Raw genomic sequence first — 576,716 nt, 5'->3', positions numbered from 1 at the left:
AGTTCACATATGAAGAGAGGCATTTAAAAGATACATCTCAGAAAGAGCTTCTTAAGCCTGAACCCCACAGGACGAAGCCCAATGTTGCTTTAAAATTTAATATTTGTTAAATTAATTTAATTAATTTTTCAAATTGATTGATTAAAGGTGAAATTGATTGTTTGCAGGAAGGCATCGTTAGGAGGAACCAGGAGAAAGCCTGAAACGTCAAGGAGCTGTGATCGCAATCGACACCAAGAAGAGGAAATGCAGGATTGCACCACAAAGTGCAAAACCAAGCATTGGGAAGCGTGTCACCTGAACCACAAAGTTAAAATCCACCAACACGATTGAAGACAAAGAACACAAAATGCTGCCAAATTATGCATTCTCAGAAGGATACACAACTGGATTTAATTCCAAAAATTCATTTTTGAAAACTGAAATTGTTTTAATGTAAAACTGCCTGTGGGCCCCACTCGGGATATTTTGAAACAAAGTGGAACATAAGTCAGTTATATCCAACTACCGGATAGACCCAAATTGAAGTCAAACAGTTGTAGGCAGTTGAGAAGGAGGTTGGGTAGATAACTAGGAATTAAGTGGGTATTGTTGTGCTCGCACACCTGACCCCGTCAGTTGACAGGGGACCCCTCGTGTTGTGTCTGCCTGCCCGATAACTTTAGAAAGGGGCATGTGGTGGTGCAAGGTTCGGCCAAGCCAATTCTCCTATTTATCTTTGAAGGCCCTCCCAACCCGAAAACGCGAGCTCTCAAATCGGCCTAAGAGCCCGAAATATAAAACGGCATTAGTCATCAAACTCTCAAAACCATCTTCCAGCCCGAAAATCTGCAAAATCGTGAAAAATAAGCATTCTCGTCAAAGGGAAACAGAGCTCTAAAATCGCACAAAATGTCCAATATGCCCGGAAACTATTTTAAGTTTGCAAAATGACCACTCAAGCCGTAATCGTGAAAATGCGAAAGGAGAAGGCATTATTTTAAGTTTGCAAAGTGGCCTTGTGGGCCAAAAAACCCAACTCTCGCAAATGGGAGAGCTTGCCGAAAATGAAATAAGGAAATCGCGATGTTTGCAAAAGACCCTTCCAGGCCGGAAAACGCGAGTTAGGGAGAAGTGTAAAACTTAAAAACTTTTTAAAAATTCCCTCTTGGCCAAAAAGTCGCGAAAGAAAGGGTAAAGCATTAAAACATAGAACTTTTCAAAAGGGCCTTTTAGCTCGAAAATGGAAAGTTAATTAAGGAAAGAAGCCAAAAAGTTAAAGTTTGCATTTTTTTCTTTCATGCTGAAAATGCGAAAATCATGTGAAAGGCGTTTAACTTAGACATTTTCAAAACCCCCTAATATGCTTGAAATAATGAACATCTAGCATTTTGGGTGAATGACCCGAAATTCCAAAAGGGTAACAAATGCGTTAAAGAGAAAACCACGCGAATAGTCTTAATAAAACGAGAAGTCTAAATTGCGAAAAAGGGCCAAAATACCCGAAAATGGCTAAAGGGTTAAAATCACCTAAGTCTTCAAATTTGCGAAAACTTTAGGATCCCAAATTCGCACAGGTCACCCCATATGCCGAAAATTCCGATTCTCACAAATCCTCAACTAAGTGGAAATTTTGAGAAGTAAAGGTTTAAGTTGCGATTTTTTTTGGTCATGGTTTCATAAAATAGCCCATTGAGCCGAAGTTTCATGAAACAAAGGTAAAACCAAGAAAGAGGAAAATATGTTCCAAAATCGGCTCATAAAGCCGAAGTACGAGAATGTCTGAATTCGTGCCAAAAGATTAAAAGGGCCAAAAACCTCTCAAATTGCCCAAACCTCTTGAATGACCCGGAATTCAAAAGGAGTAAGCTCACAAAACCAACTTATAGGCCAAAATTGAACAATAGGACAAAATCGCACTATTTCACCAGTAAGTCAGGAAGCTTCAGTGGTATTAAAATGGAGTAGTCAGGCAGGGGAGAAAGCGAAAACATTCAAAAGATACATCTCGCAAAGAGCTTCTTGAGCCAGACGCTATTTAGAATTTAATGTTTGTTAAATTAAATTATTTAATTTTTCAAATTGATTTCTTAAAATGAAATTGATCGTTCGCAGGTCGAAGGCATTGTCATTGGAAGGAACCAGGAGAAATCCTGAAACGACAAGGCTAGGCGCTAGAAGCTAGAAAAGAAGAAGATGCAGGAGTGCGTTGCAAGAGCACGAGAGCAACTGAGCATTGGGAAGCGTGTTGTTGTGCCACCAAACCACAAAGTTGAAGTCCACCATCGAGACCAAAGACCGAAGAACACTCTGAATGCGGCAAGTCTATGCATTCTCGAGAAACACACAGCTGGATTTAATTCAAGAAGTTCAATTTCTAAAAACTGAAACTATTTTATTGTAAAACTGCTTATGGGCCCCACTCAGATATTTTGAAAGAAAGGGGAAACAAGTCAGTTATGGATAGTTATGTCCAACTACCGAATAGACTCAAATTAATGCCAAACAGTTGTTGGTAATTGGGATAGTGGTTGAGAGGATAACTGAAAATTGAGTGGGCATGGGTTAAGGCTGCCAGCTTCTGGAAGGCAGGTTAGGACCCTTGGATGCAGTCCATCCTAGCCTCTGATTCATATTGTAAAAATCTATAAAAGGTAGACGCCTTTCTTTTGTAAAGGTTAGATTGTTAGAGAATTAGATTTTAGAAGTTAGAATAGGTTAGATTAGAGGAATTGCATAGAGATGCTGCAGAAATTGTTGTAATAGCCAGCTGAAATCAATATATAGACATTGATTTGGTGTTTATTGTTTTGTTTTCATCCTGTTTGCATGGTTTCTTTTAGCATTTTAGATAGATCTTTCTGTTTTGGGCGTGCAGGTATTTGATAGATTCAGGCTCATACCATTGAGGATATACTGATTGTGTATCTTTTTGTATGGTTAACCTGAGCCTTTGAATTGTACTTAGTTCAATTGCAGGTGTTCGTCTGAGCTACGCCAGAATTGGGTGCTTAGTGGTGTGTTTGCAGTCTGAAAATCTTCCAAGTCCCTTTGAAGATTGCACCATTCCTGCAAGGTTGTGAGCTATTCTAGCAAAGCAGGGATTGGTTATGTTGAATCCGTCTACCTGTATACCAGTCTTGTTAGTTTTAGATCTCCTATCCCTTCCCTTTTAATTTTATTTTGCAGTCCGAGAATCATAGCAGACCAACTAGTTGCAAAATCGTAAGAAACCTTGTGCTCCCAGCAAATCACATCAATCACTGAGTAATCCTGGAGTCAAGACCTGATAATTGAAACCTTGAGGTCATCTCCATTGATCCATTGAAACAGCATTAGGGATTTCCTTATCTCAAGAGAGGATAGGATACTCGGTGAGATCATTCTATTCTACGTTGGCCGGATGGAGTCATAGCAATGCAATTTTAGACATGTCAACAGGTATGGGCAGCCTTATTTTGTGGAATAAATCAGGACCCTTGGATGCAGCCAATCCTGCCCATCAATTCACATTGTAAATTCTATAAAAGGAAGAGGCCTTTCTTTTGTAAAAGGTGAGATTTTTTAGTTAGATAGTTAGACTCTAGTTAGGCTATTAGATTTCAGTTTTCAGATTAGGAGTAGAGTAGAACTGCTGCAGAAATTGTTGTAATAGGCAGCTGAAATCAATATATGGACATTGATTTGGTGTTTATCATTTTGGTTTTAGTTTGTTTGCATGGTTTCTTTCAGCTGGTTAATATTAGAGTGTAGGGATTTTAATGGTAAAGTGTGGAGGGGTATTTGATGCATTTCAGGTTCATACCATTGGTGGCTTGTTGATTGGAGGTCACCGTGCATGGTTAGTCTGAACCCAAAATGTGCTTAGTTCAACTGCAGGTGTTCGTCTTAGGCTGCGCTAGAATTGGGTGCCTAAATGAATGTCTCCGGTCTGAAAATCTTTCATCCCTTGGAGATTGCACAGTTCTTGTCTAGTTGTGAGTGTATCTCTGGCAAAAACAAGAATTTGTTTATCGAAATCTGTCTACCCATTGCATCAATTGTTATCATCACTATCCTTAGGTTTCCTAAACCCTTCCCTTTTGATTTTATTTCATAGTCCGAGAATCGCAGCAGACCATCTTGTTGCAAATCGTAAGACCCCTTGTGCTCCCAGCAAATCACATCAATCACTGAGTTATCTTGCAATCAAGAGCTGACATTTGGAACCTTGAGGTTGTCCCCTTTGATCGATTAAAAGCAGCATTACGGCTTGCTTACACAAGAGGATAGGATACTCAATGAGATCATTCTATTCTACGTTGGCCGGATAGAGTTGCAGCAATGCGACTTTAGACACGTCAACACAACGCTTTCTTGTCTTTTTAGGACTGATATGATAACAAGACTTTGGATGCTGAGAAGAGGACTTCGTTGAGTGGATGATATAATTGTCCAAGGAAGAGATTGCAATTATAGAACAAGCAATTCACTAGTAGAAGGAATGGAGTTGAATAGCCAAAATTTGGCTAAGTATGGGAAAGATCCTTCACAAAGGTGGATTTGCGCTTTAGGAATGAAATTGAATAGGCAAAATTTGGTTAAGTATGGGAAAAATCCTTCAAAGAGGTGGATTTGCACTGAAGAAATGAAATTGAATAGCCAAAATTTGGTGCTGTATGGGAAAAATCCTTCACAGAGGTGGATTTGTGCTCATGATAGAAATTCCTCCTCCACCCCTAAATTGCACCCAAGGAAGCAGTTCAGTACATCAACAAGATATTATCCCCAAGGACAAAATCCTCCTTAGGGTCTTATTTGCACTTTGAGAGTTAGTGCAAGGTATTAAGTAGGAATTTCTTCCAAAACAAGGAAAAATCCTTCAGGGGGTTTGGTGGTGGTGTTTTTCAATGCTTCTGGTAGAAGTTTCTATTTTGGTAGTGTCCATTTTTAGCACTTACTATTTTAGTAATTTTCAATGCGTCTCAATTTTGGCCAGTTTGGAGTTTGGACACACTATTTTTATCAATGGCTATTTTTAGTAAATTTCACTGGGTCTCCGTTTGGCCTAATTTTGAGTTTGGACAAACTTACTATTTTTAGCAGTTTCTATATTTAGTGAGTCTCTTTTTTGGGCTACAAATGAACATTAACTACAAGTAAAACAAGAATATCCAAATCCAAGTCCGGTGGAATGAATGAAGGGTCCAAGGCAGCGAAATTTTGGTTAAGCGATGGAAAAATACTCCACCCTCAAAGTGCGCCCAAGGAAGCCTTCTGGAGCGCAAATCTCAAAGAGGGAAGGATTCTTCCTCAATTCAGAAACCCTTCACCCCCCAGAATGCACCCAACTTCAAAAACTGACTCAAGTCACCAAAATTTGATGAAGGCAAAGAAAATTCCTTGAACCCCTCGAAAATGGGCCCACCTTTCAAATGGCATGAAAAGATCAAAATTTGATTAAGTGTGGAGAAATTATAAGTTACTTTTTTCTAAAAATAGAAATTAAAAGGGTAACTTTATAATATCATTTTACCTTGCATGCCTCCCTAGGCATATTATAACTTAAAATTATAAATGGCCCCTTGGATGATCACTTAACCCTCAAACTCAAGCGCTCATTAGAGGGAAGAAGATGCTATTGGAATCTTTGGTTGATGCCATATGGGGGTTGAATTAGGGCTTGGAGGCTTAAAGCCACATTTTGGCGTGAGTTTGTTCATTCTTGTTATTCCATTTTTGGAGCTCTCAGCTAATTTTCAGATCTGCACAGCAAAAGAAGCTTTGGAGAAGTATTGGGGACGAAAACCTCTAGTATTGTGGTGTCAGGACAAAATCCCTCTCACCAAATCTGCAAATTGGACATTCAGGAGACTATTTTACAGGTCATTGAGGACCAATTTCAGTAGATTTCAGGGTTTAATCAGCAGCAGGTTGCATTTACAATGAATTAGAGAAGGTTTGGTGGTCAACTACAGAAAAAATTTCATCATTTATGCCAATCGTACCTTCTTCAGCTAAACCGTACCATTCCCATTTAGCCTGGAGTTTGGTAAAAATAAATACAAGGGTTTCAAGTCTGCAAATTACATTAATTCTCATTGTTGGTGATAAGGAATAATATTGCAGCAGTTATTTAGGAGAAATAAGGTCAATTGTGATCAGAATATTCAATAAATCAGGGAAATTCTTCATTCCTGGAAGGGTTCACTTGGCAAGAATTCAGAATTCCATCTGGGTCTGCTTAGTACTCTTCAAATTGTTTTTTGGTAATTCGTTTTAGAGTCAATAAAGTCATATGGAGCTGATTCCACACTTAGCAAGCTATTACATTAGCATATATTGAGTTTAGTCAAATAAGGAGGCTCAACCAAGCAAGCTCAAGATTCTTGGTATGCAAATTTGCACCTTGAACAAAATAAATTTTCATTCTTGTCAAATTTACATTGCTGTAATAAAAATCAGAGTTCTGATTTTTAATTTCAGAATTAGTTTAGTCTTCTATTTGTAATTGTTCTATTGTGCAACATTCTAAAAGTCAATAACACATAAGTTATCCTCAAAACCTCAAACTGCATTAAAAAACCAAAATTCCAAGCGCTGGTCAAAGAAATCAGACTCAGAAAAACATATCAGATTGTTCCAATCAGCATTTGGCATCTTTCAAATTTCCCCTTCTCAATTGACTTAATCTCTTCTTTATATCTTCATTTGTGGGAAGTCACACCTCTTCATAAGAAATGAATCATCACTCTTCATTGCTGCCCTTTGAGAATAATAAAGTACTCTTCAAATTGATCTCCCTTGGATGTCCTCCTCAAATGAAACTTTCTCCTTTTTGTATCCTCCAATGTGAGGAAGAGGCCACACCTCTTTATCATGTATGCCCCTTTGGCAATAGACACACCCTTTCCACCATTAGCACCCTTTATAAGAGTGCAACTCTTCATTATTTCTACCTTTTGAAAGGAACACAACCTTTCACATTCAAATCTGCACTTCTTATTTATATCAGATCTGCACTTATCATTCACAAATTATCCCCTCAAATGAGGTTCTCTTCTCCCTTTTATATCTCATGTTTAAGGGAGTCACAACTTTTCATTTCATGTCTTTGACGGTTTGACCATTCATTAACTTAATTAAAATTTAATTTATTTATGTTTTTGATCGGTAATGGGCCGAAGCCGATGAGGCGTACATACCTTACCCCCTTTGTGGGATTTGAACTTGTGACCTCTCTTTCAAGAGCACAAGTTCTCCACCACTAGGCCAACTCAGGTTGTAGTCCAAAGAAATAGGACTCGCCCAGACTCGGCGAGTTCGAGTACGAGTCAAGCTCGGTGAGTCCCAGGGACTCGGACTCGGACTCATCCGAGTCTGGCGAGTAAAATCGCCAAACTCGCCAAACTCAACGAGCCCCAAACTCAGTCGGCGTCAAGCCAAAACAAAAACACAAAAAAAAATTATTTTGCAATGTTTTTTAAGTCCGTTTTTTTTTGTTAATTATCTTCTATCCCTAAAAGTGACTTTCATTTCATTCACTTGCAAAAAAAGGAGTAAAGTGAGTTGGGAAGAAAAACAATGGTGCATAGAAGAAAAATCAGCAAGGAGGAAGATCAAGTTTTCTTCAATTTGTCACATTGGAGTTGCATTGTGTTTCGATTTGGTGCATCAAGAGTTGGATAGGAAGACTTTGCAGCTCATTTCAAGCTTGTTGCAAGAGGTAAGATTGTTTTTTTGAAGATTAGTTTGTTTCTTGTATGCAAAAATTCCATTTTCTATTCATTTATTTTGAAAGTTTTACATTTTCTTTCAAAATCTTTTCTATGTTTGTATGTAGCATGTAGTATGTAGTTGTAGTGTTGTACTATGTCGGGTTTGTAAATTTCTTTTTTTTTAAAGTAGGGTTTGACAAACCCTACTTTAGTTTTTTTGAATGTATGTAATATGTATTAATTTTATTTTGTATTTGTAATGTTTTATTGCAGCAAACTTCACTTTATTATTTGCCTCAACTTCAAGTTTCACAAAACTATCCTAAAATATCTACTTCAGCTTCTAGACCCCCCACTACAAAGGACCTTGCTTGGAAATATCATGAGGATTTTCCAGGGCAAGGAAAGGGGCAAACAAAATGTATGTTTTGCAAAACAATATTCCATGGAGGTATATATAAGCTGAAATACCATATTGCTGGTGTGCGTGGACATGATGCCGAACCATGCCTAAAAGCAGTCCCTGAGGCCGTACGTGAATGTTATGTAATGGTCGAGGAGATTGAAAGAAAAAAGAAACAAAATAAGGATCGAGCGGCCATTGGGAGAAGACAGTTTTAGGAAGAGGGACACAGTTAGGTTGTGTTGGAGGCCCTTCTTCCTTACCTCCATTTCGTCCCACTCAGTTTGCTACTGCTAGTGCTTCCGTTTCTGCTTCTGCTTCTATAAGTGGCAGTGCCACCGCCACTTCTCATGCTCCTAGCACTAGTAGTTGTAGTGGGAGTGTTGCCATTGGACCTAGGATTCGTAAATCTAGGTTGGATTCCTTCTTTGTGCCTCGCACTACTCCTGGGTCCCAACCGTCGCTTGAGGGCATGGGTTGGAACAAGGAGGTCCATGATGCTGCTAAAATGGCAGTTGGCAGGTTTTGGAGCTACAGCTGTATTCCATTCTTTGTAGCCAAGTGAATGTTTTACTAACTTTTATGTTTGATAACTTTGATTGTTTTAATTTTTATACTTAACTTATCTCATTGAATTTTTATACTTATCTCATTGAGTTTCTTTGCGAGAAGTCTCCTTATTGGCAACAAATGGTTGATGCCATTACCATATGCAGGGCAGGGTTCAAAGCCCTTAGTGAGAGTGATTTGAGGGGACCCATTTTGTCTCAAATGGTGGATGATGTGAAGAAGGATTTAGATGAACAACGCCACATATGGAGCACTAAAGGTTGCACCATCATGACTGATGGTTGGACGGATAGGAGAAATAGAACTCTCCTTAATTTTCTTGTTTCTTCCACAGGTGATTGATTAATTTTAGTTTCATATAGTCTTTAATTTTTTATTTTTATCTAATGGTTTATTGAATGATCATTAACCTAGCTTAATTTTTTTATTTCAGGGGGCACCGTTTTCATCAAGTCCATTGATGCCTCCGCCCATTGCAAGAATGCCACCTACCTATGTGAGCAGATAGAGGAGGTGATTGAAGATGTGGGTGAGAATGTGGTACAGGTGGTGACCGACAATGCAGCAAATTATGTTGCTGCGGGTAAACTTTTGATTACAAACTAATTTTGTTTGCAAATTAATTACTATCGTGTAGTTTGTACCTCCATTAATTACAATTTACAATGCAACAAATTATGTTGTTGTAGGTAGACTATTGATGGAGAGGCACCCATCTATAGTTTGGACTCCATGTTGGAGGATATTGGAAAAATCCCATGGGTCAAGAGATGTGTAGAAAGGGCAAGAAATGTTTGCAAATTTGTATATAATCATTCATGGGTGTTGGCTCTTATGAGACAATACACAGAGCAGGAGTTAGCTCGTCCAGGAATCACAAGATTTGCTACAAACTTCCTCACATTGCAGTCCATGCTTAGGTCTAAGTCTGCCTTGAGACATATGATTGTTGGTGAGGAGTGGTTTTCCTCATCCTATACTACCACCCCTATAGGGAAAGATATGGCAGACTGCATTTTTGATGAGCAAGGCTTTTGGGTCCCTTGTGATGAGATAGTGAAGGTAATTTTTTTATAAATTTTACAATTTAAATTTTAACTTCATGTTTTATAACTTATTATATGTATTCTCTTATTTGCTAATTTTTCTAAATTACACAATATTTTCAATTTTGCAGTTTGTTAAGCCCTTGGTGGTTTTGTTGCAAGTTGCAGATGGAGATAAGCCTGCAATGGGCTATATATATGAGGGCATGGATAGGGCAAAGGAGGCCATCAGATTCGTCTATGGAGGAGATGAGAGCAAGTATGGTCCCATTTGGAAGATCATTGATAGGAGATGGCATCATCAACTTCATAGGCCCATCCATGCGGTAGCCTATTATCTGAATCCGGCATTCCGTTTTATCCCTTCTTTCAAGGCTGATGTGGAGGTCCTTAATGGGCTATACGCAATCATGGAGAAGATGGGACCTTTTAGTACTTCTCAGATATACCTTTTTTGAGAGCTACAGTTGTTCTCAGGTGCACAAGGGGAGACCTTCTCTCGTCTTGTCGCCAAAGACGGCAGGACAACTATGATGCCAGGTAAAAAGAAATTGTAAGGCTTAATTTTAGTTTTATTCAATACTATATTGTAACTTGTTAAATGAGTTCATGAGTGAGATTGATTTTATTTATTTTTCTCATTTCAAACTCAGATCATTGGTGGAGCTTTTTTGGCCTAGAGACACCAAATATTCAGAAGTTGGCCATTCGCATCTTGAGCCAACCATGCAGCGCATCAGGTTGTGAGCGCAATTGGAGTATGTTTGAGCACATACACTCCAAGAGGCGCAATAGATTATCTGTGGAGAAGATGAATGATCTCGTCTTTGTTCACTACAACCTCCACCTGAGAATGAGAAAGAATGCATTAGTTGACATCTCTCCTATAATTCTAGATGAGGTTGATCTTGAAGCAGAGTGGGCCAATGAGAATCAGACACCTCCTGGGACTCCTACAGCTGTCTTTGGTGATGATGACATTGATTGGATTGACCAGGTAGATATAGAGGCTGAGGCTGTAGCCATGGCAGAGGAGGAGCAGAGAGCACAAGCAGAGACAGGAAATACTAAGACTTAGAGTGACATAGCTATTCGTGATGTTGGTGAGCATGACACAGCCGTTCCTGATGTTGGTGAGCATGGCATGGTGTCACGGGGAGTGACTATGACTGCTGAATCATCCAAGACCTACTTTAAACACCTTCGCAGGGGGCCAGGGCGAGAGGGTACATGGCCCTCTGAGCCATAGGCTTGTACACTTGTAGTTGTATTTAGTATTTACTATTTACCTTTGGTATTTGTATGAAACATTTGATGATGATCATATGATGACATGGATGTTTTATTCCATGAGTTTTGTAATATTGTATACATTTGACAATATTTATATATCTATGTTTGTTATTTTCTTCAGCTACAATTTGTGTTTATGCTTATGTGATTGATGTATACTTGTGTATGTAATCAAATGAGCCGAGTTTGATGATGTTTTTGTGTCTTTAAGGTGTATTCAATAAAGGGTGTCTAAAACAAGTTTTAAATCTTTGAAAATCTCTAAATTTCTTGAGTTTTTCACTTTCCCGAGTCCAGCCGAGTCTGGAGTCGAGTCTGACGCCGAGTCTAAGTCCCGTTTCTTTGGGCTGTACCTTAATTTAAATTTAATTATCTTTAAAAGTATTCTTTTATATTTTAATTTAAATTTAATTATTATCATTTATCATTAAATTGTATTTCAAAGTGTGGACATTACACTTGAAGATTGATGCCATTACAAATTTGAATCACATCAATATTTTAAGGAAAAAGTGTACTACTTGATGCACTCGAAGAACTCTCTCATGGTCTTTAGATGAATGACCCATAAATAGGTCAATGCTTTAAATCAAATCCTAACCTTCTCTTACTACAGATATAATTTTCCAACTCTTGAAAACAATGAAAATTTATTAAAAAAGAACTAAGAGCAAGAAGGCATAACTTTGTCAAAAACATATTCATATCAATTGGTATAAGTATTTAATTGCACCTTATTATATTGAGTTTATTTATGTAATAAGTTTCATTTGGTATTTTTAAAAATAATGAGCACTTCGCATCAAGTCGTGCTGACTTGATCTTCAAGTTGAGTTCACTTGACTCAATAGTTTTCATGTTGAGTACACCACTTGTTTAGTTGTGGCCAGCTCAACTCCTTTTAGAAACTTGTCCAATGTCTATATATTGTATGCAATTTCCTTCATTTCAATGAATAAAATAATCATTTCATTTTAATCTCTCCATATTCCCAATATTGGCTTTTAATCAAGATTTAAATTCTACACCATTTTCATGTTTGCATCTATCCTTTGTAATCTTTTGTAGTCACCTATTTCTAGGTTTTTGTTTGAATTTTCATTAATCATATGTTATAAAAGTGAGGTTGGTATTTATAGCTAGTTCTTGTCCTTTAAGGAATGAAGTTTCAAATTGAAGCTTTAGAGGAAAGATTAGATTTTGATGACTTGTGGGTCAAATAAAAGCTCACCATTGCATTCAAATTAGGTAATAAAATAAGGTTTGACTTTTATTTCATCCAAATTGTACACCTAGAGGTCTTTTGTTATTTTTTGTGAACAGTTTTTGAGGCACCTTTGCAAAACACAAACCCTACCATTGCATCCATTAAAACCTATCAATCAACTATAAAGTCACCTTTGGACCTATATAATCAAAGAATTGTTTTCTGGAAGCTGGCATTATTCACAAATAAAAATCTGTATGGTCATGCCATCATACCATCATATTGTTGAACCATCTCCATGTTACACATTCCTAGCTATTCCTTCAAATCTGGCAGCTCCATCAATTTTGGTTGGTGATCTCTAATTAGCTTCTATTTCTGAATTTGGTGGTTCTTTTGGTAGTTCCTTTGAATTAGTAGTTCTCCTAAATTTGGAATCTACATTTATCTAGCAATTTGCCAGCATTGAGTGTTTTTGGCAGAACTACTTAACTTGGAATATTTTGCCAAATCTAGAAAAAGCTTCTAAATTTACTTGTCTTGTTCAATCCCTTTTTAGAACTTTGCACAAATAGTGGCAAATCTTTTTCTTGTACTATTAGGTTGGCCTAATGGTGAAGAAATTATGCTCTTGAAAGAGAGGTCACAAGTTTGAATCTTATTGGGGATAAGGCATGTAAGCCTCATATTTGTAGCATAATAAGGTGCCTCCAACATAAATAGGAGTGCAAGGTAGTCCCATAAACTATAAGTGTCATGTCCCCCCCTTGATTGTTAAATATAACCTAAATGGAACAATTATTATTAATTAATATAATATTTATCAACGAATGACTATTTGAAATTATTAAATATTTATTTAATAATATTCTTGAAATATTTAAATTAATATTATATTACATAAATTATAAACAAGTATTAAGCAAGATCACAGCATTATTAAATAGTATCGCTGCCTTAGAACCTTGATAAATTCAGAATATAAAAGAGGCAATTCTCCTAAGGGAGTATTGATAAATATCAATTAAGATATAGAGACTATTACTATTAATCGATATAAGGTGAGGCCAAGATTTAGTCATCAGTAATAATGAACAGCGACTTGCAAAATAATCAGTTATCAATAATAAATTGCCAAGTCAGTAATGATGATTCTTATCATTGTGGCATCGATAATTAGCAGTGGCACAAAGGGAACTATCAAACAATAGTTATTAATGATAAGTAGCTGTGGTTTCACAAGTTACTAAATCGATAGACCAAAAAGGCATGATTTGTTATGGAGGAGGTTTGTTAATAGAAGAGGTGTCCCATAGCATATGAAAAGGTGCAATCCTTTAGCTTTGCAAGATATAAATGGGAAGAAAGATATTAAAAATAAAAAGGGGGGATCGGCACTTAGGAGAGGAGAATCGAAAGTGAAACTATTATTTAGTCATAGGCAGCAAACATCCTTGTTCTAGTGCATGAGGATGGCTTAATACGTATGCTTAATATATGAAATCTGATAATGCTTTTATGCAGAATTTAATACTAATATTAATATAGAATGCAATACGTATGACAGTCATTCTTAATTTCCTGTGCAGTGGCAGACCAGATCTAATGCATGTTAGATCTGTCTGGCCTCACGGCCTCTAAATATAACTAATGCTTTTACGCAATGGGTATTAATAATTTATATAATAGGTAATTAGAAAATACCTACATTACCTTGAGTTTCCAGGACGGGGACGATAGGGGACGGTGGCACGAGTTTCCGGGCCAGCAAATTTTTTCGCCAAATTTGGGGACGGCGGGGGGACGACAAAGGGGCCGGCTATATAAAATATATAGGAAAATTCTGAATGTTCATATGAAAACATGGATATAGCATTTGTATGATACTATGAAATTGAAAACATTGTTACATTTTAGAATGTAAATTCTGAACATACAACATTGTCAATACTCAATATACAATTATGCATTCATAATTCAGAATTTCAATTCATTCACATTGTCAATATGCATATCATAATAGATATTAAAGAAATAACATACAAAATGTCAAAATGCCCAAAGACTACACTGCTGCCATATACTTTTATTGTCAATTACGATATGAAAATCAAAATAGTACTAAGTAAAACTAAATACAAAAAAACAAAGTATAATACTGCCCCTAAACTGCATCTCCTAACATTGCATCAAAATCAGAGTCCTCTGAGTCTCTGCCACTGTCATGGTCTACGTCCACCTATTCCAATTAATAATTTGTTTTAACATTAGCTTATATTTAATATTATTATATTAATAATTTGATATTCATATGATTAATTCATTATATAAACATAAACTTATATTATAATATTAATAAATTAATAATTTATTAATTTGAAATCGTTGCCTTTAAATTTTTTATAATTGGAACAATTTAGGTGGCCCATGTTAGAAAATTCAAAAAGAAAATTGAAAATATGACTTTTTTTATTTATTTAATATTTTATACTAGGCCTAGCTATGGGGGACGTCTACCCGTCCCCGAGACGGATTGGGGACGTCCTAGCCGTCCTCGGGATGTACGGACGTCCCCCACAGCTAGGGCAAACATCCCCCCATTTCGGAGACATCCCCTCCAAATTCTGGCAATTTGGGGACGGGGGGAAACGTCCCCTGGCCATCCCCAAGTCCTCGAAACGTCCACGGGACTGGGACGGGGGTTTTCAAGCCGGGGACGCGTCCCCGGGTTACATAGGAAAATACATAAAGATTTGATAATATAATTTAATTCATTTATTTATTTATATTCAAATCAAGAAAAGATAATAGATTTATATATGATATTGATATCAACAAGATTTATATTGGCTTGATATACATATATAAATATATTTACTTAACATAATATCAATAAGATTATATTTATTTATTTATAAAAACATGAATTATAAATATACATATTATTATGAATGTAATGGATGGCTTATAATAATTTATATAATAGAACTGAATATGATATAAGAAGAGAATTATATGAAGACAGTGGAATAAATCAGATTTTATATATATATATATAAAATCTATACACCAGACTAAAGACAGCGACAATTTATAACATTGAGGCATATATGTCAAGTATACAAATTAGAGGAAGTTGTCAAGATAGGCTCTATCTTCCAAACCAGTCTTAGAATCTTAAGTTAAATATTATAATGAATAGTATTCAGTTTTGATAAAATTATATTTATTAATATGTTATAACTCTCACTTTAAGTTAGAATTATTATCTCAAGACTAAATTACATAAATTCCAAAAGAGGACATTACAATAAGCCACCCATAAACCCGAACAAGTCTGCTTGACATCATGAACTATAAAGGATTACATTCCACTCTATTTTATAGGCATTGGAAAGATTTTTCCAAACCTTACAATCTGTTGCAATTCATTTGATTTAAATTTGATCATACTAATGGTAATTTCAATTTGCATAACAAATTCTCCTTTGCTCATTCTTGTAAGACACACTAAGATAAAGTGCCATGTTTTGAGTTGAGGGATCATTTGATAAAGTAATCATGGAGGAGTTAATCATATCTCTTAATCTCTCTCCTTTCAATTCTAGTATTGTACATAATCTTTCTAAATCATGTAAGGTCAAATGTGCTTCCTATGGGAAGAATGTCATGTCCCCTTCTCTAACTAGATTAATTGAGGACCCATTTCTTATTTTCCATGGGCTAAGGAGATAAAGTTAGGGGAAATATTTTGATAATAATGTTTTAAGTTAGTCCTAGTAATATTATTGTTAGACAAAGTGGGCTGCTTAAATGGGGCCTTATAAGGCCTTCTCTAATATTTTATTAAAAGTATTAAGTGATCACTTTTGGAGGGGAAAAGGAATTCAAAATAAAGGTGCCAAATGGAGTCTATAAAAGAGAGACGAAAATTGCTTAAAGGGAGATCATCCACATTGTGAAATGAATTCCCTTCTTTCATAGTTTGAGCATTTGCAACTCACCAGCGCACTTGAGGACAAAAACTCTTGGAGTGCAAAGATTTAGAGTATGAAAACCCTCCTGTCCTTTGAGGTAGTTTAACCTAGGAATCACACTTGTGCTAAGAAGATTGCAGTTTGGGTTCAATTTTCAGTTTGGAGTTCTTGTAGTAAGCTCAATGTGCTAGGGCTTTAGTGTGGTGTTTCAATGTTGTTCTTTGAATGTGTTTGTTGTTGTTACAGTATTGCCACTATCATTCCTTAATGTGCAGCAATAGTGCGGTGGTCATGAGTTTCTAATCACAATCTTGTTGCCGTGTTTACAACAATTTGAGTCGACAACCATATAAATATAAGATGCATCCTTATCATTTTTAGTATTCTCACATTCAGTGATTTTTGTATCAGCGCATGTATATTTAAATAAAATCTACTTGCATTTGATGTGGCACTGCTGTTTTGTTATGAGTATTGTGATGGTCCTATACATGCATTCATGACAATTTTGTATTATACCCTTTGGCATCAATTTAGTGTACTTGCATAACAAGCTTTCGATGCATTCATTTATTGGGGGACTAAAAAGGCTTGAACAGTTGTATGCTGGCATCTATATTGTATTTGGCGGTGTCGTGATTCTGAACAGTGTAATAGCCTCCCAAACATTTATGACAACAGTTATATAGGTTCCTATGTTACTTTGATCAGAGGCAGAATTGTGTGTTAAAAGATTTGTTGTTTGCTTCAATAAAATATAGTGATTCCTTAATAAGAAATATCTCATAGTAGTTGAGAAGTATCCAACCTGCTATTATAATAATATTTTGATGAGTATTCAACTAACCATTATAATCAAGAGGATTTGTGGAGTTTAAATCCATTATCACTTGTTCATGTATACTCTCACCCATAGTTGAACTACTTGCCAGAAGCAAATAATCGCAAAGGCCTGAAAAAAAAACTCAGCAAAAACTCGACAACTTAAAAATTTGCTTAAATTCAATTAGAAATGCTTTTTTTTTTTTGCAAAATTTAATGAGGGGATGCAGCCAATGAGTAAATAAATGAGCACTAGAAAGAAACAAGTTGAGTCTAGATATATTTGATTGATTTAAATGCAAATTGGGTACAAAAGGGCATCCTCATGTGGAATGATGATGGCTGATATTCTAAAACAAAATGAAATAGCAAATTGTTTTTGTATAACTAAAAGTAAATACTACATCAAAACATTTTATATCTTCCTCTTCCCAACTCCAGTGAAAACTAGGGGAGAAGTAGAACTAGAGGGTCTAGTCCTAGGAGTCTGATGTGGCTCCTCCACCTCGCCAAAATCAACTTGAGGGTAGCACCCCTCACAGGGGTCTGAGGGTGTGAGAGAGAGAGAGGTAGAGAGATAGGTCTAGATCTTGGGGGAGAGAGGAGAGAGTGAGATAAAGAGTGGTAGAGAGAGGTGATAAGGAAGAGTGATAGGGAGATAGATAGGTCTAGAATTAGGGGCAGATAAAGTGAGTGAGATAGAGAGAGCGAGAGAATGCTAATAGGAGCCTACTAATTACTGAAATTTGACTGTCTGAAAATTTAAAAGTTTCTAAAACCTAGAATTTGCATTATAACTCCTAGAGATCTGAAACCACTCTCAAACATCCTACCAATATATACATACTGAAATGTTATATTTCATGCATATATTCTGATGAAGAGAATGAGACTGACTTGAGAAAAAAAATTTAGATAATTCTTTGACAAGTTTGAGCCTTTTTTTTTTATGCACCGAATTTTTGCCAAAGACTCACCGAGTTTTTGTGGAAAATTCGCCAAAAACTCTGCGAGCGTTTGTGCAAGTTAATGGCATAAATACTCGCCAAGCAGAAAAACTAACAATTTTTTCAAGACTCGGAGAGTCTTTCATCTATTGTAATGCCCCGCCAGGAAACCCCGAAGGGATTAAGCCATAACACAAGAATAGAGTGCAATAATTTTTTATTTTTATTTTTTTAAAGATACACAACATTAAAATACATCGAGATATCAAAGATTCAGATTACATAGCGGAAGACATCAACTAACACCTAAAGAGTTTCCCAACGTGATTACTTAATTACACTTTTAACTTAACTCATACTAATAAATCCAATAAGCTGATTATCTTAAAAACGAGATAATTCTTAAACAAGGATAATTTCTTTCAGAGTTGACAAAGATATAAACCACATGCTAATGTTTATCCTTTATGAATCGTTCATACCTTACATTCAAGCTTTTCATTAAAATTTAAGTCATGCTCTCACCTCCCCGTCTTGGAATCTTGGTGATTAGAAAAGTGACAAGTTCTTGACTCAAGAAAATACAGGATTCCTAAAAAATTGTAGGGTTCCTTAAAATGAAAAAAAGATATTACAAAGAAAAAATCATGATGAAAATGATTGTTTTCTAAAACAAATTGATAAACTCAAGCATCTTCTTTAGGATGATCACATTAGTTTGCCAAAATCTTCTACTTTAGCATCAATAAATCCATTTAGTGTTCATACTCCAACATATAATGTGGACATGACATCAGTGAATGAGTAGTATAGTTCAATGACATTCATTAAAACTTCATCATCATCTCCTCTTAATTGAGTTTATTGTTGCCTCTAATGGGACTTCTAATGATTTAGTTCAATAGGACAATATATGTCTTCTGGAGGTAGTTCATTGGGACGACTAGTTGCAGATATTAAGTATTTATTCTGAGTTTCCTAAGTAGATTTGGAGGACACTTTTTAGCACTTGAGTTTCCTCTTTGACAAAAGTTCCATGGCAATTGTTGTCACATCTTCTTTGGCTGTTGTGCTACTTTAGTTTCCGTCACACTTTGACTTGCCACCATCTTTAGTTGAGACTGGGACACCCAATTCAATCTTGGCACCTCTCACCATTGAGTTGGTGTACTTATTTAATTGCACCTTATTATGCAAATTTTACTTAATTAATTAATTTTATTTACTTAGGTAGATTTAGCAATAATGAGTACATCACATCAAGTTGAGCTCATTTGATCTTTAAGTTGAGTTTACTTGACTTAATAGATATTCATACTGAGTCCACCACTTGTTCACTTGTGGCTAACTCAACTCCTTTGGGAAATTTACGTTTTCAACTTGTTCTCCCAAAGTCTATATATCCAATGTAATTTCCTTCATTTCATTGAATCAAATAATCAATTTAATTTTAATCTCTCCACATTCTTCATATTATATTTTAGTCGATATTTGTATTCTACACTATTTGCATGTTTGGATCTAGTTTTTGTACTTTCTATAGCCACCTACATCTAGAATTGTGTTTGAATTCTTATTAAATCCTACAGAATCACAGCCATAGAACAAGAAAAGAAGGCCCAATTGGAAAATTTTATTATTGAGGAAAATAGAGCAAAGAAATGCTTGCCTTTTTAAGGTTATGATCGACATGGGCTTGGGAGATCCTAGTTAAGTTTTCTTGAGCCCACAACTTTGTGCATTTCAGACCTAAAAATTAATGCATCCATTAGGTTCACATCAGAATTTTCAGAGGCAAAAACTAATCTACTATGGAATCCTATTTTGGACAATCTTCTCCCTTGCACACCTTCCCACTAAACCCATAAATCTCATATGCAAGTTTGGAACCTTGTATAATTGTTTAGTGTAAACCCCAAGATGAGTATCTATTCTTCTTCTACCACTACTCTCATTCTTAGTCATGAATCTAGTAGCTCCCTAGCTCCCTTGATTAAACCTATGAACGCTCCAACTAAAAGCTTCCCCACTTGTTGAATTGTGGGTCTTCAAGCCACTATACATATTCCCAAGGGTTATCCTATTAGTTGCAAATAGAGACCTGCCAGCTCCAAATAGATGTGTCATTACACATAAGGAGATACTACTATAAACATGTTTCTCCTTCTATTGAAGTAGTGAGGAAAGAGATAAATGGACAAATGGGTCTGCCTCCTCAACCTCCCAACAACACAATTTACCAATGCATAATTCAATTGGTTACTGATTGTTTACCCTCCCGGGTGAATAACTTAAAGTACACAGATAAAACACGTAACGTAGAATAATAATGCCATAGATATTAGATGCAATATATCAGATGTTAGTCCATTCATAAGTGTCCTACACAAGTTACATTCGGAAGTATATAAAGATGCCGAGGGGGTGCGAGAGCCAACCGTCGCACCGCAACTACCCCCCCTCAGTTGCCAACTAACCAACACAATTACAACTTAATTAACTAGTTTTATTTCCGTGTACAATATTGCTGCCAACATCATCCCCCCCAAAAGAAAAGAAGTCATCTCCGGATGACTTAATACAAAATAGAAATGACATTAAACAGAACTACTGATGCCAGTCGAGCCTAGAACCCATACACCTACTGCGTCCTCGCCTGAAAACCCTTGGCTCCTACCATCCGATGCTCAAGCGCAGAATTCACCATTAGTGCTTCCTTTGACATCACAATCCTCCTGTGCCTAAACCAAACTTGTCTGCAAACATGCTTTTCAGTCTCAACCTCCACCAACTGCTACTCAAATGATATTGTCTTCCCTAGCCAATTTGTCCTCAATAGCCACCTGCCCTGCCCTCTCGGCATCCAACTCCTGGGTACGTTGAGCTACGTCTCACGCTAATACTGCCTCCAACCTGGTGGTCAGCTCCTCCCGAGCCCTCTCTGCATCCACCAAGGCAACCTCACGTCCAACCGAGACATACTCCAAGTTCCTCAAAGCATACCATTCTTGCCTGGAGGTGGCCACAACCTACTAGCACAAGGGCTAGGAGACACCTCAAATCCTCCATCACACTCCCCAAAGGATGCTAACTGAACTGAATAACTCTCTGTTGTCATACAATTGCGTGGACCCGCAACGCCTTCCCTCACCAATGCTTAGCTTCAGGCTTCCTTCTCATAGTACAGACAACCACAACACTTACTATGACATTTCTAATGCCCTTCACCCAACTCCAACAAGTGTATTGTAGCTCAAAAATAAACTAGGGGTCTAGGGGCAACGCCCCCAGCAGGGTCAAGGGGCAGCACCCCCGCAAGGTCTGGGGTAGAGCCCCAATGGGGTCGAGGGGCAGCGCCCCTCGCGGGGTCCGGGGGCAGCGCCAACACCAATTTACAACCCTCAAAACCATACGAAAGTCCATGGCGCACATCATTTCTATGATATTTTATGATGTCAAAACCCTTCTTCTCCACTAATATTTTCAGTGTCCAAATGTCATCAAATAATTTTTCAATCTGGTGGTCGTCGTTTTTTTTAAGTTGTTCCTCTGTAAATGTCCCCGATGGCACCCCGGCCATACAACCTCCTTACCGTACGGACAACTTCCCGTGCAGTCAATATCCCTCCACCGTACGACAGTGTTTGTTTGTGGTGTACTTGGCGTGCGGGTGTGTGCAATCTCCTTCCTCCACGTTGTTTCCCTTATTTATTTATTTTCCTCTGTTCGCCTCTTTGATTGTGCGGGTTAAAATAGCCACCGCACGGTGACCCCGCGATGGACATACGGTGCCACCGTACGGTGGGCACATGGTACCACCGCACGGTGCACCCACAATGCCACTGCACGGTGGACCCGCGGTGCCATCGCACGGTGACCCCGCAGTGCCATCGCACGATGACCCGCGGTGCCACCATACGGTGACCATGCGGTGCCACCGCATGGTGGATGCATGTCCCCATCGTACGGTGCACTTTGCCTTTTTTTTTTTGCAAGCCGTAGGGTCACTTGGCGTCTGAGTTTTTTTTTTTTAATTGTCCAGATTCGGCACGGGTTTCGTGCCTTCAGGATCGCCTTTTCTCAGTTTTCCTCGCACGAGGGTCTCCCGCTGTGGTCCTGTGCCTCTCAAGTCACCTGCTCGGCCTCTCGAGTCCCCTTCCATCCTCTCGGGTCCCCCTCCAGGATCTCGGGTGCCCTTCCAGCCTCTCGAGTCCCCTGCGTGCTTCGCGTGGTAGGGTTTCAATTTGGACCCGTTGGTGGCAAGTCTATTTTCAATGGCCATCCAAAGACCTGGAACCACAAATTCTACAGGGACCACGACCTCCTTCCCGTACATAAGAAGAAGAAGAATAATAAAGATTTTGAAAACTGCGGCCTTCCACACAGGGTTCCAATCGTTGCCGACACAATTGATCTTCGGATTATCTACGTCACCGAGGTTTGGGGCGTCTCCCTTCCAATATTCTATGTATTCTGGCAGGTACACCTCCTCTGTTACTTGCTCTGGTTCCTCTACTTCGAGCCTATAGCTCTGGAACATTTCATAATCCTCCATCTGCCAATGGAAGAGCCCGTTCAATGACCCTGTCTCATCCTCGGAGCACTCTCCTAGTTTGAGAATCCCTTCAACATTGGGCTCCCTGCAGCCTCATCCTTTGTTCCTTCGGTTGCCTTCTCCTTCACCCTCTAATTCCGAAGATGATGCCAGTTCCTCACTAACTAACTGTGTCCCGAGGTCTATGATAAACTTCCTTCCTCCATTCTCCGTAGATAGAGTGTTCTTCTTCCAGTTGTGGGTGGCCTTGGCTGCCACCAGCCACCCTCTCCCTAAGATCGCATCATACCCTTTTTTCTTTAGTGGGATTACCATGAAGTCTAGTATGAAGGGTTGCGTCCCGATGGTAACTTGTTGGCCCATCAGTGTCCCAATGGGTTTGATTCCATGCTGATCTGCTCCGAGCAGATTGAATGTAGATGGCCACAGTGTCGGCTTCCCCAGCTTTCGTCAGGTTTCTTCTGGAAGAACATTCACTCCTGATCCACCATCGATGATGGTATCGGTTAGAATGGTGCCAAGGATACCCATCTCCACAATGGCCGGGTTCCTTCCAGTGTTAACTGCCAGCAGCATGGGGTCTATTATAGACCCCCCACGAACATATGTGCGGTGGTTGGTATTGGTGCGTGGTTGGGAGAGATTATTCAGCAACGCCGTTCGTAATTGAGGCATCGTTTAGAGGAGGTCGTGTACCTTCACAGGCACCTCCAGTTTTAATTTTAAAATTTAATTTAGTATAGCATCCTCTGCCTCCGGTCGGTTGGAAGTACTCGTCGTACCCTTCACCTTCGCCCTTTCTCGTATCTCTTTCTCAATTTCTTCTCGTTCTTCCCGTGCCCTTCGCTTCTCCATCTCCAGGTCTATGCACATTTAGGTGCAGCTTACGACCAGCACTTCCTCTCCTTTGGTTTCCTCGACATTGAGCAAGTTGATGTCGGACGTCGGGCAAGTGGCGTCTTTGTGGTCTCCCGGTTCGCACCATTTGAACAAATATTGTGTGGCCTCTCCCTTCGGGCAGTCTCGAGCGAAGTGCCCCCACTGGCTGCAATCTCTGCATTGTACTATTGATCGACCTTTGGAGTCGTATTGGATCCGGCTCCTTGTGTTGTTATTGTTGTTATTGTTGTTTCGTCCTCCCCACTGGTTATCTCGATAGCCTCTCGAGGTTGCATTGTTGTTCGCTTGTTGGCCCGTACCCGCTGGTGCGGACGTTGTGGCCTGCTCCGTGAACAGCACCAAGTTCATTTGCGCATTTCGGGTTTTCATGTTGTATGGGCACTCCTTGGTGGAGTGTCCCATCTCTTGGCAAATCTCGCAGAATGCCTTCTTCGGGCAAGTACCCTTTGTGTGCCCCTCCTCTTTACACTCAGTGCACCATATGTCCCCTTCGGTTCGACCGATGCTTCTCATTGTTTTGAATTCCCTCCTCATTCGCTCCATGTCTTTTTGGAGCGCTTGCACCCGTTTGCCAGCCTCACTGTCGCTGCTGCTTTCCTGTGACGAGTCATCTTCCTCGGACGAGCTATCCTTCTTCTTCTTTTTCTTCGATGTCTTGGTCTCGCTCTCGAGATCCATCGCTATATTGTATGCGTCTTCGTACGATGTAGGTGGAACGATTTTCATCTTCTTTCGGAGGGAATGCTTTAGTCCCTCCACAAACCATCGCTTTTTCAACCCATCTGCTGGTTGACTCTCCATTTTTCCCAATAGTTCCTTCAACTGCCGACTATAGGCTCGGACAATCTCATTCTTGTTCTGCTTCGTTCCATAGATCTCAGCAACTATTTCGTTGTCATCTCTCAGGAGGCAGAACTCTATCCCAAACTCCTTCTTCAGGTCTGGCCATGTGCCGACTTTGGCCTTGTCCATATCTAAGTACCAGTCTATGGCCACTCCTCTCAAGGTTGCTGGGAATTGTGTTACCCATTCATCTTGATCGGTAACACCGTTTGCTGACCATATGGTTTCGCACGTTCGACAATGGCAGACGGGATCTTCCTTCCCCTTGCCATTGAACTTCTGCAGTTTCTGTTTAGTCCCCATCGATGGGGGTCGTCTTCCTGGAGGTGGCTGTGGCTGTGTCTGTGCCCATGCGCGGCTCCCTCCGGTGCCGGTGGTGTGTCCTGCGTGGGTGACTGGAGGTACGGTGTTTTGCCTGCCGAGTGTGGCACCTATCGTACAGTTATCCTCCCCTTCCTTGTCACCCGCGCCCACTCCTGGCTCCCTTTGGTGATCCTCACTTTGTGGTGTAAGGGATAAGTTTCTGAACTGATCTCGGGTCTCTTCAACTAGATCTCTCCTTAACCTTGTTTCCTCCAGAAACTCTTCGTGGCTCCGCACCCTACGGTGTTCTGGCGACGTGTAGAAATTTCCGTCGGCTTCTGCACCCTTCGTGACACCTCCTTGGTTCCCCTTGGGCCACCTTTCGGCAGGTCGTCCTTTGGCAAGTTGCCTCAGCCTCCGTCTACTTTCTACTTGCTGCTCCAAAATTAAGGCCCTTTGCGCGGCCTCCCACTCATCTGTTTCTGCTTTTTTATTTCTATCTTTATTTAATAAATTGGGCATAAATCACTTCCGTACATAGCAAGCACACGCCATGTACACAAAAAAAACTTTTATTATTTTTCCTTTCGGCCACAATTTATCTCAACATTGTGTTGGGATTATTACAGGGTTCAATTTCCCCTTCATCTCTTGCCATCATGCTCTGCGTCCCACGACGATTGTTCCGTTTGCGCGTCGTCGGCCTCTGGGTTAATCTCATCGACGGGTAGGCCCATCGTGTCTGTGCGCCATCTGCGTTTTCCGTTTCCGAGTACGTCTAGGCAACGGTGCCAAATGTTTACCCTCTCGGGTGAATAACTTAAAGCACATAGATAAAATACGTAATGCAGAATAATAATGCCATAGATATCAGATCCAATATATCAGATGTTATTCCATTCATAAGTGTCCTACACAAGTTACATTCGGAAGTATATAAAGATGCCGAGGGGGTGCGAGCGCCAACCGTCGCACCGCAACTACCCCCCTCGATTGCCAACTAACCAACACAATTACAACTTAATTAACTAGTTTTATTTTTGTGTACAATATTGCCACCAACGCTAATATTCAACATCTTATTGCTAGCAATAAAAAGAAAGAAATGATCATTGGGATCATGGGGTAAACAAATGGGGATCACAAGAACCTTGTGTTCCCAACCTTCTACATAATGATATAAAAGCCTTACAAATGCCCATAATACCTTGTGTTCCTAGCCTTCTACATGATGATATAAAAAGCATTATAAATGCCCTAAATGCCTTAGCCTCCCACCAAAAGAGAAGCCAAAAAAGTGAAAAGCTTTGTTTGAACAACATTCACATGGAAGTTCATTCTGTCCTAGTTATTCTCCCTATTACTTGTCTCAACATTGTTTCATGGATTCATTAAAAAAAGAAAGATGAATGGGTGACAACTATTCACATGAGCATCCCTTGGAAATACCCTTGGGCCCATTAGCTATGTTTGACTACACTTTCTAAACAGAAATTTATTGTTATGTTAATAATTAATAACACCTCATTAGTTATGTCTAGAAAGTAACTTACAATAAAGTTATAATAATTAGTAACTTCTCCGTACAATAATAATTATAAAAATACATTTATTGAAGTGTGCACCATCCAATTCTCTCAAATTCTATACATTCATTTTTCCAGCAATTTTTCTTTTAAATATGTTTTCTTTATATTTGTAAGATGATATTTGGATTGAATTCCGATTGAGTGGTTTCATCCTCATGACAATTTACCCTTTATAAGAAATTCTTTCCTTCTAACCTTTGGTGCATGCAAGAAAATCAGAAAGGAGATATAATTAAAAAAGAAAACCTTGCAAAGTTGTCAATTGAGTTTCGTTACAACTACTAATGTTGTACTTGCAGTTCTGCCAATATCCTTGAGGATCAGCTACATTTGGTGCCAAAATATTTTGAATCTGAAGAACATTCAATACATTGAAGAAAGGTGGGTATTTATCCAACAATACATCATATAAATACTTGAAATTGGAGATATATTCAAAGGGTATAGAAAGGTCACCTGCCATGAATCATATGGTGAATTTAGAATAAAAAATGGCGTATCTACATAACCTAGAAAATATTGTGGAAAGAAACACTGCCATGCGAATCCATGATATGCCAAACACCAAGTTAATTAGAACAATAGCTTGTTTGCAATCAAGAAATGTATCAAACAAAAGAAACAAATATTGCTTCTAAATATCATTCCACTATTACCCTTGTTGGATCCATTTGTGAGGTACATGACTTTGGTAAGTGATTATATGCTTCCTGCAAAAATGACCATCAAATCTAGTAAATGCAACTACACAATGATAATTAACATTAAAGAAAATTAAATAACAATAAGTATTCCATTGCTTGTATAAAATAACATAAAGTTCAAAAATTTAGGCAATGAAGTTGTTTGAGTTTGCTTAATAATAGGCAACTTGTCAGTATTTTTTGTACAGTATTGTATATGTTATTAGTTTCTTTCTTATATAAGGTTGCATAATGTAATCTCCTCTTCTCAAGCCTAGTCGGTTTGCTGACAGTTAGCCCATTTCTTGAGTTCTTATAGGCTAATTGGTTATGATAAGAGGACTCCAAAGATCTTGTAGAGCACTAGTTTAGTATTTCTTGGTTTATATTTGTGGAAATGAGCTTAGTTGGTAGTATTGGTAGCAGTGACACTTCCAAAGGCATTTTTGAACTTGTTTTCCAAACTTTTTGGAGAGCAAACCTATTTTTAGTGAGCATCTGAGTTGACACCAATTGTCATCCCATTGCTTCAGTTTCATCATGGCATGATTAGAAATGGATTCCAAAGTCTTCGCAATACTTTTTGCAATTTGGGTGAATTATTTAAAATTTACAAGTCTTTAATGTTTAAAGATAATATATTTGTTTAAGTGTTATATTTTATCAATGTTGCTTATGTTCCCTTAGAAGTGAATGCAAAAGATGGAAACTTGCACATAAAAAGGTCATTTTATAATTCAAAAAGGCCTTTGGATGGGAAAATTAGTTATTTTATACTTTCAAATTGGCTATTTTCCCTCGAAAATTATAATAGGTTGAGAAGTCTCATTTTGGATATGTTGAAGATTTGATACTATTATGCTATTGAATTGAACCTGCAAGTTCTTCCATAATATTCCGAGGATTAAAAACCTCTTTAGATTTCTATTTTCGGAATTATGAGATAATCCCTAGCTAGATTGGTGTAGTTTCATTTAGGAATCATCATTGTGCAGATTGAAGTTCAGTTTGGGTTTCCAATCATAAAGGGTTTGATGTGTTTTAAAATGTTGTGATTTTCCTATGGAATGAAGAAGTTTATGATTATTTTGTTTTTTGATGTGAAGATTGCTCCCCTTGTTGACAGTTCATGTCTTTTACAGGCTTGACATTCCTAGCATCATGTAGGAGTAGGTTATTCACTTTAAGAGCTTCCTAATAAATGAACTCAGGGGGATAAACACACATTAATCAAGATAATTGTGATGCCCTGCCCATGGCCCTAGTGCTCGTACAAACTAGTGCTCGTACAAACTAAGGATGGGAGTGTGAAGGCTTGTCCTTCCAGGAAACATTTGGAGCAGGCATGATTGAACTTCCTTGTCTTCATGAAAGGATTGTTCGGTTTTGCATAAGTTATCCATGGGGGCCAGGGTCTGGATTTAGGAGAGGGTCGGATTGCCAAGATAACCGATGTGAGGCTATGCGATGACACTCTTCCCTAATTGTATCTTAGAACCCTATCCTATGTGGTGTTGTAGAAGCCTCTAGCGGAACCTTGTGGTATGTCCTATTTATCCATGTGTATCTTTTGTATCTCCATAGATGTTGCTACAGTCAACCTAGTTTGGTGTTTTTATGTGGGGCCTTGTGTCTATCTCCTAACATGGGGGGTGGGCCTTCGGGTTCCACATGGTCGGGTGGTTGTTGCCTAACTCTATCGGGGACTAGTGGACTAGTTTGTGTGCTTCGGTGAACCTTGTATCTTCTTCCCAGTTTCTCTCATCTCTTGTTGCAGATAATTTGGTGATGTTTAGCAGATGTTATGTATCTTGGATATGATTGTAATTGTAACATTATCATTGTATATTAGATACTCCTTAAAGAGATTGATGTAATAATAGTTAATGTAATTGGAAAGTTATGTAACCTTGAGTGATGTTTAAGTAGTGCAATGTTGGTGTTGACTACTCTCTCATAGATGAATGGTTGCTCATATTCTACGCTAAAGGTTATCATAGGAACACTTCGTTTGGTGTTTTAAAATGAACATAGTGTTAGTTGTTAATGTTTATATTTGGCATTATGTTATCATTAATGTAATATGGTTTAATAATTTTAATCATTGTTTAGAGTGTTACTTAGGTAGCGACATTAGGGAACCCACAAGAGGACTTAGTTTAGGTAAATGTTTATCTTTTGCATATGCAAATGTTTAAATTAATTTCCTAATGAGTTGCTAATGTAATTTGTCTTGTTTTAAAGAAAAATTGTTGCTATGTTTCTTTAGTTTGTTTGTTGTCATCCTCTGGGGTTCCTTAGTGGGGCATTATAAGACACGTCCTATCCACATAGCCCATTATTTAGCATCGTGTTGTGCGAATCGCACACCCATCCTCGTCTTGGACAGGGACACCCCAGTTTGTGCCTTTTTGTCCTTGCGGAAGAGGAAGGGGATATGAAGGGTCAAGTGCCGCTAAAACCAAATTCGGCCTCTAGGGCCATATTGCGAACTTAAAACTCCCCAATTCTCGCAAAATCGCCTAAATGTGAAGAAAGAGCTAAAGCCTACAATGACATTGAAATGTCGATTTTCACCAAGGGATACAAGGGAGATAAAAGGTCCGAAATTTGCAAAAAGTTGACAAAAGTGCCAAAAGGTCCGAAATTCACTTAAGTTGACAAAATGGCCAAAAGGTCCGAAATTTGCAAAAAGTTGGCAAAAGTGCCAAAAGGTCCGAAATTCACTTATGTTGACAAAATGGCCAAAAGGTCCGAAATTTGCAAAAAGTTGGCAAAAGTGCCAAAAGGTCCGAAATTCACTTAAGTTGACAAAATGGCCAAAAGGTCCGAAATTTGCAAAAAGTTGGCAAAAGTGCTAAAAGGTCCGAAATTCACTTAAGTTGACAAAATGGCCAAAAGGTCCGAAATTTGCAAAATGTTGGCAAAAGTGCCAAAAGGTCCGAAATTCACTTAAGTTGACAAAATGGCCAAAAGGTCCGAAATTTGCAAAAAGTTGGCAAAAGTGCCAAAAGGTCCGAAATTCAGTTAAGTTGACAAAATGGCCAAAAGGTCCAATATTTGCAAAATGTTGGCAAAAGTGCCAAAAGGTCCGAAATTTGCAAAATGTTGGCAAAAGTGCCAAAAGGTCCGAAATTCACTTAAGTTGGCAAAAGTGCCCAAATGGCCAAATTTGGACCTTTAAGTGAAAATCTAAAAAGTGAAAAGTTGGCAAAAATGCCCCAAATGGCCAAATTTGGACCTTTTAGCCAAAATGTTAAAAAGTGAAAGTTGGCAAAAGTGCCCAAAGGGCCGAATTTGGACCTTTAAGTGAAAATGTCAAAGTTTTTAAAACTTTTCGAACACCCCTCTTGCCCGAAATTGCCAGGAACAACTAAATTCGCGAAAGGAGTAAAACCGTTAAAACTTGGGAAATTTTCAAATGACCCTCCACGCGTTAAATTTTAATATTTGTTGAATTAAATTAATTAATTTTTCAAATTGATTTATTGAAATGAAATTGATCGTTCGCAGGTCGCAAGACGTCATTAGAGAACTAGGAGAAAGACCTGAAGTGCAAATCGAAGAAGGATCGCAATCAAGGCTAGGCGCTGAAGACTGTAAAAGAAAAAAGATGTGGGAATGCGCTGCAGGAGCCCGAGAGCAACCAAACATTGGGAACTGTGCCGCTAAACAAAGATGAAGTCCACCACCGAGACCAAGGACCAAAGAACACTCTGAATGCTGCAAGTTTATGCCTTCTCGAGAAAAAGCACACAGCTGGATTTAATTCCAGGAATTCAATTTCTAAAAAGCTGAAATTGTTTTATTGTAAAACTGCTTGTAGGTCCCACTCAGATATTTTGAAAGAAAAGGGAAACAAGTCAGTTGTGGACAGTTATGTCCAACTACCGGATAGACTCAAATTGAAGCCAAATAGTGGCAGGTAGTTGAAATTGTGGTTGAACGGATGAGTGAGAATTTAATGGGCATGGGTTAAGGTTGCTAGTTCCTGGAAGGTAGATCAGGACCCTTGGATGCAGTCCATCCTGGCCTCTGATTCAAAATTGTAAAACTATAAAAGGCAGAGGCCTTTCTTTTGAAAAGGGTTAGATAGTTAGAGATTGTTGAATAGTTAGACTCTGGTGAGAGAGTTAGATTTTAGAGTTAGAATAGGTTAGATTTTAAGCAGTAGCATAGAGATGCTGCAAAAATTGTTGTAATAGGCAGTTGAAATCAATATATAAACATTGATTTGGTGTTTATTGTCTTGTTTTCATCCTGTTTGCATGGTTTCTTAAAGCATTTTAGATAGATCTTTCTATTTTGGGTGTGTAGGTATTTGATAGATTCAGGCTCATACCATTGAGGATATACTGATTGTGTATCCTTTTGTATGGTTAACATGAGCCTTCGATTGTGCTTAGTTCAATTGCAGATGTCCGTCTGAGGTGCACCAGAATTGGGTGCTTAGCCGTGCGTCTCTAGTCTGAAAATCTTCCAAGTCCCTTTGAAGATTGTACTATTCCTGCAAGGTTGTGAGCTACTCTGGCCAAGCAGGAATTGGTTATGTTGAATCCGTCTACCCGCATACACATGTTAGTTTTAGATCTCCTAACCCTTTCCTTTTGCTCTTTATTACGTAATTCGAGAATCACAGCAGACCAGCTTGTTGCAAATCGTAAGTCCCCTTGTGTTTCCAACAAAACACATCGACCATTGAGTAATCCCGCAGTCAAGACCTGACAATCAAAACCTTGAGGTCGTCCCCTTTGATCAAACAAAAAACAGCATTAGGGATTTCCTTATCTCAAGAGAGGATAGGATACTTAGCGAGTTTATTCTATTTTGCATTGGCCGAATGAAGTCGCAAGTTCAGCGATTTTAGACACGTCAACACATCACAAGTATAAGAAACCCAATCATCATTCGTGGGAGAGGGGAGGAATAGAAAAAAGGGAATCAACCAATAACATTTCCAAGGAGAAGAAAATATTTCTGAAGCATAAGTTTGCAGTTAGCCAATAAAACGGAAGGCAACAGGTATGAAAATAATACTCTGTTAACTTGATAATACTTATGTACTATTTATTTCCATACATCATATTTTGGACAGTCCTTAATCATGTCCTCACAGCAATACTGTTCAAGCGATATGGGCTCAGTATTATAGTGTCATGGTCTGATCATCATTCTCTTATTACTTTGATACAAATAAACATCTAGTTAAGGCTATAGGATTATGTAGCGTCCTAAAATTGCGACACTTGCAATTTCGACTGCATTTCGGTCTTCACGATGGCGACGCAACACTGAACCTGAATGGAGACCCCGAAACTTGTCCACGACACCAAAAACTGCATTTTTCAAGCACCCTGGCCTGAACCTCCTTTGCACCCTGCTGTCCCGGGAGGTGGGACCAGGGCGCCCTGGTCCCCCAGGACCATGGCGCTCAGCGCCCTGGTCCCTGGCCCTATTTTGGGCCCGGTCTCCTATGGGGTCTCGGGTCTTTTTGTTTGCAAATTGGAAATTATCATTTCCTGGTCGGCCTAAGGTCGGGAAAATCAGTCTATCAACCCTAATTGACAAGTATATAAACTACATTTTCCTCTTTCATTCGATATGATGGAAAAGGCATGGAAACTATACTCAAGCATTCAAGCATTCAAGCATTCCTTCTAAGTCTCCATTCAAGGCTAAGTGTTGCATTCAAGACAAGGATTCAACAATTGAAGAGGAGATCACATATTACAATATACAACCTACAACAAACAACAACATCTATACCTTCGCACATAAGGATACAAACATCCTTACAACAAGGTATTAGTACTTGTTTTACATTACAGACATTTACATTTACAGCAATTTCTCATTTCTTGGTTAATTCCAAAACCGGGGTTTGACCTAAAGGCAAACCCCTAATCCCTAACCCCCCAATCGTCTTCGCTTTTCTGTGTGTAGGTTGCAGGTACGCGGCTGAAATTGAAGATCTGGAATCCTTGTGCAGAGACGAACAGATCCCCCTTCGTTTTGCGGATTTTTCGGAGGACCGTGTGCATGCCGGGCGCCATCGTCCCGTCAACTTTTGCTCAAATTTGCAGGACAGCGCTGTATCGACATTTTACTGCTAATTCCAGGTCCGCAGCTTCATCCTATATCCCTATCTCAGTTTATAAGCGAATCTTTCTCACTTTCTATGCATTCCTAGCCTAATCATTCTATCTACATTCTTTACAAAAGAGGGTAGCCTTGCTGTCTTAACCCTTGAAACTCATTTAGCATCCAATTTTGCATTGTGTGGGATTGGATCTTGTGGGTTTTGTTGTGCGAATCGCACACCCATCCCCGTCTTGGACAGGGACCCCCAGTTTGTGCCTTTCTGTCCTGATCCTGAAATTTGGCTAAGTCTGGAATTCCCTGATCCTGAAATTTGGCTAACTCTGAAAACTGAGGAAACCTCCAAAAACTAGAATTTGCAATATAACTCTTGGAGGGCCGAAACCACTCTCAAACATCCTGAAAGTATATATGGAATATAACTTAAAGTATAAGAAAGGAGAAAGACATATGGAAATGTCACTTATACTTAAATGTTATATTCCATTAAATGATCCTCCGGGGAGATCTAGGCAAACTTGCCCAAGTGCCCAAGCTCGCACTTCTTGAGGAAACGTTTAAAATCGCCCAAAATGCCCAATTTCGGACCCTGGGGCCAAATTGTGAAAAAGTTCAAAAGTTGCGAAAATGCCCCAGAGGTCCGAAAATCACTTAAGTTGTCCAATTTCGGACCCTGGGCCAAAAAGTGAAAAATTTGATAAAACTGGCAGGAGGTCCGAAAAAGTGAAATGTTGCAAACGTGCCTTCAGGTCCGAATTTCACTTAAAGCACCAATTTCGGACCCTAGGGCCGAAATTCGAAGTTTCTTCTAAATTTCCAAACGCGTTTTTAGGTTCGAAAAGTGAAAACGCGATTTTGCGAAATATGTTACAAGGTCCGAAAACCACTTAAGCGCCCTCATTTTCGGACCCTCGGAGGTAAATAGAAAGTGCGTCGAGTTTAGGAAACACAAAAAAAAAAAAAAAAACGCGTTTTAGATCCGAAATTTACCAAAAGCGCTTCAAGCCCCGAAAATCGTTTAAGTGTCCATTTTCGGACCATGGGGCGAAATCGAAAAAAAGGTATAAAGGTGCGAAATCCTACAAAGCTCCTCCAGATCCGAAGTTTGCCTTGGACACCCATTTTCGGACCCCAGCCCCGAAATTTTAAAGCTCAGAAATTTGTAAAACGCCTTCAAACTCCGATTTTGTAAACATGTTTAGGTCCGAAGTTCACTTATTTTGCAAAAGGATGGCAAGGGTCCGAATTTTTTTATTTTTCAAAAGGTGCCCTCCGTTCTCCGAAATTTACCAGAAAAGCATGAGAGTTAGAGTTTTAAAATCTGCAGAAGTTCTTCAAACCTCCAGAATCGCACCATAAACCCATTTAAAACGTCCAAGACTCGAAAGGTAAAATCACGCAGAAGTAAAAGACCAAGGATCGGATTTCACAATCGAAGAGAAAGAGAAGCATTTTCAAGATACATCTCGCAAAGAGCTTCTCAAGCCAGACGCCATTAAATTTAATGTTTGTTAAATTAAATTATTTAATTTTTCAAATTGATTTAATGAAGTGAAATTAGTTGATCGCAGGACGTCATCGAAGAACCAGGAGAAAGACCTGAAACGCAAATCGAGGAAGGATCGCAATTCAAGGCTAGGCACTGAAGATTGGAAAAGAAAAGATGTAGGAGCGCAAGAGCAACCGAGCATTGGGAACCGTGCCGTTGAACATAGATGAAGTCCACCGGCGAAATTGGAGGCAAAAGGCAAAAGAACACTCTGAATGCTGCAAGTTTATGCATTCTCAAAGAAGCACACAGCTGGATTTAAGTCCAGAAATTCAGTTTTAAGGCTGAAATTGCTTTATTGTAAAACTGCCTATGGGTCCCGTGCAAGATATTTTTGTGGATAACTATTCCCAACCACCAAGAAGATTGGATAGACCTGAATTAAAGCCAAATAGTGGCAGGTAGTTGAGATAGTTGCTGGTTGGATAACTGAGAATTAATTAGGCATGGGTCAAGGCTGCCAGCTTCTGGAAGACAGATCAGGGCCCTTAGATGCAGTCCATCCTGGCCTCTGATTCAAAATTGTAATATCTATAAAAGGCAGAGGCCTTTCTTCTGTAATAGGTTAGATGGTTAGAGATTGTTAGAGATTGAGAGATTGTTAGAAAGGGTTAGAAATTGCTAGATAGTTAGATTTTAGAGTTAGAATAGGTTAGATCTTAGCAGTAGCATAGAGATGCTGCAGAAATTGTTGTAATAGGCAGATGAGATCAATATATCAACATTGATTTGGTGTTTATTGTCTTGTTTTCATCCTGTTTGCATGGTTTCCTTCAGCATTTTAGATAGATCTTTATGTTTTGGGTGTGCAGGTATTTGATAGATTCGGGCTCATACCACTGAGGATATGCTGATTGTATATCCTTTTGTGTGGTTAACTTGAGCCTTCGATTGTGCTTAGTTCAATTGCAGGTGTCCGTCCGAGCTGCGCCAGAATTGGGTGCTTAGCCGTGCGTCTCCAATCTGAAAATCTTCCAAGTTCCTTTGAAGATTGCACCGTTCCTGCAAGGTTGTGAGCCATTCTGGCCAAGCAGGAATTGGTTATGTGGAATCCGTCTACCCGCATACTCGTGTTGTTAGTTTTAGATCTCCTAACCCTTTCCTTTTGCTCTTTATTGCATAATTCGAGAATCACAGCAGACTAGCTTGTTGCCAGTTAAACATAAGTCCCCCTTGTGTTTCCAGCATAAACACATCAAGCTACTGAGAGATCCCGCAGTCAAGACCTGACAAAAGAAACCTTGAGGTAGTCTCCTTTGATCAAACTTAGAAAACAGCATTAGAGACTTCCTTATCTCAAGAGAGAGTAGGATAGTCAGTCGGCTATTCTATTCTGCGTTGGCCGTATGAAGTTTGCAGCAATGCGATTTCAGACACGTCAACAGGTTTCAACCCCTCTTTTGAATGTAAAGTCTCCCAAGTGAAAACCATCAACCCTAGGGACCTCCCTTCTCTCTCCTCGGAGTTGGAAGAGGGGAGAGCAACTAGGGTTCGATTGCGATTTTCCGCTTTACATTTTGGTGAACCTGACGTGAACATCCTTTCTGATTTTTCATGGCTAGATCTGAAAATTGGATTCCTTGATTACATTTCCATGTTTGATCTTTTGCAAATTTTAGAGGTTAATTGCATAAAAAACCCTAAAATTTTCTTTTTGAAATTGAACTTGTGAAATATTTAATTGTTAATGCTTATTTCAGATCTGCCCTTCTATTACAAATTATCAATTCATATTTGTGCTTTAATTTTGAAAATTAAGTGGTTAAATGTCAAAACCCTAATTTTTGAAACCCTCTTGATTCAACCTTTGTCCGACAATTTCACTGATCAAAACATCTCCAAATCAGCTGTAACTTTGGATTCCGCAATAAAATCACAATATCTTTCATCCCTGAAAATTTGGAAAAAAGTTGCGAGGACCGTGTGCACCCCGAGCGCCATCGTCCTCGACATTTTTTCCGAAATTTCGGGAGTTAGATCTTACTGTATTTTTTTGCTAAAATCCAGAATTTTGGCTGATTTTATCAATTATAACACTTTCAAAATTACAGCCAAAGTTGGTCTTGTGATTGCTTGGTTTAAGGCCCCTAATCATTCAAAAATTGTTGAAATTGAAATTTTGTGTCAAAATTGTGTTCTTACTGTCCTAAATCTGAAAAGTGTGTTTGCATTCATTCGAAATTTCAGTGCTTTATTCAAATTCTTGCAATTTGTGACTTTTGAAATTAAGTGCTTAATTACAACAACTTTGATTTCCGCTTTCAAAATTGAATTTTGCGTGAAATTGAGTCAATTTTTAAATTTCAAAATTTGCATTGCCTTTGGTATTCCCTCTAAAATCATAAAATTCAAAATTTCAGTTTCCCTCTCTTTTTCAAAATTCAAATTTTGCATTTTTTGACAATCTGGGTAGGGTTCAATTTTGAGATTGCAACTTTAATTTGGCCTATCTACAGATCGTAAAATCACTCAATTTTTTCAGATTAGCTCTAAAATCATCATACCTTTCATCCCTGCAAATTTCGAAAAAAGTTGCAAGGACCGTGTGCACTCCGAGCGCCACGGTCCCTGTAATGTCCCCTTCTTGGACCTGATTTTCTCTGCGACCGTTGGTCTTTTGTTTGGAAACTCGGAGGCCAGTCGGAAGGTATAATTAGGGTTTCCTATTTTTGAGGAGGACTTTGTTCATATTGGGTGGTTTCCTTGGCGGCTTCTTTCTGGTTGCTCAGAGAGCTTCGCAACGGTATATTCATCTTTGCTTTCGAGGCAATTCTTAGAATTTACTATTTTTAGTAAGTTCTATTTTTGGCAGTATCCAGGTGGCATCAGGCAATCTCCTTTTCTTGTTCAGTCGACTCAAAAGGGCGTAGACAGATTCGAGCTCTAGAATGCAAGGTTGAGAAGTCAAGTAATTTCAATTTTAAAAAACATTATAATTATAATGTTATTTTACCCCTTGGCCTAGTCAAATGACTTAATGACAACTTAAAAGGGGGTTTCTAAGGGTGGCGCCTTCATGGAGTATATTTAATATTTTTTTTGTCCTAAGCCAAAGTCAAAACCAAGGCGTGACTTACCAAGGTGAAGACTTTATTATATACCTTGACTTTTGCGCTAGGAAAGATGGGACGCTATGTTGAAGGTGAGATTAGGGTTTGAGGTGAAGTTGCATTTAGGGTTTCGTGGAGTCCAAGGAATCTATATATTGGAGTCTTGTGCATCATGGAGGGATCTTTTGCAGAATTTTGTCTGGCTGCCGTCTGGCTCTGGGATTTGCTTCAAGGAATGAAGGCCTTCTAGCACAGGCATCGCTTCTTGTTTGAAAGACAACAACTAGTGGTGATTTAATCTCTTTATGTGTTGCATTTGTTTAGCTTATTGTCCTCAGAGTATTGCATTGTTAGTTCTTAGGCATGTTAGTGTTTTCAGTTTACTGCATTCAGGACATAGCGAATCCATGTTTTCATTCATAAATCATAAAATACCAAAAATATTGTTCTGGGTATCAACCCATTGTCTTTGCTAGACCTAGGCGTTGCATTTTCCAAGTTTGTGGAATTTTTGGAGCTTGCATTGTTTTTTTAAGAGCAAATCGTACTATTCAGCTGGGCCGTACCATTTGGGGTGCATTGGAATTCGTACAGATTTAATGCATGGGTTTGGGTCTTGTTTCTTTGACATGTCTTAGGCATCTCCATTGTTAAGGTTGATTGCATTTGATTTCTGGTCAATTGGAGGTCACACGTGAAGAATATGAGCATGTGAAGTAGTCCCATAGACTACTGTTTTATTCATTGAATGTGCAGATTTGTAACAGGAACCTGGAATCCAGTATTTTGATCCTTGAAGCATTTGGGCTTGGAATTTCTATCTACAATCAGAATGGTTCTTCATAATGTAATGCTGATCCTTTAAAAATTTCACAAGATATTAGCAGAGGAATACGCATTTTGTAAAACTGACAGTAGTACTGGCAGTCTTGATTTCTTGCTCAATTCTGGTTGTAATTCTCAATTTCAATTAAAGTTGTTGTAACAGTTTATCCTCCACCCTATGGTAGCTACTCTCCCTTCTTGGGTCGGAAAGCACATTTCGGGTGTTGAGTGTTTTCAGTTTCTGCATTACTAATCAAACAAGCATTATAGTTTTCACTCCGTCTTATGGTCGCCCCTGTCCGTTTGGAGTGGGCAGCACATACTTGGCGTAGAGTTCCCATTCCAGTTTTAGAATAGGGGATCCTCTGACCAATGCTCGCCATCTCGGCGCCATGCTGGTTAGAGTTTTCTGCATAAGCAACTGTTTTAAAGATCCTCTGACCAATGCTCGCCATCCACGGCGCATTCTGGGTAGAGTTGTTTCAGCACATGGAATTATATTCTAACTTAAACGTACAATCATCTAAGTTATTGCAATCCAACTTGTTTTAAAGTTTTTTTAAAAAAAAAATTGGCTAGGGATATTTCAGTCCCGGACATTTTTTCCGAAATTTCGGGAGACTGTCGTGATTGCATTTAACAGCTTAAATCTAGAAGATCGGCTGATTTTACTGAAAATTGCTATCTCTAAATTCAAAATCTTCTCTCTTTTTCTAGTGCATGAGTTTTACAACAATAAGCCCTACTTACACTATTCCCGTTAGACGAAGCCGTAGAATTAAGTCGTTCCGAGGTTTAATTACCGAGGAGATGGAACCTAATTTGAATAGCCTTTTTAACGAGGACATGGGTAATTCCTCTAATCCTCCTAATGATGAAGAAGCTCTCCATGAGGTTTCTGTAGAACAACTTTCGAAATTGGATAATCAATTTGACGATTTTCGACAATGGATGTCTCGAGAATACCCTGATAGTCAAGCTCTTCCTTTAATTGAGGGTCTAAAACATATGCTTCAAAGTGATAAGAATGGAATTGATATTTTGCGTGGTATTGCACACATTGTGGATTCGAATGTGATGCCTATGAAGAGTTGTGCTAAAACTTTAGGTTATACACAACCTCCTACTCAAGTTAATCATTCTATTCCTTTGACAACTTCTATTGCTAGCATACCTACCTTTACATCAAACATAATGGCTACTTCTATACAAGACATTCCTCCTGTGATCACCAGTCATGGGGGCAATCCTTCTTCTTCAATTAATCCTCTTCCTTCATTTAATCCGACTTCTTCATTCATTCCTTCAATGAGTGTTCCTATTACATCTTCACAAATGAACATGACGCAAGGGGGCAATTCATTTAACCATCCCATTCCTCCTTGTAGTGTTCCTCCTGTCCAATCATCTCCTATGACTAACTATCATAGGGTCCCACCACCTTACTCTCTACCTTCTTTCAATAACATAGCACCTCAATCTCAATCTAACACATCTAATATGAATTCTTTGACTAAAGCGACCATTAACAATCTTGCACAAACTGTCTCTTCTTTACAGCAACAAATTGCCTCTATGAATCAATCTAAGTTCAGTGTGCCCACATTTGATGTTGCGAGCTCACTTTCTCTTGACATTGTTCGAGCTATCCCTCCTAAACATGTTGAAATCCCACATTTGGAGCTTTATAATGGTAAAGGTGATCCTCTAACACATGTTAAGACTTTTCAAACAATATGTACTGATTTTGCTTATGACCAAAGGTTGCTTGCAAAACTGTTTACTAGAATGTTAAGAGACAAAGCCCTACAATGGTTTTGCTCGTTGCCTTCTTATTCTATTACTTCTTTCTAACAACTTGCAAATGCTTTCATTCAACAATTTCAAAACAATATAAGTCCTAAAGTTACTTTGATTGATTTAATGCATTGTAAACAAGGTGTTAAAGAAAAAGTGACTGATTTCATTGGTAGATATAAGCATTTGTATGCTCAAATTTCTTTTCCAGTGCCTGATAATGATATTCAAAGAATCTTTATTTCTAATTTACAAAAAGATATTCGAGACAAACTTCTGTTTTCTGAGTTTACTTCTTTCCAACAGTTGTGTGCAACTCTTCACAATTATCAACTGACTGTGAGTCAAATGGAACAATCTCATCCTATGGCTCCGAGTGATAAGGGTGATAGCAGTCAACAACCATTTGGAAAGTTTAAACCGAACAGAGATTCCATCAAATTTAATGAAAACATCATCAACAACAATGTGAATGCAGCATCAGGTGTGCCTCCTATTTCTAAATTTTTCAAGAAAGAAAGAAAGTATACTCCTTTGAATGAATCATTGCATAGTATTATGAATAAGTTATTGGAACAAAATGTGCTTACTCTTCCTCCTATAAGGCAAATTGATCCTGCAAAGATTACTTCACCTTATTTTGATAACAAATCTTTTTGTCACTTTCATCGTCAGCCTGGGCATGATACTGAAAAATGTTTTTCTTTAAAGGGTGAAATTCAAGATTTGTTTGATAATAATACTATTTCTGTTTCTGGAGTGAATGATAAAGGCAATACATCTGTAGCTCCTCCTAACCAAAATCTTCAGATTTTTACTAATCCATTACCTTCTCATACCTCTAATGCGATTGAGACTAATGATTCCTCTCTCTCATCTGATGGTCTTGTGTCTATGACTCCGAATGTGATTAACTTTGTAGAGCAACAAGAAAACCCTAAAGAACCTTCCATCACATTTGATTCTAGTGAAACTATCAGGGCACCTGATGGTCCTTTAAACATAGTTGCAAAAGTTAAGAATACACCTTGCTGTGGAGTGCTTATTGATCCTTCGTGCATGGTTAATGTTATTACTGAGGAATTTCTTTTTACTTTGCAATTGAATCAAGTGATCTATGACAAAACAGATGTGGTTCTGAAATTATTTGATGCATTTTCTTCTCCTGCAATTGGTTCTATTACATTACCTATTGAGGTCCGTAACAAATCCCTTGATGTGAACTTTGCTATTATTCCTTCATCCGAACAATTTCGTGTGAAGCTTGGCTATCCTTGGCTATCTTCCATGAAAGCTATTGCTTCTCCTATTCATAAGTGTTTGAAATTTCCCCATAATGGTGAAGTTGTTACTGTCAATCATAGTCTCTTTAAACCAGCTGAAAGAACTTCTAGTGTTCCTATTGATTATTTTTGGCCTAAACAATTCCAATCTCTTCCTCCGCGAAGTGATCATCTTTTCAAATCTTATCAAAAGTGGAAAACAGATATGATCCTATCTCTGAGTGAACCTAGAACACCTAAACTTGATATTCCTATCGTTCTTGAGAAGGAAGTTCTTCCTTTGAAAGATAAAACTAATGTCTTTCCTCAAGAAGATTCCCAACCCATCCCTATGGATGTGACTATGTCTATGCCTAATAAACCTTCTAAAAGTAGACCTATACCTCCTCGTCATGATGGACTTGGTCTTCTTCCTAAACCAAAAATTCCTCCTTTATATGGAGCAGTTCCTCCTCCTTCTTTTTATAGAGAGAAGAGACCTTCTTCTTCTCCTATTATCCAGCCTAAGAGACCACAACCTAAACACCCAAGTGATAAGGATGAGAACATTCCTCCTCCTCAATCTTCTCCACTTCCTACTAAGACTAGATGAAATCGTTCTGCACGCGAACGCCGACGAAAGCGTCGTCTTAGGGCTCAAGCAGCTGCTTCTCAAACTTTGCAATCTCCAAAAACACCTTCAACAAGCATTATTCCATTTTCTCCAAAATCTCCTAAACATAAGATGCATGATGGTCTTGATCCTGTACGGGTTAAAGATCCTATTTTTATAAATCTTGATGATGATATAGATGAAAATGTTATTCATGATGAACATGTTACTCCTCTTGCTTCTGATAGTGAATATGAACTTGTTGATGTTGATAACCATTTATCTAACGAATTTTCTAAAGCACTTATCCTAGCTCCTAGACAAGAACAACGTGGCTTGGAACATGAACATAGCCCTTGTTTGGATCTTGTGATAGCTCCATCTGCTATGTTGGATGTTCCTCCTCTAGCGTGTTCCCTGCCTTCCCGAAACATTGATCAGCAAGATCGAGGGGTAGATGACATGCTAGACTAGTTTCATTAGCATAGCAGATTCTCTCCTCCTCTCTTTTGTTACTTCTTCTATGTGTTATTCTCATTCTTCTATTTGTTGTCCTTACTGTTGTCTACTTGAGGCCGATGCAAAGCATTGCGACCTCTTTTGGTCTCTCTCATGTTGACTCAAAAGACACATGTGTTCCCTTCTTCTAGGTGACCTTCCTTGATTGGAGAATGAAGAACAATTATGCATACATACATATGATATATATACATGACTTATCATACAGCATACTGACCCCGAGGAAAGCGAAGTCACCTCGTGCTTTGTGTTTTGTATCTATTATCCTTGGGTTTATCTCACACTTGGGGGCTAAATCTTTGTGATAACGTGCTCCTTTCCTTTCTCATTTCTTATGTGTATCACTACGTTAAATCAATCACCCCCGTTGAGGCGTGTGCGATCGCTTTAACGTAGGGGGGCATACACCCTGTCTATCCCTTTAAGATACTTGAAAATTTCTTGGCGAACTTAGCTTTGCCTTGAAAATTTTTGGTATTTTTCTTGCATGACTCATAGTGAGGGAACCTTACTACTGACAGTCATGGTTCTCCCTTGTGATCTTCCCTTTTACTTTGTCAATCGAAGTCGTAAGATCCTTAGTCCACTGGGGGCTTGGTGTGTCTTGCCTCCTTGACGTGGTGAAAGTCTTTCAATGTTGTTTCCTTGTACTTTACCGAAAGTATGAGCATACATACTCCCGCTAAAGTGGGGGCTAAATGTAGCGTCCTAAAATTGCGACACTTGCAATTTCGACTGCATTTCGGTCTTCACGATGGCAACGCAACACTGAACCTGAATGGAGACCCCGAAACTTGTCCACGACACCAAAAACTGCATTTTTCAAGCACCCTGGCCTAAACCTCCTTTGCACCCTGCTGTCCCGGGAGGTGGGACCAGGGCGCCCTGGTCCCCCAGGACCATGGCGCCCAGCGCCCTGGTCCCTGGCCCTATTTTGGGCCCAGTCTCCTATGGGGTCTCGGGTCTTTTTGTTTGCAAATTGGAAATTATCATTTCCTGGTCGGCCTAAGGTCGGGAAAATCAGTCTATCAACCCTAATTGACAAGTATATAAACTACATTTTCCTCTTTCATTCGATATGATGGAAAAGGCATGGAAACTATACTCAAGCATTCAAGCATTCAAGCATTCAAGCATTCCTTCTAAGTCTCCATTCAAGGCTAAGTGTTGCATTCAAGACAAGGATTCAACCATTCCTTCTAAGTCTCCATTCAAGGCTAAGTGTTGCATTCAAGACAAGGATTCAACCATTGAAGAGGAGATCACATATTACAACATACAACCTACAACAAACAACAACATCTATACCTTCGCACATAAGGATACAAACATCCTTACAACAAGGTATTAGTACTTGTTTTACATTACAGACATTTACATTTACAGCAATTTCTCATTTCTTGGTTAATTCCAAAGCCGGGGTTTGACCTAAAGGCAAACCCCTAATCCCTAACCCCCCAATCGTCTTCGCTTTTCTGTGTGTAGGTTGCAGGTACGCGGCTGAAATTGAAGATCTGGAATCCTTGTGCAGAGACGAACATATCCCCCTTCGTTTCGCGGATTTTTCGGAGGACCATGTGCACGCCGGGCGCCATCGTCCCGTCAACTTTTGCTCAAATTTGCAGGACAGCGCCGTATCGACATTTTACTGCTAATTCCAGGTCCGCAGCTTCATCCTATATCCCTATCTCAGTTTATAAGCGAATCTTTCTCACTTTCTATGCATTCCTAACCTAATCATTCTATCTACATTCTTTACAAAAGAGGGTAGCCTTGCTGTCTTAACCCTTGAAACTCATTTAGCATCCAATCTTGCATTGTGTGGGATTGGATCTTGTGGGTTTCAACCCCTCTTTTGAATGTAAAGTCTCCCAAGTGAAAACCATCAACCCTAGGGACCTCCTTTCTCTCTCCTCGGAGTTGGAAGAGGGGAGAGCAACTAGGGTTCGATTGCGATTTTCCGCTTTACAGATTACAAATTAGTTTCAGCCATAATCTTTTAATAATAACAGTCATAAAAGTGTTAACATCGCTGCATTATAAATATCATATTATTTTGAATGAATAGAATCTCAGCACCATTATTAATCACAGAATTTATGAAAATGTTAGGGCTTGGTATGTATTATAGAACAACCTTTAGTATATTTCAGATGTAAGCAAATGTTGAACCTCATCGTGGATGGAAGGGGGAGAGGTAGATAAGAGGGTATAAGGGTGCCATCTAAGTAGGATACCTTGGGTGGATGTCAAAGTCCTACCAGTGATGCCAAGAGGGTCTAAGCCCCCGCTCTTGGGCTTAGATTGGACAAGCTGAGAACTGCACTAATATCTCCATGCCATTCCTACCATGATGAGCTTTTAACTATAAGAGATGAGGCATGGATAGGGAAGCAAGACAAGCACCCCCTACTAAGTAGGATATCTCGGTTGTATGTCTAAGTCCTACCACTGGGCCAAGAGGGCCAAAGATCTTCTCTTAGGCTTGGTATGGGTGGGCTAGGTCGAATCTATCCTATGCTCAAAATATGTTTGATAGTAATAATAATTTAGGAGATATATTTATATACTTTAGCTAACTCTAACAATGTCATTAGTTTTATATGTATACATGTATACTCTTGTGTTTTCTATGTGATGATTGCAGGATTTAGGTTCAGGAGCACAATAAAGAAATACCTACTTGTAAGTCATTTCCCAAACCCTAATTTATGGTAATTGTTATTATAGGGTTTCATCTAGAACAATTCTAAAAGGGGACATTACAGAAGTACAGAATTATAAACATTAATTTGGCTTTGTATTTGATAAAGTTTTGTTTTCATTAAGTTTGCAGCTAATAGAGGGACAATTTCTGACACTTCAATCCTTTGGTTTGCCTTGTTAAGGGCACTATATCATGTGAAGGGTCGATACCTTAAGAGCCTTGTGTTTGCTGAATCCAAATTAGATTTGTATAAGTTTGAAGTTGCTGTCTTAAATTATTTAGAGTCAGGTTTTTGGTTGGAATCGTATTGGGGTTTTGCTATAAATTGTGTAAGTATTTATCATTTTTCAGATATTTGCAGAACAATATGAAATGTATGTGTTTTAATTGTTCATATAAATATTTCATAAATATTCCAAAAATAAAATTGCACTCAAAAAACTAAAAGAACAGATAGAGATTATGAAAATATCAAATAGGGACAACACAATAGCTTCCACTTTTCCAATGTGATTTCCACTAATCTCAAGAAGCATACTTTAAGCATTGACACATAAGAAAATGCCTCTCTTTTATAATAAGATATCCATTTACTAATTTTCAACCAAAGCTTACCCTTATGTATCTCATGGATGAAAATATGGAAATATTTACCTGTAATATTATCACCTTATTGTAGAAAGATTTTATGAAGTTTGCTCCAGATATGTCCTTCCTAAGATTTGGCAAAATGTACCAAGATAGTCAATACAAGCATTGGACACACACAATTAAAGAATACAAAATGAAAATAAACCATAATTTTACATGAATAGAAAGAAAACAACTCAAGAAACTATATAATTGATCAAATTGAAAGGAGATTTAATCAATAAATAATCTTTTTGTCTACTGTACACAACAAAATATTAATACAAACATTATTTAAAATCTTTTATGAAAATTGTTAGTGTTGGGGACGAATATGTAGGGCAATCAGGAAAGGTGAAATTTGAATTTGGGGTTTACAAAACGGCTACATTTTGCCCGATAGGGATCTGGAAGGACTCTGCAATGGCCTGTTTTCTTCTCAGAAAGACATTGGGTTGGGAAAATGGGACTGGCAAACAAATGTAAAATATTTCGGTTTTCGTCAACGATATCCCCTATTTCGAGGCTACTTAGCATCCTTTCCGAAATCCATACCTATCTCGTGCCCTTGTCCATCGAGTAAACCTTTCAACACACCAATCCCAAAGAAACATCGTACCATGCAAATTAGCTGGCCTAGAACATATTTTAAAGATGATATAGACTTTCTCGGCAACCCAGGCGAAACTTCTAGAGGCACTGTTTTGAAAAAAAAGATAGCTTCTCTAAGACGAAAAAAGAATGAACCCCATCACAATCTCCCTTCCATCAAGATTGAGAGAGATACTTTTGGCTCATGAAAAGAAAATCCGCATTCCCTCAGAACTCCCTTCAAACCAAAAACAACCCCTAAGAGCACCTTTCGCAAACATTGTCGTCCAAGGAAAAACTGTTGTCATTCTTGAAGAAGGAGAACTGAAATTCAGCAAGATAAAGAAGGAACCATGGCTGTACACAAATGAGGCAGTATTGGATTCTTAAAAAACCTTCATCCACCTAGGCGACATTGGAAAAAATAGATAAATTGGCATAGAAGGAGAAAGCAACCATAGATATGGAGCTAAAGATCGCCTTTGCAAAGGAATCCCTTAACCCCCAAATCCAAGACCTCAAAGATTGAGCACTTATTTAAGTTTTGGAACTTTATTCCTCAAAAGAAAGTTCTATTTGAGTGAGTTGGATATCATTGGAGAGGGGTAAGCAATGTCTTTTTCTTAGAACAAGAACTAGAGTTTTTTGTCACCATCATTATAAACAAAGAAAATAGGGATAAAGCTCTTAGGGGGAAATCCTGGTTCTTAGACGATGCAGGAATTTATACCCAACCATGGATCCCTAACTTCTATCCCTCGTTATCCCTTATTAAGTTCATTCCTACATGGGTCCAATTGCATTCATTAGCTCTAGAATACAGGGAAAGAGAGATAATTGAAACACTTGGCAACAAGATGGGAATATTCATGAAAATAGATATCATTTTCTGTGAAGACCCTAAAGCTCCAGTTTGAGTATGTGTCATTCTAGACACTTAAAAACCTTTCCCTAAATCAATAAATATTCACTCCAAAATGGGCGTATGGAATCAAAAGAACCTTCTTGAGAACCCATTGACATTTTGCTCAAACTACCACTATGAAGGTCACACCAAAGAAAACCTCTTACGAAGAGAAGGCATACTCAAACCCGATTTCAAAACCTTCCTCCAAATGGTACTAGAGGAAGAACAAGAATCAATATTGAATGACATATCCCCAATAGACCAACTAATGTTCCCTGAAATCAAGGGTGGTGATTCAATAGTAATCCAACAAGTATTAACAGAGCCTTTATCTAACAAGGAGCTAGTGCTCTTATCAAGTAAGGATAAAGACTTGCACATTTGTAAAAATGTAGGGGAAACCTCTCAATTGGAAATGATTTCAATAAGTAAATTTACCAAGGAAAATAAAATAGAGCCTAATAACCCAAGTGCACCTAATGTTGGATCTGTTTTGGAGGATAAATAGAAGCGGAAATTAATAACCTTGGTGGGAAAAGTAAGAAATACAAAAATAAATCTTTACCTGCAATGGCATAAAACACTAGTAAGTTCTGAAGGGATTGTGGGGATTGCCAAGAATATGCAAATGCAAGTAGAGGGGTAAAAAGTGTTTCTCCCTACTAGGAATTTGTAATGTCCCCTTTTTTGGAGGAAGAATAATCAATTAATTTAATTAATTAAGTTGTCCCAATTATTGTTATTTCTTAAGGATAGCTTAATTAATTATTTTAATTAATAGTATTAAGTTAATTATTTATAAAGTTATCAAATAAATTAAAATTAAAAGGTGACTTTATATTTAATTAATTTAATAAAGTGACTTAATTTAATATTATATCATAAAGTCACTTAAGTGAAATAATATTATTTCTAGAAGCTTCTAGAGATGGAAATAAAAAAGTATAAAGGGAGATCTAGTTGAGCTTCAAGGCAGCCAAGAATTGATATTTGTATTGATTGGGTTTTGTGGAGCCAAGGGTTTTCTGCAGATCTTTTGTCTTTGGGAACGAAAATTCCCATTGATAGCATAACCGAGGGAGTGAAAGACCTCTTGAAGGGTTGCATTTGAGGAGGTGATAATTCAGTCATCTCATTGTGCTCATTGGTGGCCAAAGGCCGAAATTTGCTAGATTTCGATTTGGACTTATTGGAAACATTTTGGATATTCAAATCTTCACCAATCTTTGCTGATAGAAGATGATATCATTCTCTTGTTTCTGAGTTTTGACCTCAGACATTGTCAGACCATGTAACCAGCTGAGGGAGACCCATGAATATACTTATTTGTGCATATAGAGGCAGCGATTTTATATTCTGATTGGAGCGCTCACTTTAAGGAAGGACAGCAATGATATTTGGTGTTTGAGGGAGCTCGTGGGAATTGCAAATTATTTGTTTCAGTCTGAAACCAATCAGAAATAGGGGCGATTTTGAGAGGGAGTCTATTTGGCATCTAAGAGGCCTCCATCCAGTGGATATTGCTTGCTACTTCATCTCCAGCATAGGGTGACTTGCTACCACCAGGTTCTTTATGAATTAGTCATGCATTGATCATTTATATGAGTAGTTGATGTAATGCCATTAATCTGAAGCATACCACTAAATGTATGACAAAAGTCCAGAGCATCCTCTTGTTCATTTGTAAGTGAAGTTTGCATATAATAAAGTGGATTGTGTCGCAGCTCTCTAATAACTTATATTTGTGTTCTTAAGGTTTGTAGTTCACATGCCAAATGTTTGTCTTTATGTTTGTTGGTTGTAACTGCACATTTCACCTTTGAAATTCATGTATATGCATAGGAAGGGTTAAAAGAAGTTATTTATGCAATGAGCTTTAGATTAGATCCTTTGCAAACATTATTTGTGCTTTGGGGACAATAACACGAAAAGATATCAGTCTGATAATTCATACCAGCAAGTCTGAAGTTTAATATCAGTCATATGCCAAGTAAAACTGCATAACACGCAGGTTATGCAAAGGCTGTCCAGTGTCAATAACATGCAGATTATACACTCTGAAACTGGAACAGCAGGTTATCAGACAATTGTTTGATGATATGCCCTTCACTTTCAGCCATACAACAACAGGCGATATTACAGAATTCACAAGATGGTGAGCAACAATCCCCACAAGGAGATGCACATTAGAAATCATGCCAACTTAATCAAAATATCTTGAAGCTAAACAAATGTGTCCTATCCTTAAGCAGTGTGGATGTTGAAGATTCCATGGTATGGCCAAGCAACATACCGGCTACCCCACAAAATGCTATCCTAAATAGTGATATGAATCCACTATCTGAAAAATTCCCTTAAGGAATTAGATTTCAATAAATACCATATAGAAGACAGATTGGAAGAAAGTGCAATAGAAATAGCCATTAGATCAAGATTTCAGAAAATATCAGAGATATCAGATGAAGTAGCTATGGAGGACAGTGAGTCAGACAAAGAAAATGAAAATCTGTAAAATTTAGAGAAGGGAGAGGAAAACTAAGAGGAGACTTTTGTTTTTTTAAATATTCTCAAACACTTTCCATTTCCCAAACCCCAAAAATAGAATCATCTATCACAAAAACTCCAAGCAGAAGGGGTCGTAAGTTGGCGACTTGTAGAATTCAACAAGTAGTGGTAGGGATTCAAACCACTTTGGACAAAGTTATTCTTTCATCATAGAAGAAATCTACAAGACCAAGAAGAGCATGTTGGTCTTCTCATAAATTATGAAAATCCTCTCATGGAATGTTAGGGGTATCAATTCCCCTAGCAAGAGGAGCCTTATCAAGCATCAAGTTGATGCTTGTGGGGCAGATATCATCCTCATTCAGGAAACTAAGCTATCAGAAGAAATAAATTAGGCAATATTCACTAAATGGAAGAAATTGGATTTTGTCTTCTCTCCATCAAAAGGGGCTTCAAAAGGTCTCACAATTTTATGGAATCCCAATCAGATCTAGATTAGAACATGCTATCAGTCAGAAAAACTGGATTCTAGTAAAGGCTTTGCACTTTCATAGCACATTTTGGCTTTTTAATATATATGGGCCCACATCAACCTTGGACAAACAACACCTATGGGATGAGTTATGAGATATCCTAGTCTGGTTAGAGGAAAAAAAAGTTATATTAGCAGGAGATTTTAATGCATTAACCCCATTGGAGGAAAAGAAAGGGGGCATAATACCACCTCAAAAATCTATGTTTGATTTTGCCTCATTCATAAATGATAATGCTTTGGTTGATATACTGCCCTCAAATGGTAAATACACATGGACAAACTATAGAAGAGACTTCTCACAAATAGTTGAAAGGTTGGATAGATTCTTGTTATCACCAAACTGATTCCTTGATAATTTGATCATCTCCTCAGAAATCCTTCCTTTCTCAGGGTCAAATCATTATGCCATAATTTCTTCCATTACAGAAAACACCACTAGGCAGCTACACAGACCTTTGTTCAAATTTGAATCAATGTGGTTTAGGCATGAACAATTCCTCTTGCTCCTCCAAACTTGGTGAGCAGAAGCCCCTTTCACCAAAGGATCCAGAATGTATCGGCTATGTAGTATGCTTCAGTATATCAAAGGCAAAATCAGAACATGGAACTCTCAAGTATTTAAAAATATATTTAGAGAAAAAGAGAAAGTTAAATCGGCATTGAAGGAAGTACACAAACACATAATTTCCAACGGATTAGAGACAACTACCTTTGATCATCAAAAAATCTCTACAAAAAGAATGACTGAACTACTAACTTGAGAATAAATCTATTGGAGACAAAAATCGAGAGAGCTATGGCTTAAAGATGGTGACAAGAATAAGAAATTCTTCCATATATCAACAAAAATTAGGAAACAGAGAAATACTATCTTTTCTATCAAACAAGAAAAATCTGGTCAGATCATTATGAATCAAAGAAACGGGACTCGGACTTGGCTCGGACTCGGCAAGGCCGACTCGGACTCGGACTCGGGACTCGGCGTCAGACTTGGCTCCAGCCTCGAGAAAGTGAAAAACTCAAGAAATTTAGAGATTTTTAAAGATTTAAAACTTGTTTCAGACACCCTTTATTGAATACACCTTAAAGACACAAAAACATCATTAAACTCGACTCATTTGATTACATACACAAGTATACATCAATCACATAAGCATAAACGCAAATTGTAGCTGAAGAAAATAAGAAACATAGATATATAAATATTGTCAAATGTATACAATATTACAAAACTCATGGAATAAAAAATCCATGTCATCATATGATCATCATCAAATGTTTCATACAAATACCAAAGGTAAATAGTAAAACTAAATACAACTACATGTGTACAAGCCTATGGCTGAGATGGCTGTGCATCCTCTCGCCCTAGCACCTTGCGAAGGCATTTAAAGTAGGTCTTGGATGATTCAGCAGCCATAGTTGCTCCCCGTGACACCATGCCATGCTCACCAACATCAGGAACGGCTGTGTCATGCTCACCAACATCAAGAACAGCTGTGTCACTCCGAGTCTCAATACTTCCTGTCTCTGCTCCTCCTCTGCCATGGGTACAGCCTCAGCCTCTATATCTACCTGGTCGATCCAATCAATGTCATCATCACTAAATACAGTTGTAGGAGTCCCAGGAGCTGTCTGATTCTCATTGGCCCACTCTGCTTCAAGATCAACCTCATCTAGAATGATAGGAGACATGTCAACTGTTGCATTCTTTCTCATTCTCAGGCGGAGGTTGTAGTGAACAAAGACGAGATCATTCATCTTCTCCACAGATAATCTATTGCGCCTCTTGGAGTGTATGTGCTCAAACATACTCCAATTGCACTCACAACCTGATGCGCTGCATGGTTGGCTCAAGATAAGAATGGCCAACTTCTGAACATTTGGTGTCTCTGGGCCAAAAAAGTTCCACCAATGATCTGAGTTTGAAATGAGAAAAATAAATAAAATCAGTCTCACTCATGAACTCATTTAACAAGTTACAATATAGTATTGAATTAAACTAAAATTAAGCCTAACAATTTATTTTTACCTAGCATCATAGCTGTCCTACCGTCTTTGGCGACAGGACGAGAGAAGGTCTCCCCTTGTGCATCTGAGAACATCTGTAGCTCTCGAAAAAGGTCTATTTGAGAAGTACCAGCAGGTCCCATCTTCTCCATGATTGCATATAGCCCATTAAGGACCTCCGCATCAACCTTGAAAGAAGGGATAAAACAGAATGCCGGATTCAGATAATAGGCTGCCGCATGGATGGGCCTATGTAGCTGATGATGCCATCTCCTATCAATGATCTCCCAAATGGGACCATACTTGCTCTCATCTGCTCCATAGACGAATTTGATGGCCTCCTTCACCCTATCCATGCCCTCATATATATAGCCCATTGCGGGCTTATCTCCATCCGCAACTTGCAACAAAACCACCAAGGGCTTAACAAACTGCAAAATTGAAAATATTGTGTAATTTCGAAAAATGAGCAAATAAGAGAATATATATAATAACTTATAAAACATGAAGCTAAATTGTAGAATTTATAAAAAAATTACCTTCACTATCTCATCACAAGGGACCCAAAAGCCTTGCTCATCAAAAATGCAGTCTGCCATCTCTATCCCTGTAGGGGTGGTAGCATAGGATGAGGAAGACCACTCCTCACCAACAATCATACGTCTCAAGGCAGGCTTAGACCTAAGCATGGACTGCAATGTGAGGAAGTTTGTGGCAAATCTTGTGATTCCTGGACGATGCAACTCCTTCTGCTCTGTGTATTGTCTCATAAGAGCCAACACCCATGAATGATTATATACAAATTTGCAGACATTTCTTGCCCTTTCTACACATCTCTTGACCCATGGGATTTTTCCAATATCCTCCAACATGAGGTCAATGCAATGAGCAACACATGGAGTCCAAACTATAGATGGGTGCCTCTCCATCAATAGTCTACCTGCAGCAACATAATTTGTTGCATTGTAAATTGTAATTAATGGAGGTACAAACTACAAGATAGTAATTCATTTGCAAACAAAATTAGTTTGTAATCAAATGTTTACCCGCAACAACATAATTTGCTGCATTGTCGGTCACCACCTGTACCACGTTCTCCTCACCCACATCTTCAATCACCTCCTCTATCTGCTCACATAGGTAGGTGGCATTCTTGCAATGGGCGGAGGCATCAATGGACTTGATGAAAACGGTGCCCCTTGAAATAAAAAAATAAAGCTAGGTCAATGATCATTCAATAAACCATTAGATAAAAAATAAAAAATTAAAGACTATATGAAACTAAAATTAATCAATCACCTGCGGAAGAAACAAGAAAATTAAGGAGAGTTCTATTTCTCCTATCCGTCCAACCATCAGTCATGATGGTGCAACCTTTAGTGCTCCATATGTGGCGTTGTTCATCTAAATCCTTCTTCACATCATCCACCATTTGAGACAAAATGGGTCCCCTCAAATCACTCTCACTAGGGGCTTTGAACCCCGCCCTGCATATGGTAATGGCATCAACCATTTGTTGCCAATAAGGAGACCTATTGCAAAGAAACTCAATGAGATAAGTTAAGTATAAAAATTAAAACAATCAAAGTTATCAAACATAAAAGTTAGTAAAACATTCACCTGGCTACAAAGAATGGAATACAGTTGTAGCTCCAAAACCTGCCAATTGCCATTTTAGCAGCATCATGGACCTCCTTGTTCCAACCCATGCCCTCAAGCGACGATTGGGACCCAGGAGTAGTGCGAGGCACAAAGAAGGAATCCAACCTAGATTTACGAATCCTAGGTCCAATGGTAACATTCCCACTACGACTACTAGTGGTAGGAGCATGAGAAGTGGCGGTGGCACTGCCACTTATAGAAGCAGAAGCAGAAACGGAAGCACCAGCAGTAGCAAACTGAGTGGGACGATATGGAGGTAAGGAAGAAGGGCCTCCAACACAACCTAACTGTGTCCCTCTTCCTAAAACTGTCTCTCTCCCAATGGCCGCTCGATCCTCCTTTTCTTTCTTTTTTCTTTCAATCTCCTCAACCATTACATAACAATCACGTATGGCCTCAGAGATTGCTTTTAGGCATGGTTCGGCATCATGTCCACGCACACCAGCAATATGGTATTTCAGCCTATATATACCTCCATGGAATATTGTTTTGCAAAACATACATTTTGTTTGCCCCTTTCCTTGCCCTGGAAAATCCTCATGATATTTCCAAGTAGGGTCCTTTTTCATGGGGGGTCTAGAAGCTGAAGTAGACATTTTAGGATAGTTTTGTGAAAGTTGAAGTTGAGGCAAATAATAAAGTGAAGTTTGCTGCAATAAAACATTACAAATACAAAATAAAATTAATACATACATTCAAAAAAACTAAAGTAAGGTTTGTAAATTTTTTTTTTTAAAAATTGTAGGGTTTGTCAAACCCTACAATTTGAAAAAAAAAAAAATTTACAAACCCTACATACAACCCTACATAGTACAACTACATACAAATTACAAACATACAAAAGATCGTGCATACAAGAAAATGTAAAACTTTCAAAAGAAATGAATAGAAAATGGAATTTTTGCATATAAGAAACAAAATAATGTTAAAAAAAACAATCTTACCTCTTACAACAAGCTTGAAATGACTTGCAAACTCTTCCTCTCCAACTCTTGATGCACCAAATCGAAACACAATGCAGCTCCAATGTGACAAATTGAAGAAAACTTGAGCTTCCTCCTTGCTGGTTTTTCTTCTATGCACCCTATTTTTTCTTCCCAACTCACTTTACTCTTCCTTTTTTTGCAAGTGAATGAAATGAAAGTCACTTTTAGGGCTAGAAGACAATTAAGATAAAAAAACGGATTTAAAAAAACTTTGCAAACTAATTTTTTTTTGTGTTTTAAAGTATGCAAACGCCGGCTGAGTCCAGGGCTCGGGACTCGCCGAGTTTGGCGATTTTGGGCCAAAATCGCCAACTCGGCGAGTCTGGCGAGTTTACTCTCCAGACTCGGCCGAGTCCGAGTCCGAGCCCCTGGGACTTGTTTGGCCTGACTCGGACCCGGACTCGCCGAGTTTGGGCGATTTCGGGCGAGTCCCGTTTCTCTGTTATGAATAGGCAAAGAATAGAATCAGAGGCAATTAAGTTCTTCTCAAAATGAAATATCCTTTGCTGTTGTAGGACTAAAAAAGCAATGAATATCGTCAAACAATTGGCTGACAACTTATTGTTCTAACTCTCAATCTATATAACCTATGCATTATGCGGTTTCTAGACTATTGTATAACTTGCGTGTTATGCTGTTTTGACTGTTAAAAAGTTTCAGACTTGTTTTGGAAGCACTAGCCCCAAAGTTTAGTCAAAGGATGGCTTGCAAACAACTTCTAAGCAACAATATAGACCTCTAGGATGATTGCGCAACTTAATTTGTGTTTTTCCAATGCAATCACATGAATTAGAATGCAAAATCACACACCTACAGCTACCTAGAATTTTATCAAACAGTTGGTATGAAACCATAAGACAATGAGAAAATGATATGCAACCTTATTACTCTTTATTTATGAGACAATTGGTTAATTACAATGACCAACTAGTGCCAAAACACTTAGCAACTTAGTAATGTATTTTCAGAATGTCTGAAGACACATGGCAGCCATTGAGGTATGCATATAACTGAAAATTTACAAGAAATAATGATGCCAAATGAACCTGGTATAAATCGCCCTAGCCTGAGATTGAAGAAGCAAGCAATATCTCATTTTTTGGAGCCTCCAACATACCAAATCGAATAGTTCTTTAAATCGCCCCTGCTGCAGATTGAAGGTCTGATAATAATTAATTTCCAGCACTTAACTCTCCTTTCAGCCACAAAACATGATCATATACCTTCCCCAATAATAGCGCTGTCCTCAAATGAAGGTTTCGATGCCCAAACTAGGTGATAATAGCAAAATCGTGGGAATAGGAGAGGAAGTTCGAATTGCTTTAGAACTGATTATACACCTACAACTTCCCAATTTCACCTTCAAAATGCCTCTAGGATAAATTGCCTTATGTCTTCAATAGAAATCGATGCAATTAGGAAGCACAATGAAGATGGGTTGAACACACCAGAAATCGTCTACCATGAAGATGCACATAAAACCCAATGAGCACAATGTGAAGGACTGAAATGATCCTCCACTCTCAGTTGCAACCCCTCGGAGGATCTCTCACCACCTCAGTTATGCAAATCATAGGGAGGTTTCGTTCCCAATGATTAAGTCTACAGAAACCCTTAGCTCCACAAGTCTACACAAGAGAAGATGTCAAATAACCAATGATCAACAATGAACCAATCCTCTCTATTTATTCTTTTTCTCCAACCGATTTGTCTCCTTCTAGAAGATTCCCCTCTCATAATATTTAATTACACTTTATTATTATTAATTTAATTGCACTTTTAAATATTATTATATTATAATTAAAGTGCACACGTGACATCATACATGTAATCTCCTTATCTCACCATAGAATCATGTAGACATAAAATGTGAAGCCGTAAGCTGCTGCCAAAATGACCCCCTTATCAATTCCCTTGGCCTACGAGGGTCAAATGATAGGCCAACCTCGTGAATGTCTGCGAACTAAGGAGAAGGGGACATTATAGAAAACTCCTGAACACCAAGAACATAACAAAAAATGGATCCCCAAGTATACAAGGATCAAATATCCTTTGATTGCATTCCAAATCTAATCTCAGCAAAATATAATGCCTCATTAATGAAGCCTTTCACTATGGAAGAAATTAAAAAGGTGGTGTTTTCCCTTCCTTTGGAAAAAGATCCAAGTCTTGATGGATTTGGTGCCCTATTCTTTTAAAAATGTTGGGATTTTATCTCCTTAGATCTTCTATGAGCAATAGAGGAGTCAAGAAAATCAAGTACAATTCTCCAACAGTTTAATGTGACATAGCAATTATACCTAAAGTGAAGTCTCCAAATTCCTATTATGATTTTAGGCCAATCTCTTTATGTAATACAATTTATAAAATCTTCAATAAGGCCATATATTTGAGACTCCAATCCTTCATCCCCAAAATCATTGCAGAGGAACAAGCAAGCTTTATCCCCAATAGAGAAACAAAGTAAGGTTCTTTACTAGCCCATGAAGTCTTACACTCAATCCAATCAAATAAAATTCCTTCCTTTATTGTTAAGTTGGATATGATGAAAGCTTATGATAAAGTAGATTGGAATTTCTTGATTCAAGTCCTCGAGAAGTTTGATTTTACACCAAATTAGTGCAAATGGATCTTGTCCTATATTTCCGCAACAAAGTTTTCAGTTTAGATGAATCGCAAATCAAGCAGCTTCTTTAGTTCGTCTCAAGGGATTAGACAAGGAAATCCTTTATCACCCTCTCTATTCATCATCTTGGCTGAAGCTTTGAGCAGATCTATTATAGAACATAATAGTTAGGGAAGATGGAAGGGTATACAATTTCCAAGTACAGATATATCTCCAACGCATTCTTTATTTGAAGATGACACCATCTTATTTGGAAATTCTTCCATCCCTAAGTCCAAACAGATCAAACAAACACTTGCTGACTATACAATACCCTTGGGCCAATGTATTAATGCATCCAACTCAAAAATTTATTTCTTCAACATATCAAGAAACCTAAAAAGAAGAATCCGATAGATTTTAGGTTTCCAGATTGAAGAGCTCCCAAGCCAATATTTAGGTAATTCGTTCTTTACAAGTTCAAACAAAGAAGCTTATTGGCATAAATTATTAGACAAAATTCAATGAAGCATAGCTTATTGGAAGGGAAGATGGTTGTGTTTAGCAAGGAGAATGCTAATAATTAAACAATTTTGCAAGCCATCCCAAATTATTTTATGGCAATACTCAAGGCCTCTAAAATTACAACTCAGGATATTGAAAAACTGTAAGAAGTTTCTTATGGAAGGGGAATCTAGATAATAAGATGAAAATCCCTCTAATGTCTTTAGAATCAATTTGTAAACAGAAATTGAATAGGGATGCAAGTTTACACAACTTGGAAGCCAAAAATTTAGCTCGAAGTGCTAAGTTGGTCGGGAAAATGCATAGCAAACCCACAACAAAATGGTGCCGAAGCATGCAAGGTAAATATTTAGATTCAGATTCCCCAACACGAATATTCTTAATTGAAATTCCATCTGAAGGTTCTTCAATGTGGAATTGTATAATACAGAGTTTCGTGACTCGCGGCGAGTCACGCGAGTCAGCGGACCGGGTGACCCCTGCCGGGTCGCGGTGACCCTGACCCGGGCTCGAACAGGTCAGAGGGCGTGACTCGCCTGACTCGCCGAGTCAGGCGAGTCATTCCCTGACTCGCCGAGTCCGAGGGTCGTGACCCGGCCGGAGTCACTTAATAAAGTGCAATTAAAAAAAAAAAAAAAAACATAACATTTTTTAATGACTTTTTTCGCCATTTCCCTTTCTTATAACACCCGACGCCTTCAGAAAATAATAAAAGTATTTTTGGCCTCGCGAGGCGCTGCCCCTCGACCCCGCCCTATATCACAACAGGGAATGCGCAAGGGGCGCTGCCCCTTGACCCCAAGTTGGGGGCGCTGCCCCCAAACCCCCGTTGAAAAATATAGGGGGAAACCGTGCCGATGGAAGTAGGGAAAATCTAACCTCTGACTCTGATTAGGCTCCATATAACAACACAACTTAGAAATCTTGGTAATTGGTATTTAGATTTAGTATTTCAAATTTCCTATAGTCTCATTTGAAAATGTAATTCTTATACTGTAATACTGTCATACATCTTTTCAAAACTAGTTTTTCAAGTACTATATGTATATGTATAACTATATCAGCACCACCACCCCGCCACCCCCCCGTCGCCGTCCCCCTACCGTCCCCAAACTTAGGCCCTTGGTCCCCCCATCCTGGAAACACGTCCCCTCGTCCCCAACACCTATGGCTACTCAGACTGGCACATCACAGGCAGAGACTATGGCTACTCAGCCATCCAGGACCTACCTTAGACACCTTTCTAGGAGGCAGATAGACGAGGCTGAGCCAGAGCCTGAGCCATAGACTTGTTTTTGTTTACACTTTACAGTTACATATATGTTTGGGAACATTTGAAGTCATGGATTTTATATACATTGGACAACATTTATAACTCTATATATCTATGTTTTCTAATTCCTTCAGCTACAATTTACATTTCTACGCATGTGATGGATGTATGTTTATGTATGTGATCAAATTAGCTTCTATTTGATGATGTTATAGTGTCTTTAAGCTTAATTCAATAATGGGTGTATGAAACAAGTTTTAAATCGTTAAAAATCTCTAAATTTCAAGGGTTTTCTTATTTTGCCGAGTCCGAGCCGAGTCATTGCCGAGTCCGAGCCGAGTCACGAGTCGAGTCAGCCTTGCCGAGTCAGAGCCGAGTCCAAGTCTGGGAACTTTGGTATAATATCACATAGAGAAGTTGTAATGTCCCCATTTTTGGAGAGGAATTAATTAATTGATTTAATTAGTTAAGTCGTCCAAATTATTATTATTTTTCATGGATATCTTAATTAATAATATTAAGTTAATTATTTATAAAGTATCAAATAAATTAAAAATTAAAAGATGACTTTATATTTAATTAATTTAATAAAGTGACTTAGTTAAATATTATATCATAAAGTCACTTCTAGAAGCTTCTAGAGATGGATTGGAATAAAAGTATAAAGGGAGATCTAGCTGAAGCTTCAAGACAACTTGGGATATTGATTTGGATATTGATTGGGTTTTGTGGAACCGAGGGGTTTCTACAGATCTTCATCTTTGGGAACGAAAACTACCATAGATAGCATAACTGAGGGATTGAAAGATCTTCCGAGGGGTTGCAGCTGAGAGTGGGAGACAATTCAGTCTTCCATATTGAGCTTATTGAGTTTGCTACATTGTCATGGTGGTTGGGAAGGATAAATCAGTCCGTTCACTTGAGCTTCATTGGTGGCCAAGGGCCAATTTTACTTGGGCTTACATTGAAGATATTTTGGCATCAAACATCTTCAACAAATTTTGCCATAACTGGAGCTGATTGCAAGTTACATTTGCTGAGTCCTTGTCACAGTATTTTCAGACTTCATTACTTTGAGGAGGTGCCACGGTTTTATCATAGAAATCCATATTGTCATTAATTGTTATTGAGAACTCAAGGCGATTTGTCCTAGCAGCATTTGGAAGGTGAATTGAGTGGTAATTGCAGCTGACAGTGCAAGTCTGAAAGAGTTCGAACTTTATCCTCTCTTCCACGATTTTATTCCTATCTCCAAATTCAAGCAGCAAACTTGGCTTTTGATGACAGCATTGTGATTAGAAAGGGACAGTGTTGTGACCATTTCACACATCGCCCCATTAAAATGGGGACCCCCTCTTTTGCTCCTTTTTTTCTGTTCTTCTCTCTGCTTTTTAGGGTTTTGGGTTAGTGAGTCAGTCATCTGGACTAGGGTCAAGCCTTAGGGTTTCCGTTTTAGTGTTTTCAGGCCAGAGTCCAGTCCATTTTTGAGTGATCTTTGAGCATCCTCACGTAAGATGCAATTTTGAATAAGGTGAATCTGTCAGCGGTCAAGAAGGTTGGTCTAGGTTCAGTCGGAATTTCAAATGCGAGTCCAAATTTTGCCTAAGTGTTGATGATGGAATTGTGAATTTTGTCCGAGTGAATTTTTGACCAAATTTTGAAAATTTTGATAATTGATCCTAGGCATTGGAAAAGTCTTATTTTTACCTTGTGAAGTGACTGAAGCCTTAAAATCTTGATATTTTGGCCTGTGGAAACAAGTTCGCTCCTGTCCCTCAGCCAGGGACCAGGGCGAAAATAATATTTTATGCATCCTGGTTATTAATTTGTTTCATTTGTCTTGTGCAGGGTTGCCAGGAGATGTGGTCGAACGTAAATTGAAAGCTTTGAAGATTTTGGGATTCGAAAATGGCAAATTTTTGGAGTTTTAGGCCAAATCACTCCTGTCCCTCAGTCAGGGACCAGGGCGAAGTGACTTGCCTAGGCCATTTTGACCTCATTTTGATCAAACTAAAGCGTTGCGAACGAGATGAAAGGTGAAATCAACATGATGGAAGGTGGAATAAACATGATGGGGCGTCCAGACTTAGTCGTTTGCAAGAAAAATCGAACATTTGCCCTCAAGGACAAAAATCGCTCCTGTCCCTCACTGAAGGACCGGAGCTTGTTTCTCAAAATTTCACTGTCCTTGCAGGATCAAGACGATTTCCAAATTGGAAGAGATAAAGGGAGGCATGTTCTTTCTATTGAATATAATTTGAAGAAATTCACAAACAAGGAAATGTGCCAGGAGCAAAAATCGCTCCTGTCCCTCACTGAAAGACCGGAGCTTAAAATCCAAAATTGCCTTGTCCTTGAAAGATTTGAACGATTTCATGATTTGAGAAGAACAAAGGAAGTACATCTTATCAGTTGAATATAACTTGAAAGTGCCATCATGAGGAAAATTGGCCCTAGAAGTAAAATCGCTCCTGTCCCTCAGCCAGGGACCAGGGCGAATTTTAATGGTAGCTCCTGTTCCTCTCCCAGGGACCAGAGCGATTTTCCTTATATGACAAGTTTTGGGCAAAGATCAAGTAAGTGTTAAGTTTGAGGCAAGTAAGGGAGGCGTAACGAACCCATTGAAGATGATTTGAAGATTACAAAACGCCAAGTGAAGGCCATATTGTCCTAGGCGCTCCTGTCCCTCAGCCAGGGACCAGAGTGATTTCTTCCTAAAGCAAATTTCCCACGAAGTTAAAGCAAATTTCATGTCAAGGATAAGTGAAAGGGAGCATGACGAGTCCGTTGAAAACAAGTTTGAAAGTTGGCAAAGCAAGAATGAGCCTACAAGTGCAAGTTCGCTCCTGTCCCTCAGCCAGGGACCAGGGCGAAATCTTGGTTATTTTGCCTTCCCTCCAAGTTTAAAACCACTCCAAGCCAAGGTACATGGGGGCAATGTGTTTTGAAGGTACTTCGAGAGAAACAAAGTTGCAAAGACAATGAAAAGTGATGAAATTACCTAAGTTCGCTCCTGTCCCTCTCCTAGGGACTAGAGTGAAATCTCTAAGTATACTTAAACTTTGAAGGCCACGTTCGTTTCAAATGTTCAAGAAGGAATAAAGGACATCATTCTACGCCTTGAAGACAATTTGATATCAATGTGATGGAGAATTTACACCATAGACCAAAATTCGCTCCTGTCCTTCAGTCAAGGACCAAGGCGATATTCATTAGATTTGTCATTTCCTTCAAAAATTTTGTCAAGGCGAGGCTACACAAGGTCAAAAATGTCTTTGAGAGGATGATGGACAAGGAACCAAACGTCAAAAAGCGACTAAATTGAGCAAAGAATTCAAAGTTCGCTCCTGTCCTTCAGTCAAGGACCAGGGCGATATTCACAAAATCCATCATTTTTCTTCCTAGACCACGTCAAAGCAGGGGTGCACAAGATCCGAAATGTCATTTGAAAGGTGATAAATGAGAAGTGAAAGTTGAAAGATCACAAATTTGAGCTAGGATTCAAAGTTCACTCCTATCCCTCACCAAGGGACCAGGGCGATAAACACTCAAATATCAAATTTACCTTGTAAAAGACAAGTAAGTATGCGTGGAAAGAAAGAATAAAGTCGTTACTTGCCTTGTGATATAAATTGGTGATTAAAGACACAAAGGCCAAGGAGTAAATGCAAAATTCGCTCCTGTCCCTCAGTCAGGGACCAGGGCGATAATGATCTAAGGGGCATTCGTCTACAAAATTGATCGATCAAGCTCAAGATTCCCAATGAAGATGCCAATTTCAACGTAGAGAAAGTGATTTTAAACGTAAAAGGCAAGAAATTCAAGAGCAAAATGCAAGATCGCTCCTGTCCCTCTCCCAGGGACCAGAGCGATATGGTTTGTATCCCGTACCTCTCACATGTTTTGGCGCTAACATCATTTTCAAATTATTTTAAATGCTAAATTTTGATAAAAATGGGCATTTAATAAGTGCGCACAAAACATTTATTAATAATTTTTGCCTTTTAGAAAATCGAAAAAATTAATTATGAACGCATTTTAATTAATTATTAATTTTAATAAAATTAGTGCACTTGGATTATATTTTATAGAAGTCGGCCTCCATTTTTTATTTTATTTGCCTTATTTTCAAGTCGGCCTAGAGGTAATTAAGGAGGTGAGCGCCTATAAAGGAGAGGTGAGTTATTGCATTTTTAATCATCATTTTATCATCTTTTCACATGCGATTTTGGAAGACAAGGAGAAAGTGCGAAATATCATCAAAGGGAGTGCGAACTTGGTTTGAAGTGGAGCGAATTTTCCATCATCACGTTGAAGACCCCAAAGTTGGCGAAATTGACAAGGAAGACACCTTCGCTAGAGGAGGATCACGTTGAAACTTCAAGCTTCGATTTTTGCCTAGGCGAATTGCCTTACTTTGCATCTTTTTAGAGTTAGCTCTCAAGAGAGGTGTGGCGAAGTCTTCCCTTGTCTTGAATTTTGAATGTTGATCGTCATAGTCTTAATCTTGAAATTTTGAATTTTGAAATTTTGAAATTTCAGTAGCTCTATCGTATTTAGGAAATGATAACTCAAAGACTTATCATGAAGTTTCCTAAATTTAATCTCTAATCTATAGTTATACATTGCAAAATCCATTAATTATTATGAAATGTTGTGTAGGTGTTACAATGGCGACCCCGAAGGCGAGAGCATCCACCAGTCGTCCAGCTCTCATGAAGGAAGATCAAAAGAACGAAGAATTGGAGACCAAGATCATGTCGAAGTGGAGCAACATTGGAGATACCAACTTGGGCAACTTCAGTACGAAGAAGTTTCGAGAGGTCCCTTACATTGGCAAGCCATCACCTGTCGCCAGGAGGATAATTGAAAGTGGCATCATTAAGGCGACCGGCTTCCCTCCAGCAGTCCAGTGCCATGAGTTGATGATCGAGTGTGCTCGCCATTATGATCCTCAGTCCAGAACGATTGTGTCCAAGGAGGGAAACACTTTGGCTTATCTTTCAGAGGAAGCTATAAGTGAGGCTTTCCATCTTCCAGAGCACAGAGATATGGTCTACAAAAGCATAGAAGGAGCCAGGTCCATGTACGAAGATGATCCAGACGCTTGCCTAAGCATCATCAATAAGAACTGGTTACTCAAGAGTCGTCCTCGCCTGAGCAAGATTCCGAACACACCACATAGGATCGATTTCCAGGAGGAGTACAGAGATTTGATAACAATGCTCAACCGAGTCACAGGAGCCCCTCAAGCCTTCTATTTTGAGAAGTGGATGTTCTACTTCATCCAAGTGATAGTTCAGGGAAAAGGAACAATTCATTGGGCTAGAATGATTAGCCATTGCTTGGACGTACAGTTAAGGAGACTAAAGGCTACAAAGTCCTTCCACATGAGTTCATACGTCATATATGCCTTGATCAGGAGCTTTGAGTACGCAGGACTACCTCACAGAGGAGTGATTGGAAGAGGACCCGGCGAGGTCAGAGTTTGTGATTCCTATGTTCACTTGCATCATCCGCCAGGAAGCAACTACAAGTTAGTCAATGATACCTTCACGATGAACATCACCAGGACGTTGCAAGGCGGGATGCACAATAGACTATCTCAGGATGCACAAGAGCTAGTAAAGAGGTACGGTGCTTGGTTTATCCAATTTCCGAAATTTACTTATATTAGAGTCCATGGATGTCCTTCACCTCCATACATGTTGCCCAGATATCTGACAGACAGAATTGTGTTACTTGAGGTAACAAGACAGTTGGCAGCTTATGCGAAGGCATTCAGACACAGACATGGAAATGGAGTTCCTGTGCCTATCATATTAGGGAATTCAGTTGAGGTATGTCCTAATCCTCTAGCCATGGATGACGCAGAGGAGTTAGCTTTGTATTCTTTTTCATTCTTTGCTTTGAGGGAGAGCTTTGATCCTTATGGGTATATAGAGGAGACAATCGGTAGAAAATATAAGCATGAGTTTCAAATAGAAGATTTTATGATGAATCTCTTAGATGATCTTGAAGTGAAAAGAAAGATGCATTCTAGATTGCCTTTAGATTTCATCAGGAAATGCAAGATTTACAGAGTGGCCGACCAAGCTCAGGACAGTGGCAGACATCTCCAATCATCCTATGATCGAGAAAGCAAATCAGTGAGGCTAGATTGGAATGAGCCCAAGGTTGTGGACCTAGATGCTTTGATGGCTCCAGTCTTGTCTTGTACCCACAGATGGGTTGATGTGCAGCATCAGAAGTTGAGAGAACAGGGCATAGCTATGACTTTTACCTTGGAGGAGAGACCAGCTGAAGGTGGAGCAAGTGTAAGCGAAGGTAATCCTAATCCCAGAAATACAAGTGAAGGCAACCTTCGAAGCGCAAGTGAAGGCAATCTCCATCCAAGGGGCTCGAAGAGGAAAGAGAGACCTGAGAAAAGAGAATCTTCCAAGAAGAAGCAAGAGGCCAACCGAGATCGTTCATCCGGCACATCTTCTCGACAAGAGAAGAGGACATTTGAGATAGAGGAGTCTATGGAATCAATGGTACAGAACGATAAACAGGAAGAAGGACAGGCACCTCGAAGGTCACCAGGTGGATCTCTCCAAGATAATGAGTTGCATGAAGATAAAGAAGATAACGAAGTAACATCTCCTCCCAGAGAAGAGGAAACATTGCCTAAGGAGATTCAAGTTAAAGAAACAAGATCTGCCATCCCAGATTGGTTAAAGGAAAGACTAACAAGGGTGATTGTGATTGAGGACGAGGACAATGTGCTTGATTTGGAGAGCCTTGTTGGACATTCCCAGGAAGTGATAGAGAAGAGGAAGGCTACTAAGATGTCCAAGATGATCAGAGATGAGACCGGATCCAGGAAATTGCAGATAGCTACACCGGCAGTGGACAAGTATGAAGGTGAGATCCTCGCAGAAGAATATGATGTAGAGACATTTGAGCTTGGTCCACTTACAGCCGAGCAGACACTAGATGAGGCCACCGATTCATTTGAGGCATTGAAAGACAAGCTTAGGGAAGAAATGGAGAAAAATAGAAAGCTTGAGAGAGAGGTCGGTGCATGGAGAACATATTTCAGCCATCTCAATCAGCCTTTGGGACGTCAGGATCCAACAAGATCACCTGTACAGGCACTTCCCCTTCAATCAATCGGTGAGGTAGAGAGAGTCAGGAGTTTGGTCCAGCTTATGAGCTCATGGATCGACAAATCTCATACAGTTGCCATGGAATTTGCAACAAGGATGATGCAGACCATTCATAGAGCTATCCAGGTTCTTGAGATCATCCACAACTTGATGATTACGGTAGCCGCCTTTGCTCATACTAAAGATGTTATCATTCCTGTCTTGCAAATAATCAGACAAACATCAAGGAAGGTCCTAGCACAGGAAAAGATAATGGATGGAGGACCTCATAGTTTGCTTCAGTGGTCAACCTTACTCCAGATGAAGGAAGTTCTCTTCGAGGACATCAGTACTAGATGCAATCATGTTGAGGAGGTTATCCACCCGATCCAAGACAGAGTGTTTGAAGTACTACGTACCATTCTTGGCAGGAGGATCGAAGTTGAGACAGATGTGGATTTGTAGGAATTGGAGGAAAGGGTCAAGGTCATCTTTTGCAAGGATGCTAATGTTATCACTGATGAGCAACGAGACCAGATGTTTGCTATCATGCTCCTGATTGAGAAGACTAAAGAACTTGAACCTGAATGGGACGCTGCTCTTCTCAAGGCATTTGATCAGGTCATCCACTTGGAAGAAAGAATGAGGAATCTTCTTGAGATTCCAATTGCTGAGATCGAAGGAATCGTATCAAGATTCATTGCATATGCTAAAAAGGAGCATTGGAAAGGGAATAAGATTCTAGATGAGAGGTTGTTATAGATGACGTGGCACCTTAATTGTCATGGGTCTATGTCTCCTAGATTTTTGTGCCAAATTTAATATTTGGCTATGCATTTAATATTGTTCAGTAAAAAGGGGGCTATTTGTAATAAACCCTAATTAGGGTTTAGGTGTCACAATCTTGGCCATTGATCTTCTTTCGATCTGGACCATTCATTGTAATTGAGGATGCTATTTATACCCTCACTTCTTTCATTTTGTAATAATGATGTATTAGAGAATCAGAGAGATATTAGAGATTAGCAATTTGATTTGTAGCAAGATTGAGCTTTGAGGAAGGAATTTCAAACAGTTGTTGTACATGATGGCTTTGAGATCAATAAAATATTGAAGTTATGGTGTTTTATTGCAATTCTCGTGGTTATCTTCATGGTTGTTCACTTTCTTGAATCATTCTCAATCAAAGTAGTATTTTAGTTCGAAGGACAAAGTGTTGGACTTGATCTTTGGTAGGATTCACTTTCCAAACCACTAGCTTCTTGCTGATTGTAGGAACGCCTTGCGTGGTCAACTGGATAAACTTGAATCGCTTAAACCTTCAATCGTTGTTGTATCTTGGATATGTGCCTTCGTGGTAGTGTCCTTGATCCTTGATGTATTGAAAAATCATTTGTTACCTTAGAAGATAGCATCAATTTCAATTGAGTTGTTATTTTATGGCAATATTGAAGTTGGTAGAATCTCGCCAAGTCTCGTCCACATTGAGTCATTCTTAGGGTTAGATTAGACTAGATCTCTTGCAAACCCTACTCTTTTGATATTTGTTTTTGAAAGCTTGTTAGTATAGGAAATTCTTCGGAAACGTAAGGCCCCTTGATGACACAACAATCACAACGACCACTGGTGCTTATCCACACGTAGAGACCCTACTGAAAAGAACATTGGAGTCACCCTAACTGATCCTTCTTGCGATATCTTCAGCAGTTAGAGACTTTATTCAAGAGAGGATAAGATGCCTTTGGGTATTTTATTCTGTGTATGATTGTGTACAAAATACACGTCAACAGACAGCAATTAGACCAAGGACTGAAAGGAGTCTACAAGTGCTGATAATAAATTATTATCAGTCAAAGCGATCTGCAGCAGGGGAGACATTAGGGAGATATTCAATTTAGTTGATTTGTGTGACTCAAGCATCTAAATTCACCTTGGAGGGCAGCGCTACTCAAGGAAGGAGGCATCAATCATTATTAGGAGACAAGAGAGGACTTGAAGCTGATCTTCATTTATTATCAGACCTTCTTTGCTACAGCAGGGGCGATTTAGTGACAGGTTCGATTTGGCAGAATTGGTGGTTTCAGAATTCATGGTATTGCTTGCATCTTCAACAATCCAACAGGGCGATTTCCATCAGGTACATTTGACATCATTCTATGTACTTTTTAGATAGTTGTAATAACCAGGGCTGCCAATGTCCTTAGAAATTCTGAGTAACAGGTGGGTAGAGTTGATCATAGTATTGTCATTGTAAGGACTTATTGGATCATCATTTTGAATTAAAAGGGAGGAATAAAGTTGCATTCTGATTTCATGATTATCTGAGGTTTCATGCAAACTGTTTGACGAAATGACAGCAATCTGTAGATGTATGTTTGTGTGTCTAAATTGGTATAGAACACTATAACTTAATGGCATATGCATTTTGGTAATTGTCTTATCAATTAGAAGTCATTTATAGCTGATCTTTCATGATAAATGTGTGTTTGATAATCTCTACATCAAACTGAAAATTCTGAGACAACATATGAGCATAACACGCAAAACATAAAACCGCATAACACGCAGATTGGAAAGTCAGATTGTCAGCAAATATTCCTTGTATTTCAGTCAATACACTGCAGGGGATATTTCGGAAGTCATGACACCTTATCTCACATGGGAGGTAAATGATGGTTCACAAGCACTATTCTGGGAAGATTCATGGAATGGATACACTATGAAAAACATTCAAGAACTACAAAATGCAAGACGGATTCTATCATCAACTTGGGGGACCAAAATTAAAGACTATATAGAACTCCCACTTTCCAAGCAGTGTACAGCCAAATGGAAAGACCTAAAGACTTTTCCACTACAGCCTCATGAAAAGGATCTCCTCAAAAGCATTTTGGCTTCAAGATTAATAATACCATCTACATATCCAGATTAAATCGTTTGGGATCCATCAAATTCGGGGATATACTCTGTGAAACAGGGATATTAGTCTTTGATGTCACAAGGACAACTTATAGATAATAGAGTTTACTCATTTTGTTGGAATTATATGATCCTTCCGAAAGTAGGGTGTTTTTCTTGGCTAGTTCTTAAAAACAAGATTCTTACCAATGTGAGACTATCAAAGATGAGCATTGCACAACCCTTTACATGTGTCTTGTGTGCAGAACACCTGGAAGATACAAACCACCTTTTTGTTAACTACCCCTTTAGCCAGCAATGTTGGTTTTCTATCATACAAAAGTTAAGTTGGTATGCCCCTCTACCCAACAACATGTGGGAGCTATTTACGAGCTGGCCAATACTACTTAAATCATCCTTCTTCGCTTGTGTATGGAGAATTGTCCCACCTATGGTATTATGGGGCATTTGGTGGGAATGTAATAAAAGAATCTTCAGGAAGCAACCATCAGAATCCCAAGCAGTAATATCTGATATTGAGAAATCAATCACAGAGGTGGACAATGCATGTCACCAATAACAAAAATTTAGGCTCGTCCTTCACAGATTGGGATTCTTGAATCCTAAAACAATGAAAGGATTTTAAAGTATCTTCTAAAGACAATTTCCTACATCAAGCTAAACAGAAAGTTGATCGTAGCAAGATAACCTGGATCCCCCAACCAAAGGAATTTTTCAAATTGAATTTTGACGGAGCTGCTCGTGGTAATCCCGGTATATCAAGGTGTGGTTGTGTTAGCAAAAAATACAAAGGACAAGTTATCAAAGTTGTGGCCCACAATATTCCTCCTGGAACAAACAACTTTGCAAAAGCCTTTTCTCTACTAAGAGGAGTTAAAATTGCTCAGGAAATGGACATTAAAAAACTCAAAACTGAAGGGGACTCCTTGCTTCTTATCAATGCATGTAACCAGAGAAAAGCAAACAGCTGGAAGATCTCAGACATTCTCCACCAAATATGGGATATTTTAGGCCAATTCTGTAATGTCCCTAGCCAATTCTGATGAAGATTTTCAGACTTTTGCCCTTTGAAAGAAATTATGACAAACACTTTGCGAATGACTGATATAAGATTTCAGATTTGGCAAGATATTATAAACCTTTTTATTCAATAAGAATGACTTGCTAATCATATATCAATGGTTTAGGGAGATAATTCTACAATAATACTTAATGTTTGATTCAATGACAATGAATTTTGGTGTGAAGAAGTAAGATGACAACTGACTGTAATTAAGACAAACAGTTGGCATACAACATAAGAATACTATCTTATTAATGTAATCCTAACTAAATTCACTTCCCTTCTTACAATATGCTGTCAAAGATCAATTATATGGACTAATTGCAAGGACCGAATCTCTGAGTTCTTTCTGAGGACTAATGACTGAGAAATTCACATTTTCTCCATTTAAACAATAAAATGAAATGTGAAGAAACTTGGTACAAATTGGTGAAGGAAGCAAACACATCCTCAAGGATAATGGGCTCCGAAGTGTGAGGTGGTACCAAGTGACATGCCGCCCCTGCTGTTGCTGTTACCAAAGTCTGAGAACATTGTGCAAATCTGCGTTCTGGTGTCCAAATGTTATTCCAAACTGATCACCTATGGCGTAGAGATATATCACCTTCCTTATATAGAGTTAGGAAAACAAATGCCAAGTTTAATGAGCCCCAAATGAGCCCTGTATATGATATGGACAGGTCTGATAACCACTTACAATCCGCAATTATGAGCCCAAGAACTCCTTCCAAATTGATTGGATCCTTCCCTAGAGGACATCACCTATCTCCCAAGGTGGTTTCGAGCTATCATTTGCATCTCACAGTGAAAATCGAAAGTCACAATGGCCACAGGCCTGACTCAGGTCGGATGCTTGATATAAATTGAGTAGACACCAAATCGTCCTTCAACTGCCCCAAAAGGTATCGCCTCTCCCTCTTATGAATTTTAGAATCATCACATGTCAAAATCGATGACCATAAGAGATGGTATGAGCAAAACTGTGGGGGTAAGGTTCTGCCACTAATATAATGACAGCACTATATATTTCGACTTGCCTCCACAAATAACAATAGGAATCGCCTATTGACCTCAAGAGAAATCGCTGTCCATTGTCATTCAAGGAATGCATACAAGCAACTCACAAATCCGAAAGTCTGAAGCAAACTACCATGAACTGATATGAAAAGTCTCCATAAGCTCTATGTGAAAAGCTGAATGCTCCTCACTCACAAAGCAACCCTTCAGAGGATCTTTCACCCCCTCAGTTATGCGATCAATGGGAGTTGACGTTCCCAAGGATCCTAAGTCTGCAGACACCCTTTTGGTTCTACAAAACCCTTTTTAATTCTCCAATCTCAAAATCCAAGTCTGCCTTCCTTCTCTTACCCTCTTCTATTTAACCTTTTCCATAACTCGTCATGAAACACCTTCTAGAAGGGGGTAGGTACAATATATTTATTTTTAATTAAGTGACTATTAATTAATATTTTATTTTTATACTTTAGTCACTTATAATTAAATTAATTAAATATAAAGTCACTTTTTAATAAATAATTTATTTTAATGACTTTATAAGAAATTAATTTAATTAATTTCTCCTTATAATGCCTATTAGCCTAAAGGCTAAAATTGGGGACATTACAAATTCGAATCCTTTGAAACTATTGTTGTGCGTTATGCACACCTCGCCCCCTTTTCTTCAAACAAGGACCCCCATCCTTTTCTAGTTTGCCCGGTAGAGATGAAGTCAGGCCAAATTTGGCGTGCCCATCCAGTTTGCCAAAACTACCTCTTTAAGCCGAAAACAATGAAAAATCTAAAGGCTTTCAAAACTCACAAATCGGCTAAGTAAGCCGATATTCTGAGAAAGAGAGTATGAAATTGCGCATTTTTTTTTGCCTATATGCCTGAATTTCATATTGGGAGGGTGTTTAGAAATCGCAATATTGTTTAAAATCGCGAATTTCCCCTTAGGCCGAAAGTTTCTAACATCTTGCGCTTTGGTCCAGAAGGCCAAAATTGAAAGAAGAGAGGAAAATAGCGCAATACAATTCAACTGAAAACATTCAAAGTCTAAGCTCGCGTGAATCGTGTTTTAGGTGGAAAAGCTTTAAGCTTTCAATCTCGCAAAATAGCTCCATAGGCCGAAGAGAGTCCGAAATCTCACAAAATCCACTCATCACCTAAAATTGGCAGAAAGTATGAAATCACGCAAAATAACCTTGGAGGTCGAAAATCAAAAGATTCTAAGTCGCGCAATATCATCAAGTTCGCGAAAACTTGAAGCAAGGAGTCTCACAAGCCGAAAACCTTCAAATGAACAAAATCTTGCATAAAGCCTAAGTAAGCCGAAAAACTCCTTAAGTCTAACATCACGAATTCTTTTACAAAGGCCGAAAACTTCAAAAGCTTCCAAATCTCGCATTTTCTTTAGAATTCCCGAAATCAGTAAGAGCTCTCAAAATCGGCACTTAGGCCGAAATTGCCAGGAACAACTAAACTCGCAAAAGGAGCTAACAGACCAAATTTCAAACAAAGGGAATCACGCATTCTGGTCTTTTAGCTCAAAATTTATCAAGGGTGTATTAAAGTGCTCCAAGATTGTACATTTCGGACTTTAAGCCCAAAATGCTGCATGACAGCCTTGAGACCCGAAATTTTAAAACATCAAAACTCGCGAAATTTCAAACGTCAAGATAGGAAGCCCAAAATTCAAATCAACAAGGGCGAAAATTGTGCAAAAGTTTCTTATGGCCCGAAATTGTCATGAAGGGGGATTTCGATCTAAAATTAAAATCGCACAAACTGACTCAATAAGCCAAAACACTAAAGCTCGTGCAACGACTCCCAAATGCCTCTATTTTGTTGAAAACGAAAAGAAGTCATTATAAAAGCGTGGTGCATACTCTTTCATTTACCCTAAAAATATTTAAGTCACCAAGTCACGCAATAGACTCTTTTTGCCGAAAATCTTCAGGAATCATTGAAATCGCAAAGAACACTCACTTGGTTGAAGGTTTTCAAGTCTTCATGATCGAGTGAAGATCATTCCAAGCTACTGAAAAATTTCCAAATCTCTGCAAATCACGATATAACGTCTTTGTTGTCTTCCAAAATACTCCAATTGCCCGGTAAAACACAAACAACAACAAATAAAGTAGAAAACCAAGGCATTCTAACTTGAAGGAGGTAAATCTATCAAAGGGGTTGAGTTGCCCAAAATTTGACTAAAGAGATAAAAAGTATTAAAAAAGTAAAACTCTCGTTTCACCTCTCAAGCCCGAATTTTGTCTAAGTCAGAGAATGAATCAAGAGGACAGATCAAACTTCATGTAAGAAGTGAGAGATTCAAAAGATACATCTCACAAAGAGCTTCTCAAGCCGGACGTTAGAAAACTTATTATTTGTCAAATTTGTTCAAATTGATTGATTAAAGGTGAATTGGCTGTTCGTAGGAAAACGACATCAGGAAGGGCTAGAGCGTCAACCTAAAGTGCAAATCGAAGACCTGATTGTAATCAGGGCCAAGAAGCGAAAATGCAAAGAGCAAGATCAAAACAACATCAGGAGGAGCTAAAGTGATGACTTAACACTAGATCGGAACCAAGCGTTGGAAAGCGTGCCACCCGGACAACAAGCTAAAATCCACCACCCAGACCAAAGACCAAAGAACATTCAGAATGCTGCAAGTCTACACATTCTTGAGAAATGCACTGTTCGATTTAATTCCAAAAATTCAGTTTTAAAAACTGAAATTGTTTATTGTAAAGAACAACCTGTGGGTCCCACACAAGGTATTTTAAAACAGAGGGGACGCAGGTCAGTTATGTCCAACTACCGAATAGATCCAAATTGAAGCCAAATAGTTGTCAGTAGTTGAGATAGTGGTTGAAGAGAACTAAGAATTAAGTGGGCATGGGTTAAAGTTGCCAGCTTCTGGAAGGCAGGTTGCAGCCCTTGGATGCAGTCAATCCTGGTCACCGGTTCAAATTGTAAATCTATAAAAGGCAGAGGCCTTCCTTTTGTAAAGGGTTAGAGATTTTTCTAGATAGTTAGACTAAGGTTAGAGTTTTGTAGTTAGATTTGAGAGTTAGAATAGGTTAGATTTTAGGCATAGCATAGAGATGCTGCAAAAATTGTTGTAATGGCAGCTAAAGCAAATATATGAACATTGAAATATGGTGTTTGTTGTCTTTGTTTTACTCTGTTTGCATGGTTTCTTTTAGCTGGTTAATTTTAGAGTGTGGGGATTTTAATGGTGAAGTGTGGAGGGGTATTTGATGCATTTCTGGTTCATACCATTGGGGGTCTGCTGATTGTAGGTCACCGTGCATGGTTAGTCTGAACCCAAAATGTGCTTAGTTCAACTGCAAGTGTTCGTCTTAGGATGCACCAAAATTGGGTGCCTAAAACAAGTGTCTCCAGTCTGAAAATCCTTCATCCCTTGGAGCTTGCACCGTTCTTGTCTAGTTGTGAGGGTGTCTCTGGCGAAACAAGAACTGGTTTATCTAAATTTGTCTACCCGCTGCATCAACTGTTATCATCCTTGTCCTTAGGCTTCCTGAACCCTTCCCTTTTGATTTTATTTCGCAGTCCGAAAATCGCAGCAGATCATCTTGTTGCAAAATCGTAAGACCCCTTGTGCTCTCAGCAAATCACATCAATCACTGAGTTATCCTGCAGTCAAAACCTGACAATCAAAAGAGGTTGTCCCCATTGATCAATTAAAACAGCATTAGGGATTCCTTATCTCAAGAGAGGATAGGATACTTAGCATTCTATTCTGCATTGATTGGAGAGAGTCGTAGTTCCGCGATTTTAGCCACGTCAGCAACTATGTACACGTATAGGGAAGGAAATAAACTAGCAGACTGGATAGCAAACCTGGGATGTATCCAGTCAAAGAATTCAAAAAAGGTAATAGATGAAGAAGACCTCAAAATCTCTTCTGAAGTGCGTGAAATTCTACATAGGGAAAGTCAAATGTAATACTATAACCAAAAAAGGTAATCCAAGTTGGGATATACAAGGATAAGAAGCTAAGTCTCTATAAGGATAGAATGTCTCTTTTAGAAGGAATCGTCACAAATAGACAATTGCTGGTGAAGAACAATTTGCTACACTGGTTAATCCATAATTCGATATTTCTAGAATGAGTAACAGAGCTTAAAATATGTCTTAGGGTTCAAGTATCAGATCGCACCTTGAAAGGGTATCAATAGGACAAGAAGAGCACACCCCTACTTGAGTAAAATAAAACATATACAAGCTCACTCACAATACAAAGGGCTACGTTCAACTAATAAATTTGATTAAAATATAAAGGTGCAATACTTCGTGTACTCATTTTTGAGATGTTAAGGAGGATATCCTATCCTAAGTGTCACATAGGTTGTCTTCATTGCCAAGTAATGGTGGATAATGTGGGTAGGGAAGGCCAAAAAAAAGGTGGAAAGTCCATCTTTTCATCGTGTCATCCTTCCATTCAATCACGATGGAATCCTTACACATATGGCATCTAGGGCAACTTTAAGCATGTCTTTAGGCACGAGATATTTTACCACTATTTCTTTAGTGTAATGTGCAGGTACATCAGGATTAATTGATTAGTCAGCAAAGTAATCATAAACCTTCCATCTCACAAAGTCAAGCATCACCCTCTAGTCATCCCACACATTTTGTTCTAACACATTTATACTCCTATTGGAGGATTTGAGTTGGTGCCTACAAACGAGCAATCATTTCTTTGATAAGTTGTGCCTAGAAATGACCGCAACCATCCTCTGCATAGCCTAAGCTCCTGCCATGCATAGCTCTTTTCATACTGTCGCCGACTTCCTATGTGTGCAAATTTCTTTCATTGAGGCAGCCTCGCTAAAAACAGAGTACATGCATATCTGTAGGCCATCATATCAAACCTGCACCCACATGTTGTGGGAATTCATCCAGGGTTATTTATGGCAGTAATTTCACTCTTTATCAACACATTTGCATTTTACTGCTCAATATATGTTAGTGCAACCCTTAGTAGAGATCGAATTAAGTGTCACTCTTCTTTCCATTTGAAATAACACCTAGGGTATCTATATCATGGACATTTCTCCAATTAACAAGCGCATTGCCTTATTGATACCAAATGGAGAAATTCCGGAGTCCAGTGAGTATACTCAAGCCATGCTTAGCAACATTTTTTCTCTGCAATGTTGTAATGTCCCCATTCGGGATTTACCATAATTCAGCCCTGGGACATCAATTTAAACTGAAATAATAATTGTAATATATTAATAAACATAATTTTATTAGAAAGGAATACATTTCATTATAATATTGACTTAATATTTTAATAATAGTTTAGAGGATAGGACTTATCTTGATAGATTCCCCTAGCTTGTGCTGATCATAAATATGGTAATATCTCTCTTCAAAATTAATCATAAATGTGGCTTGTCTTCTCCAACCTTTTGCTCTAAAGCATTGTATCTTATATTCTTCCCTTCACAACATTAACACACTTCATATATTCTGGTATAAATCTGAATTACATTTCATACCGCTTTGATTTGTAAGAAGTATTTGATTTGTTCTGTATATATTCTTTTATTTCCTCACATTCACATAACTCTGAAAACTCTTTATTTTCTGTATTGTAATCTCAGAATCATATTTCCCACTCACTTCTTAATATATATTCTTGTTTTCCCCTTTCTTCATTTTATAACTCTACTTCTGCTTAAAAATATTGGTTATTAATATATTTAGTGGCCGGTAGTGGCAGAAAAAACTGATGCATGTCAGATCTGGTCTGCCACTGTCATGAAATTATGTATTAACATAATGCATATTTCAGTCTATGTTTATATTACTACTCAAATTCTGCAAAAAGACTTTATCGGGCTTCATATATTAAACCATACTTATTAAACATATCCCAAAATGGATTAATCTTCAGAGATGAATTCCCGTATCTGGATACCCAACTTTGTGCTTAAGAAGTTTCTACTACTGTTGTCTGAAATAAAAATAGGTTAATACTTCCTCTTCATGCCTTCCTCTAGACTTCTGATCTCCCTTAAATATTTACCAAAGGAATAAGTTGTGTCCTTTCTTCACAACTCTTGCCATCGTGCCTTTCCATAAACGTTCCTTCATTACATTATGTTTGGTTAATTAATTTGCCTAGCAATTTGTTGAAGGCTTTGACTCCTCCACATCTATCTTTCTTCCTGGGGACAACGATTGTGGAGAGCACTATGAGTTATTTATAATTTGTTTGACCTGTTCATTCACGTCTTCTAACCATACAAGGTATATCGAGTTGCATCTTATTATCGACATCGACCACCCCTTGTCTTTGTACCATATGTCTTTCTTGGATGATCTCCTTCATTCTTCAAACTAGTCGATTGCTTTGGTTGACAACCACTGTTTTAATTGTTATAACGATCATCTTAAGCTCCACATCCTTCACATGATATAGTCGCTGTCATTGATATCCGTCAATTACCGTTGAAAGTCCCGTGATTCCATAAGCAACTTGTTTAAGCGCCTTGTCAATATATTAACCACATTTTCTTTGTCGCTGGATTTTGAATTCAATTGGAGCGGCATATATACCCGTTCTGGTTCTTTCAAAGCCCAAACAAGGGCCACATAAGAATCTTTCAAGCTACGGCACTATTGATTGTTAAAATAAACTATCATCATTGCTTTCCATTTAGAGTATCATTGGCTTAGACTAATATCATGGCTCTTTAACTTGTAACCTTGTCAACATTTCCAACACTATACTTAACTTTAATCATTTCCTTCATATCATTTATAAAGATAATACAAGGAGCTTTCTCAATAATAATATTTGACGGAGTCTCATTTGGGGGACATCAAAGATGTCACAGAGTAGAGAGGGCCATTAGAGTTGTGGTTGGTGTCAACATACTAGATGCCTATCCCCATTTGATGTACCCTACCCAGGTTGCTAGTGTCTTTGTTTCAAATGCCATGTACCTTCTTCAATCTTATCCTTTGGTGATCGAATTGGCTGCAAAATACTTAAGGGAAAGAATTTGCCCCCAAAACGCCCTGGCTTTTGCTATTAAGGAGTATGATTTACATTCGGGAAAAGCCTTAGTGTGTGGGCTTTTTTGTACAAAAGACCTGGCTAGAAACTTTGCCTTTCTCTGTGTGTATCCAGCCCTTAAGAGGTCCCTGAATTCAAGGGATGATAAGCTCCTGACGGATGCTATTTCAACCCATAAAATAGAGTTGGGAGAACACTTATGCAACAGATTCTTTGACAAACATGAAGCCCTTTTTCTCCTCGTTACTCACAATAACCACCCCCGACCCAACCTTATAATCTTCTATATGGGGATGAAGACAATGGTGTGCAAAATGACCAGGACCTGCAAGCAATGCAAGAAAATAATTTGAACCCAAGAGTAAATGGCCAAGTTTACAGAGAAGATGAGGCCAGGGAAGCGGCTTGAGAAAACGATTATGCCCTCAGCCTAAAGGGTGTCATTGGAACCATTGGTTTGGATGCAGCACAGAATGAAGCAAATTCTCACATATTCATAGAAGACGAGGCCATGGAAGTGGTATGGAAGCGGGTGGAGAAAATGGCTATGCTCTTGGTCTAGAAGTAATCTTCGGAGCTAATGGGGCTGAGGAAGCACAAGACTCCAACACGGTCATGGATATGGACGTTGTGGATTGAGGTTTCTCCTTGTTGCAAGCGATACAAAATAAAAGGACCATCACTCTTATACAAGTTTTTTGTTATAATTTCAGTACTAAAGGGTTTTTTGTGCTTTGATATAATTAAAATTAGATGGACAATATATCTTTGTTATCCCCACGCTGTTTAATGTGTGTCATGCCAGCCCGATTTTCTCAAATAGCTTTCGAAATGTTTCATTTTGAATTTTGTATTTTCCCTATCTGAAATGTAATGGGCAACTAGCAATATGATAGGCCCAACAAGTATAAATAAATCCATCTTAACAAAGAAAATGGACTTTGTATTCATTAAATTGTAGACTAAAAATGCATGCCAAAGAAATAATAGCCAATTTAATACTTTGAGCAAAGAGAATGTTGATTGAGGGAGGACCATGCTACTAAAACCAAGTTAGCTTTTGTACAATTTCTTTCACACTGATGGCTTTATGGTTGTAGGTAAGGGTATGGCACAAGACCCATTAATCCAAATGTACGATGGTAACAAAAATTACTGCTACTCCTTCCTTTTGACCCTTTCGGCCCACTTGAATTACATGCAAAATAAAGACATTCAAAAATGTTATGACCCCTTATACAAAACACATGAAATGGCAGTGTTTTCTTATTTCTCTGTTATGTTTAAAAGATTTTTATTGCATTATTTGTGAATGATGTAAAACTAAGTAATTACTATTATATACCCTATTTCTTTTTGGAGACTTGCATCACATATTAATTCAAATCAATATGAAAGTGGATCCTTTTAATTGAAATGTATATGAACGAATGAAAACTCTTGATAAATGATGAGCTTTTCCACAACTCTTCCTTTATTAGTAGATTTCAGAATAATAGATATATGCATATCTTTCAAATTATTGAAAACATGTATAAAAACCCTAATTAGGAACACTGAAAAGCCTTTTTGAGCTTTGCAAATAGTTTATTTTAAATAGTTTCACACTGGCACGGATTTTATGGTAATTTTCGAAGATGAAGCTGTCATGTCCCCATTCAATACTTAAAGAAAATAAGAATCAATGTATGATTGAATAAGTTTTAATTATAGATTTAAACTTGTTATTAAAAGAACTAATCAATACGCATCAATATCCTGAGAGGAAGTGATTGGTTAATGAAATGATTGCTATGAAGACAAGATCGATAGGAAACAATAGGGAAGGACAATCGACGAATGAGGAATTAGTAATAAATATTCCCAAGTGTTGATAGGAGTGGCAGTTCGTATGAAGAATGAAAGCCAAGCAATAATCAATCCACGATCATGAATATCAATCATACACATGATTGTTAATGATTAATGGGTAATGGTATGATATGCAGATCAGTAAAGCGACTAAGACGTTTATAAGCATTGGCAAATATTAGTTCGAGACAATGATCAAGAATACGGCAACCATGAACTCATTGCATTCCGATTCTTATGAAGGCAATACTCTCGATATATGATTAGAAGATTGATCACCGTAAGAATCCTTGAGGGACAGCATCTGGCAAGAAGAAAGGGACTAAGGACAACAAGCATACACATTATCGATTAACAGCATTTGGTAGACAAACAAAGTTCAATCATGGAAAATGAAGAATTATACAAGCCCAATTAAGAATAATGAAACGTATAGATAGAAGTAGCAATTTGGTTAGCATCAAGCAACAACCTGAAGACGTGATACCCCTTAATTATATTCTCACCAATAATCAAGGATATCGAAATGACTAATCGATGATTGGTTATAACATATGATGATAACAACAGTTGTTAAGAGATCGTTAATAATCGATTATGGACTAGGTTGCCGATTCGGGTTCAAGCACCGGTTCGGGTTCGAAGAACCGGTATGCCGGTATGGCAAAATTTTGAAAAGGGTTTTGGGTTCGTTAGTACAAAAACATGTAAATTATATATATATGCAACCTATAAGCATGAATTAAGATTAGCATGTCACATAGCATCATATAAACAAGAAAACCAACATAAACTTGTAATCATAGCATCATGATCATCCCATAACAGCATCATATACATCAAGTTTAATATAAAAATGATAAAATATTCAAGTATCATTGTTTCAACTTTCAACAATTTAAAGTTTGATCATCAAATGGATTCTCTAATTCGTCATCCTCATTCTCCTCCTCATCATTGACATTGACATTAGATGAATCAATGCCAATGCCAATGACACTTGCAATTGCACTTTAAGTTTGCTCGCTATCTAAGTCATCAAACGCAACAACCTGAGAAGTGAATTTATCCAAATCAGTATGTTTTGGCTCCATATCTCACATCTTCGTTTCCCCTTGCTTGTAGTCATGTTGCTTGTGTGAAATGAGCCAAGTTAATGTTGTAAAACTCACTATTAGGGTCATTTTAATTTTTTATGTGGTGGAATTCAAAAAAATTTAAATTTTGCAAAAAAAACATCCATTTTTGGGCTGTCAGACCCCTGGGTTCAACTTGGGTCCTCTTGGGTTCGACCTGGGTCCTCTTGGGTTCGCCTTGGTTCGAACCAGGCCTGTGAACCACGAACCTTGTCCGAACCACAGGCAAACCGGACCCGAACCCCGAACTAGAACCGTACCAAACCAATACCAAGGGTCTAGGGGGCCAAACCAGGTAACTCAGGAACTAATCAATACGCATCAATATCATGAGAGGAAGTGATTGGTTAATGAAATGATTGCTATGAAGACAAGATTGATAGGAAACAATAGGGAAGGACAATCGACAAATGAGGAATTAGCAATAAATATTCCCAAGTGTTGATAGGAATGGCACTTCGTATGAAGAATGAAAGCCAAGCAATAATCAATCCACAATCATGAATATTGATCATACACATGATTGTTAATGATTAATGGGTAATGGTATGATATGCAGATCAGTAAAGCGACTAGGAAGTTTATAAGCATTGGCAAATATTAGTTCGAGACAATGATCAAGAATACGGCAACCATGAACTCATTGCATTCTGATTCTTATAAAGGTAATACTCTTGATATATGATTAGAAGATTGATCACCGTAAGAATCCTTGAGGGACAGCAGTTGGCAAGAAGAAAGGGACTAAGGACAACAAGCATACACATTATTGATTAACAGCATTTGGTAGACAAACAAAGCTCAATCATGGAAAATGGAGAATTATACAAGCCCAATTAAGAATAATGAAACATATCGATAGAAGTAGCAATTTGGTTAGCATCAAGCAACAACCTGAAGACATGATACCCCTCAATTATATTCTCACCAATAATCAAGGATATCGAAATGACTAATCGATGATTGGTTATAACATATGATGATAACAACAATTGTTAAGAGATCGTTAATAATTGATTATGGATGGCAGCGACTAGAATAATTATATAATCAACTAATGTGATTTGCATAAATGGAAACGATGTGCATTTGAAGAGACATGGGACATATCTCTTGAGCGCATCCTATCATCTCAATTTGCAAGGTATAAGGAAGTGATCTATCTCATTCCATGAGGCATCAAAGGAGGGAATTGGGAATCCTTTTATCTCTCTATCCATAGTTGAATTTGTTTAGATAGAGCGCTTGTCTTATTGGCAAATCTGGTTGCCGGCATCTAAATACACATTGGAAACAACACCAGTATTGTTGCTAGAGTACATGTTCAGAATAGACCCAGGAACCTCATTATTCTAAGCGAATGTCACAGTCCGGTTGCATACACAGATTATCATATCTGACATAGAAGCACCTTGTAATTGATCAAGCATATCAGCATAATATACACATCATAAGATTATCTTGCATGGTAAAATAGACATATCAGACATAGCAGCGTTAGAAGGATCATTGCATAGTTCTATTATCGTAGCAGAAAAGGGCGAACTATATATCTGCATATCACAATGATTCTCATAACATTAGCAGATTGTACATAAATAACATAATATCGATTATTATCAATACATGAACTAATACTTAATCAACTTGCATAACTTACTGGTCATATTAGAAATAGCGGTGATTTAGCTATTCCAATCACTCATAAGAAGTATCCTTCACAGTGTTGATTACAACTATTAATAAATTAGTCTCTTTCAATTGAGGTCGCAAGGTAATTGTCCCTATTCCCTGAATTAGGCAAACGGGGACATTACAGTGGTATTAGAGCATAATCCTGCCAACCTATGGAAAATAGTTCATGCAAAACTTTCGATGCAAAAGAGGTATGTCAGCCATGGCAGAACAGTTAGCAACTGAATTTAGAACATTCATGGAGCAAACTAATGAGAAGTTTGAGAAGACCAATCAATTAATCCAACACGCTATTCAAAGTATGAACAACAATAATCATGGGAGACCTATCCCAAATTCAGGAAGAGACACTCATTCAAACCATTTGGAGAATGAACATTCAACCCAAAGCTCAGCCCTTAGGCCAACCATGCCTCCATTCCTACCAAGAGAAGAACATATTATGGAAGAAGAGGAACCGGCAACGAACAGTGTAGAGGAACTTGCACAGATGTATGTGGGATTAGTTCCTGAATTACAAAGACTTATTCCCTTTAAGGAATACTATGAGGTCAAGACCCGTGTTAATCCCAATAGAAGAAAAAGACACATCGACAAAGATCTCAAGGCAAGGATAAGCAAAATGTCCTTTCCCTACTTCGATGGGTCAGGGAAATCTACCGCCCAATCATGGGTCCAGAAATTGGACACATATCTATCACTTTGTCTCTAGTATATTCAGCACTTCCTCTATATGTTTGAGATGTTCCTCCCATGTTTTGCTGTAAATGAGAATGTCGTCAAAAAATATGAGAAGAAACTTTCTTAATTGTTGCCTGAAGGTGTGATTCATACAAGATTGAAAAGTGGCTGGAGTGTTCGTAAGTCCAAATGGAAGCACTAAGAATTCGAAATGCCCATAATGACATCTAAAGGCTGTTTTCTGCACATCTTGTATCCTGACCTTAAATCAATCTTGGAAAAATAACAAGCTCCATGTAGTTCATCCATCAGCTCGTCGATCCTAGGGATAGGATATCTATTTTTTATGGTTTTCTTATTTAAGGCCCTGTAATCAATACACATTCTCATGGTTCCATCTTTCTTTTTGACTAACACCACTGATGAGGCGGCTGAATGTGACCCATTTCCAATAGCTGCTTAATGGTTTTCTCAATTTCCTCTTTAAACTTGTGGGGGTGTCTATAAGGTGTGGTAATCACTAGTTTTGCTCCTTCTTCTAATTCAATAGAATGTTCAGAACCTCTTTTTGGGGGAAGGCCAGGTGGAATGTCTCCAAAGACCTTTTTGTGTCTTTCAAGGATGGGTTGTACGTCTATATGAATTCTCTATTCATCTGAAGGAGTTTTACCTAGTATCATACATTGAGCTACCCATTCACCTTGATCATGTCTAAGGATTTGTTCAATTTTATTACAAGATACTAGCTTGGGACACCCATCCGGCATGCCCTTTAAGATTACTTGTTTCCCTTCATGCTCAAAACATATCTCTAAATTAGGGCTATCCATGATGAACTGTCCCAAATGATTTATCCATGGCATTCCAAGGATAACATCATTTTGTATGTTTGCTACATAAAAATCCCTTTTGATTGTATGTTTCCCAAAAGTGATTTCTACTTGAGGGACTATTTTTATACATTGATTTATGGATCCATCTGCAAGGGCGACCTTAAATCCTGGAAAGTTTTGGGTTTTTAGTCTTCTTTTTGCCACCAAGTGTTGGCTAATGAAATCATGCGAAGCGCCTGTGTCTACTAAGGCAACCACCTTCTATCCTTTAAGAGTTCCCTTAATTCGAAAAGGTCTATTCATGTTCTGAGTGATGACTGCCAGTGATCCCTCCATTTTGTTGGTCTTAGCTCTCTTGCTAAATTCTTCTATTTGGTTTACTCTGCCTCTCTTACATTGATGCCCTTTTTCCCAAGGCTCCCTACATTTGAAACATAAATTTTTCTTCATTAATTCATCCCTCTTTTGGCACCTATGTCTTGTACTCCAAGGCTCCATACATAAATAGCATGGTTTCTCTAAATTGTTTCTCTTGGAATCATCTTTTCGGTAGGATAATTTGGAGTGGTAGATTTTTGTCTTTTCCTTGGATTGGTTAGACTCAACCCTCCTTGCCTTCCTGATAGCCTCAGCTAAATTTTGGGGTTCGAATGGTTTCACTACATTTTTGGTTAGGTCTTTGAGCCCCTCTATAAACATATGAGTTAGCCGCTTCTAGGATAGGTCAGGAATCATGACAGATAATTCTTGGAATTTGCTAATAAATTCATCCATTGTGCAAGTTTGTTTGAGGACCACTAATTCTTGAAAGTACCATTCAAAGTCTTTTTCGTCAAATCTGCTGGTAAGTTTTTGAGAGAATTCCCCATAGGAGTCAATACTTTGATGACCTAGGGAAACAAGTCCATTATGCCACCATTCATGAGCTGCTCCTTCTAGATGGAGAATCGCAAATTGGAGGGCCTTCTCTTCTGTCATGGGGCTTAGCGTGAAATAGATATTCAATTTTTGTAACCATGCATGGGCTATGAGTTTCCCTGATCCGTCAAAATTGGGAAGGGCTACTTTATTTACTTTGTGTTGGAGTTTTTTATTTTTATGCTTCCGGGGTGCTTCCCTACGCTTGTCCTCACAGAAATCTCTAAAGGATACCACTTCCCTGATATGAGGGTCTAGATCGGCATATGCTCTTGCAATCTCCTCAGTGCTAATTCTGTGTTGTTCTACTCCCTCCTCTTCCGGAGATGGTTCATCGTGAGGTAAGAATTGGGGTTGAGGCACTCTGGATGTTGAGCATTCATTATTATTCTCTGAATGATTAGAGCTAGTATCCCTTTTATTGATATTATGCCCTTTATTGGTTGAGTTCCCCATAGATTTCAAAGCTTGTAGGAGGGCCTGATTAGATTCTTTCATCTCCTTAATCAGGGAATGATTTGTTTGTTCCAAATAAGATCTCATCTCATTGGCGAATTCGTTCATGTTGGGTTTCTTCTTTCTCTAGTAGACTAACATAAACTCCACAGGATGGCAGGATTATGCTCTGATACCACTGTAATGTCCCTAGTGGGGAGTTGTCTATTCGACGATTAAGACCTGCAAACAAACGTTAGTATTCCCAAAATATGCTGGATAGGTAATCATGTGTGCTATTTATACAAGTAGTAAAGATATGCTATTCTACATATTCAACCATTAAATGCTCTTTGATTTATTGCTAACTACACAAAAATAGAAATCTTCCTTAGGTTGATCTTACCTTGATTGACCCAACCCTCTATTGAGAACTCTTTCTCAGTTGGGACAACCTGGTAATATCTGCCTAAGGCCTCTAGAGGATCTCTATTAATCAGTGAACTCATTAATGCTCTCAAACCTGGTAGAGATCCCACCTCTGTTCAAGCTTCCCTATCTCTAACATATGCATATGATTAACCTCTACAATATATATATTGCCTCTAAGAGATTCGTTACGAATCTCCCTTTGGATTTTTAATGTGGCTAAGGTAACCATGCTTTTCACATTTAATGCTTAAGTTACCTGTGGATTCTGGAAATGGCGTATACCCTCTATTCCTTCCCTTGTCACTAGGTTCTGGGGCATCCGCACTGGGTTTCTTTCTCTGCGTTTTTACTGGCAGTGGCCAGGCGTAGAAACGGCGACGCTTCCCAAGAGTCCGCCTGTGTGCGGGGCTATACGGCAAACACCCCGAGCTCTGGTCGCGTGATTGCCTTGCTGGTAGGGTTGGCGATTTCCTGGTCTTCACACTTCCCACCCTCGTCCGTGCTTTCTCCTCCCCCCTGTCCGTGTTTGCCAGATGTGCTATTCATATGCTTTGCGGCCATGTCTTGTGGTCGTGACCTTTGGATGTCACGCTTTGGGTTTACTTGCTATGTTTGTTTTAATTCATCTTTTACGTGTATCCTTCGTTATACTCCTATTTGATTCATTATGATTGTTTATTAATCAATGCTTGTATTATTATCCACTACTTTTATCATTTAACCATTATATTTTAATATTTAATCTTTTCTATTTTATTATTTATTATTAGGTACTCTTTATTAAAAGAATCATGATTTATTATTTATTTACTAGATTTATAATAATAATTATTATTTATCATTTATTATTATCTACAAATAATTTTATGACTTTATTATTTATTATTTACTTGATGTATAATAGTAATTATTATTTATCATTTATTATTACTTTACAAATAATAATTTATGATTAATATATAACATTTATTATTTACTTGATTTATAATAATACTTATTATTTATCATTTATTAATATTTACAAATAATAATTCGTGATTAACGATTTATTATTTTAATTGACAATGATCAATGTGTCTTTGACAAATTTAAGTACAGGGGTATATTTATTAATTGGGGGTCATTGCAAGGAACTTGCACAGATGTATGTGGGATTAGTTCCTGAAGTACAAAGACTTATTCCCTTTTAGGAATACTATGAGGTCAAGACCCATGTTAATCCCAATAGAAGAAAAAGACACATCAACAAAGATCTCAAGGCAAGGATAAGCAAAATGTCCTTGCCCTACTTTGATGGGTCAGGGAAATCTACCGCCCAATCATGGGTCTAGAAATTGGACACATATCTATCACTAAGTCCTATGACAGAGGAAAATGCCATCAAGTTCGCTACTCTTCACTTAGCTGGGATAGTACATGATTGGTGGCATCATGGCCTCATCACCCAAGGGCATCAACACATTACAACTTATGGCGAATTCACTCAAAGGCTCATCCAAAGGTTCGATCTAAGGCACCTAGAGTGGTACTTCAAATAATTAACACTACTCACTCGACAAGGGTCCATAGAGGACTATGCCAATGAATTCCAAAACTTAGCAGTCATGGTACCAGATCTCACTCAAGGAAGGCTTACATATCTATTTGTGGAGAACTCAAAGAGTCAATTAAGAAGATAGTAAACCCATTGGAACCCCAAAGTTTGGGTGAAGCTATATGAAGGGCCATCAAAGTTGAAGCCAACTATTCCAAAGATAAACCAAAATATATGTCCAAAGCTTATCCAAGGAAGACCGTGCTACTTTTGCAAGGAAATATGGAGACCTAGACATAGGTGCCAAACCAAAGATGGCCTAGAACAAAGAGAAGACCTAAGGAGGAAGAATCTATGTTTCAAATGCAACGAACCCTGGAGGCACAACCATCAATGTAAAAAGGGTCAAATACATCAAATAGAAGAAAAAGAAGATATTAAAACATTCAAGGAAAAATAAAATTAGCTTGAATGTGAATGAATACTATTCCACATAGGTTAATAATATTGTAATTAAAGTAGCATCAACGTAAGAAGGTAGATATCATTAATAAAATTTCCTAAAAAGATTTAATAATGCATATAGATACAGAATAATTAGGACGAATGACTTGTGAAAGGGTCCATCCTAGAACATATAGATCCTTAAGGACATTACCTTAAAGATTTAAGCAATCTGGTTCCAATCAACGAAAAGAGGGAAGTGAGAATGGTGGTCAAGATAGTAAGGGCCGCCAAGTAGATGCTTGTTGTCGGAAAGACTCAATAAAGACCCCATTTCTTCCAAAGAATAAGTAGGGGAGTGAGGATGTGGAAAGCAAATAAGGACCGCCAAGTGGAGTAAGAAGGTTGTAGAGAACAACCTCTCTTAGGCTTGGTGTAGAAATGGTTTCGATAGGCTCTCCCTCCCTCCCAAGAAGGGGATGAGAATGGCACAAAGGCTGACCTGATCTGCCAAGCAGAGCAAGTAAGTCTCTTAGGCTTGGTGTAGAAATGGCTCAAGGGAAGTCCCCATTCCTTCCAAGTATAAATAGAGACTAATATAAAGTCAAGTAATGTAAGGGAATGAGAATGGCATAAAGGTTGACCTGAGCCGCCAAGCAGAGCAAGTCAGTCTCTTAGGCTTGATATAAAAATGGCTCAAGGGAAGCCCCCATTCCTTCCAAGCATAAAGAAATGTAGAGGAATTATGGCACAAAGAAGGCGGTTCCTCTCAAGATTGGATTAATTGGGTCAAGGAAGCCAGTTCCTCCCAAGTTGGACAGAGATGGCTCAAGGAAGCCAGTCTCCCTCAAGTAGACAGAATGGCTCAAGGAAGCCGGTCCCTCTCAAGTTGGGCAATAGCTCAAAGAAATCTAGTCCCTCCCAAGTTGGACAGAGATGGCTCAAGGAAGCCATTCTCTCTCAAATGGGGCATAACGGCTCAAGGAAGCCAGCCCCTCTAAGTTGCCATAGATGCAATGAAAAATAAGTAGAAAATTTTTCTAACATTTATCATTACTTTAATTTATATGATTATATGTTTGGTACTACTAATCTATATGAAGGTTCATCCATGAATGAAGACAAGGAAGGAGGAAATTGCTTGAGGACAAGCAAATTCAAGAGGGGCGGACTGTCATGTCCCCATTCAATACTTAAAGAAAATAAGAATCGATGTACGATTGAATAAGTTTTAATTAAAGATTTAAACTTATTACTAAAAGAAATAATCAATACGCATCAATATCATGAGAGGAAGTGATTGGTTAATGAAATGATTGCTATGAAGATAAGATCGATAGGAAACAATAGGGAAGGACAATCGACGAATGAGGAATTAGTAATAAATATTCCCAAGTGTTGATAGGAATGGCAGTTCGTATGAAGAATGAAAGCCAAGCAATAATCAATCCATGATCATGAAAATCGATCATACACATGATTGTTAATGATTTATGGGTAACGGTATGATATGCAGATCAGTAAAGCAACTAAGACGTTTATAAGCATTCGCAAATATTAGTTTGAGACAATGATCAAGAATACGGCAACCATGAACTCATTGCATTCCGATTCTTATAAAGGCAATACTCTCGATATATGATTAGAAGATCGATCACCATATGAATCCTTGAGGGATAGCATCCGGCAAGAAGGAAGCGACTAAGGACAACAAGCATACACATTATCGATTAACAGCATTTGGTAGACAAACAAAGCTCAATCATGGAAAATGGAGAATTATGCAAGCCCAATTAAGAATAATGAAACGTATCGATAGAAGTAGCAATTTGGTTAGCATCAAGCAACAACCTGAAGACGTGATACCCCTCAATTATATTCTCACCAATAATCAAGGTTATCGAAATGACTAATCGATGATTGGTTATAACATATGATGATAACAACAGTTGTTAAGAGATCGTTAATAATTGATTATGGATGGCAGTGACTAGAATAATTATATAATCAACTAATGTGATTTGCATAAATGGAAACGATGTGCATTTGAAGAGACATGGGACATATCTCTTGAGAGCATCCTATCATCTCAATTTGCAAGGTATAAGGAAGTGATCTATCTCATTCCATGAGGCATCGAAGGAGGGAATTGGGAATCCTTTTATCTCTTTATCCATAGTTGAATTTGTTTAGATAGAGCGCTTGTCTTATTGGCAAATCTGGTTGTGGGCATCTAAATACACATCGGAAACAACACCAGTATTGTTGCTAGAGTACATGTTCAGAATAGACCCAAGAACCTCATTATTCTAAGCGAATGTCACAGTCTGGTTGCATACACAGATTATCATATCTGACATAGAAGCACCTTGTAATTGATCAAGCATATCAGCATAATATACACATCATAAGATTATCTTGCATGGTAAAAATCATAGTTTTAAAAATCGCCAACTCGCCTCGAACTCGCCACGGACTTGCGAGTCCTTTGGCGCCGTGAGTCGACTCGCCTAGGACTCGCAAGGCGAGTCCAGGCGAGTCCCTGCGAAAGACTCGTGAGTCTTTCTCAAAGACTCGTGCGAGTCTTTTGCTCGGACTCGCGAGTCTTTCGCAGGGACTCGCGGGCCCAAAAAAATACGCCCGTAAAGGGTAAAAAAAGAGTTTTTATTTTATTTCTCACTTCATTTTGGTTTTTCTTTGGCTATAGCAGGTTAGAAATGTTTGGAGGAGTAGAGGGAAGAAGGAAAAATCAGCAAGAGAGATCTAGGTAAGGATTTTTTCTCTTTTTTTTTTTTTTTCATTTGAATCATTTCATTGTTTTGAAACTGAAAAAAATCTTGAAAAACAAGGGGATATGCTGCCAAATTTTTTTCTATTTTCTTTCCTAAGTTATTTCCTCTTTTTTTTTATCTTGTTTTTGAATGCCATTTTTCCCAAATGATTCATTGTCATTTTTTTTGTTGATTTTCCATAAAACCCTGCTGATTTTTTTTTTTTCATGTTAAATCAGCAATGGCAAGTTCAACTCCAAGGGCAACCCCAAGGTCAGGAAGACAAAGAGATAAAGCTTGGAAATATGGGATTGCAGGAAGCAAAAAGGGGGAGGTCACTTGCACAGAATGCACAAAATGGATGACTGGTGGAATCAATAGATTAAAATACCACCTTGCACAAATACCTGGATATGGTGTGGAGGCATGCCCCAAATCAACTCCTAAAATTATTAGAGAGATGAAGGCCATTCTTGCTGAGAATGATATGCATAAGGAAGAAAGGCAAAAAACAAGAGAAGCCATGGCAGCTGCAATGAATCCCACATTGCCCACTTTGGGTCCCATTGGTCACAGTCGGGGTCGTCAGTCACTTTCATCTTTTGGTGACAATGAGGGTGAGGCTAGTGGCACTCCTGTTAGATCAGACCCTAATTTTTTTGTACCACACAATGTTCCAAGTGCACAACCTTCACTTGAAGGTACAGGATGGAATAGAGAGAATCATGAACAAGCACAGATAGCAGCTTCAAACTTTTGGTTTTACAATAATCTATCTTTCAATGCAGCAAACAATGTGTATTGGGAAAGTTTTGTTAATGCATGTACAGTGGTGGGTAAGGGGTTTAAGGCCCCAACAGGTCATGACTTCAGTGGGCCATTGCTAGAGAAAGCTATGCAAAATACACAAGGTGTGGTTGATAATCAGAAAAGGTATTGGAAGAGAAAAGGATGCAGCATTTTATCTGATGGATGGATTGATGGACGAAATACGACTCTTCTCAACTTCTTGGTGGCTTCAAATGGTGCAATGGTATTCATAAAATCTGTTGATACCTCAAATGAAATAAAAAATGCAGAGACTTTGTGTAATCTGTTGGATGGTGTGGTTCGGGAAGTCGGAGTTGAGAATGTTGTCCAAATTATCACAGACAACGCAGCTGCATATGTATCTGCAGGTAGAATGCTTATGGAGAGGCATCCTTCGATTACATGGAGTCCTTGTGCTGCACATTGCTTGGACTTGGTGCTAGAGGACATTGGGAAGATTGGATGGGTGAAGAAGGTGGTTGAAGATGCAAAAAGTGTCACCAAATTCATCTACAACCATACTTGGGTGCTTGCTTTGATGAGAAAACACACAAATGGCAAGGACCTTGTGCGACCTGGAGTGACACAATTTGCTAGCCACTTCATCACTTTGCAAAGCATTCTTAGTGCCATTCCTCATCTTAAGCAGATGTTTGTGTCAGATGCTTGGTTGGGGTCTGCATACTCCAAAAGACCTGAAGCAGAGAAGATTGTGAGCATTGTTTTTGATGAAGGGTTCAATAAAAGTGGAGAGGAGTTGACTGCGGTAAGTAACAAACACAAAAGTAAAGTTTATACAATCTTGTCTATTTGCTGATTTTATTTTTTAGGGGTTGATTTTGTACTAATTTAAAATTTGTTTTAATTTTTTTAGGTGACAGAACCTTTGGTAAGGGTTCTTCGTATGGTGGATGGAGAGGGCATGCCAATGGGTTTCATTTATGAGGCCATGGATAGGGCCAAAGAGGCCATTTCACATTACTATCGTGGAAATACAAGAAAATGTGAAATCCTTTGGCGCATCATTGATCGTAGGTGGACAAACCAACTCCACCAACCGATACATGCCTTCGCCTACTTTTTGAGCCCGAAATTCTACTTCTCTGATTCATTTAGGGCTGATGAGGAGGTCATGGCAGGTGTTATTACATGCATTGATAAGATGACACCTGATCCTGAGTTGAGAGACAAGGTTCTTGATGAGTTGGAGGTGAGATTTGATATTTGCAATTGCTCTATCTTTATTTATGAATTTGGAAATGTTCATTATTGAATTTGAGTTTGACACTTTGACTATCTAGTATCTATTTCTGAATTTGGAAATGTTCATTGTTCAAGATCTAGAAAAGTGCAGAGGGGAGACTCTTCTCATCACAACTAGCAATTGATAGGAGAGGAAAACAACAACCAGGTAAAAAATTTAGTAACTTAGTTCAATAGTGCAAGAAAAAACCTACAAACTTGATTGTTACATTTTTTTCTCAATTCTAATATTTCTAAATGTTTTTTGTAGATTTATGGTGGGAGAATTATGGTGCCGGCACACCTAATCTTCAAAAGATAGCTATCCGTGTTTTGTCTCAGCCATGCAGTGCTTCTGGGTGTGAACGAAATTGGAGTGTCTTTGAGAGCATTCACACAAATAAGAGAAATAGATTGTCACAAAAGCGGCTCAATGATCTAGTATTTGTTCGGTACAACCTTCGCCTTCGAGTTAGACAGGTGGAGGGTGTTTCACATGAGGCCATTGACTTGGATGAAATTGATCCATATGGTGATTGGACCATGAATGAACAAAATGATGGTGATGATGTCCTCCTTACCGAAGAAGAAATTGCAGAAATAGAGAGAGGAGCAGCACAAGATGCAAAAGGAGCAAGATTGGATGAAATGGAGGATGAAGATGAGGACGAAGATGAGGATGATGATGAGGACTTTGACTTTGAAGAAGAATCATCTCACCATTTAGATACCACAACACCCACTGCTACTACTTCTAGCTCAAGGCCTGAAAAATTGAGCTATATTAGGAAAAATACAAAGAGGAAGATGTAGTCTTCTCTTTGGTTTGTTCATTCACATTGTTGTTTTTCACATTTGGAGTTGGACTTGGACATATCATTATATGTAATTTTGTGAACATTTATATACTTATGCTGCCATTATACATTTTAGAGTTGAAACTTGAAACTTGAATATGCTGCCATGAATGATGAAATTTCAAATATTGCGTGTTTGTAGATCATATGACATGTGTAATGTTTCAATTATGGCACTTATGTTCTCTAAATGCATTAATTTCTTTATGTTTTTTTTGTAAAACTACAGTTTTTTTTTTTGCCGAGTCTTTGCTGAGTCTTTCGCAAGTCTTTCACGAGTCCGAGTCCGAGTCCAAAATTTTGGTTTGCCGAGTCCAAGGCGAGTCCGAGATTTTCAACTATGGTAAAAATAGACATATCAGACATAGCAGCGTTAGAAGGACCATTGCATAGTTCTATTATCGTAGCAGAAAAGGGCGAACTATATATCTGCATATCACAATGATTCTTATAACATTAGCGGATTGTACATAAATAACATAATATCGATTATTATCAATACATGCATTAATACTTAATCAACTTGCATAACTTACTGGTCATATTAGAAATAGCGGTGATTTAGCTATTCCAATCACTCATAAGAAGTATCCTTCATAGTGTTGATTACAACTATTAAGAAATTAGTCTCTTTCAATTGAGGTTGCAAGGTAATTGTCCCTATTCCCTGAATTAGGCAAACGGGGGCATTACAGAAGCCACTTGGTAAAAAGGGTATCTAAAAAAGAAAGAAAAAAACTAATGCAAAAACAAAAGATTAAAGCCCTCACTCATCAAGGAAGAAGCTACCATCTCCAATGCATTTCACTTTAGCATTTTGAGGAAGAAGCTCTCGAAAATTGTCACAATGTAGAAATGATGCTAATCCACCAGCAGAGCATCCAGAAAGGAAACCCTGCAACTCATTTCATTTTATATACAATACCCAAATAAGCATGTGCTAGTAACATCAATTAAATTACTGATAATATTGCTTGTACTGTTTAAATATATTTTAATAAAAACATTTGTATATCTATAAAAACAAAGTGTAATTTGTTGCTACATTTTAAACTACTTTGATTGGGTATCATAAATGCTTACTCTAAAAACTAGATAGTTGTTTTGAAGACATAGTAATCTTAGTGGCATAAATGACATAATGCACTTAAAAGAATTTCTATGGATTCAAATTCAATAAAAACCAATATCACATAATAAGAATATTTATATTCACACATAATATTTCTTTTACTAAGCATCTACCAAATCCCCTTTAAGGAGAAGAAATAAAGTATATTGAAGTCCCCGAGTGACCAAAATAGGTCAATGGGACTTGAAAGTATAGAGATAGTAGCAAAAAGGGTCAGCAAGAGAATGAAAAAAATCTACAAACTAGAAGATTACTAAAAGCAAAAGAAAAGTTGAAGTTAACAAGAGGCTGCAAAGAAGCTACAAACTACAAGATAACTAAAAGAAAAACAAAAGTTGGAGTCAACAAGAGGCTACAAACTAAAAGATTACCAAAAGAAAACGAAATTTGAAAGGGTCAATCTAATTTGGGAAAATCCAAGCCTAGTCAAAATCAAAAGAACCCATGAGATGAACAAGATGTCTAAAAATACTCTATAAAAAGTTCAAATATTCATGTTCTAGGAGAAAAGATTCATCATTGATGAAAATAGAATCAAGGATGTTAGAATATTGAAATGGAAAATAAATTGTCTAATCTATATAACTAGAAAAGGAACCTACATACTCATTGATAATAGTGAAGGCAAGGATACAATATTTGCTAATATCCCATGTAGAATGCTCCAAGCTAAGAGGTATTGGCTAGATGACAATAGGGGTTGTAAAAAATGTTGGCTCAAAACTGCATTTGAAGCTCTCATAACATCCATGGTCAATGATCCTCCATCATCTAAGATAGTACTAGAGGTGGGAAAGAAACTAGTGATGCATTCCTAAATATGATATCCCAATTGGGAAGTGAGACATAGTGGAAACACAGTGCCTCAAGTAATCGGTGGGGTGCTTTTGTCCAAGTGCGTGTCAAGATTGTGCATGTGGAAGTATTTAATGTCACTAATCTATCAATTGTGTGAAAATTTACGGTGTCTCAAGAGTCTGATGCCTCCAATATCAGCAATAGGTTAGAAGAAAAAGGTGATCAACTTTGTGGTCTTGGTCAATTGTGTAGAGATAAAAGCCCTTACTACACAATCACAAATTAGTTTAACTCTTTTTAATAATTATTTGGACAGGAGAGTCAAGGAGAAGGCCCCTTCATCTCTAAAAAATTGTTGCTAGGCCTGCAAACTTAGTTTGGAGGGCAATTTAAAAAAATATTAACAAAAAAGAGGAATGCATCCTTATGGGACTAGTAAATTAACCATGGATTAAAAACTTCCAATCTCCATGTTTATGCTCTTTGCTCTACTTATATAGTCTTTTCCTTTCTATATAAATATTTTACTTAGCTCTTTGTCATGATCCCACATTTTTGTAATAAAACATTTCCATTTTTTTAATATTATTGTAACTTAATTAATGATGACTCCTTATTTCTTAATATATCTATTGATCATATTTTTAATTAAATAATGTTAAATATTAATGAGCTTTGTCATAAAATATTAACACATAATATAATATAACAAACATACAAAACAAAATAAATTATCATATTAATATAACATTATATTTATCATATAATAATAATTTAAACTACGATATTAAATTTAAATCGCCCAAGAAATACTTTATAAAGTGTTATGAAAATAATCTCCTAAATGCACCATACGATATAAACTCCATCGCACATAGTCTAAAGGTAATTATGTTAACAAGTGTGATTAAAACTTATGCTAAATGGAAACGGCGGCATCGATCAACGAGGGCGTCCACGAGGGTAGCGGCTGGAAGAGGGAGCCATCACCACCGCTCACCACCAGCAGACACGTCCCGTGGAGGTATCCACTCCAAACGCCTCCCCCCGCTGGTATAAGGATGTGAGCCGAAAGGGAGGAAGGAAAAAAGGAGACGGACGAGGATTTAGCGCGGGATAACAGTGACGGAAGGCACAGGAGATAGCGAACGGAGAAGGACGCACGGGAAACGGGATAAAGGGAAGCAGCGGCAGGAGACGCAGGTAAGACAATTTTGACCCTTGTTCACATCTGCAATAATATATTATAGAATGAGGTTTTATACTTATAAATAGATTACTTTAAATTCATAGGTACATAAATGTTTGGTAGTTTGTTAATTCACAATTATTTAGGTAAAATACAATTCTCTACAAAAATAGGAATGATTTAATGAATACAAATATAATCTATTGACATATATATATATATATAAATATATATATGTATATATATATATATGGGCATACCATATAAATACATCTACACATATTAAATAAATTAATAAATAATATACAATTACTAATTAAGGATGAACCACATTATGCAATTAAGGGCTAGAAGAATGATCTCTACTAAGATAATAAATTAAGCAATTACATATCCAAACCCAGTGAGATAAATGAGGAATTAGGCAACAAGGATAGCAGGAACTAGGCCTCTGTCAGGTAGGCCACCCACTGAAATTGACAAAGGGCTTCTGGCAGGAGGGCCAAGGGGGAGTGTACCGCCCTTGGGCCTGATAAGCGCTACGGGCATCCTAAGGTAGCTTATCCTCTTGATCCCACTAGGAATTAAATATGGAATTGACTTATTGATAACAAATGAACTCAAATGAATTTTGACTAATTACACCCTAGATGAATTAATCAATCATTAAAATTTATTGTTTACATGTTGGGACATTACACTCTTGGTGTGTAATTTCCCTCGTTGGGACTCAATTTAGCAATGCCAAATTTTTCCCAAGTCCCATCTGTTGTGAGGTATTCACACATTGCCCCATTGCAAATGGGGACCCCCACTTTTTCGCTTCCTAGGTTAGTCATCTTAGCTTAGTTGTTAGTTGTGTCCTTGCTATTAGCCTTTGCATTAGAGAAGCATAAGTTCTTAAAATGGCTAGGAGTCAGGTGAATAGCCTTGTGTGAAATGTGAAGTAAGTGAGTAAGCTTATAGGGTTTGCATGTCATGCTGGTTAATCAGGAGTCTAGCTAAAGAGTTGAATAAAATTGTTGATAGCGTCAATGCAAGAGTTCAAGGTTGTAGGTAAGCTCCAATTGTTTTAATTTTCCCTTGAGTCTTTTTCTTAAGAATTGGTGTAAGTATGAGTTTGAGCAATTGAATGAATTATTCCAAGGATTGAAATCTTGTGCAATGAAGTGATTAATAAGATCATTTGTAATCTGCCTCATCTCTAAGTCTTCTCTAGGTTTTAACTTCGTGACTCACACTTTTGAAGCGAACTTCATGTTTGAAGGATATGGAGCGAACTTCATGAGTAAGACTTTTGGAGTGAACTTCATGCTTGGGAGATTTGGAGCGAGCATCTTCATGTTGGAAGTGGAGGAATGAAGGAAATTGCCTACTTCATGATCAAACACTCAAGAGCAAGCTACATGAGTTCACCATTTGAATCAAAATTCCTACTTCATGACTTGAGCAAGTGGAGCAAAATTCATACTTCATGACTTGAGCAAGTGGAGTGAAATTCACACTTCATGACTTCACCTTTTGGAGAGAACTCTTAACTTCATGAGTTGATGATCTCAAGAAAACTTCATGGGTTGGGGTATTGGAGCGAATTTCACCTTCAAGGATTCACAAGTGTAATGGAAGAAAGAAGATGAAAGAAATTTGGAATCACTCACTTCATGTTCAAGCAGTTGCAAGCAAACTTCATGACTTCATGTTTTGGAGCGAAATTCATGAATAAGGAGGTTGGAACGAATTGCATCTTCAAGCCTTCATGAGCAAAGTTGGGAAAAAATGAATGAAACAAATTTGAGAACATGAACTTCATGAATTCAACCTTTAGAGCGAACTTCATGAGTTGCAAGAGTGGAGCGAAATCACAACTTCAAGAGTTGCAAGAGTGGAGCGAAATCACAACTTCATGAGTTGCAAAAGTGGAGCGAAATCCTTACTTCATGAGTTGAGCAACCCAAGCGAAATTCCTACTTCATGACCTCACAATTTGGAGCGAATTTCACATTTGAAGCAACTTCATGAGTTGAAGTATTGGAGCGAACTTCAGGTTTTAAGAGTTTGGAGCGAATTTCACATTTAAGACAACTTCATGAGTTAAAGTATTGGAGCGAACTTCAGGTTTGAAGAGTTTGGAGTGAATTTCACATTTAAGACAACTTCACAAGTTAAAGCAAAGAAGCGAACTTTAGGTTTGAAGAGTTTGGAGCGGATTTCATGTTTGGAAAAGACCAGCAAGCCTAGCAAGCAAGGCAATGGAAATAAGACTTCATGTGCATACCCCTTAGATCGATATTTACAACTTCATGAGTTGCCACTTTGGAGCGAATTTTCGCAACTTCATGAGTTACCATCTTGGAGCGGATTCTGCAACTTCATGAGTTGGAGTAGTGGAGCGGATTTTGCAACTTCATTAGTTGGAGTATTGGAGTGGATTTTGTAACTTCATGAGTTGGAGTACTGCAGCGAACTTTATGTTTGAGTGATTAGGAGCGAACTTCATGTTTTGACGAAATGGAGTGAATTTCACACAAACAAACTTCATACAAATGAACTTCGTGAGTTAGAGATCATGAGCGAATATCAACTTCATGAATCAAGCTACATAAGCGAATTTTAACTTCATGTTTGAGATAAGCAAACTTCATGTAGAGAGCTTCAAGAGCAAATTTCAACTTCATAACCCAAGGTATATGAGCGAGTTTTACATTTTGAGGACGAATGAACTTCATAAAATGGTATATAAGAACGAACTTCATGAACTCACCCGCATGAGTGAATATTATGATTTGATCTACATTAGCAACTTCATAATATCAGCAAGGTGAGCGACTTCAAAAGTCAAGGTATATGAGCGAGGTTCAAGAAAATGAATGGAAGTGAGTTCAAAGACAAAGTCAAGGACAACTTCATGAATATCAAGGGTGAAGTAAACTTCAAGAGCTCCTCTCCAAGAGCGAAAAAAAACAACTTTAAGTGTCGCTTCATGAGGGCGAGTTCTCTTTATATGTTCTTATTAAATCTATATATCAAGTGTATTTGAGACTCACTTGTTTGTTTTGTAGGAAATGAAGAAAGAAATAAGGAGATCACACAAGAAACGTTCAATGACATGAAGAGAGTCACAAGAGGAGTTTGGAGTTTTGAAGGAGAAAGACAATGGTGACATCAGAAGTACATCAATACTTCAAAACTAAGGTCTACAACTTGCACATCTATGATTGAAGCCTTCAAGAGCAGATAGTTTCAGAAGAGTTAATCAAAGTTAAAAGATCATCGCCATCATCGTTGAAGCTAGATAATGTTGAGTATCAAGAGATATTCCTTCATGATGAATCAAATAAATTCTACGAAGTGCGAGTTGAAGTGGAATCCTAGTCATCGTCCCAATCACTACCTCCACCAATCAAAGAAGTTCCACATCAGCTCGTCTTGATTTAATGAACCTGACTCACCAGTGATGGCACAAACTCCGAGGAACCTGCCCTTGTTATCTATTGGTCATGCCAAAGTGTTGCAATCATTTTATTGGCCGAATTGAGTTTGATGTAACAAACCCTAATTAGGGTTTTCATTGTAAAATCTTGGCCATTGATGGAGATTCAATCCTGACCGTTCATTGTAAATGAGCTCTCTATATAAAGCTCAGACTCTTCATTTGTAAAGGTTAATAGTTAATAGTTAGCTAATAGTGAGTAGAATAGAATAATAGAAAAATAGCAATTAGAATAGAAGTTAGATTAGGAGAAGGCAAGGATTGTTGCCAAACCTTGTTGTAGAAAACAATTGATTTCATTGAAGTTATGGTGAATTTGATTTGTTACTTCAACAACTCGCATGGTCATTGCTTGTCAATTTGCTTTCATGTAATTAGATTGAATGGAAGAATTTGTTGAATACATTCATGTGGAATCCGTTTATTCCATACCACTAGCTTCTTGCTGATTGCAAGTGTGCCTTGCGTGGTCAACTGGAGTGATATGAGCTTAACTTCAAATCGTTATACGTCCATTGCTTATGCATTAACTTGAATGGTGATCAATGTTCGATGGTAATGATTTGAATATCTTTGAATGGTCGTTAGAAGATTGCACTAAGCTTGTGTCAAATTGTTCAATTTGATGGTGAGACCTCTCTCAATAGGATTCCACCAAGTCATTCATCTATATTCCTACATTCTAGGGCTTAGAATAGACTCTCTCAACCCTTTCCCTTTTGCCTTTTTTTCCAATTCAAGCTAGTTTGGGACAAAAAGCATCACCATATAGCAACATCAGATGATCTAGTTCTAGCAAATCAAGCATTCAAGCATTCGAATGTAAGTCCCCTTGTGATTCGAACATAATCACATCAAACCAATGAGCTTATCCAAACGTAGTGACCCTACATTCATGAACCTTGGAATCTTCTCAAGTGATCCTTAAGCTAATCTTCAGCATTTGAGAGATTTTGTTCAAGAGAGGATAAGATACTTTTGGGTATTTTATTCTATGTTTGCATGTGCATAAAAAACACATCAACACCATCTTATTTGGGTTTTAACCCTATTTGACCTATCACATATAACCAATCTAAGAAATCTTTGTGTGGGTCTCCATTTATCAGTTTTTCATAAGTGCTGTTCTTTGTCATCCCCTCCCATGTGCCTATTATGCACTGCAAGTTGCTAAGTTCTTAAAATTTCCAAGTGTGGTATGTTTGATGTTCAAATTTCTAAGGGTTGTGCTCTTTTCGAAGTTTCCCTTCCTCATATGCCTTTTCTTCTAATTCTGCCTTTTCCTTTGTCTCCATCAAGATATTGAACTTTCCCATTTGGGTATACCTTCCATCCATTCCCCATATTCACCCTTTTTTCCTTGTTGGAGTTTCAAAGTTCTCATCTTGACATCCCCTTTTCCTAAACACCACATTTCCATTGTCTTTGTCAAAGTATCGGACTTTGTCATACAAACATACTTTCCCTTCAATTCCTAACTTCCAACCCTTTGCATTAAGTTAATTTTCAAAGTTGTATTTTTGGCCATCCTTTATCCGAGTACCTTTTCCTTGGTATCTTTCACCCCTAACTTCTAACATTCTATTCTATAGAGTTTTTTGGATTTAAAGATGCGAGAATACGTCTAATTTAGTACAAGGTATGAAGTATCCTTGACTCCATAACATTGGTATGAGTTATGAGTGAACCCAATCCTTGACATTTCACACTATTCACCTTCCAAGGTTTGCAAGTTCTAACTGACCCCAATTTACATACCTTAGGGGATGAATTATTTGGTACCTCTTATCCTCGACTCCTAATAAATTTCTTCATGTCTTTCAAAGTTGAAGGTATAGGGATAACCTTATCTATTTTCTTTGAGCATAAAGTCCCATACACTCAATCCCCTATCCTTGATAATCGTATGCGTTATGAGGTATTCTCAATCACCAATCCCCAAAACTCTAAAACTCTCATGTTTTACATTGTTCACTCCCACCTACCTTGTTGCACAATCCATAGCACCATTAATTACCTAACAAGGCCCTGCAGCTAATCAATCAAAATTTTCTGCCCAAAAATCATTGGTTATTCTATAGGCATGGATTCAAAGAGACTTTTAATGATAATGATGAAGGTGCCCATATTGTAATTGAAGTTTCATGTCTTGATAGTCTTTATATCATCTCTAGGTCACCATTATAGTAGATTTCATGATATCTTCTCCACCTTGCACAATCAAATCAAAAGATGGCACTAATGCTTAGAATAACAAAAATCATGTAGAGATGAATTTCTCCATACCTCCAAGTACCTCCGCACATCATGAAGGGGTGATTTCTACACATGAGCATTGATGCTAATGATATCAAAAGAATGCGTGATCTATGTGAGGACAAATGACTATGGATATTTTCCTTAGGCTGTTTGAATGCACTTAATGATATATATTTCTAAATTTTGATATTGAAAGGAGGGTTGGTTGTTCTTTGTTTTCTTGAAAAAAGTGCAAATAGCGTTCTAGGGTTCCAAATCCATTAGTTCATTCACCATTCAGGCAATTCATCCCAAAAGTTGCAAAGATGTAGCAATTTTGTAAATAGATGTCTCTTTGGCTAGTTGTAGGCATTTTCAGAAATTTTGAGTAAAGGATGTGACAATGTCCTCCATTTTTAAAGTTTTCCCTTACCACAAATGTTAGTGTGATTGTAGCATGAACTTGATAAGTGTCAAAGCACTCTAATATGTTGCAATTTGTTATTTGTAATGATCTTTTTCTTGTTACATGTGAATCTTTGCAAATTTGGAACATTACAAGCTAACTAATCATGTACATTTCTTAATTTTTAGTCACATGGTTAAATTGTTTTCCAAATAAGTGATTAAGATATATAGATTACCTGACAATATAGCAAGGGATAGTACATTCCTTAGTGTGTGATTGTTTGAACTATTTTACTGATAGGTGCTGAATTTATTACGAGTACAATTCACCTCACAACAATGAATAAAAAAAGAAAGAAAACACATGAATTGAATAGCACTTAAGAAGCTACAACAATTCCTATCACATGTCGACAAGTATGTATCCATCTATGGTGTTTTATGTCTATGATGTTCTATTTTTTGTCAAATTCGTGTTTGTAGATAGTAGAGTACCAAACCAAAAGATTGGATTGAGCATCAATATGACACATTGAGAGCACTCAAGGATCATCTTCGATAGGCTCTAGAAATGCAAGAGCTCTATGAAATCATCCACATCAAAGAGAAGTTGGCGAGTGGGAGTATCATGGAGTTTTCAATAAATTGGAGGACCTTCACTATGGAAAGTGCTACATGAGCTAGCAAAATGATACTTGAGCATTCGAGTTTGCATAGACTATGCTACATTTGATGAGACATGATCTAGATTCTATGGAAATTACAACTTGATTCACAATGTTGGCATAATGATATTAGAGCATCTGGGTTTGCAATCGTTTGAGGACAAGCAATTTTGGAAAAAGTGGATTGTGATACTTTCAAAAAAAGAAAAGAAAAGTGTGCCTAATTACTTCATTAATATTATTTAAAATGTGCTTATATCAATTTGTTTACAATATTATTTAAAAAAGATCCCATGGGTGTAATTTAAAAGTATTTTTAATGCATGCAAGGTAAAAGAAAAATATATAAAGGTCTAAAGGCAAGTGCATATGAGAGATAAGTCAAGGCTCATTATTGAGGATCATTGTTCATCATTTTCATGTTCAGATTTTGAATTTCAAGTTTGCATTTGGGGATGAAAACCCTCCTAGACTCGATCTTGGATTTGGGGATGAAAACCTTCATATCCTTTAGGCATGGAAACAATTTGAATTTGTAATAAAGGGTACTCCCTAACTCTCAAAAACATACATAATTAACACAGAAATGCAAAAGATATACTACATAATCAGCAAGAAATGACTCTTGTTTTATATTCAAAATTTCCAATACCCCTAAAATTGTGCAAATACTTAGCAAATCTGAAATTACAATTTATTACAGCCTTATAGGCATGGAAACAATCTGAAGTATGATATAAATCAGCTACATAAGCAAGAGAAACTACAAAAGAAAACTCTCTCCTTCAACTCTATCTTCTACTCTGTAATGTACCGTACACATACGGCAACACAAAACTCCCTGTTGGGCTTCCAAAAAAAAAAATTATTTTTATTTTTTTCAATTTTCTATTTTTTTTTCAATTTGTTTTTCCACTTAGGACTTGCCAGTGCGGCTGTCGCTCGTGGTACGGCTTCAATTTGGAGTCGTTCACAGCCTGGGGCACTTGTTTTCCATCCAACGTTGTCAGTCGGATGGCCCCGTTGTCCCCGACTTCGTGAATTCAGAAGGGTCCTAGCCATCTCACCTTAAACTTCCCTAGTTTGATCTCGTTTTTCCTGTTGTAATTCAAAACCAGCTGTCCCGAGGTGAATCTTGCCTATTTTAAATGTTTGTCATGCCATACTTTTCTTCTGGCTTGTGCGACCTCCGTGGCCCACTGTGCCACCATTCAGCGCTCGTCTAGCTTGTTCAAGTTGTAAAGCCTCTCCCGCATGCTCTCCATGTCTCCAAGTCTATTTTCGATTGCTATTCGCAAATTCGGCACCATGAATTCCACAGGCACCACTGCTTCCTAACCATACATCACTTGAAATGGAGTTTGACCGGTGGCCACCTTGTAAGTCATTCTGTAGGCCCATAATACGGAGGGTAACTTCTCCTCCCAGTCTTCCTTTTCTACCCCACAAGACTTGTAGATAACCAACACCATTATTTTATTAGTGGCCTCAGCCTGCCCATTCGCGCGTGGGTAGTACGGGCTCGATAATGAGTGGAAAATCTTAAACTCGGTGGTCAACAGCCGTATGACATGGTTCACAAAGTGGCCCCCTCTGTCACTTGTCAACTAAATAGGTATGCCATATCGTGTAATAATTTGTTCATAGATAAATTTAGCCGTACTTATTGCAGAGCTATCCAGGAGGGCCCTCACCTCCACCCACTTAGTCAAGTATTCTGTCGCGACCACAATGTAACGGCACTGTCGTGTATGGCTAGCCTTAAGAGGCCCTACAAAGTCGAGTCCCCATCGTTCGAAGAGTTCTTGTGCGTGCAAAGGGATGACGGGCATGAAGTCCCGCTTCAAAGGTTTGCCCACCCGTTGGCAAGTGTCGCACCCCACTCCTTGGCGTCGTTGTGTACAGTTGGCCACCACAGCCTTGCTAGCAACACCTTGCGGACCATAGTGTCTGGGCCCATATGTCCGCCTGCGGGTCCTTCGTGTGCCTCCCTCAATACACTGGGGACTTCCTCCTCCATGACACAATGCCTTAGTACTCGGTCTGGTCCCATTTTGTAGAGTAAGCCATTGATTAGTGAAAAGGTCTTGCCCCTTAATACTAGCTTCCTCCATTCCCCTGGAGGCATGTCCTCCGAGAATCGGAACGTTGACAGGTACTCTCCAATATTCTTGTACCACGAAGGGAGTACGGCTATTTGGAACAAGTGCGCATCTGGGAAGTCATCATTTACTCCCTCTGGAGGTTCCCCCGACTTAATCCGAGACAGGGGATCGGCTATGACATGGCTTCGTCCTGGTCTTACCACAATTGTAAACGTGAACTCCTGTAGTAGCAATAGCCAACGGCTTATCCTTCCTTGACTAATAGGCTTGTTTACCAAGTACATTAGTGTCTGATGGTCTACGTAAAATGTGAATGGTGTAGCGAGTAGGTAATGTCGGAATTTCTGAACAGCGTAGACCATGCCGAGGGCTTCGCGTTCCGTGGTACTGTAGCTCTTTTCAGCCTTGGAGAGCAACCTGCTCACAAAATAAATCGGATGGTCCAACCCGTGTCCTCCTACCTGGGCTAGTGTAGCCCCGATGGCATAATTTGAAGCATCCACGTGAATGTGGAATTCCTTATCCTAGTTCGGGTATGCCAATATGGGTGCTCCCATCAATCTCGTTTTCAGCTCTTCAAATGCATCACTCTGTGGTTTTGTCCAGATGTATGGCTCCCCTTTCCGTGTCAAACTATCCAACAGATGGGACACCTCAGCGAAGTTCTTGATGAACCTCCTGTAGTACCCTACATGACCAAGGAAAGACTTTACCCCAGTGAGGTTTGTAGGAGCTTCCATTTCTACTATGACCCGAATCTTGTTAGGGTCCGTTTTCAATCCTTCTTTGCACACAATGTGTCCAAGCAATCTTCCCTGCAGTACCATGAATCTACATTTCTTCGGATTAAGGGCCAACCGTGCCCTTCGACATCTCTCCAGGCACTCCCCGAGGGCCTTTAGGTGGATGTCCTGCCCGCTGTAAATAGACCAATCGTCTAGGAAAGCTTTGAAGTTCCCTACGGACGTCTTGTCGAAGATGTGCAAGATGATGCGTTGAAAGGTCGTCGGTGCATTACATAGGCCGAAGGGAATTCGGTTGTATGCATACACACCGTCCTCCACCATGAAGGTCATTTTCAACTTATCCTCCTTGGCGATGGATATCTGATTGTACCCAGAGAACCCATCCATAAAGGAATAGATTTCATGTCCAGCCACTTCCTCGAGGATGTTGTCGATGAAGGGTATGGGAAACGGGTCTTTAATAGTGACAGCGTTTAGACACCGGAAGTCTACACAAATCCGGATCTGATTGGCCTCTTTCTTGAGGCGAATCACAATGGGAGACACCCATTTGCTTGTCTACACTTTGAAGATTATGCCCGCTTCCAACATCCGCTCAATTTCGTCATTCACCCGTGCAGCACAATTTTTGTTCATAAGGTAAGGCCGCTTCCTTACCGGTTGGGCTCCCAGTACCAATGTTATGCGGTGTACACATAGCTCTTGGGGCACGCCCTTCAGGTCCTTGTATGTCCATGCAAAAACATCCTTGTATTCGAGGAAAATTTTGAAGGTTGTGGCCTTTAGCACTGGATTCCAATCATCTCTGGCAAGGATGATCTTGGGGTCACTCGTCCCCCCAAGATTTGTCTCCTTCAAATTGGCTTCCTAATATTTAATAGGTTCGCCCTTCGGGAACTGGTGTGCAGGAGTGTCATTCACAGAGGCCTCCCCTTCCTTGTACTCTCCGTATTCTGGAGGAAATATATCTGGTTCTTCCTCGATACTCAATACATTGCACGTGGGTGTAAACAATTCATAATCTCCCATTTGCCAGTGGAAGGCCATTCAAGGAGTCCCCATCATCCCCTAAGCATGCTTCCAGTTCTAACACCCCTTCGTCACTGGGCTCCATACAGCGTCCATCTCCATCCTCACCCAACTGGTCTCCCTCAGATTCCGAGTCGGAGGAGGATGCTAACTCCTCACTCACCATCTAAGTATGGAGATCGATCACATACTTCCTCCCCACGTTTTCCAAGGAAAGCGTATTCTGCTTCCAATTATGATTTGCCTTGGCAGCAATGAGCCACCCACGTCCAAGAATGGTGTCGTACCCTTTCTGCTTTAGTGGAATCACTACAAAATCTAGCACGAATGGCTGCGTGCCAATCATCACTTGCTGGCCCATGAGGGTACCGAGGGGTTTAATCCCGTGTTGATCTGCCCCTAGCAAGTTGAACGTGGGAGGCCACAACGTAGGCTTTCCCAGTTTTTTCCATGTCTCTTCGGGGAGCACATTTACTCCTAACCCTCCATCCACAATGGTGTCCGTCAAGGTAGTACCCAAGATGCCCATTTCTACCACCGCCGGTTGGCGTTCGCTGTTGACTACTAACAACATAGGGTCAACTGTGGGGCTTAAAACCTCCCTTGTTTTAACTTGTGTGGGTACGGAGTTTAAGATAGCCATTTTCAACTGCGGCATGCTTTCAAGGTGGTCTTGAATCTTCACGAGTACCTCTATTTGCAATATTTGTCATAGGATTCTCTCTTCTCCCCTCGTCCATGATGGACTTGTGGCCTCATGGTTGTTTTGTCCTTGTGCCGCCATTTCCTTTGTGATCTCGACCCTTGCTTCCCGCACTCTCTCGGTCTCCATGCGAGGATCTAGGTATGCAGCCTTTTTGGCCTGTGCCCTTGTGATTGCCAACACTTCTGCCTTCGTAGGTTCGATGTTCAAAAGGTTTACTCCTGGCTTCGAGCAATTTGCATCCTCATGGTCGCCTAGCCCACACCATCGACAAAGGTGCTGAGGGGTGGCTTCCTTCGTGCAATCCAGGGGGAAGTGCCCCCACTGATTGTAGGCCCTACATTGGATCATTGGTCAGCCCTTGGGCGTCATACTGGACACGGCTTCAGGTATTGTTATTGTTGTTGGTATTCCTTCCACCACCACGTCTGTTGTCTCGGTAACCCCCAGATGATGTCGTTGTGTTGGTTTGCTGGGTCATACCCGCTGGTGCGGATGTTGTGACCTTCTCAGTGAACAGCACTTGCGTATTTCGAGTCTTCATATTGTATGGGCACTCCTTGATGGAGTGTCCCATTACTTGGCAAATTTCACAAAAGGCCTTCTTCGGGCATGTACCCTTCGCATGTCCTTCCTCCTTGAAGTTCGTGCACCACACGTCTCCTTCGGTCCGACTAGTAGAGCCTTTCATTGCTTTAAATTCCCTCATCATATGCTCCATGTCCCTCTGCAGGGCCGTCACTTTCTTTTTCGACTCCTCGTTACCACTCTCATCAGAGGAAGAGTCATTTTCCTTGGAGGAGGACTTCCCCTTTTTCTTGGACGTTTTGTATTCACTTTCTAAGTCCATAGCCCTATTGTATGCATCATCGTATGACGAAGGAGGGACTATCTTCATTTTCTTCTTCAAAGTGGGTTTTAGGCCTTCTATGAACCACCTCTTCTTCAGTCTGTCGACTGGCTGACTCTCCATTTTCCCAATTAGCTCCTTTAGGTGCCTTCTGTAGGCATGAACTGATTCCTTTTGTCCTTTTTTCGTACTATATATCTTTGCCACTATTTCATTATCATCTCGGAGTAGGCGGAACTCCTTCTCGAAGGCTTTCCGCAAGGTGTCCCATGTGGCCACTGCAGTTTTATCAATATCCAAATACCGGTCGATGGCAACTCCCCGCAATGTCGCTATAAATTGCGTCGTCCATTCGTCCTGGTTCATGACACCATTGGTCGTTTTAATGTCCCGTACATGATCTATTTAAACATACTAAAATTGATTGATATTCTTCGATTAGTTATTAGCAAGTTCTTATTTATTTTCCTCATTAAATGATTAATTTCATTAATCATTGTTCTTAATATAGATATCGGACCGTACTACTACTTCAGTTTTAAGGGAGAAGGGTTTATGTATGTTACCAAAGCGCTTAGAGACCAAATACAATAGGTTCCCTCAAAGTTTACAAATCCAAGCCCTTACCTATCTTGGGTCTATACCCTCAAGGCCTATGAGTTGCTGATCCCCACCCTATCTTGGGACTTAACCTATTGCTTGGATTTAGATTGCCCCTTTTTGGAACATCTCATCCCCATCTTCTTAAATACTGACAGTAATAACATGAATGTTGCTTAGATTTAGAATGCCCCTCTTTGGAACATCTCATCCCCATCTTCTTAAATACCGACAGTAATAACATGAATGTTGTTGGACAAAGATGCTACTTCCTGTAACTTAATACTAGTTCTGATCTGATCCAATCCAGGGTGATGTTGCTAGATGCTTTGATTCCTTTTCTTTATATCTCTCAATGTGAGGGAGAGGTCACACCTCTTCTACATGCATGCCCTTTGGAAAAAGACACACCCTTTCACCATTAGCACCTTTTGAAAGAGTGCAACTCTTCATTATTTCTGCCCTTTGAAAGGGACATAACCTTTCATAATCAGGTCTGCACTCCTTATTTAAATCAGATGTGCACTTCTTATTTCCAAATTCTTCCCCCCTCAAATGAGTTTCTCTTCTCCCTTTTATATCTCATGTTTGAGGGAGTCACATCTTATCATTTCATGGCTTTTGACCTTTCATTATCTTTAATCAAATTTTAATTATATTTAATTATATTCTTTTATATTTTAATTTTAATTTTTATATTTATTCTTTTTTATTTTAATTTTTTTATTATTTATTATTAAACTATATTTCAAAGTAGGGACATTATAGCCGTCCATATGGTTTTGCAAGTTCTGCAATGCCAACCGGGATCCTCCTTCCCGTCGCTGGTGAATTTCGGCAACTTCTGCCTATTGGCCATTGATGGGGGTCGTGTCCCCAGAGGTGGTTGTGTCTGTCATGCACCCGCGCCACTCCCTCCCGCGCCGGTGGTGTTTCCTGTTTGAGTGAATGGGGGTACGGTGTTTTGTACCCGCGTGCTTGGTGTGATGGGTCCCAAGAGGGGGTCCTGTCTACCGTGTGCCTGTGCCTCCTCTGCACCTACGATCATACGGTTGCCCTCTCCCCCGTTCTCACCCTCATCCTCTGCTCGCTCCCTTCGGTGGTCCTCTGTGCGCGGCGTAAGGGATAAGTTCCTAAACTGATCCCGGGTCTCTTCGACTAGATTTCTTCGTAGCCTAGTTTCCTCCAAAAACTCCTCGTGGCTTCTCACCCTACAGTGTTCTGGCGACGCGTAGAAATCTCCTTTGGCTTCTGCACCCTCCGTGACACCTCCTTGGTTCCCTTCGTGCAACCCTTCAGCAGGTCGTCCTTCGGCAAGTTGCCTCAACCTCCGTCTATGTTCTACTTGTTCTAGAATCAAGGCTCTCTGTGCGGCCTCCCACTCCTCACTTTGTGCCTTCTTATTTCTATCTTTATTTAATAAGTTGGGCATTAATTCTCGTACATCTTCATAAATAGCAACAACACATACAAAATAGAACACTTCTTTATTAATTCATCCCGTTAGATACAATTTATGTCAATAGTACGACACCATTATTAAAATGTAGAATGTTCTTTATTCCTCCTGGAGGTTCAGGGTTCAATTTCCCCTTCGCCTCTTGCCATCACACTCCGCTTCCCAGCGATGACTGTTTTCTTCGTACTGTCGGAGGACTTGTTGGTGTCGCTCTTCACGAGCAATCTCCTCCAGGCAGGTTCGTTGTGCCGGTGATGCCTGTGCAAGCAATCAGGGGAGGTGGTTCATCAGCCGATTCGCTGTGGGGCTAACTTCCAATACGGTCCACACGGCACTTGTTGGAACTTCAGCCTCCGTGGCCTCTCTTCAGACGTAGGTCTCGATAGCCACCTGAAGCAAGATTGAAAATTCCCTTGTTGCAGTGTCTTCTTTGTCGTAAAGCTCCGTTTGTGCGTCGTCGGCCTCTGGGTTAATCTCTCCAACGGGTAGGCCCATCATGTCCATATGCCATCCGCTCCTTCCTTTCCCAAGTATGTCTAGGCAACGGCACCAGATGTTTGCCACATACGGGTAAACGATTAAATGCGGAAAGTAAATGCACAAGAACATAATGAGAATATATTAAAGAACTAGTCCCTATATTAATTCAACAGTCCATGTACATCAAGTGCTTATAACATCACACCCAGATACGACTATCATGATGATACTTTGAAGGAAAGGTATGCAATATATAATACCCGAAGGGGTGCGACCAACCGTCGCGTCCAACTGCCCTTCGGGAAGACTAACTGACTCCTGTAACCCACAATTACTGACAACAACATAACATAACACAACAACATAACATAATGATTATTCCCGACAACAATGAAGTACTTATTGTTTTAAGACCTTAATATTATTTGCGGTTTATAAAATGATCAATGCTGATTTAATTGATATATAATTATTGATTTAATTTAATTATAAATATGCAGCTTGTTATAGTTTGAATGCTGCCCTTGAATTATAGAAACTGCCATACCTTTTATTTATAGTGTTTATAAGGAAGCCACCATACAAGTACAAAAAGAAGAATCACAGATCTTATGTCAGCTGTTTAGTGATTTAGAAGGGACCATATGTTGTTTGGGGCTACTGTTTCACATAATATTATGATTATTAGAAGGGAGACCAAAATACGAGTCATCAACAATACATCCGATTTTGTTTGCTGCATAATTATATTTAAGGTAATTCCTCAACAATTCTGGCGCAGCCATTGGAAAGTAACAATTATCTATCATTGGGAATCCTGCTGCCATTATCCATCAAATTAATTAAATAAACACTAACCTTGTCACTCACTTATATCCCAACTTCTGATGCATCAGATCTGAGCTAATTTTGAGTCAAATTTACCTTTAGATTGTGGCAGTATATGTTGTGTTAAACTCTGAGATTTCAACACCAATTTCAGTGGTTAGGATTTAGTATCCTGTTTTCAAATCTAGTTTCAATCCATCACCTTGGCATCAGTTTTAGTAGTTCTTGAATTTGTTAGAACCATTTGCCAATTGTTTCTTTTGTTTTGTTTGTTTTTTTAATCAATAATCGCTTTTGACTGGAGCTATGAACCAGCGAGACCACATTGTTGAGGGGCCTCATCCTCTATTTTTACGGCGTTTATCTTACACCCTTATCTCTTCTTTGGTGCCTTCCTCAACCTTATATCTCTGAGACCAACAGTGCAGAAATGCAAGCATGGTAGCCCAACAAGGACCGTGAACCAGTAGAGGTGAAAGAATCGTGAGGGCCCGATACAAAGTCGTCAGGCATGAAAGACCCGTGTGGGTCCAACAGAAGTCCATGAGCAGCACACGCCAACGAGAAACTGGATCTGCAAGTAGCACACACCTAGGAGCAACAGGGTCCGCGACAACACCAGCCCAACAGGGGTCAAGCATGGTCAATCAATCCACACATCCGCCAAGATCACCTATAAGTCCTCCGAGATCAGAAGCCGTCAATTTCTCCTACCAAGGTGGGATCAAACCGTTATATTTGCATACCGCTTTGTTCCAAGCGAGGACTTGAACCTAGGTTGCACCACAAACAATGCAACCATTTCACCGTTACACTAACAGGCAGAGAAACGAGACTCGCCCGAAATCGCCCAAACTCGGCGAGTTCGAGTCCGAGTCAGGCCAAACGAGTCCCAGGGGCTCGGACTCGGACTCGGCCGAGTCTGGAGAGTAAACTCGCCAGACTCGCCAAGTTGGCGATTTTGGCTCAAAATCGCCAGACTCGGCGAGTCCTGAGCCCCAGACTCGGCTACTGGCTGAGTTAATAAAATGACCAAAAAAAAAACATTTTAAAAAGTAATAAGTTTTTTTGGAAGGGCGAAATTTGACATTTTGGTCTCTCCGTCAGGATTATTTTATGGAATATAACATTTAAGTATAAGAAAGAAGAAAGAATATACTTTAAGTTATATTCCATATATACTGTCAAGATGTTTGAGAGTGGTTTTGGGCCTCCAGGAGTTATATTGCAAAATCTAGTTTTTGGAGGATTCTTCAGTTTTCCAGACTTAGTCAAATTTCAGGATCAGGACATTCCAGACTTAGCCAAATTTCAGGATGACATTCCAGACTTTATCACTCACCAACTTGACCTAGCTTGGACCTTCAAGAATGATACTCACTCACCAAGCAAGACCCAATTAGCAACAAGAGCAAAACCAGGCCCTAAGGAAGACTCTCAAAGAAACCCTAATTCAGACTTGTAATAAGTTTTTTTGGCCTTGCGGGGCGCTGCCCCTCGACCTCGCCCTGTATCACGACAGGGAGCACGCAAGGGGCACTACCCCTTGACCCCACCTTGGGGGCGCTGCCCCCAAACCCCTGTCGAAAAATATGGGGGAAACTGCATCGATAGAAGTAGAGAAAATTTAACCTCCGAGTCTGACATTGATTGGATCGACCAGGTAGATATAGAGGTTGAGATTGTAGCCATGGCAGAGGAGGAGCGGAGAGCAAGAGCACAGACAGGAGATTCAGAGGCAGATAGTGACACGGATGTTCCTGATGTTGGTGAGCATGGCATGGTGTCACGGGGAGCGGCTATGGCAGTCGAATCATCTAGGACCTACCTTAGACGCCTTCGCAGGGGGTTGGGGCCGGAGGGTGCAAGCTCCTCTGAGCCATAGACTTGTAGTTGTATTTACCTTTGGTATTTGTATGAAACATTTGATGATGATCATATGATGACATGGATTTTTTATTCCATGAGTTTTGTAATATTGTATACATTTGACAATATTTATATATCTATGTTTGTTATTTTCTTCAGCTACAATTTGCGTTTATGCTTATGTGATTGATGTATACTTGTGTATGTAATCAAATGAGCCGAGTTTGATGATGTTATTGTGTCTTTAAGGTGTATTCAATAAAGGGTGTCTGAAACAAGTTTTAAATATTTAAAAATCTCTAAATTTCTTGAGTTTTTCACTATCCCGAGTCCAGCCGAGTCTGGAGCCGAGTCTGACGCCGAGTCCCGAGTCCGAGTCCGAGTTGGCCTTGCCGAGTCCGAGTCCCGTTTCTTTGCTAACAGGTGATCCCCATCATTTGCCAGTTATTAATAGCAAATTAATAATTGCAACTAACAATTTTTCTTAGGAATGTGTCCACCCTAAAACATGTTATTTATAAGATAGAGATGCAAGGGAAGGTATGTGCTCCCCATCACCTATCACCACCAATGGGTAGATGACATCACCAAGACATTTCCTTCAAAAAGGGGATGTTTTGGGGTGTATCCCCTAACAAGAACCTTGAGAAGACATTGGGGCAGTCCTCATATTTAGGAGAAACTTAATCACATCGCATGAATGTTCCAAAAATCTATGGCCATACTCCACACCTAAAAGATTAAAAATTAAGTATTTTTAATTTTATTTTTTTGGTCAAAGTGTGCAATTAGCCCTAACCCTAAAAGTCTTATACTCCTATTGGCCCCACCTGCACCGCGAATATGCACAAACAGATTTTTGTTTCTTTAAACTCCGATTTGACCTCAGAATGGCATGCGACAATATGCACAAACGAATTTTTAAATCATTCCTAGCTGGCTCTTACTGTAGCATGCGACTATACAAATATTAGCATGAGTTCTTCAACTTTTGAAATTCGTTAACTCGTATCATGATGCATGACTATCTATCGACCTATGGAACTTTGCAACAAAATTTATTTACTACTCTAAGGTACATAACAGTTAATGCTAGAGCAGACTTTTGAACTGGTCTTCTTCCTATTGTCCTCATTTTTGAATTTTCAAAAATGTGACAACCCCTACAAATTTTTGCTTAAAGTGTGTCATTTTTGTCTCCAAGAGACATTCTACGAGGTACAAAACTCACATTTGTTAATGTCAAATCATTGGGGGCTGTCTTTGCCATCATTGTCCAAGTTTTGGTGAGTTTTGGTCTTCATTTTCTTAGTTTTTTGTGCAATTTCGGGTTTCACACCAGTGACTACATGTTGAAGATTTTTCTCTTAAGGCATGCTTCTCGAGGCAAAATTTTCTCTTCTGGTTAAACTGGACTGATCTTTGGTCCATCCTTGATCCGCGTTTCAAATTTCATCGCGTTTCAAGTTCGTTTGCTATGTCTTTCCTTCAATTTCGGGTTTTTTCTTCCTGAATGCAGATGGGAAATTTTCCTTTGATTGCAAGTTTTATTTTTCTCTTGTTTTAGTGTTGTAGGGAAATTTTAAAACAATTACAAGTGCACTTTATTTAAAACTTGTCACTTGTAACTTACTTTTTATTTCCCCCTTGCTTTTTATGTCTTTTAAGTCATTGTAGGAACTTTTTGGACAAATTAAAAGTGAATTTAAAATTATAAGTTTAAAAAGAACTTGTAATTTCTTATAAAAATTCCTACTTAAATGATTTTAAGTTGTGGTAGGGATTCTTTTTCTCCATTACATGTTTTAATTTTATTTTTACTTGTAATAGGGTTTTTATTTCCCTATTACATGTTTTATGTCCTAAGTCTTTTTGTTCCTTTATGTTTTGTTTTTAAAACTTGTAATAGGGATTTTATTTCCCTATTACAAGTTGTTTTGCTCTTTATTTTTGTGTTCTTCCTTTAAAACCCAAATTTGCCTTTGAAATGAAAAAAGTGAAATATTTAAAACTTGTAAAGGAGTTTTAGAAACCCGAATGCATCTTTTGGAGGGCACATTTTGCTTGTAGTTGCAAATGAAGAACCCGACCTGCACTTTTCTTCCCATTTTTCATGGTTTGAATCCGATTTTCATGGAGGAATGCATTGAATGAAGGAGGTGGGGTGTTTTGTTCCACATTTGCTGGTTTATGGGCCATGTTTCCTTGCTATTTGGGAGGCGTTTTTACTGATTTGGAGCCACTTTTTTGCCCCATTATGGATGTTTTTCAAACACGTGTTGCTGCATTTTGAGCCTCCATTGCAATGCGTTTTTCCTTCTTCATCCCCAACGTGGATTTGCAATATGATTGAAGGCGTTTTTCTTCCTCCTTTCATGCCATTTTTGGTGCAAGAAGTTTGAATCCGAGTTTGTTTTGGCTGCCAAGGGTTTTCAGCATGTCTATTTATGGAGCATTTCAGTTCTTCCCAAGCTCATTTGTTTTGGTCTAAGGCATTTAACCAAGCAAAAATTTGGGTTTCTAAGTGATCTTACCAAATGGATAAGTTCTTTGAATGCAAGTTGTAAATGTGCAAGATTTTCCCCCCTTTGGTAAAAAGAGTTAATCTTCTTTTTACAAAATTTACAAATGTTGAAGAATTGCCATGAGATTCATTCATTTGATTTTGGGTTTTCCAAATCTGATTGCAAACAAGAGTTTTTCCCATTTTCCAAGTTTGCCATTACCGGTTAATATCATTCTTTCCATTTTCCCCTCATGTCAAAACCCCATTTCATCCATTCATTTCACTTTCATCTATTTTCCCCATTTAAAGTCTACTTGTAGTCGGAAATTTAAAACCCGATTGTGGTTAAGTCTTCACTTGCAGTCAGCCTTCCAGGACCCGAAATTGGTACAAAATGCACTCAAAAGCACTTGAAAATGAGTCTTAAAGGTCCAATTACAAGTGCAACCTTGTAGTTACCCATTACACATGAAGTTGCATGTTTGTTCTCCGCAATTACAAGTCAATGCTCTTGTTTTTCCACACATATAATGCAGCTTCCAAAACCCGAAATTCACTTGTGAGCCCATTTTGCATCAATTTATCCCTTCCCTTGTTAGTACTGTTTGCACACACGACCTACCAAATCAATAAATTAAGGCATGGGCCTTATTTTGCAAGCAAATTTCAAGATTGGAGGATGATACAAAGAAGAGATACAACAACAATTCATGGATGCAAATTATAGAATGTTTTCAAGACAGAGGTGGTGATGACATGAAAAGAGGAAGGCAGCCCTTTCCCTCTTGAATAAATGGTACTACCCCAAGCAGGAAAATAAGATTGAAGTTTGTTGGCGAAAGACATAAAGACTATCAAGGGTGCAAGTTCTTGTTCCAATTCGAGATGTCTTCACCGATCCAAAATACTTCGAGTTCTAATATCTTGTAGCAGCATGAAGATCGTCACAGACAAAGGATGATGTAGTTAGAGTCGTGTCTTCGGACACATAGAATAATTTCAATTGTGCATTTGTAATTTTGTTTTGACAAGTTACATGTAAAAAAAAACAACTTTGTAATTGCAAGTTAACTCATCACTTGCACTTTTGTAATTACATGTAAAGCAACTACAAGTTGAGTTCAATTAGGACTATAGTTGGAATAAGTCATGGTGGTTGAGAGAATTTCTCAAGTTAGTTAGGATCCTCCCACCTTTTTCTCAAGGTTCCTCTCGTATAAATACTTGAGGGGATCTATTGTAATTTTTATCTTTTGGCAATGCAACAAAATTTTGTCAGTTCGTATGTGCACTCTAAGACTTTGAGCTTAGATGTAAATCAGATTGCTTTCAATAAAAGAGGCAAGTTGTGTTGAGACTTTGTGCCAATTCAAGTTGTTATGTGACGACATTTTCTGAAGTTGATTGTGATTTTTGTTTTATTGTTCAAGAGGGATTTAAATTCAATCTTGCAGACTTTGAGCTGCTAATTGTATTTAGAGTTATATGTTTGGTTTTCAGATTTGGTCTTGTAGACTTTGAGCTGTTTATCACATTTGAAGCTAGTGTGGAAAGATCAAGTGGGAAGATAGCTTGTAGACTTTGTGCTGCTTCTATTTTTAAGACTTGTGCATGTAAGTTGAAGTGCATCATGTAGTTAGACTTTGAGATGCTACATATTGTGCTTGGTTAACAGAAAATTATTTAAGAAGGTTGATAGGAGAATAGATAGTTAAAGACTTTGAGCTTTCTTTCTGTTTTCTTGTCTCGAGGAAGCAACGGAGGTCTTTGTGCTTTCATGGAAACTTTGCTTCCCTTTATGTTCCAAAAATCCTATAAACAAAAGTCTCATTTCTGTATTTGTTGTTATTTATTTCCAATTGCTATTACTTTTCTGTGAAGAGAAAAGAGTATAGTTTTTCTTGAAAGAAGAAGAAAGACTGTTGTCTCACCCATATTAAATTAGTTTAGTTTGTAGATAGGGGAAGTCTTCCTTAAATTAGGAGAGTATCATACTCACACACTGTGGCTGAAACCACAATTTTGCACATTCCCCAAGTGTACATTATTTTCAACCAACACTTCCTTATGTCAGGCACGCGCCTGACATCTTATTTGCATGTTTACACTTTTAGCATAAAGTTGATCTCTTTTGTTTGGTTTCCATTGGTCTGCACTGAACCATATCTTTCTCATTCTAAAATTTGTCACTACACATCTTGCACACCTTGGTGAATCTCAAACATTAATTGTATCCTTGAATATTACACAGAAGGCCAACAACAACCACAATAGTCGAGCACAACAAACTTTTGGCAAATGATCATGGATTGTAACAAAAAAACTTAAGCAATTGAAATATTTTGTATACCTCACATGTGTTTTCTTTCCTTTTGAATTGATTTTCTTCTTTGTTTTCAAAAATATCATCTTGTTGTGACCTTTTCACACATTGCCCCATTGCGAACAAGGACCCCCTCTTTTTCTTAGGTGTGTAGTTGTTTTCTAGGGTTTTGTTAATTTCGTAGTAGTTTTTGATCTCTGGAGTCAATTCACTTTCAGAATTTGATTAAGTTGCAATCTAAGCTAGCGTTGATGAAGGGTCATTAGGATTGAGAGGTGGAAGCGAAATGCACAACATTGACAATTTTGTAGAATGTTGTCAATATTGTCGAAATGTTGTCAACCGGATTGCTCAGCACCAACAACAAGTCAAAGTTCTTTTTGACAAGAAAGCAAAGCAAAGAGAATTCCAAGTTGGTGATCGCGTGTTGCTTTGGGATAAGCAAAGGGAACCATAAGGTTTACATGGAAAATTTGATTCTCTTTGGCGAGGACCTTTCACTATTCACTGTGTTGCTGGAGAAGATAGTTTTACCTTGGCTTATCGTGATGGTACACCATTTGCGCTGCCCTATAATGGCCAGCATTTGAAGCATTACTTTGAATAAAAGTTCAAGGTAACCCCTTTTAAATAATGTCCAGTCTTTTTTTTTTTGGGTCTTTTGCCTTTTTGTTTGTTTTCGCGTTGATTGCCTCTGTAGCCCAATGGATAAGAGGAAGGCACTTAGAGATCTGGTTTCTTTCTTTCACAATATTAAAGGATAAATGAAAGAATTCCCCAGTCAGAGCCAGTTGTCCTCATTTTTGTTTTCAAAAATGTGGACTATAACATAGAAATTTTTGTCAAAAAATAAAAATTTTACTCTATGGAATGCTTCCCGAGGTAGAATTTTACTTTTACCCCTAGATTGGACTAATCCTCGATCCATCCTTAAACCACGTTTCGAATTTCATCGCCTTTCGAGTTCATTTGTTTTGTTTTTCTTTCAATTTCGGGTTTTTTCTTCCTCATTGCAGGTGGGAAATTTTCCTTGGATTGCAAGTTTTATTTTTCCCTTTGTTTTAGTGTTGTAAGCAAATTTTAAGTCACTTACAAGTGCACTTTATGTAATTTTTAAACTTGTAATTTACTTTTTATTTCCCTCTTGTTCCTTTTTATCTTTTAAGTCATTGTAGGAACTTTTTGAACATATTACAAGTGAACTTTAAATTATAAAATTAAAATAAAACTTGTAATTTATTTAAAAAGTTTCACTTAAGTGATTTTAAGTTATGGTAGGGGTTTTTGTCCTCCATTGCAAGTTTTATAAAGTTATTTTAAGTTGTAATAGGGATTTTATTTCCCTATTACAAGTTTTATTTTTAAGTTATTTTTGTGACCCGTAAAAGGAATTTTATTTTCCCTTTAATTGTCTTTTGTTGAGTTGTTTAAAACTTGTAAAAGGAGTTTTATTTCCCTTTTACATGTATTTTAAACTACTTGTTTTCTCTCACAAACCTGATTTTGCCTTAATGCATGAAAAGTGAATATTTTTAAACAAGCAAATGGGTTTTAGAGAACCAATTTCATATGTTCTTTGCAATTTTAAACTTGTTGCCCTTCCCCAAGAACTCGACCAGCTATAGAAGTTGGATTTGTTGAAAGATTCCAACGATTTTTGTGAAGAAATTCAAGGAGAAGGAAGGCATTTTGATTCCTAACCTATTCTCATGCATCTTGAAACTCTTTTTGTGCTATTTGGAAGACGTTTTGCTGATTTAGTGGCATTCAAACAGCAAACACGTGTTTCATGAAATGCCACGATTTACTTCATGAAGTGCCACGAATCTTGATTCTCCTAAGTCGTTTTGGCTTGTCTTGCTTAGGCGTGGAGATTGAAAACTTCATTTGACTGATTCATCATACATTTGTTGGACATTTTGCTACATATGGCATTTTCTTAAAAACGTGGCTAGGGTTTTAATCTTTTTCTTTGTCTATTTAAAGAGATTCAATCTTTCCTTTCAAGGATTGCTTCTTGTTCTTGGGTGGACGTTTTGTTGATCAAGGTATGTTCTCTTTTCTTGTTCTTCATTTTCTTTCTCTTGTTTAGTTTGTTTTAGTTTCCTTGATCAAGTTGTATATATGTTAGTTTTGTTTTGCTCTTGCCTAAAATCGGTTTTTGTGAGATATTTTCCCCTTTGTTCCAAGTTTGCAAAGCAATTTTCAAATTGCATTGTCTTTCCCCATTTTCCCTCTTTGCTTGCATTCGGGATTTAATGAACTGATTGCAAGTGAGATGAAAATAGTTGATCTACCCCTTTGGTTGAAAAATCTTAACCATCTTTTGTTGGAATTCCAAGTTTCAAAGTTGGAAGATACTCATCCTTTCAAAATCAGGTTTTTAAAAGTTGATTACAAGTTGAAAGTTCTTCCCATTTTCATAAAGATGATCTTCCCAAAACCTTTTCATTTTCACTCATATTCATTGCCATCATCCATACATACTATTCCCACCATTTCCTACATGTCAAAATCTCATTTTTCACTCACTACTTCATTTTCCTTTTTACAAGTATACTTGCTTTCAGGTTTCAAAAGCTCGATTGCACGATTGTTCTTCCCCACTTGTATACTTGTAAAACGTTCCCCAAGATCCAAAATTGGTCAAAAGCCAAGTTCCAAGCATCCCTATTTATTTCCCATCTTCCTCTCACAAAGTTTTGAAGTGCAAGGAGTTAGAATTTTTCCCATTTGAAGAGGAAAGATGATAGTTGTAGCTGATCTTGATGTTGTTTTGACACTTTTAAGTCTTCATCTCAGCATACCAGGTTGTTCTTCAATGTCAAATTTACCATCATTTTCCCCTCCAAAGAAGATGAAATACAAATTTGATAAGTACTAGAATGAGGTCTCCCCTTCACAAGTTTCCTCTCCTATGGATCATATCAAGGATACAAAAATAGGGCATGTTGACATGTCAGATTTCATCAAAAGGGTGGAGGATCCAAAGGATAGCAATATGCAGCAATTGTTGGACAGCCATATTCACCATGCTTCTTCTTTTCTGGTGGCTACCCTAGAACCCGAGTTCGTTCTTTCTTGTGCTCACCATTTTGACAAGGAGACAAGGACCATCAAGAATGATGATGGAGAAGCCATAATCCGTCTTGACGCGGGCACCATTGAGAAAGTTTTCAGAATCCCATCTACTGCCCTATACATGGATATTTCCAAAAGTAGTGCAACTGATTACTATGCCAAAAGGGAAAAGGATTGCAAGTGCCACATTAACAGGTGGATTCATGAACCAGGAGTAGCTCTCACAAGGTGGGCCAAGTTGCATTGTTGTGATTTCAAGTGGGAAATCGGAGACACCATCACTCTCCTTAGCAGGATTTTGGGTTTGGAACATTCTAATGTTTTCGAACCCTAGATGTATCAATTTATCATATTCATAAGGCAGTCCCATCACATCTCTTGGGGAGAAGTAATCAGTGACGCTTTGTGTGAACAACTTACAGCAGTTCCTACCACTATGAAGTTCTATATGAACTCATATCTTGTGTATATAGCAGCATCACTTAGACATTTCCCTGGTCTTTCTACCAAGGGTGATCGCTCGCTTATACCTATGTGGAAGTACTATGATCAGTTGCCCTTGAGGCCAAGCAAATTGCATTACAAGAGGGTCCAAGATGCTTTCTTTGGTCACTACATGAGTCAGTTTGACAAGACATTGAGAAACAAAAGAGTGTCAAACGAAGCATGGGAGAAGGTGAATGAGTATGGTTGTTTGTTCCTTCAGTTCTCGACTTTCATATACATGAGAGTTGGATTTTACAGTGGGCAGCCATACATGCTTCCTAGATACCCAACCCATAAGATTATTCTTATGGAGTTGGGAAGACAGATCATGGCTATTCATGCATATCAATCGGTCAAGCATAAGGTTCGAATGGGAATCTCTTCAGCTAACCCATTGAAGATTGGTCGATATTCCCTTATCATGTCTACCAAAGCCAAGGCCATGCAGACCGAGTTGCAAGAGATCAAACTTAAAAGGTTCAAGTCAAGGGCAGATTTTGACTACCGAGGCATGAAAGAAAGGATCAAAAAATCCTTTATACATGTGCATTGGATAGAAGACATTTGGGCGGATATTCGTATAGAAAAGGAGGTTCATAAGATAAACTGTTGCAGGCTCACGCTTGAGCAGATTATTGATTTGAACCTAGTGGACATTCCGCAAGGAATGATTGATGATGGGAATATGCTTGATCCGAAGTATGTTTCACAAAGAGTTGATGAAGCCCCACTCTCATTAATTCAATGGTCACACAAAGAATGCACATCCATTCTTGAGAGATTTCAGCCTATCCTAGCTAACACCAACACTTGGCTCAAAGGTAATGGTGTTAAACTTATCGAGATCAAAATTGGTAAGGAAGATGACTCTACAGGACCCCTTGGTCGCAGGTCCGAGATTCAAATACATAACAAGGAAGGTGCATCATCTTCGGGCATTAGAATTAAGTTGCAAGTGAGTCGAGCGATGGTAATTCCTCCTGAGGAAGCAACAGTTCGTGGGAAGGAAAAATCCCGGCTTCATATTCATGTGATTGATCCTAAAGATCCAGAGGAAGAACAACAGTCAGATGATGCTCCTAAGTCACTAGCTTCGGAGTAACCTCATGAGGTTCCTTCCTCAATCCCCATGGAGCTACCTTTATCTCCTCTTGACACAGTAGTGGATGAGTCCCCTCATAATGTTGTTCCAATTTCAGCAGTTGAGCCACCTCTTGATCATCAACAAGAAAGTTTGCTGGAAATCTTCAAGGATATTCCTGCATGTATTCATTTGTCAAAAATTGATACCTTTACTTCCGTCTTTGAGGAGTTTATGAGACAATCCTCATGTCCTTTAGTTACCGAGCAAGCCATGGTTGCCATCCAGACAAATACTTCCCCCAAGATGACCACGGCTGATAGAAACTGCTTCTCCTTTTCTTTCAACTACTACTAAAGGAAAGCTAATGGCTTTACCTCCATGGCTCAGTTCTTTCACTCCCAAGAGAAAGAAGCAAAAATTTTCTCCTGATGTCTTTGATTATCAACAGCTTAAGCAATCTAGACCCAAGGTTGCTAAAAGAGCCAAGACAATCTTAAGGGTAATAGTTGACAACAACAAGATGAAGGTGGCTGAAATTGTTGAACCTCTTGTAGACAAGCCACATGAGGAGATGCAAGTTGTTGATTACAAGGCCACAAGGGTAGAGTTGGGTAAGCAAACACATGAAATAGTCAAGCATGATGCCCAGCAGTCCATAGCTTCACTAGTACAGCAATATGATGAGCTTCTAGCCAAGAAGGACAAGCTGGAAGAGGAGAATAGGCAACTTGTTGCAGCTGTCCAGAAGATCACTAAATCCGCCAGTGAAGGGAGCCATCCTTCAAGTTCTTCCAATCCATGAGAATCAATTCAAGGAGTTGAGAGAGCTGCTCAAAAGGTACAAGCATTGGAATCTTGGGTAGATCAACTTCATGATTTATGTACATAGGTCTTGAAGGAGGTTTTTCAAATGATGGTCATATTGAAGACCATTGAGGAACAATTGAACCAGGTTTCTGACACTTTCAAACAGGACTTGGAAAAGGTGGAAGATAGCTTGACAACATGGCTCAAGATTCCTCAACAAAAGTTGAGTGTTCTTCTAGAACATCAGGTTATTCCTTTGAGGGTTGTGTATCTAGAATACTAGGAGCTCTTGGAGAACAAAGCCCTTGTTCTAAAGTCACTTGTTGAAGACATTGATGATGCCATGAGACCGCGAGTGGAATTATTTCAGGATATTGGTTCTCATTGTGAGAAAGCTTCTTGTAATATCATGGATCATAATGGGGAGTTATTATCAGAAGAAAGGGTTCTCTCAAATCTACAGTTGAAGATTCATCATGAGTGGAAGAGTGAACCATTTTCAGCTGCATCTATTCAAGCTTTGGTTACATACCAAGTCTTCTTACAAGAAAATAAGTCTTCCTTTGAGAAGAATAATGCCACAATCCTTTGTTGCAGCGATGTTATTGTGAAAACCATAGATGAAAAAATCGTCCAAAAATCAGCAAAATCGTGATTTATCGAGAGTCTATATTGCAAGCGATTAAATCTTCCAAAAAATCATGAAAGATTTTTTTTTTTAAATCGCTATGTTTAAATAGAATAAATCGCATGCAAATGGGACAAAATTCGCGAATAAAAAAGCGATGCTGGTTTTTTTACACAACCCTAAAAACCAAGTTTGTTTTTATTTTTTATTGAAAACAATTTCACCGATTTTGTTTACCCTAAGCACGACGGCCGACGCAATTTGTGGATTGTGTGGATTCGAGGGATCATTATCAATCAACGGGAGCTTGTGTATATTCAATGAGATCTAATGATTTTAACAAAAACGATTTCACCAATTTCATTTTCCCTAAGAACATGAAAGGATTAGGAGAAATTTAGCCAATATAGGTCTTCGATATGTGAATCTCTATTGTAAGTGACTACTGAATATAACAACGTGCATTACAAAATCGTGATTTATTCTATTTAAACATTACACATTTCTAAAATGATTGCTTTATAATATGTTTTCTAACTATGTATTTGAGTCAAACTATTTAAACATTACACATTTCTATATGTATTTGAGTCAAACTATGGTTTCTATATGATGGAAACCAGTAATATGTTAATATATTCTATAAATTTAATGTATGTGTGTTTTTTTGAATATTTTAACATTATATATTTACAAATATTCGATAAGTTTGCCGATTTTTTCCTTTTTTTTTTGCCGATTCCCGATTTTTTTAAAATTTTGGGCCAAAAGATTTATTGCCGATTAAGATATTTACATCTTTGGTAAAAACCATGATCGTAGCAAAGAATACCTATGAAGCAAATCCTGATGAGCTGCAGATGATCATCCAAAAATTTGAAGGATTCATGTCTACACATGCTGCAACATAAGTGTTTTTCAACACTTAGCTGTATTTTCATAATTGTAATTTCTTAAGTCGTAGTTTCTCTTTTGACATGTTTGCTTGTAAAAACATTTTGTAAATTGCAAGTTAAGTCATTATTTGCACTTTTGTAATTACGAGTAGACAAGTTACAAATCAATTTAGAATAGGACTTGTAACTTTGAATAAGTCATAGTTAGTTATTGAATAAGTCTTGGTGGTTGAGAAAATTCCTCAAGTTAGTTAGGATCCTCCCACCTTTTTCTCAAGACTCCTCTCCTATAAATACTAGAGGGGGTCTATTGTAATTTTTATCTTTTTGAAAGCAAGCAAAAACTCTGCCAAATTTGTAGCAAAGAAGTCTTTGAGTTTTTATGTGTAAATTGAAGAATTGAAAGAAATAGAAGAAGATTACTCAAGTGTTGAGTCTTTGTGCTACATTCGTGAGTTTGTGTTTCATATTATCTTTCTTGCAAGTGTTTCTTAGAGAGCTTAATCGAATTTGATTTGCAGTCTTTGTGCTGCAAGTATTGGAGGTTAATATAAATTAGAGTAAATATTCTCTTGGAAAGACTTGTAAGTCTTTGTGCTCACACTTATTCTTCAGAGAGAGATTAGAAATAGATTTTATGATAAGAAATAGTTGCGAGTCTTTGAGCTCATAGTAGTTCTTACTGTTTTGTGTAGAAGGGAATAAGATATTTCAGACTTTGTATTGCTATAATTTGTTCTTGATATCATTAGCATAGAAAAGGGTAGATAGGACTTCATATATTCAAGTCTTTGAGCTTGATATTGTTGTCCCGTCCCGGAGGAAGTGACGGAAGTCTTTGAGTTTTCAAGAAACTTCATTTCCTTTCTCTCATCTTATTTCAAAAGGTTGTCATTGTTGTTCTAAATTAACTTGCTATCACTTTTCTATGAAGAGAAAAGGATGTTGGCTTTCTTGAAGAAAGAAGAAAGACTGTTGTCTCATCCTGTTTAGTTTTAGATTAGATATAGATAGGGGGAGCCTTCCCTTAATTAGGAGAGTTTTACTCACACACTGTGGTTGAAACCACAATTTTGTATATTTCCCCAAGTGTACAAAATTTTCAACCAACAGTGACAAAGTCAGACCCAATGGTGTGGATCATCAAACAAGTCCGACTTCACAATGCAAATCGTGTCCAAAGTCCGACTTGGGAATGCAAATCATGATAAAAGTCGAATTTCCCAATGATGCAAAACATTCAATAAGTTCGATCTCAAGACAATGCAAAACTAATGTAAACTCCGACATCAAACAAAGGAATTCAATACTGTCATAAAGGCTAACCCAATGGTGTGAATCATCAAACAAGTCCGACTTCACATCGCAAAGTCTATTCAAAGTCCGACTTGGGAAATTGCAAAACATAATCACAGTCCGACTTAGCATAATTGCAAATATTAAGCAAAGTCCGACTTGGTGAATGCTCACAGACCTTGTTCTGATATTCAAAATCAGACTTGAGGAGTTCGAATTTCCAGCCTTACGGAAGAGACTAAGTAACCTAAATTGAGCGAATTTTGTCCATTAGTGTGCTTGCAATCAAGTGAAATATAATTTGAAAGTTAATAAAGTGTGCATTTTCAGTGTAGGAGAAGTTTTTTTTCAAAGATAAGTGCATTTGAATTCCGAACATATTAATCCTCATTTTCTGATTGAAGTATTCATCATCTTTGTGATGTTGTTAGCAAGGATTTTGAGGTTCTAATTGATTGAATGCATCAAACTTCTTGTGATTTCAAAGCTCTCATCTTGCATCAATATGTTTCTAAGTCTTCTTTACATCCTTGCAACCTTGTAATATAAGATGTTCTAATTTTCAGGGGTAGATGTCAGCTCCAAGAGGTATCTCTCGAAAGGCTCAAATGAAGTACAACTACAAGGGAGTGTTGCTCGAGTCCAAGATTATTTTGAAATGGAAGAAGGTTGGAGACACCAACCTTGGACATGTGGACATTGGAGACTTCAAGAAGCGAATTTATGGACTTGATGGTTGCTTACCATCAACAATAGCAAGGAAGATAATGCGTAATGGAATTGTACAAGCAACTGGTTTTTCCCTTGCTATACAATGCAATGAGCTAATGGTGGAGTGTGCAAAACATTACCAGCCTCAAGCAAGGCAAATACAGGCTCCCAATGGAAGAGTGTCAGCATATCTTGGAGAAGTAGCAATCGAGGAAGCATTTGGAATTCCTGATCATAATTCTGCAGTTTACAAATCGAAGTAAGATGCATGGAAGATTTATGAGGCAAAGACTGAATCCTGTGTGGAGATAATTAACAGCCAGTGGTTGGAAAATCCAAGGGGTCATGACTCTAAGATGCCAAAGAATCTCTTGCGCATTGATTACAAAGAAGAATATGGAGATCTTGTCCTTTTGTTGAACCGAATCATGGGAACCCCTCAGGCTTCTAATTTTGAGCCGTGGATGTTCTATTACATTGAAGAAATCACAATTGGAGTGAAGATGATAAATTGGGCTAAAATAATGAGTGATAATTTTGATGAGCAATTGAGGAATTTGGAACGCACTCAATCTTTCTACATGAGCTCATATGTTGTCTATGCACTAGAAAGGAGTTACAAGTACAAGGGATTGATATGGAAAGGGATAGATGGAAATAAGAAAGATCAAGTCAGGGTGTACGATTGTTACCCACAATTGCATCTACATGAGAAGTTGCATTTCAAAAGAGCAAATGATGCCTTTTCAACGTACATTGTCAGGACTCTACAAGGAGGTACTCATCAAAGATTAACACAAGAAGATAAGGATTTGGTGAAGAAGTTCGGTTCATGGTACATTCAATTTCCCAAATTTACATATATTCGAGTCCAAGGATTTGTGGGCTGTCCTTACAAGCTTCCAAGGTATCCCACTGATAAGATGATTTTTCTTGAGGTCACAAGGTAGTTGTCTACATACGACAAAATTCAAAGAAGCAGGCATAAGGCTGGAGTAACTTTTCATCTTGTTGTTGGGAGGATGATTGAGTCATGTCCTTTGATGCAAGCAGCTGAGAAATCTGATTAGGAAATACAATTCTATCCTCTTTCCCTTTATAAGTCGATCTAATTTTGATCCTTATCATTGCATTAAGACGATAAATGGAAGAAGGTATAAGCACAGAGTTGATCTTGACGATTATTGGGCCAAAGCAGCAGACGAGTTTGAGATTAAGAAAAGGATGTGGTCAAGATTGCCAGCGAGTTTGATTAGAGTATGTGAGCTTTTCCCCCTGCCCAATCAACTTGAAGATGATGGAAATTATGTCCAAGTCCATTATGAAGAGGAAAAGAGTAAGCCACTTCCTCCAATTAATTGGTCCAATCCTAAAATATCAGACTTATCTACATTGATGAGACTAGTTTTGAAGTATACAAGGTGGTGGGTTGATCAACAAGTCCACAAATTGAAAGAAATAAATACTTTCTTGACCTATGAACTAATGGGTGATTCAGTGTCACATTCATCCGATGATGAGGAAATGACTGAAAGCACTAAGAGAGATTGCAGTAGGCGAGGGGGCAAGAATTCAAGGAAAAGGAAAGATTTAGCAAAAAGTTCACAAGTTAGAAAAGGAAAAGGAAAGAAGGATGCAAGTGAAGAATAGAGACGGAAGAGACAAATGGACTCATTCTTCCACTAGTACCTCATCAGTAAGAGAAATTGGCTCATCGGGAGACAAAAGTATGACATTAGTTGCTGAAAATGAATCACAAAAGGAAGCTGAGTTGAGATCTCCAATTCATGAAATGCAGAATGTGAATGCATCTTTAGAATCAGTTCAGCAAGAAAATCAAGAACAAGATATTTCTCAAGATAATGATATTCCCATTCAAGATTGAGCAGGAACAATAGCAGTTGAAAATTTGGGTGATACATAAATTCCCATTCCGGATGGAGATTTTGATGAGGGAATGATTTCAGCACTAAAGGGAATTCAAGAGACTAAACAATCCGATGGAGGCATGGAACAGTCCACCATACCTGAATGGTTAAAAGAGTGAATGAAGAAGAAGTACAGCCAATGGACGATTCAAATGAATTCCTAGCACGAATTAGTAAACTTGTGGAGAAGAAGAAAGCAAAGAAATTCTCTAAGATCACAAGAGATAGTTCAAGGTCTCGCACATTGTAAGTTGCGGTTCCAAAAGTTGACAAGGAAAAAGAAGACATCACTCCCAAAGAATATGAGGTAAGGACAATTGATTTAGGGCCTACAATGCAAGAGCAAGAGGTTGAAGATCTGGATGATTTTTTCAAATTCATTAAGGAAAGATTGAGAAAAGAACGAGAAAAGAAAAAAACAGTTGGAAGAAGAGAATCAACAATTGAAAGAATGCCTAAAACACTTGATGAAACCCGTTAAGCAGGAAGATGAGACATTTGTCCCACTGATATCTCTTCCAAGAGAATCAATTGAGAGTTTTGAAAAAATGAGGGTGACAGCAAAAGAAACAAAGGAATGGATTGAAGGCTTTTCTTACAAGGCCAGCAAGTTTGTGGAAGAATTGGTGCAAGTACATGGAAAAGTTGCTACATTCATGTATAGAATTCAAAGCATGGTAGAGTTGTGGGAAGATTTCCTAATTGTGCAAGATAAGACAAACCCATGTTTGTGTGTGTTGAAAGAAACTTCTAAGCAAGTTTTGGTTGATGGAAGTGTGATAGAAGTGAAGGACATATATGACTTTGGCCACTGGTATTGTGCATTGATAGCAAAAAAAGAAATCTTTGAGAAGATAGGTGATGATTGTATTCAACTAGAAGGAGTGATCAAATGAATTCTAAATAAGATATTGGTGGCAATTGCAAAGATGCTTGGACAAGAGGTGATTAGTGAAGATGATATGAATGTTAAAGGTGTAGAATAACTTTTTCAAAGTTACAGGTCCTATTGTGAAAGATCACTTGAACAAAGCTTATTCATTCATGTTCTTTGTGGACAGCTTTCAAGGACGGGAATTGGAATGGGAGAGGACATTTGCCACATGTGTTGATGACTTGGATGTCATAGAATACAAGTTGGATATCACACCAGGTGTACCAATGGCAGAAATTGGTCTTGTTGTGTCTAGGCTCATTGAATTTGCAAGCAAAGAAAGGGATAAGGGACACATCATTCTAGATGAAAGTTTGTTGAAAGATTAGATGGCATGGAATTTTTCCATTTGTTCTCATTCCTCGCATTTTGTGCCAAGGAAGGTGTTCATTTTTCATTACTAGTTTGGTCAGTTAGTGTGTTGTAACTAACCCTAATTAGGGTTTAGTTGTCTTAATCTTGGCCATCAATTTTAAATCAATTTGGGCCCTTTATTTGTAATAAGAGCTCTATATAAGACTTGCTCACTTCCTTCGTAATAAAGGAGACTTATGTGAAATTGTTGCCGAAATACTGCCAAAGTTAATACAAACTCATTGAAGCTTGGTGAGCTTGTGTTATTTTGCATATTAGCATGGTTTCATATCTCTCAAATTTAGATTAAGAGTTGTTTTTGCATCAAGTTATTTAGTTGAATGGAAGGCATTGTTGATGATTTATGGTGAAACCTACATGTTCTTACCATTTGTGGTTTGTTGATTGTAAGCTGCAATGCATGGTTAGACTGAACTCCGTTTATGCTTAAGTTCAATTGATTTACTATCATTAATTCTCATTTCCTTTGGTGTCAATGTGCATGAGAAATTAGAAAATATTTCATATCTCCTTAGAAGATTGCATCAACTTTGCGTAGTTGTTCCTAATGGCAAAACAAAGTTTTAATTGGTTTCATTAAGTCATTGATAATTTCTTGCATTGATAGCTTAGAATAGAGATTCCTAAACCTTCCTCCCTTTTGCATTTTATTTCAAAGAGAAAATCCTAAGTCATCTAGAAGGGAAAGAAATTGATTGAAATCCTAGAACAATTGTGTAAGTCCCTTTGTGTGGACCAGCATTATCACATCTATAAACTGAGCCTATCCAAGCATTTTAAGTTGATCATTTGCATTGTAAACCTTGGGGTCTTCTTGATTGATCATAACTTTTAGCATCCAAAATTTCCTTGTGCAAGAGAGGATAGGATACTCCGTATTCTATTCTATGTATGAGGTGCATAAAAACACAGACTTTTATTGATACACTACAAAGTCTAAATTTAAAGTATTCAAATGTTTTCTAATATTGATGTTCTTAGTGCTTTGAATGAAATGATTGATGTTTACACAATTTTAGAATCAAGCTTTATGAACATAAATATGAGAGATTCTTAAGGCAATTACGGCTTCATCAAAACCAAAAATTCAGCCAATATAACATACAGTAAGCAGAAATGCTAAATCAGTTAGTGAATATGATGAGATATATAGATGCTTCTTCTCCTCAATCACAATTTGATAAGACCTGGATACAAATGAAAAACCACTCGGATATGACACTACCATAGCCACAATGCATCTGATATGGCATGAAAATTTTGGTGTTTTGGATATGTATCCAGGAAGAATCCACAAATCCAGATATGTAATGCCCCAATTCAGGACATCAAGATATACGATTAAGATAAGTTTTAATTAAAGATTTAAATTTATTGCAAACATTGTATCAAAGGAATTTCGATACCATTATGGAATGACGGCAGCAAATGTTGAGCAATGAGCAGAAGGAGAGTGGACTACATAAACAAGTGGAATTATCTACTTGGCACCAAATTATGTAATATAAGCGGCTCCTAAGCATGAAGGCACGGTTCAGATATCCGGATAGAAGAAAGAAAGGAAAAGTGCGATTGAAGATTGTCGAACAAAGATTATTGATATAAGCGATTGAATAAGGATGGTTGAATCCATTTTCAATAAATAGTGACAAGTCCAATATAGCCGACAATAGCACAAGAAGTTATCGACAAAGGCATGAACCAATCATAACATCGACAAGGAATATGTATGACACGAGGGCAACGTCAAAACATCCATTGCGATTAGTCATAAAGACAATCAATTTAAGGAAAGAGCATCTGCTTTAGTCAAATGCAAAATAATTATGGATTATTAGCGATCACAGAATTATATTAATCAAAGGGGATGCGATTACCTAACATGCTCACGGCCTAAGTGAGTAAGATAAAACTAATACATCGACTTGTAAGAAAGCATAAAACAATCATTAAAATCAAACTTCTCTTTAATCAATAGGCACGAACCATTAATGAAGAGTCACAACTCTCAACGGACGGGCAGAAGGAAGTATATAAGGCAGATCAAAATCAAGTTGGTCGGGAAGGGAAGAGGAGGTATGGATCTTCTCAGAATCGAATATTTGGTTTATTAGCAAATTCGGTTACAGGCATCTAAATATACATCAGAGACGACACCAATATCGTGGCAAGAATACACACTCAGATTAGACATAACAACTTCATTCCTCTAAGCAATAACACTATCTTTATCGCATACACAGATTGTCATATCTGATACAACAACACTTTATGGTGGAATTGACATATTAGACACAATGTTGGCGGATCATTACATAATTCTATTATTACATCAGAGAAGGCCTAACTATATATCTGTATATTACAGTGGTTTTTATAACATTGGCAGATTGTTCATACATAATATAATATGATTTATTATCAATAAATATATACATACTTAATCCACTGGCATATTTTTTTGTTTTATTATTAGAAGTGGCAGTAATTTGGGCACATCATTCACAGTATTACATAAGTTTAAAGGAATTAATCTCTTGTAATTGAGTTTATAAGTTAATTGTCCCTACTTCTGAAGTTAGCCAAATAAGGGGACATTACAGGATATGTACCAGATATGTGTATAGGGATGTGATAGGTGTACCCCAAAGTATTCTATAATAGTTACTTGAATGTATTTAAAAGCTAAAATTTTATTGAAATCAAAGCAAACACTTATTCATCCCGTTTCTACAGGGTCAAACACTGCCTTAGAGATCTTTATGTGGGTCTGATTCCCTATTCTTAAGAAGTCAAATATTTCTGATTTAAAATTTTATTATCAATTTATTAATTATAAAACATTGTAAGTACACATGCAGAATAGAGTGAGAGAGGAGAATATGTAATGTCCCCAACTTGGTTCAAGACAGTTTTAATCGTAGTTAATTGATTCCAATATATTAACTCAATCGATTAAGAGACAAAACTATCTTAACATCAATCCAACTTAGGATGTTCTACCTTTTTTGTGTGTCTATCAAGTACTAGCTATCTTACCATACTAAATAATTAATCATGATAAATCATTTACGCATTTATTAATTTTTAATTAATAAATAAATACTTTTATTTTTAGTTAATTAATAAATACTTTGTTTTGGTGATTTAATAAATATTTATTTATTTACTAATTAATAACTACTTTTTATTATATTAGTAATAACTGTAATTATTATATTAATATTTATTATTATCCATCTTTATGTTATCCCTCATTGATCATTCTAATTATATAGATACATAAATAAGTAAATATAGTAATGTGGCAGACAAATCTGACACATAACAGATCTGGTATGTCATTCTTATGTTCTATACATTGGTTTTACATATGTTTCACTCTTATACTAGTATTATGTAATTTGCCTATCTGAGAATTTCCTTTATAAGTCTGCTGAAGGTCAGTCTAAAAGAATAATTTCTGAGTTATATTCCCACATAATATCATTACACTATATAATAATTATAATTACAGCTTTATTATTATTATTAAAACTATATTATTATTATTAAGTTTATTAATTCTTACATATAATGTCCCCTACTAGGTTTAGACCTATTTTAACCCTAATTAGTTCATATCAACATACTTATGACTTAAACCCAATTGATTAGGAGACAAACTATCTTAAACATCACCTTTGATCTGATTTATAATCTTATATTAACTTATTCATTCAAATTACTATTTCTATATATATTTATTATTTATTTTCAATCAGTGTATATATATATAAAATACTAGAGGGCAACTCTTATAAATTATTATAATAATTACAACCATTATATCATTCCCTATAATTATATTATTACTTATTTTAAAATAGTATCATAATATTTGTTGTACTGCAGACATTTCATAAACAAATTGTAATAATTACAATTTTATTTCTATTATTATTTTTATTATTCTTCTAAATTAATTTCATTATTAATTCTGTATAAGAATGCAATCGTCTTAGTAACCTACTAATAATAGTTCTGATCTGCTTAATAGTCTGAGTATTATTGCAAGCAATTGTGCCATTTTTGATTGTTGTGTTTGAACGACATACAATAAGGGTGCCATCTCAAATATATGCCCCTTTGGGATTGTGGATACGGTATTTGGGCCTTCGGCCTTCCTAAGAACTCTTCCGACTGGAATAGAACACATTATATAAACCCCCTCCATGCCCTCTGGCAATGACATGATTAATTATATATATATTCCATCGGGTGTGACCATTTGAAGATAGAGACATCTTTATTTGCTAAGGTTGTAAACGCACCACTTCATCATACTAACCGATGTTCTTATCTTTATGTTGATCTCCCCTTCCCATATGTAATTGGTTGGCTATATAAATTACAATTAGCCTTCTTGCCAATCGGTGTATGCTGGTAATTAATCACTATTGTAACATCTCATAATTGCTGATCATAATATTACTATACCTAGTATAGTGTAAATTCCGTATAGCTAATATCTTAATAACGCACACCATCGAATCTGAATCCGCACATAACAATGGAGTGCATATGAAAGTTTGAGGTGGTTATGCAAAGTAAATAAAATTAGTTATCTTTACTCGTATGCACTCACTGGATATTTATTTTATTATTATTATTTATTTATATTACTTATATTATTATTATTTGATAAATATGAATTTAATATTAAGAAATATAAATTTTATATTAAATCTTATTTGTTATTAATAAATAATAATCATATATAACAATAATAATAAATAATAATCATAACAAATAATAATAAACATTAATAATTATATATTAGAGGAAAATCGTGAAGTCTCATAAATTAGACGATTTTCCAATATTATTAAATGTTAATTAATAAATGTTTTAATTATCCTATTTATTTAATCACAATAATCCAATGTCCAAAGAAGGGTTATGACAGAATACCTGATCAACTTTATCCATACCCTTGGCCAAGAGGTCCTCCATGACAGCTTTCCAGACTCTTTGACCTCTAAAGAAAACTTTGTATTCCTAATATATCATGAAGAAAAAAATATGCTTATAAGGGCATTTTGTGAACGAAAAATGTCATGTTGATGACAGTCAAATTAACACTGATCAATAATTAAGGCCATCTAATTAACATAAAAGAAACAAAAAATATAAACCATAACAGAACAAAATGGATATACAAGAAAATACAAAGTCATGTAATGGGCACAATTGACTGTTTGGAATCATGACAATAAACAGCAACTGTGGACATGAAGTTTAAGGATTGCATACGCAATGAATTTGCTAGTTACTCAGGGTTTCAAATCATTTTACGAGGAATAACCTTAGAGCTACTTGTAAAAGATGGATTTACTCAATTATCAGATGCTCAATTCTATTTGAAAATCTAACAATATATTTCAATAATTGAAGAATAAAGAATGTAAACATTTCAAGTAACCAATACAAGATCAGTACTTTAACTATAAAAATGTTGATATCTTAAACTATAAATATTCTAAGAAATCCTGTTGCTTAAGAAATTTACAAATAAACTCAAACTGCAGACTGCACTACTAAATTTACATGGGTTGTAGATTAAATTACTTTCAAAGTTTACGTTTCCTCGTCAACTCTTTTTTTTAGCATTTTATGTGGGAGATTCTTTAGGCAAGCCTTTGGTAACTATTTTTAATGATTGTACTTTGAGTCCCATTGACTTATTTCGGGTCATTGATGAACATTAGCATGGTATCTTTTGTTCTTTCCAACACTGAATTGTATTAAATTACAGTAGGATGATCTTCTTTCTTTTATGATAGCATCACTGTATTAACAAACTGTATGATTCAATTTAGGAGGCTTTGTATTTCATGCACAAATTGTCAGGTATATAAGCTGTAATGGAAAATGAATTGCTCTTGGAGAATTTTTGTGTCCTTTTGGACGCAAATCGTATTGGTGGCATAGTTGGTCCTTATGGTGTTGAAAGATTATGAGTAATGGTCACACATAATACTCTAAATTGACCACACTTTGCAATAAGGGTTTGATAGTCACTATATATTTGGAAAGAGGACCAGAGTTTCTTAAAGCCTTGATGTAGATGGGCAGAATTTTATGAGTTTCATTTCTTTCCTAGATGGGATCCGTTTGCTTGGACTCTGCATCGGAGGGCTCTGAGTGTGTCAATCCTGCACATAGATGTTTATACGTACTCAGGCTTGTTTACAAGATTAGTGATTCCCAGTTGCAAGGTATTTAATTTGGTTCAAATTTGATGTTCCTCGTCTTTTTCTCTTAATTATATTCTCATTCGTTATTATTTTATAATCAAGAAAATCTGCGGTGAGAAGGTTCATTACTACTGTTGTTTACAACAAGCAGCGTTATTGAAAGACCATCATATAATTTGGCTTAATGATGCACATAACGATTTAAAAACTGCTCTGCATAAGCCTCTTTAAATTCTAATATAAATTTGTCCTTTCAACTAAAAAAAAGAATTCATCTCTAGAACTCAACTATAATAGTAGAGGATTGTGATTCTGTAATCCCAACTCCAACAAAGAGTTAACCTAAAATATATAGAATTTACCCACCTGATTTTCATCTTCAACATCTCCAGAAAATGAAGCTCCGTCACAATAACGAACTTTGACTCTATTCCAATTGTGAAAATCTGCCACACAAGCTTTTATCAAAAAGCCAAGTATAGAAATATGTACATATTTTTTCAATGCTATATATAAACCATACTAACACCTGATTTCAATGAAGCATGATTGGAGCTCAATTATATCAGAATCTCAAGGCCATAAATATTTTTTGTAACTATATTTCTATATAAAGCATGAATAGGGCAAAGAAAAAGTAGCTACATGATTCAAAAAATGAACTTTTCAGAACTAAACAATTAAATCCAAATTATTGCATATGCATGATTTTGCAACAGCCAAGAGTTGAGTTACAAAAATATAATTTTGCAAAGATGCCATCCTTTCAGGATATCTAACTTGACATGAATATAAAATTAACAACAGTATTCTACAATTTCTACTAATTCAAGGGTTAATTGATGGTAAGAATAAGAGAAAATAAAAGAAATGGCTTGTGCCTGATAGAGGTGGAAAGCTAAGTTTTAGTGGGGCTTTCTATTAGCATTTTAATTAGTAGTTTTAAGTGCACTAGAAAATAGAGCAAGTGTGCAAAAGAACAGCTCTTCAAATTAGAAGGGGACACTCTTTGTATATAATTTTTATTTACAATATTTCCTAGGGTGCTTCATGCTTATGCTAAATAAAATTTGGCGTGCACTTAAACACTAGGAAAAAAAAATTATGCTTTTAGACTGAGATAAATTATATGACTACACGCTTGCATTGTTCAACTAAAAGGAGAGATTTAACTACACAAGTGCACATAAAGATTGGATAAGCTTAAATACACAAACATGAATGCTTTGTAAATTAAATTATGAAATCAGTATAAAGGCACAATCTTCAACTTAATAAAACTTGCAATACAAAGCTTGCAACTTGCTATAAACAATTTCATTTCCCTCAACACACATAAAAAATATTTCAATAGCAATTTAAAGCAAGATAGGGGTAATAAATTATATTAAAAGAATATAGAATTTTGATAAATAAGCTTTATATAACCTTTTATTAACTTTAAAAAATAATAGTGCAAATTCACAAAAAAAAGGAGCAAGAGTGAAAAGAAAAACCCTCAATGTCTATACAGAATAGAGTACAAAACAAAGACAACAAACATAATAACAAGGGCCAACCCCACACAACACTAAGTAGCTAAAGCAGTCCTAGCATAGGGAGGATCTTGATCATCAGGTTTTCCCTACACAACTCTAGGGATAGCATCTTCAATAAGCTTCCAACCATTGAGAGTGCCCTCCTCTTCAAGTGTATCTTGTAGCTAAGCATGGATTGGGTAGATGGCTAGATCTAGGAAAGGATCCTTGCCAAAGTTAGGCCACCCAATACCATGACCAAGAGAGGAGGCAAAGAGTTATTGAGAAGATTGAGGCCATCCTCCATGAGCCACATTATCTCTGGAACCTGAAGGATGAGAATCACAAAACTAGGATCCTTTGTCATGTCTAGAGGACTAGGTGCAACCATGCCTATGCCTTTGAGGAGAAAAGGGATTTGAAAGGACTTTTGTAACAATGCAAGGAGCATTCCCCCAATGATCCAACAACTCTTGAAGATAAGCAACTGCAAGTGCAATTTTTCAAGATTTTGGAATTCCAGTTGTGATGTCAACTATGAACCCTTATTTGAAGTTGCTACAGCTAACTAAAATTGCAACCTTGAGCTTTTTTCCAGGTGACATTCGAAGATCTGGATGCTGTCAGGTGGTTGACTTGAGGTGGAATTGCTAGAAGATGGCATAGTGGTAGTAGGCACATTTATTTCCATTCCAAAAAGGATCTGAAAAAACCCAAATATTATTTCCTTCATTGTCAACCACAAACCACAAATTCATTATTGCAGAAGGAAAAGGTCAGCATCCATCTTATTGGGAGGAGATTGACAGTGCCACCAAGGGTAAGACCACATCAAACAAGAAATCTAATCAATTCTTCTTTTGTTAGATCAGCAGTCCTAGATCTCCATTAATACTCGCGGCACTTGCATATGCAAAGAACTGCATTACATTCCTATTGGCGCCACAACTACAAACAATATCATTGCATATATTTGAAGTTCACACTAAATTATTCAGATGCACCTGCTGGTCAACTGTTTCATCATCACAGGCATTATTGCCTTCAGTAGCAGCCTCCAAAAACTTGAGGACTGTGCCTGTCATGCACATGTTTTCTTTGTTAGGGGACATTGTTTTAGATTGATTAAATTGTTGTTGAATGGTGCACTTCTCCAAACAAGAGCCCATCGGAACGTTACTTGGTTGTTGGTTATTGCTATGCCCCATACTGTCCTCAATGTACTGTTCTGTTTTGTGTGTCTGCGTGAGAAAAGGGAGCAATTTGTGGGGCGCTGGGATGAAGTATTGTTAAGATGCATCAATCTGAAAACTTGAATAAGGCCTCTTTGATGTACAATCACTTGAGTTGATACAATTTCACTGTAATATCCCTGAGTTGAGCAAGGTCAGACTTGCCTCACTATAGTGGTGCGGTAAGATGCATTGATTCAATATTTTGTTAAACATGAAAAAACTGAAATACACACAGATTTTAAATAAAAAATACAAAAAATAAATTATTGACCTGGATTTTCAGAGGGTTGGTTGCTTAAAATGCCTGAAAACTGGATTTGTCTTTCCATATGCATAGATGAACCCAAAGCACTATTCTTACGATCACCACACGATGCTAAAGTCTCACACCATCCTCCACCCTATTTGTCAACAGTTAAATGAGCAAAAAGCAAAACAATATTTTACTCTTGCAAGAAAAAGAGGAAATAGAAATATCCATCCAAAAAATTAGTAAACTATTTTGAGAAAAAGTGAACAATTTGATATGGTAATTTCCAATATAAGCTATGAATGTCTGAACTCTGAAAACATTATGAATAACAATAAAGATACATACTCCATAAAAAAAGTACAGTTCCGTCTGAATAACACAAAGGGTTCCATTGTCAGTATGCTCCAGATCATTTTCTAAATGTTATCAAAATAAGAGAATTCATAAAAGAAGAAGCAATGATTTTATTAGAAGCAATGATTTTATTAATACTACAACTTGTCCTCACATTATATGGATATACATAAGTAAGCATAAGCAATCATGAAGACACTTTAGCATAGTACTTTTACAGACTTTTTAAACATAATTATTTCATTACTGTATAAACTTGAAAGGACCTTCTCCTCACAAAGGAGAGGCAGGTCAGCACCTCTACTTTTACATCTATTTGCAAAGAGTTAACATCTTTCATTGTGCTTTCATTCTAGATATAATATGGTCTGATCTGTCTAAAGAAGTCAAGTTCTGCCAACTGAAATGGAGGATGATCTCTCTAAATGTGGCTCTACATCATCCTTCCTAGAGAAAAGATTTTACAAAATGTTCAGTGTTCCATATTTCTCGCCACACTACTCCTAGGTCATCAATGTATAATCTAGTTGCAACTCTTTCTCTAAACCAAAATAGAATTGTCCACTAGACTGTATTTAGATGGTTGCACAAGCCAAATGGGGATTATGTTATATGCTTATAATCCAAATTATAGGACAATAGTGATATTTAACTTATCCTCTTTTGTAACACTAAATGTAAACATGATATTTGTGTTAAAGATGATAGGATAATTGTTAGGAAAGATCACTATTCAAAACAGAGATATAGAGAAGCAATTAAAATAGAAAAGCATATGAATAACCTTGATAAGGATTATGGTTTAAGTCTTCATGAATTGTGGAGATTCATGGTAAACCTTATGAAACACAATCTCAAGGAGACAAAACTTGATCTTTGCCAAACAAGGCTTCAATTTTGTGTACGGGAACCCCTTCCTTGAAGCCAACAATGGGATAGTTTTTTCTACTTACCTTATATATAGTTTGAAAATGTCATGAAGTTATCCTTGCTCATTTCTAAATAATGTCAAGATTTAAATTGTATTGAATCCTTGAAGGAAAGTCATGTTGCACCCCTACAAAACTCTTTATATTGTTGGCATTTTAATTTACACAATTTAATGTGAAACAAAATATCCCTTTGTACTAGAATTAGAAAACTGTAAGTATGTAATATGAACAAATTGAATTTAAGAACTTTCGTTTTGTTTCTTAGTCTAGAACTTTCTTTTTGTTTCTTAGTCTAGACCACAAAGCATTTTCAACACATCTACATTAGAATAAGAAATTTTTATATAAATATCTATCGCAGAAAGTAATCAAACATGACTAAGGATGCTTATGATTTGTAATTCGAGGCAAAGATCAAAAATCATAAGTTAGACGAAATTGAATCCAAAACACATAAATGTTAAGTATTAAAAGATTACACATGAAGTTGTAAGACTTCTTTTGACAATAATTGGAAACAAAGCGTGCAAACATTATCAGATTGTACTCAAAACAAAAAGCACTCAAACATCAACACTTGAAATCAATGAGCAATAATTTCAGCAATATGCATGCCTGAGAATTACCACCAACAAAATAAACGCAAAAAGGCACTTATTTGTGCTATTTATAAAGAAATGCATGAAAATAAATAAATGGATTTAACTACCACTTCTATCCTAGGAATAGCTCTGCATGAATGCAGGCTTTATATAGATTAATCCCAGTCACTAAAAATAAATCTACAGCATGCAAAGTACTAGTTAAACTAATAGTTGAGATTATCACAAAAAATAAAAATATAATTCAAATTTCATAATATTTATAATTGTAAAAATTTAATAATAGATTGTAATGTCCCCTGATGAACTAATTTAAGTTTTGCCTTATTTCTTAATAATTAAATGTCTAATATTGCAATGAACTAATTATCCTTAGAGAATTGCATTGAATTTGACAAATGGATATGTATATATATATATATATATAGTGTTAACTCAGTTGCTTATCAAAGAATGTGGAATTCAATCAGTAATGTTATCTAGTCTCTTTATAATCATGTGGATTAAGTATATGATGGATCCCAAATAAGAAGTATGTTTACTCACCAATTGTATGATGCAGACCTGTCTAAAATATCTTCGAATCTATTGATGAGGAAGTTTGCACTTTCTAACAATGCAGAATAAAATATACCAAGTATATCATATCCTCTCTTGAATAAGGAAATCTCATATGCTATTTGGATTGATCAAAGGAGACGACCTCAAGGTTCTAAATGTCATGTCTTGACTGCACTTGTATAATCTTAGGGAATAATGTGATTTGCTAGTAATCTCAAAGGGACTTATGCATCTGACAAGCAGGTTTGCATCTGATATGGAAATCTGAGTGATGTTTTACTTCATAAATAGATCAAATAAATATCAAAAGATAGGGTTCAAAGAATCTAAACTAAAACCTAGGGACAATGATAGTAATGGCCGATGCTGTAGATAGACAGATTCCTCACAAACTAATTTTTGTTTGACTAGAGGCAACTCGCAGTGTTGCAAAAATAGTGCAATCTTCAAAGGAAATTAAATATTTTTAGACTGTAAACATGCATTCAAGTACCTAATACGGGCACAACTCAGATAAATATTCACAATTGAACTAAGATCATAATCAGGTTCTAACCATACACAGAAACTTACTAACCATACACGGAAACTTACAATCAGCAAATCCCCAATGGTATGAACTAGAAAACTATCACATATCCTTGTATTTCACCATTAAAATCACTAAACTTTGACTAATATTGATGAAAGAAACCATGCAAACAGGAGAAGACAACTGGTAAAACACCATACATTCAATGCTTTATTCATTTTCTTCAACCACCGGTACAACAACTCCTATTCAGCAACTCCTACTTGACCACAAACTACTTACCGGATACCAGCTACTTAATTTTACAATGAGAAAGACACTGGCCTTCTATAGATATTACATTTGGAATCAACGACCAAGATTAGATTCATTCAATGGTCCAGATTGCCTTCTAGAAGCTCTAACAACATTTATTTAATGATTTTGACAACTTTCTAACCACTTCCTAACTGTTTCCACTACAGGACGAAAGTTACACACTTCTTGACACAAAAAGACAAAATAACAGCTTTTTTGTCACATAAGGACAAAATTACCAGTTGGATAAATAACTAACTTTTGGCTTTTATTGTATAACATTAAATTGAGCCCAAAAGTTGTTATTTTTACAATAAATTAAATCTTTGTTTACAATTAATCATATTCCAGGTCATGATTGGCTTTCATCTAGTTGTTTCCATATGTTTCCTACAAATTCTCTATAGCATTTCTCTAGAATTAGTCATTGTTTTCCAAAAATTTGGAAATGACACCCTCTAGATTGTGATAATGGTTCTCAATACTTCATTGCCATCTCTCTCACACGTTCTTCATTGTCAAATTTTACAAATTGCTCTATCAAAGCCATTTCTGTGAGCATGTTACTTTCAATCTTCTTTAGAAAGACATCATCTTCAAAATTTTGATCTTTTGTTTCCCATTTTTTCTTAATCAATCATGCGACGGTTGGAAATGATATTGGAAATCCTCAAATCACTAGCCCTCATGGATGATTCATCAACCCTAGCCCTTCTGCAAACTTCTCTGGATTGTCCATCCTCCAACTCCTTTGGTGGTATCCATCCGGCATAGACAAGTAGGTTGTATTACCATTGTGAACTTTAAGAATTTTAGGGTTGGCCTTTCAAGAAAAGTCATGAAACCAACACCCCAGGACATCTTCCACTTGATCAATAACAATATTCATTTACATATTCCATGTGGGCACACATCATAAAATTCCATCACTTGGTCATTTACTCACTGAAGGATTTGTCTTCTCATTTTGATAAAAACTTGGTTGGTATAACTCCTTGACCTTCATACATGGATTTGGGAAGGAAAACTTGAACTTTTTAAGAAAATCAATACTTATACCATCCCTTGGAAAATTGGACTTTTAATGATCATTGGGAATTTCAGTTCTCAGTAGAGGGTTTGGGAATCAGATTGGAAAACTCTGTTTCTAAGGACTGAATTTTGGGATACATGAAAATTTAGACATTGGATGTTGCTATGGGGTTTACCTCCTTTAGGAATCTCTAATTTGAAAACTTGAGTCAAGGACTGCTATGTGGGAACTTTATCATTGGAGGACTGCAACTCAGACCTTGGAAGCTAATTTAGAATATTGTTACAATATTAGTTCATGGACAGCTGCTATGACATTCAAAGTTTGGAAGACATCACTCGGAAACTCAGCAAAAGGAATGTTGCAAGGAACTCTGATCTTAAAAGGCTATTTAGAAATTTTGCTGAAAACTCGGACCTACTGTAAACTCATTCATAGGACTCAGAAAGTTGATCCATCTTGAAACTCGTAGATCTAAAAGCCTTTGAGACTACTGCAGATTCAGACCTTGAAGTAATTTTGGACTTAACCTACTAATCTCAAAGTCTGGAATGATTTGAAGAATTAAGATGCAAACTCGGAGTCAGGAATCTGATTAGGATGATGTTGGAATTCTAATCTCATCTGCACTGACCAAGTTTGAGCTTCTAACCTGAATTGTCTTGCATGCCATGTGAAACTAAAACTTGGAAAGAGAAAGGAAACATGGACATTGAAGGCTTTCTTGGAACCTGATATTTGAATCTCGCACCTATGATATCCTTGTGGAAACTTGCCATGAAATTCGGACATTGGAACAGTCATAGGATTTGACATGCCAAACTCGAACCCTGGAGACAATTTAGAAACTCGGATAATGGACAGATTTTTGGATTCCTACTTTGATTCCCAAGTCCGAGTTTTAGGACTGATGGTGCAGTTTTGGGGTGAAATTTAGACCTAAACCTGGAGGTAGGAAACATTTTGGAAATTTTCCTAAAATCCTCCCTACGTCCGAATCAGCTTATGCCATGTGAACTTTGGGACATGTTTGGAATTTCTTGCTCAAATTCAGACCTTTGGAGGAGTGTTTGGACATGAAAACCTAGCACATGCTTGAAACATGTTGTGCAAACTTGGTTCTAAGAAAATCAAGAAGAATCCCTAATCAAACTCAGACCTAAACCTGGAGGTAGGAAACATTTTGGAAATTTTCCTAAAATCCTTCCTGGCGCCAAGTTTGATACTTGTTTTGTCCTTTGCCTGATAAAGTTCGGGGTTAGGAAGACTTCTAGGATAAAATTCCTGATTCCCCTCCACAATTCGACTTTGGAGTGATTTTGCAATATGTTTCTTTGTCCAAAGTGCCTTCTTGAGCCAAATTCGTGCATGCCTTTGCTTGTTGTTTTATCATACCAAATACTTCAATTTTCTTCAGTCATTTCCATTTCTAAGTTTTCTTTGAGTTTGATCTTAAGCCTTTTGTCTTAAGTTCTTAATTCTTCCTTGATACTTTTCACCCCCTAAGTTCGTCTTTGAGACAAAGATGTCCTGAGTCCATGTGCTATGTATTCAATTTTCCTCAAAATCTTGCTTAGGCCACACTTCATATTTTCTTGCTCAATTGTATTGTTCCTAATAGGCCTATTTTGATCGATTTTCCAACTTGAGCATCCTCAAGGCAGGAGTCTTCTAAGTAAGAGTTTTCACTAGGCCCTCATTAAGTTCCAAGTCCAGTGGATCCCTATCCAAGACTTGATTAGCAAGTGGCAATTCTTACTGATGATGCATTTTGATCCAAGCTCCCTCTCCCATTCTAGCAATCCCTACAAGACAAGGTTGCTATAGGACACCAAGAGAGCGGACAAAAAGAAAAGAGGGGGGTCCTGTTGACGTGTCTGAAATCACATTGCTGCAAACTCCATATGGCCAACACAGAATAGAATGAACTCGCTGAGTATCCTATCCTCTCTTGAGATAAGGAAATCCCTAATGCTATTTCTTGTGTTTGATCAAAGGGGACAACCTCAAGCTTTCGTTCGTCAAGTCTTGACTGCGGGATTACTCAATGGTTTGATGTGTTTTTGCTGGAAACACAAGGGGACTTACGGTGAAATAAGCAATTGCTGGATGAGTTCCCTAGAACTTTAATAGTCTCGCTTATCGGATGGTTTAAGTTAGGTTGATATTGCTTTCAGCAGGACTGCGGATTCTCTTGGTAAAAAAAAAGGAAAAAAGGGGGATAGAGAGAGAGAGAGGTACAGAAAATATAAAGTTTAACTAAGATAGCAGATTCAATAAACAGACAGACACCTCCAAATAACTAGATTAAGCATTACCAACCATTTAAGCACAATACTTGCATCAATCTAGTGCGATCTTCAAGGGAAAATTGAATTTTCATGCTATTAAATACAACATCAAAACTTTGACATTCATTCAGTGAGCATTCAATAACCGAACTAAGCATATGAAAGGTTCAGATTAACAATGCAAAAGGAAAGACAATCAGCCATTCCCTAACGGTATGAACAGCAAGGACTCTATCGGATGTTTACTTAGAAAATGCTATATAAAGGAAAGAAACATAACTGAAAATTCTAAATTAATGAAGAAGGAGACCATGCACTCACAAGGAAACTTGGAAGAGTCTTAACTTTGCATTAAATCCTATAAATTTTGCCAGAGCTTCAGCAACAATCCATGAACTTCTTACAAAATGAGGGAAAACTAGTCCCTTAAATAGGCTTCAAAAATGGATGAATGGCCAAGATCTAATCTAAACTAAAGGCCCAGATTCATCCTTACAAAAAGGGGTACCCATACCCATAAATGGAGGGTAAATATCAACAACTACCCCAAAGGGAGTAATAACTACCCAAAAAGGTAACTAAAACTTATCCAAAATAATCCAAAAAGGTGCATACACATAAAGTTTTACATTTAGTTGACTTGGAAGTCAAACATGACGCTTTGGTCAAAAAGTGCACTTTTCAAAATTAGAAAGAAAAAAAAACACTTTAGGAGAGCACTTTTTCTTTTTCAGCTTCACACCCCTTTTCCAGGAATTCATCCTCGTTGTGCAAATATTCTTGCCAAAGGTCCCGACCTGATGTACGTTCCTCATGAACATATTCCTGGAACCTGAGGCACAATTGGAATAGCAAACTGAATGGAGGCATAGGAGGATGGCGAATTTTATACTACATGCCTTCAAGGTATTGGTCTACGTGCTTCAAACCATCTTTCCAGCTGGAATGATTACGCTCGAACCACAACATGTCTGACTGGAATTGACCAGCAAAACTTAGGTCCTTAGCGGAATAGGTGATCCTATCCGTCCCTAGTCTTTCCTCCCAGTTCGGCTGTATCACTTCATCGAACAGGTCATTTTGCCATCCCGAGACCATTGATCAGAGGATCATTTTGCCGAGTTCTTGCATGGTGTTCATAATTGTCTCGCATGCATCGTGTTCTTTATCAATGATTTTTCTTGTGTCATTCTTTATGGTGATAGTCTAGTACCATTCCTTAAGAGTGCTGATGTTATAAGGATCTAGGATGGTGGATAATGTAGGAATCTGTGCATGGGTCCAGAAGAGAGCTCTCATGAGGGGAAGAGTAGTGGCAGCCACTTCATGCATTCTAAGGGATTCCCTCTTTACCTCTAATAGCCGGACCAAGGTGGTCTCTCGATGGTGAGCCATCTCTTTTACTTCTTCGAGGATTCGTTCTCCCCTCCCTTTGATGCCTTGTATCCATTCTCTAAAGGCCCTCGCAGTATCCCGTACTCCTTCAAATTCTGTTGTGGTCCTCTGTGCCAAGGCTATCGAGGGAATGTGGGATTCAGAAGCATTGTGCAATGGTCTCAAGAGTTGATCGATGTATCTCTCGGCCTGCTCGGCACGAGCTCGATACATGTCCTTTTCAGCTGTTATCTCTTCAAGTTGCCTGAGCATGTTCTGTACTGAATCCTTGAATTCCTCCTTTTCTTGTTCCTTAGTGGCTCGTCCGATGGGGACGGTTGTGATGCTATAATCTGCCAATGTGATCTGATCTGTTGGCTTGTCTACAGGTGGGGTGGCGATGTGAAGAGTACGATTCCTTTGCTCATCTTTGGTTATTCTGGAATATGCCTTGGGCTTTTTCTTCCCCTTGGCTTTAGCTTGATCTATACATGAGAAGATGTCCTCCAAATCAATGGGTGGCTTTGTGGCGACCTTGCGCTGGGCTCAGGCAATCAACCATTCCTGAGGTACAGTCTGGGCTGATGCTATGGTTAAATTTTCACTCTGTTCTTTGTTGTTTTCAGTCGTCTCATCACAAATTTGTAGCTGCTCGGTTACGGGAGGAGTGGAGGAGGTGTCAAGCTCTTTGCTTGCAGCAAAGTTTTCTCCTACTTCACTGAACAATTGTCTGGTGCCTTCATGTGATGGTAGCTCTTCAGTCTTTTCGAGCTCACGGGTCTCCTCTATCTTTTGCTTTCCTTCAACGGTAGAGTCATCTTTGGCAGTGTTATGGAGCAGCAGTTCATGGCGACTCTGTTGGGTGGGTTCATGTACTTTGATCTCCTGAATGGATGTAATCTCTCCTTCCTCAATTTGGTTACCCGGCTCGGCTGATTCAATGACTCTTAGCTCAACGTCTAGCATGTCGGGTGCGGGAGGATCATCAGCTCCAAATGCATCGATGTCACTCTGGGAAGGAGGAGCAAGTATATAATCCAATTCTACTACATCATCAAACGAACTGGGGTCCTTTGACAATGAAGTGACCTCTGGCCTCCTAATGGGAATCTTCTCCCTTCTTGTTCTCTTGGATGTCCGAGTTCCTCTGCTGGCTTTAGCCTTCTTCCTTTTCTCAGGCTTTTCAATTTCTTCCCTAGGTGCACTAGAAGTTCCCTCATCTTCGGAGGACTGAGAATCAAGGCTACCCATTAAGTGGTAAGTGAACTGGACTCCATGAATTAGTCGCTCAATCTGCTGATGCAACCATTGGTTTGCATATCTTGCTGGGGCTGCCATGACTGCCTCAAAATCAGTGATTGGGTCTTGCGACCAATCAACGCCTGGCAAAAGATGCCTTACTGCCTCATTCCTAGACTTGCAAGCAATTCCTTGAATCTATGAGTTGATCTAGGACCTGGTGATATTCATAGAGTCGCATTTGCTGCACACTCAGCTTAGAATATTCATGCCTTCGGACCTCATAGTCATTAGAGCAGTTTTTCCAATAATCTTCAACTGACTCCTTTGCTCTGTACTGCCTTCCATAGGCTCTCTTTGCCAGATTGTCGTGATCAAAGCATTTCCTTGGAAAATGCTCTTGTAGACCATAGGAGGCCAGCTCTGCGAAGGATTCCTCTGCCTAGGTGGGGGTCTTTAGATGGACGAACTGGTTGCCTATAATCATGGGGAACGCAAGTCCAGCCTGCTTGCTGTCTCTGAGTAAGCTGTCGATCGGACGTGACTGCCTTGCGACCTCCATAAGGACTATCTTGTCGGTTGGGTACCGTGGAAGCCAAAGAGGGGCACCATCAAAGCCAGCTATCTGGATATAGGAGAACCTTGGGAACTGGATGAACTAGGCTCTGTATCTCTGTACTAGAATAGAAGCTTGCTCCGAGAGCCTTATGTGTAATCCTCCCTACATAAGCCTGACCAAGCGCATTGTGAAGGTGTCATTGACGCGCTCATATTGGCCAATTGCATAGGTCGGGTTGTTCTTTTCCCTTTGAGCTATATCCTGATAGTGTAGTTGTGGGTAACAATCGTATACTTTTACTTGATCAGGCCCATTCCCGATCTGACCTTTCATTATTAAACCTGGCAGCGGCTGGTTCCTGGCGAACATGTAGACTAAATAGGATGTCATAGTGAAGTACCTCTTTATCTCGAGTTCAATTAGCTGAGTGTGGATGTTGTCGCTTATGATTTGGGCCCAGTCAAACTTGGACTTCCCAGCAAAGACTTGCTCTGTGAAATAAAACATCCACTCTTCAAAGTAGTTGGATTTGGGGAGTCCCATAACCCTGCTAAGCAATGTAACCATGTCCCCATGCTCATTGTGAAAGTCACTGCTAGGGGTCTTTTTCCCAATTCTGACGCTTGGAGGTCTTCTCTCCTTGTACCACTCTTCATTGATCAGTGTTCTGCATTTGGCAGGATTCATATCATACGCCCCCTGTGCTTCATCTATAATCGTGGCTATGGGATTGTTTGGGAAGAGAATGTCGAATGTGTCGCCAATGGCCTCAGGAGTGAAGTTAGCAAGGACCATGTCCTCGAGGAGCACCAATCTGGAACCTGGTTGGTAATGTCGGGCGGCCTCCACTACTAATTCATAGTTTTGCACTGCTGGGGGAAATCCCGCTACTTGGGTGATGCCACTTTCCATCATCTGCCTAGGCCTGTCGTAGGCATTAGGGGAGAAGACTCGGCTCCTGAAATCTTGGATATCGATATAGCCTAGGTCAATATCACCGACATTGTCCCAGACACTCTAAGCTTTTGACTCCCTCAATCCCCCTCTTTGATACTGGTATTTCATCCTTTCGACTCTGCGAGGGATATCTGATTTGGATGCTCGCAATGTCTCGGCTGTAGCAGGCGTCTTTGATGATTCTACCGCTGATTTAGGCATTTATCCTGCATAGTCGGATGCGGATTACGAGGCAATAAAAAGGAAGTAAAGCGGGTTAGACACGGGACATACCAGCATACCAGGATTAATTGATTTGAAAGAACGGCATGATATTGTTAACTAAAAGCTTGATTGATTTAAACATAAGTATTCATGAAGCTTTCGACTGCAAATTTATATTTAGGCATTAATTTCAAAATGGACAAAGCCTAACAAATTTTCGTAGGTTTTGAAAATGCATTTTCCAACTGATTCTTTGGAGTACATTTTGATTTCAACCGCTTTGCATGACCCCTACAAACGTAAAAAGATGCGATTTTGAAGACTTAAACATTTTAATCAATTTTTTTAATTTTTTTTTTGCACAGACATCCATCCAATTTGTAAATATTTCGAATGATTGAGAGAGGTAAAGCGTACTTACCTGGTGAAAATGAATGGCGAGAAATTGCACGATTTGCCTTGCAAGAACGGACGGGAGAGTTCTGCAAATTTTGAATTTCAACGGTCAACTTTCTAATTCAAATTCTCGCGCCTATGGCTTGAAAAGAATTTGCAATTTTCCTTTGAATTTGAATTTGAGACTTAGCGATTTTAATTACCTTGGCGATATGGGCGATTTGCTTCAGCGATTTCTAACCTTGGGCGTTTTGCAAGTTTAACCCGAGTAACCTAGTTGAAACATGATTCTGAAAAGGGGTTGCAGATGGCAAACTTCGGTGAATCGAAGAGTTTTGAAAACCATTTAAAACTTTAAACCTTCTTTTTTATTTACCCTAAATCGCAATTTCGTCATTCTGAGGTGTTTTGCCAATTTTCCTTTCACGCACTCTCACCCTATAATGCGATTTTCGGCGCTTTGTTAAACCTCGGCGTTTCTCTTTTATAAAACAATGGGGATTTTGAAAACTATGGCACTTTGACCCCCTTTGTCAACCTCGCAACCTCCGAAGAAATCGCGATTTTCAGGAGTTGGGTGTGGTTTGCTAAACTTCAGCGTTTTTTAACAATTTTGCAAACATTTTACATTTTTCACGCTTTTTACCTTCACGCGATTTTCGGTGCTTTGGGATTTTTTGCCAAGTTCGGACCTTTGGGGGCTTTTGTCGATTTCCACTCTTTCACGTTTTTTACCAGAAAGTGCAAACTTCGGCACTTTTAGCCTTTTCGCCAACTTCGGACATCTTAGGCGCTTTGCAAACTTTCATATTTTCTAACATTTCAACTTAGAGATCCGAAATTCGGCCCTTTTGGGCATTTTGACAAGTTTCCACTTTTTCTGACATTTTGGCTTAAAGGTCCGAATTTCGGCCCTTTTGGCCATTTTGTCAACTTTTCACATTTTCACCATTTCGGCCTTAAGCTCCGAATTTCAGCCCTTTTGGTCATTTTGTCAACTTTTCACATTTTCACCATTTCGGCCTTAAGGTCTGAATTTTGGCCCTTTTGGCCATTTTGCAAAACTTTTTAACTTTTTGACATTTCGCCTGAAAGGTCCGAATTTCGCCAAGGAGTGCGAGCTTCAGCACTTGGGTGAGTTTTGTCGATTTTGGCACCTTGAGGCACTTTAATGATTTCGCCCCTCTTTTACCTTTCAGCTGGTGAAAATCGCCATTCATACAAATCCCACAAACTTGTAAAAAAAACATCATGTAATCTCTCCCATTATTCTTATGCGAAAATCAATGTCTTTGGGTCCTCATCTGACCTTCAGACGCATTATCCCTTACTTGACGGATTTCGCCAGTCTCTAAAATCCCACACCTATTTAAGGCGATTTTACAAGCTTAAACAATCTCTTGGAATTCGTACTCGAGGACTCGACTGACCCAATGGAATCACCGGCTCCTTCATTCAACATCATCATCTCACGGACTAGTCGCAGGCTCGCTCGAAAGGATGCGAGAGGCTCTACGCAGAACTCAACAAGGCGGAGACGGAAAGGCCCAAAAAAAGGAAGGGGGACCCTGTCGGCGACAAGGAGCGTGTGCAACGCACAACAGGTCCCAGTCGGAAACAAGGCATGTGTGCAACATAACACAATCCTCCTTCAACGTAAATATCTTGAAGTCAGTCAGCAAAGTATGTTTGTGTATGAACATATCGACTTACTATATACACAGTCACTTTTCCTAATTGAAATCACTATAATCATGCGAATATATGTAAGAGGCAGTTGTCTCAATCGGTTTGTTGTTCCAGAATTCTATTATTAAAATCATGCGATGATATATATGCCTTTCCTGCTCAAATGCCTCTTTATTCATGCGTTTGAACCAAGTAATTTGGTGGTACGAAACCCCACCCAAACACCTAATAGATCGTGGCTCTTGGAGTGCTCAGATCTGAGTATGAGATAATAACAAAATACAATATTCCATGTCTCTCTTGAATGTAGCACGATCTTCTTTAATATCTATTCAAGTGGTCATGATTTGAGGAGTTGTATCTCCTCAATCATGTCTCTTCATCAACTTTAACTAATCATGTTTCTAATCGGACTTGACTTTTTTGTTTATGGTCCAAATCATTAACTTAACTAATCATTTTTTGGTCAATCTGGGGTATTTCTTTGGGCAGCGATTATGTGTGAGGTGACCTTATGCCTTGGGTTGATCGGTTTCACTCTTTCCTTTGACAATGATCCATCATTGCTAACTAATCAACATGGAAACATCCTTGACTTGCCAAGCCTTGGACCGTACAATACTCTTTTACTTGTATTAGAAATTGGACGGGGATATTACATAGATTCGCCTCAAAAACAGAAATCTATTCCAAATGGATTTCCCTCAAAAATAGTCAAGCCGCCTAAAAATAGCCTCCCAACATCTTGTTGTGCGAATCGCACACCCATCCCCGTCTTGGACAGGGACCCCCCAGTTTGTGCCTTTTTGTCCCGATCCTGAAATTTGGCTAAGTCTAGAATTCCCTGATCCTGAAATTTGGCTAACTCTGAAAACTGAGGAAACCTCCAAAAAGTAGAATTTGCAATATAACTCCTGGAGGTCTGAAACCACTCTCAAACATCCTGAAAGTATATATGGAATATAACTTAAAGTATAAGAAAGGAGAAAGACATATGGAAATGAAAGACATATGGAAATGTCACTTATACTTAAATGTTATATTCCATATGCTCAATTTCGGACCCAGAAGCCAAAAGTTGGAAAAGTTAAAAGTTGCCAAACGACCCTCAAGGTCCGAAATTCACTTTAAACATCATTTTCGGACCCTAGGGCCGAAAATTCTAAATATAACAAAATCGCAAAAAGTGTTTCCAGGTCCGAAAATCACTTAAGCACCAATTTCAGACCCTAGGGCCGAAATTCGAAGTTTCTTCTAAATTTCCAAACGCGTTTTTAGGCCCGAAAAGTGAAAACGCGATTTTACAAAAGCGCCTCCAGGTCCGAAATCACTTAAGTCTCATTTTCGGACCCTTGGAAGAAAATAAAAGAAAACGCGAAGTTTTAAAATGGACGCTTCAAGTCCGAAAGTCCGAAAAACCACTTAAAACCCCATTTTCGGACCCCTGCGTTTAAAGTGAATCGTGAAATGTTTAAAACACGCCCTAGGTCCGAAGTTTAAAACGCAAAAACGCCTCCGCCCCCCGAAATCACTTAAAACCTTATTTTCGGACCTCAGGTCCGAGGTTTTTGAAAAGGGCGAAAAGTTTTAAAAAACGGACGCTTCAGGTCCGAAAACCCGAAATACCCATTTTCGGACCCCTGGGTTTAAAAACGCGAAATAAAAAAGGACGCACTAGGTCCGAAAACTGACGATAGCGCTTCAAGCCCCGAAAATCGTTTAAAGTGTCCATTTTCGGACCATGGGGCGAAATCGAAAAAAAGGTATAAAGGTGCGAAATCCTACAAAGCTCCTCTAGATCCGAAGTTTGCCTTGGACACCCATTTTCGGACCCCAGCCCCGAAATTTTAAAACTCAGAAATTTGTAAAACGCCTGTAAGCTCCGAAATTTGCAAAAGGATGGCAAGGTCCGAAATTCGCCTTAAGTCTTCAAAATCGGACCCATGAGCCAAAAGTGAAAGGTTTTGAAAACTTGCAAAAAACGTTCAATGCTCCGAGTTTGCAAAATCTTACAAAGGATCCGAAGTTGTCTTTAATTTGCAGAAGTGTTCAAGGTCCGAAAATTACCCTTCAGTTTGCATAAACTCCCCATGTTCCGAAAATATCTCCAGTTCAAAATGTCTAAGTTCTCCAAAATTCACCAGAAAAGCATGAGTGTTATGATTTTAAAATTTGCAGAAGTTCTCCAAATCTCCGAATCGCGCCATAAGAAGATTTCAAAACGTCCAGGACTCGAAAGGTAAAAACGCGTAGAAGTAAATCGCCCGAACACCATCAAGACCAAGGATCAGATTTCACAATCGAAGAGGAAGAGAAGCATTTTCAAGATACATCCCGCAAAGAGCTTCTCAAGCCAGACATCGTAATTAAATTTAATGTTTGTTAAATTAAATTATTTAATTTTCCAAATTGATTTAATTAAGTGAAATTGGTTGATCGCAGGACGTCATCGAAGAACCAGGAGAAAGACCTGAAAGCGCAAACCGAGGAAGGATCGCAATTCAAGGCCAGGCGCTGAAGATTGGAAAAGAAAAGATGCAGGAGCGCAAGAACAGCCGAGCATTGGGAACCGTGCCGTTGAACAAAGATGAAGTCCACCGGCAAAATTGGAGGCAAAAGGCAAAAGAACACTCTGAATGCTGCAAGTTTATGCATTCTCGAGAAAAGGCACACAGTTGGATTTAAATCCAAAAATTCAGTCTTAAAGCTGAAACTACTTTATTGTAAACTGCCTATGGGTCCCGTGCAAGATATTTTTGTGGATAACTATTCCCAACCACCAAGAAGATTGGATAGACCTGAATTAAAGCCAAATAGTGGCAGGTAGTTGAGATTGTTGCTGGTTGGATAACTGAGAATTAATTCAGCATGGGTCAAGGTTGTCAGCTTCTGGAAGGCAGATCAGGACCCTTGGATGCAGTCCATCCTGGCCTCTGATTCAAAATTGTAATATCTATAAAAGGCAGAGGCCTTTCTTCTGCAAAGGGTTAGATAGTTAGATTGTTAGAGATTGAGAGATTGTTAGAAATTGCTAGATAGTTAGATTTTAGAGTTAGAATAGGTTAGATCTTAGCAGTAGCATAGAGATGCTACAGAAATTGTTGTAATAGGCAGATGAGATCAATATATAAACATTGATTTGGTGTTTATTGTCTTGTTTTCATCCTGTTCGCATGGTTTCTTTCAGCATTTTAGATAGATCTTTATGTTTTGGGTGTGCAGGTATTTGATAGATTCGGGCTCATACCACTGAGGATATACTGATTGTGTATCCTTTTGTGTGGTTAACCTGAGCCTTCGATTGTGCTTAGTTCAATTGCAGGTGTCCGTCTGAGCTGCACCAGAATTGGGTGCTTAGCCGTGCGTCTCCAATCTGAAAATCTTCCAAGTTCCTTTGAAGATTGCACCGTTCCTGCAAGGTTGTGAGCTATTCTGGCCAAGCAGGAATTGGTTATGTGGAATCCGTCTACCCGCATACCCGTGTTGTTAGTTTTAGATCTCCTAAACCTTTCCTTTTGCTCTTTATTGCATAATTCGAGAATCACAACAGACTAGCTTGTTGCCAGTTAAACGTAAGTCCCCCTTGTGTTTCCAGCATAAACACATCAAGCCACTGAGAGATCCTGCAGTCAAGACTTGACAAAAGAAACCTTGAGGTAGTCTCCTTTGATCAAACTTAGAAAACAGCATTAGAGACTTCCTTATCTCAAGAGAGAGTAGGATAATCAGTCGGCTATTCTATTCTGCGTTGGCCGTATGAAGTTTGCAGCAATGCGATTTCATCCACGTCAACACATCTCTACTAGAATTCCCTATTACGGAAATCTTTTGCAAGCCCTAAAGAAATTGATCCACCTTGACTACTCATAGAACTAACATCAAATTTGACACAAAATCTAAGTTTGAAGAATAAACTCAGCCTCAAAAAATGACTTTTTTAAAGTTTTCTGATTCATTTTTCATCTCTTGGAAATGAACTGTAATACTCACCAAAACATACATTTTGTGTACCTAATGATCCTTGCTGAACTTTTCTTTGATTAGTTGTTGAAATTCCCCTTGCACCTCATCTAAGAAGTGGATGACTCCAATCATCAACATATTTACATGGAATTGAAGTTATGAATCCAAAAACATTTTTTTCTACTTGGCATAACTCTCTTTTGTTCCATAAAAATCAACGAAGCTTCATATGACTACCATGTCCTTTGCTCTTTATTCAATTTCAAAGCTTCTACCTTCTTAACTTTTTTGATAATTTCCTCATCAGATGGAAGTGTTTCTATCATGTTGTTTTCTATGTCCTCAATCCCTCAAATAACCCTCTTTGCATTTACTATCAATTGGTACAAACTTTCCAAGACTTTAGTACCTCAACAACAAATTTATTCAACCCACTCCTCCAAATTTTTCCCATGTATGACCAGCTGATCTGGCCACTTTTGATCTTTTGTATAGGTCAAAACCTAGGGACAAAACATTGTGGGCTCTAAAATGGATTGTAGAATATGAGAAATGTACTCTTTGATTTTCCTAACTTCAGCTTTCAAGGCTACTTAATCTTCTCCATTTTTAATAACCCTCTCCCTAATGTTCCCTGTGGTCACCTATAGAATGTTCACATCTCCATGACAAGTACTTTGTCATGTCCCCTCTTTAGCTCTGTCTAGCAAAGACATGTGAGTCAACTTATTTTGGGGTCTTGTAGGCTGACAGTGGTGGATAGAGACTCAGTGAGGATATTCAGTGTTTGGGATTTGGTATTCTGGCAGTAGTGGACCAATTTGGAGCAGTTCCTTAATTTTAGGAGGCATTTCCTTCTTTTGTGGAGGCTATTCCAACTATTTAGGAGGATTTGACAGTACCCAGGGTTGGGTTACCATGAGACTATTCCTTGGGTTCAGTTTTAGGAGATTTGGGTATGTTTCCTAGCTTCTAGGAGCATCCCTAGATTTTAGGGACAAGATTGCTCGAGGATCCATGATTTCCGACAACAGTCACAGACAGGTGGCAGGCTCCGTTTCAGACTTGTGGAGTCAGATGAGCATTATACAGCTATTTGGGATATATTCTTAATATTTCCTAAGTTAGCGTCTTATTTATTAATTAAATAAAGCTATTTATATAGCTAATTGGAGTAATAAGGGGATTTTGGCTTCTTCTGGTCAGGCAGGCATATGTGTTATAGCTCGTTGGAAAGGTCTTGAATTATTATAACTTATTTTCATCATCCGGAGACCTTCTGGCACCTTGAGTTTTGTTATTTGACTAAAGGGGTGTTTTTCCTATACATAAAGGCCTTTTAATTAAGAATATGCCATTATTTAATAAACGTAAAAGCATATTCTCCCTTTAGGGTTCGAGTAGCTTTGAGAGGGAGATAAAAGGAGATGTTGGCTCATTTTTTATTATCTTTTTACATCTTCAAACTTGGCATTTGTGAATTTTCTCTGAGGAGCGATTTCTGGAGAACTGGGACGCAAACCCCAGGGCTTAGATATTGGGATGCAAACCCCAATAGAAGGTTTCAGCAGCTTCATTTGGTTTCAGACTTTGATTGGAGTGCAAGTTCAGCATTGGAAGAGCTTTGGCTTTGGACGTTGGGTATATTGCTTGGCACGTGGGAGTTCCTTGGCTGCCTGGACGTGACTGCAGTAGCCGTACGGCCTCCTTCCAGTTGGCATGTGGGTTGCTGATTGGTATTCATCAGCCATCTCTTTTTTTGTGTGTGGATGGTCTTTCTTGCAGTCAGCAACATTATTTTGGTTGGTAGATACTTTGCTGGCATATCATTTATGTATTTTGCCTAGTACGATTTGTAGCTATTCTGGGTTGGCTGAATATTATATTATTGCAAATTATTTTCCAGCCTATTTCATATGTGCTGCTGTTGTTATTCATTGTTTACCTATATCTGGAAAAATACAAACAAAAACAAAAGACACAACCTTTCTGCAACTTTTGTCTCTCTCTGAAAGATCATTTAATAAACAGGAAGAATTTATTTTAAAACAAATATTAAAAAAATTACAGCCTGTCAGCTTAAAAGATCCATCAAGGATCTTTCAGTGGTATCAGAGCCTTGATCTTGCTAGTCTGTTAGGTGAAGATCAGTAGTTTGATTTTATATTGAAGTTTGGTTGCAAACCAAATTAGTCATCATGACAGGGTTGTCTAAGAATAAACAAACAGGGAAAAAATTTGAACAAACACCTTCAGGGAGTTCCAGACACTCTAAGGGTACGACTTCATCAACTAGTACAAAGAGGAGGTCTCCTGCAAAGACATTGAATGATACAGTTATGAACAACTATGACAAGTATTGTTCCCTTCCGAAAAAGATACGTGACTGTTTTTCCTTCACACAATTCATGGGAATACCCGATGAAGAGGACTTGATGCTTTCGAGTCCACATCATCAACCAAGGAGGCAACATGAATCATTTGAGAACCAAGGAAGCAGTGGAGGAGAAAAGGAAATGATGTCTGCAAATGAGATTGGCAGAAAATTAGTTGATGACTTTGATAGCGAGGCAAATTTGATTGGTGAAAATAAAATCTCAGCATTAGGGAATAATTCATATGAGACTTCTACATCCTTGCAAGGTGTCTTACAGGTGGATTTCGTTGGAGAGTATGACAATAGAAACATCTCTAAAGGAATGAATGTTGAGTTACATGAAACAGATGCATTCTCGAGTGAATTAGTTGACTCTATTGTTGAGACCAATTCCATACATGAAGAAAAATCGGAGGTTAGCATGAATGAAACAACCCATCATAAATCAGATTTTGTCTACTTTGGGGCAGCAGATATAGAGCATTGCCAAAGGTTGAATGGAGATTGGTTAGATGGAGCTATGCAAACAAAGATGCTTGCTACCCAAGCAAGACAGCACTTGCAAGATGTTGGCGGTATTATTGTACACGGGAATAATATTAGTTAAGTGTAATTGTTTTGGTTAGTTGGCAACCGAGGGGTGGAAGTTGCGGTGCGACGGTTGGCGCTCGCACCCCCTCGGTACCCTTTTATACTTCGGAATGTAACTTGTAAAACACACTGGTGATGAATAGAACATTGGATATACTTTGTCTGATATTTACGACATTATTCTGCGTTATGTTCTTTATGCCTTAAGTTATTCACCCGAGAGGGCAAACATTTGGCGCCGTTGCCTAGACGAACTCGGGAATGGAAGACACGGATGGCGCACAGACACAATGGGCCTACCCATTGGTGAAGTAAACCCGGAGGCCGACGACACGCGGACAGAACTGTACACAGGAGAAGACACGGCAACGCAAGAATTTTCAATTTTGCTCCAGGTCGCCATTCAGACATACGTTCGACGAGAAGCAGCGGAGGCAGAAACCCACCAAGTGTCGTGTGGACAGCGCTGGAGGTTAGCCCGGCAATAAACCGGTTGATGAACCACCTCCCCCGGTTGCTTGCACAAGCATCGTTGGCACAACAAGCCCGACTGGAGGAGATTGCCCATGAAGAGCGACGACAACAAATCCTGCAACGCTACGAAGAGAACAGCCGATGGGAAACGGAATGAGATGGCGCCAGCCAAGGAGGGAATTGAACCATGAACTTCTTATTTTCAAATAAAAGTGTCATTGACACGAGTTGTACTTGAGCAGATGAATTAATAAAGACATGTTTTGATTTATGAATTGAGAGTTATGGAAATATGCGACAATTAATGCCAAACCTATTGAATAAAGATAGAAATAAGAAACTAGAGACGAACGAGTGGGAGGCCGCGCAGAGGGCTTTGATTCTGGAGCAGCAAGTGGAACGTAGACGGAGGCTGAGGCAACTTGCCGAAGGACGACCTGCTGAAGGGGGGCCCGAGGGAAACCAAGGAGGTGTCACGGAAGGAGCAGAGGCCGACGGAAATTTCTACGCGTCGCCAGATCATCATAGGACGTAGAGCCACGAAGAATTCCTAGAAGAAACAAGGCTACAGCGAAATCTAGTGGAGGAGACTCGGGATCAGTTTAGGAACTTATCCCTTACGCCACGGAGTGAAGATCACCAACGGGAGGCAGGAGTAGGCACGTGTTAAAGCGAAGGGGAGGGCAACAGTACGAGTGTAGGTGCCACGCGCGACAGGCAAAACACTGTACCTCTAGGACACACCACCAACGCCACCGGAGGAAGCAGCGCGGGGCCACAGACACAGACACAACCGCCTCCAGGAAGACGACCAAGGATGGCGAGCAAACAAAAATTACCAAAGTTCACAGGGGACGGCAAGGAAGACCCCTTACGGCACTGCCATACATGTGAAACCATTTGGTCTGCCAATGGAGTGACAGACCAGGATGACTAGGTATAGCAGTTCCCAACCACGTTACGTGGAGTCGCCATAGATTGGTACTCCGATGTAGATAAGCAAAAAGTGGCCACATGGGCCAACCTACAGAAGGAATTCACGGAGGAGTTTCGGTTGCTCCGTGATGACAACGAAATTGTAACAGAAATATACAGTACCAAGGAAGGTACTAAGGAGACAGTACGGGCATACAGCAGGAGACTAAAGGAATTGTTGGGTAAAATGGAGAGCCAACTGGCTGAGGGCTTAAAAAAATGATGGTTTGTGGAAGGATTGAAATCCTCCCTACGGAAAAAAAATGAAGATTGTACCCCCTACGTCATATGACGACGCCTATAACAAGGCGATGGATCTAGAAAGCGAATACAAAACATCAAGGAAGAAGAAAAGTAATAAATATTCATCCGACGATGATGAAGATTCTGACGAAGAGAGCAGTAGCAGTGGCGAATCAAGTAAAAAGGTACACGCGCTCACGAAGGACATGGAACGAATGCTAAGAGAATTCAAAGCCATGAAAGGGAGTACAAGTAAGACAGAAGAAAATGAAGTGTGGTGTACAGACTGTAGGAGTGACGGACACACAAAGGGTACTTGCCCGAAGAAGGCATTCTGTGAGATTTGCCAAATGATGGGACACTCCACCAAGGAGTGCCCATACAATATGAAAACCCGAAGCACGAACCAGGTGTTGTTCACAGAGCAGGCCACAATATCCGCACCAGCGGGTACGGGCCAGCAGACTAACACAACGGCATCATTTGGAGGATACCGAGATAATAGATGCGGCAACGGAAGAAATAATAACAATAACAACAACAAAAACCGGATCCAGTACGATGCCAAGGGCCGGCCGATGATTCAATGTAGGGCCTGCAATCAGTGGGGACACTACGCCTGCGATTGCACGAAGGAAGCCAACCCTCAGCACCTCTGTCGATGGTGCGGGCCAGGCGACCATGAGGACACAAATTGCCCGAAGCCTGGTGTACACCTTCTAAACATAGAACCTACGAAAGCAGAAGTATTGGCAATCACAAGGGCACAGGCTAAAAAGAATGCCTACCCACATCCCCACATGGAGACCGAGAGAGTACGGGAGGCCAGGGACGAGATCACAAAGGAAATGGCCGCACAAGGACAGAACAGTCACCAAACAGCAAGTCCATCACAGACGAAGGGAGAAGAAGAAATCTTACGGCAAATATTGCAGGTACAGGTACCCGTGAGAATTCAAGACCTCCTGGAGACTATGCCGCAGCTAAAAACAGCTATTTTAAACTTTGTACCCCACAAGTAAAAACGAGGGAGTTCGTGAGCCACACAACCAACCCCGGTTTTAGGGAGGTCGTGAGCCCCGCGATCGACCCCATGTTGTTGGTAGTCAACAGCGGACGCCACCCGGCGGTGGTAGAAATGGGTATACTAGGGACTACCTTAACCGACACTATTGTGGACGGAGGGTCAGGAGTTAATGTACTCCCAGAAGCGACATGGAAAAAATTGGGGAAGCCTACGTTGTGGCCTCATACATTCAACCTACTAGGGGTAGACCAACATGGGATTAAACCCCTTGGTACCCTCATGGGCCAGCAGGTGATGATCGGCACGCAGCCATTCGTGTCGGATTTTGTGGTAATCCCATTGAAGCAGAAAGGATATGACGCCATCCTGGGGCGGGGGTGGCTCATTGCAGCAAAAGCGAACCATAACTGGAAGCGGAATACCCTTTCTTTTGAAAACGTCAGGAGGAAGTACGTAATTGATCTCCGTACGCAGATGGTGAGCGAGGAGTTAGCCTCTTCCTCCGACTTGGAATCTGAGGGAGACCAGTTAGTGGAGGGTGGAAATGGATGCCGCATGGAGCCTAGTGACGAAGGGGTGTTAGAGCTAGAGGCATGCTCAGGGGACGATGGGGACTCCTTGAATGGCCTCTTCCATTGGCAAATGGGAGATTATGAACTATTTACACCCTTGTGCAACGTATTGAGCATCGAAGAAGCACCAGATATATTTCCCCCAGAATATGGCAAGTATAAGGAAGGGGAGGCAGCAGTGAATGAGGCGTCGGCACACCAATTCCCGGAAGGGGAGCCCATTAAGTATCAGGAAGCCAAGTTAAAGGAAACGAATCTCGGGGAGACAAGTGACCCCAAGATCATCCTTGTCGAGGATGACTGGAATCCAATGTTGAAGGCAGCAGCCTTCAAAAATTTCCTTGAATACAAGGATGTCTTTGCATGGACATACAAGGACTTGAAGGGCGTGCCCCCAGAGTTATGTGTGCACCGAATCACATTGGTACCAGGAGCCCAGCCAGTGAGGAAGCGGCCGTACCGAATGAACAAAAATTATGCTGTACGGGTGAACGACGAGATTGAGCGGATGTTGGAAGCGGGTATAATCTTCAGAGTACAGACAAGCGAATGGGTGTCTCCCATTGTGATTTCCCTCAAGAAAGAGGCCAATCAGATCAGGATTTGTGTAGACTTCCGGTGCCTGAACGCTGTCACTATTAAAGACCTGTTTCCCATACCCTTCACCGACAGCATCTTGGAGGAAGTAGCTGGACATGAAATCTATTCCTTCATGGATGGGTTCTCTGGTTACAACCAGATATCCATCGCGGAGGAAGATAAGCTGAAAACAACCTTTGTGGTGGAGGACGGTGTGTACGCATACAACCGAATGCCCTTCGGTCTATGCAATGCGCCTGCCACCTTTCAGCGCATCATCTTGCACATCTTCGACAAGATGTCGATGGGGAACTTCAAAGCAATCCTGGATGATTGGCCTATTTACAGTGAACAGGACATCCACTTAAAAACTCTCGGGGACTGCCTAGAGAGGTGTCGAAGGGCATGGTTGGCCCTCAACCCAAAGAAATGTAGATTCATGGTACCACAGGGGAGATTGCTGGGACACATTGTGTGTAAAGAAGGATTGAAAACGGACCCGGACAAGATTTGGGTAATCGTAGAAATGGAACCTCCTACGGACGTCACGGGGATAAAGTCCTTCCTTGGTCATGTGGGGTACTACAGGAGGTTCATCAAGAACTTCGCTGCGGTGTCCCACCTGTTGGATAAGTTGACAAGGAAAGGGGAACCATACATTTGGGCAGAGCCACAGAGCAAGGCCTTCGAAGAGCTGAAGATAAGGTTGATGGGAGCGCCCATACTGGCATACACGAATTGGGATAAGGAATTCCACGTTCACGTGGATGCCTCAAACTATGCCATCGGGGCTACATTAGCCCAAGTAGGAGGACACGGGCTGGACCACCCCGTTTATTTTGCCAGTAGGTTGCTCTCGAAGGCGGAAAAGAACTACAGTACCATAGAACGTGAAGCACTCGGTATGGTCTATGCCGTACAGAAATTCCGTCATTACCTCCTGGCCACACCATTCACATTTTATGTAGACCACCAGGCACTCATGTATTTAGTAAACAAGCCCATTATCCAGGGGAGGATAAGTCGTTGGCTATTGTTACTACAGGAGTTCACATTTTTAATTGTGGTAAGACCAGGGCGAAGCCATGTCATAGCCGACCAACTGTCCCGGATTAAGTCAGGGGAACCTCCAGAGGGAGTAAATGACGATTTTCTGGATGCACACTTGTTCCATATAGCCGTACTCCCTTCATGGTACAAGAAGATTGGAGAGTACCTATCGACGTCCCAATTTCCGGAGGGTATGCCTCCAGGGGAACGAAGGAAGCTCGTATTAAGGAGCAGGACCTTTTCGCTCATCAATGGGTTACTCTACAAAATGGGGCCGGACCAGATAATAAGGCGTTGTGTCATGGAGGAAGAAGTCTCAAGTGTATTAAGGGAGGCACACGAAGGGCCCGCAGGTGGACATATGGGCCCAGACACTACAGCCCGCAAGGTGCTCCTCGCAGGACTATGGTGGCCAATGGTACATCACAATGCCAGGGAGTGGGTCGTGGGGTGCGACACTTGCCAATGGGTGGGCAAACCTCTGAAGCGGGACTTCATGCCCCTCAATCCGTCGCATGCACAAGAACTCTTTGAACGATGGGGACTCGACTTTGTGGGTCCTCTTAAGGCCAGCCGCACACGACGGTGCCAGTACATTATAGTTGCGACAGAATACTTGACAAAGTGGGTGGAGGCAAGGGCTCTCCAGGATAATTCGGCAGTAAGCACAGCGAAATTTATTTATGAACAAATCATTACGCGATATGGTATACCCATTCAGTTGACCAGTGACCAGGGAGGCCACTTCGTGAACCATGTCATACGGCGGTTGACATCAGACGTCAAGATTTTTCACTCATTCTCAAGCCCGTACTACCCACATGCCAATGGCCAGGCGGAGGCCACAAATAAAATAATAATGTCGGTGATATATAAGTCTTGCGGAGTGGAGAAGGATGACTGGGAGGAGCGCCTACCGTTAGTACTTTGGGCATACCAAACAACTTACAAGGTAACTACTGGACAGACTCCCTTCCAGCTAATGTATGGACAAGAAGCCGTGGTGCCAGTTGAATTCATGGTGCCGAGTCTACGGATTGCCATCGATAATCGCCTTGGCGACATGGAAAGCCTGAGGGAGAGGCTGTACGCTTTGAACAAATTAGACGAACGAAGGATGATGGCTCAGTGGGCGACAAAAACAGCCCAGCAAAGAAGGAAGGTGTGGCACGACAAGCACCTCCGGCGAATGAAGTTTACTCCCGAACAGCTGGTTTTGAAATTCGACGGGAAGAACGAAATTAAACCCGAGAAATTCAAAGTCCAATGGTTAGGGCCCTTCCGGATACGCGAGGTCAATACGAACGGGGCGATAAAGTTGTGGACACTGGATGGGAAGGAGATACCAGACGCAGTCAACGGGTCGAAATTAAAGATCTATCACGAACGGAGGGAACCGTCCAGTCAGTTAGCCCACTAAAAATTGAAAAATTGGAGGAATAAAAAATAAAAAATAAAAAATAAAATTAAAAAAAAAATCGCAAAAGTACAACAAAAAAAAGGAGAAAATGGCCACCGTACGGTGGGGAAAAAGTGGCCACCGTACGGTGGGACCACCGAAGGTGGCATCACCATACAATGGAACCACCAACGGTGGAATCATCGTGCGGTGGGACCACCGACGGTGGAACCATCGTGCGGTGGAACCACCGTGCGGTGATCACACCGACGTGGGGCCACCGAAGGCGGTCACCAAGCAGCCACGGAAGACTATAAAACGCCGCAAAACAATACAAGCCCCCGCACAATGCCGAACACTGCACGGCAAAGACCACCACGCCACCACGCGAAGCAAAGGGTAAAGGAGGAAGACGCCGAACACCACACAGCGAAGACCACCACGCCACCACGCGAAGCGAAGGGTAAAGGAAGAGGACGCCGCGCACCGCACAGGCCGACCACCAAGCACCGCACTGCCAGACCAAGCCCGCACAACCCCACGCAGCCACGCCAAAAGACACCACACGGGCCACGCACAAGGGAGAAAAAGAAGAAGCAGCCGCACGGCGGAAGCTAAAAAAAAAAAAAAAAAGAGGGTCGTTACGAAGGGTAGATTTTTCTAAACAAAGCAGTTACAAGGAGATCGATGGATTCAGCAGGGAAAAGGAGTTGGAAGAAACAGCTGCACGCTTCTTCCAGTAGCAGCCAAAGGGATAAGGGTAGCAATATCAGGGTTTTACCATCGGGAGTACGTGTTGCAGGAGGCACCATGGATGCCAGTGCCCGGCAAAAACAAAAACAGAAACCACCACAGGCTACCGCAAGTGTGAAAAACACAGTGACGCCACAGAATGTTACTTTTGAAGGCTTGAATGGATTCAAATGCCAAAAATGGTGGCAGGACACCCCTGATAATGACCTGGTAAAGCAAAACCTCCGTAAGGCACAAGTAGAGTGGGCTATTCGGATGCCCATGTTCCCTATTGGGGAGTACGAGGGTGCCCTACGCTTCATGGTGGACACCTTCGACAGGTATACATGCACCAGCACGTTTGAATACCTCCGAAGGGATGTTACAATATCCTTCAAAGCAGGGGATTTCATGAGGGTATTCGGCATTCCGGGCAGCCAGGGCAAGAAAATAGACTTGAAGGCCAAAAAGATGACACGGGAGGAGAAGGAGCGATGGATTAAATTAGTCTCCCGGAACTTGACAACAGCGGAGTTGGACAGCGTGGCTAGAGCCACAAAGAGTCGCGGAATCCGTAAGACTTTTGTTGCGGAGGGCCACTGGAGATGCATCATGGATATCATCAAGAGCAGATTGACAGGGTCGGGTAGGGCGTCGGACATTGCCCTCCCTCAAATTATGCTGATGAATGGGCTAATGAATGGCATCGTATATGACTGGGTTGCGTTACTGGCAGAGCGTATGTATGAGTTTTTGACGCTCCAGCATCGCACATTCTATATGCCTCACTACGCTATAGGGTTATTCCTGGAGGCCACGCGGGAAGCAGTGCCGAAGGACAAGTTGGAGGTACGGCCGTAGGGACCGTTGACAGCAGGAGAGCCTCCAATAATGTATTGGAGGCACTTAGACATTGGGCACTCTTCCGCGAAGCGGAAACGGGCGGTAGATAGGGCCTCGGCCTCAGGGGAGCCTGACAGCGGGAGGGAGTCCAGCAGCACGGAGGAGGAATCGGAGGCGGAAGATGAGGAGGACGATAGCAGTCAGGCAACGGAGGAGCCTGTACGAGTCCTGTTTGCCCCACCTCTGTTACCGATGGGCACGCCTGTGCCATCCTCTGGAGTGGGTGGCACCTGTATTCCGGCCTTCGGGCAGAGCCATATGCCTGTTACACTTGGTCCCCTCCAGCATGAGCACCAGGGAGCACCATCCGGCCCAACCACAGCAGCACTTACCGAGGACATGGCAGAATCAGGGACGGAGGAGTCACCGCATCGGGTAGTGGGCGTTGAGGAGCAGAAGCTGACGGAGGTGGTGGATACCGAGCCTCACGTACGGTTGGACGTCGTGGGTAGTGACGCTGTGGTGACTGTTTCTGCTTTGTTGTTGGAGGAGCCGACGACAGCGAACCATCCCCCAGTCACGGAGATGCATGCTGACCTCGAGGCTATGCAGAGCTGGCTCACACAACGGTTTCAGATGGCACTGGCACAGCCGGAGGGAGCTGTTGTATTTTCACCGTGTTGAGAGACTAGAGCGGAGGTAGTCGACTTGGAGGACTCGTCAGGGGAGGCACATGGACTCACAGTTGGGCACGAGGCGGGGGAGGTCGCCTTTGCTGGGCAGGCACCAGGAGATGGTGCACCTTCGGTGGCGGAGGCAGTACCTTCACAACAGGATACAGTACTGACCGTTCCTCCAGGGACTTCACAGCCTTCGGCACAGACGGGGGAGGATGTTGAGACCTACCTCGCTGACATGGCTGATATGGTGACGAGAGGTAGGCGGGTGGTGGCCGCTGCCCAGACGCAAGCATTGCAGCAGGTGGTGGTGGAGCTAGAGCAGGTCTTACAGTTTATGAGGGTGGGCTGCCCGACAGCCTTTGCTACCTGCTTTGAGTCTCAGGGGTGGCCGACTGCAGAGACCGAGGAGATGCTCCAGGCTTGGAGGCTGCGTCAGCCCGTTGTGGAGAGTCGGGTGACGGCAGTTGTCCGTGAGATCGAGCAGGTCTACCGGGATGCCTATTATACATTGAGGCGTACACAGCAGGAGTCTGCATCAAGGAAAGATGCAATCAGCTTGATAATGCAAGAAGACAAAGAGAGTCATACATTAGATCGTTATTTCTTCCAAGGGAAGAATGTGTAGATGAAGAGCTTACAAGGGAAAAGCTTCTTGAGGTAAGCCCACAAGAAGAGCATGTTACATGGTGTGAAGAAGAAAGGAGGTATGATTCAAGAAATTCAGTTTGGTCTAGTTTGCCTTATTAAGTCTATGACTTCCCTCTTTTAGAGAGCCCCTTGAAGACTCAAAACATTAATGCTGATATTTACACACTTGATGGACTAGCCACAAGTGACATATCCATTTGTGTGGAATGGAACATATTTCATTTCAAATTGGCTAATCATGCATCATCTACAATGAAAGGACAGTTATTAAGGTCACATGAGGCATTTTATCTTAAAGACTTTATTATGGAGTCCAAGAGATTGTCTACTAAGAAGATCTTGCATTTTGATAATGTTTGGTTTGTTTTACATACTACACCTTGGAGACAATTGGTAAGGAAAAGCATAGCAATCATGGAGGTGAAGGTATGGATTAGATTAAAGGCAGCTATGGAAGCTATAAATCCATGTTACTTGCAGCAGGGTACACTTCATAGGTCAACATTCATGAAAGGAGACCCTACCCTCAAGAACAATACAAGGAATGGCAATGAAGACACCTTGGGAAGGTTTGAACATAATTCTGATTTCCTAAATTGGGACATAAATATTTTGACTTCATATGGGCACAAATCCAAGAAGGATAGTGAAGACAACTATAGCATGGTTGACATTTATGAAAGGATAAATAAGCATGAGGTTGTGGTGGGAACTTCTATTTGCCCACAATCTGATTTTATAATAGCAGCTAGAGAAGAACACAAATCAGATTGTATGTTGATGTCTCACCTTTATGATGTTGACACTTTGCTTGAGTGTAAGGATGTCCTAATCTCAAGTCTTGATATGTTACTTGATTGGACTGCCAAGTGTATGCAAGTGTACACTTGCATTGAAGTTTTCCAAGGTAATGGAAGAAAGGCTACAATCATTCCTAAGTCTATGATTAAGGACAGCAGCATCATCCTCTTTCAATTACATGAATTTGCAGCTCCTATTCATGGAGCAAGTAGTGAAATTGAATTTGCAAATGTTGGTATACATGATACATTGGTTAAGCATGGTTATTTTGATGATGTCTCTTCAAGAGGACTGGATTTGTTTATATCAAAACAACAGTATTAAATCAGTCTGAAGAAGTTTGTGACGTACACTACTCCATACATAATGAGGAGCAAGACTTGTCTTATGCTGAGTTTGTAGTTGATGTTGACAGCAGTACTTCAGTTGAGACAAGAAAAATCAATAACACACCGACAATAGGCATATCAGCAGTGAACAAAGAGCCAAGGAAGCTAATGGTTATTGTTGAAGATGTGGCAGCCAAGAGTGTGTAGGTACAATTCAGTGTTGAAGACTTCAAAGGAAACACAAGGAAAGGTAATAACAATGAGCTAGCAGCCCATACTCATGTAGAAGACAATGTTATCAAGTCATCTAATGTTGGCATTCAATTTTGGGAAGATAGACATGGGACAAGTCAAGAGTTGGTGATGTTTGATGATTCGAAAGAAAGTATAAAGGAGGAGCCCAAAATTCTGATTAGAGACAACAGTTGTGTACATTCTCATTCTCGAGAGTTTGCCACCATGATACATGGAATAACAAATGAAGGATATTCTATAAGTGATAGCACTCAAAATGCTTGTGTTATTTTCAATAAAGAGGTACTCGTAAGAGTTGATGACATGACACAAATGCATGACAGTCATTCTGATTTTTATAACAGCAGTAAAATACCTTTTCTTTTTCAAGTTAATGCAAATTCTAAGCATGAAGAGATGAGTGCTAGAGATTCTACCATGGGTGTTACACAAGGTGAATTCATGTTGTGCGATAAGCTTGATGATGCATCTCACCATGGGACTGATTTTATGCGCTTTGGAGCAGCTTAGATAGAACAGTCTGGAAGGTTGAATGAAGGGGATCTAGAAAGAGCACGGCAGGTTGAGTTGTTTTTTGTCCAGACAAGGCAGCACTTACAACAAATCAAGGAGCGCCACAAACATTTAAATCAGGCAAGACAACAAAGAGTTGCATATCTTCGATCACACTTTCTTCCAAGAAAAGAAGATTTAGAGATTGATCATAAGCAAAGTAAGTATGTTGATTGCAAACCAATTTTAGAGGAGTCACATATTGCATCATTGGATTTTCATGATGATCACAAATTTCAAGGATATGCAATCATGGATGAGCATAGTGACTTTATGGATATCATTCGTAGTGGAACAGCCACCCAAGAAACAATTTTGTTTGGTGATAAGGGCATCTACAATTCTTCTTTGGATGTGTCACAAATTTCATGTGATATGGCAGCTATGTGTTTGTTGGTTGGTGATTCAATCTTCCTTGACTCTCCGGTAGTTAGTGGCTGTCCTACTATGATTTCCCATGCACTTGCAGATTTATCATGGTCTACATCAGCTCTTGAGTTGCATGGGAGTGTGAAGAGATATGACTACTTGATGGACATTGAGATCAGGATCGATATCCTTGGTTGGCATTGGTATAATAACATTTACAACCTCATTCATGATGCTGGTCTAAGTTATAACAATAGCTTATGGGGAGCTGAGAAGCTCAAACCTCGTTTTTACAGACCATATAGAGTATTCAGGCGAGTTGGAGAGGTTGCTTATGAGGTTGAGTTACCACCTGGCAGTAAAATTCATAATGTGTTTCACGTGTCATGCATGAAGAAGGCCCTGGGACAACATATTACAGCATCAGCCGATTTGCCTCCCATGGATGAGGAAGGTAAATTGACTCTGGTTTGAGGAGATTCTTGAGGTGAGGGAACGATGGCTGAGAAACCGGGTGATTCTGGAGTATTTGGTACGCTCGAGAGGTTTTCCCATAGAGGATGCCACTTGGGAGGGTGAGTCTATTTTGCAGCATCCATCTTTGCAGTTGCTTGTGGGCAAGCATCTCCGAGAGGGGGGGACTGTCATGTCCCCTCTTTAGCTCCGTCTAGTAGAGACATGTGAGTCAGCTTATTTTGGGGTCTTGTAGGCTGACAGTGGTGGATAGAGACTCAGTGAGGATATTCAGTGTTTGGGATTTGGTATTCTGGCAGTAGTGGACCAGTTTGGAGCAGTTCCTTAATTTTAGGAGGCATTTCCTTCTTTTGTGGAGGCTATTCCAACTATTTAGGAGGATTTGACAGTACCCAGGGTTGGGTTACCATGAGACTATTCCTTGGGTTCAGTTTTAGGAGATTTGGGTATGTTTCCTAGCTTCTAGGAGCATCCCTAGATTTTAGGGACAAGATTGCTCGAGGATCCATGATTTCCGACAACAGTCACAGACAGGTGGCAGGCTCCGTTTCAGACTTGTGGAGTCAGATGAGCATTATACGGCTATTTGGGATATATTCTTAATATTTCCTAAGTTAGCGTCTTATTTATTAATTAAATAAAGCTATTTATATAGCTAATTGGAGTAATAAGGGGATTTTGGCTTCTTCTGGTCAGGCAGGCATATGTGTTATAGCTCGTTGGAAAGGTCTTGAATTATTATAACTTATTTTCATCATCCGGAGACCTTCTGGCACCTTGAGTTTTGTTATTTGACTAAAGGGGTGTTTTTCCTATACATAAAGGCCTTTTAATTAAGAATATGCCATTATTTAATAAACGTAAAAGCATATTCTCCCTTTAGGGTTCGAGTAGCTTTGAGAGGGAGATAAAAGGAGATGTTGGCTCATTTTTTATTATCTTTTTACATCTTCAAACTTGGCATTTGTGAATTTTCTCTGAGGAGCGATTTCTGGAGAACTGGGACGCAAACCCCAGGGCTTAGATATTGGGATGCAAACCCCAATAGAAGGTTTCAGCAGCTTCATTTGGTTTCAGACTTTGATTGGAGTGCAAGTTCAGCATTGGAAGAGCTTTGGCTTTGGACGTTGGGTATATTGCTTGGCACGTGGGAGTTCCTTGGCTGCCTGGACGTGACTGCAGTAGCCGTACGGCCTCCTTCCAGTTGGCATGTGGGTTGCTGATTGGTATTCATCAGCCATCTCTTTTTTTGTGTGTGGATGGTCTTTCTTGCAGTCAGCAACATTATTTTGGTTGGTAGATACTTTGCTGGCATATCATTTATGTATTTTGCCTAGTACGATTTGTAGCTATTCTGGGTTGGCTGAATATTATATTATTGCAAATTATTTTCCAGCCTATTTCATATGTGCTGCTGTTGTTATTCATTGTTTACCTATATCTGGAAAAATACAAACAAAAACAAAAGACACAACCTTTCTGCAACTTTTGTCTCTCTCTGAAAGATCATTTAATAAACAGGAAGAATTTATTTTAAAACAAATATTAAAAAAATTACAGCCTGTCAGCTTAAAAGATCCATCAGGGATCTTTCATACTTAGCCCCAAATCTATCTTGATAATTTCAAAATCAAGGGTTTATGAAACCTAAACATATTTATCTTCTTGTGGAATGTTTGTTTCAATAATCAAATTCCCTTTGTAGTCTTCATCATCCTGGATTGGCACTAGATTTCTTTACAATAGGATCTCAAATCAACTTATCATCAAAGTTAATTTGATATGAGGAAATTTTTATTTCCCTTAAAACCAGTCTTTTACCCATGCGAGTACTTCTTCCCTTCTTTCTTTTGCACTATCAATCTTTGGAGTTTATTGAGGTGGAGAAATATCCTACACTAAAGACCATAGTTGGAAACCATGAACTCGTCGTGAACTTGGCAGCCCAATAATTGGACTCGAACTCGGACTCGGAAAAAACTCAGGAAAGGACTCGGCAAAAAAAAAACCATAGTTTTACAAAAAAGCAAAATGAAATTAATGCATTTAGAGAACATAAGAGCCATAATTGAAATATTACACGTCATATGATCTCCAAATAATCAATATTTTAAACTTCATCATTCATATTCATAGTTTCAAACTTTAAAATGTATAACAGCAGCATAAGTTTATAATGTTTACAAAATTACATATAATGATATGTCAAAATGTTAAAAACAGCAAACTAAAGACTATATCTTCCTGTTTTTAGCAATAACAAATGTCAAAAGTGAGAAAAAGTGAAAAAAAAATTGTTTTAACCTTGACTGGGCATTCTCAACAAGTGGGAAGAGTTTGTTGTCCCAATTTTTCGATTTTCAAAAATTTGACAACCCCTATGAATTTCTGCTCAAAATGTGTCGTTTTTGTCTCTCGAGCACGTTTTACGAGGTGCAAAACTCATATTTGTTCATTCCAAATCATCAAGGGGTGTGTTTTCCATTGTTGTCCAATTTTTGGTTGATTTTTGTCTTCATTTTCTTAGCTTTCTATGTAATTTCGGGTTTCAGAGCAGTCACTGCAAGTAGGAGATTTTTTGCTTGAAATTTGTGATTTTAAGACTCTAGGGAACACTTCCCAAGGTGGAAAGTCTACATTTCTTGATGAAAAATCAATCACGAGCTTATCTTTCATCCATGTGAAAATTTTGGTTACTTTTGGCCTTTATTTTAGCCATTTTCAGTGCAATTTCGGGTTTTAGAGCAATCACTGCAAGTGGGGGTCTTTTTGATGTCATTGCAAGTTAACTCACTACAAGTGGGGGTATTTTGGATGTCATTACAAGTAAACTCATTGCAAGTAAACTCACTTTATGTTTCTTTTTTCACTTTAAGTGTTTGTAGGAACTTTTTGAGGTGATTGCAAGTAAAAAAGAATTACAAGTTTTTCAACTTGTAATGAGTCTCCCAAAGCCTGAAATTGCCTTTCCCCATTACAAGTTATTTTCAAAAAGCAACTTGTAATGGGTCATAAAAAACCCAATTTGCATGCAATAAGGATTACAAGTCATTTTCAACTTGTAATGAGTCACTCAAAACCCAAAATCAGTTTTGCAACTGATTTTTACTTGCTCTTGCTCATTCAAACCCCTATTGGAGGGATTTTTGGCATGAAGAACACTTGGCAAGGTCTGCAACTTTATTGAATCCCCATTTTTGCTCTACCTTTGCCACGTTTTTGCAGATTTGGTTTTGGTTTTCTCTTCTTTCCTTGACCACGTGAAGACTTGGTGCTTGTTTCATTGTCATTACTTGATCTTTCAAAGCATGCGCAGGTATGACAGCTTTCATGCCTATTGTTGTTGTTTCCTCTTTATTGTGCCCTCATGTTTCATTTTGGGTTTCGAAAGGGTGATTGCAAGTTCATAATTCATGGTTTTCATTACTTGCAATCGGGTCTTAGAGACCCGATTGCAAATGATTTCAAGAGTTTTAAAATATTGTTTGCCTCCACAAATTCCCATGTTCTAAAGACAGATTATGAAGGTTTTCCCACAAGATTGCAAGCTTATACCCAATAAAAGTGCTTACTTGCAATCGGGTCTTAAAGACCCGATTACAAGTGCAAGTTGTAATGTTCTCTTACTTGCGGTCGGGTCTCTAAGACCCGAAATTGGTCTAAAATGCACTCAAAAACACTTGAAAATGAGTCTCTAAGAACCAATTACAAGTGCAAACTTGTATTTTCCCATTACACACTCATCGGCTAGCACTTTTTTTGTTCAACAAGTTGCCTCTTCCGTGGGTAGAAATGTAAAATCAGTCGCAGAAAATGAGTCACAAAAGGAAGTTGAGGTTCATCCAAGTGTTCCAAGAGGTCAAGAGGGGAATGAATCCTTGGGGATTGGCAAGACTACAGAGAAGAAACAAGCCAAGAGATACTACAAGATCACAAAGGATAGTTTAGGATCTCATACAGTGCAAGTTGCAATTCCAAAGGTTGATAAGACACAAGATGACATCACTCCAGAAAAGTATGAGATTACAATTGTTTAGGACTAGCAACACAAGAACAAGTGATCAGGGAATTTGATGAGTCCTCAAATGTGATTAAGAAAAGATGGAGGAAAGAAGGAGAAAAGAAGAATCAACTTAAAGTGGAGAACCAGCAATTAAAGAAGTATATATGACACTCGTTGAATCCAATTCAGCAAGCTGAAGGAACATTTGTCCCTCTTGCAGCACTTTCAATGGAATCAATTGAGGATTTGGAAGAAATGAAATCTACAACATAGGAAGCAAACAACTGGATTGGAAGTGGATTTGATAAAGCAAATGTATTTGTTGGCAGTATTATTGTACACGGGAATAATATTAGTTAAGTGTAATTGTTTTGGTTAGTTGGCAACCGAGGGGTGGAAGTTGCGGTGCGACGGTTGGCGCTCGCACCCCCTCGGTACCCTTTTATACTTCGGAAAGTAACTTGTAAAAAGGACTTGTGATGAATAGAACATCTGATATACTTTGTCTGATATTTACGGCATTATTCTGCGTTATGTTCTTTATGTCTTAAGTTATTCACCCGAGAGGGCAAACATTTGGCGCCATTGCCTAGACGAACTCGGGAACGGAAGACACGGATGGCGCACAGACACAATGGGCCTACCCGTTGGTGAAGTAAACCCGGAGGCCGACGACGCGCGGACAGAAATTTACACAAGAGAAGACACGGCAACGCGAGAATTTTCAATTTTGCTCCAGGTAGCCATTCAGACATACGTTCGACGAGAAGCGGCGGAGGCAGAAATCCCACCAAGTGCCGTGTGGACAGCGCTGGAGGTTAGCCCGGCAGTAAACCGGTTAATGAACCACCTCCCCCGGTTGCTTGCACAGGCATCGTTGGCACAACAAGCCCACCTGGAGGAGATTGCCCAGGAAGAGCGACGACAACAAATCCTGCAACGCTACGAAGAGAACAGCCGACGGGAAACGGAACGCGATGGTGCCAGCCAAGGAGGGAATTCAACCGTGAACTTCTTATTTTCAAATAAAAGTGTCATTGACACGAGTTGTACTTGAGCAGATGAATTAATAAAGACATGTTTTGATTTATGAATTGAGAGTTATGGAAATGTGCGACAATTAATGCCAAACCTATTGAATAAAGACAGAAATAAAAAACCAAAAACGAACGAGTGGGAGGCCGCACAGAGGGCTTTGATTCTGGAGCAGCAAGTAGAATGTAGACGGAGGCTGAGGCAACTTGCCGAAGGACAACCTGCCGAAGGGGGGCCTAAGGGGAACCAAGGAGGTGTCACGGAAGGTGCAGAGGCTGACGGAAATTTCTACGTGTCGCCAGATCATCGTAGGACGTGGAGCCACGAAGAATTTCTAGAAGAAACAAGGTTACGGTGAAATCTAATCGAGGAGACTCCGGATCAGTTTAGGAACTTATCCCTTACGCCGAGGAGTGAAGATCACCAACAGGAAGCAGGAGTAGGCGCGTGTCAGAGCGAAGGGGAGGGCAACATTACGAGTGTAGGTGCCACACGCGACAGGCAAAACACCGTACCTTCAGGACACACCACCAACACCACCGGAGGAAGCAGCGTAGGGCCATAGACACAGACACAACCGCCCCCAGGAAGACGACCAGGGATGGCGAGTAAACAAAAATTGCCAAAATTCATAGGGGACAGCAAGGAAGACCCCTTACGGCATTGCCATACATGTGAAACCATTTGGTCTACCAACGGAGTGACAGACCAGAATGACTGGGTACAGCAATTCTCAGCCATGTTACGTGGAGTCGCCATAGATTGGTACTCCGATGTAGATAAGCAAAAAGTGGCCACATGGGCCAACCTACAGAAGGAATTCACGGAGGAGTTTCGGTTGCTCCGTGATGACAACGAAATTGTAACAGAGATATACAGTACCAAGCAAGGTACTAAGGAGACAGTACGGGCATACAGCAGGAGACTAAAGGAATTGTTGGGTAAAATGGAGAGCCAGCCGACTGAGGGCTTAAAAAAACGATGGTCTGTGGAAGGATTGAAATCATCCCTACGAAAAAAAATGAAGATTGTACCCCCTACGTCATATGACAACGCCTACAACAGGGCGATGGATCTAGAAAGCGAATACAAAACATCAAGGAAGAAGAAAAGTAATAAATATTCATCTGACGATGATGAAGATTCTAATGGGGAGAGCAATAGCGGTGGCGAATCGAGTAAAAAGGTACACGCGCTCCAAAAGGGCATGGAACGAATGCTGAAAGAATTCAAAACCATGAAAGGGAGTACAAGTAAGACGGAAGAAAATGAAGTGTGGTGTACTGACTATATGAGTGACGGACACACCAAGGGTACTTGCCCGAAGAAGGCATTCTGCGAGATTTGCTAAGTGATGGGACACTCCACCAAGGAGTGCCCATACAACATGAAAACCTGAAGCACGAACCAAGTGCTGTTCACAGAGCAGGCCACAACATCCGCACCAGCGGGTACGAGCCAACAGACTAACACAACGGCATCGACTGGAGGATACCGGGATAATAGACGCAGCGGCGGAAGAAATAATAACAATAACAACAACAGAAACCGGATCCAGTATGATGCCAAGGGCTGGCCAATGATTCAATGTAGGGCCTACAATCAGTGGGGACACTTCGCCCGCGATTACACGAAGGAAGCCAACCCTCAGCACCTCTGCCGATGGTGCGGCCCAGGCGATCATGAGGACGCAAATTGCTCGAAGCCTGGTGTAAACCTTCTAAACATAGAACCTACGAAGGCAGAAGTGTTGGCAATCACAAGGGCACAGGCTAAAAAGATTGCCTACGCAAATCCCCACACGGAGACCGAGAGAGTGCGGGAGGCCAGAGACGAGATCACAAAGGAAATGGCCACACAAGGACAGAACAGTCACCAGATAGCAAGTCCACCACGGACGAAGGGAGAAGAGGAAATCTTATGGCAAATATTGCAAATAGAGGTACCCGTGAGAATTCAAGACCTCCTAGAGACTATGCCGCAACTAAAAACGGCTATTTTAAACTCTGTACCCCCACAAGTAAAAACGAGGGAGGTCGTGAGCCCCACAACCAACCCCGTGTTTAGGGAGCTCGTGAGCCCCGCGATCGACCCCATGTTGTTGGTAGTCAACAGCGGACGCCACCCGGCGGTGGTAGAAATGGGTATACTAGGGACTACCTTAACAGACACTATTGTGGACAGAGGGTCAGGAGTAAATGTACTCCTAGAAGCGACATGGAAAAAATTGGGGAAGCCTACGTTGTGGCCCCCTACGTTCAACCTGCTAGGGGTAGACCAACATGGGATTAAACCCCTTGGTACCCTCATGGGCCAGCAGGTGATGGTCAGCACGCAGCCATTCGTGCTGGATTTTGTGGTAATTCCCCTGAAGCAGAAAGGATATGACGCCATCCTTGGGCGAGGGTGGCTCATTGCAGCAAAAGCGAACCATAACTAGAAGCAGAATACCCTTTCTTTGGAAAACGTCGGGAGGAAGTATGTAATCAATCTCCGTACGCAGATGGTGAGTGAGGAGTTAGCTTCCTCCTCCGACTCGGAATCTGAGGGGGACCAGTTAGTGGAGGGTGGAAATGGATGCCGCATGGAGCCTAGTGACGAAAGGGTGTTAGAACTCGAGGCATGCTCAGGGGACGATGGGGACTCCTTGAATGGCCTCTTCCATTGGCAAATGGGAGATTATGAACTATTTACACCCTCATGCAACGTATTGAGCATCGAAGAAGCACCAGATATATTTCCCCCAGAATATGGCGAGTATAAGCAAGGGGAGGCAGCAGTGAATGAGACGCCGGCACACCAATTCCTAGAAGGGGAGCCCATTAAGTATCAGGAAGCCAAGTTAAAGGAAACGAATCTCGGGGAGACAAGTGATCCCAAGATCATCCTTGTCGGGGATGACTGGAATCCAGTGTTGAAGGCAGCAGCCTTCAAAATTTTCCTTGAATACAAGGATGTCTTTGCATGGACATACAAGGACTTGAAGGGCGTGCCCCCAGAGTTATGTGTGCACCGAATAGCATTGGTATCGGGAGCCAAGCCAGTGAGGAAGCGGCCGTACCAAATGAACAAAAATTATGCGGTACGGGTGAACGACGAAATTGAGCGGATGTTGGAAGCGGGCATAATCTTCAGAGTACAGACAAGCGAATGGGTGTCTCCCATTGTGATTTCCCTCAAGAAAGAGGCCAATCAGATCCGGAACTGTGTAGACTTCCGATGCCTGAATGCTGTCACTATTAAAGACCCGTTTCCCATACCCTTCACCGACAGCATCTTGGAGGAAGTAGCTGGACATGAAATCTATTCCTTCATGGATGGGTACTCTACTTACAACCAGATATCCATTGCGGAGGAAGATAAGCTGAAAACAACCTTCGTGGTGGAGGACGGTGTGTACGCATACAACTGAATGCCCTTCGGCCTATGCAATGCGCCTGCCACCTTTCAACGCATCATCTTGCACATCTTCGACAAGATGTCGATGGGGAACTTCAAACCATTCCTGGATGATTGGTCTATTTACAGCGAACAGGACATCCACTTAAAAACTCTCGGGGAGTGCCTAGAGAGGTGTCGAAGGGCACGGTTGGCCCTCAACCCGAAGAAATGTAGATTCATGGTACCACAGGGGAGATTGCTAGGACACATTGTGTGTAAAGAAGGATTGAAAACGGACCCGGACAAGATTTGGGTAATCGTAGAAATGGAACCTCCTACGGATGTCACGGGGATAAAGTCCTTCCTTGGTCATGTGGGGTACTACAGGAGGTTCATCAAGAACTTCGCTACGGTGTCCAACCCATTGGATAAGTTGACAAGGAAAGGGGAACCATACATTTGGGCAGAGCCACAGAGCAAGGCCTTTGAAGAGTTGAAGACGAGGTTGATGGGAGCGCCCATACTGGCATACCCGAATTGGGATAAGGAATTCCACGTTCACGTGGATGCCTCAAACTATGCCATCGGGGCTACATTAGCCCAAGTAGGAGGACACGGGCTGGACCACCCCGTTTATTTTGCCAGTAGGTTGCTTTCGAAGGCGGAAAAGAACTACAGTACCACAGAACGCGAAGCACTCGGTATGGTCTATGCCGTACAGAAATTCCGTCACTACCTCCTGGCCACACCATTCACATTTTATGTGGACCACCAGGCACTCATGTATTTAGTAAACAAGCCCATTATCCAGGGGAGGATAAGTCATTGGCTATTTCTGCTACAGGAGTTCACATTTTTAATTGTGGTGAGACCAGGGCGAAGCCATGTCATAGCCGACCAGCTGTCCCGGATTAAGTCGGGGGAACCTCCAAAGGGAGTAAATGACGATTTTCCGGATGCACACTTGTTCCGAATAGCCGTACTCCCTTCGTGGTACAGGAAGATTGGAGAGTACCTATCGACGTCCCGATTTTCGGAGGGTATGCCTCCAGGGGAACGAAGAAAGCTCGCATTAAGGAGCAGGACTTTTTCGCTCATTAACGGGTTACTCTACAAAATGGGGCCAGAACAGATATTAAGCCGTTGTGTCATGGAGGAAGGAGTATCGAGTGTACTAAGGGAGGCACACGAAGGGCCCGCAGGTGGACATATGGGCCCAGACACCACAGCCCAAAAGGTGCTTCTCGCAGGACTATGGTGGCCAACGGTACATCACGACACCAGGGAGTGGGTCGTGGGGTGCGACACTTGCCAACGGGCGGGCAAACCTCTGAAGCGGGACTTCATGCCCCTCAACCCGTCGCATGCACAAGAACTCTTTGAGCGATGGGGACTCGACTTTGTGGGTCCTCTTAAGGCCAGCCGCACACGACGGTGCCAGTACATTATAGTTGCGACAGAATACTTGACCAAGTGGGTGGAGGCAAGGGCTCTCTAGGATAATTCGGCAGTAAGCACAGCGAAATTTATTTATGAACAAATCATTACGCGTTATGGTATACCTATTCAGTTGACCAGTGATCGGGGAGGCCACTTCGTGAACCATGTCATACGGCGGTTGACATCAGACTTCAAGATTTTTCACTCATTATCAAGCCCGTACTACCCACATGCCAATGGCCAGGCGGAGGCCACAAATAAAATAATAATGTCGGTGATATATAAGTCTTGCGGAGTGGAGAAGGATGACTGGGAGGAGCGCCTCCCGTCAGTACTTTGGGCATACCGAACAACTTACAAGGTAACTACTGGACAGACTCCCTTCCAGCTAATGTATGGACAAGAAACCGTGGTGCCAGTTGAATTCATGGTGCCGAGTCTACGGATTGCCATCGATAATCGCCTTGGCGACATGGAAAGCCTGAGGGAGAGGCTGTACGCTTTGAACAAATTAGACGAACGAAGGATGATGGCTCAGTGGGCGACAAAAACAGCCCAGCAAAGAAGGAAGGTGTGGCACGACAAGCACCTCCGGCGAATGAAGTTTACTCCCGAACAGCTGGTTTTGAAATTCGACGGGAAGAACGAAATTAAACCCGAGAAATTCAAAGTCCAATGGTTAGGGCCCTTCCGGATACGCGAGGTCAATACGAACGGGGCGATAAAGTTGTGGACACTGGATGGGAAGGAGATACCAGACGCAGTCAACGGGTCGAAATTAAAGATCTATCACGAACGGAGGGAATCGGGACCCTCTAGTCAGTCAGCCCGCTAAAAATATTTTCAAAAAAAAATAACAAAATAAATTAAGAAAAAAAAAAAAAAAGAAAGAAAGAAATTGGCCATCGTACGGTGGGACCACCGTACGGTGGCATCACCGTACGATGGAATCACCGAAGGTGGAACCACCATGTGGTGGGACCACCGATGGTGGAACCATCGTGCGGTGGGACCACTGACGATGACACCACCGACGGTGGGGCCATCGAACGTGGTCATCGCAAGTAGTCGCGGAAGATTAAAACACCGCCAACATAGAAGCCAACGAAGGACAAAACACCCCCGCGCAACATAGAAGCCGCACAACACCGCACAGCAGACAACCACGCGACGCGAGGAAAGAAGAAGACGCCGCACACCCCGCACAACGCCAAACACTGTCGAAGGCACATCATCGCACAGCCAAGGATAAAAGGAGAGCAAGACGCACCACACGGCTCGACCACACACCGCATGGCCCGATCACACAACACGCACAGCAAGGGTTACGTGCAGCAGCCGCAAAGGGAAAAATACTCCAAGTCCGCACAATCCCACGCAGCCATGCCACAGGTAGACCAAGCAGCCGCACGAAAAAGAAGGTCGTTACGAAGGTGCCGAAGACGGTACGATTGTTTTACAGGAGACCAGTTATACAGAGATTGATGGATTCAATAGGGAAAAGAAGCTAGAAGAAACAGCTGCACGCTTCTTCCAGTACCAGCCAGAGGGATAGGGATAGCAATATCAGGGTTTTAGCATCGAGAGTACGTGTTGCAGGCGGCACCATGGATGCCAGCGCCCGACAAAAACAAAAACAGAAGGCACCACAGGCTGCCATCAGTGCGAAAAACACAATGACGCCACAAAATGTTACTTTTGAAGGCCTAAATGGATTGGAATGCCGAAAATGGTGGCAAGACACCCCCGATAATGACCTGGTAAAGCAAAACCTCCGAAAGGCACAAGTAGAGTGGGCTATTCGGATGCCCGTGTTCCCTATCTGGGAGTACGAGGGTGCCCTACGCTTCATGGTGGACACCTTCGACAGGCATACATGCACCAGCACGTTTGAATACCTCCGGAGGGATGTCACTATATCCTTCAAAGCAGGGGATTTCATGAGGGTATTTGGCATTCCGGGCAGCCAGGGCAAGAAAATAGATTTAAAGGCCAAAAAGATGACACGGGAGGAGAAGGAGCGGTGGATTAAATTAGTCTCCCGGAACTTGACGACAGCGGACTTGGACAGCGTGGCTAGAGCCACGAAGAGTCATGGAATCCGTAAGACTTTTGTTGCGGAGGGCCACTGGAGATGCATTATGGATGTCATCAAGAGCAGATTGACAGGGTCGGATAGGGCGTCGGACATTGCCCTCCCTCAGATTATGCTGATGAATGGGCTGATGAATGGCATCGTATATGACTGGGCCGCGTTACTGGCAGAGCGTATGTATGAGTTTTTGACGCTCCAGCATCGCACATTCTATATGCCTCACTACGCTATAGGGTTATTCCTGGAGGCCACGCGGGAAGTAGTGCCGGAGGACAAGTTGGAGGTACGGCCGCAGGGACCGTTGACAGCAGGGGAGCCTCCAATAATGTATTGGAGGCATTATTGGAGGCACTTGGACATTGGGCACTCTTCCGCTAAGCGGAAACGGGCAGTAGATAGAGCCTCAGCCTCAGGGAGGGATTCCAGCAGCATGGAGGAATCGGAGGCAGAAGATGAGGACGATAGCAGCCAGGCGACGGAGGAGCCTGTACGAGTCCTGTTTGCCCCACCTCTGTTACCGATGGGCACGCCTGTGGCAACATCTGGAGTAGGCGGCACCTATATTCTGGCCTTCGGGCAGAGCCATACGCCTGTTACACTTGGTCCCCTCCAGCACGGGCAACAGAGAGCATCACTGTCCCAACCACGGCGGCACTTACCGAGGACATGGCAGAGTCAGGGACGGACGAGTCACCACATCGGGTAGTGGTTGCTAAGGAGCAAGGGCAGACGGAGGTGGTGGATACCGAGCCTCACGTACGGTTGGACGTCGTGGGTAGTGACGCAGTGGTGACTGTTTCTGCTTCCTTGTTGGAGGAGCCGACGACAGCGAACCACCCCCCGGTCACAGAGATGCCTGCTGACCTTGAGGCTATGCAGAGCTGGCTTACACAGCGGTTTCGGATGACACTGGCACAGCCGGAGGGAGCTGTTGTATTCTCACCATGTCGAGAGACTCGAGCAGAGGTAGTCGACTTGGATGACTCGTCAGGGGAGGCACATGGACTCACAGTTGGGCACGAGGCGGGGGAGGTCGCCTCTGCTGGGCAGGCACCAGGAGGTGGTGCACCTTCGGTGGCGGAGGCGGTACCTTCACAGCAGGATACAGTAGTGGTCGTTCCACCAGGGACTTCACAGCCTTCAGCACAGACAGAGGAGGATGTTGTGACCTATCTAGCTGACATGGCTGATATGGTGACGAGGGGTAGGCGGGTGGTGGCCGCTGCCCAGACGCAAGCATTGCAGCAGGTGGTGGTGGAGCTAGAGCAGGTCTTACAGTTTATGCGGGTGGGCTGCCCGACAGCCTTTGCTACCTGCTTTGAGTCTCAGGGGTGGCCGACTGCGGAGACAGTGGAGATGCTCCAGGCTTGGAGGCTGCGTCAGCCCGTTGTGGAGAGTCGGGTGACGGCAGTTGTCCGCGAGATCAAGCAGGTCTATCGGGATGCCTATTATACATTGAGGCGTACACAGCAGGAGTCTGTAGTCAAGGAGGCTGCCCGAGTAGCGTTGGAGGAGGAGGTGGCCAATCAGCAAGCCTCCTGGGCAGCCGAGAGGGCGCAATTGTTGGCACAGTTAGAGACGGCCCGCACAAAGACGGCTGAGACCCGGGCAGCGAAGGCCAAGGTAGAGACTCGTCTGGCAGCCGAGCAAACTCGATTGGTTTGTGCGACGGAGGCAGTGGATACGAAAGAGAAGGAGTTGCTGGAAGCCGCACACATGGTGAAGACAGCTTTAGAGAAGGTACTGGTAGCAAAACGGGATGTGGCTGCACGCACTCAGCAGGTGTACGAGCTCCGCGCCCGCTTGGCAGCCCAAACATCGACATCTCACACTTCTGCTTCAGGGACGCTTTCTCAGCCCCCTCCCTAGTCTTTCAGATATATTGTATACGTTGCATTATCTCCATTTTTGTAAGTCGCCTGGAGACGACTTTTCTTTTTGGGGGGGATGATGTTGGCGGTATTATTGTACACGGGAATAATATTAGTTAAGTGTAATTGTTTTGGTTAGTTGGCAACCGAGGGGTGGAAGTTGCGGTGCGACGGTTGGCGCTCGCACCCCCTCGGTACCCTTTTATACTTCAGAATGTAACTTGTAAAAGGGACTTGTGATGAATAGAACATCTGATATACTTTGTCTGATATTTACGGCATTATTCTGCGTTATGTTCTTTATGTCTTAAGTTATTCACCCGAGAGGGCAAACAGTATTCATTGAGGAGTCGGTACAAGCGATTGAGGAGTTGGTACAATCATATGGTAGAGTTACATTCATTCAAGATAGGATTCCAGCTATAATTGCATTGTGTGATGAGTTCCAAGTTGTCAAGGAGAAAACTATTCCACGTTTGCATGTGTTGATGGATATTCCTAAGCAAACTTTGGTGGATGGATATGTGATGGAAGCAAGTCAAGCTTGTGACTTTCGCCGATGGTAATATGCATTGATGACAAGAATGGAAACTTTTGAGAGGGTGAAAGAAGATTGCAATCAATTAGGTGCCATGATCAAGGGAATTCATGATAGAATCCTCATTGCGACAGAGGTAGTGCTTGGAAGGGAAGTGATTGATGAGAAGGATATGGATGTGAATCAATTGAAAGATAAAATGAAAGCTATCTTCTTCAAGTCCACAGGTTCTATTTCAAGGGATCATTTGGAGGATGCTAACTCATTCATGATTTTCATGAATGGTGTTCATGATCAAGGACCGGAATGGGACAGCACATTTGCCACATGTACAACTGACTTGGCACTCATGGAGTATAAGGTGGAATCTGTACCAAGTGCACCAATGGAAGAGCTCAAAATCATCATGTCCAGATTCATTGCATTTTCTATCAAGGAAAGGGATAAGGGGCATATCTTCCTAGATAATAGTTTGTTATAGTCTTAGGTGGCATTGAATTTTCCTATTTGCTCTTGCTCCTCACATTTTGTGCCAAGGAGGATGTTTTATTTTCCATTGGTTGGTATTTAATAAAAGTTGGGGGATTAGATAGTAGTTGCAACCAACCCTAATTAGGGTTGCTTTGAATTATCTTGCCCATTGATTTCAAATCAATCCCGACCCTTCATTTGTAATAAGAGATCTATATAAAGCTTTCTCATTTGATTTTTAGCAAGAGACTTCTATGAAATTGTTGCCGAGATATTGCCAGAATAAATACAAACTCATTGAAGCTAGGTGAGCCTATGTGTTGTTTTGGGTATTAGAATGGTTTCCTATTTCTCAAGTTAGATTAAGATTTGTTTACTTCAAGTTGTTTAGCTGAATGGAAGATATTGTTGTTGATTCATAGTAAAACCTACATGTTCATACCATTTGTGATTTGTTGATTGCAAGTTGCAGTGCATGGTTAGTCTAAACTCCATTGAAAGCTTAACTTCAATTGCTTTATGCTCATCGATTTGTATTGTTTATGGTGTTAATGTGTATGAGAAATTTGAAAATCATTTACAATTCCTTTGAAGATTGCATCATCTTTGTGTAGTTGTTTCTTATGGTGAAGCAAAGCTTGGTTTGGTTTCACTAGATCATCAATAGTTTTTTACATTGTTAGAGATAGATTAGATTCCTAAACTTTAGCCCTTTTGCATTTTATTTTAAAGATCTTTCATAGAGTTAGATGGAGAGCCTTATTGCAATATCTTAAGTTATTTTAGGGAAAAGAAATTGATAAAATCCTGGAGCAATTGTGTCTCTTTGTGTTAACCAGCATATCACATCAATACGTTGAGTCTATCGACAACATAAATTTGATTGTTCGCATTGTAAACCTCGGGGTTGCCTTGTTTGATCACGAAGCTTAGCATTCGATGTTTCCTTGTTCAAGAGTGGATAGAATACTTAGTATTTTATTCAGTGTTTGAAGTGCCATAAAAAACACATCAACACTAGGCTTTGACCAAACAAGGGTGAATATGACCTCCTTGAAGGAAGGTTTTGTAATGCCCCCTTTAAGGCATCAACTATTTCTAGAGGTTAGCCTATGACTTTGGTCCCCATATGCTAACATGGTGATGAGGGGACGCTTTAGAGGGTGTTCTATGGCTCTTCAGTTGACCTTTTAGTGCTTAATTCAATATTCTTCAGCTCAGTGTCCTAGTTTATTGGTGGTGTGCCTTTCAAAGATCATTCATGACATTTTGATTCACACTTACTATCTTTAGTCACTTGGATGTTTTGCTCATACTTACTATTTATAGTAAGTCACCAAGGTGGTCAGTTGGCATCATATCTATATTTGGAAAGTGGATGGATTAATCCCATGAGTTGATATTGGCAATTATCAGGGGTTTAATGATTTAAGTTAAATTATTAAAGTTAAATCAAGTTTAACTTTAATAATATTAATTATATTAAACAACTTTATGATATGACGACATAAAGGGGGCTAGAGTGATTTTTAAATAGTTTTCATAAAGTTACTTTGTTTCGAGGCATAGGGAGTTATAAGGTTTTAAATAATTTAATAAAGTGTTTTATGGAGATAGGCACCAATATTGGGAGATATAAGGTGAATATTGAATTAATTAAAATTATAAAAGGGGTTACTTTATTATTTTTATTCCCAATTGCAAGCAAATATGAATATTAAAAGAGAGGGAAAATTAAATGGGTTTTCCGGAAGCTTCCTTAGAGAATTATAAAAGGGCTCATTTGGAGCTCATTTGCATATACTTGGCTTATTTATTTTCTCTCTTCTCTCTAGAAGCTTCAGAACTTTTGGCTTTCATTTACAAAAAATCTGAAGATAAAAATGCTTGGAGTTTCTTAGTGGATTGGACGAAACCCAACTCCACATTGAGAGGTGAATTCACCCAGGGTTCATCATTGAGTATATTTGCAAGTTTACATCATTGTGGAGCTTCAACTTGCTAGGGTTTGAAGTTTAGTTGAAGGTGGAAGACATATTGCTTCGGATTTGGAGGTATTTTCATCATACCTTAGATGGCTAGGGTTTGGCATGAATATTGTGAATATTTTGAAGCTTTAATGAATGTTGAAGGCTTGCTACAGTGAAATGAACTGTGCTTCTACAGTGTCACGCTACAGTAATGCTACAGTAATGTATTTGGAGCTCCTATTCCATTCTTAGCAGGATAGTAAGGGAAGTTTCATTGCTGCAGATCTTTGTATAACAGTTTGGGATCATATTTGAAGAGGTTCAAGGAAGTTTCAGTCTCATTGTTTGGGTTGACACTCCCTTTGCAAGCTTGGAAGCACTACTGATATCTTCTGAGCATCATTCTCAGGCATATAAGTTCCCAGACAGCTCATGAAGCATGAGTTTCCAGGTCTGAAACTGCTCAAGGAGTTTGGCTTTGTTTTGGAGGACATTTGTACCTCATTGTCCTTGGTATTGGTGCAAGGATCAACCTCGAGGGAGTCTCAAAATCATAGCTGGTTGCTAACAGCAGTGCCACTATTATTGCAGGTCTATCATGACTGAAAGTTATTCCATTTATGTATTAATCCTAGTGACTAGTGAATAAACAATTTATTGTTGTATGGTTAATGAAACTAGTTTATCTTTACTTCATGCAATGTGACTGTTAATGCTTGAAAAGCCAATGAATGATAACTGAAAAAACAAACCAATCAGCAACCTTGTGCTCAATATTGTATATCATTTCACAAGATAATTGCAAGCAAACTGTTTGACAAAATACCTACATAGCTGAGTGGGTGAAAGAAGTGGAAAAAATTATAAGTGCAAACGGGGTAGGACGTTTCAAGATCTCTAACTGGTGATGGAGAAATAAGGATCAATATTGGTTTCTCATGTTATATCAACATGGCAATATCAATCCTCTTCTTTGCGATCTCCCTCAAATTTCCTTCTTTCAGATTACTTTTTCCCTTTTTCTTCTAATTTTCTTTTATATTATTTTCATTCATTTTTTATTTTTATCAATGGATTTGAAGAAGATAGTGGAAGTGTTTTTCTTGCTAAATGCTTTGAAACTATGGTTTTCTTCTTTAGGACCAACTATTTCCTTGTCAATTTTGAATTCAAGAAGTATCTTACTATCTACTACCCTTCAAAACTATATCGGCCCTTTCTTCATTTGAAGAAATCTCTTTTTAAGACCAATTAACTAAAGGAAAAGCTTGTTGATCTATCTTATTCTTCATGAACTGTAGTGATAAGATGTCAACTTCACCATTTGAAATTCCCCCTACATCCTCCAATAGACAATCAACAAACTGACAAACAATCAAATGGTTGAATTCTCTCTTTCATACTTTGAACTCATCCACACAATCAGCCAAATAATCTTCAATTTGGAACATGCATATAATTGATTGCCAGCCTTGCTTGCACAATGCCCTTTGTGCAATAGGTGTCTTTTTACATAGATGAATTTTAGATGGAAACTAGCCATTTTTAATTGATAAAATTGAAATCCATTATTATATTGTACTTGTATATTCCTAGCTGAATTGGGAAACCTACTCTATGTCTATCTCTCCCTCTCAAGAGAAAATGTATTTCATAAATTTGATGAATATACTCCATGAAACTACCTCATTACTTGGGTGTCTTGGCAATATGTACAAGTGGGATGTGAATCCAAACACCCAAATGTAACTGAAAGTTAGGAAGTGAATGAACCAGTCTGCCGAGTTAGCCATGACAACTTTGGCTCTTTTTGAAATCCTCGTCTGTGTTTGGTTCTTCATCTATTGTATTGAATGCATAAGAAAAGCATCATTCACAATTTTGTAGTGTTTAAGGGATTTAGTATACTCCAACTGAGGGAAATGTTTGTTTATATGAGCGTGTTGATACAACCCTATGATGTTCAATCTTGTGAAAGTCCCATGATGAGCTATTAAATACACAAGATAACACATTAGGAACCTATGAACCTACTCAAATTTTGTCAATTGTTTGTGTAAGCAATCACTAATCAAAGTGAACCAATCAAAATGTTTACTCCCATTATATATAGTGCTAATGATGTAGAACATCCACAACTTAAAACTAGTCTTCTTCTTGAACCATGATTCAATTGAAAAGAGTGATCATAATTGCAAATTCATGTTTGAGTTCTTACACAATGTTTTAGGCAAAACTGATTTATTCTCTTTCAACCATCACTTGTGACTTTTAACTATCTGCCAGATTGTTCAACCAAGCCTTTTCGCATTCCACCAAATCTACCTCAAGCAATTCCTCATATAAGGGTAAGAAAAAAGTCAACTTAATATCATCTGATTTGACTCTACACAATGGATTTTGTCTGCCTCTTTCTAGATCAATTACACAAGCTAGAACAAATTATAAATTTTGTACAACAATAAAAAATGATCCCACTTGAATGAAGACATTTACCATCAATTTTTGGTCACTCTTTTAGTTTTTTTTTCAAGGTTGAATCTAATGTAGGAGCACCCAGGTTTACAAGAAATCGTGTGTCAACCAAAAACATTTCCTTGTTTAGTTGTTGTTCCTCCTTTGTTTTTTCTTAGTGGGTGATCAAATTTCTGAAGAATCGCAGTTGATTCAAAACCAAGTGTTAAAATCATCTTAAATTTTATTTTATATGAAATTAAAAAATCTAAACATCTACTATGGTCATAGGCTGGCTCTTGGGATGATAATGCATTTTTCATTGAACAGGTTTACCATATTTTAGAGGAGAGATTATGTGATGCACCATTATATGTGGCTCATAAAATGTTACAAAGGTGCTTGGGCTGTAACAAGATATGCCTTCATTATCCAATTGATTTCTTTGTCCTCAATTGTTACTGTGAAGTAATATGTTCCATTTTAGCAATTGACTTGATAAAGGAAAACTCTAACCAAAAATGACATAAGAGTACTTTCAGGAAATTAACATAGTCCCTTCAAATGACAATTGCATGTTGGGGAACATATCTTCTGATACTTATAAGTATGTCTTTAGGAGTGCATATGTATGGTAAGTTGTAAGTAGTGTGTACTGATAATACAAACTTAAGAATATTCCAAGAATTAGGCAACCATTTCTAGCAGATATAGAAAATATAGCAAGTACTACTGACTTAAAATAAAGACTAACCTCAAGATGAATCAGCCAACTATTTGATCCTGAACCAAAACCTTGATCAAAATGGTAACCCGGTGGTGTTCCATCTAAGCAAACTATAAAATGAATTCAAAATTATTAATAAGAAATTGTGCATTCTGTATTCCTATAACAAGAAGCAAATGTAAGAAAAGTGAATAAAAGATTAAGACCATTGAAAATTTTCATGACTAATGTTTAGCTCCTTAGAAAAGAACTAGCCTCATCAACTAAGCAAGTAAAGATAAGAAACAGAAGCACTCTCTTACAAAATAAGGCAGCATAAAAATGTTGTATTTTATATCCTCTAAAAAACTATTGCCTAGCCAATAATAGATGAAACACTGATCCATCTTTGTTTTATTTAAATGCCTTCATCATAAAAAGAATGGCATTACTCCCTTAATTGTTTGCATGGTCAATTTATGAATCTGATCATTACACTACAATTTTTTTGCATTACGATTATTCTTATAAATTTTAAGGGCATCTCTAACTACATTACTAGCATGCAAAATCTAACATCAACATTTACACAGTGATTGTCTGAAACCAAGAGTAAAGATGTGAAAATAGCATGCCTGAAAACTTTTTAGAACTTGAAGTCACGACCTACTCACACCAGCTAAGTTGATTGCAATTTTCAACACCTAGACTCCTGTCAAGGCCCTAACTGAATATTATTGCTAGCTTTAGCACCAAGTTGAAAATCTTGGATAAGCTATAATTCAAGCTTTAACATTGAGTTACTTTCCCATTTCATCATGGACTTTCAAGCAATCTATGGAAGTGTCGATTGCAATTTCCAACACAACTAAATGATACCAAAATAATCAAAGATTTGCATGATCTATAATATGATTATGAATTTATAGGATAGGGATAGCAGGGATGGGTCATTTTTTTGGTATAGTTATAAAAAACAGAAAATTTCAAATATTCATATAATATATAGATAATGAATTCATCATATACATTATAGAACCTTATTACATACATTAGAACTGAATTGAAATTTCACATTATTACACAAGTAATTGGTAAAAAATTGAATGTATATTAACAATGAGCAAACGCTCAAGAGGGCAAGTTTCTAAAAAGAAACTGCCAATAAGATCGAGCAAGATCTTATTAAGATATTTACACTGAGTTTACAATATTGAGCATTAATAATAAAATAATAAAGTATTATTCTAAACTACACCAATAGACCCCCTGAATTTTACAAACTTATCTGGACTGAGGGGTTTGGTGAAAATATCTGCTAACTACTCCGAGGTAGGAACATATAGCAACTGAATGGATCCGTCTTCAACCAACTGCCGAATGTAGTGATAATGAAGTTATATATGTTTGGTTCTTTCATGGAAGACTGGATTCTTGGCAAGTTCTAGAACTCCCTGATTGTCCGAAAACAAGGGAGTCGGACCTGCTTGAGATATTTGCATATCTCCAAGCATCCGGCGAAGCCAAACTGCCTCACAAGCAGCCTTAACAGCTCCTCTATACTCTGCTTCTATTGAAGAGAGAGCCACTGCCTGCTGCTTCTTACTAGTCCAGGTGACTACACCAGAGCCCAAACTGAACACATATCCAGAGGTTGATTTCCTGTCATCAACTGAACCTGCCCAATCTGAATCTGTGAACCCACTAAGTCTAGGATCATCACTCCTAGTGTAAAGAAGTCCATAATCCGAGGTGCCTTTCACATAGTGCAAGACACGCTTCGCTACTACCCAATGATCAGCCCTGGGGGCCGTCATGAAGCGTGAGATGTAGCTCACTGCAAAACTGAGGTCAGGTCTAGTGGCAATGAGATAGATGAGACTGCCCACTAGTTGCCTGAATTGTGTTTCATCTACAAGAGGAGAATCAGACTTGGCTGACAATTTCAAACCAGTCTCCATAGGTGTGGAAGCAGGTTTGCAATCCTGCATTCGAACCCTGTCAAGCAAGCTTCTGGCATACTTAGACTGAGAAAGGAAGATGTTGCTATCAGTCTGCCAAACCTCAACACCCAAACAATAATGAAGAAGTCCTAAATCTGTCATATCAAAAGTGTTGCACAAATCTTGTTTGATTTCTGAAATCAAATGTGTTCAATTCCCAGTAATGATCAAGTCATCCACATAGACAACAAGAAAGAGAATATCATTACCAGAGTGTTTGATATACAGATTATTGTTTGAAGGACTACGCTGAAAGCCATGAGCAACCAAGTACTAATCTTTTTTTATGTACCATGCTCGAGGAGCCTGTTTAAGTCCATAGAGTGCTTTCTAGAGTCTACACACTTGCGGTTCTGAACCGGCAACCTTGAAACCAGGAGGCTGCGTCATGTAGACTTCTTCCTACAATTCACCATTGAGGAAGGCACTCTTCACGTCCATCTAATGGACTTTCCAACCATATTGAGCTGCAATGGCGAGAAGAAGACGAATAGTACTCATCTTGGTAGTAGGAGCAAAAGTCTCCTCATAGTCAATGCCTTCTCGCTGTGTGAATCCTCCAGCAACTAATATGACCTTATATTTATCTAAGGTACCATCTGCATGATACTTGACCTTATATACCCATTTACAACTAATGGGTTTCTTCCCTGGAGGAAGATCTGAAAGAACCCGGGTGTGATTCTTCTGAAGACTTTGGAACTCAACATCCATTGCCCGTTCCCACTCTGGAATCCCTTTGGCCTCTACATATGTTTGAGGCTCATAAATACTATGGATGTTAGCCATAAGAGCAAAATTAATTGTGTTTTGTTGTTTGCCCTTATTTCTGGAAGCTCTACCCTCAATGAGCTCATCAGGACGAAGATCACTCCATTTAGGCCGAAGAGTAGATGGGCCAACATCAGGAGCAGGAGGAATAACTAGAAGAGGAAGCGGATCAGGATCAGGAGGAGGAAGATGAGCATCTTCCGGAGGAAACTCAGGTAGTGCATCATCAAATACAGAATCTGCATCATCCCTCCCATTAGGTGAACCGAATGGAAGACAAATACCTAAGTCAGAAGCCTTCAAAGGCTGATCCTCAAAATGCTGCTAAGACGAGGAAAGCTGAAATGGTCCTCGTTCTTCATCAAAGACAACATCACGACTGAAGATAAGACTATCAGAGTCTACATCAATCAGTCGGTAAGCCTTATGGTTGTCACTGTACCCTGTAAACATGAGCTTCTGACTCTTGGAATCCAACTTAGTGCGCTTGGCATCAGGAATGCACACATAAGCTAAAGAGCCAAAAACTTTCAAATGGTTGATCCTAGGTTTGCGACCAGACCATGCTTCCTCTGGAGTCTTATTTTTAACAACATGAGTGGGTGACCTATTAAGAAGATAGACTATTGTGAACATTGCTTCTGCCCAATATTTCTTAGGAACGTTTCTATGTTCCATCATAGACCTAGCCATTTCTGTAATGGTGCGGTTACGACGTTCTACAACGTTGTTTTGCTAAGGGGTGTATGGTGTGGTTAACTGACGTTTTATGCCATGTGTATCACAGAAAGTAGAGAAAGCAGAAGAACAAAACTCCCCCCCATTATCAGACCTAAGAGTAATAATAGAAGAACTAGACTCTTTTTCTACTAAGGCCTTAAATTTCTGAAATACAGTAAACACATCTGATTTTTGCTTAAGGAAATACACCCACATTTTACAACTGAAATCATCAACAAAAAGCAATAAATACCTGCACCCAGTAATAGAAGTAGTATTCATAGGACCACATACATCAGCGTGGACCAACTGCAGTACCTTAGAGGCTCACCATGAGTCACCATTCTTCAACGATGTCCGGTGCTGCTTCCCAGCCTAGCAAGCTTCACAAATGCGATGATTCTGAATCTGAATATCAAGTAGACCATGTACTAAGTCTTCCCGAACAAGTTGTGCAAGATAATGAATGTTCAGGTGACCATATCGCTGATCCCAGAGACTACTGATAGATGAAGATTTAGCTACAAAGGCATTCTCAAGAGAATCACCTATATCCACAAGTCTATATAGACCATGATCCTCAATGCCAACAACTACAATAGTGCTAGAAGCACAATCAACAATCAAGCACTTACATGTACTGAAAATGACATCCAGCTGAGGAGAATGCCGCATAATCTGACTGACAGAAAGGAGGTTAAGTTCCATACCAGGAACATAGTACACATTGAGGAATATGAGATTCCTCCCTCCAGACTGTATCTAAACGCTGCCCTTGCCGACAACAGTGTACTCTTCACCACCTCCAAAAATAACTGAATTAGTGTAGGGGGAGAACTCAACAACCCAGTCACGCCTGTGAGTGAAATGACAAGAAGCACCAGAATCAATGTACCAGGCAGAAGCCTTCACATGATCTGCAGGTCTTTTAGCCATGAAGGCATAAAAGGCAATCTCTTTCTGCTCTGTGTGCTTAGCAACATCGGCTTTAGGCTGAGACCCTCCCTGCTTCCGCTACTCGGAAGCCAATCTGGTACGGCAATCTTTGATCAGATGACCAAATTTGTGACAATAATTGCATTGCACCTTCTTTTTCTTGGAACCATCCTGAGACTGAGAAGAGCCCTTCTGCTGAAAGGACTGGGATGACTGGGATTTGCCTTTATCCTTGTGAAAGGATTTGGCAGCAAAGGCATGTTCTAAGGAGGCTGAAGTAGCACCGCTACCAAACTGTTGTTTCCAACGATCCTGCTATAGAAGTTTGGTGCATAACTCTAGAAATTTCAGATCAACATTAGTAGAAGTAATGTTGAGAGTCTCTATAAAGTGCTCATACGATTTTGGTAGACTTTTCAGAGTAATGGCTACCATATCCTCTTCCTCCATTTGCCGACCAATAGCTTTGAGCTGATCTCGAATGTCCTTAATCTTTGTAAGATGCTCCTGTAAGGACATGCGTTCATCCATCATAATGGAGAACAGCTGATTCTTCAGAAAAAAAGGCTCAACTCTTGTCGGATGTCTCATGCAACTCCTTCAGATGCTTCCAGATTTCTGCAGCTGACTTGCTAGAAGGGATCTGAGGTAGTTGGTCATCTGTAACAAAGAGCTTGAGAAGCATAACAACTTCTCGATTGCGGTCATCAAACTTGTCCTGGTCAACTCCAGGGGTTTGAGGACGGGACTCCGTGCCCAAAACAAGATTATCCAGGCAGCGATATTCAAAAATAGTCAGCATGCGTTGCTTTCAGGTGTTATAATTTTTCTCATTAAATCACTAACTGCCTTCCAACATCAAGTTGGTCAATGACGCCATCTTGCACGTTTCCCAATGCACAAAAAACAAAAAAAAACTGAGAAGAGGTGTTGGCACGGAATTCAAAAAATTTGAATCCCAATGCAGAAACAAAGGCAGATGTAGGTACAAACTTCAAAAAAATGAAGTACGGCTGGCACGAATTTCAAGAAAAAAAATTCGGCTAACCCAGAAAAATCCGAAGACAACCCAGAAATCCTTGCAAAAAACCCAAAAAGAATCTACTGTCAGAATCTAGATCTGCTAGCTCGAAAATCGAGGCACCTAGAAAATTCTGACAACGACCTAGTTGAGATCTCGAAAAACCCACCAAGAATCTACAATCGGAAATAAATTTCGACTTGATCTAAAGGGTAAAAACCCTAATCGAAAATGCAGATTTCTGTCCAAAATGGCAGAAAAAAATTTGCAGACAGGAAAAAAATCGCGTCAGACAAAAAACATGAGTTGCTAAAGATGGCAACCAAAGGAAAGGTCGTCACGCATAGGTCTGAAGACACGAAATACAAGAATAAAGACCGCGGGAGGAGAGAAAGAAGAACACGAAATTCATCACAACATAGTAGGTCGTGCAGACAGAGAAGAATATCGCGATTTTTCAAACACCCTCAATATTCCACACAGATAAAAACTGATTTCCAGAAATCTAAAATAAAAATCTTTTGAAATTCTTTACTGGAAACAAATCCCCCAGAAAATTTTAAAATCCCGCTCCAATACCATATTACGCAAGTAATTGGTAAAAAATTGAATGTAAATTAACAATGAGCAAACGCTCAATAAATAGGATTACAAAGAATTACAAGAGGGCAAGTTTTTAAAAAGAAACTGCCAATAAGATCGAGCAAAATCTTATTAAGATATTTACACTAAGTTTACAATATTGAGCATTAATAATAAAATAATAAAGTATTATTCTAATACACATAACAATGAACACAAATTTTAAAAATTAATTGCTTTCATTTCCATGTGCAGGTATATTATATAAAAATTGCTGCTGTTCTTTTTCTGTCTTCTCTACAAAATGTAAAATGGCAAAATGAATGAGATTTTTTGTTTTTAATTGTTAGTGTGGTAAAATGGAAAAATGCGATGACGAGATCCTATGATTAAAAGATCAAAATAATTTATTTTGAACAAGAATTAAAAGTTTTTTTATATGAAGCAAGAGCAATCTTTTTGACAAAAAAGTTTTCAACCAGAATTAAAAGTTTTTTATATGAAGCAAATGCAATCATTTTGATAGAAAAAAAAAAATCTACTAAATAATAGGAAGTTGCTCATTCAAGAATCATAATCGAGTTTTACTTGCAAAAGAAGATTTGTAGAAGGATCAGCAGTTGCAACATAAAACTAGGATGCAAATCATTTGTAATGAAACCTACAAATGCAATCGAACATACATATGTGTCTCCAGTATTGTTGATGCACTAGCTATATCTTATGGGACCATGTAAATGGTAAATATTGCTGCTGCCAAGTTCCAACAATCAATCTACTGACACCTACATCAGATTGAAAGATTACATAGTTTTGATTCTTTACAAAGAAAACTTAATCTTCCAAATCGTTGAGAACAAAAATAGAATCTGGCAAAAAGAAATTTCTCTTCAAAATTTGTATTCAAATATAATGTCTCTTAAAGGTTATAATGTTTTTGTTGTGGACTGTACCAATCCAATGGGTTGACATTCTCCCTATTCACAATATTGAGAAATTCATTACTTCGTGTGCTTTTGAGAATAACTGCATTTTAGTTTCATGTTGCAACGATATTCTGTAAACAAGTTTGCAAGGAAAACATGGAAGCAGTTCGATTGACAAATAAGATTATTTATAATTTGCAAATAGGTTTTATGTATTCTAAATTTTACATTTATATGGTGTGATCACTTGGAATTGGAAATTGTGATCCATGCTATAAAATAGCTTGGTGTCATTGCTTAAATCAATTTCTAGGTGCCTATAAAATAATAGGGAATGCATATCTTTAAGATGAAAAAAATTGTGGTATTGCTATAATTGTATGATGATTTATTACTTATATTAAAATTTGAAATATATGACATAGATTATAAAATTTGAAATACACAACATACACACATTCATAATTGATTTATTATAATGTCTCTAACTTATAGGTGGATGTTGGATAATCAAAAACATTTTAATATCAGATGTATCTTCTTTTAATAAGAAAATATATCTTTTGTTTTAGTTAGTTTACTTTATTCAAAATATAATATTAGAATAACAACAGTCAGACAGAATTACTGTCAGGCAGAATTAATGGTAAGAGTACGGCTGTCAATTAGATAGTCCGCCAAGATCTCAAGCAATCCAAGTAATTTTATCTTGAAGAATGCAAAGATTTACTGCATCCAGCAACAAGGCATTAACTTCGGCCACTTGGCATATAATATTTACAAAGCTACTCCAAATCGACGGGTCGCTAATTTCAAGGAAAAATGCTATTTATGTGGAAGGTAGTCATCAGGGGTGATGGTTGCTCATTAATGAGGGCAGTCGTGTCAAATTTGTATTTCAATATGGCATGTCTCTTCATTTCATCCTTCATTTTTCAGCCCTGGTCAAGCTTTCTTGAATTCAGATGTCTAGTTCGGTTCTGTGAATAGTGAAAAGTATATTTTTGTGTCAGAAAGTTGACAATGGCAAGCTCTTCAAGATTTATTGTTAGGGAATTTCCGGATCCAATATCGTGCTTTGGTGTTGAGACTCCAGTCTCTCTAGCCAGTCCTAACAGACAAGTAACCTTTAAAGAAATCTTTGACCTGAGACTGAAGCGATTTCTCCATAACATGGATCCTCTGGTCATTTCGGCAGTCAAAATGGTCCTAGGAAGGGGTCACCAGGATAAAAATGAATATTATAGGGACAATACTTAAATTTCTTCAAGATTTGTGGCTTCCCTGTTGGATAATCACGTTCCCAAGGAAGAAATGAAAGAGTTAGCAACTAATCTCTTCGACCCAGACTTGTTGGTTGGTTTAGGGAAAGTTTTAAAGTACACATTGCTTGGGACTGGTCTTCCACACCCAGGGGATCTAGCTTCAATTACAGACTCAGAAGAATCGATTACATTTTACCCCTTTCTCCTAAATCTCAAGGGTCCAGCCCTCATGAAACACAGGGCTATTGTTGTCATCGCACACAGATTTCTAAAATGGAAATTTTCATCAGGTTATGTTGAGGACTTCGATAGGGAGGAAGAATTCAGAGATTTTGCCATATTAAATGGCTTCTTTACTCCTAAAGAAGAGAATGAGCTCCCCAACCTAGGTGGAAATGACTCAGCTCACTTGCAAAGAAGCCATGGTCGTGGTTGAGGTCGGGGTCAAGGTAGGGGTAGGGGTCGTGAGCATGGTCGTGGTCATGGTGGTCGGGGACGAGGACAGTACAACTCCCATTCTGAGTCTCCAGCCTAGGGTGGAATTTGGCACAAGGATAAAGAAAGATACAAAAATTTTCGCTTTTAGATGCTGAATTTTGATTAGTTTTTATGAAAAATTTGTATGAAGTTGTAATGTTGATATTCTCATAACACAAAGGTAGATAAGATGTTTTCTGCAAAGCCCTGATAAACTTTCCCGTTATTTTTGTGGGATGAAAATAGTTTTAATCAGGGATATTGCCCTTCTTTTGAATTTCTAGTTCTACAGTAGGCCCAAAAGGGCAAGCATACTGATATTTTCCATGTAATCTGGAACATTAACCATTTTATATTAACATCTTTGGCTCTGTCGTTTATCGACCAAAAAAAACAGTTATACATCTAATTGTTTGTTTACCTAATTATTATAACTGAATTTTTGGGATGAAAAAGAAATTCAAATACTAACCTCCAACGTTCTCAAATAAAAAATGTCAGCATCAAATACAAAAAATGTCAATGGTAGAAAAAATAAAGAAAATTTCAATCTTGTGCAAAAGATTCATGGACATATTGTGATGTCAATATTGTAGAAAACAATAAAATAAAATAACATGCAATTATCATCATGGCTTATGAAACTTATTCTAATTATAAGTGATGTACATAATTACCAAAGACTTGCGTTACTTAACCTTTATCTAAATATTATAGTAGACAAATATATAAGATTCTTATTGAATAGTTGTAATGTCTCCTTCTCAAGCATAATCAGTTTGTGAACAATTAGCCTATTTTCTAAGTTTTCAGTTTGTGAACAATTAGCCTACTTTCTAACTTTTTTCTCATAGACTAATTGATGGGCCAAGGAGAACTCCAATTTTATTGGAAAGCATAGGATTAATCAAACAGTGGTTTTGTTCATGGCAGTGAGTTCAAGTGATCTTGATGAGCATCATGATGCTTTCATAATTCAATTTGGTTCTTTTGGGAGCTCTTCAAATTTCTTAGAAAAACAAGTTATTTTTAGATAGTTGTCTAGTTGCTTCAATTCATCATCCTAAATCCTCACTAATATTATGGTACAGTCAGAAATTTATATTTATCTTATTTTGATGCTTTGCTCAACTTGGGTGATTAATTAAATAATTAAACAATTATAATTTAAGTTGTCCTAAAATATATTAAAAAGGCAACTGAAGTATAATTATTTATTAAAAGTTTTGCCTGGACACCTACACACAAGGGAGTTTGGACATAATGAATTATTACTTCAAAAAATGGAGTTTGTGGATGAAAAGAAAACTATTATTTTCCCTCCAAATTGTTATAAATGGAGGATGAGAGCTCATTGTTGAGATTAGCTATGATATGATTGTGTATTCTACATTTGAGAGAACTTTAAATAAAGAACTAAAAAACACAAAAGCAATCACTCATGAACACCAAGATTTTACGTGGAAAACCCAATGAGGGAAAAACCACAGTGAGAACTATCCCACTATATGAAAATTAGGTTACAATGTTTAGCCTCAAGGCCAAGGAGCTCATTGCCCTTGATGTGTACTTGCAAGACTGAGGCGCACAACCTCAAGGCAAGATACAAAAGACTTGCAGACACCGAAGATCCCTTATTCAAGGCAAGATACATTACATGTGAAAGAGAAACATCAATATATTGAACTGCAAGTAGCCACATCCACTGATATGTTGATTGCAGTTAACTATTAAAACACATCTGAAACTGCTTTCATTACTACACTATTGTAATTGCAAACCTTTGTAATTCACATATACTTTGCACAACACACACAACTCATTCGTACATTTACAAAATGATTTCATTCCTTTTATACCAAAGCAACATCAATTAGGTCGACCTAATTAGATGTACCATGTAGGATCAAATAGTTGGCCCAAAAACAATCTTCAATACAATGCAGAAGGCAAAATGAAATATGTGAGCCATCACACCAAGTTGGCACACCTTCCAAATTATTCCAAAATATTTCCAATACTTTTTCACACTACTACATAGACCAAAATATTATAGGTTGGCTCCAAATAATAAAACAATTAAGGCACACCAACACCACTTACTCAAATTACAATGCGGACCACCAAAAACACTTGTGAATGCTCAACATAGCATCACCTAATATCAACGAAACCAAATCATTGAACCGTATCACAGAAATACCTAAAGACAGAGGAATGCAACGCATTCCAATACACTGTCACTATGTCACTGTACAAACCTGAACTCAGATCAACATGAAACCAACTACAAACCATTGAGATCATCTCCAAAGCTCTGGAAAAGCTATACTACACCTTGATAGACCATCTGAAGTGACTACAATCAGTCACCAACCATCCACATGACAATTAAGTTAATCCACTATTATTGTGCTACTCCAGATCACATCCAGACCAAAGATATCAACATGTTACATATCTGGATCAACAAGTTTGACAACATTGACAACAAGAACTCATATTTGCAACAAGTTCCAGTTCATTGTTTCAAGAATGGACGTATTTGATGTCTTTTCATAAGTTATTTTGATTTGCTAATGCTTTTGTTTGAAGATTCATTTTGGGGGACTCGGGAGTATGAAAGAAGCCATATCATCTCTTCATTCCAGTCGTACCATTCCATTTACTATTAATATAAAAATTAACATTTTATAGATTTAGGTCCCCATATCATAGAGTTGAAGGCATATCTTAATTAATGAGAATATCATATGCATTTAAATTTGTATTTCAAAATTGTAAATTAAATAAGACATTGAGAAATGTTTCTCCTCATTATTTATCTAATCAATAAAATAAAGGCAAACCTACAAAAATAATATTCTATACACAATGACTGTTGTCCTCATTTTTGTTTCCAAAAATGAAGGACCACTACGGTGAAATTTTTATTAAAAAATGAAAAAAAATACTCTATGGCATGCTTCCCGAGGCAAAATTTCTACTAATCCTTGGACTGGCTTAATCCTCAGTTCATCCTCGAACTACGTTTCGAATTTTTGTCCAATTCTGGGTTCGTTCGCTATGCCTTTCCTTCAATTTCGGGTTTTAAAACCCAGACTGCAGGTGGAGAATTTTCTTCAAACTGCAAGTTTTAATGATATTCATTGTTGTGGTCTTTGTAGGGGAATTTTTGATCAATTACATGTGCACTTTTATTTTAAATATGTCACTTGTAATTTATTTTAAGTTTCCCCTTTGATGTTTTTATCTTTTTTATTGTTTTTTGGTCATTTTTAGTTAAAATAGGGATTTTTTTGGCTCAACTGCAAGTTTACTTGCAGTTTGGTCAAAAAACCCCTACTTTAATGGTTTTTGCATGTAATAGGGATTTTAAATCCCCATTACATATGTGCAAGTGTTTTTAACTTGTTATAGGGATTCTATTTCCCTTTTACAAGTATTTTTAAACTTGTCATTTGTCCAAAAAAACCCGATTTTGGCTTGATAAGTGAAAAAGTGAAAAATTAAACTTGCTATTTGACTTAAAAAACCCGATTTTGGCATGTAAATGGAAAAAGTGAAAATAAAACCTGTTATTTTCTCTCTAAAACCCGATTTGCTTCATTTTGGGCAAATCAAACTTGTCATGTGTCTTCTAAAACCCGATTTGCATGAAAAATTGATTTGTTGAAGATTTCAAAACAATTTTTTGTGGAGATTTTTTAGGGAGGAAAGGCGTTTTTGCTTCTATCCTATTTTCATGCAATCATCAACATCTTTCATGCCAAATGGAGGTTATATTGACTGGTTTTTGGAGCTAAATCAGCAAAAACATGGTTCTTTAAATCCACATTTTGGGCGTTTTTACTTCATAAATCTGCAGTCTCCTTAAGCGTTTTGTCTTCTTCTACCTAGGCGTGGAGGGTGAGAGGGTTTTCGCACCATTTAATGATGCCGTTGGAGTTTATATGGTGGCCACGTGATTCCCTTTGGCCGCGTTTTTAACCTTTGGCAGCGTTTTTTCATTTGGCGTCATTACTTCTTCTTCTACCTTGGGCGTTTTGCTCTAATAAACTTGGATGCACACTCTCATTGGCATTTTGGTCCTCCAAGTTTAAAATTGCTGCTATATTTGGGGCATTTTTCCAAAAAACGTGATAAGGGTTTGATATTCCGGATTGCTCCTTTTCACCGGTTTTGCTTCTTCATTTCAAGAATTGTTGCATTATTGGAGAAGCATTTTGCATTTTTAAGAAAGGTATATTCTCCTTCCTTTCTTCTCTTCATTTTATTGTTTTCTTGTTTTCTTTTTTTTTCGTTATTAGTTGCATTTTTGGTATGTGATGTTCTTCCCCAAAAAAAAATTTTGTGAAAGAAATCTTCCCCTTGAAATGCAATTGTTGAATTGCATTGTTCTTCTCAAAATTCCCTCTTAACTTGTATTCGGGATTTTTAATCTCAATTACAAGTTTGCTGGAAATTCTTGTTCTTCCCCTACGGTTAAGGAATTTAATCATTTTTGGTTAAAATTCCAAGCTTGACAAGTGTGAAATACCCCTTCCTTGCAAATTCGAGTTTTAAAAACCGGATTACATGTTGAAAAGTTCTTCCCATTTTCATGAAAATGACTTTCCCGGATATTCCCATTTCTATCCATTCATGTTCCCCATATCCGTACTTTCCATTTCCATCATTTCCCGCAAGTCAAAATCTCATTTTTCGTCCATTTCTCCATTTTCGAATTTACAAGTGTACTTGTATTCGGGTTTTAAAACCCTGATTGCATGTATGTCCTTTCCAACTTGTATACTTGTGAAAATTCTCCCAAGATCCGAAATTAGTCAAAGTCAAGATTTCCCCCATTTCTACATATCTCCCCTCTTCCTCTCACAAAACCGTAAAATTCAGAGATCAAAGTTTTACCCATTTGAAGAAGGAAGAATGATATTTGCAGCTAACTATGATGTTGCCTTAACTCTTTTAAGTCTTCATCACAGCATTCCAAGTTCACAATCAATGTCAGATTTGTCAGCATCGCCAACTCCAAAGAAAATGAAATACAAATATGATAAATACCAGAATGAGGTTGCACCTTCCCAGGTTTCTTCTCCTTTGGATCGCATCAAGGACACGGAAATAGGGCACGTTGATATGGCAAAATTCATCAACAAGGTAGAAGATCCACAGGCTAACAACTTGCAGCGATTGTTGGACAGCCATATCCATCATGCATCTTCCTTCCCAGTGGCTGCCCTAGAACCTGAGTTTGTTCTTGCATGCGCCCATCATTTTGACAAAGAGTCAAGAGTCATCAAAAACGATGATGGAGAAGCTATAATTCGTCTTAATGCGGATACAATCGAGAAGGTTTTCAAAATACCTCCTGCACCTGTTTATATGGAAATCACCAAAGAAAGTGCAGCAGAATATTATGTAAAAAGGGAAAAAGATTGCAAGCGACACATCAATAGGTGGATCCAAGAGCCACGTCCTTCCTTCTCAAGATGGGCAAAGTTGTACCATTGTGATTTCAAGTGGGAGATAGGAGACACCATCACTCTTCTCAGCAGGATGTTGGGCCTTGAGCACTCCAATGTCTTTGAGCCATGGATGTATCAATTCATTATGTTCATATGGCAGTCACATCACATTTCAAGGGGTGAAATCATCAGCGATGCTTTGTGCAAACAACTTGCAGCAGTTCCTACTACTATGACCTTCTTCATGAATTCTTATTTGGTATATTTAGCAATGTCACTTAGACACTTTCCAGGTCTTTCTACCAAGGGTGATCGCTCGCTTATACCAGTTTGGGAATATTATGACCAGTTGCCATTGAAACCTAGCAAACTGCATTTCAGAAGAGTGCAAGATGCATTCTTCGGATATTTCATGTGTCAGTTTGACATGGATCTCAGAAACAAAAGAGTATCAGATGAGGCATGGGTCAAGGTGTTTGAGTATGGGTGTTTGTTCCTGCAATTTCCTACCTTCACCTATATGAGGATTGGATGCTATGATGGTCAGCCATACATGCTTCCAAGATACCCAACCGATAAGATAATTCTTATGGAGTTGGGAAGACAGATCATGGTTGTTCATACTTTTCAGTCTGCTAGACACAAGGTTGGAATGGGGATCTCTAGCACAAACCCATTGAAAATTGGTCGATACTCCCTTGTCACATCTATGAAGGCTAAGGCCATGGAGGCTGAATTGCAGGAAATCAAGCTTAAGAGGTTCAAACCTAGAGCTGATTTTGATTATAGAGGTATGAAGGAGAAGATCAAGAAATCCTTTGTGCATGTTCATCGCATTGAAGACATCTGGGTAGATCTCCGCAGGGAAGCCGAAGTTCTGAAGATGGATTACTGCAGGCTCACTGTTGAGCAAATTGTTGACTTGAACTTGGCGGATATCCCACAAGGGATGATCGATGACGGGCATATACATGATCCTGAATACACTTCACGAAGGGTTGAGGAAGCTCCACTTCCTTTGATCCAATGGTCACACAAGGAGTGCGTCTCCATCCTTGACAGATTTCAGCCTATCTTGGCCAACACTAACGCATGGCTGAAAAGTAATGCTGTTAGACTTATCAAAATCAAGGTTGGTAAAGAAGATGATTCTACAGGGCCTCTTGGACGGAAGTCTGAGATTCAGATTGATAATAAGGAGGGTGCTTCATCTTCAAGCACAAGGATCAAGTTACGAGTTAGTCGTGCAGTAGTACTTCCTCCTGAGGAGACAACTATTCGTGGGAAGGAGAAATCACGGTTCCATGTTCGGGTGATCGATCTGGATAATCCAAAAGAGGGGCAACAATCTGACGATGCGCCTAAGTCTCCAGTTTCAGACTCGCCTCACAAGGTCATTCCTCCAATTTCCATTGAGACGCCTCTTTCTCCTCCTGATTTGCTCGTAGATGAGTCTCCTCAAAATGCAATTCCCATTTCAGCATACGAGCCTTCTTCTGATCAACAACGAGAAAGTGTGTTGAAAGTTCCTAAAGATAATCCCACTTGCATTCAGTTATCAGAAATTGATACTTCCACTTCTGGTTTTGAAGAATTCATGAGGCAATCTTCATGTCCATTGGTAACTGAGCAAACTGTGGTCGCCATTCAAACAGATATTCCTCCCAGGGTGACCACGGTAATTCAAACAGAAACTGCTCCTCCTTTGCATACGACTGCTACTGGAAGTGAGTTGATGACTTTGCCTCCATGGGTTAGTTCTTTCACCCCGAAAAGAAAAAAGCAAGAGATCTCACCTGATGCCTTTGACTACCAGCAACTCAAAGAGTCCAGATCCAAAGTTGCTAAGAAGGCAAAGACTATCTCTAAGGTAACTGTTGATAGCAACAAGATGAAAGTAGCTGAAATTGTGGAACCTATTGCAGATAAACCACTTGATGAAATGTCAGCTGCTGATTATAAAGTTACAAGGGTAGAATTGGGCAAGCAAACACATGAGGTCATCAAACATGATGCTCAGTTTTTTGTTGCTTCACTAGTGCAAAGGTGTGACGATCTTCTTGCAAAGAAAGACAAGCTAGAAGAAGAAAACCGACAGCTCATGGCAGCCATTCGTAAAATCACAAAACCTGCTGCTGAAGGGAGTAACTCCATAGGTTCTTCTGGTTCCCAAGAATCGATTCGTGGAGTGGAAAGGGCTGCTCAGAAAGTACAAGCACTGGATTCCTGGGTTGATCAACTTCATGATCAATGTGTACAAGTGGTAAAAGACATTTTTCAAATAATGCCTAAGTTGGAAACCATTGAGGAGAAATTGGATCAGACTTCTAACGCTTTCAAAAAGAATCTGGAAAGTGTTGAGAAAAGTCTGGCAATCTGGCGTACCATGCCCCAACAACAGCTCAATATCTTGCAGGAGCACACCATCATCTCTTCCAGGGTCATGTACTTGGAATTTGAAGAACTCATGGAAAACAAGACCCTTGTTCTTAAATCCCTCATTGAGGAGATCAGTGATGCAAGGAGATTCCGGGATGAAGTCTATCGAGTTATTGTCTCACATTGTGAAAGGGCCTCTTGCAAAATAGTAAGTCAGGATGGAGAGTTGATTCCAGAAGAAGAGGTTCTTGCTGATTTACAGATGAGGATTCATAATGAATGGAGGAGTAAACAATTCTCAGCAGCTTCAATTCAAGCATTGATGAAACACCAAGCCTTTTTGCATGAGATCCAATCTATCCTGGATAAAGACAATTCCGCGCTCCTCCGCTGTCACGACACTATTGTGAAGACTATGGTTGTTGCTAAGAACACCTATGAACTGAATCCCGAGGAACTACAAGCGAGCATCCGGAAATTTCAAGGATTCGTGTCTTCACAAAATACAACTTAATGTTTTTCAACACTTAGTTGAATTTTCCCTCTTTTGTAATCTTTAGTTGTAATTTTGTTTTGACAAGTTACATGTAAAAGTAATTTTTGTAAAATGCAAGTTACACATTACTTGCACCTTTGTAATTACATGTAAGGCAACTACAAGTTGTGTCCGATTAGGACTGTAGTTGGAATAAGTCTTAATTAGTTAGAGTAACTCTTAGTTAGTTAATGAAGTCTCAGTTATTTATTGAATGAGTCTTGGTGGTTGAGAGAATCTCTCAAGTTAGTTAGGATCCTCCCACCTTTTTCTCAAGGCTCCTCTTCTATAAATACTTGAGAGGTCCATTGTAAATATATCTTTTAGAAAACAAGCAAAAACTCTGCCAAATTTACAGCAAGAAGTCTTTGAGCTTATGTATGTGGATTGAAAGTTTTTGAAGAATAATAAAGAAGGATTACTCAAGTTTTGAGTCTTTGAGCTACATGTTTGAGTTTGAATCTTTTATTTCTTCTATGCAAAATGTTTTTAAAGGAGCTTAGTCCAATTTGATTTAAAGTCTTTGAGCTGCAAGTAGAGAAGATTAATTAAAATAGGAAAATCTCTAGAAGGAGCAGCAAGTCTTTGAGTTTGCGTCTATTCTTGAGGAAAAGTTACTGTTTGATAAGAAATAGCAGCCAGTCTTTGAGCTTGCATTAGTTCTTGTTTTTGTGTTGAAAGAATAGATTATTTCAGTCTTTGAGTTGTTATCTTTTATTCGATGTAAAATTTAGTATAGCAAAGGGTAGATAGGACTTCCAATAGTCAAGTCTTTGAGCTTGATATTGCTGTCTCGTCCAGAAGGAAGTGACGGGAGTCTTTGAGCTTTCAGGAAACTTCATTTTCTTTCTCTCATTTTACTTGAAAGTGGTCACTGTTGTTCATATTCAATCGCTATCCTTTTCTATGAAGAGAAAAGGATATTGTCTTTCTTGAAAAAAGAAGAAAGATTGCTGTCCCATCCCATTTTATTTTCCAAGTTGTAGTTAGATAGGGGGAGCCTTCCCTTAATTAGGAGAGTTTTTACTCGTGTGCTGTGGTTCAAACCACAATTTTGTATATTTCCCCAAGTGTACAAAATTTTCAACCAAAAATGACCAATCTCAGGTGTTCGTGCGATCGGGTATAAGTGTGGGGAGTGTACTTGAGGTGAGTGCCTAAGGGGTGCGGCAATGATTGGAGTGCATGGGATTTGTGTTTGCAATCTGGTTTTAGCAGGTCTAGTGTTGTTTTTGTTGTTTCCTACTCACATTGGGTGCCCTTTTTGGGCCTTTTTCTTGTTGCGGGTGGTTTTGTGGTCATTTCTTCTTTAAGGTGGGTTTTCTTTTATCTAGGGTGAGTAGTGTTTACGCTTCCTTCTGTGGGTGTGTGCCATTTTGTTTTCTTGTCTCATTTTGGCATGATAGAGCAAGGTGTTCCTCTAGATTTGGCAATCTTTACGCTTATGGATACCTCATATCCTTCTTCTTTTTTGCATGCAAGTGCCATGTGTTGTGCATATCGCACACACACCCCATTTTTGTGTAGTCTGCTAGTGTGAGAGAGGAGTCTAGAATCAAGCACCTTTGTGTCCAAACCTTGCATTTTCGCCAAGAAATGCACCGAGGAAGGAAAGTCGAACATTTAGGTCACAGTATCAAATTTGCATGACTTGTGGAGCTCCCCTATTTTGCCGATAAACCTCGTCATGCTTGGTTCACGTAAGGGCAATGGATGTAGACCATTTGTGCTTTACCCAAGTTGAATCCCAACTGCGAGTAGATGAAAGTCGAGATTTTGAGGGGCACGAAATGGAATCTGAGGTCTCATCCAAAACCAAATGCCCAAACTCAACCCTTCACTTACCCGATAAAATCCCGACCAAGACAAAATGCAGAGAATATAGTAAGAAACACATTTCTACTCCTTTGAAATTCATGAAGAAATCCCGGAAAGGATCAAAGTCAAGTTAGTTTGGGGTGAACAAAACATAGTTCATGTAAACTCAAACCAAAACGCCTTTCTTTTTGCTTCCAAAAGTCGATAAAATGCCTATAACAGTGAGCGCATAAACTAAACATGACTCTACTAAGGTCGCAAAGATCCCAGTGAAAAAGAGGGGAGTCGAATAAAATGGGGATCAAACTTTGTTCACTATCACCAAGCAAAATGCCTTCAAATGCCTAAGAAACCCCGAGAAGTGATGAGAGCGATAGGAAAAAATAGGAATGTTTGGCATTTCTTTTACAAAAGTCATATGAAGCCACAAATGAAGCCCAACAATCACCGATAATATTCCCAAGTGCTCAGTAATGAAGGCCGATAAAATACCAAGCTATTTACTAAATCCTGGCTAAATAATAACAAAGCAAGGGTTTGAAAACTTTAAGAGTGAAGGAGAAAACATTTTAAATGCCTTTTGGCACTTTATCCTTCAAGTGCCGAAAATTCCCCTTAAGGCGAGTTGTAAAAAATAAAGAGAAGCGCATGTTTGCGTAAAAAATAAAGAGAAGCGCATGTTTGCACTTTTGCCTCTCACTGCTGAGCTTTTTCCTTAGGGGGTCAAGTAACACTTCAAAGGAAAGGGGAGATGTTTCAAAATGCATAGTCAATACATTTTGTACTTTGCTCCTTAAAATGCCTAACTTTTCCCTTAAAAGTGGCACAATGTTAAATTAGGCAAATTGAAGACAAAAAAGAAAGAGGAATTTGAAGGAGTTGGGTGCCAAACAGAAATCGCATTTTTACAAATTGGCCTCAAATCACTGAAATATCCCCTTAAATGCGAAAATAAGGAGAAGACAAGTAAAATCAAAGCATTTAAAAAGAAAAATGAAATTTCTCTTTCATCCCAAATCGCCGAACTTTTTCCTTAAGTTGGCGAAGTGTGAAGTTTAAAACAAGGGGAATTTTTTGGCACTTTGCCTACAAAATGCCTAAGTTTTCCCTAAAGGGGAAACATTAAGTGAAATCATAAAGGGAACTTTTTGGCACTTTTGTTCTAAATTGCCTAACTTTTCCCTTTAAAGTGGTGCGATCTTAAGTCAAAAATGAAATGAAGGGAGGTTCGAATTGTTTTAAAAGAAAACATCTTTTGTTTTGCCCTCTTATTCGCCGAAACGAAGCCCAACATCGTCTTGACAACATTTATTATTTGTTAAAATCACTTAAATTTTTTTAGGTGATTGTTTCAGGTTGAACTCGCTTTTGTAGGTTGATGCTATTGGAAGGAATTAAGGTGGCAACCTAAAGCACAAATTGAAGATATGATCGCTATCGAGCAAGGTGGTGAAGATGATGCAGCGCGCGGGATCAAAACAGTGATCACGAAGCACTACCAATGAAGAGCGCACTACAAAGCTAAAGGCAAAGCATGAAGATACGTACCACCATTGAACAAGAAGTTGAAGTCCACCAGCAAGATTGGAGGCTAGCAAACAAACTCAGAATGCTACAAAAATATTTAGATTCAGAAATTCACAGTTGAAAATATGAGGAAATCAATTTGTAAAAACTGAATTGCATTATTGTAAATAGCTACTTGTGGGCCCCATCTAATGCAAATAAAACAATGGGACATAAGTCAATTATTCTTTAGCTACCGGATTGACCAAATTGATGCCAAACAGTTGTAGGTAGCTAAGAAAGTGGTTGGAAGTGGCAGTTGTGAACTTATGAAAATTACTAGGCATGGGTTAAGGCTGCCAGGCTTCTAGAAGGCAGATTGCAGCCCCTGGATGCAATCAATCCTGGCCCTTGATTTGAAATGTAAAATCTATAAAAGGCAATGCCTCTCTCTTTGTAAAGGGTTAGAAAGTTTAGACTTTAGATAGTTAGATTTTAGAGGTTAGAATAGTTAGATGTTTCAGCAATTAGCAGATTAGGAGTAGAATAGAGATGCTGGAACAAATTGTTGTAATGGCAGTTGAAATCAATATATGAACATTGAAATATGGTGTTTGTTATCTTTGTTTTCTTTTGTTTGCATGGTTTCCCTTCAGTTAGTTAATTAGAGTTCAGTGATTTTGATGGCGAAATGTGGGGAGTATTTGATTTGATTTCAGGTTCATACTATTGGGGGCTTGCTAGTTGTAGGTCACCGTGTATGGTTAGTCTGAACCTTACTAGTGTGCTTAGTTCAACTTTAGGCGTTTGTCTCAGGCTACACCAAAATTCGGTGCATAAATGAATATCTCCAGTCTAAAAATCCTTCATTCCCGTAGAGATCGCACTATCCCTGTGAAGTTGTGAGCATATCTTTGGCGACGCAGGGGTTAGTTTATGGAAATTTGTCTACCAGCAGCACTAGCTGTTACTACCATTGTACTTAGGATCCCTAGACCCTTCCCTTTTGCTTTTATTTCCCCCAATCTAAGAATCATAGCATCTTCAGATGCAAGCCATCTTGTTGTAAATGTAAGCCCCTTGTTTTACCAGAAAAACACATCAAACCACTGAGTTATCCCGCCATCAAGACCTGACAGTTGGAACCTTAAAGTTGTCCCCTTTGATCATCCAAAACAACATTAGGGATTTCCTTATTCAAGAGAGGATAGGATACTTAGCATTCTATTATGTGTTGACCGGAAGGAGTCGAAGTACGACTTTAGCCACGTCAACACCATGGAGCATCTGAAAAAAATCTCATCTAGTGAGGGATCATTAACCTTAAAGGGTTTATGCAGAATAAAGAAAGTGAATGGTTGTTTAAAGAGGTGCCAAGATCATCTTGTTTTGGTGATTCAGTCAAAGACGCTCTCAAAGGATGTTTCATATTTGAACAATCATGCTCTTATTTTAAAATTCATGGCACTTCAACTTTGTTTGCTGATTTTGGAGTCTTGGGCACAACGTATTCGGAATCTAGAAGGCGATATGGAGATTATGATGGCCACCAACAATTACATTTTATTGTTTCCTCTTGTATGGAAAACAAAAATAAGGCTATTGAAGGTGGTCCATAATTTTATAATCGGGTTGGACTCTTCATAAAACCCTAACTTGTGGGCTTCAACTCTATTGAGGAACTCCCCTCGAGGGTCCCTGTCCAAGTTCGTCTTCCAAGGCTTCCGCTTGAGTTTTGGATGAGCGAAATTCTCCACTCGATTGCTCTTTTGCTTGGCAAACTAGTTGGCATTGCTACCCAAACTCAAGACAAAAAGGTAATCTCTTATGCTCGTATTTGTGTTGAAATTGATTTAAATAACCCTCTATCATATTTTGTGGAAATTTGCCTTGGATCCTCTTCTTGGATTCAACAACTCGACTATGAGATGTTGTCGATCAAATGTCGAATCCATCATGAGTATGAGCATTTACAAAGGAGGTGCCCTCGTTCCAATTCGGCTGCTGCTATAAGGAATGCTCACTCCAATTCTACTCCTAAGATGGATAAAGGGAAGGCTCCTTTGTCTAGTGAGGCTGCAAATAAAGAGGGGATTTATTCATATCAAGCCTCGTAATAAGGGGACAGATTAGAAGAGAACTTTGAAGGATAGGCAGAATGATGGGACTTTTAATCAGTTTGATGTTTTGGATGACCTAGTTTAGGATGAGGGAATTCCAGTTGAGTTACCTTCTGGTGTTGGGTCCTTAGGAACGCTTGTGTCAGAGGATAGAGGGAATGATAATCAGAACTTATCATTGGAGGGTCTGCATGATGGGTAGATGGATACAGATTTGCCTTCTCGGATTTCAGATGTACCAAAACCAAGTGTTTTGAAGGATGTTGAAGCCTTGGCTTCCCTAGTCTATCCCTTGGTAAAAGAGGCTTTAGAGTTTAAGAATAACAATAAGGCTTATCATACCTTAGGCCTACAGCAAAAACCCCTTAAAAAGGGGCCTCCATAGAAGCCTTTGAGGGTTGGACAAAAGAAAGACCAAGAGAAAGTGAAGCTAATCAGAGAGACATTGGTGAAAACTAGGTTAGTGAAGACCATTGACTCCCAATCTCATAAATGATTGTTGTATCATGGAATGTTTGGGGTATGAATAGCATCCATTAAAAAAAGGCTATTTTTTATTTGATTAATACCACTTTTCTTAATGTAGTCTTTATTGAGGAAACTAAATTAACAATTGATTGTATGTTAAATAAAGCTCCTAGAATCTGGCCTCATGCCTCTTGTCAATGTGTTGGGGCCCATGGTAGTTTGGGAGGTATGGCTTGTTTTTGGGACTCGAGGAAGGTTGTCCCTCTTTGGTGGATTTCGAATCGCTCTTCTATTTCTATGGTTGCCTCCAATTTGGAATTAGGTGAAACTTGTCTCTTTACTAATGTTTATGCTCCTACTGATCTCTTGGGCAAATGACAGCATTGGGATCATATTAGATTTCTCAAATCTCTAGTGCCCTTTCTTCCTTGGTTTCTGGTTGGTCATTTTAATGCAATTTGTAGCTTGGAGGAAAAAAGAAGAGGCTTAGTCAGGTTGGATCTATCTGTTATTCTCCTCAAGGATAATATTGATCTTTTGAATGTTATCGATGTGAAGCCAAATAATGGTATCTTCACCTAGAACAATAGAATAAATGGAGAAGATGCTATCTCTGAGAGACTTAATAGATTTCTTGTCTCTTACCACTGGTTGGGTGATAGATAGACTACTAGGTCGAAGAACTTGGACTAGAAAAGGTCTGATCACTGATCGATCAAACTTTCAACTGTTTTCTTTCAAAGCCTCAGAGAACCCCTCTTTTAAGTTCCAACTCGTGTGGCTACGGGAGCTTTCTCTCCAGGACTTAATGATTGATTGGTATTATGAAGGGAAGCCTACTTATGGCAAGGCTATGTATTTCTTTGTTAAAAGATTACAATATGTGAAATATATGCTCAAGAAGTGGAATAAGCAATGCTTTGGAAATCTTCACTTCAACAAAATGTCAGCTCAAGCTCATCTAGACACTATCACTCACTTGATTCAAGATCATGGACTTACTTTAGATCTTAGTAGAGAGAAGGTTTTGGCTATTAAGCATTTGGAGGAATGGGAACTTTGTGAGGAGATTTTTTGAAAGAAAAAGTCTCATATTGACTGGTTTCAAGAAGGGGATAGGACATTGCCTTTTTTCATAATTGTGTTAAAGCTAGAAGGAATAGAAATCATTACCCCTCTAGTGTCCTCAGAAGGTGCTTAACTCTCCTCAATGAGAGGTTTCTTAGGAGGCTTCTCAGTATTCCTCTACTCTATTTACTAAGGACTCCCCCCCTGTTGGTGAAAATGAAAATTCTATCTTGGATTGTGTTCCCCCTCTAGTTTCTAATGAGATGAATGAGGCTCTCATCCATCCCATCTCATTGTAGGAATTGGAAGAAGTGGTGTTTCATAAGAAGAAAGGTAAAGCCCTAGGCCCTGACAGGATTCCAATTGAAATCTTTCAAGAGTTTTGCGAGATTATCAAATTGGACCTTTTAGAGGTGGTACAAGAGTCACAAAGAAATAAACAAATGTAAAGAGCCATGAATTCCACTTTTTTGGCTCTTATTCCTAAAAGAGATGATACAAATAGTCTTGATCGGTTTAAACCCATTGCTCTTTGTAATGTGGTTTATAAAATTATCACTAAATTGATTGCAAAAACGTTCAAGTTGTGCCTTAAGGATTTGATCTCTGATGAGCAAGGCAGATTTTTTGTTGGTAGACAGAATCTTGATGGGATTGTGATTGTTGTGGATGGCATTTATTCTATGGTGACCTCTAAGGAGAAGGCCATGTTCAACAAACTTGACATTGAAAAAGCTTATGACAAAGTAAAATGGATATTCTTACAGAAAGTTCTTCTAGACTTTGGATTCAGTGGTGATTAGTTTAATAGGATTATGAGTTGTGTTACCTCTACCTCTTTTTCGGTTCTCATTAATGGTGATCTGTCAAAGTTGTCCAATGCTTCTAGAGGTCTTTGACAAGGGGATCCTCTTTCTCCCTATTTATTTATTATCATGGCTACGGGGCTTGGTAGATTTATTAAGTCTCGTGTTAGACAAGGTTTGATTAGGGTTGAAGCTGGTGCAATAGTTTGCACCCTCATTCTCACCTTCAATTTGTTGGCGATACAACTTTGATGGGCATGGCCAGAATCAATGAAGCAGTTAACTTTAGAAGAACTTTGGACACTTATTTGGCTGCCTCTAGGCAAAAAGTTAATAATGAGGCCAAGCCTTCTATCTTCTTCTTTAATACTCATTGGCTTATTCAAAGTAGGATTGCTTGGATTCTTAGAATTCAAATTGGTTCTCTGCTTCTAACTTGTCTTGGGATTCCCCTTGTTGTGGGATCTCAATGTAGAGAATTTTGGCAAGAGGTTCTAGATAAGTGTCGCAAAAAGGTTAGCCATTGGACTTATAGATGACTTTTGTTTGCTGGAGGAATGACCCTTTTGAAATTAGTGGTGCAAGCTCTTCCTATTTATAGATGTTTTGTTCAAGTTGCCCCCTCTAGCTTTGTTAAAGAGTTTGATGCTCTTGCTCGCCAATTATTTTGGTCTGGTGATTTTATTTCTTCGAAGTGGAGCCTAGTCAAGTGGGACTCAGTATGTAGGCCAAAGCAAGAGGGAGGTCTTGGCTCCGGCCAGTTGGTCTAATTGGTCAAGTTTTATCTGCCAAGCTTTATTGGAGGTGGTGTACTTGCCAAGATTAGGACTAAGCTAGAATTCTCACTCATAAGTATCTCCAAGGAGTTAATAGCTCTAATGGGGAAGGGATCTATGATTTGGGATGCTCTCAAGAGAGGGGCAAAGCTCATCAAGGAGGATCTGTTTTGGATTTGTAATAAGGGTTCTAAAGCACTTTTCTAGCATGATTCTTGAGATGGCCACCCATCAATTATTTCAAAGTTTCCTCATCTTCAATCCCTTTGTAACTTTTTGACTGAAGATGGTTGGAGTAAGGTGGAGGATTTTAAGAATGTTAAGGTCAAGGGTCAAATGGAAGTGACTTCCTAGAAGAACCCACAAGAGTGGCCGTTAGGTGGAACCATGGAGGATCATCAAGAATTAGCTAGGATCTTAGCTGGTAGACTTTGCAGTTCCCTTTAGGACAGGGATACTTGGTTGGGGTCTTGATCCGAAGGGTAAATTTCTTGTTGCCTCAGGTTATCTGGAATTGGATAGACAATTGTATGGTTAGATTTGGGTGCCTTTGTGCAAGCAGATGTGGAATAAATTTTATTGGCAAAAATGCAACTTCTTCCTTTGGATGGTGGTCTAAATTAAAATAAGTGCCTCACCTAGGAGAATTCATGAAAGAGAGGTTTTTAGGGTCCTTCTATCTGTGTTCTCTGTAATAATAGTGAAGAACATACTTCACATCTCTTTTTTCGGTGTCCTTTCTCTAGGAAGATTTGGTACCTTTGGTGGGAGGCATGGGATCAATCTTGTGTTCATGCCACTTCTTTAGTTGAGTTCTAAGAGAGTTTGTGTAGACCTCCAACTAAGGCCTCTTTTCTATAGGTTGCTTGGTTATTGGCCCCACTTTCATTATTTGGAATCTTTGGTTAGAAAGGAATCGAAGGATCTTTCAAGATTCAAAAATAGTGGTTGTTCACTTGTGTCGAAAGACTGTCAGCAGGCTTCAAGAAACTATTTCAGCAGAATGTGAACTTTCTGTGATAGTGGATCTTAGTGATTTGGCTGTTATAAGATATTTAAATTTGGTTGGCAGCAGTCTGGGTTTCCCTTTTAGGAGCAAACCTAGGCAGGCCAAACAAAAGATTCATAGGGAGAGGTGATGGCCCCCTCCTGAGAGAGTTTTGAAGGTTAATATTGATGGTTCTTTCAAGGGGAATCCTAGACATACAAGTATCAGTGGCATTGGTAGAGGCAGTGATGTGGGTGTTTTTTTTTTCTTTATATATAAAGGACGGCATTCTAACAATCTTATGGGGGCTCTTTTTATTCTTTATGCAATAGAGAGAGGTTGTTCCCTAGGATGGAAGAGGATTATTTGTGAAACTGATTCACAAATTGTGGTGGATATGCTGAATGAGAAAAAGTTGGATGGTGTTAATTGGCACCTTGCCTTAGTGGCAAAGTAGATTCTGAATATGTGTTCCTCTTTGGATTGTATTTCTTTCATTCATATTCCTCAAGAGTGGAATAGAGTGGCAGATTGTCTGGCTAAATGAGCTTCTGAGAACCTAGACTGGTGGAATGTGGATGACTGAGGTCCTCAGAGTACTCTTAGACTTTGGAAAAGTTAATCATGGAGGACAAGAATATGTAGCTGTCCTTTCTGTGGGGTTCCTTTTGGAACTTCTTCTTGATGTTTGTGAGGTGTCTTTGGCTGGGCCTTCGGCTTGTTGCTTTGTACTTGTTGCTTTGATATGAATAAATCTTAACAAAAGAAAAATTATCTTAACTTTATATAATTTTCTTTGGACATAACCATTATATTTCCTTCTGATGTATGTGACAGCATTAATACCAATATCCAATTCAGAAAATCAAATCATAAAATGGCCATGACAAGGATGATTCTGAAACTGAGATATGTCTGTAAATGATAAACATTCAATTTAAAAAACGAATAATTAAAAAACCATGATAGGAATAATTCAGACATTAATTTAAACTTATGGATGCTAAGAGTAAGTGTAAGTGATAGGGGCATCCAATTAAAACAACAATTTATTAACAAACCATGACATGAATAATTCTGAGACTAATTGATGTTATTGATGTTAAAAGTATAAATGAAGACATCCAATTCAGAGAAGAAATCATTTTGTTTCATTATTAGAAACATGTCTGGAACAATTCTACAACAAAATTATGCTTATGACATTTGAATTTACTATTAACAATGTTAACATCCAAATTAGAGAACAGGTAAGAAAAGCAAATGTCAGGAACTCCAAGGTTGATTTATATATTTGGGCCATCATCCAATATATAGATTTATATTTACAGGTAAATAGAAGTAAGCTTTACTAATGTAAGCATCCAAATTACAGAATAAAGGGAAGGGGGGAAAAGGACAGAAACCATGATACTAATAATTCTGAGATTGATTTTGGGTGAAGAGCAAACTCACCTGCTCCTTTAGATGTTGCTGCCTCAACAATAGTAAGATTTACCATAAGAGGAGAAAGGAGAGCCTCAGGAACCTCTGCAACTAGAGGTTTATGTCCCTCTCCCCCTATTTGCAACACATTCTCACTATGATCTCCATGATTGGAATCCCTCATCACTAACACTGAAGCAACTACTGTAACAACTATTATAACAACTACTGTCACAAACCCAACCACAGCAAGGCTGCATTTCGTGCAGCCCCACTTCATCCTCTGCCCACTTGAATTCATATCTCTGCCCATTCTTCTCCTTCGAAAAGAAGATAACAGTCCAACTTACGGAACAAAGGATTCTTGTACTACTAATCACATATGAAAAAGAAAAGAAATGGGCCATATAAATGTATGTGGAATTTTCTCCAATCAGCTTTGCTGGTCTTCTGAACATCAATAAAATTATTCGTTCATTGACTCCATTAACAGAACTAATCTAAATCATATAGTACTGCTAATCATATATGACCAAAAACTATTTGGCCACATTCATATACGTGGAATCTTCTGCATTTGCCTTGGCTTGACTTCATTGACTGTAACAATCTAACCAATCGAAAGATTCGACTATAACGTAGACGTATTTTTCACGCTCCCAAGAAAAAATGAAAAACGAGTTTGAATAAACATTTTGAAGACTGCGAACTTTGAAATTATGAGAGAGAGTGAGTGAAAGCGTGCAAAACAAATTAAAAAAAATTATTTGCAAAATCATTTAAATATATTTAAAAGTTGTTTTAGTATGTATTATTCATTTAAGAATTATTAAAAGTAATTATAATAGCAATAAAAGTTGGAATCTAATGTGTTGATTTTGGAAGACTTTTAAAATAATAAAAATACAAAATAAATAAAGTTTAATAATATTTTTTAATAGTAAATAATTAGTCTCAAATAATTATATTTGCTTGATCATTATTTGATTTTACTATACTTTATTTTAATTTGGAGGTCTATTTCAATTTAGTCAACAATTATTTTACAATAATTTTACTTATTTCAAGATTTTTTTATTATATTTTAAAATTATTTAAGAATTGTTTTATTTGTGTTTACTAAGAAATATTTCTTAGTTTTTGTTAATGTTAAAGGTTTATGCTTTTTCATGTAATAAAATTAATATAAATATTTCATATACATTTAAGAGAAATATATTAATGTTTGAAGTTTTTAAGATGATTGTATTTAAATAACTTTTATCTACAATTTTAATAAATTATTTACTCCATCTTAAGTATAATCAACAAAAAAAAAACCTTATTTAACTCTAATATCACTTTATTCATGAGAACCTTAACTTTTTTCCTAACTTTTTTTCAACACTCTATATTATTTTCACTATTTTGTAAACAAATTTTAATTTTGTTTACATTGTGAAAAATAAAAAATATTTTATTTGTATTTCATAAATGTATAATTATTATTAAATATTAATACTATACTTATTATTATATTAAATACTTTTACATGTAAATGGTTGCAAAGTTAAGGTAAAAAGCAAGATATCTATACTAAGTTTATTAATGTAAGAGATGTACATATATTTAGAAAATAAAACTATAAAATAAAATAATTCAACGCTATATTTATTTATTTTAGATAAGTGTATAGTAGCAATTGTACCTTCGTGTGCAATGGGTATGTCGAAGATGTGTGGAAGATCAATTAGGAAAAATAATGGTCTAGCTTTTGCATAAGTTTGTGCACTACATGAGGTCGATTAGTAGACCATTTAGAAAATGATGTTGTTTTTGCAACAAAGGTCTCAATGGAGAAATGATAGCTTCAAATCAACTATGCATCCACTTAAAGGGTCCAATCATAACTAAAATAAAACCTTTGAAAAAAGAAGACAATCAAGCTCCATTACAAACAAGCTCGCGTTATGTTTGCAATAGAGAGAGAGAGAGAGAGAGAGAGAGAGAGAGAGAGAGATGGAGATGGAGATGGAGATGGAGATGGAGATGGAGAATGGGGAGAGGAAGATGGAGAAAAAGAGAGAGATATGGAGAGAAAGAGAGAAATGTGAGAGTAATAGATAGAGATGGAAGAGAAAAATAAATAGAGGGAGAGAGAGGGAGAGAGGGAGAGATGGAGAGATATAATGGTAGAGATAAATAGAGAGATAAATAGATAGAGGTAGAGCCTAATAGATGAAATGAGAAATATGGAGAAATAGATATAGAGAGGAAAAGAGATGTAGATATAGAGGTCTAAAAAGAGGGAGAGTGGGAGATAAGGAGAGAGGGGGATGGATAGAGGGGGACATGTCTAGAGATAGGGGGAGAGGTATATAGAAGTAGAGATGAATATAGAGTAAGAGATGAAGAAGGAAAAAATATATAGAGATAGAGGGAGAGATAAAGATCTATAAAGATAGGGCGATAGAGAGGGAAAGATGGAGAGGAAGAGATATAGAGATATATAAAGGAAGGGAAAGATAGAGATATAGATGGTGAGATAGATAGATAGATAGATAGATAGATAGATAGATAGATAGATAGATAGATATAAGAAGATATAGAGAAAGTGAGGGCGGGGGAGGGAGATAAAAATATAGACAAATAGAGAGAATTAGGGATAGACAAATAAAGATAGAGAGAGGGTGAGATAATTAGGGGAGATAGAGAGAGATAAAAAAAAATATTGGAAGAGAAAGAGAGAGATAGACATATACATAAAGAGAGAGAGAGAGAGAGAGAGATGGAGATAAAGAGATAAATATAATGATAGGGATGGATGAGGGAGGGAGAGATAGGAAGAAATAGAGAGAGAGAGGTAGAGAAATATATGGATAGAAAGAGATAGAGAGAGGAGAGAGAGATCAATAGGTAGAGAGGGAAATAAATAGAGAGAGAGAGAGGGACGGAGAGATGGAGAGAGAGAGGGAGAGGGAGGGAGAGAGTAGACCATTGTAACTTAACTTCCTTAATCTATTGCTAGTTAGGATTAAATTAATTTTTAGGGTTGCAAAACGCCCTAACTTTAGATAGACAAAAATTATGCCAACACAAGTAAATGGGAAAATCTTCCTTCTTGATTGTTGCTTCCTCAATTTTATAACCAATTTTGACACTAAAAGTATTAGATTTTGAGCTAGTCCACTTAATGGTGTCCTTCTCTTCTAAGATAAAGACTTTCTTAAAGGCCAAAATTGCTTCTAACTATTCCTTTTGATCCTTTGAAATATTTAAACCTTGTAGAGATTTCCATCTCCATTCCTTAGTATCATCCACCTCAACTTATAAGATATAATCCCTCACTTGTAGTCCCCAACTATTCACAAGAATCTCCTTTGCCTTTAATAAATTTTAAAATTTTGTTAGAACCAAGAATCCTTTTCATAAATCTTCCCAAAACGAGGCTTTTTTTCATTTCAATTATTCCAAGTGATATGCATAGTTATTGAATCTCTACCAGACATCATAAAGTTTCAAATAATGGAGCCACTTTAAGAGGATTTTTTATTGTTAGTATTCTACTTGAGTATGGAGACTCCAAATATTTATTTTAAATAATTTTTTTCCATTTAAATGAGCATTAGATAATTGGTTCCAAACTATCTTATCTCCCAAGGCTATATTAAGAATAGACAAATGGTGTAGATCGACCCCCTAGCTTCTTTAGGACTACATATTAAAGAGAAATAAGGGCATCCCAAAAAGACCTTTGAGATTAGTATACACATCCAGTATCCAATTTTTCTTTAAAAATGATTCCAACAAGCCAATACATGCACATACTACTATGTTATAAAATTGAAAACATACGTAGTTAATTTCCCATGATTAAATCCTTAAAGGAAAGTAGTGTTGGTTGAAATTTTTGTACACTTACAAAATTGTGGTTTCAACCACAGCACACGAGTAAAAACTCTCCTAATTAAGGGAAGGCTCCCCCTATCTAACTACAACTTGGAAAATAAAATAGGATGGGACAGCAATCTTTCTTCTTTTTTCAAGAAAGACAATATCCTTTTCTCTTCACAGAAAAGGATAGTGATTGAATAACAGCAGTAACCACTTTTAAGTGAAATAAGAGAAAGGAAATGAAGTTTCCTGAAAGCGCAAAGACTTCCGTCACTTCCTTCAGGATGGGACAACAATATCGAGCTCAAAGACTTGACTATTGGAAGTCCTATCTACCCTTTGCAATACTAAATTTTACAACGAATAAAAGATAACAGCTCAAAGACTGGAATAATCTATTCTTTCAACACAAAGACAAGAACTAATGCAAGCTCAAAGACTTGCTGCTATTTCTTATCAAACAGTAATTTTCCTCAAGAATAGATGCAAGCTCAAAGACTTGCTGCTCCTTCTAGAGATTTTCCTATTTTAATTAATCTTCTCTACTTTTAGCTCAAAGACTTCAAATCAGATTGGACTAAGCTCCTTTAGAAACACTTTGCATAGAAGAAATAAAAAGACTCAAACTCAAACATGTAGCTCAAAGACTCAAAACTTGAGTAATCCTTCTTTATTATTCTTCAAAAACTTTCAATCCACATACATAAGCTCAAAGACTTCTTGCTATAAATTTGGCAGAGTTTTTGCTTGCTTTCCAAAAGATGATAATTACAATGGACTCCTCAAGTATTTATAGAAGAGGAGCCTTGAGAAAAAGGTGGGAGGATCCTAACTAGCTTGAGAGATTCTCTCAACCACCAAGACTATTCAATAAATAACTAAGACTTCATTAACTAACTAAGAGTCACTCCAACTAACTAAGACTTATTCCAACTACAGTCCTAATCGGACACAACTTGTAGTTGATTCACATGTAATTACAAAAGCGCAAGTAATGTCTAACTTGCATTTTACAAAAAATACTTTTACATGCAACTTGTCAAAACTAAAATACAACTAAAGATTACAAAAGAGGGAAAATTCAACTAAGTGTTGAAAAACACTTAAGTTGCATTTTGTGAAGACACGAATCCTTGAAATTTTTGGATGCTCGCTTATAATTCCTCAGGATTCAGTTCATGAGTGTTCTTGGTGACAACCATAGTCTTCACAATAGTGTCATGACAACGGAGGAGCGCGGAATTGTTTTTATCCAGGATAGACTGGATTTCATGCAAAAAGGCTTGGTGTTTCATCAATGCTTGAATTGAAGCTGCTGAGAATTGTTCGCTCCTCCATTCATTATGAATCCTCATCTGTAAATCAGCAAGAACTTCTTCTTCTAGAATCAGCTCTCCATCCTGACTTACTATATTGCAAGAGGCCCTTTCACAATGTGAGACAATACCTCGATAAACTTCATCCCGGAATCTCCTTGCATCACCGATCTCCTCAATGAAGGATTTAAGAACAAGGGTCTTGTTTTCCATGAGTTCTTCAAATTCCAAGTACATGACCCTAGAAGAGATGATGGCGTGCTACGCTAGATTGTTAGACTTTCTCAACACTTTCCAGATTCTTTTTGAAAGTGTTAGAAGTCTGATCCAGTTCCTCCTCAATGGTTTCCAACTTAGACATTATTTGAAAAATGTCTTTCACTACTTGTACACATTGATCATGAAGCTGATCAACCCAGGAATCCAATGCTTGTACTTTCTGAGCAGCCCTTTCCACTCCACAAATTGATTCTTGGGAACCAGAAGAACCTATGGAGTTACTCCCTTCAGCAGCAGGTTTTGTGATTTTATGAATGGCTGCCATAAGCTGTCGGTTTTCCTCTTCTAGCTTGTCTTTCTTCGCAAGAAGATTGTCACACCTTTGCACTAATGAAGCAATAGATATCTGAGCATCATGTTTAATGACCTCATGCGTTTGCTTGCCCAATTCTATCCTTGTAGCCTAATAATCAGTAGCTGACATTTCATCAAGTGGCTTATCTGCAATAGGTTTCACAATTTCAACTACTTTCATCTTGTTGCTATCAACAATTACCCTAGAGATAGTCTTGGCCTTCTTGGAAACTTTGGATCTGGACTATTTGAGTTGCTGGTAGTCAAAGGCATCAGGTGAGATCTCTTGCTTCTTCCTCTTCAGGGTGAAAGAACTAAGCCATGGAGGCAAAGTCATCAACTCACTTCCAGTAGCAGTCGTATGCAAAGGAGAAGCAATTTCTGTTTGAATTACTGTGGTCACCCTAGGAGGAATATCTGTTTGGACAACAACCATGGTTTGCTCAGTTACCAATGGGCATGATGATTGCCTCATGAATTCTTCAAAACCAGAAGTGGAAGTATCAATTTCTAATAACTGAATGCAAGTGGGATTATCTTCAAGAACTTTCAACACACTTTCTTGTTGTCGATCAGGAGAAGGATCGTATGCTAAAATGGGAACTACATTCTGAGGAGACTCATCTACGAGCAAATCAGGAGGAGAAAGAGGCATCTCAATGGAAACTGGAGGAATGACCTCATGAGGCAAGTCTGAAACTGGAGACTTAGGAACATCGTCAGATTGCTACCCCTCTTCTAGATTATCCAGATCGATCACCTGAACATGGAATCATGATTTCTCCTTCCCACAAATAGTCGTCTCCTCAGGAGGAAGCACTACTGCACGACTGACTCGTAACTTGATCCTTGTGCCTGAAGATGAAGCACCCTCCTTGTTATCAATTTGAATCTCAGATTTTTGTCCAAGAGGCCCTGTAGAATCATCTTCTTTACCAACCTTGATTTTGATAAGTGTAACAGCATTACTTTTCAGCCATGCGTTAGTGTTAGCCAAGATAGGCTGAAATCTGTCAAGGATGGAGATGCACTCCTTGTGTGACCATTGGATCAAAGGAAGTGGAGCTTCCTCAACCCTCCATGAAGTGTATTCAGGATCAAGTATATGCCTGTCATCGATCATCCCTTGTGGGATATCCGCCAAGTTCAAGTCAACAATTTGCTCAACAATGAGCCTGTAGTAATCCATCTTCAGATCTTCGGCTTCTGTGTGGAGATCTACCCAAATGTATTCAATGTGATGAACATGCACAAAGGATTTCTTGATCTTCTCCTTCATACCTCTATAATCAAAATCAGCTCTAGGTTTGAACCTTTTAAGCTTGATTTCCTACAATTCAGCCTCCATGCCCTTAGCCTTCACAGATGTGACAAGGGAGTATCGACCAATTTTCAATGGGTTTGTGCTAGAGATCCCCATTCCAACCTTGTGTCTAGCAGACTGAAAAGTATGAACAACCATTATCTGTCTTCCCAACTCCATAAGAATTATCTTATCAATTGGGTATCTTGGAAGCATGTATGGCTGACCATCATAGCATCCTATCCTCATATAGGTGAAGGTGGGAAATTGGAGGAACAAACACCCATACTCAGACACCTTGACCCATGCCTCATCTAATACTCTTTTGTTCTTGAGATCTCTGTCAAACTAACACATGAAATATCCAAAGAATGCATCTTGGACCCTTCTAAAATGCAGTCTATTGGGTTTCAATGGCAACTAGTCATAATATTCCCAAACTGGTATAAGCGAGTGATCACCCTTGGTAGAAAGACCGGGAAAGTGTCTAAGTGATGCTGCTAAATATACCAAATAAGAATTCATGAAGAAGGTCATGGTGGTAGGAACTGCTGCAAGTTGTTCGCACAAGGCATCACTAATGACTTCACCCCATGTGGCTCTTGGATCTACCTATTGATGTGTCGCTTGCAATCTTTTTCCCTTTTCACATAATACTCTGTTGTACTTTCTTTGGTGATTTCCATATAAAGAGGTGCAAGAGGTATTCTAAGACCTTCTCGATTGTATTCGCGTCAAGATGAATTATAGCTTCACCATCATCATTTTTTATGACTCTTGATTCCTTGTTGCATATTGGAGGGCATCATTAAATAGCTTAAAACTCCTCCCAAACTCCACGCCTAGGTGCGAAAGGGCAAAATGATTTAGGAGTTTGTAGTTTTTTGAAGATTTAATCCCTCAAAATGTGGCATTAAAGAAAAATGTGGTTGCTGATTTAGGGTAAAAAACTAGCAAATGTATCCTCCAAATGGCATGAAAGATGTCGAAGAATACATGAAAATAGGATGCAAACCAAAACACCTCCTTCCTCCAACAATTTCTCCACAAAATTTGCCTTGAAATGGTCAAAAATCATTTTTTTCTTGCATTTCGGGTTTTTTGGAGCAAAAGACAAGTTCGAAATGCATAAGGGAATGAAAATCAAGTTTTTTAGAACAAATAACAAGTTCTAAAATTCACTTTTCCACTCACTAGGCCAAAATTGGGTTTTTTAAACCAAATGACAAGTTTTATTTTTTACTTTTTCACTTACAAGGCAATTTCGGGTTTTTTGAACCAAATGACAAGTTTTATTATGATAAAATGCACTTGCAAGGCAAAATCGGGTTTTTTGGAGCAAACTACAAGTTTTAAAAACTTGTAAAAGGGAAATAAAATCCCTACAACAAGTTAGAAATACATGCACACATGTAATGCGGATTTAAAATCCCTATTACATGTAAAAACCATTAAAGTAGGGGTTTTTTGACCAAACTACAAGTTTACTTGCAGTTGAGCCAAAAAATCCCTATTTTAACTAAACATGACCAAAAAACAATTAAAAATAACAAAGGAAGGAAGGAAAATTTAAAACAAATTGCAAGTAACATCTTTTAATAAAAATGCACATGTAATAAGCTAAAAATTCCCCTACAAAAACCCAAAACAATGGATATCATTAAAACTTGCAGTTTGAAGAAAATTCTCCACCTACAGTCGAGGTTTTAAAACCCAAAATTGAAGGAAAGGCATAGCAAACGAACCCATAATTTGACAAAATTCAAAACGTAGTTTGAGGATGGACTGAGGATTAAGCTAGTCCAAGATTTAGTCAAAATTCTACCTTGGGAAGCATGCCATAGAGTGAAAATTTTCATTTTTTCACAAAAAATTTAACGTAGTGGTCCTTCATTTTTGGAAACAAAAATGAGGACAAGTAGTTACAATTTATAGATCAAGCAAGTTTTAGCAACATTGCAACATAGAGATTCGAAGCATCAAAATCATAAAATATGAAGAAATAAGATAGAAGACAAAAAAAAGATACATGGGGAAAACGCTTTCAGGTGGAAAACCCCACACTCCAAAACATAGAGCCAATGTATTATTTAGCAACATGGTTACAATATATTTTCAACCACTAAGCCTTTACATGGAGATTTACATCTTGTTCCATTTCTGGAAGAAATTTGGTAGCATAACCCCTATGTGAATCACTCCTCTCCTCAAGCTCCTCTAGCAAATACTTGTATTTATAGAGCTTGCAATTCACAAAAGTGGTAGCTTCTAAACACAACCCCCAATCATGAAGATATCACGTGTAAGGCACCACATGCAACTGCACATGCAACCAACACCTAGAAAAACAAACTACACCTCCAAAGGCATCCACATTCCATGTAAACTCAACAAGGAAATAGAAAGTGAATTAGTGCACAACTTCCAAACTTGACTAATCCAAGTGGGCACCAACTTCCTAATCAATAGGACCTTGTCATATTTAACTCAACAATGTCATGACACATGTCACTAAAGAACACCTTTGAGAAGTTTTGAAAAACTCTTCTCTCCAAATGAGGGCCCAAGTGACAAGTGGCACTCCATTGAGCTCTCCTCACATTGCATGTAGGAATAACCTCACATATAGCTCCCACAAAGTGATATGACAACCTATTAAGTTAGCAACTTAGTATATCACAAAATATAAATCAATTATAATCCAATAATTAATGCTAGGACTCTCAAAGGTTGAGACACCTTAATCCCAACATTCTCCCACTTGTTAAAGACTTGTCAAGAGTCATCGGAACAACAAGATTTAAATTTCTAAGAGACAACTAATGAAACAACACCATAAAAAATATCTATGAAACCACTCAAATTTGAAACATGCTCTTGTGCTCAAATAAGACACTTGCAATAACATCCAAGATGTCCACCATATCAAGAAACAATTCATATCATCTTCCAACATGTCAATAATGAAAGAAAAAGAAGAAACCAAGGTGAAAACGCACCAATCCAAATTAGAATACAAGCATTAGATCCAAGTGACTACAAAGTCTATAAGGTACTACCACAACTACACCATACTCATGATCTATACAGAAGCATCAACCAACTTCAAAACCCATAACTAGAACACAATTTTGAAGCTGGAAATAATTTCTCTAAAAGAACACCAAATAGAACAACAACCAAAACCGACTGCTCACATCCAATTGATAAACCCACATGACTTAAAATAGCACCCACAACAAACAATCCATCCAAACACCCATTCCTCAAATGTATAAGAAACATTAGTAAACTCAAGCCAACAACATAACCAACCCAAAAACTGCAACCACAATCTCCATGTGTCAAAAACCTATCAATGAAGAACATGTACATATCTAGAAACTCCCAATGCATAGGTAATGTCAAAAATGAAAACGTAAGGCATATCAAGTCCACCAATAAGAATCTCATAGAGAGTGTAACCATGTAGTACCAATAAACATCCACAAAGATTTGCAAATTCTCCAAATAGAACTGCTACAAAAAACATCTCTCTCAACAAGTCTCCACAACTCTTCCAAGTTCTCCATATTCAACAAAGGAAAGAGATAAAGGAACCTCCATGTCATCACTCAAGAACCAAGTGACAACACATGACCACAAACTAGTGATAACCATAACTCCACACAAAACCTCACATCTAATGTCACGTGAAACCAAACATCTAGGAAGAAAACCAAGACCAAACAGACCAAATTGCAAATCATAAGTATGTAGAATGTCCTTCTACATACACCTCTAAATGTTGACTTTGTCAAGTATGATCTCCTTCACAACCCCAAGAGAAAAGCATAAACAACACCCACTTTGTTCAATCTCAAAGGATCAAACATAACATGTGTATCATGTATCCAACATGGATGCAAGCCTCCTAAGCCAAACAAGATCAAACTAAACCCATTTCTCATATCAGTAAATCTACCCAATACCATCTCCTATGATCCTCATAAATGAAAACATGTTCCCCAAGAGATAAATATGCTATCCATCTCTCGAATGAATCCTACAAAAACATCTAACTATAGTTCAAGATCCATCTCCTTGAGAAGACAAAGCATAAAGAACCTAGAAGAAACAATGGGCATACATATCAAGTGATAAAATGCCAAGTAGTACATGAGTGGGGAATGAGAATGCTCGTCCAAGATATCCAAGTCATAATGAATTATCCAAGAGTAACCATCTCAACAATGCCTCATCTTAGTCTCCAAGTATCCATGAGCACCAACAAATGATCAAACCATCCTAAGCTCCAAATGCAACATTGCACTCTCATGAAGTTCTCAAGCAAATTACAAATGAACTTAATACAAAGAGAACTTGCTAGACCATTATCAAAGATCCAACTGTAGAAACAAGAACCCATTATGACATCATGATCTAACCATATCCTCTTAGGAGATCACATGCTCCAAGTGAACATATCATGGTGTCAAGAGCAATGAATTATGCCAAAATCTCTAATCTAGAATCAAGAGTATACCATGACATAATAATAAACATACTTTAAACCAAACATCACCTACCAAAGTGTCATTAGTACCTCAACCAAAGACTCCAAGAGTCTCCATGGCTCCAATATATCACTCATATCCAATCAGATGAAGATAAGCGTCCTTAAATAGTGAACATGCGAATGTGAAAGAACCCTTCTGTAGTAAAGGGATCTAAGAATTCCTCCAAAACATCTACAACACTAAAAATGATCATCCATCACCAAGTGATGAATCCACAATCAATGTTAAAGCTCCCACAAAAATGTGATACCAAGATCTCCAAGCATCATGACACAACATCTCCTAATTTGAAAAACACCCAAGTCCACACACATGCAATTGCAATACTAATAACACCAAGTGGAACCAAGATCTCCAAATGAAGGAAATAAATCATCACTGTCAAGATCTCAAAAAACTGTGTGTACAAACTATCCATGACATCATGATACACATGCCACAGGTCCCCATAATTGATTATCCAGGTACTCACACACTACCCATGGTCTCATCTCAAAGAAAACACACCAATGCACAAGTGACCACAAACAATGACAACTAACAAGTCTACATCAACACTGAAATAAACCTAGTGGATATAGACAATCCACGACCAATTTATCCCACTACAATCAAATGGGTGGCCTACCCAGACAACTGCATAACTTGTAGATCTAATCATCGAAACATACAAACTCACTATCACATTAGTAACCTACAAATATGATATCTCAAAGAGAATAATCAAGTAGACAACATGATTCAAACATCAGATCAAGCACATATTTGATTTACCAATCATGTCTACATCAAACACCATAGTGTCATGTCCCCTCCTTGATCGTTATATATATCCTAAATGAAGCAATTATTATTATTAATTAATATAATAATTAACAACGAATGATTATTTGAAATTTATTTATTAAATATTATTATTTAATTAATATATATTAATATTATAAACATAATTTATATATTAAACCTAATCTACATATTCTTAATTGTAAACACAATTTATATATTAAATAAAGATGATAATACAACAATCAAGGAAATGCAAAGGCAATAATCTTAGTCAAAGATAAATTAAACAAAGACTAAAAGTTAGTGATTTAGATGGATACACATTCTAAAGGTAGAACTTACACTTTGAAAAGGAAGGGCTTATGAACCAATGAACATCAATAACACTCTAAAAGAAGAACCAACATGAAATATATTGAAGGACATGATGGAAATATTGTCATTCATGTCAAGTGGATCCATGTAGATTGATGAACTTATCCATTATAACAGAATAATGAACACTATGACAACAAATATGAAGATTATTTATCAGTGTCATTCTAGCAAATTACTCTTATTAATAGTAATATATTTGTAAATGAATCAAATATATTAAAAGAAATACGATACCTTGACAAAATAAATCAGTTTAGTTAAACACGGATTAAGAGCATCCATATGAAACAGTGCATATATGTCTTACACAACCGACTCGCTAAGAATCATTGACTTGGCCAAGGAATGCATTGACTATTTTCAACGGAAGATGAGGAGGGGATTAGTAATTAAAGATTACTATAAAGAAGTTTCGATAACATTGATAATAAATGAAATCAAAGACTTACTTTGTAAAAGTTTGGGTTACTATTATTTCCATTAAATAAGAAGGCATCAATTTGAATTAAGAAAGTTGTAATGGCAGTTGTTACTAATATTTACTAATCGGTATCTAAGAATGCGTGACCATTCACGTAGGGGTTTAGTGAATGGTTGTGTTTTTTGTTTGGAGTTAAGATATGACATATATATTATTATTGTAAATTTGGTTTGAAGGAGAGGGGGAATATGAGTATGAATAATATTGTGTGAATAATTCAATTAAAGAAAGATAGGGAAGAAAAAAAGATAATGGACCATTGATCAGATTAGAACAGAACTGTTATTGAGTTACAGGCAGTAACATTTGTGTTCTTGGTGGTATGCATGGGATGTGCTTAATATGTATGCTTAATATATGAAGCCCGATAGTGATATAAATTTAGATTATAATAATAATAAATAAATAAAATTATAATTATTATAATGTTTTATAAGAACTACATCTGCAGTAATATATAATGATAATACCCAAGAATAAATAACATATATATATATACATATAAAGGTATATGTACATTAATAACAAATATTAATCAGATAGAATCGTTAAGTTAATATCAAAAAGAAGCTTATTGGATTCATGTTAAGATAGTTTGTCTCCTAATCAATTTAGTGTATGTCATAAGTATGTTGAGAGGGATTATTTATGATTTAAATAGACCAAACCCTAGTAGGGGACATTACACATAGTCAAGGAACCCATTGAGCATTCACTATAGAAATGTTGAGTGACTGATCACATACCAACACTTCCATATAGAGAAGATAATACATTTCCTCAAACATATGTATGAAGCATACATGAAGAGTCTCAACTATCTCATCTGGAATCACCTCAAAGGAAACATGATCTAGAAAATAGTTCTTCTGTAGATCTACAAAACTATAAGTTTTGGTCACCCGTGTAAAACCTGCAAAACCGCTATGTTGAACAACACACATGCACAATCATATCCACTTATCATGAAGAAGACTCAAAAGTCTAAAAAGCACCAAACTAGTTAAACCAGAACAATGGAATAACATAGATGAGCATCACCATAGATTTTGAATAAAAAATATATAAAATCCACAGATCCAAGAAACATGAATCTGAGACATGCAAGTATAACCATCCATAAGGAATAAGAGGTTTAGGAACTCCAGACCCATTTGTACGCCAACTCCACAACCACCATCAAGTACATGCATGCGAGGGAGATATGTTGTTCCAGAAGCTTCTAGATCATGCAATGATCAACTCCATAGCATACATGCATTTTAGGGCTAATAAAATAATGTCTTCCAATGCCAAGGACTACAGCAAGCACCAAACATAAGCACATCACATCATAGTTCAAACAACTCAAGTTTCTCCATATTACCAAGGAGCCTCAATAGACACCTTATATGAAAACAATCACACAACCACAAAGTGTAATAACACCACCATACAACAAGGTTATTTCACTATCAAGAAGGAGCTTCAGATTAATATTATTTCAAAATGGTTAAATTTAAAGACTCCATCTTCTCCATCCTTCAAAGTGTTTGTTGTCTCCTAAAAACTAGATCAACTAAAAGATTTCCACTTGTCAAAGGATTAATCATCAACTGATTCCTTCAGAATAAATTTCCTCAAGACTGCCAAGCTAAGAAACCTTAATAGAAGAAATACCTAGAAGCTTAAACACCATGAATCTTCATATGCAATGACATGCAAGCACAAGAAAGTAGCATGCAAGTTCGTGCAAGTACTTGCAACCCACATGCAAGTACATGCAACCTACATGCAACTCATATGCAAGCACATGCAAACCATGATACTAAGCTTTGCTACCGATTTCAAGGAAAATGAGAGCATCCTAGAAAGAATTATGAGATTAGTATGCACATCCAATATCTAATGTTTCTTTAAAACAGATTCCAACAAGATGACACAAGAACATCCCATCCAATGTTTCTTCTTCTTATTATTATTTTCTTACAATTTATATTTTTCTTTAAATGCCCAGACACCAAAAGAAAATAAAATGGACGTCAATTCTTGAAACTGCACTACCTTTTGACTAAATAAGATTTAACCATCATCTTAATCACAAAATGTTTTCACATTGCCTTACAACTTTACGAAAACTTGTTTTGGTAAAATGTCACCTAGGCCTAGTCATTGTAACCTCCTTTATACAAGGAGGAAACCCTTCTCCTGAAGTTATAGAGATATTTTATTGAGTTTCTTAGGGTTATCTCATGCCCCTATGTATTCTCTACCTACCTACTTGTGTCAATTTTAGTTAACAATACCCATTTATTGAAGGTCATTCAAACTTTTCTTGAGAGTATGACATGGGCTACTCAACATGGAAACACACTGAATTCTTTGAACATTGGCTTGAGACATTTTCTATTCCCCATTTTGACTCCACTTTTTTAGGGTCATCTTTGTAGAACCATATAAGATGGCTAACTTAGCCTACTCCATCCTTCGGAACCAGAAAAAGGTAGTACAACTTATTGTCCATCAACTATGCCTTTTGACTTGATCTTGTATTCTAACTTGCCCTTCGTGGATGAACCTTGTGAAGGAATCCTTAGATTTTTGAGACATTGGATTGTCACCAATGTTTGCATTACTTAAGTTGACATTCTCACTTCCACATCGTCCACATTTGCTTGTGCAAACACTTCCCTCTGAGGTGAAACACTCCCCCACTAATGTATTTTTTATTTAGTTGTGCAATAATTGTAAAAAAATGTGATGATGCATACTCTTTTGAGATCCTAGAGCAATGTACCAACAAGCATGGTTTGCTGGAATCTCAACCATTCTCCACATGAACCAGATATGTATTTTTTATTTAGTCATACAATCATTGCAAAAAAAAATTCGATAACATGTACACTCTCGTAAGATTCTAGAACACTGTATCATCAAATATGCTTTAATAGAATCCCAACCACTCTCTTACATAAACCAGGTATTTATTTATTATTTAATTGTATAATATTTGCAAAATTTTGCATACAGTCTTCTAAAATGATATACCATCAAATATGCTTTGATGGAATTGCAACTCGACATGAACCATATACATATTTTTATTTAACCATGCAATAATTGAAAAAAAAAAAAAAATTAAAAAAAAAAAAAGAAGAAAAGAAAGAAAGAAAGATAGATAGAGAATGAGGGATGACACAATACACTCTCATAAGATCCCAAGCAACGTACCATCAAGCATGCTTTGCAGGAATCTCAGCTACTCTCCATATGAATGAGGTTCGATAAAAAGACAACAGCCCATCTGTTTGTTTGGCCTTATCTTACCTTGTGGTGGTGAAATGTCTCGATTCTGCAAGATAAGAGGTGGATGAAGTAGTTGGACCCAGTCACTAATACTTCACCCCACGTCACATATTGTGACCCGACATAGTAAGTTAGAAAAGGGAGCAGATATAACATCAGTAAATCCTTGTGTTGAATGCAACCCATCACTATTATTACTGTTGGCATTATTGTTTTCTTCATGTTTGGTTACGTACTTCGTTCACGCGCCCTAAGAAAGATAAAGCAGGCAGGCAAGCAGCAGGACATGGGTTCTTTTCTTTGGGAAGGTGGAAACTGCAACTAAAGTAAAGATAAATGGGTGAAACAAGGTGACAACTCAATTGGAGCGTGGGTCATAGGTTTTCCCCACACTACTATTGTCTCTTTATTTGTAACCATTTCTTTTAAGTTTTTCTCCTTTTACAAACTAGTCAAATCATAACAGATCGAACCATGGTTCTTAAACAAGATGGTTTGAAGGAAAACTTAGTCCGACTAAGTTTTCAATGTCCATTGTAAACCAAAACTTTTGGAGCACTAAGTTTTCAATGTCCATTGTAAACCAAAACCTTTGGAGGCAGTGGAGTGTGCAGTGAAAGCATTAGAATCATAAGTGAGTTTCAAATAGAGCTGAACGATTCATTATTAAGATATTAGGATTTTCATATAAGGATGTTTGAGATTTATTTGTAATCACACCCTTCATTTTTCAATTGGGCCTACAATGTCTTGTCAAAACCTTTGGAGGCAGTGGAGTGTGCAGTGAAAGCATTAGAATCATAAGTGAGTTTCAAATAGAGCTGAACGATTCGTTATTAAGATATTAGGATTTTCATATAAGGATGTTTGAGATTTATTTGCAATCACACCCTTCATTTTTCAATTGGGCCTACAATGTCTTGTCAAAACCTTTGGAGGCAGTGGAGTGTGCAGTGAAAGCATTAGAATCATAAGTGAGTTTCAAATAGAGCTGAACGATTCATTATTAAGATATTAGGATTTTCATATAAGGATGTTTGAGATTTATTTGCAATCACACCCTTCATTTTTCAATTGGGCCTACAATGTCTTGTCCTAACACATTTGTAAAGGATTTATCAGGGACTTGGAGTTCTTTTCTGATAGGATTCTTTCAAACAAACAAATATGGTGAACATAGATGAAAGGCTGGTCTTAGTGAACACAAAATAATATAAGGAGAATATTAAAACATAGGCGAATTTAAAGATTTTAGGATTCTTTACAACAAACGCAGTGAACATAGATGGCAAATTTGAAGACTTAGGGATAACACATAAAGAAAAATTAAAATAGATTATGACAAAAGTAAATAGCAATTATGCAAGTGTCTCTAGTAGGACTATTCGAATAGAAGAAGAACAAACATCACAAAGGGAGAAAGGAAATGGAAAATTAGTAAAAAAAAATTGGAGAATTTAGAATAGAAATTAATTAAAATAGAAGTTCTCATAGCAAGCAAAGGTGATAGAGAAGAACTTTCCCAAGGTAATAAAGACATACAACCCCACATCTATATTGTTCATGTGGTTGTTAGAGTTATATGTGGATGAGCTCATGAACATGAAAAAAGGCTTGAAGTTTTAGAAACAAAGGGGTTGAACGAAGACAACAAAATAAAAGAACCAAAGAGTCTAGATGCATGCTAGAAAGGAAAAATAAAATATTTAGAGAAAAAAATTTTAAACTTGCAGATTAACATGAAAAGAGGACAACAATTGGTCACTTTAAAACAAGAATTAGAATAATAAAAAATAAGAAGCCAAAAATGATGAAAGAAGATGACACAATACATATAAATGAGATTCAATCAACATTAGTAGACATGAAAAATAAATAAAAACAACTAAGAGATTGGATACAAGGGGCTAATTCATGGTCGCACGTTGTCAGTGGATCATCAAACGAGCAAAAATAAATCATAGAAAGAAAATCAAGATACAAATAAGATTTAAAAAAACAAACAAGGCAAGTATTCAAATATGATTATGAAAGTTCTGAGGGAATTTGGTGAGAAGGAGCTCGAACCAATATTTTACCAAGGATCTTCCTTAAGAACAAGTTGAAGTGGATAGGGTATATATCTAGCAAGTTATATATGATTGGAAAAAAGATAGATGGAGGAATGAATAAGCATGTAAGAGTTATCTTGAGAAATAAAGAAGCCAAGAATGCAATTCTAAATAATTAAGGGTTTCATAGAGGTGCAGACATTTATTTAGATGAAGACTTGACCTTTTCCTAGTAGAAAGAGAAAGAGAAGGAATGGGAGAAAGTGAAAAAATTAAGAAACAAGGGAAAGTGGGAATGGTTGAAGAATGGGAAATCCCAAATCAACCATCGTTGTTAAAAGAGAAATAAGGATTACAGGTCCAACAAGAGTAGTTACACATGTAGTAAGTTGAAATTGTAGAAGTTACTCATAGAAAAGGGCCTAGTTTGGGGCCTATAGTAGAGGGGAAAGACATTATGATTCTTATAGAAAAACATGAACATGATGGTTGCAAAGTCCTAATTTTGAAGGATATCAGAAAATCTTAGTTTGGAAAAAGGGGAGTGAAACAAGGTCATGGGGTCATAGTTCTAATTAGAGAGAGGTGGTATGGGACGGTAAAAATTGAGAAAGAGGACGCAAATAAGCAATACAAATGGTTGCAATAATAGATAATGAAGTAAATTTAGATTGAATGCTTTCTTATTTGCACCAAAAAATTCCAAGATATATAAGAGGACACATTCAAATAGAAAAGACTCATATGCTTCATTAAAATAAGACATTGCGATGTTTAGCACATTGAGTGGAATATTTCTAATAGGTCACTTTAATTCAACAATAACAAACAATGAATCTATCTGGTTGAGAAATGAATAAAAAGGGGACAATACTCCTTTATGGTTGAAGGAGAATGCTATCCATGGGAAAGAGCATCACAAGATGGAAATGAGAATGTGGTGCACTTTTGAGCTAAGTTATTAGGACTTTGTAGCTTGTAGGTATGAAAGTTTGGTCGAAGTTGGATGGTATCATTTGTAAATCTTATAATGGTCAAAGTGAGGTGGACTACATAATTTTGTCCTTGAGTTCTATTTCTAGATTGTTGGAGTATAATACCAAGGACTTCTTTATCAAGCTAAAATATGATTGTAAACCTCTACTTGTTAATCTTGGCATCTTCTAATAAATCAACAAGGTAGACAAGCCCATCACATGCAAAATAAAACCCCCTTCAAAGGTAAAATCCTCATGAATCCAGAAAATTAGGGGCTCTTTAGTGTTGTCCTAGAGCAACATTTTCATGTAATAAATAATAACATAGGAAACAAGGAAGCCAATGAGGCAAGTGGTTGTGTTTTCCACAATTTTCTAATTCCTATAATTTACAAGGCCTTATGTGCTTGCAAGAGATATCATCTTAAGAAAGGGATAGAAAACACATTTCTATGAAATTTGTGGTATGATGAAGAGTCTATGGCTACTAAGAGATTATTAGAAGATAACACTATTAACAAAGAAAATAGGAATAAATATGGGAAATTGGTGCAATAAAAAAAATTTGTGTAAATGGAGGAAGGAAATGTCTAATTTAAACACAATCTCATAGGTTTTCAAAAGTAAGTAAAAAATTTAAAAAAAAAAAAAATAATATCACAAAACTTTATTGGTTAGATTATGCCAGGATTCTTTATGATTGGGTCTAAGAGAAAGACTTTCATACCATAGTTAAGACATCAATCAAGCTCTTCTTAGTGAAAAATGCCAAACAAGGAATAAATAATTTAGCAAGTGGTAATGCATAGGACATAGATGGGCTACAAGATAAATTTTTAAAATGTGGACTTGAAACCCTTACCCCTCACATCAAAAGAATGATCAATGACATACCAAATATGGCATGTGTGCTAGCCAAATGTTTTGCATTGGATTAATTCTCTCTCTCTCTCTCTCTCTCTCTCTCTCTCTCTCTCTCTCTCTCTCTCTCTCTCTCTCTCTCTCTCTCTCTCACACACACACACACACACACACACACACACACACACACACACACACACACACACATACATGAAATATAAAATTTAAGTATAAGAAAGGAAAAAGACATTACTTTAAGTTATATTTCATGTATATATTGGCAGGATAATTGAGAGTGATTTTAGATCTCTAGGAGTTATAATGTAGATTCTAGATTTTACAAGATCATATGAATTTTCATAGTTAGTCATATTTTAGTAATCAACATGCTCCTATGAGAATTTTTGTTGTCCTCATTTTTTGTTTTCAAAATTGATGGACCATTACATAAAAAATTTGTCAAAAAATGAAAAATTTACTCTAAGGCACACTTCCTGAGGCAAAATTAGCCTTACCCTTGGACTAGCTTAAGCCTCAGTCCATCCTCAAACCATGTTTCAAATTTCGTCGCATTCTGGTTTCGTTTGCTATGTCTTTCCTTCAATTTTGGGGTTTTTCTCCCTGACTGCAGGTGGAAAATTTTCCTTAAGTTGCAAGTTTTATGTTTTTCCTTTATTTTAGTGTTGCAGGGAAATTTTTAGTTAATTACAAGTGCACTTTATGAAAAATAGAACTTGTAACTTACTTTTTATTTCCCCTTTGTTGTTTTTTGTCTTTTAAGTCATTGTAGGAACTTTTTGGGCATATTACAAGTGAACTTTAAATTATAAAGTTAAAATAAAACTTGTAATTCTTTTAAAAAGTTCCACTTAAGTGATTTTAAGTTATGATAGGCGTTTTTCTCCTCCATTACAAGTTTTATAAAGTCACTTTAAGTTGTAATAGGGATTTCATTTCCCTATTACATGTGTTTATTTTTAAGTTGTTTTTGTGACTTGCAAAAGGAATTTTATTTTCCCTTTACTAGTCTTTTGTTGAGTTGTTTAAAAATTGTAATGGGAGTTTTATATCCCTATTACAAGTATTTTAAACTCGTTGTTTGCTCTCAAAAACCCGATTTTCCTTATTGCATGCAATTTTAAACTTGTTGTTCTTTCCCAAAAACCCGACCAACAATATTGGAAGATTTTGTTGAAGATTTCCAACTATTTTTGTGGATAAATTCAAGGAGGAGGAAGGTGTTTTGGATTCCTTGCTATTTTCATGCATTTTCCAAATCTCTTCACGCCATTTGGAAGACATTATCGTTGGTTTTATGGTGTTTTAATAGCAAAAATGTTTTTGAAAATGCCACGATTTTCTTCTTCAAATGCCATGAATCTTGCCTTTCCTAAGTTGTTTTGGCTTCTTTCACCTAGTCGTGGGGTTTGGATGAAGATTTGATCAATTCTCATGCCATTTTGATAGTCATTTTTGCTGCATATGGTGTTTTCTTAAAAACGTGGCTAGGGTTTGAATCTTCTTCTTTTGTCTAAAAGAGATTCTTTCTCTTCATGATATTTCTTAGTTTTGTTTTGCTCTTTCTTAAAATCGGTTTTGTGAGAGATTTTTTCTCTTTGTTCCAAGTTTGCAAAGCAATTTGCAAATTGCATTGTATTTCCCCATTTTCTCTTTTTACTTGCATTCAGGATTTAAAAACCGGATTGCATGTAAGATGAAAATAGTTAATCTACCCCTTTGGTTGAAAAATCTTAACCATCTTTTGGTGAAATTCCAAGTTTCAAAGTTGGAAAAAGCTTGTTTTTCCAAAATCGGGTTTTTAAAACTTGATTACAAGTAAAAGTTCTTCCCATTTTTCATATGATCAACATGGAAAAGTTCTTCAAAAATCCATTCATAACCATCCTCAGTTGTTTTTTTTGGTCATAAGCTTAATTTCCCTCATATCAAGATCCCTATTCCCACCATTTCATCCACTCATTTCACACCTTCATTCATTTTCCCCATTTAAACTCTACCTACAATCAGCCATTCAGAACCCGAAATTGGTCCAAAATGCACTAAAAAAACACTTGAAAATGAGTTTTAAAGGTCCAATTACAAGTGCAAAATTGTAGTTACCCGTTACACATATGAAGTTGCATGTTTGTTCTCCATAATCGCAGGTTAATGCTCTTGTTTTCCTCACACATGTAATGCAACTTCCAGAACCTAAAATTCACTTGTAAGCCCATTTTTGCATCAATTTATCACTTCCCTTGTCAGTCCGGTTTGCACACATTACCTACCAAATCAATAGATTAAGGCATGGGCCTTATTTTGCAAGCAAATTTCAAGATTCGAGGATGATACAAAGAAGAGATACAACAACAATTCATGGTTGAGAACATAGAATGTTTTCAAGACAAAGATGGTCATGACATGAAAAGAGGAAGGCATCCCTTTCCCTCTTGAAAAGATAGTACTACCCTAAGAAATAAGATAAGGATGCAAGTTCCCGTTCTGATTCAAGATGTCTTTACCAATCCAGAATACTTCAAGTTCTAGCATCCTGAAGCGACATGAAGATCATCACAGACAAAGGATGATGCAGTTAGAGTCGTGTCTTTAGACACATGGAATAGTTTTAGTTATGTATTTGTAATTTTGTTTTGACAAGTTACATGTAAAAAAATATCTTTGTAATTGCAAGTTAACTCATTACTTGCACTTTTTTAATTACATGTAAAGCAACTACAAGTTGTGTTTAATTAGGACTGTAGTTAGAATAAGTCATAGTTAGTTGTTGAATAAGTCTTGGTGGTTGAGAGAATTTCTCAAGTTAGTTGGGATCCTCCCACCTTTTTCTCACGACTCCTCTTCTATTAATACTTGAGGGGTCTATTGTAATCTTTATCTTTTGGCAATGCAACAAAATTCTACCAGTTTGTATGTGCACTCTAAGACTTTGAGCTTAGATGTAAATCAGATTGCTTTCAATAAAAGAGACAAGTTGTGTTCAGACTTTGTGCCAATTCAAGTTGTTATGTGATGACATTTTCTAGAGTTGATTGTGAATTTTGTTCTATTGTGAAAGAGGGATTTAAATTCAATCTTATAGACTTTGAGTTGCTAATTGTATTTAGAGTTATATGTTTGGTTTTCAGATTTGGTCTTGCAAACTTTGAGGTGCTTATCAGATTTGAAACTAGTGTTGAAAGCTAAAGTGGGAAGATAGCTTGTAGACTTTGTGCTACTTCTATTTTTAAGACTTGTGCATGTAAGGTGAAGTGCATCATGTAGTTAGACTTTGAGCTACCACATATTGTGCTTAGTTAGTAGAAAATCATCTAAAAAGGTTGATAGGATAATATATAGTTGAAGACTTTGAGATTTTTTTTTGTTTTCCCATCCTGTGGAAGTGATAGAGGTCTTTGTGCCTTCATGGAAACTTTGCTTCCCTTTATGTTCCAAAAATCCTACAAAAAGGTCTCATTTCTATATTTACTGTTTTAAGTTAACTTGCTATCACTTTTCTATGAAGAGAAAAGGATATAGGCTTTCTTGAAGAAAAAAGAAAGACTGTTGTTTCATCCTATTTAGTTTTAGATTAGATATAGATAGGGGGAGCCTTGCCTTAATTAGGAGAGTTTTACTCACACACTGTGATTGAAGCCACAATTTTGTATATTTCTCCAGGTGTACAAAATTTTCAACCAACAATTGTCACTCTCTTTATCTCACCCTGTTTATCTCTTCCAAACTCACTCATCTCTCCTCCAAGATATAGCACTACCTCTCTACCTATCTCTTACCATTCACTCTTTACTATATTTATCCTCTCTCTCTCTCTCTCTCTCTCTCTCTCTCTCTCTCTCTCTCTCTCTCTTTACACACCTCCCCCTCACTCCCTCCCTACCTCTATTTCTCTACGTCTCTCCCACTCTCTCTCTCTCTGTACCTCACCTTCCCTCCTTACCCCCATTTCTATCCTTGCCTCCCTCCCATTATCTTCTTCTTTCTCCATCTATTATTGTTTCTCTACCCTCTCTACCCTCTCTCTCTCTCTCTCTCTCTCTCTCTCTCTCTCTCTCTCTCCATCCCTAGGTCTCCCCTTCCCTCTCCCTCCCTATCTCATTACTGACTTCTCTATCCCTCTTTATCTCTCCCCTCTCTAGTTCTCAACCTCCCTCTCTACCTCTGTCCATGCCTCCCTACCACTCTTTCTCTATTTGTTAAATTCTCTCTCTCTCCCTCACGTCTCTCCCTTTCTCCTCTCTAGGTCTCTTAGTCACTCCCTAACTACCTTTCCCTCCCTCCCTCCTTATCCCTCTTAGACTCAGTTCTTCTCTATCTTATTTTCTCAATCCCTTGTATAGGGTTTAGAGAATAGAGTGTAGGATATAGGGTTTAGAGTATAGGGTTGAGGGTATAGGGTTTAGTGTACAAGACTGATGGTATAGGATTTATGGTACATAGGGTTGAGTTTATTGCCCATATTGATACTTCCCTCTACCTCTCTCTCTCCCTCTCTCTCCCTCTCTCTCCCTCTCTCTCTCTCTTTCTCCCTCTTCTCTCTAACCTCTCTATCCCCTCTCTAGGTCTCTCTCTCCCTTTCTTCTTCTCTCCCTCTCTATCCCCCCTCTTTACCCCATATCTATCTCCCTCCCCCACTCTCTCTTATAATCTCTCCCTCTCTTATTCTCTCTCTCTCTCTCTCTCTCTCTCTCTCTCTCTCTCTCTCTCTCTCTCTCTCTCTCTCTCTCTCTCTCTCTCTCTCTCTCTCCCCCCCCCCTTTTATAGGTTTCTCCCTCCCTTCCTATCTACCTCTCTACCTATCTATCCATGTCTCATTAGCCACCTCTCTCTATTTCCCTCTCTTTATCTCACCCTCTCTATCCCTATCTAGGTCTCTCATATCTCTCTCACTCTATAAGTATCTCACCTTTCTATCCATCCCCTTTCTAGTTATCTCCCTCTCTCTCTCCATCACCCCTTACCCCTTTGCATTTATTAACTCTCTCCTTCTCTTCTCTCTCTCCCCTCACCTCTTTATCTCCCCCAAACTCTAGAATTATCTCTTTCACTCTCTTCTCTTTCTCACTTTTCTCTCTCATCTCCCTCACCTTCCCTCCTTACCCCCATCTCTATTCCCACTCCATCCCTTTCTCTTCTCTCTCCCTCCCACCCTCTCTCCCCATCCCTAGGTCTCTCCCTCTATCCATCTTTACATCTCCCTCCCTGTCTCATTACCCACCTTTCTCCCCCCCTCTATCTCTCACCTCTATCTCTTCCCCTAATGATCTCTCCCCTCCATCCCTAGGCTCTAGGTCTCTTACCTCTATATCTCTTACCTTTGTAGTTCTTTCCCACCCTCTCCACCTTTCTCTACCTCCTCACCCTTCTTTTTCTCTTTTTGAACTTATCTTTTTCATTTCGTTCTCTATACCTCACCTCTTCCCTCTCTAGGTCTCCCAGTCAAACACTATCAACCTCTCCCTCCCTCCTTAACCCTCTATTTCTCTTTGTTCTTATCTCTCTCCTCTTCTCTCTCCCTCCCCTCTCTAGGTAGAGATGGAGGGAGAGAACTAAAGAGGGGACATATAGAGATGTGAAATACCTAAAGGGGCGAAATATGTTAGAGACTTTGATGGGGATAGAGAGGGGGAATAAAAGAGGAGAGAGAGGATAGGAGAGAAGGAAGATAAAAGAGAAAGAGAGGGCTACGAAGGGATGGAGAGAGTGACAGAACTAGAGAGGGGAGATATAAAGAAGTGAGGGAGAAATAGAAGTTCACAAGCAGAGAGAGAGAGAGAGAGAGAGAGAGAGAGAGAGAGATGATATAGATATTTTAGGGGAGATAGAAGAGAAGGAGAGAGTTCATAAAGAGATAAGGGTGATGAGAGAGAGGTGGAGAGGGAGGGAGATAACTAGAGAGGGGATAAATAGATAGGTGAGAGACCTAGAATGAGAAAGAGAGGTTAGATACCTAAATGGCAACAAAGAGGGGTGAGATAGATAGAAGGGAATAGAGAGAGGAGGGTAATGAGACATGGATGAAAAGGTAGATAGGTTGAGAGGAATGAAGGGAGAAACCTAGAGAGGGGAGAGAAAGGGTGGGGGGGATAGGTGACGACCTAGATAATGGAGAGAGAGAATAAGAGAGGAAAAGAGAATAAAAAAGAGTGAGGTAGAGATATAGATCGAGGGTAAAGAGGGATGGGTATATAGAGAGGGAGAGAGGAAGAAAGGGAGGGAGTGACCTAGATAGGTGAGAGAGAGGTGAGAGAGAGAAGTAAGAGAGGGGGAAAGGGAGATAGAGGGAAGCATCAACATGAGCAATACTTTCAATTGTATGTACTCTAAACCCTCTACCATAAATCTTGTACCTGAAACCCTATAACAATACTCTCAACCCTCAACCCTAAACTCTATATCCTATATCCTACTCCCAAAAACTTATACCCTAAATCTTATACTATATAAAGAAAAGGGAGAGGTAATGGCCTAGAGAGGGGAGGGAGGGAAAAGAGGAGAGACAAAATAAAAAAGAGATGAATAAGAAGGGATGGAGAGAGAGGTAGATATGGAGGGAGTGAGGGACCTAGAGAAGGATGGGAGAGAGAGGTTAGGGGAGAGAGATGAGGAGAGGGTTCATAAATGGAGACGAGTGAGGGAAGAAATAGATAGGTGAGAGACCTAGATGGGGAAAAAGAGGTGAGATAGATAGAGTGTCATAGAGAGAGGTGGGAAATGAGACATGGATGCAAAGGTAAATAGGAAAATATCAATGAAGGGAGAAACCTAGAGAGGGGGGGGAGAGGGTGGGAGGGAGAGGTCACAACCTAGACAATGAAGAGAGAGAGAATATGAGTAGGGGAGGGAGGGGGAGATAGAGAGGGAGAGAGTAAGAAAGGGAGGGGAAAACCTATAGAGAGGGGAGAGAGGTGAGAGAGAGAGGGAGAGGGAAAGATAGAGATACATATAAATATAGGAAGTGTACCCTTAACCCTATACACACCCTAAACCTTGTACCACCAATATTGTACCCTAAATCCTATACTAAAGTCCTCAACCCTAAACCATATACAAGAGAGTGAGAGGCGATGATCGAGAGATGAGAGAGAGAGATAAAATGAGAGATAAGAAAAAAGAGAAAGATAGGGCTAAGAAGGGAGGTAGGGAGAAGTATTCAGGGAGTGATTGAGAGACCTAGAGAGAGGAGAGGTAGAGTGGTGAGGGAGAGAGAGAGAAGTTAACAAAGAGAGAAAGAGGGGTAAGGAGATACCTGGAGAGAAGTAGAGATGGAGGGAAAGAACTAGAGAGGGGAGAGATATAGAGGTGAGTGACCTAAAGCCTAGGGAGAGAGGGGTGAGAGATGTAGGGGGTAGAGATAGAAGGGGAGAGAGGTTGGTAATTAGACAGGAGGGAGTGGTGAGATAAAGAGAGAGGGAGAGACCTAGAGATGGGGGGAGAGATGGTGGGATGGATACACAATGATGAAAATAATGGAGAGAGGGGAGAGAAACAATGAGAGAGAGAGAGAGAGAGAGAGAGAGAGAGAGAGAGAGAGAGAGAGAGAGAGAGAGAGAGAGAGAGAGAGAGAGAGAGATGGGGGTAAGGAGGGAAGGAAAGGTGGGAGAGACCTATAGAGGGGAGAGAAAGGTGAAAAAGAGGAGGGAGAGAAATAGGTCTAGAGTTTGGGGAAGATAAAGAAAGTGAGACAGAGAGAGTGAGAGACTATTGATAGGATCATGTTGAAAATTAAAATTTGACTTTCTAAAAATTTTTATGATCTTCTAAAATCTAGAATCTACATTATAACTTCTAGAGATCTAAAATAACTCTCAAACATCCTACCAATATATACATGAAATATAGCATAAAGTATACTTAAATATTATATTTCATGTATATGTTCTTATTGGGAGTTTGACTTTGACTTGAGGTAAAAACATTTAATAAAGTGGGAGAGAGAGAAAGAGAGACACTTTTCCAATGAAAAACATTTGGTAAGTGCCACATTGGGTGAGCACCATATTTGGCACTTGCAAAATGTTTTGCATTGGGGAATACCAACTCTTTGGGTTGGATTTGCCTTGGGCATTGAAAGCAAAGGGTTGGATGACCCTTTCATGGCAATGATGTGATTTTATGAAAACAAATATTTCACACATTTTTGGTTGTGATTTCCATCAGGTTTACACGTGTTTTAATGCAAATAAAAAATACCACCAAAATATTAAGCTCTCGCTTAGCTATCTAACCATATTTTTTGGTTTTTATTTTGTAAAGATTTTCATCATCAATTTCTTTTCTTAGTTTGTTAGTTTTTTGTCAAAAACCAACATGTGCTATTTTGGGTATAGTTTTTTCCTTATTCATCAAATTTTGAAATAAATTACATTTTAAAAAACAAGACTCCATTCTACATGTATTGATTTTTGATTAGTTTTCAGTAATTGCAAGGGGAGAACACTCAAATTTTTGTTTTTAGGATGTGTCCACTTCAAAAAATAGTAAAAAATCATATATTCATTAAAAAAATTAGTTGAATAATCAAAGCACAAACTAGATGACATCATATTTTTGAAATTGTAAAAAATAAATTATTTTAGGGGGGCCACAATAGACGCTATGTTATATTTTTTGATAAAGATAGGACCACTTTGTGTGTCTCCCCTTTTTGAAACTCTTAATCTTCACCATTTAAAAAAAAATAGTAGTTTAGAAAGTAGATTTAGAACACTACAACTCTTGTTCTTGTTGGTCTTCAAATTCTTGTCGAAGTTTAGATTTGGCTGATTTTTAAAAAAAGGGTGGCATCTTAAGACTCCATTTTGGTACCACATCTTTGTGCACTTACCCGAGCATGACAAGTAGTGTTGTCATCCCTCTCTATAAAAGTGGAGACATTAATAACCAATATAATTACCACACTTTATGATCAATCTTCTTCTAGGAAAGATTTTTGGGAGCATGATTGAGAATATAATTAGTAGTTGGGTGGAAAAAAAGGAAAAAAGAGAAAAAAGAGAAAAAAGAGAAAAAAGATAGGTGGGTCTTAGACTAAGACACTCTACAATTGATCATTACATCATCCTTAGATTCTTTATTAAAAACCCAAGCCGAGGAAATTTTTTATTGCTTTGTTGATTTTAGAAAATCTTTGAAATGGTGCCTAGAGACAAACTATGGAATAGAATGGAGGAATTTGGTACCAAAAATGACTATAGAGCAACAATGCATACAATTTATGAGCAAGTCAAATCTAAAATAAAAACTAATGAGGTAATGTCCAATATTTTGATGATGATTTTGGCATTAAATAGGGATGACCTCTGTTCCTCACCTTGTTTGATTTTTACATTGAAGAATAGTTAAGAAAAATTGATAGGGGGTATCTAGTTGGTAGGTTACATGGTGAAGTTACTCTTATATGCTAATGATCTTATCCTAATTTCAAAATAGATGATGGGTTGAGAGAATATTTGAAGGCATTGGTACTTTTTGCCAAGAGGTTGGGATACAAGTGAAAATTACCAAGACCAAAGTCACGATGTTTTCATTAAAAAGGAAGAGAAACAAGTTGATTTTATTTTTGAAGAAAACCCATTAGAAATAGTGAAATAATACAAATATCTTGGGATTGATTTTCACCACAAGATCGATTGGGAGAGTTGTAGAGAAAAAGGATATAGGGTGGATGAAAGCTTCTTTCTTAAAAATAGGTGTAAGAGAGTTGAGCTTTGGCATTAAAAAATCAAGATTTTTTTAATTTGTTAGTCATAGTAATTGTCCTCTATGGTTGTGAAGTTTGGGGAAGTAGCATGCCAATTGCAAATGGAGACAATTAGAAAGAATAAAAAAACATCTAACACAAGTAGTCTCAAAGTCAAAACCATTGTCCCTTATGAGACTCTTTCGGCTAAAGAAATAAGTATCTCATTAGAGGCATCCATGTTAACATGGTTGCTATGTTATCTAAAGAAGGTTGAAAACATAGATAGCCATTGATGGTCGAAAATAGTTGTGGAGGAAGAATTAGGATGTAGGAAGAGTACATGGGTGAAGCCGAACAACAAATGGTGGAGAAAATGGGACATCAATTTACATTAGTGTCCTTACACTAGTGAGGAATTGCCATGTGGAAAAACAAAATTGGATGAAAGAAATCATACTATGTTAGAGTTTAACCCAATCTAGGAGTATAGTGAAATAACATATTTAGGAGAAATTATTAAGGGAAATGCAAGGTTTTAAATTGCATAATTGAGTACCAAATCACATCATCTTAGGTGCCAGACTAGTAAAGGGACTATACCTAAGGAATGTTAAGTCAAACTAAAATATCAGAGAAAGAGAAGGAAGGATAAAATGAATTTTTAGTTTGACCCACATAAAAATTGATAATTAATATAAATATTTTAAATATATTTATTTAAAAAATATTAATTTAGAGTCCTCTTATTTACTTTATTTTATTTATATATGTTATTTTTATTTAATAGAATTTTATTATTTTATAATTTTTTTACTTTAAAAAGTTATTTTATTTTTTCTTAATATTACTTTTATTTTAATGAAAATTTAGAACTATTTTATTTACTTAAGAGTTATTTTATATATGTTTAGCATAATTATATGTTTAAATAAAATAACTCTTAATAGAAGACCTCGTCATATTGCACTAGTTATGCTAATTTATTCCAGAATCGGATGGCAGTGCCATTAATAGTCATAGCTCTGCCGATCAGGCTCACTCAAGTCGAAAAAAGACCTTTGTCAAGACTGTCGCTCCGCCCACTAATGGAGTCCACCCTAGTGCGAGATTTCTTAAGATTCCTGGAGGCAAACAACTCATTGAGGAAGGTAAGAGCCCTACCATTCCCTTAGACTCCTTTTGCATTTCACCAAACGATGAAATGTTGAAATAGATTGTTTCAGAAAAAACTAGGTTAAGTGACACTGCCATTTTCTTTTCTTGTGTTGATGTTGAGAGATGCCCGCCTAGAAAATTCTTAGATGATTGGTTTCATAATCTCTAGAATTTGAAATTAGTATTTCATTTTGTAGGCAATTACAGAAAGGTCTTTATATTATTTTCTTTAACAATCATGAGTCTCAGCTTGAAGTCCTCAAACGACAATATTGGATGGTTGGGAACACCTCTTTTTGGCCCTAGCTTGGTCTCCAGAGGCAGTTAATGAGGAAGTTCTTGCGCTATCATGCCCTAGATGGGTCATTCTTAAGGATGTCCCTCCCTTCCTCTAGCGTTTTCTTCCCCAAGTATTGGAGCCTTTTGGGAAAACAATCCGAGTTGATGAAACTACACGATTGGTGCCCAACCTTGATGCAAGAATACTTATCTCTATTAAACCTGGGTTCGACATTCCTCCATTGCTAAACCTTAACATCAGTGGGGATACCTTTGTCTACCCTGTTGAAATACTTGGAGGATTAAATGCCTATTTTCTCTGCAAAAAAGAAGGGCATCTTCGAAAGAATTGCCCAATTATTAACCGTAGGAAGCAAAAGAACAAAATTAACCTAGCAGGCGCATCTGAAAACCCTAAAGATAATCCAGGTAATCTTCACTTTTTTGGTGAAGATCCTAACCCCAAAGATAATACCACGTTAGACTCGGCTCCTGGCATCAACCCTGTTGAATTAAATCAAATGAACGATGACAACACAACTTTGATATATGAACCCCACAACCCTGCTTCCACTCCCACAGAAAATCTCGAGGATTCACCTTCTGACTGTTTTCAAACGGTCACATCAAGAAAGCAAAGATGAAAAAATGCCCATCAACTCGCCTTGAATCAAATTCGTGTTGGTGATCAAAATACCAACCAATTTGCAGCCACTAGTAAGTACCCCATCCTTACAAATGATGACATACCAATTACTTCTCACAATCCGAGCAATTCCTTGGTTAAAAATTTGGAAAAATCTGATCACGGTGTTGGTGATGTTAGCATCAGTGATAATCCTGCGAAAATGATGCTCAGGTCTGGGACTCCCAAACGATCTGACTCCATTATCTGCAGGGTTCACCCTTGATGTCAACACCACCAACCCCTCGACATCATCTATGCTAAATGAGATAGCAGTCCCTCCTAATCCTCTTCTCTCATGAAGTACATCTCATGGAATATTAGAGGCCTGGAGTTGCCTGATAGGAAGTTTGTTATTAAAAGGTTTATGAACTGTCATAAACATATAGAATTTTTGATGCTTCAAGAACTTAAAGCTGTTGAGTTCTCTCTTGACACTACACTTGATTTTATTTGGAGAGATGCGATTAAAATATGTACCAATCATCCCAAAGGAAAGGGTGGATTTGGTCTTCTCATTAACCCTAAGTGGGCAAATTACATTAGGGATAGGGGCATCTCCCCATGTAACAGTGTGGCCTAGGCTACCCTAGATATTAGAGGCTCTTGTTTTGGTGTATGCTCTATATATGCACCTAATGATTATAGGAAAAGAGTGTCCCTCTAGAATTGGCTGGCATCCCTCCCAAGTATCCCTTGGGTTATGGCTGGAGACTTTAACATGATTGAAAACCAAGATGATAAGGCTGGGGGTATTCCTTTCGAATGGAAAAGCTTAGAGAAACCTCATTGGGATAGGTTTAAGCAACAAATGCAGTTATTTGACCCCCTTGAGGGTAACAAATCTGAAACCTCTGCCCTATGGTACACTTGGTGCAACTTTCAGCAAGGCCCTAGCCGAATCTACTCTAGATTAGACAGGTTCTATGCTAATAAAGATTACTTTTCCTTTTCCCCTAACCACTTGGGGAACTCGGTGGCTATCTTACTAGTGACCTTATCTGACTATTTTCCTATCATAGCTATCATTAATACTAGGAACTCCATCTCCAACAACAATCCTAGCAATAAGAAGTTTATCCTCAACACTTCCCTGTTGAAAGACAAGGATGTCCTAATTGCCATTAAAATGGTTAGACTTTTTAACATGCAAACTCAACATCCCCAATCCCACACTCTCAGATGGAATAGAAACATCTCCTGTTGGCAGAAAATATTCCAAACTATTGGCCAGAAGAAAGCCAAGGATTACAGATCTCTAGAAAAAACTCTCACTAATCGACTCCACTCTTTGGAACATGAAATTCAAGTACAACCTTCCTCCTCTACCTCAGTTGAACGGGTCTCTCAGGCTAGAGACATCCTTAGGAAACATCAAAAAATCAAAATCAGGGGTGCCTTCATCAAAGCCCATAATCACTGGCTCAAATTTGGAGACAAAGGCTCCAAAGTTTTCTTTAACCTTCTCAAACAAAAACAAAACAGAGTGAGAATTGACAGAATCATAGTAGAGGACAAGGAACTTCTGAATATCAATGATATCAAAGATGCTTTTGAAATGTTTTATAAGACTCTTTACCTCAGAGGATAATGAAGCTTCGAAAGATGCTAGAAATAGATGTATTAACATTATCCCAACAAGGATCTCTGAGAATGAAGCTCTCCTTCTCAAGACCAAAATCTCTATGCAAGAAATTGTTGATGCCATTAAGGCTCTCAAGGATAATAATGCCCCATGCCCTAATGGATTCCTTGTTGAATTCTACAAAACCAATATTGAGTGGGTCACTAAAGACCTTTATGACATATACACTGAAGCACTTGATATTGGCACCCTTGGGGAGTCCATCAAAGGGGCATTGTTAAACTTATCCCAAAAGATGGGGAGAAAGCCCTCATAAAAAACTAGAGGCCAATTACCCTCCTTAATGTCTCATATAAAATCCTAGCCAAAGCCCTAGCTTCTTGCCTTGAGAAAATTCTTCCCAAGTTCATCTATTCTACCCAAACTGGATTCATTAAAGGTAGGTATATCTTGGAGAACCTTGTCACTAGCTAGGAATCTATGGAATGGGCCAAGACTTCTAATCAAGATTCTACCATGTTCCTTGTTGACTTTGAGAAAGCCTATGATAGGGTGGAATGGGACTTCATCCTCATGATGCTCAAAGCCTTTGGTTTCCCTAGCGAGTTCTGTAAATATGTTCAAATCCTCCTCAAAGATACCTCTACCCTGATTGAAGTTAATGGGACTTTCTCTTAGCCTATTCCTCTTTCTAGATCCATTAGGCAGGGCTGCCCTCTTTCCCTTGCTTTGTTTGTTATTGCTTCAGATGCCTTATTTTACCTCCTAAGAGATGACACCCTATCTCCTAAAGTTCATGGTATTATGATGCCGGACGACTCTAAATTGCTGATCAATATTCAATTTGCTGATGATGCCTCACTCTTCCTGGAGCTCTCTAGGCATAACATTGACTCCCTCAAACAAAAACTTGACACCTTTGGTAGAGCCTTTGGTGCTCGTATCTCCAACTCCAAATCTATTCTGCTTGGGTGGAAAGAAAAACCCTCGGATTGGCTTCAACAATTTGGATACTCATGGGGAGGACCCAATAAAATAGTCAGATACCTTGGTATCCCTTTCTTTGTCTCTCCCTCTCTTAAAGACGCGTGGGTTTGGGTCAAGGAAAAGATTGATAAAAAGCTTAACAAGTGGAACAATACAGTTCTCTCCTTGGCTGGTAGGATTCAAGTCTGCTAGAAAATTCTTTCTTTCTATAGTATATACTACTCCTCTGTTTGGATGTTCAGTAACTACCAAATTTTTGAAATCCAAAAATCTATCAGACGCTTCCTTTAGTCTAATGACAAGGGTAAAAGAAAGGCCCACAGGGTCAAATGGATTTGGTGCCACATAGACAAGAAACTTGGTGGACTGGGTCTTAAGGATCTCAAAATGCAAGGAATGTCCCTTGTTGACAAATGGATATTTCATGCTTTGGAAGGACAAGAGCCCTGGAAGATTCTTGTCAGAAATAACATTCAAAATGGTGTCCCCAGCTTGCCAAATCGTGGAAATCCCTCCCCTTTAATGATCTGGTAGCAAGCAGTTTCTCTGTGTCTGTCCAAGGCACTTGGGTGTTTCAGTCCATCTGGAAAGCCTGGAAGCATTGCGTAAACTTATTGTCAACTCTAGCATTGACTGTAATAACACTCTGCATGGGGAAAGATCAATATGGTGGAATCTCTACCATAATTCTAAATCCCTTGCCTTAACCTAAGGATTCTCTACTAGGTGCTGGTGTAATAAGGGCATTAAATATCTTATGGACATCCTTGAACATTATAATCTCATTAGCTGGGAGGCTCTTAGTACTGAGTATAGCCTCCCTGCCTCGCATAAGAGAACCTACAATATGATTAAAAATGCCTGTGCTTGTCTCAATCTTCCCAGGAACACTAATGTAGATGCTCATAGATACCTCTCATTCCTATGGAACGATGGTTCCCTCGTCTCCAAGGTCAAAGCCAAGTCTATTTACAAACTGCTCAACTATGACACCTCAGTGGTCGATCATGTTAACTCCCTTTGGTATGTTGACTCTAATCCCTAAGGTCAAATTCTTTAGGTGGCAACTCATGTTGGATAGACTGCCTATTAGGAATAACTCAGCTGCTTACAACTTATGCTCTGTTTGTAGGAAACCCGAGACTTCACGACACATTTTTTTCGATTGCATTTTTGCTAGAGAGGTCTGGTTGATGTTTGGAATCTCCCTTACTGAGCATGTTTGTACTCTTGATATTATTACTAATTTCATTCGTGGGCTCAAGAAGGATGCTAACCTATTTTGGCAAATTCTTTCTTCTTTCATACTTTGGCTTATTTGGAAATTTCGAAATGAGGAAAAGTTCCAAGGCAATGATAGATCTCTTACTAGGTTTTTTAGAAAACTCACACGTTATAAAATTGCTATAAAAATATGTTTTTTGATGAATGTCGAGAGGGAAAAGTTGATGTGTTTCCTTAGGGATGGCCATGCAACTATGTTCGTTTATGAGATGAAAGATGGATTTGAATGGGCTAGGATTGTAGAAAATTAGACTGCCTTCGATGATGCACTAAGGAAGCTAATCAAGGAGCTCAAAGATAACAAAGGTCCCTACTTTGACAAGCTCGAGATGTTTACTCAGATCTTGGATCGGAATAAGGTGGTGTGGATGGAAGGTCCACAAGGCAGGACCACGTGGTTGGAGAATCAAGATGAGATTCTCCAATAGATGCCTAGTATGCTGCTGTAACAATTAATGTGTTCCTAGCTTTCTCGAATACTATATAATTTTGGTAGATCACTGTATATGTTCAGTCGGTTAACTTTACTGCTTGATGGTTGAGGCTCTGCCTCCCATGGTTGTTTTTGTATAAACTCTCCTTATTTTGATCTCTCGATTTTTAATACAAAAAAAAAAATTATTTACTGTTTTATTTTTCAAATTATATAATAATTTGATATTTTTCTGGATCAATATTTCTTATTCAAAAATATATAAAATCGTTTTATATAAAATTTACTTACTATTTTATTTAATATCTATATACTTAAATAAATGATATGATTTTTTAACTTAAAAAAATCAACTTTTATATATATATATATATAACTTTTTTTTTTTTTTTGTTCAAATTACTACCATAGAAGTAGCACCCTTTCCATTAAAAAATAGAAAAAAAATTACAAAAACATTAGAATAGAGAAAGCCAAGATTCTAATGACCTCAATGTCCTCCTGGAATCTCTCTAGTTATTCAAGAGTGAACAACTTTTCATTTTCACTAATCATGTATTCATAGGTCAACATATTGATCTTACTAACTGGGAGATTCACCGTAATACTTAGCCAGTCACCGTCATGCTTCAAGTTAAGACAATTAGCTCTTTATTTAGGATGCCCAATTCAGCTCTAGTGTTTGTCAATATTTTAAGACTGCAACAGACATTTGAATAATGCATAGTGATGATCAATCTAAATATAAGAATGAACTATTAGTTCAATGTGGCTGCAACCTCTATAAAAGACTGCCAATTGTAATGCTTTTGAGATAGCCTGCAAGATGTAACCAGTTCTTGAAATTCAATAAAGAGTTTTATATTTGTGTGTTAAATCTTTCTCTGTTTTTCCCTCTATTTCTGTGTTTCTTTATTCTCTGTTGTGTTACAGATTTCTCACCTCAGACCATCCCTCATCACTATTATAGTATCTTTCATGTCCTCGTCCTTCATGGAACCCTCAATGCCGATGGAATATGTGACCAGACCCTAAAACGATTCTATATTCATTTTCTTTAGTGCCTTCACCATTGGCTCTTGCAACCTTGGAATGACCAGATGTAATATGGCCTTTTCAGTCATTATATTATCTTTGGTGGTCCTTGCAATGTTGTAAACAATCGCTGTAGGAGTTCACTGTCGTGGACATGAGGGTCATCAACCACCTTCTCGCCAATAATATTATATATAACTCCCTCTTCCATGTCTCTACTGAAGTAAAAAAATCTCCTTTAAACATCCCCCAACAAACTTCTGCAAGCATTTACATTCACACTTTGGGATGGAGATGAAATCCATCTCCTCTGCACTGGTTATAAAAGACCTCGTCATACTCACTTTCATGCAGAAGAAGTTTAATGATCAGTTTCCAAATCAAGCCAGCCTTTATAGACGCCTATGGGATCACATTGAATCTCGAAGGAGATGAAAACAAAGGCACGCATGCATCATGTGGTGCTCTCATGAATTCTCTATAACTTTCCTTGCGATATCTGTAGAGGAAAAGACTTAATATCTTGTTGCTTCAACACTTTGCAATGGGGGCATCTGGATCTATAGACCGCTGTCGTTCAGGTCCAGGCAATTCCTAGCTGTACTGTCATTTGAAATGATGGTTTCACTTTCTTGATCAATGGCATGATTAGAAAGATAATCTGCCACATTATTTGCCTCCCAATATATGTTCTTAATCGTATAGTTCATTCCATCCAGAGACTCTCGAATCCCTTTCAATCACATGGTTGATTTCCAACTTGGGGTGTTAGCAGTGATAAAAACTTTGATCACATTGAGGGAATCACCTTTGATGTCAACTTGTTGAAGGTTCTTTTTCAAACATAGTTTCATGCCATTAAGAAGAGCCGCATATTCAGCGTCATTATTAGTACCATCAGAAAGCTTTATCAACCCTTCCAACACCGATTCTTCTCTTTCATTCTTAATGATGAAATCAACACCAAACGGTCCAGGATTATCCCTAGAAGCATCATCAAAATTGAGTTATGAATTTAATCATATAATTATTTTAAAACAATTATCTCTTATTTTATTACTAAAGCACATATTTATTTATTTATTTTGGTAATTTAGTAAAATTAATATTTAAGTACTTCACATTAATATTTATTTTAGTACTTCATCGAAATCAATATTTTAGTACTTCTATTATTTATTTATTTTAGTTACATCTTAGTACATAATTATAATTAATATTTGAAAAATAAATATAATGAATAAGGGTATTTAGCTTCAAAATTGAAGATAGAAGAATGGTGGACTATCAATTTGTCAATGTTCAAAAAGTCATGTCTTTGAATTGATGATTAACTTAGAGTCTATGTGATTTAGAAAACCTTAAGGTTCGAATTTTGAGCACTAGTCCATGTGAAACTCTTGCATCTTGACCCTCGAGAGTTTCTCTTGTTCCTCATGTCCCCAAGTCAGAAAAAGGATAGGTGTCGATAGTTGTGGCTAAGGTTCGTGTGCCTGTTGCACCTCCTATTCCATCTATGGAGCCTTCTATTTCATCAACAACGACCATGAAGACAACTTTTATTGAACAAGATGTTACAGAGTCTTCTTAGGCTTCTGTTCCTAGTCCCCACCCTCGTCGAAACTAGCTTGCATGTAAGCACAAGCATCATCAAGGGGTGATGGCTTGAAAATGTGATTCCATACATAAGATTGATTATGACTCTCTTGCTTTAGTTTTAGAGCCTTTAATTCATGTTCTAGTTTCTATTGTTGCTCCCTCTTTTTCTGTTTTTGTCATGCTTTCAACTCCTTCAAGAGATATTGATGAACCTCACCCCAAAAGGTTGCATGTGTTCATTTCTCCCTCTTTGGAATCACCTCTTATCACCTCTTTGCTTGATATTCCTCCATTCACATAGCCCATAGATATGCTTCATACGAAGGTTGTGTCTAGTGTGGATTTTTCATTTCCTCCCACCTCTTAGTAGGCTCTTTGTCCGACATTTCCCATAGTCCTTCAAGCTACCATGACTGAGGTGAGAGTTTCATATCAATTGCCTAAGCGAAAGTTTGAGTAGAGCCTTGTCCTTGAACTCCATTACTGAGATTCTGCTCCACCTACTCCTCCATTTACTAGCATTGCTCCTACTATTTTTGTAGTTGAGGAGGTTCATTCTTCTCTACAATTTTTCACTACTCCCCTCATAGAGGTCAATATTGACACTCCTACTCTTCAATAGCCAACAGTTGAGTCACCACACTCCTCTCAAGAGAAGTGTATGTTTGATTCTTTAGATGATATCTAGACATTGTCAACTATCTTTACAAGATCATTGATACTCAATTCACAGGAACTACTGAATGGGAATGTTGAGGCAAACTCATCCCTAGCCCCTATTGCATGCAAGATTCTTGAAATTACCTTAGCCACTGTCCCTTTGTGGGCTTCACCTCCTTCCCCCCATGATCAATATTGGAAGGAGAAAGACAATTTGTTGGAGGTATTTAATAGAGTGGTACATTTCATGTCTTTAGATTAGAGTTTGCATGATTGCTTATGTTCTCCTATACTTGATTGTATATGTTTGTGCTTTATCCTGGAGGACCCAAAATACTCTCGTAGATACTTGGATATAGGAGAATTTTTTTATTATCAAGTCTTCCTCTATTTGTCTCATAATTATTCTCTTTTCATACTTTGTTTTTCAACATTTAGGAATGATGCAAAGTGTCGGGGTATTGAGGCCTCTTCTATGTTGACCCAAATTTTTATTTTGTCTTCATGTGCTCTTTCTTCATGTTCCAAACTATTTGGGGATATGATGATGATTCATATACATGTAGTTATATACAGATACTTACAAATCATAAATCCCACTCACCTTAAATACTAGGATCCTCCTCCCTCTTATATGTATTTCCTGTCGATGTTTTGGGTTTTATGTGCTATCGATTGCAAGGTAGCATTCCAAAAATACATCTTGTTATGTGTTTCATGATGCAACATCTCTTCTCCTTACAATGCCTTCTATTTATTTCTATAACACAAATCATTCTAAGGGGGGATCTCATAATCATATTAATTATCATTCTTACACTTCAAAAATATTTCTAAATTTTATTGTCTTATCATTATCTAGCATGGGGATACCCTGTTGGGCCTTGTCTATATACATGCCTAATAGATGTATTGCATTGGCTAATAGATGTCCCCTTTGTGTTTAGGATGTAGAGAGTGCTCATCACATCCTTATGGGTTGCTCCTTTTGTGGGATGTTTGATCTCATATTTTTGGTCTTTGGAACCTTAATTGGGTCTTCCCTTCTTCTTTAAGTGACTTGTGGGGTTCAATGGTTCACTCCTTCACACAACACAACTCTATCCTTCCTTTTGTCTTTAATTATCCCTCATGTGGCTTGGGGAGTGTGGAAAGAAATGAACAATTGTATTTTTTAGATATTCCTTGTTAAGCTCTTCAATTGTGTCCTTCAAAATTTGTTGGGATATCAAGGGAGACTTCTAGGTTGGGATTTTTGAGTCAAACTCTAAGTTCTCTTATGTGGTGGTGGTTGATTATGAACTACAAGTTGATAAAAATTGGGGCCTATACTATGATATTTCTCTTCCAAATAGGAAAGTTAAAAATGCCAGGGATAACATTGCTTCGTGCCTTCCTCCTCCAGGTTGGATCAATATTAATTTTGATGGGTTGGCTTAGGGAAATATGGGGCCTGTTGGTTGTGGGGGATTATTGAGAGATGAATTTGGAAGGCTTCTGTCAATGATGACACTCTTTTTGGGAATCTAGACCAATCACCACGCTGAAGCGGCTATTGCATAGCATAGTATTAAACTTGCTCATTCTTAGGGGTATAAAAAACTCTAGACTAAAGGTAACTCTCTCAATATAATCTAGTGTTTGAAGATGATTTGAAAGCCTAGTTGGTCTAGTGAGACCTTAATTAATTATACATTTCTTTTTCTTAGCTCTTTTGAAGATATATTTATATCCAATATCTTAGGGAAGGGAATACGTTTCCAGATTCCTTTGCCAACATTGGTGTCACTAGGAAATATGAGTTTAGATGGTGAAGGAATGATTCCCTCTCACCTAATGTTGAAGATATTATTAAACATGTTTTGATTCATGAATGAAGAGGTAATGTCATTTAATCTCCTTGCTTTTTCTAAGGCCCTTATTGGTGGTTAGGTGGCTTGTTTATTTAATGATTGTAAAGGTAATCCTTTCCATTTCATGATTACCACATGAATTGTGGGTATGGGCGTGTGCACAAAGATGGTGGTAAAAAAAGTGGACACCCCCCCAAAAAATTGGAAAAACAAGCAGCGCATACGCAGTTTTAAAATTAAAAATTCCCGCGTACGTGCTTAGGTTTGTTCTTCCTGAGCCCAGAAAAGGTAGCGCGTACGCGCTGCTTTTAGGAAACTGAGCATGTACGCACTACGTCTAGGAAAATTAGCGCGTACACGCTAATAATCCAAATAAAACCGCATATGTGGTGCCTGGTAAAAAGAGTTTTTAAAAAAAACTGGGTCTCATTTACCCGTAAAGCACGTTTTTAACTTAATTTTTTTCCCATTTTCTAACCTAAACCGCGAACGGGGTGCTAAATTTGTCCTCCAGGCTATGGATCAAAGTCAGTTTTTGTTTATTTTTGTCTTTCTTTTTGGTTTATGAAATTTGTTTTACATTTTGAATTTAATTTCATTAATTTTGATTAGGTTTTTCATTTTTTGTTTCAAAAACCAGATTCTTCTAATCCAGAACAAGAACAACCAAATGCACCTCCTGAAAACCCACAAGAACAACCAAATGCACCTCTTGAAAACACACAAGAACAACCCCCAATTCCTCCTTTTGACCACACAACTGAAACACAAGAAGAATTAATTAATCAGTTAGGACAAAATACATCTAAAATCAATAGACTGATTGTAAAATTGAAAACTTCTGAACTTGACCATCATCAATCCCTCGCCACTAGCCTAGAAAAATTAGCTAGTGGTGCCATAGCTATTTCCATAGAAATTACCAAATGGGGAAGCTTTAGGGATAGGCGTCGTCAATTCTATGCCAATGGGCTATCATATGATGGTGTTAAAAACAAAAATATTTCTAAACAACAAATATGTGCCCTTTTTGTTGACCCCAAAACTGGTCAGTCATTACCTCCTAATGCAAAGAGGTTTCCCATACATTGGTGTACCAATGTGCAAATGAAGAATCTTTTTTGGCAGAGGTGGTGGATGGTCTTTGATGATCCACCTTGTAATAATTATGAGGTGCCATTATATTTTTTGAGAAAAATATATTGTGAGTTTGTGCTCAATGTGCGCCCAAATTATTTTGACATGAGAGAGTTTCATGGTAGAGGTGGTGGCTCTGCCCAAGATAGACTTGGAGCCCGTAGGTGATTAGCTGCGGAGAGTCGCCGCCCCCTAGCACCCAAACCCAAGGTCCATCAGGCTGTCCCATTAGAGCTAAAAGAGTCGATGGAGCTACAGACTCTTCAGGCGGCCACAACATTGACTGGTGTCATCATCCAGCATGGGACATCATTAGCACACCCTATTGTATTGGATGATGAGCCGTTAAAGGGCGACATAGAACCCATCGAGCATATGTGTGTCAGTTGCTCAGGGATAGATGATGCAGCTGGTGCGGATGGATACTCATATCATTTATGCACGATTTGCGGTTCTAGATATCAGGCTCACATGGTTGAGGATGTCGCGCTGATAGATGAGTTGATGGACATGGTGTTTGCCCATGAGCCATAGACATAGGTGTGTTGATTTGAATTCATAACATTTTATTTATCAGTCACTTTAATTTTGTAATTACATAAATGAATTTTCATTTATACATTGATTTAAATTGAGACAAATAATATGCATTTCAGGATGCAGCAACGGTATCCCATACACCTCCCCTAGTTACCACAACTGCAACTTCGACGCCTGAGGTATAAATTTTGTAACATGTTAAAATAGAATAGTACACTTTGAATTCAAAAAAATACAAGATATACTAGCTATCTTTAATGCTTGGTCCAATTTCTAGTTTGTAGGTGTTGATAGGGGACGAAATGTCCCAGATTGATGACATCACGCTCTCAGCAATCGATTTTGGCCTACAAAGCTATACGGTATGATATTTTGTACAACTCTTTCTATGTATTGTTTTGATGGAATATGCAAGTCATTTCATTTTAGATTTTTAAAATTATGTTTAATTTATTATCTGTACTAATATCTCATGTTAATTTTGTGTTTTTAGGGTACCCCCTCCGCGTCTAGGGCTTTTCCTAAGAAAAATAATTCCTCAAAGACGCCAAAACGTGTGAAGAAGGCAATTGAACACATTTTGAGTTGTACAATTGTTTGAAAATGTTGAAATCAAGTATTAGTTGGGGTTTGTAGATTGATTTGTGTTTTTTGTCTGTTTTACATGTACATCGGCCATTGAGCTTTGTGGATATGTTGAATGCACTTGATTCGTCTGCGGATCAAGAGAGGGTGGAGGTATGTATCTCTACTTAATTTTCTTGATTTCATGATTATATGCACGTGTACATGTGAACATGGGGGGAAGGGAGAGGTAGAGGGAGGGAGAGAGGGAGAGAAGAGGGGGGAGGGAAGGGAGAGAGAGGGAGAGAGGAGAGGGGAGATGGAGAGGAGAGGGGAGAGGGAGAGAGGAAGAGGAGAGGGGAGAGGGAGAGAGAGGGAGAGAGGGAGAGAACATGGGGGGAAGGGAGAGAGAGGGAGAGAGAGGGCAGAGGAGAGGGGAGAGGGAGAGAGAGGGAGGGAGGGAGAGGAGAGGGGAGAGGGAGAGAGAGAGGGAGAGGAGAGGGGAGAGGGAGAGCGAGAGAGAGGGAGAGAACATGGGGGGAAGGGAGAGGTAGAGGGAGGGAGAGAGGGAGAGAAGAGCGGGGAGGGAAGGGAGAGAGAAGGAGAGAGGGATAGGAAAGGGGAGAGGGAGAGAGAGGGTGAGGAGAGGGGAGAGAGAGAGAGAGAGAGAGAGAGAGAGAGAGAGAGAGAGAGAGAGAGAGAGAGAGGGAGAGGGAGAGGAGAGGGGAGAGGGAGAGAGGGAGAGAACATGGGGGGAAGGGAGAGGTAGAGGGAGGGAGAGAGGGAGAGAAGAGGGGGCAGGGAAGGGAGAGAGGGAGAGGGGGAGAGAGAGAGAGAGAGAGAGAGAGAGAGAGAGAGAGAGAGAGAGAGAGAGAGAGAGAGAGAGAGAGAGAGAGAGAGAGAGAGAGAGAGGGTGTGGGAGAGGGAGAGAGAGGGAGAAGAGAGAGAGGGAGAGAGAGGGAGAGGGAGAGAGAGGGAGAGAGGGAGAGGTAGAGGGAGGGAGAGAGGGAGAGAAGAGGGGGGAGGGAAGGGAGAGAGAGGGAGAGGAGAGGGGAGAGGGAGAGAGAGGGAGAGAGGGAGAGGAGAGGGGAGAGGGAGAGAGAGGGAGGGAGAGGGAGAGAGAGGGAGAGAACATGGGGGGAAGGGAGAGGTAGAGGGAGGGAGAGAATACATGATAAAAATCAAAGAGGAAGTTGCAGATAAGAAATAAATTCACTTACTTCTATAGAAGTGCAGACACAGTTGCAGTGGGGTATGGAGGGAGAGAAGAAGATAAAGAGGGATGGGGCATGGAGGAAGGGAGAAGGGGAGAGAGAGAGAGAGTGAGAGAGAGAGATAGAGACCTTGTATGCATTTGAGAGGGAGAGACGATACACTTACATGTGTATATATATGTTTAATATATTATATATATAAACATATTATATATACAATGTCATATTATACACATATTATATATTACATATATTATATGTATATACACATATTATACAATAGCGCGTACGCGTTGCTTACACTATACATAACCCATATGCGCTTTTTAAACCATAAGTACCCCATACACGCTTTTGACTCTTTAGGCTTGGAAATAGGCCTAGATGACAAAGCTACGGATTGGATGTTTGATTTCCCTCCATTTCCCTCATTTTTGATGTGTTTTATTTTATCAACTTGGTTTATCAACTTTGTCATCATCAGGTTTACACTTCATAAAGTGGGTATTTCTAAAATTGCCACCATATTTTCACCCATCTTTTGATCTTTCTAACCATATAATTTTTTTTCAATTTGAACAACAATAACATATTATTATTGATTTTCTTTTACTAGTGTCTCCATAGTTCTCACAGACATAGGTGCACCATTTTTTGAATAACTTTTGATATACATATCCAAATTTAAAAAACTTTATATATTATTGTAGTGCACTTGATTCTTTACAATTTAAAAAAAATAAAATTGTATTTTCGATTTGTTTAGTGCAACTTATACTTCGCGCATGAACAGGTATCGAATTTTCAGGATGTGCTCGATTGGAAAAATCATAAAAAAAAATACTCAACAAAAAATTACAAAAAAATACACATCTTCTAGTGCTCACTCTTAACTATCTTTCTACCAAAGGATTTGTCAAAATACTAAATCTAACTATGACTTTTTTTATGCAAACATCAGACACTATGTTATGTTTTTCAGAAAAAAAAATACGGTCAGTTTGTCGTGCGCGAAGGATTTGACCCCCTTAATCTTATCCAATTTTGAAAAAGTTCAGTAGTTTGGAAACTAGATTCAAAGTAGTACAATATTTGTTCTTTGATTATCTTCATATCTTGAGTGGATGACTTTCAAATTTTGCCTCTAAGTTCAGGTTCACCTGATTTTAGAAAAATACTGTCCACTTATACCCCCCTTTTTGACCACCATCTTTGTTCACTTACCCATATTTTTCTTTCTTGGTTTTCCTTTTGGGGTAATCAGAAGGTGGTTTTTTGGGTGTCTATGTCAGCTATGATTTTGTGGGGTAGGCTCCTTGTGGTGATTGTTAGGCTTTTACTCTTAATTGACATGATTATGGGTGGTGAGAGGAACATGATTGAGCCTATAACAAGTAATGATGTCTAAAAAAATGCAAAGGTTTGGATAATCTTAAAGAAGACCAATGTGACTCCCTACTTAAAGCACCTCCATGGTTTTGATCCTAAAGCTTTGAAAATCTTCTTTAAAGGATGGAAGGATCAGACACTTTTCATCTATGGTAAGAATGTGGAGATTTATGAAGAACTTATCATAGAGATTATTGAGCTCTCAATGTAGGGAAGGAAAATATTTAGAGAAAAGAAATCCTCCAAGGTGGTTGTGCACAAATTCCTCAAAGGGAAGGAGAGTAATAAATTGGTCAAGGAGGAAAATGGAGGCTCTGAGGTCATATCCCTCAAATCTATTTGGGTATTTTTGGTCAAGGTAAGTATGCAATAATTCTCCTTGGATGGGCAATATACTACTGTCTTCATCTTTCATTTTACTTTTGTTAAACCATTTTAGACATAGGCATAAGGTTTCTTTTCGAAATTACCTGATAGGTTCATTAGAGTTAGGGGTTAAAGAGCACAGTAGGAACAAGAGGGTCCCTATTGTACATGAGGGTTTAATCCTCCTTATTCTTAAGCATGTTAAGGCCCTTCCCTCACTTTCTAAAACTAGGGTTTAGAAGGGTAGCTCTCCTCCTCTAGATGATGATGAGGAGCTAGGGTTTGAAATGGGGGATGATATAAATATTGAAATAGGGGATGAAGATACTAGAGATGGGGAGAATGAGTTTTCTTCTTGGGAGACGAGTGCTTCACCTCCTCTTAATGTGAAGAGTAAGAGTTAAAAAAGGAAGAGGGATAATGTGGCTATGTTGAGGTCTAGATTTTGCGAGTGAAGATTTAGTTGGGAAGAGTAATTTAGGGGACGAGGAAGTAATCCTAACACTGGGAATCGAGATACTAACAAAATTTTATCAGTGGATACCTCCTCCCCTCCCTCTCCCCCTAAGACTAGTGAGGCTAGAGAGGTCTAGCCCCATTTCCAAGAAACTAGTATAAGGATTCCCCTTTCCTAAATTTCAACAGAGAAGATGTAGATGATTAGTTGAGAGTGGTCAAGGATGTGGTTGTTGATCAATTTAGAATGTCAAAGTGGTTATTTTTATAGATCAATCAAATCAATATTAGAATATGGTCCATGCAAAGTAACATTGCTTCTTTTCAGAACAAACAAGGTAATCCCATGTTTGAGAAAGATGATAAGAAAATGTTGCTAAAGATGTTAATATCATTAAAAGCGAACTATGAAGGGCAAATTGTTGGACTCGAGGCCGAAATGAAAAAGGTGAATGGTAATCTAGTTAATCCGGTTAATATGAGTTATAAGGCTATTCATAATAGCGCTAAAAGCATTAAGTGTCTTGTTGATAAGTGACAAAAGCTTTAGGTTTCTAAATCTTTCAACAATGCCTATGTGGATTTGGAGAGCAATGATAAGGGTAATCAGGCTATGACCGATAAGGGCCCATGTTCTATTACTCGACACAACTTAAAGAAGTATGCTGAGCAAGTTAAAAATGATATGTAAGAGATGAATACTATGTACCAAAACATGAAACAACTAGAGGTTGAGGTTGCTAAAGCTCTCCAAAACCTCCATTAGTGGCAATTTGTTTGTTTTTTGTTCTCTTGTTGGTTTGTGCTTGTGTCTTCGTTGCTTATGTGTTCCTAAGTTCTTGTTGGTTATAAGCTATTGGTCGTCTATGAGTATCTTTACTAGTAGCTTCTTGTAAATAGGGTTTTGGGTCCCTTCAAAACCTACTTTAGCCTTAATAAAAAACCACTTGATCATTATTAAGACCCACCTCCTCCCTTCAAGGGAGTTCAAAGGCCATTTTTGTCAAATCCTCATTTACGGTTTCTATTATTTCCTTTATTATGATCCAATTCCTTTGAGGATTTATAAACATCTTGATCATTAAATGTTGTTGCTAAAGGCTTGGGGTTTATTCTACTATTGATGATTTTAGGACAATCTGTTTTTTGATGACCATCCATTATGCCAAAAAATAGAAGTTAAGATGCCCTAGGGGTTCAATTTCATATCTAAATTATTTTCCATCCAAAAAAAAGTCAACAATTTCTAGGATCTGAACCTCTAAATTGGAAGAGACAAGCAACCTAGCATTCAAATGGGGAAAAGTGCAATGATTATCTTCAACTTGAAGGGTTTTACCAATAGGTTTCAGAAATAAGGAAAAAAACCCCACATTTGCAAGGGGACATTTTTCACATTAATCTATGTTGGAATAGAGCATAACAAGACTTCATTTTATGTTAATTTAGGGGACCAAGCAACTATTTTAAACAATGTCTTGGCAATATTCCAAAAAAAAATATTCAAGCACTCTTTTTTGCATGCCATGACTTTTAAGAAAGATAAAAAATAGTCCCTTTTGAATCATTCTACAAAAGGAAATGTAAATACCAATAGTTTTAGCCCACACGTTGTTTAATTGATTATTGAAGAATTTCTTTGTAGGCAAATTACTATTATCCATACAAGTAAGAGAAATGGCAGTGTTTTTAAGTCTAGCTTCTTTCCCAAGAACAATCAACATCTCCTCATTAGGGTTTACGTTAAGAATCGGCACAAGACGAGATCCATACCTCCTTACCCTTGCTCTAAGGCAACTTTTCCTCCACCTCCAATGACCCCTCCACAGTCTCCTATGAGACCCACATTGAATTCTTCTTACTCTGAAGGTGTTTCTAGTTCTTCTACCTTCTTCTAGCTGCATTGCTTCTTTAAATGTATTTTTCTCCTTTATCTTGTTTGATAGCCTTGCCCAAATATTACATTGCAATCCATAAACATGCACACAAATGCAATTAATACATTTGTAAGAGTAATATGTCAAACCCATTACGAACAACCCATCCCATGTATTGTTTTCTATATTTAAACTATTATAAATCTAAAGATCATTAATTCCTAATTTTATAAAAGAAATATAGAATGCATTATGTTCTATGTTACTCCTTCAACGGATGATAGACATTGTGATCTTTTTAAATCTGCATATATCCCTTTTCACAATTGCATATACTTTCCTTCACAAATCTGTATATATTTCTTTTCATCACTACATATACCATCTTCCACAAATTTGCATATATTCCTTTTCAAGATCTGTCATAATTATTTCTTCTATATCTGAGAAAGATCTTTTCTTCTATATTTGTAAGATCTTTTTAAATCAGCATAGATCATTCTTTCATATCTGCTTAATCTCTTTTTCTATGACTGCAAGATGATCTACTTTATCTCGACATCAACAATGCATAATTCTCCTATATCTGCATATACTTCTCTTCTATCATCATTAATCTCTCTTCTGTCTTCATATGCAAATCTGTATATGTCTGATTGATATTACCATTTCACTCATCACTCTTCTCTTCATTTTCTCACCAACACACAACATTTCATATGATATTTGTTATTTATATCTTCAAATTTCGCTTCAAGACACATATCTCTTTCCAAATAGTCACAACTCTTAATATGATCCACACTTTTTCCTTTATTATAATAGCATCTTTTAAATTTTTGTTAAATTTAATTACAAGTCACTGTTGTATATATTGAATATATTTATCTTCAGTATATTATGGTCGCACTTTTTAATCTCCTTAATAGCACACTTCACCTTTAGTAAGACCGCTACCTTTACAACATGTATTACACCTCTTTGATTAATGTTTATTCTTTACTAATCGCTGCTCTCTAAATCTGATAATTACCTTTGGTTAAACAAATAACCACCTTTGCCCATAATCGCTGCATATTGAATGTAATCAATCGTTGTCTTTAGATAAGCAATTCCTCTAAGACTTCATGCATATTTCAGTAGTCATAGAACAAGGTTAACTTGCGTTGGACAAGCTCGGGCTTTATCTTTCCACTTAGATCATTTGCTAAAAACAAGTCACATCATTTGCTGTTCAATTCAATGAGCAGAATCGACTTTTAATCACTGTTGTATGCTTGCTTTCTCTAATTATCACATTGTGAATCGCTTTATGTGAATCTACTTCACTGCATATTATCTTTATTGTTGTTTCTTATATCATATCAATCTTTATTAATAACCTCTCGCTGGTATCTGTATCATTTTATTAATAATATAGAATTTGTCTTTTTATCGTTGTAAATAAATCGATCATGAATGGTTTAAATCATACACACTAAGCTTATATTTCTAAACTTAAAAGTGTTAAACACTAAGGGTTGAATGACATTTACTAGGCTTGATATGTTGCTTAAGATGTGTGGTCACACTAACAATACACTTCTACCCTTAAAAGTGTTAAACACTCAGAATTAACTAACATTCTCTAAACTTAATATGTTGCTTAGTGTGTGAGATTTAAGACTGAACAACTGATCATGTTGAATTTTTTCCGCTGCTCATAATAAAAAAATCGATTTCCCAGTTCCTTTATCGCTGTCTTTTTAGTATATATATAGAGGCTTTACAATATCATCGCTGTTCTTTAACATTAATCTCTTGATCTGCATTATACTCTTCTCCATTTCCATTTTTCCTTGCCTGTAAGCGTTGACTATTTTTTGACTTTCATAGACTCTGTTTCTGCTTTGAATGAAGTCTTTGCTTTTTCATAATAAGTAGTTGTATGCTGCCTTCATCACATACATTCTCAGTTGTAGTCTAACACAGATTGCTGCATAGTGCATTGATCCATCACTGTTAAAACTTGTAATTGTTGTTTTTGAAAGATTATCATTATCTTTTTTTTATTTCTAACATCCACACTAGACGACTAGCAGTATTAATGTGATTGCATATTAATGAAGTCACTGCCTTTATTAATTGTTGCCTTGTTCCTTTAATCAGTGCCTTTTTTAATTGACTTTTTCAAAGTAGCATTTATCTTCCAAGTCGGCTATATTTACATTTCTTTGGCCAATTAATGCACAAGTTTCCTGCTTTTCAATCATATTAACATATGCATACCAATGTGTCTTTGCTGCCTCCAGGCATCATTCATTTCTCTTCTAAACATGGATAACTAATCTTCATATGCCTTTGTCTTAAGCACCAATCATGAAACAAATTGGTCATCTTTGATTAGGTATTATCATTAAATGGATTCATCATAACTCTCATACCTTTGATATTAATACGGACAGCTCGAATCACACACACTAAGCTTTGATTTCTAGGCTTAAAAGTGTTAAACACTTAGAGTCGATTGACATTCTCTAGGCTTAATATGTTGCTTAGTGTATGTGGTTTAAGGCTGACCGCATTATTGACATTATCAATTCCAACAAACTTGTTCATACACTTGACATAAATGATAACCATCTATGTCCTTTGACATCAACGACAACATTTCTAACAAAAAAACCCTTTCAAAACTTAGAGGGGTATATGTAATGGACGCCATGTCATTCCTCCTCTTCAAATGAGGAGGTGACAGTTGAACTCTAACTCATCTCTCTTTCCCTCTCACAATTTCCAATGGGAACAAGTGCTCAACATGTGCAACATGAGTATTGAGATGGGGAATGTACTTTTACACTCTTATCCAGAAAAAGATCTTAGGGAAGCTTTCATTTGTGCGAGGCATTGGAAGAGGGGGTGTATTTTTTCATTCTTCTCCATGAAATCTCTTAGGTATACTAATGTGTTAGGTTTGATTGGCACAATCCACATCTATGAACCTAGGAGAGAGAATTTTGATTGTGACAATCAACCTACTTTCTCCTCAAGATCATTTTTATCACTCCTTTCAAAGGACTTAGAAATGGTCATATCTTATACAATGTCTAAAATTTGTGACTTAACAAGAGTCTAACCGAAAAGCACTTACCTTGGGACTTAAAACCACCAAAAGAAGAAAAAGATAATTAAAGACATTTTAACGACCCCACTAATATCAAATATGAAATTTGCCAAGTATGATGACACTCACCCCAAAAACCAACTCATACAACCTTAGGACAACCAACAATAACCCTTAACACTACCAAAAACACATTACAACATATATCTGCAAATTGATGCTCTAGTTCCCAATAATGACTAGTTGAACACAACACTAGGAAGAACACAAATAGAGTCATTCTTGAGGACCTCCAAGTTTTCATTGGCCATGAGAAATTTCCTACACATTCAATGACAATATTAATACATCTAATAAAATGGTCAAAGCACACTTGAATTGATATGATTCATTCAATCTTTCTCATCTTTTAGTTGACCAATGCAAACATATAGTCTTAAAACTGTTACGAGTCAAAAGATATAAAATTATTTTCCCAATGTTGAGAATTCATCTCACCCTTTTATTCTAGGAAAAACTTAAAAAACACATTTATATTTTATTTAGCATGACTACAAACTATCCCAAAATTTATTGTATAGGTTGTAAAGTGCAAGTTCATATTATCTAGTTCGAATTTAATTGTTATTCTCTTTTAATTTTAAAAACAATGTTATGATGCATCTATTCCATTTTATATTGCACTAAAAAGTATAAATCAAAACACAATATTGACAACTTCAATATTTGGTATAACGATCTTTAAAGAAATATGGGTAAAGTATGTCGAAAGATCTCATATTTATCCACTATTCCACTTAAAAATTTATTATATTATTATATTGTAATTAATATTAAATTATTATTATATTACGATATTATAATTAATATTAAATTATGAAATTGTAATGAATATTAAGATATGATTATATTATTATGTTTCAATATATTATTATTATGATATTTTTATTTTATATTCATTTTTATCCTTATCCTTGAGAAAAAAAAGAACTTTATTTAGGGACACTTTCAATTTTCCATAATTAATAATAATATTAGATTGAGATTGATGGACATAGACAAATTAATTGATAAGTAAAACTCAATTGAGAGGTGGAAGTGAAGATATAATTAGCATTAAATAATTGAAAATTAGTTAATTGAGTGCATGGGAAGAAAAAATAAATTAAATTAAATTAAAAAATAATAAAATATTTTTTAAATTTTTCATGCATTTAAGTGTCACAAACACGTCAAATTAAATGCTTCTTATCAATAGATGTTTGCATCTATATGCAAATACTAACATACACATCTTTAGAGAATATAGGTAAAATATGCCTAAAGCTATTGTATTTGTTCATTATTTAACTTACAAACTTATTATATTATTATATTGTAATTAATATTAAAATATGATTATATTATTATGTTTTAATGTATTATTATTTTTATATTACCAAATTATTATAATTATATTTTTATCTTATATTCCTTCTTATCATTTTCTTGAGAAAAAAAATAGATATTATGCATGGACATATCAATCCCCCATAATTAATAATATTAGAATAATGAAAAAATAGTTAATTGAGTGCATGAGGAGAAATTAAATTAAAAAATAATAATAAATTTTTTTTGTTTTTGTTTTTCATGCATTCATGTGTCACAAACATATCAAATTGAATGTTTCTAATTTTTATTGACAAACATTTTTGTATCGATATATGAGTATGATAGGCCTTCCACATGATAAGAATAGATTAGAATCAACATTAGCATTAAAATATTGATATCTTGTATAAAGAGTAGGTTTTAAGTATTACAATCCAATCAAAAAAAGTTTTAAGCATTACAATTTTATTGTAAGTTATTGAAAAAAATAGCAACCCCCAATTAATTTGAGGCACTATAATTTAATTTGTTACACTTCCTTCTTCCATTTTGAAGGGGATTATCAATCCTATGAAAAATATACTAAAAGAAGGTAAGTGAGATGTGTGATTTGTCCTCCTATCAAGAGATCAAGCTTGTTCTTGTTTAATTGGAGATGATTACAGCAACTTACATAGTGATATTCCAATATTCAAGTACCAACACAAATCTATAAATAATTAAGAATGGTCTATGCTACTGAAATTTGATATTTGAGGTTGATATGTGCTATAACAATATGTTTCCATCTACATCACACGAGTGATTTCAATTTGTTCAACGTTAGTAGAAGATTAGATTTATGTACATCCTTCTGCCCCTACAACAGAAATCTATGCAACTATAAATAAGATCAAATGTTTGCATGACTGAAATCCATGGAGCTATGAAGATACCTGCCAATAAAATTATCCACAAGAAATATTTGTACTTTAAAAAATTAAGAATGCACGATCACTTATGAACCTTAATGTAGATAGATGAATTTCTACGACAATTTTAACACTTTTATTGAATTTCTATATAAAATTTTACAACCACCCTAGAGGGTGAATGCTTCTCATGGACGCAAAGTTCAATCTCATCTAGACATACATGAAAAAATCAAGTCCTGTACACAAAAAAAATGCTTCAAAACTTCTACTTCACAAAGTTTTTGTACAAGTGTATCACATTCACAGCAATTTTCATTGCATCATGTAGTATTTGGGTAGAATATTCTATAAATGGCTACTAGACACTAGCAGCCAACCAGGTACTCACTAGTCGTTCATTGTCAATCTTTGTTATTCCTTGCAGTAACCCAATGGAAATGGTGTCGATCAATTATCACTAAGTGAATGAATTCAATTTTATAATAATAACTTAAGACTGTTCCAAATATTGTGCACTCTCCATCACATAAACTACTTGTGTTTAACCTCAAATGGAGACATCGACCACAAGCATCAGAATATTAATCAATAATAGTTTGAATATTAACCATTTTCACTAAAAGATTTGCCAATTATTGAAACTTCATGGACTTGTTTTTATCAGATGCACTTTAGTTATAGTCTACTGCATATTTTAGATTTCTGAGTAATCACTAGTTTGACATATTTGTTCCAGAAAAGAATGCATATTATTCTATCTCTCACGAATAACGTTATAACAAGTTGAATCACATGGGTATGCACAATCTATATACTGTCTTGGTGTTCGATCAAAATACCAATCTCCTACAGCTTCTGCAATAGTCTGTCATGCATTCAAGATGTAGTCTAGTTAGGATGAGTATAGAGATTCACTTAGCTTGATCCATAATCAATATCTATAACTATATATGTAGCTTTCAATAGAAATAATTCTTAATCCTGACATTGCAAAAGACATACATTTAAACATAAAGAAAAAGATCGTTTACAAAGAAAATAATTCCTTGAACAGGGAAAATAACACACAATTGTAGTTCATATGGACTGTGATCAAGATGTTCACAATGAAATAAATATATAATGCAACCCAAAATTCCATGCCAAATCTATTTGTACTCCAAAATGCTAAACTCAATCTTTATTTCCCGAAATTATAGCTTCATGTTTGTACATGGCAATAATTTGGTATACAACTCTTCTAAAGATGAGAAAAACTAAATCAGCAACTGATGGCACATGCAACCATAAGAGCTCATACAACAACTATGTTTTATAAGACAATAAAAAGCATTTAACCTTGGCCGCTTTCTAATAATATTGAACATACAATTCAATGCAAGAACTTCATACATTGCTGACAGCATTATGTCTTGAAGATTGTTGCCTACGTATGCCATTGAACAACTATTAGAACCTAGGTATTTATCCACAAAATGAAAGCCTTGATAGAAAAAAAGCTCAGATACCGGGTTCTTCTGTTTTAGCCTGGGTCTTGGTATGGATACGATTCAGGTCTGACCTTAAATCCCCATTTGGCTTTCATGGTGTCTGATCTTATCAATAGAAGTTTGGATTGTAACTATAGGTGAAAATGATCATAGGGACAAAAAAGAGAGTGATGGAGGTCACTTGGGCCATGATGTGCAACCTATTGGATAATAATTTGAACTGCAAGATATCAAGCGAGTTATCTCTAGAACATCAGATGTTGATAGCCATGTAGTTTTACAAAACTTCAATTTTGTGCTGCAAGATTTCCACCCGTGAGAAAATGATTCATGTAAGCCTCTTTTATGTTATAATATTATGTTGGGTGTGTTGTACAGCATGTAATCCTTGTAAACATTTTAATATTTCAAATGAGTCGTAATATTTTGACTCTTGTGAAATAGGGTGCCACACTACGAGGAATCTATGAGATTCCTTGTATGACACAACTTGCCACTTGGATAGTTTGGTATGACATTGTGAGTTACATTGTAAGCGCATGATGATAGGAGATACAAATGGCATGTTACATGCAAGTTCGTAAGGTTCTTGGAAATTAAGGAGTCCCAACTTGAGCATCCATCTTGAAACACTTGAGCACATGATTTTGTTGTTCCTAGTCCATTCATTAAGTGTTGGCTTTAGTTATGGGAGAAGACTTTGTATAGGGAGATGCTGCCATAATGCTCCTGGAACTCCTTCACAATCTAGGTGAAGAGCTCTAAGGTGTAGAAGATCTCAAGCATTTCTAATCTCTTTGTTGAGTTAATGTAATGAATGGCACAAATTTCTAGCAGGTTTTTTTCACCCAAAAGCTTTTCCTAAGATAAACTATGAGTTTTGAAGTTTTTTTATATTTCTCCATTTTATTTATATTGATTGTTTATTTTCATCTTGAAAGTTGCCATTGCAAAAATCTCTATGTTTCAAGTTCCTATTGGATCTGAAATATATTATAAACTTGGGGGTTAGCATTTACTATTCTGATTTTGAGTATTAAATGCTTGGAAAATCATAACATTTGGTATAACTCTATGTTACCCCAAGTTTCCGGGCTGGGGACGGCAGGGGACGCGTTTCCGGGATGGCAAATTTTTTTGCCAAATTTGGGGACGGCAGGGGACGGCAAAGGGGACGGCTATATAAAATATAGGGAAAATTTGAAATATATAGGAAAATTCTAAATGTTCATATGAAAACATGGATAAAGCATGCATATATACATTATATTCATATGAAAACATGGATATAGCATGTGTATGATACTATGAAAAGTTGAAAACATTTTAGAATGTAAATTCTGAACATTAAAAATTTTAAAACTCAATAGACAATATGCAATTATGCATTCATAAATCAGAATTTCAATTCATTCACATTGTCAATATGCATATCATAATAGATATTAAAGAAATAACATACAAAATGTCAAAATGCCCAAAGGCTACACTGCTGCCATATAGTTTTATTGTCAATTACGATATGAAAATCAAAATAGTACTAAGTAAAACTAAATACAAAAAAGAAAAGTATAATGCTGCCCCTAAACTGCATCTCCTAACATTGCATCACAATTAGAGTCCTCTGAGTCTCTCCCACTGTCATGGTCTACATCCACCTCATCCAATGGAATCCCAACCAATTCCTGTGGTGTCTCCTCCTCATCAACCTGACAAAGTATAATGCTGCCCCAAAACTGCATCTCCTAACATTTTTTTTATTTTTAATAACAATTTGAATTAATAAGGGGCCTATATTAGAAAAAAATTTTAAAAAATTGAAAATACTTTTTTTATTATTTTAATATTTTTTAATGGCCTTAGATATGGGGGGACGTCTAGCCGTCCCCGGGATGAATTGGGGACGTCCCAGCCGTCCCCGGGATGTACGGACGTCCCCCAGAGCTAGGGCAGGCGTCCCCCCGTTTCGGGGACGTCCCCTCAAAATACATGCCAATTTGGGGACGGGGGGGAACATCCCCTGGCCGTCCCCAAGTCCTCGGGACTGGGATGGGGTTTTTCAGGTCGGGGACACGTCCTCGAGTAACGTAGGTATAATTGCTTGGTTAAGCTCAAATTATTGAAGAGGGTATGCTCTCTTTCACAAATAAATTTTATTTTCAGAGGGAGTTGTGTAGACATTTCTCCGGTTACAGATTTAATGGCAAGTACATCTATGAGGATGGAGATTAAGAAATTTAAAGGAAATTAGTTTTGGAGCTCTAGAAGCTCAAATGGATCATCAACTGTATAACAGAGACCTTTGAGATGTTTCTGGAAAGAAACCCTCTCACACATTAGATGAAGACTAGGCACAAGTTGCTAGAAAGGCAAGCAATATGGTTTGGCTTTGTCTTTTAGACCTGGTTTTGCTAAAATGGTTCATGTAAAGATACCACAAATAAACCCTGGATGAAGTTGGGGACTTTGTATCAAACGAGTCTCTGGTTAACTAACTTTTTTGTTGGAGGAAGTTGCACTCTCTGGGGATGGGAGATGGTGATTTTGTAGCAAAGTATTCAAAAACTTCAAAATTTTATAAATCATCTCGCTTCAATGGATGTGAAGATGGATTAAGAAGATCAGTGCATTACTCTGATGTGTTCATTTCCAGATCATGGAATAATCTGGTTATGGTGATCAGTTTGATCACTTAAAGTTCACCCTTGAAGAGGCCATCATTATTTTGATATTTGAGCAAATGAGGGGAAAATCCTCAAACTCCATTAAGGATGCTTTGGTCATTAAAAGTTGGTTCAAAGAAAAAGGAAAGAAAAAGAAACGAGATAAGAGAAAATCCTAGTCAAAAAGAAGATTTCAATCTCCTAGCAAAGCCAAGGTTAAGTGTTATAATGTGGCAAAATTGATCATATTTGGAAGATCTGCAAATACAAAGAAGGCAAAAAAAGGGCCTAATGATGATATAAATTCAAAAATCTCATATCAAGAATTTGGAGATGTGTTCCTAGCATCTTCGTCAACTCATGCATGTGATGATGCATGGTTCATTGATTCTAGTGTTTCTTTTCATTTGAACCCCACACGAGGTGGTTTAATGCATATGAGAAGTATAACGAAGGTGAGATCTTCTTGGAAAAGGCGAGCTTGTTCTTTGAAATGGAAGAATGAAAGCTCTATCTAAGGTACGTTTCACATCCTAGGTTTGGCAAAGAACCTAATATTATTAGGAAAAATGAACGATATGGGATTGTAGACATCTTTAGCAAGGAAAGTTGCAAAATGGTGATAGGAAGTTTGGTTTGAGTAAAGGGGCTTCAAATTGGGACCTTTTTTTATAACTTAAAGCTAGAACCAAGTGTGGTGAATGTGTTGTTTCCAAGAGAATACTTCATGTTGTTGTGAAGACAAGACTTCAAGGTATTGCTTAGGAGAAACCTTGAAAGGATAGGAGTCAATGTTGTGCCCCATGAAGTCCTTATGGTTTCACTTGAGAAACATCTTGGACATAAAGGCAAACAATCACTTCTAAAGGACATTAGAAGGTTGGAAGATGTGATTATTAGGCCAGATCCCCAAGGTATCACGTAGGCAATACCATGGATGGAAAGGACTTAAATTGTGGTGAGGAAGGGAGACAAGGGATTGCCTATGCAATACCTTTATAAGAAAGCAGTTGCATTTTTGAATCCTCCTTAAAAAATATTCAAGTTAGAAAAAGGACCTATTTTCAAGTTTGGATGTGACACTTATGGCCTCTAGAAGTTGCACTGGTGAGACACTTGGGCAAGGTGATACCTTAGGATGGTAGATTGTAAAGTGATGAGCATGAAGGGCCTAAGTGATACCTTAGGAAAGTACTAGACAAGCTATTTCCCAAGTGACACCTTAGTAAAGGGCTAGACAAGCTATTGCCCAAGTGACACCTTAGTGGAGAAGTAGGCAGTCTCATGGAAAGAAGCTTCTAAAGGGTAAAATGAGTTATCACCAATGCACTAACTTGGGAAGCAAAAAGGATTACAAACTTGAATTCCTCTTGAAAACTCGATTAAAAAAACTGTAAACACCTCGTTTCAATTTTGTATGAAGAAGTTATAGATTTTAGGAGTATGAAAATGAGTGGATAAGGTGTTGCTCTAGAATACCCTAATTCTTCTATTAGGCTTGGGAGACCCCAAGGTGTCACACAAGCAACACCTCATGGTCTAGAGAGATCCAAGCTATCACTCAGATGAAGGTGCTTGGTAGAGAAAATTTCAAGGTATCACCCTGGCAATACTTCAAAGAGCTAGCAAAGAGAAATTTTAAGATAGTGCTCATGAGATACCTAAAATTATTGGACTTGAAATTTTTTCAAATTTTCCTTGAGAAAATTTTTCAAGTTATTGCAACCATGATGCTTGTAAAGTTATGGCATAAAAGATTGGACCACATCAATGAAAAAGATATAGTGGCTCCAAGTCTAGGGGAATGGCTAGGGGATTTTTTTATTGTTTTTTGACTTTTGACTTATATGAACATTGTATTTATTGGAAGAAAAATCAATTTTAATTTTTCTTTGGCTTCACTCATTTTGATGGAATTTTTGCATTTGGTCCACAATGATGATATTGGACCTATAATGTATTTCATTGAGAAAATGCTTGTACTACATTTTGTTGGTTGATGATTTATTTTAGAAAAACAAGGTTGTTTTTTCTTACACAAAAAACCAAGGTCTTCAAGAAATTTAAGGAGTTCAAAGTGCTTAACAAAAATCAATAGAAGATGATCAAGGTGTTGATAGTGGACAATGGAATGGAATTTCGTTCTAGAGAGTTTAAGAAGTATTGTAAGGACAAGGAATTGCCAACGCAAAAGACAATTGCATAAACTCGTTAACGAAATGGATTTGCAAAAACAATGGACATGATGTTGATGGAAATGGCTAGCAATATGCTCCATGGCATTTTATTAGAGAAAAAATTATAAAGTTTGGATGGGCAAGAATCCCTCTCTTCAACATCTCAAAGGTTTTATATGTCCCTAATCTAAAGGAGAAGAGATCTAAGTTGGAATTCGAAGCTGAAAAATATGTTTTCATTAATTAAGGTGATGCTATGAAAAGATGGTATATAGTTGAAATGACATCTTCAAAGAGATCAAATCTTTTACTATTGAACAACCAAAATATAGAGAGAACAAATGTGCAATTAGTGCTAAAGACCAAAAAATTGCACATGACGATAAATAAGAAATTTGTGACGAACCCATAGAGGGACCTGTTGTGCGTTGCACACGCCCCCTGTCGCCGACAGGGTCCCCCTTTCCAGTTTTGAGTTTTTTTGATCGTCATCCCGAGAATCGAAGCAGAGTTTCTCGTGTCTCCTCGAGCGAGTTCGTGATCAGTTCGTAAGCTGATCGACGTTGGAGTAATGAACCAATGAGTCCTCTTGACTGATCTGGCTTTCGGGCGTAAATACCGAAAGTTTGTTCCAAAATTTCAAAGCTTAACGTGATGCAAACATTTTTCGGACTCCAGGTCCGAACTTGGCGAAAGTCAAGTTGAGGTAAAAGGGAAACGTTATGCGCTCCCCCTTTTGGATGTAAGCGTCCGAAGGTGAAAATTCAAAATGTGAAAGCATAAGGTGGCAATCGCATTCCGGACCCTAGGTCCGAAATTTCCAAAAAGTTAAAGTTTCAAAACATAACACTGCCCAGCCATTTCGGACCTTAGGTCCGAACTTCAGTGAAAGTTAAGTTTTAAAGCATATAGGCGAATAGCCATTTCGGACCCCAAGCTCCGAATTTCAACCAAGGCGAAATAAAGTTAAAACAACGTTTTCGGACCCCGCGTCCGAATAACACAAAGTGTTAAGTTTTAAAAACACAACAAAACAACGTTTTCGGACCCCCGCGTCCGAATAACACAAAGCGTAAGGTTTTAAAACACATATCAGACACGCACTTCGGACCCCCGCGTCCGAATAACACAAAGTGTTAAGTTTTTAAAACATATCAAATGGCGCATGCCTACTTCGGACCCCCGCGTCCGAATGAAGAGGGCGAAGTGTAAGTTTTTAAAAGCAAACAACATCGAAAAACGTACTTCGGACCCTAAGCTCCAAAAAGGGCGAAGTGTAAGTTTTTAAAACATATCGAAATGCATACTTCGGACCCTAAGCTCCGAAAAGGGCGAAGTTAAAGTTTTTAAAACATATCAAATGGCGCATGCCTACTTCGGACCCCCGCGTCCGAATGAAGAGGGCGAAGTGTAAGTTTTTAAAAGCAAACAACATCGAAAAACGTACTTCGGACCCTAAGCTCCGAAAAGGGCGAAGTGTAAGTTTTTAAAACATATCGAAATGCATACTTCGGACCCTAAGCTCCAAAAAGGGCGAAGTTAAAGTTTTTAAAACATATCAAATGGCGCATGCCTACTTTGGACCCCCGCGTCCGAATGAAGAGGGCGAAGTGTAAGTTTTTAAAAGCAAACATATCGAAATGCATACTTCGGACCCTAAGCTCCGAAAAGGGCGAAGTTAAAGTTTTTAAAACATATCAAATGGCGCATGCCTACTTCGGACCCCCGCGTCCGAATGAAGAGGGCGAAGTGTAAGTTTTTAAAAGCAAACAACATCGAAATGCATACTTCGGACCCTAAGCTCCGAAAAGGGCGAAGTTAAAGTTTTTAAAACATATCAAATGGCGCATGCCTACTTCGGACCCCCGCGTCCGAATGAAGAGGGCGAAGTGTAAGTTTTTAAAAGCAAACAACATCGAAATGCATACTTCGGACCCTAAGCTCCGAAAAGGGCGAAGTGTAAGTTTTTAAAACATATCGAAATGCATACTTCGGACCCTAAGCTCCGAAAAGGGCGAAGTGTAAGTTTTTAAAACATATCGAAATGCATACTTCGGACCCTAAGCTCCGAAAAAGAAAGTGTAGTGTTTCAAAAGCAACATCAAAAACGCACTTCGGACCCCCGCGTCCGAATGACCAAGGGCAAAGTGTTGGGTTTCAAAAACAACATTGAAATGCATACTTCGGACCCCCGCGTCCGAATGACAAAGACAGTATAAGCTTTTAAAACAACATCGAAATGCATGCTTCGGACCCCTGCGTCCGAATGAAAAGGGAGTGTTAAGGCTTTAAAAGCAACCATATCAAACACGCATACTTCGGACCCCTGCTTTCGAGCTTCAACAAGGTCGGGCAAACCACGTTTCGGACCCTAAGTGTCCGAAATTCCAAGGTGAAAGTTTAAAAACGAAGTCCAAAAAGAAAGCAAAACATTAAACGCAGAAGGCACAGTGTGTAACGCGGAGGTCAGGACGAGCACACCCGCGAAGGTTAGATTCGAAAACCTCCAATTCAAAATTCGAAAGGAACTCTTAAATCCGAAAGCAAGGAGGTAAGACACTGCATCATCCTCCCATCGACCATTTAAAATTCAGGTTGCTAGGCACAGAACCATGTGAAATTGATAAATCCTCTTTCATCTTCCAAACTGCGAAAATTTAAACAGGAAGGATAACCGTTGGGATTCAAATTTTGCAGGGTCATCCACTCGCCCCACCGCAAGGTCGAGCAATCACCCATCATTCGCTCCGATCAGGTAAGTACGCCTTATCGCGTACGGTCATTTAAAATGTGTGGATCAAATATGCAAATACGCAAAATTTGAAATGCTTAGAGTCTGCATCTCCATCATTCGAGCATCCAAAATTTAGGACTTATTCCCGGAGTTTGGCCGAAAACTGCATCTCTTTTCAAAATTCTCATGTTTTGTCTTTGTTAAAATTAATCAAAAAATTCGAAAGTGAGAACGCTTAGTCATAAATCTTCAGGAATATGATGCTGTTGAAGTTAATCAGATTGTTAGCCCAGAATGATATTTAAACTAATCTCGGTCTGTTGAAACACTTCTGTTATTATCTAACCCGCATCGTCATTCTCGTATCACCTTGTAATCCGTGTCTGGCTGTGCAGGATAAATGCCTAAATCAGCGGCAGAATCATCAAGAACACCCGCTGCAGCAGAAACCTCACGAGCATCCAAATCAGACGTCCCACGGAAAGTTGAAAGAATGAAGTATCAGTATCAGAGAGGAGGGTTAAGAGAGTCAAAGGTCCAGAGCATCTGGGACAACATTGGTGACACCGACCTTGGCCATATTGATATTCAGGATTTCAGGGATCGGGTCTTCTCACCCAATGCATATGGCAGGCCTAGGCAAATGCTAGAAAGTGGCATCGCCCAAGCAGCAGGTTTTCCTCCAGCAATCCAGAACTATGAATTAGTAGTGGAAGCTGCTCGGCATTATGAGCCAAAGTCCAGATTAGTGCTTCTGGAAGATATCACTATTGCCGACTTCTCCCCGGAGGCTATCGGTGATGCATTTGATATCCCCTTTCCAAATAATCCCATAGCTACAACAATGGACGAGGCACAGGGGGCATATGATATGAACCCAGCCCGATGCAGGGCATTGATTAACGAAGAATGGTTCAAAGAAAAAAGGCCTTCAAGCACCAGGATTGTGAAAAAGACCCCCAGAAGTGACTTTCATAATGAACATGGCGATATGGTCACCTTACTTAGCCGAGTCATGGGACTTCCTAAGTCCAACTACTTTGAAGAATGGATGTTCTATTTTACAGAACAGGTCTTTGCCAGAAAGTCTAAGTTTGACTGGGCCCAGATCATAAGTGATAACATCCACGCTCAGCTGATTGAGCTTGAGACAAAGAAGTATTTCACCATGACCTCCTATTTGGTCTATATGTTCGCAAAGAACCAGCCACTGCCAGGATTAATAATGAAAGGTGAGATCGAGAATGGGCCTGGTCAGGTAAAAGTTTATGATTGCTACCTGCAGCTGCACTACCAGGATATAGCTCAAAGGGAAAAGAGCAGCCCGGCTTACGCGGTTGGACAGTACGAACGTGTCAACGACGCCTTCACAATGCGCCTAGTCAGGCTAATGCAGGGAGGGTTACACATAAGGCTCTCGGAGCAAGCTACCATTTTAGTGCAGAGGTATGGGGCCTGGTTTATTCAGTTCCCAAGATTCTCCTACATCCGAATTGCTGGCTTTGAAGGTGCCCCCCTTCGACTTCCGTGGTACCCAACCGATAAAGTAGTCCTCATGGAGGTGGCAAGACAATCACGCCCTGCCGGCATATTATTACGAGAAAGCAAGCAGGCTGGATTCGCATTTCCAATGATCATAGGCAACCATGATGTCCAATTGAGAACTCCCACCCTAGCAGAAGAGTCCCTTGCAGAGCTAGCCTCTTATGGCCTACAGGAACATTTCCCAAGAAAATGTTTTGATCATGACAATTTGGCGAAGAGAGCTTACGGTAGGCGCTACAGAGCAAAGGAGTCAATTGAAGATTACTGGAAAAATTGCTCCGATGACTATGAAGTCAGGCGACGGGAATATTCTAGATTGAGTGTGTAGCAAATGCGACTCTTTGAGTACCGTCGGGTCCCGGATCAGCTCACAGACTCGGGGAACTGTCTCCAAGTCCGGGAATTCGAAGCAGTAAGGCATCTCTTGCCAGGCGTTGATTGGTCTCAAGACCCAATCACGGATTTCGAAGCAGTCATGGCAGCCCCGGCAAGATACACAGATCAATGGTTACAACACCAGATCGAGAGGCTAGTCCATGAAGGGGTCCAGTTTACTTACCATCTGATGGGCAATTTCGACTCTCAGTCTTCCGAAGATGAAAGGACATCAGCTGAAAAACCAGAGAAAAGGAAGAAAACTAAGGCTTGTAGAGGGACTCGGACGTCCAAAAGAACAAGAAGGGAGAAGATTCCCATAAGAAGGCCAGAGACCACTTCATCTTCAAAGGACCCCAGTTCATCCGACGACGCCATAGATTTGGATTGCATACTTGCTCCGCCTTCCCAGAGCGACATAGAGGCATTCCAAGCCAATGATCCTCCTGCTCCAAATATGCCGGACACCGAGCAAAAGGGCCCCAATCCGACTAAGCCGGGTGACCAGATAGAGGAAGGAGAAATCCCATCCACCTAGGGGATCGAAGTGCATGAACCTACCCAGCAGAGCCGCCATGAATTACTACTCCTCCATGCAGCCAAGGACGACTCAACCGTCGAAGGGGGACAAAGAACAGACGAGATCCATGAGCTCGAGGGAACCAAGGAGCCACCATCACAGGAAAATGTCAGACAATTATTCAGTGAGATAGGGGAGAACTCAGATGCAAACAAGGAGCTTCCTCCTTCTTCCACCCCTCCGATGGCGGGACAGCTGCTAATTTGTGATCAGCCAGTTGGAAGCATGGGAGCACAAGGTGCTAACTTAACCCTATCCTCAACCCAGACAGTGCCTCAAGAGTGGCTGATCGCCAGAGCTCAGCGCAGGGCTGCCACCAAGGCGCCCATCGACCTTGAAGACATCTTCTCACGAATGGATCAAACAAAAGCAAAAGGGAAGAAGAAACCGAGAACATACTCTAAGATAACCAAGGATGGGCAAAGGAACCGCACTCTTCATATTGCTACCCCGCCCGTAAACAAGCCAGCAGATCAAATAACCCTAGCAGATTATAGCATTACGACTGTCCCCATCGGACGAGCTACAAAAGAGCAAGAAAAGGAGGAATTTAAGGACTCAGTGCAGAACATACTCAGACAGCTCGAGGAGGTCACGGCTGAAAAGGATATGTATCGGGCCCGTGCTGAACAAGCCGAGGGATACATCGATAAGCTCCTACGGCCACTACACAACCCCTCTGAATCCCATATTCCCCCAATGGCATTGGCGCAGAGGACCACAACTGAATTCGAAGGAATCCGGGATACCGCAAAGGCCGTTAAGGAATGGGTGCAAGACATCAAGAAAAAGGGAGAACAGATCCTTAAAGAAGTAAAGGAAATGGCTCTCCATCGAGAGCTCACTCTAGTCAGGCTGTTGGAAGTAAAGAGAGAATCCCTTCACATGCATGAAGTAGCGGCCTCTACCCTTCCCCTCCTAAGAGCTCTTTTCTGGACACATACACAAATTCCCACACTGCCTGACATCTTGAATCCCCATAGCATCAGTGTTCTCAAGGAATGGTATTGGACCGTCACCATGAAGAACGACGCCCAGGAAATTATTGACAAAGAAAATGACGCATGTGAGGCAATTCTGGGGAACATGCAAGAACTAGGCAAGACCATCCTCCGATCAATGGTTTCGGGGTGGATAAATGACCTGTCCGACAGTGTAATCCGGCCGGATTGGGAGGAAAGATTGGGAGTAGATAAGGCTTCTTATTCCATTGAAGACTTGAGTTTTGCTGGTCAGTTCCATTCAGACATATTATGCTTCGAGCGTAATTGCTCCAGCTGGAAGGACGGTTTAAGGCACGTGGACCAATATCTCGAAGGCATGCAATACAAAATTCGCCACCCTCCCATGCCGCCTTTTAATCCCCTCTTCCAATTATGCATCAAGTTTCAGGAATATGTCCGCGAGGAACGAGCAGCAGGTCGTGATTTATGGCGAGAGTACCTGCATGGCGAAGACCAGTTTCGTAAAAAGGAATGTGAAACCAGGATAGAGAAAGTAGTTTCTCAAAAATGCCTTTTTCCCTCCAAGTCTTAAAAAGTGCACTTTTGTTCCAAAAAGGTGACAGTTGACTTTTGGTCAACATATTGTAAAGTTTTTTGGTGCACCTCCCTTTTTTTGGATTATTTCAAAAGTTGTAATTATCCTTTGGTAGTTATTGCTCCTTTTGGGGTAGTTGTAGATATTTATCCCCCTATTTATGAGTGTGGGTCCCTCTTTTGTAAGGATGAATCTGGGCCACTTGTTTAGATTAGATCTTGGCCATTCATCCATTTTTGGAAACCTATTTAAGGGGACTGGTTTTCCCTCATTTAGGAGGAAGTTCTTGAATTGTTGCGAAAGCTCTGAAGAAATTTTGCAGGAATTAATACAATGGATTGAAATTACCTTCAAATTTCCTTGTGAGTGCATGGTCTCCTTCTTCATTTAAATTAGAAAGCTTTTAAATTATGTCTGTTCATTTTACACAGCAGTTCTTACCAAGCATCTGATAGAATCTTCACAGTCCATACCATTAGAGGATAGCTGATTGCTTTTTTCCTTTCTGCATGGTTAATCTGGGCTATTTTATGATTCAGTTCGATTATCAAATGTACACATATCATGAATGTAGAAGTTCTAATATTGTATTTGATAATATGAAAATCTGGTTTCTCCTTTGAAGATTGCACTGAGTTTATGCAAACATTGTGTCTGAATGACTGATGATGCTTAATTTGGTTTCCCGGAGGTGTCTGTCTGCTTGGGTAAATCTGTTGTCCTAGTTAACATTTACCATTCTCTTTCTCCCTACCCTTCCTTTCTTTCCTCCCAATCTTATTCCCCTCTTTTTTTAGAAATCTGCAGTCTTGCTAAATCAGCTTCAAATTAACCAACATCACCTGAAAGAAAACCAAAAGAGGTCCCTGGGAATTCGTATATGAAATTACTAATCAAACGTAAGCCCCCTTGTGTTTCCAGCAAAAACACATCAAGCCACTGAGAGATCCCGCAGTCAAGACCTGACAAAAGAAACCTTGAGGTTATCCCCATTGATCAAAACGTAGAAAATAGCATTAGGGATTCCCTTATTTCAAGAGAGGGTAGGATACTCAGTGAGTTTATTCTATTCTGCGTTGGCCGTATGGAGTTTGCAGCGATGCGATTTCATCCACGTCAACAAGACCAAAGGACAAAGAACCTCATACTTCACTCTTGATAAGGTTCGGTTTGCAAAGACAAGAATGTGATAGGAGCCCACCTAATTTTCATTATATTGTTGCATCATTTTCTACTCATGATGATTGTAGAACTATGAATAAAGTAGTTGAGTGAAAGGATGTAATGTCCCGTTTCTAAGCACTTCAACTATGTGGACAATTAGCCTATTCAGCAGGTTCTTGTAGGCCAATAAGTTAGGGTTAGGTGACTCATGATGACAGTTGAACCAACAACAGGCGTTTCTTTGAGCTTAGGTGGTTGAGACTTGCAGGATGCCCTTTTCTAGAGTGATTTTGGGTAATTTTCCATATTAATTTAAGTAAGTCAGTCTAGGCATTGATTAAGCCAATTGTCAGCATTACTATTTTTTGATGTGTTAGTGGATTCAGTTATCTTGCTATGTAATATAGTCCAATGCTTTAATTTTAATAACGATGTTATAGTTATAAAGTAAAATTAAATATTAAACTTTAACGTTATTTTAATTTATTTAATTGTGTCATAACCCTAATTTTTGAATGTGAGGCATTTTACATGTGTAGAACCTTACCATTTTAAAAATTTGTATTGTTAGTGCTTTGTGAGGCCTTGAAAATGGAAAAGAGAAAGTGGAAAGGAGTACTGTCCCCTATTAGGACTTAATTTGCCCTAGAATTCCTAAATGAGGTACAGATTAAGAGCCACTATATTTGATAAATATTAACTACTGTTTAATATAACTTTAGAGTCTACAACTCTTAATAGATTGAATGCTTATCCTTGTTATAGATCCAAAATACTCGGATCAGTATATAGATTGCTGTCTTAATTTAATAATGCTGAGACTATAATTCCTTGCTTTTAGCCAATGCTGATCTTTCTTCTTTTTTCCCTTCAATTGATTATCGCTGCTATTTGTAATAATAGAATTGCTGCTTAATGAGATCGCGCTTCGTGAATAATGGGATCACTGCCTTAGCTTTCTGTAATTGCAGCCTTTAATATATTATTGCTGCTACTTATTGCCTATTGCTTTGAAGATTTACCTCTGCTTATCTGCTATTATCTTATTCAATTTTTTTTCCCATCCTCTCCCATATTATCTTCTACTTGTACCCTGCCCAAGAGATTCCTCTTTATGAGAGAGGTCGGCCCTAATTATTAAGCTTCATTTAATTAAATCTTTTGGTCAGCCTTAATAAAGGATAATATAGCCTTTCATGTAAGTCAACCATCTAACAAGGAAATGATATTATAATTTATTCCTGTTGGCCTTTCATTTAATTTTTATCCTTTACTCTTTGGAAAGCCCTAGCTTAATTTATATAAAGGCTATAACCTGAGTTTTTGAAGACTGCAATTACATAGATCTGTGATTAGGTTTCATGATTGCTGCAACTAGAATTTATGTCAGAGGCATGACAGTCTGCCCTTCCCAAGATTGCTTGTCCTAAAGCAATGTAGATTTCTATTTCTTGAACTAAATCATGAAGGTCCCAAACCCATCCTTGGAGATTTGTATTCCAACGTTTACACAATATCATGGATATATCTTTGCATTAAAGCAAGGATGAATTTAACATATATTAAGGTGAGGATTAGAAGCATGACACATTTATGCAACTCATATCTGTTTTCTCTAGTTATTCTCATATCTGAACTAATCAGATCTAAACCAAACATGGAGCATACACATAAAAACACGAATACACATGAATTTATGCAGACGCGGAGCTACACATAAATACTCGAAGTATACACATTAATATATGCAAACATGGAATACACACACAAATACACGTGTTGTTAGATCCCTTCTTTTTTTTTCAAGTCAGAAAGTGGGCCTCACCCCATCTTTCTGCCCATAATCCATTTAGAGCCAGAAAAAAATGGGGCCAGAAAGTGGGCTTAACCCCATCTTGTTGCTCATAAGCCATTTAGAGCTAGCATGTGGGCCTAATCCCATCTTACAGCTCATAAGCCATTTAGAGTCAGAAAGTGGACCTAACCCCTTCGTGCTGCTCATAAGCTACTTAGACCTAGAAAGTGGGCCTAATCCCATCTCTAACTTATATAAATCGCATCCTTTAGCAAATTATAATTCTTGTTAAATAAATGGGTTCCTTATGAATCACTTTCTAGTGATTGCCACTTGTCATTATTATCGATTTGTATTAGGAGATCGCTGCATTCTTTATGTGAATAGCATAAACCTTTAATATCATTGTTGCTTTGTTTGATATTAACCTTCTTGATAATAACTGCTTGTTACATAAGTAATACTCATCACAACTAAATTGTTTCATTTGATTAATACTTTCAACTCCCTGCCCTTCATTTTTTTCAAAAGGCTTTGATCACTGGCTTATGAAGTTTGCTGTGCATTTCAAGATCGCAGCATAATAAACCATCACTGCTTATGAAACACACTATTTAGAGATATAAACAAACCTATTCTCAATAACCAAGCCATTCGTGGCTTGTATCTTTGTTAAGATCTTTATTGTTCCCATATCTAATACAATTGCTGTGTATCACTTAATCCATACTTGTAAATCTTACGAGCTTTGCCCACCAGAGCCCTGAAATTCTCCATTTTTCCATTTTCATACTCCATACAACATAAAATGCACTTTCAGCAAGAACCGCCACTTTGCTTGGGTAGGAATACGAATAAACCTTGTGAATACTCAACCCAATGAATGCTATTGATAAGAACACAAATCAATAGTCTTGATTGCAAGAAGGATCGTTCTATTTTCTGCAAATGCTTCACAGTTCATCTCAAACCCTTGTAGATATGAATCACAACTGTGAGAAGAATCACAAAATTTCAATCTTTAATTATTGTTTGGATAATTTTCCTTATTCACAAATAATACACCTATAGCTTTAATGCTGATCTCACAGGCTGGCAGAATCAATGCTCTAATACCAATTGTAACGTCCCCTATTAGGACTTAACTTAAATTGCCCTAGAATTCCTAAATAAGGTACGGATTAAGAGCCACAATATTTGATAAATATGTAACTGCTGTTTAATATATCTTTGGAGTCTGCAACTCTTACTAGATCGAAGGCTTATCCTTGCTGTAGATCCAAAATACTCAAATTAGTATATAGATTGCTGTCTTAATTTAATAATGGTGAGACTGTAATTCCTCGCTTTTGGCCAATGCTGATCTTTCTTCTATTTTCCCTTTAACTAAATATCACTGCTGTTTGTAATATAATAATTGCTGCTTCATGAATAATGGGTTCACTGCCCTAGCTTTCTGTAATTGCAGCCTTTAATATATTATTGCTGCTACTTATTTCCTATTGCTTTGAAGATTTACCTCTGTTTATATGCTAATATCTTATTCAATATTTTTTCCCTCCTTTTTTCCCATCCTCTCCCATTTTATCTTCTACAGTTCTACTTATACTCTGCCCAAGAGATGCGTCTTCATGAGAGAGGTCAGCCCTAATTATTATCCTTTATTTAAAAAAGGTAAATAAAGGATAATAGCTTTTCATCTAAGTCAGTGCTCTAACAAGGAAATGATAATATAATTTATTCCTGTCGGCCTTTCCTTTAATTTTTACCCTTTACTCTTTGGAAAGCCCTATCTTAATTTATAGAAAGGCTATAATCCAAGTTTTTGAAGATTGCAAATACATAGATTTATGACTAGGTTTCATGACTGCTGCAACTAGGGTTTATGTTGTTGTCGGGAATAATCATTATGTTATGTTGTTATATTATGTTTATGTTGTCGTCGATAATAATGAGTTACGGCGGTAAGTTAGTTAGCCGACGGGTAGGTAGTTGGAGTCGCGATGGTTGTGTCGCACCCCTTCGGCTGTCATATATTGTACCACCTCCGGGTGTTGGAGGACATGTAATGTTGACGACAGATTATAATATGAACATCCTTTGACATTAATGGCAAGCTTATTCTGGTACATCTCTTGTATTTGCATTGTGCATTACTGTTCAGTTTCTGTATTCTTCCTGTTTACCCAGTGAGGTAAACATTTAGCGCCGTTGCCTAGACGAACTCAGGAACGGAAGACACGGATGGCGCACAGACACAATGGGCCTACCCGTTGGTGAAGTAAACCCGGAGAACCGACGACAGCAAATTTTACGAGAATTTCATGAGCGCCAGGATGACGGACGTAGGGAAGACCGACGAAGGACAAATAATCCTTAAATTGTGAAAGGAGAGAAATAAAGAACACTGTTAGAAGCAGAAGAATTATGTTGATTGTATACAAAAGAATGAATTAATAAAGACGTGTTGTGTTTTGATTTATGTGTTGAGAAACATGAAATTGTATCACAATTAATGCCCAATTTACTGAATAAAGACAGAAATAAGAAATTAGAAACCGACGAGTGGGAGGCTGCGCAGAAGGCTTTGATTCTGGAACAACGTGTAGAACGTAGACGGAGGCTGAGGCAACTTGCCGAAGGACGACCTGCCGAAGGGTTGCCCGAAGGGAACCAAGGAGGTGTCACGGAAGGTGCAGAAGCCGAGGGGAATTTCTACGCGTCGCCAGACTACGGTAGAGCGAGAAGCCTTGAAGAGTTTCTGGAGGAAACTAGGTTACGGAGAGAACTAGTTCAAGAGACTCGAGATCGGTTCAAAAACTTATCTCTCACGCCACAAAGGGAGGATCACCGAAGGGAGCCGGGCACGGGTGACGACGAAGCGCCACAAAGGGAGGATCACCGAAGGGAGCCTGGCACGGGTCACGATGAAGGAGGAAGTAACCACACGGTAGGTACAAGGCAGAACACCGTACCTTTGGTCACCACCACAGGAGGCATCAGCAGCATCGGAGGGAGCAGCACCGGAGGGCAGACACAGCCACAACCACCTCCAAGTAGACGATTTCCATCAATGGCGACCAAACAGAAGTTACCCAAATTCAACGAGGATAGCAAAGATGATCCCGCACGGCATTGCCGTACATGCGAAACCATCTGGACAGCCAACGGGGTGACTGACCAGGGTGAATGGATGAAGCAGTTCCCCGCCACACTGAGAGGAGTGGCTATTGACTGGTATGCAAACTTGGATAAAACCAGTGTAACTACGTGGGATGAATTGAAGAAAGCATTCGAGAAGGAATTCCGGCTTCTCCGGGATGATAACGAGATAGTTTCCGAAATCTACAGAACAAAGCAAGGAAAGAAGGAGACCGTACGGGCGTACGGGCGCCGACTAAAAGAGTTAGTCGGGAAAATGGAAAGCCAACCGGCCGATGGCTTGAAGAAGAGGTGGTTTGTCGAGGGTTTGAACCCTAAGCTACGACGGAAGATGAAAATTGTGCCTCCAACATCCTACGACGACGCATACAACCGGGCCATGGACCTGGAAAGTGAAAATAAGACGGCCAAAAAGAAGAAGAATAGATCTTCATCATCATCTGAAGATGATGACACATCGGAAGAAGAGAGTAGTAGTGACGAGAAGCCGAGGAAGAAAGTCACAGCCCTTCAAAAAGATATGGAAAGGATGTTAAAAGAATTTAAGACAATGAAGGGGACTACAAGTAAGGACGATGAACTATGGTGCACGGAGTGTAAGGAGAGCGGCCACACGAAAGGTGCCTGTCCCAAGAAGGCATTCTGCGACATCTGCCAGATTATGGGGCATTCTACGAAGGAATGTCCATACAATCTGAAGGCACGTAACCAACAAGTGCTCTTTGCGTAGGAGCAGCCATCCACATCGGAGGCAAACAATAATGCATCATCTGGAGGATACCGTGACAACAGACGCGGCGGCGGAAGGAATAGCAACAATACCAATAACGGAAGCCGTATCCAGTATGACACCAAGGGCCGGCCAATTATCCAATGCAGGGCTTGTAATCAGTGGGGGCACTTCGCCCGTGATTGCACAAAGGAAGCCACCCCTCAGCACCTCTGCTGTTGGTGTGGGCCAGGCGACCATGAGGAGGCAAATTGCCCGCAGGCAGGGGTTAATCTCCTCAACATTGAGAAGGCTGAGAAGACTGGTGAGAAAGAAGTACTGGCGATCACCCGCACCCAGACGAAAAAAGCCACTTATCCCGACCCCTGTACGGAGAAGGAGAGATTACGGGAGGCAAAGGCCAATATGGAACGTGAGATGACGACAGAACGACGAGACAACGAGGTGGCGAGTACATCATCCCGTACGGAAGCAGAAAATAACATCATTGGGCAAATCTTGCAGATGGAGGTGCCAATAAAGGTAAAAGACCTTCTAGACTCTATGCCACAATTGAGGACTGCCATCCTCACCAATGTGCAAAGCACCGCATCGTCGAGTGCACCACAGGTAGGGGTTCCCGCAACCGCTACGAAGAGTACACCACAGGTGGAGGTTTCCGTCAGCCCTTCGACTGACCCGATGTTACTAGCCGTGAGCAGTGGTAGACACCCAGCTGTGGTAGAAATGGGTATCCGTGGGACCATTCTGAAGGACACCATTGTGGATGGTGGATCTGGGGTGAATGTACTACCAGAAGAAACATGGAAGCTGCTGGGGAAGCCCACCCTGTGGCCACCCACATTCAACCTGGTGGGAGCGGACCAACACGGCATTAAGCCACTCGGCCTGTTGATGGCCCAACAAGTGACGAGTGGTACGCAACCATTCTTGTTAGATTTCGTGGTTATTCCCTCGAAGAAGAAAGGCTATGACGCCATCCTGGGGAGAGCGTGGTTGATCAACGCAAGGGTAAACCACAACTGGAAGAAAAATACACTTTCCATGGAGAAGGGAGGGCGGAAATATACCATTGACCTACACACCCAAGATGTTGGCGAAGAGCTCGCCTCTTCCGACTCGGACTCGGAGGACTCTAATAAAGGGGAAGGGGGTCCCGATGAAAGCAAGGGCAAGAACGCGATGGAGCCGAACAGTGAAGGGGTGCTAGAATTGGAGGGATGTTCTGAAGATGAGGTATGCTCGATTAATGGGCTCTTCCACTGGCAAATGGAGGATTACGAAATGTTCCAAAGCTATAGGCTCGAAGTAGAGGAACCAGAGCAACCAACAGAGGTGTACCTGCCGGAATACAAAGAATATTGGAAGGGAGACGCCCCAAACCCTGGCGACGTAAATAATCCGAAGAGTGTCGGCACCGATTGGAACCCTGTGTGGAAGGCCGCAGCCTTCAAAATCTTTATTATCCTTCTTCTTCTTATGTACGAGAAGGAGGTCGTGGTCCCTGTAGAATTTGTGGTTCCAGGTCTTTCAATGACCAGTGAAAATAGATTGGCCACCAACGGGTACAAATTGAAACCTTACCACGCGAAGCGCGCAGGGGACCCGAGAGGCCGGACGGACACCCGAGAGCCCAAAGGGGGACCCGAGAGGATGGAAGGGGAATCGAGAGGCCGGGCAGGCGACTCGCCAGGTATAGGACCAAAACAGGGGACTCTCGAGCGAGGAAAACCGAGAAGGATGAAGGGCAATCCTAGAGACACGGGACCCGAGCAGATGACTCTCTAAGACATCTAAATTAGGAGATGAGGAAAAAAAAAAAAACGTACAGTCGTATGACAGGCGACCGTACGGTCAAAAAAAAAAATTAAAAAAATAAAAATAAAAAAGAAAGAAAGAAAAAGTGGCCACCGTACGGTGGACACAGCAGACGGCACCACCGTGCGGTGGAACCACCGACGGTGGGACCACCGTGCGGTGGCACCACCATGCGATGGGACCACCGTGCGGTGGAACCACCGACGGTGGGACCACCGTGCGGTGGAGCCACCGAAGGCCGCGGGAATATAAACGCCGCACAGCAGCCGATGAACAAAACACCACACCACGCCGCGCAAAGGAAGAAAAAAAAAAGGAACGCCGAGGAGAGGAGAAGCCGCCACGCCGAGCAAAGGGAAAAAAGGAACAACACGCCGCACACGGAGGATAGAAAGAAGACACCGCCGCGCAAGGATAAGACACCGCACACCGCACAACACCGACCACGCACCGCACGGCCTGATCAACACGCACAGCAAGGGTTATGCACACCAACGCGTAGCAGCCTAAAAAAAACGACGACAGCCAGATTTCAAATGATTTGCTGGAGTTTGAAGCCAGGACCCCGCGAGGGGCGCTGCCCCTCGACCCCACGGGGGCGCTGCCCCTCGACCCCGCTGGGGGCGTTGCCCCCAGACCCCCAGTTTATTTTTGAGCTACAGAATACCACGAGAAGTGTTGTGCTTGCTTGTCCGTACTATGAGAAAGAAGCCTGCAGAGAAAGAAGCCTACAGCTAAGCATTGGCGAGGAAGAAATAAGCCGTAGAGGGAGACGGATTTGGAGGTTGCGAACAAACAGAGTTTGAGGGAAGGCATTGCAGGTCCGTGCAGTCGTACGACAACAGGGAGTTATTCAGTTCAGTTTTTAGCCTTTGGGGAGTGTGATGGAGGATTTGAGGTGGCTCCTAGCATTTGTGCTAGTGGATTGTGGCCACCTCCAGGCATGACTGGTACGCTTTGAGGAACTCGGAGGATGTCTCGGCTGGACGTGAGGTTGCCTTGGTGGATGCACAGAGGGCTCGGGAGGAGCTGACCACCAGGTTGGAGGCAATAGTCGCGTGAGACTTAGTTCAGCGTACCCAGGAGTTGGATACCGAGAGAGCAGCACGGGTGGCTATCGAGGACAAATTGGCTAGGGAGACAATATCAATTGAGTAGCAGTTGGTGGAAGCTGAGACTGAAAAACGTGTTTTGTAGACAAGTTTGGGTTAGGCACAGGAGGACTGTGATGGCAAAGGAAGCAATATTGGTGAAATCCGCACTTGAGCATCGGCTGGTAGCAGAAAAGGTTTTCAGGCGAGGACGCAGCAAGTGTATAAGATCCGGGCCCGACTGGCGTCAGTAGTTCCTGCCGTTCATCTCTATTTTGTATTAAGTCTTCTTTTCTTGGGGGGGATGATGTTGTCGGGAATAATCATTATGTTATGTTGTTATATTATGTTTATGTTGTCGTCGGTAATAATGAGTTACGGCGGTAAGTTAGTTAGCCGACGGGTAGGTAGTTGGAGTCGCGACGGTTGTGTCGCACCCCTTCGGCTGTCATATATTGTACCACCTCCGGGTGTTGGAGGACATGTAATGTTGACGACAGATTATAATATGAACATCTTTTGACATTAATGTCAAGCTTATTCTGGTACTTCTCTTGTATTTGCATTGTGCATTACTGTTCAGTTTCTGTATTCTTCCTGTTTACCCAGTGAGGTAAACATATGTCAGGGGCATGACAAAAAGGACTTTTCTTATTGGATGGATTCTGAGAATTCCTAGACTTGAGGGAATCAGGGAAAGGCTTTAGAAATTTGGATACAGAGAACAAGAAGAAATTAAGAGTTGGAATGATAAAGTTGCAGCAATAGGTGGATGAAATAAGAGCAGAGATTGAAAGGAGAAAAGAAAAGAAGAAAAAAGGTGAGGGTGAATGAAATCATTTTTCTAATGATGTTTTGACTGTAGGGAGGAGGGAACATGATAAGTTTGTAAAACAGACAAGTCTGTTAGAAAGCATTGAAAATGAGAGCAAAGAGATTGCAACAAAGGCAAGTCTTTGTGAAGGCTTGGAAATATTGATAGCAGAGGAGGAAGAAAAAAAAGAAGTTGCATCTATAAGTGGTGTTACAACAAAGATAAAGAAATATGAAGATGTAGCAGAAGTTGTGAAAAATCCTTTGTAGGGCATGAGGATGATGGAGAGCATGGAGCAGCAAAGTATAGAGAGGTTGGAGATGGTAAAGGAAGAAAATGTTGTATATGTTTTAGCAGAGAATGATGCAGAGGTGTATGTTGAGATGGTGAAAGCAGAGGAGAATGTAGAGTGCATTTGGTGGAGGTGGTCGGACTCGGGCTGGTTAAAACCCACGAAGAAGAGAAGAGGATTGCTGAGTGGTGAGATAAGGAGGAATGTTGAGTGGAGCAACATTTGGAGGAGGTCAGATTATGGTAGTATTGATTCCATGTTGTGAAAGAGGAGTGAAGAGCAAAGTTGTTGGAGGAGAAGGATGCTTGTTCTGGCTAGGTGCTAGAAGAGGAGAAAGAAGAAATTTGAGGTATGAGTTACAGTGATGGAAATTATTGAAAGTTGTTTACAACCTAAAAGGATGGTTCTACCATCCAACTCCATTTTGTGAGACCAAGCTCACAAAATTTTCTTACCCTAGGTGTCTGATGCACGAGCATCCATGGTGTAAGGGAAATCTTTCATCACCAAAAATATTTTAAATTAATTTTTATGCAAATGCTTAGGAATAAAGGTTTTGGAGAACAAATTACGTAATAAGGTCCTCATATTTAATAAATATTTTGGCCATAGTCTAAAGTTTCAAATTGCAAGGGAGATGGACACATGTTGTAAGCATCTTCAAGGCATACCCTGGTAGTCTTCCTTTTTGGCATCCAATATGGGAGTGGAAAGAGACTATCCTTCCATAACCACTCATGTTGAGACTTGCCATTCGACACATATCAAATTTGGATGCCCAAGCACACTTGGCAAAACATGCCTATTTTGAGCCCAGGAAAGTCCAAAAAAGTTGCTATTTTGACTGGTTATGGAGGAGGTGGTGTTGATGTGTCTTTTGTACACGACCAAACACAGAATAAAATACCTAGAGGTATCTTATCCTCTCTTGAATAAAGCTCCCTGAATGTTGAAGATTTCACAGAAGGATCAATCGGAGAAACTCCAAGGTTTTGTTATGTAAGTTCTCTACTCGTGGATAAGCACCAGTGGTCGTTGTGTTTGCTGTTTTACAAGAGGCCTTACGTACTTTTTAAGAAAGCTTGTTCTTGCAACTACTTTTCAATGAGGAAACTGAATTCTCCTAACTTTACTTGATGTTTCAAAAAAGGTAAAAGGTAAAAGTTTTAAGGAGGTGATACTAAACTAAGCCTAGGAATGACTAAATGAGGAGTGATCTTGGTAAAACTCTACCAATTTCAGTATTGCCAAAAGATTACAACTCTACTGCAAAGTTGCATGGACACGGATACGGTATCCAATACGGATACGGCTATTTTTTAAGACCCCTAATATGGATACGGCTGGACACATCATCATAAAAAACACATACACATATTTAACACAATTTTCTAAGTTATTTGAGGAGATTTTCATTACTTCAAAAGCAATATAAACACATAATTGCTACATAAATAATGATAAGTAGATTTAACATTTTACAATATGCAAAATAGAAGAGTTGCATTGAAAGATAACTCAAAAACTGGGTCACTGAAATAGAAAAACATTTCATTTGTCTTTCTCATTTGGTGTAGGTTTTGTTAATACCATTTTTAAAAAAAAATGCATTAATGAAGTTTTCTAAAATTAAATTTAGGAAGATTTTTGTCAATTTTGTTTAAAAATCAAATCACATTAGTATTTAGCATGGTTGGAAATCAAGTATTTTTGGGCATGCGTGGGCACAATACTCAACGTGTATCTGGGCTGTATTGGATACGTATCTGTTTCAGAAACGGGAACGGATACGGGGAAACGCGTTCCCGGGGAGGGACAAAGGAGTTTCCGACAACTCTGCTCTACTGGAATTGATGCGATCTTCTAAGAGGATTCAATGATCTTCCAATCATCAATGGAATAGATACTATTACTAATATACGTATCAATATCTCCAACAATGATTGAACTCTTTAAACAATCTTAATATCTCCAGTTGACCACAAAAGGCGTGCTTACAATCAGTAAGGAGCTAGTGGTTTGGACTATGAGTTTTACCAAAGATCAAACACAACATTCATCCTTCAATCTAATTCTAAAATTTAAGTACCATCTTTACTAAGAGTGATTCAAGAAGATAAACAACCATGTAGATAGCCACAAGGATTGCAATAAAACACCATAACTTCAATATTTCATTGATCTCATAACAAAATAAAACAACAATTGTTCAACTTTCTCTCTTCACTACTTCTTTCTCTGTTGCTAACAATCTTAATCTTTTTCTCTTTTCTCTAAATCTAACCCCTTAGAATGAATTGAGTGAGGGCTTATATAGCACTTTCAACTACAATGAACGGCCTGGATCTAAAGAAGATCAAAAGCTGACATTTTGACACCTAAACCCTAATTAGGATTTGTTACAAAAAAGACCCCATTTAGCTAAACATTATCAATCCATAGCCAATAGAAATTGGCACAAATAACGAGGAAACATAGCCCAATGGGAATAGGGTTGCCACATCATCCTACAACAACTTCTCATCTAGAATTTTGTTTCCTTTTCTATGTTCTTTTCTGGCATATTCAATGAATCTGGACGTAATCCCCTCAATCTCAGCAATGGGAATCTCATGCAGGTTCTTCATTCGTTCTTCCAAGTGAAGGACTTGATCAAAAGATGCGAGAAGGGTCATCTCCCATCCAGGCTCTAGCTCTTTTGTTTTCTCGATCAGGAACATAGTAGCATACATCTGATCTCGTTGCTTTTCTGTGACCATGTTCTCCTCTTTGCAAAAAATAATCTTGATCTTGTCTTCCAATTCTTGGACATCCACATCTGTTTCGATCTATATCCTTCTGTCAAGGATTGTACATAATACATCAAACACCTTATCCTGAATAGGATGGATGGTGCCCTCAACTCAACTGCATCTACTATTGATGTCTTCGAATAGAACTTCCTTCATTCGGAGTAAAGTTGACCATTGCAGAAGATTATGGGTTCCTCCATTTATTATCTTTTCTTGTGCTAAAACCTGCTTTGATGTCCTTCTTACCACTTGTAACACAAGGATGGCAATGTCTCTAGTGTGAGTGAATGCATCTACAGTTATCAATAGATTATGAATGATCTCAAGGACTTGGATAGCTCTATGGACTGTCTTCATCATTCTTGTTACAAATTCAATGGCTACCTTGTAGGATTCATCAATCCATGAACTCATGAGTTGGGCTAAGTTCTTCATCTTTTCTGCCTCATTTATCGACTCCGGAGGAAGTGCATGCAAGGGTGATACTGTTGGATCCTATCGCCTTAATGGTTGGTTGAGGTGGCTAAAATAATTCCTCCAAGTGCTAACCTCCTTTTCCAGCCTCTTATTCTTTTCCATTTCTTCCTTGAGTTTATCATTAAGTGCTCTCACTGAATCAGTCGCTTCTTCCATAGCCTACTCAGAGGTAAGTGGACCAAGATCAAATGTTTCTAAATCATATTTCTCTGTCATAAACTCATCCTCATACTTGTCTGGTGCTGGTGTGGCTACCTGCATCATCTCTAATTACCTTTGACATCTTTGTAGCCTTTCTCTTTTCGATTTCTTCTTGGGAGTTTCCTATGAGACTCTCCAAATCAAATACTTGTTCTTCCTCTTCAACTACAACTACCCTCGCCAGTCTTTCTTTTAGCCAATCTGGAATGGAAGACTTTCTTTCCCTTACCTGTATTTCCTCAAGCAGAGGTCTCTCGTCTCTGAAAGGAGATGTTGCTTCATCATCATTCTTGTCTTCTTGTTGTTCATTAGCACCAACCTGGAGAGGAAGAGATTGACTTGATGAGTGCTGAGGTGTTCGTCCTTTGCCTTGTTTATCATTTTGCACCATGGATTCCATAGACTCATCAACTTCATACACTATCTCTCTTTGATCCTCTCCTTGACTTATCTCCTTTTCATGTCTAGAAGAAGTACTTGGTGGACAATCAGGATTCACCTTTTGTTTCTTCTTGGAGGGTTCTCTCTTCTCAGATCCTCCTTTTCTCTTCGACCCTTTGGAATGAGAAGTATTTTCACTCACACATGCTTCTCCTTCTTCTGCTCTTGTTTCTAGGGTGAATGTCATAGCTATATTCTGCTCCTTCAATTTTTGATGTTGTACGTCCACCCATCTGTGAGTGCAATTTAAAACAGGGTCCATCAATGCTCTCAGCTCTACAACTTCTTGCTCATTCCAATCTATCTTCACTTCTTTATCCTCCTTCTCATAGGATGATTGGAGATATCTACCACTGTCCTGGGCTTGACCGGCTACTCTATAAACTTTACATTTCTTGATAAGATCCAAGGGTAATCTAGAATGCATCTTTCTTTTCACCTCCACATCACCTTGAACATTCATCCAGAAGTCCTCTACTTGAAACTCATGTCTGTACTTCTTCCCAACTGTCTCTTCCATATGACCATGAGGATCAAAATTCTCTCTTGAGGCAAAGGATGTGAATGAATACAAAGATAATTCCTTTTTTGCATCTTCGGCTGCTTGAGAATTAGGACACACTTCAAATGAATTTCCTAGTAAAATAGGTACGGGGATACCATTTCCATGCTTATGTCTTGATGCTTTAGCATAAGCTGCCAACTGTCTAGTCACTTCAAGTAATATAATTCTGTGCGTAGGATACCTTGGCAACATATAGCGAGGTGAAGGACATCCATGGACCCTGATGTAGGTAAATTTTGGAAATTGAATAAGCCATGCACCATGTTTCTTCACTAGCTCTTGTGCTTCAGTAGATAGTCGATGGTGAATCCCTCCTTGCAATGTCCTAGTGATATGCATTGTGAAGGTGTCATTGACTAGCTTGTAGTGATTCTTAGGCGGATGATGCAATTGAACATAAGAATCACATACTCTTATCTCTCCTGTCCCTCTCCCAACTATTCCTCTATGTGGTAACCCCACATATTCAAAACATCTAACTAAAGAATATACAACATATGAGCTCATGTGGAATGATTTAGTAGGGACTAGCCTCCTCAACTGCACATCTAGGTTGTTACTAATAATTCTAGCCCAATTGAGCATTCCTTTTCCTTGGATGCTCACTTGAATAAATAAGAACATCCACTTGTCGAAGAAGAAGGCCTGAGAGGCACCTATAAGCCGATTGAGCATGGTTATCAAGTCCCTGAATTCCTCTTGGAAATCAATTCTATGTGGCATATTAGGTATCTTGTTCAAGCGAGGCCTACTCTTGAGTAACCAATTCTTATTGATGAAGTTCAAACAGGTATCAGGATCATCTTCATAGATAGACCTAGCTCCTTCCAAGCGCTTATAGATCATATCTCTCAGCTCCAGGAGATGAAAGGCTTCACTTATAGCTTCTTCTGAAAGATAGGCTAAGACAGTTCCATCCTCGGCTATGATTGTCCTTGAATGTGAATCATAGTGCTAGGCACATTCCATCATCAACTCGTGACATTTGATTGCGGGAGTGAAGCCTGCGGCCTTGATTATGCCACTCTCAATTATCTTCTTGGCTATGGGTGATGGCTTGCCGATGTAGGGTGCTTCTCGAAACTTCTTCACATTGAAGTTCCCTAGGTTGGTGTCTCCGATATTGCTCCATTTGGACACGATCCTCGTCTCCAAATCATCGTTCTTTTGATCTTCTTTGATGAGAGCCTGTCGGGTAGCGGATCCACTCACCTTGGGGGTCGCCATTTGCTACCTACAAAAAGGGACTTAAGTTTAAGTGTAGAATCTTAGCTAGGTGACTTGAGATTCCTTAAAAAGATAAAATCTTAAAAATTAAGAATTTTCAAACTAGGCACCACCTAGAAATTAAACTAGATATAGAAGACCTAACCTTAAGAAAATTTAAAATAGAAACTTGAATTAGATCTTCAATACCCTGCCTAAAAAATCAGATTAAACACCTTACCTTCGATTTTCACTTATTAATTTGAAAAGATGGATAAAAAATGAAGATTTCTGCTTGGTTCGCCTTCCTTCCAAGTGGTATTCCAAGAGTTTGAAAAGTCTTTGATCTGCACTTCAGGTTTGCCCTTGATGATTCAGCCTACATGAATCAGAAATTCGCTTCCTTTTTGCAATCTGCTCTGCTACTTCTGCTCCTAAAATTCGCTTGTTTATTTAACAATGATTACCATATAATTAATATATGTGATTGCAGAATCAGCAAACAATAGATAGCACAAGATTTGTGGAGAAACCCTTGTGGGAAAAAAGTCCACACGAGAAAGAGGACAAGTATATATTAATCTTCAAAAGAAGTGATGCATCGACACAATAACACTTGATCTTTGACAACATTGGAATAAAACCTATGTACTTGTAAACAATCTCATAATACTACTATCTCATGCTGCCGATGTAAAGAGAAATGGGAGACAAATGCTACAAAGGTTTTCCAAAAGAATGTAATACCAAACATAGTAAAATGCAAAAACTCCCACATCCAAAATGAAGAGGTTCTTCTTAGATAGTAAACATAACTCTCAATGAGCCATGAATAGCAAAAATAACCTCCATACTAACAATAAACGACATCTTTGACTTGTAATTCCTCCACAATATCCCATATTCCAAGGTAGGCATCCAAAATCATCACCCAATTATAATGAGACTCACCAACAACATTCAAGATGGTCCAACAGAACCTATTTTTGCCCACGGGTCCTATGTCCCATTTTGGTAAAACCCCCTTTGGTCTTGGGAAGCCCACGAAATTTCCAATATCCATACTAGGAAAAGAATTTGATAAAAAGCAACCCCACTTCAGACTTGGGAAGCCTCAACCTAAAAAAACCTCACTTGACACTTAGACAATAATGCGGCCCAACGATCAAACCAAAAGCCCCACTTGGCACCTAGAGAAAAAAAGAATGTGGCTTAAGGGGCGCTCTAGAAACCCCACTTCGAATTTGACCCCAACCCAAAAAAATCCCACTCAGTGCTTAAACAAAAGTGAGGCCCAAAGTCGCACTATAAAGCCCCACTTCGGACCTAGGAAGCCCCAACCAAGAAAACCCCACTCAACACTTAGACAAAAAGGCGTCCCAAGAGTCACACCAAAAACCCCACTTGGCATTGGGACAAGAGAAGAGTGCACCCCAAGGGGCACACCAAGAACCCCACTTCGAACCTTGGAAAGGCCCATCCTAGAGAACCCCACTCAACACTTAGACAAAAGGGTGGCCCAAGGGTCACACCAGAAATGCCACTTGGTAGTTGGACAAGAAAAGAATGCGCCCCAAGGGGCACATCAGGAGCCACACTTCAGACCTTGGAAAGCCCCATCCCAGATAACCCCGCTCAACACTTACACAAAAGGGCGACCCAAGGGACACACTAGAAACCCCACTTGGCACCTGGACAAGAAAAGAATGTGCCCCTTGAGGCACACCAAGAACCACCCCACTTCGAACCTTAGAAAGACCCATCCCAAAGAACCCCACTCAAAACTTAGACAAAAGGGTGGCCCAAGGGTCACACCAAAAACCCCACTTGGCACCAAGACAAGAAAAGAATGCACCAAACAAATTGAGATTACATCATGAACTTTGCCTAGGGGTGGTTCACAATAGAAGAATAGAAAGGGAGAATAAAAATACTTGATGAGAATTCGAGCTTTGAAAGCCCCATCCTAGAGAAGCCCACTTAGCACTTAGACAAAAGGGCGGCCCATGGGTCACACAAGAAACCTCACTTGGCACTTGGACAAGAAAAGAATGTGCCCCTTGGGGCACACCAAAAACCCCACTTTGGACCTTGGAAAGCCCCATCCCAGAGAGCCCCACTCAGCACTTAGACAAAAGGGCAGCCCAAGGGTCACACTAGAAACCCCACTTGGCACTTGGCACTTGGACAAGAAGAGAATGTGCCCCAGGGGGCACACTAGGAACCCCAATTCGAACCTTGGAAAGCCCCATCCAAGAGAACCCCACTTAGCACTTACACAAAAGGGTGGCCCAAGGGTCACACCAAAAACCCCACTTGGCACCTAGACAAGAAAAGAATGCGACCCTTGGGGCGCACCAAGAACCCCACTTCAGACTAGGAAGAGAATGTGTTCCCAACAAAAACCAACAACCCCACTCTACACTTTGTGCCAAATGAGCAACAAAGATTAGAACTGTAAACCCCACCTAGAAGAGGTTTTACGGATCAAGGCGACAAAGGGCTGAATCTCAATGGATCATAGCAGTAGGGCCACTCTACCCCTTACAATACCCCATTGCTTATTTAAGTCATATGTAAAAGATTCTTGTCGTCGACTGCTTGAAATTGTTATCCAAGGTTGCTCTAACCAAACCATTATGCCAATTGAAGATAGCCAATGACACGAGCCCTTGGGGGGCACAAGAGCACCCCTATTGTAGGTTGTGATGCAACCAGAGAGAGATGCCCTGCATCTAGCATGGATTTTGACTTAGAGGTGTTCACTCATAATCCAACACATGATAGCTTCGTGCCACTGGCTTTTCACCCAAGCGTAATGACCAAATGTGTGAATCAACGGTTCCTCTTGTCCTAAGTTGAATTACTATTGCGGTGTGGATCATCAATAGGATAAATAAAACTTGTCCCACGACGATTTAAACCTAGCTCACATTCCCTATTCATGGGTCAACAATCCAACACTTGGTGAATTATGCTTCACAATGATAAGAGTCGAGATCGAAGGATCAAAAAGCAACGTCACTATTAACACTTGGCTGCCACAAGCCAGTTGTCCCTGTGGTAACTTTTCTGATGCCTCTAGCTTCAAATCCCAAAAGTCTAAAGTATCAATAGGCCACGCTTTCACAGTTTGTAATCATACTAAAATGAAAATCAAATGAGCTTTTACCCTTTTATTCCGCACAAGGTTTTTGTTCCCATTGAGCTCATCTTAGGACACCTGTGTTATCTTTTAACAGATGTGCCACCCCAACCAAACTCCCCACCTGACAATGTCTTCCACCACAATCGGTACCCCTAGACACACCTTAAGGCCAAAAACAGGGGGATTGTCTCGTCTCTGGGTCACAGAATAAATAAAATAATGTTGAAAGTAGTGGTATTTCACTTGAGTCGAAACAACTCCCACTTAATCTACACCTCTCAAGTCATTTCACAAAGAATAGAGTCAAGCTCAATAGGGTCTTCTTTCCCCACTAATTCCGCCAAGCCCATTCCCTTGGCTATGGTTTTGCTAGATAGTAGATAGGGACAACAGGAATCTCATTAATCCATTCATGCGCGTCACTAATTAGATGACGAGGCATTTGGCTACCTTAAGAGATTAATAGTTACCTCCGTCGTTTACCCACGCTTGAAAATCACATTACGTCAGCATCTGTAGGTACCATCGCAATGCTTTGTTTTAATTAGACAGCCAGATTCCCCTTGTCCGTACTAGTTCTGAGTTAGCGTTTTGCCACCTAGAGAAAGCCCCTTTAAGGGACCATCTTGCATCCATCGCCCAATCGACACACGACAATCTGCCCTCGCTATGAGAGCAACTTGGGTAGGCCGCCAACAATCCATGGGTTTGGGTAGTAGACCCCTATGTCCAACCCTCAAAGCCAATCCTTTTCCTAAAGTTATGGATCCATTTTGCCGACTTCCCTTACCTATATTCTTCTATTGACCAGAGGCTATTCACCTTGGAAACTTAATGCAGTTATGAGTACGACCAGACATAAACAGTACTCGGTCCTTCAGATTTTCAAGGGTTGCTAAAGGCACACCAGACACCGCATGTTGTGTGGTGCTCTTCTAGTCATTGGACCCTATCTCTAGTAGAACTGATTTTAGGGTAAGTAGGCCATTAAAAATAAAGAATAACTCCTCCCAGGGCCCTCACCAACATCTCTAGATTTCCTAATGTTGTTGTCCACCCCATGTCTTGGTTCGAGAATATTAACTTGATTCCCTTTCCATGATCGCGTAAAGTGTGCCCTTGAAACAGGGCTTCCCCATCTCTTAGGATCGACTAACCTATGTCCAAGTGTTGTTCACATGGAACCTTTCCCCACTTCAATCTTCAAAGTTTTCATTTGAATATTTGCTACTACCACCAACATCTACATCGGGGCATATCCACTTAGGCTCACACCCAAGGTTTTGCAACAAACCTCGAGCCCTACTCATCGAAGCCTAGCACTTGCCTCTGACAACCAAGTATAGGTTGTGCGCTTCAACGCCATTCATTTTCGAGACTAGTTGATTCAGCAAGTGATTTGTTACACTCCTTGGCGAATTTTGACTTCCATGACCATCATCTTGTTGTCTTAATCAACCAACACTCTTTGTGGGATTTGGATTAGTGCACAATTTGGCATCGTAACTTGGATTTCTATTCATCTTGCATCACCAGTTATTATTACCAAATATGGCCCACATGGAGCTCACAATTTCATGGCGTGGCTCAATGGAAAAGCCACATCGCCTTACCTATTTAAAGTTTGTGAATAGGTCGAGGGCATTACACCCCCAATGCCTCTAATCATTATCTTTACTCGAAAGAACTCACACATGAGCTTCATCTATCCCAAAGGAAACTTTGAAGGAAACCAACTACTAGACAGTTGGATTAGTCTTTAGCCCCTATACCCAAGTTAGACAAACGATTTGCACATCAATATCGTTGTGGGCCTCCACCAAAGTTTCTTCTGGCTTCGTCCTACTCAAGCATAGTTCACCATCTCTTGGGTCCCGATAGGTGTGCTCAAATTCGAACCCTTCACAAAAGATCAGGGTCAATCAGTGGTGCACCCTTGAGAGGGGATCTCGCCAATCAGCTTCCTTGCACCTTGCGGGCTTCTCAATTTGCCATCTCGCACACATGTTAGGCTCCTTGATCTGTGTTTCAAGACGGGTCGGACGAACGCGACGAGTGCGCAATTGCTCGCCTCAGTAGGCGTGCACTTCGCTCCTCAACCGCCGCAACTAAGGTACAATGCGATCAAAAGGCCACATTTGTGCCACTGCAATAGCTCGCGCTGGCATGCACCCCAAGCTGAGCAATAAATTGGCTCATGCCGTTCTACATTCGACTGGGGCACATCGCCGACCTCCATCCGCTTCCCTCTCTAAAATTTCGAGCACTCTTTAACCCTCTTTTCAAAGTCCTTTTCATCCTTCCCTTGTGGTACATGTTTGCTATCGATTTCTCGCCCATATTTAGCCTTGGACTGAATTTACCATCCGATTAGGCTGCATTCCCAAACATCCCAACTCACTAAGAATGCCTCGTAGTGCAGTAGGGTCTGAGCTCAACAGGGCTCTCACCCTCTTTGGCGCCTCTTTCCAGGGGACTTGAGCCTGGTCCGTTCTACAGACTACAATTCGACAAGCAAAGTCACAACAAGCAAGCCCGCATGTTGGCAAGCCACTATGGCCTAGTTGAAGTTCCACACTTGGCCACACTCTTCTTGAGCAAACCAATGCCAACCAGCATAGGTCACCGCTTGTCACAATAGGGTGAGGGACCTCATGCACCCTTGGCGGGCATAGAAGACCATCTTCGATCCTCTATGGGGGAGGGCAATTTTGGAGTGCGACACCCAAGAAGACATGCCCTCAATCGAAGCTTCGAGCGCAACTTGTGTTCAAAGACTTGATTATTCACGAGATTCTACAATTCACACTGTGTCGCATTCTGCTACATTCTTCATCGTGGCGAGAGCCAAGATATCCATTGCCGAGAGTCATGTTATTCTCATTCATGTTTTTTTTGGCAACCAAAATGCCCAAGGCACTTGGGTCATGCTTCAATGTTTAGATTGCTTGGTGCGAGTCCCATCGATGTGTAGAGTGTTGACATGACCCATCCACCAATGCCCCTAGGGTAATGAGAGGCGTTGCTTCCCTGGAGGGGCACTGAGGAATGGTGTGTCCCCGCCTTGTCGCATCACGCAAGAGGATCCCACCTCAAGAGAATCGTGTAGCTAAATGAGGGGTCCTGCCTCACGAATCCTGCGAGTACACTCGTCCGCAGCAAAGAATGCTCCAAACATCATGTCCCCTAGGTAACCTAACGGAGGGTTGTGGCAATCCCAACTTGCCATCGTCAAAGCGATGGATCCTTGACACAATACCACGCACGCGATCGAGGCATGCAACCTTGATGGGGCAGAAACATACTTGAAGTGTCTTAAAAAATATATGAAATTTTGCTTCCACAATCACCTAAAAAAAGCCAAAACAAGTCAAAGGAAAATAATCACTTTGTGAATGAAAAGGGACTGTTTGAGGGCTTAACATCACCCACCCACTCTCCTCCCCCGCCCCCATGAAAATTTATTTTGTTTGCATCCAAACTATGTGTGGTGAGTTTCTCCTATAGACTCACTAAGAACTCACAAATGAGTGAGTTCCTGTAATGTCCCCTTCTCATTAGTACGCAGATATTCATGGGGTTGGCCTATTATTTGACCCTCATAGGCCAAGAAGTTGATAAGGGGGTCGTCTTGGCAGCTACTTATGGCTTCACATTTTATTTTACATGAATTTATGGTGAGATTATGTGTTCTCACGTATGATGTCACGTGTGCACTTTAAATTTTAGAAATATTTTAATATTTACTAAAGTGTAATTAAAGGATTAATTTAAGGAGGTGATTAAATATTATTTTATTAAAATGGAATCTTCTAGGAGGCCGATTCATGTGTGGGAAAAGGATAAAAAGGGAATGAGCCTCATGTTGTGATCATCGGTTATTTGAAATCTTTTCTTCTGTTAAGAACTTGTGGAGCCAAGGGTTTTTGCAGATTTTGGTCATTGAGAACGATACCTCCCTTTGATTCACATAACTGAGGTGGTGAAAGATCCTCCTAAGGGTTGCAATTGTGAGTGAAGGATACCTCAGTCCTTCATACTTGAGTTTATTGTGGTTGACAGCAGCCTTCATGGAAGGCAATTTTGGGAGAGCACTTCAGCTCATTGGTGAATAGACATTTATGATTGCATCTACACATTGAGATAGGCAAGGCGATTCTCTTGGAGCATATTGGAGGTAAATTTTGGAGAGAGTTGCAGTCATTTCAGGTCTGAGACAAATTCGACCAATCCCTCCATACCCCACGATTTTGCTAATAACTTCATCTTGGAGATTTGATTCAGTCCTAGATTGAAGCGCCCACCTAGGAGGGGTTCATCGATGATGATAGATGCTTGATAAGGAGTGAAGGAGCTGATATTTATTTATTATTGTCACTTACATCAGAACAGGGGCGATTTGGGTGAAGGGTTCGATTTGGCACAAGGAAAGCATAGGAAGACTAGATATTGCTTGCTTCTTCATCTATACACCAAGGCGCTTCATCCAGGTTCTCTTTTGGCATTGTTTCATTGAATTTCAGTCGTGTGTTTGAATTAGTGGCTGCCATTAGTACTCAGAAATTCCGAAACTAGTTTATTGTAAGCCCAGAGTCTTGGCCATTGCTAAAAATTTTGTAATCCGTCTATTACTTTCAATAAGGAGGGATAAGGTTGCATTTAATCTACATGTTGTTACTCAATCATTTGGTTGGATGCCAATTGTTTGTAAAAATACCAGTCTGCTGTAGGTGTTCATTTCTTGCATTTGATTCATGTATATGCATCTGTAAAACATAAAACTATTGCATGTTCCTCCTAGAAGGTTGTCTTAATGTATTAGAATCGTTTGCAAGCAATAATACCATTGCCAATTGGAGTTATTACTATTAAAGCAAGTCTGAAGTCATATGCCAAATTAAACCGCATAACACGCAGGTTATACAGTTTCAAAACTAGAACAGCAGGTTATCAGACAATTGTTTGTTAATATTCCCTACACTTTCAGTCATATAACAGCAGTGGATATTACAGTTCCTAAGTAGGGCTTTTTCTTGTGAGTACTTGCAAGACATGCAAGTACTCAATGATTGTTATTACCATGGATATAATGTCATGTACACTCATATCACATGATTCTTGTTGACTTGCTGCCAATGTTAAGCAATGTCTTTGTGTGGCACACACCAAAACATATTATCAATTGGAAATATCTCCTTTGGTTTCTTTATATGGTATATACCAGCACCAACTTCTTTCCTTTTAGTATTATTCATCCCAGTGCCCTTGAAAATTATGGCTTGTACCTTCCCCATATGTTCTCAAACCCAAAATCTAGTAAAAGTAACAACAATAATATTAGTTTCACTGTCTTCTAGAGGTTCTTCATAGTTTGAGACTGGTTGTTTGGAAAGAGATGTTCAATACCCACCCATCAATAAAAAGACAAAAATATTTAAAATATAAACCCTCAAAATAAAAAAGGATCATGAAGAACACAATTAAAATTGAAGAGATTGGATTTTCTGAAAGTCAAAAGATGATGTCACATCAGCAGGCTAAGACGAGTGATTATCTGATGTCAGCAGCTAATTCTGCTATGTCAGCATCTGAATGGTGTGCTCTAGCAATCCATATTTTGTGCAGAAGCCAATGTAGCATCCATGCAGCCTAGGTTAGTCAGATGACAACCTAGACAAGTTGCAAAAGTCATTAATCAAGTAGCCCACATAGTGAAAGATCATTGCTAATGTTTAACCATATGCCAGGTGTTGAAGTTATAGCTTTGGTCGGATCCTTCCCTTGGCTGACATAGCAAACATGATTGTCTAATTGGCCTATCGGCCTTGGACAATCATGAACCTGTGTATACTCTAGAGAAAGCAGGTAATATACATTATGAAACGGTTTTGTTTTTAAGTCCTTAACTAAGCATCGGTTAAGACACACACCCGTCACCCATGGTTAGACACATCTCCTCATTGATATTGTCCGCCTCCCCTTGATGAAGGATCACGTTGCCCTTGAAGAAGTCGACTCTTCATGAAGAGTCACCGTGGTGTGTATAAGAGGGATGCTACCTCTTTCATTTGGTGAATTTTTGGAACATACTCCAATTGTGTGGAAGATTTCCTATATGCAGTTCGTGTTTATCATCAGCAAGTTCGTTCATCATCCACAACAGATCGACTTCCATAGCAGATCGACTTTCATATATCTTAGATCGAATTAAATTATCATCATTCCTTGGGAGAGCAAATACACTACTTGGCAGATCGTATTCTTCCTTGGCTGATCGAACACATTCTTCATAGGTTGGATACATTAATGCAGCACGGACTCCATACACAGTTGTGCATTGTAAATTGATCTGAGCATATAGCTTCAAGGAGTGAAGCGATTCATGTTGGCCTTTGTACTTGATCATTGTAAAAGCATCTTGCTGTTCATATTTGATATATATATAGAGAGAGAGATAATTTCGTGCTCGGGGGAGACGACAGCCATATATATCGTCTATGGTTGGGAGGACAACAATGATCTGAATCATTGTCCGTTGTTAATCGAGCACACCCTATGATTACTATGCATGGTCATCTTCTTGTGATCCTAGTATTGTAATGAAATTCAACATCAGGATGATGGAAATCCTAACTAATAATGAGTTGTATTCTCAAGACAATCCTCATGATTGCTTATTTTGCAACAACTTCAAAGAATGGAGGCATATACTTACATTTGAAGGGTGTACATATCAATCATCTGTGAGCCATGACTATAGACATTTGCTGCAAGTTTGTGATCTATTATTGTCTAGCACTGACCATTGGAAGGGGATCTCAACGGGAGGCTCCAATGCAATATAATGTCTATGTGATATTTGTCAAGCTTGTATTTAAAAGGCAAGTATAAGTAATTCTTTTCAATATTCAATTAATAATTTTATACACAAGCATGCAAAAGAGGTCTACTGGTTAAAAATTATAAAATCAACTCTCAAGAATGTGAAAGAGAAAAAATAATATAAGAACCTTGCATAATAAAATAGCTCACAATACCTTGTTATGTAATCTTGGAGAATCTTGTGAAAACCATGTTTGTTGCATCTCAGATTGACAATGGATAAAGCACGAGTTGATAAACATGCCTTGAGTTTTTGAGCCCTTAAACTCTTTCATCGCATTAAGCATTTCAATCCTGAAATCTGTTGATAGCCAAATTGAATGTCCATCAAAAACTCTATAAATTCATTGTAAGATTACTTGCTAATAGAATCTAGAAATGGAAAATTTACAGCTAGACTACCTGTTAAGTACGATTGAATCATTAGTATGTCTGACAAATGTTACAAAAAAGAACAATAAAATATGCTGCTTCAGATATAAATTAGATACATTAAGTTGCAAGGATGTGAGTTCCAGTCCATCAATATCACATGTTAGAAGATAACATATACATTCTAAAAAGAATTATATTTATTTTACAATTAAAAGTATCTATATTTTGGAGTTTGATTGAGAATGGAATTTAGAGTGGGGTTCTTTCCATAGTGTGTTGGTTATGTGATGGTGTTGTTGTTGTGACCACCAAGGATCAAACCCCCGTTGGGCCATTGCGATCACAAGCTTGTGCCTTCACTGATCCAATGTGCTCACAGGTTTGAGCCTTAGCATTGTTAAATGGGGATGAGGTCCCCCATTTGTGATCTCACCGGTTCAAAGCTCCAGCTTAATAGTGTTTCATGTGGTGGTGGAGGGTGTGTCGTACCAGCAACACTGGTCACATTAAAAAGTTTACCTGACACTTTAAAAAAAAGATGGAATTTGGCATGAAATTTTGAAGCATTGGAAGTTTATTTCCGAATGATGAAACACATGTTAGGCTAGTTTCATCTTTTCTATAATAAGGCTTTCTTGGGTTGGATGATTCATGTGGCCACTCTGATATATAATACTATTATTTCACACATAAACCAAACTGAATGTCCATAAAAAACACTATAACTCTAAAAATTGATATATAATACCCTAGGCTGCATTAAGCATTTTAATTGTGAAATTTGTTGACAACCAAATTGAATGTCCATCAAAAACTCTATAGATTCATTGTAAGATTACTTCCTGCTAATAGAAGCTAGAAATGAAAAATTTACAGCTAGACTACTGTAATGTCCCCTTCCTAAGCACTTCAATATCGTGGATAGTTGGCCTATTTAGTAGATAAATGTTCACAAAAATAATTGGAAGTTGTGCCCAAGAATGATGATCTTCTTCCTGGCTTGAATCGCTGATATAGAATATTCACAACTGAACCCATGTTGGAGAAGAGAGCACCCAATCCACAAGACGTGCCCAATAAATACTCACACGAAAAAATGGAAGGGAGTTGTGAATGAATGAAGCGGTCTTTCCTATAGTTGATATTGCTGTTAGGAAAAAGCATGAATCTTCAAGGAATCACACGCATAGAATAAACCCCTGCATCTGAATCTGCTCGTGAGAGGTAAAGCTCACGCCATAAATTATGGTTCCCTACAAGAATAATAAGTGTTGGAATAATAGAAGGAAGACCACAATAAGTATTATAAAGCATTGACATGAAAATATAAGTTGTCCCTTCTTATAATTAACTCACGTCCAAGCTCCTCACCAACAAAATAAATAATCACTTAACTACAATAATTCCACACCAAAGTGAAGGTACAGACCAACAATGAATGCAAATCTTTTACCAATGAAGTATTCAGAAATATATCTTTCCAACTTTCAAAACTATAACCCTAGGCAAGACATACATCTTCTGCAAATACCAAATCTCTCTGCGAATTTGTCTCCAAATGAGAGGTCACAAATCTATAAACATGTTGCAAGCACACTATGAAATACTTGAATGATATCTCTAGGAATACATTGCAGATCATTCCAACAGGGTGTGGACGATTGCAATACCACTAGGAATAATTTGCAAATCAATTGTTGGAATGGTAATGGGACCATCTAGTCTTCACCGGGCTTATTGCAGGATGCTATTGGCTCCTCCGATTTCCTTTTACTCACTAAGACTCATGAGAGCTCCGCTCGTCCCCTTCTGGGTGTTTCTGGATTCCATTGGTTATCTACTTTTAGAGTTGAGGCCCGCTACTCTAGTGGGGTCCGTTTTTCCAAGGTTGTTGCTTGCCTTGTCAACAATTGTTTACAGGGTCAGACTTCAATTGTTCTTGCTAATGAGTCAGCTAGATTCTTGTGGGTTTGAGTTTGTCGGGCTGCCCTCTGCCTCAGGGACATCTTCATTGGAGTTTGCTACTTCCCCCCTGCCTCTTCTCAGTATGCGGTACATAATGGCCCTGAGGGTGACCCTTTCACAAATCTCTATGATAGCAGTTCTCAATTGTCTACGGCTGGAGACGTTCTCATTCTAGGTGATTTTAATGCACAGACTTAGGTCACGTAGCCCCTCCATGACCATGTGGCAGATACTATGTGCATTGAAGATACAAATCCTGTCGCTTTAGGGCTCCAAAGATCCTTAGAGGACACTTCAGGACCTTTCATGAAGTACAAACGACACCTCATTTAACTCTGCGAGTCCTCTGACCTGGTGGTTCTTAATGGCTTACCTTGCTTCTTGGGCTCTTAGTTTTTTACTTGCAGGCCTCACTACGGTGGGTCGAGTGTTGTGGATTATGTTCTTTCCAACTGTTCCTTTATTCCCTCTATTACCCACTTCTCGATCACCCCTATCCCACTAGTTGATCATGCTCTCCTTAGCCTCTCCATTCAGGCCATCCGCCCCCACCTGTTGGCCGCCCCTTCGCCCCCCCACCCCTCGTACCTCCTTTTGCTTTGACGATGTCGACCGTGACCTTTTTGCTCACCACCGTCGGCAACTCTTTCCTTCGGAGCCCCTCTTCTTCCCTCTCAAATCTGTTGTCACCAAGTTTGAGCACCTTTCTGAGTCTATTTGGGGGGCAGCCCTCCTGTCCTTTCCCCATTTCACCTCCCTCTTGCCCCATCCTTCTAAGAATAGCACTTGCCCTATGAACAAATGGTTTGATGTGGACAGCAAATCTCACCACCGTACCCTGCGTGAAGCCTTTTTCAACCACCACCCTGATCTTGCGCAACTTAAAACGTTTTACTACCATCTTCACTGCTGCAAGAAACACCTTTTCATTTCCCAACATAGAAGAGCTCTTCGGGCTGCTCTCATCCACTCCCCCAAGTCCTTCTGGTGCACCCTTTTCCCTCGTCGCTCCCCCCTTCCCATTGATTTGGACCATGGCTGTCTAGTTTCCCATACTTTCGTGCTTTATGATATCCCAGACCAGCCCCTCATCCTTGCCGCCCCTCCCCCTCATTGCCATCTTTTCACCCACACGAACATCAAGGAAGCTATTAGAACTATCAACAGTAGTAGGGTGGCTGATGAGGAGGGTTTTCAGGCCGAGTTCTTCGAGCATGGTAGTGCCATCTTGAGTTCCTATTTAGCCGACTTATTCAACCATGTGGTTTGCACTGGGTTTCCTCCTTCTTGGTCACATCACATCATCCACCTGATCCACAAGGTGGGCTCGAATTCTGATCCTAACAATTATAGGACTATTATGGTTGGTCACTCTTTTTCCAAACTATAAGCCACAGTTCTTCATGCTATTCTCTGCAAAGAGTTGGACCATGGCAAAATCCATGCTTAGGGACAAGCCGGTTTCAGACAGGATTATCAGACCATAGATCATATCTTGACCCTTGGCGCTATTATCGAGGAGGCTTGTCACCGTTCCTCGAAGGTTTATTGCTTCTTTGTGGACTTCCACAAAGCCTTTGATTATGTGCCTAGGATGGCCCTCTTCCAGAGACTTCAGGACATTGGCATTTCTGAGACTCTTTTGGCTACCATTATGCGACTTTATGAGTTGGTTCTAGGTCATTTTAAGATCCCCCTTGGTTTCTCTGACTTCATCAGGAGCACTATTGGTGTTAAGCAGGGCTGCCCCCTTTCCCCCACTTTGTTTGGCATTTACATTGATGAGTTGGAGGGGTTTCTTTTCGAGCACTCCCATTTGGTGGATGGTTGCCATCTCCACCATCTTCTGATCTCTATTTTGCTCTTCGCTAATGATGTTGTCCGTTTGGCCTCCTCCCCTAAGGGTTTATAGAGACAACTGGATTGTCGTGTGGCATTTTGTGACCTTAGACATTTGACGGTCAATTTGGGGAAAACGAAGGCCATGGTCTTTAACTGCTTTAAGACCTCTCACCTTTACTTTTTCTTCAAAGGGGTGGAGGTTGAGATCTCTTCTTCATACACTTACCTAGGGATCAAGTTCTCTCGCCCTTGTTTCAGTATGAGGCCTACCTTCCAGCTGCAGATCAACAAGGGTTATGGTTCCTTGGCTTTTCTTGAGAGACAATGCTTCTTGCACCACTTCCAAGACACGATGTCCAAGTTGACCCTCATGGACACTCTAATTAGGCCTACTGTTCTTTATGGGTCTGTGGTTGTGGGGTCATCCCTCTTGGAGTCTGACTAGGCTTCTGTTGAGCGGGTTCAAGTTCTTCTCCTTTGACACATTATCAGATGCAAGCAGACCATACCTCATAATATCATTATGCAGAGTTCGGGGCTCGCCCCTTCAAACTTGGGGCCATCTTCGACCTTATTTGGTTCTTGCACCGCCTGCGGGGTTATGCTGACATTGGGGAGGGACGCCTCAGGTACCCCTACCTTGTTTACTGCTCTTCTGAGGCCATTGCTACCTTGGTGTCCACAAGTCAGGTTCGTGGTTGGTTCACTAAGGCTTCAGCTCTTCTTGGCTCTATAGGGATTGCGATAGATCGTCTCCCTCCCTTCCAGTACTCTTTGGGTGCTCCTCACCATCTCCTTCCTTCTAGGTAGGAGCATAATAGGTGTGTCCGAGAGGATATTTACGAGCAGTTCATCCACACCACCTGGGTCAACCCCCATGGGGGCCTTCGTTCTAAGATGGCCTTTTATGCTGAGCATTTTCTGGAGCTGACAGATGGGCTCATTGTGTGCCCTTCTTATCTATCCTACCATTGGGCGCATTCTCTTTAGATACCTTTCAGGGTAGGCTCTCATCGTCTCCGCATTGAGACTGATCATCGGTTAGTTAGAGATACCAGGACTTGTTGGCTTTGCAATATGGGAGAGGTCGAGATTGAGGAGCACTTCATTTTCCGTTGCCCTATTTACTATAAGATCAGAGGTAGATTTCACTGCCTCTTCAAGGAAGCACAGTCCCTCTCCCTTTTTTAGATACACTGACCAGAGGTGCCTTTCTCTCTACATTCAGGAGGCCATCCGACTTTGGGACCTCTCCTCTCAGCATCAACACCATGACATTGTACAATCGCACCGGCTTATTACCTCCTTTCCTGAGACTCACTTAGCTCGTGGCACCTAGTGTTGGCTTGGTCTTGCCCCCAACCCTCATCAGTCAGCGATATCCAGGAGGGGCTCCCTTCAACAACGGTGCTCCTCTCCTTACAAGAAGCGTCATAAGGGCTTTGGGCCTCATGCCGGTTCTTCGGGATGCACGTCTATTTTGAGGTTCTCTGCAGTGCAGATTTTGTAGTGGGGGTCGAGGGGCTAGGGCTGTCCCAGCTGGGATTCCTTCCCCTCTCCCCCTCTCTCTTTCCTTCCTTTCGGCTTCTTTTCTTTGTTTGTCCTTGGTACATTTTTTGCTTTTCTTCGGGCAGCGTTTGGTGTCCTTGTTGTGGGTTGACCCCCTTTCTGGTTGTTGGTAGTCCCTTGGACCCGCTTTGTGGTCTTCCATTAGACATTAATTAAATTATCTTATCTTATCTTTATCTCCAACTTTGGCTAGAGCAAATAGTTGTACTACTGAAACCAACAAACCCTTAGGGTTTTCATCCTATGTCTCAAGCTCCAAGAAGCTTTCCAAATCATTATGAAAAGTAACCAAGCATATTGCAAAAGAGGCTGAATTGTTCTTTTATAACCACTAGAGAAGTCTCTAGACACCCTTTTGGTTTTTTCCTCTCTTTTTAATTTAAATTTTGAGTTGAGTGACTTAATAATGTGACTTATTAAAAATATCACTTGAATCACCATCAAAGTCACTTTATGACTTTAATAAAATAATAAAATAATATTTTCCCTTATCATTTACTTGTGAGGAGTAATATTAAATAATTGAATTAATTAATTCCCTTAATCTCAACTATAGCCTACAAGAATTAAATAGGCTAATAAGTCCTGTAGGAGCGACTACGTAAAAGGGGACATTAAGTTGCCCTTATAGATTGTGAAGGAAATATTTTGGTACTTTCACACAATCTTCAAAATTTTGTAGTCCACATTTTTTAACCCCTATAGGGCTTTTGGTTGTGAACATAATTGGAGTGTTTTTGAGGCCATTCACACAAAAAGTGCAATAAGTTGACTCAGAAGTGTTTGAATGACCTTGTCTTTGAGTGGTATAATCCTTGGATGCATTAAAAGAAGTTATAAGAACAAGATACACATCATACACTTGACTTTGATGACATTGATCCATTTTTCAAATTGGGTTCTTGAGATTGTGGATCAACTATTTACTATTGATTGTTGATGCATGTTTTGTGACACTCGCCAAGACAGAATAAAATACCAAGTATTCTATGATCTATCCTCTCTTGAACAAGGAAACCTCAAACGCTAAACAATGTGATCAAATAAGGCAACCCCAAGGTTTACAATGGTTTATCTAGACAATGCAATGGATAGACTTAGTGAATGATGTGATTTTGCTAGTATCACAAAGGGACATACGCTTTTCACTGAAACTGGAATACTAAACTAGCTAGAACTTCAAATAAAAGGACAAAAAGGATAAGGTTAGAGAAATCTAATCTAAGACCTATGAACAATGAAGATAATAGATAGTGATTAGATAGATGGATTCCTTATGGAACTACTTTCTACTTAACTAGAGATGGCTCACAATGCCATAAAAAGAGTGCAATCTTCTAAGGTAGTGAAAGATTTTCATTTTGCAAACATCCATCCAAATACCTAATGCTGGTGCAATCCAAATGAATATCTAGAATTGAACTATTGCCAAATAAGGTTCAAACTAACAATACACTACAATTTGAAATGAACTCACTAAAAATGGTATAAACCAATAAATTCATCAAATATCTCCACATTTCTCCATCGAAATCAATGAACTTCAACTAAAACTAGAGAAGTAGAAACCATGAAAAATGTTGAAACAGCACACAATGATCCACCATATCTTCAATGAAAATCATGTATTCATTTCATTGTAATCTTGGCAACAATCTCTAATCTCCTCCTACTACTTCTACTTTTATTTGCTTCTAACTATTAACCTTTACAAAATGAAAAGGCCAAGCCTTATATACACTTTGAGTTACCAAATGAAGGACCCAGATTGATTTTAAATCAACAACCAAGATAATTCAAAGAAACCCTAAAGTGAGGTAGTTATAACTATTGGAATTGTTTGTCGTTGCGTCAAAAGTTCAAATTATCAATGGCCGATATAAACACCAGATTTAACCCAACCCATTAGAGGTGGTTTCAAAAGTTTAATAGATTTCCTTATCTCACGTCCTTGAGCATTAAAATTTACAAAATAACCATTGTCACACATTTGACTAACACTTTGTAAATTGTATTTTAGTCCATCAACATACCAAACATTATTTGCTTCTAAAATACCATTAATACTCAAGTAACCTTTACCACGTATCTACACTAAATATATGTCCATTCCATTCTATAAATGTAGAAAACTTACTTCTGCACCTGTCATGTGGTTCGAACAACCACTGTCCACTATCCAAAGATTTTTTCTTGTTGCATGTAAGGCTGTTTCAACAACAAGAGATCTTTTCTCTTTCTTTCTCCAAACTTTTGTTTCCTTCTTGTTAAGAAACATGTTTCCTATATCTGCAAAACTCATGTGGCAATTTGTCGAAGTATGTCCAACATTTTGACATTTAAAACAAACCATATCAAAGTTCCTTAAAGAATCAAATGAATTTTGGCTAACAAAATCAATTCTCCTTTTGGGCATAACCCTACAGTTAATTGCTTTGTGACCAAAATAGTTGTAAAAATTACAATAGCCATAGAAAGAGTAAAATCTTCTAGGATACCACTTTTTCTTTCTTTGTGTTTCAAAATAGTTATCGTTAATTTTTTCACTACCTGACTTTTCACCTTTTTCAAATCCCAATCTTGATTTACTTGTTATCCTGTCTTTGTTTAGCAAACATTTCACATAGCAATTCTGAACATTTTCCAAACTTGTTTTCTAGAAATCACATTTAACTTTTGATTTCATTTCTTAAAGTTAAAGTAACTATTTCACTTTCTAATTTTGAACAATTCTCAGATTTTAGAAGGAATTCCGAATTTACCATCTATGCTTGTTTTTTACCTTCTTCAAGTTCAATTTTCAGATTTATGATAATTTGATTTTTGACTTCAACATCTTTCAAAAGGTCTTCATTGTCTTTCAAGGCTGATATTAACTGTTGTGACCTTCCCTTCTTCAATCTGCTGATTTCATCTAGAGCACATACCTATTCTCCTTCAAGATCCACTTCGCCTTCTGCATCAATGCTTGGATCAACATCACTCCTATCTGGAGAAAATGATCCTATTGCCATAAACAAAGTTTCACAAATGTTAGTATCAGAATCTTTACAATCATTTGAATTAGTGCTATCTCCCTTAATATATAAACTTTTCTTTTTCTTTGGAAACTCTCTTTGCTTATAAGTAAATTGTTCTTTGTGTTTCTTTTTTAATCCTTCTTCATCATTGTTAGCATAAGGACACTTTGCAGCAAAATGTCCAACTTTCCCATAGTTAAAACATTTAAGAGGTAATTTTCCTTTAAATTTGCCAACTTTCTTAAATTTCTTTACCAGGTTAGCCAATTGCTCTTCTAAGTCCTTTTCTGAGTCTATTTCATCTTTCATCTTTTTAGTTGCTTTAAAAGAAGCCTCCTTATTGACTCATCATCACTTGTCATTCTCATTTCATAAGTTGTTAGAGTACCATGTAAATCATCTAATGAAAGTTTACTAAGATCTCTTGCCTCTTCTATAGTAGAAATTTTTGCATTATATCTAGAGGGCAGGGATCGTAAAACCTTTTGCACAATGATTGAATCTTTCATTGTTTCACCTAGACCCTTAATTGCATTTACTATCTCATCGACTCTACGGAGATAGTTAGCAATATGTTCCTCTTCTTTCATCTTCGACTCTTCAAACTTGGCTTTGTATGTCTACAATTTTGCCAGCTTCACCTTATCATCTCCTTCATAGATGCTTTTCAACTTGGTCCATAACTCCTTGGCTGGTTTAAAAATGCATAACCTTCACAAACTCAGTATTAGACAATCCACAGAGAATAGCATTCTTTGCTCTAGCATTATTTTCATAGTCTCTTTTTTCAGCAGGAACAGTTATAGTATGAGTTGGCATAGTGTAACCATTTACTACTGACATCCAAACATCAAATCCTAGAGAAGACAAATAACTTTCCATTCTTATGTTCCAAAAAGCATAATTAGTGCCATCAAATAGCGGTGCTTTGTTAGAAGATGAACCTTCCTAATAAGCCATGTGTTCTAATTCCAGAATCTACTTAGACTATTTCGATCTTTTTACAAGCCCTGCTCTGATACCAATTGTTAGAATCGTTTGCCATTGCGTCAAAAGTTCGAACTATCAATGCCAGATTTAACCCAACCCATGAGAGGCGGTTAAGCCATGTCACGAGTCCCTAAGGAGGTGTTGACCACCAAGTCAACAATAACAATCACCACCTTACATTTAATGCTATCCAATTAGAAAATTACAAGTCCTTAAGTTCTATCCTTTTGAGGAAAGGACCAATGAGAAAATAGGTTTTAGCATAGCCCCAATGGAACAATTTACAAGGAGTAGATGATGAATCTTCATTCAATGCATCCACATGTCCACTCATTCTCCTTTGGATGAGTCAAGTTTGATGAATCTAGACATGTTGACTTTGAATTATTTGTTTGCTTACAGATGAATGAATGCCACCTCAGCTTGCATTTGTTGTAAACTTTCATCCTTCATCACAAAGAAGTCTTTGCATTTCTAACAATATCTTTTGATACTCAACATCTTCAAGCCTTTGATTGACGATGGTTCATATTCCCAATTGCACAATCTCCTTGAATGTTCTTCTTCATCTTTCGCTATCCTCCTTCATTTTTGGAATTCTTTGTGATGCTTTGCATTTCATCTCCATCTTCATCTTTGGCTATCTTCTCATTGGATATCATCTTGTCTTGATCTTCACCATGTGAAGCAATCCTTCTTTGTTATCTTCCTTGAACATGTGGACCTTGTTTTCCTTTGGATTGATCTTGTTGAGCCATTCATCGTAGAGCAATCCACTTCCTTAAATTACTTGGACCTTGACCTTGATTTCCTTGTCGTCGAGCTCCTTCACGTTGTAATGTTTTTCATCCTATTCCATCCTTGTAGAGCAATACTTGACAAGCTCTCTCTTTGTAATCATCTTGAAGTGTTCTTTTGCATTTCAACTCAACACTTAGTTTTGAATCTGTTATCCTTACATAAAACTTGCACATGTCTAATGTGAATTCGTTGAGGCTGTGATGTCCTTCTCCTTGATCTTGGATTTCCAAGGGAAATCCAAGGTCGTTGTAGAATCCTCCTCATTAGTGCTTGCCTTAAAACACCTTCTTTTCCATGCTCCATTCATTTCCATGCCCTCATTCCTTGCATCGAACCTGAAAAGTCAAAGAAAATATCCTAGATAATAATTGTAAATGAAACCCTACGTAAATGGAATGCAAGAAGAATATGATAAAAAAAATCTGAAAGTTCAAAGTTCTTGCATTTGTAATTCATATTAAATAAGTTTAAAAGAAAACTCATAGCAATCGGTCATCGAAAGGTTGTGAAACATCAATAATAACTTTAATAATTCATAAAAATGCTTCACAAAACCCTTCCAAATTTCCAAAAAAATCAGACCTTTATGACTTCTGATTTCACCTTCACAATCTGGAAATATCACTCTCAAATTAGGAAAATGTGGAAATGATACTTCAGATGTGGAAATTTCGTTCAAATCAGTTGATATCTCCTTCAAAATCACATCACTTCCGATTCTGATTTGTCTTTTTGCCTTCTACACACTCAATGTTTGACCTTAGATCTGATTTATTTGCATAAATTTGCACTTGTTTGCTGGAAATCACTTCTGCTCTGCTGCAATTCGCATCTGCCCTTTAATTCTGCACTTGATTGTTTTGAATGATGTTAAAATGACATTTTTGATCTCTCATATATAGGTGCTCCATTCTTGAAATTACAATCTTGTGATGGAATTGGGAAAATATTTTTAAAAATACACTTTGTTGTATATTTTTAAGATGATATTTTCACTGAATTCAGACCAAGCAGTTAATCAGTATAAACCTTCCACTTGGAAGTTCTGTTCGTGGACTCTGCAGTGTATGCAAGAAAATTAGGAAGGAGAAAGAATCAGAAAAAACCTTGCAATGTTGACAATTGTGTTTTGGTACAACTTTTAATGTTCTGCTTGCATTTCTGCCAAAGTCCCTGGGGATCAGCTATGTCTGGTGCCAGAATATTTTGGATCTGAAAAATATTCAAGAAACTAAAGAATTTTCAGCCATTTATCTAACAAAATGCATCATATAAAACATAAGAAACTAGAGACACATTTGAAATGGTCTAGAAAGGTCACCTGCCAATAATCATATGCTGGATTTAGAATAAAAAATGGTGTACCTATGTGATGCAGAAAATATTGTGGAAATATACACTGTCATTCAAGTCCAAGATATGCCAAACACGATGAGCCAATTAGAATGCTAACTTGTATGCAATAAAGATGTATTAAACAAAAGAAATATATTGTGCTTCTAAATATAGTTTCAATGTATACCCTTCTTGGATCCATCTGTGAGGTACATAACTTTGGTAAGTGTTTATTTACTCCCTGCAAAGAATGACCATCAAATTTAGTAAACGAAGCTATATAAGAATTAAAATATTAAGCAAAAAAATACAGTAATTATTCCACTGTTTGACCTCGTAAAGCTACTTCAAGGGACAATTTTAGTTTCATTAATTGAGTAAAAATTATAATCCTACTCAAGACCTACGTTTAACATTAGTAATAGAGCAAGTTTATGTGATCTGCTAGAAAGAAAGCATTTTCTTGCCTTATGCTACCACAAATCCACCATATTCACTATTGCATGCCATGAATTCATTTTGTACCACATTACATTTATCAGTAGAGTTAGGCTTGGTATCTAATGGTTTCAATTGTAATCTTCCCTTCCACAAAGTAGTCGGAAGTGTCCCATTTAGCCTTATTCTTGTACACCAATGTCGGGCTTTGTTAGAGAATTATTTAATTTATTAAATAAAGTTGTCCAATGAAGTAATTTTCCGGATGACTTTATTTTCATTAATTTAAAAAGGAGCTTTAAGTGATTTAAAAGAACAAATATTATAAAGTCAATTCATTAAAGTGCTTTATTGTTTTATTTTAAGGTGGTAATTAAAAAGTACCTTTGGGAATGTTCTACAGAGAATTTATAAAATACGATTCAGAAACTCATTTGCCTATTTATTTTCTTGGTAAAGACTCAAAGCTTTCAGTGAGAGCTAACCCTAGGACAAAAACCCTAGGGAAATTGGTTTCAGTGGTGAGACATCTACCCTAGCCAATTTCCAGGTGGAATCGCACAGGTTTCACGCAAGTGCCAAACAATTAAAGATTGAATAATTTATTGGAGGATTACAGGAAAACAATTAATTATTAGTTCTCTCCGAATTCATAGGTGTGTGAAGTCATTGGTGCTAGGCGAGGGTGTTTGCCACTAGAGCTGGGCATGTGAAGCTTTCCATACTGAGTGCTTACATTTGTGAGTGTTTTTGGGCAAAGTATGATCACCATTCACTGGCCACACCTTTCCTTGTGGTGATGTGAGTGTATTCTGTCATGTGGCAGTAGATTGGAAGAAAACTTGAGGCATATATGCCAGTCGCTGGCCTTTAGAGGCTAACGTGAGGGACCGAAGGTGTTTACAGTGAAGCTAGGAGTGAACTGAGGTTTGTGGACCGCCCAGGGACCAGGCACACTTTTCTACATGTTGAAAGCATGCAGTTGAAGGGAGTAAAAGGCTTGAACCAAGTGCACTTTTCAGTGGCAAATGCCCGTCAAATTAGCACCAAATATTAGCGAAGCATGGCAAAGGCATTATGAATCAGCACTTAGCATGAAAGGCAAAAGAAACAAAGGAAAATTAGCATACTTTTGGATGGCAATTGCCAAGTGAATCTCCCCCAAACAGCAGTAAGAAAAAGTGGCAAAGCCAGTCATGTCCAAAGGTGGCTATGGCAGGTGAAGAGGGACCTAAATAGGGAGAAGGAATCACTCATATGTGGCACCATTTGAGGCTGGTGCAATGCCAGCTCCTTTAAGCGACAAACTTGTATGCGAAACATGCAGGGAAAATGAAAAGGGTTTCAAAATAAGGTTGGTGCCATTTTGACGTGGCCATACCCAGACCAAATTCCATCGCAGGCCTATAAAAGTGCCAATTACCTCATAGATATGAGGCCAAGAAAGTGAATAAAACAACTTAATTCCGACCATCATTTTGAAGTGCTTATGCCAGTAAAAGTTCCTCTCAAGATTGCGAAAACTAGCAAATACATGATGAAATACCACCAGAGATAAAAGCATTTGTGAAGCTTAGTTTGAGTGTGTTTTTTACAGCTCCTTCCCAGTCCTTTCTTTGGAAAATATTAGAGGTGGCTTAGGCACTAACAAATGGTACTCAATTAAAAGACAAATTAAAAACATGTTAATGGCATGTTTTTCCCTTGGTGCAGCCAGTCCAAATCTTTGCCCTGTTTTCAGTTAAGCGAGAGCAAAAAAATAAGTTTTAAAGCTTACTTTAAAGAATTCAAATGCCTATATAAGGGTAGTCATTGATCAACTTCATAAGCATTTTGTTGCTTCTGTTTGCAGTAAAAGCAAGTTTATTCATTCATGATGTTGCAGGTCTTTTGAGGGATTTTCCACACCTGAAGGGATTTATCACAACAGCTGATGATACACATGTCTGAAATGGATACTGGCCAGAATTCAAGGGCAGATTTGGCACTAACTTCTGCAAGCTTTCATCCATTGAAAAAGTTTCAAGTATCCTACAGAAACATAAAAATAAGGATTTCAGTTAACTGTAACAGCAACACAGAAGAGCAATAGCTGTCCATGTCTACAAGCATATGTCAGTTGCATAGGCATTCAGAACAGAAGTGTTTAGTGTAGATCTGAATCATTATGAAGGAGGATATCAGCACGTCCATTTTACTAGGGTGTGAAGTAGTTTGTAAAAGTTTTCAGCCCTTCCTGACTGCCTCTTGTTTTATATGAGTGTGGCCCTTGATGGAAATTTATAACAATAGTTGGAATTTGTTGATATAATATAGTTTCAAACCCTTGAAATTGCCATAAATAATTTTTCAATCACCTATGATACCACTCATCTTGGATTTGTGATTCTGGTAACCTAATTCACTAATCAAATTACTTTCTTTACCACAAATCTTTTATTCAAGGCATCAAAATTGAATCATTATGGTTCGAGTTTCAAATTTGATGAATTCATCATATTTAGGGCTCCATATTCAATTCATCAAGTTAGATGGTGGGCTACTCATTAAATTTATGGCTATAACATTTCAACGATTTCCAAAGGCTACAAAAAGAGTATTGAATTTCAAAGACTACAAAAGATGTAAAAAGTTTCAGGGACTTAGTTGCTTCAAATTTTCAAAAGCTACTTAAGTGCCAAAGTTTCCATTTTAGAGCATAGCTACATTTAGCAGCTATCTATTGGGATTCAGAGCTACACACAACAATAATGTTATATTTTTTCACTGCATCATCCATTTGATCATATTACATCTTTATAGTAGTTTCAGTTCCTACATTATAGGAACAATTCCCTAGTTATTAAGAGTTCTTTTAACAACTCAAACAATCATACACTCGTTAAACAACATAATTCTGTATTATCCTATACTAATCCATCTGAACACTAACATGAATTCCTAACACCCCCCCTTAGTGTGAACATGGTACAAACTTTCACACTTTCAACTGCAATAAGCCCAACTCTTGTGGCTCATTATCATGATTTAAATGAAAGTCACCTCGTCAACCTTTCATGGTTTTCACATAGGTTTACCATAAAATTGGACACAAACAAGAACATACTCATCTTTTCACCTCATACAGTTTTTTGGATCACCACTAACCATTTCAAGATCCAAGGACTGCATTACATTAGTGTTTTTGTTTCCACCCAAAGGAAGTACATGACATGACATAGAAACAAAATCGTATAGCTATGCATAGTGGTAGCTGGATCTTCCTACACATGATCACCAACATACAAGAACTTATCCCACTTTCACTTCAAATGAACTCATCACCAGCCAACCACACTACAAGAAGTCCAGTAGTCAGAGGACCTCTATAGCAAGCTGCTCACCTATACAACTGTTTACAACATCAATGATGTCCATCTTCCTTTCAAACTTGAGAAAGGGAATGTTTTTAGTGTTCTAAATTGTGGTCACCATTGTTGAATGTTGCCACTTGATCTCTAACAACATAGGAAACTACCATTGCCGCTAGAAGCTACCCTTGACTCTAGTCAATTTGGCACAAGTAGTTTTGTCAATAAAACATTTCTGCAACCTCATTGCTAGTGCCTGATGAGAGGTTGTTGAGTGTCATCCAACCTCCTATGCCTCCATCCTCCAATTGAGTTGCTACTTCTTTAGCAAATTTGACTCTAAGGCTCAATTTTAAATTCCCCACCTTAAGATGGACGACACATACAAGAAATAATTCATCCAGTTACAATTGAAGCAATTTTAATTTTTTATTATTTTTCAACACTAAATTTTGACACAATAAAAACTAATAATATAGATTTTGAAACATTAAATTGACAATGAAAACAATATTCTAATATGAAACTATTAAAACTTAACTACAATCTAAAATCTATCATTGAACAAAAAAACTCACGCCTTCCCCAAATAGCGAAAAGCCACCCCTAATTCATCTTTTATTTCCACTATCTACAAATCATCCTTAAAATCAATTTTCCAAATTGAACGCCAATATCCATTGCAGAGATTTTGAGGCTATAATTAGCCATAGAAACTAGCATACCTGTATTTTATAAATAAAATTTATGTAGAAGATGCCAACAGATGTCAAATTTAAAAAATATTTACTTTAGCATAGATTAATTAATTTCATATGGTTAATATTTATTAGAATTTAGTATTATTTTAAAATATGAAATTATTTGCATGCAAAAAATAAATATAGAAGTTTCTTTTAAATCTAGATTTAAAACCAAAATTTTTAAAATTAGAAGTTTCTTTTAAATCTAGACTAAAAAATATAATTTTTACAATTTAGTCTTATTTTTGTTGGATTTTATGATCAGACTCTGAGGAATATTATTTTTCTTAATTTCACCGTAGTTTATGCAGTTGAACTGAATTACAACTTCAATCTCCCACGCAAGAGACTAAACAGCAAATAGTATGAAGTCGATATGTTCAATCTTCTATAGAGGATAATAAACAATATTCAATCTGTCACAAAAGTGAACCACAGATGATGATTGATGTTTAATCTGCCACAGAAAAATGATCAGCAATGATAATACAGTTCAAACTGATAATAATGTTGCCTTGCTGTAGCTTTCGATTTGTCTTCTAATGTTGGTGTATGTATACAATCTATGTCTTACTGTAGAAATCGATTTGTCTTCTAATGTTATTGCTGTCGATCTGATATTTTATCCGTAGTATCTATAATCACAACCTTATCATATTCAACTGAGATTGTATCTCATATATATATAATACCAAACGACTTCATAAGAAGTCGAAGTCGTGACTCTTATCCCAAGAGTCCGATGGTTTTGCAAACAAACCGATTCACTTATGATCGCTTATATCTTTAACTAAAAGCAAACAAATCATTATCGATTGTTCTTGCACCATTTAAAAATAATTGTTTGGCAAATAACCCGATACAAAAAGACACAGTTTAATAATATAAATTTAAATAAGTAAATTCAATATGGGTTTAATGGATTAGTGGAATTGATAGATATGATCAAATGTGTAAGGCCGATAGGCCACTTACACATTTGATCTGTAGAGTCGGTACCTAGAATTTCGACTGAAGCTACATGATCAACACTCCCTATTAGCTAGGGAGGAATCCTTCTAGATATCTGAGTCACATAGTGACATCCACCATGGCTACTTCTAGAGGGTGGATTCATCATGGCTACACCCATTGATGAAGATAGAATAGATATCACCTCACTGTGATATCAACCATCATGGCATATCCATAAACATCACTTCATGTGATATCCACCATTATGGCTTATTCACGGATATCACCTCACATGATATCCATCATAGAGATCTGGTGCAGGAGCACCTACCTATGAAGGAATGAGCCAAAGACAAGATGATTTTCTATTAGTCTAAGATGAATGTAATAAGCCCCTATGGGTCCTTTTTGTATTTCACTGTCCTAGGAGTGTGACAAGTTTGTCCATGTATGGGTCAAATTGTCACCTAGGGTCTTGTAGAGCAAATTGAGTCAATAAGGGTCACAATGGTCTAAATTGAGGGATTAAGTGGCCAAAGGTTTATTTGAGTCATTTTTGATGTTTTAGAATCAAATGTAATCATTTTGGGGGACTATGATAGTCAAGAGTCTAAGTTGGTCGAATAATGCAAAAATTGTCATATTGTCAATTTGTTGTCATGACAATTTTGCACTTCTTGTAAGTTGTGATTCTCCAACGGTCCGTTCAGTTTGAAAAACGGTTGGAGGAGGTTGTATTCGTTTGGGGTGATACCTTTAAGGACCCCAAACACTGAAAGATGTAAAGTGGGTTCATTTTGGTTGATTTGAAAAGGAAATTGAAGCATCAAGAACTGTTGGAAACTCAGAAAACCATCTAATTTCTGTTGATTGCATATTGAAGGTGGATTGGCAAGAATGATCATCACATAGATCCTGAAACTAGATTGTTTTACCTTTGTTTTGCATTTGGCGTGAAGTCTTGAAGTGATCGCTGCCCCATTCTACAAGCAAATCTCTACCGGGTAGCCTAAAGCCCTCAAACCCCTAGGGTTTGACTGCAATAATGGGTTTTGGCCTATCAATCCTTAACTAAACACTCTGTCGTTATAGGAGATGATAGACCGCTGTATCATATGTCAATTCCTAAAGCCATTCGGAAGACACAACAGGGAAAAGAGGATGGAGAACTAACCCTGGGTCTGGCATCTCTATGTGACAAACCAGTTTAATGAGTGCAGTGCATGAGAATTGAGAGGCAGAGCACTGGAAAAGGGGTTTGAATGTGGTAGAAGAGTACTTTGGAGGTTTACATAACATTTCATGGTCAGTGATGCTCACCAATTAGGAGAACGAAACCAATTTGTGGAAGGCATTCAGTCAAATAGGGCTAATAGCCCTATTAGGTCTGTTAGTGCAGTATTGGTTGGGATATCTGCAAGTTGGTTTGGTACCGGAAACTAAGATATTGTTGAGAACTCCCAAAAGGGTATCTGAAAATATAATTTGTTTGCCTAAATCCTTAGGGTGTCAAAAGTTATCACCCGATTCCTTCAGATGGAGGCCTAATTGCAACCGGTTCTATTTGTGGGCAAGTGAGTCAAAATTGGTGTTCCAATGGGTCTAAACCATGAAATCCTATTTCATTTGTGTTAAGATGTTGTGAGAACACCCCTCCAAGGGTTGTTGTATTGAATTGGTCAAGTGGGCCATTCAAACCCCTAAAGCCTAGTAGGAGCCCACATATGAATGCAAGGGTATGTGTAGTCACACAAGACTTGAGAGTGTTAGTTGTTTGTAAGTGGACATATTGGAGCCTTTGACTCTCCCAAGGTATTGTTAACTGTCATTGAACCATTGCTTGACTTGGTGTTGTATAAGAACCCTTTGGTAGTAGGGATTTGGTTGAGTTTGTGAGCCTTAGAGGTTGGTTGGTTCAAGGTTATCCTTCCAATCTGTTGCCTTCTCATCATATTGGTATCAGAGCAGGACTTTTGAAGATCACTTGGGTGGTGTGGTCTCAGTGTATGTCAGGGGAAGAGATTGAAATAGGGGCTGACAAAATGCCTCCTAAGAGTATTGTTTTACCTTTGTTTTGCATTTGGTGTGAAGTTTTGAAGTGATCGCTGCCTCATTCTACAAGCAAATCTCTACCGGGTAGCCTAAAACCCTCAAACCCCTAGGGTTTGACTGCAATAATGGGTTTTGGCCTATCAATCCTTAACTGAACACTCTGTCGTTATAAGAGATGATAGGCCACTGTATCATATGTCAATTCCTAAAGCCATTAAGAGGACACAACAGGGCGAAGAGGATGGAGAACTAACCCTGGGTCTAGCATCTCTATGTGACAGACCGGTTTGATGAGTGCAGTACGTGAGAATTGAGTGGTAGTTGTAATGTCCCCAATTTTAGCCTTTAGGCTAATAGGCATTATAAGGAGAAATTAATTAAATTAATTTCTTATAAAGTCATTAAAATAAATTATTTATTAAAAAGTGACTAAAGTATAAAAATAAAATAATTAAAGTCACTTAATAAATAATAAAGTGTACCTACCCTCTTCTAGAAGTAATCTCATGATGGGTTATGAAAAGGATAAATAGAAGAGGGTGATGGATGATCAAGGAGATTGGATATTTGAATATAATGAAATGACTGATGTGTGGCATTGGTTGAATCTCTGAGGACGCAAACCTTCAGCAGATTTGATAGAAGGGATGGATGAAACCCTAGTTCTTCATTTTGGGAGAAGGTTCGTGACGGGATCTACATCGGTGCCTAATTTGTGAAGACCTCTTTGAAGACAACTTTGCAGTTGAGAGTAGGATATTTTAGTCTTCCTATTTGAGCTCATAAAGTTTCATATCAGATTTTGTGGTGTTGCTACAGACCTTCAGACATTATAATTTGCTCATTGATTGTGGTGAATGCATCCTCTTAAGTGTTAAAAGGACAGCGATCTATCCTAAAGAGAAGGGCGATCCTATTTGGAGCAATTTGGGAGTAATCTCAGTGAGTGCAGCAGGTAATTAATCTGGAGCAGGATATCAACTACCACGATGTTGTCAACCCATCACCATAGAGGCATCGAAGTTCAATAAGGAGGACAGCAATTTCATCTCAAGGGTTGAGCGATCTCTTTGGTGATATTTTGAAAGGGCTTTTTAAGGAGATTAGCAATCATATAAATTCTGAGGAAATCGTGACAGTTCAGCAGTCCCACAACTTTGTCCATTACATTTAATTGATGCATTGAAAGATCAAATTGGGGGTGGCGATTTCATTAAAGGCTATTTGGATTAGGTTTGATAGTGGGTTTGGCCTTTAAGCATTTCCAAATAGAAATCGGACCTGACTGTTACCACCCTACATCTGGGTTCCTAGGACGAGCATTGGACTTCCAAAATTCACACTAAGTTGGGCGACCCATCTTAGTCAACAAGGCGATCATCTTTGGAGGTGTCTTAAGGAGATTTGGCTGCCATGCATTGTGCTCTCAGACCATATTTCACAGCAGCAGGGGCGATGGGTATTGAAGATTGAAATGGCATATTAGAGACTCCGTCACTCATGCTAACGTTTGCCCCTAAAGGTGTCATGAAATCAGGTTCCTTATTCACTTGCTCTCATGAAGAATTTACAGTATATGTGATTAATCATGACTGCAGTCCTAAAGTCTTCAGAAGTCTGAAAATGACAGTCTCTGTAATCATTCGCTAGCTGCCTATATCTTGTCATTAGGCTGTCATATGAGATGTAATTTCATTCATCATATGAATAAGAAGATAGTCTTTGGCTTGCAACATAACTCACTATTTTACTGTGAACACATGCCAACTGTTTGACATAATGTCAGCTAGCTTAGGAGTCTGATTCGGGTGATAGAACATCATACTTTGGTTATATATGCATGCTTGGTTATCATACTTCATTAAGGAATCATTAGTAGTTGTTCTTTCATGGCAAATGTATGTTAGTTTAACCCTATATCAATCTGAAAACCTCTGAGACAGAAAACAGCATAACACACAGGTTTGACAGCAAATATCTCCTTGTTTTAATCTACAAATGGATGGGGGATATTACAGTGGTATCAGAGCAGTTTCCTGCCATCCTGTGTGGGACATATGGCTTCTAAATTTGTTGATGAATTGATGATTGCTTATGAGGAGTATAGAACACTTTCGGAAAAGACCAAAAGTTTTCTAGATTTTGACTCCTATTTGGAGTATTGGATAGATTATGGCAAGCACAAAAGAAGAACAAAGAATAGAGATATCTCACCCATAATAGCCAGGAATTTATATGATGACTTTGTTAGACATGCTGATTCAACTCAAGTGGTCATGAAGACAGCCATGGGGAAAGAATTGTCTACATCTTCTTTGCAAGAAGTTTCACTTGAGACTTCTACTTTGGAGGCTAGCATAGAGCATGTTAATGATATGGGTGGCAATGGCAAGGATGTTCATATTGCTTCTTCACCTTCACATGATGAAAAATCAGACTATGGCAGCCAAGGACAGTTGGAAAATCAGTTCCTTGCAGCAACTTCTCCTAGAGAAGAAGACGAGACAAACCAAGACTTGTTGGTAGTAAGTGTTGAGAGTAAGAATTCCAATGGGAATGCACTTGTGAAGCTTGAAGAATATGACAGGTTTATTGATGACAGCAAACACATTTCTTCTCTTCATCATGAGAATGATGATACCTTGGAATTGTCATTAGATGGCACTCAAGCATTGGGTGTCACAGATGGGTTTTGTGGAATGAACTCAAATCATTAGCATTCTGATTTTCTTTATCAGACTTGGGTAGATGTTGACCCTCTTTTTAGTGGAGCAGCCACTAGTGTTTTGACAACAACTGATGGAGGAGACACTTTGCAATGGCATGATATCATCGATTTGTTTGAGGACAGCAGCATTATGTTCGATACTTCTCACGAAGTTGTTGACCTTACACATGGAAGAATTGGTGAAGATGAATCTACAAGTAAAGAGGATGAAGCTTGCATTGAAGATGTGCTTGGAAAGGGTGAATATGGTACTCAATGATATGACAACTATTCTGATTTTTATCACAGCAGTCATACTTTATTTCAGCATGAGGTAACCACATTGTCATATGGAGATTTCAAAGGCAAGGACAAACAAGTTGAAATCAGTCCTTATTTTCTATGCATGAACAACAGCAGTATGTCTTCACTTTCTCATGATATGGCAACTTTTAATTATGGAAAAGGAAGTACTATGGTTAGTACAAATTATGCAAGTAGAGGACATAAAGATTTTGAAGAGGCATCTCATTTTGGGGTAAGTTTCAGGCACTTTGGAGCAGCTGATATGGAGCAGTCCCAAAGGTTGATTGATGGATGGCTAGAAAGGGCAAAACAAGCCAAGTTGTTAGCTCAACAAACCAAGCTCCATCTTCAACACATTCGGGATAGACAAAGCTTGACTAATTTTAAAGGTGAAGATGATTTTTGTGATGACACTTATAGTGAATCAGCTTTTCAAGAGTTGTATCCCTCTTTGGATTCATATGAGATGGCAGCTATCTACTTGTTGATTGGTGATTTAATTTTCCTTGATTCTGCATGGGTTAGTGGCTGTCATGTTTTGTTTTCCAATGCCTTTTCAGATTTGGCATGGTCTACATCAGTTGTTCATTGGCACAAGAGTGTGTAGGGACATACCTATTCGATGGGTAGTGATTATGAGATGGATTCCTTTGATTTACAATGGTATGTTGACATCTATGACATCATTCAGGTTGCTGATCTGAATTATCTAAACAATGTTGAGTGGTTGTTTGTGTTGTTTCATTGGCATGCGAGAGTTCATTTCCACATTTCATTGACGGCCAGCCTTCATGGATGCGTTATTCATGGTGATTTGGGGAGTCATCTCCTCTTCATCATATATGGTAGGATTGATGGATTGGTTTGGGATCCGCGTATTGTCAAGGCAGAGGCTTGCACTCCTGTGGCACATGATGAGGTGTTCGAAATGATTCAGCAAACACAGTTGGTGTTACGGGAGCTTTGGCATGTTGACAGGGACATTACACAGTTTTTCATTTGGGATCCAGGTGGTGATATTTTTCAGAGTGTTTGGTTGAGCAATGGAGATTGCTTGGGGTCAAGCAATTTCAGGAGGGGCAGATTGTAATGTCCCCAATTTTAGCCTTTAGGCTAATAGACGTTATAAGGAGAAATTAATTAAATTAATTTCTTATACAGCCATTAAAATAAATTATTTATTTAAAAAGTGACTTTATATTTAATTAAATTAATTAAAAGTGACTAAAGTATAAAAATAAAATAATTAAAGTCACTTAATAAATAATAAAGTGTACCTACCCTCTTCTACAAGGAATCTCATGATGGGTTATGAAAAAGATAAATAGAAGAGGGTGATGGATGATCAAGGAGATTGGAGATTTGGATATAATGAAATGACCGATGCGTGGCATTGGTTGAATCTCTGAGGATGCAAAGCTTCAGCAGATTTGATAGAAGGGTTGGACGAAACGCTAGTTCTTCATTTTGGGAGTAGGTTCGTGACGGGATCTACATCTGTGCCTAATTTGTGAAGTCTTCTTTGAAGACAAATTTGCAGTTGAGAGAAGGATATTTTAGTCTTCCTATTTGAGCTCATAATGTTTCATATCAGATTTTGTGGTGTTGCTTCAGACCTTCAGACATTATAATTTGCTCATTGATTGTGGTGAATGCATCCTCTTAAGTGTTATGAGGACAGCGATCTATCCTAAAGAGAAGGGTGATCCTATTTGGAGCAATTTGGGAGTAATCTGAGTGAGTGCAGCAGGTAATTAATCTGGACCAGAATATCAACTACCACAATGTTGTTTAGTTTGAAAAACAAATTTGAAATTTCAATTTTGATAATAAAATTTACAATTTATGATTTTTTTTTATTTAAAAATAAAAATAAAAATAATTAAATTTGATGTTCATTCATCATTTTGCCCTCAAGATTCAACATCAAATCTCATTTTGAGATGAATAAGGAAAAAAAATCCAAAAATGACATTGAAAATCAGAAAATAAAACCAAAAAAAAAAGAAAAAAAATCAGTCTTTCAAAATGAGTGTGAAATCAACAAAAAACATGGTTTTGTGTTGTTTTGGGGGAAAGGGTGGGGTCCACGTCCAATTAGGGTTATGCCTTAAACCCCAAAAAAGTCACATTTTTTTTTAAATTTTGAATTTAAGCATTGCATTTCTGTGGGGGTGACGAGAGACATATGGGTATCTCCCCGTCCCTCAAGAGACGTGCAGGCGTCTCCCCATCTCTTGAGAGACGTCTGCAGGTCTCTCGAGAGACGGGGAGACGCCCAGATGTCTCCACATCTCCTTGGGAGACGCAGAGACGTCTCCCTGTCTCCGGTGACGTTTGGGTGGCGGTGGCAGGACAACAAGGGACGTCGCATCCCTGTTCCCCCGTCCCGGAGACATCCCCATCTTCGAGACGCAGCCAAAAATCGGAGGGACGCATCCCCGTGGAACACTGTTTTTATTCATATTTTTCTTCTATTTTCTTATTCTCATATGCACTCAAATTAACTGTTAACGTTTCACAATATTTGTAGTTCATTGAGCCGCTAGTAGTTCTCCTACAAGTTGTTGATGGGGAGAAGCCTGCAATAGGCTACATATATGAGGCCATGGATAGGGCCAAGGGGGCCATTAGATCTATCTATGCAAGATATGAGAGTAAGTATCATCCCATTTGGGATATCATTGATAGGAGATGACACCTCTAGCTTCACAAACCCTTTCATGCAACGGCTTATTACCTCAATTCGACATTCCATTTCCGGCTTGATTTCAAGGCGGATGAGAAGGTTCTTAATGGGCTCTACTTAGTGAGAGTGGATGTCGCCTGGTGATAGTAGCACTATAATCCACAAGATACAAGACTTTTCTAATGCACAAGGGGAGGTCATATCTCATCAAATTTGCAAATATAGTCGAACAAAATTGCATCCAGGTAAAAATATATTTTAACGGCATAACTCAAGTTTATAACTTAAAGTCTTAAAGTTGGAAATGAGACTAATTTTTTTTCTTTTTCTCATCTCAGATAGATGGTGGCAAACATTTAGTCCTAAAACACCAAATTTTCAGAGGACAGTGTTAGCGTTTGTTTTATCATATACCGAACATTAGAATAAAATACCCCAAGGATACTCTATCCTCTCTTGCCGCTTCTGCTAAGATTGCAACAAGATCATATGGCAATTCCAAGGTCTATATGTGCGAACAAGCGAGTTTAGTGGGATAGCTTCTTGGGTAGTTGTTGTGACGTTTTCACACATCGCCCCATTGCAAATGGGGACCCATGTTTTTTGCTCGTTTTCGCTTTGCCTTTTGGGGTTTTGGTTTGAATCCAGTCGTTTTTGAGGGCTTTTGAGTTTCCTTTTCTAGAATGCAAATTTTGAATGAAATGAATTCGCCAGAATGGTCTAATTTTCAATTGGAATGTTGATGCAGAGCTTAAATTTGTCTAAGTGTTGAAGATGAAATGTGAATTTTTGTCCAATTGAATATTTTTGACCAAATTTTGACTTTTTTGAATTTTGATCCTAGGCATTTCTAATGATTTGTTTTCGCCTTGTGAAGTGATAAAATGTGTAAAATCATGATATTTTGGCCTATAGGAGCAAAATCGCTCCTGTCCCTCAGTGAAGGACGGGAGCTCGTTTTCAAATATTTTACTATTCCTGCAGGGTCAAGATGAATTACGAATTGGAAGTGATGGAGAAAGGCGAGATCTTTCCATTGAATATAAATTGAAGATTTTCATGAGCACAGAAATGCCTCCAGGGGAAAAATCGCTCCTGTCCCTCAGTGAAGGACCGGTGCTACAAATCCGATTTTGCTTTGTCCTTGCAGGATTTTAACGTCTTGACGATGTGAAAAGGTCCAAAGAGGTACATTTTATCAAATGAATATAACTTGAAGTGCTGTCGGGGAGATCAACAGGGTAGCAAGTCCGGCTTGAGTGAGGTCCTGATCCTGAAATTTGGCTAAGTCTGGAATGTCCTGATCCTGAAATTTGACTAAGTCTGGAAACTGAAAAACCTCCAAAAACTAGATTTTGCAATATAACTCCTGGAGGTCTGAAACCACTCTCAAACATCCTGAAAGTATATATGGAATATAACTTAAAGTATAAGAAAGAAGAAACATAGAAGGAAATGTCACTTATACTTAAATGTTATATTCCATTAAAATTGTCCTGATTGAGAGTGCGAAAAGTCAAATTTCGCTCGTGTCCTTCTCCAAGGGTCCAGAGCGAAAAGCGCTCCTGTCCCTCTCCAAGGGACCAAGGCGAAACGCTCGTGTCCCTCACCAAGGGACCAGAGCGAAAATGCTTAGTTAGGCCATTCCTGACCTTGTTTGGACGAATCGAGACATCAAAGGCATGGTGAAGGACGAAATGAGCATGATAGAGCATCCAGACTTGATCAAAAACAATGAAATGATGAAGTTTTGCCTAGAGGGTCAAATTCGCTCCTGCCCCTCACTAAAGGACCAGAGCGAAGTTCTTCATAAGGTATGTCCTGAACAAAGACCAAGCAAATTTTATGTTCGAAGGCAAGAAAGGAGGTCAATCGAACCCGTTGAAGACAAATTGAAGATTATCAAACGTCAACAAAGGACCAAAATGCTTAAGTTCGCTCCTGTCCCTCAGGAAGGGACCAGAGCGATTTTTGATATAATTGATTTTCTTGCAAAGTTACAAACAATGTCAAGGCATGAACGAATGGAGTGAAGAAAGACGAATCCGTTGAATATAGACTTGGAACCTGACAAAGTGAGATAAAGGCTACAAAAGGAGGATCGCTCCTGTCCCTCTCCAAGGGACCAGGGCGATACAATGGTGATGTTACTTCCTATGCAAGTTCAAGGTCGATCCAAGTCAAGACAAGGTGGCGAGGGACATTTCAAGGCGTCTTTAGCAAGCACAAACATTAAAAGGTCGTCACAATGATGAAATTCGCATCCTAGGACATAGATCGCTCCTGTCCCTCTCCAAGGGACCAGGGCGATGTTAGATGCATTGGTCATTTTGTGCAAGATTTACGTAAGAACAAGATTTCATAAGGTAATGCAAGGTCTAAGGCATCGTTTGAAGATAACATACAAGAGTTTTGAACGTCCAAACATTGCTAATCAAGGTCAAAAGCTCACATCGCTCCTGTCCTTTGGACAAGGACCAGGGCGATCCTATCAAGAGCACTCATATTCCTTCAAGATCAAAGCAAGGTGAGGTTAAGCGAGGCAAGGGACGACGTTTGGAGGACATCACAATGAAGATCGAAGATAAAAGGATGCATATTGAACGTGGAAATTTGAAGATCGCTCCTGTCCTTTGGACAAGGACCAGGGCGATGAACATCCAAAGACACTCATGAACGCATGCAAGGCAATCAAATTCGAAGAGCTCATCATGATGATTAATGTTGAACGTGGAGATGAAGGAGTTGAACGTGAAAAATGCAAAAATCAAGACAAAATCATGGATCGCTCCTATCCCTCTCCAAGGGACCAGGGCGATGAGGTACGTCCCTCTCATTTTCATAGTTTTGGCGCCAAATAAGCAATTCAAATTTTCCTTAAATGCTAAGTTCGATAAAAAATTGAAAATCCTATTTAATTTGGCATTTAATGTGGCGTTGATCTTTTATTAATTATTTTGCCTTTATTAAAAATCGAAATTTGCAAATTAAAAATGTAAGGCATTAATAATTAATTAATTAATTAATAAAAATCGAATTTGAAGCGCTACAAAGGGAGGTCGGCCTTGCTAAATCATTTAAAAATCATTTAAAAAATTGTTTTATATCCTCAAGTCGGCCTAAGGGATAAATGCAATCCAAGCGCTATATATGGGGAGTGGAAGATTTCATTTTCACATCATCATTTTATCCTTCTACATGCGAATTAAGGAAGACAAGGGAGAAGTGCGATTTGGAGTTTACTAATAAAGGTGGTGCGATATCTTGGAGACTTCGTTGGAGCGAATTTGTCAAGGATTGAAGACCACGTCAAAGGTGCGAGACTAGGAGGATTTGTTAAGGCGAACTTGAAGATCCATTTGAGCGAATTGTCAAAGAGGCAAGGCTTGAAGATCACGTTGAAATCCAAAGGTGGCGAAATTGATCTTTTGAGGAGATAACATTGAAGACTATTTATACCTCAATTTCGCCTAGGCGAATTTTATTCATTTTGCATTTTAGAGTTAAGCTCTCAAGTAAGGTATGGCAAGATCTCTTGTTTTAATTTCGAATTTTGATCGTCATTGCCTTAATTTTGAAATTTTGTTTTGCCTTAGCTCAGTCTTTTTTAGGAAATGATTAATAAAGGACTTATCATTAAGTTTCCTAAAATTTGCTCTCTAATTTATGTTATGTATTGCAAAATCATGGTACTAATTTTGAAATGTTGTGTAGGCATCGAATGGAGATCTCATCAAGAAAAATCAAGCCGGATCAAGGACGGTCTTCGCCAGGACGGTCTTCGCCGGCACGGTCTTAGCCAGGACATGGGCGACCTCTTTCAATCCAGCGTTCCAAGGCGAGGTACATCATCTTCCTGCACATCAAGGACGCAAGGAGTTAGAACAAGGGCTCGTTGAAGAAGCAAATAATTCCAGATGAATTAATTAAAGCAAGCCTCTCAACGACATCAAATTGAATATCTAGCAAGCTTCAAGTGTCAGATGAGGTGGCATCCCAGTCATCACTCCTCCAATCAGTGAAGTCCACCTCAGCATGTCCAGATTCAATGTACTTAACTCATGGAAGGTGGCACAAACTCCGATGTACCTACCCTGGCGGTCCATTGGTCGATTTTTCTAGAATGGACATGTGTCCAAGCAATACAATTTTGTCATTGGTCAAGCATTAAATGTTATGTAATGGTTGTAACAAACCCTAATTAGGGTTTTTCATTGTTGAATCTTGGCCATTGATCTTGAATTGATCTAAGCCATCAAATTGTATTGTGGGCACTATATAAGCCCAAACATTTCATTTGTAAAATATAATTTTAGATAGAATTAGAGAGAGTTGTAAATAGTTGAAAGTAGTTAGAGAGTAGAATAGGAGGACAAGGCAAGAAATTGTTGCCATTGATTGTAAACAAACTCCATTTTCATTGAAGTAATGGTGAAATATGTCGTTTTTCTTGCAATTTGCATGGTTTCTTGTTGAGTCTTCAATCTTAGATGGTAGATGATTAAATGAATGGAGGGAATGTGATTGATTGATGGTGGAATTCGTACATCCATACTACTAGCAGTTTGTTGATTGCAAACTTGCCTTGTGTAGTCGACTGGAATCGTTCAGCTTAAGCTCAATTTCAATTTGTCGCCTCTTCATTGATATGCATCAACTTGGATGGTATCTATGCCTGCGGTGATGATTTGAACATCATAAAGCTTCCCTAGAAGATCGCACTAGCCTTGTGTAGATGTTCCATTGATGTCAAAACAAGACCTAGTTAGAGTTTCATCAAAAATCAATCATTGCTCCTACATTCTTAGTATTAGGATTAGATCCTCTCTTCGCCCTTATCCTTTTTCCATTTTTTTTATCTAAGTTAGTAAGAGCCTGTGTCCAGCAAAGCAAATCGGAAGTTCAATGTAAGTCCCCTTGTGATTCCAGCAAATCACATCATACCACTGGAGCTTGTCCACACGTGGAGACCCCACTAAAAGAACCTTGGAGTCTACCTAACTGATCCTTTACGCGAATCTTCAGCAGTTAGAGACTATTTTCTCAAGAGAGGATAAGATGCCTTTAGGTATTTTATTCTGTGTATGATTGTGTACAAAATACACGTCAACAGTAGTGTATGCTGAAAATCTCATGGGGGACTTGTGCTTAACAACTGACATCATTCACAAGCCAGACTTAGGCGAATTTATCAATGACTGCTCTTTGTTTTTGGATTTTCTAATTGAGGACTTCAAAAAAGATAAAAAAAGATAAGGGTTTAGGAATTCTAACTATTGCTAGGCTATTCCTATGAACTCAAGAGACGGTAAAGATTGGGTGAAACTGGTAACTACACTTTGTTTCGCAACACCGGGACAACTACGCAAAGTTGTTGCAATCTTCTAGGGTTGTGCTTAAGATTTTTACACTTATGAATAATACCAACAATTGAACAATATTACTCAAAGCAAAAGTTAAGCATCCACATCAAAAGCTCAGGTTAACTTTACACATTGAAGGAAAATCATCCATCCAACATAAGTATGAGCAAAATTTCACCAATCTAAACTTCTCAATCCTTCATTCATCTAACAACTTCAGAGCAAATAACTTAAGCAAATTTAATCTAAGTGTTGAAGGGAATATGAAACAATGCAACCATTTAGCAATAAAAAGATTTCAAGACAATACTGATAATGAACTTTTCTTACTCAAATAGCTCTAAGCAACAGTTTCATAAATCTCTCCACACTAAAATGAAATGAGAGAATGAGTTTATATAAAGATTCTAAAAACAAATGAATGGCCGAGATCAATCTAAGATCAACGGTCAAGATCAAGACAGCCTAACCCTAATTAGAGTTTCCCAAAATAAGATCCAAGATCAACTACAAATGAGACAAGTGGCACAAGATGCTATCTTTTTGAATTGCACCCCCTTTTCTGATGTTCGATGAACCTAGACACAATTTGGTCAACTTCCTCCATTGTGACATGTGGCAACATGTTGATCCTAAATTATAATCCTTCCAAGTCATCTACACATAGAGAAAAAGTGATTTTCCAATCTAGTTCTTGCTTATGAAAAGCATCTCTAATGGACAGGAGGTTCGATGCCTTAGCCAAATTGCTCTTCAAGACTGGTCCTGTGATGGCAAAGAAGATGTCTTGTGTTCAGAGCTTCACATTTTCCAACTGCATATCCCTTTCTCGGATGGTTTCTTTCCCAATTACCTCTACAACTATAAGGAAAATCTTGTCCTAAATTGCCTTTATCTGTTCATCTATTCTATCAGCATCAACCTTTACCTTTTCCAAGACTTCATTTTGTGCAACCAGCATCCAGTGCCAACTATTGAAATCATAGGCAGCCCCTACTTCAATTATTTTTCCATCAACCAACTCTTGTGGTGGGATTCCTTTCAGCTCTCTAAGGCATGGGATAGTTCTATCTTGGATATCCTAGAAGTCAGCCCACACTTTTGCCATGTTTACAATCCTAGAAAGTAAAGAAGAGGTTTGTTCATATGCTGATGATATTCCTTCCATAAACGTGGCTGCTTCTTTCCTTATACTTTCCATCCAATCTTTAGTCTCTCTAGCTATTATATTTTCTTCCTTAGTATTTTCAGCAACTTCTTGTGAATTCAAGAGCAGAAGAGCTTCTGGATTTGCTTGATCAAGTGGCTTAGTACTCAAATGCTGAACGTAATCTTTCAAGCGCTCAACTTCCCTCTTGTATTCATTCTTCTTTCCTACTTCCCTATCCAGTCTTGCCTTAATGGAATCAACTAAATTGTCCAAGTCTTCTTTTACTTAAGCCTTTTTGCTTGGTCCCAAGTCATAGGTGGTATTCTCCTACTCATGGGGACCAATATCTCCCTCTGCCTTGTCTACCTTTGGCACTGCAATCTGTATTGTCCTGCATCCTATTTCATCTCTCTAGATGGTGGAAAACCTTTTGGCTGGCTTCTTTACTGCAGTTTGCTCTAACCTGGCTAAGAAATCAGCCATGTAATCTTCTTCTTGTTCTTCTACTACCTGTGTGTTTATTTTCAACCTTTCCTTCAGCCAATCAAGGACAGTGGGTTGCTCAATGCCTTCCATTTCTTGATTGCCCTTTTCACACATGATATCCTGAAGGACAGAAATCATTCCTTCTTGAAATTCATCTTCCTCAACATCTATTTCATTATCTGATTCTAGGATCTTTGTGCTAGTAGGAGACGGGGGCTGCTCATCTTCTTGATGGATGCTTTCTTCATGAACTAAGGAAGGAATTTCCATCTCTGCCAGTGACTGATAATTGGCCAATATATAGTTTTCATTCTTAGATGTGGCAGAACGAGATGGTTCTACCCTTTGCTATATACAAGACTCTTAGACTCAACACGACTCAAAGAAGCGAAATATGTACATGACTTTACATGATTTCTCAGGTTGTGCAACAGGAGCATGGAAAAAGTGATGGTTCTCAGTCGAGCAAAATCATCCCTAAATACAAAAAAGCAAACTCTCACCATGCATTTCTCATACTCAAGGAAGTTTTCACTTAAAATGATCAACTGAGGTAATTCGTAAGGACCATGATCAATCCAAATGCAAGTTGTTTTCCCAAAACCCCCATAATCAAAATCATAATAACTTTCAAGGCAAGGATTAAGGAAAGAGACAACCTGGGATATTTCAAGCTCAGATGGAACTGCATTGTTGGAAGCGAGGTCACCAGCCGCTTTAGGAGGTCGCCATTGATGATGAACTATTCCACGAGCATTCACAGTGTGTTGATCTTGATTAGGAAGCTCCTCTTGAAACAAGCTCAGCGCCCCTTCGAATAGCTTAGCATTCTTTGTTTTCATAGTGACATCTTGCATAAACCAAGCATCTTCATCAAATTTTGTGAGCATATCTTCAAAAATTAAGCACTCCTTGATGGATTGATCTTCAAACATCTCCTCTAGTTGATTAAATATAATCTCTAGTGGCATTTCATCTTCAAGCATAGTCTCGGGAGGTCGAATCTGATGATGAATCACATCACTCACCATAACTTGTTTGTCTTGAAAAATTTTTGGCAGTGATTCCATTTGTGCCTCCTCTAGAAGATCCTTCAGTGCTCCCTCACATATCATGAGAGTGAGGACGTCCTTGAGCGCCCCCTCAAATTGTTTTTCATACCTAGGCTCACTTATGATAATTTGTAGCTCTTTGCTCAACATTTCAACTTGATTGTGTTCTCCAAGGGTGCTATTTGAAACCTCTTGTATTTCATTCTCAAGGATCCCCTTTCGTAGCATCAGTGAGAATTCTTGGAGGAATGAGTCATCTTCTTCTTTGATTGCTCGTTCAACTCTTGGATCTTCCTTTATCACTACCTGAGCATTCTCAATTGCTTCTTCAACTTTCATTACATGGTATTCTTCTTCAGGTGCAAGGCATGGTGAGCTACCTATTGTAATACATTGATCGTCGGGTGCATTTGTATCGTCAAAGTACAACTAGTCCTTCTTACAATCAGGTGTTGGAGCAATGTCTTGTTCATAGGTTCTCCTGAATTCAGCTCCAAGATGTGCACCCCAAGATCTGTTCACAATACACTCTTCTTCAAATAAGACTGGCATTCCAAACTGATATCTGACTTGATTGATAGCCATTTCACATAATGAGCAAGTAAATTCAGAGTGGGGTGAATTGTGAATCCTACACCACAATGAAATTAATATGTTCTCTAAATGCATTTCACCATTCAAAGTAAGCTAACTCTCGATCATCCACAAGAAGCTCAGAAGAGGATCTTTGGTTTCTCGGACACTGAAATTGCTTTCTTCTACCTTTGGTTTGGGGACATCCCAAAAGAAGATCTTTCCCTACGCTACTGACTCTATCCTTGATAAGTACTTCAAGCAAAGCATTTCATCATGTTACTCTGTCTCGTCGACTCAACACTGCCCTGGCCTTGTAAACTCGAACAATCTGCGTGAATAAAGTTGTGTATCCAATCTCGACCAAAGTTGAGGAAAATAAACTTGTTGCTCATCATGAAATTGTTGTCGCTCCATCAAAAAATCTTTTATTTTTTTAGATTTTCTATTTTCACTTTTTTTGGATTTTCTATTTTTCACCTTTTTTTTGGATTTTTTCGTTTTTTACTTTTTTTTAATTTTCTGGAATAAGAGAGATCTTGAATATCTCAAATTCAACTTGAGAGCTCAATTGGTTCCATCTTGCTTCCTTATTTTCGCAAGTCCAACTGACGACCCAGCGATCACCTCCTTTCTTTGTACCAGCTCTACTGAGCGTTGAGAAAAGGCTCTCCACTAATCTTCCTTGGATCCAAGAGTTCGCATTCGCCCTCATGCCATCCTTTCTGCTTTTTGTTAAGCGTGAAGAGAGGTTAGAAGTTCTAGATAACTCCTCAAAATATGACTTGATAAAATCTGGATTTCATTTGCTCAAGTGTTTATTGCGATCATGCCCTCCTTCTAGACCAATTATGTTGCTGTGTTTTTTATGCACATGCATACACAGAATAAAATACCAAGGTATCTTATCCTCTCTTGAATAAAGTTTCCCCGACTGCTAAAGATCTCGCCAAAGGATCAATCGGAGCAACTCCAAGGTTTTGATATGTAGGATCTCTACGTGTGGATAAGCTCTTGCGGTATGATATGATTTTGCTGGAATCACAAGGGGACTTACATTTGATGACCTGAGCGTCTGATTTACTGTGGGTATCACTGGAACATGGGTCTTTACTGATCCTTGATTTTTAAAAAAGGGAAAAAAGGATAAGGGTTGGAGAGGAATCTAATTCTAACACTAAGAATGTAGGAGCAATGGATGACCTTTGATGAAACTCTAACTAAGTCTTGCTTTGACATGCAATGATCATCTCCACAAAGCTAGTGTGATCTTCTAAGGATAGCTTTATGATGTTCAAATCACCACTACAAGCATAGACACCGTCAAGTTGATGCATATCAATGAAGAAACGATAATTGAAATTAAGCTTAAGCTGAATGATTCCAGTTGACTACGCAAGGCAAGTTTGCAATCAACAAACTGCTAGTAGTATGGATATACAAATTTCACCATTGATCATACAAATTTCTTCCATTCATCTAATAACATGAAATTAAATTTGAGAAGTATAGAGACCATGCAAATTGTTGAATCAACACATAGAATTCACCATTTCTTCAATGAAGTTTACATGTCTTTTGCAACAATGTCTTGACAACAATCTTTGCCTTCTCTTTCTACTCTACCCTAAAATGCTATCTCTATATCTTTTTGCAAATTCCTAACTATTAACTAATCTCTTACTATTAACCCTTACAAATGAGGAGCCAAGGCTTTATATAGAGAGCCCTTTACAAATTGACGGCTCTGATTGACTTAGAATCAATGGCTAGTATTAAAAGATAGAAACCCTAATTAGGGTTTGTTATAACAAACTTCCTTAGCCAATGAGAAAATTACATTCAAGGAGTGAGGACCAATAGGAAGCAAGGGTAGGTACACCTAATTTTGTGCCATCCCCGATGAGTCAAGTACATTGAATCTGGACATGCTGAGGTGGACAAATCCGACTGGAGGAAAAGTGACAGGGATGCCACCTTGTCTGATGTTTCCATCTTGGTTGATCCGCCTTTGTCCTTGATGCAAAAAATTATGTACCTCTTTGACTTCCATGTGCTTGATGAGGCCTCCTCACTGTCAAGTTCTCTTTCTCCGGTAGCATATCTCGCCTTGAAGTGTTGGTAAGGTCATTCTTCTCTGTCATCATGTGGGTCTTTTGTGTGGTAGAATGGAGTCTTTTGAGGATAGCCTAGAACTCCTCGAACACTTGAAATCTTCCAACGCTTCAAAACACCTTGAGTCCTCCTTTATGCATTTGGAACGTCCTTGATGATGATGCGCTTAGAATAGGTCGTCCTTGTCCTGGCCTAATTTTCTTCCATTTGCAAAACAAACCAAAAGATCATTAAGTCCACATGATAAATTTATCCAATATAGCATTCCTTACCTCAAATCATTAACCAGAAGGCCTCAAAATGGAATTTGCTTTAGGATCCTCCCCAGGGACAGGCCCTATAAGAATTTCGCTCTAGACCTTTTGGACACCCCAGAATGCCCCAAAACCATACCAATTGCTGCTAGGAATTTTATCAAACAGTTTGCATCCAACTCCTTATTTCTCCGTTTAATGTTTTAAATTCCCTTATGGCTCCGGAAATGAAATGTTGGTTTGTTTTACATGGAATTGAAATCACAAAATATGGACAAGAATGAAACTACAATAATATGCAAACTGAAAATTGAACTACTGCTGATAAGATGTTATTTTCAGATTTTAATAAAATCAAATACATGGCAGATTATCAACTCACTAATTATTCCTGCATTATTGACATAATACTCCAGCAATCATTTTCAATCTTGCTGCTACAGTGACATGAATAGTACCCACGTGAATAGTAACTGCGTGAATAGTACCCGCATGAATAGTACCCATGTGAATAGTAACCACGTGAATAGTACCCGCGTGAATAGTGTTGCAGTAATATTAATTTGTCTTCAGCAGGTCCAATATCTTCATAAAATCATCTCCTCAAAATGGCATAAGCATCGGACAAGTAGGGAAGAAGATATGAACAAACATTAAATCTGTCTGTAGCTGGAAATGCACCCAATCTGCCTGATAATGAAGCTGATAGCAATGGATTCCAAAGGCCAAACCCCAAGGGAATGACGTCTAGAATGTCACAAGAGAGGATAGACGTCCTCTAATGCCAAGAACGGATCTGCAACTCACACATACCAATTCTTCTCATATTCAACATATCTAATGAAGCCACAAACGCTTTCTTTTATTCTTTTTCCAAGGGTCCACTCAACTCTCATGGGCAATGTGGGATAAAAGATGAGCAATATAAAACATATATTAAAATATTCACTTATGTCTCCCTTGGGTACAGATCCCCATAAAATAAATATTAGAGTAACACTTTAATATTTTACAATTAAATTAAATGTTACTTTAATAAAACTTCAGGCATTAAAATTTATTAGCAATCGGACTCCGAATAATGCGAGTGATAGCTCGTCGGAAAGCTCTCACCGAGGAGTATCAAATCCAAACACCAAAACTGGCCTCCACTATGTCCTGCTGACTTACTAAAAATAGTAAGTATGCCTGAAACTAAGTAAATCAACTTTGTTTCGGCCCAAACTGGAAATGACTAGGCCAAAACACTCCAGGATCCTCTTAAACCCTTCGTTAGCCCTCGGGACCAGACAACAAAGCAAAGAAAACTAACCCTAGAAAGAAAAGAGTAGGGGTCCCCATTTGCAATGGGGTGATGTGTGAATACGTCACAACACACGCCTCTACAGATCAGTTTGGAATATCTATAAGTACTAGCCAACAACTAGACAATGTAGGAGCTCATGTAGAATGACTTTGTCCTCTCCAAATTTATAAACTGTTCCTAAAGGTTGTTGCTGATTATGCGGGACCAATTGAACATCCGAAGTCCTGAGGTAATTTCATCTATGAAGTAATACATCCATGTCTCAAATGGCGCACCCTTAGGGCTGCCCATTACTCTATTCAGCAATAAGATAATGTCACCATATTCTTCCTTGAAGTATGGCCATAGCAAGACCTTTGGTACTTTCCCTTGGGGTCTTTTCTTTTCCAACCATGATTTGTTAACATTTGCCACATAGAGTTCAGACTGGGCATCATAAATCTTTTGGGTATCTTCTTTGGTCTTGTAGGAGGTTTTATTGTAGTTTGGAATTCCAAACGTTTCTTGAATAGACAGCTCTGAAAGATTAGCTAAAACCCTCCCATCAGGTGCAATGATCTCTCTTGATTGTGCATTGTAGTGTCTCGCACACTCAACCATCAGCTCAGCACATTGTTTAGCCCGAGAAAATCCAACTGCTTGGATGTTGCCATTTTTCATCATCCGGCAGGCAATGGGTGTCGGCAAGTGTCCATCATGCCCATACATTCTCTTTTTGAATTCTTCTAAATCCACATGTCCAAGTTCAGTGTTTGTGATATTCTTCCATTTAGATTTGCTCTTGGATTCTTTCTGAACTCCTTTACTGAAAAACTTCATTGGTGATTTTCTGGAAGGTGCTCCTTTGATGGTCATTAACCTGCATAACACACAAAGATTCAATATTAATTTCAAGATTCTAAGTCTGATTTTTGATCTTTTATCTGAAAATTTCACTTTCAGCTTGTATAAAGGTTAAATTTCTGCGAAAAAAACAGACTGAAAGTGAAGGGTTTGGCGAAGAAATTGATAAAATTGAGAGAAATAAGACAAAATAATAGAAGTATTTGGTAAATTTCAAATTTTATGTCTAAGAAATTGATCTTTGTGACTGAAATTCACCTTTAATTCTGAAAATCTGTCTTTAAATCAGAAAAAAACACTTAATTTCTTGACTTCAACACTTCGAAAAAATTCACTTCTTCAAAATTCCTCTTCAAAAATCAATTTCATCAAAATCTGTGAGAGAGATAAATTATTCTCAATTGCTCTCCAAATTCTCAACCTGAATAGTGAATTTGAAAGTGACTGGTTGAGAATATATAGAGTTTCGAGTTTTATAACTAAGAAGATTCTTCTTTGTGTTTTTTGTTTTTTTTAATTTTTATTATATTTTTTTGTGTTTTAATGTTTTAAATCTTTCCAAAATGGAAAGTTTTATTTCTCTCTCAAATTCATCCTTAATTCAGGAATCTTCTAGAACTTTCCTTTAATTTCCAAAATTCTTGAATTTTTGAAAATATTTCTAAGTGTTGGAATTATTTTTGAACGAAAATAATTCCAAGTGTTCGAAAATAATTAAAAAAATATTCATGTGTCAAGTTTTTATTTTCCAACCCGTTTGTTGATGGACCCTTGATTTCGTGTGCAATTTTTGTCAAAATTATTTTTCTTCTAGCCATTTTTCTTTCTTCATCATGGCAAGTTGATTTTAATCTCAAATCTCCAAGTCTTGGGCGAATTTTTATGTCTGGCTTAGGCATCTTCACATGTTCCATTTATGCCTGGACAAATTTGGAATGTTTAAGTCTTGCCAACTTGTGTTTGATCGAGCTTCCAAAGTGTTTAGACAGTTTATTTTCGCAAAATTTTATTTTCTTCTTAATGTGTCTTCGTTGTCAATGACTTGCCAGAGAGGGCGGACTCGGAGGTTGCTTAGCCATCTTGTTTTGATTTTAATCCTTTTCCATGCCTAGCGAACTTCAAGTATTTTCTTCAACCTTGTCTTAATTTTCTCTTTCTTATGTCATGGGCGGACTTCATCAATATGTTGCCATTTTTCATGTCTAGGTGCCGTGCTCTCATCTTGCTAGGGCGGAGTTGGAAGGCTCCTTGCCAACTTCTATCTTAGCTAGGTGCACTTTGTTCTTTCTTTGATATGCCAAACTTTCCCTAGGCAGGGCGGACTTGGAAGGTCATTGGACATGTCAAGTGTTTTAATCTTTCCTCTTCATGTCTTGAAGGATAGCTTGCTTTATTCATTCATGTCTATGTCAACTTAGCAATTCTCATACTATCCTTGCTTTATTTTTATGTTCTCCAAGCTAGGCGAACTTGGAGTCTTTCTTACTTTGCTTTGCTTTTCTCATATGAGCCAATTTGATTGTGGACATGTCTTGTGTTTATTTTAATCCTCCTTGCCTTTTAATTTTCCTTCAACTTTGCATGGACTTGGCAAACTTAGCTTTAATTTATGTCTTTCCAATGCTAGGCAGAGTTTGAAGACTTCATGCCAACTTCAATGTGCTTTTCCAAGCCTGCTTTGCATCCTTAGTTTGTCTACCTTCACATTTGCCTTTGGCGGACTTGGACAACTTGTTCTGCTTTTCCAAGGGCGGACTTGGAAGAGTCTTAGCCATGTTTGACTTGTGTTTTAATCCTTGGCAGACTTTGGAGGTCTTTTTCCATCTTCACTTGGGAAGACTTTAATAGTCTCTTTCCACACTTGCCTAGGCGGACTTTGGAGGTGTCTAACCAAGGGCGGATTTTATGCTTTGTCAGCTACTTCAACTTTTCCTCTTGGGTGGACTTGGAAGGGTCTTGGACAAGTTGCGTTGGACATTCTTGCTTATGTCTTGGCGAACTTTGCCAACCAATCTACCAAGGTCGGACTTTGACTATGCTTTTCCAAGGGCAGAATTGGCATGTGCTTGGAGAATCTTCAAGGTGGACTCCATGTGTCTCATGTGCCATTTAGATTTCCTTAGCTGATGTTCATCAAGGTAACTGCAGGTCAGAGTTTAGTTAACTCTTGCCATGGGTTAGTTGACCTAAGGTAGAAGTTTGCCAATTGTTTTCCAACTTGTATCTATGCATAGGCGAACTTTGAGAGTGTCTTGACGTGGGCGGACTTCATAGTGCTTGTGCCATGTTCATGCTTCCATTCTTGGCTTGGGCAGACTTGAAAGATGTCCTGCCATGTATGCTTAGGCGGACTTCATACTTTGTCTACCATTCCTTTCCTTGCTTAGCTTGTCAAACTTGAATTTTCATCTTTATGTCACTTTTTCTTCCAAACATCTTCATCCGAATTGTCATGTCCATCTCTGACTTGCCATGTTCATATCTGGATCATCTGGAACAAAAACCCTAATTAGGGGTTCCACCTTGCTTTTTGCACTTAAAAGACATGATTTTCCAAATCTGAGGACATTGGTACTGATCATATGGCTAATCTTCTAGAACAAAACCCTGATTAGGGTTTCCATCTGCTTTTTACCCTTAGAGATCAAATTTTCAAATTTTGAGAACATGGGTAGCAGTAATATGGCTTGAGGATCAAAACCCTAATTCCAAAAAAAAAGTAGAAAAAGAAAAGCCATGCTTTTTGCACTTGGAGGCAAATTTTCTTGAATCTAAAGACATGGGCAAGACTGATATGACCTACACAACAAAACCCTAATCTCGGAAAAAAGCAAAAATTTTGAAGCCCTACTTTTTATACCTAGAGACAAGACTTTTAAATTCCGACAACCTAGCCAAAGATGAAATGACCTGAGGAACAAAACCCATATGCCACTTTCAATAAAAAAGCAAAAAAAAGCAAAAAAGCAAAAAAAACAGAAACTCCTAAAAATAGAAAGTTGTCAGAAATGACCCAAAGCAATTGTGATTCTCGTCCTTCAGACCTTCTAAGCACTTTGACAACACTCTTACATGATTTCTCAACTTGGCTCGGGATGACCTCAGAAATTCTAACTCAAAAACTCTCAAAAATGAGCTTATGAAACTGCAGAGTTAGGACAAAACCCTAAAAAGCGAAAACAGGGGGTCCCCATCTATGATGGGGCAATGTGTGAAATAGGTCACAACAAATAGCCATTCGCATTTTGAGTCAACCATGCAGTGCTTCCGGTTATGAGCACAATCGGAGTATGTTTGAGCACATACACCCCAAGAGGCGCAATAGACTATCTGTGGAGAGGTTGAATGATCTAGTCTTTGTTCATTACAACCTTCGTCAAATATGGAGACAAATTTGGACCATAACTCCACCTGTTGACGTGGATGAAATCGCATCGCTGCAAACTCCATACGGCCAACGCAGAATAGAATAAACTCACTGAGTATCCTACCCTCTCTTGAAATAAGGGAATCCCTAGTGCTATTTTCTACGTTTTGATCAATGGGGATAACCTCAAGGTTTCTTTTGTCAGGTCTTGACTGCGGGATCTCTCAGTGGCTTTATGTGTTTATGCTGGAAACACAAGGGGACTTACGTTTGATTGGCAATTCCATGTATAAATTCCCGGGGACCTTTTACGGTTTTCTTTCAGGTGGTGTTGGTTAATTTGAAGCTGATTTAGCAGGACTGCAGATTTCTAAAAAGCGGGATAAAATTGGGAGGAAAGAAAGGAAGGGTAGGGAGAAAGAGAACTGTAAATGTTAACTAGGACAGCAGGTTCACTCAAGCAGACAGACACCTCCAGGAAACCAAATTAAGCATCATCAGTCATTCAGACACAATGTTTGCATAAACTTAGTGCAATCTTCAAAGGAGAAACCAGATTTTCATATTACCAAATACAATATTAGAACTTCTACATTCATGATATGTATATATTTGATAATCGAACTGAATCATAAAATAGCCCAGATTAACCATGCAGAAAGGAAAAAAGCAATCAGCTATCCTCTAATGGTATGGACTGTGAAGGTTCTATCAGATGCTTGGTAAGAACTGCTGTGCAAAATGAATAGACATAATTAAAAGCTTTCTAATTTAAATGAAGAAGGAGACCATGCACTCACAAGGAAACTTGAAGGTAATTTTAATCCATTGTATTAATTCCTGCAAAATTCCTTCAGAGCTTTCGCAACAATTCAAGAACTTCCTCCCAAATGAGGGAAAACCAGTCCCCTTAAATAGGTTTCCAAAAATGGATGAATGGCCAAGATCTAATCTAGACAAGTGGCCCAGATTCATCCTTACAAAAAGGGGGACCCACACCCATAAATAAGGGGTAAATATCAACAACCACCGCAAAAGGGAGCAATAACTACCAAAGGATAATTACAACTTTTGAAATAATCCAAAAAAGGAGGTGTACAAAAACTTTTACAATATGTTGACCAGAAGTCAACTGTCACCTTTTTGGGACAAAAGTGCACCTTTTAAGACTTGGAGGGAAAAAGGCATTTTTGAGAAACTACTTTCTCTATTCTGGTTTCACATTCTTTCTGTAGAAACTGGTCTTCGCCATGCAGGTATTCTCGCCATAAATCATGACCTGCTGCTCGTTCCTTGCGGACATATTCCTGAAACTTGATACATAATTGGAAGAGGGGACTAAAAGGTGGCATGGGAGGGTGGCGAATTTTGTACTGCATGCCTTCGAGATACTGGTCCACGTGCCTTAAACCGTCCTTCCAGCTGGAGCGATTACGCTCGAAGCACAATATGTCTGAATGGAACTGACCAGCAAAACTCAAGTCTTCAATGGAATAAGAAACCTTATCTGCTCCCAACCATTCCTCCCAATCCGGCCGGATTACACTGTCGGATAGGTCATTTATCCACCTCGAAACCATTGATCGGAGGATGGTCTTGCCTAGTTCTTGCATGTTCCCCAGAATTGCCTCACATGCGTCATTTTCTTTGTCAATAATTTCCTGGGCGTCGTTCTTCATGGTGACGGTCCAGTACCATTCCTTGAGAACAGTGATGCTATGGGGATCTAGGATGTCAGGCAGTGTGGGAATCTGTGTATGTGTCCAGAAAAGAGCTCTTAGGAGGGGAAGGGTAGAGGCCACTACTTCATGCATGTGAAGGGATTCCCTCTTTACTTCCAACAGCCTGACTAGAGTGAGTTCTCGATGGAGAGCCATTTCCTTTACTTCTTTGAGGATCTGTTCTCCCTTTTTCTTGATGTCCTGCACCCATTCCTTGACGGCCTTTGCGGTATCCCGAATTCCTTCAAATTCAGTTGTGGTCCTTTGCGCCAATGCCATTGGGGGAATATGGGATTCAGAGGGGTTGTGTAATGGCCGCAGGAGCTTATCGATGTATCCCTCGGCTTGTTCAGCACGGGCCCGATACATATCCTTTTCGACAATGATTTCCTCGAGCTGTCTAAGTATGTTCTGCACTGAGTCCTTAAATTCCTCCTTTTCTTGCTCTTTTGTAGCTCATCCGATGGAGACAGTCGTGATGCTATAATCTGCCAGTGTTATTTGATCTACTGGCTTGTTCGCGGGCGGGGTGGCAATATGAAGAGTGTGGTTCCTTTGCTCATCCCTGGTTACCTTAGAATATGTTCTTGGTTTCTTCTTCCCTTTCGCTTTTGCTTGATCCATTTGTGAGAAGATGTCCTCTAGATCGATGGGTGCCTTGGTGGCGGCCCTGCGCTGAGCTCTGGCGATCAGCCACTCTTGAGGCACTGTCTGGGTTGAGGATAGGGTTAAGTTAGCACCTTGTTCTCCCATGCTTTCAACCGGCTGATCACAAATTAGCAGCTGTCCCGCCATCGGAGGGGTGAAAGAAGGAGGAAGCTCCTTGTTTGCATCTGAGTTCTCCCCTATCTCACTGAATAATTGTCTGACATCTTCCTGTGACGGTGGCTCCTTGGTTCCCTCGAGCTCATGGATCTCGTCTGTTCTTTGTTCCCCTTCGACAGTTGAGTCGTCCTTGGCTGCATGGAGGAGTAGCAATTCGTGGCGGCTCTGCTGGGTAGGTTCATGCACTTCGATCCCCTGGGTGGATGGGATTTTTCCTTCCTCTATTTGGTCACCCGGCTTAGTCAGATTGGGGCCCTTTTGCTCGGTGTCCGGCATATCTGGAGCAGGAGGATCATTGGCTTGGAATGCCTCTATGTCGCTCTGGGAAGGCGGAGCAGGTATGCAATCCAAATCTATGGCGTCGTCAGACGAACTGGGGTCCTTTGAAGATGAAGTGGTCTCTGGCCTTCTTATGGGAATCTTCTCCCTTCTTGTTCTTTTGGACGTCCGAGTTCCTCTGCAAGCCTTAGCTTTCTTTCTTTTCTCTGGTTTCTCAGCTGATGTCCTTTCGTCTTCGGAAGACTGAGAGTCGAAACTGCCCATCAGATGGTAAGTAAACTGGACACCCTCATGGACTAGCCTCTCGATCTGGTGATGTAACCATTGATCTGTGTATCTTGCCGGGGCTGCCATGACTGCTTCGAAATCCGTGATTGGGTCTTGAGACCAATCGACGCCTGGCAAGAGATGCCTTACTGCTTCGAATTCTCGGACTTGGAGACAGTTCCCCGAGTCTGTGAGCTGATCCGGGACCTGACGGTACTCAAAGAGTCGCATTTGCTGCACACTCAATCTAGAATATTCCCGTCGCCTGACTTCGTAGTCATCGGAGCAATTTTTCCAATAATCTTCAATTGACTCCTTTGCTCTGTAGCGCCTACCATAAGCTCTCTTCGCCAAATTGTCATGATCAAAACATTTCCTTGGGAAATGTTCCTGTAGGCCATAAGAGGCCAGCTCTGCAAGGGACTCCTCTGCTAGGGTGGGGGTTCTCAATTGGACATCATGGCTGCCTATGATCATTGGAAATGCGAATCCAACCTGCTTGCTCTCTCGTAATAATATGCCGGAAGGGCGTGATTGTCTTGCCACCTCCATGAGGACTACCTTATCGGTCGGGTACTGCGGAAGTCGAAGGGGGGCACCTTCGAAACCAGCTATTCGGATGTAGGAGAACCTTGGGAACTGAATGAACCAGGCCCCATACCTCTGCACTAAAATGGTAGCTTGCTCCGAGAGCCTTATGTGTAACCCTCCCTGCATTAGCCTGACTAGGCGCATTGTGAAAGCGTCGTTGACGCGTTCGTACTGACCAACCGCGTAAGCCGGGCTGCTCTTTTCCCTTTGAGCTATATCCTGGTAGTGCAGCTGCGGGTAGCAGTCATAAACCTTTACCTGACCAGGCCCATTCCCGATCTCACCTTTCATTATTAATCCTGGCAGTGGCTGGTTCTTTGCGAACATATAGACCAAATAGGAGGTCATGGTGAAATACTTCTTTGTCTCGAGTTCAATTAGCTGAGCGTGGATGTTATCACTTATGATCTAGGCCCAGTCAAACTTAGACTTTCCGGCAAAGACCTGTTCTGTAAAATAGAACATCCATTCTTCAAAGTAGTTGGACTTAGGAAGTCCCATGACTCGGCTAAGTAAGGTGACCATGTCCCCATGTTCATTATGAAAGTCACTCCTGGGGGTCTTTTTCACAATCCTGGTGCTTGAAGGCCTTTTCTCCTTGAACCATTATTCGTTAATCAATGCCCTGCATCGGGCCGGGTTCATATCATATGCCCCTTGTGCCTCGTCCATTGTTGTAGCTATGGGATTATTTGGAAAGGGGATATCAAATGCATCACCAATAGCCTCAGGGGAGAAGTCGGCGATAGTTATATCTTCCAGAAGCACCAATCTGGACTTTGGTTTGTAATGCCGAGCAGCCTCCACTACTAATTCATAGTTCTGGATTGCTGGAGGAAAACCTGCTGCTTGGGCGATGCCACTTTCCACCATTTGCCTAGGCCTGCCATATGCGTTGGGCGAGAAGACCCGATCCCTGAAATCCTGAATATCAATGTGGCCAAGGTCGGTGTCACCAATGTTGTCCCAGACGCTCTGGACCTTTGACTCCCTTAATCCTCCCCTCTGATACTGATACTTCATTCTTTCAACTTTCCGCGGGATGTCTGATTTGGATGCTCGTGAGGTTTCGACTGCAGCGGGTGTTTTTGATGATTCTGCCGCCGATTTAGGCATTTATCCTGCACAGCCAGACACGGATTACAAGGTGATACAAGAACGATAATGCGGGTTAGATAATAACAGAAGTGCTTCAACAGACCGGGATTAGTTTAAATATCATTTTGGCTAACAATTTGAGCATCATATTCCTGAAGATTTATGACTATGCAATCTCATTTTCGAATTTTTTGGATTAATTTTCAACAGAGGCAAAATATGAGAAGTTTGAATTTGAAAAGAGATGCAGCTTCTGGCTAAACCTTGGGGATGAATCCTAAATTTCGGATGTTCGAATAACGGCGATGCAGACTTCAAGAATTTCAAATTTTGCGTATTTGCCTATTTGATTCACATATTTTAAATGACCATACGCGATAAAGCGTACTTACCTGATTGGAGCGAATGATGAGTGATTACCCGACCTTGTTGCGCGAGGCGAACGAACGATCCTGCAAAATTTGAATCCCAACGGTTATCCCTCCTATTTAAATTTTCGCGGTTTGGAGGATGAAAGAGGATTTATCAATTTCACATGGTTCTGTGCCTAGCAATCTGAATTTTAAATGGTTGATGGGGGGATAATGCGGCGTCTTACCTCCTTGCTTTTTCGGATTTGAGAGCTCTTTCAGACTTTGAATTGCATTATTTCTTGATTTGAATTTTGACAAAATTGGAGGCTTCGGATTTAACCTTCGCGGACTTCGGACCTGGGGTAAAGGGTGTGGTTTGCGCTGAATAGTAGATTTTGCGTTAAAACTGTGCCTTTGTTGAAGCTTTGGCTCTTGCGTTACAAACTGTGCCTTCTGCGTTAAAACTTTGCTTTTTTAGGACTTCGCTTTCTGCGTTTTTGCTCGCCCTGGCCTCCGTGTTACAAACTGTGCCTTCTGCGTTAAAACTTTGCTTCTTTAGGACTTCGCTTTCTGCGTTTTAGAACTTCGGAGTTTAAGTCGGAAGAGATGATCGCATTGGTTTTTAACTTCGCCTTCGTTTTTTAAAACTTTTACTTTCGTAAAAGTTCGGACCTGGGGTCCAAAATGATCGCGTTGCTTTCAACTTCCATCTCCGCCGAAGTTCGGACCTGGGGTCCGAAATGCGATCGCACAGTGTTATTTTACTCGACTTTCGCCGACGTTCGGGGCTTAGGGTCCGAAAACGATAATCGCACTATGTTTTAACTTCAACTTGACTTTCGAAATTTCGGACGCTTAGGGTCCGAAAACGATATTCGCACTATGTTTTGTTTTTAAACTTTCACTTTGCCATTTCGGACGTGGGGGTCTGAAACGATATTCGCACTATGTTTTGTTTTTAAACTTTCACTTTGCCATTTCGGACGTGGGGGTCTGAAAACGATATTCGCACTATGTCTTGTTTTTAAACTTTCACTTTGCCATTTCGGACGTGGGGGTCTGAAAACGATATTCGCACTATGTTCGGGGCTTAGGGTCCGAAAACGATATTCGCACTATGTTTTAACTTCAACTTGACTTTTGTTGAAGTTCGGACCTCAGGGTCCGAAATGATCGCGTGATGTTTTTAAAACTTGACTTTTGTGTTAGTTCGGAGCTTAGGGTCCGAAGTGGATCGCGTGATGTTTTTTAAACTTAACACTTTTGTTGAAGTTCGGACCTCAGGGTCCGAAATGATCGCGTGATGTTTTTAAAACTTTGCCTTTGTGTTACTTCGGAGCTTAGGGTCCGAAGTGGATCGCGTGATGTTTTTTAAACTTAACACTTTTGTTGAAGTTCGGACCTCAGGGTCCGAAATGATCACGTGATGTTTTTAAAACTTAACACTTTTGTTGAAGTTCGGACCTCAGGGTCCGAAATGTGTTCGCACAGTGTTATTTCATAACTTGAATTTGGAAATTTCGGACTTGGGGTCCGAAAGTGATTGCCACCTTATGTTTTTAAATTTTGAATTTCGAAATTTCGGACGCTTAAGTCCAAAAAAGGAGCGCATAACGTTTTTTTACCTTAATTTGACTTTCGCCAAGTTCGGACCTAAGGTCCAAAAAGGAGCGCATTCGGTTTAAACTTGCCTTCATGTTTTAAAACTTTTACTTTCGTAAAAGTTCGGACCTGGGGTCCGAAAAGTGTTTACATTATGTTTAGACTTTCACTTTGGACAAAGTTCGGACGTGGGGTCCGAAAAGGAGATGCATCATGTTAAACTTTGAAATTTTGGAACAAACTTCAGGCATTCTCGCCCGAGAGCCAGATCAGTCAGGAGGACTCATTGATTCATTATTCCAACGTCGATCAGCTTATGGACTGATCACGAACTCGCTCGAAGAGACACGAGAAACTCTGCTTGGATCCTCGGGATAACGATCAAAAAACTCAAAACAAGAAAGGGGGACCCTGTCGGCGACAGGGAGCGTGCGCAATGCACAACACCACCCCAATCATGCTACAGGAGGTTAATCTAGAATCTGAGTGGATCATTGAGGCTATGAATCCTATATTTAGTGACAAGGACCTTGATTGGGTCGACCAGGCAGATAGAGAGGCTGAGACTATAGCCATGGCAGAGGAGGGTCGAGCATGAGCAGACACATGCACAACTGATGTCGGTGAGGGTGGCATGGAGTCATAGGCAGAAACTATGGTTGTTGAATCATCCAGGACCTACCTTAGACGCCTTCATAGGAGGCATGCAGGCTCCTTTGAGGCATAGACTTGTAGTTATTGTTTTCATATTTGTTTGGAACATTTGTTGTCATGGATTTCATATTCCATGAGTTTTATATACATTTGACAATATTTAAATATCTCTGTTTGCCATTTCCTTCAGCTAAAATTTGCATTTATACTTATGTGATCGAAGTATACTTGTGTATGTGATCAAATTAGCTTCTATTTGATGGTGTTATTGTGTCTTTAAGGTTTATTTAATAAAGGGTGCATGAAACAGTTTTAAATCCTTAAAAATCTCTAAATTTCTTGGGTTTTTTACTTTGTCGAGTCCTACCGAGTCTGTCAAGTTTTTTTGCCAAGTCCCGAATCATGAGTAGAGTCACTCTTGCTGAGTCGGTACTGAGCTCGAGTCATGTTTCTATGTTAGTGTAACACTACTATTTATAGCATAGTTAAAGGACTAGCTTGGACTCGCCCAAACTCAATGAGTCCCAAGGCGATCCAAGCCATATGAGTCTTGGGAACTCGAGACTTGTGTCCCAAGCAAGTCTTGGACACTCGCAAAGTCTTCTTGACTTGCCGAACCTGGTAAGTCTTACAATCCAAACTCGGCTAGGATTGGAGGAAAAAAAAAATTGTAAAGCGTTAATCTAACATTGGTTACTTTTTCTATAAAAAAACTTACAAACTTTCAATACTTGTTTGGTTTATGACATACCCATCTAGGATTTACAAAAAAATATGAAAATGGTGTGCACCATGAAATTCTATGTGGTTTTGAAGGTCTTCATTTGGGCTGCCCCTCAATCCCCCAAGGGCAGCTACCCCCAAACTACTGTAGGGGGCACTGCCCTTTGACCCCATTGGGGGTATTGCCCCCAAATCCATATGAGAGGCACTACCCCTTGACACCATTAGGGTGTTGCCCCCAAACCCCCATCAAACTATAAACCTAAGCAAGTAATAGGCAAATGATGAATCATAATCATAAAATCTACAAATAAATATCCCTTATTGCAAATCTCTACACTTTCACAATCAAAGCCACAATCAATGATTATCTTGTTTCATACATTGGAAAACTTGTTTAGTATACAAGGATTGCCATAGGCAAAGTTGGCATGCTACAATCATTGTACTGCTAATTACAAGTTAAGTCATAGTTGGCAATAAATGTCATTTTCATAATGCAAAAAAGTATCACCGTGTCCTACACAAACAACTCACACAAATATCCCATCTATTAGTATCCTAGCTAAGATCAAACTAGAACGTAGCCATTTATCTTTTTACTTAGCTGTTCATCTTTGTTAATGAGCTTGACAACAAAACATGCAGCCTTGAAGGCTTTAGGAAAACTTTGATAATAAATTCCTCACTTGAATATACACACTAGTCACTGAGACACAGGAAAATATCATGCCTACATCTATATCTAGGACCTATCTTAGATGCCAACGCATAACTTGTCGTGTTGTTGGGATGAGTAATGTAGGCTCTTCTAAGCCACAGACTTATATATTTTTAGTTTACATATTGTTTTGATGACATGGATTTCATATTCCACGAATTTTGTAAACATCTAACACTATTTATATATTTAAATGTGTTATGTCCTTCAGCTAAAATTTGGATTTATACTTATGTGATCGATGCCTACTTGTGTATGTGATCAAAGTAGCTTCTAGTTCATGAGTTTATTGCTATAAATGATTGTTCAATTTACAATTCAATATGCAAGATGTATTCTTAATGTATTCTCTATATCTATGAAATTTTCTTCTCTATTATGAATCTGACTATCTTCTTTATTTGACAGGTGAGAGGAGTATTTTCGATTTCGATATCCTCTTCACAAATATCAAATGATATATATATGCAAGAGGGAGGATCAAGCAGTGCCTTGACCGGTCATGTCTTATGGACATGACCGATCAAGACACTACTTGATTGCACCCCTTGGCATGTATTATCAACCGGTGTTTAACTTATTACCAGCCCGATACTAATCGGGGTTCATGTAACATTGTGTATATGTTAAACGATATTTACGATGGGGTTGGCGTGGTATATTAACCGAAGGGAATCAATGTCTATGTTAATTGACACCGATCACTAACTAACGGTTATACATCCCAAGTGGTGCATACTTTGCCACCCGAAAGCACTTGATAATCATTTGTTTATTTCATGGAACATATCCGATGTAAATCATATGAGAAAATATTCAATTCTCATCTTTATCCAAGTTGTGGTAGGTGCACTAACATCTCATATAAATGTTTTACCACAACACAATCATGGCTCATCCATGACACACTAGAGATCCGACATGATAATTGGTTTGGACATTATAAGATCGTCACCTTATAATGTCTCAATAAAAGTGTTCATTATCTTCAGAGATCGTCACCTCTTAGATATGAACTCAAGGGATAAAAATCCAAAGTGTCCTATCATGACAAAGAAGTTTACACATTAAACATCTTATTGATATGTAAATACAGATTACAAAGCAAATTACCTTTCTATCATACCTAAACCTTTTCTGAAGTGATCAACCTTCACCTTGGAAGGAGGTTTGGTCAAAATATCTGCCGTTTGATCTCATGTACAAACATATTCTAATTGAATTACATATATGTCTACCATATCTCGCACATAGTGGTATGGCATCTCAATATGCTTGGATTTGTCATGGAACACTGGGTTAACTGGAAATTTTACGCAGCTTTGATTGTCACAGTGTATAATAGTGGGTTTCATAGGTTCTCCAAACAACCCCACAAGCAACTTTCTCAGCCATATTGTCTCACGAGCAGCCATAGAAGCTGCAATGTATTCTGCCTCGGTGGAGCTTTGAGCTACAGAGCACTGTTTCCTGCTGATCCAAGATATCATGGCTGAACCCAGACTGAAGCAACACCCTAAGGTGCTTTTCCTATCAGCTACACTTCCAGCCCAATCTGAATCTATAAATCCATGTAGGTTAATGTCAACTTTCTCATATTTGAGACCAAGGTTTAGTGTACCTTGTAGGTATCTCATGATGTGATTTACTGCAACCAGGTGTATCTCCTTAGGTTCACACATGAACTGGCTTAAGGCATTAACTGTATAACAGATATCTGGACTTGTATTCACCAGGTACATCAAGGACCCAATCATCTGTCTGTATTGAGTAGAGTCAATGGGTTGTGACTGCTGCTGCTTCTTTAAGTTTATGTAAATTGGTTTCCATAGGAGAGGTCGTGGGCCTACAGTTTAGCATTCTGAATCTCTTCAATATATCCAAGGTATACTTTCCTTGGTTTAGTATAATGTTGTCAGAATTCTGCCATACTTCCAATCCTAGGAAGTAATGAAGGAGCCTAAGTCCTTCATATCAAACTCTTTGGATAGATATTTCTTGCATTGATCTATAAGATAATCATTTCTTGTGATTAATAAGTCATCAATATATAAAATCAACATTAGCATATTACCTTAATTTCTTTTGTAATAGAGATTAGGATCTGCATCATTTTAGAGAAGCCTAGTCCTGAGAGATAGGTGTCAATTCTTTCATACTAGGCCCTGGGAGCCTGTTTAAGCCCATAGAGAGCTTTCTTGAGTCTGCACACATGAGACTCTGCATCATAAATTTCAAACCCTTCAGGTTGATCTAGGTAGACTTCTTATGAGATCTCACCATTTAGAAATGTTGTCTTAACATCCATCTGGTGTACTTTCCACCCCTTACCTGCTGCAATGGATAGTACAGCTCTTACTGATGTATATCTGGCAACAGGTGCAAAAGTTTCTTCATAATCTATTCCTTCCCTTTGATAGAAACCTCTAGCTACAAATCTAGCCTTGTGTTATTCAATACTACCGTCTGCAACATGTTTGATCTTAAAAAGCCATTTAGATGAAACAACAAATTTCTTAGTTGGCCTAGGAACAATCTCCCAAACATCATTTTTCATAATGGACTAATACTCTTTAGACATGGCATCCTTCCATACTTGATGTTCAAGAACCTCTGATACATTGTTTGGTTCGGCTTTGGAGAGATCGTTCATAAGGGCAACATAGCTAGTGAATTTGTTACGCCTTTTGCTTTCCTTGAAGGTTCCTGAAGGAGAAACAAACTTCTGAGCTTCTGCTACAGTTTTGGTGGCCCAGAGTGGTCTTTTCTTGAGATTTTCTCTAGGTGGACTTTGAGTTTCACTTATAGTTTCCTCAGGATTTTCCCTCTGAAGCTCAAGAGTAGGATCTCTATCTATGCTGGGGGTGGGGATATAGACTTCAAGGTCTAGAGAGCTTTGGGCTCTTTTGAAAGCTAAGTCTTCTTCAAAGATCACATCCCTGCTTAGTTCAATATTCTTTTGACCAGGTATATAGATCCTGTAAGCCTTGCAAGTTTCACTATATCCTACAAAGATTCCCCTTTTTCCAGAAGGCTCTAATTTTAATCTTTTCTCCTTAGGTACATGAATATAGACAAGGCATCCAAATATCCTAAGGTGGCTAATATCAGGTTTTGATTTAGTAAAGACTTCCTCAGGAGTCTTATCTTCAAGATGAGAGTGGGGACATCAGTTTTGAACATATACAACAGTGCTAGTTGCTTCTGCCCAAAGATTGATATTTAGATTCTGATCAAGAATCATAGCTTTGGCAACTTCAATGATTGTCCTATTTTTTCCTTTCAGCTATCCCATTTTGTTGAGGGTTATAAGGTATTGTTAACTCCCTTTTAATCCCTGAATTTTTACAAAATTCTTTAAATAATTTTGATGTGTATTCCCCCCTATTGTCAGTTCTTAGGGTTTTAATTTTATTTCTTGAGTAGTTCTCTGTTAGTGATTTGAATTCTTTAAACTTATTAAGCATCTCTTCTGATTCTTTACATTTCAAAAAGAAGATCCAAGTTTTCCTAGAGTAGTCATCAACAACTATTACATAATACAGAAATCCCCCCAATGAAGGTACAGACATAGGTCCGCATACATCAGAATGAGCTAACTCTAAAAGTTTACTTGTTTTCCTAGTACTATTCTGAAAAACACCCTTAGTATTTTTACCTAGGGCACATCCTGTGCATGCCCCTGAATGATATTGCTTTAACTTAAATAGACCTGTGACAAGGTCTCCCATTGATGATAAAGCTCTAAAATTTAGGTGGCCTAGTCTTCTATGCCAAATTTCGTTGGTATCTGTAGTCTCATGAATTAGGGCTAAGTTGGGCTCTGTACATAGCTCATACAAATAGCCTTGTCTTTGACCAATTGTTTTAGCTTTCTTCATGGATGAGTTCTTTGGCCAAGCCAATACTTTGTTGTCCATGAAGGTTACTCTGTATCCATTGTCCTCCAGTGCTGATATTGAGACTAGATTCTCTTGATGCCTGGAACAATGGCACTCCTCTAAGTTGTAACGATACACCCGACTTTAGTTTGATGGTGCAGGTTCCAACTCCTTTGACAGGGTGTGTAGAATCATCTTCGATAGTTACTTCCTCATCATTCTCCTCTTTCATGGAGTCTAGTACTTCTCTGAATCTTGTGATGTGTCTGGATGAGCCACCGTCGATCACCCAGGAGTTTACTTTGTTTGATGCTTGATTTGTGAGTGTTGAATAGAATACATACTTCTTGGAGTCCTCTTCCCTTTTGGATTTTCCTGTTTTGGCAAATGTGGCTTGTTTAGCTCTTTCTGGACATTTGGCAACATAGTGCCCAAATTTGTCACATCTGTAACACTGAATCTGAGGGAGGTACTTCTTGAAGAAGTTCTTGCCGTGAAGACCTTTTCTCTTCCTTAATTGCTGTTGTTTGCCTTTCTTGTTTGAGTTCGCATTTAGAACTTGAAGGTCTTCATCTATATTCTTTTGTTTGATCCCTTTATTATTTTGCCTTGATTCCTCTTTGAGATAGTCAGCCTTTAGCCTATCGAATTTTGGGGAGTTATCCCTTGCACTGATGCCTTGGATGAATGTTTCCCATATGCTAGGCAACCCATCTAGAGCAATGAAGGTTAATTCTTTGCTTTGGATCTCATATCCAAGGGTTGCCAGATCATCCCTTAGGGCAGATATTCGCATGAAGTAGGCATTGACTGATTCTCCTTTCATCATGGCTATGTGATTTATTTCTCTTTTTAGAGCCAAGGTTCTACTGGCATTAGATACCTCAAAAGCATCTTCAAGTGCTTTGAACATGTTGAAGATTGTTTCATGTTTCCTTATAATGGGCATAATGTTGTTCCTTACCCCATCAACTATGATTTTGATAGCCTTATCATTTCCTTCTCTCCAAATTGCTTTGTCAGGTTCAGTCTCAAGTTCTTCAGTTTCAGTCTTTACAAATGATTCGACTTTATTTTCCTTTAGAATCATTTGAATTCTGAATTTCCATGCGGGGAAGTCATCACTTCCTCCTAGTCTCTCTTCAAATCTAATAGCACTAGCCATTGATAGGATTGTGATGTTGAATATATGCTTGATTTGAATTTTACATAAAATTGAACAGCCTCAGGTTCGATTTAACTTGGCTCTGATACCATATAAATGATTGTTCAATTTACAATTCAATATGCAAGATGTATTCTTAATGTATTCTCTATATCTATGAAATTTTCTCCCTCTATTATGAATCTGACTATCTTCTTTATTTGACAGGTGAGAGGAGTATTTTCGATTTCAATATCCTCTTCACAAATATCAAATGATATATGCAAGAGGGAGGATCAAGCAGTGCCTTGACCGGTCATGTCTTATGGACATAACCGATCAAGACACTACTTGATCACACCCCTTGGCATGTATTATCAACCAGTGTTTAACTTATTACCAGCCCAATACTAATCGGGGTTCACGTAACATTGTGTATATGTTAAACGGTATTTACAATGGGGTTGGTGTGGTATATTAACCAATGGGAATCAGTGTCTATGTTAATTGACACCGATCACTGACTAACGGTTATACATCCCAAGCAGTGCACACTTTGCCACCCGAGAGCACTTGATAATCATTTGTTTATTTCAAGCAACATATCTGATGTAAATCGGAATACATAGTTAACCCGAATAACCATTAGAGATCATCGATATTCATTTACTAAGTAGATTCGATATAGATAGGAATGATTATCAGATGAATAATAGCTTGATGTTTTTCGTTGATGGTTTATCGATATGATAAATGATTGAATGAGAGACTTCATTTATCTCTCATTCAATCATTTATCTTAACGAAGCTATCATGCATTAACAATTGCATCTTTAGGGTTTATTTATTAAAGGGTGTATGAAACAAGTTTTAAATCCTTATAAATCTCTGAACTTCTTGGGTTTTTCAATATGTCGATTTTTCTTTGAATTTGGGTGTTGAGCTCGATTCCAAGTCAAAAAGTGCTTGTCAAGTCTAAGTCTTGTAACACTGATTTATAGTAAACGCTTGTTTTAACACTTGGCAATATTCTTTAGCTTCAATTTTGTCTCAGCATGATCGATTTCTATTCCTAGTGCCTTGACAAGGCTTTCCACAAAGTGGTTAGAATTATTTGAATATTTGTACTAAAGTTATAAGGTAACATTTTACGTAATGTTATATTCCCTAAGTTGGACATCGAGGGAAAAGGGGAAGTTGGAAATTAAGTTGATTTTAAATTGTTAATGGGGCCTTTTTCAGGGAAATGAGTTAATTTGAAATTTGAAATTCACCATTTTCCCTCCAATTCTATATAAAAGGGGTTTTGGCTCTCATTCCCATTCATTTAGAGTTGCACACGTACCGAGATGTTGAAGTGAACATAGATTTTATCTAGGAGTTGACCAAGTATGAAAACCCTCATCAATATTCACTAGTTTCAATGGTGAAATATCCATCCTAGCTAGCTTGGTGTTTTCATTCAATAAACACACTGATTTTAATGGAGTTAGGGATTCCCAAAATTCAAAAAATGAGAATAGTTAAAGTTTTTTCACTACACACATTGATGTTTGTGTTGTTGATGGTTCGCAGGGATTTTGATGTGATTTGCAGGTGTTTCTATGATATCCTAGCTGGACGTACCTTCCAAAATGGTCATGTTAACTAGGGTTTTCATCAAAATTGTGTGTCTATTGTTCCAAACATTTCCTATGACTAGGTAACCAACGTGCAAGTGATTTTCAGAGGGTTTTGGCTGGAGTTAAATTTTCCTAGTGGGTCAACTATCCGTATAGAGAGGCACGTGGGGAGCTTAGCGTGAGTTATTTAGGGCTTCAACTGAGTTTATTGCTTGGCATGGGTTATTGAGGGGTTGAGCTGAGTTGATTAAGTCCTTTCTGCTTCTAATTAAGTCATCTAAGCCTGTGGATGGACATGGGAGTGCATAAGGTGGAAAATGAGGTCTGAAAATCAAGTTTTCAGTTTCCTGAGGCTACGGCCCCTGCACTTAGTCCATTTCCAGCATGAAATTGATAGTCAAATACATAACACACCTTCAATTGTTGACTTGCAGATTTTGATGAGGTTGATCAAATAAGAATTTGTTGTGCAAATCGCACACCCATCCCGATCTTGGACAGGGACCCCCCGGTTTGTGCCTTTCTGTCTTTGCGGAAGAGGAAGGGGATATGAAGGGTCAAGTGCCGCTAAAACCAAATTCGGCCTCTATGGGGTGATGTGTGCGTCAAAGCTTGACCTCGTACTAGCTTCATGGGCTGGATTTCAATGTCATACTCCTCGATGCTTGAGCCAGGGTGAGTCAATAGGGCCCCAGAATTAGGGTTTCTTTGAGAGTCTTCCTTAGGGCCTCGTTTTGCCCCTGTTGCTCATTGTTTCTTGCTTGGTGAGTGAATATCATCCTTGAAGGTTTGAGTTAGGTCAAGTTGGTGAGTGATAGAGTCTGGAATGTCATCTTGAATGTCCTGATCCTGAAATTTGGCTAAGTCTGGAATGTCCTGATCCTGAAATTTGGCTGAGTCTAGAAAACTGAGGAATCCTCCAAAAACTAGAATTTGCAATATAACTCTTGGAGCTCCGAAACCACTCTCAAACATCCTGAAAGTATATATGGAATATAACATTTCTTTCTTCTTTCTTATACTTAAATGTTATATTCCATAAAATGATCCTTCGACAAGATCTTGACAAACTTGCCCAAGTGCCCAAGCTCGCACTTCTTGAGGAAAACGTTTAAAATCGCTAAAATGCCCAATTTCGGACACTGGGGCAAAAAGTTGAAAATGTGGAATGTTGCAAAAAGTGGGTTTAGGTCCAAATTTCACTTAAGCCCTCCAATTTCAAACCCTGGGGCTAAAATGTGAAAAGGTTCAAAAGTTGCCAAAAGACCCTTTAGGTCCGAAAATCACTTAAGTCTCCCAATTTCGGACCCTGGGGCCGAAATTCAAAGTTGTATAAATTTGCAAAAAGGTGGTTTAGGTCTGAAAATGCCTCTAGTTCGCCGAAAACGCCTTGAAACTCCGAAATTTGCAAAACATGCCAAATGGTCTGAAATTCGTAAAATTTGCAAAAAGTGTTAAATGGTCCAAAATTTCTTCGATTTTCAAAAATGTGCTAAGGGTCTGAAGTTTTCTTTAAGTTGCGAAAGGCGTTAAATGGTCTGAAAATTACCCTTCGACTTGCAAAACTCCCCAACCTCCGAAATGTCTCCAATCGCAAAAGGCATTCATGGTCCGAAGTTTGTTTTAAATTGGCAAAATCGCGAAAACTCCAAAGTTCTGGTAAAAACACCAAAATCGCAAAGGGCACCCAATGGTCCAAAGTTCACCCTTAGGATTAGAAAACGCAGTTTAAAGTTTGCAAAATAGGGCCATAGCTCCGAAATCCAGAAAGGGCATGAGTGTTAGAATTTTAAAATTTCCAGGAGCTCTTCAAACCTCCAGAATCACGCTATAAGAAGTTTTCAAAACGCTGTAAACCCATTCAAAATGCCCAAGACTCCAAAGGTAAAATCACGCAGAAGTAACGCCCAATCACCATCAAGACCAAGGATCAGATTTCACGTTTGAAGAGAAAAGAGAAGCATTTTCAAGATACATCTCACAAAGAGCTTCTCAAGCCAGACGTCGTAATTAAATTTAATGTTTGTTGAATTAAATTATTTAATTTTTCAAATTGATTTATTGAAATGAAATTGATCGTTCGCAGGTCGCAGGACGTCATTAGAGAACCAGGAGAAGGACCTGAAATGCAAATCGAAGAAGGATCGCAATCCAAAGCCAAGCGCTGAAGACTAGAAAATAAAAAGATGTGCGAACACGTTGCAGGAGCGCGAGAGCAACCAAACATTGGGAACCGTGCCGCTGAACAAAGATGAAGTCCACCACCGGGACCAAAGACCAAAGAACACTCTGAATGCTCCAAGTCTATGCATTCTCAAGAAAGTGCACAGCTGGATTTAAATCCAGAAATTCAGTTTTACAACTAAAACTGCTTTATTGTAAACTGTCTATGGGTCCCGCGCAAGATATTTTTGTGGATAACTATTCCCAACCACCAAGAAGATTGGATAGACTCAAATTGAAGCCAAATAGTGGCAGGTAGTTGAGATAGTTGCTGGTTGGATAACTGAGAATTGATTAGGCATGGGTTAAAGCTGCCAGCTTTTGGAAGGCAGATCAGGACCCTTGGATGCAGTCCATCCTAGGCTTCGATTCAAAATTGTAATATCTATAAAAGGCAGAGGCCTTTCTTTTGTAAAGGGTTAGATAGTTAGAGATTGTTAGATAGTTAGATTTTAGAGTTAGAATAGGTTAGATTCTTAGCAGTAGCATAGAGATATTGCAGAAATTGTTGTAATAGGCAGCTGAAATCAATATATAGACATTGAATTGGTGTTTATTGTCTTGTTTTCATCCTGTTTGCATGGTTTCTCTCAGCATTTTAGATAGATCTTTCTATTTTGGGTGTGCAGGTATTTGATAGATTCAGGCTCATACCACTGAGGATATACTGATTGTGTATCCTTTTGTGTGGTTAACCTGAGCCTTTAATTGTGCTTAGTTCAATTGCAGGTGTCCGTCTGAGCTGCGCCAGAATTGGGTGCTTAGCCGTGCGTCTCCAGTCTGAAAATCTTCCAAGTCCTTTTGAAGATTGCACCGTTCCTGCAAGGTTGTGAGCTATTCTAGCCAAGCAGGAATTGGTTATGTTGAATCCGTCTACCCGCATACCCGTGTTGTTAGTTTTAGATCTCCTAACCCTTTCCTTTTGCTCTTTATTGCGTAATTCGAGAATCACAGCAGACTAGTTTGTTGCAAATCGTAAGTCCCCTTATGTTTCCAACAAAAACACATCAAACCATTGAGTAATCCTGTAGTCAAGACCTGACAAAAGAAACCTTGAGGTCGTCCCCTTTGATCAAAACGTAGAAAATAGCATTAGGGATTTCCTTATCTCAAGAGAGGATAGGATACTCAGCTGGTTATTCTATTCTGTGTTGGCCGTATGGAGTTTGCAACAATGCGATTTCAGACACGTCAACAGAATTGAGGTTACATTAGTTAGAAGCAGTCTCTGCATTGATGAAAGAGTTCACATAGATATTTAATGCTCATGGTCCTTGTGTATGCCTGCAGCTCACTGTAACTATCTGCTATTTCAGACGTGGAAGTTTTCATCTATGCCATTTTCTAAGGTACTTATGCTATAAAACACTTCTTTAACTAATTCATGTAATAGGATATCAATCACATGGTGGCTTTTCCAAGAATGTGTGAACAGTAGTTGAATGATTAATTCTTGATAATAGAATTCTATGAAAGCAAGACACTATTTTGTGTTCACTGTTGAAATTCATATAGTGATTATATTTGGCAAAGAGATTTCAAAACAAAAAAAATCAAGGGATGCTATTATGCATCCCTTGCCATTCCCTTAAAAATGGACTCCCAAAAATGTATGTGCCCATTCCGTGGAGTCCCCATCTTGGAAACTGGGTGCAACATAGCATTTAATGCAAAAGCCCTCACTGAAATCTTGTATAATGTGCATACTTGTAACTTATGTTTGTAGTTTTAGGGCTTAATTAGGTATCAAGGAGCTTCCCTCATAATTTGTATAATGGTTTCACTATACATATTTTTTTGGTTTGAGTTGTCCTGAAAAGGAAAAATAAAAATACACAGACAATCTAGCAATCAAGTGCCTAACAGACACCTTTCTAAATTTCCCTATCCATGCAAAGGTGCATGCAAGCATTGCTCAACCTATTGGTCAAGCCTTTTGTTGGGAAAGGATCATAAATAAGAATTCATTAAGGGTTTGTACAGTTGGCATTTTTAAAATGAAGCCTCTAATTATAATCAAAATAATTCAGTATCTACTTTGCAAATTTGTAGAACATTCAATCACTTCACAAATATCTGTACATGGTACGAGAAAGCAACAATGCACATGTAATTAGAATAAAATAAAATAAAACAAGTTTCTCTCTCATTTCCTATTTCTAGCTCTCCATGGAATTCATTACAAATGACCTGACTCTAGCATTTAAGCACATCACTCTCTTATTATAAGATATATAGTTTACTAGGTTTCAACCAAAACTTATCCTTCATGTATCTCTTAGACAAAACAAGAAAAAAGTTACCTGCATTGTTACCACCTCGTTATAGAAAGATTCTATGCGGCCTGCTCCTGATATGTCCTTCCTACAATTTGTCAGAATGTACCAAGATAGTCAATACAAGCATCAAAAGGTTAAATTGTCAGCAAATACAAAGTCATAATTTTTTTAAGAGAAGGCACACTACATACAACATTAAAAATAAATTATGCATTTTCCATTTAGAGATAGGAAACAGCTCCAAAAATTTTAGAATGCATCTGATTGAAATGAAATGGTATTGATTAACAAGCTGTGAATTATATTATGTATCTCCGAGTTTCAAAGAGGGAGTGATAAGTTTCTAGGAAAGAAAAAAATTCCCCAGATTTTGGGGACAGCAAAGGGATGTGTGCGTGTGTGTGTGTATGTGTGTGTATGAAAGAAAAACACAAACAATTTTGTATAATTAAACTGTTGAACATCATTAACATTCTAAAAGGTTGAAATTCTAAAAAGATCTACATATATGAAATTGAAAAATGAACATTCAGCATTGACCATTAAAAATAGAATTAAAAAATTGACTGAAAACTGAAATATAAATACAAAAATTTAAAATGAGATTGTTATATTATCAATGATCATGAAAATAAATGTTGAAAACTGTCTTTTATGTTTAACTGAATTTCACATATAATTTTTTTAACTTGAAGCTTCCATAGAATTTGACAAAAATTATTTTAACTTCAACTAAGGTAAGAAAAACTTTGTAAAAACTCAACAAAAACTCGATACCAAACACAGTTGATCCCCACTAATGATATCTAATAAAGCTATCTAGAAAGTTTTTATAGGGACTAGCACATCTCTTGATGCATTAGGTACATAAAGATAATCCCAAGTACTCCTGCAAGTTGCAACCATCCTTGAAACCAAGAAACCTCTTACAGAGACATTTAAATTTGAGGAGGGAGAGAACATCACCTCATGTCCCTAATATGTGTAGGTGGTCTATGAGGCACAAAATGAGTCCACATTGAACATTGGAATTAGATAATGTAATGAATTCTAATACTGAGATCAAAGAAATATAATATTCATTCAATATGTCACTAAATGTCATGATCAATGTATTAGCATAAATGGAAAGAATGCGTGGTAGAACTGTGATTCAAATTATAAAGGGAAGCTGCCTATAGATAAAAACTAAGCTAATTTGACCAATACTTACTTATCATTTCCAATTTGTATTCTAGGACTAAAGATGTGTACCTTTTGATCCATGTAAGTCATAAAGTTGACACAAACTTAAACTCAATCCGATATTGTTTTTTTTTTTTGACTGAAAGTAAATCCTACAACTACATGCCAATGTTGTTCAACTAAACGTAGAGACTTAGTCTAACTACACATAAGGATTTGATAGCTTTAAACATAAGGACAAAAACACTTTGATTAATTAAATTAAGGAATTATAACAAAGCTGCGATCTACAACTTCTAGTTTCCCTGCGACACAAAGATTGCAAACTTGCTAAGAGCAAGTTAACCTACCTCAATGCACATAACAACTAGCACAAAATATCTCAATAAAAATTTTGAAGCAAGATAGACATTACAAAATTTTATTGAATAAAAGATACAAAATTCTAATTCCTAGATTGACAATATTGATGAATCCCCAAACTAAGTGCTAAAAGTACTTTTCTAAAGGTTTTACCTATTGCATGAAAACTTAATAAAAGCTAACAAACACTTCTACCCTAAGAATACACCACTTTCATGCAATGCAAGCTTTATTATAATATTTAATCTATCAAACCTAAATCTAAATTCAAGCAATCTCTAGTTAGCTGCTAATAAAGATTACTACCCTAAGAATACACCACTTTCATGCAATGCAAGCTTTATTATAATATTTAATCTATCAAACCTAAATCTAAATTCAAGCAATCTCTAGTTAGCTGCTAATAAAGATTACTACAACTTAACAATATAACTCACATCTCCTGCATGTTGAAAGATCCAAAATAGACTTTAAAAATTGAAATTCGTCAAGAAGCACATTAGGCTAAAATTAGATACCATGTTCCCTTTTTTAGGCAAAGATAACCAAGAGCATCTTAGCCTATTCCCATAGGCTAAAAGGGTTGATGAAGGAAATACTATTTTTTTAATGTTAAATTTGGTCGTCATAGTCACTTTATGTAATATACACCCTTACCTCTTTTTTGGGTTTTGTATCTTTTTACAGAGTATTTCATATTAAACTCTGCAAATAAGTATTCTACCTTTCATATAGTATGCAAACTGTTTGTTAAAATGTCATGGTTAAGAATGCAATAAGTAAGAGTGCCAACTGTTTGAGAAAATAGCTTCATAGCTGTGTGGGACAAATAAGTGCAAAAAATTGGGTTGCAATTTGGGGTAGCATCTTACACACAAACATTGATATTTATTTTCAAGTGTTCTTTTCCCATTTTGAAGCAGAGTAATTTTTATGAGCAAAAAAAAACACAGCTACTGATTTCCTGCCAATCTCAAGGTAATTAGTGTAAATGTTTTACATTAAGAAAAATGACATATTTTGATTTCTAAGCTAATTTTAATCACTTAGAACATGTGTTATGCAATGTTTTAGAATGATTGAGTTGGTTTTTTATTGTTCTGTGACATGTTTAAAATAGATGAGCTTTGGCTATTTATTTTGAGAAAGGTAACACTGATTTCTGAAAGAGTTGCTACCATCTGAAAAAATTGCTTAGTACCAATAAATTGGTAATTTCGATGTTTGTTTGGAATTGATTTATTTACATGTAGAATAGGTTAAGAAATCAGAAAAGATCAATTTCTGGGATTTTTTAAAGAATCTTTGTTATTAACTCAGTTCTCATTACATGCTCTTTTCTTTTCCTTTTTTATCCTTTTCAATGAGGAACAAAGTGTACAGTATTTTTATATGAGAAGGTTCTTTTCAATTTCTTATAGTGTTTTCTTTATTTGATTTTCTTTAAGTTTGTGCGTAGCATGATTAAAATCTAGGAGGGTGGGAAAGCAACTTTGTGCCTTGGATTCATATAGCACTAAAATAGAATTAGTTATCTCCCTTCCTATAAAGTGGGGAAAACACTATCTTCGATATCTCAATGGAATATTATCATAGAAAAGTGCATCTTAAAAAAGCAAATGAAATGACTGACAGAGGACAAGTACTAAATCCAAGTTAAATTTTCTATATTTTTTGAAACAATGGAATCAGCACAGATATAGGCAATGGAGGCACAAGTTACCACTGCTCACCACCCCTTCCATACAACTGCCCATTTGAATTATGAGCAGAACAAATTCATATAAATAGCTCAATATGACCCCTAACATAATTACTCTTGTATACCATGTTTGTTTTTGAGAGTTGCATAACATATGAAATAAGAAACTTATGGAAGGGGTTCTTTTTCTGTTAAGGTCTCTTTTTCTATGACATTGTTTGTGAATGATGGAAAATTCTTCATGAATAACTAAAGTTGTATACCTTGTTTCTTTTTGCGGGAATGCATAATATATGAATTAAGACCCATATGGAAGTGCACTGCTTTTTTTGTTATGTTGAAATATTTTAATTGTATTGTTTATGAACGATGGAAGACTACCTATGAATGAGATGAGCTGTTCCATTATGAGTAGTTTACAACATTGTAGGTGTGCACATGCCTTTCAAATTAATGAAAATTTATATAAAAAGACCCTTATTAGGGGTATTGACATTCTTTTGACTATATTTATATGTGCACAAATGTTATGGTATTCCACAAGGATGAAGCCACTTGCTAAAAAAGCTTTCTAAAATATAGAAATAAATTAGTGGAAAAACAAAGATTTAAAGACCTCACTTGTGAACAAAGAATCCACCATCTCCAAGGCATTTCACTTGAGCTTGTTGAGGCAAAAGCTCCCGAAAATTATCACAATGTAGAAATGATGCTAATCCACCAGCAGAGCATCCTGAAAGGAGACCCTGCAACTCATTTCATTTTATAAATTCATTCACAATGGCCGAAGAAGCATATTCAACTAACATTAATGAAATTAATATAAAGGTATCCACATAGCCAACAATTTTCTACAAGTGATTTCTTAAATCCTGAAATATATTTTAATAACTATATTAGGATTAAGTAAGAAAATTTATTGCAACATTTTGAACTATTTTTCTAAAATATTATTTACACTTCTCTAAAAACTAAATGTGCTTATCACATTACAAGGGACCTTGCACAATAAATATTACAATGTATTCAAAGTATTTCTATGAATCCAAATTTCGCAAAAACTAGTCTCACTTAATTATAATATTTTGATTCAAATATAATGCTTCCTTTCCAAGCCTTCCATCAAAGCCCCTTTAAGGATAGGGAAAACCTTACTACAAAATCACATATTATTTCTTAATAATTAGTTCGACAGAATAAATGCAAAATCAAACAGCATTTGTATGCCAGATACTCTACACAAACATCATCAATTCTGTCTCTGGCAGGTTACTATGTCAGAACTTGTCAATATACTTGTTCTAACTTCTAAATATAGAAACATGAACTCAGGAAAAATTTACAAGTTACTTACATGAAAATGTGTCATAATATGGAAACCATATATTGGTACACTTGTAATGTTGAATGCTAGCATAAACTTCGAAAAGTATGTACCACTTGTACTAGCAGACAATTAAATAAAAATGAACATATAGTTTAGCTTCAAACTATTTAAGAATTTCCTACCATGCTGAGGAGTGTCTCTCTCCTACCTCTAAACGCAACATTAAAATACCAAATACCAAAGAACAGGCTAGGAGTAGTAGCAATCAATCAGAATCTAAGCCTCAAGGAGAAATATATGTCAAATTCATCCTATCTGCAGGTTGACAATGGTAGTTAACAACAAATCAACTAAATCATAGATATCCATTAGAATTTATCACCATACAATCACTAATTTGGATCTACACTAGTTTGTTTAGGTTCACTTTGGAATTGTGTGCCCTATTGCAATGTCCCCTCCCTAACCTGTTCAGTAGAGCGGACCATTAGCCTATTCAGTTAGGTACCCATAGGCTAATGAGTTAGGGTTAGTGAACTTTGGAGGGTGTAGATCCAGCGGGATAGCAATATCAGATGATTATTTGGATTCCGGCAGTTAAGATGAGCATAACACCCTTTTATGGAGTAATTTCCAATGAGTTTCTTCATATTGATTATTTTTAGTAGGCTAGTTTCAGGCAACAACTGAACCAATTGTCAGCATTTCTATTTTTAGACATGTCAGTGGGAGCTATGAATATCATTGGCCCAATAGTTGGTACAGTTTGGTGATTTTATTTTAGAGAACAATAAGTTAATATTTTATAAAGTTAAATTAAATATTTAACTTTATCATTATTTGATAGATATTAAAATAAAGGGGTTCATCTTGTAGTGTGATGATTAAGTGGTTACATTGTTAATGGTGAAACCAAGCTTCAAATCCCTGCTTGGCTCACACGGTCTTCATGCCATTTATGGGCTATCAATGTGGGCATGTTGCTGGTGGCAAAAGAAATAAGGTGGACCTGTTGGAGGAAGAAGACAAGATGGAGGACATGAAGGAGAACCAGCCAAGCGTTAATGCCAGGAGACATAAGGTGGATGTGTAGGAGGAGGTGGACATGCTAGTGGTGGAGGAGAGACAAGAGGAGAAATGGACAGCCAGCCATTAATGCCAGGGTGAAGGAGGACAGCAGAGTGCTAATGTCGGGGATGAGGCCCCCCATTTTTGGCCTCACCTGGAGCTAGGGCTAGGCTAAACATCCTAGTGCTTTCACCAATCAATATATATATTAAAACAGAGATTATTAGGGTGTCAAGATTAAAGTGTAATGGAAAAATTTAATAAAGGGGGCCTTTTCATGACTTAAATGCACTTTACGAATTCTTTGATTTTATTTTAATATTTTTAAAAGACTATCTAGGAGAAGCCGACCTCTTTCGTAGAAAACATAAGAGAGGAAGTTGGAGCTAATTTCTCTTATGTTGATGTTGGATATTTGATATTACTTGTGCTTCTAGAGGAGACTGTTATTCTCAAGTTTGTGAGGATGGAAAGCCCTTGCAGGCAACATTTTCCACATTGTTGAAAGATACAATCTGGAAGATTATTTGGTGTTTTCATTCAAGAAACACACTGGAGCTTTCACGGTGATTCCTTGTATGCATCTTTTCGGTTTATAGTTGCAGATTTTTTAAGGCTTATTTTCAGTTTACAGATTGAGGAGCATGAGAAGGGATGGATTTATTATTATCTTGCTTTATGTTGGTCGTACCATTGCCATTGTTGGTCGTACATCCGTAGAGGGATGTTGGGTTTCCAATGACTTCATTAGCTAGGGTTTGGAGAGTTCATCTAGTTGTTTTGGGTTGCCCAAGTATGGAGAACACAGGGATAACTTCAGTTTAGCCAAATAAGGTGAACCTGGGGTATGGCATACATTTTCAATGAGCCAAATTGCATTAATTATGAACAACACCAGTTATTTTATTGCTGCATTTTGTGGGTATAGTGGAATTAGATATGTAATATCATTTTATGATCTAGGTTGCTCATAGTTTTGAGAAATTTTATATATTCAACTTGTGTTGTAAACACACACCCCCCATTGCAAATGGGGACCCCTCTTTTTCCTCGTTAGCTTAGTTGTACTTAGCTTGGCAATAATTTTGGTCTTTCAACCTTTGGGACGAGGTAGTAATGTCTTGTCAGTCCAAGTAAACACATTGATCAATCCTTGAAATAAATAAGAGTGCAAACCTTGTCCTTGGAATTGGATAGATCAAGTTAGGAATTTCATTGAATCTAAGGTCAATGAATGGGATCTCCAGGTTGAGTAGGAGTGCTAGGTTTATCTTAACACTGGGTGTGCATTGCATGTTGTCCTTGTCAAATTGTTGAAATTCAATGAAAATGTCTAAGTGTTAGTTGGGAACACCTAAATCGTGGTCTAAGAATTTATGGATGTAGAGAAAAATCATGAGGAAAATCACACAATTCAATTGACAAAGCATGGATTTTGAAAAGTTTTGTAGATTTATTTTGTCATTGATGTCTGGTGTATTTCTTCTGATCTTGTTTTCAGTATGTGTCTTGTAAGTTTATTTGATGACAACTGTTTCATTGCAATGTTGGCAATCTGGTTAGATCTGCTATTTCTGATTCTCTGTCAGTATGTTGTTCTTTTTGGAAGTACTCCCTTCTGGCAGTTGGTGTAATGTCTGTTACATTCTGGTGATTCTTTTTCCTTCTTGCCTGGCGGTTTGGTTTCTGATGTGTACCAGGTGTCAGAGAATTTCTTCTGCATTCTGCATGTTGGAGGAGTTACTGTAAATTCGATTGTTTGGAACAGCTTCTTGTGCATGTATGCTGGTAGTTATATTTGTCAGAATCTTTTCAGGATTGTATAATTTCAAAATTTGTTGCTTTGTTATGTGGCTCGATATTTTTTCTGTGGAAGTGCAACAGGTGGAATATTTCAACAAGTTCGAACAGTATCTGTTGAAATGATGATCGATTATCCTACAGGAGCTGTCGAATTGGCAGAGGAAGGTTTGCTTCTAGTACCGTTTTTGTTTTGAAATCGTTCCTCTTCATGCTGAAGATTCCATAAATCTGAATGGATATGCAGATGTAATGACATCTTTGGCAGCTTTTCCAGCCTTGTCATTTTTATTGAGATTGGTCAGATTTCTGAAATTTTTGTTAACTGGGCAAAATAGTCTCTGCAGTGCATTTTTATGTGATTGTTTCGTCAGCCAGAAGTGTAACTCCAGGACAGACGTTTTTGTGTGGGAGATTCACATTTTTTTGGGTGAAATATATGCCACTCTTAAAAAGATTTGAGAGTGTGTGCGAGTGAGGTGTGTGTTGCAAAAGAGAGTATTATATCATTTTTTTCTGATTTGGTTTTTTTTTAAATATGTGGTAGAAGCTGTGCAATCAGCTGTTGTGCGAGTAGAGGATTTATTGGATATTGAGTATGGCACTGCTGCTGGAATAAGAAAATTAAAAAGGGGACCGAAATGCAAAAGAAGTGCAGGAAATCTACGAAGAGCTGAGTTACAGTCTATAAGGACAGTCATGTGGATCATGTGCAATCACTGTACATATTACAGTGCTGTCTACTATAAATATGGTGTGATCTAATGTGCAGGGTTCTCTATATTAAATTGGTTTTATACATTTCAGTATAAGACAATGATATTAACCTTGTGATGCATTTAAAAATCAGAAAGTTGTGTGTTGTAGTTTGAAGTTGAAAGTGAGGTTGAAGCCTCTTGTTTATGAGTTGGTGCTCATTACAGAGTTGAAGCTCTTGTTTGTACTTGGGTCAGTGCCCATCTTGGTAATGATAATTCTTGTTATACGTGGTTTTTTACCCGAAAGGGTTTTCCACGGGAAATTTGTGTCTCTATGCTTTGTCTGTTCTTTAAATGTCTGATTTTTAAGTATTGAACTTAACAATACTGATTCACCCCCTCCCCCTCTCAGTATTGTTTGGATATTTTCAAGTTGTCATAGATGTCAAAGTTGTCGAAAGTTGTCAAGTTGAGCAAAAGGTCTTATGTTAGAATTTCAAATTGAAATCTTTGCACAAACCATTCATGAGTTTATTAACATGTGAAATTTCCGCTAAGTCTGTGGTACCTTTGTGCATTTGTAACCAAAATCTCCATCAAGGATTTAGGGTTCTGAGTTCTTTCATGATCCAATTTTCCACCGAGTGTAGGGTTGTTTTGTTCTTGCACTAGCCAAATCTCTGCCCTACATTGTGTGTTTTGTTCTTTCACAATGTCAAATTTTGCCCAGCACAAAGAATGCTTTGTTCTTTCACACAATGTCAATTTCCACCTAGGCAATGGGTGTGTAGTACATTCACACTTGAAATCTCTGCCAAGGGGGAAGGTACTTTGTTCTTGAACAACTCAGATTTTTGCTTGGAAGAAGTTCTTCACTCCTACAAAAATCCGATTAAACGCCCCTTATGTGAAATTCTTGTGCAAAACAAATGAAAAACCCAGAATTTTGAACCAGAAAGAAGAAAATTCAGTTCTAAACTGCCTAAAAATTCTGAAATAAGGGGTGGGTGAGGGGCTGAGTTAAGAGTGAAATGAAAATTTCTGTTACTGCCCACCTGAAATTTCTGAAATTGATGAAAAATTCAGTTCCTAACCAGCTGAAATTTCCAAAATCAGTATGAAAGTTTTGTTCCTAACTACCCAAAATCTCTGAAATCAAGTAAAGAGTGCAGTTCCTAATGACTTGAAATCTCCAATGGATTTCTCCTTTATATGATATCTCTACATGTAGTATAGAACAAGTTAAGCCTAGCCAACTTAGGGTGATAACAAACCTTTTCCCTCCAAAATTAATTCGATTTTCTAAATGGGTAAAGGGCTGGCCGACCTAGGTTGAGGCAGAAAATTGATTATTGAATGCAAAAATTCTATAAGAAAAGGCCGACCTGATATGAAGGGAAGAAATTTGCAACGTGAAACATAAAAACAAATACATATTCTAGACGACCGCCCCCCCTTTTTTGCCAAGAAAAGTTCCCATGAGTGCCTGTAAGGGAGAAGTCAAAGAATCATTTGTCAAAAGCCACTCAATTCAATTTAAATCAAAACAGAGGCAGAAAAAAGTGCGGAACTCACAGCAGTTCAAGGAGTGAATTCAACAACAGAAGAAGGCAAATTCAGTGAGAACAAATCAGATTCAAGCCAAGTGCTGAGCAAGGAAGAGAGTGAAGTTTATTATAGATCAGATCTGGAACAAGGGAAAAGTGATTTATGAGGGAAAAAAAAGTAATTCAAATGCAGATCTGAGCTAATTTAATCACCAAATGAAGCATTTTCAAGATCTGAAACTCCATTTCCAGATTTGCCATATCATTTCCAGGATATTTCCAGGTTTTGAAAGTTTAATTTTCAGGTGTTGGATGAGTTTGTGAAGCAAGTTTGTGGATCATTAATGTTATTTTAGGATGAAATTGGTTTCACAATCTCTGAAAAAAAATAAGCCTTCCTGAAATTCTTTTAGAACTCTTCCATATCAATTAGGAATGCAAGGATTTGAACTCCACTATTATCATGATCTTGCATTACACTTACATTGGGTTTTATTCATTATCATGATGCAAGGTATTTGCTCTCTTTTCAGGTATGATTGCATAGAATCAAGACAACGAGGAAGGATTCAACCACATAGAGGATACAGCATGAAGTCAAGAACATCACAACAGAGGATGCCAAGGATGAGGATGAAATGTGAAAGAGATGATCAAAGATGGTGCAATTTGGGAATGTGAACCTTCACAATCAATCAAAAGACCGGATAATGTTGAGTATCAAGAGATACTGCTAGAAATGCTAAAGGATGAAAGTTTACAATACATGTAAGTTGAGGTGGAGGAAACTCATTACCAACCAATCAAATAATGACAAATCAGCGTGTCCAGGTTCATTGAACCTGACTCATCATGTGATAACCCCCATATGTAATTTATGAATTAATTAAAATATAATATAAATTTTATTTACAGGAAATAATATTATATTTTTTATATGATTCTTAATATAATAATATTATTATAAATTGTTATACTTATGTGTTCATATTTTATGAATCAAATAGTGTTTTACTGTAATCACCAACGTTATCATTAATCATATTACAAATTAACCATTGCAATTTAAATCGAATTAAACGTATAACTATATTAATTAGCATATATTATCGGCTGGGATCGCTGATGGATAAATCATTAAGGTTCACCGCCAGCTTTTCGAATGGGCACACCTCTTCGGATTGTATAGGCACAACACTTCAAATCGAATAGGCACACCTGGTAACCTCGCAGCTTTGGCAACACAGGAATTAATATAAGTACAAGCAACCTGCGCTAGGGGGATTTACGGGAGATATCGGGAAGGATTGTCTGCCAAGAATACTGGAGGAATTCCGCCCCATGGAACTATAAACTCTGCTACAAACATTAGCCAATTGTTTCTACCTACTCCGCATACAATACCAGAGGTACGTACGTCTACAGAAAAGATACCGATTAAAATTAAGTTGTCGCAAATACTGCATAATGTTAACACTCTTAATTTATAAGGCAGAAGCTATAAAATTTTAATTATAATCTGTAATCACTGAAATGAATCATAATAAGCTATCCTTATGCATAGAACTGTACCGTAGGAAATATATCTGCATTTATATAAATTCACAGTGGATTATTAAACTAATTTCTCATATGTGTCACATATATTAATAAGCATTAAACTCTTTAATTCAATCATACAAACTCTTGTCCGTAAATTGGCAAATAAACAAATTAGAACAATTAATTAAGTCAAGAACAAACTGTTAATTTCTTAACATTTAGCGTAGTAGGAAGGTTGCGTGAATGAATAGGGAAAGGCCTGTGTAAAACCATCGGGTGTCTATCTCAAGATGGGTAGAGATCAGCGACCCATATAAGTCCTTGAGGGTGTCATCCCAAAATTAGGCCTAGGCTTGGATCCAAAAACCCTGAGGGAAGTCATCACGCTGAGGTATCAAAGCGTCCTATTCAGGATCATAATCCTTTCCAAACTTACATTGGTAATAAGGTTTAAAGTTGACCTCCACCTTCAGGTTAATTTCTATTTTATTTTTTTCTATTTGTTTTGAGAATATAGAATTTATGATGTCTTAAATGGTTAAACTTACTTGGGGACATTACACATCAACAAGTGGATATGTGGATGCATTGAATGAAATGTTGTCATCTACTCCTTGTAAATTGTTTCATTGTGGCTATCAGCCTAAAACCTATTTTCTGATTGGTCCTTTTCCTCAAAAGGATATGTATTTAAGGACTTATAATTTCCTCATTGGTGGATATTAAATGTAAGGTGGTGGTTGTTATAACTACCCCACTTTAGGGTTTCAATGAATTATCTTCGCCATTGAATTAGAATCAATTTGGGCCCTTCATTTGTAATCAACAAGTCTATAGAAGGCTTAGCCTTTACATTTGTAAAGGTTAATAGAGCCGTAGAGATGTTCTTTAGCAATAGTAGTAGGAGGAAGAAATCAAAAATTCTTGCCAAGACTATGTTGAAACAATACATGATTTTCATTGAAGATATAGTGGATCTTTGTGTGTTGTTTCAACATTTTGCATGGTTTCTACTTCTCGAAGTTTTAGTTTAAGTTCATTGATTTTGATGGAGAAATGCAAAGATATGTGATGAATTCCAGTTTATACCATTTGTAGTTTGTTAATTCCAGATTGCAGTGTATTGCTAGTCTGAACCTTATTTACCAATGGTTCGATTGTGGATATTCATTTGGATTGCACCAATATTGGGCATTTGGATGAATGTTTACAATATGAAATTCCTTCGTTACCTTTGGAGATTGCATCAATTTAGTGTAGTTGTTTCCTCATGGCAAAGCAAAGCTTGATTTATGGGATCCATTTATCTCAAACACTATCCATTATTATCATTATCCTTAGGATATTAGTTTAATTACTTTAACCTTAGCCCTCCTTGTCTTTTATTTGAAATTCAATTCAGTTTAGTATTCCAGTTCCAGTAAGCGTAAGTCGCTTTATGTAAATAGAAAATCACATATTGGGGCTGCCTTATTTGATCACATTGTTTAGCATTTGAGGTTTCCTTGTTCAAGAGAGGATAGAATACTTGGTATATTATTTTGTGTTGGTGAGTGTCATAAAACACACATCAACACAACTCAAAATCTTAATCTAGAATTTTCAGCTCATAGTTTTGAGAAATTTTGTATATTCAACTCACAATCTAAATCTGGAATTTTCAGCTCTTTGTATTTCTAAATATTGTCACTAATCTGAGTTGTTACTTAGCTGCAAATATTTCTGTTGTCTGCATTGTATTTGTCATTTCAAAAATATTGCAAAAAACAATCAAACACATTCCAAAACACAAAAAAAAAATCAAAGCACAAATGGAGGTTCATATTATAGTGGTATCGGAGCAGTGTATCCTGCCATCTTAGAGGGCACATTACGACAGAACAGTAATATGTCAGGTTTAGACCAGCAAACCTTCACACACCAATAAAATACTCATAGAAATAGGTTTGCTACAAATTTGGTTGCAGAGGAATAGAGGGCAATAGAGGGACAAAATATTGCAGAAGAACAAAGGGTTGTGGTGGTACAAAATACATAATGTTTACCTCACTGGGTAAACAGGAAGAATACAGAAATCGAACAGCAATGCACAATGCAAATACAAAAGAAGTACCAGAATAAGCTTGCCATTAATGTCAAAAGATGTTCATATTATAATCTGTCGTCAACATTACATGTCCTCCAACACCCGGAGGTGGTACAATATATGACAGCCGAAGGGGTGCGACACAACCGTCGCGACTCCAACTACCTACCCGTCGGCTAACTGACTATCAATAATTAACATTACTAAACTATACATTTTTTCCGATAACATCATCCCCCCCAAAAAAAGAAGTCGTCTCCGACGACTAACAACAAAATGGAGACAATGCATATATACACCCAAAACAAAGTCAAGGAGGGGGCTGAGGAAGCATCCCTGAAGTCGAAGGCTGGGATGCTGGTGTCTGGGCCGCCAGGCGGGCGCGGAGGTCATAAACCTGCTCAGCGCGTGCTGCCACATCCCGCTCCGCCACCAACACCTTCTCTAAAGTCGTCTTCACCATATGCGCAACTTCCAGCAACTCCTTCTCCCTGGTATCCGCGGACTTTGTCATACCGACCAACTGAGTCTGCAACAAACCCCGCTCTGTAGTAACAGCATCCAACTCCTGCTGCACTAGGCTCCACGCACTCTGCTCCTCCGACGGGCGGATGTCAACCGCAACCTTCTCTGCACAGGCTGTCTCAAGCTGTGCTAACAACTGCGTCCTCTCGGTTGCCCACGAAGCCTGTTGTCTGGCGAGATCTCTCTCTATCTCTGCACGAGCAGCTCGCGGACCGCGGACTCATGCTACGTCTGCCGCAGTGCATAGTAGGCATCCCTATAAACCTGCTCAATCTGTCGGACGAGAGTAGTCACCCTACCCTCCACGACAGGCTGAGGCACACTCCAAGCCTCAAGCATTGCATCTGTCTGAATAGCTGGCCACCCCTGTGACTCAAAGCATGTAGCAAAAGCTGTCGAACAGCCTACCCGCATAAACTGGAGGACCTGCTCTAATTCCTCCACAACCTGCTGCAAAGCTCGCGTCTGAGCCGTTGCCACCACTCGCCGACCCCTCATCACCATATCTGCTAAGTAAGCCTCAATGTCCTCCCCATCCTGCCTCGAAGGCTGGGACCCCGATATAGGTGCAGGGGGCTCGAGTGGGACCAAAACTGCTGCATCCTACTGGCACAAAGGTGTCTCCTCTACCCCCGCCTGCTCCTGGATAGCAGGGACGACTTCCCCTACCTCATGCCCTACTGCTGGTACCGGTTTCTCACCCGATGAATCCTCCAAGTCTACCACCTCCGTCAGAGGCTCTCGCCAGGGTGAGAATACAGCAGCTCCTACTGGTGGCATCACCATCATCTGAAATCGCCGGGTTAGCCAACTCCCCATAGCCTCCACCGATGGATCCGTACTGAACACCTCCGGGCCTCTCTCCACCTCTAAAGTGTGTCTCTCCAGGGGCTCCTCCAACAAAGAGGCAGACACAGTCACTACTGCCTCGGATCCCACAACGTCCAACCGCACCTGAGGCTCTGCGTCGACCACCTCCCTGTGCTCCTCCTCTGCCACTACTTGCTGCGGTGATCCACACGACTCGGCCATGCCTTCTGTACGTGCCTCTATGGCCGGAGGCGGTCCCGCGGGTGGCGCACTAGCCTGCGGAGGTGGTACGATGGAAGGTGATGCCACCTGCTGCATTGGCCCAAGTGCAACGGGTGTGCGGCCCTCCCCAAAAGCTGGAATCGACGTGCCTCCCACTCCCGCGGATGACCTCACAAGTGTGCCAAGTGGTAGTGAGGGTGGCGCAAACAAGACTCGCTCCCCCGCGGGCTCCATCCTCCCCTCTTCTGTCGCCCTACTGCTACTATCCTCCGCCGAATCTTCTTCCTCCGAAGTCCCTTCGCTGTTGGAAGTCTCTCTTCCACTATCAGGTTCTACTGAGGGGGTCTCTACTATCCTTTTCCGTTTCGCGGAAGAATGGCCAATGTCAAGGTGCCTCCAATGCATGATAGGAGGCTCACCTATAGCCAATGGTCTCTGCAGCTGTATCTCCAATTCTGCCTCCAGTACTACTTCTCGCGTGGCCTCCAGAAACAATCCGATGGCATAGTGGGGCATGTAAAACGTGCGATGCTCCATCCTCAAGAACTCGCACATCCGCTCTGATAACAATGTAGCCCAATCATACACAACGCCATTCAGAAGTTCATTCATCAATATGATCTGCGGTAGAGCGATATCCGATGCCCTACTAGACCCCGTCAACCTGCTCTTGAGGACGTCCATTATGCACCGCCAATGGCCCTCTGCAACAAAAGACCTACGCATCCCACGGCTCTTCGTGGCATCAACAATGCTCTCCAATTCTGCTGTGGTCAAGTCTCGGGATACTCGTTTAATCCAATATTCTTTTTCCTCCCGCGTCATCTTCTTAGCTTTCAATTCCACTTTCTTGCCATGTACTCCTGGAATGCCAAACACCCTCGTGAAATCTGTCGGTTTGAAGGATATTGTGATATCCTTCCCAAGGTACTCAAAAGTACTCGTCCGTGAATGGCTATCAAAAGTATCAACCATGAACCGTAATGATCCCTCGTACTCACGGATAGCAAACACAGGCATTCGGATGGCCCACTCCACTCCTGCTTTCCGAAGGCTCTTCTTCACCAAATCGTCATCTAGTGTATCCTGCCACCACTTCCTGCATTCGGACCCATTCAATCCCTCAAAGGTGATATTATGCGGAGTCCATGTGTTCTTCCCTCTTGCGGCATGCTGCTGTGGTGTCTTTCTCTTCTGCGTGGCGTCCATTGTGCTACCTGCTATGCGTACACCCGAAGGGAGAACTCGCTTATCCTTATTCATGTGGCTGCCCTCCTGCAACCGTTTTTTCCAATTCCTTTTTCCTGCAGACTCCATTAATTTCCTCTTCTAAATGATTCTTGATTTTAGCCGTGTCGTTGCAAAAGCCGCTAACTGCCTCCGGGCAGCTAAGACTGTGCGGAGGTGATCCCTTGTATGTGCCTGTGCGTTGGGCGTGCGGTAGACACCGGGAGGAGCCAATTCAAACTTATCGCTGTTTGTCCCCGTGCGTTCCCTTTTTCTATCCGTTATTTTCCGTGGGGTATGTGCGTTACCTTTTGTGTTTTATTGATCGCACGGCGTTTTCTCTTTATATCTCCTCCCTGCTGGCTGAATTCGAACCTGTGTTGGCATAGCATATAATTGTTGTTTTCCCTTGGGACTTGTTTACCTATCCCAGCGCGCTTCTGTTTGGATGTGCCCACCGCACGGTAGCTCCTTATTCCTTTCGCGTTGTTCGGTGGGGGTTGTCAATGGTGCGGGGTTCGGCACCTTCTTTCCTTCCTCGGCAGTGTCTCCTCCTTGCGCGTGGTGTCTCCTTCGTTCCCTCAGCGGTGTCTCTTCCTTGCGGCGTTTATGACCTTGATTCCCTTCGGCGATGTGCGGCGTTTATAGTTTCTTTTTCAGCCTTCGGTGGCTCCACCGCACGGTGGTGCCACCGTCGGTGGTCCCACCGCACGATGGTTCCACCGTCGGTGGTTCCACCACACAGTGGTCCCACCGTCGGTGGTGCCACCGTCGGTGGTCCACCGTACGGTGGCCACTTTTTTTTTTTTTTCCAAATTTTCTTTTATATATATTTTTTCAGATTTTCTTTTATATATATATTTTTTTCGAATTTTCTAATTTTTAGCCGCGGCTGTCTAACTGGGGGTTCCCGGTTCCCTCCATTCGTGATAGACCTTCAGTTTCGACCCGTTGACTGCGTCTAGTATCTCCTTCCCGTCCAGCATCCATAACTTTATCGCCCCGTTCGTGTTGACCTCACGTATCCGGAAGGGCCCTAACCATCGGACTTTGAATTTACCTGGTTTAATTTCGTTTCGTCCATTATATTTCAAGACTAACTGCCCCGGAGTGAACCTCGCCCGCCAAATTTGTTGGTCGTGCCAATGTTTCCTTCGTTGCTGGGCCACGTCTGTCACCCATTGTGACATCAGCCTTCGTTCATCGAGTTTGTTTAGGGCATACAGGCGCTCCCTCAAGCTCTCCATATCGCCAAGTATATTCTCAATAGCAATTCGAAGACTTGGCACCATGAACTCCATCGGTACTACCGCTTCCTGTCCGTACATTAATTGAAATGGTGTTTGGCCCGTCATTACTTTGTAGGTGGTGCGGTATGCCCATAACACCGAAGGTAGTCACTCCTCCCAATCTTCCTTTTCTACCCCGCACGACTTATAGATGACCGAAACCAGAATCTTGTTGGTCGCCTCCGCTTGACCATTGGCCCTCGGATAATACGGACTAGACAAGGAGTGAAAAATTTTGAACTCCGTCGTAAGGAGTCTCACCACATGGTTCACAAAATGGCCTCCTCTGTCACTGGTTATCTGAAGCGAAATTCCATATCTCGAGATAATTTGTTCATAAATAAATCTGGCTGTACTCACAGAGGTGTTATTAGGTAGGGCCCGTGCTTCGACCCATTTTGTCAAGTATTTCGTAGCTACCACGATGTATGTACATCGCCGCGGTCTGCTGACTTTTAAAGGCCCCACAAAATCAAGCCCCCAACGTTCGAATAACTCTTGTGCCGCTGAAGGGTTTAATGGCATGAAGTCTCGTTTTAGTGGTTTTCCGGCCCTCTGGCATGTATCACAGCTTCCGACCCATTCTCTGGTGTCGCTGTGTAGCGTCGGCCACCATAGTCCGGCTAACAGTACTTTCCTGGCCGTCGTGTCCCACCACATATGACCTCCTGCGGGTCCTTCCTATGCTTCCTTCAAAATCCCCGGTATCTCTTCGTCCATCACGCATCGGCAGAGTACTTGATCTGTCCCCATTTTGTAAAGGAGTCCATTAATCAGTTGGAACGTTCGGCTCCTTAGGACCAATTTGCGTCATTCCCCTGGTGGCATGTCCCGAGGGAACTGGGACGTCGATAGGTACTCACCAATATGAGTGTACCAGGATGGTAAAACCGCAATCCGCAATAAGTGCGCATCCGAGAAATCATCATTCACCCCCTCTACTCGTTCTCCCGACTTGATTCGTGACAGTTGGTCAGCGATCACATGGCTCTTCCCTGGCCATACTATAATGTTGAATGTGAATTCTTGTAGTAGTAACAGCCACCGACTCACCCGTCCTTGAATAATAGGTTTATTCACCAAGTACATCAAAGCTTGGTGGTCTACACAGAAGGTGAAGGGTGTCGCCAACAAATAATGCCGGAACTTCTATACTGCGTAAACCATGCCGAGCGCTTCCCGTTCAGTTGTACTGTAATTCCTCTCAGCTTTCGAGAGTAGTCTACTAGCGAAGTAGACCGGGTGATCCAACCCATGATTCCCAACTTGTGCTAATGTTGCACCTATTGCATAGTTGGAGGCATCGACATGCACATGAAATTCTCTGTCCCACTTTGGGTAGGCCAATATTGGTGCCGCCAACAGTCGTGATTTCAATTCCTCGAAGGATTCCGACTGCGCTGTTCCCCATACGTACGGTTCCCCTTTTCTTGTGAGGTTATCCAGGGGGTAAGATATCTGGGAAAAAAAATTTATAAACCTTCGGTAATATCCGATGTGTCCCAAAAAAGATTTCACCCCTGAGACATCCTGTGGGGGTTCCATCTCCACAATCACCCGAACTTTATCCGGGTCTGTTTTAAGTCCCGCTTTACACACTATGTGTCCGAGTAGTCTACCCTGAGGTACCATGAATCTGCATTTCTTAGGGTTCAGTGCGAGTCATGCCCTCCGGCACCTGTCCATACATTCTCCGAGTGCCTTCAGATGCGTCTCCTCCCCGCTGTAGATGGACCAGTCATCTAGGAACGCCTTGAAGTTACCCATGGACATCTTATCAAAAATGTGGAGAATTATTCGTTGGAACGTTGCCGGAGCATTGCAGAGACCGAAGGGCATCCGGTTGTAAGCATATACTCCGTCCTCCACCACAAATGTCGTCTTCAACGTATCTTCCTCCGCTATTGATATCTGATTATAGCCGGAAAATCCATCCATAAATGAATAGATTTCATGGCTGGCCACCTCTTCAAGAATGGAGTTCGTGAACGGTATGGGAAATGGATCTTTGATGGTAACTGCATTGAGTTGCCGGAAGTCGACACAAATCCGGATCTCGTTACCATCCTTTTTGAGAGATATTACGATGGAGGATACCCATTCGTTATTCTGCACCCTAAAGATAATCTTAGCCTCCAGCATTCGTTCAATCTCTTTTTGTACTTTTGCAGCATAGTTCTTATTCATCCTGTACGGTTGCTGCCGTACTGGTACTGCGCCTGGTACCAACAGAATACGATGAACACATAACTCTGGTGGGACTCCCTTCAAATCCTTATAAGTCCATGCGAATACATCTTTGTACTCGGTGAAAATCTTGAATGCGGCCGTTTTCAGCACTGGGTTCCAATCATCTCCTACCAGAATGATTTTCTTATCCGTCTCCGTAGCTAGATTCAAAGGTTTCAGCGTCGGTTCTTCATACTTCATGGCCTCCTTGTTTCTAAATTGATGTGCGGGTACGGTGTCCATTGTAGCTTCTCCTTCCTTATACTCCCCGTATTCTGGAGGATATTGATCTGGCTCCTCTCTTTCGACGCTTAATACGTTACAGGAGGGTGAGAACATCTCATAGTCCTCCTGCTGCCAATGGAACAATCCATTTAGTGAATCTGTGTCATCCTCCGAACAACAACCTTCGATTTTTAATATGCCTTCGGCATCTGGGTCCATCCCCTCTCTCCCTTCGTCTCGTGGGTCATTTTCCCTCTTGGATTTAGATCCCGAGGAAGAGGCAAGTTCCTCGCTCACCAACTGCGTCCGGAGATCAATAGTGAATTTCTTGCCTCCGCTCTCCATCGAGAGTGTATTCCGTTTCCAGTCGTGGTTTGCTTTCGCTGCCACCAACCATCCTCTTCCAAGTATGGCGTCACACCCTTTCTGTTTCAATGGAATGACCACGAAGTCGAGTACAAAAGGTTGTGCACCCACGGTGACTTGCTGTGCCATCAACATGCCGAGGGGTTTAATCCCGTGCTGGTCTGCACCTAGCAGATTAAACGTAGGTGGCCACAGAGTGGGCTTTCCTAGCTTTTTCCATGTGTTCTCGGGAAGGACATTTACTCCGGAACCGCCGTCTACTATAGTATCCGTCAGGATGGTGCCCAGGATGCCCATCTCCACCACGGCTGGGTGTCGGCCATTGTTGACGGTAAGTACAACTGGATTTGTTGCCGAGCTTCCTAGTATGGGAGCATCCATGTCTCTCGGTTTGGGTTTATCAACCTTTGTGCCCAACAGCACTGTCCCCAATTGCGGTATGGTGTGTAGGAGGTCTTCCAGTTTCACAGGTACCTCCATTTGGAGCATCTGCCGTACAATGTTCCTCTCCGCGTCTGTGCAGTAGGGTCCAGATGACTCGTGTCTCTCCCCGTTGGGCTTTCATGGCCCTTTCTATTTCCTCCCTTGCCTCCGTCATTCTCTGCTTCTCCGTGCGGGGATGGGGGTATCGGGCTTCCTTTGCCTGCCCTCGAGTAAGAGCAAGGATGGCTTCTTTACCCTGTGTGTTGCCTTCGATATCAATCAGGTTGGCCCCTACACCAGACTTCGGACAATCGGCATCTTCATGGTCACCGGGGCCACACCACCGACATATCTTTTGAGCGGTGTCATTGTTATTACACTCTCGTGCGTAATGACCCCATTGATTGCAAGCCCTACATTGAATCATCGGGCGTCACTTCGCATCGTATTGGACCCTGTTTCTGGTGGAATTATTATTATTCCCCCGTCCACCTCGTCGGTTTCCTCGGTAGCCTCCGGAAGATGCATTATTGTTTGAATCCGATGTGGAGGGCTGCTCATGTGCAAAGAGCACTTGCTGGTTACGTGCCTTCAGATTTTATGGGCATTACTTCGTAGAATGTCCCATGATCTGGCAGATGTCACAGAATGCCTTCTTGGGACAGGCACCCTTTGCGTGGCCGCTCTCCTTACAATCCGTGCACCACAGTTCAGCATCCTTGCCTGTGGTCCCCTTCATTGTCTTAAACTCTTTTAACATCCGTTCCATATCCTTCTGAAGGGCCGTGACTTTCTTCTTCGGCTTCTCATCACTGCTACTCTCTTCTTCCGACGTATCATCATCAGAGGATGACGAAGATCTATTCTTCTTCTTTTTGGCCGTCTTATTTTCACTTTCCAAGTCCATGGCCCGGTTGTATGCATCATCGTAGGATGTCGGAGGCACAATTTTCATCTTTCGTCGTAGCTTAGGGTTCAGACCCTCGACAAACCACCGCTTCTTTAAGCCATCAGCCAGTTGGCTTTCCATCTTTCCGACTAATTCCTTCAGCCGGCGGCCATATGCCCGTACGGTCCCCTTCTTTCCTTGCTTTGTTCCATAGATTTCGGAGACTATCTCATTATCATCTCGGAGAAGCCGAAATTCCTTCTCGAATGCTTTCTTCAATTCATCCCACGTAGTTACCCCGGTTTTATCCAAGTCTGAATACCAATCAATAGCCACTCCTCTCAGTGTGGCGGGAAATTGCTTCATCCATTCATCCTGGTCAGTCACCCCGTTGGCTGTCCAGATGGGTTCGCATGTACGGCAATGCCGTGGGGGATCATCTTTGCTATCCCCGTTGAATTTGGGCAACTTCTGTTTGGTCGCCATTGATGGAAATCGTCCACTTGGAGGTGGTTGTGGCTGTGTCTGGCCTCCGGCACTGCTCCCTCCGATGCCGCTGATGTCTCTTGTGGTGGTGACCGAAGGTACGGTGTTCTGCCTTGTACCTACCGTGCGGTTAGCTTTCCCTTCGTCGTTACCCCCGCCCGGCTCCCTTCGGTGATCCTCCCTTTTTGGCGTGAGAGATAAGTTTTTGAACCGATCTCGAGTCTCTTCAACTAGTTCTCTCCGTAACCTAATTTCTTCCAGAAACTCTTCGAGGCTTCTCGCTCTACCGTAGTCTGGTGACGCGTAGAAATTCCCCTCGGCTTCTGCACCTTCCGTGACACCTCCTTGGTTCCCTTCGAGCAACCCTTCGGCAGGTCGTCCTTCGGCCAGTTGCCTCAGCCTCCGTCTACGTTCTACACATTCCAGAATCAAAGCCTTCTGCGCAGCCTCCCACTCGTCGGTTTCTAATTTCTTATTTCTGTCTTTATTCAATAAATTGGGCATTAATTATGTACAATTTCATTTTTCACTACACACAAACCAAAACACAACACGTCTTTATTAATTCATTCTTTTGTATACAATCAACATAATTCTTCTGCTTCTAACAGTGTTCGTTATTTCTCTCCCTTCACAATTTAAGGATTATTTGTCCTTCGTCGGTCTTCTCTACATCCGTCATCCTGGCGCTCATGAAATTCTCGTAAGATTTGCTGTCGTCGGTTCTCACGGTAGGTGTCTTCTCTGCGGTTTTGAAGAGCCAAAAATGCTTGAGCCAGAAGGTTGGGCAAATTGCTCATTAATCGATTCACCGCCGGGCTTACACCAAGCGTGCTCCACACAGCATCCTCTGGAACCGCCTCAATGGTGGCATCCCTCCGTACGTGTGTTTCGATGGCCGCCTGAAGGATGCAAGAGAAATCTTTTTGAGTGCTTGTTCTCCTTCGAACAGTTCTTGGTGATCTTCGTTAGGGTTACTGCTCGTCCCCTCGGGCAATGGTTGTCCCATTATCCCTGTGCCATGTAGTATATTCCCGTCCCTCCCGAAATAATTTCGGCAACGGCGCCAAATGTTTACCTCACTGGGTAAACAGGAAGAATACAGAAATCGAACAGCAATGCACAATGCAAATACAAAAGAAGTACCAGAATAAGCTTGCCATTAATGTCAAAAGATGTTCATATTATAATCTGTCGTCAACATTACATGTCCTCCAACACCCGGAGGTGGTACAATATATGACAGCCGAAGGGGTGCGACACAACCGTCGCAACTCCAACTACCTACCTGTCGGCTAACTGACTATCAATAATTAACATTACGAAACTATACATTTTTTCCGATAACACATAAAATATGGGTGACAGGAATGCAAGAGATCTAGGAGAAGAGAGATTTTTGAATTTGTTGGATGATTTGGTTAGAGGGCAACAAGTTGTAGAACACAGAGCACAACAACAGAATCAGCGTTTGGATCTATTAACAAAAATTACGGCTCAACAAATCGGGATAAATAGTGGTGCAAACAATAATGGAGGTAATAATGGAGGCAACAACGAGGCCAATAATGGCCAAGGAGAAAACTCAGTTCATGGTGGAGTTCCAAATCAGCAAACTAGAACCATCAACTTAACGCCTCTTATGCCTACCTTTCCAGCTAGGGCATCAGCACCAATTGACAATAAGCCCCAAATAACAAATTTGTAGGATCAATTCAAACATGATTGGGAGAGTGGAAGTCCTGAGTTCCAAGCTGCTATATCATTGAGGGACTATATTGATGTCAGAATGAAGGATAGACCCAGCACTAGTGATAGAACATAGAACTATGATTTATGAAAGGTGGGAAAATAGGTTCTTCATTATTATGACCGTTCGGGGAAGACTTTAGCTAGAGCTTGGGTACAAAAGGTAGACTCCTATTTACAGCTCAATCCTATGCCAGAGGAAGAGGCCATCAAATATGCAACTATACATCTTGGCATCATGGGATGATCACCATAGAACATGATAAGATTACTTCTTATGCAGATTTTTACAGAGAGATTGATTGGGAGATTTGATAAGGAGGATCTGGAGCTGCATTTCACAGAGTTGGCATAGCTAAAGCAATGGGGTTCAGTTGATACATATATTGCAGATTTTTAGAGACTTACAAGTGTTAGTCACTGATATTTTAGAGAGAAGACTAATGGTTATTTTCATGGCTGGGCTAACAAATCCATTAAAAGGTTGGATTAAGGTTCTTAATCCACCTGCCTTACAGGAGGTCATCAAAAAGGCTAGAGACATGGAGGCTTCTACTTCTAGAAGCAAATTTCAGTCTAAGGGATTCCCTTATAAGAAAGACGAGGATAAAAAAACATTTCCAAAGGGAATCACATCAGCCACGATGTGATTCGAACAGATTGGATAGTGACCAGCTAAATGACCTCAGAAAAAGGAAATTGTGCTTCCATTGCAGAGAGCCTCGGCCCTCACATAAGTGCATTATAATAGAAAAGGCTAAGTAGTTGAAATATTTTTCTGCTGAAGAATCTGCATCAGAAAAATCCGACCAGCAATCTGATTTAGACAGTAGCAAAGAAGAAAATACATCAGAAAAACAGTCCAAGGATGATAGGACCATTGCACAACTTACTAGTGCCCAAAAGGCAATCACTTTCAAAATAAGAGGTATAATACAGGTGCAGCAAGTCGTGGCTCTAATTGATACAGATGTACAAATAATTTCATTGATGAAAGGTTTGTCGCAAAGATGGGATTGCAGACTGAAGCACATGATGGATTCAGGGTGATGGTAGCTAGCAGGCACAAGCTTCCTTATACCCGTAAGATTACCAATCTAAGAATACAGCTGGGTGATTATGAGCTGAAAGATGAATTCTATGTGGTGGGCATGGAGGACAATGATGTTATTCTTGGCATGACATGGATGTTGTCACTTGTAGAGCTCTCATTCAACTTGCAGAAATTAGAAATGAGGTTTGAGCACCAAGGTAGAAAAGTGGTAATCAAAGGACTTTCAGAAGGAGGACCTAGAGTGGTGTCACTCTAGAGGATGGAATGGCTGATTAGGCATGATAAAGTAGAGTGGGTAGTAGAGTCTTATCATGCCAACAATTCTAGAGATGTCGGATCAGCAAAAGAGTTGTTATCATCCAAATGTTTAGAGGTTGCTATCTAACATTGCAAGGTTGTTGGGAGTATCCCTCATTGAGTTCCTCTTGAAAGGGGAATAGAACATGTCATTCAATTGGAGGATGGAGCCAAACCAGTAATCACTACTCCTTATCGGCATCCTAAGAGGCATAAAGATAAAATAGAAAAGGCAATTAAGGAGTAAATGGAGATGGGGCACATAAGACACAACAAGAGCCCATTTGCATCAGCAGTAGTTTTGGTGAAGAAAATGGACAGAGCAATGCAGATGTATATTTATTACAGAGCCTTGTACAAAAAGACAATCAAGAACATGTATCCAATTCCTAGGATAGACAGATAGATTAATGAATTGCATGGGGATTAGTAATTTTTCCAACATAGATTTGAGGTCAAGGTATCATCAGATTTGAATGAGAAAAGAGGATATTGAGAACACTTCTTTCGAATGTTATTTAGGGCATTCCGAATTTTTGTAATGCCCATTGGTTTGATGACTGCTACAGCCACTTTTTTAGAGTTGTATGAATCGGGTGTTCGGAAAACAGTTGAGGAAATTTGTTTTGATATTTTTCGATGACATCCTGATTTTCAGTAAGACTTGGGAGGAGTATATGCAGCATCTTGAGAAGGTATTGAGCATTTTAGAGAGGGAGTGTCTATATGCTAATAAGTGTAAATGTGACTTTGAAATGAAAGAGCTTCTTTATCTCAGTCACATCATTAGTGCAAAGGGAGTGAGAGTTGATCCTAAGAAGATCAAGGCAATTGTTGAGTGGCCTTCTCCTCAAATCTCACACAGCTCAACAGATTCTTTAGTCTTTGCGGTTTGTACAGGATGTTTGTTAGAGTTTTTTATAGGCTGCAGCCCCACTTATAGACTTGACTAAGAAAGGAGCCTTAGTGGTCCGATTCAACACAAAAGCATTTTAAACAATTCAAACAGTTAATGTCTACATGCCTAATGTTGGCAACACCTGATTTTACCAAACCTTTTGAGTTGGAGTGTGATGCTTCAAGAGAGTGAATAGGAGTACTTTCGATGCAGGAGAAGCACCCCATTGCATTTGAGAGAAGAAAGTAAAAAGGTTTGGAGAGGAGCTACTCTGTTTATGATAAGGAAATTGTAATAACCCCTCAGGAATCAAACAAAAAGCATAAGACACTCATCTAAGGAAAGAATTAAAACAATTATTCAAGGCAAGGTACTAACGATACAAGAGTATGGAGGGGAAAGTGGAAGCTCGGATTGATGACAAAAATCACAAATATATTTGCGATTTAAGACAGAAAAGTAAGAAAAAAAAGAAAGTGATTACTAAGAAATCGATCATGTATAAGCATTCACTAACAGCATTCAGACTATATGGATAATACACAGCTATTACCATGACGAGGTACAGTTCATTATGGAAATATTAATGTAAACAGAGTCAATGATTCATAAACGGCAAACTGATTAGTAAAAGAAACAATCATTGAGCACTATCAAAAGGTACGATTAAGACGTGCATGAAAAGATACGATGAAACAAGTGATGTGTTATCATCAAAGGCAGAGAAGACATGACTAGTGGTGATGATACGATTTGTCAAAGAAGTGATTCAACTAATCAGGCAGCGATCCATAAGCAATTAAAAATTATGTTTATGTTATAATACATTATCGCTGACTAAGAGAGAAGTAAACAGTTTCATTGAAGGAAGACTAATTCCTTAACAATATTGTTAAGAGTGAGAGTGATTAAAGAAGGGCAATCAAATTGATCACAAAGTTGATTAGTTAAGCTATTGATATGGACCATAAACAAAGGGGTCAAGTCCGATTAGAAGCATAATTAGTTAAAGTCAAAGAGACATGATTAAGGAGATACAACTCCACAATCATGACCACTTGAAGAAATATTAATAGAGGATCATTTCCTTTTAGACTCGTTTCATACTGCGGTGTGTTGTGCGTTGCACACGCTCCCTGTCGCTGACAGGGTCCTGTTGGCGGCAATATTGTACACGGAAATAAAACTAGTTAATTAAGTTGTAATTGTGTTGGTTAGTTGGCAATCGAGGGGTGGCAGTTGCGGTGCGACGGTTGGCGCTCGCACTCCCTCGGCATCTTTATATACTTCAGAATGTAACTTGTAAACAACAATGACTAGGAATGGAATAACATCTGATATATTGCATCTGATATCTATGGCATTATTATTCTGCATTACGTGTTTTATCTGTGTGCTTTAAGTTATTCACCCGAGAGGGCAAACATTTGGCGCCGTTGCCTAGACAAACTCGGGAATGGAAGACACGGATGGCGCACGGACACGATGGGCCTACCCGTCGATGAGATTAACCCAGAGGCCGATGACGCGCAAAGGGAACAATCGTCATGGGACGCAGACCGTGATGGCAAGAGGCGAAGGGGAAATTGAACCCTGGAATAATCCTGACACACTGTTGATATAAATCGTGGCCGAAAGGCAAAATAAAAATAAAAATAATAAAAAGTTTTTTTTTGTACATGGCGTGTGTTTGCTGTGTACGGAAGTGACTTATGCCCAATAGACTAAATAAGGACAAAAATAAAAAGATACAAAGTGATGAATGGGAAGTGGCACAAACCACATTGAATCTCAGACAGCAGATAGAACGAAGGCGTAGGCTAAGGCAGCTTGCCGAGGGACGACCGGCCGAGGGGTTGCCCGAAGGGAACCCAGGAGGTGTCACGGAGGTTGCAGAGGCAGAGATAGATGCAGAGAATTACACTGTCGTAGGGTTGCCAGAAGGGAACCGAGAAGGACTCACGAAGGGTGCCGAAGGAGAACTCTACAATTTGCAAAAATACCACCGTAGCGTAAGAAGTTGCGAAGAGTTGGTGGAACAAACAAGGCGAAGTCTAAACCTGATTGACACTACCAGAGACCTACTAAAGAATTTGTCCATTTCGGAGGACAACCAACCGAAGTGAGACAGCGGAAGGTGACGGTACAATCGAAGGTGCCGAGGGAGCACAAGGGTACCGTACGGGAGGCAATTTGTTCAGTTCGGTGTTAGCAACTTCCTCTGGAGGACCCACAAGTGGAGGTTCAGTTGCAGGAGGCGGAGGATCGCCAGGTACAAGCACACAAAGAATTAGAGGAGCAAGACCCAGTGGTGGGATGGCGAGTAATAAGAAATTGCCAAAGTTCACAGGGGAGGGCAAGGAAGATCCCTTACGGCATTGCTGTACATGTGAAACCATTTGGTCCGCCAACGGAGTGACAGACCAGGATGACTGGGTACAGCAGTTCCCAGCCACGTTACGTGGAGTTGCCATAGATTGGTACTCCAATGTAGATAAGCAAAAAGTGGCCACATGGGCCAACCTATAGAAGGAATTCACGGAAGAGTTTCGGTTGCTCGATGATGACAACGAAATTGTAACAAAGATATACAGTACCAAACAAGGTACCAAGGAGACAGTATGGGCATACAGCAGGAGACTGAAGGAATTGTTGGGTAAAATGGAATGCCAACTGGCTGAGGGCTTGAAAAAACAATGGTTCGTTGAAGGATTGAAATCCTCCCTACGGAAAAAAATGAAAATTGTACCCCCGACGTGATATGACGATGCTTATAATAGGGTGATGGACCTAGAGAGCGAATACAAAACATCAAGGAAGAAGAAAAGTAATAAATATTCATCTGACGATGATGAAGATTCTGACGGGGAAAGCAGTAGCGGTGGCGAATCGAGTAAAAAGGTGCATGCTCTCCAAAAGGACATGGAACGAATGCTGCAAGAATTCAAAGCCATGAAAGGGAGTACAAGTAAGACGGAAGAAAATCACATGTGGTGTACCGACTATAGGAGTGACGAACACACCAAGGGGTCCTGTCCCAAGAAAGCTTTCCGCGACATTTGTCAGATTACGGGACAATTGACAAAGGAATGTCCCTACAATATGAAAACCAGGAGCCAACAAGTTCTCTTCACGCAAGAGCAGCCAGCCATCGAAACTTCACAAACCAACAAAACGACATCATCTGGAGGTTATCGGGACAACAGACGCGGTGGCGGAAGGAATAGCAACAATAACAATAACGGAAGCCGTATCCAGTATGACGCCAAGGCCTGGCCAATTATCCAATGTAGAGCCTGTAATCAGTGGGGGCACTTCACCCGTGATTGCACGCAAGAAGCCACCCCTCAGCACCTCTGCCGATGGTGTGGGCCAAGCGACCATGAGGACACAAATTGCCCACAGGCAGGGGTTAATCTCCTCAACATTAAGAAGGCTAAGAAGATTGGTGAGAAAGAAGTACTGGCGATCACCCGCGCCCAAACGAAAAAGGCCACTTATCCCAACCCCCGTACGGAGAAAGAGAGATTATGGGAGGCAAAGGCCAATATTGAACGTGAGATGACGGTCAAACAACAAGACAATGAGGTGGCAAGTACATCATCCCGTACGAAAGCGGAAAATAACATCATTGGGCAAGTACTGCAGATGGAAGTACCTATAAGGGTAAAGGACCTTCTAGAAACAATGCCACAGTTAAGAACCGCCATTTTTAATTCCATGCAAACCACTGTGCAGGCACCTTTGCGTGCCACACGAGCAGAAGTTCTGGTCAGCCCCTCGACTGACCCAATGTTGTTGGCCTTAAATAGTGGTCGACATCTTGCTGTAGTAGAGATGGGAATTCTCGGGGCTATCCTCAAAGACACCATCATGGACGGAGGTTCGGGGATGAATGTACTACCAGAGGATACGTGGAAGAAGCTGGGGAAGCCAACACTATGGCCACCCACGTTCAACTTGGTAGGTGCAGACCAGCACGACATCAAGCCACTCGGCACCCTGATGGCCCAGCTGGTCACCATCAGCACGCAACCTTTCATACTAGATTTTGTGGTAATCCCACTCAAGAAGAAGGGGTACGACACCATCTTAGGCAGAGGGTGGCTGGTTACAGCAAAGGTGAACCACGACTGGAAAAACAACACCCTTTCTATGGAGAAAGGGGGGCGGAAGTACACCATTGATCTGAGGACCCAAGTTGTTGACGAGGAACTGACATCATCTTCACAATCGGAGGGTGAAGGGAAAGGCTACCCGAGGGACGAAGGACGGGGCTGCAGGGAACCCAACGACGAAGGGATTCTCAAACTAGGAGAGTGCTCCGAGGATGAGACAGGGTCATTGAACGAGCTCTTCCATTGGCAAATGGAGGATTATAAAATGTTCCAAAGCAATAGGCTTGAAGTAGAGGAACCAGAGCAAGTAATAGAGGAGGCGTACCTACCAAAATACATAGAATATTGGAAGGGAGACGCCCCAAACCTCGGTGACGTAGATGATCCGAAGATCAATTGTGTCGGCAACGATTGGAACCTTGTGTGGAAGGCCGCAGCTTTCAAAATCTTTATTATTCTTCTTCTTCTTATGTACAGGAAGGAGACCGTGGTCCCTGTAGAATTTGTGGTTCCAGGTCTTCGAATGGCCATTGAAAATAGATTGGCCACCAACGGGCCCAAATTGAAACCCTACCACGCGAAGCGCGCAGGGGACCCGAGAGGCCAAACGGACACCCGAGAGCCCGAAGGGGGACCCAAAAGGATGGAAGGGGACTCGAGAGGCCAGGCAGGCGACTCAACAGGCACAGGACCACAACAGGCGACTCTCGGGCGAGGAAAACCGAGAAAGATAAAGGGCAATCCCAGAGACAAGGGACTCGAGCAGACGACTCTCTAGAAAACTAAATTAGGAGATGAAAAAAAAAAAAAAAACCGTACGGTCGTACAGCAAGCGACCATATGGTCAAAAAATATATTTAAAAAAATTGAAAAAAACTGTACGGTCATACGACAGGCGGTATGGTATTAAAAAAAAAAGAAGAAGAAGAAAGTGGGCCCACCGTACAGTGGAACCACCGATGGTGACACCACTGACGGTGGAACCACCGTGCGGTGCGGCCACCGACGGTGGGGCCATCGGCGGTGGATGCCACCATGCGGTGGTCACCGCACACCACCAACCGCCAAAAACAAGAAAGTGGGCCCACCGACAGTGGCACCACAGACGGTGGAACCACCATGCGGTGGGGCCACCGGCGGTGGATGCCACCGTGCGGTGGTCACCGCCCACCACCAACCGCCCACCGCCAACCGCCAATAAAACCCCGACCGCACACTTGCACCGAACACTTCCACAACCCGCACAACTCCGAAGCCGCACACTCCCGCAACTTCCACGCGCAACCCGCACAGCCTCCACCCGCAGCCGCACAGCGCGCAACCCACAGCCGCACAGCGCGCAACCCACAGCCGCGAAGCCGCGCAACGCGCAGCCACACAACCACAGCACGCAGCCGGACAGAGCCACACAGCGCGAAGCCGCACAACCACGCAGCCGCTTCATCGTCAGTGGTCACTGTACGGTTGAACTACAATACACTTTTTGAGCTACAATACACTTTTTCGAGTTGGGCGAAGGGCATCTGAGAAGTCATGGTAAGTGTGGGTTGTTCCGTACGGTGAGAAAGAAGCCTAACGCTAAGCATTGGTGGGAAGCCATAAGCCGTAGAGGGAGACGGATTTGTAGGGTGCGACCAAACAGAGTTGCGGGAAGGCATTGTAGAATCTGCGCAATCATACAACAACAGGGAGTTATTCAGTTCAGTTATTAGCCTTTGGGGAGTGTGATGGAGGATTTGAGGTGTCTCCTGCCTTTGTGCCAGCGGGTTGTGGCCACCTCCAGCCAGGAATGGCACGCTTTGAGGAACTTGGAGTATGTCTCGGTTGGATGTGAGGTTGCCTTGGTGGATGCATAGAGGGCTCGGGAGGAGCTGACCACCAGGTTGGAGGCAGTACTAGCATGAGACTTAGTTCAGCGTACCCAGGAGTTGGATGCCGAGAGGGCAACGCGGGTGGCTATCGAGGACAAATTGGCTAGGGAGACAGTATCATTTGGTAGCAGTTGGTGGAGGCTGAGACTAAAACGCGTGTTTTGCAAACAAGTTTGGTTTAGGCACAGGAGGACTTTGATGTCAAAAGAAGCAATAATGGTGAAATCCGCACTTGAGCATCGGATGGTAGCAGAAAAGGATTTTTCAGGCGAGGACGCAACAAGTGTATAAGTTCTGGGCTCGACTGGCGTCAACAATTCTGTTTAATGTCATCTCTATTTTGTATTAAGTCGTCCAGAGACGACTTCTTTTCTTTCGGGGGGGATGATGTTGGCAGCAATATTGTACACGGAAATAAAACTAGTTAATTAAGTCGTAATTGTGTTGGTTAGTTGGCAACCGAGGGGTGGTAGTTGCGGTGCGACGGTTGGCACTCGCACCCCCTCGGCATCTTTATATACTTCGGAATGTAACTTGTAAACAACAATGACTAGGAATGGAATAACATCTGATATATTGCATCTGATATCTATGGCATTATTATTCTGCATTACGTGTTTTATCTGTGTGCTTTAAGTTATTCACCCGAGAGGGCAAACATGTCCCCCTTCCTGTTTTGAGCTTTCTGTCATTGCCCTGCTGAGTTTCACACGGAGTGTCTCGCGTCTTTTCGAGCTAGTCCGCGACTAATCCGTAAAGTGATGGATGTTAGAGTAATGGGCCGATGCATCTTCCCAGCTAGTCTAGCTCTCGGACGTGAGCGCCAAGAGTTTGCTCGAAGTTTTTGAAAATCGCCTTGGATAGGCGTAAGGTAGTAGGAGTTGGCGGAGCCCGCCAAGCAAGAGCAATGCGCCTAAAGGTCGCACGAAGACCAAAGTCGCCATTTCTCGCACCACAGCTATGAAGCAGACTGCATAAGGTTTGTCGCCGCGATGTTTATAAGATTTGAACGAGAGATGATTTTCGCCTGCTTATGAACGATCGAATTGCCTGGCCCAAAATGCCTTAGAATTCTGAAGCCTCCTAAATCCAAATTTGTGGAATCTGGCAAAGGCTAGTAGGAGGTCCGACGTTTCGTGCAAGTTTTCAAAATTGCCTAAGGGGCGAATTTCAGACCCAAAGGCCAAAAGGGTTAAAATTTCACTAAGTTAAAGTTGCCAAAATCGCCCAGGGGGCCTAATTTCGGACCCTGGGGCGAGAATTTCGAAGTGAGATGTTTCCTACTTGGTCCAAAAATAATGCAAAGTGCTTTTAAACGTTGCCAAAGTTAGCTCTAGGTCTGAAAATCATTTAAAACACTCAAATTCGGACCTTGGGGCGAAAACTGGAGTTTGTAAGAAGTACGTTTAGATCCGAAATTCGCCTTGAGTGTCCATTTTCGGACCCTGGGAGGTAAATGGGAAAGTGTATCGAGTTTGCAAAATCATCCCCTAGGTCCGAAGTTTCTTTTAGAGCTCGCCAAACATGTCATAAAGTCCGAAAACCCTTAATGCGCCCATTTTCAGACCTTGGAGTGAATTTTAAAAATAGAGATAAAATGCGAAATGTTTCCAAAGACTCTTGAAGCCCCGAAAATCACTTAAGTTCCTATCTTCGGACCTTAGCACGAAAATGAAAAACGGTGAAATCGCAACATCTCAAAAAGTACTCCCAACTCCGAAATTTGCCTTAGACTTATATTTTCGGACCCAAGGAACGAACGTGGAGAGAGTAAAGGCGTTTAATTTTTGCGAGGGACGCACTTGGTCCGAAATTCACCAAAAGTGCCCACAGCTCCGAAAATCACTAAGCAGTTACATTTTCGAACCCTAGAAGGCATATGGAGAGTGGGCGAAGTATTCGAAAAGGGACGCACTTGGTCCGAAAATCGCGAAAGTGCCCCCAGCTCCGAAAATCACTAAGCGATTATATTTTCGGACCCTTTGGACCAAAATGATAAAACGCGAAATGTTTCCAAAGGCATAAAAACTCCGAAAAACGCTTGGAGCCCATTTTCGGACCCTAGCTCCGAAATGTGAGATAATGTCAAAATCGCGAAAATGCTTTTAGGTCCGAAAATCGTTTGAAATCATAAAGTCCTCATTTTCGGACTTGGGAGTGAAAATTAGAAAGAAAGTGTTATAAGTTGCAAGAAGGGCGTAAAAGTCCGAAAACTTCAGTTCGCTAAAAAAGGCCCCGAATTCGGACCTTTGCTCCGAAATTCCAAAGAGCCTCGACTTTGCAAAACGCGCCTAATAGCTCCAAAATAGGCAAAATCGTTCCTTAGATCCGAAATTGCGATGAATACAAAGGTCGAGTGCTCCGAAGTTTATTTGCAAACTACACTTCGAACGCCCAAGGCAACATAGCGCTTGGGATCCGAAGTTTTCCATAGGCGTCGAGCCCCGAAGTCATCGCGAAATACACTCCAAAATGCCAGAAGCTGCAGAAAGTTAAAATTGCAAAGTATACCTCAGGCTCCAAGCTCTGAAATCTTAGAAGTGCGTTGAGCCCCGAAGTTTATCTGTAAATCACGAAAGGGAGTTTAAAAGCATTCAAAGTTCCGAAATTTGCAAGATCGTCTTTTAAGTCCGAGGTTTCACTTGCAAACAATGTCGGTGCTCCGAAGACCACCAAATGCCCAAAGCCCCAGCAGGTGAAAATCGCAAACTTTCCAAGTTTCCAAAAGACGAAGTGTGAGGTCCGAAATTCACCAAAAGTGGGTCAAACCTCCAAATTCGCCAGAAGTGTGCAAATCGTGAAATATAAAACGCGAAATTTGCGAAGCTTGCAAAGAGGGAAACGCAGTTCGAGATTTGAAAACCATCCAAAGTCCGAAAATAAGAGGGTAAAGTGTTGCATTAACTCCTCCTGATCATTTAAACTTAGATTGCCAATTACCCAAGGTAAGAAGAAAACCATTCAAAATTGATAAATTCTCTTTTGTCCAGCAACCGCAAAAATTTAAAACAAAGACATAACCGTTGGAATTCAAACTTTGCAGGATCGTCCGTTCATTTCACGCGACAAGGTTGGGTAATCTCTCGCCATCCGCTCCCGTCAGGTAAGTGCGCTTTGTTGCATATGATCACTTGAAAAATGCTTAAAATCGAATGGGCGAATGTGTAAAATTTGATCGCACTGCTTGAATTCTTGAAATTTGCATCTCTTTTGCTCATAAACATTGTTCAAGGCACGCGAAATTTAGAAATCCACTCTGAAGGCTTCGCCAGAAATTGCATCTTTTTTCAAACTTAGGAAAATTTTCATGCTTTGTCTCTGTTGAAAGTTAATCCAAAATCTAGAAGTGATAAGTATAAATGCGTAGTCAGGAATCTTCGTGAATATGCTGTGGTTAAAATTGACCAAGCTGTCAGCTAGAAATATTGCTCCATGTCCAAACTAAATTTTAAAATTAATCTCGGCATGCTGGAGCATTTTCTTATCTAACCCGCATTACCTTTCTTGTATCACCTCATAATCTGCGTCCGGCTGTGCAGGATAAATGCCTAAATCAGCGATGGAATCTTCAAAAACTCCCGCAGCAACCGCAACCTCACGAGCGTCCAAATCAGATATCCCGTGTAAGGTTGAAAAGATGAAGTATCAGTATCAGAGGGGAGGATTGAGGGAGTCGAAAGTTCAGAGCATCTGGGACAACATTGGTGATATTGACCTTGGCCATATCGATATTCAGGACTTCAGGAATCGGGTCTTCTCACCCAACACATATGGCAGGCCTAGGCAGATGGTGGAAAGTGGCATCGCCCAAGCGGCGCATTTTCCTCCAGCAATACAAAACTATGAATTAGTAGTGGAGGTTGCTCGGCATTATGAACCAAAGTCCAGAATAGTGCTTCTGGAGAATATGACTATTGCCGACTTCTCCCCTGAGGCTATTGGTGATGCATTTGACATCCCCTTTCCAAATAATCCCACAACTACAACCATAGACGAAGCACAAGGGGCATATGATATGAATCCTGCCCGATGCAAAGCACTGATTAACGAAGAATGGTTCAAGGAGAAAAGGCCTTCCAGCACCAGGATTGTGAAAAAGACCCCCAGGAGTGATTTTCATAATGAACATGGGGATATGGTCACCTTACTCAGCCGAGTCATGGGACTTCCTAAGTCCAGCTACTTTGAAGAATGGATGTTCTATTTTACAGAGCAGGTCTTCGCCAGAAAGTCTAAGTTTGACTGGGCCCAGATCATAAGCGATAACATCCACACTCAACTGATTGAGCTCGAAACGAAGAAGTACTTCACCATGACCTCTTATTTGGTCTATATGTTCACCAAGAACCAACCACTGCCAGGATTGATAATGAAAGGTGAAATCGGGAATGGGCCCGGTCAAGTAAAAGTCTATGATTGTTACCCACAGCTGCACTACCAGGATATAGCTCAGAGGGAAAAAAACAACCCGGCTTATGCGGTTGGTCAGTATGAACGCGTCAATGACGCCTTCACAATGCGCCTGGTTACGCTAATGCAGGGAGGGTTACACATAAGGCTCTCGGAGCAAGCTACTACTTTAGTGCAGAGGTACGGAGCCTGGTTCATTCAGTTCCGCAGGTTTTCCTACATCTGAATAGCTGGCTTCAATGGTGCCCCCCTCCGACTTCCACGGTATCCAACCGACAAAGTAATTCTTATGGAGGTTGCAAGGCAATCCCGCCCGGCCGAGATCTTACTCCGAGAAAGCAAGCAAGCTGGATTCACATTTCCTATGATCATAGGCAGCCATGATGTCCACTTGAAGACCCCTACCCTAGCAGAGGAGTCCCTTGCAGAGTTGGCCTCTTATGGCCTACAGGACCATTTCCCAAGGAAATACTTTGATCACGATAATCTGGCTAAAAGAGCCTATGGTCGAAGGTACAGAGCAAAGGAGTTAGTTGAAGACTATTGGAAGAATTGCTCCGATGACTACGAGGTCAGGCGACGGGAATATTCTAGGTTGAGTGTGCAGCAGATGCAACTCTTTGAATACCGTAGGGTCCCAGATCAGCTCACAGACTCAAGAAATTGCCTCCAGGCGCGAGAATTTGAAGCAGTAAGACATCTCTTGCCAAGCGTTGATTAGTCCCAGGACCCAATCACAGATTTCGAGGCACTTATGGCAGCCCCGGCAAGGTACACAGATTAGTGGTTACATCAGCAGATCGAGAGGCTAGTCCTTGAGGGAGTCCAGTTCACTTACCATTTAATGGGCAGCCTCGATTCTCAGTCTTCAGAAGATGAAGGAACATCTAGTGCACCCCAGGAGGGAACTAAGAAACCAGAGAAAAGAAAGAAGGCTAAGGCTTGCAGACGGACTCGGACGTCCAAAAGAACAAGAAGGGAGAAGATTCCTATAAAGAGGCCGGAGGTCACTTCATCTTCAAAAGATCCCAGTTCGTCCGACGATGCCATAGAATTGGATTGCGTACCTGCTCAGCCCTCCCAGAGTGACATCGATGCATTTGAGGCCAATCATCCTCCTGCGCCTGATGTATTGGACACTGCGCTAAGAGCCCTCGAGTTGGCCGAACTGGGTAACCAAATAGAAGAAGGAGAAATCCCATCCACCCAAGGGGTCAAAATGCATGAACCTACCCAACAAAGCCATCACGAGTTGCTGCTCCTCAATGCAGCCAAAGATGACTCCACCGTCGAGGGAGAACAAAAGATAGACGAAACTCATGAGCTCGAGAGAACTGAAGAGCAACCTTCACATGAAGATGTCGGGCAATTGTTCAGTGAAATAGGGGAGAATTCAGCTGCAAGCAAAGAGCTTCACACCTCTTTCACTCCTTCGATGACAGGGCAGCTGCGAATTTGTGGTCGGTTCGTTGAGAATGTAGGAGAACAGAATCCTGACTTAACCCTATCATCAACCCAGATAGTGCCTCAAGAGTGGCTGATTGCCAGAGCTCAGCGTAGGGCCGCCACCAAAACACCCATCGATCTAGAGGATATCTTCTCACGTATGGATCAAGCAATAGGCAAAGGGAAGAAGAAACCAAGGGCATATTCTAGAGTGACCAAGGATGAGCAAAGGAACCGCACTCTTCATATTGCCACCCTACCCGTAGACAAGCCAGCAAATCAGATAACACTGGCAGATTATAGCATCACAACTGTCCCCATCGGACGAGCTACCAAAGAGCAAGAAAAAGAAGAATTTAAGGATTCAGTGCAGAACATACTCAGACAGCTCGAAGAGATCACGGCGGAAAAGGATATGTATCGGGCCCGTGCTGAGCAAGTCGAGGGATACATCAATCAGCTCCTAAGGCCATTGCACAATCCCTCTGAATCCCATATTCCCCTAACAGCGTTGGCACAAAGGACCACGACTGAATTTGAAGGAATTCAGGATACCGCAAAGGCTGTCAAGGAGTGGATGGAAGACATCAAGAAAAGGGGAGAACAGATCCTTAAGGAGGTGAAAGAAATGGCCCTTTATCGAGAGCTCACTCTAGTCAAGTTGTTAGAGGTAAAGAAGGAATCCCTTCACATGCACGAAGTGGCAGCCTCTACCCCTCCCCTCATGAGAGCTCTTTTGTGGACACATGCACAAATTCCCACATTGTCTACCATCCTAGATCCTCATAGCATCAGTGTTCTCAAGGAGTGGTACTGGACCATCACCATGAAGAACGACACTAAAGAAATTATTGACAAAGAAAGTGACGCATGTGAGGTAATTCTGGGAAACATGCAAGAACTAGGTAAGACCATCCTCCGATCAATGGTTTCAGGATGGATAAATGACCTATCCAACAGTGCAATCCAGTCGGACTGGGAAGAAAGGTTGGGGATGGATAAGATTTCCTATTCCACTAAGGAGTTGAGTTTTGTTGGTCAGTTCCATTCAGATATATTATGCTTTGAGCGTAATCGCTCCAACTGGAAGGACGGTTTAAAGCACGTGGACCATAATCTCGAGGGCATGCAGTACAAAATTCGCCACCCTCCCATGCCTCCATTCAGTCTGCTCTTCCAGTTGTGTATCAAATTCCAGGAATACGTTCGCGAGGAACGAGTAGCAGGTCGTGATTTATGGCGGGAATACCTGCATGGCGAGGATCAGTTTCTAGAGAAAGAGTGTGAGACCAAAATAGAGAAAGTAATTTCTCAAAAGTGCTTTTTTCCCTCCAAATTTTAAAAGTGCACTTTTGCCCAAAAGGTGACAATTGACTTTTGGTCAACAAATGTAAAACTTTTTTGATGCACCTTTTTGGATTGTTCCAAATTGTTGTAATTATCCCTTTTTGGGTAGTTATTACCCATTTTGGGGTAGTTGTTGATATTTGCCTCCCATTTATGGGTATGGGCAGCCATGCTTTATGGATGAATCTGGGCCCCTTGTTTAGATTAAATCTAGGCCATTCGTCCTTTTTGAAGCCTATTTAAGGGACTGGTTTTCCCTCTTTTTTGTAAGAAGTTCTTAGATTGTTGCGAGAGCTCTAGAGAAATTTACAGGAATTAATGCAATGAATTAAGACTGTTTTCAAGTTTCCTTGTGAGTGCATGGTCTCCTTCTTCACTTAATTTAGAAAGCTTTCAGTTATGTCAATTTATTTTACATAGCATTTTTTTTTCCAATCAAGCATCTGATAGAATCTTTACAGTCCATACCATTAGAGAACAGCTGATTGCTTTTCTTTCCGAATGGTTAATCTGGACCATTTCATGCTCAGTTCGGTTATCAAATACATACCATGAATGTAGAAATTCTAATATCGTACTTGATAATATGAAAATCTAGTTTCCCCTTTGAAGATTGCACTGGATTTATGCAAACATTGTGTCTAAATAGCTGATGATGTTTAATCTAGTTTCCTGGAGGTGTCTGTCTGCTTGACTAAATTTGCTATCGTAGTTAGAATTTACAGTTCATGTCTTTCTCTCCCTCTCTATCCTTCCCTCCTTTTTTTCCCTTATTCAGAAAATCTGCAGTCCTATCAAAGCCGTATGAAATTAACTGGTGTCATCCGATAGAAAGATCGTAAAAGTTCCAGGGAACTTATCCATAAATTGCCAGTTGAACGTAAGTCCCCCTTGTGTTTCCAGCAAAACACATCAAAGCCACTGAGAGATCCCGCAGTCAAGACCTGACAAAAGAAACCTTGAGGTAGTCTCCTTTGATCAAACTTAGAAAACAGCATTAGAGACTTCCTTATCTCAAGAGAGAGTAGGATAATCAGTCGGCTATTCTATTCTGCGTTGGCTGTATGGAGTTTGCAGCAATGCAACTTCAGTATTGCCAAGAGTTTACAACTCCACTAGAATTGGTGCGATCTTCTAAGGGGATTCAATGATTTTCAAATCACTAAGGGGATAGATACTATCAGTAAGATACATATCAATGCCTCCAACACTGATTGAACTCTTAAACAATCTCGATGTTTCCAGATGACCACACAAGGCGTTCTTACAATCAATAAGGAGCGAGTGTTTTGGAATGTGAGTCTTATCAAAGATCAAGCACAACATTCGTCCTTCAAACTTAAAACTCAAATGCTATCTCTACTAAGAGTGATTCAAGAAGACAAACAACCATGAAAATAGCCACAAGGATTGCAATAAAACACCATAACTTCAATATTTCATTGATCTCATAGCCAAATAAAACAACAATTGTTCAACTTGCTTTCTTCACTACTTATTTCTATGCTGCTGACAATATTAAACTCTAAAAATTCTAACTCTCTCTCTCTTACTTTTTCTTTTCTAACTCCTTAAAATGAAGTGAGTGAGGGCTTATATAGCACTCTCAAATACAATGAATGGCCTGGATCAAAAGAAGATCAATGGCTGAGATTTTGACAACTAAACCCTAATTAGGGTTTGTTACAAAAAAGTCCCCATTTAGATAAGCATGATCAATCCATAGCCAATAGGAATTGGCACAAATAACGAGGAGACATAGACCAATAGGAATTAAGTTGCCACATCATTTTATAACAACTTCTCATCTAGAACTTTGTTCCCCTTTCTATGCTCTTTTCTAGCATATTCAATGAATCTGGACGTGATCGCCTCAATCTCAGCAATGGGAATCTCAGGAAGATTCTTCATCCGTTCTTCCAAGTGAAGGACTTGATCAAAGGCACTGAGAAGAGTCGACTCCCATCCAAGTTCTATCTCTTTTGTTTTCTCAATCAGGAACATAGTAGAATGCATTTTATTTCGCTGCTCTTCAGTGACTGTGTTCTCCTCTTTGCAAAAGATGATCCTGATCTTGTCTTCTAATTCCTGCATGTCTACATCCGTCTCGATCTCAATTCTTCTGTCAAGGATCGTACACAATACCTCAAACACCTTGTCTTGAATAGGGTGGATGGTTCCCTCAACGCAGCTGCATTTGGAACTGATATCTTCGAAAAGAACTTCCTTTATCTGGAGCAAAGTTGACCACTACAGAAGGCTATGGGCTTCTCCATTCATTATCTTCTCTTGTGCTAGAACCTATCTTGGTGTCCTTATCACTTGCAAGACTGGGATGACAACATCTCTAGTGTGAGCGAATGCATCCACAGTTACCAATTGTCATGTCCCCACTCTAGCTCAGTCTAGCAGAGACATGTGAGTCAGCTTATTATGGGGTCTTGTAGGCTGACAGGGTTGGACAGAGACCCGGTATGGTTATTCAGTGTTGGAGACTTGGTATTCTAGTAGTTATTGATCAGTTGGGAGACATTCCTTGTTTTTAGGAGGCAGTTCCTACTTTTTAGGAGGTTTGATCATGCCCAAGGTTGGGTCTCCATGAGATGCCTCTTTGGGTTCAGTTTCAGAGAGATTGGGCTTGTTTCCTAAATTTTAGGAACATCCCTAGATTTTAGGGATGAGACTACCAGTGAATCCTTGATTTCCGACTTCAGTCACAGTCAGGTGACAGGATGATTTTAGGGTTTGTAATGTCAGTTGGGCATTTTATGGCTATTTGGGTTATATTTTTAATATTTCCTAAGTTAGCGTTTAATAATTAAATAAGGCTAAGTTGTTAGCCATTTTGGAGTAATAAGGGGATTTTTGGCCTCATCTGGATGCGCACCCTATTGTGTGATAGCTCGTTGGAAAGATCTTGAAATTCTTTAAATCTTTCTCTTTGGTCTCAGGGCAATTCAGTGAGCGGATTTCTGTCTATGAGGAAAAAGGTCATTTTCTAGTAACATGACCACTTTAAAATAAGAAATTATAACATTTCCACTAGACCATGCCACTTGGAGACAATTAGGGTTCGATTTGCAATTGAGAGGGGTTATAAGGGGATAGGAGCTTCATTCTATCATCATCTTTTGCATATTTGACAACTTGTATGAATTTGCTCTGGAGAGCGATTTCTAGACTGGGACGCAAACCCCAGGATTAGGATTGGCTGGGACGTAGCCCTCAGCAATCTTTGGCACCGGACTTATAAGGCATTGTGTGTGGTGATTAAGGACAGAGGCATCAATTCTCAGTAGGGTTTCAGCGTGGCCTACCATCTTTCCAGTGGAGACGTGGTTCATTGCAGCTGGAGGAATGCCATTTGCAGCAAATACACCACGTGGTGTATAGGGTATTGCTTGTATTCACTTCCAGTGTATGTGGGGTTGGAGAACATTCTTCATCTTCCAGTTTGACTTTGAATTTGTATGAGAGCTTGGGAAATACATTGGATTCATTGTTTGGCTTTGTAATTCAGACAAATCTGCCTGGTACGATTTGCAATAATTCTGACTTTTGCTGTATACCTCATTTATTTCAGTATTGCTTCATATTTGCTGTTATCTATTCCTTCCTATGCTATTAAACAATCAAAAACACAAAAACAAACAACCCTTTCTGCACTTCTGTCTAGTTCTGTAAGAAAAACTTAAATAAACAGGAAAACAAAATTAAAAATAAAAAAATTACAGCAGGTTAACAGCAAAGATCTATCAGGGATCTTTCACCAATAGATTATGGATGATCTCAAGTACCTAGATAGCCCGATGGACCGTCTTCATCATCCTTGTTGCAAATTCAATGGCAACCTTCTAAGATTCATCAATCCAAGAACTCATGATTTGAGCTAAGCTCTTCATTCTTTCTGCCTCATTTACTGACTCAAGAGGAAGTGCATGCAAAGTATATATTGTTGGATCTTGTCGTCTCAAAGGTTGATTAAGATGGCTAAAATAATTCTTCCAAGCACTGACCTCCTTTTCTAGTTTCTGATTCTTTTCCATTTCTTCTTTGAGTTTGTCGTTAAGTGCTCTCACTAAGTCAGCTGCTTCTTCCATAGCCTGCTCGGAGGTAAGTGGGCCAAGATCAATTGTATCTAGATCATATTCTTCTGCTCGAATCTCATCCTCATACTTGTCTACCAATGGTGTAGCTATCTGCACCTTTCGGGATGCTGCTTCATCTCTAATTACTTTTGACATCTTGGTGCCCTTCTTATTTTCGACCTCTTCATGAGAACTTCCTATGAGACTTTCCAAGTCGAACACTTCTTCCTCCTCTTCAACCACAACTACCTTTGTTAGCCTTTCTTTTAGCCAATCTGGAATGGAAGACTTCCTTTCCCTCACTTGTATTTCTTTAGGCAGAGGTCTATTTTCTCTGAAAGGAGATGTTGCTTCATCATCATTATTTTCTTCTTGTTGTTCGTTGGCACCAACCTAAAGAGATTGACTAGATGAATGCTGAGGTGCATGTCCTTTACCTCGATTATCATTCTGCACCATGGATTCCATAGAGTCATCAATTTCATACACTATCTACCTTTGATCTTCTCCTTGACTTGCTTCCTTTTTAGGACTAGAAGTTGTACTTGGTGGATGATCAGGATTCACCTTTTGTTTCTTCTTGGAAGGCTCTCTCTTCTCAGGTCCTTCTTTTCTCTTTGAACCCTTGGAATGAGAAGCATTCTCACTCACACTTGCCTCTCCTTCTTATGTTCTTGTCTCCAGGGTGAATGTCATGGATACATTCTGCTCCTTCAACTTCTGATGTTGTACGTCTACCCATCTACAAGTACAAGCTAACACAGGAGCCATCAATGCTCTTAGGTCTGAAACCTCTGGCTCATTCCAATCTATCTTCACTTCTTTATCTTCCTTCTCATAGGATGATTGGAGGTATCTACCACTGTCCTGGGCTTGATCGGCTACTCTGTAAACTTTACACTTCCTGATGAGATCCAAGGGTAACCTGGAATGCATCTTTCTTTTCACTTCTATATCATCTTGAATATTCATCCAGAAGTCTTCGACTTGAAACTCATGCTTGTATTTCTTCCCGACTATCTCTTCTATATGACCATGAGGATCAGAATTCTCCCTTGAGGCAAAGGATGTGAATAAATATAGAGATAACTCCTCCTCTGCATCTTCCGCAGCTTGAGAATTAGGACACACTTCAATTGAATTTCCTAGCAGGATGGGCGTCGGAATTCCATTTCCATGCCTGTGTCTTGATGCTCTAGCATAAGTTGCCAACTGCCTAGTCACTTCAAGTAATATTATTCTGTCTGTAGGATATCTCGGCAACATGTAGGGAGGTGAAGGACATCCATGAACCCTGATGTATGTGAATTTTGGAAACTGAATGAACCATGCACCATGCTTTTTCATGAGCTCCTATGCTTCCAGAGACAATTGATTGTGAATCCCTCCTTGCAATGTCCTGGTGAAATACATCGTGAAGGTATCATTGATTAGCTTGTAATCATTCTTTGGTGGATGATGTAGTTGAATATAAGAATCACAAACACTTATTTCTCTGGGTCCTCTTCCAACAACTCCTCTGTGTGGTAGCCCTGCGTACTCAAAACTTCTGACTAAGGAATATATGACATATGAACTCATACTTGGTAGGGGCTAGCCTCCTCAACTGTACATCCGGGTTATTGCTAATGATTCTAGCCCAATTGAGCTTTCCATTTCCTTGCACACTCACTTGTATGAAGAAGAACATCCATTTGTCGAAGAAGAAGGCTTGAGAGGCACCAATAACCCGATTGAGCATGGTTATCAAGTCTTTGAATTCTTCCTGGAAATCAATTATGTGCGGTGTATTGGGAATCTTGTTCCGGCGAGGTCGACTTTTGAAAAACCAATTCTTGTTGATGAAGTTCAGGCAGGAATCAGGATCATCCTCGTACACAGACCTAGCTCCTTCTAGACTTTTGTAGATCATGTCTCTCTGCTCTGGGAGATGAAAGGCTTCACTTATAGCTTCCTCCGAAAGGTAGGCTAAGACAGTTCCATCCTCGGCTACGATCGTCCTCGAATGCGAATCATACTGTCGGGCACATTCGATCATCAACTCGTGACACTTGACTGCAGGAGGGAAACCCGCGGACTTGATGATGCCACTCTCAATTATCCTCTTCGCAACAGGTGACAGCTTGCCGATGTAAGGCGCTTCCCGAAACTTCTTCACATTGAAGTTTCCTAGATTGGTGTCTCCGATATTGCTCCACTTAGACACGATCCTGGTCTCCAATTCATCGTTCTTCTGATCCTCCTTGATGAGAGTTTGCCGAGCAGTGGATCCACTAGCCTTGGGGGTCGTCATTTGATACCTACAAGAAACGCCTAAGTCAGGTTTGAGCATGACATTTTTAAGATAGGATATTTGAGACCTTTCAAGGAAATAAGAAGATTACAATTTGAAAATAATATGATAAACCTTTACAATTATGAACTTTCAAATTGATACTAATTATGAATTAAATCAGATTGTGAAAGACTTAACCATGCTATGAAAAATTAAATTAAATCTTGAATAAGATTTCAAAAATCTGATTATACATCCCTCTTCCTTGATTCTAACTATCAACCTTGAAAAGAATGGATAAGGAAAATGGGAATTTGCTAGATAAGAGGTCTTTGATCTGAATTTTAGACTCTTCCCTTTGATGAATTAAACCTTCAATCAACCTTCGAGTTTCCTCCAAAATCTTGAAATTAACCTTCAAGTAATGATTTCGCCTTCAACTTGCTTTCAAGATCTGGAAATTATCCTCCAATCTGCCCAATTTTGCACCTCCAATTCTGCTCCTCAAATTTGCATAAGGGAAAATGAAAGAATGATTTAAAAATTTCAAAACACACCCCTCTTATATAGGGCGCTCACTTCACTTTACCCCTAGGCCGACTTGGCAAATAGGTAAATAAATAAAATAAAACAAACTCCACAAGCTGGCCGACTTGACAAATAGGTAAAAATAATGAATTTTGGGCACTAAAATATAAATTTCTTGATTTTAGGATAATTTCAACGCCCAAAGGTTGATTTTTTATTTATTTAAAGGCTTAGAAAAATTAATTAATCAATTTATAAGTGCCTTAATTCATGCGAATTTGTCTTAGTCCCCCAAATGAAATTTAATTAGCAAATTTAGTGAAAAGATATAAGTAAGCTTAGTGGATGCTAAAGTTTGATCAAGGTTTGATGAAGGCTCATTCTCCATAGGCACTAGAACGTTCAAAGTATGATGGAGGCTTAAATTATTTCAAGGCTTATTTGAACTTTTCATCTAGGCTTATTCACTCCATCAATCAAAATCCTCACCACCTAGGCTTGTCATCTCTTCATGTTCTTTGTCTAGCCCAAACAAGGTGAAGAATACCCTTTCTCAAGGATTTCGCCTTGGACCCTTTGGAAGGGTCAGGAGTGATTTTCTTGATTAGGCCGCAATTACCCCATTTTTTTCACTCCAAAATCCTCCGAGAGGTGAGCATATGCTTGTTTTGGCCTAACAAAGCCTAGGATTTCAACCTTTTAGCTTCTCACAAGGGAAAAATGGTTGATTTAGAGAATTTCACCCTAGACCCTTTGGAAGGGTCAGGAGCGAATTTCTCTCTTTGCTTGTTTTCCTTCACTTCAACTCACCTTGCAAGGCTTGAATAACCTCCCTCCAGTCTTTTCATGCCTTAGGAGTCAAAATCTTGTCTTGACACAATGGGGAAATAGTGATTTTGATGAATTTCGCTCTAGACCCTTTGGAAGGGTCAGGAGCGAAATTCACTTTTTGCTTGCCTATTCACACCCAATTTCACTTTCTTCACTTCATTTCATCTGGACTCCCTCACATTGAATCCATTTCCTAACTTGGCAACATTGGTTTGATCTTCACAATGCCTAAAAGGTTAAATTCGCTCAAAAACCTAGCTAGGGACAGGAGCTATCCAGATTTTCGCTCTGGACCCTTTGGAAGGGTCAGGAGCGAAATTCCAATTTTAGCTCAAAATATGCATCATTTGTGGTCAAAAATCTATCCAAGGAATTCCAAATAGCTTCTTTCACTCTAGCCTAGGCCTCACTTCACTCAAATCTTGGAGAAAAAGGTGGTTGGAAGAATTTCGCTCTGGACCCTTTGGAAGGGTCAGGAGCGAAATTCACTTTTCAGCTTGAAATTAGCATATTTGAAGGCAACAAACTATTCAAGGGCAATCCTAGGAGTATCCTTGACTTGATCTAGGCCTGACTTGGCACAAGCTCTTTGAAGATAGGATGTGTTTTATGATTTTCGCTCTGGACCCTTTGGAAGGGTCAAGAGTGAAAATCTTGTTTTCAGCTCATTCCTTCATCATTTCATCTTGAATCCACATCACAAGGCAATGAAACAGTTTTCCTCTTTCATCCAACCCAAGTTTGACTTGATTTTGCAAGGAAAAATAGGTGATTGAAGGATTTACGCCCTAGAACCTTTGGAAGGGTCAGGAGCAATTTTCAAGTTTTTAGCATGTTCCTCCATCATTCAACTACAATTTACCTCCAAGACTAAGGACACATCACCTCACTCCCATCTAGGCCATAAAAATCAAAATTTGAACTTGTCTTGCAAAGAAAGTAGGTGATCCTAGGATTTTCGCTCTAGACCCTTTGGAAGGGTCAGGAGCGAAATCCTTGGTTTGAGCTTACTCCTCCATCATTCGACCTCAATCAATCTTTAAAACGGCAAGAACACCTCTCCATCCACTCATCCAAGCTACAAAGACTCAAAGTTGACTTGATTTTGCAAGGAAAACAAGTGATTGTAGAATTTTCGCTCTGGACCCTTTGGAAGGGTCAGGAGCGAAATTCACTTTTTGGCTCAATTCCTTCAATTTCAATGATTTCTAGCAACTTGAAGTCACTTTTAGGGACATCTCCTTCTTGATTTTACCTTAGCCTATACTTGATCTAGCACAAAGTTGAGAGCAAAGAGAGGCTTTGAGAAAATTCGCTCTGGACCCTTTGGAAGGGTCAGGAGCGAAAATCTCATCCTTGACTTGATATTTCATCTCTTCAACTCCAATCTACTCTAGAAGGCAACTAAACATCATTCTTCACCCAAGGGATAAGGTCTTAAGACAAAGCAAGGTCAAAAAAATAGGTTTGCAAGGAATTTCGCTCTGGACCCTTTGGAAGGGTCAGGAGCGAAATTTCCTTTTTTGGCTAAAACCTTCATTCTCCAACGCTTTCAAACATCCTTAAGGATTTCAATATGCCCATTCTCTCTCTCAACATGCCTTGGACATCAAAATTTGGCCAAATAAGGAAAGAAATGAGTCTTAGGTTGATTTTCGCTATGGACCCTTTGGAAGGGTCAGGAGCGAAATTCACTTTCTAGGCAAAAACTTGATCTTCTAAAGCATCCCACTCCTTCTCAGGGCAAGAACATACCAATTTAACCTCCATCATGCAAACACCTAGCCAAAACAAGGAAGAAAACAAGAGTTATAAGGATTTTCGCTCTGGACCCTTTGAAAGGTCCGGAGCAAAAATCATGTTTTAGGCTAGAATTCCTCTTCTTTCAATCCTCACAAGGCTAGAACATTCAAAAACATCTCCAAGCATGCCTTCGAAACTAAAAGCTTGGCCTGAACAATGAAGAAATTGAGGTGTCCAAGGATTTTCGCTCTAGACCCTTTGGAAGGGTCAGGAGCGAAAATCACTTCCCAGGTTGATCTTAATTTTCCTTTCAACTCATTCTCATACAAACTTGGTCAATTCAACTTCCTTTCAACTCAATCAAGACAAATCTCCATCCAACTGGGTCTAGGCGAGGCCAAACTTGGTTTCAAAGTCAAAGGAAGTTAAAAATGGAAGATTTCGCTCTGGACCCTTTAGAAGGGTCAGGAGCGAAAATCTTGATTTGGACAAAATTCCCACCTTTTAGTGCCTTCATTCATTTTCCTTGGCCAAAGTACATCAATCCACCTTCCAACATGCCTTAGAGACAAATAGCTTAGCCAGAGTTAGGAAGGAAATGAGGGTTATGAGGATTTTCACCCTGGACCATTTGGAAGGGTCAGGAGCTAATTTCCTCTTCCGGGCTAACTTCCATTATTCTGATACTTCAATCCTTGGATATCCTTCCAAAACTCCTTTAGTCATCATCAAGTGCAATTGCTCATCCACTTTTAAAATAGCCACTTCCATCTCTCCCTGACCACTGACTCTGCTCAATCAACTCGGACTTGGAGGAAAACAAGACTTTGACAAGAAAACCATCACTCCAGACCTACCCCTACCTGAGACTTACCATCCCTTTTCCTCAGTCTATACATCCTCATTCCCCTGAAAGGAAAAGCTCTTCTAAGGCAAACATAGGGCTCCAGGCAGACAGCTAATGACCTCCCAAAACCAGGCTGGACTCAGCTTGAAAGAAACCCTAAGACGAGCTCTCCGAGAGAAACCCTAATCTACCCAACCCAGGCGACCACTCACTCACTCCAAACTCTAGCAACCAGAGAGAAGACCTAACCAAGGGAAAGCAAAACCCTAAGAAAAAGAGGGGGTCCCCATTCTAATGGGGCGATGTGTGAAATGGTCACAACAAATCCCTAATAAACTTATAAGGGTATTTGGCAACATTATTGGTCAAAATTCACATTCTCTTATTAGGCCATTGATATAGCAAATATAGACATATCTATATCCATTTGTATGCTTCAATACAATTCCTTAAGACTAACTAGCTCATTACAGCATTAGACATTTAATCATTAAGAAAATAAGGCAAAGTTTAAATTGACTCCACAAGGGACGTTACAGAAAAGTTGGCCACTTTGCCTAGATTGGCCAAATTCAGACCATACCCAGTTGGGGGTACGTTTATCATCAAAATAGACCATAACAACATCAAATACTTCATGAACCAAAAAGATCTAAATGATAGGCAGCAGATATGGGCCAGCAGATTGCAAACATATGATTTTGACCTTGTGTATGTTAGGGGAAGAAGAATATAGTTGTTGATGCACTTTCTAGGAAGCCTCACATATGTTCTTTGAAAGAGATTTCCACTGATTGGGGAGAATTTATTACAGCAAAGTATGCCAAAGATTCATAGGCTGCAGGAGTTATAGAAGGCACAATTCATTATGACATGTACATAGTGATTAATGAGTTGATGATTGATCATATACAAGGATAGAATCAATTTAGAACCTTTTTCACAACTTAAGGTGAAGATAATGAGGACTTTCCATGATGCACCTATGGCTGGTCACTATTGATGCGGGAAATTGTACTGCTACTCTTTCGGTCAACAAAGAATAGAATGCTAAGTATCCTATCCTCTCTTGAATAAGGAAATCCCTAATGTTGTTCTGGATGATCAAAGGGGACAACCTCAAGGTTCCAACTGTCAAGTCTTGACGGCTTAGGATAACTCAGCGGTGATGTGTTTTGCTAGTAAACACGAGGGGACTTACGAATGCAACAAGCTGGCCTACATCTAGCAATGCTTTGAATCTCAAGCTGGGAAAAATAAATAACAAAAGGATAGGGTTTAGGAAACCTAAAGACAATGACAATAACAATTGATGTTGCGGGTAGAAATATTTCACATAAACTAACCCCTGCTTGGCAAGAGATATACTCACAACTCCACAGGGATGGTGCAAGCTCCTAAGAAATTAAAAATTTTCAGACAATGGACATTCATCCAGGCACCTAATTCTGGTGTAGCCTGAAGAAAACACCCACGGTTGAACTAAGAACAGTTTTGGGTTCAGACTAAACATACAACGCAACCTACAATCAGCAAACCCCCAATGGTATGAACCTGAAATCAAATAGAATATCATTACATTTCACCATTAGAATCAATGAACATTAACTACCTAATCTAATGAAAAAGAAACCATGCAAACAGAAGAGAAAAAAATGACAAACACCATACTTCAATGTTTATTGATTTGTTCCAACTGCCATTACAACAATCTTTGTCCAGTAGTCCTATTCTACTCCTAATTTGCTAACTGCTAAAACATCTAACTATTCTAACCTCTACAATCTAACCCTTTACAAAAGAGAGGCACTGGCCTTTTATAGATTTTTACAATTTGAATCATTGGTCGGGATTTAATCCATCCAAGGGCTGCAACTTGCCTTCTAGAAGCCCGACAGCTTTAGCCTATGCCTAGTAACTCCCAACTATCCCTTTCAACCACTTTCTCAGCTACCGACAACTATTTGACATCAATTTTACAAATCAAATAGCTGCGAAATAACTAACCTCTATCCCTTTTGTTTTAAATGCATTAATAGGGACTCACAAGTAGTTATTTTACAATAAAGACCTACTTTTACAATCAAACTAATTTTTCTAGAATTTTCAGCTATGCATTTCTTTGATTTTGAATATGCCTATAGCATTTTGTAAGTACTGTTGATACCTTCCAAAGATTCAGAATGGCATCATTTTGGTCTTGATGTGTCATGGTTGTATCTGTTGTATCTTTTATCTCTAGCCTTGGCTTTCAACTTGTTGCTAGTGGTGATGAAGGCCCTTCATTGGTTATGTTCTACGTTCGGTTTTGCAACATGTTCTTCATCGGCATCGCTTTGTGGTCGTCATATTGATCTTGTGTACTCCTTCCGTTAGCATCAATCTGCAAACAATTAATTTAGTTTGAATTAATTCTCATGGATCAAATAATTGTGTCAAGCATTATCAATCACGCCAATATTGTCTTGGAGCTTTCATCATGATCGAAACAAATGTTCAACTCGCTTCATAAGTGAAGTTGATTTTAGGAAGTTATGGATTTTTCGGCCTTATGTTCGGTGCTTACAAGGCTCGAGTTCTTCATTTTTAAAATGTCTCGCACTTTAGCTTATGTGTTGGAAATTTGTGCTCGGCCATTTTCTAAGGCGATGAAAAGAATCATCTTGTCCTTCGAAAGGAAAAGTTCAAACCTTGTCCCTTTGCCTTGATCTTGACACTTTTCAGGGATTTTAAGCATGATGTGAAGACGTGTGTAATGTCCCCTACCTGATCTATTTAAACATACTAAAATTGATAGATTTTCTTCAATAAGTTATTAACAAGTGCTTGTCTATTTTCCTCATTAGCTAATTAATTTCATTATTCATAGTTCTTAATATAGATATCAAACCTTGCTACTACTTCAGTTTTAAGGGAGAAGGGTTTACATATGTTACCAAAGCACTTAGAGGGTTCCCTCAAAGTTTACAGATCCAAGCCCTTACCTATCTTGGGTCTATACCCTCAAGGCTTATGGGTCGCTGATCCCCACCCTATCTTGGGACTTAACCTATTGCTTGGATTTAGACTGCCCCTCTTTGGAACATCTCAATCCCATCTTCTTAAATACAGAAAGTAATAACATGATTTAGACTATAAATATATATAATTCTTATGTATTATGAATATATATATATGAAATTAAGTATGATTGTCATACATATTGCAGTCCATATTAGCATTACTATTAATTCTGCATAAGAACATTATTGGGCTTCATATATTAAGCATACTTATTAAGCACATCCCCCTGCATACCACCAAGAACACAAATGTTACTGCCTGTAACTTGATAACAATTCTGATCTAATCTGATCAATGGTGATCTTTCTAGATGCTTTTGATTCCTTTCCTTTATATCTCTCAATGTGAGGGGGAGGTCACACCTCTTCATCATGTATACCCTTTGGCAAGAGATACACCCTTTCACCATTAGCACCCTTTGAAAGAGTGCAACTCTTCATTATTTCTGCCCTTTGAAAGGGACACAACCTCTCATAATCAGATCTGCACTTATCATTTAAATCAGATCTGCACTTCTCATTTCCAAATTATTCCCCCTCTCAAATGAGGTTCTCTTCTCCCTTTTATATCTCATTGTTGAGGGAGTCACAACCTTTCCTTCATTTCTTTTGACTTTTCATTAACTTAATTAATTTTTAATTAATCATATTTAATTATATTTAATTATTTTATTTTATATTTTAATTTAATTTTAAATATTTTAATTTTATTATTATCATTTATTATTGAATTTTATTTCAAAGTGGGGACATTACAGTCCGCCCCACCCAAGATTGCTTGTCTTCAAGTAGAACGTCCTAGGTTGGATTCATGTTAAGATAGTTTTGTCTATTAATCAATTTAGTTAAGTTATAAATATATTGGAAATCGATTAATTACGGTTAAAATGTTCCTGAACCAAGTAGGGGACATTACAAATGGTATCAGAGCCATGATCTTGCCATCCTGTAGGGTAAGATTCAATCAACGAATTATTCTAGTCAATAAACAGAGGCAAATACCATGACGGATAAGCAACGAGGGTTCCATCTCGTAAAATGAATTTAAAATATATTATTATCAGCCAAATAGATATTGAATTGGTATGACTTTAGAGTAATTCAAATTAGAATAGTTGATAACTAGGCATATCCATGTGGCATTTAAAATAATTAATATATATATATATTAATAATGACAAAAGAATAACAAATAACAAATAAGCTGGCATTTAAATTGAGAATAAATTAATCATAAATTCCCTATGGACCATTAGTGAGGAAATGGGGTAGAGCAATGAGGTCAACAAATGTTAGGCCTCTGTCAGGTACATCACCCGCTATGGCGACTGTAGGTCTGCCATTAGTGAGGCCAAGGGGGAGTAAACCACTCTTGGGCCTGATAAGCGCTACGGGCGTCTCATTGCATCTAAATCCTTTTGATCTCACTGAGGAAGTGAATACAAAGAAGGCTAATGCATACACAAATATTTATTGAAATTACAAGTCAATATTGAATTGCATTATTAATGTGATTTTAAGATCACAAGGATTAGTCCCATAAAGAAACCATGGATTAATTATTAAGTAATGATGAATGGATAAATTGCATACCCAAACCCAGTAAGATACAAGGGAATAGGGCCATGGGATAGCAGGAACTAGGCCTCTGTCAGGTAGGCAACCCACTGTGGATGACCGAACATCTGCCACAAGTTGGGCCAAGGGGGAGTGTACCGGTCTTGGGCCTGATAAGCGCTAGGGGCATCCTATTGCACCTACTTCTCCTTGGTCTCACTAGGGAATGAGTATGGAATTACCTCATAGATAACAGTATAATCTTAAACAAATTGACTAATAATAGATGTATACTTCACATTCACCACTAGTGTGGGAGAGAGATAGAGCAATGAGGTCAGCAGAAACTAGGCCTCTGTCAAGTAGGCAACCCAATGTGGATGACTAAAAGTCTGCCATTAGTTGGGCCAAGGGGCAGTGTACCGCTCTTGGGCCTGATAAGCGCTATGGGCATCTCGTTGTGTCTAAATCTTTTCTCTTTCATTAATGGCTAATAGGGGGTTAAGCTTAGTCCATTTAATTAATACTTGAGGCAAGTATCCAAACATTGTGCTATCTATCCTCTTTGTCGATATGGCTAATCAGACTCATTATATTTACTCCATTTGAAATTCTTAAATACTCTACCTGAGATCACAAACTAGATTGAGTGTTTATGTTTTTGCATCAAGCTGGTGTTGATTTGTGTTTCTACTCATAACAAGAAAGAAATTTCACAATGTGTGTATTCACATGTATACTCCGTGTTTGCATATATGTATGCTTCGTTTTTTCCATGTGTATGCTTTGTGCCTTCCACGTGTATGCTTCGTGTTTCCCATGTATATGCTTTGTGTTGTTTAAGTCATGTTGGTAGATGACTTAGTTGAGGAAATTAAAATAAAGATTTGCTTGAGGACAAGCAAATTCGGGAAGGGCGGACTATCATAACCCCTCTTTGGACATTGGATTATTGTGATTAAATAAATACAATAATTAAAACATTTATTAATTAACATTTAATAATATTGGAAAATCGTCTCATTTATGAGACTTCACGATTTTCCTCTAAAGTGAGAGGGTTGTCATAACCCCACATCCTGATGATGTAATTAATAATAGATTTTGTGATTCTTCATCATAATAATAAATTATCATTTATTATGTAATTAAAAATTAATAAATATTTATTAAATCACCAAAACAAAGTATTTATTAATTAATTGATAACAATAAGTATTTATTAATTAAAAATTAATAAATGCGTAAATGATTTATAAATCAAAAATAGGATTAATTATTTAGTATGGTAAGATAGCTAGTACTTCATAGACTAAAGAAAAGGTAGAACATCCTAGGTTGGATTCATGTTAAGATAGTTTTGTCTATTAATCGATTTAGTTAAGTTATAAATATATTGGAAATCGATTAATTACGGTTAAAACTACCCTGAACCAAGTAGGGGACATTACAAAACTGTCATAACCCCTCTTTGGACATTGGATTATTGTGATTAAATAAATACGATAATTAAAACATTTAGTAATTAACATTTAATAATATTGGAAAATCGTCTCATTTATGAGACTTCACGATTTTCCTCTAAAGTGAGAGGGTTGTCATAACCCCACATCCTGATGATGTAATTAATAATAGATTTTGTGATTCTTCATCATAATAATAAATTATCATTTATTATGTAATTAAAAATTAATAAATATTTATTAAATCACCAAAACAAAGTATTTATTAATTAATTGATAACAATAAGTATTTATTAATTAAAATTTAATAAATGCGTAAATGATTTATAAATAAAAAATAGGATTAATTATTTAGTATGGTAAGATAGCTAGTACTTGATAAACTAAAGAAAAGGTAGAATATCCTAGGTTGGATTCATGTTAAGATAGTTTTGTCTATTAATCGATTTAGTTAAGTTATAAATATATTGGAAATAGATTAATTATGGTTAAAATTGTCGTGAACCAAGTAGGGGACATTACAAATGGTATTAGAGCCTTGATCCTGCCATCCTGCAAGGTAAACATGAATCAATAAAACATTCTAGTTGACAAGAAATAATCTAACGATACATGTATTTGTGTGTATGCTCCATGTTCCTATATATCCATGTCTATGCTCTGTGTTTGGTTCATGCCTGATATCTTTCCAGCATTTGCATTCCATGTGTGTTTCCAATACCATTTCATATTGGGAGTCATTTTGAACACTCCATGATCATTGCTTGAGGACAAGCAATTTTCATTCCATGTGTGTTTCCAATACCATTTCATATTGGGAGTCATTTTGAACACTCCATGACCATTGCTTGAGGACAAGCAATCTTGGGTGGGGCGGACTGTAATGTCCCCACTTTGAAATAAAATTCAATAATAAATGATAATAATAAAATTAAAATATTTAAAATTAAATTAAAATATAAAATAAAATAATTAAATATAATTAAATATGATTAATTAAAAATTAATTAAGTTAATGAAAAGTCAAAAGAAATGAAAGGAAAGGTTGTGACTCCCTCAACAATGAGATATAAAAGGGAGAAGAGAACCTCATTTGAGAAGGGGAATAATTTGGAAATGAGAAGTGCAGATCTGATTTAAATGATAAGTGCAGATCTGATTATGAGAGGTTGTGTCCCTTTCAAAGGGCAGAAATAATGAAGAGTTGCACTCTTTCAAAGGGTGCTAATGGTCAAAGGGTGTATCTCTTGCCAAAGGGTATACATGATGAAGAGGTGTGACCTCTCCCTCACATTGAGAGATATAAAGGAAAGGAATCAAAAGCATCTAGTAAGATCACCATTGATCAGATTAGATCAGAATTGTTATCAAGTTACAGGCAGTAACATTTGTGTTCTTGGTGGTATGCATGGGGATGTGCTTAATAAGTATGCTTAATATATGAAGCCCAATAATGTTCTTATGCAGAATTAATAGTAATGCTAATATGGACTGCAATATGTATGACAATCATACTTAATTTCATATATATATATATATTCATAATATATAAGAATTATATATATTTATAGTCTAAATCATGTTATTACTTTCCATATTTAAGAAGATGGGATTGAGATGTTCCAAAGAGGGGCAGTCTAAATCCAAGCAAAAGGTTAAGTCCCAAGATAGGGTGGGGATCAGCGACCCATAAGCCTTGAGGGTATAGACCCAAGATAGGTAAGGGCTTGGATCTGTAAACTTTGAGGGAACCCTCTAAGCGCTTTGGTAACATATGTAAACCCTTCTCCCTTAAAACTGAAGTAGTAGCAAGGTTTGATATCTATATTAAGAACTATGAATAATGAAATTAATCAGCTAATGAGGAAAATAGACAAGCACTTGTTAATAACTTATTGAAGAAAATCTATCGATTTTAGTATATTTAAATAGATCGGGTAGGGGACATTACAACGTGTTACTTCTCTAAAAAAAGACATACAAATCTAATCTTTATTTGACCCCCCTCCTTTGGTGATACTCAACCCTTTATCGGCATTTACAAGAAGACTTTGAAAAAAGCTTTTGATTTAAAACATAAGAACTTTATTTTTATAACCCCCTACCTTTACTATTACATTAGCACTTGATTATTCGAGTATATTCATCGTGGATGGAAGGCAAAAAAAAATGTTCTTTCAATTTAAAACATATGCATTTGATTTAGTTGACTCTCCACTTTAGCGCTTAGGGGTTTTCGGTGTTCAATCGGGAATAATAAGGAGTTCAAAAACAAATAGATCTCTCCCCTTTTTCACTCGCGAAGCCAATTACAGGCACAGGGGGTTTGTTCGGCAATATGGATGACAATGCAAGGCACGATAAGCCAAAATGACTCAAGACATGGTGACAAAAGTTTGCCGTTTTAATCGAGGCTTACTTCGGGGCTTTACAAAAGATGCTAGCAATAGCGACAAAAGCGAATCAACAAAATGCCCAAACTTATACCTTTGATTTTCTAGCTTTGATAGGTTTTGACCCTAACCACTTGATTTCGGTGCTTTCAACAGGAGTATTTTCAGCGACTGGAGATGAAATCGTTTGAACTTATTATTTCATTTCCATTATGCAAAGCATGCCTATAATGCCCTACAATTTTGTCCTTCCAAAGTGTTCACATCAAGTTCAGGGTATTTTTGGCCTTCTCATCGGCCTTTGAGGCGATGAAGACACAAAACGATTTTGTTCCTTCCTTGCATTTTGATCAGAACTTGAACTTTCATTATTTTCTTTGATTTCAAATACAGTGACCACATTTGACATTTTAAAGGGATTTGGAAAGCAGCAGGGGTGGCTACCGGCTTTAGAAGGGCCTCTGGAAAGTCACAAAAATACTCAACTCCATCCCATAGAGCCCTGTCTCTCTCTTACGGGCAGACTGTAGGCATGGAGTCCCTGTCCAAGACAGGGCGAGATGTGCAGAGTACAACAAATGGTGACTCGACTGGGAAATGTTCCTGAACATTTCAAGGATGACTGTCTAGATCAAACCCAAAATCTCTAGTAAACACCCCACAAAACAAACAAAATGACAAAAGACAGATTCAAAGTAAAAATGAGGTTACAAACTAAGTCAAGTCACCGATATTGAGAATCAGATGTGTGCAGTGAAGTTCATTCCAGCTTAAAGAAAGTTGAGACATCATTGTTCAGTCAAGGCAAGCTACATAGGGCGACTCTAACTTCAAAAGCAACCTGAATATTGCCTTGCTACCAGCGAGCGTCTATAGCCCCAACGAGGTTATCACCTGTAAGCTCACAGAGATTGATCTATTTCCGGTAAATTTTCTCCTTTGAGTACTGGTAGAGGTGTCTGCACTCCCAAAGCCAAACCTTTGATATTTCTTTGCTTTTACAATTTATTTTCTCTTGATTTTTTTTTCTTTTCATTTTCACTTATTTTGGCTTGTAAACAACAAAGCCTATGTGGGATTGAGCATTACAGTGGTTGCTGAAGCAGAGCTTCAAATTTTTCACTTGCAATGACCTCCATTTGACAAAACAACAGACCTAAGCAATATTAAGCGTAAAATGTGCGGTGATCGCAATGTTGGTGACAAGACGCAATAAGCAACTAAATTTTTAAAATGACTAAGCCTTGGACCAAATGAACTGACTAAGGGGGGTGACCATCAATTAGGTGCTCTACCAAAGTTGACATCCAAGAAATTAGACAAAAAACATCTTGACTTCATACACCACAACTAGGTAAAACACACATACCCTTACGAAAACGACAAGGAGGCAACCCCCTACGAACGAAAACCTATACTACAGCAACAAAGAAAACTACTCTAAAGCGGAAAACAGGAAATCTAAGCTAAAAAAAGAAAAGCAAACTACTCTGAAACGAAAGGGAAAAACCTAAACTGACTATGTACAAGGAGAAACCGATAGTACAAAATCTGGACTGTATGCACAAGTCCCCGACCCAGGATGATTTCTCGACACGTGTAGCAGCAGTAGGCTAAAGGGCATAGTCCTAAGTTTGGTTGCTTTGTCTTTGTATTCTGAAAGAAAAAGTTTCAGTGGGCCACTCTCAGGGTTAACCATGACATCAAACAATATTAAGAGTTGGGGTAGTTCATTAGGCCCATGGTCAATCCATATACAAGTTGCTTTCCCAAAACATTCAAAATGAAACTGAAAAATATTCAGAATTAACAGTAGAAACAAAAGAAACAACCTAGTGAGTTTTTGAGTCGTGCGGGGGGTCATGCAATGGGAGATCTTGAGCGGCTTCAAGGGGTTGCAACTGGTGATGTAGCATCCCGCTCGCATCCGGCTTGTGCAGATCAGCATCAAATTCTACAGCAAGTGGTGCAGGCTAAGAATCAGTCCAAAAGTCAAACTCAGGAAAGTGGGGTGGCACACCCATCAATGCATCTTCAGGGTGCATAAACCATGCGGCCTTATGCATCTCTAACAGCCTGTCCTCAAGTAGTGGGGACCCTTCGATATTCTGGTCCTCAAAAAGATCTTCAACTGGGTCTTGGAATGCATCTTTTACTTGTGGGGTGTCCACAAAATATTCTTGGGCCTTTGGCTGATCCACGTGGTTCACTTGATCATTTTCTTCCTCAAGTGCAAGGACCGCAAAGTCATTTGCTGCCATAGTTTGATTGACAGGTTCATCTTGGTCAGCACTCGACAACTCCATTTTTTCATTCTCAGAGAGTGTGGTGCTGCAATGATTTTGCATTCTTCTGTACTCATCAACAATGAGGTATGCACTCCACACTTTGCTTGCGATGCACTCCTCGGATGATTCCGACAATCCATACTAGGATTTGACTTGATTGGCTACCTCCAGACATAGCAAATAGGCAAACTCAAATTGAGAAGCATGATGAATTTTGCACCACCAAGGTAACAGCACGCTTTCCAAACAAATCTCCTCATTGAGACCAAACTAGTTCTCAATCAGACCCTTAAATTTGCTAAACTTATCTGTGCTTGATAGAGGCTGGGAATGTTCGGTTGTAAGAGCCCCTCTGGTTTGGGGATATCCCAGAAAAAGATCTGTCCCTGCAATGCTAACTCGTCTCTTGACAGAAAGGTTGAGCAACTCAACTCGTTGTGCTTTGTTGTACTGTGGATTCTACAATGCCTTGTAGATGCAAATACAAACAGTTACCTAGGATACAATTGAAACCCAGTTTTTGCTGAAGTTCGGAAATGTCGGCCTAAGGACAATCTCTATGAAGCAGCTCACCCAACATTTTGACTTCGAAATTTTCTTTTGTATTTTTCAAATTTTTCTACTTCTTTGGGATTTTTTGGTTTTTTGGTTTTCCAAGTTTAACAGGGATCTAGCATATCCCAAATATAGCAAGTAAAGGGCATATAGACTTAGCTAGCTGTAAAATCCTAAACAAACCCTCCTAGCACCAATTTTGTTGATGCGGGAAATTGTACTGCTCCTTTTTCGGTCAACATAGAATAGAATAAAAAGTATCCTATCCTCTTGAATAAGGAAATCCATCATGTTGTACTGGATGATCAAAGGGGACAACCTCAAGGTTCCAACTATCAGGTTTTGACAGCTTAGGATAACTCAGCGGTGATGTGTTTTGCTAGTAAACACGATGGGACTTACGAATGCAACAAGCTGGCCTGCATCTAGCAATACTTTGAATCTCAAGCTAGGAAAAACAAATAACAAAAGGATAGGGTTTAGGAGACTTAAGGACAATGACAATAACATTTGATGTTGCAAATAGACAGATATCACATAAACTAACCCTTTCTTGGCCAGAGACATACTCACAACTCCACAAGGATAGTGCAAGATCCTAGGAAATTAAAGATTTTCAGACTATGGACATTCATCCAGGCACCCAATTCTGGCACAACCAGAAGCAAACACCCACAATTGAACTAAGAACAGTTTTGGGTTCAAACTAACCATACACAGGGACCTGCAATCAGCAAGCCCCAATGGTATGAACCTAAACTCAAATCGGATATCCTTAAATTTCACCACCACTAGAATCACTGAACATTAACTAGCTAATCTGATGAAAAACAAAACCATGCAAACAAAAGAGAACAAAATGACAAACACCATACTTCAATGTTTATTGATTTGTTCCAACTGCTATTACAACAATCTTTGTCTAGCAGTCCTATTCTACTCTTAATCTGCTAATTACTAAAACATCTAACTATTCTAACCTCTAGAATTTAACCCTCTACAAAAGAGAGGCACTGGCCTTTTATACATTTTTACAATTTGAATCACTGGCCAGGATTTAACCCATCCAAGGGCTACAACTTGCCTTCTAGAAGCTCGGCAGCTTTAGCCCATGCCTAGTAGCTCTCATCCATAGTTACAAGACTCGGACTCGGCTCAAACTCGACAAGCTGATTTTTGACTCGGACTTGGACTTGGCCAAGACTTGACAAATTGAAAAACCCAAGAAATTCAAAGATTTTTAACGATTTTAAACTTCTTTCATGCATTTTTTAATAAATAAACCTCAATAACACAATAATCTCATCAAATAGAAACTACTTTGAACATATACACAAGTTTACATTGATTGCATAAGTATAAACACAAATTTTAGGCTTGAGCTGAAGGAAATAAACTAAACTAAATAACATATTATAAATATAAATAGTGTCAAATGTCTAAGCCTTAGACTTCAGAGGAGCATTGTAACTAGAGGAGCCTAGAAGTCTAAGGCTCGGAGGAGCATTGTAACTAGAGAACTCATTATCATCTCGAGTACATGTAGAATGTATGGCCATTGCACGAGCATATTTTGTTTATTTAAATTTACATATACCACTTCGTTAGTTTCCAATGTGTTGTATACAAATCTGGGTAGAAAGAATTAGTTGTTTAACCAGATGAACTAATCTTAGATTCCTTAAATAGGTGCCATGGTGCAGTCACTAGAAACAATGTGTGGTTCATTCCTGGTAGTGGCTTAAGCATCTCCACGGGTGAAGAAATCGTTGTGCAAGCAATTCATGATGCAATTAGTATCCAATACCGTGTGAGAAGGAATGTCCCTAAAAGTGAAGAATGTTGCAGACAAATGAGTAGTGTGGATCTTAATTTGTTCGTAAAACAAGAAAGAATTGCTTTATGTTGTTATATGGAACCCAATCAAACTCGGAGGTTAAATTTTACCCACTTTTATCGACGCAATTTCCCCCCAAATTATTCAATGGGAGTTTAGGGGCAACGCCCCTGGCGAGCTCCTTGTCACAATACAGGGCGGGGTCGAGGGGCAACACCCCTATGGGGGTTTTCGGGGGCAGCGTGCCCCAGAAAGCTCAAACCATTTTTATTATTTTATAAAGGCGCCGGGAGTTATTTTTCTATTGGCTGACATATTCTAACCCTATTTTTTGTAAAATATAAATTATTAAATTTTTTTGCCTTTTTTAACCTTGCTGGGCGACAGAGTCCAGGGCTTAGGACTCGGCAAGTCTGCCAAGTCTGGCAAACTCAACGAGTCTACCAAGACCTGGCCAGACTCAACCGAGTCCGAGTCCAGGGTCGCGTGGCCTCGACAGAGGCGACCCACCTCAAGACTCGCCGAGTCTTGTAACTATGCTCTCAGTCGTCCCTTTCAACCACTTTCTTAGCTACTGGCAACTATTTGACATCCATTTTACAAATCAGGTAGCTGGGAAATAACTAACCTCTGTCCCTTTTGTGTTCAAACGCATTAATGGGAACCCATAGGTAGTTATTTTACAATAAAGCCCTTCTGTTTTTACAATCAAACTGATTTTCCTGGAATTTCCAGCTGTGCATTTCTTTGATTCTGAATATGCTTGTAGCATTCTATGTGTTCTGTTGATACCTTCCAAAGATTCAGAATGGCATCATTTTGGTCCTGAAGTGTCATGGTTGTATCTTTCATCTCTCTCCTTGGCTTTCAACTTGTTGCTAGTGGTGATGAAGGTCCTTTGTTGGTTTTGTCCTACGTTCAGTTTTGCAACATGTTCTTCATCGGCATTGCTCTGTGTTTGTCATTTTGATCTTGCGTGCTCCTTCCGATAGCATCAATCAGCAAACAATTCATTTAGTTTGAATTAATTCTCATGGATTCAATAATTGTATCAAGCATTATCAATCACGTCGATATTGTCTTGGAGCTTTCATCGTGATGGAAACAAATGTTCAAGTCGCTTCATAAGTGAAGTCGACTTTAAGAGGTCATAGCTTTATCGGCCTTATGTACGGTGCTTACAAGGCCAGAGTTCTTCATTTCTAAAATGCCTCGCACTTTAGCTTATGCGTTGGAAATTTGTGCGCAGCCATTTTCTTAGGCGATGAAAAGAATCATCTCATCCTTCAAAATGAAAAAGTTTGAACCTTGTCCCTTTGCCATGGTCTTGACATTTTTCAAGGATTTTAGGTGTGATGTGAAGATGTGTTAGTTCTCTAAAAAAAAGACATACGAACCTAATCTTTATTTGACCCCCCTCCTTTGGTGATACTCGACCTTTTATCGGCATTTATAAGGAGACTTTGAAAAAAGCTTTTGATTTAAAACATACGAACTTTATTTTTATGACCCCCACCTTTACTATTACATTAGCACTTGATTATTTCAGTGTATTCATCAAGGATTGAATGCAAAAAAAAATGTTTTCTTTTTAAAACATATGCTTTTGATTTTAGTTGACTCTCCACTTTAGCGCTTAGGAGTTTTTGGTCTTCTATCGGGAATAATAGGGAGTTCAGAAGCAAATATATCTCTCCCCTTTTTCATTCGCAAAGCTAGTTATAGGCACAGGGGGGTTTCTTCGGCAATATGGATGACAATGCAAGGCACGATAAGCCAAAACGACTCAAGGCATGGCGACAAAAGTTTGGCCTTTGATAGGGGCTTTACAAAAGATGCTAGCAATAGTGACAGAAGTGATTCAACAAAATGCCCAAGCTTATACCTTTGATTTTCTGGCTTTGATAGGTTTTGACCCTAAGCTTTTGCTTTCGATGCTTTCTACGGGAGTATTTTTGGCGACTAGAGATAAAAAAAATTTGAACTTAATATTTTGTTTGCCCTACGCGAAGCATGCCTATAATGCCCTGCGATTTTGACCTTCCAAAGTGTTCACATCTAGCTCAGGGTATTTTCGGCCTTCTCATCGGCCTTTGAGGCGATGAAGACACAAAACAACTTTGTTCCTTCCTTGCATTTTGATAAGAACTCGAAACTTCATTATTTTCTTTGATTTCAAATACGATGACCACATTCGACATTTTAATGGGGTTTGGGAAGTAGCACGGGTGGCTACCGACTTTAGAAGGACGTCTAGAAAGTCACAAAAATAGTCGACTCCAACCCACAAAGCTCTCTCTCTCTCTCTTACGGGCAGACTAGAGCCATGGGGTCCTTGTCCAAGACAGGGCGTGATGTGCAGCGCACAACAGTCACCTGAGGTTCTTTAACACCTAGAGGCAGATCCAAGAGAGGTTTACTTGGAAAGGGCTTAAAAATGTAGTCCTTAAGTATGTCAGAGAGTGTCCGACTTGCCAACAAAACAAGAATGAGCATACTTATCCAGCTGGTCTACTTCATCCCCTACCCATTCCTAATCAGAAATGGCAATCTATCTCTATGGATTTCATCACATGGCTACCTAACGTACAAGGTAAAGATTGCATTTATATGGTGGTTGACCAGTTGACCGAATTTGCACACTTCTTTGTCATTTCAGCGACTTACACAGAGGTACGAGTAGCTAATTTGTTTTTCAAAGAGATTTTTAGGTTGAATGGGATGCCTAAGAATATTGTCAATGATAGGGGCAACAAGTTCCTAAGTATATTTTGGCAAGAGCTCTTCAGATTGAGTGAGACAAAGCTCACTCTGAGCACTAGCTACCACCCACAAATAGATGGACAAATTGAGATAGTGAACAAACGAGTGGAGGGGTATCTCAGGAAATATATTTCTAGGTAGCAAAGAGCTTGGATCAAACGGCTACACTTGGTGAATATTGCTATAATACTACTTACCACATGTCTATCAAGATGTCGCCATTAATGGCTTTATATGAATATGACTCTTTCAACCTCATGGATTTATTGTTTGGCGATAGCAGAGTGCCAAAGGCAAAGGATTTACTATAAGAGAGTCTATACATCATGAAGTAACTAAAAGAAAACTTGCAACATGCACAGAATCAACAGGAGTTGTATGCTGATCAGCATCAAGTCAAAATGCAATTTTGAGGTTGGGGACATGGTTTATTTGAGATTACAGCCATATAGATAGTCTACTCTCAAAAAGAGTGGAATGGAGAAGCTTAAACCTAGGTACTATGGTACCTAGGAGTTTCTCGTTGGGTTGTAGAGGTTGCCTATGAGCTTGAATTATAAACTAGCAGTAGAGTTCATAATGTGTTTCATGCATCTAGGCTCAAGAAGGCACTCGAGCACAATGTAGTTCCCTTATTTGAGTTGCCCCCATTAGGTGAGGAGGGCAAGCTGATATTGATTCTAGAGGCCATCATAGACACCAGTGAGTGGACTCTTTGGAGGAGGATCATCAAAGAATATCTGGTCGAATGGAAGAACTTGCCAGTAGAGGATGCAAGGTGGGAGAATGAGCAGATTTTGCAACATCCAGAGTTGAGATTAATTGAGGACAAGCAATTTTGGGAAGAGCGGACTGTAATGTCCCTTTCCTAGCCTGTTTAGTAGGGTGGACCATTGGCCTATTCAATTGGGTTCCCATAGACTAAATAGGCTTTGCTTGTGACCCATCCTTTCCATCTTCGGACCGTTGGAATTTTGCATATGAATATTTGAACATTTGATTGATGGAGGGAAATAAAGTGACTTTATTTAAATAGGCCCACTTAAGTCCCTTATTTAATTAATTAACTCTTAATATTTGGATTTGAGGAGTAATATTAAGTAATTATTAATTTCCTTATTTTTATCATAGCCTACGAGAATTAAATAGGCTAATAAATCATTTTGGACAACTAAGATAGAGGGGACATTACAAAATTGAACATCAACTTTCCCATCAATTATGTTTCGAGATTTATGCAAAACAAGTTTTGAGATACATCTATGATACAATGGAGTATGCCCTAGAATATAATAGAATGAAGAAACTTCTTTGCAAATATACACAAATGCAGACGATATAAGACCTTTGGATGACGAGTGTACTTTGGCATTTGTTTTTGTTTTTTTCTGCAATCTACTCCAATATCATTGGGTGGTAAAAAAATTAAACCACCATTGCTTGCTCTTCAATAAAAGTAGAATATCGTGCCATAGGAGGAGCAATCTATGAAGTGATATGATATGGTTATGTCACATCTTGACAAGAATGGGTGTACTTGACACACAACCTTTAGTTACACTGTACAACAATTAGGGAGTGTTGAAGCCTTCTAGCAATCTAGTTTTCATGAATACACTAACACAATGCCACTTCATCCACAAGCACGTACAACATTATAATATTAAACTCCAATATTGTTCAACTCAGGAGCAACATACTAACATCTTTACCAAATCACATACAGCAATTAAGATCAAATTTTTCAAAACTTCTTGACTTGTACTCTTGAAAAAATGATTTAATAGGTGGGGAATGGGTGTGAAGAGGTCAATGATAGAATAAATAAATAGTTAATTACATCATTGCAATAATCTTATCACTAATAATTGACCTTATTATCTATGTTCCTTGGGGGTACCACAAAGTATTTGATAAGAATTGGATGTCTTTGAAATCTAAAATTTTATTCACTTTAAAGGGAACTTCTCATTAATGTAATTTCTACAAGATCCAAGAGCTGTCTTCTAGATCTTTTTGTGAGACCTGATTTTCTATTCTCAAGAAGTCAATTATTTGTAATTTTTTAAAATTTAAAAACTAGTTCATGAAATTCTTATAATAGATTGTAGGCACACACATGCAGGAGTACGGGAGTGCAAAGTAAAGGAGAAAACCTGATTAGCTTTATCCATACCCTTGGCCAAGAGATCCTCCATGACAGCTTTCCAAATTCTTTGACCTCTAAAAAAAATTTTGTATTCCTAATATGTCAAAGGAAATCAATATGCTAGTTAGTGGATATTTTTTAGGAAAAATTTCATTCAGATGACATACATTCAAATTAATACTTGTGGGTAATCACGTGTATGTAATTAAAAAATAAGAAACAGAAAATATAAACCATAACTGACCAAAATGCATATGTAATAAAATACAAAGGCATGCATTAGACACATCCGGCTGCTTAGAATTACAGCAATAAACAACAATTCTGGCCATGAATCCTAAGAATTGTATATGCAGTGCATTTGCTAAGTAGTCAAGGAAGGTTAGAAAGGTTCTGTAAAAAAATTATATGCACAAAGTTTTTTTGAGAAGCTTTCTACTCGTATCTCATGTTTGTGCAAACATCTCATGTTCAATTAGTCAAGTTAAAATTGTTTTAAGAGAACTAAACTTATAACTACTTGTATAGAAATGGATTTATCAATTGATCATATATCCAATCTTAGTTTCAATTTTAAAAGCTAATAGATATATTCCATTAACTGAAAAATAAAAAACGAGCACAAACTAGATCCAAAATAAAAGAGTTAATATTCGTAGCAACCAATACAAAAACAAAGAATGACATCCTTTTCTACAATGTTAATATCTTAGCTATAAATATTTTTAAGAAACCCTCTTGCTTAAGAAATTAACTTAAGAACTTGATTACATACTGTAATTCTCATCAAGAAATTTACATGGCATGTAAATTTATTTCGTTTCGAAGCTTACGCTTGTTCATAAACTTGGACTCTTTATTGCTATTTGATCAGGAGACGCTTTAGGCAATCCTTCAAGAACTATTCTTGCCAACTGTACCTTTGAGTCTCATTGGTTTCTTATAGTCAGTTGTGAATATTAGCATATCATGTTTTGTTCATTGAAACGCTGGATTGTATTGAATTGCAGACAGATAATCTGATTTCTTTTATGGTAGCATTATGCTGTATTACCAAACTTTGTGCTTCATTTTAGAGGGCTGAGTATTTCATGTGGAAATTAGTAATTGTTCTCCTCCTATGCTAATCTATAATCTGTAGTTGAAATGTATTTGATCTTGGATAGTTTACATGTAATGGACAGGAATAAATTTTCTTTCTAGTGGTGGCATACTTGGTTCTTACAGTGTTGAAGGTTTATACTTAATGGTTACACATAATACTCAGTTTTGTATATAAACTTTCCAGTGAGCGTTTGATACAGGACTAAGGTTGCTTGAAACTTTGCTGCAGTTGGTATAGGTTGATGATATTCATTTCTTTCCTGCATGGAATTTCTTGGATGGATTCTGTGTTTAAAGGAATTGAGTGAGTCAATCTTATATGCAGATGTTTATCCAGATTTGATTTTGTTTATGAGTTTAACAATTCCCAGTTGCAGGGCACCTAATTCAGTTCAAATTTGATGTTTATTATCTCTTTCTATTGGTTACATTCTTCATCTGCATTTTCCTTTCCTAACAGTTTTAGGTCGATTGGTAGTTGTTTCCAAGGATAACTAATAGTTGAAGGTTGGAGATGTGACATAATTGTGAAACCTTTTACAAGGATTGGATTGTCGTTGTTGTTTAATGAGGAATATCAGAGGCAATGAGGTTAGTTACTAAATTAATAACAATAAATTCATAGCAAAACTTGGGTTAATGATGCAAATAGCAACTAATATGTTCTGCACAAGCCTCCTTAAATTATAATGCATAATTTGTTATTATGACAAGAAAGAGGGAATTCATTATCTAGATCTTGACTACAATAGATCTAGTGGACTTGAATTTTCTGAACCCAACTCCACCAAAATGCTAACAGAAAAACTCTTGAAATCAATCACCTGATTTACATCTTCTACATCTCCAGAATATGAGGCCCCATCACAATATCGAACTTTGACTCTGTTCCAATTATAAAAATCTGCTACATAAACTCTGTATCAAAAAACCAAAAATAGAAATGTAGATATACTGTTTTAATGTCATATATAAACCATACTAACTTATAATGTCAATGAAGCGTGACTAGGACTCAAATCTATCAGAATCCAAGGCCATAACAAATTTTATAAGTAATTTTTTGTTTCTATCTAAAGTGTAGGTAAAAGAAAGAGAAGCTATATGATTCCAAAATATAATATATTGTATATGGGGAATTTTGACACAGCCAAGAATTTTACAAGTCACAAACAAATGCATTTGCAATGACAAATCTTCTCAATGTATCTACAAACTTGACATGAAAATAAAGGTAACAACAATATTCAAAGACATGAAAAATGGCTAGTTCTCTATGTTATTTTAAACACTAGGTATATTAACCACATCTATTTAATTGATTATGCCCTAGGTTGTATTCAGATTTAGTGAACCAACATAGATTAAATTGTGCTCTAGATTGTAATCAGATTTGTAGTGTTTTAGGAAACCAATATATATTAAATTGTGCCCTAGATTGTAATCAGATTTGCAGTATTTAGTAAGTCAACATAAATCAGAAATAGAGCAGAAGACAAACAAGCATACCCAGGGAAAACCTCCAAGGAGGGAAAACCCAGCATGAAAGACCCACAGGTCAGATTATATATTCTCCTCTAAAATATAAGTACAATACTTAGCTCGAATCTGATCTTCACATATCAGATCTGTCCTTGTATGCTTCAATGACTTGCATCAAATCTACTATGTCCCTTTTCGACAATTTCACACCAAGCAGAATAAATTCGCCCTCTTCCTTAAGTTCGCACAGCAGAGCTAAATCACCTTTGATATGATTTTTGCTTGATTAAAATGACTTACAAATTGTCATTTATTTATATGCATATTTATTCTTTTGTAGGTCGGCCTCCTTGTAAGTCGGCCTCCTTATTGATTTTGGCCCCAATGTTATTTTGGGGGAATTTAGTGTGGCGTGATGCATAAGGATGGGGTCACGTTATTTAGGGTAGGACCCCGTCCTAAAAGGTGGTTCGGATATTGCCTTAAGGCAATCCGAACCGCTATACCCCTAGTTACAAACAACACTCCCTCTTAACTAGGGAGGAGGAGAATACATAATTTGAACCTTTTAAGTTCCATCTAGCACACAAGCATAGAAGGGATCTAGCACACAAGCATAGAATTACATCTTCCACCTAGCACACAAGCATAGGATGGTTCTAGCACACAAGCATAGAAAGTGTAATACACCAGTGGGTCTTTACATTATTACAACTATCCATCTAGCACACAAGCATAGATTGGATGAAATTCATTCTTGCACACAAGCAAAGAATGATTCAAAGTGCTACCAATAGTCACTGAGATTGAAGCTCCCTCTCAATAAGGGTTCCGCTTTCCATGACACCAAGTCTATCTCTGAAGTACTCGAACTTCACTCTGGATAAGGGTAAAGGGGGAAGACGAATTCTTCGTCTGTGGTATAAACCAATCAAAGAGATGGAAAGCGAGAAAAGCTCCCCAAATAAATAGGCAAACACCTTACAAAAATTCTTATAATAAAGATGAAAAGGGAAAAAGAATTGTTCCATTAGGATGCACCCAACCTCCCCCCCCCCCAACACACAGACACAAAAAAAATTCCATTGTTTCCAAGATGCGAAGACTTGGGGAGCAATCCCCCCACTATCCTGCAACCTCCACTCCGGACCCAAGGATGTTTCCAAGAAATCCTCAAGGACGGGACATTTTTGGGGCATCCCCTTGGTTTGGAGACAAATTGGGGACTCTAGAACATCCTCGAGATGTCCAAGCAACTCCTAGAAGCCCCCTGACTATCCCCAGGATTGCATCCCCATGGCAAGAAAATGAAAAATTCAATATTTGAAAAAAAAAAGTGTTTTTAAATTGCATGCAATAAATGCTAACCCTAATGGTCTATGGGCCCTACTCAAACCCAAGCACTTACAAAAAAATTATAAAGATGCATCTAAGCCTCATTCTAAATCACTTCCATGTTTTAAAGATAGTATGGACTTGGTGTTACAAAATACAAGGTGATAAAATTATGAAAATGGCATGCACCATGAAGGTTTGTGTGGTTTTGAAGGCCTTAATTCGCATTGCCCGTCAACCATGGGATCAGCTTCCAAACCTTCGCAAACCACTACCCACCACTGTTCCCTCTCTATCCCCAAATCAAAGCCCTTGGTCTCCTCCTCCCCGACAACCATCCCTGAGTCTTACGACTCTCTAGAACATAAGATAAAGGCATAGGTGGCTCTTTAAAATATAAGCTTTGTTCTATCAACATGTCTATGAGCATCCTAGAAAGAAAGAGAGAAAGAAAAAAAATGCATTTATTCCATAAATGACCAAAAATGGATCATCAAAACTAGAACATAAAATAGGTGAAATTGCAAAGGATTAGTACAAATAAAGGCCACAGACATAAAGCAAATATAAAGATAAATAGGGAGCTAACCTAACAAAGGCATACCCCAAAGAAAGTACAATAATAAAAGAAAAAGAGGGGGGAAGACACCATGAGATAATAAACTAAAGACCATCCAATTGAGTAACCAAAATCCTCAAGTGTCCATTTTGTAAGACTCATCAGAGGAGACAGTGAAAATGTCATCAATCACAATGTGAGTAACAATGAGAAGTCTAAGAATGCTTGCTGAAGAGAGTCAAAAGCTAAGGAAGCCATGCTAGCCAATCCTAAGAAATAGCTGGTGTTGGATGGAAACCCCTAACATTCAAGGCCAAACAACTAGCGATAGACGGAAAAAAATAGGTAAAGTGAGCCTGCCAGCAAGATCTATAACATGGAACAGCAGTAAAAGAAGGTTTGCAACACCAAGATGAGATAAAGCCACAATCACTAGTAATCAAGATGTTGTGGAGAATCAATCACAATAGAATGCAAGGAAGAGCAATACTTCTCTAATATATACTAGTTGTATCCAAAATGAAAGTGTTTAAAGGGCACTTAATGCCTCTAATAACAATGATGTGTTGAAAGAAGAAGTAATCAATGAGGTAGATCTAGGATCACCGCATAGATACACATGCCTCAAGTTTGGATAAAACAAGGGGAGGTATTGTCAAGATTGAGCCCTTTGTTGCTCTTCTAATGAATAATATAGACTTCTTGAAGTTGATAGATATAAAGACTATTAATGGCTTGTTCACTTGGAATAATAGCAGAAGTGGAGAAAGTGCTATTTCTAAAAGACTTGACAAATTCCTGGTTTCTTGCTATTGGGTTGGGGATAATTGGGCTACCAATTCTAAGATTTTACATTGGAGAGGATCATATCATTGGCCGATCAAATTGCCAACTATTTCTTTCAGACCTTCAAAGAATCCATCTTTTAAATTTCTACTTATTTGGTTTTGAGATCCTTCCATTCAAGATTTTATGCTTGAATGGTGGCATAAAGGAAGACCTACTCATGGCACAACAATGTATTCCTTTGTCAAGAGATTGCAATTTCTTAAGTCCGAGCTGAAAGAGAGGAATAGATGGTGCTTTGCCAACCTTTTTTTGCTAAAATGACTACCCAAACCTGCCTAGCTACTATCACCCGTCGAATTCGTGATCTGGGTCCTACTGAGGATCTCTATAGAGAGGAGTTTGTGGCTGTGAAGGAGCTAGAGGAAGGGGAGTTACATGAGGAAATTTTCTGGAAGCAAAAGCCATCTATTGATTGGCTTCAAGAAGGTGATAGAAATACTGCCTTCTTTGACAACTCTGTCAAAACTAGAAAAAATGGAAATCTTATTACATCTCTCTTGTCCTCAAAGGGGTTCAGCTTTCTCCTCTAAGTGAGATTTCTAGAAAGGCATCACAGTTCTTCTCAGCTCTTTTCCAAAGGATTCTCCCTTTGCTAGTGATGATAAAAATTCTATTTTAGACATCATTCCCTCTCTAGTCTCTAATGAGATGAATGAGGCTGTTATCCAACCCAACTCTTCGCAGGAATTGGAAGATGTTGTGTTTTAGATGAGAAAAAGTAAAGCCCTAAGTCCAAATGGATTCCCGATTGAAAATTTTCAAGAGTTTTGGGAGGTTATCAAACTGGACCTTATGGCAATAGTGTACGAATCGCAAAAAATGAAAAAAACAAACAAATTTTAAGAGCCATGAATGATACATTCCTTGCTCTTATTCCTAAAAAAGAAGGGACTACTTCCTCGAATCATTTCAAGCCTATTGTTCTTTGTAATGTGGTTTATAAAATTATTAAAAAGTTGATTGTAGAGAGGCTTACGCCATGGCTTAATATTTTGATCTCTGAGGAGCAAGGTGGCTTTGTTGTGAATCGTCAAATTTTGAATGAGATTGTTGTTGCTATACAAGCAATTCATTCAATGGCAACCTCCAAGGAGAAGGCTATGTTCATTAAGTTGAACATGGCCAAAGTCTATGATCGGTTTAAATGGGCTTTCCTGCAAAAAGTGCTTTTAGTGTTTGGATTTCGCAGTGATTGGGTTAGTCGGATCATAAGCTACATCAATACTTCCTATTTTGTTCTTATCAATGGTGAGCCTTCAAAGATACTTGGGGCCGCCTCTACGGGCATCCGACAAGGAGATCCCATTTCTCCTTATCCGTTTATCATTATGATTGAAGGGCTAGGAAGATTTATCAAATCCTATGTAAGGCAAGGTTTGATTCGATGTAATGTCCCCACTTTAGCAGTTGACCAAGTGTATGTGCGTTAGCCTAGCTCTACATGGTCCCGAGGGCTAACGAAGGGTTTAAGGGGATCTTGGAGTGTTTTGGCCTAGTCATTTCCAGTTTGGGCCAAAACGGAGTTGATTTACTTAGTTTCAAGCATACTTACTATTTTTAGTAAGTCAACAGGACACAACAGAGGCTAGTTTTGGCGATTGGATTCGATACTCCTCGGTGAGAGCTTTCCAACGAGCTATCACTTGCGCTATTCGGAGTCCGATTGCTAATATATTTTAATGCCTGAAGTGCTATTAAAGTAACATTTACTTTAATTGTAAAATATTAAAGTGTTACTTTAATATTTAATTTATGGATGTGTGCAAATCAAAGGGGCACCCAAGGGAGACATAAGTGAATATTTTAATATGTTTTATATTGCACATCTTTTATCCCACATTGCTCAAGTGAGTTGGGTCAACCCTTGGAAAAAGAATAAAAGGAAGCTTTTGTGGCTTCATTCAGCATGTTGAATATGAGAAGAAATTGATGTGTGAGTTGCAGATCCATTCTTGGCATTAGGGGACGTCTATCCTCTCTTGTGACATTCTAGACGTCATTCCTTTGGGGTTTGGCCTTTGGAATCCATTGTTATCAGCTTCATTAGCAGGCAGATTAGGTGCATCTCCAGCTACAGGCAGATTTGGTGTTTTTGCTCATACCTTCTTCACTTCTTGTCCAATGCTTATGCCATTCTAAAGGGATGATTTTATGAAGATATTGGACTGATTGAAGACTAATTAATACTGTAGCGCAGCACTATTCACCTTATTGGTAGCACGACACTATTCACGCCACTATAGCGTGGCACTATTCATGTTACTGTAGCATGGCACTATTCATGTTACTGTAGCTGCAAGATGGGAAGTCATTGTTGGAACATTATGTCAAAAATGCTGGAGTATTTAGTGAGTTGAAAAATCTGCTATGTATTTGATTTTATTAATTCTGGAAATAATATCATATCAGCAATAGTTCAATCTTCATGTTGCATATAATTGTAATTTCCTTCTAGTTCATGTTATGTGATTTCAAATCTATGCAAAGACTTAAAAACAAACAAACATTTCATTTCCGAAGCCATAAGGAGGTTTAAACATTAAACGGAGAAATAAGGAGTTGAATGCAAACTGTTTGACTATATTCCTATCAGTAGTTGGTTTAGTTTTTGGGCATTCTAGGCTGTCCATTACATTCGAGGTTGGAGTTGGGATAATAGTATGCCTCCTCATTCTCATTTGCAGTTTGTTGATGACACTGCTCTGATGGGCATTGCCAGAATTAGTGAAGCTTTAAATTTTAGAAAGACTCTAGATACATACTCTTCTGCCACACTAGATACACACTTTGCTGCCACTAGGCAAAGGCTTAATGAGGACAACTCTTCTATTTTCTTCTTTAATACTCTTAAACTTATTCGATGCAAGATTGCCAAAATTCTAAAATTTCAGATTGGCTGCCTTCCTTTAATTTATCTTGGTATTCCCCTTGTTGTGGACACTCGGCCTAGGAGGTTTTGGCAGAATATGCTTGATAAGTTTTTCAAGATGGCTTTTGACTACTGGAAGAGTGACTCTTCTTAAGCCAATGGTTTAGGACCTCCCTAGCTATAAGTGCTTTGTGCAGGTTGCTCCTTTGAGTTTCATTCAAGAATTTGATGCCCTATCCCGTCAATTCTTATGGGCAAGTAATTTACTTTCAACTAAGTGGAGCTTGGTTAGGGGGGAGTCTGTTTGTAGGCCTAAGAAAGAAGGTAGTCTTAGTCTTAATCTAGCAAGCTTGAGTGACCAGGTTTTAGCATCCAGATTATATAGAAGGTGGAGCATAAACTAGGATCAGGATAGGGCTAAAATACTCATTAACAAGTATCTAAGAGGGGTGAATGGTATTGATGTTCCTTGGTTCAACCTTGTGGGTAAGAATTCTATGATCTGGGATACTCTTAAAAGAGGTGCCAAGTTAATTAAACAGGATCTCTTTTGGATGTGTAATAAGGGAACATAATCTCTTTTTTGATGTGATTCTTGGGATGCGCATCCCCCTATCATATCTATGTTTCCACACTTACAGCCCCTTTGCAACAATTTTCTTGATGCTAGCTATAGCAGGGTTGAGGACTACAAAGCTATTTAGAACATGGGGCAAGTGGAGGTGTCTAGATGGAAATATCCTCAAGAATGGCCACTTTAGAGGATTAGAGGAGGATCAGCAGGAGCTTGCTAGGATTTTAGTAGGTAGTGTGTAATTCCCTGAGAGGAAGGGATGCTTTGGCTTGGGGTCCTTAACCGAAGGGCAAGTTCTTTGTTGTCTTGGGTTACCTACAACAAGATAGCCAGATTTTTGGGAGGGTCGATGTTCCTTGGTGGAAAGAGGTGTGAAATAAATTTGCTTGGCATAAGTGCAGTTTCTTTTTGTGGTTAGTTGTGAAAAATAGATGCCCAATTTGGGAGAATCTTCAAAAGTTGGGTTTCCACAGTCCTCTTTATGTTCTTTGTCATAATAGTGAAGAATGTGCCTCCCATATTTTCTTCCAGTGCACTTTCTCTAGGGAAATTTGGCATCTGTTTACCCTCTCAGGTGAATAACTTAAAGCATACAGCACGTAATGCAGAATAATAACGTCGTAGATATCAGACAAGTAGAAGAGATGTTATTCCAGTCCTAATCGTTCCCTCTCACAAGTTACATTCGGAAGTATATAAAGATACCAAGGGGGTGTGAGCGCCAACTGTCGCACCGCAACTGCCACCCCGCGGTTGCCAACTAACCAAGACAGTTACAACTTAATTAACTAGTTTTATTTTCGGGTACAATATTGCCGCCAACATCACCCCCCCCAAAAGAAAAGAAGTCGTCTCCGGATGACTTAATACAAAATAGAGATGACATTAAACAGAACTGCTGACGCTAGTCGAGCCCCGAACTTATACACCTGTTGCGTCCTCACTTAAAAACCCTTTTCTGCTACCATCCTATGCTGTGTCCTCGCCTGAAAACCTTTTTCTGCTACCATCCGATGCTCAAGTGCAGATTTCACCATTAGTGCTTCCTTTGACATCACAATCCTCCTGTGCCTAAACCAAACTTGTCTGCAAAACACGTGTTTCAGTCTCAACCTCCACCAACTGCTACTCAAATGATACTGTCTCCCTAGCCAATTTGTCCTCGATAGCCACCCGCGCTGCCCTCGCGGCATCCAACTCTTGGGTGCGCTAAGCTAAGTCTCACGCTACTCCTGCCTCCAACCTAGTGGTCAGCTCCTCCTGAGCCCTCTGTGCATCCACCAAGGCAACCGCACGTCCAGCTGAGACATACTCCAAGTTCCTCAAAGCGTACCATTCCTGCCTGGAGGTGGCCACAACCCGTTGGCACAAAGGCTAGGAGACACCTCAAATCCTCCATCACACTCCCCAAAGGCTAATAACTGAACTGAATAACTCCCTGATGTCATACAATTGCGCCGACCTGCAATGGCTTCCCTCAAACTCTGTTTGTTCCCAACCTCCAAATCCGTCTCCCTCTACGGCTTATGGCTTCCCCGCCAATGCTTAGCTGCAGGCTTCTTTCTCACAGTACAGACAACCACAACACTTACCGTGACATCTCTAATGCCCTTCACCCAACTCCAACAAGTGTACTGTAGCTCAAAAATAAACTGGGGTCTGGGGGCAGTGCCCTAGCGGGGTCAAGGGGCAGCGCCCCTCGCGGGGTTCGAGGGTTACAGTACAAGGCGAGGTCGAGGGGCAGAGCCCCCGCCACCAACACCAATTTACAACCCTCAAAACCATACAAAAGTCCATGGCGCACATCATTTATGTGATATTTTAAGATGCAAAAACCCTTCTTCTCCACTCCAGTGTCCTAGCTCCAGACTCCATCGAATGATTTTAAATCTGGTCGTTTTTTTTTGTTTTTGTTTTTTTTCCACTGTAATGTCCCTGATGGCACCCCGGCCATACAACCTCCCCGTACGGTCAACAACAGCACTGGCACCTCCAATCGTACGGCCACCTTCCCGTGCAGTCAACACCCCTCCACCATACTGCTATGTGTTTGTTTGTGCGGGGGCTGTGTGTATGGCTACGTTGTTGTGCGCGTCTCTCCTTTTTTTCTCTTCATCCGTTTTTTTTTTTTGTTTGGCGTGGGCTGCGTGTCTTTCTTCATGTGGGGTTTTTATTTCTTCCTTTTAGTTTGCGCGACTTTAACCCGCAGCGGTGTCCACTGCACGATAGTGGTGCCCACCGCACGGTGGTCCCATTGTCGATGGTCCACCGTACGGTGGCCCCCACCATCATGTGCCTTTTTTCTCTTTTTAATTTTTTTTTTTTCTAGCCGTACGGTCAACTGTTGTATGGACCCGTACGGCCATACATTTTTTTTTTGCTTTTTTTTTTTTCCAATTTCCCAATTTAGTTGTCTAGAGAGTCGTCGGCTTGGGTCCCTTGTCTCTGGGACCACCCTTCATCCTTCTCGATTTTCCTCGCCAGGGAGTCTCCCGCGTTGGTCCCGTGCCTCTCAAGTCGCCTGCCCGGCCTCTCAAGTCCCCTTCCATCCTCTCGGGTCCCCCTCCAACCTCTCGGGTGTCCTTCCAGCCTCTCGAGTCCCCTGCACTCTTCGCGTTGTAGGGTTTCAATTTGGATCCGTTGGTGGCAAGTCTATTTTCAATGGCCATCTGAAGACCTGGAACCATAAATTCTACAGGAACCATGGTCTCCTTCCCGTACATAAGAAGAAGAAGAATAATAAAGATTTTGAAAGCTGCGGCCTTCCACACAGGGTTCCAATCGTTGCCAATAATCTTGGGATTATCTACGTCATCGAGGTTTGGGGCGTCTCCCTTCCAATATTCTTTGTATTCCGGCAGGTACACCTCCTCTATTGCTTGTTCTAGTTCCTCTACTTCGAGCCTGTAGCTCTAGAACATTTCATAATCCTCCATCTGCCAATGGAAGAGCCCGTTCAATGACCCTGCCTCATCCTTGGAGCACTCTCCTAGTTTGAGAATCCCTTCGTCGTTGGGCTCCCTGCAGCCTCGTCCTTCGTCCCTCGGGTCGCCTTTTCTTTCATCCTCCGATTCGGAAGATGATGCCAATTCCTTGTCAACAACCTGGGTCCTCAGATCAATGGTGTACTTCCGCCCCCCTTTTTCCATAGAAAGGGTGTTCTTTTTCCAGTTGTGGTTCACCTTTGCTGTAAGCAGCCACCCTCTGCCTAAGATGGCGTCGTACCCCTTCTTCTTGAGTGGGATTACCACAAAATCTAGTATGAAAGGTTGCGTGCCGATGGTTACCGACTGGGCCATCAGGGTGCTGAGTGGCTTGATGCCGTGTTGGTCTGCACCTACCAAGTTGAACGTGGGTGGCCATAGTGTTGGCTTCCCCAGCTTCTTCCACGTATCCTCTGGCAGTACATTCACCCCCGAACCTCCGTCCACGATGGTGTCTTTGAGGATAGCCCCGAGAATTCCCATCTCTACTACAGCAGGATGCCGACCACTATTTAAGGCCAATAACATTGGGTCAGCCGAGGGGCTGACCGGAACTTCCGCCCACATGGCACACAAAGGTGCCTGCGCAGTGGTTTGTATGGAACTAAAAATGGCGGTTCTTAACTGTGGCATTGTTTCTAGAAGGTCCTTTACCCTTATAGGTGCTTCCATCTGCAATACTTGCCCAATGATGTTATTTTCCGCTTTCGTACGGGATGATGTACTCGCCACCTCGTCTCGTCGTTCGGCCATCATCTCACGTTCAATATTGGTCTTTGCCTCCGTAATCTCTCCTCCGTACGGGGGTCGGGATAAGTGGCTTTTTTCGTCTGGGCGCGAGTGATCGCCAGTACTTCTTTCTCACCAATCTTCTCAGCCTTCTCAATGTTGAGGAGATTAACCCCTGCCTGTGGGCAATTTGCGTCCTCATGGTCGCCTGGCCCACACAATCGACAGAGGTGCTGAGGGGTGGCTTCCTTCTTGCAATCACGGGCGAAGTGCCCCCACTAATTACAGGCCCTACACTGGATAATTGGCCGACCCTTGGCGTCATACTGGATACGGCTTCCACTATTGTTATTGATGCTATTCCTTCCGCCGCCGCGTCTGTTGTCCCGGTAACCTCCAGATGATGTCGTTATGTTGGTTTGTTGGGCCGTACCTACTGGTGTAGATGTTGTGGCCTGCTCCGTGAACAACACTTGGCTCATTTGCGTACTTCGGGTTTTCATGTTGTATGGGCATTCCTTGATGGAGTGTCCCATCACTTGGCAAATCTCGCAGAATGCTTCCTTCAAGCAACTACCCTTTATATGCCCCTCCTCTTTGCACTCAGTGCACCATATGTCCCCTTCAGTTCGACCGGTCCTTCTCATAGTTTTGAACTCCCTCCTCATTCGCTCCATGTCTTTCTGGAGCGCTTGCACCCGTTTGCCAGCCTCTCTATCGCTGCTGCTTTCCTGTGACGAGTCATCCTCCTCGGATGAGCTATCCTTCTTTTTCTTCGATGTCTTGGTCTTGCTCTCGAGATCCATCGCTCTATTGTATGCGTCTTCGTACGATGTAGGTGGAACGATTTTCATCTTCTTTTGGAGGGAATGCTTTAGTCCCTCCACGAACCATCGCTTTTTCAACCCATCTGTTGGTTGACTCAGCCGCCGACTATAGGCTCGGACAGTCTCGTTCTTGTTCTGCTTCGTTCCATAGATCTCGGTGACTATTTCGTTGTCATCTCTCAGGAGGTGGAACTCTGTCCCAAACTCCTTCTTCAGGTCGGGCCATGTGCCGACTTTGGCCTTGTCCATATCTGAGTACCAATCTATGGCCACTCCTCTCAAGGTTGCTGGGAATTGTGTTACCCATTCGTCTTGGTCGGTAACACCGTTCACTGACCATATGGTTTCGCACGTTCGACAATGGCAGACTAGGTCTTCCTTCCCGTCGCCATTGAACTTCGGCAGTTTCTGTTTACTCCCCATTGCTGGGGGTCATCTTCCTGGAGGTGGTTGTGGTTGTGTCTATGCCGCTCCCTTCGGTGCCGGTGGTGTGCGTGGGTGACTGGAGGTACAGTGTTTTGCCTGCCGAGTGTGGCACCTACCGTACGGTTATCCTCCCCTTCGTTGTCACCCACGCCCACTCCTGGCTCCCTTTAGTGATCCTCACTTTGTGGTGTAAGGGATAAGTTTTTGAACCGATCCCGTGTCTCTTCGACTAGATCTCTCTGTAACCTTGTTTCCTCTAGAAACTCTTCGTGGCTCCGCACCCTATGGTGTTCTGGCAACGCATAGAAATTTCCGTCGGCTTCTGCACCCTCCGTGACACCTCCTTGGTTCCCCTCAGGCCACCCTTCGGCAGGTCGTCCTTCGACAAGTTGCCTCAGCCTTCGTCTACGTTCTACTTGCTGCTCCAAAATCAAGGCCCTCTACGCGGCCTCCCACTCGTCTGTTTCTGCTTTTTTATTTCTCTCTTTATTCAATAAGTTGGGCATTAATCACTTTCGTACATAGCAAGCACACGCCATGTACACAAAAAAAAAACTTTTTATTATTTTTCCTTTCGGCCACAATTTATCTCAACATTGTGCCGGGATTATTACAGGGTTCAATTTCTCCTTCGCCGATTGTTCCGTGTGAGCGTCGTCGGCCTCTGGGTTCATCTCACCGACGGGTAGGCCCATCGCGTCCATGCGCCATCCGCGTCTTCCGTTCCCAAGTAGTCTAGGCAACAGTGCCAAATGTTTACCCTCTTAGGTGAATAACTTAAAGCATACAGCACGTAATGCAGAATAATAATGCCATAGATATCAGACAAGTATAAGAGATGTTATTCCAGTCCTAATCGTTCCCTCTCACAAGTTACATTCGGAAGTATATAAAGATACCGAGGGGGTGCAAACACCAACCATCGCACCGCAACTGCCACCCCGTGGTTGCCAACTAACCAAGACAATTACAACTTAATTAACTAGCTTTATTTCCATGTACAATATTGCCGCCAATAGCATCTTTGGTGGAGAGCTTGGAATCAAGCATGTATCCATGCCACTTCTTTGGCTGAGTTCTGGGAAAGTTTAGGTAGACCTCCAGTTAAGACTCATTTTCTTCATGTAGGTTGGAATACTGGTCCTTTCATAATCTAGAAACTATGGCTAGAAAGAAATCAAAGGATTTTTTAGGATAAGAAAATGATGGTGTGCAAATTGGAATAGATGATTGTCAACAAACTTTAGGAGGCCATTTCTACTAAGTGTGATCTTTCTTCTGTTGTGGACCCTAGTGATATGACTATAATTCGAAATTCAAATTTTTATTCAACAAGCATCAATAATTAACAATCACTAATAGAAATTTTACTTTCAAAGCAAGCCACAAACTAATGTAGCACATTAATTTAGGCAGATCAAAAAAATACTAAAGCAAGGCACAAAAAGATCTAACTATTTAAAACAAGACTCCAAACTACGTGTTGTGCAGCTAAAGACTGAAATTAACTTTAGCAATTATATCAATAAATGTTTGTAGATCAACACAAGCAACTAAAGGTTTTTGTTCTCAATCATCAGCGTTAACAAAGGGTTTTTGTCCTCTAGATGCCGGATCTCCAAGGTTGATACATTCTTAAGAGCTACAAAAGGCAATTTCAGTTTCGAAAAGAATAATCCAAATAAAGAAAGAGGGTGAAACATTTGCCTTTATACGCATTAAATTTTTGGCTTTTGATTAAACTATTTTTTTTTTGAAGTATTAAAAGCACTTTTAAAGATAACATTTAGGTGGGCTTTTAAAAATAAAATAATTGGTCCCAGTTAAAGTATTATTATTATTTTATTTCATAAGAGGACATGACAGTCCACCCTTTCCAAAATTGCTAGTCTTCAAGCAATTAAAAACCTCATTGTTCTAATAACACTAAGCCAACACCATGAGTTAAGCTGTAATGTCCATGGAGTTTGGATCCAATTCTTATTAAGTGAAGCAACACTACCACATAACACTATGGAAACTCAAATGCTCAAGTATCATCATGCTAGCCTATATAGCTTGCTGATGCTCAATCCAATCCTCAATTGTTGGTACCCTGTTATCTGCAAACACCAAATTGACAAAAGTTAGGGTATCATAGCCATAAAGCGTTCTAGATGGATACATGTTGACATGTGATTGCAAGTGTTGAAGCTCCTTGAGTGTTCCTTGATACATGTAAATTGCGTCCTTTGCTTGTCCATCAATGCAAGGGTGATGAATTGTATTCGAAATAAATCTAGTGTCTAATAGTTTTTGCAACCACACACTAAGGAATCTACTATACTCTGCAAAATTGTTAGGCAATCCATGTGACAAAAACATTTCTTTGAAAAACAATTTAGCCATGTGAGAAAAAGGAAACAAATGTGCTTGATTAGTTAACTTATCAAAAACAACCTTACCATCCCTTGTAGGAGACCTGATGTCTCTAACTCCAGATTTCTGAACTGATTTTTTTATGTTTTCAGATTCTACACTTTTTCCAATATAGAGATGCAAACGACAATGCATTAAAGGAAATGCAAGACAAATATTAAAGAAAACAATTGCTGGAAAAACTAACAACTAAATGCAAGTAGCTGGAAACTAATTGATAGCAGCAATTATTGTCTCTTTTAATAAATTCCACTGGTCCAATAATTACAAGATACATCATTGAGTTCTGAAATTCATGACAGCAGATTGAAGGAAACCTGTTAATGATTGCTGGTTGCTCCAAAGATGAATTCTCCACTCTAAAATAGCTGCAAACTATATAGAAGACCTGGGCACTGCGGTTGATAAGCCTTGTCCCTTTGCGTTTTTCCTTCCAGCACTCATACGTTTTGCTGCTGGGTGTGCAAATTCAACTTATAATGCCTATTTACAGCCTTTAATGACCTTAGCGTTCCTGGGATTAATGATATCTGCACACTAGTCTAAGCGATCTGCCTCATGAATAACACGTGGCTCTTGCTGGGTGAGTATTCTTGACTGTAACAGCTCATTAATACCTGCAATCTGTACAATAATGGCTGCAATATAAAATCTGGAAGTGAACTGTGATATTCAGCCTTCAAAACCTTAACATTCTTTGCACAAACTGCCCGATTAAGCTTGAAATCTGATAATAATTAATGACCCGGCACTGTAGCGGATCACTGTTCACGTGTTACTGTAGCGCATACTGTAGCAGTACATTAAAATGCTTGCAATCAGATCTCCAACGGCTGCTAAATCCTGATAATGGCTTTGATCTCTTCAAATCCTGGTTGAAACTTTCACAAATTAGCTCAAATGGACTTCTGTGTGAAGCCCTCCCGTAGACCAAATTCAGGAGTTATTTCACTCCCTCAGATGGTTGCACAGTGAAGAATTGATGCTCTCCAATGGCAGTAGGTTGAAACCCTCGGCTTCTTCCTCTCAGACAATTTCATCAAGTTCAAATGCACAATAATCAATGATGATTCGAATTCCTCAAGGCAATATATATAATTTCCACAAAGGGTTCGATTTTCTCCATAAGCCATTAATTACATTTAATATTATTAAATGACAATGAATAATATAACATGTGCACTTTGTCATTTAATATTTGCCTTGATAAAAGTGCCTAATTAATTAATTCAAAATGGCCCCATCTCATGATGCCATGACCCTCACTTAAGTTATAATATAAAATATATTATAACTTAATAATATAAGTTCAAAACCATTAATGTTTATTTAGTTTAAATAAACATTAATATCTCTGTTATTAATCAACATTTTTTAGCACTGTCTGAACTGGGAGCTGACATGATGAAGCTGCATACGACCATACCCCTTTACTAAAAATAGCAGGGGTCCATCTCTAACATCTCTGACTTACTATAAATAGCAAGTAATGCATACGGAGTCCAAATGAAGCCAAACGAAAGCCAAACCTACAAAACTCTGACCACTGGAGAAATTGCATCCCTCAAAGGACCCTCTATCCAACCTTATTAGCCTACGAGGGTCAGTAATAGGTTAATCCCACTGAATAACAGGAACGAACCAAAAAGGGGACATTACATCCCTCTTCATAATCTTGCAAACTTTGTAAAGCTTGGATATCATGCCTGTTAGGTGAAACAATTCTTGCCAAAAAGTGGTATGGTATCTATCATCTCTATCATTCATGTTTTTATGCAGTCAATGTAGCTTGATGATCCTTTTGAGAAACAATTGGACCATTTTGAAAAATAACCAAGTGTGCATGTTTAACAGCATAAATGCAAATATTTGGGATGATCGAGATGAGATGTATGATTGTACCTTCCCATTTCTAACTTAGGTCAAGCAAGAAATGTGACAACTCACCAAATGCACCTCCTTCACTCAAAGACAAAAAGTTCCCTCTCTCCACTTCTTGAGGACATCCTCAAACACCCATAAGGCTAAGAGTTGCCATATCATATGTAATCGGTGACAATTCTAAAAATGAATTACATATGCCTTCATCACCCATCAAAGACAACTCTTGAGTGGCTGATTCACTACAAGTGTCATCAAATAAATCAACATCTTCACCAATGAAATGATCAACATCAAGTGAAATTTCAGAATGAGAAAACCTTTGCTTACCATCATCCAATATCTTGTGCTACTTTGATGTTATTATGAACATTTTCTCAAATCCTTTTCATGGTGCCAAATCCTATTTTTTCAATAGGAGAGATATCTCCAACATATCTCTTTCCTATCTCTAAATGAGATCCTCTACTCAATGGCTAACCTAGGGGTATAACATCCAACACCATACTATGCTTATCCAAAATAACCCAAATATTTTCATTAAGTGTCTCACCTATGGATGAAGACACAATTTTCCCCAGCTAATGTTCTCCTCACTTAGCAACGACAACCTTTGGAGCTTTATCTTTGATGCCCTAAAGTCCTACCTCTTTTCCCTTGGATTTCCACTCCGCGGTCAACTCTCCTATAGAATGTAAACATTGTGTGTCCAATATCACATCAACCTCTATTAGAACCATGATATGGTTCTTGTGTTTAGGAGAGTAGTAATATGGTGCCTCGAGTTCTATTATGAGTTAAACATTCTTGTTGAAGAGTGAACCCAATGGAATATCTCTGAATATCATGTTATGTTTGTCCAAAATTCATTAACAATAATATGATAGAGTTTATCCTCCATAGACAATTTTGTGTCCATTATAAGAAATTGTGTTGTCCATGCCACTTTCTCTTTACAAAAGTATCGTTCCAAAATTTTAGCAAAGGCAACCACAAGATTTCCATTTGAGAGGCCTCAAAGAACAACATCCCTACCTTCCAATTCAAACTTAAGTTTCAATGTTTGAGAGATTTGCATGAACTCCCCGAGGGAATACAACCGTTTCACTCCAAGGACCATGTCGATATCACTTAGGCCTACTATGTAGAATCATATTGAAGCTAGGGATCATCCAATATCTAGTCTTTGCATTAGTTTGTTGCAAGGGATGATAAAACAATCGACCATTACAACACCAAATCCTTCAAAGTCTTTCACCTCTAAATCTCTTCTAGTTATTAGTCCCTTATCTATATATTTGTGAGTGTCTTTGTTGTCAATTACTACAGCGATTTTTTGCCAATGGAGAGTCCATCAAACTCGGAAAGGATGATACTTATGGGCCCCAAAGAGAATTGCCTATGGGGGTGTCTTACCTAGTTTTCTTTTCTTCTACCTCAACCTCAAGTCCAAGGTACTCATCTTCTTCATTGGGCATAGCTTCTATGTAATGCACTTGCCCTCTCCCCAAGCAACAATGGCCTAGTTCCCAAGGCTCTTTGCAAGGGAAGCATAGTTTCTTTCTCCTAAGTTTATTCTTAAATTCATCCTCTTTGAAATTTTCTCTTGAATTATTACGTTGATGCAATATTTCCTTTTGGAAGGCTTTCTTTTGAGATTCAAAGAGGTGCCTTGAGTTGGAATTTGTTCTTAGAGGTTGATGATTATAAATTGAAGGCCCTCTTGATTGCTTCTTGTAGTGAATGAGGTTTAAAAGCTTCAACCAAACCTTTAAGGGGTTCATTTAAACCTTCTACAAAGAGAACTATAATTCTTCTTTCTAAAATGTCAAAAAACAAAATGGCAAGTTTTTGGAATTCAACAACATAGTTGTCCATTCTCCCACTCTATTTAAGTTGTGCTAGCTCTCTAAAGTGAACCTCAAGATTGATCTAATCAAACCTCTTAGTGTTTGACTAAATTCTTCTAGGGCAATTATGGAGCTATGATCAAACCTACGATGCCAACATCATGGGCGACTCCTTCCAAGTGAAAGGTTCTAAATTTAATAGTCTTCTCTTCATACATAGAAATTGATTGGAAGTGTCGAGTTTTTGCAACCATGCCCTAATAGAGAATTTGTTTGTTTCATCAAATTAAGGTAAGGTAATCTTTCACACTCAATGTTGTATGTCTCTCCAAGTTGATATTGTTGATAACCTCTTCCCCTTCTAATCTCATTAATTGCCCTTGTGTTATAGTATTCGCTAAAAGTTAGATCATTAGCCTGACTAAGAGAATTATACTCCTCATGATACGTAGCCACGTTCTATGTGAGGTTGACATTGTTGTTCCTCCTCAAGAGAGTCTTCTCTTTGTAGGAACTTGGCTTAAAAGTTCTTATTGGGTGGGTTGATTGAAACCCTATCCTTGACTAAGTTACTACCTTCCCCACACTCTAGTGTGGTCTAAATGCACTCAATAATTGATTCATTTCCCTCAAATCCTAAGCTATGCCCAACATGGATTCCCTCATCTCCTTAATTAAGACCTTGTTACCTCAGTTGACAATATCTTGGAGGTTGGTTTCTTCTCCGTAGTCCCAATCACCCATGGTTTTCTCTCTCATCTCCCTTCGATAATATCTTGGCTCTTGTGGATTAACCTATACTAACATCAAAGTACCCAATCCCAGACAAGCTAGCAAGATCATTTTCTTTATACCACTATAATGTCTCACCCTAGCTTTCTTCTAGAATATGTTTCCATTTCTGAATTTTATAATTGTTTTGTATTTTTTTTAATATGAAATTAAAAACTCTACTAAAAGTAAAGTTCAAAATTCAAGCAAAAATGAGAATAATTAATTTGGAAACGAACAATTTTCGTATTTTTCTGATTTTATTATTACCTTTTATTTTCAAAATTCAAGCTACAACAAAAAATCAAAAAACAGAAAGGCTCTGACCACTTTGTATTAGATTCAAGAGCCCATCTGAGATTACAGTTACAAATAACTAGTTCATAGCCTGCTAGGATAAGGATAATCCAGTCATATCCCTTTCCATCAAAAGATGGCATGTTCGTTGGAGAAGGGATATAGATAAAAGAGATGATATCTTTAAGAAGAATCTTTTGTTACATTTAAATTTGGCAATGCCTTGGGATCTCCTTCAAGCAACATCTCCTATCTTTTTATTCCTCCAATGGTCATTCATATTTACGCCCCAAAGCCTATAGAGCAAATGGAAAATCTCTACCAATTTGGGAGGGTTCACAATGGTCTTCATCATATCAACAAATCTTCCCAAAATTTGGTGGATGACCTGTTTTTCACTTGCTAGCCGATATTCTTCATTATATTTGATCTACAGATGTTGATTAAGTTTATGTGGGACCCTCTGATTTTCGCTCGCTAACCGATATTCTTCATTATATTTGATCTATAGATATCGATTAAGTTTATGTGGAACCCTCTATTCAATAATCTGGATGGGAATATGTGAGCAAGTTCCAACTTGTCCATGTCTATTTTTAGGAGCATTATAAACAATATACTAAAGCAATTAAAAATCTATTGACAAAAAAAAAATCCTAAGACTTATTTGAGTAAAAAGGAAAAAATTGAGGGATTAATCCTATAGTGTGATGATTAAGTTGTGGCATTGTTGTTGCTGCCACCAAGGTTCAAATCTCCATTGGGCTATCGTGACTGCGGGCTTTATGCCCTTAATGATCCAATGTGCTCGTAGGTTTGAACCTTCGCAATGATATTAGTGGTGTTCATGCCAAGCTCCTTGTGCTTCAGATTGTGCTCCAAACCCTCACTAGGTCAGTGTACTCACGCGCTTTGTGCCCATGCTGGGCTACTGTGCTCGCGGATCTAGCCTATTCGTATCCATGCTATGCGTTCATGCTGGGGATGAGGTTCCCCATTTGTAGCCTCACCTGGACTCAAGCCAAGCTAAAAATCCCAAAGCTCACCAATCAAAAAAAAGAGGAAAATTTTGAAAGATAAAAACAAAAGTTAATGCTTGCATTGTCAATAGTAATTGATCGCATAGTCAGCAACTATTTGATAGTTAGTTGACACAACTTGACCATGCAATTAACAAAGGATGGCCACAAAACCAATATTCTACAAAGGGTTGTTTTATTTGGTTGGGGTTGAAATTAATATATCTCACCAAATTATTCACCCAATCAAATGAGTTTAGTAACAATGCTTAGAGTTCATGTCACACTTTTCAGCATTTTCAGTGTTTCTTTATTAGTTTCTCAAACTTTTCATCCATCAAATTATGATGTCAAGTAAATTAAAAAAACTAATGGACAATGAATATACAACTTAGATAAAAATGCATTTCCATTTTACTACGGTTCTCCCTCTCCATTTGTGGGTGTGTCTTTGCATATAACTGAGATTATCTAATTATGATTTCTATTTGACTATAACAATACTCATTTCTGATAATTTACTTTAAAAGGTAAAAAGGATCAGAGCAATGATCAAACTGTTAAATAAAAGTGGGGCAGTTGAATGTTTATTAAAGCCACGAATAATCCTGTTGCACTTACCCATAGACCAAGGCACTCTTAAAGTTTCCATCTTAGTCTTAGACTTACACATACCACTTTTAATCTTTCAAAATAGTTATGTGTATTGTAGTTGGTATTTGTTATGAATTAGTGTGGATAAAGTTCCTTTATTTTCATAACAAACCATCCTGTATTGACTTCAATAAGAAATGTGCCTAATATTACTCACTGAATTTAACAAAATCCTACATTGACATCAGAAAGAAATCTACCTGAGATAGTTACTGAAAATAAAGAAATGCATTCATTCAACATTCGTTCAACAACAAAAACAATGAAATGCAGTCTGACCAAATAGAAATGTAAAGATTTCAAATTACTGACCTGGATTTTCAAAAGGTTTGTTGCTTAAAATGCCTGAAAACACGATTTGTTTTTCCATGTGGAGCGATGATCCCAAATGAGTCCTCTTACGCATAGAACATGATGCTAAATTGTTGCACCATCCTCCACCCTATAACTCAATAGTAAAAAAGCAAAAAGAAACCAAGTATTTTACTTGCTTATAAGACAAATAAATAGAAATACTCCCCAAAAAGCATAACAGTAAAGTGTTTTTCAGAAAAAACATCACTATATTGATATGGTTATTGCCAGATCCTATGAATATCTTTTTAACACTAAAGATAAAATACTCTATAAAAGAATTGAATTCCTTCTAATAGAACACAAAGGATTGCATAGTCTTCAATACACTCTCAATCATTTTTGGACGACAAAGGATTGTATAGTCATCAATACACAATCATTTTTGGAATGTCATCAAATTAAAATAACTTTACAAAACTAGAAGCAATAATTTACTATGTACTGCAACTCATGCTCATATTAGATGAGTGAATACAAGCATAAACAATCATAAAGACAATTTAGACATGATATTTTGGAAATTTAGACACAATTATTACATAAAGGTATCACACTGGTGAGAAACTCTCCTGACAAAGGATTGGAGAATGCTTGTATTATATGGGCATACATAAGTAAGAATAAGCAATCATAAAGACAATTTGGACACGATATTTAGAAGAATTTTCAGACACAACTATTGCATAAAAGGTATCACCTTGGTGAGAACCTCTCCTCACAAAGGAGAGAAGAGATAGCATCTCTACTTTGTAGTTACTTGCAAAGAGTTTACATCTTTCCTAAAGCTGTCGTTGTAGATACATGTGATCTGAAGCTCTGCCAACTGCAAAGATAAATGACCTCCCTAAAAGACAGATCTACATTATTTTTTCTGGTTTCTAGACAAGAGGAATTGTGAAAACATGGTCAGTTTAGCAAATTTCCTTCCCCTGATCTTTGGTCATTGAAGTATCACCTAGCAGGGAACCCTTCTCTAAACCCAACCAGAATTGTCTTTTGGAATGCAATTGGCTTGTCGCACAAACCAAAAAAGGAAATACGTCCTATGAATACGTTCCAAATACGAGGACAACAGAGGTCATTAACTTATCCTTTTCCACAACACCAAATCTAAACACCATATTTGTTTTAAAGATGCCAGGATCATTACCACAAAAAATCACTATTCAAAACAGAAAAAAAATTAGAATAGAAAAGCACTCGAGTAACCTTAAGGAGTATGATATTAGTCTTTATGAATCGAGGATACTAATAATAAAACCTTATTAAACATAACCTCAGAAAATGGTATATACACACACACACACATATACACAGGTAGAGGTAAAGGTTGTTTTCAGATCAGTGCCGAGCAAAGCACCAACTTAGTGTATGAGACACCCCTTGTGGAAGCCCACAAGGTGATTTTATTTCCACCTACCTTTATATGCTTTGCAAATGGTATGAAGTTCTCACCTCTACAACTCTAAATAATGCTAAAACTTGAATGATTTTTTTGAAGAGCAAACTTCATCAAATATTTTTAATCAATTCTTTTTTTAACAGATTTTGAAGCAATACCTTCCCTAAAGATGGGTCTAGATGGAGAAACTAAAACATTAAACAAATTAGAATGCCACAAAACAATACTAGAAGCATATCATCGTAAAATTGCAAATTCTGAAAGACTGAATTGCCTTATAAATAGGTCCTTTTTCAAATTTCCTTCACGAAGGAAAAATACGAGAAAAAAAACAGCACAGAAGTTCAGCTACTATTTGATAATGCAGAGAAAGAGTCTCCTTCCAAAGCACACAATGCCTTCATTCCAAGAAAAAAAATAGCACTTTAATATGCAGAAAACATGGTGGTTAATCCCTAAATAAGTGCTGAGAGTCTGACATACAATCCAATGATGATGAGCATCATCCCTACGACCCACAAAGTATAATTTGCATTGAAAAATGAAGACACCTTATAGAGAAGATGAACATAATAATAGAAAAGAACAATAGCACAAAACCTTAACTCATATTAATAGGAAAACATAAAACAAAAAAGAACAGATTAGGCACAAGCCAAGATGATCTAAAATTGGTTGTTCCAAAAAGAAGAAAAAAAGTTCTTGGAAACTCTCTGCCATGAAACATCTTACGTCAATTTTTGGGGGAGCAACCTAAATTTTTTGTTAAAAAATTACAATAATTATTCTTTTTATCAAGTTTAAATTCAATATCCTTGTAGAAAAAACTGTTTCAAACCACCAATACAGAGACAAGTGCCAGGATTGAAGACGTATAAATGTTTGGTTTTGAGTGGACAATACTCATAAAAAAAATCAAGAAAATGTGACCTGAACGTCTAAAAGCAAGCAAGTCTATCATTTCGGTTTTGACCAGCCATCAATTCCTCATTAAAACAAAAACCCAGAGGAATTGGAAGCACTAGCTGGGACACCCCATCAATGCCATAACATGTAATGTACCTTGTTGTACCTACCTTGCCTTCCTGAACTTCGTTACTCCAAAGGTTTGATTAGGGCAATAAATCAGATCTAGGGTTCCCTGCAACATTATAGACATTGCAATATATATATATCAGCAATAATAGTAAATTAGTTACACAACCGTTACATGCAAATAGGCCCTTTCAGGACGTTGGGGGACGCTCCAGGTTGGCTGGGCTACCCATCCAAACCCATCCCGTCTCTTAGGGCTCATAGGGTTACCTGGGGATGGGACCAGTATACCCCTGGCTTGGACCCCTTATTTTGAATGGGCTAACAAACAGAAAAACAGCAGGAAGATAACAAATGTCTACCGGGAACAACGATTAATGAATTCAAAATATGTGTTGGTCATTATTTATTCATCCTGTTAATTGGAGAGTTGGTTAATTACCTCTGGCTTGATTTTAGAAACATGACTATCATTGATTATTATTCTTTCCTTAATTCATATTATTGTTTACGAATTATGTTTATCTTTCTGTCGATTACTAGAGTACATCCTTACGATTTATAATTGAACCTGATATTACAGGTTGTATATTTGACAGGGAGGATATCTTATGGCATGTTTTAGGTTTGATTAATTTATGTACCAAGAATATTTATTTATAGATCCAAATTTGTGATTGACTAACAATTAATCTATACAATTACTTTGATTATATTCATTTCCATTGCTATTAACGTGAGTTACAGAAAATCCCATTGAATACAATTTGCGTACATTTAATGAACGATAAACCATGGACGCACTGTGATACCCACACGAACTGGTCTGGGAGCGTACCAGACTGCCTGCGATGGGGAGGGGCGCTCTATATGCCTAGCTGTTGGTTCTTCATCACTGGGAAGAACCGGTGACTCACCCTCCGCATCGTGTCAGCTTGATACATTCACAGGCTATCCTGTCGGTTATTGAGCATCGCAATGAAACTAAATTTATATTATGGCTGAGTAATGAGGTTACCTGTTTGCAGATTCTCCTTGCAATTTTCTCCTTGTCACCTCCTTCCCCTGTGCTTCCCTTGGTGTGCGTGGTTTATACCTCCTAAAACCACACAACCCCCTTGGAAGCATGGCGTCTTTTCCAGAGATGACTTGGGAATGGATGCATTCTTTCATTACTAATATTAGTTAAGGTGTAAACACATTTAATCGATCAATATAATGTTATTAATTTGAATATTTGGAAAATATACATTTATGTACAAATCGCATACAGTTATGTTTCTAATGATTTCACTGTCTATACGGGGATATGTCAGTCCTCCCCCATTACATTGCTTGTCCTCAAGCGATGTGGAGATTTGGGTGGTTGAAGATCTACTCACCCTCTTGTTGACGTGTTTTTTATGACAGCGTCTAACACAAAATAAAGTTGCCTAATGGTCACTTCACTCTCTCTTGATCAAAGTACGATTGTGTGCTAAGATTGCAGGAAGATCAGACAATCGACTCCAAGGTTCCTTTATGCTACAGACGTGACTCAGTTGGCTGATGTGATTGCCGGTAATCCAAGGGGCCTTACGTTTGCATCATTCTTTCACTTCTTTGTTGTGGCTGGAACTCCATCATCGAATATGACAATTCTGCAATGTTGCTGCTTCGAATGGAGTAAAATGAACTGAAAGTAAAAGGGAAAGGGTTTAGAAGGATCTAAATCTACTCCTAAGGGCAGTGATAACAATGAATAGTGCTCTGCTAGACAAATTCCAAATAAACCAAGCTCTGCTTCGCCAAGTTTAACTACAACTCCGCAAGAACCGGTGCAATCTTCTGGGGATGCTAGAGGATATTCAAATAGAGAAAGTGCATTTAAATACCCAAAACGGCACAATCCAAACGACTATCCACAATCGAACTTAGCACGAATTTAGGGGGCTCAGACTAACTTTACACTACAACTTACAATCCGCAAGATGCAAAAAGTATGAACCATGGAAATTCATCAGACACCATTACATTCTCCATTGAAATCAAAGCACTATACTACTTCTATTCTAAGTGAGGAAGGTGAAACCATGCAAGTCTTGAAAAAATAACTTAAGTGGACACCATCAGAGAACAATGTTTCACTATTATTATCCCAAAACTTATCGCAACAATTTCATACAAGTCTCCCTCCCCTTTTACAAATGAGGGGGTCACCCCTTTATATAGGCCTCAAGCCATGATTACATGCAAAACCCTAATTAGGGTTTGCCCTAAAGATTCTCCACTCGAGATGCAACAAGGTGGGAATCTCCAATTAATAACCCATCATGCCCATATACAATTAATTACATCCCATTACTATTAATTACATTCCAGAAGTGCCCACTATGCAATGAATGTACCCTCATGCAAAAATCGCTCGTGATGCCATAAATGCACCATCATCTTCTGAATGTGACGGCTGCATGCAGAAGGAATATATCATAATGCCATAAATGTGATGGCTGCATGCAAAGAGATGCTTCATTAATTCAACGTCCGTTAACTCAGCTGCCACTTGGCGAGAAAACCTTGGAGAGAGAAAACTTCAGGAGAGAAGAATTTGATCCATGAAGAATTTTTCTTGATGTTTCTCGAACTCTCCTTGCTCTGGAGGAGATTTTCAACAATTCTCCACCATCTTTTTTTTGGAATTTCCACAATTTTAGGGTTTTGCTCCAGGAGAGAGAGAATTCTCTCACGTATCCATATCTTCAAAAAATTCTAAATTTGGAGGTCATTTGAGCCTTGAAAATGGATTTTTCAAATTTTTCCCTTGGGGGGGAATTTCTTGTTTAGTTCATCCCTAATTCCTTCCTTGCCTTAGAAATTTTATCTTCGATTCATCCTTGGGTGTGATTTCTTGTTGTGGAGGAATTCTCCTTTGGAAAGGAATTTGTTCCTTACCCTGAGGAAGGAAATTCTTCATGCCTTAGCCAATTTTCATGATTTCCAAGAACTATGTCTTGAAGGAAGAAATTTAAAACACTTAGTCAATTTTTTACCTTTCCTGGAATTTTGTCCTGAAGGAAAGAACTTCCGACACTTAGCCATTTTTTTCACTTTCTTGGAATTTCTTCTTCTTGAGCACAATTTTGACTTGGTGGAGGATTCAGTGAATTTTGTGAATCCTCCATGCCTCCTTGGTTTTGGCGCCTATCCTTCATCTTGGGCGGAATTTTGACTTGGTGGAGGATTCAATGAAATTTGTGAATCCTCCATGCCTCCTTCATTTTGGCGCTTGTCCTTCATCTTGGACAAAATTTTGACTTGGTGGAGGATTCAATGAATTTGTGAATCCTCCATGCCTCCTTGGTTTTGGCGCATGTCCTTCATCTTGGGCAGAATTTTGACTTGGTGGAGGATTCATTGAATTTGTGAATCCTCCATGCCTCCTTGGTTTTGGCGCCTATCCTTCATCTTGGGTGGAATTTTGACTTGGTGGAGGATTCAATGAAATTTGTGAATCCTCCATGCCTCCTTCATTTTGGCACTTGTCCTTCATCTTGGGCGGAATTTTGACTTTGATGGAGGATATTTATTCTTTCCTGCTCTCCATGGATACCTTTGCTATAATCACTCTGCAATGGATTTCTTCATTTTTTATGAATTCCTTGAGGACCTCATTTCAACGCCTTATGCATGCCTTGGGTGCTAATCTCCTTTAGGCATGGAATTCTAAACTTTCTCCATTCTCCTTGAGCACTCCACTTTGGCGCCCTCCCTTGGAGAAGGGCAGAATTTTCACTAAGTGGAGGAATTCACAACTTTTTTGTAAATCCTTGAGACCTCCTTTTTAGCGCCCAAGTCCACAATTAAGTATAAGTGGCATATTCAATATGTCTTTTTCCTTTCTTATACTTTAAGTTATATTTCATATATATTGTCAAGATGTTTGAGAGTGGTTTCAGGTCCATAGGAATCATAATGCAAATTCTGGATTTTGGAAGATCTTTCAAGTTTTCAGACTTATTCAAATTTCAGGCCATTTTCGGATCAGGATGACATTGGTGGATTGATGTGAATTTCTGGACTTGGATGATTTTGCATGCTTTCCTCTTCTGGAATAGGAGTTCCAACCATTTTTTGATCCAACTTGTCTACCTTCTGACTTTTCCGGATTTAGAAATGGTCTTCAGGAAAGTTCAATCTTCAAAGATATTTAGCTTTCAGTGTTTTCCTGTGAAGATCCTGCCAAAAATAGATTTTCCCAAATAGTAAGTGTTTCAAAATGTCAAGGTTTGGGCAAAATAGGTCAGAAAAGCACTTACTAAAAATAGTAAGTTTGATTTTTGGCAAAATTAGACCAATCCGAGACTCTGTAAAATACCTAAAAAATAGGAACTTTCTAAAAATAGAAAGTTGATCCATTTTGGCTCAAATTTTACTGGGAGGTTCCTTGAAGGGTCCTAATTCCACTCGTATGTTCAGTTTCTTCAAAACCCTAACATAAACCCCTAAAATCTAGGACAAAAGGCATAAACCAAAAAAAAAGACAAAACACGCCCTAGATTTCACCAAACTCGCTCAAACAAAAAGCAGATTTAATCAATATGACCCCCAAACACTTGCAAAGCGGAGAAACTGACGAGACTGCTGCGAAAAGACCGGGAGGGCCTAAAAAGTAGGGCGTCCCCATTTGGAATGGGGTGATGTGTGAAAACGTCACAAAACCTCCCAGGTTGCATCCTCCTTCGGCAACCCTTTCCATAAGATCAGGCATTCTACAATGCTTTTATTCTTTAATCTCCTTTCTCTTCTGTCTAAAAGGGCTTCTGGCTCTAGTGTCAACTTTCCCTCATCATCTAGTGGAGGTAACTCCTTGCATGGGGATATCTGTTGTCCTGATGCTTTTTTTAACCTAGACACATGGAATACATTGTGGATGCGACTGCCCGGGAGAAGCTCTAGTTCATATGCTACCTCCCCTACCTTCCTTGAGATTGGGTAGGGTCCATAGAACCGTGGCTTCAACTTCTCTTCCCCACTAGATTTCAACGAAGACTACTTGTAAGGCTGCAACCGTAGGAAGACTAAGTCTCCTACCTCGAATGATCTTTCAATGCGATTACGATCAGCGTATATCTTTTGCTGATTTTGGGCTTGATGTATGTGATCTTTTAGAGTCCTTAGGATGTCCATGCTTTCCTGAATAAAATCCCTTGCTCGTGGCACTTGACTTTCTAGAGTAATTAGTGATCCAAAAGAAGTGGGTTCAAAACCATAAAGTGCCTTGAATGGGCTCATTTGGATTGACATATGATGTGTAGTATTATAACAGTATTCCCCTAAATGTAACCATTTGGTCCAAGCTTTATGTTGCCCAGTGACATAATTTCTTAGATATCCTTCAAATCCATTTGTTGACGATTTCAATTTCTCCATCGGTTTGGGGATGATAGCAAGTGCTCGGGGTGAGACTAGTCCCTGCCATCCTTAAGATTTCAGGCCAAAATTGCCCCATAAACCGGTTATCTCAGTCACTTATGATATTCTGGGGGAGCCCAAGAAGTCTGAAGACTCCCCTAAAAAACACTTCTGCTACTTGAGATGATTGGAATTTATTTGATATAGCAAAGAAGTGTGCATATTTAGTGAAACAGTCCACTACCACATATATACAGTCTTTTCCTTCGGCCTTGGGTAGGCCAGTGATGAAATCCATTGAAATGCTTTCCCACTTCTAGTCGGGAATGGGCAATGACTGTAAAAACCCGACTGGGTGGTGCAGTTTCACTTTGTTCTTCTAGCACTGTGTACATTCTTGTACGTATTTTTGGACTTCCTTCTTAAGTCATTTCCACGAATATCGTTCTCTAATTTGTTTATATGTCTTGTAGAACCCTGGGTGTCCTGCCAATGGATTATCGTGGTATTCTTCAACTATTACTTCCTTGAGTTTAGAGTTGGGCACCAAGTACACCCTGTCCTTATATAGCATAAGGTCCTCCAAAACTTTGTATTCTGCATGGTTTGATAGGTCCCTCAAGATCTCGCTAGCAAAAGAGTCTTTGGCATATTCTGCCAAAAGATCATATTTCCAATCAGCATTTATAGAAGTTATGGTATTTATTTGTGCCTTTCTTGATAAGGTGACTGCTAAAACATTGGTTGTTCCTTTGACGTATTCAATATCAAAGTCATAAGCTTGTATCCTACTAACCCATTTTTGTTGCCTATCATTTAGATCCCTTTGATTTAAAAAGAATCTCAGGCTATTATGATCTATTTTTACATGGAATTTGGTGCAAACTAGGTATTGGCGGAATTTGGCTAGTGCATGCATGATGGCTAACATCTCTTTATCATAGACGGGGTAATGCTTTTCTGTTTCTATCAACTTACGACTTTCGAAGGCTATGGGGTGCTTATTTTGCATAAGGACAGCTCCAATCCCTTCTCCAAAGGCATCACATTGTAGTTCAAAAGGAAGGGAAAAATCAGGGATAGCTAGGACGAGGCATGAGCTCATAGCTTCCTTCAAACGTTCGAAAGCTCTTCGGGCTGCTTCGCTCCAAGCAAAGGGCCCTTTCTTAGTTAGATGGGTGAGAGGGGCTGCCACTTTGGAGATCCCCCGTACAAACCTTCTGTAGTAACTACACAACCCCAAGAACCCCCTTAATTGTGTGAGGGACTTAGGTCTAGGCCATTCTTTGATAGTGGCTATCTTCTCCTCATCCACGCTAACTCCTTCCGCTTAATCTTATGCCTTAGATATAGGATTTCCTCCATTCCAAACTCACATTTGGATGCTTTTGCATAAAGTGATTCTTGCTCTAGGATCCTCAATGTTTCCTCAATATGTTTGAGGTGCTCCTCCCAAGTCTTGTTGTAGATCAAAATATCGTCAAAAAAAACTAGTAAAAATTGTCTTAGTTGCTTGCGGAAAGTATGATTCATACATGACTGAAATGTTGCTGGTGCATTGGTTAGACTGAAAGGTAGAACCAAGAATTCAAAATGTCCATAGTGACACCGGAAAGCTGTTTTGGGGATGTCCTCCTCCCTCATCCTGATTTGATGATATCCTGATCGAAGATCGATCTTGGAGAAATATCTAGCTCCATGTAGTTCATCTATCAACTCATCTATTCTTGGGATTGGATACCTATTTTTGATGGTTTTCTTGTTCAGTGCTTTGTAGTCAATGCACATGCTTAGAGTGCTATCTTTCTTTTTAACAAGTACCACCGATGATGCGAAAGCGCTGGAGCTAGGTTGGATGTGTCCCATAGCCAGTAGTTCCTTAATGGTCTTCTCAATTTCTTCCTTATATTTGTGAGGGTGGTGATAGGGGGTGGTGATGACTAGTTTTGCCCCATCCTCCAACTCTATAGTGTGTTCAAATCCCCATTTGGGAGGCAAACCTTGGGGAATTTCTCCAAACACCCTTTTATACTTCTCCATGATGGGTTGGATGTCCAAATGAATGGATTTATCATGAGTATTGCTCTTATCTAGTATAAAGCATTGGGCCACCCATTCCCTTTGATTTTTTCAGAAAATCTGCTCCGTTCTTTTACATGAAACTACCTTTGGACTGCCATCAAGTAAGCCCTTGAGAGTAACATCCTTCCCTTTATGTGAAATCGGATTATTTGGTTTGGGAGATCAAACATAAAACATCCCAGTAAATAAATCCATGGAGTCCCCAATATGATATCTGTGTCCAATGGTACCACGTAGAGATCTTCCTTTACCAGATGGGCTACCTATTGTGAACTCCAACTTAGGTACCAACTTAGTGCATTGTACCCTTCCCCCGTGGTTGTTGTTGCTTCGAACCCCTTGAAAGTTTGTGTGGGTAATTTATGCTGCTTGATTATTCTTTCATCGATGAAGTTATGGGAGGCTCCACTATCCACAAGTGTGACTACTTTTTTTCCTTTAAGCGAGCTATTGGTTCTAAACAGGTTGTGTTTAGAAGCATGGATGATAGTGGCAATTATGGCTTAATCTTCCTCCCCCAATCTCATTTTTTTGTTGGGTGGCTCTTCCTCATCCCGATATGGTGGGGCTTTTATCTTGTGAGCCTGGCTTTGGCATTTATGACTTCTTCCTTCATATGGTTTTAGGCATGTAAAACACAGTCCCTTTTTCTTAAGGTCCTCCAACTCATATGTCCCTTCTCTCTCTTTCCCTTGCAATAGGTACAAGACTTTACAATCCCTTCTTGGTTGTGTTTACTATCCTTGGGTGGAGGTTTGGAGGAGTTGCCAAGGGATTTGGTTTTATCCTTGGGTGAGCTTTCTTCAAATTTCATAGCTTTTTGTATAGCCTCATCTAATGTTTGGGGTTCAGGTACACTTACTGTGCTTTTGATTGATCCCCTCAGCCCTTCTATGAATAGGTAAGTAAGCCTTTCTTGTGTTAGACCCGGTACCATCACTACTAAATTCTGGAATTTTGTGGCATAGTTGTCAATAGTCCCCTGCTGCCTTAGTTGGGTGAGCTCTCGAAAGTACCACTCGGGATGCTTTTGGTCAAATCTTTTTATGAGCTTTTGGGTGAACTCATCATATGTGTTTATAAGCTGATGTCCTTTGGTGCTGAGGCCATGGTGCCACCACTCATGGGTAACTCCGGATAGATGAAGTATAGCAAATTTAATGGCATTGGATTGAGTCATGAGGATGAGGGATAGATAGGTATCCAGTTTTTGGACCCATGACCTAGCCGATACCTTTCCTTCCCCATCATAGTTACGGATGGTCACCTTACTGAGTTTGTTTTGAAGTTCTTTGTGGGTTGGAGGATATCTTTCATTACGACCAAGTGTCTTTAGTTTGGCATCACGATAGTCTTTGAAGGTTACAAGATCTCGTAGTTCAAGATCCAACCTGTGGTAGACTGCAAGGATCTTGTCTACATTTTCCATGGGTCTGTCATGGTTATCATCACTTATTGGCACTTCCTCGAGTAGTAATGAAGGGTGAGTGGGCCTTGAGCTGGTGTCCTTTGATGGGGTGGGGTGGTGGTTTTCAAAATGATTGGATTGGGCTTCTTTGGCATTATGGTTACTTATGTTTTGGAGGGCCTGAAGGACAAGTTGGTCGTTCCTCTCATTTTGTTCAATGAAGGCCTGCATGGTTCTTTCAGTTTGTTCCCTTAGTGCTTGAGCAGTTTGCTCCATGAAGGCCCTAAGTTCATTACTAGCCTATTCACTCATGTTGTTCTCTCCTTTTTTTCTTTCTCTTTCTAAGGCCCTAAGGGTTCTTTGGCTATGTTGCATCAACTATTTCCACAGATGGCACGAAGGAGGCTTTGATACCACTGTAATGTACCCTATTGTACTTGCCTTGCCTTCCTGAACTTCATTACTCCAAAGGTTTGATTAGGGCAATAAATCGGATCTAGGGTTCCCTGCAACATTATAAACATTGCAATATATATATATCAGCAATAATAGTAAATTAGTTACACAACCGTTACATGCAAATAGGCCCATTCAGGACGTTGGGGGACGCTCCAAGTTGGCTGGGCTACCCATCCAAACCCATCCCGTCTCTTAGGGCTCATAGGGTTACCTGAGGATGGGACCAGCATACCCCTGGCTTGGACCCCTTATTCCAAATGGGCTAACAAACAGAAAAACAGCAAGAAGATAACAAATGTCTACCGGGAACAAAGATTAATGAATTCAAATTATGTGTTCCTTGGTAATTATTTATTCATCCTGTTAATTGGAGAGTTGGTTAATTACCTCTAGCTTGATTTTAGAAACATGACTATCATTGATTATTATTCTTTCCTTAATTCATATTATTGTCTGTGAATTATGTTTATCTTTTTGTCGATTACTAGAGTACATCCTTACAATTTATAACTGAACCTGATATTACAGGTTGTTTATTTGATAGGGAGGATATCTTCTGGCACGTTTTAGGTTTGATTAATTTATGTAGTGAGAATATTTATTTATAGATCCAAATTTGTAATTGACTAACAATTAATCTATACAATTACTTTGATTATATTCATTCCCATTGCTATTAAGGTGAGTTACAAAAAATCCCATTGAATACAATTTGCATACATTTAAAGAACGATAAACCATGGACGCACTGTCATACCCAAACGGACTCGTCTGGGAACGTACCAAACTATCGGCAATGGGGAGGGGGTGCTCTATATGACTAGCCGTTGGTTCTTCATCGCTAGGAAGAACAGGTGACTCACCCTCCACATCGTCTTAGCCTGATACATTCACAGACTATCCCGTCGGTTATTGAGCATCGTAATAAACTAGATTTATATTATGGCTGAGTAATGAGGTTACCTGTTTGCAGATTCTCCTTGCAATTTTCTCCTTGTCACCTCCTTCCCCCGTGCTTCCCTTGGTGTCTGTGGTTTACACCTCCTGAAACCACGCGACCCCCTTGGAAGCATAGCGTCTTTTCCAGAGATGACTTGGAAATGGATGCATTCTTTCATTACTATTATTAGTTAAGGTGTAAAAACATTTAATCAGTCAATATAATTTTATTAATTTGAATATTTGGAAAATATACATTTATGTACAAATCGCATACAGTTATGCTTCTAATGATTCCGCTATCTATATGGGGATATGACATAACAGCAGGGAGGGCAACAGGGTTCATGACCAACTACAACTGTTCACCTTCCATTTACAAACCAAGTAAATGAAGAAGGATCAATCTTAATTAATCTTCAAAGGCCATTTCTTGAATCAGGGCTAGAGTTAAAAATGGATGAGACAACTATAGCATTTCTTGTAATGAGGAAACATAGTGTAATTGTTCAAAAGTGAACAGATTTCTCTGTAACTTTATCATTATGTACCAAGAAATATTTCAGAATTTTCTCTATGGAGTTTTCTACTCCAAGATGGACATGCCCTCTTGTACGTCAAGTTTATACTTAGTTGTTTTTCATACACAAATAAAGTAAGGATTCCAAAATTTGTTCAAATAATCCGATACATTTTGGTATCCGTTAAAAAGACAAGAATTTCATTATGTTACCCCGAGTTTCCGGGACACGGGGTGGGATAACGGGTTTCTGAGACGTTTTTTTTTTCTCGAAACAGGGGACGGCTATATATATATATATAGGGAAATCTGAAATTTATATAACATTGTAACAAAGTAAACATTCATCAAGTTCACAGACTTCTTTTCCCTTGCTCAAACAGAAAAACCCTTTCCTTTCACACTTCACAAGTTCATAGTATTCTGTATTTGATATTTCTCTTCCCTTGCTGCCTGCTGCCGTGAGTGATTTCACTCCCTCGGCAAAGGTTTTTATTTTCTTTTGAAACTGAGTCACTGAGTTATATGACATATCGATATCATATGAAATATGGTATCGATATCAAATTTCATACAATATCGATAGTACAATTTTTTTTTTTAAAATAATCGCTTTCTTAAATTCTTTCAATTTTAATTATTAAAAATATACAAAATCAATCGCTTTCCTAATATAAGCAATTTTCATTAAAAAAACAATTAATTTCCTAATTCGGAATTCTTTAAATTTTTAATATCAGCAATTTTAATAAAAAAAATTTAATTGCTTTCCTTAAATTTTGAATCGCAGTGACTGGAATGCAAAATAAATTTAAAAAATAAAACTGTTTTTTAATTGTGTCTACTGCCGGAAACGGCCATCTGTCCCCGAGATGGTCAGGGGACGGCTTGGGCATCACCAGCGATTCGGAGGATGGTCAACAGTCCCCGAAAAAAATGTTGACCGTTTCCGAGTTTCCAAGACGGTTTCTGAGAATTTTCGAGGATCGGGGACAGCTTGGAAACATTTCCTGCTGTCCCCCCATCCCTGAAACCGTTTCCGTTTCCAGGGCATGTGCCTTAAGGGTGGCAACGCGTTTCTGGGTAACACTGGAATTTCAGTCATAATACTCAAACAGCCAGTTACAGATCAAAGAACATCAGATTTGACATCAAATATATTCTAGTAGAAGATAGAATTGAGTAAGCAATCATGCCAAATTTATGGATATAATATGTTTCAGTAAATATAGACAAATGCTACTTTACGATTCATGTGTAGATTCTATAATGAAACAAGTCCTACAAAATCAAAAAATATTATGTCTGATGAGTGAAATAAGACAAAAGAGATTCCTTCTCCCCAAAAATCCAATATAAATCCAAACAACATAAAACTACTTTTCTGTATAAATAAAAAGCATGCATGTATTCATAAAGCAAAAACTTACAAAAATTCAGCACTTTTAAAGTTTTATACAAACTGAACAGGCTGAAAATGATGTTTTAAATTTACAAAAACAGCTTGCGTTGAGACGTATCTAAGCATATACCTTCAAACATTTAAATCCAAAATTAAATAGCCTTTCAAATGCTTGTGAACCCTCTTCGTGTGCCCTTCTATATTGCATCCTTGTTCCCACTTCAAGCACTTTCTATCTTTATTATTAACACACCCTATATTTTGATGTACACTTTTGTATGATAATTGGAAAAATTTTGAATTAATTAAACAATTCTTTCGCGAGGCACACATATTAGACTACTACAAGCACCTGAGTATTAACCTCATGAAAATGAAAAACTCCTTCCTGAGCGGCACCCCTGACCACAAGTGCACACCTATATGCTAACATTTGACTTGATGTCATATTTCCCTTATGCTTGCACAAGTGTGCATCCACACTTGCCACATGCACCTCTAAACTAGCCTCTGGTTCTGATTCTAATTCTTTATGCTTAGGTGCATGTCTCTTCCTCATGCATCATGAACATTAAGAAATCTTATTACTACTTCTTGTCATGTAGGTAAGCCCTTTAGGCTGCACTTCAAAAAATCTCTGATCCTAAATATCTCATTCTTTTGAAATGTCTTTCTTTCCATCAGGTACGCTTTTGAGATTAACGAAATTACAATTTTTTCAGCTCTTTAAAAATCAGATACCATAGTTAAGATGGTTAACCCTAACAAGAAGAGGATGGCAATCCCTGAAATCAAATGATTCAATCATCTATTTATTTATTCCTACAAGATTGTTCTCTTATCTTGAGATAAAGGGATTGGCACTTCTTATATCTCTAAGAAAGGTAGTGCTTCCAACATTTATTTGTAATGGACGAAACGATCCCAACTTCACTCTTTCCTGCCATTACCAAAATTCTTGCATATTAATCTCATTTCTGCTACATTTTGTCAGCATGCACTTGGTGTGTGTTATTGATTTAGGGCCAAGATGGCTCTTAGCCATAATGCATACCACAAGTACGTAGAACTTGCATTATCCATTCATTCTACAAAAGAAAATAAAGAAATTTGTAATAACTCCTACCAAGATTTTTCCACAAACTTGTATATACTTCAACTCAAACTCACAGACATTTCATCATACAGTTTGGAAATCATAAAATCAATCAATAAATCTAAATTGAATGGGTTTAGGACAGCTGCAACTATCGATATTGATCATAGGAATAATCACAAATTGTAATGTCCCCATTTTAGCCAGTTAACAGATGATGCGTCATTAGCCCATTTGGCCTTGATCCCGAGGGCTAACCAGGACATTACAGGGATCAGAAAGGGAATTGGCCTAGACAATTCAAGTTTCAGACCAGACAGAGGTGATTTGATGGGTTTTCCACGTACTTACCATTTATAGTAAGTCAGCAGGGGTTCTGTGATCTTGGACTTTCAGTGATTGGACTTGGAGTGATTTGTCGAGCTCTTTCCAACTTGCTATTGCACATGGTTTTCGGAGTTCATTTGATAATTAATTTTAATGCCTGTATTTGGAGGAGTATTAATAAAGTGATTATTAAATTAAAAGTACATGTATGTTATAAAGTCACTTTATTATTTTAAGTTGTCTTGAAAAGTGGTCCTTCCTAGGCTGAACGTTACATGAGGATACATGGGCTTCATATTCCTTGAATTAAGAAAATAATGAAATAGTGGTAAGTTTGATCCCACATTGCATACATTGGGAAAATCAACCTCTAAGAGAGGAATTTATTGCCTTCAGCTGAGACATGAGCATTCATGCTTGGTTGATTATGTGTTTGGGGATTTGGTTGAAGACATTTCCTGTGCTTTGCAGGAGATCTCTCTTGGTTTGTGGGCATGTACACCCTCATGAACAACACTTTCCACGCCATTGTAAGACATGGTCTGGAGAGTACGTGGTGTTCCATTCAGGCAACACAGAAGGTGCTTGACTGTTAATACAGGTTGATTGGAAGCTGATTCGCTAATATTTACTCAGGCTGGGTAATCGATTTGGAAGGCGTATTAGTGTTTGACTGTAGTTTCCAGACTTACTGGTCAGTTCTTCTTTACCTGGGCCAAAACTCTTGCCTTGACTGGGCCGTATCTGCTGTCAAGGGCACATTCAGTCTCCTGTAAGCATCATTCTTGGTACTGATTACCCTGGCTGGACGTACATTCCTGAAGCTGCTATTATATTGGGAGCTGAACATGGTGATCATATCCAAGAGTTAGCTAAACTCTCAGCTGGACGTACCCTTGTATCAGTTCATCTATGACTGCAGATTGGTGTATGTGATGTTTTGGGTATGAATGGACTGTATTGACACGAGCAACATGGATAGAACTTGCAAGATTTTGGGGTATGTGCCTCAGCCCTCTCTTAAATGATATTGTACACTATTTAAGTCTGAAAAAATAAGAAAATTACTTTTTGTATCAGACCTGGAGATTGCAAAATATATTTGAGGAATGGTTTACAATATTCTGATTTCTAATGTGACAATGTTCCTAGCGTTACCTCTCAACGTGTTATGTAATTGTTGGTTTACAAACAAACACAAGTTACAGTCAACTGAAAGGCTGAGAAAAAACTCAACTAGCTAATGCAAGCCAACTGTTTGTCTTAATGTCTGAGCAATGAATGGGTTAAAGTTAATTACTTAAGAAGGGAAAAAAGTTAGCACAGGGTAGCCCATTACACAAATAGTTGCCATACATGAAGATAGTCATTGACATTTTTACAAACACTTGGCATTGAACAATTTAATTGTTAACAAAATTTTATTACACAAATACATTGCTCAAAGGTAAATTTGGTAACCTTCGCTTTTTGAAGACACTCATATACATCAGAAATTTGATAAATCAGTCCCTTTTTGCCTCATACAGACTTGTAGAAGTGAAAATTGCCTTTGTTTGAGTGTTGACTGATGATATTTCAGGTTGAAGCAATTGAAGTCAATCACCCAGTAGCCATTTACCCGAAACTAGTGATGTGTCAGTGCTAGTACCAACATCTCTTTATATTAGTTCAAAAGCCATCATCTTGATGAACGAGCAGCACCATCCAACACTTACCTTAATGATGATCTAGTTGATCCAGCACGGGGGTTAACACATGGGAAATAGAATATTGCAGATGACCCTATGAGTAAACTACTGACTGTTTTGCTCAAATCAAAAGGCAACCAGTCAAGTTTTCATCAAGAGCAAGTCTTATTGCATACATGTTATTGAACTGGAAAAGCAATCTATCGCCTCCCATCCACCCCAGAGATGTAATGCCTACTCGTTTACTTCGTTAATGATGATAACCTCGACTGAATCGAGACCCAACATCTCTCCTCCTACTTCTCTAGCTACTTTTGCACCTTGAACTGCTTCACCAACTGGAGGATCTGCTGGATATGGGTCTTGATCAGGATCATGATCAAGAATTTGAAAACCTCCTTATGTTCTTGGTCCAACTCCTACCTACCCTACCTATGCCTTTGCTACTATTGGAGAATATGGAACTGAGCAAGATGTCGGATTCAATCATAGAAATAACTCTCTTGGAACACAATAAAGTGTTCGCCTTTTATCCAGGTTCTATGCTCCCTATTTTAGGAAAGAAAATTGGGACAAAAACACATTTTGAACTGAATCTTTATATGGAAGATCCTAAAATTGATCTGCACAACCTAACCAATAGTTCAAGTCACACACTCCCATAATCTATTTTCTCCATCTGAGATGAGTAGCATATAAATGAAGTGTCTATAGTTGGTGTCGATTATATCCCTAGATCTATCTATCAATCGAGTGACTACCTATCTATCTAGAGGGAATTAATAATAGCTTAAGGAAAGGGCCCCCCAATATATGTTCACAACAATGTTCCTTCATTCCAAAAGATGGGTGGTGGTGACTATGTATCTTGTTATTGCATTTAGGTTGCCAATCTTGTTTATGAAGAAGGAACACAATGAATATTGAGGAAAGAAAAGTTCTCGGATTGGAGTAATGAGAGTGGGTACAAAAGGAGAATTATGAGAGGAAGTTCCTGAATTCTCTAGTTAGTGTAGCTGGATAAGTATCTAATGATAGTCGATGAGCAGGTTACAAGGAATCTACAATTGGTTGTTGGGAGCATATCGTTGTATCCATCTATGCATCTAGTGGTGGAATAAGAGATAGATGAGTCATGGATCGGCCCTTCTTTTATACAATTTGCCATGAAACATCTACTGATTGATTCGATACTCAGGTGGTAGTTGTAGCACAATGATTCATTAGTGGTGTTGCAGAACGTTGGGGCAAGGTAAGAAATAGTACTGATCTAGTATGGGGACGGTGTAACAGCTCATATTAATCTGATATGCAATGCCTACTTTTGAAACAACAGCAGGAGCCTCAACATCCAGAACTACCTAGGTTCATCAATATCCCTATGCTTCTCATCAGTTGGATAACCCTCCATTTGACATGGGAGAGATGACCTTCACATCCAGAACTGCACTTCAGTTCAGATCAGACTTGTGGGAGAGTAGATAGCAGGGGGATGGATAGAATGTGGAGTGGATAGAACTGGTTCTTGCCAACATCAAAAGCCATGTACCTTTTTGCCCATGCATCTGCATAAAAGTTCATTTCCGCCAAGGGTGGGTAGGAAATGGATATAGCTGGCCAGCATGTGTATATGCATACAAAGATGTCCAAACCTTGATTAATCTGTCTTTATAACCTATGAATTGCTTTATATTTGAATATGATGAATGCTCATAATATTGACTGCACAAAACCGGCAACTACCTTTCCACTAACCCACACCCTTCCTTATACCTACATAAATTTCAACATCATCTCTATACAAGTTGTGGTTGGCTGTAATACACACCAAACTCTCATAAATAATATTCAATGCAGCACTTCATCACTTACAACGTCCTCATTTAGGCAATGGCCAGCATTGGAAGCATAAGAATTTAATATAGAATTATCAGATTCAGCACAATAAAAATTACTTCCCTTACAAAATTATTTTTGCCTGGAGTCATCAACATCCATATACTTATCATCAGTTGGATAACCCTCCCTTTGCCATGGGAAAGATGACCTTAACATCCAAAACTGCACTTCAGGTTGAATCAGACCTGTGGGAGAATAGATAGTAAGGGTATGGCTAGAAGGTGGAGTGGATAGATCTAGTTATTTCCAACGTCAAAACCCACGTACCTTTTTGCCCGTGCATCTACATAAAGTTCATTTTGCCGATGGTGGGTAGGAAATGGAGATAGTTGGCCAGCATGCATATATGCATACAAAGATGTCCAAACCTTGATTGATGTGTCTTTATAACCTACAAATTGCTTTATATTTGAATATGATGAATACTCCTCATAAATATTGACTGCCCAAAACTTGCGACTACCTTTCCACTAACCCATGCCCTTCATTATACCTACATAAATTTCAACATCATTTCTATACAAGTTGTGGTTGGCTGTAATACATACCAAACTATCACAAATAATATTCAATGCAACACTTCATCACTTACAACATCTTCATTTAGGCAACAGCCAGCATTGGGAAGTAATTTGTATTGTGCTGATAATACGAATTATCAGCACAATACAAATTACTTCCCAATGCTGGCTGTTGCCTAAATGAAGATGTTGTAAGTGATGAAGTGTTGCATTGAATATTATTTGTGATAGCACAATACAAATTAATTCCCTTACAAAATTATTTTTGCCTGCAAACTTCAATAATTTTGTAAACTGTAAACCTAGTAAAACCTAGAAATAAAATCTCAAAACCCAAAACACTGCAGAATCCAATGGCATGGATGTTCAAGACAACAATGAAATCTGCATGAATCCACTTGATCAGCTAGGTGGGTTTTCAACTTTCCACCCATAAAACTAATTGTCTAAAGGGTTATCATCCTTGCTAAACAATGAACCAAGTTCAATCTCTCCAAACTGGGGTTTGTAAAATGAAATGTCAAGAATGAATGTGTTGATGTGGCTAAAATCGTATCGCTACAACTTTATCCGGCCAACGCAAAATAGAATTTACTCGCTAAGTATCTGTTGTGCGAATCGCACACCCATCCCCGTCTTGGACAGGGACCCCCCGGTTTGTGCCTTTCTGTCTTTGCAGAGGAGGAAGGGGATATGAAGGGTCAAGTGCCGCTAAAACCAAATTCGGCCTCTGGGGGCTATTGTGACGTATTCACACATCGCCCCATAAATGGGACCCCTACTTTTTGCTTTCTAGGGTTTGTTTTTCTAGTTTTTTTTTAAGGTTCTGTCTGTTAGCCTTTGCATGATGAGTGCTGTCAGAGGAGTCGTTGGGATGGCAGGCTCTGCTTGAGCCAAGGTGAGTCAATAGGGCCCCAGAATTAGGGTTTCTTTGAGAGTTTTCCTTAGGGCCTGGTTTTGCTCTTGTTGCTCATTGTGTCTTGCTTGGTGAGTGAATATCATCCTTGAAGGTTTGAGTTAGGTCAAGTTGGTGAGTGATGGAGTCTGGAATGTCATCTTGATCTCCAAATGCCTTGAAATTTGGCTAACACTGGAATGTCCTAACCTAAAATTTGACTAAGTCTGGAAAACTGAGGAATCCTCCAAAAACTAGAATTTGCAATATAACTCCTGGAGGTCTGAAACCACTCTCAAACATCCTGACAGTATATATGGAATATAACTTAAAGTATAAGAAAGATACTTAAATGTTATATTCCATAAAATGATCCTTCGGCGAGATCTTGACAAACTCGCCCAAGTGCCCAAGCTCGCACTTCTTGATGAAAAAGTTGCAAAAATGCCCATAAGGTCCGAAAATGCTAAAAGTTGCAAAAACTGGCTAGAGGTCCGAAATTGCAAAAAGTGCCAAAAGGTCCGAAAATTCCAAAAAGTTGCAAAAAGTGTCAAAAGGTCTGAAATTGCAAACAGTTGCAAAAAGTGCCAAAAGGTCCGAAAATTGCAAAAAGTTGCAAAAAGTGCCATAAGGTCCGAAATTCACAAAAGTTGCAAAAATGCCCATAAGGTCCGAAATTCACTAAAGTTGCAAAAAGTGCCAAAAGGTCCGAAATTCACTTAAGTTGCAAAAAGTGCCCAAAGGGCCGAATTTGGGCCTTTAAGTGAAAATTTGAAAAGTGAAAAAGTTGCAAAAAGTGCCCAAAGGGCCGAATTTGGGCCTTTAAGTGAAAATTTGAAAAATGAAAAAGTTGCAAAAAGTGCCCAAAGGGCCGAATTTGGGCCTTCAAGTGAAAATCTGAAAAGTGAAAAGTTGGCAAAACACTCCAAAATCCCAAAGTTTGCAAAAGTGCCCAAAATCCTGAAATTCACCATTAAGGGGTGAAATGTCAAAGTTTTTAAAAACTTTTCGAACGCCCCTCTTGCCCGAAATTGCCAAGAACAACTCAATTCACGGAAGGAGTAAAGCGTTAAAACTTGGGAAATTTTCAAAGGACCCTCCAGGCGTTAAATTTTAATATTTGTTAAATTAAATTAATTAATTTTTCAAATTGATTTATTGAAATGAAATTGATCGTTTGCAGGTCGCAGGACGTCATTAAAGAACTAGGAGAAAGACCTGAAACGCAAATCGAAGAATGATCGCAATCAAGGCCAGGCGCTGAAGACTGGAAAAGAAAAAGATGTGCGAACACGTTGTAGGAGCGCGAGAGCAACCAAACATTGGGAACCATGTCGTTGAACAAAGATGAAGTCTACCACCAGGACCAAAGACCAAAGAACACTCTGAATGCTGCAAGTTTATGCCTTCTCGAAAAAAAGCACACAGCTGGATTTAAGTCCAGAACTTCAGTTTTAAAACTGAAACGGCTTTATTATAAACTGCCTATGGGTCCCGCACAAGATATTTTTGTGGATAACTATTCCCAACCACCAAGAAGATTGGATAGACTCAAATTGAAGTCAAATAGTGGCAGGTAGTTGAGATAGTTGCTGGTTGGATAACTGAGAATTTAATGGGCATGGGTTAAGGCTGCCAACTTTTGGATGGCAAGTTGCAGCCCTTGGATGCAGTCCATCCTAGCCTTCGATTCAAAATTGTAATATCTATAAAAGGCAGAGGCCTTTCTTTTGTAAAGGGTTAGATGGTTAGATAGTTAGAGATTGTTGGATAGTTAGACTCTGTTGAGAGAGTTAGATTTTAGAGTTAGAATAGGTTAGATTTTAAGCAGTAGCATAGAGATGCTGCAAAAATTGTTGTAATAGGCAGCTGAAATCAATATATAAACATTGATTTGGTGTTTATTGTCTTGTTTTCATCCTGTTTGCATGGTTTCTCTAAGCATTTTAGATAGATCTTTCTGTTTTGGGTGTGCAAGTATTTGATAGATTCATGCTCATACCATTGAGGATATACTGATTGTGTATCCTTTTGTATGGTTAACCTGAGCCTTTAATTGTGCTTAGTTCAATTGCAGATGTCCGTCTGAGCTGCGCCAGAATTGGGTGCTTAGCCGTGCGTCTCCAATCTGAAAATCTTCCAAGTCCCTTTGAAGATTGCACTATTCCTGCAAGGTTGTGAGCTATTCTGGCCATGCAGGAATTGGTTATGTTGAATCCGTCTACCCACATACCCGTGTTGTTAGTTTTAGATCTCCTAACCCTTTCCTTTTGCTCTTTATTATGTAATTCGAGAATCACACCAGACCAGTTTGTTGCAAATTGTAAGTCCCCTTGTGTTTCCAGCAAAAACACATCAAACCACTGAGTAGTCCCGCAGTCAAGACCTAACAATCAAAACCTTGAGGTCATCCCCTTTGATCAAACCAAAAACAGCATTAGGGACTTCCTTATCTCAAGAGAGGATAGGATACTCAGTGTTGGTTGAAAATTTTGTACACTTGGGGAAATATACAAAATTGTGGTTTCAACCACAACACACGAGTAAAAACTCTCCTAATTAAGGGAAGGCTCCCCCTATCTAACTACAACTTGGAAAATAAAATAGGATGGGACAGCAATCTTTCTTCGTTTTTCAAGAAAGATAATATCCTTTTCTCTTCACAGAAAAGGATAGCAATTGAATGACAGCAGTAACCACTTTCAAGTGAAATAAGAGAAAGGAAATGAAGTTTCCTGAAAGCTCAAAGACTTCCGTCGCTTCCTTCGGGACGGGACAGCAATATCAAGCTCAAAGACATGACTATTGGAAGTCCTATCTACCCTTTGCTATACTAACTTTTACAACGAATAAAAGATAACAGCTCAAAGACTGGAATAATCTATTCTTTCAACACAAAGACAAGAACTAATGAAAGCTCAAAGACTTGCTCCTATTTCTTATCAAACAGTAATTTTTCCTCAAGAATAGACGCAAGCTCAAAGACTTGCTGCTCCTTCAAGAGAGTTTCCTATTTTAATTAATCTTCTCTACTTGCAGCTCAAAGACTTTAAATCAGATTGGACTAAGCTCCTTTAGAAACACTTTGAATAGAAGAAATAAAAAGATTCAAACTCAAACATGTAGCTCAAAGACTCAAAACTTGAGCAATCCTTCTTTATTATTCTTCAAAAACTTTCAATCCACATACATAAGCTCAAAGACTTCTTGCTATAAATTTGGCAAAGTTTTTGCTTGCTTTCCAAAAGATGATAATTACAATGGACTCTTCAAGTATTTATAGAAGAGGAGTCTTGAGAAAAAGGTGGGAGGATCTTAACTAACTTGAGAGATTCTCTCAACCACTAAGACTCATTCAATAAATAACTGAGACTTCATTAACTAACTAAGAGATACTCCAACTAACTTAGACTTATCCCAACTACAGTCCTAATTAGACACAACTTGTAGTTGATTTACATGTAATTACAAAAGCGCAAGTAATGTGTAACTTGCATTTTACAAAAAATGCTTTTACATGCAACTTGTCAAAACTAAATTACAACTAAAAATTACAAAAAAAGGAAAATTCAACTAAGTGTTCAAAAACTAAGTTGCATTTTGTGAAGACACAAATCCTTGAAATTTCCGGATGCTCGCTTGTAGTTCCTCAGCATTCGGTTCATGGGTGTTCTTGGCAACAACCATAGTCTTCACAATACTATCGTGACAGCGGAGGAGCGCAGAATTGTTTTTATCCAGGATAGATAGGAAGCAGTTTCTGTTTGAATTACCGTGGTCACCCTGGGAGGAATATCTGTTTGGACAGCGACCACGGTTTTCTCAGTTACCAATGGGCAAGAAGATTGCCTCATGAATTCTTCAAAACCAGAAGTGGAAGTATCAATTTCTGATAACTGAATGCAAGTGGGCTTATCTTAGGAACTTTCAACACACTTTCTTGTTGTCGATCAGCAGAAGGCTCGTATGCTAAAATGGGAACTGCATTCTGAGGAGACTCATCCACAAGCAAATCAGGAGGAGAAAGAGGCATCTCAATGGAAACTGGAGGAATGGTCTCATGAGGCGAGTCTGAAACTGGAGACTTAGGAGCGTCATCAAATTGTTGCCCCTCTTCTGGATTATCTAGATCAATCACTTGAACACGGAATCGTGATTTTTCCTTCCCACGAATAGTCGTCTCCTTAGGAGGGAGCACTACTGCACGACTGACTCGTAACTTGATCCTTGTGCCTGAAGATGAAGCACCCTCCTTGTTGTCAATCTGAATCTCAGATTTCCGTCCAAGAGGCCCTGTAGAATCATCTTCTTTACCAACCTTGATTTTGATAAGTCTAACAGCATTACTTTTCAGCCATGCATTGGTGTTGGCCAAAATAGGCTGAAATCTGTCAAGGATGGAAATGCACTCCTTGTGTGACCATTGGATCAAAGGAAGTGGAGCTTCCTCAACCCTCCGTGAAGTGTATTCAGGATCAAGTATATGCCCGTCATCAATCATCCCTTGTGGGATATCTGCCAAGTTCAAGTCAACAATTTGCTCAACAGTGAGCCTGCAGTAATCCATCTTCAGAACTTCGGCTTCGGTGCAGAGATCTACCCAAATGTCTTCAATGCGATGAACATGCACAAAGGATTTCTTGATCTTCTCCTTCATACCTCTATAATCATAATCAGCTCTAGGTTTGAACCTTTTAAGCTTGATTTCCTGCAATTCAGCCTCCATGGCCTTAGCCTTCACAGATGTGACAAGGGAGTATCGACCAATTTTCAATGGGTTTGTGGTAGAGATCCCCATTCCAACCTTGTGTCTAGCAAACTGAAAAGTATGAACAGCCATGATCTGTCTTCCCAACTCCATAAGAATTATCTTATCGGTTGAGTATCTTGGGAGCATGTATGGCTGACCATCATAGCATCCAATCCTCATATAGGTGAAGGTGGGAAATTGCAGGAACAAACACCCATACTCAAACACCTTGACCCATGCCTCATCTGATACTCTTTTGTTCCTGAGATCCATGTCAAACTGACACATGAAATATCCGAAGAATGCATCTTGGACCCTTCTAAAATGCAGTCTGCTGGGTTTCAATGGCAACTGGTCATAATATTCCCAAACTAGTATAAGCGAGCAATCACCCTTGGTAGAAAGACCTGGAAAGTGGCTAAGTGATACTGCTAAATATACCAAATAAGAATTCATGAAGAAGGTCATAGTGGTAGGAACTGCTACAAGTTGTTCGCACAAGGCATCGCTGATGACTTCCCCCCATGAAATGTGATGTGACTACCGTATGAACATAATGAACTAATACATCCATGGCTCAAAGACATTGGAATGCTCAAGGCCCATCATCCTGTTGAGAAGAGTGATGGTGTCTCCTATCTCCCATTTGAAATCACAACGGTACAACTTTGCCCACCTTGAGAAGGAAGGACGTGGCTCTTGGATCCACCTATTGATGTGTCGCTTGCAATCTTTTTCCCTTTTCACATAATACTCTGCTGCACTTTCTTTGGTGATGTCCATATAAACAGGTGCAAGAGGTATTCTGAAGACCTTCTCGATTGTATCCGCATCAAGACAAATTATAGCTTCACCATCATCATTTTTTATGACTCTTGATTCCTTGTCAAAATGATGGGCGCATGCAAGAACAAACTCAGGTTCTAGGGCAGCCACTGGGAAGGAAGATGCATGATGGATATGGCTGTCCAACAGCCGCTGCAAGTTGTTATCCTGTGGATCTTCTACCCTGTTGATGAATTTTGCCATATCAACGTGCCCTATCTCCATGTCCCTGATGCGATCCAAAGGAGAAGAAACCTGGGAAGGTGCAACCTCATTCTGATATTTGTCATATTTGTATTTCACTTTTTTTGGAGTTGGAGATGCCGGCAAATCTAACATTGATTGTGAACCTGGAATGCTGTGACGAAGACTTAAAAGAGTTAAGGCAACATCATAGTCAGCTGCAAATATCATTCTTCCTTCTTCAAATGGGTAAAACTTTGATTCTTGAATTTCACGATTTTGTGAGAGCAAGAGGGGAAATATGTAGAAAGGGGAAAATCTTGACTTTGACCAATTTCGGATCTTGGGAGAATTTTCGCAAGTATACAAGTTGGAAAGGACATACATGCAATCGGGGTTTTAAAACCCGAATACAAGTACACTTGTAAATTCGAAAATGGAGAAATGGACGAAAAATGAGATTTTGACTTGCAGGAAATGATGGAAATAGAAAGTAGAGATATGGGGAACATGAATGGATAGAAATGGGAAAATCCGGGAAAGTCATTTTCATGAAAATGAGAAGAACTCTTCGACAAGTAATCCGGTTTTTAAAACCGAATTTGCAAGGGAGGGGTATTTCACACTTTTCAACTTTGAATTTTAACCAAAAATGGTTAAATTCCTTAACCGTAGGGGAAGAACAAGAATTTCCAGCGAACTTGTAATCAAGATTAAAAATCCCGAATACAAGTAAAGAGGAAATTTTGGGAAGAACAATGCAATTCAAAAATTGCATACCAAGGGGAAGATTTCTTTCACAAAAACCAATTTTGGGGGGAAGAACAACACATGCCAAAAATGCAACTAAGAACAAAAATTAAGAAAACAAGAAAATAAGAAAATGAAGGAAAGAAAGGAAAGAGAACATACCTTTCTTAAAAATGCAAAATGCTTCTCCAATAATGCAACAATTCTTGAAATGAAGAAGCGAAACCGGTAAAAAGGAGCAATCCGTAATGCCAAACCCTTATCACGTTTTTTGCAAAAATGTCTTATATGGAAAAACGTGGCACCAAGCAAGAGCAAAATGTCATAGAAAATGCTTGAATGCTTCTTAAACCTCAACGCCTTGGTACTTCAAGCTAAAACGATCCATGTCCTTGAAGATGCGTGGTATTCAACACTTCCAATATGCAGCCATAATGATTCACGTGGAGGAAAAAACGTGGCACTTATTGCATATTGGAGGGCATCATTAAATAGCTTAAAACTCCTCCCAAACTCGACACCTAGGTGAGAAAGGGCAAAACAATATAGGAGTTTGCAGTTTGTTGAAGATTTAATCCCTCAAAATGTGGCATTAAAGAAAAACGTGGTTGCTGATTTAGGGCAAAAAACCAGTAAATGTATCCTCCAAATGTCACGAAAGGTGTCCAAAAATGCATGAAAATAGGATGCAAACCAAAACGCCTCCTTCCTCCAACAATTTCTCCACAAAATTTGCCTTGAAATGGTCAAAAATCGTTTTTCCTTGCATTTCGGGTTTTTTGGAGCAAAAGACAAGTTCGAAATGCGTAAGGGAATGAAAATCGGGTTTTTTAGAACAAATAACAAGTTCTAAAATTCACTTTTTCACTCACTAGGCCAAAATCAGGTTTTTTGAACCAAATAGCAAGTTTTATTTTTTACTTTTTCACTTACAAGGCAAATTCGGGTTTTTTGAACCAAATGACAAGTTTTATTTTTTACTTTTTCACTTGCCAAGCCAAAATCGGGTTTTTTTGGACAAATGACAAGTTTAAAATTGTCAAAAATGCACTTGCAAGGCAAAATCGAGTTTTTTGGAGCAAACTACAAGTTTTAAAAACTTGTAAAAGGGAAATAAAATCCCTACAAGAAGTTAGAAATACATGCACACATGTAATGGGGATTTAAAATCCCTATTACATGTAAAAACCATTAAAGTAGGGGTTTTTTTACCAAACTGCAAGTTTACTTGCAGTTGAGCCAAAAAATCCCTATTTTAACTAAACATGACCAAAAAACAATTAAAAATAACAAAGGAAGGAAGGAAAATTTAAAATAAATTACAAGTAACATCTTTTAATAAAAATGCTCATGTAATAAGCTAAAAATTCCCCTACAAAAACCCAAAACAATGAATATCATTAAAACTTGCAATTTGAAGAAAATTCTCCACCTGCAGTCGGGGTTTTAAAACCCGAAATTGAAGGAAAGGCATAGCAAACGAACCCAGAATTTGATGAAATTCGAAACGTAGTTCGAGAATAGATTGATGATTAAGCCAATCCAAGGATTGGTCAAAATTTTGCCTCAAGAAGCGTGCCATAGAGTAAAATTTTTCATTTTTTCACAAAAATTTTAACGTAGTGGTCCTTCATTTTTGGAAACAAAAATGAGGACAACACTCAGTTGGTTATTCTATTCTACGTTGGCCGTATGGAGTTTGCAGCAATGCGATTTCAGACACGTCAACAGTATCCTATCCTCTCTTGAAATAAGGAGATCCCTAATGTCGTTTTTTATTTGATCAAAGGGGACAACCTCAAGGTTCCAAATGTCAGTTCTTGACTGCGGGATAACTCAACGGTTGATGTGTTTTGCTGGGAGCACAAGGGACCTGTTGACGTGTATTTTGTACACTATCAAACACAGAATAAAATACCTAAAGGTACCTTATCCTTTCTTGAGTAAAGCCTCTGATTGCTGAAGATATCGCAAAAAAGGATCAATCAGGATAACTTCAAGGTTCTGTATGTAGGATCTCTACATGTGGATAAGCTCTCTGTGGTATGATGTGATTTGCTGGAATCACAAGGGGACTTACATTTGATGATTGAACGTCTGATGTGCTTTGAATATTGCTGGAACACAGGGTCTTATTAGCTTTGATTTAAAAAAAGGAAAAAAGACGAGGGTGAGGAAAGGATCTAATTCTAATACTAAGAATGTAGGACCAATGAATGATCTTTGATGAAATTCCAACTAAGTCTTGTTTTGACATCCCAGGACCATCTCCACAAGGTTAGTGCGATCTTCGAAAGAAAGCTTTATGATGTTCAAATCATCACTGCAGGCATAGACACCATCAAGCTGATGCATATCAATGAAGAAGCAACAATTGAAGTTAAGCTTAAGCTAAATGATTCTAGTTGACTACACAAGGCAAGTCTGCAATCAACAAACTGCTAGTAGTATGGATATACGAATTTCACCATCAATCAAGCACATTTCTTCCACTCATCTAATCATCTACCATCTAGGATTGAAGATTCAACAAGAAACCATGCATATTGCAAGAAACGACACACTTCACCATTACTTCAATGAAAATGGAGTTTGTTTACAATCAATGGCAACAATTTCTTGCCTTGTCCTCCTATTCTACTCTAATTGCTATTCTATCAACTGCTAATCACCTTCTAACTACTTTCTATTCACTAACTCTATTCTATTCTCCTTTCTAACTCCTCCTACTTGCCTTTACAAATGAAATGCTAGGGCTTATATAGTGCCCTCAATACAATTCGATGGCTAAGATCAATTCGAGATCAATGGCCAAGATTTTACAATGAAAACCCTAATTAGGGTTTGTTACAACCATTACATAACATTTAATGCTCGACCAATGAAATAATTGTATTTTAAGGACACGTGTCTTCTCTGGAAAATTCAACCAATGGATGGCTGGGGTAGTGTTGACGTGTATTTTGTACACAATCATACACAGAATAAAATACCCAAGGGTACCTTATCCTCTCTTGAATAAAATCTCTGATTGCTGAAGATGTCGCAAAAAAGGATCAATCAAGGTGACTCCAATGTTCTTTTATGTAGGGTCTCTACGTGTGGATAAGCACCAGTGGTCGTTGTGATTGCTGTTTCATCAAGGGGCCTTACGTATCCGAAATAGAATTTCTTAAACTAACAAATTCTCAAAAAGATCAAAAGGATAGGGTTTGCAAGAGATAAATTCTGATCTAATCCTAAGAATGACTCAATTTGGACGAGACTTGGTAAGATTCTACCAACTTCAATATTGCCATAAAATAACAACTCAACTGAAATTGATGCGATCTTCTAAGGTAACAAATGATCTTTCAATTCATCAAGGATCATAGACACTACCACAAAGGCACATATCCAAAGTTCAATGACGATTGAAGGTTTAGGTGATTCAAGTTTCTCCAGTTGACCACGCAAGGCGTTCCTACAATCATGCAAGAAGCTAGTGGTTTGGAAAGTGAATCTCACCAAAGATCAAGCCCAACACTTAGTCCTTCAAACTTAAATACTACTTTGACTGAGAATGATTCAAGAAAGCAAACAACCATGAAGATAACCACAAGAATTGCAATAAAACACCATAACTTCAATATTTTATTGATCTCAAAGCCATCATAAACAACAATTGTTTGAAATTCCTTCTTCAAAGCTCAATCTTGCTACAAAGTAACTTGCTCTCTCTTTTTTAATTTCTAATATCTAATTGCTAATCGCTAATGACTAATGACAAAAATGAAAAGGAGTGAGGGTATATATAGCATCCTCAATTACAATGAACGGTCCAGATCAAAAGAAGATCAATGGCCAAGATTATGACACCTAAACCCTAATTAGGGTTTATTACAAATAGCCCCCCTTTTACTGAACAATATTAAATGCATAGCCAAATATTAAATTTGGCACAAAAATCTAGGAGACATAGACCAATGACAATTAAGGTGCCACATCATCTATAACAACTTTTCTTCTAGAATCTTATTCCCTTTCCAATGCTCCTTTTTAGCATATGCAACGAATCTAGACACGATTCCTTCGATCTCAGCAATTGGAATCTCGGGAAGATTCCTCATTCGCTCCTCCAAGTGGATGACCTGATCGAAAGCCTTGAGAAGAGCAGTGTCCCATTCAGGTTCAAGTTCTTTGATCTTCTCAATCAGGAGCATGGTAGCAAACATTTGGTCCCATTGCTCATCTGTGATAACATTCGCATCTTTGCAAAAGATGACCTTGACTCTTTCTTCTAATTCTTGTAAATCCACATCTGTCTCAACTTCGATCCTTCGGCCAAGAATAGTACATAATACCTCAAACACTCTGTCCTGGATCGGGTGGATGACCTCCTCAACATGATTGCATTTGGTACTGATGTCCTCGAAGAGAACTTCCTTCATCTGGAGTAAAGTTGACCACTGAAGTAAACTATGAGGTCCTCCATCCATTATCTTTTCTCGTGCTAGGACCTTCCTTGATGTTTGTCTGATTACTTGCAAGACAGGAATAATAACATCTTTAGTATGAGCAAAGGCGGCTACCGTTATCATTAAGTTGTGGATGATCTCAAGAACTTGGATAGCTCGGTGAATGATCTGCATCATCCTTGTTGCAAATTCAATAGCAACTGTATGGGATTTGTCAATCCAAGAGCTCATAAGCTGGACCAAACTCCTGACTCTCTCTGCCTCACCAACTGATTCAAGGGGAAGTGCCTGCACAGGAGATACTGCCGGATCCTGACGTCCCAAAGGCTGATTGAGATGACTAAAGTAGCCTCTCCATGCACCGACCTCTCTCTCAAGCTTTCTATTTTTCTCCATTTCTTCCCTTAGCTTGTCTTTCAGCGCTTCAAACGAATTGGTTGCCTCATCCAGTGTTTGTTCGGCTGTGAGTGGACCAAGCTCAAATGTCTCTACATCATATTCCTCTGCGAGGATCTCACCTTCATACTTGTCCACTGCTGGTGTAGCTATCTGCAATTTCCTAGATCCTGTCTCGTCTCTGATCATCTTGGACATCTTAGTAGCATTCCTCTTTTCTATCACTTCCTGAGAATTTCCAACAAGGCTTTCTAAATCAATCACATTATCTTCGTCCTCGATCACGATCACCCTTGTTAGTCTCTCCTTCAACCAATCTGGAATGGCAGATCTTGTTTCTCTAACCTGTATCTCCTTAGGCAATGTTTCTTCTTCTCTGAGAGGAGATGTCACTTCGTCATCATTCTTGTCTTCATGTAGCTCATTGACTTGGAGAGATCGACTTGATGAACGTTGAGGTGCCTGTCCTTCTTCCTGTTTATCATTCTGTACCATTGATTCCATAGACTCCTCCATTTCAAGTGTCCTCTTCTCTTGTCGAGAAGATGTGCCGGATGAACAATCTCGGTTGGCCTTTGGATTCTTCTTGGAGGATTCTCTTTTCTCAGGTCTCTCTTTCCTCTTCGAGCCTCTAGGATGAGGATTACCCTCACTTACGCTTCGAAGGTTGCCTTCGCTTGTGATTCTGGGATTAGGATTACCTTCACTTACACTTGCTCCTCCTTCTGCTGGTCTTTCCTCCAAAGTAAAAGTCATAGATATGCCCTGCTCTCTCAACTTTTGATGTTGCACATCAACCCATCTGCGAGTACAAGACAAAATTGGAGCCATCAAAGCATCTAGATCCAAAATCTCGGGTTCGTTCCAATCTAGCCTCACTGCTTTGCTTTCTCAGTCATAAAAGATGATTGGAGATGTCTGCCACTGTCCTGAGCTTGGTCGGCCACTCTGTAAATTTTGCATTTCCTGATGAAGTCTAAAGGTAATCTGGAATGCATCTTTCTTTTCACTTCAAAATCATCTGAGAGATTCATCACAAAGTCGTCTATCTGAAACTCATGCTTGTATTTTCTTCCGACTGTCTCCTCTATATACCCATAAGGATCAAAACTCTCTCTCAAGGCAAAGAATGAAAATGAATATAAAGCTAACTCCTTCTCTGCATCATCCATGGCTAGAGCATTAGGACATAGCTCAACTGAATTCCCTAATATGATGGGCACAGGAACTCCATTTCCATGCCTGTGTCTGAATGCCTTCGCATAAGCTGCCAACTGCCTAGTTACCTCAAGTAACACTATTCTGTCTGTCGGATATCTCGGCAACATGTATGGAGGTGAAGGACAACCACGAACTCTAATATATGTAAATTTCTGAAATTGGATGAACCAAGCACCATACCTCTTTACAAGCTCTTGTGCATCTTGAGATAGCCGATTGTGAATCCCACCTTGCAATGTCCTGGTGATGTTCATCGTGAAGGTATCATTGACTAACTTGTAGTCATTTCCTGGTGGATGATGCAAGTGAACATAGGAATCACAAACTCTGACCTCCTCGGGCCCTCTTCCAATCACTCCTCTGTGAGGTAATCCTGCATATTCAAAGCTCCTGATCAAGGCATATATGATGTATGAACTCATGTGGAATGACTTGGTAGCCTTCAGTCTTCTTAACTGCACGTCCAAGCAATGGCTAATCATTCTAGCCCAATGAATTGTTCCTTTTCCCTGAACTATCACTTGGATGAAGTAGAACATTCACTTCTCAAAATAAAAGGCTTGAGGAGCCCCTGTGACTCGGTTGAGTAGTGTTATCAAATCTCTGTACTCCTCCTGGAAGTCAATCCTATGTGGTGTGTTTGGAATCTTGCTCAGGCGAGGACGACTCTTGAGTAACCATTTCTTATTGATAATGCTTAGGCAAGTGTCTGGATCATCTTCGTACATGGACCTGGCTCCTTCTAGGCTTTTGTAGATCATATCTCTGTGCTCCGAAAGATGGAAAGCCTCACTTATAGCCTCCTCTGAAAGGTAAGCCAAAGTGTTTCCCTCCTTGGACACGATCGATCTTGACTGTGGGTCGTAATGGCGAGCACACTCGATCATCAACTCATGGCACTGGATTGCTGGAGGGAAGCCGACCGCCTTAATGATGCCACTTTCAATTATTCTTCTTGCGACTGGTGGATGCTCCTACCTTTGGGGTCGCCATCGTGACACCTACACAACATTCCATAATGAGTAATAGATTTTGCAATATAGAAGTATAGATTAGATTAAAGTTTAAATTTAGGAAACTTCATGATAAGTCTTTGAGTTATCATTTCCTAAATACGATTGAGCTACTGGAAATTCAAAATTTCAAAATTCAAAATTCAAGATTGAGACTAGGACGATTTAAAATTCAAAATTTGGACAAGGGAGATCTTGCCATACCTTTCCTTGAGGACTAGCTCTAAAAAAAGATGCAAAATTAAGCAAGTTCGCTATGCCAAAATGTGGATCAAAGTCTTCTTAGCAAAATGCGCCTTCTTTATTAACTTCACCACCTTTGGGGTCTTCAACGCCTTAAGGGAAAAATTCGCTTCAACTCTAACAAAATTCGCACTCCTCCTTGGATTGAAATTTCGCACTTTGATTGTTTCTCCAAAATCGCATGTAACAATGATTGAATGATGGTTTAAAATGCTTCAAAGTACCCCTTCTTATATAAGCGCTTACCTCTTTACTCCCACATAGGCTGACTTGGTGGAAATGAAGCAAATAAAAAAAACAAAATTAAATAAAAAGGAGGCCGACCTCTATAAAATATTTAAAATAAAACCCCAAGCGCACTCCCTTTACTTAATTTAATAATTAATTAATTAAATGCCTTTGCAATTAAATTTCAATTTTTTTAAAAGGAATAAATTAATTATTAAATGAGTTATGCGAACTCATTAAATGCCAACTTTAATTGAAAATATTTCAAAGTTTTAGCGGACTTAGCATTTAATGTGATTAAGATGACATTGGTGTCTAAGCATGGTAAAAATACCACCTTGTTGAGAACCTCGCTTTGGTCCCTGAGAGAGGGACAGGAGCGCCCTTTTCATTTGGCCTTGCATTTCTTGTTTTTCACGTTCAAAGTCCCATCTTGGACGTCCAGAATATCATTTTGCTTGAGAACCTTGAGCTTAAATCATTCCCTTTGTGGAAGGAGTGCGCCTTAAAGTGCTTTCTCCCTGGTCCCTTGGTGAGGGACAGGAGCGATCCTTACCTTTTGCCTTTGGTCTTTGTCTTTTAAACCATCAAATCAACTTGTGAGGTAAGAAATGATCATCCTTGTTTGTTCTGCGCATGTTTAATTCGCTTTTTCAAGACTAACTAAGCTCTCCCAAGGATTTTCGCCCTGGTCCTCCAGTGAAGGACAGGAGCGAACTTTGCATTTGAGCTTGAAATTGTTGACTTTTGGGGGCAATTCTTTGTTCATCATCCTTCAAAAGGCACTTTTCGTTTTGCACAACCTTGTCTTGGCGTGGTCTTGGAAGGAAATGATTGTTTTAATGAATATCGCCTTGGTCCTTGACTGAAGGACAAGAGCGTCCTTTAGACCTTGGCATAAACTTTTGATCGTATCATCCTTAAATTGCTTTGTAAACGTAGGATATCATTTTTCCTTCCACCTTGAGTCCTGGACACAAGAAATAGTACTTCGCAATGCAAGCATTTTATGTCCTTTTGAAGATTTCGCTCTGGTCCCTAGGAGAGGGACAGGAGCGCTTTGGCCATTTCTCATCACATTTCGTGGTCTTTGTAACTTCACTTTTCTTCGAAGCATTTCCAACATCCTCGCCACCTTGTGCCTTGGCCTGGATTCATCTAAATTCGAAGGAAAAGACTTGATGATATGCTTTCGCCCTGGTCCCTTGGTGAGGGACAGGAGCGTTTTTACAATTATAAGCTCAATCATTTTTTGCTAACTTTTAAAACTATCTTCAATGGATTCATTATGCTTTCCCTCACTCATCTTCAACATGAAACTCGTTTTAACTTTGCGGGAAATTTGCCTTATGAAGAGATCGCTCTAGTCCCTTGGAGAGGGACAGGAGCGCTTTTGGCAATTATGGGCTCTCTTTGCATCTTGCAACCTTCAAAATTATCTTCAATGGAATGACTATGCCCTCTTTCCTTCATATCAAGCTTGAAATTCGCTTTACCTTGGCCAAAAACTTGTCCTTTGAGAAAATCGCTCTGGTCCCTGGGAGAAGGACAGGAGCTATCTTTGAAATTCGCCTTGGTCCCTGACAGAGGGACAGGAGCGAACTTGACTTCTTAGGTAGATTTTCTCCTTCGTGGTCCATACAAATTATATTCAACGAGTAAAACGTACCTTCCTCGATCTCCTCAAATCGCGAAATCATTTAAAATCTTGCAAGAATAAGGCAAACTTGGAGTTCAAGCTCCGGTCCTTCAGTGAGGGACAGGAGCGATTTTGTCATCTTAGCATATTTCCTTGTTTGCAAATTACTTCAAATTATATTCAATGGACAAAACATGCCCTCCTTGATCTCTTCCAATCCAAAAATTGTCTTGGTCCTGCAAGGACAGTGCAACTTTGAGAAACAAGCTCCGGTCCTTTAGTGAGGGACAGGAGCGATTTTTGTCCTTAAGGTCAAAAGTTCAACTTTTCATTGCAAACGACTAAGTCTGGGCGCTCCATCATGTTGATTTCATCCCTTATTGCGTCCTTGATGCTTTAATTTGATCAACTAAGGCCAAAAATGCCCTAAGTAAGCCATTTCGCCCTGGTCCCTGGGTGAGGGACAGGAGCGATTTGACCTTAAACCTTAAAAACTTGCCATTTTTGAGTCTCAAAATCCTCAACCTTCAATTCATGTTCAACTGTATCTCCTGGCGACCCTGCACAAGACAAATTAAACAAGTCAATAACCAAGATGCATAAAATACCAATTTCGCCCTGGTCCCTGAGTGAGGGACAGGAGCGATTTTGCCCCTATAGGCCAAAATATCCAAAATTTAGGTTTTCAGTCACTTCACAAGGCATAATTAGGTTATCCCCAAGGCCAGGGGTCAATTATCAAAACTTCCAAAATTTGGTCAAAAATTCAATCGGACAAAATTTCATAATTCCATCATTAGCACTTAGGTAAAATTTGGACTTGCTTTCAAAATTCCGACTGGACCTAGACAGACATACCTGACATCCTGACAAACTCATCCTATTTCAAAATTGCAACCTTCGGGAGGAAGCTAAATAATCGTTCAAAATTGGAATGGACTTCGGCTTGAAAACATCAAAAAAGGAAACCCTAAGGCTTAACCCTAGTCCAAACGACTCACTCACCTACTCAAAACCCTAAAAGCAGAGAGAAGAACAGGCAAAACCGAGCAAAAAGAGAGGGGTCCCCATTCTAATGGGGCGATGTGTGAAATGGTCACAACAAGTAGGTACATCGAAGTTTGTGCCACCTCCCATGAGTTAGGTACATTGAATCTGGACATGCTGAGGTGGACCAATCCGACTGGAGAAGTGATGACTAGGATGCCACCTCGTCTGACACTTGTAACTTGGTAGATATCTAGCTTGATGTTGTTGAGAAGCTAGCTTTAATTAATTCATCTGGAACTATCTGCTTCTTCAACGAACCCTTTGCTCTGACTTCTTGTGTCCTTGATTTGCAGGATGATTGATGTACCTCGCCTTGGAATGTTGGATTGGAGAAGCCACCCTTGATGACGTTAGTCCAAAGAAGGTCATCCTTGTCCTTGCTTGATCTTCTTGGAGGAGACCGTCCTTGATCTGGCTTGATTTTCCTTGAGGAGAGCCTTCCGACTTGTAGATCCTTCGAGCTTGGGAGTCGCCATCTTGATACCTACACAACATTTCACAATTAATAATATATCTTGAAGTGTAGAAATTAAACTTAAAAGGAAGATTTAAGATTTTAATTAGGAAACTTCATGATAAATCTTGAGTTATCATTTCCTAATTAACTATGCCAAACTTAGGATTTTCAAAAATTTCAAAATTCAAATCTTCAACAATGGTGTTTAGGTGATTTTGCCATACCTCCTCTTGAGTATTAAACTCTAAGAAATGATGTAAAAATAGATGAATTTTGCTAGGCAAAGTGTAGATCAAAGCTCTCCCTTGGATAAAATGCGCCTCCTTTAGCTTGGAGAAGAACTCCACCTTCCACTAGCTTCTTCAAGATCTGGAAATTCGCCTTCAAATGCCTTCAAAAATCTGGAAATTATCCTCCAAACTAGCAAGAAATTTGCCTCTCCAATTTGCTCCTCCAATTCGCATTTTAAAACAATGAATGAATGATTTGCATTTGTCCACAACACTCCTCCAATATATAGAGCGCTCACGCTTTTGCTCCCTCTAGGCCGACTTAGCAAATAAAAGGTGAAATAATAAATAAAACCTCAAAAGGAGTAGGCCGACTTGTCAAATAAAGGCAAAATAATGCCTTGTGCGCTCAACTTTTAATTTTTAATTTCACAAAAATTAATTTTAAATGCCTTTATAATAGAAATTCGATTTTTTGAGGCCCAAAATTAATTTATTAATTTTTTCAAGCATCCCAAAGTTGGCGAATTTGGCATCTAATGCGATTTGGAAGATGTTAACGCCCAAATATGGTAAAAAATAATGAATGCCATTAACTTCGCTCTGGTCCCTTGGAGAGGGACAGGAGCACTTTTTCATTTTTAGGCTAGGATTCTCAATTTTTTGAAGTCAAACCTTTGTTCACCATGCTTTCGAAGATCTTTCCCATCTCACACAACTTTGCCTTAGCATAATCTCGGAGGGAATTTGTTGTTTTCAAAAAAAAGTGGCACGGTCCTTCAATGAGGGACGGGAGCACTTTGAGTCCATTGCATGAATTCTTGATCATATTAATCTTCAATTTACCCTCAAGAAGTAGAATATCACATTTCACACCATCTTGAGCCTTGGTAATAAAAATATCATTTCAAAATGCAAGGTAAATGGTCATATTTGGAAAAAGCGCTCTGGTTCCTTGGTGAGGGACGAGAGCACTTTTGCCAGTTGTCGTCAAAATTTGCAACTCTCGCATCTCAATTCCACTTCAAGGCATTTTAAACACCTTTTCAAACTTGCGCCTTGGCCTCAATTTGTCCAAAATTGGTGAGAAAGGCAAGATAACATGTTAAGTGCTCTGGTCCCTTGGTGAGGGACGAGAGCACTTTTGAAAAAGTGGCATGGTCCTTCAGTGAGGGACGGGAGCACTTTTGCAATTACAAGCTTATCTGTCCTTTGCTAGCCTTTGAAATTATCTTCAATGGATGAATCTTGCCTTCTTTCATTCATTTCAATCACGCAACTTGCCTTGCATTTGCAAGAAATTTGTATTTTTAGAAAAGCGCTCTGGTCCCTTGGAGAGGGACGGGAGCACTTTTCACATCTTGGCATACTTTTTTGTTCTTTAAATCTCTCAATTGCGTCCAAGGCATAAAACATCCTTCGTCTTTCCCATCCAAGTCAAGTTTTGCCATAAAATATCAAACAAAGAAGAGAAACTTGAAAAAGTGGCATGGTCCTTCAGTGAGGGACGGGAGCACTTTTTGTCATTTGGGTTGATTTACTCCTTTGTAGACTGCTTAAATTATATTCAATGGACAAAACATGCTTCCCTTAACCTCTTCAAATCATAAAATCACCTTAACCTTGCAAAGATAGTGCAAATTTGAAATTCAGTGCTCCAGTCCTTCAGTGAGGGACGGGAGCACTTTTTGCCCTCTAAGCCAAATTGTCTCACTTTTTACCTCGAAATTTCTTTGCTAGGGAAGATTTCATCTTACTTCATGCTATGAATAAAAGTTAATGTCCAGTAAAGGTCTAAAATTGTGCATATAAAGAAAAGTGCTCTGGTCCTTCAATGAGGGACAGGAGCACTTTTTACCTTCTAGGCAAAAACTTCATCATTTCTTTGTTTTCAATCAAGTTTGGATGGTCTATAATGTTTATTTCATCCTTCACCATGCCTTTGATGTCTCAATTTAACCAAACAAGGTCAAGAATGGCTCCAATAAGTCTTTTCGCCTTTGTCCTTCAGTGAGAGACGGGAGCACTGTGCCTTTAACTTTCAAAATCCACCAATTTTGTGCCTTCAAAATCTTCAAAAATATCGAGTCATGTCCAATTATCATTCCAGGAGACCCTGCACAAAACAAAATAGAAAAGTCAGTGACAAATATGCATAAAATAACATTTGTGCTCTGGTCCCTTGGTGAGGGACAGGAGCACTTTTGTCCTTTCTGGCTAAAATATTCAAAATTTAGGTCTCCAATCATTTCACAAGGCAGAGTTAGGTCATCATCAAGGTCAGGAATCAGTTAGCAAGCCCTCACAAAATAAGAAATTGCACTTAGAATGAAATTCGCCCTGGTCCCTTGGAGAGGGACAGGAGCGCTTTTCACTCTGGATCCTCAGTGAAGGACAGGAGTGAAATTTGACCTTTTGAACTCTCTATCAGGATAATTTTTATGGAATATAGCATTTAAGTATAAGTGAAGAAAGATACAAGGAAATGTCACTTATACTTTAAGTTATATTCCATATATACTTTCAGAATGTTTGAGAGTGGTTTCAGACCTCCAGGAGTTATATTGCAAAATCTAGTTTTTGGAGGTTTTTCAGTTTCCAGACTTAGTCAAATTTCAGGATCAGGACTTTCAGACTTAGCCAAATTTCAGGATTAGGACTTTCAGACTTAGCCAAAATTTCAGGATCAGGACATCACTCGAGCCGGACTTGCTATCCATGTGATCCCCTTAGCGACACTCAAAATGCGAAGGCTAACAGGCAAAACCCTAAAAGACCTAAAAACAAACCCTAAAAAGCAAAAAAGCAGGGGTCCCCATTTGCAATGGGGCAATGTGTGAAAACGTCACAACAGGACCTTACCTTTGCAACAAGCTGGTCTGCTGCGATTCTCAGACTGCGAAATAAAAGCAAAAGAGAAGGGATAGGAGACCTAAAATTAACAAGACTGGTGTGTGGGTAGACAGATTCGACATAACCAATCCCTGCTTGGCCAGAATAACTCACAACCTCACAAGAACGGTGCAATCTTCAAGGGAGCCCTTTTGTGTGACTTTTTGTTTTGAATATTTTCGGCTCAGAGTTCATCAAAATGCCGAACTTCGCTTTGAACGTTAAAATTGCGTGTTTATGGAATTCAGCCATTTTGATAGAAATGTGCGAACTAGGGTATATTTGCCATTCCTGCAAGTGAAATCGAGATTAGAAGCAAAATAGTGCAATGTTTCCATCTCAACTTGGCCTGGCTTCAAGTCGACATTTGCAAAAGGAATTATGAAGGCGACTAGGAGGAATTGTGGAGATGTTGACTCGTTTAGCCGAATTTCACCCTTCTGACCTCAACCTTACATTATTCATTGTGCTAAGATGTGAATTTCAGGGTATTTTGGTATTTGGTAAGTGCGAGGTGAGAATGAAACAAATGAATTTCACTTCTCTTGAAAATGTCAGGTTTGAGGCTGACATAGCGCGCGACACTCACTAAACCTTAGCTCTAATGGACTTCGGCTCTAATAGGCATTTTGAACACAAAACCCATTACTCCTCTCTCTCTCTCTCTGGCAAAAAGGCAATAGAAAAACAACGGGGTCCCCTGAAGCAGGGTAGGGTGTGCATAACGCACAACAAAATGCTCTTCTCAAAAGCTACTTTTATAGGCACTTTAGGGTAACTAAAATAATTTCTCTTTCATTTCACTCAATAATTAAAATAGAGTAACTTTTTGAACTCTTTTATTTTAATATTACTTTTAATCCTTATTTTCTAAATCACTTCAACTATTCATTTTGAAACAACCTTTTATATCACCACTTTGTATCCCATGCTTAGTATGATAACTTTTGGCCCTCTTTTAAAAACATTTTATGAAGTTGGCCACCCTTTAAAATAAATAAATAAACACAAATTGTCCTTTAATTTCCCATCTACAGTGACCTTTTAATTTAACTTTATTTTCAGGCCAACAATTAGTCACTTTTATTTCTCCATAACAATTCTCTTTTTTAAATAATTAAATAAAAGTCGTCTTCTAATTCTCAACTTTACAACTTAAATATATAATAATTTAATTTTTTCATTATTTTTTGTGCAACCACAAAAGTTATGAAAAATAATACAAAATGGACCAAATATCTGACCACACCAAAATATTCTTAAGCTCAATCAATGCTATTAGATTTCCATAATCCATTCAAATATTGTTTGTAATTTTTGGATTTGATTGTGTGAAAATTTTAACCATCAAAGTTTCGGATCACACTCCGTGTCTTGCACACTGATAATGGAGTATGGAGTGTGATCTGAAACGTTGATGGTTAAAAATTACTCACACAATCAAATCCATAAACTACAAACAATATTCTTTAGCTCTCAATATATCAAACATTATGAAAATTTATGCTTTCCAAAAATAGCAAACTTCTCCAAGAAGTGTGGAGAGCTCTCAGAATGTCAAAATTGCATTTGGAAAGTAGCATTGGACTCATCTTGATTTCCTGGAACTTACTACCACTATCAAAATTCTTTTACAATAAAGTTGATGTTCTCCAAGAAATTTAGAACTTTCCTAGAATGTTCGAATGGAACAAAAAGGTATATTACACAATTCCAAGATAAGAGAAAATATCCTCGTATAGATAAATAAATAGAATGATTTGTTGTGATGACTCTTGGGATTTGCAATTCACTCTTAAAAATGTTAAATGCTAATTCCCTGTTCTAGCTGGCAATCAATGATGAATAGGCACATCCTTATGTTGGCATGTGATATAAAAGCAATTTGTTTAGTGTGCACCAGAAGAAGGTGCAATGGTTACGCCGATAGTAATTTATATAAAATATCATATAATTGTTTTTTTAATACAAAAGTATGATAGAATTCAAAAACTTATTTTATGTTAATAAAAATAATATAATAAACAAAAAGGAAGAAAATTACTTAAATCACAATCATACAATTTAAACTAGCCAACAGCTTATATTACTTAAAAGCCCAATCGGACAGAGTAAAAATTGAAAATACATTTTAATGTTTATGGTTTTACTTTTTTCTTATTCTTATTTGTCGGCCAAAGTAATGATTTTCCTCTAGATAGTGGTAAATAAACCATTTCATTTTCCTACAATGTAAGATCTTGGGTATAAATTTGGTAAGGATTCATGTAAACAGCTGGTGGGTTGTTCCTTTTTTCTGCACTGTCAGAGGCTGGAGGTAAATTGGGTTGACCTTTTTAAACAGTGGTTATGTCCAATGTTTACAGAAGAGATGGGAATTAAAAGGAACATTCACATTCAATATGTACGTTGAAATTTTTTTATTATTTTACCAATCAATTTTATTTCAATCAAAATCAAAATGCAAGTTGAACATTGCTTTCATTTCATCTATAAAAATAAGCATTTCTTACCATTTATCAAATATATAAATCTATTATTTCAAAACTCGATACCTCAAATTAATTGTAGATTCTAGAAAATCAATATAAGATACATAGACATTACTGCTTATCAAATTTATAAATCTATAATTTTAAAACATGATATCACAAATTAATTGTAAATTCTAGAGATTCAATAAAAGAAAACATAGACTTAAAAATTTTGTATTCCCTTTTATATAAAAAATCTGCAAATGATTTGATCTACACTTGCCCAAAATTTGTAGAAATCAAATCACAGTCAATCGAATGTTTATAACCATCAATAATGTGGACATAAAAGATTGGAAACCAAATAATAAATACCCATAACATATACCAGTATTAACACCCAAATCACAAATATTACCATCTGCTGATCCCATAACAATATTTCCAGTCTAGGTTTGTAACCAGTAGCAATAATTTTTTGTCCTTGATAAAAATTTGCATTTGGGTCATATTGCCTTTCAGCTAGAGCATTTAAATGTATTTGTTGGGCTGGTATCTTATACTTCAAATCTTGGCCCATCTCTAGAATTTATTTGTATGAGTTTATTAAGTGTTTATGTGCAGATTTCAAGTATTCAGCTTATGCTTCTATGTTGATGGAGTTGTCCTATTACAAACTCAAGTGATGAAAATGAGAATTGAATGTTTAATGCTGGAAAGACAAACACATAGAAAGCAGTCAATAAAAGACTTATATGAAACACCATTTAATGGGACCTTGCCTTCATCCCAAATCGCCAAAATACAAGGTCACAGCTCCAATATGAAATAAGAAATCCTAACTTCACTAAGAGAAAGCAGCCAATAAAAGATTTAATGCTGGACAAAATGAGAATACGTGAAACACAACTTAGACAAATAAAAATGAATCGCCAACCTAATGATGGTTTACCTTTACTGGTGAAGGAAGGCGGTGAATTAAGGTATGACAAAATCCAATTTACTACACACATCTTCCTTCCATGTGTGCACTGCCAGAAGCATAAACGGGAACCAGCATGCTAATGGAGAAAAGGAGGAACAGTGAAATTTTTCAGCCAAGAAAAGGAAGAGCTGCAAATTTTCAGTCGACCAAAAAAATCCAGCGTGAGACAATTCTGGTGCATGTTTCCCCACAAGAAAAGCCTATCAGCTAAAAATACAATCCCAACAAAAGGGAGAACAATCTTATAGGTATAAAGCTAAATAAATAGGATACTTTAATGACTTTTAAGGGTGCCATTCAGTCCTATACACATTATCTGTTATTCTCAAGCATGCTTAACCTGAGGTATGGCTCATATTTAATCTAGCTCAGATATCTTAAATACAGATATTTGTTAAATGGCAAGAGGTAACCCCAAGCTCCATTGATATATTGAGATAATTTAAAGAGGTTTGAAAACTAACTATTCTACTTTTGTTGCTTATGGTAATTACTTATTTAATTACCAGGTATTCTTGCCTTCATCTTTTGTATGACGTGTGTGTAATCATTTACATTTTTGGTATGTACGCAGAAATGCTATTTGAAATTAGTTTTCCTGTTTTGTTTACAGTAACAATTTGAGGTTGTTTATGGTTACTTCTTTTGAATATGTAAATATGTAAAAAAAAGACACTTTTCCCTATGCACAGTTCCAATTAAATTAAGTTTTAAAGACTATTGGCTCCTTTATGTGGATGAATGTTTATCCACTCACAAAAAAACTCTGTCACATCCTTCATCCTCTTTGTGTCTTTCATTATAAAACACCTTATGGAATAAAAAGAGTAGATCCATCCAGCCAGCATTCAATGTCTTTTTTCGAGCACAACATACCCTCTTTATACCAACTTTTATTTTTATCTTTTGAAACTTTTATCAAATATTGTGTTATGAATGAAATTGAGATTTGAAATATCTAAAACATATGAAATCTATATTTCTGAAAGCAGAAATCTGATTCCCAATCTCATTTATGAGATTTAATAAAGCTGTAATGATTGATCAGAAAATCTGCCACTGGAACTGAAATCTGGAAAAAAAAAATGAATTTGGATTAATATGGCTAAAGGAGAAATTTGAAAATTTTAGATTGAAACCAGAAATCAATAAAGATAAAGGATTCTATAAAAACTATTCCAATCCTTAGCATGGTGTTTATCTAAATTCTTATCCCTTCAGTGTTAGGCAAGATGCAATAAAATAACAACAATTCTAAGAATAGTCCTACGTGAGATAGATAAGATCTTACTTTTGGAGAATAAGGATACTGTTTTTTAAATTAAAAAAAAAACTACAATTCCAGTTTTAGATAGAAGAATACTACTTTTTTCAAAAAGAAACAATGTAATGTTCCTCAGTCATCCTATTCTAAGGCCGGGGATTTTTCCACCCAGTTATATCATTCACTCTTTTCCCTGGCTGGAAGTTGTGTATAATCTTCAGTGACATAACATATTGGTATATCATATCACTGGAATGCCCCTTAAATTTGAATGCACTTTCCAATCGTTGAATTCTCCATGTATCTCAAATTCTACTCTATCCTAAGTTTTCTTTAGGAGGAAAGTCAAAATGTGTACGATAGTCACATGGTGGCTCTTAGGATGACAATGCATTTTTCACAGCACAGGTTTGCCATATGCTTTGGAAAGAATATGTGACACACCATACCACAGTGTATGCATCATAACTTCATACACTCTTACTAAGATTCTTGGGTTATACCAAGTTAGCCCATCATCATTCAATTTATTTCTCCCAAAATCTTCAATTTCCATTGTGAAGCAAATGTTCCATTTTAGGATTGTCTTAAAAGAGACAAAATGCTATGATACAGTGCATTCAGGAAATTAACAATTCCCTTCAAATTATAATCATGCATATTAGAAAATGTATTTTGTGGTACTTGAAAGTTTGCCCTTAAAAGTTATGACTAGTCATAAGATGTATGTACTCATGATGCAAACTCAAGGATATTCTAAGAATTAGGCAAGCATTTTTATGTAGACATAAAAAACAAAACAAGTACTATTGATCTTAAATAAAGACTGACCTCAAGGTGAATCAGCCAACTATTTGATCCTGAACCAAAACCTTGATCTAGATGGTAACCTGGTAGTGTTCCATCTAAGCAAACTACAAAGTGAAAAGAAAAAAATTGATAAGATCTTGTGCATTTTAGTTTGCAAACAAGAAGCAAATGTCAGAAAAGTGAATAACAGATTAAGACCATTGACAATCTCCATGATAAATTATTTTCTTCCTTAGAAAAACAGCCTCATCAACTACGCAAATAACAATAAGAAACAGAAGCTTCCTGTTACAAAATAAGGCAGCATTAAGTATATTCCTTTATTTTTGAAAGAAATGTTGCCTTCCCAGTAAATTGAATAAATGAACCAATATTTTATCTTTGATTAATCCCTCCATTTGCTTGGTCAATTTATGAATTGCATCACTACCCTACCAATGTTTTTGCATTCCAATTATTCATATAAATTTTAGGGACATGTCTAACTGCATTTCCAGCATCAATTAAACTGAATTGCTTGAAACAAAGCTTGCTTCACCATAAAAACAGAATGTCACTTTTTGAATATTTACTAGAACTTGAACTCAGGACCAACTCACAGCAGGGGAGTTAATTGGGATTCCCAACACCTACATTCATATCAATGCCCTAGCCTAACATTAAAACTAACTATAATACCATGTTGAAAATTTTGGATGAGTTAGGTATCAGTCACAAAACCTACTCAATGCCAGTGAGCTGCTCTCTATCAATGGATTAGTTGCCCATTCCATGTTGGAATTTAAGGCTCTATATAGAAGTGTTGATTGTGATTTCCAATACCAATAAATGATTTCAAATTACTCCATGATACATTCCATAATGCAATGATAATAATATATATTCCCTTGGATTCACTAAGAATCTCAAAATAATCAAACACATGCACTTTCTACAATACACTAGCCCTAGTATACAATCGCCAACTCACTATAGTGAACATATAACAGCATTATTTTTGTCAGGCTGTGGCCAACAGTCATGATCAGACACTTTTTGCAATGATGAACTGAGTTCAAAGCCCAGCAGGCATGCCCCACACTAAAATGATCTATATGGTAGTTGAAGTGTAGGTGGATTGGAAAGGTCTATTTAGTCCTATGCTTGGCCATGAGATCAAAACTTAAGATGCAAATTTTCAACAATGTGCAAGGTTCCCGGAAATAAATCTCATTGTGCACTTCTCATATGCCAAAGTGTGTAATAACCTCAACGGAATGCACACAGAAAACAACTTCTACCGGTCTGATAAAACTTCAAACCCATACATCCAAATTGAAATTTACCAGTCTGATACAAAAAATATGCTAATAATGGATTTTTTTTTTTTCCTTTATTCAAATACATACATTAATAAAATCCATTGGACTTATACAACCTACCAGGCACACCCTGTATACCCCTGATTATTTTGATGATGCCCTGCTGCATTAACACGCCTATAGGTTTTGGTCTCATAATGCCCAAACTGCTGAAAGCAGCATCACATTCCAGGGAATGAAGTTGAATTTTCTTTTAATTTTTAAAAGTTTGTCTTTCTTATTCTCCCAGTGCTACCAGTATACTCTAAGCTTCCTCAATCAATGGCACTTGACTGACAAATTCCCTTATTTAACTGATCTTAACCCAAACTGATAACTAACATTTCCATCCCCTTGTTTAACTGATCCTAATTGGAAGTCTTCATCTGCCTTATTCCGTTATTTAACTGACCTTAATTGAAAGTAATTACAATCCTAACTATTGCTATTCCTACACTTATTGTCTACACATTACAAATCCTCCATCCCTGAATTCGCTTACCCTCAAGCAAGACAAAGTTGGGTGACAAAGCATTAGCAGACTCCATTTGGTGATGACCTTCTGGTGATAACTCTTTCTCCACACACTCCACGTTTATGCACAGCTCAAGCTCTCACTTGTCATTACTGTACACCTCAATCAGATGTACTTGCCCCTTTCCCAAGAACCTATCTATAGGGTTCCAAGGCGTTTTGCAGCTGAGACATTACAGCAGATTCAGCTCTACTGCATCCTGCAGAAGAATTGCTCATCCAAACGGAAGAATTGTTGCAGAAGAAATTGAGAGAGGACACTCAGTTCTGGACAGAATTTGGAACTCGATGGACTAGACCTTTGTCCTTTACCTTGACTGAGAATCTGCAAGACGAATCAAATAAAGTGATCTAGAATAAAGGAAAGTCCTAAACTCTCAGCAGCAGCTGAGCAGGCTGATTCACCCGTCATTGGAGTCATTGGAGACAACTCAGACCTGATTGCATTCCTGGAGCAAGATACCTTCCTTAATTGGGACTATATGAGCAGGTATGCTTCCATGACAGAGGGAGCAGCTAGAGAATATGCTTTATTTGATTTCCAAGGATCTTGGTCATATTAATTCAGGGGGAGTAAACCATGTCGAGATGGTTTCTCCAGTGATTAGGAAACTCTAGCAGTTAAAGGAATCTATGATTGATGAGATAGAGTTCCATGTGATATCCCTATATAGATGGATACTTGGTGAGCTTGGGATTCACCAAAAATGATGCAAACCCTCAAGACAAACTTAGAGATATGGAAAATGAAGCCTTAACTGAGAGAGAGGCTCAGCATCAATGATCTTCTGTGATTTGATAACGTATTACTCTTTGAAAGAGACTTGAGGTGTAAGCCCTCTTCTCCACCCTCTGATATGGTTCATGGTGGATGTCATGTGTGTGACTCCATGACAATTTTGGTTCAGTGCTTAATGAGCCCCTGTGAACATTATTGTGAGGTGACGATCTCTCAATAGTGAACACTTGTACATCTGATCATTATCGTAAGGTGACAATCTTACGATATTGATTGATCATAACATTATGATGGATGTCATGGGACATGATATCTATGGATATGTCATAATGCTTTATATCTCTAGTAGTAATATCTATGGATATACCATAATGGTGGCTATCATGAGACGTGATATCCATGGATAAGCCATAATGGTGGATATTACATAAAGGTATTCATGGTGGATTTCATGTGACGTGAAATCCGTGGACATGCCATGTAGTAATATCTTTAGATATATGTTAATGGTGGATATCATGTGAAGTGATATCTATGGATAAGCCATTATGGTGGATATTACATGAGGAGATATCTATGGTGGATATCACGTGAAGTGATATCCATGGATATGCCATAATACCTGATATCACTGTGAGGTGATATGATATCACAATGAGGTGATAAGCTTCCTACTTGCTCATGAGTACAGTCATTGTGTTGGTCATCTCAATGAGGTGATATGTCTTGTGCAACTCGAAGTATCCTCCCTAGCTGAGAGGGAGTGTTGAGTATTGGCAGCGTCGGTCATCACTTCCAGCAAGAGGAAGACAAATATGTAAGTGGCCTAATCGGCCTAATCGACTAAGAGGGAGTGTTGATGCTATGGTCGGATTCCTTCAGGGTGACATAGACAACATTAAGGTTGTGATAATATTGTGATTATATAATTATATTATATTATATTTATTGTGATAATATTATTATTGAGAGATAATATAATTATAATTATATTATATAATTATTATTATACTATTATTATGAGATAATATAATTATATTATTATGTGATAATATAAGTATATTATAAATATATTGTATAATTATTGTATTGCATAATAATATAATAATTATTATATTGTTATATTAATAATATAATTATTGGAGACCAACTTGGAAGAGTGGTGACCCGTGGTGAAGGGGCACCATCGATATGTATAAAGGAAGAATAAATCTTCCTCTCTAAAGGAATAGATGACAAAATATAAATATACATAATGCTTATACACCAATTTAACACAGATCCTATGTGGCAAATACTATCTCATATCCTATGGTGTGAACAGACCTTGTGCTTCCAACTCATAGTTGTTCTAGCAATGTAGAAATTGGATTTAATTCTAGTGGAAAGACCTATATATGTCATGTCTCCTCTCCCTTCAAGGCCAACCTCAACCCCACAATAGTATTTTTAACAATAATATTAATATATATTTATTTGAAAATAAAATAAAGAAATAGAAATATAAATATTAAATTAAAATTTCCAATTTCAAAATGTGGCATCAATTTTTGGGCCCTTGCACCCTATATCCTACAAATATATATTTAACTACTGATGGTCAAGCACTATATCTGGAGATTTTGGTATGATTTTGAATTTGTTTCCAAAACTATCTACCAAGACACAAACCCTGGCAGACATCTAAAATTGGGATGAAACCCCTGACCTTATCCTACCAAATTCTCTTTCCATAGTTGCATTTTCTGATTGTAAAGCTTTATCTTGTTAACCTAGCAGAGGTTTCAACATTTTTTATTAGTCACCATCATTTAAAGGTTGCAAGGAGTGGGCAAATAGCCCAGGACACAGGCCACTCTTTTCATCAATTTTGAGGCTCTATCAACTACATATTCCCCAAAGTGTAGCATGACAAATCTTGGATTGGAGTGCAGATCGAACTTTCTAAACAGGTGTTAAGTTGAGGAAAGGAGTGAATAGCACATCGAATCAAACCCATTCAATGATAAAGGAATTAGCACCTGAAATTTTCCGTCAAAAACAAACTGGAGTCCCCATTTCCAGATCTACTTCAGACCCTACTCAACTGAGGTTTCAGGCACCTTAAGGGCATAGGTAGAGTTATTTGAGGAAGGCATCCATCACTGAAGCACCAATTCTCCTTCCAGCAGTATATGCAGCAAAGGCACCAGGCACAAACCCCTAGCAATCTTTAATCACTTTCATCTGATGCAACACTTTTGATCAATTTTAGTTCGCCTAGGAAATGTACTTCTGAATCATTATCTTGTCAGTTCAGTCTCAAACCTAAGCAAGGTAGAACCCTTGGTTAGTTGTTTATTTTAATGTTTCAGGTTCTTTTATAATAGCAACATTATTCTAGATCTAGATACAATCCGGGTGTTCTATTGATTAACTACGTCAACCTGACCCAAGTAGTAATATTCAATGATGTAGTCATCTTTTCTTAATACAAGGAGAATTTAAGTGTTATTCAGCATTCAACATATTTTTGCATGAATTATTATTGCACTCAAAAAATATATATAAGATCAGTTTTTTTTTACAATTATGGTCAAGGATCTTACAGTGGTATCAGAGCCACTTTTTTGCCAGCATACGGGGCTTGTGTGCAATGCAGATTCATGCAAAAAAGTGATCAGAAAATCAAGTACCAGTGAAGGGAAAAGAGAAAGGAAGAAGCCATGGGAGATAGAAATGAGGAAAACGACATCCAGGTTATTAGGAACGAAAACAAGGAGCTAGCCAGCGAATTTCAATCCACCATGAGAGAGTTTGTGGCAGAGACTGTGAGGACTTTCAAAAGAATGAATCAACTGTAATGTCCCCATTTTTTGGAGGCAGAATAATTTAATTAATTTAATTAATTAAGTTGTCCCAATTAATGATATTTCTTAAGGATAGCTTAGTTGATTATTTTAGTTAAAAGTATTAAGTTAATTATTTATAAAGTTATCAAATAAATAAATAAAATTAAAAGGTAACTTTATATTTAATTAATTTAATAAAGTGACTTAAATTAATATTATATCAAAAAAGTCACTTAGGCGAAATAATATTATTTCTAGAAGCTTCTTGAAAGGTTGGAGAAAAAGTATATAAGAAGGTCAAGATAAGCTTCTAATCATCTAGGATTTGATATTTGATTTGGAGTTCTTGTAAGGAGAGGGAACCAGTTTGGGTTTCTGCCATTTTTTAGCCTTTGGGAACGGAAACTCTCATAGGTTAAGCAATTTTGAGGCTGTGAAACTATCAGCTGAGATTATTGCATTTGTGGAGGTGATAATTCAGTCATCTCATAGAACTAATTGGTTGGCCAAGGGCCAAGTTTTACTAGGGTTGGTTTGGAAGATTATTGAAGACAATTTGGAGTTGGGAGTCTTCAATGATTCTGCTCCATAAGTGCTGATTACACTTACCAGCTCTCTGAGTTATATCTCAGTCATTGTTTTCAGACTTGCCACGGCTGAGGGAGAGCCATGATTTTGTTCATAAATGCCCATAGTTGCATCGATTTCTTCCAATAGCTGGACCGCGCACCCTGTAAAGAGAAATTGAAGGTTTTTGAGGTGTGAAAGCAGACTTAGAGGCTGCCAATTAATAATTATTGACTGAATAACTTCAGAACTGGGGCGATTCGGGCTTAAGGAGGTCTCATTCTTTCAGATATTGCTTGCTTCTTCAGCTACCCCTTTGGGGCGATTTTGTAACCAGGTTCTTATCATTGTTTCCATGTCAATTTGGTAGTGCTGCTGTAGATGGTTCAATGTGAACAGACATATATATATAATTCAAATCTAAGTTTGTATAAGGGATTGCATTCAATACAGAGTCAGTTTGGGAGTCACATATTGTCGCATATTTAATGAAATAAGTTGCAGGCCACTACTTAATGTTATGTCTATAATGATAACAGCTTGCATGCCAAGAGTTTGTGAGAATGTCTCTTGGCTGTAAGTGCACATTTGTCACTTGAATTCATATATATGCATTGGAAAAGATCAAAAAGAAGTTGTTCATGCATTGAGTTCATGGTTTAGATATTATAGAAATTGTTTGCAAGCATTTCTTATGCCTTGGTGTCAATAACACGCAACTATATCAGACTGATAATATAGACCAGCAAGCTAGAAGATTGTTTGTGAATTGTTTGACAATATTCCTTGTGTTATAAACGGCACAAATTACATCAAATTGGAAAAGGGATATTACATCAACAATGGATTGTACGAAGGTCTAATCCAAATGGTGCAGAAGGAAGTCACTCAATGAATGATGGAGTCACAGTCAATCCACCAACCAAGACATCCAAGGCCAAATTTTGCAAAGAGATGAAGAGGACCCATTTGAAGAAGATCAGCAAGTACCACCTAGGCCAAAGGATGAGATGGCAAGATATCTTTCAGAATATAGTTCTCTAAACCCAGCCATTTGCCATGACATGTCACTCATGAAGTATTAAGATATGAAAACAAGAAACAAACATCGTAGGGGAAGACATCAGGATCAACCACAGAAAGATATACAACATCAGTTGGGAAAGATCACCATACCCATCTATGATGGATCCAATGGGGTTACAGATAGAGATTGGTTACAAAAAATTGGATAGCTGTTTCTCCTTAAACCCCATGTACAAGGAGGAAGCAATCAAGTTTGCAACTCTTCACCTAGAGGGTATCGCTCATGAGTGGTGGTATTATGGCACGGTGACCTAAGAACACGTCTCAATTATTATTCTGGACTGAGTTCAGCTAGAGATTGATGGAGAGGTTTGACAGAAAGGATCCAAAGATTCATTTTAGGGATATAGCATAGTTGAGGCAAGAAGGCACGGTTGAGCATTATGCGGTAAAATTTCGGAGGCTATCAGTGATGATTCTAGATGTGACAAAGAGGAGTCTCATAGTTATTTTTGTAGAGGATCTAAGAAAACCACTTAAGGTCTGGTAAAGGCATTTGATTTGAGTACCCTGCAAAAGGTTAGTAGGAGAGATCTGAATTTGGAGGATTCAATCTCCAAATCAAATTCCACTACAAGAATGCACCACCAATTTAACATAAAAGCTTTCTCATAAGAATTTCCCTCAACCTAAGGCACTACCCCCTAATCCAACCAGGGTTGAGGAATCCAAGAATGAATTTCGAAGGAAAAAACTATCCTTCACTTGTAGAGAGCCATGGCAGCCAGGTTATAGGTGCTTGGGAAAAGGCAAATACACTGCGATACTGGTTCTTGGGGAAAAAGGCTGGGTCCTGACCCTGGTTCTTGCCCGGTCCTGGTCCGAGCCTGGTTCTCCCTTGGGACCCACAGAGAACCTGGCCACCTGGGCAGGACCCGGGTGGAACCCAAGGAGAACCCAGGCGGACCCGGGAGAACCAAGGCCCGTGGGATCCCAAAAACAAGGCCCACGGGTCATTAAAGTCAAAAAAATAATTAAAAAACAACTATGTATCATTTATCTATTATTATTTATGTATCATTGTATGGGAAAGTTACATTGTATGTTTCATATTTGTATGTTTGAACATATATAATTTTGATGTTTGAACATATATATAATATATGACATGTGTAATATAATATATATATAATTAAAATATATATGTGTGTATGTGTGTGTGTACGGATGTACCCGTACCCAAGAAAAAAAAAATTTGCCAAATCCGTACCCGAATCGGTAACTTAGCAAATACACCATATAGAGGTAGTCTTTGATGAGGATTCAGAGGTAGGAGAGTTTAAACCTTAGGATGTTGCAGATGTTGTTGAGCATGAGGAGCAGGGAGGAGATCATTCAGGTAGCACACTTGAAGCACTTTCAGGAACACTTAGGTATCACCCTCTTCGAGTTAGAGGACTCTTACATGGGCATTGGGTGGCAATTTTAATTGATAGTGGAGCCACCCACAACTTCATTGATGAGGGATTGATGGCTAAGATGGGATTGAGGATAGAGGATTTTGAGGGATCAAAAGATTCAGCAATTGGGATTGACTATAGGAGGGCATTTGAAGTGGGATGATGTCTAAGTGTTTGGCATCAGTGAGACAAAATTGGTTTTGGGAGTGCAATGTTTGCACTCAATAGTGAGTACACACAAAATTAACAAACGTTGGAGTTGAAACTCAATTAGATGGGAAAGAGGTAGTTCTTAGTAGCCTATCCAATGGAGGTCCCATGATTGTTTCAGCTAAAGGATGAAGAGGAATTTCCACAGACAAGTAGCTTGGGCAGCCGAATGTTTGATTATAAATAAAGGTCCATCCAAAGATGGGAAATCATATTATGCTAAAATCCAATTTACCCTAGATAAACATAGCAAGTTTTTCAATGAAATTCCTCCAGACTTACCACCCAATAGGGGTTTTCAGCATGTGATTGAACTAGAGGAAGGAGCAAAACAGATCATCACTGCACCTTATTGTTATCCTACGAGACACAAGGAAGAGATTGAGAAGACAATTTGGACATGAAACACCTACAACCTAGCTCTAGCCCATTTGCTTCCTTCGTGGTGTTGGTCAAGAAAAAAGATAGTACTGTGAGGTTGTGTGTCAACTATAGGGCCCTCAACAAAAAGACCATCAAGAACCACTGCCCCATACCCAAGATCAATGAGCTAATAGATGAGCTTCATGATGTGGTCAACTTCTTCAATATTGATCTATAATTAGGAACTTACGATATCATCAAGATTCAAAGATGAGGATGAGCACAAAAGAGAGTGTCATTATGGACATTATGAGTTCTTGGTCAAGCCATTTGGCTTGACTAATGCACCCACCACATTCCAGTCATGCACGAACCGGATATTTTTCTTACAATTAAAGAAATTTGTGCTAGTTTTCTTTGGTGACACCTTCATATACAACAAGACATGGGAAGACCACTTGAGGCACATAGAGGAGGTGCTTGCAATACTAGAGCAGCATTTATTCTATATCAAAGCATCCAAATATGAGTTTGGCTTGAATAAGATATTATATTTGGGGCAAAAAATTAGAGCCCAAGGGGTTAGCGTTGATGAGGAAAAGATCAAGGCAATGAGGGATTGACCTCAACCCACGACTTTGTCACAATTGAGAGGGTTTGTGTGAGTTTGCAACTACTACATGAGGTTCATCAATGAATTTCAACAGCTTGCAACTCGATTAACAAATTCAATGAAAAAAGGAGCCTTCTACTAGAGCATTCTAACATAGAGAGGTTTTGACAAGATCAAAAAAGTAATGATTTCATGTACTATTTTAACTATTCCATATTTTTCACTTCCTTTTGTTTTAGAGTGTGATGCTTTAGGAGAAAGGATTGGAACGATTTTATGCAAATTAGATATCCCATAGTATTTGACAATAGGAATCTCAAGGAGTCTAAGAGGAACTTCTCTATATATACTAAGGAGATGTTGTCTATCATGCATGAACTAGCTAAGTTCAAGCAATAGTTTGTGGGAAGTTTGTGATAAAAATAGATCATTACATTTTGAAGTTCTTCCAATCAAAAGGATTTGATTGACAAACAACAAAAAGGGGTAAGTAAGGTACAAGCCTATGATTTGCATTGAGTATGTTACGGGAAAGAATAATGCGGTGGTTGATGCACTCTCTAGGAAGTCTTATTTATGTTCTATGACTGCTATACCTATTGATTGGAAGGTTTCGATGCAAAGTGGTTGATCAGCTCATTTTATATAAGGATTGGGTGTATCATATGTTGGAATCAAAGATGAGGGGGACAATTTTAAAGACCTTTCATGAAACACCACTTGTTAGTCATCTAGGGTACTACAAGACATACAAACAAACAAGGGAGCGTTTTTCATGGAAGGGGCTCAAAAGTGATGTTTTGAGGCATATTAGAGTGTCTTCAAAGCATGTATTTCCAGTCAGTTTGTTGCAGCCCCTACCCATTCCAAATCATAAATGGGAGAGCATCTCTATGAATTTCATCACAGGACTCCCAAAAGTGCAAGGTAAAGATTGCATCTATATGATTGTAGATGGACTAGTAAAAGTTGATACAACCACAAGCACCAAGAATCATCTACAAGCAAAACACCTGTAACACAAAAAAGATCAAGCAAAGATAATATGCTCCATAACAACCTGAGAATTCTATATTATTGCACACAAGAATATTGGAGATACACTTACAACGAATGAATGAATTGCTTTTATTGAAATCAAGGGATGCCCTAATCCTAAAATTAGGAGAACTAAAGAAAAAGCATGAAGAGTTAAATTAAGCTCAACTACAACTTGAACTAAAGCTAGAAAAGCAAACTCTAGATGAAAAAGCACTTCAGTTTAGCTTAAGTCAAAAAGTAATTAAAGGACCTAATTAATAAATAATTAGATAAATGTCCTAAATGCTACAACACCCCCCCTTAAGATTAACTTAGGGATAAGCTAAAGAGCTAACATGAATGCAAAATGTATGCATGAATGAGTCTCGACAATGAAAGCCTGATTAGGTACTTATGTACAAACCTAGTCCGAGAAAACTCCTCCCCAAAAGAGAGAAAATACAATAATTATATTAGTGAAAGAAGGAAAGGAGGACTCAATGTGACCCCCCAAGGACTACTTTTGTCACAATAGTACAATGAATATCTCCCCATATGAGAGAGAAAATGAGGATAGGAGTCCCCCCAATGAAGAAGTAGCTCTTGTGCCAATGATAAACGCCTAAAGATAGAACACAATCCATTGCCTACAAACAACATTTCTCCCCTTAGGAAGAAATAAATCCATTGGAGATGGGAGAAGCCACTCCCATAAACAGGAAGATATAGGAATCCACATCCAAACTGTGTGTGCCTCTGGAAACTTCTCAAATGCTGCTATGTCCATGAAAGATGTTGATGCCACAAACCAATGTAGGCAATGACAAATTAGGACTCTGCAAAAACTTATGAAGAACACGATCCATGGACTATGAAGATAAGCTGACAACACTAATGTGGCTATCAGCAAAGAGGAGATGAATGTCCTCAAAATAATCCTCCAAATCTGCAATTTGAGACTCCACAAACAATGATGATATGTATGCAAGATACGAGTCCCAAGTAGATATATCTGGAAGAACAATGTCCCGTTGCACTGAATCAATGGGGGCAATGTATGAGCCAATGCCAAGTCATCAAGAACAACAAAAGATGAAGATGATTGAGATGGGATCTCAATGTGAGAAGTAGGAACATGAAGATAGGCCTCTCATTCATCGAAACATACAAGGCCTCTAATATACTCAAGCTTCTCTAAAGTATCATCATCAAAGGGTAGGGGAAGACAATCTGCTGCAAGATCCTCTAGGAATGGAGAGATATGAGGGTCTCCATACATGTCCCAAAGTCTAGTCCAAAGTACATGAGGATACTCAAGGTCCAATATAGTACACATAGTGTCATAATCAACACTATAACAAATCAATCCTACAACAAGGTCTATGTAATTTACCCCAAGTCAATCTACCTCTTGATGTGACTGGTTCAGGTATGAGTCCATACAAATATGGCAACATATCTAGCCACCTGAGATTCGTTAAAATGCCATGTCACCAAGACACATAATTGCCCTTCCCTAGGCAGACAATTGAAGGATGAACAAAAAACCCATGATACCTCCTCAAGTGAAGTAATTAGACCCCAAGAATCTCAACACATGTAAAACACATCAAATACAACCCTCTCCAATAGACAGATCCATCCCAAATGTCAAAACATCCAAATAATTGACCAAATAGTGAAAACATAAAAATCTGAATAAAATGTACCTAAGACAAAATCTGGAAAAAGTAGTAATAGATCTGGATAGAGGACTCTGAGATCTTTCCAACGATGTCTAGTTTTCAAAAATCAGAGTCTAAATGTGCAAGATATGGCCTCAGAAGCGCAAAGTTGAAGGTTGACTTTGAAGACCTCGTACAAAAAATTGGAACAAAATCTAACAAAACCACTTGCAAATTCAGATCTGCACCAGAACCATCTTTTCAACGATACCTCAATTGCACAATTTTGACTCCATATGAACAAGTATGCCAAAAAAACCAATTGTATGTCAATTACAACTTGAAAGGCTTGAAGGGTTTCCAAAAATAGAAAATCTACGAGAATAGAAACTTTTTGATAATTGAAACTTTCTAAAAATAGAAACTTTCCTAAAATAGAAATTTTCCAAAAATGGAAAGTTTCAAAAAAATAGAAAATTTCCAAAAAATGGAAAATTTCCTAGAATGGAAAAAATTTAAAAAGGGAAAGCAACCTTTGTTTGAGCCCAATTTGCACATAAAAATCACTCAAGGTTAGATCACTCAAGAATATGAACAAGAACTTAACAAATATGGAGCTCTGATACCGAGTAGAAGTTGATGATATAACCACAAGAGCCGAGAATCATCTACAATCAAAACACCTGTCACACAAAAGAGATCAAGCAAAGATAATATACTCCATAACAACTTGAAAATTTTGTATTATTGTACACAAAAATATTGGAGATACACTTACAACGAATGAATGACTTGCTTTTATAAAAAGCAAGGGATGCCTTAATCCTTAAATTAGGAGAACCAAAGAAAAAGCATGAGGAACTAAATTAAGCTCAACTACAGCTTGAACTAAAGCTACAAAAGCAAACTCTTTCGATGAAAAATCATCTAAGTTTAGCTTAAGTGAAAAAGTAATTAAAGGACCTAATTAATAAATAATTAGAGAAATGTCCTAATTACTCCAACAAGACTCACTAAGTATGTTCATTTTCCTAATATATATTCAAAGTACAAGGCTCAACACTAGCTGATTTCTTCTTTAGCGAGATATTTAAACTACATGAGCTGCCAAGAAACATTGTGAGCAACAAGGACAATAGATTTATCATCCTTTTTTGGCAATTACTCTTTCAATTGAAAATTATGGAATTATCTCCTAAAACCAACATGCAAACGAAAATTGTGAACAAATGGATAAAGGGTATGTAAGGAACCATATTGCAGGGCAGCAAACAGCTTGGGTCAAGTGACTCCACCTTTGCTACAATTCTACTCATTACATATCAATAGGTATGACTCCCTTCAAATGCTTTTTCATTCATGGATTTGATTCTCTCTAAATTCTAATAGTAGAGTACCAGTGGCTAAAATTTGATTCAACGAAGTTTAGATATTTTAAATGCACTCAGAGAATCTTCAGCAGTCCAAAAACCAGCAAAAGTGGTAGGCTGATCGCCACGATTTAGAAAGAGTTTTTGAAGTGGGAGATATGGCTTTCTTGAGATTACAGCTCTACAAACAATCTTCCCTCAAGGGAAGTGTTGAGAATCTTAAGACACAGTTTTATGGACCTTATTAAATCATTAAAAGGATTGATGAGGTTGTATACGAGATGGAACTCCCAACAAAACAAGAATATTCACAAATGTTTTTCATTTATCATGTTTGACGAAGGCCCTTGGACAGCAAGTCACACCTTCATTAGAATTGCCACCACTTGATGATGAAGGGAAATTAATCTTGGAGCTTGACGTTGTCATTGATATGAGAGAAAAGAAGCTACAAAGCAAGGATATTCCAGAGTACATGATGAAGTGGAAAAATCTTCCACTCAAGGATGCCACATGGAAGTAGTAGAAATATTCGAGCATCAAAGTATGAATTTGCCTGGGGGCAAGCATATTTGAGGAGGGAGGATTATCATGTCCCTTCACCCTTTAAGGTCGACCTCAGCCCCACTACAATGTTTTTTCACACTAATATTAACATATATTTATTATAAATGTTAGTGTGAATAGGGTTCTTTAGCTATCTAGCTCTTTATTAGCTAGTTCTCCACAATAGCTCTCTTCATAGTTAGTTAAGTTTACTTAGGGACTTTTTTCATTGTAGCCCACATTGGTTGTGTTTTTGGTCTCTTGGGTGGTAAGTCTTATATATACTCACCCATCGCTCTCATATGGGCATTCTCATCAATTGTATGTTTTGCATTCCCTTGAGTTGAATATAGTTTATTTAGCTCATTTGATTTCTGGTTTTGCATTCTTGGGTGGCTTTTCAACCAAATATTACATGGTATCAGATCAGTTATGAGTTGTGGGTTAGCGTTTTTTTCCTAAGAAATTTGAGAGTGTAGGGTTGTTTTTTGTAGCACATGAGTATGCTTTTCTCTTGAATTGGCAAAACAAAAAAGTGTGAGGAAAACAATAGTTTCTAGGGGTTCCTTGTGTTGGCTTGCTAGTTGTAGGTTTTTGTAAGCTTACTAGAGATATTTGTGGGCTGTTAAAAATCAGGGCACTTTGAGGCAAGATAGATTGCGCTGTTGTGTCCAGAAAGCCCAAAAACCCCTATTTTCATATAAAATTTATCAAAATCAGAGATCAGAATTTTTTTGGGGGTTTTTTTTAGGGTTTTGTTTTTTCCAAACCAAATTTTCGTACAGCCGCCTAAATTTTTGTGTTAGACTTCCATTCGACCACCTCAATTTCTACACCTGATTTTCGTATGGTTGCCTCGATTTTTGTGCCAATTTTGTGTGACGTCTTGATTTCCATGCTAGATTTTTGTATAGCCTCCTCGATTTTCATGCCAAACTTTTGTACAATTGCCTCGATTTTTGTGCTAGATTTTTGTACAACTGTCACAATTTCTATGCCAAAATTTCACATGATCACCTCGATTTCCATGCTAGATTTTAATACAACTGTCTCGATTTCTATGCCAAAATTTAATATGGCTGCTTCGACTTTTGTGCCCTGATTTATAAACTTGCCTTGATTTTCATGCCACAAGTTGCTCGATCACTAATGGTAACTTGTCTTTGCCATATCTTTTGCATAGACCTCAGATCAAGACGATTCTTTTTTGGACAGTGCATTTTTTTTCGAGTACTTCGAAGTAGTGATATTTATTTCAACTAGTTTAGTGCCTAACTATGTAATATCAATATATGCTCATTTTGTGAGAACTTGTAAAGGCATTGAAATCATGTTCACTTAGCTTTCTATAGCTAGTGGCCATTGTAATCGCACTACTTATAAAGTGCCAAATCGTTTTGCTTTGGGGAGGCTTCTTGATTGAATAATTCAGGGGGGTCTCTTGGTGTGATTGTGTTTTTTGTTTCTACTCAGGTTCTCTATGATGTCCCCTTCTAGTTGACGTCTGTCAGCTGAGTAGATTAGCCTATCACTGACCCTCGTAGGCTGATGAGGTTGGGTAGAGGATCCTCCAGAGTTTGATTCACCACCTTTAGAGCAAGCATTCCAAGTCCGGTCTTCGTTTGAGGTCTCCAGGACTCCGTTTGAGATACTTTCTATTTTTAGCAGTCCTACTATTTATAGCCAGTAGGTTGGGCAAGGATAGATTATGGTTTGGCAGTCTCCAGTTCAGACAGCAGGCATTTCTGATGAATACTTAGAGAGAGATTATTATTTAATTATTTTTAATTAAATATTAAATGGCGAACTTTAATGTTTTAATGTTTTAAAAAGTCACTTTAAGTTATAACTTAAGTGAGGGTCTATTTTATTAGAATATTTAACTATATTTTAGTCACCTATATTTAGTTCCTTGTTTAATGGTCATTTAGCTTTTTAGTTAATTAGCTTTTAAGCTTTATTTAGCATTTAGCTTTTTCTTTTTAGTTAATTAGCTTTTAAGCTTAATTTAGCTTTTAGCTCTTTAATCTTTTACTTTAACGTTATGTTCTAATTATAGAACATCATCTTGTAACCTCTATATATACATGTATATCGTTCAATGTAATCATCCAATTATTGAATCATTCATTCAATTTATTTTTCATGATATCAGAGCGGGTCAATGGGATTCTTTAAAGTTTGGCAAATTTTTTAATAAAAATTCATAGCCTTCTTTCTGGAATATTTTCCAGATTTTTTTTCATTGTTTTTTTTATAAAAAAACAATTTTGCTTTTTTTAAGGCTTTTTGAGGGTTTCTGGTTCGTGGGCGAATTTCTGTGTTGGGCAGCAGTTCATGTTTTTTTAGAGTTTTGGAGATTTTCGGGCCTGCAACCTGGAGTTTTTTTTTTGCAAATTTAAAATTTTCTTAAGGTTTCTGCAATTTTCGACTAGGGTTTTGACCCTTCAGTTCAAGTCAAAATTTTATTTTGCTTGCAGATTCTTGGTGGGTTTTTCAAGACCTCAACTGGGTCGTCGTCAGATTTTTTGGGTGCATCGTTTTGCATGCCTCGATTTTTGAGCCGTCGGATTTGCATTCTGTTTTCAGATTCTTGGTGGGTTTTTCGAGAGCTTTTTTGGGTTGGTCTCAAATTTTTCTAGGTGCCTCGTTTTCCATGCCTCAAATTTTGTGCCAGCAAATTTGCCTTGGAATTTAAAAACAGTTCACAATTTCTGCTATTTTTGTGGACGTTGGGATTTTTGCTGTTTTTTTTTGCCACCATTTATGCTATTTTAAGTTTGCAGAAATTTTTTAATTTCTGGGTTTCTTCCAAACCTCGAAATTTGCACCTTGGAATTCATACCAGAATTCTCCTCCAAGGTTTCAGATTTTTTTGTGGAGCTACTTCTATTCTGATTTTTTAATCAGATTCTTCTGTCTCATACTTTCACTAGGTTGACCTCGTTCAACCTCCATTTTTGTGATAGCATCTTTGACCAACATCATGTTGGAACACAATTAGAAGTTCAACAGCTGCCACAACACCTGGAAACATTGCATATTCACGATATCTGAATATCATTGCCTTGATCAGATTGATTTAGGCCAGACCTCGTCTTACAGGTCCCAGGGTTTTCACGATTTTTTCCTGAAAAATTGTATTTTTTCCACAAAAAATCATGGGAGGGTTTTCACGATTTTTTCCTCAAAAATTGTTTGCAGGGTTTATAATTTTCCCTTAAAAATTATCTCATCTGTAATCCGCGATATTCGCGTAAGATTTTAGTTATCTGGGTTTTACCCTTTTTTTCACAAAAACGATGAATTGTAGCCTCAGATTTCTTGGTTTTTCGATTTTCTCCTCAAAATCGTAAATTCTCTTTTCGAGGGTTCCTATTTCAGGGTTTGATGGTTTTTTCCTCAAAAATCGTGCTTTGTTGCAGTCAGTTTGGGTCGCACCTGCCAGGGCGTACATCTACAACCGTGGTATCTTGCAATTAGTTTTGGAGTTGGTACTCTTCTGTAAAAGGGTTTGCTGATTTTTTCCTCAAATTTAGGGAGGGTCCAGCATGTTGAAGATGGATCAGTGATACTGCAGTACATTCCTACAGAAGATCAGACTGCAAATATCCTCACCAAGTCCTTGAGCCCGGCAAAGTTTCTCAAATTTAGAGGGCAGCTTGGTGTGATAGATAGCATGACCATTAAGGGAGGGTATTAGAATATTTAATTATATTTTAGTCACCTATATTTAGTTCCTTGTTTAATGGTCATTTAGCTTTTTAGTTAATTAGCTTTTAAGCTTTATTTAGCATTTAGCTTTTTCTTTTTAGTTAATTAGCTTTTAAGCTTAATTTAGCTTTTAGCTCTTTAATCTTTTACTTTAACGTTATGTTCTAATTATAGAACATCGTCTTGTAACCTCTATATATACGTGTATATCGTTCAATGTAATCATCCGATTATTGAATCATTCATTCAATTTATTTTTCATATTTCTCATCAGATGGGGCCAATTTTTATATTAAATGGAAGATGATTTATTTTTGACACTTCAATAGTCAAAAATAAATAATAAAAGTTAAAACATCATTAAAGGCCAAGTCACACCTTTCTTGGGAATCATGCCAACCCTAAATGGAGAAGATTAAAGAAGATTCTAGGTCTTCTTTTTGATTATGCTAAATTTTGATATTTTTGTTTCGAGCTCTGAGAGGAGTTTTGGCCTAGGGTTTCAGTAGAAGATTCTTCTACAGTGATCAGAGGTATCGGTACAGGAAAACGTGGGATTCTTGTGCAATAGCATCAAAGGTTGTGAAATATCAGCTGATCTTGCTCTTTCAGTTGGTTTTTTCCAGAAACCAAGATTGGACAGATTGGAAAGGGGTTTATTAATTTTTATGCAAAAGATTGATTTCAGCCGCAGAGTCAGAACAGAGGTAGGAATAAGTGTGTGACAGATGGGGGTTTTGTGCATGTACAGCTTGCTGATCTGCCGTACCTTTCTTCCTTGAAAGGGTACCATTTTTGCTGAGGAGGAGTCCAAAAATTCCGAAACAAATGCCAGAAGGGACGTCTTGCCAATGTCTTTCCATCGGGCTAACATGCGAGTATTTCGGGTCAGTTTAAAATAAATTGCAGCTTGCTGTCATAAAATTTGTGCATGACTAGCAAATGGAAAATAAGGGTTTTAACAGAATATACTGGTATTTATCAATTCTTCTCTAGCTTCTTGTTATTTTTATTTGAGTATTAAATAAATGATGAATGGATGTAATGAGGGTTTGATCGGTGTTGTTGAATATAAATTGATTTCCAACAAATACCATTAGTTGCTTTTTGTGCTTAAGATTGTCAAAATTCTATTTGTTGTCATTATTTGCAAAGAACACACTTGAAACGCAACAGGTTCAGCAAAACGTTAGTTGTCTCAGTTGAGGGCCTTTTGAGGTTCTTACATTCTCCCTTCTTTTCACAAATGGGTAATGTTAAGTTTCCATTACTAACACCATATAACTACAACACTTGACAACAAAATGCATGGAACTTCTTAATGCAACAAGGTTATATACCATATGTTGAACAAAAGATAAGTGAACCCACAGATGCTAAGAATAAAATACTCTGGATGATTGAACAACCAAAAGCTCTAGGTTGTCTTAGGAGATTAGCGTACCTCGATATAATGTTTCAACTTGATGGTTGTAATGATTCAAATGATGCACGGAACAAATTAAAAACTTTGTATGGGACAATTGATGAAGTTAGGGGATACAACTTGATAATCAACTAATAGCACTTGATCCTAAGTCTTTTGACAACATCCGGGACTTCGTAACAAAAGTTAATGATTTGAGTGTTGTTTATAACTAGGGAAAATGGGTTCGGATTGCCTTAAGGCAACATCTGAACCCATTTAGGACTGGGTCCTATCTTAAAGGGGTAGCGTGCCCCCAAAACAAGTCCGGCCCCATCCTCCACGCCTCACTAAAAGCAACACGCCACAAATTGGCACCAAAAGGGACTAAAGCCGACCTAGGATATATGGGTTAAAGACCCATATAAATAAAGGTTAAATTGCAAATACAAAGACAATTCAGTTATCCATGAAATCAGCGAATTAGCTCTGCAAACAAGAGGTGCGAAATCACTAAAGAAGGTTATGCGAATTTATCCAAGGATTGTGCAAACTTGTCCAAGGATTGGGCGAACTTATTCAAGAGGATATAGGGCATTTTGGTGCAGTCTTGAAGCATGCAAAAAGGGCAGATCTGATATATAAAGATCAGATTTAGAAAAGCAAGCTAAGTATTGTATTTGTGCAATAAGAGTGAATACATAATCTGACCTGTGGATCTTTAATCCTAGGTTTTTCCTCCTTGGAGGTTTTCCCAGGGTATTTGTGTTTGTCTCTTGGTTCCTTGTTTCATTCTTGAATTTACTTGATTATAGTTTACTAAATTACAAATCTGATTAATAAACTAGGGCATAATCAAATGTTACAAATCTGATTAATAAACTAGGGCATGATTAAATGTTACAAATCTGATTATTGATCTAGGGCACGAATTTAACATGGTATCAGAGCCAAGTTTATACTAACCCTCAGATTTCAGTAAGCTCTTACCTTCAGGTTGTTGTTCGTCTTTTATTAAGATAATGATAGGGGTGAAGTTAGAGGGCATCACTGGGTCCTCATCAAGGAGTCATTCTTTAATTCATTAAAGATTATGGAGATTCGAGTGAAGAACCAAAGAAGGAAGTAACTGATATTTCTCCTTTCAAATTTTCAGATCTCTGGAATGCAAAGTGCATACTGTGGAGTTATTACCTTATTCAGACCTTCAGAGTTGTTGATTTTCAGAATTCGTCTAAACCCTAGATTGGTATATATTTCATGATTCTTAACCCTTGATGTGATCCGATCCAATTTTAATAATGATTGAATCTTTGATAGTATGGTAGATTTATTTTGCTATTAGACATGCAACTACTATTTTGTATTGCCAACAAAATCAATTGTATTCCCACCAATCTTCAAACCCTAGCTGACTGTGCTAAGGCACATCAAGAGGAGATTGTGAATTATGGCTTTTGAAGATAGACTGCAAAGATAGTTTCTTTTGGGGAAGCTTTCAGTTCCAGTGTCAGTGTTATCTAAACATCAACAGGTGTATTTTTCTTAATTCTTTATTAACTTTGTGATGAGAGACTTTATGATAATTGAAGGTTAAGTATTCTTGTTGAATAACTTTGTCAATTTGTTTATATGGGGTTTCTTTGTCAAGTTGTAATAATAAGGGTTTCATTATCAATATTTGCTTCTTATGGGTTTGTGCTTACTTAGTTTTGTAAAACCCCTGTTGGGTTGTGTGAAAGGAAAATGATATTCTCTTTGAATTAACCCGTGTTGGGCCAATCATGTTTTGAGGTTCCCTGTGACAGGTATTTATCCTTGTAGGTCTACAAGCAAGTTTGTGCCTGTGTTATCCCGAGTTACCATCCTTATATCATCCATGTTGCATTCGAGCTCATGTCATTAAATGTTGTGACAAATGCAATTTTATTATGTGTCAGTTATCTGTTAAAATAACTGCATGACAAGTTGCTTTCAGTTAATTGGTTATTATGATGCTCTTTCCTACATAGTAGAAGATAGAATGTATTGTTGTAAATAGCATATGTAGGAAGAGTGAAAGATGAACAAGTCAGTGGTCTCTTTCTGTGATTAGCATTGAGATCTCTTCAAGCTGAGGTAAGCATTTTACTCGTTAATTTTTTCTACTTCCACCAAAGCTGAATATAATTAGGATCTTGTTCGGCAAAGTATGAAGATTCTGTTCTACTTGATATTTATCAATCATATGTATGTAGTCATACTATATCTTGTGATTGGGTTTCTAAGAAATCTCAATTTCAGTTGTTCAGTTTGAAAGATGATTTGGCTTATGTATTTTGCTTGCTTGAATCTCACGCCTGTTTTTTATAAGTATATAAGGATCCTTTCAGGCATGGTTATTCGGATGGGAACTAGTTTGTATCTCAGCCTCTCGGGGTTAAAGATGAAGGTTTTCTGAAAATTCACCTTGCAGAAGGTGAAAGTAAGAGGAAAGCAAGTAGCATCTTCAGTTTTATATGATTTTTGGTTCCTTTATTGATTCTTATTTTGATTAAGGATTAAGAGGGAGTCCTATCTTCAATAAAGACTTGGTATTAAAGAATTGACAATCATTTGTTAAGTCTAGGGTTTTGTGAAGTTCTAACTTCTTTTAAAGTATTTTGGTTTTGATGTGATGATTTAACTCTATTCTCATCATTGGAATATAAGGAATAATTAGCGCAAGGATCTAAATTTATTGTCTTCTAGGATTAGGAATATGTCAAGGATCTAACCAAATTATTCCAAGTCAAGTATACTTTTGATATTTAGAATAATGGATTGTAAACCTTTATGAAAACTAACATAAAAATTGAGGATGTCTGTAGCAAAGTATGATTTTGCAGACAAGCAGCTGATTGGTGGATGCCTCAGCTAATTCATGATCAAGGTTGAAGCATGTTGTTGCTGCCAAGCACATCTTGTTGCATTTTGAAAATCTCAAATGATTGTGAGCAAAAGACTATAATCACCTTAGAAGGCTAACTCAAATTCTGAAGTGTCTCAGATAAGGGAAGTCACTTCAATCTCTTGTTGTAACTTGGATACCCTATGATCTCTTAGGACTACAGCAAACAATCCTTAGTCACACTGAGTACTGAGGAAGCTGAATTCATTGGAGCATGAACTGTATCAAGGAAATTGTGTGGTTTTTCAAATTCTTGATGAATGGTTTCTTATAATTATTTATTATCAAAGTCGTATAGAGATACCTGAAAATTTAGTGTCTTGTGGCAAGATAATCTTGTGTTGCAAATGTTCTCACCAAGTCTTTTGAAGCTTGAGTACTTCAGAAGATAGACTTGGAGTTGTGGAGAACACCGTCTTGATTGAGAAGGAGTCTCAACCTCAGTGATGCATTGTGTTTCATCAACCACCCTCTACGGGTAATGTAATGTGGTAGTGTAATCTTCTCAGGGAGAAGAGTAATTGTTAGCATCCTTTGCGGGCAATGTAAGATGGTAGAAAAGATGGAATTTCATCCTATGCTTGTGTGCTGGATGGAAAATGTACTAGATAGAAGATTATGTTTATTCATTCTTTGCTTGTGTGCAAAATGGAGAACTATGGTTTATGTAACTTCATTCTATGCTTGTGAGCAAGATGAAAGATTATGATTTTCTGATGTTACATTCTTCTCTGGGAGAAGATTGAGGTAAAGGTAATGCATTCTTCTCTGGGAGAAGATTAAGGAGAATACTCGTGTGCAAATAAAGTTGGTGTTGCAGTCTTCTCTAAGAGAAGATTGAAATGGAAGCTCTTCATCATTCTTAGCAGGCAATGAATGGTGTATATGCGTGATAGATATCATGGAAAGAGTCCATGATGTGCATATAGATACTTGTGTTTGTATTCATGTCTTGCAAGTGTACATGATAAAGTTCTGGATTCATCCTCTACAGGCAAGGCAAGATGAATATTATAAAAGGATCCATGATGAGTTACCATTATGTGATTTGGTTACTTATTACTTATGGTTACTAGCTACTTGTTGTGATCCTCTCTAAGGAGTGCTGGCTGAGTTCAAATTACAGATTGCACAATGAATGTATCAGGAAAATTACTTCGGGTATCTGCTTCAACTTGGGCTTTGCAGTGATCTCTTGGGCATGTAGAAAGCAATCTTCCGTAGCATTGAGCACTGCAGAAGTTGAGTACATTGCAGCATCTATTGCATCCAGAGAAGCAGTGTGGCTTCGCAAACTCCTTGTTGGATTATTTGGTCACGCTAGTGGTCCTACCACCATTCATTGTGATAATCAAAGCTCTATAAAGATGTCAGTAAATCCCGTGTTCCATGACCGGTCCAAACATGTGGAAAGGCACTATCACTTCATTCGAGATATGGTGCAAAGAGGCGCCATTCAACTAAAGTACATTAGCACAGATGATCAAGTTGCGGACATTCTTACCAAACCCTTATCCAGGGTGAAGTTCGAATACTTCAGAGACAGACTTGGTATTGTGGAAAATGAAACCCTAATTGAGAGGGAGCTCCAATCTCAGTGACTCTATCTGTTGTGCTTTGATCATTCTTTGCTTGTGTGCAAGAATGAAAAGTATCCAATCTATGCTTGTGTGCTAGATGGAAAATTGTAATTATGTAAAGACCCACTTGTATTACACTTTCTATGCTTGTGTGCTAGAACCATCCTATGCTTGTGTGCTAGGTGGGAGATGTAATTCTATGCTTGTGTGCTAGATCCATTCTATGCTTGTGTGCTAGATGGAACTCTAAAGGTTCAGATTATGTATTCTCTTCTTCCCTAGTTAAGAGGGAGTGTTGTTTCTAACTAGAGAAAATTGGTTCGGATTGCCTTAAGGCAACATCTGAACCCATTTAGGACCGGGTCCTATCTTAAAGGGGTAGCGTGCCCCCAAGACAAGTCCGGCCCCATCCTCCACACCTCACTAAAAGCAACACGCCACAAATTGGCACCAAAAGGGACTAAAGCCAACCTAGGATATATGGGTTAAAGACCCATATAAATAAAGGTTAAATTGCAAATACAAAGACAATTCAGTTATCCATGAAATCAGCGAATTAGCTCTGCAAACAAGAGGTGCGAAATTACTAAAGAAGGTTGTGTGAATTTATCCAAGGATTGTGCAAACTTGTCCAAGGATTGGGCGAACTTATTCAAGAGGATATAGGGCATTTTGGTGCAATCTTGAAGCATGCAAAAAGGGCAGATCTGATATATAAAGATCAGATTCAGAAAAGCAAGCTAAGTATTGTATTTGTGCAATAAGAGCGAATACATAATCTAACACTTTAATGCTGGGTTTTCCCTCCTTGGAGGTTTTCCCAAGGTATTTGTGTTTGTCTCTTGGTTCCTTGTTTCATTCTTGAATTTACTTGATTATAGTTTACTAAATTACAAATCTGATTAATAAACTAAGGCATAATCAAATGTTACAAATCTGATTAATAAACTAGGGCATGATTAAATGTTACAAATCTGATTACTGATCTCGGGCACGAATTTAACATTGAGAGCACAATGTAAAACATGTGGCATAGAGAAAAAGGACATTCAACTTTTCTTAAGTACTCTTAAAAAACTTGGACCTGAATATGCAGCTTTTGTTTCTAGTTTTCATACTCATAGATTGGCAATGGGCTCTACTTATGCAATGCCTTCTTTTGCTTCTTTTTCTGAATTGTTGATGCAAGAACAAGGCAAGCTTCTATCACTGGGTCTCTTAAAGCCATCTCAGTCTCAAGCTTTATTGGCTAGTTAGTCAAAGGGACAGAAAGAGTTAGAGAAACCCGACAAGAAACAGGAGAAGTCCAAGAAGAAGCCACAAAAAGATCAAGCACAAGCACAATCTGCCCCAAAAACAAACACCTATTCCTCTTCTGAACAAGGAGATTCTTCATCCTCTCCTAAACGGGAATCATCTAAGAAGGAGAAGCCTACTTGTGCATATTGCAAGAAGATAGGACATGAAGAACACTATTGTTATAAGAAGGACAATGATGAAGTGAAGCATCTTCTTGAGAAGAATAGAATCAATTTGCCTTATACAATGTCTACTTCAGCTTCTTCTTCCAAACAAACAGAATTTGATAAAGAAAAGAGTTACACTTTTGGGACAAGCAAGAACAAAGGACAAGCTCTTTGCGCTACTACAAGTCATGATTCAGGGAGATGTCTTCTACATGCAGGAGCTTCTCATCATATGGTGTCTTCGCAGTCTATGTTCTCATGATTTGAGCCTTGCAACATACCCCACCTATTTTGATGCTCAATCATATATATATGAATGTAATTGGGAAGGGATCTATTGATATTGGGGATGGCACCTTCAATGATGTGTTGTGTGTACCTCACTTGACAAACAATCTCCTTTCCATCTATCAAATTACTCATGGTGCAGCAAGGAAGACTCTGGAGTTCACTCTTGATTCAATCATCATCAAAGACTTGGAGAGTGGAGCGATCATTGCTACTGGGGTGGTGGATCATACATCTCGGTTGTACTCCTTTTCAGACTTTGTTCCTATTGGTGATTTTGATTCTTTAAATGATGATCACACTTCTAGTGTGGATTCAAATATTGAGGAGAACTTTGGTTACTTGAACTTGGGTATTCTCACATGTGATCTAGTTCTTAAGCCTTGCATTTCATCTCCTCCTATTGAGATCACAACTACTGTTGCTCCTGATGATGTTTATGTTGCTAACTTGCTACAATTTTGGCTTCTTATGATTCAGTGCAGCAGGATATATATTGTTTTCTAGATATAGTTCCTTGGGATGACTACTTGACAGACATTGCAGGTTTGTTTGTGGAGTCCTATCTTGTAGATTTGGGAGACACCATCGATGACATGCATCTTCTCTTTGATCAAGATGATCCTTCTTCAGTTGTTGTGGGGGAACACTCTGACCCTCTTCTTCATTCTCTACATGATCATTCTTTTGAGTTTGATGTGACTGTGGATACTTATATACAGCATTTGGAGGAAGTCTCTTTATTTTTAGAGGAGACACTTGAGTCTTTGGATATTGTTCTACATTCATCTTCACTAGATCCTAGATTGTCTTTAAATCAATTTGGAGGCTCTATCAACTACATATTCCCCAATGTGGCATGACAAATCCTAGACTGGAGTACAGATCAGACTTTCTAAATTGGTGTAATGACAAATCCTGGACTGGAGTGCAGATCAGACTTTCTAAATTGGTGTAAGTCCCGGAAAGGAGTCAACAGTGAATCAGAACCATTTAGCAATCAAGGAACCAACACTTAAAATTCGTTGTCAAGGACAAATTCAAACTTCCATTTCCAAATCTGTTTCAGACCCTATTCAGCAGGGTTTTAGGTGTCTTGAGGCTGCAACAGGCAGGGTTGTTTAAAGGAGGCGTCCATCATTGAAGTGTTAATTCTCCTTTCAATAGTATACGTAGCAAAGGTGGCAATCTTAGATCCCCAACAAACCCTGATCACTTTCATTTGATGCAACAGTTTAGATCAATTTCAATTTGCCTAAGAAATGTGGTCCCAAATCATTATCTTGTGAGTTCAATCTCAGACCTAAACAACGCAGAACCCTAGGTCAGTTGTAAAAGCGAAAAATGAACCCAATATGCACTTTCTAGTATCATATGTTTCTTTTCAACCAATTTTTTAACAACTTGATACAAGCACATACTACTATGCCTTTAAAGCAAAAACAGACATAGTCAATTTCCCATCACATTAAGCCTTCGAGGAAAGATAATTTAGTTTATGGATCTGAGTAAACTTTGGTAACATAATAGCATGTAAATCAGCACTTCAAGAATATGAAAGAAAAAGAATAGAAGAAAGATAGATAGAAAGAAGAAAAACCATATATACATGGAGAGAACCCTTTTGGGTAAGAAACCCCACACTCCAAAGCAACAAACCAGTATATAAGTCTGCAAAAACAAACATGCTATAATACACTTGCCAGCTCTAACCCTTAACATGGAGATTTACATTTTGCTCTTATGGAGGAAATCCAACAACATAACCCTACAATGAATAATTCTCCTCACTATGCTCCTCTGGAAAACAATCATATTTATAGAGCTACAAGATGGACGCCTAGAAATGCCACATGCCATCATCCTTTTCACTGCATGCATGCAAACCTGAAGATGTACATGAAAAAGTACCTACCTTCACCTAACTTCAATCTCAACATGCAAGGTATTTGCATGCATGCAAGAGGTCCCATTTGACATGCATAGTGCCTACCACATGCAAGACTACCACCTACTACAATTTCACTAGTCATGACTCTTATATTGTCATACAAGCTGTCATAGTTCAACTCTGACAAATGACAAATTCCACTAACATAGCTCACAGTGGGATCCACCAAGTGGGATGCCTAGCTCCACCAAATTAGGATGCATGCCATCCTAGTCGGCTTCCATGTAGGATGCCAACACACCAAGGCGCCTTCCACAAAGTGACACCATAAGAATGACAAAAAATTAATTCATTGGCTAAAATTAATAATTAATTAACATTAATGCTAGGGCTTGCAAATGTTGAAACACCTTAATCCCAACAAGTTGTTGACTGTAATGTTTCACAGTTCATTTGTAAGAGCAACATTATTCTAGATATAGATACATTTTGGATGATATGTTGATTAACTAGGTCGACCTAATCTGAATAGTAACATTTAGCGTTGTAGTCATCTTTTCTTAATAGAAGGAGAATTCAATTGCTATTGTATTTTTTTATGATTTATTGTTACACTCAAAACAAAATATATAAGATTAGAATTTTTTTACAATTTAGTCAGGGACCTTACAGTATTTGACTAACATCAATGTCTTCTCGGTGGTTCTTTCTCTACATGCATACTCTCATTTATCCCTTTTGGGAGATTATTTGTTTAAAAAAATGTCAAAAAAGTGTTTTCTTTTTAATTTCTATGCCCAAGCATTGCGAGTCCCCCTAGGTTTGTCTAAGTTCAACATGGGTTCACCTAGAGTACTACCCAGGCACCCTAGACAATACTCTGTGCAATCCTAGGGGCGAACCAAACCAGACCCCCTGCGATACAGGGGAGTTCTTAAAGCACCCCAAGCAATACCTTAGGCAAACCCTAGGAAAGTATTTCCAATATAAACATTCAATTCGGAGAACAAAATACAAAAAATCCATGAAAGAAATAATTAAGAGACTAATTTATACTTATGGGTATAAAAGTAAGTATCTCTAATATGGGCATCCGATTTTGAGAGCAAATCATGAAGAACCGATATGAATATTTCTTAGGCTAATTTATCTTTGTGGATGTTGAAACCGAATAGTACCAATATTAGCATCCAATTTAGATAACAGAATAAACTAAACCATTACAGGAACAATTTTAAGATAAATTTATGTTTGCGGGTGTTAAAATTGAGAGCGACCATTCTTACCATCAAATTTAGAGAACAAATAAAAGTAAGTTTTTATAATGCCATTAGCCATTCTTAGAGAACAATTAATAAAACCCCATGAATATCTGAAACTGGTTAACTGATTGTAAGCTTTATAAATGTAAGCACCGAATTCTCCTATTAAATGATAAAAACCCATGACATCAATAATTCCATGACTAATTTTGGGTCAAGAGAAAACTCACATGCTCCTTTAGATGCTGCAGCCTCAACAAGAGTCAGATTTACCACGAGAGGGAGCAGGGGAGCTTCCTCTCCTTGCCATGCTTGCACAGTGTCTTCGACTTGCTTGGAATCCTTCATCACTGCTACTGTAACGACTATTGCGACGAGCCCAGCTACCGCAAGGCTCCATTCCATGCAACCCCACTTCAACCTCGGGCCCCTCCAATTCATTATTCTTCTTTCAAAAGAAAATCACATTCAATTCACGAAACTAAGCGACCTCGGAGTACTATAACAATCAAACTTACGAAATAATTTCAGAGACTTACCTGAAGGTTGAGACTTCTGGCATTCGCAAGTGCCCTTTCTCTTTGTTAGATTGTTGAGAGAACCCGCCAACACTATGTTTGAGGTTATGTATCATATTGTTGGGCCTGTGCTACCAATGCATTTAGCACAAAGCAGATCTGCCAATTGTCCCTGCTTCCAATGCATTCAGCATAAAGAATCAATATGTTTGTTTAAAAACAATTGACGTTTCCAGGTTACATGATTTTTTAATTGTAACAATGAATCACGAGATGTGATTCAAAATGCCCGGTAAAAAATTTGTATATATTTAAAAATTATTATATTTTATTATTGTTGTTGCACTCAATTTTCATTAATTCGTTATTATTCAATTGTTTTTCTATCAATTATATCTACGAATTTTTTGTTTTGATGTTTTTTTTGTTTTTTTCAATAATTAAGATGCATGATTTTTAAGTTTTCAATTGAAAGAAATTGTTTTCTTCAATCTAATTGGCTGTTTGGTCATTAAAATAATATTTAGTATGTTATAATTTTTAGATCATTAACAAATTTTGATGCTTAACTATTTTATAGGTATTATTTTGGACACATTTGTATGGCCAAGGTTGTCTTGCATGATTATCTCCTAAATTTCGTTTACATTTGCCATAAAGTTAACAAACAATGCAAAAATAAATTATTGTAATATAGATTTTAATTAATTTATGTTTTCTTCTTTTCCATCCAAAACCATGTTTTCCCAGGGGAGGAGAGGTACGATGCAGTCGAAGGTTTTTTTTTCGACTGTTAGGGTTTCTATGAGAGTGGCTTATGTTTCCCCGTGCAGGCTAAGGGCTTCGAGCGAGCTTCGAGGTATTTTTTCAATGGTACAAACAGTGCCTCCCTTGTTGTTAGGAATGGATCACGTGGTCAGAATGCAAAGTTTGCCTCTCTGTTTAAGGAGGATTTGCATGGTGGGAAAATGTTGCTACAGAAAGGCAGTCGCTCAACTCCATTTAATAGGGCGTGCAAAGGGCTTGATAGTTCAGGAAGTAGTGACAAAGGGGTTTCTATGTTCTCTATTTTAGACTGGTCTAGACTGTCATGTCCCCTTTCTAGAGTGGACATCAAAGACAGGGGAGTTGGCCTATCATTGGAGTCTCCTAGGCTAGCAGAGGTTGATTGGGACTCAATCAGTGCATATAGTGACTGGATTTTGGCTTTACAGGCAGTTTGAGGGCCATTTGGAGCAGTTCCTTGACTTTAGGGAGATTTCCTATTTTTTAGGAGGTTGTGGCAATTCCCATATTGGAGGTTCCACGGGACCATGTCATGGTTTCAATTTCAAGAAGTTTGGGTGTGTTTCCTAGTTTCTAGGAGCGTCCCTAGATTTTAGGGATGGGACTGCCAGTTAGTTCAACTTTTTTCGGCATCGGTCACAAATATGTGACAAAGTTATATTCATGATTGTTTGGTCATTTTGGGCTATTATTGGATATCTGGAGATATTTTAATATATTTAAATTTTTCCTAAGTTTGCGATTAAATAAATTAAAATAAAGCTATGTATTTAGTCATTTCGGAGTAATAAGGGATTTCTGGCTTCATCTGAGTTGATATGCCTATGTGTTATAGCTCGTTGGAAAGGTCTTGAACTTTGCTACATGATTCTCACCTTCTAGAGTTTTTTTGGATGCCTAAAGCTATTTATTTGCAATTTAGTGTTATTTTCCTATAGTTGACACCATAATTAGAAAATAACACTCTTTTCATAATGCGCCAACTTTACTCCCTTTTAGGGTTTGGCTTGGAAAGGAAAGGACATATAAGGAAGTGAAGACCAAATTGTTCATTATCTTTTTACACAATCAAACTTATTTTTGTGAATTAGCTTTGAGTGGGTGATTCTTCATCCGGGACGCAAACCCCAAGATCTGGACTGGCTGGGACGTAGCCCTCAGTAGTTATTGGCATTGGATTCTTCAGGCAGAGTGCATTGTTGATAGAGATTGAGTACGCCATTCTTCATTGTGGATTCAGATTGCAGAGTAAGGGTTTCAGCAAGGGGCTTGATAGTTCAGGAAGCAGTGACATAGGGGTTTCTATGTTCTCTATTTTTCAGACTGGTCTAGACCCTAACAGGCCATTGGTGGGTTTTGATGCTGAAATCTTTGAAGAAGTGAAGGAGAATGAACTTTATTTTGTAGAGATGGGGTTGATTGGGTGTTTTCATGGTGTTTGGCCAAGTCTGGCCAAACTACACAAATGGATTACAGATTGTTCGAAGCCCATTTTGAAAGGTGATGTGCAAATTTACCCAAGTGCTCGGGGCTTTTCTGTGGTGGTTATTGACAATGAGCTAGATAGGAAGGAAATTTTGTGTGAACAGTTATGGTGGTGGGATGAGAAGCATATGTTGTTATTAAAACCTCGGTATCCTACCTTTAACCCTACGACAAAGGTCTTTAATAAAATCCCAGTTTGGGTAAGGTTACCTAATTTGCTTCTACAGTTTTGGTTTGAAGCTTGTTTCAAAGCTATTGGTAACACTGTAGGTAATTTTCTGGAGGTGGATGAGGGCTCTTTGGATTACTTACATACCATGTATGCACACGTTTTAGTTGAGATGGATTGCTCAACTGCTCCTTCTGCTGAGATATCTTTGAGGCTTGCAAACAAGGTTTGGGTGCACTCAGTAGATTATGAGAATATCCCTTTTAGATGTAGAAGATGCTTTCAAACTGGTCACTTGGCAGCTAATTGTGCCAAGCAGAAATCAAAGGATGTGGCTTCTTGGTGGAGGGAGGTCTCTCCCCATCATTGTGTTGTAGAGAAGGAAGATGGTATCATTCAGGAAGCGGATTTTGGGAAGGACAGTGGCAATAGAGCTAAGGTTAAGCCAAGCTAGGCTACGACCATGATGGTTGTTAATAAACCCGAGAAGAAAAAGTTAGGTAGGGTGGATAAGGAACTAGGAGAGTTGATGCCTGTAGTTATAAACAATGAACTTGTTGGTGTTTCTACTGAGGGAGGTAGTCATGATGTTTCACTTGGTGAAAGGCAGGGTATTGTGGCTTTTTCTAGTGAATATGTTAGGGTGCCTCAGGGTGTTATTGAGGAGGAAGAGGGGTGGATAGAGGTGCTTGGGAAGAAGAAAAGGATAGCAATGACGGATGTCTCACTTTTTCAATCAATTCGTCCCCTTGTTTCCATTGGAGTTAGTGGATGATCTAGTATTTGTGACTTGTTGATGGGTCTTGGATCTTTGGTACTTCGTAATTTGGAGAGGTGGCTCCCTATTTGTAGCCCCACCTGGTTCGGGCCAGGATTAAAACCCGGCTTAATATTTATAAAATATTTTTTTACCGATCAAAACAAAAAACCATGTTTCCCAAGACAAATTGTTAGTTATAAATTACATTACTAATTGTTATTTATTATTGAAAAAAAATTGCGTTGTTTCACATAAATATAATTTATATTTAATTAATATACTACGAATCGATATGAAGTTTTAGTTTATTTTTTGATTTGTAATAATATTTTAATTAATTTTAAAAATAATATTATAATTATATTTATTTTATTCTTAATAAATTAATTAGAATGTTATGTAATATTTTATATAATTATATTAAAAATTTAATATATAAAATAGATACATAGTTAAATAATAAATATTGCTAGATATAAAAATATAATATATGTATCATTCATTTAATATGTCAATGTTATATTTGTAATAGCAATACAAATTATTTTTGAAATAATCTAATAATTATGTTTAATTTATATGTTATATTTCAAAATAGTGAATTAATTAGAGAGGTGTTAGTCATATAATAGTTAATATAGTACGAATTTAATATATAAAATAGATACATAATTACATAGTAAACAGTTATAAATATTACATATAATATAATATAAAAAAAATTAATTTGATATTTCTAATATATGTGGATCATATTTTACATCTAGAATTGGTGGAAGTGTTCATCAAAGCAAATAGCATGTTAGAAATTGTAGTTGCAAATGTTGGCACAATTTAAATTTTTTACATTTTGTATAAAATATATATTATAATTATGGCCTGCTAATGGGCTTTTGAGGACTTATCCTCTCAGGGTGGGTGATAAAAGTCATGTGTGGAATCCGCCAGACAGGGGATGGACCAAGATCAACTTTGATGGGGCATCAAGGGGGAATCCTGGGATCTCCGGTGTAGGGGTCATAGCTCGTGATGAGAAAGGTAGTATTCTTGTTCTCGAAGCAAAGAGATTGGTGGATGGTACTAACAATGAAGCTGAGTGTCAAGCGGCAATTGAAGCAATTATTTTGGCAAAAAAATTGGAGGTAAAAAAACTTCATCTTGAAGGGGACTCCCAGATAGTGGTGAATGACATTGCTAGGGGTAGGATAGAGGCTTGGCACCTGGATAAACATATCAGAAGAACGAACAACCTTCTGAATGGGTTTTTAGGATTTTAAGGTATCACATGTTCTAAGGGAAGCGAATGTTGAGGCTGATATGTTATCGAACATAGGTGCAAATGGTTCCTTGGCTGATCATTTTAATTTCTTTGAAGACTTAAGGGATTTGGGTCCCTTAGATTTTGGATGAAGGTGATTTGAGTTTGAAAGGGGAACCCGTGACGTGGTGTTGAGATTTGCATGAACCGTTTTAGATACGAATGATTGAGGGGTGGGGATGGCTCATGTGGTTTGTGTTCATCGCACCAACAGCAAGTTGCATAATGGCAGCGCAGGTGCAATGATGTCAGTGTATGGAATTTTGGATTGTTGGTGATGCATGGTATGAGGTGGTGCGTGCGATGAAATAAATGTATGGGGTGGTTGCGGATTGTTTATTTAGGCCCTTGTTTTCTTTTTGGCACTACACAGAGGACTGTATTGGCTCTTGTGAGTGTTGTGTTTTGGCTGTGAGATAGGGGAAGGATGGAAGCAAATTTTTTGCTGCTTACAAAGGGCCAAATGCCTGCATTTCGAGGCACAATCTCAAGCAACCGCGTGATGAATATTTTTAGGGTGGATGAGGAAGATTTTTGGAGGGTTGTTCGCTTGATGTTTGGGGAAGAATTCCTGGACACTCACTGTCACTCGCGAACAAATTTGGATGTTTCATCCCTGTTCATGGCTCTAGCTCTGATGGTGGGAAGTTCAAAGGAGGTGTTGTGCGTGGCGTCCCTAGTACTAAGACCAAAATGGTCAGGCGGCCTGGCGGAGGTGGTGGCACGCGTAGAGATTGGAATGGGTCTGAGAATGGAGCAAGGGTTGTGGACGCGCTTAGGCAGGCGGAATGATGCAGTGCAGCCTCTGGTGGTGTGGTCGACTTCTCGCTCGATGGAATCCCAGTTGGTGGATGCAAGGAATGGGTGGCGGGAAATTGTGGACTTTGTGTGAAAGTTGGCACCGGTGGAGAGAGCGAAATTGTGTGGCAAGCAGACCCCGGTGAAGTCGCAGGCTCCGATTGGTGAAGATGGGCGGTCGTTGGTGCGTCACCAAATCCCATGGAAAAGTGTGAAGGTTGTGGAATGCAATGAGTTGCGAGGCGGACGGCTGGGAACCACGACATGTGTTGAGATGGCGCTGCCCGAGGCAAGACCCAGTCAGGCCATTCCCAACTTCTCCAAGGAGGAAGCCCTTGGCTGGTTCTGGTAGGTTGGTTTCCTGTAGGTCGTCGGTTTTTTAGGTGGGGTTGTAAGGAATGGATCCTGAATGGTAGGCTTTGTTGGTGTGGTTTTTGTCTCGGGTTCTTTTTGTTATTGTAGGGGGTGAGACCTCATTTTGTGGAACGCTGCAGAGCAGCTGAAGGCATGTATCCTTTCCTTTCAAGCAATATAGAACTTAAACCTGTTATTGATCAAAATATATATATATATAGAGAGATATATATATATATATATAGATATATATATATAGATATATATATATATATATATATATATATATATATATATATATATATATATTATAATTATATTTAGTATTACATTTTTTTATATATATAATGTAAATATTAGATATATTTTTAATATAATAATTCAATCATTTATTTAAATATAATTGTTATTTAATTTTATTTCTATACTAAATAATATTTTAAATTATATGTATTTTATATTTAATGGATTATAAATTATTAAATATAATATTATTTAAATTAGTAGAAAAATATTTAACAATTTTATTTGACAAAATATTATATAAAATTATTTTTAGTTTAGGTATCAAATCAAATTTAAGAATTCTCCTATGAAGATAATGAAATATTCAATCAATCCATCCAAATTGAAATCAAATAACAATACATTTAATTTTAAGCCACAATGTATATAATTCTAAGTTACAATAAAATTACAATTTCACATACTTATTTTATTAGATTTATTATATCTATTGAAATATTAAACGACATGTACTAGCCACTATGTGGCACTTGTTTTAAAATTGTTTTATTTATTATTTATATAGATACATAAATTTTATTATCTGAATTGTTTTCAATAATAAATAATATTTATATATTCAATTAAATTGTGATATTATTTTTTTATATCTTTAATTTTCTTTTTTTTTACATTAGATATGAAGGAAGCAACATTAATATCCGCATGAACTTATTATAATTGGCATTAATCTTCTTTGCAAAGTGTAGAAATCAAGTTGAAAAAGAAAATTATAAGAAGTGTAATTATTTTTGTGTCTCATTTACTATTGAATATTAATATTCGTGTCATGTAAATGACTATCAAATTTTCATGAATAAGTGCATCAACATTCTATTAATAAGGAATCAAAATACACATATTCACAAAAAAAAGATGGGTGGATACAAGATCACACCCCAAATGTCAAATAGGCAGAGTCGGGAGAGCTTATAACATCAAAACTAAAACGACGTAAGCGATGATAGCAACACCAACCAAAGGATCCAAAGGATCTCAGTTTTTCAATTCACTCCATACATTAACCGTGTCTAAGGTGACATCAAGAACAAACCACCCCTCATCTTCTTTATATTTGTCATTGTAGAATGCTTGTTGGCATTAGTTATATAGTGCTAAATTTTTTCATAAATTTAGTTAACAAGTGTTATAGATCTAGATTGAAATATTGTAATAATAGGGTTTCTTTATTTTATTAGATAGAAAATATATATTGTTATTGTTGAAGGATATTTGTGATGTGTTTGAATTTATTTTATATTCATTTATCAATATTGAAGTCAAAAAGACATAGTAAGGATCATTGTCTTCATATCACGATGAGTTTTCTCCTAAATCAATCCTTGAAATTTGAACAATGATTGAATATAACAATCTTGGCTCATTCAAATACCTCTAGAATGATTATATAGAAATAGATTTCTTTTAGTGCACCAACTGAAATGTGTAAATGCAAATGATGATCAAATTTAGTTCTCAAAATATGGACTATTTTTTTTTTAATAGAAAAAATATGGACTATTGGGATGAATGCATTGTATGTTTTTAAATATGAGCACACATAGAAACATACCTGTAAACTTGTCTTTGATAAACCTAGGTGGAAAGAATAAAGGTGAGATGTCAACCATGCTTGAATTTTAAAAAATTAATTTGGGTGGGACAAATTTACAAGTTCGCAACATCAACCCTACAATTATGAATTACTTCCAAGATAGAAAGGGGTTAGATCATAATAGATAGTGTGTGCTGGGAATGTGTGCGACAATGAGAGTGAATAAATAAATAGACAAGGCAAATGGATAGGGGAATGAGAACATTGAAAAGGGGACAAGTTGTAGGGGTATAGCATCTTAATTACAGTATACTAGAAAGAATTGAATGTTAACTAGCCAAACATTTAAATTGTCCTATCTTTTAAACATTTAGTTTACAATTATAAGCCATGCATGTGACAAGAATATTAAGTATATTGTAGTAGAAAATATTAATTACATTATAGGGGAAAATATTGATTATATTGAATGTAGCACAAAATGCAAAGATAAATAGGTGTAGAACCTAACAAGTGTAGTTAACCCACTAATCTACAAAGATCAAGTTCGGATCAAGATTTTAATCATACATTATATTATTAGTGTTCTCATCTAGAAAATTATTTCCACCAATGTATAAATATGGTTTTCAAAGTTTATAAAAAAAAATGCCTTTTTTAGGAGTTCACCTCATTGTCACTTGGGAACTATATAGTTAATTACTTTAATAATGAAGTTCTATTTTCAAGAGTTACTCATGTTAATAAAAATGACATGACTCATCTTCATCTAGAGAATTATTTCCATCAAAGTAGAAACATTAAATTTAAATTTTATTTTTAAAAAATGCCAATGTTACTTAGGAATTATTTTTGGAATTGTATACCTGACTAATCTAATAACAAAGTTCTATTTTCAAGAGTTACGTATCAATATAAAACAAACTGGATCACTTATTAACATGTAGTGTCCACTTTTTCTAGCTCATTCCAACATCTTTAAGAACTCCAACTTCTTTGAAGCATTCTTACACTTTCAAAAAAGAATTTTGATAGTGGCAATGATCTCAAGAGATCAAGATGGGTCCAATGGAACTTTTTGGATGCAGTTTTGACATTTTGGAAGTACTCCATACTTCTTGGAGAATATTGTTATTTTTGGAAAGCATCCATTTTTATAAAGATTGATATTCTAATAATGTAAGGTTATGTTGGCATAATTAGAATTCACATTTGGGCTATTTAAATATTTTTCGTTTGGATGGGATGTGCAAAAAATAGTTTAAATTATTAAATGTTTAAATTGTCAAAAAATAAAAATCAAATGACAACTTATATTAAGTAATTTTAAAAGATGACATTAAGTGACTTAGGGCTTCAAAAACGTAAATTATAAAATAAAGATCACATTTCAAAATGAGGTTAAAAATATATAATTTCTAGGAAGTTCTTTAAGTGTTATAAAAGAAGATTCTAATGAGATAATTCCTCGTTCTTGATATTTGTATTTTCTTGAAAACCTGGTTGTAGAGGTTTAATAGGCTTGTTCAAAAACAACCCTAGGACAAAAACCCTAAGGTGAAGATTGGTCTTGGAGAAGGATTTCTCCCAAGCCAATGCGGAGGTGTATCTATGTGGGATTCACAAAGGAGATGAATGTTTGTGTCATTTGATTCTATAGTGTTTGAGTGTAATATTTGGGGAGTTTTGTCTTGAATATCTAGATAGCATGCCAGGTTTACATTTCGTTTGCAATTTCTAGTTTTGGAGGTGTATTTATTGATTGAAAATTTAGGAATTTGTACGTTGAAGTATTACAAAATCTATGCTACTGTATATGGTGAAAATGGATACAACAATAATATTGAAAGACTAATTGAATTCAACCACAAAACCCTAGCCTAACAACAACAAAGATCCACCATAACATATGAAGATTACCTAAGACAATGCAAATCAAATGAAATCACAAAGATTATACCATCACGTGTCCAATAGGGTTTTGATCTCCATTGATCTTGCTTGATATATTTGCTCTCAGATTTTATATGTGCACAAGAGCTCAACAAAGAACGGAAATGTGGTTGCAAGTAGGATCGCATATGAAAGATCGAATGCTAGGATGCTTGATTAGAATATATATGTCCAGGGGTTGAATGCATAGGGTTGATAATGAAGGAAGCATCTCCTTATATAGAAGACACCATAAGAAATGGAGGGATAAGATTGAGAAGTGTAAAAGATAAATGGTCGGCTATGATTAGAGGGTAGGTAGAGAAAATAATAAAATAATGAGAGGGTAGGTAGTGTAGGAATTAAGAGATGAATGACATGTGTCATAGGTAGAAAAGGTTAATGAATTAATTAAATAAATAAAGATTTATTTAATTAATAGAGGAAGTGGGATCAATTAAATAAATAAAAGTATTTATTTAATTTAGGAAAAGGACAATTTAAACAAACAAATGTATTTATTTAAATGAGAAATAAGGCTAGAAGAGGATAAATGAATTAATTAAATAAATAAAGATTTATTTAATTAATAGAAGAATTAGGCTTAAATAATTAAATAAATAAAGATATTTATTTAATTAGACTGGATAATTTTAGGTGTCTACATTTTGCCCCTCTTTGAGACAATGCAGCTTGTCGCGTTGTTTCAAAGAAGATAAGATGAACTGATACAAAGTTGCCACAAGATGGGAATGATATGCCCCCTCGAGAGATTGGATGAAAATGTCTGAAAAGATCGCAGACAATCTCTCGATAAGAAAGAAAGGCTAGAAATGGACTGACTAGATGGAGTGACAAAGTCACGGGATAAAGAAGACTGACTCGGGAAACGAGGGCTAGGGCCAGGGCTAGAGCTAGAGCAGTCTATAAGATAGACCACAAGGGGAAATTATCCTCATTGTCATCCACACATCCAAGAGATCAGAGTGCAGAGAGAGAATAGAGCAGCAACAGTCAGTAGCGATGGCATTGGTTCATAGATTTGATCGCGTTCGTCGATTTCAGAGGCCAGCAGATGCGAGAGAGCCGATAAGTACCGCAAAACCTCCTTGTACTTTGGTGCATTAAATGTTGTCATAAATGCATGCTAGGTAGGTAATAAATGCGCTTTAGGTATGTCTAGAAAAATGTCAAGTAGGAGGAAAAATATTAAGGCGCGTCTATGTTGGTGCCAGGCATGTCTAGGTAGGCTAGGCATGTTTGTGTCATGAATGTGCATCTATGTCTTCAAGGCTGAATCGGGAGTTATGTGATAAACATACATTGTCGATTGGATAAGTTGTTGAGAGGATACACTCAAGAAGGTTCTCTAGGGAAGACTAGAGTAACAGATAGGGCTAGGATTAACAATTCTATGATAGAACATACGTTGCCAATCGAGAAACTACTCAAGAGGATACACTTAAGCAGAGGCCCGAGGATAAGAAAGATCGAGACACTTTGTGATGAACAGGGAATGCCAAAATAGAGTACTTTGTGATGAGAAGGGAGTACTGAAAAGAGCAGCACTTTGTGATGAGCAGTGAGTGCAAATATGAGCAACACTTTGTGATGAACATGGAGTGCTAAAACATGTAGTACTTTGTGATGAACAGGGAGTACCACTGGGACAGAAGCAACACTTTGTGATGAATAGTGAGTGTCACTAGGATAGAAGCAACACTTTGTGATGAACAGCGAGTGTCACTAGGATAGAAGAAACACTTTGTGATGAATAGTGAGTGTCACTAGGATAGAGTATCATATGATAGATATAAGCACTAGGATAATAAGCAGCATTTTGTGATGAACAGGGAATGCCACTATGACTAACATGATTGATTTGTTTGACTTGTAGGAGGACCTACCTATGCTGGAGTCACAAGAGATATTCTCGTCGACTCAGAGGTTAGGACCAGAGTTGACATTTAAGGACAGAGCCGCAATTGAGGTTATGGGTTTGTGATTCATTTTGTACGTGCCTGAATTTCAAGTTAACATGAGATTGCTAACTGCACTTGCTAAGAGATGGCACTTTGAGACATGCACATTCCATTTGTCGATGGGTGAGATGACAGTCACCTTGGAGGATGTGTACATGATTCTAAGGATACTGTTCGATGGGGAGTTGATTCCCTACGATCGAGACGGAGATATGGATGCCCTGAGACAAGTGTTTTAGGATCCTGAACTGGAGATGAGGGCTAGACATGTGGCTTGAGACACGATGACATGGACAAGATTAACACTACGAGCAGTACTGGCAGGAGTGATTAGTGGATTCCTTTGTTCGGATAGGGCGACGCAAGGGTTGGTTGTGTAGCCATATGTATTTTGACATCATTGTATCATGACACTTATGATTTTTGATATATATATGAGATGATTCGTCCTTGCGGCAACTATATGCATGTGTACCTATGTGATGCTTCTATATGATGCATGTATCTATGTGATGCTTATGATATGGATGCAAATATGTACATGATGAAATGCAATATTTTTTATTCTTTTATGTTTTATATGTTTATGCAAATGCAAATGTGAATGTAATTCTGAATGTATGAAATGCAAATGATGAATATGATGAGAATGTAGAATGTGCTAACATGTGTTGTGTGCAGGATGTGATGTAATTGTGATATCTATATGTATGTATGAAATGATAATATGTGGTAATGTAGGTGCAAACTACATGAAATGCAAACATTTTGGGTGTGTCATTATACTCAGTCATGTGATAGCGAACTACACAGACTCAAGAAGAACGATGGAGGTCAATCAAGAAAGGGGGATGAAAGGTAGAAGATAGGAAAGTGAAAGAGATTCTTGTGTGTTATCATCATTGAACTTTATTATGGCAAATAGGTTATGACAATCTAGATATATGTTCAACCTAGAAATTCATTGTACCTATTTGCACGGAGATAAGACAGTTGCAAACAAGGAATGCCCCGGTTCACACTAGACTCACAATGTCCTCATATCCTTGGACAAGTCATATCATTACTAAGAGACAATTCATAGACAACAAAGAAAAATAGGTGACGATACCCCATCCTCACCTTTCTAGTCAAAGACATCCTGGAGATAGAATCTTTAGTCAGAGACATCCTGGAAAAGCTAAAAGACATGTCACCAGAAAGATAAAACCAAAAGAAAACCAAGACTCGACACCAACATCCACTGTAGTCCTCAAGTTTAGTGTCTCTTGTCACTTGTATAAGTCTATTTGATTGTGGTCACATTGTTTTCCTTCACAAAAGGATAGATAGCACTAAACCATAATGTTGTCTGAGTCTGTTGCAAGATTTGATTTGTTGAAGCCAATTGTTGTTGTTGTGTCTCATCTAAAACTGATTGAATCCATGAAACTGACACGTTATTGCAGAGAAAGTGAAACTTTATTGTGGATTGTGATGCAAGTGTTGCTTTATTGCGAATTGTGCGTGGATAGACTGAAGAAAAGTGGAAGAAATTGTACTCCTCGAAACATGTGATGTTCTCAGTTCCACACCCATTACTAGACGTAGGATTTGCCTTAGCCACAAATAGAAGCTAATTTATTATGGATGGAAAGGGGTGAAAAGGAAGGTTTATTATGACCAGCTAACCAATCTTGGGTAGATCAATAACAAGCCATGATGGAAATGGGTAAGTTTATTATAAATGGATAGGTTGTGAGTGTGTGCAAAAGTGAAAAATGAGATTGAATCCTGAAGGAGAGAGGAGCAATGTCTCTACACATGGCAATGGTAACCCAGTTTTCACCATGGTACTTGCCCAGGGTGCCACCAAAGCGGTTTTTGCCATTGGACGAAATGTTTTTCTATTTTTATTTTTATTTTTCAAATTTTTTAATTTTCACAAGGCGCCTGTTTGCCAGGTTTTCACCAGGTAACGATTTTTTATTTTTATGATTTTTTTTTTGTATTTTTGAATTAGGATACTCTGAAGAGCTATGTGTAAAACTTGTGAAGGTGCACGTTGTTGATAGGATCCTCCCAAAGTTCACCCTCCGTGGTTGAGAGCTGATATGCGCTAGATCCATATGTTGTTGTGATGATGTAAGGACCAAGCCAGTTTGGTTTGAATTTGCCCTTCTTCTCTCTGTCTTGCTGATTTTTAGGATTTTCTCTGAGAACCAAGTCACCCACCTCAAGTGTGTGAGGCTTTATCTTATGATTGAAGCTGCATTGTTCCTTGACTAAATGATATGTTGCTCGAGTGACTGTCTTCCTTGATAAAGGAATTGAGATAGAATTGCTAGTGTGTGGACTACACAAGCCCATATGCGTGTCACCTAAAGAAGTTTGGGCATCCTTGATAACAAAGTCCCTCGAGGAAGCTCCATTAAAGGTCCATGATGTATCACCAAAAGGGAAAGGATGTGCAGAACAAGTGGATGAGTGATGAAGGCTTATGATTGAGAAAAGAAGTGAAAGTAGGATGACATGATGGAGACTTAGGATCAACAAGTATTCTTTTTCACTTGAAATTTTAGAATTTTTGCCCCCAGTTATTTTGATATTAGGGGAGATCAACTCTTGTTCTTTTTGCTTCATAGGATTTTTATCCTTGAATTTGATTTTTGTAGAGTCCAATAGCTTTTGATTTTGATTTGAACTAAAGGCCTTTTCTTTATTTTCGACCTTTAGATTTTTCTTTTCAAGGCTTGATTTTTTATCCCCAATGAGTAAGGGATTTTGTAATTCTTGTTGATCCAAGTTTGGAAGTGGAGTGGAAATGGAATGAGTGGATGAAATGGTAAATCTGTGTGAGTTCTCAAGAGGGTTAGCAATACGCTCAATAGATTCTTTGTTGGATCCACTCTTAGGACTATTGATATCAAGAGTTGCTTGCACCACTAGAGGAGATATGCATTTAGACTCAGTAGCCACAACACTAGGTGGTTCACATCCAATTCCTTGCAAATTATTTATAGATTGTTCCTGTCAACTGAATACCTTAGGAGATAGTGGGAGTTGATCAACATGAAAGATATACTCACCACATCCCAAATCTTTAATCTTGAATTTTTCTTTGAGCTCTGCTTGTTTTGATGTAGAAGCTTTCAATGATTCTGGATCAACATATGCTGAAGATGGAACAACTTCTCGATTGACTGGGTTTGTTATTTCTGATCTAGGTTGCAGATTGTTGCAATATATGAATGGATTCGGATCACCTTTGACGGTCACTTCAATTCCATTGTGAGGAAACTCAATACATTGATGGCATGTAGATGGGACTGCTCTTATCTCATGAATCCAAGGACGTCCTAGCAATATGTTGTATGTGAGATCCAGGTCTAGGACTTGACAAACCACATCCTTTGTAACTAGCCCAACTCTAAGAGGCAAGGTGATTGTGCCTTTGGATGAACGCTCTTCATCATCATATGCCTTGATGGTAATTTTGTTTGTAGAATTCACAGTTTTATCTGAATATCCCAATTGTTTAATAGTGCTCAATGTACAAATGTTTAGACTGGCTCCTCCATCTATCATGACTCGTTTTATTTGATGTTTGTGTAGGAAGGCTTCAATGTGTAAAGATGCATTATGTGGTTGACTCACGGAGGCATCATCGACTTCTGTGAATGTAAGGGAGTGTGGAATGGAAAGGTATCCCACCATGGCTTGAAACTAGTCCACATTCAGATCAGCAAGGACATAAGTGTCTCTCAAGATTTTGTCAAGAATGGCTTTATGTGTGGGGGATATGTGTAAGAGCTCAAGGATTGAGATAAGTGCGGGTGTCTTCCCTAACTGTTCTACAAGGTCATACTCAGGTTTGGTTGATGAGGAAGCTATGTTTTTAGTTGGAGCACCTTGCAAAGTGAATTTACCTCGATGAGTTGTGACATTATATTCAAAGGTAGGTTCAGAAGAAGATCCAATGCCTTTTAGGACAATCTTGGGTCTTTGGGTAGAAGTCTCAGGCATTTTATCCTTGATGATAATGGTAGAGACATAATTGTCCATCTAAATGTGATTGATAGTTGAATCATAGTTATAAGATGCTCTGGTATAGTTGGTTTGGTCATCTGTGGCTTTAGCTTTTCCCTTGTCATGCTTTGGGAATGGTTCCTTAAACATTTCATGTTCTTGGTTGGATGAATGCCCTTCAATCTCAATGTCACCTCTATCAATAAGATCTTGTATGATGTTCTTCAATCGATGGCAATTTCTTGTTTTATGACCTTTGCTCTTATGAAATTCACAATATTCATCATTATTCCACCAATTTGGTTTGACCTTTGGCTCATATGGAGGAAAATCTAGAATTGTGATTATCTTGTTTGCCACTAGCTTCTTGAAAACTGACTCAAGTGGTTCTCCCAATGGAGTGTACTTCCTTCATGACTTGGAAGTTGTTTGAGTATTCACTTGATTGTTTGTAGAGCTTGATCTAGAAAAAATGATTTTGGGTCGTACTGTATTGGCATCAACAACACCATCATTAACCGTGTTCTTGTTTTTATTCCAAAATCTTGGCTTGTCTTTTCCTTTATAGTCCTCTTTGTTTTCCTTGAATATTTTAATGACTCCTTGTTTAATTAGGACCTTCTTTGTTGCTAAGCCTTTTTCAATGACGCCTTTGAAGGTGGACAAACAAGATTTTCTTAGGTCATAACCAATGTCTTTGTTAACATTTTGGGTGAACATCTCTACCATTTGTTTTTGTGGAATTTCACAAGAGCATCTGCTGGCTAGATTACTCCATCTTTGTAAAAATGATGAAAAAGATTCTCCTTTTTTTTGCTTGGTGTTGCACAAGGTAGTGACTGATATATCTGTCTCTATGTTGTATGAGAAATGTTGGATAAATGCCTCTACTAAGTCACCCCATGACTTAATTCCAAGTGGAAGTTGGGAGAACCATTCCATAGCTTGATCACCTAAGCTCTGTGGGAATAATCTCATCAAATATGTCCAGGGGTTGAATGCATATGGTTGATAATGAAGGAAGAATCTCCTTATATAGAAGACACTATAAGAAATGGAAGGATAAGATTGAGAGGTGTAAAAGATAAATGGTCAGCTATGATTAGAGGGTAGATAGAGAAAATAATAAAATAATGAGAGGGTAGGTAGTGTAGGAATTAAGAGATGAATGACATGTGTCATAGGTAGAAAAGGTTAATGAATTAATTAAATCGACCTTTACAACAACCTCACCTCAACATGGATCAAAGGAGGCCTAATAGTGGAGGCAATAGAGGAACACATATGGTGCCTGAATCACCATCATCTTTGTTTCAAAAACCTGAGGTCCCATACACACATGGTCAAGCATATGATACTCACCTTCGCAGACCATTATGGAAGTCTTATGCAGAAAAATATACTCAATCACATACCAATGCTAAGGATCAACCATCAAAGCAATTGGATATCAAAAGGCATGTTCAAAATTTGGACACAAGGAAACCCCCTGTCAAATTTGGGGGCAACACACTAGAACAAACTCATGACATTCCTGTAGAGTATGGTATACATGGACAAAATAGATATTCCATTCCTCATCATGACTCTATACCAAGCGGTCCATATAAGCATCATCATTATAGACCTCTGCCATATGAACATGTATATGATCAATATCATCCATACATGCAACATGCTCTTCCTCCACTTGGTGGTTCAGGTATGGGGTATGGTCCAAGAAGTCGGTCTCCACCTAAGAGCAATTTGGAACAACAAATCAAGGACTTACAAAAGAAAATGGAGGATATAAATACACCGAAGCCAACTTACATAATGAGAGACATATGTCCCTATCCATTTGACAAAAGCATTCCAATGCCTCCATTTCCTACACACTTTGTGACACCTAAGTTTGATAAGTATAGAGGAAAAGGGGATCCTAAGGCACATATAAGATAGTTTTTCACAACTTGCATTGAGGTAGCAGCAAAAGAGACATATTTGATGAGATTATTCCCACAGAGCTTAGGTGATCAAGCTATGGAATGGTTCTCCCAACTCCCACCGGGCATGCCAAAATGTATATAGTGAAAATGGATACAACAATAATATTGAAAGACTAAATGAATTCAACCACAAAACCCTAGCCTAACAACAACAAAGATCCACCATAACATATGAATATTACCTAAGACAATGCAAATCAAATGAAATCACAAAGATTATACCATCACATGTCCAATAGGGTTTTGATCTCCATTATTCCTATCTCCATTGATCTTGCTTGATATATTTGCTCTCAGATTTTATATGTGCACAAGAGCTCAACAAAGAACCGAAATGTGGTTGTAAGTAGGATCGCATGTGAAAGATCGAATGCTAGGATGCTTGATTAGAATATATATGTCCAGGGGTTGAATGCATAGGGTTGATAATGAAGGAAGCATCTCCTTATATAGAAGACACTATGAGAAATGAAGGGATAAGATTGAGAGGTGTAAAAGATAAATGGTCGGCTATGATTAGAGGGTAGGTAGAGAAAATAATAAAATAACGAGAGGGTAGTAGTGTAGGAATTAAGAGATGAATGACACGTGTCATAGGTAGAAAAGGTTAATGAATTAATTAAATAAATAAAGATTTATTTAATTAATAGAGGAAGTGGGATCAATTAAATAAATAAAAGTATTTATTTAATTTAGGAAAAGGACAATTTAAATAAATAAATGTATTTATTTAAATGAGAAATAAGGCTAGAAGAGGATAAATGAATTAATTAAATAGATAAAGGTTTATTTAATTAATAGAAGAATTAGGCTTAAATAATTAAATAAATAAAGATATTTATTTAATTAGACTGGATAATTTTAGGTGTCTACACCTACAAGAAGCCATGAAGAAGAAATTTATTTTGGATTCACAGGGAAAAATAATTTTTTTCAAAGGAAAGATTAATATTTGTTGTGTTGGTTATTCTATATTAAATTCCTATGCTTCCAATGCTTGTCACTATTTGAATGAGAATATCACGAGTAATGAAGTGTTACATTGAATAATATTTGTGAGAGTTTGATGTTTATTGCATCCATCCACAACTTGTATAAAGGTAGTAATGGAATTTATGGAGCCATAATAAATTGCATGGGTTACTAGAAGACCTTAGTTAGAAAGCCGGAATCAAGCAAAGGCATAAAGACATTAGAGGAGGAGCCACTCTTTTCAATTTGAAAACAATCAAAGATTTATTTGAAATATGTGAAAACAAATTACTCTTGATTGCTCATAAACAAAGATAATGATATCAAGTTTGCAAAACGTAAAGAGAAAGAGGTTGATGAGCTCAACCTATAGTTGAGTTTGGGTCACTTTTTCTCTCTACAAAGTAGGAAATTAGTCATCTATTGTAACCACTCCCAAGGAACAAAAATCTAATACAAGGAATATAGAGGTCAAGTACATAATTATAATTTGGATCCAAGCTACCCTTAGAGAAATGAAGAAGAAATCATGGAGGATGCAATATTGCATAATGATTTATGTTTTTCTCATACCAACAAGATTCAATAAGTTGACACTATCTAAGGAGAACATCAAGAGTGTAAACTCATAGGACTTGAGGAAAAAATTTCATTTGATGGAATATTTTCTCTTAGGATGGGAGACATCAACCTTGCATTTTTAAGTCATTCTCATGTGTTTTTACATTCCTTGGAGAGTGTTCTCGGGGACATGAAAGTCAAAATGTATAATATTTATTTCCTATGAAAAGTTGTAATTACATTCCATAGTTGCGGACACATGTTAGTGATGGTTACAAATAATAATTGACGTTCATATTCTTTTTAGACATCCAATTTGGGAAGTGGGAGTATCTTATATTTTGTGTCAATGGATGTTGACTATTGTTAGTTACATGTATTCCTTAGTGAGGCGCCCAACTATGCATACTTTTGCATGATCTATTTATGGAGTTGTCAAAGAGTTATAGAGCACTCTAATTTGATCAAGTTTTATTGGTTGTGGATTAGGTGCCCATTTGAATCCAATGTGATTGTTAATTATTTTTTACTAAGTTTACACATTTTTCACTAAAGGGTGTATAGTTTGGAGGTGGTTTTTGCCTCTTGTTTTAAGAATGAACAAAAATATTCTCATACCAACTCTTTAATAAATTACTTCCTTGGGTTAGTAGAACATAATGTCTTATTGCACGTTGGAGAAGTAATAGAGTGATATCAAATTGAAGTCATAAAATTGTTGATGGAAATGAATGTACTGCAATCTTGTTTTTGAAGATAATAAATGTTTGGCCTCTCTTCTTAATGGGGTTTTTTTTTCCCATAAGAGTTTCTCTATAAAATAATTTTGTTGTAAGATGTTCTAGTTTTGTTGCTAATTTGTGTCATTCTTTGTTGGTGTTATCTTATGGTGAAGTAATGCTTATTCTATTGATGTTTTATATTCATCTAAGATACATTTATTAAACATGTTAAAGTAGTTATTTTTCACATGACAAACAAGATGGATATCTATTTTTCCTTCCATATCAAGGCAACTCAATTTTCATATTTTCATACAAACATAGGTTGTCACATTGTAATGGTCTAAGCCTTGAACTTCACCAATGTTATTATTGGATTAGAGATTGATATTTTTCAACAATTTTACAACATCTGCTATTAGATCTGAAAGAGTTTATATGGTTTTCATGTGTTTGCATGTGCATGTATATGAGTTATGTGTACTTTCATGAACTTTCATGAACTTTCATGTTTCTTGCATGTGTTTTTAGGTGAAAGATTCATGGTAATTTGGTTCTAGGTGTTCCTTAGTTTTTTATTTCTTAGCTTGGCAAACATGTGGGAATCTGTTATAAGGAATTCCAAATTGTTGATGACTTGTGGATTGTAGTGGATTTTGTGTGTTAACATTACTTTTTGATCTATGAGAATGGAAGCTATAAAATCTATCTTTTAGATGGATATTACAATGGGATCTATAGTGAGCATTTGAAGCTCATGGGTGTTTCTCTTGGAGATGGTCATGCATTTTATTCCTCCATACCAGTGATTTGGAGCTTTTATTTGGCAATATGTAACTCTCCCCTTGTATGGTGGTTATGTTCCTTTTCCTTGTGGTCATGTGTAGTTAAAGGGTGTGTGTGTTGGTTCTATGCTTTTATCCTTCGAGACACATGTGAAAACACCTACTATAATTTGGAGTATAATATGGAGTGCTTTTAATGGATTCATGGTTTCTACCCATGGTTACATGAAATCATTGGATGAAAATGCATTAGTTTCTTGTGGGTTGTGAAGCTGGTATGATTTATATTTTGTAATCTTTTGGACAACCTATATTCTCTTTTTTTTGTGAGTTGTAGATTTGGATTCTATTACCCAAATTCTCTTGGATAACTTGATAGGTTTTGCAATTTTCCTATGACTAAAAGTTGTGGATTTATAAATCTAGAGTATTTTCATTGATTCAAATGACATGTTTGATGGTGTTAATGTTGGATATTTAAGTGGATTCAGATTTGTAGAGATGGTTTTTGAAGTTTTACATGTTAATCAGAATCTTTGGTTTGTAGATTTGTAAAGATTATGTTTAAACTCTTTGATTTTTATAGCTGGAAACAATTTCATATTTGCAGGGTTACTTGGAGGATTCTTATTAATCTATGATTTCTCTTTATGTGGGATTGTTTGGAAAGTCAAGTCTAGCATTTATCTCATTGTTTGAGTATTGGAAATCTACATTTTATACCTGATTATCTCTATTCTACATGTTACTAATGTGTTTTCTATTCAATGGGTCTTATTCTTTGTCACCTTTTATTGCATAAGTATGTTTATTTCATTGAGAGAAAGAATTTTTGGGAGTTCCTAATATGGTTGTTTATTTGAATCTATAATATTAGTTTATATTGCATGAGAAGCTTTTCTTTGAATAGATTTTTGGCATTAATATTGGGAAAATGCCTTATATAACTAGATATCACTTTCATGGAGATTTGTGTAGTTATATAATATGTTCTATCTTATTTATTTAAATATTTTGGTTCTAAGTTATTGTTGTTGCAATGTGTAATGATCCATGGATAAAATTTGATTAGAAGATGGGTGATTTTTTACAATGGTTATTAATGTATAAGGAGCCCTTGGTTTTTGCCCTCATATTGTAGTGAGAGTTTAATTACATGTTTGGTTCTATTGACAAAACATGCTTGATCTTCATACTATTCAAATAAGATGTTTAAATTTTGGTTTATCGTGAAAGATTCTTGAAGTATTTGGTAAGGTGTCATATTTATGCTTTATCAATTTTGATAGATGATCCTTGGTTTAGAGGTGTTTCGATTATTTCTTAATCTATGATAGATGCTAGTTGTGCTTTTTGACATGATATAGGTACTTGAGAATATGATTCATTCATTGGTGCATGCGATATCTTAGGAGGATATGATAGATCACAATGTCATAATATGTTCCTAATTCTATAACTGAAAATTTGATAATGGTCTTGTTGGTTGTATTTGGTTTTTAGTATTAATCATTTACTTAGAGCTTCATGATTTTGTATTGTTGCATTTGAAGTAGGCATGAATTGATTGATGGATTCTCATGGATATGAGGGAGACTTGGTTGAGGATATGAGATCTCTTATTTTTGGGGGATCATATGTTGAGATTATTACTCTTTGATAAGGTTTCAACAAAACGACTAGGGAGCCTACACCTAATTATGGATCATGTGATTCCATTATGGAACTAACGTGAATATTGCCCGTTATTATAAGTTCTTATTGCTTGGGGTTGTGTTTGTAGACACTTAAAAATAATTATTTTAATTATTTTTAATTCCTCACATAATTAATTAATTAATTATGTTAATTAAAATTCTTCTCAATATTAATTGAATATAATTAATATTGTCACTATAGCATATGATTTATTTAATAAATCAATCCCTTTCTTTATTCTTCTAAAAAATCAAATCCTCACAAATCTTCCTCTTAGCTAATTAATTTCAATTAATTAGTTAACCTACATGATTCCTACAAATCATTTTCTTAATTCATCATTAACCTAATAAATTCTTCTAGAAACTCCCTAAACTCATTTAACATTATTCTTCTAATGTTTTATTCCCTCCACTCATTCTCTCTCTTAGTCAAATTCTCCTACAAATATAAATCCCACCTAACATTTCCTCTAATCGCCCCTCCTAATGAGTCGTTAATGGCTAATCATCATGATTAGCCACAAAGTCAACTCGTTGTCCTTTCATCCAACCACTAGCTTTAAATGCTCTTTTTCTAGATGAATGTAAGATTTTCAAAATCTCACATTCCTCTAGACATTTCCTTCTCCCAAGGAATTTTTAATTCCTTTTTATTCTTCTAATCCCCATAATATCCATTTTTGGAGAATTTTTAATTCCTCCAATGCATCTTGTAGAGTGCGGAGATACGAAATGCCTTTAGGGCATATTTCTTGGTCTCCACACCCTCTCTTAGAGCTTGTGTGAGCTCACAAGTAAATCGTAGCCCTTCATCTCGAATTCATCCTAGCCATTCGTTTTCCTCTCCTCTTCCTATAAAATAGGGCTCCATCCCTTCATTCAGAACATCTTGAAATCCAATAAGCTTATGCTGCCCTTTTGAGCTCAGGAAATCATGTTGGCAACTTAATCATCTCATCCTTACCATTCATCCTTATCATTTGTGCACAATATTGGAGAGCCATCCACATCCAGCAATCAAAGGAGCACATCAAGTGGAGCATTATCAAGGGGCACCTTTATTTCATCAAGCTCAATCCGAAGGAGAAGGTAAAATAACAAGGTGAAATGGTCTTTTAATGATATTTTAGCATTCTACATGTTTATTTCATTATGTTTTGATCAGTTTGCCTTTCAAATCTGTTTTCCCCTCTTCATTTTGGCACACCCGGTGGGACTCACATCCTTGAGAACTAATGTTGTTCCCCTCTTCATTTTGGCACGCCGGTGGGACTCACGTCCCTGAGAACTAATGTTGTTATTTTTTTTAGGTTTTTGTGAGTTGTGAGACGCAGGTTCCAAAATACCGTGATTGCAGAATATATATATATATATATATATATATATATATATATCTTTTTCGCAAGTTCCAGAATCGCGGCTCTGCATTTCTATGCGACAGCTCCTCCTTATTTTGTTATGTTTCTGTTTTTTTTTATGTTTATGTTTCTATTGCAGCACGACAGCTCTGTTATCTGATTTGTTATTTGATTTGTTGTCTGTTCTATTTTAGTATAATTTGTGTGAAAGTAGGAGAGTATGATGTTGTCTATATAGACGATCAGAAATTCAGACCTTTCACTTTTCTATTCTGTTTAGCACGACTGTATGCTCTGACCGTAGGAAAGTGTGAAAATAGTAGAGTATCCTCTTGTCTATCTAGACAATCAGAAATCCGGACCTTTGACACTTTTCCATCTGTGTAGTGCTACTGTCTGCTCTGTTAATCTGTCTGAAAATTTTAGGCACTAACTGTAGTTTGCATTTAATTTATTTATTTCCTGTTATTTGCTCTGTTTAAATATAATACATCCGCCCGCAGGAAAGTGTGAAAGTATGAGAGTATGCTCTTGTCTATCTAGACAATCAGAAATCCGAACCTTTGACATTTTTATTTTATTCTATTTAGTGCGACAATTTGCTCTGTTAAATCTAGGGTTTCTGTCTGCTCTGTTAAATCTAGGGTTTATGTTTTGTTAAATTTAGGGTTTCTGTTATGTTAAATTTAGGGTTTCTCTTCCGTTAAATCTAGGGTTAATTAAAGAGTAAATTTTTTTTTATTTTTTTTGCCATATCTTCTTTATCTTGACTCCATTTCCCTTCAAACTTCACCAGATTCTCCACGTTTCCATTTTCCACATTTTCTTCCTTGGAGGCCTTATCTCAAAAATCCACTTTTTGAAGCCCAAAATCCCATATTTCTCTATTTTTAGGGTTTGCCATAACTTCTTCCCTTTTCATCCAATCACCTCCAAATTTTTTCTATATTATCCATCTTCAACTTTTGCTTCTTTGTCCCTCTTGGACAAATTTTCCCATTCCTTCATCTCTCCTCCAAAATCCCCATTTTTCGCTTGCCTATCCCTTAGAAAGTGGTAAAAACCTAGTCAAACCCCATTTACCCATCAAAGCTTTCTTCAAATCCACATTTGTCATTAGTAAAAAAGTTTTTATTCATGTTTTTCTATTCATTCCCAAAAAAAAAAAAAATTAATATTTTTGTCATTTTGTTGATTTTTGCAGGACGCTTGTTGAAGACTATTTTTCCAAACTACTAATCAAGTTGTTTTGCAGGACGCTTTTTGAAGACTCCATTTTTCAAACTGCTAATAAAGTGGTTTTGCAGGTTGCCTAGCTGATTCAACCAAATATTGTGCATTTATTTAAATTAGGCACCTAGATATTAATTAAAATGGAATGAACCATTGTCTTATGTGTCTTTAAAAAAAGCGTAAAGGTAGGAAAGTATGCTCTCGTCTTACTAGACGATTAGAAATCCAGACCCTCCAACCTTTTCTTGTTTGATTGTGTGTTTACCTCTAGCGGGCCTGCCCTCCCAACTTGCTCTTTGAGAAGGTAAGAGGGGAACAACCCAAGTGAGTACACCCGGACCTGGGGTTCCCAACTCACTATAATAAATAGGCCATTGACTACGAAAGGGTTAATGGTTGGGGCTATATGAGAGTTCACTCTCACATTGGGTTCTTAGTAGGATCCTAGAGATCTCAATCATGCTTGCGTGACTACTAAGTTCTTGGTGCTTCGTTGGGTTATAGGCCTCAATTGCGCTTGCGCAACTTCGAAGGGTAGCTCCTAACGGGAAGACTTACTAAACACCTTGTTCATAGTGGCCAAAAACCCTCTAGTCATTGGTGTAGGAGGTCAGACCTCTGAAGCGGCCCATATTCTTACGGCCCTTAGTAGAGACACAAAGTTTGCCATGAGGAGTTTTCATGGGAATTGATGCTTGGCTGCCCCGAGAAGTGAGTGTTGTGGAGGGGAGCCAGTGGGGTCAAGCATCTAAGTGTCCGCTTTGGGTAAGCGTAGATGGGAAACCAATCTGGATTCAATGACTATTGTCCTTGCCAACCTTAAGAATGTTGTATATGAGCATGAGTGTCTTTGAGATAATATGCATTTAATCATTGTGTTTGCTTTGTTTGATACATACTTGCCAAGAGTAGACTAAAAACACATCACTATCCCCAAACACTCTACAAAAATATTTGTCAAGACACAAACAAATTGTCCAAGTCATTACCCACACCAAGTCCAAAATTGCATCAAAACTTCGTTCGTCCCATTTTTCATAAGCCTAAGAGAGAAGCTAAGAGTTTATCCTCTACGTCAACATTCAAGTTTGTCCTTTGAAACACCTACTATCGTCCAAATCAGGATGGTCATATCCCTTCATACAACTTGCCATTTAAATAGATCCTTCATGTTCATGCCAAAGACAACCTAGTCATCAAGTTTTCTTCTAAACCATCACTACCATACCTTCTTCATCAATCATCCTCAAATTTCTTAAGTCCTTTCATCCTCAAATTTCTTAAGTCCTTTCATCACAAATTTCTTAAGTCCTTTCATCCTCAAATTTCTTAAGTCCTTTCATCACAAATTTCTTAAGTCCTTTCATTCTCAAATTTCTTAAGTTCTTTCATCACAAGTTTCTAAAATCCTTCCATCACAAATTTTCTAAGTCATTTCATCACATTTTTCCTAAGTCTTTTCATCACAAATATCATGTATGGTCGCAACTAGATCCCAAAAGAAAAAGATGGCTAATCAACAATATGGCATGCCAGACATTGGTGTCCTATATGAAGATCCCACGCAAGATCATACACAAAGTGGGCAACCAAGCGATCAAGATCAAAGCCAAAATCTTGACATGGTTAACCAAGATGAACTTTGTCGGGAAGTGCAAACTTTCTTAGCGGATTCTTATAGCCAAGAGATGATAGAAAAGTTTATTAAACACAATCCTACTGCACTTCTGAAAACTCTTCTTGAACATGGAGCTCAACTTCCACCTGAATTTAATAGATCTGCTCTCGTCCAACAACCACAAGGAGACCTCTCTCCCACACAAAGTGTTGCACCTACTATTCAAACTCAATCAATTGCAGCCCCATCAATCATCCAAGCCCAATCAATGCCACCCGCAACACCTCCCACCACGGTCTCCATCCCGCCTTCTTCCTCCTTACCTTCCATACCACTATCAAATCCAATCTCATCCATTCTCCAACAAACTTCTATACCACCTCCTTCTATTCAACCACATATTTCTATTCCACAAACTTCCCTTTCTCCCAACAATGTCGCAAATTTTATCCAGATCGCATTCAATCCCGTCACAACAATTGGCAGACCGCAACCAACTATCACACGAACCCTAGCGACATCGATCATCACATCCCACGTTCCCACCTCCTCATCATATCAATATATTGGTGGTGGTGCACCTTCTTTAGTTCATCCAATTCTTGGGGCAAATACAATCCATCAATATCAAAGTCCACAACAACACCTCATCAAGGAAATTCAAGACATGAAGAATATCATCAAAAACATGAAAGAAAAGACTAACAAAAGGAAAGCTTACTCATTCGAAGAGTTTTGCCCTTGTCCTTATGACCCATCTATATCAGTTGCACCATATCCCCCGGGATTTGAGATCCCTAAATTCACCAAGTATGAAGGCAAAGGAGACCCCCGCGACCATGTCCAAGAATTCCACATCTTATGCCAAGAAGTCTCCTATAGTGACCTTTATCTTCACAGACTCTTTCCATGGGAGACGCCCTGACATGGTTCTCATCTTTACCACGAGGTTCCATTGTCTCTTTTCCAGACTTGGCAGAAAAATTTGTGGCCCACTATGCATACAACATGGGTAATGATGTTTCTATGATGGACCTATGTAATACAAAACAAAGGCCTGGAGAAACCTTCGCCAATTTCCTACAAAGATGGCGACATCTTATCAAAAAATTCCAGTGGGACATGCCAGAACAACATCAAATTGAACTATTTCAAAAGAACTTGGTGCCTGAACTTTCAAGACCTTTAATATCTCAATGTATCAAATCCTTCCAAAAATTGACCGATAAGGGCCTCGCCCTCGAATGTGTCTTGTTGGAGGAAGAATAAAAACGTGGTCAATGATGGTGTAACTGATGCAAAGCGGGTCCAAACCGTGGCCGCTCCCCCAAAATCCACCACCAATATTCATCAATTCAAAAATCAAAACAATTCAAATCAATCTCAAAAACCTTACAACAATGTCTTAATCCAAGGACGACCACCCTGATCGAATAACAGGACTCCAAGAGATTTCACTCCTCTTGCTGAGCCTATTGAAGTGGTGTTTCAAAAACTTGTCCAAGTAGGTATAGTGGTTTTCCCAATGACTCGCCCATTTGATCCCAATCAACCTAAACCAAGATGGTATAATGAAAATGAGTATTGTGAATACCATCGTATCAAGGGACATGATACACGAAAGTGTATGAAACTGAAGATCTACATACAAGATCTCATTGATAGAGGTGAGATTGAGGTAGCAAATGCAAAACCTGGCAATAACAATGACAAACTCAAAATGTACCAGGAACCCTTCCCAAAGCATGATAAAGGAAAAGGCTCATCATCTAACACAATGGATTATGACTACGCTAATCACGTAACCGGTTTTGATTTTTTAGTAAGTCGCATTGAACTTGCAGACAATCATGTCAATGTCATAACCATCCAAGGAGTTAATCCTCCTTCTTCCCAAAGCAAACCAAATCCGACTAGAATAGTCATTCAAGGTGCCACGCCTTCCACCTCCCATTTCCAGAATGACTGTAATGCAACTACACGCCGAGGAAGAGTCACCATCCAAGGAGTTCCTCCCCCACCAAACCCCCCACCCATGTCTTCCACTTGCCGATATGACCTCCTTGATCAACTTGCGAAGACACCTGCACAGATCTCCATTTTGGAACTTCTTAAGACTTCTCCAGTCCATAAAGAAATTTTGGAACAAGCCCTTCTCCAATCAAGCGTTCCTGATAACATCAATGCCACCCAATTTCAAACCCTCATTGGAAACCTTGCTACCCAGCAACACGTTGTATTTAACTCCCAAGATGCTCCCGCAGATGAGGACCATAATAAGCCTTTGCACATCGAAGCTCTCATCCACAAGCATGAGGTCAAACGTATCCTGATTGACGGTGAATCCAGGCTTAATCTGTGTACATACAAATTAATAAAACAATTGGGACTTTCTGAGGATCTGATAGACACATCAGGAAGGATCACAATAAAGGCATATGATGATACAGAAAGAATTTCAAAGGGCGTGATCACCTTACCTCTTCAAGTGGGCCCCATTACAATTGAAACCCCTTGCCAAGTACTCGATCTTGATCTCCCCTACAACATTCTCCTCGGGAGGCCATGGATTCATTCCTTGTAGGCCGTAACCTCCACCTATCACCAATGCATCAAATTCCCCTATAATGGAAAAGTGATCACTGTCAAAGGTGATCCCCAACCTTTTCAAAATTACAAACTATTAGAGGGGAAGCATTCGTATCATTGCCCACTAAATAGACCTTCGCCAACGCCTCCATCTGACACATCAAATGTTGCCTCCACATCATCCCAACCCAATAATCAAATCAAGATCTTAGACAATGGCTGTGGAGAATACAAATTGGAGGACGTCTTATTAATAGGCAACCTCCCTCTCTCTCCTAAGTCATTTGGTAAACCAAAAGAGCTAAAAAAGGACCCCAAACCAGTCATGCAATGCCAAAACACCACCTTCCAACAATGGGGCCCACTTGATAACGAGAACCTCGAAGAAGATATCTCTTCACGGCTATACCGAGAAGAGGACGATGATCCAACAAGAATATCCAAAGAAATGTATCCAAAAGCATTTGCCATAGTTGAAAAAATGGGTTACAAAGGACACGGTCTGGGACCAGAGGAGAAAGGAAGAAAAGTACTCATAAATCCTATCTCCTACAGATACAACAGAGGCTTGGGGTACACCTCGGTGCCTAAGATTACTATCGTCGGTGCCCCTTCTAGTCCTTCTTTGGATATCAAAAGCGCTGACGAAGAGGAATTCCACGAAATGCCTTATGAATACGAGAAAGATACCTTCTTCGATGCTTACATCAATACAATCACCCCTGTAACTCCTCCCACTTCACATGAGCTACATCTTGTCCATCCTAAACTCATTGACTGGGGCCAATGAGACAAACCCAATTTAGATATCTGCGTCGACGATAATGCTCTCATTGCTCTCCTAACAACGCAAAATATGGAAGACTATAATAGAATTGAGGGTATTCAACTACATGAAAAGGGATACTTTGGTAGTCAAGTCAATGCCCTTATCCACAAAAAAGATAATAAAAGAAAAAGATATGATTTCCTAGGTGAAAACCTCCCTGAGGTGCCTTTGGATGAACAAGAAATAAAAACAAAGGGCGTATCTGAAAGTGAAAACCTGGAAAAGGCACTTGATGATGAGGGATTTGACCTCCCTACCATTGGTTACCTTTCACAAGACAAATCAAATTTGTTGATAGAAGAAATAGATAGCATCAACATGGGCACCGAAGTCATTTCGAAAAATGTGCTCATTGCCAAATCCTCACTGAAATCTAGAAACAAGACTTCATCAACTTCCTTACAGAGGTTAAAATCAATTTTGCATGGTCCTATTCCAATATGCCAGGGTTGGATCCTGCCTTGGTGGTTCACAATCTCGTCGTCCGCCCAGATGCAAAACCTGTAAAACAAAAACTCCGTAAAATGCACCCGCATATTGCTCTCTTGGTCAAGGCAAAACTTAAAAAATTGTTAGACGCAGAATTTATCAAACCCATAGACTACGCTGAATGGGTCTCCAACATTGTGCCTGTCGGCAAACCCGTTGGGGGCATCCGCATTTGCACAGATTTCCAAGATCTAAATATAGCTTGTCCTAAAGATGATTTCCCGCTCCCAAACATAGATATGATTATGGATCTTACAGTAGGACATGAAATGCTATCGCTAATGGATGGGTTTTCTGGATACAACCAAATCAGGATAGCAGATGAGGATCAGCATAAAACCGCATTCACAACACCATGGGGTACTTTCTGTTACCGGATCATGCCTTTTGGCCTTAAAAATGCTGGAGCTACATATCAACGGGCAATGACAACAATTTTTCTTGACCTCTTGCACAAAATTATGGAGGACTATGTGGATGATTTGCTAGGCAAATCCAAGACAAGACAAGAACACATCCCTATTCTAAAACAGATCTTCGAAAGATTGGAAAAATACAAGCTGCGCCTAAATCCTAAAAAGTGTGTGTTTGGTGTCACATCGAGAAAACTACTAGGATTCATTGTTTCCCGCATAGGCATCGAGGTTGATCCCACAAAATTAAAAGCTATTATGGAAATGCCTCTGCCAAAAACTCTCAGACAACTACGCAGTCTCCAGGGAAAACTCCAGTCTGTCAGGCGTTTCATTTCACAGCTAGCCGACAAGTGCCATCCATTTGCACATTTGTTACGTAAAGACACAAAATTCAAATGGGATTGCCTCTGTCAAAAGGCCTTTGAAAAATTAAAAGAATATCTAGTATCACCTCCAGTTTTGATGCCACCTACCCCTGGAAAACCCCTCATTTTGTACATATGTGCTACTACAGTGGCATTGGGGGCATTATTGGCACAAACAGGTGATCAAGGGAAGGAACACGCCATTTACTACATCAGTCGGACGTTGGTAGGATATGAACTTAGCTACACCCCCATTGAAAGAGCATGTTTGGCATTAGTATTCAGCACACAGAAACTACGACACTATATGCTAAACAACAAGACAAAATTAATTGCTAAAATTGATCCACTTAAATATCTCCTGTCAAAAGCTGCTCTCACTGGCAGAACGGCTAAATGGGCCATGCTTCTAAGTGAGTTTGACATTGAATATGTGGATAGAAAGGCAATCAAGGGACAAGTTATTGCAGATCAGTTGGCTGAAGCTCCACTTCCAGGCGACCATCCTCTTCTCACAGAATTACCAGATGAGTTCATTATGACTGTTGCCACATCCTCCGCATGGAAATTGTATTTCGATGGCTCTTACACTCAAAATGGATCGAGGGCAGGAATATTATTGGTCACACCTCAAGGAGATGGCATCCCCAAATCATACAAGATAGCCTTTGCATGTACTAATAACATAGTAGAATACGAGGCCCTCATCACAGGTTTATGCTTGGCTATCCACTGGAAAATAAAGGAATTACAAGTCTATGGCGATTCTCAATTCGTCATAAAACAAGTCAATGATGAATACTAGACAAAAGATGATAATCTCCTTCCCTACCATACCATGGTTGAAGATCTTAAGCAACATTTCACGGAAATCAAGTTTGATCAAATCCCACGAACAAACAACAGGGTTGCAGATGCAATGGCCACCATTGGCTCCCTCCTTCAAATGCCAACACATAGTCAGAAGTGCGAGTTCTTGGTCGAGCAATTTTTTATATCGGCATACGACCTACCAAAGTCTAAAATGGTGTGTGTTCTCATTGGTCATGAATCCCTTGGTATCAAGAAACCTTCGCTTTCCTCAAAGACAACACCATCCCCCCACATCTCACCAAAACCCAACAACAAACTTTCATCCGCCGATGTGCCCGTTACACCATCCTTGCAGACACCTTGTTCAGAAGGCATTTTGATGGTTCCCTCCTAAGGTGTTTAGATAAACAAGAACCCGAATGGGCATTACGCGAAGTACACGAGGGCATCTGTGGGGCACACTCAAGTGGACTCACATTGGCTAAAAAACTTTTGAGAATGGGATACTATTGGCCTAAAATGGAAGAAGATGCATACAACTATGTGAAGAAATGAATCCCTTGCCAGCAGCATGGCGACAAGATTCATGCACCGTCACAAGAATTGCAGCCATTCATTACACCATGGCCCTTCTCGCAGTGGGGGCTCGATCTCATTGGGAAAATCCACCCTTCATCTTCCAACGGACATAAATTCATTATCACCGCCACCGAATACTTCACCAAGTGGGTAGAGGCTATCCCTCTTTCACCACCGACAAGCAAATATCCAAATTCATCTTGAACTACCTAATCTACCGATATGGCATCCCAAAAGTTATCATCACAGATAATGGTAAACAATTTAAAAACTAGGATGTCAAAGAAATCTGCCAAAAATTCAACATCCAACACTGCTTCTCCACTCCATATTATCCCCAAGGCAATGGCCAAGCT

The 576,716-nt window shown here is 38.6% G+C and overlaps 2 protein-coding genes and 2 non-coding genes across 9 annotated transcripts in view; all 4 read right to left on the bottom strand.

Moving 5' to 3' along the window:
- Nucleotides 1–221,785, bottom strand: part of LOC131056059 (pectin acetylesterase 8) — a 252,809-nt gene extending 31,024 nt beyond the window's left edge. The window contains exons 1-10 of one of the 3 annotated variants that reach the window (XM_059209803.1): nucleotides 221,165–221,785; nucleotides 193,128–193,210; nucleotides 141,181–141,310; nucleotides 138,524–138,603; nucleotides 136,872–136,958; nucleotides 95,045–95,169; nucleotides 45,890–45,950; nucleotides 26,788–26,841; nucleotides 26,588–26,665; nucleotides 26,378–26,483 (exon numbers count right to left, since the gene is read on the bottom strand). In XM_059209803.1, coding sequence (XP_059065786.1) covers nucleotides 26,378–26,483; nucleotides 26,588–26,665; nucleotides 26,788–26,841; nucleotides 45,890–45,950; nucleotides 95,045–95,169; nucleotides 136,872–136,958; nucleotides 138,524–138,603; nucleotides 141,181–141,310; nucleotides 193,128–193,210; nucleotides 221,165–221,447 — 1,087 coding nt within the window. In that variant the 5' untranslated portion in view covers nucleotides 221,448–221,785. The remainder of the gene's footprint in view (nucleotides 1–26,377; nucleotides 26,484–26,587; nucleotides 26,666–26,787; nucleotides 26,842–45,889; nucleotides 45,951–95,044; nucleotides 95,170–136,871; nucleotides 136,959–138,523; nucleotides 138,604–141,180; nucleotides 141,311–193,127; nucleotides 193,211–221,164) is intronic. The other 2 variants (XM_057990383.2, XM_057990392.2) reach the window with 2 other exon arrangements.
- A 54,228-nt stretch (nucleotides 221,786–276,013) lies between these two features.
- On the bottom strand, nucleotides 276,014–544,175 carry LOC131056077 (pectin acetylesterase 8). Of its 4 annotated transcripts, XR_009108574.2 has the most exons (14): nucleotides 543,933–544,175; nucleotides 543,624–543,841; nucleotides 514,597–514,679; nucleotides 467,597–467,726; nucleotides 446,585–446,664; nucleotides 444,664–444,750; nucleotides 380,950–381,074; nucleotides 377,103–377,163; nucleotides 327,535–327,588; nucleotides 327,334–327,411; nucleotides 327,119–327,224; nucleotides 323,339–323,490; nucleotides 315,606–315,751; nucleotides 276,499–276,634 (listed from the first exon to the last, which is right to left on the bottom strand). XR_009108574.2 is itself a non-coding variant. In XM_057990414.2 (13 exons), exons 1-13 carry the CDS (start codon nucleotides 544,025–544,027, stop codon nucleotides 276,524–276,526), a joined length of 1,374 nt encoding a protein of 457 aa, XP_057846397.2. In that variant the 5' UTR covers nucleotides 544,028–544,175; the 3' UTR covers nucleotides 276,014–276,523. The 4 variants fall into 4 exon arrangements, 3 of the variants coding, with proteins under 3 accessions (XP_057846397.2, XP_057846403.2, XP_057846409.2); XM_057990414.2 differs by lacking the exon at nucleotides 323,339–323,490 and having other exon boundaries at nucleotides 276,014–276,634; XM_057990420.2 differs by lacking the exon at nucleotides 323,339–323,490 and having other exon boundaries at nucleotides 276,014–276,634; nucleotides 543,624–543,838.
- Nucleotides 307,903–311,179, bottom strand: LOC131056257 (28S ribosomal RNA). The gene has a single exon (XR_009108596.2). It is a non-coding gene; the product is annotated as a 28S ribosomal RNA (ribosomal RNA).
- On the bottom strand, nucleotides 311,288–311,439 carry LOC131056252 (5.8S ribosomal RNA). The gene has a single exon (XR_009358824.1). It is a non-coding gene; the product is annotated as a 5.8S ribosomal RNA (ribosomal RNA).
- Nucleotides 544,176–576,716: the final 32,541 nt, after the last annotated feature.

The sequence above is a fragment of the Cryptomeria japonica genome, chromosome 8 (assembly GCF_030272615.1).
Source record: "Cryptomeria japonica chromosome 8, Sugi_1.0, whole genome shotgun sequence".
Classification (NCBI taxonomy): domain Eukaryota; kingdom Viridiplantae; phylum Streptophyta; class Pinopsida; order Cupressales; family Cupressaceae; genus Cryptomeria; species Cryptomeria japonica.
This window is presented reverse-complemented; position numbering and strand designations above follow the sequence as displayed.

Coding starts and splice junctions, on each gene's coding strand:
- LOC131056077 (XM_057990414.2), bottom strand. CDS start 544,027: ATGATACATAACCTCAAACATAGTGTTGGCGGGTTCTCTCAACAATCT. Junction 381,075..444,663: donor GTATGGATAAAGCTAATCAG/GTTTTCTCCTTT, acceptor AATGAGTTGCAG/GGTCTCCTTTCAGGATGCTC. Junction 327,589..377,102: donor ACGAGGTGGTAACAATGCAG/GTAACTTTTTTC, acceptor CATTCTTTGCAG/GGAGTAAATAAACACTTACC.